At 37.1% G+C, this 576,716-nt stretch overlaps 14 protein-coding genes, 3 long non-coding RNA genes and 1 other non-coding gene across 48 annotated transcripts in view; 5 read left to right on the top strand and 13 right to left on the bottom strand.

The window, feature by feature from the left end:
- Nucleotides 1–1,688: 1,688 nt before the first annotated feature.
- On the bottom strand, nucleotides 1,689–6,798 carry Hs3st-B (Heparan sulfate 3-O sulfotransferase-B). 3 transcript variants are annotated; one of them, XM_011646128.3, is made up of 5 exons: nucleotides 6,551–6,798; nucleotides 6,130–6,164; nucleotides 4,098–4,686; nucleotides 2,959–3,449; nucleotides 1,689–2,715 (listed from the first exon to the last, which is right to left on the bottom strand). In XM_011646128.3, the coding sequence occupies exons 3-5, from the start codon at nucleotides 4,565–4,567 to the stop codon at nucleotides 2,591–2,593; spliced, it is 1,086 nt and encodes a 361-aa protein (XP_011644430.2). In that variant the 5' UTR covers nucleotides 4,568–4,686; nucleotides 6,130–6,164; nucleotides 6,551–6,798; the 3' UTR covers nucleotides 1,689–2,590. The 3 variants fall into 3 exon arrangements, with proteins under 3 accessions (XP_011644430.2, XP_088931356.1, XP_011644428.2); XM_089075230.1 differs by having other exon boundaries at nucleotides 6,118–6,164; XM_011646126.3 differs by lacking the exon at nucleotides 6,130–6,164.
- Nucleotides 6,799–8,697: 1,899 nt separating this feature from the next.
- On the bottom strand, nucleotides 8,698–29,791 carry Esp (Epidermal stripes and patches). Of its 2 annotated transcripts, none has more exons than XM_089075216.1 (11): nucleotides 29,549–29,791; nucleotides 15,740–15,906; nucleotides 13,478–13,731; nucleotides 12,851–13,052; nucleotides 12,237–12,457; nucleotides 11,731–11,902; nucleotides 11,197–11,364; nucleotides 10,841–11,002; nucleotides 10,469–10,609; nucleotides 10,231–10,376; nucleotides 8,698–10,077 (listed from the first exon to the last, which is right to left on the bottom strand). In XM_089075216.1, the coding sequence occupies exons 2-11, from the start codon at nucleotides 15,903–15,905 to the stop codon at nucleotides 9,721–9,723; spliced, it is 1,989 nt and encodes a 662-aa protein (XP_088931342.1). In that variant the 5' UTR covers nucleotide 15,906; nucleotides 29,549–29,791; the 3' UTR covers nucleotides 8,698–9,720. The 2 variants fall into 2 exon arrangements, with proteins under 2 accessions (XP_088931342.1, XP_011644431.2); XM_011646129.2 differs by lacking the exon at nucleotides 29,549–29,791 and adding an exon at nucleotides 21,652–22,077.
- Nucleotides 29,792–31,443: 1,652 nt separating this feature from the next.
- Nucleotides 31,444–40,217, bottom strand: Rich (guanine nucleotide exchange factor subunit Rich). Its single transcript, XM_011646131.2, has 12 exons — nucleotides 38,939–40,217; nucleotides 37,959–38,222; nucleotides 37,392–37,798; nucleotides 36,552–37,179; nucleotides 36,004–36,367; nucleotides 35,364–35,908; nucleotides 34,651–35,140; nucleotides 34,279–34,561; nucleotides 33,493–33,947; nucleotides 33,220–33,379; nucleotides 32,914–33,102; nucleotides 31,444–32,586 (listed from the first exon to the last, which is right to left on the bottom strand). Exons 1-12 carry the CDS (start codon nucleotides 39,071–39,073, stop codon nucleotides 32,256–32,258), a joined length of 4,251 nt encoding a protein of 1,416 aa, XP_011644433.2. The 5' UTR covers nucleotides 39,074–40,217; the 3' UTR covers nucleotides 31,444–32,255.
- Nucleotides 40,218–40,368: 151 nt separating this feature from the next.
- Nucleotides 40,369–45,727, bottom strand: EF1a-F2 (elongation factor 1-alpha F2). Of its 2 annotated transcripts, none has more exons than XM_011646135.3 (5): nucleotides 45,600–45,727; nucleotides 43,611–43,789; nucleotides 42,510–43,118; nucleotides 42,032–42,307; nucleotides 40,369–41,807 (listed from the first exon to the last, which is right to left on the bottom strand). In XM_011646135.3, exons 2-5 carry the CDS (start codon nucleotides 43,752–43,754, stop codon nucleotides 41,451–41,453), a joined length of 1,386 nt encoding a protein of 461 aa, XP_011644437.1. In that variant the 5' UTR covers nucleotides 43,755–43,789; nucleotides 45,600–45,727; the 3' UTR covers nucleotides 40,369–41,450. The 2 variants fall into 2 exon arrangements, with proteins under 2 accessions (XP_011644437.1, XP_011644435.1); XM_011646133.3 differs by having other exon boundaries at nucleotides 45,522–45,675.
- A 4,190-nt stretch (nucleotides 45,728–49,917) lies between these two features.
- LOC105431734 (uncharacterized) lies at nucleotides 49,918–58,537 on the bottom strand. The gene has a single exon (XM_089075233.1). It carries the CDS (start codon nucleotides 57,894–57,896, stop codon nucleotides 57,474–57,476), a length of 423 nt encoding a protein of 140 aa, XP_088931359.1. The 5' UTR covers nucleotides 57,897–58,537; the 3' UTR covers nucleotides 49,918–57,473.
- A 389-nt stretch (nucleotides 58,538–58,926) lies between these two features.
- Nucleotides 58,927–221,053, bottom strand: LOC105431733 (cyclic nucleotide-gated channel alpha-3). 9 transcript variants are annotated; one of them, XM_089075209.1, is made up of 16 exons: nucleotides 218,236–221,051; nucleotides 185,568–186,511; nucleotides 183,627–184,047; nucleotides 137,763–138,034; nucleotides 136,420–136,658; nucleotides 135,512–135,726; nucleotides 134,374–134,629; nucleotides 132,641–132,895; nucleotides 131,002–131,132; nucleotides 81,353–81,493; nucleotides 77,210–77,362; nucleotides 75,157–75,294; nucleotides 69,796–69,948; nucleotides 63,026–63,346; nucleotides 59,696–60,041; nucleotides 58,927–59,067 (listed from the first exon to the last, which is right to left on the bottom strand). In XM_089075209.1, exons 3-15 carry the CDS (start codon nucleotides 183,961–183,963, stop codon nucleotides 59,773–59,775), a joined length of 2,880 nt encoding a protein of 959 aa, XP_088931335.1. In that variant the 5' UTR covers nucleotides 183,964–184,047; nucleotides 185,568–186,511; nucleotides 218,236–221,051; the 3' UTR covers nucleotides 58,927–59,067; nucleotides 59,696–59,772. The 9 variants fall into 9 exon arrangements, with proteins under 9 accessions (XP_088931335.1, XP_088931333.1, XP_088931331.1 ...); XM_089075207.1 differs by having other exon boundaries at nucleotides 75,145–75,294; XM_089075205.1 differs by having other exon boundaries at nucleotides 69,796–69,963; nucleotides 75,145–75,294.
- Nucleotides 221,054–221,064: 11 nt separating this feature from the next.
- Nucleotides 221,065–246,100, top strand: LOC148937004 (uncharacterized). Of its 2 annotated transcripts, XR_016138848.1 has the most exons (4): nucleotides 221,065–222,257; nucleotides 229,177–229,400; nucleotides 235,654–237,279; nucleotides 242,705–246,100. It is a non-coding gene; the product is annotated as an uncharacterized LOC148937004 (long non-coding RNA). The 2 variants fall into 2 exon arrangements; XR_016138849.1 differs by lacking the exons at nucleotides 229,177–229,400; nucleotides 235,654–237,279.
- Nucleotides 237,128–240,138, bottom strand: LOC112552945 (uncharacterized). Of its 2 annotated transcripts, none has more exons than XR_003096888.2 (2): nucleotides 238,228–240,138; nucleotides 237,128–237,261 (listed from the first exon to the last, which is right to left on the bottom strand). It is a non-coding gene; the product is annotated as an uncharacterized LOC112552945 (long non-coding RNA). The 2 variants fall into 2 exon arrangements; XR_016138850.1 differs by having other exon boundaries at nucleotides 237,128–237,434.
- On the bottom strand, nucleotides 245,347–259,888 carry pbl (epithelial cell transforming 2 pebble). Of its 7 annotated transcripts, none has more exons than XR_968334.3 (17): nucleotides 259,378–259,887; nucleotides 257,301–257,502; nucleotides 257,041–257,182; nucleotides 256,732–256,941; nucleotides 256,180–256,326; nucleotides 254,903–256,060; nucleotides 254,091–254,225; nucleotides 253,816–254,020; nucleotides 253,526–253,662; nucleotides 253,036–253,432; nucleotides 252,515–252,958; nucleotides 252,283–252,437; nucleotides 251,787–251,872; nucleotides 250,745–250,837; nucleotides 249,354–249,528; nucleotides 248,179–248,378; nucleotides 245,347–247,355 (listed from the first exon to the last, which is right to left on the bottom strand). XR_968334.3 is itself a non-coding variant. In XM_089075199.1 (17 exons), the coding sequence occupies exons 1-16, from the start codon at nucleotides 259,436–259,438 to the stop codon at nucleotides 248,868–248,870; spliced, it is 3,768 nt and encodes a 1,255-aa protein (XP_088931325.1). In that variant the 5' UTR covers nucleotides 259,439–259,888; the 3' UTR covers nucleotides 245,347–248,378; nucleotides 248,859–248,867. The 7 variants fall into 7 exon arrangements, 5 of the variants coding, with proteins under 5 accessions (XP_088931325.1, XP_011644442.2, XP_011644441.2 ...); XR_968333.3 differs by having other exon boundaries at nucleotides 245,347–248,042; XM_089075199.1 differs by adding an exon at nucleotides 248,859–248,888 and having other exon boundaries at nucleotides 245,347–248,378; nucleotides 259,378–259,888.
- Nucleotides 259,889–260,963: 1,075 nt separating this feature from the next.
- LOC105431736 (choline-phosphate cytidylyltransferase A) lies at nucleotides 260,964–267,919 on the bottom strand. 7 transcript variants are annotated; one of them, XM_089075224.1, is made up of 10 exons: nucleotides 267,348–267,919; nucleotides 263,997–264,150; nucleotides 263,118–263,207; nucleotides 262,734–262,842; nucleotides 262,552–262,668; nucleotides 262,258–262,409; nucleotides 261,931–262,152; nucleotides 261,598–261,765; nucleotides 261,323–261,444; nucleotides 260,964–261,269 (listed from the first exon to the last, which is right to left on the bottom strand). In XM_089075224.1, exons 2-10 carry the CDS (start codon nucleotides 264,105–264,107, stop codon nucleotides 261,149–261,151), a joined length of 1,212 nt encoding a protein of 403 aa, XP_088931350.1. In that variant the 5' UTR covers nucleotides 264,108–264,150; nucleotides 267,348–267,919; the 3' UTR covers nucleotides 260,964–261,148. The 7 variants fall into 7 exon arrangements, with proteins under 7 accessions (XP_088931350.1, XP_088931349.1, XP_011644448.2 ...); XM_089075223.1 differs by lacking the exon at nucleotides 267,348–267,919 and adding an exon at nucleotides 264,657–265,127; XM_011646146.3 differs by lacking the exon at nucleotides 267,348–267,919 and adding an exon at nucleotides 264,657–265,068 and having other exon boundaries at nucleotides 260,964–261,251.
- A 1,500-nt stretch (nucleotides 267,920–269,419) lies between these two features.
- On the bottom strand, nucleotides 269,420–277,933 carry Karybeta3 (karyopherin beta 3). Its single transcript, XM_011646149.3, has 14 exons — nucleotides 277,779–277,933; nucleotides 276,334–276,483; nucleotides 275,895–276,121; nucleotides 275,715–275,811; nucleotides 274,881–275,446; nucleotides 274,414–274,522; nucleotides 273,749–274,048; nucleotides 273,463–273,645; nucleotides 273,259–273,391; nucleotides 272,782–273,147; nucleotides 272,443–272,696; nucleotides 271,846–272,366; nucleotides 271,545–271,764; nucleotides 269,420–271,472 (listed from the first exon to the last, which is right to left on the bottom strand). Exons 1-14 carry the CDS (start codon nucleotides 277,860–277,862, stop codon nucleotides 271,383–271,385), a joined length of 3,300 nt encoding a protein of 1,099 aa, XP_011644451.1. The 5' UTR covers nucleotides 277,863–277,933; the 3' UTR covers nucleotides 269,420–271,382.
- LOC112552948 (small Cajal body-specific RNA 8) lies at nucleotides 275,545–275,674 on the bottom strand. Its single transcript, XR_003096893.2, has one exon.
- Nucleotides 277,934–279,997: 2,064 nt separating the features above from the next.
- On the bottom strand, nucleotides 279,998–295,739 carry LOC148937005 (uncharacterized). Its single transcript, XR_016138851.1, has 2 exons — nucleotides 295,664–295,739; nucleotides 279,998–281,916 (listed from the first exon to the last, which is right to left on the bottom strand). It is a non-coding gene; the product is annotated as an uncharacterized LOC148937005 (long non-coding RNA).
- Nucleotides 281,923–286,235, bottom strand: LOC105431828 (uncharacterized). Its single transcript, XM_089075200.1, has one exon. It carries the CDS (start codon nucleotides 286,215–286,217, stop codon nucleotides 282,180–282,182), a length of 4,038 nt encoding a protein of 1,345 aa, XP_088931326.1. The 5' UTR covers nucleotides 286,218–286,235; the 3' UTR covers nucleotides 281,923–282,179.
- Nucleotides 288,925–296,151, top strand: LOC105431829 (uncharacterized). Its single transcript, XM_089075234.1, has 7 exons — nucleotides 288,925–289,665; nucleotides 289,839–291,710; nucleotides 291,783–293,862; nucleotides 294,069–294,155; nucleotides 294,497–294,753; nucleotides 294,867–294,950; nucleotides 295,673–296,151. The coding sequence occupies exons 1-7, from the start codon at nucleotides 289,069–289,071 to the stop codon at nucleotides 296,009–296,011; spliced, it is 5,316 nt and encodes a 1,771-aa protein (XP_088931360.1). The 5' UTR covers nucleotides 288,925–289,068; the 3' UTR covers nucleotides 296,012–296,151.
- A 2,571-nt stretch (nucleotides 296,152–298,722) lies between these two features.
- Nucleotides 298,723–304,268, top strand: LOC105431738 (cytochrome P450 6a2). 2 transcript variants are annotated; one of them, XM_011646151.3, is made up of 6 exons: nucleotides 298,723–299,233; nucleotides 299,775–300,297; nucleotides 300,514–300,735; nucleotides 300,937–301,188; nucleotides 301,354–301,524; nucleotides 304,116–304,268. In XM_011646151.3, exons 1-5 carry the CDS (start codon nucleotides 298,895–298,897, stop codon nucleotides 301,518–301,520), a joined length of 1,503 nt encoding a protein of 500 aa, XP_011644453.2. In that variant the 5' UTR covers nucleotides 298,723–298,894; the 3' UTR covers nucleotides 301,521–301,524; nucleotides 304,116–304,268. The 2 variants fall into 2 exon arrangements, with proteins under 2 accessions (XP_011644453.2, XP_011644452.2); XM_011646150.3 differs by lacking the exon at nucleotides 304,116–304,268 and having other exon boundaries at nucleotides 301,354–301,603.
- Nucleotides 304,269–306,458: 2,190 nt separating this feature from the next.
- Nucleotides 306,459–336,739, top strand: LOC105431739 (neural cell adhesion molecule 2). Of its 2 annotated transcripts, none has more exons than XM_089075215.1 (9): nucleotides 306,459–308,000; nucleotides 326,932–327,276; nucleotides 328,734–329,048; nucleotides 329,416–329,567; nucleotides 329,661–329,805; nucleotides 330,045–330,338; nucleotides 330,712–331,101; nucleotides 331,823–332,140; nucleotides 332,853–333,650. In XM_089075215.1, the coding sequence occupies exons 1-9, from the start codon at nucleotides 307,919–307,921 to the stop codon at nucleotides 332,894–332,896; spliced, it is 2,085 nt and encodes a 694-aa protein (XP_088931341.1). In that variant the 5' UTR covers nucleotides 306,459–307,918; the 3' UTR covers nucleotides 332,897–333,650. The 2 variants fall into 2 exon arrangements, with proteins under 2 accessions (XP_088931341.1, XP_011644454.2); XM_011646152.2 differs by lacking the exon at nucleotides 332,853–333,650 and adding an exon at nucleotides 335,700–336,739 and having other exon boundaries at nucleotides 306,460–308,000.
- Nucleotides 336,740–538,319: 201,580 nt separating this feature from the next.
- Nucleotides 538,320–576,716, top strand: part of LOC105431740 (nephrin) — a 97,012-nt gene continuing 58,615 nt past the window's right edge. For 2 of the 3 annotated variants that reach the window (XM_089074852.1, XM_089074853.1), the window contains exon 1: nucleotides 538,320–540,517. In XM_089074852.1, coding sequence (XP_088930978.1) covers nucleotides 540,400–540,517 — 118 coding nt within the window. In that variant the 5' untranslated portion in view covers nucleotides 538,320–540,399. The remainder of the gene's footprint in view (nucleotides 540,518–576,716) is intronic. The other variant, XM_011646153.3, reaches the window with a different exon arrangement.

Consider the following 576,716-nt stretch of genomic DNA (forward strand, 5'->3'; position numbering starts at 1 on the left):
TACATGGCATTTATGTACAGATTTTGTTCTACTTGTTAAATAGTATGTATTCAAAACAGTTGAAACATCTGAAACAATGTACGAAATATTTATATTAGTATTGACAGTCTCCTGTGATACAATTTGAGCAAAAGCACTGCTTTACTATTACATCATCGTTCATCGTTCACATATTCGATCGTATCGCTAAATGTTGTCTACTTTCTTTCTTACATATATTAGATAAATAGCTCTCGAATCGTCATCGAATAAATACATTAATTATTACTCTTTCTCACATACAAAATGTATTAACGTACGTTGCATTTTAATTACCTGAACTTACAGAATAATTCTCTGGCTTCCTCTTATGTTCGAATTAACTTCGAATTTATTTTCAATTTATTTGTTTTGTTATTCATCGATTTGATTAAACTTATAAATGCTAACTCATACAGAATATAACGTGAAACGCAGGAATTGACAATACGTTTATTTAACTATTTGTAAAGCTGAACGTAAATTCATATTTTATTGAGAAAATTATTGATTCTAATATGCATTGCAAAAAACAAGTTTTTATTATCCCTATATTTTACGTTATACTCTGCATAATTAATCGCTGATGACTTAATTATGTCTTCTACTTCATAAATGCGTCTATCTTCGCTAATTATATTGACTAGATTTTAATACCTAGGAACTAACAAATTTCAGTATTATTTTTTTTTACTTCCTCATCATTATACATTATATCGAAAACAAATGCAATATGCATAATGAATTGTTATTAAGAGTGGAGAGATCATCAAGTATAAAATAATATGAAAAAAATAAGAGAAAATTCTGTATGTGTGAATCAGAGTTAGATATAAAATATAACATTTATAGATCATCAAGTATAAAATAATATGAAAAAAATAAGAGAAAATTCTGTATGTGTGAATCAGAGTTAGATATAAAATATAACATTTAAAGGATAATAGTTCACACATATAATCAAATTTGCAAATTCTTTTTCTTGCAGAAACAATCAAATATAAACTAACTATATAATATAATTATAATATACACAATTAACTAATAGATTGAAATCTGCATTGTAAAAAAAAAAGATTTTTTTAAAATATACTCCAATTACTTGAAACTTTGATAATACAATTAAAAAGCCATTTCAAAAGTTTGTGAGGTACAATTTTTTATAATATGGCCAGCGCATATAAAGTTATATCGATAATAACTTTTTAATCACTTTATCCTTTCGTTGCATAATTATTACAATAATAGCGTTCACTGTCATATTTCGCATGAATCTACTAAAAGGTGAAGAAACATGTTAATATTGCACTATTATTTTAATCTATAGAATTTAAACTAAAGATCTAAAAGTGAATAACAAAGCCACTACATTTGTAGTATTTGTGTTGATACAATTACGATACATTAAATCAACTTTATTTTATTCAACAAAGATAGCTAACTGTACACTATTCTAAAAAAATTATTCTTGACTTTTACACGCATTGTTAATAATATATATATGTGTGTGTGTGTGTGTGTGTGTGTGTGTGTGTGCGCGCGCGCGCGCGTGTGTGTGTGTATCGAAGATACTTCAATATATAAAGAATATAAAACAAATATAAAACATCTATATTAATTTATATATATTAATAAAAAATGTTTATATTTTTTCATTTTATATATATATATATATATATATATATATATATATATATATATATATAGAGATATCTTTGACATAATTGTTAGATATACAATTTCGTTATTGTAGTTTTATTTTAATCTTTATAGGAAGTATAGATATGTCGCGGTTTCTTTCGTTTCCCAAATAGCAAGATGACGTCGTAATATATATGAACGTCATCTTAAGTAGCAAGATGACGTCATTATGACGTTATCTTGCTACTTGGATTAAAAACTTCCGGACGGTAACTGTACGTTCATTTTAAACGTTCCTTTCTGTTAGTTTTACAGTGGCAAATCTAATATCTTAGAACTTTGTTTGCTTGGTAACTCAAGCCTAGATAAACTATGTTCATATCTAGATATGAACTATTTTACATAACAAGCAAAAAACAATATCTTCTATTGTATGTTCTATTGTGTAATTCTTCTATCATATGTAACAAAGAGTATTTAGATTTACTATATAAAATTAATATAACAAAAAATTAGAAAAGATTAATTAAATATTTTAATTTAATTTAATTTCAAAAGAATCTCCAATGAAATTATACCGTTAGAAGCAAGATTTTTGGAAAAATTTTGCACATGTTATGTATAGAGTGTTTACAGATTATTTAAATTTATTAGTAAAAAATTGAGAAAAGATATACCTTCTCTTGCGACTTAATTTGAAAAAATTAAGATCTAAAATTCAAGACCTTATCATCGATAATAAAAAGAAAGGCGTCTAAACACTATGGAATAGCGGCGCCTTCTGATGTGACTATCTATAACGTATGTGTTCCTATCAGATTACAGATATTCGGGTGTAATAGATATCGCAATAAGTACTTGATATATGATGAGAATTGACTCCGTTTCGTTTTCCTGCTCACGATATGTATGTATGTGATACGCGCGGATTTTAGTACCAGCCGAAATCCATACCCGCCAATTGATAAAATCGCTGATTGAACGGCCGATAGAAGTCTCGAAGACGCTGAACCGCCATGGGATCGATATATGGATGACTGCGACCTTTATTTTTTCCTAAAAAATAATAAACATTACACAATTTTACAAAATTCTAAGTGAACAAGCGGACTCACCGTATATTTCTCAAAAAAATCTTAAGTAACTTCAACAAAGCAAGATTTGATTCCCTTATTCAACTTTTGTTTTTTTAAACCTTAAGATCTGTTTATAATTTTTGTTTTACTTGCAAATATGTCACGTTATGTTTTTTGAGGGGTTTCTCTTCTCTCTTATGTGACCGATTCTCGACTATCTTACCGAGACAATGCGGCGTTGCGCGGTCCTCCGATTTGAGCAAGCAAGGGAAGCCCTTGGTAGCGTTGAAGTAGAAGTGCTTCTCGCATATTACCCGCTTCAGGCCCAGAAAGTCCTGCACCCTGGTGATCTCCATCACCGGATCGGCAATCAGACGTTCGCCAGACACGAATAAAAATTGCGACAACGGGAAGTACTGCAACCATCGCTCCAAATGCCGTACGTAAACTCCGATTTTCAATGGTACCCAGGAGGTATCCACGATCCTCGATCCATTCAGAAAGGCCAGGTCTTCGAAACGCGGCATTTTGCGACGTTTGCTCTTCACCTGTGTGTAATCGGAGATTGCCCGGGTTACGGGATCCCTCACCACGACAATCAGTTTCATCCCCGGATTCATGTGCTTCACTCTCTTTGGCACCTCGCTCGTCACGAAATACGATGGCGTCTTCTCCATGGTGATCTGACCGATCAGAGTCGGGGGCATCCTACGTCTGATTATTGAAATAGAAATTTAAATTATTATTATTATTATTATTATTATTATTATTATTATTATTATTATTATTATTATCATTATCATTATTATTAGATAAAATATATATATATACCTTGATATAATTCAAAAAATATATATTAGAAAAAAATGATTTTTTGATAGAATATGTTAAATAATTAAAGTGTTTAATTATTAAATTAATTATAATTTTAAAATAATCATTAATTTTAATTATAACAGTTATAAAATATTAAATTGAAAATTAAATCGCTACGTTTATTTCAAAGTTGCTTACGCATATAAAAGTTATTATTTATATGTAAAAACAGAAATACAAGGAAAGAATAATTTTACTGTAGGATTTAAAAATTTGACCAGAGAGAGATCTGAAGAAAAATTTTGTTGGACCATCAAAATAATTACGTAGGACATTTGAACATAATAATAATACTGCAAACATTATTCTAGCAATTAAGTTAAATGTTTTACATAATTATTTTGATAGCCCAACAAAATTATTTTTCAGACTTCTAGCAAAATTGTTCTTTCCGTGTACAACGCGAAGATCAAATTTCTATGCCAGAATTTCATAAGCATAAAGTTTTAATTAGCATTTTATTTTAATTGTAGAAACACTTTGTACCTGTACCAACGAAACCCCTTGACGTAATGATGATCGAAGAAATGAACTTCCGAGCCAGCAGCGCGGATCGCGGGGTGCAACCTCAAGAACTCCAGAAGGGCTCTCGTCCCGCCTTTCTTCACGCCGATTATCAGAGCGGTTGGCAATTGCCGGCTTGGTACCAGACCCTGTTGCTTAAGCATCTGATACTCCGACAAGCCTCCCTCGAGCGTGTTGTTCGCGTTCCGGGATGGAAAAGACTGCGATTTCTTCGAGTCTGTCCGGAGTCCATTCGGGGGTGTCTCTTCGATCCTCGATCGATCGGGACTTTGGTACATGGTGTTTCTCGCGGAGATCCGCGTTTTCTGCAGCGTGATCCTCTGCGATATGTCGGCCAGCATGTGCGAATGATCGACAAAGAGCATCCACAGGTAAATGACCAACACGCACACGAGGATCAGGATCTTCCAGGAGCCTTTGCGCAATTCCATCTTCGTGATTTTACGAGTCGTCGTATTTGGTCGGCTTCCTGGGTGCCATTATATCGCCGCAGAGTCTGCCGTTCTCTTCATCGACACCGACACGCTCGCCTCGATACTCTTTGCAATATCTAGAAGATAATCCAATATTTTGTATGCGCTACGTGATACGATCAGACGGAAGTAATCTTCGCTCGTGAATTATGCGCGGAAACGCAACTGGTGTATCCGGCGGCGGGCGAAAAATCGAATACTGGAGTATGATAGTATCTACTAGACGTTCAAAGAACCACGTATATTTTTAAATTTTTATGGAAACGGAATTGAGAGACCACGTTATAAAAAGAAGACAATAAAAAAGATTTAATTTTAATAGAAATTTAATAATTAATTATGTTACTCTTTAATTTTAATTAAAAGTCGTAATTAAAAGTCGACGAAAAGTAATTTTTTCACATATAGAAATTGGAATAAATTTTTTAAAAAATATGATTGAGAAATTATAAAGAGACAATAAAAAAAATTTAATTTTAACAAAAATTTAATGGTTATACTCAATTTTGTAATTAAAAGTCGACAAAAAAGGATTATATATATGGAAATTGGAATACATTTTTATAGAAATGTGACTGAAAGACTGTATAAAGAGAAAAGACTATAAAAAGAATTAAAAAGTATTTAATTTTAACAAAAACTTAATAGTCTTATATCATATTTTCTAATTTTGTAAGTAAACTTGAATGAAAAAGAACTGTCTCACGTGTGGAAATTGAAATAAATTTTTATAGAAATAGAAATCATATTATAAAAAAGGGATAAGCTTAATTTTAAGAAAAATTTAATGAGTATGTCATTTTCCAATTTCATGACTAAAAGTAGAGAAAAAAGAATTCTCTCGTATGCGTAAATTGGAATAAATTTTTTATAGAAATAGCGTTGAGAAATCATATTATAAAGAATAGATAAAATAATAAAAAATTTAATTTTAATAAAAACTTGATGATTATATTAAATTTTTTGTAACTAAAAGTCGACAAAAAAACTCACGTGTGGAAATCGAAATAAATTTTTGTAAACGCACGATAAAAGCACAAGAAATTATATTATAAAGAGAATACAATAAAAAAAATTTAATTTTAATAGAAAATTAATGATTATATCATTTTTTAATTTTATAATAAAAAATCGAAACGAAAAGGCGAAAAAGATTCTCTCATATATATGCAGATTGAAATAAATTTTTATAGAAATAGAATTAACAGAATTATGCTATAAAGAGGAGACAAAAAAAAAGTTTAATTTTTATAGAGAATAATTATGTTTTTTTCCAATTTCATAACTAAAAGTTGACAAAAAAAGAACTTTATTACATGTGAAAATTGGAATGAATCGTTTGTGTATCTTTCCATTTTGGAAGTAAAATTAAAAAAATGCCAAAAATATAATTTCGCGATGGTTTTATATGAATGATAGTTGTGGTAGAAAGATACACAAATTAAATTTAATATATTTAAAAAAGAAATGAAGAAATATGAATTCTAATCTCATATTTAGTAAATTACCGAAATGCTCACCAGGATGTCCGAAAGCAGATGCGCTCTCAAAGACTCTGCCGATTAGGAAAAAGCACTTCTCAAATTACATAATCTCAATATATGTAAAAAGCTATGTAACACGGATATATAATGGATTCGCTTCGTTTCTCATAGCTGAAGCACATTCCTTTTGCATTTCCATAAAATGCAAAGTAACGTCGTGCAAGCTAGCCTCGCATATTCCTTTGTTTGAGAGCGTAAAAAAACAAGACGCAAAACGGATTTGTCCGATTTCCTCGACTTAAGACGAGAAAAATTTTCAAGATAAAAAAAATGATTTATGCCTTATGCACCTTCGGGATTTGCAAAACGTCCGAAACACCCCGGGCGAATTCCGGGAGGTCCGGTCACTCCGTCGGACCCGGTAAATTGCCCCTGGAATCGCTCGAATTGCACTTACCCCGGAGTAGCGTGTCGCCGGTCGGAGACACGTTTACTTTCACCCCGTGCGCGTCCGTCATCGGCCAACGTGCGACTGGCGCAGCCGGTGGAGGGTTGCGGATGCGGACGCACGGTCTCGCGCGCGGAAAGTGCACATTTAGCGCGTTATCAAACGGCACGGGCAGACCCGTAATTCGGCTGTGTGTTCCTCTTCCTGTCGGCGCTACTTTTAAAAGAGCGTCACGCGTGTCGCAATCGCAGAAAATCAACGCGAAGTATCTCTTCCGCGAGATAAAAAAATATTGCGTTTATCTGACTGCATAGAAGTCCAACTGACGATCACTCTGACATTTGTTATCACGTTCTCCCCTGATCCTCTCCAAATTTTTGATTAGTGACATTGCGAGTTTTTTCTTCCTTAAAAATTAGAAAATTATCTAAAAGTTTTTTTTTTTTAATTTTCTATTAAAACAGACGCGTTGAAAATAATTTGCTGTAGGCGCCGCGATCCTCAGTTACGGTTCTGGCCACGGTGTTCGTAACAATCGATAACGCCCGGCCGGCTGGGAGAAGGGAGACCATCGCCCTATATAATGCGGTGTGTAGGGATAAGATATATCTGCCGATGAACAATCAGGCTAATGAGAGCGCGAGAACGACCTTCGCATGGACCAATTCACTCTGTCATCGCGTATACATCATTACCCGTTGTATCGAGAGACACAGCAGGTACTGTACCGAGCGTATACATGAGGGGGTGTTTATCGGAGGGTGGCGAGAGATAGAGTTTCGGATAACAAGCAATTTTTCGTTTTCAAATGAAAAAAGTTACCAATCCTATACAATTTTTTTTTATCATATGAAAAATGACAACGACCAGATGCAGATAATTTTAATTTTAAAAATTCAATGGCGATCTTCAAAATTAAACTACAATCCTAATCATAAATTTATTTTCCAATGTCGTGCAAAAATTATCTGAAGAACATCTGGATAATTTATTCTAGATCACTTTTTGATGCGACATTTATCTCCAAGAGATAAATAATTAATTTCTCCCGCTCGCTTGTAGAAACACTCTTATATTTTTTCTTTTTTTTTTTTTGTAACAATCTACTTGATTGTTGCATGCTTTCTCGCAATAAGTATGCAATGTCTGATCTTGCAAAGACTAAAAGTTAAGTGCATTTCTTCACGTTAGAGGAAATAACAAAGAAAATTAAAATATAAGACTTTATATAATTACATATTAACATGTGTGTATACAAACATATATTATATACAAATATATATATATATATATATATATATATGTGTATGTGCGTGTGCATATGTATGTATACGTAAATATAAAATAAACAATATTGTAATAGATTCATAGAGACATTACGTATTATGCAATCGCTTAATAAGTGGACAAAGTTTGTCTTCGACACGAATGCAGCATTATTAAGTAATTTACCACAGGATTCCGTAATTCTTTTTTTATATAATATAATTACGCAGTTATAATATTTTTCTATAGATTAATATCGGCATTATTATGCCGAAGTAACAAGCCGCATTAAATCCATCTTTCAGCAATGTCAGTCTGTCATTGCCAAAAGAACACAACAACTACTTTTAGTATTATATTACCGCATCGTTTAAAAAAACTCTATTTATTTAATTTACGTAAAATAAAATTACTTTAATTTTTCTCATATAATTATTGAGATTGTAACAGTTAGAATAATAATAACGCAGAATTAATTATTTTTATATTAATTATATTTATATTATTATTATTCTTATAAAAAAACAGACACTACTACTTTTTATTGATATATACAGCGTTTTCCAAAAAAGAATATCTTTTTAAACTATGCGGAGATATAATAAAATACATCGGTCCTTTTGCATATCGATCGAAAATATTGTAAATTAGTTATCTTTTGTAAACTTTCTTTTTGTCGTCCGATCAAATCGCAACGAAATATTTTGTCGACGTGTCCAGACTGTAAATTACACGCCGTCGATGCAATAAACTTTTTTTAAAAATTCACGAAAAATCTATGACATTCGAAACGTCACAACGGAAACTGCGATTAATACCATTTCCGCTGAAAAACGCATGTCTCTTCTCCAGGTTGCCCACTAGATATTGTTTATAAAATTATCACAGTATCGTTTGAACTTATTATATTTATGTATATGTTTCCTAGAATACGGAAAAAAGTACTATTATGTATAAAGCAGTAAGTGTATAAAAATGTACAACGGAAATTCCTTCGTGCGCCGACATCTCAAATGCGCAGATTTAAATATGAGAAACACTAAGAAAAACAATGTAATAACGTTACACACCGATGTCTTCGCTTCATCGCGAAGGTAAATAAATACTTAGACGAGAACTTATTCAAGAATCTATGCGATATTTAAGATGTCTAAAAGGCATCTTCTGCGTTTTAATTTTTCACGCGTTTTCCGGTCGCTCTTGGAATTCTTCTATCATATAGGATGTTTCCAAGGTTTCTGGATGATACCCTTCTTTTTGAGATACGTAACAGCAATATTATATGCATATATCGGCATACGTATACACACGCACACACACACACACACACACACACACACACACACACACACACACACACACACACACACACACACACACACGCATATACACATATATACGTAGGATATATTTGAAACATATTCGAGACATATACGTAAATATGCCTCATGCATTTTCTCTACCCTTCTCCGATTGATTTTATCAGATGCGCGAATCAAAATTACTTCGCGTCTCTTCGCCTAAATTCTAGAGTACGAGCTATATTTAAAGTTACACTTTTGAACTTTTAGGTATTGTCGTTAGGTCGAGGATACCTTCCATATGCCCCACGCTTTTGCTATCGTTAAATTCGGATCTTTTGAAGCTTGAAGATATCACCGAACTGAACAATAAATAAATATATTACTTTCTTCTTAAAATTTCGCTTTCATGGCGACTCGATTTAAAAAGATCCATAAATCGACTGTTACTCGCAGTCTATAATATTGATTGCGTCAAAGAATCAGGGGACTTTTGAACGTCTTTCGATTCTTATTTATTTGCTAAGTGGCTGTCGCGTCGAAATAGCAGCCTTGAAGTACAATGCTTCATAAGTACGAGTGCTTCTTTCACATGGATTGGAAACAGGCCTTCTACTTGATCTGCTTCATGTAGCCTTTCTCCTTCAGCAAATCGTCCAATGTTTCCTGATTATAGTAGACGACGAAGTCCGTGGGTTCGACGCCTTCGAAGACGGCGTACACTGACGGTTTTAGGTTGTAGAAGAAGAGCGGTTGGCCCCGCTTGGCAAAGTCCTTCGTCAAGATCTCGATAACCGTGGCGGCTGTATAATCCGCACCGTAAATGTGCGAACAGTCAATTACCACGGGCGTTGCGACGCTTTCAGCACGTCGGCTGTATTTGGTCACCAAGTTGCGAACGTAATCCACCGATGGGAAGATCAAGCAACGATCCGGGGTCAGCATCAGGTACTCGATACCGTGACCAGTCTGTCGGAAATAAAACAAAAAAAAGAGTGATGAGAGACAAACATTACGAGGGATGTCACGTGAGTTTGCGAAGCCGAATAAAAAATTGAATAATTGAAGCGAACGCTCGCGAATGAAGAATCGAGCTCGTATTTTCAGCGAATCGATAATTACCTTGAGCTTCTCTATGGATATTTTCGGTCTAGCGGCGTGGTATAGGATGAAGAGAATATTTATCCCGATACCACAGAGGATTCCGATCTCTAATTGCAGCACCAAACACGCGATGAACGTGCCCACCCCCGGGATGAGGTCCGATTCTGTGTGTGAGACACGACGAAGGTATAATTAATTTTGTGACGTTTCGCAAATTTATTCGGTACTAAATGTGAGAGAAATACGTTGCTCTTACTTTTCGTCCTCCACATCGGCCTCACCACTTTGACCTCGACCATGAAGATGACCGCGGCGATAATGATCGCCGCCAGAGTGGCGCGTGGAATGAAGCTGAAGTACGGGGTGAGGAACAGCAAAGCTAAGATCACCAACATACCTGAAACGAACGCAGATACTCGTATCCAAAAATAGGGATTTATTTTAAACGCAGCACAGTTTTTAATTTTATTAAACAAAGGAGACGCATTTTTGTACGATTCAGCGATTAATAATTCAGCGTGGAGAAGCTTTGCGAAATTCTCAGATCTTCCTTCGAATTTACGTCGAACTCGGACGGAGGATAAACGGGTGCGATAATTGATTTGTGGAAACTGCGAACGGAACTCACCAGTGTAAACGCCACCGAACGGCGTCCTGACGCCGGAAGCGTTGTTCACCGCACTCCTGCTGAGAGATCCCGTCCCCGGGAAGGCCTGCACGAAGGAATTTCCAATGTTCGACATACCGATCGCTATCAACTCTTGCGTGGCGTCCACCGACTTGCCGTTGGCTGCAAAAATGCATAAATTCCATAAATAATTCTCTTAAATATGTCACAAGCTGCAAATAATTCGATTCAAGCAACAAAAATCGATTCAACAAAAATCGATTTTTGAAAAAAAAGATGATTAATTTTTATTATGGAATTACGTGACGGTGGAAAAGGATATTCCGCAATTCTTAAGTACTCTCTAAAGCGCTTACCAAAAGCTTTACAAATAGCGATGTCTTCCATTAGAGAGATAAGCGGTATAACGATGATTCCGCTGCCCAGATTACCGAGCATCTCGACAAACGTGGCTGTCGTATTGTCACTTTTGATGTATTCGAATGGTGGAACTTGTACAGTAGACATTCCTCCCGGAATAAAACCTGGAATTAGAAATTTTTAATTTACTTTTAGAAATTTATGTCAAATGAATAATCAATATCACTTGAACAATTTTCCTTCTATTGATGTTATAAGATTGCAAATTGAAATTTCTTAATAAAAAATGTAATATAAATGTAATATATCGTCTTTTCAATAATACATGTGATGCAAATAAATTTTATATTTAATGTTTTTTTTTATTAAAATTAATTAATTTTTTTATTATGCTTACTGACAGTTTTAAACTAAAAATTTTGCTTCCATTTATACTTTTTAAGCAAGATGTGCTGTTCTTTTTTCAATAAAAACTCATTTTACAATCGCGCAAAATCTGTTTTCAGAAAAAGAACATTTTAGTTGCGTACCAATCAGTCTGACAGGGGATTTGTCGTGGAAACTCCAGCCCAATAAACCACAAATTACTACTAAAAGTGCATTTCGTGAAGTGCCGATCAACCAGATAATTTTATTAACAACGCGATGTTTTGTGGTATGAAGTTCCTCTCTTTTTGGGCCGATTTTGCATGAGGCTAGTAACTGTAATCAAAATAAATGAAAGTATTAATTGCAATATTGTATCAATATCAATATTAAATTGAACCGTTGCAACAATAAATTAAAAGTTTCTCGTTTTAATAATTCGTTTTTTCTCGCAAAAGTTATCATCCAGAAATATTTATTTCGGATTATATTAAGCTACAATTTATTTTCGTTCGCGTTTTAAATGGAATATGTAATATCGGTATGAAGTTTATATTTTATAACAAATAAATAAATAAATATGTATTAAATCGCTTGATTACATTGAAATATTAATGTTGCGTTGTAAAAGGATTTTAATAATATATTCTCGCAATGGCTGAATATCTACCCTCAGAATTAACAACAGTGCTATGCAAGATGCTCCAAGTGTAGTGTCCCAGGCAGATGTCTGATGTATCAGTCCACCGATACTCCGCCACATCTCAATAAACTGAGAACCCTTGGCAGGAATACCAAGGATGTCTTTGACTTGCGACGTAACGATTATCAAAGCTACCGCCGACGTGAAACCGGAGCTTACCGGTCCAGATACGAAATCGATTAGAAATCCTAAAAAAGATGGAAAATCTCTAATTATCTACTCGTTCTACATTCGTCTTGTAATAAAAAAAGTGGAATTTAAAAAAAGTGATATTTCAATATTAAAAAAACGAGATTTCAATATTAAAAAAAGATATATATAGCTAATGCATTAAATTATATTAAAAGTGAAACAGTTAAATCACTCACTTTTCATTATTTCTTATTGCTAAATTTAGTTTTTAAAAAGCAATAATTGTAGAGTTAAGTAAACTCTTTTTATAATCACGATTAAACATCGTTAAATCTGCTATTAATCATAATGTAATTTAACATTCAATAATTTTCTTCCGAGATTCCGAGAGATGTTTTATAGTTTAAAATTATATTTTTAATCTTAATAAATTATTGAAAATAACTTACCCAGTCCAAATATACCCATTATTAACTCCACGATTCCGACCAAAAAGGTCAGTAGAATCGCATGCGGCACTGGAGCGTCCAAGTGAGATACTGTTTGATAAGTTAACAAAGATATTATGGCGGTTGGTCCCATGGGTATGTCCTTGCAGGATCCAAAAATTACGTAAATGAAACAACCCAGGAAGCTGCCATATAAACCATACTGAAACAAAGAATGATGATAATGCACAGAAAAAATTCGAGAAAACTGTTGCTAATTTCTTTCTTCTAAACAAGTCGAATCGATCATCCGTCGCAACTTTTCTCTCAGTTTAAATAATATTAAACAATATTAAAAATTTGATCGTTAAAATTTCGTCAAAATAAGATCCACTCTTATTTAATTAAAAAAACATTTTCTCATTCGTATCTCCGTTTTTCTTAAAAATTAATTTACAAAGGAAACTTTAGAATTTTCCTTGGGAAGCTGTTGGTACGTCGGTATTTTTTAAAATTAATTTTAATTAAGTGGGAAACCTTTCTGGTCAAACGTGCACTAATGTAATCTCGGTGCAATCTTTACTTAATTCCGTGCAAGTCATTAAGCTCGTAAGAACGTGCGATAACGCGTCTGGTTCGTTTATGTACCTGCGGCGGTAAACCGGCGACGTTCGAATACGCCAGCGACTGAGGAATGACGGTGAGGCCCACGGTAATTCCGGCCATCAGATCTCCGAGTGCATCTTGACCGTTGTACCTTGGCAGCCAGTTCAAGATCGGCAGCCTCTTGTAAAGGGTTTTCTTCGTGCATATGGCCCTGGCACGCCGTCTCGCGTGCTGCAACGTCGATTTCAGAAGACTTTCCTTCTGCTTGACCTCGTCATCCCCCGGCTCCTCGATCACTGTTGGCGTAAAAGCAAAATAACTTTAAATTTCATAAGAATATCACAACAATACGCGTTAACTTTTTTTATCTTAAATTAATGTGACGTGACTTTATTCTGTGTATTCACTCGATACACGAGATTTGATCTTAATATCACTAGAAACGTAAAAAATATAAATTTAGCCTTTTTTATTTGTATTCCTCAAATATTATATATGTAAATTTATTTTATAATGTTTTATTACGTATAAAAACGGTTTTGCTGAAGTATCTGAAAATTTGAACAGATAGATATAGATTTGAAAATAATCTTGTTGAGTCATTGAAATTATTATATAGTATATGATGTATAGTACACATGTATAGTACATGATGATAAAAATGTTTGATCTTCTAATATCTATGCAATTAGAATAAAATTATTTTTAGATCTGTGTCTGGGACTAAATTTTAATTACTTTTGTAAAATCATTTTTTTCATATATTTTATTCTAAATTTCATAAAACTTTACCATGTTAAAGTTGTTACCATGTTTTTCCCATAAACAATTACAATTTTAGGGCAAGATATCAGTGCTTTTTTTAATTATCTTTCCAATTATATATTTTTTTTAACCCATTTTCCATATACAATAATGATCTGAGGAAAACCAGCTGGCTAAACTTCATGTACTTTTAACACAGGGATTCACATCTGCCGTATCATTTGCGGTCCGCCACGTTTGCCCATAAATAATTTCGTGAAAACGCGCAACGTGACAAGCACGGTAACGAGGACAGAATACTCATACAGACAGTGCGGCACTTGAATTTATTATCTCGCTGAACAAAGTCATGAAGAAGAAGGGAAAAAAATATATCGCATACTACCAGACGCGGGATGTGTTTCTAAAAGCATTCGCGCTCTTCGGAAGGCCGATTTTCGTTCGCCGCGTCAAGGAAGGCGAACCAGTTCCGCCGGAATAAAATCATTGACGATATGCATAAAGACACAAAGGTTACTTTAATCTTACATTCGCTAATGTCATCAAACATGTGCAACAATTTCCAAAAATATAACAAAAAGTTTTTCATCGTTTGTCACTATTACACGTGATACTTGAAACGATCAGCGCATGCGAAATATATGGAATATATATTTTTTACCATGGAATACATTTTACTGAAAAGTTAAATGAAAAAATAGTTTGATGTATTCTTATAAATTTTCCGAATGTTCAAATGAAAACTATTTTTAGGTAGTAATTTGTCCTTATCTGATGTTGATTATTTATATTTTTGTATTTTTATCAAATACATTGCATCAGAATTTTTTGCATCAGAATCTTTTGCATCAGAATCTTTTATCAGAATTATATTATTTATTATTATGTTAAACTTAAAAAAATTATGGAATGGAATTTTAAATCAAGATTTATTCCTTTTTAATCAATAACCATTAAGCAATTGAAGCACGAGAGACTTTATCTTTAGAACTGAACAAACTGGAGTTATAACAACTTTGGAGTTTTATAATCTGAAGATCGATATCAATAAATTTACGTAGAAATTTAATCAAAAATGTTTATAAAAAAGTATTGTCATTATATTATTGTGTAAAATTGAATTAAAAAATTCTTGAAATAATTTAATAATTCAAAGTATATTTGCAATAGTATGCCATTCTTTGTATTTTAAGACGACCTAATTGTTTGAAATATGACAGAAAAATAATCAAATTATTTCTATAAAGTTGAATATATTTCATCATTTTCTGTATAAAAAATTATATATAATATTTCGATCAATTTCATAATAAGTAATGAAATAAGTTACTACGTTGTTAAAATCGTTAAAATTTATGATAAATACTCACTTCTATAGCATCCATGCCGCGTGCGAGAAAGAAATTTGTAGATGCTTTAAAATGATGAATAAAACGTATTTATAAATTAAGATTTCCTTCCTGCGTGTACACTTTGGCTGTGCGGCTCGGTGAAAGATATGATTTCACCATAATGTTTGCATTATCATTCAGAACTTACATATGAAATCTGAGGAGCCCTGTATGTCGCGATGAGTTCCATGCGAATTGTGAAGAGATTGAAATGAATGAATGAGGTCCACGTTGTTGGTAGATCCGCTTAAACCGTGATTTACGTAGCCCTCCAGGCTTTGCCTGCTATCCACCGAGCTGTTACTGTCTTTCATTCTGAAAAAAATGAAATACCAATTAATGGAAAATTTAATTAATATAATGCAGAGACAGTTTGAAACTTTCTATTTATAAATTTCTATCAAAAATATAAAAATGTCTTAAACACGGATTAATTGCAAAATGTCAAATGAATTGAGATATGAAATATAAATGGGAAGAATGATTCATTCATAAATGTTGGATAAATGTTCGTGTTTTCAAGAATTATAAATAACGCGAGAACTTTCGATCGTGATCGGATCAGATTAATCGTAACATGTGACAACACGATCACGATGCTTTGATTGTTAGTTAAGACGATTGGAGACGATATTTACGAGCGGAAGACATCACGAGTGGAAGACACCACAAGTCTATTAAACTTGGCCGTGAACCAAGTATTAATTGCAGTCAAGGCGTTATTGTCACGAGGATGTCTTTAACCCACCTTACAGAGTTCATTATAAGAATAATACATTACGAAAATACAGAGTGGAAAAGTAACGTAAGTAACGAAAAGTAAGAATAATTTATCATAAATCATTCTAAACTAAGTAGTATTAGCATAAAAATAGACTTTATGAATACCGTCCTTTGAAAATTTGTAAGTATAAAAATAGGATAGAAAAGAAATGTAAATATAATCATTGTATTTATGAATATAATGAAAATCAGAATCTCTTTATTTGCATTTGAAATATTTTAAAGTTTTCTTAAATTTTTTTATAGTCTTGTAAAATCAAGATAAAAAATTTTATTATTTTTATTGATAGTTTAACAAAAAATATTAGAATAATAATTTTTTATTTAATCTAATCTTGTTTTTTAGAATTAAAAGAGTGATGAAAAAAGTAACGAATTTTTTTTTTTTAAATAGATAAAGAGTTTTTCAGAGTCAATTAATAATTACTTTTTTGACTTAATAATGAATAACGATAATAAATTACTTTTAAAAAGTAATTTTTTCATCTTTATAAAAGTATTATTATATCATATATAAGATGACACGTAATTCATTGACGTAATTCATTGCTTCGACATTTTTAAAAACAAAATCTTTAATAGTTGTTTGCCGCAAATAAATAAAATCGATGGTTTTTCAAACAAAAAATATCGCATAAATATTTAACTGCACTTATAAATATTGATTCAATTCCATCTACAAAATTTATCAAATCATGTTCACTGAATTAACTCGATGTATAACAAGAACTTTTATCTGAATAATCATCTTTTTTCTCATTGCGGGATTGCTGGTCTTTTTTTATGTCATTTAATGTCATTTAAGCGCATCGCGGATGCAACCCCTAAATACCGCATTACATGAACGCAATTATCGTAATGGCTAGTGCCTCTATATTATGTAAGACGTCCGGTTTCATAACTTTTAAATCTTGCACCGCGCCCCGGACGCAAATCGATATTGCCTTGCGACCACAAGAAGTTTACGCGTGCGGCCCCGCGGGGATATCGCACGTGTTTCCCCGTTATTGAAAATTAAAGTGAATCTTTGCTTATTATTATTTTGTACCGTTAATATAATAATAATAATTACGATTCCATTCCAAATACATTTAATTTCAAAAGAAACTCATCATGGACCGGAATGTTTGTTCTTTTCGAACTTCGAAGCGAACTTTACTTAAATTTTTATGGCTTTAATTACAATTTGAGTTAGAAAAGATTTTTTTCCCCCTAACAACTCGTGATAGCTTGAAAGATAATTCACGTGAGTCCTCACGAGATCTGCTTCGATATCAGAGCTGTCCGCATTACATAAGCATGCGACACGCAAGCACAATTTTGAATTAATCATAGCAATTAGACAAACAATTAAAATACAATTATGTAATTAATCTCGCTATCTGATTTTTCTACATGATTTGTTACATTTCGCAATTAATAATGTCAGACGAAGAAATTTTTATTCTCACAACTCATGTATATTTATGTTCAATTTTATCTAAGTTAATCATAGCCGGATAAAAAGTTAAATTGCAGTAAATTAAATTTCTGTTCGAATAATCATTTTTTTAATATACTCATTAAACTTAGTATATTATTGCCGTTAATATTATTAGAATATCAATTGATTATCTTTATATCTTTACCGTTTCTATCTCTTTAAATCAATGTTTCTTTCTAATATCAAAGATAGAATTTTTCGACTACAATATTTCATTAAAATAGAGTAATTGATGAAAAGATAGACTTTTTCGACTACAATATTTCATTAAAATAGAGTAATTGATGAAAAGCTAGAAAATTCCAAAATCGTATAATTCAATACTCAGGAAAAGATATCAATAAAAAAAAATTAAAAATGATCAAAAGTACCAGAAATGATCAAAATTGATCATCTGGTACTTCTAATGTTAAGTAGATGAACTCGAAACACCAAAAGGAGACATATGATAATAATTTATTTAGAAAAGATATGACTTTTATAGAGGCAAATTTTAACTTGATCAAAAGTTGATTAAACTTTATGCATATTTGGATTCCAAGTTTCATGCGAAATTAAGTTTAGCTTCAAGAGTCACGCTTATCTCTTTTATTTCTAGTTATATAATAACATTATGACAAAGATGATGAGAGGCTTCTTATAAACTTGCAAAGATAGAAGAAAGAATAAACTTTTTTATCATATCTTAAGATTGCTTCCGTTGAGTACTTCCTCTATCGCTCGACGACGAGTTAAAACTTATCGTTTTGAGACGTCCGTTCGAGAAAGTGCCTTCGAATGTGTTTGAATCCAGATTGAAATAAAGTATGTCATTTTATAAGCGACACACACACACACACACACACACACAAACGTGTTGTCAGCGTTTGATCTTCGATAGAGAACCGGCGTAATTCGCCGCTAGAAGTTCGCAATTACTACAAGTGGATTCGATTGACTGGCGTCATTTCATCTGATTGTTTCGCCAATACCGCGCGACATTTACTTAAGAATGAAAGCAAAATGAAAATCGAGAAAGAAAAGTGTATTCCGCGATTGTGCAACGACGAGTTTGTCGCGCGCGCGCGCTTCTCGGCGGTGATAAATTCGAGAAATTCCTCGTTTTGCCTACATCTCTTTATTACACGGTGACGTGCGATTGCGTGAAGAAAGTGACGGTTTGTTCAAATATCATGAATATTTAGCAATATGTCAGATAATCCGGTAATTTCCTCGATCGCTAATCGTGCGTATAGCTTGCGGAGATTTATGACTCACGTGAAATATATGTATACATGTTCATGCTTTGATAAACGTCCTAAGAGGAAACAAGTGTAAGAGATATCTTCTCTGCGCTGATTCATTTTCTAATGAGAATACCGAGGCAAGAATAATAATGATATGTGCATGTATTTTAAATTGAATACCATTCAATAATGATAGAGTTATTTGCAGCGAGATGTGTTAGCTACAGAAATTGGAACATTTTAATTCTGTTCTGTTGTGGAGAAAATTATATTATTTGTTTTTTAAATAAATTATTTTATTTTATTATTTACAAATTCATTTAAACGAAATTAAACGATGTTTTATTAATTTAATTTTTGTATCGTTTTTAAATTGTTAAAATTATGGAAGATTTATTTATTACTTTGATAGGCTAAGAATTATTGAATTATATCAATATTTTAAATAATAATTTAAAGATTTAATTTTGTGAGATAAAAACTGCAACATTTATGACAGGTATTTTAAGTGCTTACATCTTTTTGCATAAAGCTGCATAATATTTTCAATCGTACATAATTGTTTCACTTTCATATCCCTTACGTGCATCTCATGCAATTCGAAGATGATTAATGACATTGAACGATCAAAGCCAAAAAAAAGGGAAGTAAAAAATAGAAATATGTCGCATGAAAACTGGTTTCTTATCAGTTAATGAATCACTTCAAATTGCCACGTGTTTATCGTTTAGAAACAATGAAGGCCGTTCAGGCAAAATTTTCTAATATGTAACTTATAGCTGCGGAAAAGAACGGTATTATATAGTGTTAGAAAAAAAAAATTGCCAGAAAAATTATAATGTTTGAAGTAGATAAAAGCAGTTTTCCTCGTTTCTAGTTTTATTTAGAAACTTTTAGCCTAATGTCGATGTTAACAATTTAAAAAGAAGAAACTTGCGATAGTGCAGTATAAATTTTTTAGAGTTTCTTGACAATCTTAAACGATATTTTATTTTTATGTACTGTGTGTGTGTGTGTGTGTGTGTGTGTGTGTGTGTGTGTGTGTGTGTGTTTGTGTGTGTGTATTTGTCATGTTTTTGACGCCTTCAATCTATGGATTATATTATCAGATATATCAATAAATATCATAAAATGTAGCGTGTTTGATGGCAAACAATTCGACGTATAATCATGTGTTCAAACTCATTTTTTTAACATCTTTAAACAAGTACGATGCTGCGACTTCCCGAATACACGTCTGCATCTCGTTGCATTAATGAGCATTAGCCGAGTCGACTCAATTACGGAAGAAAAGATCAGCGATTGATAAACGCGCGACGTGGGATGCGAAACGTGCCTGGACCGCTTATCGCTCTTAACAATGACACTTCTCTCGCTACCAAGGTCTAGTCGTAGTCAATGTAAACTGGAGTAGGTAATTACGCCTAATTATACGCGAGAACAAAAATCCAGATAAACCGCGAGCGGATGGATTAATTTCAGATTGCGCAAATCAATGGGAAATTTTGATGATTATCGCGAGCGAAGACGAAGACACGCGAGTTTCTCGAAATTCTTCCTTATCGGGAACGAAATCGCGGGAAACTATCGTCTGAAGTACGATCCCCGATGCAGATTTCCTATTAGGGAGAGACACGGGGACGAGCGTCACAAACAGATGGATAATTGCCGGCGAAGTCGCTGAAGGAATTTATTTCGGGCCGACGAACGGAGATACAAACGGAGTTTGAAAGTGGAATTAGTCGAAGATTAGACGGGCGCCTGCGAGTGTATTTAATTTAATTTAATAAACCCGCCTTTCCATAATCTCCAGGACAGTCGTCGCAATCTGTTCGATTAATCTAATCAAGTGCTACCAAACGAGATGTTATCGGAAGATGATTGCGCTTCTTTTTTCCTCGCGAATAAATTTGCACGCAGCTGACGATTGCGTACGCGAAATTGTTCTTTCGCGGGAAATGTTGTACGCTTTCGCAATTTGTACTTTTATTGCGTGAAACCTGTCGCAATAATATAATCTTAGATGTTATTATCTTATTAACAATCTTTTATTTTTATTTTAATTAAATTTGTCATCGCATAAATTGCAAGTTACAAAATTATAATTTTTATATATTTTACAAATTATATTTTTATATTTTAATAATATTAATATTTTTATATATTTTTTTACAAATTTTTATAAATTATAAATTATTTTTATAAATTATAAAGTTACGTATTAAATATTATTACTCGTAATCTGATAAAAATTATAATTTTAAGTGCAATATGTGTAATGACAAATCTAACTAAAAGTTATAAAAAGTAAAAAAATATAATTAAGTATTTTATTATTCTTTTACTTTTGCTATATTTCTCATATTTATTATATTAATAACAAAGCTTTATGTTTTAATAATAAAATTTGTAGTTTACGAATCATCAAGATGTAAAAGAAAGAGGTTGAATTTAACAATAAATTACGATTTCCGTCGACATTTTTTCGCAAGAGTTTTTATCTCTACGCGTTCGATAATCCTGGAAATAAATTAAAGTAAAGAGGAATACGATGAAGATTACACTCACTTAGACGTTTACAAAGTACTCGGCTTAAGGAAGATCCGTTTTCGGTTCTTAGAGATTCAGGAAGAAGAAAAAGAGTCACAGAACGCCAAGAGAGCGCATCGGTTTCCCTCGTCGAGGAATTCAGAAGAAATTTCGCGTTCAATTTCGAGGATGCTTCTCTCCGCTACTTCGAAACATCACAGTCAAGCGGATCGAGTCTCGTTAAAATCTTCGTTGACATTTGTCATCAGACGGGAAATCCCTTCTGCGAGATCCCTTCCTCTCTACGTTCTCAAACTGGTCTCCAGCCGCTGACTTGCGCTAGCTAAGAGGGACGGCGGATGACGAAGTGCGAAAATAAGAAAACCGCTTTCGAAACGCGGTATTTGCGGCAAAAAAAAAAATATATATATATATATATATATATATATATATGTGTGTGTGTGTGCGCAGGTATTTATGTACGTCGGTGCAGGTACATAAGGATTTGGGACCGGTTTTCGCGGCGCAATGGTGAAACTGAGTTCGTGGCGACGCGCGAGCGGCCATTTAAACGCATCGCGGGGCGAACTCCCTCTCTCTCCTCGGCGACCTCAGCCTCCCCCGCGGACGACGTCGATGTGGCGAACGCACTAATCGTCACGTGGTGACTCGATCCCGGCCTGTCGAGAATTCGATTCGATCACGCGCTATCAGTGGTAATGCCCTCCGTCGCGAGAATTTTCTAGCATATAAACCGCGTCACGCGTACTCATGTGAATGTCAGTTGAAAACCTCAGACGTCGCTCAAATCCTACCGAGATTCGTAAAATCGCACGCAGTCCCGAACCGAGTGGTCCGTATTCGCTAATGAGAGGTGCGTCCGTATCTGTTAATGAGGGATGAGAAAATTAATATTCCCGAGACGAGATAAAATTCGTGACGGGGATTAATATTCTTTCTAGTAATTAAACAAGCGCGCGATATTGTACGCAGTGATAAAGCTGAATCCGACTATGGATATACACGCCGTAAGTTGCTTTACTTCTGGTTTACGAACGGCAAACAATTCATATTGCCGAGTGTTCAATTATTCGATTAAATGCGGGAAATTAATGCAGCTTATCGTTCGCGTTCCTCCTGATTGCGGGGATGAGACGAAGTTCCAGTTTTCGTGACAATTTCGATTTCGAAAGGCATTAATGCTATTGATTCAGAGCATAATTGGACATTGATAAAAAAAAAAAGAAAAAAAGATGATATGATCAGTGTAACCGGTGTAATGTTTGCCAATTATCGCCTCCCCGATTGTCACCAAATTCGTTCATTTGAAATATATCATTGGGGATACTCGATTAAATAAGCGTATTAATATTCGTATAATTCAATATTCCTTTTTCTTCTAAAGTTTCGAGGCTGCTTAAGGATGCATTTAGAGCCGGCTATTAATTAAAACAAAGTCCGCTATAATAAAAATGCATTAATGAAGAGAAAAGCAGCACGAATAATCAGATAATTATTATAAAACAGAGTAATACACGCCGAGACCGCTTGTTTTCCCGGTTTTAATATCCTCGTATCTACATTAGTCGACGATAAGAATTAAGATTCTACATCATCCCTCTGTTGTTAAATACTGGATCCGACAAGATGAAGATATATTTGCTCAAGAAATCCATCGCAGAGAAAAACGCGGAAAATGCGAAAACTCAATTGTACAAATTTTCCACTTATATACGTCCATTGACTATAACTATTATATTATATTTAAAAAAATAAGTACCTTATTAACATTGTTTAAATATCGAATTGCTTCATATGTAGTTTATTATAAAATAATTAAACTTGAGTTCTTTATCTAAGCATCGAAAACATATCTTCCGATACAAGGTCTAACAATAGCCAGTATCGATATTGGAAGATTGTAAAATAAGAAGCTTATATAAATACTGAATAAAGTATTAATTATTTTTTGGTTATATATATTGTTAGCTATTTTTGAATAAATATATATATATATATATATATATATATATATATATTCTTATAATCTAAATATTCATCTTATAAAAAATGAAATAATAACGAGGAAGTAGAAATTGATGTTTAAAAATTAAAATTAAATAGAGAAATAAATAAATAGTTATACCAAGCTTGTTTAATGTTACAATTTTCAATTTTACATCAATCTAAAAGTAAACGTTTCAATTTAAACAAGGTTACGCTCGTCTCGATTTAAGTGTTAATTTTTAATATAATAAATATTTTAAAATATATATAATAATAATAATAATAAATAATATAATAAAATATATATTAAAATATAATTTTAAATATAATAAATATAATAAATATTTTAATATTTTTATAAAATTTGAAAATATTTATTTCGAAACATATTTGAAAGCAAAACATATTCGATATTCAGATAAATATTCTTATCCAGGTTTAATCACTTTACGGATAATTACAATGATAATTAGGCTAAATACCAATATTCATATCCAATACATTTGTATACATGAGTGCGCATATAATATATGCCACAAACAATTCTCGATAAAGTTAGTTAGCTATCGTTCTTGATAAAGCTAATTGATAATGCAAACAAACTGTCGAACGAACTAAATACGTATTTTTACCTCTGAGAGATTTTTTCAGTAGTAAACATTTCTTCTTTTCTTGTCGCATCCAGTATTTTACAACGGAAGAACGATGCACGATCTCAGTTGTTTGTTGATTTAATGCAAACACGAGAATAAAGTCAGACTAAAATGCTGAACAAAATTACTAAACGATAATTATATAAAAGATTTCAGTTAAATTAATGCATATTACATTTCTTTCCATAAGATTCATTATACCGTTTCTTATTTTCCATAAGATTGCGATTATACCGTTTAATTTATTTTAGCATTTATTTAATTTATTTTATTTAGCATTTTATTTCTTGATTTCTAAAGACTTATTTTAAATCTGTTTAGAAATATGACGTATGTATTTACTTTTTTTTATTAAATTTTGTAAGTTAAAGATTTTTGCATAATACACTTTTAAAGTATTTAAAATATTTTAGTAATTTGAGAATCTCTGATGTAATATATTTTCGCGCTGTATTGTTTCAGCGAAATGATTAATTGGTCCGCGTTAACATTTTCCGCGTCTCTAATCAATTACCATAAATACTGATATTGTGCTCTTAAATCATCGTTAATGATTCCCGTACAAATTAACGCTTGTTGAATGTGCTCGTACTTCATATATTTGGATGTTGATATTCAATTAAAATATCGTTTATAACTTATTTGACGGCTCGATGACTCATAACGTCATGCCGAAAGTCATGGTGAATTTTTCTGACGTAGATTGACATATGGATATGAGGAAGACACCCGTCGATACGAATTGGTGACGTTAACTCTGCTTATCGTTATTTAAGAGACGCGTTGTTTCAAAGAAAATTTTCTCTGACTTGTGAATTATTTAAGAACCCAGAAATATCCGGAATGTCGCCGCGGAAATGCGCGAGTACATTGTACTGAATTGTATTGTACACTGCATGCTTGTATTTATGTACACTGCAACAGCAGTGTTCATAAAAAATTGTACATATCATTCAAAATCACTTAAAATTAAGTTTTAAATTAAGTTTTTTTACAGGGAAGAATTATGGGTCAAATTTGGAATTGTAAATAATGACAAAATACATTATTAATCTAATGTAAAAAATTGTTAATTAAAACTGATTATTGCCTGCAAATAGTTTATCAATTTATTGATGAAATTGAATTAATATGTTTAGTGATATTATTTAATAATAATCGGTATCGGTAAAACATAAAACTGGCTATGTGTAAAATGGCGAAAATATTTCAAAGCTTACTATCTTTTTAATTTTAATCTATTTTATTCTATTTTAATCATGAATTTAAATAGAATTTAGAGAATAAATCGCCTGAGAAAATTAAATTTGATAAAAGTAGATAATAAAATTAGAAAGTAAAAATGTGTTGAGAACCACTTGTATGTCGAAATGTGTAAGTTCGATTTCCTTAAATCCATAAATATTTACATTGCATTATGCAATAATATAAATGTGCCGTGAAATCTCGTGACTGGTCCCGGTCACGGGACAGACATGCCTTTTCGCACTCCTCACCAGCAATGAGATTTCAAGGTAATCCTGTTGTTTTGTGGTATTTTAATCGGTCATGTGCTTTCAGTTGAACTACCAATCTGATAACACACTGATGACAGAGACTTTGCGGATCGACAATAAATCCATATCGAATCGATCCATTTAGAGACATAGGAAGAACGTTACACATCGAACGATATGCTTCAGGGGAATTTTTTTGATATTTTTAATTTGTTTCGCGATCACATTTTCGAGTACATTCTGTCATTGCAATATAAAAAGATATTCAATATTTCATTTTATCTTTTATCTGTCTCCAAAATTTGGAAACGAAAGAAGAAAGAACAAAAAGAAAAAACTTATAATAAAATAAAAAATAAAATCATCTAAAATATTATAAAATATATTTAGCGTTTTTTATATAATTAACAGATTGGCCAATTTTGTCAATTTAATTATAAACATAATAGTTCTTACTTTTATTTTTTTAATTTTAATATATAAATCTTACCTGTCTCTATCTATTTAAATAAATCTTACTTGTCTCTATCTATTTGTAGAATTGCTAAAAATGAGCATTTTATTTAAATTTTGAAAATCCTTCTCACAAAAATTATTAAAATAGATTTCTCCGATCGTTTTTAATATTTGACGTAAAATTTTAAATAAGTTTGGAAAAAAGATTCAATATTTATAATTTAATTTAATTAAATAAAAATAATTTTGTATCTATTTGCAACCCTGATATTGGAAAGAATGACTTAAAATCATTCTGTCTAATATAGTTCTTTTACTTTATTGAAGGCAGGATGCTTTTATAATTAAACATGCTGTGACAAATCAAAGTTATATATTGAGATATCACGGAGAGAAATTTTATCGACAAGTCTAAAAATTTGGCCAGATCTGAAAATAATTTTCTTAAACCATCAAAATTATTATATAGGACATTTAATAATAATAATACTATAACAATTTTTAGCTACAACAATCTTCTAGCAACTAATTTGAACGTCATATATTATAATTTTGAAAATCCAATAAAATTATTTTCCGACCTGGCCTAACAAAATTTTTAGATTTGCCAGCCAAACTGTTCTGCGGACCTACCTTGATCCCTTTAATTTGCTAAATATTTGATGACGCATTCCGCTAATATGATCCCATTAAATATGAAAAAAAATTGATGAAGTACCTAAACGAAAACACGTGCTGCAAATTTCATGCGCAAACAGTGATTAGGCCGGCCTTGGAATCAAACAAATAATCATAATATACGACCTTGCAAAGGACTTGCATATTTCAAATATTAATTATGAGGAGTCACATTATTGACGAATTAAACAGCATTAGAATTCCTGTAGGCTCTTAATATTCAAGACAAATAGTTTTATCGCTTATCTCGAGAGCGTGGCGGCACTTGTCGCGGGATTCATTCGCGAGATTGATCTACTGAACTATCGAACTTTCATCTCGTTACATCATCGAGACGTTGCCTTTCGCTAAAATTGACATTCGACTCGCGTTCTCCCGCGATTTGCAAGTTTAACGTAAATACGATTTAACTCGACTCGGGAGAGACTATGTATATCCATTTAATAACTGCAGCCTTGAATTTCAAGTATCGATTTTTGCGGTACCATCTCGTTTTTTTTTGCACACAACGAGAACAATCTGTAACCGCAGCCATTGCCCAACGCAAAAATCGACGTCATTTATCCGCGATCGAATTTTCCCAATGTAAAATAGAAGCGATTCAAAACGCTCGAAGCGTTTTCGTTCGTCTTTTGTCCCGCATTGATTACGCTTTAATTAAGCATTCCGCATAATTAGCATAAATTTTATCGTTTTGTTTTGTTTATTTGTAATAAACAAACCTATCGTACAAGACTGAAATGCCGGCTGTTTGATGAGGAACGAGGAATCCTCGCGGGAAATTCCCTTGCAACGTGTGTCATACGCGAAAACCCACGGGAAAGGTTGTGGAAGATGATAATTATAACGGTCATGAAAATGTAATACATTGCGTGTGTGGATTTAACGTTTGCGAAAGTCATCACGCAAATGCTACAATACCACTTTTACGTAAAGTAGTTTAATTAGTTCTACGTAGCTATTTTGGTAATGACGTATCTGAGTCTGCTCTTACAACCAGTGCAAAATTATTGTCGCACAAATATTTCTGTCAATATTTTTGACTATGCGTATATTATTTTATTGAGATATCATGGATATAATATACTTGTTGCGATCGATTTTGCAATCTATATTTTTATTTTTAACAAATATTCCGCTAAAAAATTCTCATTAACATATTTGGTATATATAATAATCTATTAGTTTGCGTTAATAATTATTACAAAAATATTTAATACGACAACGTTAATGGTTCTGGTAAATTTACAGCAGCATCGTAACATCTATTAATAACTTACATGATGATCGAATGTCAATAATTTATACTCCCACAACGTCTAATTTCCTCAAGAAATATAACGATTATCTCGACGCTTATCTTCATGGAATGTCCAGCATAAAAAATTTTTACATAAAACATTAGTCGTTTTTTTTGTTCTACAGATTGAATAATGTGAAAAGCTAAAAAAAGATAGATTTTTTTACATATTAAAGTACTAAAAGATATATATAATATATATAATATATAAACTTTCCTACTACTGTTATTATGCAATTATTTATTTCCTACCGTGTTATTATGTATTTTAAATAAAAAATGTAAATCAATGTAATATCAATATGTTGGATGACAGACTAAAAAATAAAAATTGTTAAATCTTCTTCAACAATCTTGTAAAAGAGCACGTTTGTTTGTATTCATTTCGTTAAATCATTTCATCAAACGTTAGATAAGATTACATCTTTAATTATTTAAAGAGCTATTGAATTCTATGAAGAACATAAAACAGTTATCATGTATTTTTTTAAAGATAAAGAATAAACGATAAAATGGAAATTGATATTAAAGAAATAGATGCTGATATTAAACGGATTATGTCTATAAGAGATAGATATGTTTTGAAAAATTAATAAAGTGTAATAAGACTTTATAATAATCAGATAAAGCATACAATTCAATAGTTAAGTAACATTAATATTAAGATTGAATTAATTTAAAAAAAAAAATTATTTTAGTTTATTCACAAGATATCTTTCCGGCATCAATATGACAAGTGGTACTGTCGACTGAAACGATTTGAGAAAATTCTATAGCTCCCAGGAAGAACCTGTCATGGATTTTTATACATTTTCGATATCGTCGAAAAGTTTTCCCCTCAATTCCGGAGACAGGAAGTTAAATCGAAAAAACACGATGGGCGAGCAACATTTGTTCTCGAAGCAAAAATAAAAATTTCTGCGCGAAACAAAAACTTCTGTGAAACGAATTAAATGAACAAAATCTATTTGGTTGACTCGTTAAGAAATCACTCGCATTGCTCTCAAATTGAAATACTTTTCAGAGACATGAAGCAATACAAAAGCACATGACGAGCTCCTTGAAAGCTTTATTCGAAACAGAAGTGCTGTCAATGCCAGAAAGAAATATGTATTTTAAATAAAGTAAAACGGCTTTTATCACAGACTTAAATTAAATTCTATTTCGTTATTTAATCGTCGGTATATGTAAAAGAAAAATAATATAAAGATGCAAGAGAATGTGAATCAAGCGATACAATAATGTTTAAAGATTTTAAATGATTTATGAAAATCTCGCAATCTTTATTTCAAGAAAGCTGCTCGAAAAAAGGCTGCTCAGTTTCTTTACTTTATTCTGATTCTTACCTGGTAATACTCGAAGTACCTTAAAGTTGGGGCAAGGACCTCGTCTTAGTCTAGAAATTTTATTTTGGATCTCGTCGCAAAAATATATAACCTGGAACGAAATGCACTTGTGTCACTTGGGATTTCTACAACATATGCAGAGGGTATTCACTTTCCGACCAGATACGAAACGCGTCCACTTCCGTAACACAAAATCATATCGACGATACTGACGTGTTTGTTTACGTTTTATATTGTACTACTTACGTTGTCTCGTACTTATATGTTCTTAGGTTGAGAGCGATCTATATATTTATATATATTTGACCCTGTGTAGTTATTAATATAATAATAAAATAAATGAAAGAATAAAATAATTATATCTAGTAAAAAAAAAATCATTTTAAATTTATTTAAAATATTATTATTAATATTAATTATAATTTTATTAAATATAATTACGCAAACGCAGAATAGATAAGATATCATGATAGAACAAATTCAATTTGTGAACATGAAACGCGAATTTTTATTGTGATTTTCGAAATCATGAAGATAATTAAAATCCACGATATTTTATTAATTTTATTATTGTAAATTGAATTATTGTAAATTATTATTAATTTCTTCATTATATTCAGATAGATTGCAAAAAAATTTAGATCAGATATTTTAATTAATAACAATCATTTCATAATAAAAGAATATATAATTACTGTTTTGTAGAACTGCAAGTAGATTTGTTATAAAAAAAAATGAATAAAAATGGCGTAGAACACCGATCATGAATGATTTTAATTCTTCATTATGTTACTATTTGCGATTTTTATGGTCTTCATTATTTTTATTCCGGTTTACTCAGCGTGATTTTTTAAAAAATATTTGTTCAAATATTTGTAATTCGAGAAAGCAAGTTCTCGTTGTTTTGCGAATGTGTTTCTGTGTGAGAATCTTCAAGAACGCAAATCTCGCGAAAATGTTTGCATTCTTATCTTTGACACAAGTTTACGTTCTTCTTTTCTTTTCCACGGAACGATCATTTTCCTCATTTCGGTGACATGACAAACTCGTTTTCGCAACTATGAATGCGATTGACATTAATCCGAGATTGTAACAAACGTAGAGCTTCGCAGATCGGCTTTATAAAAAAACTCAGATTGGGAAATGACAATTTAATGGAGAACACTATCAATGTATCAACAACGTGACGCAATACCTTTCTCTAATTACGTATGTTATAGGATAAAAGTGGATTTTCCTCATCCCCCCATTCTGAGTAATCGATATTTTTAAAGGACAGCCGACGTTCCGAATGGAGGAAATATCACGTTGAACATGTAAAACAGTTGCGAGGTAAACGTTCTCCGTAAAGACGTGTCGGAATGCAAGATAACATTGATATGGCAATAGCAAATAGAATCGAATTTAAAGATTCAATTAATGGAGCTTAAACGCCAATAACTCATCGTTTATTTGATATGATTAGTTATGAACTTATTAAACGATAGAAGCTGTGAAGTAAAGTCAATCTTTAAAAGAAATAGCAAAAAAAAAAACATTCAAATCGATAAGCTTCATCATTAATCTCTGGCTAGATCTAATTCGGGTCTTATAAAATTCAAAATTCTCTATCGAATTGATCAATATAAATTACGTGTCGTATCAGTATGTTCTTTATCTTTTTCAAAATGTGCGATTAATTACAAAAAAAAATTTTAATATTTATGTTCTTCCGAAAAATAATATTTCTATTCTTGACGTCTTATATAAAATAATTCTTGATTATACATCACTTTCTTGTTCTATTGATTTCGATTATCTCTCCTAAAATATTACGTATAACTAAGAAGTATTTTATATAAATCAATTTGACAAATATACATCTCTTAATACCTAATAAATAATTACACGAAAAGTTTTATGAGAAAATATAACATGTTCTTATATGATCATCTATGTTACAATATGTATAAATAGCTTATTAATAATTTTCATCGCTTTATATGTATATGTATTATATAATTATCATAATAATCAGACCTCTTGTTGCGCCAATTTTGATTTAATGCTGTTTCTTCTTCGAACCGCTGTTTATTGCTATTTCCTATTGCTCATAATTAATGAATGAGCCAATGTGTATTTCATACATGTGCTTTCATGCTCAGCGGTAGAATTATTGGAGACTTGTTGTTGGCTTTGGCGACTTCGTACGTCACATTCGAGTTTCATTTTCCGCGGCGCAGCGTATATTTTAACAATAATATTATAAATGCTTATATATATATTTATATATATATTTATATATATATATTTATATATATATATATATGAATTATTTATCTTCACACATGTCTCACCCTGTACTTCAAAAACTTCGATGTAAAGGTAATAAAAAGATATTCCAAAATGTTATGTACAAATTTCCAAGATTTCTTCGAATTATAAGGACTTCTGGAACAACCTACATTAAAGGGAGGATGTTCATATAAATTTTTTATAGAACTTTACAAAAATTATCCTCAATATTAGGACAATCAAGGCCTTTTTTAATTAAAGTTAAAATAAAATCTCTTTGAAATAATTATATGATATACGGGATCTTTACGTGCGTGAAATCGAGTAATATATCTTTCATAAAACTTCGGCTTAAATGAAAACAATTCATTGGTATGTATAAAATACACGGTGAAGTGGACAGCCTTAGTTTTCGGAGCTTTACAAAGCATCCTTAAGAGATTGTGCAAGCGCTCTGCGACGATGTGTCCTCCGTGACGTTGAGATTATTATTGTAACTTCCATGAAACGCTGATTCCTCGACGGTCAAGAGTGATTCGTGCGAGCGTTCTTCTTCAAGTGGAGCCGTATTGGAAGCATGACTAATTGAAGAATGTCTCGAGCGAGAGAGAGTACCACGTTGATTACTACCGGCAGACGGAGCTGGGCTCGGTGAAGGGCTTTCCGGTATCTGTTCTTGTTCCTGTTGTTGTTTAATAATCACCAGTCTATTCAACAACGATATCTGGCTTTGAATGTTGGACATGAAGGGACGATATCCCAAACTAAAATCAAATTACGCAGCCAATATTTATAATTGGATAATCGAAATTATAATTAATTTTTTAACTCTAAGATTTAATATTGCACATATATAAATATATTAATTATCGATATTTTCTAACAAAAATTTAAACTTCATAAACCTAATCACCACTAATCACATTAAAAATTTAAAAAAATATCTTCACAAAAAAGAAACAAATTTTTAGTTTATTAAAGTAAATACTAAGATTTTTAATTCCCAATATTTAAAAAATTATATATATATACATATTGCAAAAATATACATAGTAATATATTATTAATGGTATATACATAATAAAATGTACCATTCTGAATGAGACCACTTTGTCAATGTGAGTAATCCATCTCTTAGATTAATTATAGAGTCAAAAGTTTGCATCGGTGCATGTGCCGTTCTGATAGTTCTAGCCATTGCCGCCGCATCTCGAAGGACAGTAGCTACTACTGCAGCCCATCCTAAACAACTGCCTTCAAGAAATAATTGTAGTAAATATCTGTAAAAGTTTAAAAATAATCATAAGACATACAATTATAATTTTTTTATCTTGGAAATTCATAGCTAATTTTGTTAGAACTAACTTAATTCTGTTAAAATTTACATATATTCGTACCTAAGTTGTACTTCCGCTCGACCAATTGGCGCGGAAGTTGATGAGTTTGGATTTGCTTCTGTGGGTCCCACTGTTTCTGAAACCCAGCACACAGAGCCAACTATGGATTCTGCATCATCTCTCCAGATTGTACTAGTATCACTGAGAACACTGTTGGCATCTGTGATAACAAATCATATATAGAAAAATTATCTGTGCACAAAGATTTTTCACTATTTACATAAATTTAAAGACTTGCAGCTTGTTAAAAAAATGTTGAAGAATATTGCTTACCATTTATCAGATTCGGCGTTAATTTGGCTTCCGCAGTTGGAAATTGGGTTTCTAAGCTGGCGACAGGTGAGACCAACGTCGTATACGGTGGTCTACCGCTTGGAAGACTAGTGTATCCGCTGTCAGGTACATCAACGACCAAGTTCGGGGACAAAGTTTCATCATCGGATATTATGGAATGCAGAGAGGTGAGACTTGATCTTCGAAATTTCTGCAGCGTTGGCAACGAAAGTGTCGGATATGGAAATGCAAAGTCTTCATGGACTGCTTTCAAAGTGGCCACGTAATCGTCGATTTTTGCTGCTCTATCACGTTCTCGAGCAAACCACGTTACTAGATGGAAATCGAGACGTGCCGCGAATCTACCTAAATCGGTTAGACGGCGAGCTGAAAGCAGCCGTCGGGCATGACGTTGTAAAATGACATCAATGAAAAATTCTTCTGCCGATCCTTCCCTGAAAAAATTCAAGTTTAATTAGTTCTATCAAAAGCTATGAAAAAAGATTGTCCTGCTAACAATTAATGTTATATATATAAATATACACTATATGTAATTATTTAATATAAATAAAAAATTAGATGACAAAAATTTATAATAAAGATATTTTCAGAGAAGAAATATTTATAATTGTTGTACAATTAAGTCAAAAAATATAAATTTTGTAACTTTAAAATTTATAAGAATAAATATTGTTTTTAATTCTGAGTTTCAAATATTACATATTCTTATAATATAACTTTGAAATATCATTTGCCTTTGAATAAGGTATAAAACGGAATATTTACTTATTTTCAGTTTTCTCACTAGTTTTCACTGTCGGTACCGATTTCTTTCGCCTCATAACGACGTTCCGGGTTTTCTCGAGCATAGAAGACGGCGCGACGTCTTTATCGGATTGCACTTTAGGCGTAACTGTGGTACTATAACTGCGACTCCTCGAAACTTGCATAGTACCCAAAACTAAGGACAAGTCATCCTCATGTGGAGAAACAGGTGGTGTTTGGGGAGGACCTACCAGTTTAGCACTGCCACTCCACGATGTACGTGGTGACTCCACGTCATTTGGATCTAAATTTATAAAAATAGTTTATTAATTTTATAAATACATATAAAATTATTTACATTATAAAGATAATATAATCTGTAGGAATATTTACCTATCGCTCTGAGGAATCTCACAAGATCCCTCGATAGTTCCCATCTACCTTGCTCCAGTGCTGCGTCTAACAATAATGTAGCATGCTGTCTGCTAACAGAAGATGGTTCTAAATTTTGTAAAATTATCAGATAACTGGCGGCGGTATCAAGTTGCTGACGTTGCAAACAATCTTGTAACAGCTTCTTTGGTGGACCGGCAACGGAAAACAGATACGGCCAAAGTGCGATTTCGGTCTTGCGAGCGCATTGCACGACAGCTCTGGCCCAAACACCGGGAAATTCGCGGATAAACTCCACGACGGACGGCAATTGAGCATCCGGAATAGGGTCCTTGCTTGTCGCTTCCTCTTCGAGAACTTCGTGAAGCAGTAGTTCTAGCGAATGCGGGAAGTACGGCAATGCGGAGCACGAACGCGCTATTTCCCATGCATGATAACCCAAGTTTCGGTGTATTAGCTGACGTAGAATTTGATGTAGATACACTTGACTCTAGAATATAAAGTCTTATGTTATGCTTATATTTGAGCGACATAATTAGAGATAATAAAAATAGAACAATAAAATTCTTATATTCTAGAAATTATTTCGCGATTCTTAAGATAAAATATTTAGCTAATAAATTCTTAAAAAATAGCAATATCACTTTAACTAATATATTATATTATATACTATTAAACTTATTTATATTTATCTAAATTTAGAAACAAAATACCGTAAGTTCCAATAAATTGAAGGGCAGTGAAAAGGGTGAGTTAGTATCCGATGTGAACAGCACGGTATCGTTTTCGGCTCCGAGTAGAATCGCATCCTCGAAGAGAATTGCCAATGGATAAATGCGCAGATGAAATGGTAGCATTATCCGCTTGCTCATAAAGGCATGTGCTTTCTCTTGATGATTACGAAATAACGGCAACCAAACTCGCATGCCGTGAGCTCCACAGAACAACCATAGAGCCTCGGTTAAGTGTGGCTTGTCCCTTCTTGAGCGCGACGGCACCCAAACATTTTCGACATAGGATGCTAATACCGTCGGTGCACCACAAGTAAAGAGAACTTCTGAATTATCGGTACAATGTTCACGTTGGACCATAAGAAGACGTCCAGATACGTTCAATAAAAGACTCTCAGGATGAGGGTGACTACCAGCAGTCTCCGCGCGAATCGACGTCAACGTGGTGCTAACCACGCAAGCGGGATGTACGCACAGACCACTAATGTCCACGGTTTGTATTCTCGTTAACTCGATACCGCCAGCTTCTAAAATAATAACACAGTCATTTCATTTAATAAAGTCTGATTAAAATTTTTTAAAATCGACTTCACGTGTAAAAGCAAGAAATTTTATTACTTACCCACATTATTTTGCAACACCATATCGTAAATACTAATTTGAGCATTGGCACAGAAAGTTAAAAGTCTGTCTTTCATCGTATTCAATAGTAACACCTGCGAGGGCATCCTGACGCTCTTAACGTAATTATTATCAAGCCGAGTATCGCGAGGATAAATTCTAATCTCATCTTTATCGTCTAATATAGAATAACTGCTAGCTATCAGATATCCTTTATGCCATAGCAGTCCACCAGTTACTATAAAGTCCCGTTCTTGGCTCTCGTTGCCAAACAACTTCCATTTTCTCGAGGGTAGCGAATAATGTGCTAACCCTGTTCGACCGGCTACTGCAAGACTCATACCCTCGCTGTCTATTGCAGTATACTGTAAATATGAATATATTCATGGTATACATAATCAACACATAGTATACAAAAATATTTGGATTATGGAAAAATGGAAAAGGTTTATAAAATCTTTTTTATATAATATGTAATCAATAAAATTATTTGCACTGCTACACAATTAACAAAATCGAAAATGTGGTACTATTATATATTATATATACCCGAATTGGCCAATTAGAACCACTGTACGCAGTCGGAATAGGCACAACGAGCCACTGTTTACAGCCAGCGAGTGTCTGAAGCATACTATCATTGGGCATTTCGGGGGTAAGATGAAAACCCGAAGCTGTCGAAGATAGTCCAGCACCTAAATTTAAATACAGTCTATCCTCGCCTTGAAGATACAGATGTCCGTGATGGCCCATGCACGGGTTAATGGTCAGAGGACTTTTAGCGAAATCCAATTGGATGAGAGAGCGACTTAAATTGGTCGCTTTGTTACCATTTTCGTTGGTAATCAGAGATCCTGGAGATTCTCGTAGCATCCATAACTGATAACCCTCTGCAGACCATTCCATTGTATGGATATGCAAAGGATTATCATGCATCAGATCCACGCGTAGGCCGTAATCCCACTTCAAACTACAAAGCAACAAAGCGCCAAAGGTACTCCACAGTGCCAAGCCGCCGCCTTCCCAAGCCAGAGCAATAGCGCAACTGTCGGGCGTCCATCTAAGACACTTAACGCTACCTGGTCGACCTGGATAATCTTTGGAAGATAGACTCAGAGTATGCGACATTTCTAAACCGCCGGTTGTTTCATCGACATAATAAACGACGCCTTCAGAGCTGCAAATTAAAGTATTTGAAGCATAAACAATATCTTGCAGATATAAAAATTATAATTGCGTTTTATAATAAGCCATATATGTATGTAAATTTAAAAATATCATTTTATGTATTAATTTGAATTAAATAATCTCAAAAAATTATATTAAATTTTGTTGATTAAAGAAATTGACATTTATAAATTCAAGAACGGTACTGTGAAATTGACTTACTTTTGCCTACCGATGGCAATTAATCGATATTTATGATTAACAGCGGCACAAGTAGCATCATCCACATCCTGAGCCCAAATTCCCTGCACTTGATTAGGATCAAATTTCAAAGATTGAGCAGTGAGAAACGCAGCCTTGCCATTGTTAAGCACAATAGCAAAACCCCCAACGAGAGGCGAATATTCAATATCAGTAACGTAAATGTTGTTCTCCGTAAGTGGTACAGCCACTGTAGAAATCTGCTGGTCAATACTGAACGGTATACGTCTCAAATCTAAAGAGTAATCGCGATTCATAGTGCCATCCCATTTATGGCGCACCACATGGCTAGTTTTGGTCGCTATCATAAGCTCGTCTCGTATACAAACTAACGAACTGATCCCACCATCGATCCAAGCCGACTTTTCCTGTAAAACAAGCGAAAAAAAATTTAATTGCCATTTGCAATGTCGAGGAACCAGATGATTTAATCAATCAGCTAATAAGTTGCAATTAAATTTTCTTTTTACTTTTTTTTTATCGTTGATTTCATAGTGCTTGGCAATGAAAAATTATTAAGGAACTTACGAAGCTTAGAACGAGGGATGGAATGACTTCTTTAATAAATAATTCTGCACTATCCCGTTTTAAGCTGGTAACTGGTGAATCTCGTTGCTCATAAAGTCCCCGACTCTCTGCACTGTTGTCCGAGAGTCGGTAGAACAATAGATAACTGTCTGACGTTGCAATAACCAGCATACTCGAATCTGGTCTCCATTGTACCAAGACATTCTCACCGTGTTGTAATAAAGAATTCGTAGACCGTCTGCTAAATACAATTGGTACACAAGGCTGCAATATAAATTGTACTTTAAAAATTACTGAATATAAAAACATAAGAAACTATAAAAAGAAGTTTGACACATGTACAAGATATAATTAAAAGATATAAAGAATTAAAGTATATATTTTAAAAAGTAGAATATTATGACAAATTTAAATCAACTATGCATTAAATTTTTATTTTCAGAATCTCAGCAAGAATCGAGTAAGACTTGTTAGGCTAATATTATAGAGAAATATAAGTAATGAAATTTAAGCAGTAAGTAAATTAAGAATTTTTAAATAATTCTATGTTTCTCTATAATCCTCAACTTGTTTATTGCTAAAGTCTTACTGTTTACAAACTATTATTTTTGTTCTTTAAATATTCAAAATATGAAATAGTAGACTCTGCTCAACTTCTGTCATCATATACTTTATCAGCAGATTCTGTTATATTTTTGCTAGCATTGCGCCAATCAAAATTTATAGCATATATTATAAAATTTGTTTTCAGAAAGCTATGTATAGAATAAGTTTACTAGATAATCATATTGAAATTTATACTGGCAGTACAGATTATAAAATTTTATATTCTTGCCATGTACAAAATATCATCTACAATCTAGAAAATCATACAAAAGGTATCTAATCCTATTAGCATTAATAAAATCTCGGTTAGTAAAGTTTGCGGTATTATGACTTGGATGAATCAAGGCATATTGCTCTTGGCCTTGATTACGTGCCTTGCAGTACCAGATGACGAGGGCATCCGCGGTGAGGACGGCGAACATGATTTTGTCTCTGTTGCACACCACCGCGTTTATCCTGCCCTGCTCGCAGGTGTTGAGAACCCGCGGCCATCCTACGGGGAAAAACATGATCTCCGCGCGAGCGTCCCGTCACTCCGTCCTCAGATCTCTCTCATGTTTCGCCTACGTTTCCCCCCGACGTCGCAAGTTTGACAGGTAAACAGTCCCTAACCTCGACATAGCAGAACTCGGGTGAACTCGATGGCAACAACTGGGATGCGGCTGGTCGGGACAATGTACGTTGCAAAGTAACGCAACGTGATCAACGGATCGATTTCTCTCGGCTGTGCCTCCTGTACCTTCCATCAATTCTTTTTCCTTTCTGTTTCTCTTCCCGACGCCCGGAGAGACACGTATGCTCATGAACGTTTCGATACATTGAATCACGTTTGGACCTGCGTACTCGAACGCTCATGCTGGCATACCGATTGCGATCCCATTCGTCTCGCTATGAGCAGAGAGAAGTCTGAGAGTGGGCACGGTCATAATTTTGATATAATCGCTAGGTGATACGCCACATGTCCACGTGGACGTCGAGCTACATAACCATGTTCGCAAAAATTATTCGGGAGATAATACAGATAAGTCCACAATTTCGTGATTCTGTTCCGTGCACTTCGTGAATGTAACATGATTAATCTTTATGAATTAATATAAATTTCTTTAACGTGGTTGGTGCTATTTTCATCACTATGAAGTATTTATTTTAAAAAACTTGAAAATTTAACGAGTCGCAAATTTAAAAATGGATATTGGTGAATAGTTCGATGGTCCCATGAAAAACGCCGGAATGGTCACTTTCAACTTCCGTCTGCTGAATTTCCAAACCATTTTTTTTTGTATTCCTAACTTTTGATATTTTGATTCTATCATGTTATCATCTGATCATAATCCCCAATTTGTCAATATTTTCTGGCGTAATCTTTACATTTAAAACTAGAAATTTTTAAAACGCTCATAAATTCTAGTCTGATCATCATATTCTTCTGATAGTTATTTCATTCTTTTTTTGGAATTTAAGACTTCTGTTCATTTCTGGATTTGAAATTTAGGAAATCTTGGAGTAAAACAAAGTTATTCCATTTAATTTTTGAAAGTTTAGATTTGCATTCTTGTACATAAAAATTTTCAGGATTGAAACATTGGTTAATTGCTACTTCTTATTAATTTCTATTTTGTTTATTGTACATTGCAATTAAAAAAAATTTCCGTTCTATTTTCCATCGCGAGTTTCATACATGCTACTAAATAAATTACGCCTATTGTTTTTGGAATATATTTATCTGTTTCTCTTTGTAGAAATGCCGATGTAACATTTAAAGGAAAATTAGGAAATGAATTGGTGATAGTGAATCACCGGCATCTCTCGTTTCCGCAGCTTCTTTATTTTCGCTCTTACTCGTCATCGCTGGTATTTATATGTATGTACAGAAAATGGTTAACCAATGTCGTTTTATAGAATCGCGAGAAGGTGAAGGATGCCGAGTCATTGTGTCATTTTCTTGTGCACGCACTTCTTGTTTCACGTTACTCAATAAAAAGAATATTTCGTAGAAAAGTTTTTCTTTCTTTCTCTTCAGAATACTTGAATGTCTTATCTATAATCGAATAGAAAGATAATTAGAGAAAACAGCAGGTCCCATATCCCAACAAAATCTATCTTTGTCAAGGCTTACTACCGTTGTTTTTTCTCTATTCTAAGCTTTCTGAGTTAGTTTGAACGAGATTAATATAAAAAAAAAAAAAAAACTACCAAGAAGACAAAAGGATACTGACATCGCCGCGAGATGTATTTCATTTTACTTCTGGTCAAATCGTATAGCTACCGTAGATGTTAGAGCGACAAATGAGGCGTTTTTTTTAAAAGATGTCGAAGAGTAATAATGACATGTCTCTTCTCGAGTATCGAATATATACAGAATTTATTTCCGTATAGTAATTAGAAAATATATAATTAAGCCGCGCTAAATTATGTTGATGTTATGAAAGTTGGTAGGTGTACGCTTTTTTTTCTTTAGATAGCTCGCGCGAAGTTCGCTCTCCCTCCTCGCGTACTCCTGCGAGATGAAAATAACATGCGTCGTCTCTTCGGTAGACATCATCCTGCCGAGCTGCATTTCCTTTCCTACGAAACTCTTTACGGTGGAAAAAGTGACGGAGTAGCCGTTTCGACAAACGAAATGTCCGTACGCCGAGGAAGTGCGGTAATCGCAAAACCTCGCACGTGCGAAGAACCAATCTTCGCGACTGCATCATTTTCTCATTTTCGGAAGTTCGCAGCTGTACAGGAAGCTCTGCTACTGATGGCGGTGATGCTGTAAAATTCGTCTCCCATGAATCGTACGAGGAGGGAGGGTGAGCTACGTCGGCTGATGTATGCCAGTGCCCACCCGGCGGCATATTCGCACGAAAACTATCGGTGTATGCACGGAAACTATTACAATAGTTATTTCTTCTTCTGGGCTTTTTCGGCGGCCTTAGTGACTTTGCCCGCTTGATCCTTAAAGGTGACGGCCTTGATGACGCCGACAGCTACCGTCTGACGCATGTCACGGACAGCGAAACGTCCCAGGGGTGGGAACTCCTGGAAAGCCTCTACGCACATAGGCTTGCTGGGCACCAGGGTAACGATGGCGGCATCGCCAGACTTGATGGCCTTCGGGTTTTCTTCGGTGGTCTTGCCGGTACGGCGATCGCACTTCTCTTTAATTTCAGCGAATTTGCAAGCGATGTGGGCAGTATGGCAATCCAGTACGGGCGTATATCCGTTGCTAATTTGACCGGGGTGATTGAGCACGATGACCTATATCAAACGGATAATTATGTTAATCATATGTTCATAATTCACGTAATAATATTTTAGAAAGTTAATAGAATTTAAATTTAATATTTAAATCAAGACACTCAGACGTATTCAGCCATCATAAGAAACCTTCTGGTGGAAACCACGAATGAAATATATTACTTTTTTCATCATTGTGTCCAAGAGAATAATAAAACTAGGATAATCAAGTATAACGAGTATACCTGTGCGGTGAAGTCAGCGGCACCCTTGGGCGGATTGTTTTTGGAATCTCCGGCAACGTATCCACGACGTAATTCCTTAACAGACACGTTCTTAACGTTGAAACCAACATTGTCACCAGGCACTGCCTCTTGAAGAGCTTCGTGATGCATCTCGACGGATTTAACTTCAGTGGTCAACCCAGCGGGTGCAAAGGTAACGACCATACCGGGTTTCAGTACACCGGTCTCGACACGACCGACGGGTACTGTTCCGATACCACCAATCTTGTATACGTCCTGCAATTATAAATAAGAGAACATTATTATTTCAATCTAATAAAGTTAATAACTCATTTAATATCTCGTAGAATCAGACGAACTCTTGCCATCAACGGATTGAAAATCCTCCGGTGGAAACCGCGAATGATGTTACAAAAATATCATCACGTAAAATTATTTGCATGAAAAGAATCACGACAGCAAAAAGATTGGATGTTACCTGAAGGGGAAGACGAAGAGCCTTGTCGGTTGGCCTAGTAGGCGGCAGGATGGCATCGAGAGCTTCAATAAGGCATTTACCTTCAGCCTTGCCCTCCTTACGTTCTACAGTCCATCCCTTGAACCATGGCATCTTGGAGGATACCTCCAACATGTTGTCTCCATGCCAGCCAGAGATAGGTACAAACGCTACAGCGGCCGGGTTATAACCGATTTTCTTGATGTATGACGAGACTTCCTTCTTGATTTCTTCGAATCGGGTCTCGGAATACGGGGGCTCAGTGGAATCCATCTTGTTAACTCCGACGATCAATTGTTTGACGCCGAGGGTGAAAGCAAGAAGGGCATGCTCGCGAGTCTGACCATTTTTCGAGATACCGGCCTCGAATTCACCAGTACCAGCGGCAACAATCAGCACTGCGCAGTCGGCTTGCGAGGTACCGGTGATCATGTTTTTGATAAAGTCTCTATGTCCAGGGGCATCAATGATGGTTACATAGTACTTAGAAGTTTCGAATTTCCACAAGGCGATATCGATGGTGATACCACGCTCACGCTCGGCCTTGAGTTTATCCAATACCCAGGCATACTTGAAGGAACCTTTGCCCATCTAAAAAAACAATTTTATTAATTCATTCTTACATTTATTTTTTTTTTCGTTATTGGATATACTTTAACATTTTAATATCATTAGAACGTCTATTTAAATATGTAAAAAAATTCTCAGATTTTCTAGATACTTTCGTTTAAAATTTCCAGGTAAAATTAAAGACTTTTCATGATTGATTAGCAACATTATCTACATTTAAAAAATAAATTTAAAATTTCTTGACAATTCCTAAAATTTTGTATTTTTTTATTTTAAAGAGAAGGAAAAAACTTTTTCAGGAAATAATTACTCTGATTATTAAAAAAATTTTGAAATGACATTCAGACATTCTCGGCCGTCAAAGGAAGCTAATCCTCGGGTGGAAACCGCGAATGAGAAAGAAATGTATCATCATTGTCATATGAATCATGTTATGAATTAACACTATTAGCAACATTAATAATATCGAGTGCTATATAACGTACGCTTTTGTTGCACAGCAAAATACATTACCTCCTGGGCTTCCTTCTCGAACTTTTCAATAGTACGCTTGTCGATACCACCACATTTGTAGATCAAATGACCAGTGGTGGTGGACTTGCCGGAATCGACGTGTCCAATAACGACGATGTTAATGTGAATCTTCTCTTTACCCATTTTGTAGTTTTAAGTAATACTAGTTCTCTAGTACTCTGAAAACAAAGGCATAGCTTAAAACAAAGTGCAAAAGCGAAAGAATAAATTTTTTTTTTATTATTATCGCATTATATATGCAATAATTGAATTCGAGCATTGATTAACTATCCAACAATTCATACCGATTTAATCGATAATCGCGGCACGCAATATGGAACACGAATGCTCCACGACGAATCATCTCTCCCGTGATTCGCGCTTCAGGATCGTCACGCCGGCCGCGCGTTGCGCAAGATGTCGCAACGATTTCCGAAGGCATTTCGAGCGCGCGAATCCGATCGGAACGTTCGGGGCATCTCGACGGTCTTTGTCCGCCGTCCACGTGGCCGAACGTGAATATTCGAGAATGGCAGCCGGCAGCCATTTTGTAAATGATGAGGAGGAGCGGCGCGCTGTTGCCACGATTTTTGCGACGCTCGGCATCGTGTACGATGCCACGTTACGGATTACTTTTTTCCCCATTTCCCTTTCCCTTGTTGCGACTCGTCATTGTCCGAATGGATTGAGATTCGCATTCGATTAACGACGAAAACGTGGCGGTCGCCGATCAGGTGGCCAATAAATATGCTATATCCTTCGCGGTTCGCAACCGTGCGTGGAAAATTACGGAGAAGCTCGGTGACTCCGGATACCAATTACAGTCGATCCTCCAAGTTGCGAGGAGCGAGATGGAATTACGAGATTATCGCCGTTCACACGAAACTGATCGTTTCGAGTCCGTTGATCGCGACAGACCGTTTCTCGGAACAGTCCTCCGCCATCTCTGCGCGAATTGAGATAACGCCCAGTTTCTTTCTCTCCACACGTCAATTATCTATCGACAAGAGACTCGAGATCGACCGAGATTCCTCGGCTTGTTCTTTTTTTTTTTTCTTACAATTAATCGCATATGATTTTTCTCCAGACCGTGAATTCCGATTTATGTACGGTTTTTTGGAGATGGATGGTACTCGAAGTTGGTTTTTCCGAAATTGACTTAACCGGCTCCGGAGAAACGCCGATACCGGCAAACTCCTACGCGGAGAGCCCTCGTAATCTTCCCGATAGTTTCAAAAATCGATCTCGTACATTCCAGAAACCGTCGTGCGTTGCACACGGCCTCCGAGCGGACTCACGGCTCTCCAAGAAAGAGAGGGAGGTAGAGACGGAGAGAGACAGAGCACCTTTAACCTCGCGTTTCCGGTTTGCTAGGTCTCGCCGTAGCCAGATGCGTTCTGCCGGAAAAATCGCTACTTTTCGTCGTCTAAAAAAAAAAAAGAAAAAAAAAGACGTGCAAGCGAGAATCGCCAATCGGCGCGCAGAACTCTCTTCCGAGGAAATGAAGAATGGAGAACACGCGCCACGAGTTCCAGCGTTCTGACAAGCGCGGCCGCCATAGCGCATCCGGTCTGCTGCTCGTCTCGGCGACCTCGGACGCGTCCGTCGCCGGCTCGTAACCGGCGTTTCTTTAGCGTTCATCCAGGATCCCGTCCCCGCGCCCGAGGATGAGCCCCTCGAGACGGGACAATTCCCGTCGCAGGCACGCCGATATATACGCGCGTTCTAACAGCCGGCGGGAACGGACAGACGGACGGACGGACGTACGAATGGAAAAAGGCACGACCGACCGACCGGCCATGCGGCACTTTATCATGTCGGAAAGGATTCTCGCGAAAAGCCGCGACGAGATCGAGAAACTATTTGCACAACACAGCACGCCGTAGCCTCGGCAGTTGTTCTATCCCGTACCTGTCGTCCGATGCTTTATCCTCGGTATGAGATTCGTCGGATAGCGGCCCGGTGCGCGAAACACAAGCAACCACTCACCTCCAAGTGCCACGACAGAAAGAGACCGTGCCGTGAAGTGACATGCGCATACGGATTCTTCGCCGTAGCCTCGCGCCCAGCGCTGCCGCCGCGGCGACGTCAGCGCCGCCACTCGTACCGCCGTGGTACTCGACTCCGTTTTACCCGATGCCGCGCGCTAAAGTACGTGAATTCGCGGCGATAGATTTACAGATTACGTTTCTCTTTCGTATAATTCGAGATATCTAATCTCCCGCGTTTCTAGATTCTCGATTCTAGACAAATCAGTATTTGTCCCCTCGGCACCGTCGTCGTCAAAGGCGTCTGGGTTCGAGGCTACCGTTACGCAGCCCGCACGCACACATCGACATGACCGGGCTCGCGTGTGACGCGTGTACGCGCGCTTCTAGGATACACGTGCGCATGTGTGCGTGCGTGTGACGAGGTTGGAAAGAGAGAGAGAGAGAGAGAGAGAGAGAGAGAGTGAGAGAGGGGAAAAAGAAGGACAAGGATGAACGAAGATGCAAACGAGGCAGGGCGCTCGCAATGCATCGAATATGCATTTATGCGCGATGTCTGGTTCAACGTTGCGACCCCGAATCACGAAGCATTTAATGTCGATGCAACGATCGGTGCGCAATGGCGCGATCGTCAAGCTTCTCTTTCGATTCATGAGCGAGAGTGCACCGCCCTTTGACGTGCCGCATGCGGCTCCTGTTCGCCCTTCAGGCTCTTGCATCTTTATAATTCTGCATTCGACATCGCTGTGGATTAATATCCATTTCAATATAGATTTATTTTAGATAGACCTTTAATCTCGGTTTGATAACTTTACTCCTTTTTATCTTTTTAATTTTAGGAATTACGAAAAGATAAAGAGTAAACCGAGATTAAAGTTAATCTATACTGATTAAAATAAATGTAAGACAACAAGTCGAATTGTTCGTTGTTAAACTCTAAACTGTAACTATAATTTGTTGTATCTACTTTGATCTCTCTTCTTGTCTATTATGCAGCAAAATATCAATTATTTTATTTACGTTAAAACAGAGGTGATTTGACAAGTTTATCGTCGATTAGATTTAATTCGAATTTGATTGAACTCTTGAGACTGTTAATTATTTATATTTTTTATGCTAAAAACTGTAAGTTCAAGTGATTAATATCGTTTATGTTTTAAATTAGAAATAAATGCGAACTCATCGTTAATTATAAATAAAATTACGAATTATTGTCATTGCCGTTATTTGTTTCGTTTTGTTACGTTTTCGTGTCATTTTCCAAATACGCGAAACGAATTGCAAAGGTTGGGACTTGTTTTCGAATCTTAACGTTAGTAAATTGTTTTAAAACTGACTTAGCAAATTCTTGTTAATTTGAAAGTCTAATAGAAAGTCGGGAGAAGCATAGAAAAATTCATTTCGAACGATTATCTATTAATACATTATTGCATTATAATTGCACTTTTCATCTTTAATGAAGCTTAAACAATATAGTTGCATTTTAAAAATTTTCGTTTATCGGGAGCACAAGAAAGAGAGAGAACGGGAAGAGGAGGGAGGGGGGGGAGGAAGGAACAGATCCTTTTAAATTTTATTTTATCTAAAGTAGAAGAAAAAATGAAGAGAAGGAACTGCAATGTCGATTCTTGTGTCAGGTGTTTGTGTCAATCTCTTTGAATGTTGAGTGAGAAGATACACCTTGACGGTTTTCAGCTCGCTCTATTTACGAGATATCAACGCGATCGATAATTCGATCATCGAGATAAACGGTGAAAGGTAAAAGAAAGAGATCACGTTCTTGGGGCATTAACGGTATTCCTATTTTATGTTACAAAGCATCTACCTATCTGCCTAATGACAATGACATTCTCTTGCGACAAACTTTCGCGATTGCTATGGCTTAATTAATTCCGAAACTTCTCGTATCTTCATGCTGATGAATTTCAGTTCTAAAACTACGAATTTGCTCAGATCAGAGAGATCAGATAATTAATTTTCCGAAAAAATTTGTAAAAGTAAAATGTTAATTGAAATGATAAAATAAAGGTTAATTACAATTCAAAATAAATACAAAAGTAAAAATCGAGACTCAAAGGTTAAAATCAAATAGAGAAACAAACATTATAAGCTACAAGTTAGTTAGTTAAGAAGTATTTTACATTAATTTAAAAATGTTTTGACCTAAATTAGATAAGCTTCATTAAATAAAGTATATGTATTTATATTATAATTAATATTTATAATATATAGCAAAGATTTCAATATGTTCATGTGTATTTTTATTATTCTTAAGCCAAAACGTTTATTCTTAAATTCAATGTAAAATAAAAAAATTCTAGCAATAAACAACGTGGTAACTCATTATTTATTTCACTGTTAAATTAAAATTCAATTTTAATAATTAATCAAAGATATGATCATTTTGTTATCATTAGTCCAATTATCTCTCAATTAGCAAGAATTTCTCTTGATTAATTCTGTAGTATATAACATAAATAATAGTTCGCTCAGTATCACATCAACAATCACAATTAGAAAGTTCCACATTTTTTATGTGCTTTGTTTTTTTATCAGAGAAAATAGACTTTGCGATCCTTTCGCTGTATTTATAAAACTTTAGATATTTAGTTATATGCGGTTGTTGTGATCGTACTTATATGAATAAAGTAATTCCAATTATTTTAGTGATAGGCATTGGAATATTCTTCTATGAAGATAAACCTAAAACGTGTGTTGCTTTTATATCGTACTGATCGTGCTTTTTATGCAGAAGTGAATGACTCATCGGAAATGAATGAATAGCATTTCACTCATGCTTATGTAATATAAAATATATGTATTTGATACAACATTTTTGTAATTCCTGTTAAACTTATTTAAATAAAAATGTTGATTATTAACTGATGCATATTTATATAAAATTTCTATTTCTTATATTTTTATTTCTTATTCTTTTAATATATGCGGAAGACGAAATTTATAATTTGATTCTTATATAATAATTAATAATATTTATATTTATACATTAAAATTTTAAATGTTATACATACGTACACCAATAAACATTCAACAGCACATTAAATTAAAAAATTTTTAATTTAATACTTGAAATTTTTTATGTCAAACATTTGATCTTGTTAGATAAAAGAAAAATATTTTTTCGATTTCTAACCATTTAAAATTTTGCATAAAACATTAATATATTATTTTAGGTGTTTAATAAACATTTATGTAATTGTGACTAATAAATTACTACAATAAAATAATGCTTAATAAATAATAATGTTTAATGAATGTGCTAATAAATAAAATCACCAATCACGCTTAAAAGTTGTGCTCTGAACTTACTTCTTGTTGATTCCTAGTTCTTCGTTTTGCAAACTCATATTTCGTGAAAACATTTCTTGAAAATTGAGAAACTTAATGAGCCAGCGTTAAATTAACGTATCCACTTTAACGATACCGATTTAATGAGTTACAAGTTTCAGTTCTCCTAGAATGTCTTTACAAACTGTAATATCGTGTTATGTAATTTTATGTTTATTTAATTCTTCGAAAATGTTTATGATAGACGAACCACGAATAAAATTATTTTTTTCAGAAATTCGACTATTGAGCATAGTTTGACTTGACTGTAACATAAATTTTATTGGCTTCTTGGCTCCTTGGGGTTGCTACAGGCGAACAAAGGAAGGGTAGTTTTACTCCAGTTCGGCGTCTTTTGTCTGGACGAAACCGGATTCAAATTGCCGAATGAATTGCCATGAAATTCAAAAAGTTACGTAACTAATTTAATGACTTGTCGCAATATAATTACAATCAGCAAATTTTTCTTGCGCTGTCTTATCTTACTTGTATTTTTAATAGAATCATAATTTATACCTTTAAACCTTATACCTTTTAAATATCAAAATTTTTAACACTATTTTTTATCATTTCTATCTTTTTCAATTAATATATTTTTTTTATTAAAGGTATTAAAGATTAGATTTAAAAATTTTCTGATTTTAATGTTCCATCAGAATAAAGAGAAAGAGATTGATGAAAAGTTAAAAAATTCGAAAATTACATTTTTAATACGCAAGAAAGAGATATTATTTTAAGAAATAGAAATGATCAGATCGCAGTTCTAGTGTTAAAAAGAAGAAATAAGACTTTTGTCATACGTTTAAAAAAGATACGTCCTCCAGCATCTTCCTTGGAGTAGAGCACATTAGTGTATTATATGTATACAAGATAATCGCACGATAAACAGATAACATCTGTGGATGCTGTGCGTGGGAAGGATGAGGAGGGAGTTCAGAATCGTCGGTCACACACGAAAGAAAAGCCCGTGGTGCGGTCCACTTCAATCGTCTATTTATATTTCAGGATTCCTACTGACATCCGATCGTACTGACACTCGCACGCTTGCGGCACAGCTAAGTTTCGAAAATTTAAAAATAACCTTCTATCGTCGTAGGAGAGAACAGATATACGTGTAGAAATGGACAAAAAAACGCGCGTGTACAATCATACACGTACGCCATACACGCGCCTGAATACGCACACGCGGCCGTGCATCCCGACCGAAGGATCGGTGATCCCTTTTTCCCTTCGACCGAAGGACTCGAAATCGTAAGAATTTCGACAAGTTCGAGTTCGACACAATCTCGTAGCCACGAAGAAGCAGATTTCATTCCTCCGGATTTCGAGGATGCTGCAGCTCGATTCTTGCATGCCTACGAAATCGAGCCACGTTGAAGCTATACCGATTTCAAGCAGCGGTCGCGACACTTTGATCCGCCGATCGCTGTTTTATCTCTTACCTCTTGTATTCGCCGATCGCTCATATTGCAAAGAAATCAATTGATGTTCGCGAATCGGCAGTCAACGTGTCGGCCGATCTAATCACGCTCGCGAATGCATCTTGCGTCTCCCAACGAATTCACCGTCTCGCCTCTCCGTCTCTCTCTGCTTCCTTCTCTCCCTCTCCCTCCTTCCTCCGGTTCCTTTTCTTTTTTTCGCGTTTTTCTTTTTGGTGTTGTCTATCTTTCGACATAAATGATCGTCGACACGTATCACGGCACCGTCGTCGACATTTTGGTCAGTTCTCCGTTAATGGAAGTGAATTCTCGCTTTAATCTCGCACATACAGGCTTATATAATTTTTTTTTTTTTTTATTCATACGTTTTGCATTCACACGCAGCCACTCTCTTTGTCTTTTTCTCCTGCTTTTCCCTTGCGCAAATACACGAGTTCACGTATGCGTTTCTATCAGGCTTGTCATCTCTTATTGGGCGATCGTAAAATTGTACAAGACAATTCAGATTCGTCGTACATGCGTAACGATACTTTAAATTCAAATAAAGACGTTTCCGAAATTTGGATAGGGGAATATAACAATATGCCTCTGGCATTAATCGTTTTACGTTCCTATCACGAGGACTGTCATGCAATGACGCTCTAACATTCACATAATAAAAAGGCGATTTATTCCGAATCGTCCTGTACAAATTTCTTTGTATATATATATATATATATATATATATGCAATCGTGTATTTTTATATATTTGTTATACTCATATTTACAAAAGGTCGTTCGTTAAATGTTAATATTCAATATCGCAACTGTTATTATATTATAACTTTATTCCTGAGTAACCATTCATTAAGAGCCTTATTGAGAGACTCGCCCCTCTCCCTCGTTTCATTTATGTTAATATCGGATAGATCGTTTAATGCTAAGCGCCGTGACATGTGATCGAGGTAGCGAAATGACAAATGCAGAAAAATGCATGGCAGAAGACTCTCTTTCGAGAGCGATTCGCGCGTAGAAATGATATCTAGCTGTGCCATGCGGACGTTGGTCACATTGACTGACTAGGACGAGATAATTTACACTGAAATCAACAACAATTTTCTCATTCCTTTCCAGGCAATACAATTGTCTAGAGATGTGTAATTGCTCAAATAATTTTTAGTTTCTTCAGACGCCTCTTGGACTTTCATATTTTGTTGCTTGGCTTACTGAAGATATTCTTATACTACTAAGTTTTATATGATCATTTTATGATAAAAAATATTTATCATGCTTTGGAAATCTCTAAAATGCCACGTAGATAAAAACAACTTGTAACAGTGTTAGCAAATTAGTAATTGCAATTATTATTATAGTGTGAAAAATTGTGATACAATGTAAACTATGATATAAATCTTGGACTACCTCATATTTATAACGATTTTAAATTAAAAATAATAAGTATGATATTTTTGTGGGGAGAGAAGTCTGTTGCGATGCTCGAGATCAATTATGCATAATTATGTAAAAATAAAAAATTTAAAAAAAATAAAAAATTCGTTGTGTCTTTCTTCATATTTTCGTATATATCTTGGAATAAATTTTTCCATAATATGTATAATTCTGATCTGGTAAGATAAACATGGTTGAATCCGTTGTATTTGCAGAATCTTTCAATCTATATGAAGAATCACATTTTAAATATAATTTTTCCTACGTGAGTCATCTAATATCACGAATATATACGCATTATGCGATACATCTTTCTAAATTTAGTATGCATATCGTCACAAATTCTCAAAACGGAACAAAGTGAACAAATGACAACGTCGTTTATCTATTATCGCTGAAATTTGCATTTCAATTTATCTGTCACTAAAAATGAAATATTTTAAGAAATACGAGGAATGTAAGAAGTTTTCATGTGAAAACGCTCGCATGTCGATAAATATCTTTACATATATTCCTATCGTCCGATATGGAATAGCGTAATCTCGTTAAGCATTAAGGATTCCGTTGCATGCACGATAGCGATACATATTAAAGGCAAACCGATTACCATCCGATTACCATCTCTAGATCACTTTGTGGAGTTTATGCCGACATAATCGGCTTTGTTCTAATGGAAGAGCGCGATACAATAATGACCAATACAATCACAACCGCTCGCGGTTCGTTTTTAAGAAAACCTATTTTTATGCGATTTAAAAAAAAATGTTAAATTCGTGACGCTTCAATTATATTTTTGGCACACATAATGCGCGCGTGCAATTTACTATTTCGGTGTTCGCCGCGTACGCTGTATGTTTCATCGAATCGCATACGATTTTACAATCATATTGCACCGTGTGCAAGGGAAGACCACCGTAAAAACTTGGCACGCGTTAAAAATTGGCGTACTATATTAATTACGCGTTAAAAATTGGCTGATAAGATCCACAAAGCGACCAGAAGTTCTATTGACGTTTCCCACGTAGCGATTATCTGAAAACCTGGCTGCCGAACGTCCGACTACGTAATGTAATGACTATTTAAATGTATGCAAAACTTGTAAATTTGGCTTTATAAAAAGTTGACGAACAACACATGCATCGCGATTGTATGCATAATCATCGAAAAACGTTTTTCGTCACGTAAAACTTTTCTTCATGATCGATATGATTTCTTCTCCTAGGGGAAGGCTGGACCTGAAGATCGTCGTTAAAATTAAGATCGCGGACGTGATTGGAACGTGACGTTCGATCATTAGATATAATTAGGCAATGGAACATGCACTCGAATTATGAGAGAAAAAGAGACGGTTAACCGCACGATGAATACATGGTCAATCATTAACAACATCTTTCTCTTTCTAACGAACCATTATGGCTGCATAAATCTCCGATGGCGTTCCTATCTCTGTATACATATCTACGTCGCTTGTAACACCGATAAATATTTCAATAAACTCAATATCGCGCAAACAGTCATGCGAAAGTGTTATTATGATAGGGAGATGATCCGATTGATCATTGATAATTGATATCGATCGCGTAAGATCGTATGGTATTACGAAATGTCGCGCGTGTCTCCTGAAAGTTATTTTACAGTTTTCTTATAGTTGCTTTTACTCATTTAAACGACTCAGAGCAACGCGTGACTATCGTCCGTTGAAAATCGATTAATTCAGACATGCTCCTCGGACTGTGGCACTTAAATCGTAAACCGTTTACTTGCACTAATAAATTTAACAAGTACATCATGCTACAAGTATTTTGCACCTCCGATATTAATAATAATAAAATGATAATGAGATATTATTGTAATAAATGATTACAAGCTTCTACAAATAATTCTAAATTGTAAAGTGTCAACATTTTTGTCGTAATTGCGACAAAAGTTCTCAGAAAAAAATGACGATAATTTGCAAACGATCTGCATCTTTCGGCAAGTTAATTGTACACTCCAAAAACTCTTGCGATGTTTATAATCGAGTAAACGTATCGATAAAACGTATGGGACACGCAATTTGTACATTTAACAGGGTCAACGTAGAGTATCGCTAATCACAATTAAACTCTGAACATATAAATATCACAGCCAGTTAAACAGCGTAAAATATACAGTACTGATAACGCTATTTACACATAATCATTAAGATGATTAGATTCCGATCGAGGACAAGATTCCGAAACGCCAAACGCAAAATACTTTGCCGGGTGCCGAACGGCATATAAATGATAATCGCTTATGTACAACATGCACACACCGTGTCTACGTTACGATCACACGTTGCTCGTAGATTATCATTGTCCACAGCACATACCGTCAAGGATTGTAATTAAGATACGCCGATGTACACACACGTACGCAAATCACCCAAGTTACATGCATATAAATTTAGTATAATAATGTAGATAATAATTGTCTAAGTAAGGCTGATTAAACGCATTCTCATCCCTTCGTGACGAGCCTCCCTTTTTCTCTCTCATTTTGTATATGGCTATTGCCATTGACTGATCCTCCGTTGTCGCGAATCACGAATGATAGATCTGTTCTGGACACTACGCACGATGTCGAGAAATGTCATGCATAATTTCTTATCTTTCCTTTTTTGTTAGTATATAACTTTCCAAAAAATTGAATAACAGAATGATTTTATCTAATATTTTCTACAACCAAAGAATAAATTTAACTATTGAGAATAATTTTCGGCAATTCTTTCAAATAGATACGAGTCATTATAATAAATATTTCGTTCGCAAAGCTACAGATGAGTTTTATACTTGAGTTTTATTTTCTCAGAGTAGTCTTTGATGGAATCACTTTGACGAATCATGAAATGAAGAATAACCATCGCTCGACAACCACTCGAGAGCCTGAGTCCGTAAGAGTAACTTTAATAAATAAAAGAAAAACACAGAGAGAGAGCTCCCGAGAGCTTTTGTTTGCGAGTCTGATTCCTAACGCTCGTCGCAATGCTCTTTCGGCTGTCAAATGTTTTATGTTATCTCGTACCGAGCGTCTTGCGTGAATTATTTATCTCCGGATCATGCCAGCTCGATTCTCATCAGAGACGGAGGCAGGGAGACTCGAATATCTCGTCTACCTCGGGATCGCGCGTACGGGAGTAAATGTAATCTCAACGGTATCGAAGTGTCGCCTTAACGCGTTACAAATTCCCCTAAGAAATTTACAGAGGTGTTCTAAATCAACGTGGCAGTAGAATGATGTTCCCTCTCGGCCGCGGAGAGCGTAACTCGAGCGGACGAGATCGCGCGGGACGCACGCCTGTAATTCTCGCGAAGCATTCGTATTTTTTTTCTTTTTTTTTTTTTCTTTCGTAGTAAGAGCACTTAATCGCTACGTGTCTCCGAACTGAACTATCCGGTTCGCGATGTTCTCTTTCTTTCTTCCTCCTTTTCGTTTCCTCCTACTCCTTTTTCGAATTACCGCGACTTCGCAGCACGGTGGAATCAATTTACTGGATATTGGTACTTCCTAAAGATAATTCCTTTATGTGATAATCATTGTTCAGTGAATATCATACAGATGACATGAGCCCAGTCCCGCGAGATTTATGTTGCTCTTCCACATTCTTGAGTTGATGTTGCTCTCGAGTTAAAAAATTGTTAGTATAATTTCAACGTAGCAAATATTTTATTTTTTGATGTACAAAATGCTCGAATTTTTCTGAATTTTTCATTCTTAAATTTTTCTACACGAGATTTTTAATTTTTTTTTATCTGAATTTAACATTATTTCGATGAGTTTAGATTTAAAAGTAAAACAATTCGTTTAATCGTAAAATCGATAAAATAATTTTTTTGAAATCACATTGATTTTAATTTAATTTAATTTTAATTAATTTTTTTCGATAATTAATTGATTCACTTAATTGCGCTTGACTCCGCACTCATTCGGATTATCTTTCACACTTTGTCTGAAACGACGAATAAGAAAAAGAAAGAAGGAGAATCGAATTTTCTCTTCTTTCATTGCCTTTTTCATTTTACGGCTCTGACAAATTTGATCCATTTTCGACATGCCGGGAATTTCAAATACATCTGGATATTCACGAAATTTGAAGATGAACATTAAAAAACGTATATGTCTAGTAAAGAATCCTACTTAATAATTTATTAAATGTTAAAAAAAATCGCTGCCGCATATTACAAACGTGGAAGAACGAAATCGTCCTTTTTTATTCTTATCCTCTGTTTTTTTCACGATTCGGTGGACTTATAGATTCTATGGATTTATGGATTCGTCTCTAAATGCGTTCTTTTTTCTTTGTTGTGAGAAAATGAAGTATTCGACTCGACTATCTCGATGCTGCCTACAAAGATGACGTCGTCGATTTTTTCGTCAGAAACAGAAAATTATTCGAGGTCCTGCATATTTTAAATCTTTCTTTGGCCAAACGAACAGACGATGATCACAGGTGGAAGCGAAAGTCGGAAGCAGATGATGTAGGTGATGGCTTTAGTTGGTCCCGAACATGAGTTAGTAGAGAGTTGTGCAAGAATCGTAATTACTTGTGATCAATACCCATTCGCCTTTCCCAGTTATTGCGTAAGAAAATAATAATCTCATAATAAAGAAATCATCAAATCCTAATACATGGAAAAAAAATATAAATGAAATAACGAAAAAAATCAACGAAATAACTCGTTGAAATAAACGAATAATGTCAAAGTTATTTCTGATCGATTCATTCATAATTAATGAGTAATATCTGAATTTTATTCCTTTTCTAATTCTCTTTCCCATTCGCATTTACATTCGAAGCTACTTAAAATCGACATTACGATAAAATCGTATAAATTTTAATTGATTCAAATTATTGACGTTCCGCGATTAACGCCGTTAACGAGATAAACCCCGATGACCAATTGTAATCGAGTAATTATAATCTTTGCACACACTCGCTTCAAGAATCGCGCGTCGAAACGTGTCGACCGTTGCGTCACGGATCTCAGCTCATGGCAATACAGCGCACCTCGAACATGATACACACATGCATCTACACACACACACACACACACACACACACACACACACACACACACACACACACACACACACACACACACACACACACACACACACACACACACACACATTCTTTCTTTCTCTTCCCCTCTTCCTGCCTCACTTGATCTGAATCTTAAATATTACGAGCGATCTATTAATTAATCTATACGGTCCTATAATGTACGGATCAATTATATCCTGTGGCAGTTTATTTACAGTGCGGTTCGAGCCGCGGCTCCCTGATGTTAGTGTTATCGATTCGTAACTGATTCGACCAAACGCCGTGCAATTTCGCGGATCGATCGCGATACATTGCGGATATAACGTCGCTCGACTTGAGTCGAAATGAAGTCATAAAATTCAGAGAGAAATGACGCCGAAATTTCTCGGATAAAATTATTTCGCTCACTGTACAGTTATAATAGTTACAGTTAAAATTAGTTTTCCGAGATATTATAATTAAATTAAATTAAGAAAATTATCGCCTCAACAATCGAATAATTTACAGACCTCGCATTCGATCTCCCTGGAAACTTTTCTTCGTACGCCAGGCAAGTCGCGGATCCGGCCGCATCTATTTTAACGTCATCTTTATTTACAGGAACAGCACGATCATATAATTGAGATATCTTGCGCTAGTGGTACCGTTGAGCTTCGTGCCGCCGCCGTTTTCCTCGTCGTTCTCGCTGGCAGTGTCGCCCTTCGTCTCGACGATGGTGTCGAGCCGTTCCATCGCGCCCCTCTGGGGATGATAATTGCTCGAGCTCTCGCTCTCGGGGGTCTCGTCAGAGTCGATGTCGATCATCCGATCGTTTACCTGGATCTTTACCACGGCATCCACCGGATACTTCCCGTTGCCTTCGTCACTGGAACCGGATCTGCCGGCGGAGCTTGACGTAATCCCAGTCTCCCGCTCACAGCGCGGGCAGACCTGACCGTTGGACGAGCCCTCGTCGCTCTGGCAGCGAAAGCAGATCAGGTCGCCCTCGCTGGAGAAATCGCAGTGCTCGCAGTGCATGACGATGTAGCCGTTACCTCGGCAGAGCTTGCAGATCGGGCTTTCATCGCGGACGTCTGTGAGCAGATCGTCGGGTTAGCTCGATGGTTGCCACGATCTAGGATCGTCGCCTGATTGTTCTAAGAGGCCATCTCCGACAGCGGCAGCCGTCTCGGAGATCGCGCGAAACGTCAGCAAGAAATGCGAATGCGCAAGCAGCAGCGAAATCATTGGGGCCAAAATGCGAAGTGGCGAACTGCGGTTTGGAAAATTGAAGAAAAATATACAAATGCGTGCCAAAAATAGAATAAAAAGAACAAATACTACGTGATTTTTCAGATACAAATAAGTGAAGAGATCAGAGTGACTTTTTTTTTAATCCGTTAAAATTATCTCGCAAGCATTTTAAGTTAACTACGTTAGATAATAACATCCATTCTCGTAATAGAATTAAAATTTAAAAGTTTCAATAAAGATTTAGAATCTAATAGCAATAAAGGATTAAATCAAAGAAAGATTTTTTTGCTAGAGACAAAATTCCAGAATACGAGTGCGACGATTGAAAACGTTGTCCATATACCAGACGGTGGGAAAACAACGAATCGTCGAGGAACATCGAGGCCATTCAAATTAATTAAGCAAAGCGAACAAACTTGTTCAATCCTCGGACCAAAACTGGTCGAGGTACTCGCCTCTGTCGACGTCACCTCGATCGTCCGTGTCTCTGGCGGTCCGTCCGCGTCGTTGCTGCTGCTCCTGCGTCCGGTAGGATCGAGGTGACGTTACCGGCATTGGCTGTTCCGGATCGTGGTACGATCGCGGCGAGGACGTTTGCGACACACGATCCTGATCTGGATGATACGAGCGTGGGGAGGACAGCTTCACCGGGCTTTTGTAGGCACGAGAGGTTCCTGGCTCCTGATGCCGATCGTCCATACGCTCCTCCACGTATCTGCCGGCACACGAGCCAGGTGTTTGCGGTCGGTAGGTGCAGGTACGCGTCTTCTGATCGCACTCGCTGCACAGCAGCAGGTTTGACTTGCTGCCGGGCTGCGAGACATAGCCGTTGCAGGTACCATAGTAACGCTCGTCCTCGTCGCTCTCGAACAGGTACTGGCTCAAGCTACCGATCGACTTCGTGTCACTGAAGACCCTCGTGTCGTCCGGCTCCTCTTGATCGCCAACGCCATACCTGCAACAGCCGATGTGATCAATAATAATAATAAATTTTAATACAAACGTGCAGATTTAATATCTTACAAAATGGACAAATAAAGAAAGAAAATTTATATATAAAAGGAGAGACGTCGACAATACTATTGTTGTGGTAATCGACTGTAAAGTAATATAAAAAAATAAAAAAAGAAAAAATAAAACAAGAAAAAAATAAAAGAATTTTATAAAAAATTAATTGCAATGCGTGTGTCATTTCATAGAATTATATTAAATATTGTAAACGTTTGTTGTTACGCGAAAATTATCCACTCTTTTTATACCGATAATTAGATCATTACATTTATAAACTAATTTATTTAACTAATTTACATTTATTAAACTAAGTTTATTTATAAACTAATAAATTTGGTTTTTTAAATAATTTAAATATTCATTTTATTCTGCACATATCTCATATTATTAAATTATTTTAATTTAAAAAACGTATTCACTAAATAATTAAAATTATATTCTTTTAAAATTATAATTAATTATATTTAATTATATTTATATGTTAAAAATCATATTTAATTTTAATATACAAAATTTCGATTTACGCATTAATGCAAAAATTGATTATGCTGGAAAGAAGTATTTTGCGCTACCTATCAGCGGCTCCGACAAGGTAATGGCATATTCGTTCGATCTTGGTCTTGCCGCGCTCTCGCGGCATTGTTTCTCGTTAAATAATGCTCTCCCGATTTCTCTCATTGTTGTCTTCGACGCTAGAAGTCGAGCTCGCCCCGCAGATCTGCATCTCGATTTCGGCCAGCCGATGCTCGACCTCCCATTGCTGCTGGTTCAGCTTGATGCTCATCGCCGCGTTCTCGGTCTCCAGGCATTTCAGGCGCTCACGTAGACGTTGAATTTCCGCCAACAGAGCCTCGTGAGTGCCAAACAGAGGTGTCGCACCTTCGCTCACCAGCTGCGTCATACTGTTACAGGTCATACCTGAAATAAGACAGGTCGTTGTAGAGACATCTTTTCATATCTTTCACAAAATTATCACTCATCTTTCACAGAAAAAAATTAATCTTAAATTAAGGCAATTCTCATATACAAACGAGAATATTACAATTTTTTTAGAAAAATTTTCGTCTTGATTGAATTTGTATTAATACAACTATAAATACTATGTATATAAGCAAGAATATTATAATCTTTATATTTAGAAAATTTTTCTAGAGTTGAGCAAAACAATACTTGCATCAATACGAAATTTAATCAAATCAAGATACACCAAAATTTTTCAAGAGATTATAATATTCTTGCTTCTGAAAATATAAAAATATTTTTCTTGATTTAAAGTTCATTTTCTTATGTACATGAAACCTAAATATTCTTACGATGAACAATAATATCCAGAGGTTTGGTAATCATATAATACAAAAAAATACAAAACGGATGAACGAGCAGACGAAACGCCCGATCACGAATTGTGAGCTCGTTTTATTCTCCATCCCCCGTCTAATATGGAGATCGCGTTCCAGCGAGAGGTACTTAGCATTATAATATATAACGTGAATGCGGACTTTTGTCTTTCAGTCCGCCGCTATGGTACAAGCGCGCGCAATTATCGATCGTTGAAAGTTAGATGAGAGGAGGTTGCTCAGAAAGAGCAACAAACGAGTTCCGCACTTAACAGTGCCGGCCTGTACGAATGCGAAATGAATTCTCGAGCGCGTCCACGGGTCTTTGTGATTCGCTGATGTTGATTAATGCGCGCGATTAGTATTTCTCTCTTGCAGCTCGGTTGCACCAGCGCGATAATAGAATTCGCATGCAGGATGAACCGCCAGCCCTCCCCACGTCGCATCGAGGGGTACAACGCGTACTGATACAACATACGCGAATTAGCATTAGCAAACTGCTAACTAATTCACGAATCACCGGGTATACATCCGACAGTCCGGCCTGGGTATTGTCTGGAGATCCGTCTTGATCGTGTCACTCCTCGCGTCGACGCTCGAGCGGCACGGGGATTGTCGGCTCCATTTCGGGAGAGATCGCTTTTCCATTTTAACCGTACCCAGGGGTGAGCGATTACAACGTGGTGATATCTCGTCAGTTAAATCAGTATCGGCTTGCAGTCGATTCGCGTTCCGATTTGTTGCCGCCGGCAGCGAAATCTGTCGCTTTAATCGGGGAGGTGGGACCGCATTTCGCGAATATACACACGCCCGCTCCAAATACGCGGAAACGCTCGATTACCAATGGAATTTCCAGTGTGTGAAGGCGCGGGATTTTATTTCCCAAACGACATATAAACGTCGGCAGAAACACGTTAAATCGTTACTACCTTTCGTATCTATCGGGGTTAATGGTCGGGGGAGGGAGGGGGGGGGCGCTATTTTACGAGTGGCGCCGAGCGTCGCTCGTCATTCATTATCCCCGCGATATTTCTGAATTTACCTTTTCGCCGTTTTACGGCCGCCGATAAACGCCCGCCGTTTATTCACGTCCGGTTAGATTCGATACGCAATGAGATCACATCCCGCGGAATTCTAATCCGATCGCGGCGCGGATGCGACCGAATCGCCCCAACGTTCGTTCATCAAGGCGCAATGAAGTTCTCTTCCGGCAACGCGAACAACACATCGCACCGGTTCATCAATCTTCCTCCTCATAAGCAATAAACAATTAAAGCTTATATTCGAAAATATAACAATTAAATTCTGCCGAGATAAATGAATCGTAGCGATACAAATAATAAAACGCGTCTCTAGGAATATCATGAATAATGACAATTTCCATAATGTTGCCGAGAATCTGGGGGAGGGGGGAGGGGGAGGGTTTTATATAGGTGCTTCTGCATGCGTTTCAGAGTCTTTTGTTCTGGAAATATCTCCGGGATGGAACCTTATTACAAAACGTTCAATCGAACGTAACGACATTGATGGTTTATGGTACAAACATTACAGGGCCTTTCTAAAAAAGCTTTTATGGAACGTGAAATATTGATGACTAGAAAGTGAGAGGCTATGAAGGTCCTCCTATTCTCTCCGTGTTCGCGCTTCACTTAATCGCGAAGTCTTATAGTCTATAAGAAACTACGGTTTTGCGTCAGCAGTTTGTGCGCGAACACACAGTAAGCTCGGTTATCAGCAATGATTTATATACTCTGGCGTAATGCTATCGCAAAAGAATCGCCAAAGGCAGCTGGGGAGATCGATAATATTTTTAAAATAAATCCGATGTAAAATTCGTTCTACACGGATGAAACAAATTTACGGCATATCGAGCACGATTGGGATAGGATAAACTTTCCATCGCGTTTGCAGCATTTTATCGATGATCGGAAAATGCAATTTACGTAATTACTCGATGTTTCAAATGCTTGAACAGAAATATTTTCATAACTCATTATATCGAGTCCACTCCGACTTTGAAGATGTATTTGCTTTGATCCTCGTATAAATAATCATAGACCGACAAAATTACTAGAAACATATAAGAATTTTTTAATGACATTTTTTTCACGATTAAATTTTGATATTTAATAATTATTTCTTAATTTATGTAGAGTATAGAATTAATTCGATTCGAGGCTTTATTTATTTTTAATTGTCAAATAAATATAAAATGCAAATTAATATTTTATTATTCTTCGTTTCACTGATAATCCAAATTTCCATTGATCAGCTTTGGGTATCGATTTTTTGAAGTATGACGCAATAGTTATAGCCACCACTGGCAAAACCCATAAGAGGATTACGAGTTGCGATTTGTAATATAAATATACCAGGTATACATTATATAATATATAGAAATACAACCAATGTGAGAGATTTATCCATCCGATCGCCAGAATCCTTTTTAAAACGTAAAAAGAAATTTCAATATTTTTGAGAGAGAAGGAGCACAAATCTGGCCAAATTCAGAGGAAAAAAATATTCTGATTTTCTGTGGCGTGAAGTTGAAGGAGGACAGCTCACCGGAGTGGGTGGACTGTCTTCCGGTGGAAATTTGGGTGGCGGCTGATGGCTGCACCCTGGCCGTTTGATCCTCGCTGCTAGGACCACTGCTGGCCCCGCTCATCGGACTCTCCGTGCTCCTGGGCACGTTATTCGCGTCGGTGGTCACCCCGCCCACCACGGTACGAGACGTCACTGGGCTCGGACTCGGCGAGAACAACGAGGCAGCCGTCGAATATGCATGGGTCTTGAGATCGATCGGCGATATCCACATGTCCTCCAGCGACACGCGACCTCGCGACTCCACCAGACCCGGTGTGCTCTGGCATCTGCCCATGGCAACTGGAAATTCACATTTTGCTTTAGCGAGTTATTCATTTTACAGAATGAAACGCATCGGCTTTCAGTAACGATATTTAATTTGATTATTTATCGAAACATCGAAACAATTTTATTGTTTTATACATTAACGGCTTAAATTGATTAATTAATAATGTTTTTGTTAAAGTCTGTGGGAATAAAGACGGCGGGTTTTTAAATTGATTGCAGATTCGAATATTCCTTCTCTGAGTTTGTCGTTGTAAAAATGATAATGGAATTAAATACATCGAGAGATTCATTCATTATTACAGAGTGAGTACAATGGACAAAGAGTCATGTAAAATATGCAGCTTTGCTAAAAGAAATTTAAGAGAGAGACATATTTAATATGTCTGTTTCTGGCAACGCATTCTGCATGTCGAAAAAGATTAACATGACCAAGATAATGATTAATTTCGCAAATTCGTTTTAACTTCGTTTTAATTAACGTGAAACAGTATATTACTGTGTTTCGCTCCGAGCTTCGACGAAATCTGTTATCGTGCGAGGTTTTATTTACCGCAACGAGCCGACGATCTAAAAAGAGAGTTGCTCTTCATTGATATCGTTGGTGTGTACGTTTTTCCATCTTGTTGGAAGTAAAATCTCCGTTGTGCGCGAAAAGTCCAACCGAGGAGTTATCAGTATTTTCGAAATACGGGGAAACAACGAAGGGAAGCTAGCCATTTATTTAGGATATCACTCATTCGCGATGCGAGTTATTCATCGTGTTTACGCACGTCGTGCCTGATACGATCTGTACGTGCTCTCGAATTTCCGTTTTCGGATCGCGTTGACATTTAACCGACTGACAGTATTCAGTGACATCAATAGTACGCTATTTCACTTTGATGCGAATCCTCCAATCGTCGAACTAAATGCATAATCCTTCCGACTCCGTTACCGATTCCGTCTTGCGAGAGTATTATAATGAAGGTATATCGCTTATATATAATCGCTTAAGGAATTTCGGATTATTACGGTGAAAACCCATTTTAGATGACACGATAATTTGTGTAAGAATTCAGAATAGAATTTCGTATTTTTATACGCCATGTATAAAATTAAAAAACGAAAAATATTTGAATAATTAAAAATTAAAAAGAAACATGTAAAATGTACTGAATGTTTTTTTCACTAACGGATTCTATGTAATATTTTAAGACAAAAATCCTTATAAATATTGAGATTGTAAAAGTTTTTAAACAAAAATCGTTTAAAGTTTATCAAATTTTTAAGCAAGCAATGAAGATAGTTTTATACAATGATTCACTATGGTTCGCCTACTCAGGATACACTTCATAATTTTAATGATACCGAATCCGACTTCAATTAACAGAATTTAATTTAATTTGAATTACTGTGTTTACTATTAATCCTTATTCAGGAGAAAATTTTTCATATATAATTATATATAGAATATGTTCATACATAAAACATATAATTATATATGAATATATATAAATAAAATATATATAATTAGTGAAATATAAATAATCACGTAGAGTAAATACGACAAAGTTTGAAGTAATTTTTTGATCATTACATGAAAAATTGTCAATATCTTGAAATCGAATCGATGTCAAATTTCACTGTGCGATATACCACGTCTGAGTAAAAGCGAATTTTCCGCAATCGATTGGTCAACTTTAAATGCTTCCCGTTTAAAAACTGTTATAGCCTCGACACTTTTATATAAAAGTTTTAAAATATTCCACAAAATCTATCAGTGGAAAGGCATTCAGTTTGAGATATCCTTTATGCAAGTATATTTTAAGATATATAGTACATAAAGTTATAAATAGTAATCTACGCCAAAACATGATATCAATCATGGACTAAAGTGGACTTTAACAACATTCATTCGCAGTTATACAACATTGATAACAGATTGATAACAGATTGATATGCCGGTCGAGAGATGTAAAATGGCAAATTACGCAAAGTAACGAATTAGAAATATGTTTACGTATTGCAAATATATTCTCAAATGTTTTCAGTCACTAAGAATTTTAATAATACAACGATTATATAACGACTAATCGTTGTTATGCAGAACGTGTGGGTTCAGTGTCGATTAAATTAAAAATCTCTCGTAATTAAAGTGACCTTTAAATATCACCATGACATCATGGGAAGTAAATCGCGGATCAAGAGGCTAATAGCATACACGACACGGCAGGTCCAAAAAAAATTGTTATCTTTGTGACGCACGAGGTGCGATTCTTTTGAAGTTATTTCAATTAAGAGTCTAAGTATAAGTTATTCATTTTTCTGCCGACGTGCTCCCTTTTCACTTTTCTTTTGCCTCGGTTTTACCTCGGTTAAATATTTGAACGTCCCGCAATCCGTGCGCTTTTTAAATCTGTAACGCTGGCTGGTGGACGCGCGTCTTTTTTCCGCTTTCACGTTAATTAGGGAACGTTGCACCGATAACGGCGGCGGATCGATAAGCCATCGGATCTCGCTCTTGGCATCGCGCTACATCACGCAGCGCTCTTCCATAACTCGCTCTTCAATAACTCACGTTACGCATTACACTTATTACGTCGACCTAATTTCCCATACGTCATCCCGTAGCACGACGTGGAAGTACGCTGGCCGCGCGCGACGGGATGAGCGCCGAATGAAAGCCCATCGTTCCGATGGTGATGAATGGCTAGGAAAGTTTATAAACGAAATAAACGAAATTTCAGCCGCGTTACCGGAAAACGCACGAGGGTTAACTCGCGCCCTCAAAGAAATCGAAGCGACATGCCCTCGAGGCGTTCTATGGAAAAGAGAATATCTCGTTCTATTCTCGTGCGCGTTTATTTCTTTGCGGCTTTTAAAATCCGTTATATCAAAATTATAGCTGTCGGGTCTTTTGTCACGTTTATTCTTTAAGAGAAGGAGGAAACGGAAGTTGAACGAAGAACAAGAAAATACAGTCTTTCTCATCCCTGTACATAAAGAAATAATGTTTGTTTAAAATTTTATGGGTTCTCAGATCTTCTTCGGCTTCTCCTGCAAAACTTTATGGTATCAACGATATTATCGAATATGTCAAACACCTTCTCTTTTAGCTTTATTTTCGCCCTCTCTGCTTCTTCTTAAAAAAAGATGGATTGCCTCCAACTTTCCGTTGCGAATACGCGATCACTTTTCTCCGTTTCTTTTAATTCACCTTCCTTCGAAATTTATAGTTGAAAGGGTAGCGACGCCGTCGCGTATAAATTCGCACATATTTTCGCCGGAGAGCAAAAAGTAGACCGGAGGATGCTCAAAATCCAGAGATAAAACTCATGGACCGAGGTTGATATTGCCATATCGTGATATTCTGACCGCCGTTTTCGCGCATTTCAGATCAATGGGGGACACCCGGAAGGAAAGAATTGCCGGGACTCCTCGTGCCATTTATCTCCATCAACGTGGCATCGACTTTCGCCGCTGAGTACCCGGCTCGTCCATTCTTCTTTTACGTGCGTCCGGAATTAGGTCACGAAAACATTTCGCATGCGGATGAGTAAATCTCGAGATAGAGATATCTCGAGATAGCGCGGCGTTCGCTCTCGCGTATTTAGCGTTAAACGCGACCATCTAATTTCCATCTCATGTTTACCCTGCGTGCGCTTCTCGCATTAGGCAAATGAGACATATGAGGGAAACATGTAAAACAGTAGTGGCGAATTTGCGGCATGCGGCATTGAATCGAGATGACACAGTTTCCCCGCGTAAAAATCATATTTACACATCCGTCGCTTTACATCACATATATGCAAAATATTTAAATATTTTTTCTAAATAATCAGCGATATAAAAATATATTTATATTTACATATTAATGTAATATTTCGGAAAAAGATTACCGATATAAAAAATTAAATTCAACAAACGTGTCTCACATTAATATCCTTTTCTTTAAACGCGTTTTAAAGTTCTTCATTTCGTAATTCCCTTCAAAGAGACGCGCGCTTGTTCGTATAAAGTGCAACGTAACTTGGCGTTAAATGCCCATTGAAAGTTTCACGCCTAGAATATATCGTTCGAAATCTTGACCAAAGTTCAACGACCGAAAATCCTTCGAGACATTAACGAGAGTATCCAGGATCACGTAGTGCAGCAGTGCTGAAAGGGCTCAGCCAGGTGAAGACGTGATTTCGTTGCGTTCAAAAGATTTTCACGTGTGCCGGTAATAGGCATACCGGCGAGCCGAGGAGTTTAATTAATTAATCCAGAGCTGCGACGCGGCGCAAAGCAGCCACCCCCTTGTGCTCACCCTGTGTAAGGCGGCGAAGTTCGCCGTGTTACGCGCGAAACTTACGAGCACGGCCTCGTCGTGGAAAATATAATACAGTCGCTTATTCCTTTTTAGCTTTGAGAATCCGTGTCCATGGAAGAAAAAGGAAATTATTTGTTTTTTTGCTGTCGAGTTGACTGGAGCTGCTGAGTTTTCATCTGTATGCCCGCAGCAAAGGTTCGGACTTACTTCCCTTTGTGAAGGATTCAGACGGAAAGTGATAGCTTGGTTGGCTGTTCAGCGGCGATCTTTTCAAGCAATATCGAGCAAATGAGGGAAATTTAATTCGAGCAATTTTGTGTGTTTTACCGATTGCGGATTGAATTTATAATTAAGTCGCGTTTTAATAAGGGGATCTTTTCAGTGTCAAAAATGTAGATGGTAAGAAAAATTGTACGTGCATCTTTTTCAATGCATTTTCAATACATGACGATATTTGTCAGTGTCAAGTGTTAGGTCGATTTTTTGAAAACTTTTCTATGGAAACTAAACCTTCAAAACCAACTTTTCATGCACGACGGCCCACTTGCATTAGATGCTCGTTACGTCTGCAGAAGAAACGAGAAGGGATTACACGGAGAGAAAACGGAGCATCGCGAGCGTTTTTTCAGTAAAAATGGAGGTTGAAAAGAATATTTTGAACGACGGTTTTTCGGAAATAAAAGGCGAGCGATATGCGAGAGAGACTTTGATTCACATACAACTCTCGAGGCAGTTGACTCATAGTTTATTTTTTTAGCTGGCATATATTTTACTGCAGTCGTCGTATGATTCGAAAGAGGGGAAAAAGGAAGAATATGAGGAGAGGTCACGTCTTCATTAATTTTTAACAAAAGAGATATTTTTGGTTACATAACTATACTAAATTTTGTATGATGAAAGATGAGAAAATTGATCAAGCAAATTAACGAAAAGGCAATTGAAGTTCTTACAAAGGAAATTTAAGCAACAGTTAATCAAGTAAAAAGACCTTCTCAAAGCATATTCAATCACACTTTTATCTTTATCGAATAGTAAAAATTTCTCAGGAATAAAACTTGATTATTAATTTTAATAAAAAAGTATTCAGAATATAGCTAAGTTTCACTTCCATAGTGTAGGACGCAATTGAAATAAGGAAATAAGGAAAACGAATTCCATGATAAAGATTACGGATGTTAAATCTGTAGCTCATCTTCTCTAGAATATCACGGGGGGAGGATACGATACGAGATATCCGTTTCAAAGACATCTTTAACAACTATTATGCTCGAAACTCCAGTGTTCCACGTCGGTTAATTCGTTAATGCGCTGTACTAGCGATGAGCATATCTTGATGGAATCCTCCATTCTTGGTCTGGCTCTCGAAGTTCTCCGGATGGCATCCGCGCCCCCGAAGAACTTACCTTGCCGAGGGCGCGTAAACTTCCGCGAGTCTAGCTATTTTAACGATGATAACGAGGAAAGTTTCGCAGGTATTCGCGGCGTTTCGATTGTGCGCCCAGCTGTTCGCAAGACGTGACGCGTTTTCACAGTCGCATTTGAGCCTGTTTCCGCGCAACTCCGAAAACGAGCGAATTGAAAAGGAGCTTTAAGCGCATTTCCGACGCGCACATCGTCGAATGTAGCGCATCTTGCGCGAACAATCTTTGAATCACTCGCGAAACACCCCCCCCCCTCTCCCCCTAAGACAGACGTAAAGGGAAAACAAAAGGGATTACAACAAAGAAAAGAAAACGGGAAGCGCTATCAGTTTTTGAATGTCGATACTTCACGAGTTAACGTAGCTTTCCTCCCAAGTTTTATCAAATAAATGGAAGAGATTGTCGTAATCAGCCAAGTTGTCAAGATAACTGGAAAGTTTTACAAATCTGATTTTTGTTAGCCTGTTAGCTGCATCTGTGTAAAATGTCTGGGAAATTTTCCTGGAGCATCTTTAAAAGCTTTTTAACTTTCTCGCGAAGAATTTCGAAAAGTTATCCCGATCCACGTTTCGAGGGATGCCTTATCGATTTTGCCCTATCTATCTGGCGCCGTTAAAGAAATATGATAGCTGTTTGTATATACTCGATGCACGAACGAAGAGACGAGAGAGCGAGAGAGCGAGAGAGAGAGCGAGCGAGCGAGAGAGAGAGAGAGAGAGAGAGAGAGAGAGAGAGAGAGAGAGACTCACCTTTTTCCAGAGGAGCTCTCTTGTATTTCTCCAGCCTCTTGACTGCGATAGCTTCAAGGCGCACCCTGGCAGCCGGATACTCCTTAAGCACGTCCCACATGTCCTTCTTACTGAGGACGAAGAGGTCCGAGTAGCCGACCGAGCGCACGCTGGCTGTTCGCCGGTTACCTGCGTCGATGTAGCCATTTATTGGTTATCGGGATGCATCAAGCTTTCTTATGTAACCGCGCACCGTGATCGATCTGTCATCGATCGTTTCGCCGCTTTACCTACACAGCATTTATCTCATCCTCGCTCCTTAATTCGGACACGAATCGCAACAATATGTCACCCATGCGCGTGAGCTATCTCTTTAAGATCCATTTAAATCGCCATTCACATCCGCGTAAAAGCGCGTAATTTTGATTAATCGAGTCCGTTACGGTTCAGCGTTTCTATGTTAATTGGTCGCTCAGCTCGTTTCCTTTTCGGACTTTTTAAGAAAGCCGTTTAATTCGTCCAACGTTTGTCCGTTGATAAATTTATTGATGGATAATAGCAAGTACGGATTAATCGTTCTACGCTGTATAATCCCACGCTGTATTTATCCATTCCCGCGAGCTTTCGCTTTTCTCGCGTCGTCGCGGTTTTTGCCGAAATGAAACCTAGTTAGCTTCCAGCGGAAAAAAAAAAAAAAGAAAAGAGAAACTCTCACACTTCGCAAGACCAGGCTACTAAAGTAGCTTGCCCACAATGTGATAATAACGCAACCGAGCCATTGTTTACAACTTTAATTGGTGTCAACGATATTTTATATGCCGACGTAAAAGGACAAGCGTAATTAACAAGGTAATGAAAAGCGTAATTGCTTCAGATTACAGACGTGCGCGGCCTGAAACGTAGCAATAACAAGAAGCTCGAGTCGAGTAAACTTTATAAATTTCCGGAGAAAGATTTAACCGTCAGATAAATGTTATGTTTGGGAGTCTTGCTTCATTAGTATGCTACGACTGCACCTGAGCCATAATACAAATTGTAATAATTAAGCTGAGGCGACGCGGGAAAGTCTTCGCCGTTGATTGAAAATTATGCTCTCGCGTCCGTGTTGGCTCTACTATAATTGCAGCATGCGGCACGCGTCTCTCTCTCTATCACGGCGAGAATTATAAATAGCCCGTGCAACTCACGTCATATATTGTTCACAAAGTTTTCACGTCTCGAACGTAACGAAGTCGCTCCGCGCCCGCTTTTCATTCGCTTTTCGGTCGAATGCCGCAACACGCTCGAAATCGTTAACTATATATCGAAGAAATTTAGAGGATGCGAATTCCGCTTCTATATTCCTCGAGTATATGAATTATTTATTTCAAATAGCTCTTTCCCGAGTAGATTCTAATACATTATCAAGATAAGCCGCTTAAGAACATATTGCTTCTTTAGAATTGCAAAATGTTTCAATAAGATAAAATTTTGGTGCTCCAACATTATATGTCTAGTATGTCACAATTTTTTAATTAATTAATTAAACACTATCCTATAACGATACTTAATATATTATCATTAATTGACAATTTTGCTGTATGTTTTCAGTGATAATTAATATTGTCACGATAATGCGTACAAGGTGACATATAAATTTTATTTTTTTTTAAATTGTATTGTACATTTTAATGTTAATAAGTATATACCGAAATATGTTTGTTCTTATTTCCTTCGCACTGATTTTCCCTTATCGTTACTTGCATCGGATAGATATTGTCATAGATAATAGTTATATACTTGCAATGGAGATGTGTCGATACTTGATAGTGGATATATATACTCTTGAAGGGAGACAGCCTATTTTATTTTTCCTTGTCAGTGATTTCTTTTAATTTTTTTTATTCGCATAATAAAAGCAAGATAAAACAAAATCGACTATCTTCCTTCGTAGATAAATCGATGATAACCAAACTTGATGTTTCAAAAGAGTTAGCTGAGATAAAGAAGAATAAACATTGAAAAGTACTATCATAATCAATTTGTACGTGTGTAAAACATAATCAATTTGTATGTGTGTGTATATAGATATATATATATATAATTATTGATAATAATTGGCGGATCCGAATGCAGGTCAATACAACCGTACGAAATTAGCACGCATTACAGCAGTAAAGATTACAGTCATCAATAAGAGCCTACGTCAGGGAGTGATGGTGACAAATCGTGAGAAAGATACGTGAATAGTGCAATGAGTAATAACATGATAATATCGCGTGAGAGAAAATGAAAATGCTCGTAGAAAGCATTTGTAAACGAGCGCAATATAATCATTCGCACAGGCAATCGAATCATCACTTGCATTAAAGCTATAAATAACCGCGATCAGTATCATTACACAATCAATTTATACGAGCAAATATATATGTTTATTCTTTACAAATGCCATCCGTCAATTATAGTAACAATTAATAGGTATGCAAATGGTATAAGAAAAGATGTGACAGTCCCAGCGTTGCAGCACCGATTGTGAGAATCAAAGATACGATTGCTGAAAGGAGCGCGACTAAAAAGGATACGGATCTGAATCGATCCTAGTTCTAAGCCATGTTTTCTAATAGAACTACGGAAGCGAAATAGAAATTGTGAGAGCAGTGACTGACTAAAAATATGTTTCATCAAAACTTTATCGACCGGTACGCCTCGCGAGGGGCTGACTTGCCGTTTGTTATTTCCACCGATCGGCGTACTTACACGTATCTTCAAATAAAAGAATGAAGCGCTAATAAATAATTTCGATACGTTGTCGAATGACGATTCAGCGTACACGTTTTATTTCTTTAGCCTGTTATTCTTCTCTCGAAACCGCGGAGGTTCCCCAAAAATTCACGGTAATCCGTGCAACGTCGTAAAAAAGGAAACCGCAGTATGTTTTTTACGACGTGCGTCATAATTCGGTTGGTCGTTCCGGTCGATCGTAAAAAATAAAGAAAAAAAAAAAAATAAGATGTAGTACAGTAGCCGTGAAAAAGACTGAAGAAGGATGGGGACTAAAGGGCAATACGTATCACGGGCCTTATTCGAGATGCGTCGACGATCTAGCAACGACGGACTCCGCCGCGTGTGCTTACAGAATTCAATTAACGTTGCCATTTACTGGATGAGCAAAAAATATTAGAAAATTTTCGGCTCAATGCGCACACAATACGAGATTCAAATGCGACTGGATACGTTTCCATGGCTGAAAACGCGGAATCCCCCTGGAACGGTAATACCCTGGAACGACGGCAGCACCCTGTTATCTACGGGTAACAGCATGAAAAGCTTTTTTACACTTTCGCGCGATAATATTGCCCGGTTTTTGCAATACAATACGTTATAGAGCTTGTGTTTAAAAACTAAAAAAGATAAACCCAACGTAGCCGCTGACATAAATAAGAGAAAAATTTTTTCATCAATCTTTAAAAAAAAATAATATCACAGGAGGAATTAAATTCTTTTAATTTAATAATATCGAGAATCGCTCTGAAAATACGAGAGAAAAATTCAATTTAAAACGGATTAAGATCAATTCAGATGGAGTCAAAACGCGGCCTTTATTAGTCCGAAGTTTCTTCATGGCGAATGCGAATGCAATGTTCGTTCGGGAAAAAGAGTTTTCTGAAAGAAAGAAGTTCGATGAGAGAATAAAGTTCGTGCCGTCGTCGGGGCGACTCTTTATATGCCGTGGCGGCCGTGGGATGCTTATTTTTTTCGTCTCGTCGGGAGAGCCGGTCCTCGAAAACAAGAATGAGACTGCCATCGATCCCGTGCACACGCGAACAGCTCTATCCTGACAGATAGAGGGGGGGGGGACAATAGAATTGTCGATGCAGAGAGAAATTGAAGCGATACTTTGCACTGCTAATTTTTATTTCTTTTTTCGTCTACGGACAGTAGTGAACTCCCGGAAGACACACGAATGATTTCGCGGGGCTTTAGAAACTGGCTTTCGCATCACGTCCATTAGATTGTGCCAAAAAAAAAAAAAAAAAAAAAATATATATATATATATATATATAAGAGAAAGAAAAACATTTTTCTCCGTTGGACCTTTTGTCAAATGTGCGCGTGGCGAATGCGAATGGCTATTTCAGTTTGACGTTAGTCGACGTTGCTTGCTGTTCGGGTTGATGGAATACTGTCTGTGTCAACGCGACGAAATTAATATACTGAGATTTATTTGTCTCAATTCGTTGGACACTCATTCATAATGATACTCGTCTATTTCATGGAAAAATATAATATTTTCTGTTTTTTTTTTATTTCTGTTCTCTAAGCTATTTTTCTTTATAATTTCCATTTCATTTAGCGTAAATGATGGCGCTGCGCATATAAAACTCGAACTCAAATAGGTAGACTGCTGAATTTGCAATGAATACACGTGCCATAAATTTTGCGACAAATCTAATGATAATGGGAAAATATCCCGTACAACAAAATTGTGTGTCCATGGTACGGTAGATAATGCAACGTCAATCATAGTTAAATTAGATAAAGCTCGTCTTTCGGTGTGTTTGAGAGAATATAATACCACGAGAGAATATATATTACGATGATAACGGAGAGATTAAAACTCGGTTAATTCCCTGCTCATTTATTGAATATTTACGTAAATCTAAATTTATATTTAATTTACGTATAAAACGTAATTTGAAGATTATGTTTAATTTTGAAAACATCCCGGAAATAAGCTTTTAATAATATCATAACACCAATCTGTATTATTTCTCTCGGATGCAGATTAGGATAGTTATGCAAGATCTAAAATAATCACATTATCGAGATTTCTATCGGTATAAAAAAATCTATTATTTTTATTTCTGAACAAATAATTTCTATTGTTGAAGAATGTCTCTGTTTCTGTTTTAATTGTTATCACTGAAAAAATATAAAAACCTGAAAAAATATAAAAATAATTATAAATTAAATAATTTTAATTTTTTTTTTTCAATTTATTTTGACTCTTTTTTAATTACACTATTGTAATTTTTTTTGTGAGAATCAAAAAATTAATGTTCCTATATTCGCAGCTAGTTTTTTTTCTATATTAACTGATATTTAGTTTCTAGATAGAGATATTCTAGAAGAGATATTCTTTGTTCACTGTGCGGATGTCGTTGCATGAACGTCGATCGCGATCAAAAAGGTGAAGATCGACAAGTGGGACAAGTCTGCGAGAAAAAGAGAGATAGTGAAAAATTACTAGAGAGATCGTTTTTAGATCGGCTCATACCGGCTCGACGGCTTGCCCTCTCACAGAGTGGTAAGAACGTGAAACGTGAAAACGTGATCGTGAAAAACGAAGGGGGACAGCTCACGGGCCCCTGGTCCGTTTGGAATATTTACCGCACTCTTTACCTGCGGTCCCCATATTGAGAATGCTGATCTCCCCGAAGTAGGAACCCGCCTTAAGGGTGGCGAGCACCGTCTTCCCGTTGTCGGCCACCACCTGCAGTCGACCCCTATTCACTATGTACATCTCCTTTCCCACCTCACCTGCAATCCCAAAAAAAAAATGACACCTAAGCGAACGTTGACCGTTAATTTTTTTTTAATTTTAACTTAATTGTTAATCTCATCTTGCAATTTCTGCTACATAATAAAGCTGGAATAATAATACAAGTAATATTTTCTTCACTCTAAGAAATAAAAAGTTTTGTGAATGTATTTAACATAAATTCCAACTTTTTTATGCAGTATCTTTTTTATGAGCCTATAAAAATAATAAGGTGTCGACACTATTGGTCAAGAATAGCGGTTGATACATCTCAAGATATACGACGAGACCTTTCTCTACGTAATAATATACCCGCCAAACTGACTTTCGTCATTACTATCTACAAGATATTTTTCGCTGTGGGAATAAAAACGGAGAAAAAAAAGTAAATAACTGGCAAAAGTTAATTGACTTCATAACAAACACGTGCGTATTCGCAGACGCAATTTAACAGTTATCCTTCAGATTTTTTATTTTTTTTTTTTTTTTTTTTTAAGAGACGACATGTAGAGAAAAATGTCGTTAAAGTTAATTAACGTTGGAGAAATCGACTTTAATAAAAGACAATATGAAAAAATACGCAATAGGATACGCGAGGGACTGCTGTTATTTGTCCGGCAAGTAGTAGCGCTCAGTCATAATTCCGACCGTAATCGCGCAACGTGATACAGCAATGAAAATGCGTGAGGAGAGAAGTTGCCCATCAAAGAGGAGATATTGTTCATGGGTGGAACGACCGCCGCATTCCTGAGCGCACATGGCGGTCATTTCACCGGCAGTGAAAAGGAATCTCCATCGAGAAGGCAAAGTGGATGGAAAGCAAACGATCCGCGAGGAAGACGATTCAATTTTTGACCTTCGTGCGTTTTAGAAAGCTAAAATTACTGTGACCGCTTACGACTCGAGAACGAAACTAAACACGGATGTACGCTAAAAGAATCAAATTACAGTGTAATTAAATTTTATCTATGCACAATTTACAAATACAACATTTCTGTGCCATAAATCTAATCGTATTTTTTAATTTAATTTTAATTAAATTTCTTTGTCTTGAAAGAATAACTATTTTTGAAAATTATTTAAATGTTATCTATACAAATTTTGATTGTTCATATATATAAAAGAAAAAAAAAGAAGAATAAAATTAAAAATCATTTCTAACATTAATAAAAATACAGACTGACAGAATGATCTTCAATCTTTTTTAACGGTATTGAATTCTGCTATGTCAATAAAAGATATAGATTTTTAGAGATTGTGGGTTGAATGGCAGTGTCAGTCGTTAGAATTTACGAGCTGCTTCTCCATGCAACCGGACTATATACCAAAGTAGTTACGCAGAGAAAAGAGAGTCGGCCGCGTTTCCTTCCATCGCATTGATAACGAACGCGGCAATCACTTTTTCGGTCATAAAATAAAAATATTCGCCTACCAGCGACGGTCTCCGGTGACGGGGACGGCACCGAAAGAGACGGAGAGAGAGTAGGGTAGGCAATCATTTTTCACACCCACGATACATCGTTTGGCGTCCTTCCAGCGCTGCGTTCCATAAGCAGGACACACCGAATCCGGGGAGAAATCGCGGGAGCAGAAACAAGGTCGGTGTGCCTAGGGTTCGTATTCTCCAGGGGTCATAAATGATGGAAACGGGCAAAGTCGACTACCGCTAACAACGGGCCATCTAGCCACATTTTTTATCTAAATTCTAATTTATGGCGTTAATTCTTTTTCGCTAAAGTGGCGCGTAAGAGGGGCCAGCGTAAAACGCGCGCGCGCGCGCACACACACACACACACACACACACACACACACACACACACACACACACACACATACACTCGGCCTAACGCCTTTCCTAGTACTTCCGCTCTAGGAAGTAATTCGCCGGGAAGAACGATGAACCGGGCAATTTACCTTTGCGGCAGATGTAGTCGCCAGGTGAGAAAAGAACGGGCCGTAGTCGCAGCACCAGCTCGCACAGGAAGCCAGCCTCCGTGTTCTGGAAGATCTCGACCCTCCTCAGTGTGTCCAGGTGCACGTTTATCGCGATCTCTGCCTTCAGTTTATCTGCAAAAAAAAGTTGATAATAATTGCGGGGTGTGAAAAGGAAAACGAGCGTCGAAAAAACCGGCATCTGTGAATTGAAAATTTTGAGAGAGAACTTTGTATCTTTATACCTTCGCTGCGCGGAGGTCGCTGAGAAAATACAATATGCACGGTCCAAACAAGTCGTTTTAACGTATAAAGAAGTACATCCATGTTTAATTAACTTAGAATTTAAAAAATTTACACGTCGCAACTTTTCGCCCGTTTCTTCCGTTATTTTTTTATGTACTCTTGATATTTAAAATTTTCTTTTGCGACGCGGTAATGAAATTTTCGTCCGGAACAATTTATATCGTTGCGCAACAACAGCGGAAGTTGCCAGGCGTCAGAGGATTGTTTCTGGTGTGTACGTGTTGTGTGCGACTCTAACTGAAACTTTAAAGTGTAAAACCGTTTCTGAAAAGAAGAGATTCACATGTTTTTATCAAAGCGACGTCTCATTAGCTAAAAACACTTTGTCGTATTTATCATCCGTGAAGGGTAAAGATTTATGGAAACTTGTCGCAATTAGAAGGATTAAATAAAGAGAGTTCTTTCAACACTCTTTGTGCAATTAATAAATACATCGATTATATAATTTATTCTTTACTTATATATTCTCTGGCATATAAAATTATTAATATTTCCGCATAAATATAATAATTTAGAGTAATTTTCATTATAATGCCGAAGCTCCTGTGACTTTAATGTCCTCATTTTAATGTAATTGTGTTCCTTTCAGAATATGTACCTCGTAAAGAGATTTATTACCATAAATTGCATTTATCAATTATTTTTGAACTTAATTATTTCTTTTTTAACTAAATAATGATTCGGCTTATCGCGACCTGTATTTCCGCGCGAACAGAGTCCTTGGCTGAAAATGCCATTAATAAGCAAACGTCTCTGATTAATGCTCATTGTAATAAATATTGATTTATTAATAATTACAGGCTAATGGTAGCTTTGTAAAATAAGATTTATTGACTTGGCGTTATTCTCCACATGAATTCTTGATTAACAAGGTAAAGATAAGCGTATTGTTACTATTGTTGCTGAGATAATTATAGTTGAGTGTGCACCAGAAATTGGTAGTTAACCCAGAAGCACGTCGACCGTACAAGTGCACAATATGCTACGACGTTACTATTGTTATTGCGGTAATACAACTGTGTAATTAGCACTAAGTTCCGCAAATTAGTGTTAATTGTGATTGTGCAAGCTGTTACGAGTATCGAAGTGAGTGTTTTTATCGCTTTTCGCGTTAATTTTGTCAGCGATCGATGTATCCCCCCCCCCTCCTTCTCCCGTGTATTAACGTGTAATGCAACCTAATTGCTCGTCTCTGTGACGATGTAATCCGATTATTGTCGCCGCACAAAAAAAAATGTACTGTTTTGTCACGCGCGCGCGCGCGCGCGTGTGTGTGTGTGTGTGTGTGTGTGTGTGTGTGTGTGTGTGTGTGTGTGTGTGTGTGTTATAGGTTATTTCAATAATAATCAGAGGAAGAATATTTCACGTAATCTCTACAATTCGACGGAATAGATTACAAGAAATCAGAGACGGTTGGATTTAATTTTTTATCCATCCCACGTCGGGCAAATTTTTTTAAAGATATAATTTGAAATTAGAAAAGTATCTAATTACATAATAAAACGTTCTAGAAATCCGAATTAGCTTTCCGCTGGAAAATGTCGGTATTATGCGGAAATGTTCGACATTATTGGCCCTCCGATATTATTTCCGGGATTTTATCGCTCGCGTTATAGCAGATTAAAAGATGCGGTATATGAAAACCCCCCCGCTTCGTAATGGCCTACAATTTTTCATTTCGCGCTAATATTCAATTTCTAACTCCTCGTTATGTCGTGCATTACACTTGGAGACTTTACAACTCGCGCCTTATTAGCGGATTTATTGCATGAAGAGCGTGCCATTCAAACGAAACGGGTTTTCCGGATGTTGTCCCGGCGTTCCTTGCTCTCCGTACTACCGTGGAAACTCATTTGAAAAGCGCATTCCGCTTTTGCGGCGAAATAATAACGTTACTCTTCGACGATTTATTTCCTCTTTAGCATTCTACGTCCTAGACCGCGCTGCGTTAACCATGTTTAAATTCCGATTCTTTCCCATTAAAATGAAGGGACGAGTGTGAGCGTTGAAAAGCGGGTTTATCACAATGGTCGGGTGTAAAAAAAAAAAAAAAAGGAGCGGTATAAAATACATTTTTCTCAGTTTAAGAAACAAAAGAAGTCACTAGAAGAGTGCTTAATGTAAAAGCCAACTGCTTTATTATGATCCTTTTCTGCGACTGTAAGCAGGGCGATTATAAAGAAGTATAAAGAAAACGATTGAAAATTTTATGTCGCGCTGCAAAAGAAAGCATGCGTAAACGCGGACGTATGAAAAATTGTTCGATGTTCTCTTGGAAGCGAAGTAAAACATTTTCGAGAGTTCACAAAGCTTAGAGAGAAAACTGACAATTTTTTTCTTAGCGGGAGCTTGACTTAAGCGTTAAGCACTCTTGTATATCTCGTGCAATAAATTTCAGCGTAAGTCCTCCTATGTTACTCGACGTAGCTCGTAGGTCCTCGTTCCTTCCAGTTTATTTGCTTCTATACACACCACGTTTTATGTAGCATGCAGTCTGTTTTATAGTTCATTGCAAACGATAGAATCATTATTACGCTTCTTTACTGGCATTTTAGGAGAAATTCCCGGAGGAAATATCATTCTAATAATCGACAAGTTAGCTTTAATAATCAAAGAAAGAAATAGATTTCCTTTTACATTTTACACAAGCGGTAAAAAAAAAATTATAAAGTAAAATTATAAAGTATTTATGAAGGAAAAAGTTTCAGCATTAAAGCAATCTGATGAATACGTAATTAAAAATTAAAACATAATATATAATAAATAAATTTCTCTCTCTATGTACCTAAATTTACGAAACGTACTCGTTACCAGGACGATGTACGACGATGTAAAGTCGATCTGTTTGCCTATTCATTATGCAAATTCCAATTTACGCAAATTGTTTACTGCACCACAAAGAGAAGGATTTAACGAGTGGAGGGGATGAATAAATTGTAATTTTCGGTTTAAGCCGCGAACTTACAGCGCGCGCGCGTACTTTTATTTCGCCTCTTTGCGAGAGACATCCTGGCGAAAATTCGTTCCCGCGCGGTCGCATTAAAGGGCAACGATGTCGGCAGCCGTACACGTAGCCTGCTTACGCGTCGGTTTGCTCGCATTTTAGTTTGCAGATCCTACCAGCGTGGTTATGAGATCAAATGTTTCCCGTGAAATTATATACGCCAACACCGACAAAAGGCGGCGATATCGTTTCATTGCGCCGGCAAACACTCGCCACTGCGTAACTTATACTCGCCGTTATTTGACTAATAAATTGCAGTTAAAAATGAAAATTGGGGAAAATTTTTACTCAGAATTTGTGATGGACGGGGATCAACATTAATTACGCGTGCATTAAATTACGCGTTTGCGAAATAGCTTGACCTAGCCGCTCGCATAGATTCCGCGAGAACTTATATAAATATCATAAAGTTATGACCGTGCGCCGCCCGTCGGATTTTCATATATCTCGCTTTTATGAAAGTAAATTTGCGCCAGCATCTCTTCTGTATTGCGCATTAATAACGATAACTATCAGGGTGAAGAGAAGATAAATGATTCATATAAAAATAACTAATTACGTCTGCGTTAATTGCATTACTCGACTTCCATAAATCACTCACGCTAAAAATAGCGCGATACAAGCGTGTTTTTTGTAAAGAAAGAAAAAAAAAAAAGAAGATCTTAGTCTCTCTAGTTTGCGTAAGATAATATTCATTATAGGTACTTCTTCTCAATTTACAATCTGCGCTTGTAATACCTAGCCGTTTCTCAGTAAATTAAACGATGTTCATTAGTCATGTCGACATTTATGTGTAAACGGGGAAGACAACTCACCTGGAAGACAACTCACTGCTTTCTCTTCGTCGGAGCACTTCTGCGTCAGCCACAAGTAGTCGAACCACTTGATAACTTTGACCTGCAAATGATTCGGCACCCTCCTCATTCGCATGTACGTCTTCACGCCATCCAGCTTCGCTGCAAGCATCAATTTTTGTTAGAATGTATACCGTTGAATAATAAAATTCTTTATTAAGTATAATAATTTCAATTAATTAACCTAACTCCAAACTTTACTCCTTGATTTTCCTGTGCATGTGTCACGTGACCGCTCGCGTTACGCCAAACGTGATATTAATTCTCCATGAGCTAATTACATATATATGCCACCGTTTCTGATAACGTGTAACGTTTCCAGATATAACTAATTATCATTTAAACAACGAAAACCTCACGCGAAACCGTTCCATTTGTTAATTCGGGAATGTGATAATACGTCATTATACAAATGAAATGTTTGATGATTATTAATCGTCGCGGTCAATATTGACGATTAAAGTTAATAAAGTTATACGTCGTCCAATCTCACGTGAGTTCGCAAGCCGACTGATTGAATAAATAAATGCATTATAAATGTGAAATTTGAGAAAGTCAATCTTTGTCATCTGACAAAGTCAAAGAATTACATTTTTTACGATTGGATTACGATTCTATGAGGACGTTGTTTTATTATCACATATTATCGAGATGTATCTTCTGTCCTCTCTAAAAATTTTTCTCAATATTTTCACTTTATTAAATCAATTATACTGATTACCGTTACAAATTGACAATATATTTGTATAACGTAATAATGAGTTTTCCTTGGCGCAGTTTTATTTTTCGCAAATAGCTTTTGGTTGCGGCAAAAATCGTATTGTCGCAATTATCAGTTAATTAAAATGAACGAAGACAAAAGAAATTATCTCTCCCCGAGCAATCTCCATTCTTTCTTATCTTTCCCGATGAAAGGAGCATCGATGGGATCTATTAATATAGCGATATTGTGGCATATCCGCTGTGCAATCGTTGCACGGGTTGCAGCAGATCAATAGTAATGCAGTGAAATGGAAAACTAAGATACGGTTACAATTTTACGAACATTTATCTTGGCGCTATATATTCACACGAGCGTGACAACTCAATTGCACAGACAGAATCAAATAAAAATATCTACTCGTCGAAATTAATATCGCTAAATATTAATAATAGCAGAAGATATAATAATAAAATAATGAGATTTAAATCTCCTCGGATTTGTCTTTAAAGAGATTTAAATCTTATTATTAAATGATAGCAATGATATTTCTGTATTGTACATTTAATTGTATCCTAAATGTAGACGGTTTTAAAATTTTACGTTAATTTTATTTTAAAATTAATAGAGATGTAATTCTTAAGTGTGCGGACGACGATTTTAATCGTCGTCTCTTTTATTATTTTATATACACTCGTGTTAGCATAAATGTACATAAAATAAGAAATTCGCAAAATTGTATAGGAAATGGCTTTTACGTGTCCGTCATGTCAAACTGTTTTGGTGACAGAATGTAATTTTACAAGTACTTTTACGACGTACTTCCACTTGAAGTAACGCGCACGTAGCTGATTTTAGCTAAACTTCTTGATGGCAAGTAGTCTTGAGAGTGAACGTTTCAACGAGTGTGCTAGGACGAAATGTGTATTTCTGTATTCAAATAAGATCAGCGCCGTTTTCACAATACGGATATTCGAAAGTATGTAAAACAAAAAGCAGGAGAATTACATTCGGATTTCAACGCGGATCTGTCTCGCGTTACAGAGAGGAGATATTATTACTGGATTCACGTCGCTCGCATCCGTTACGTTTCAAGAATCTATAAATATGGATTATAAGGAAGAATCCATATCAAGAAATGAAACGTCAAACTGTCTCCGAATGCCAATTGCTACCCCATGTTAAATATTCAATCCGTACTCAATCGAGCAAGCAAGAAGCCGTGGAATCGATGAAAGGGGTAACGTGTTTCTTAGTCAGATTACATTGGAGCTATTACATTCATGAATATATCTACTCTTTTACATAAATTATATTTTATAGAGCGTATTATCTAGAAGACCTGGTCTCTGATACAGTTTGTCGGTTCAATTACTGATTAACATTATTTTAAATAAAAGTAAAAGAATTTTAGAAGTTAAAAAAGTCAAAAGGGTTAACAGTTTTAAAATTGTAAAACTATTTACGTTTCCTGTAAATTGTAAAATTATTTACGTGTTTATATTTTAAATGTCAGAAATATAAATTCTGTACAAGATGTTATTTCTCCGCATTAAACTGTAAATATAATTTGTATACAAAATTAAATATCTAGACTTTGTAAAACATAAAAAAATCTCTTGCTTCTCTTGAGAATTTCAGATTTTCAAACTGAGCACAGTTTTTTCCCGTTTTTGAATGCTCAAATGTTAATGTATGACGCGGCTCGAGAATCCGCAGTGCGGAGCTCACTGCAGCGATCTAATTTTGTCGTATGGATAGCACCGGGCGGTCGTCGTTTTGGGGTTCCATCGTCGATCTATCCCGATATACCCGCGAATAATCAATCCCAGATACTTCTCCAGCCAGACCGGATCCAGGCAGGATTCCCCGCGAGCAAATCGGACGGGCGCAGTCCGGAATTGGCCGAAAATGGGTATAACGGGAATGCCGCCGCCGACCTGGCTTCGCCTCGCCTGACTGACAAGGAAGAGGGGTGGTTTCTATCGGAAATGGGCTTCCAACCGACCGACCGTGCCCGTTTCGACGGCGCAATTTAACTTATTCCCGCTTTTCGCGCTTCTCTCGCGCGGGCCGCGTCTCCCCGCTAGGATTCTCCGGTCGGAGCGGCGATCGGGGGGGGGGGGGTGAGAGGGGGATGGGGAAGAGGGTGGGTATGGACCGATATATTGACAACGTACAGCGGCGGCCCGATTCGGCGGCCGATGGATGGCGCGATCAAAGGGGCGAGAAGATCCTTGGCCGCGATCCAGTCGGCACCGCCGCATCTCCGATCATTTTTCCAGCCAGTTCGTCGAACCGTGTTTGAATACGGACGTCGAGTTCGCAAAAAGCATCGACGGAGATGCGAAGCTACGCTCCGAAGGACGATGTCCTTCTTGGAGCACTTTTGCGCATGCTGCAACGTGCGAAGTGGTCGCATTGAGATATATATCTTCGATAACGGGATTTCAAACTCGTACAATGTCGACGTGAGTTCGCTTCTCGACATTACAAGTGCAGAGAAATGTAGCTCGTGTTGTTGCTCCTGTTTTTTATTGTAGTAAAAATATCGCGGAGAACATTTATAGTTTTAAAATTGAAAAGATTAATATGTCATTAATTCCTCGAAAAATTTTGTCATCGTTTTTTTTTTCATGATATTCCTATTTTTGTTCATTCGACAAATTTTATAAAATATATTTTGAAATTTGATAATTACTATAATATATAATAATTATTATACTGTCTACATTGTAGAATAATGGGATTTTATGTATAAAAAATGTGTCGGTAAATTTTTGACTTAAATATTCAACATATTCAAAATAGAATATATATTTAATTGTTTTTATAATTTTACATTTAATTAATTTAAGATGAAGTTATTAAAAGTATTCTTAAAACAAATCTTAAATTTATAATATATAATTTGTTAATTTTGCGCGATAAATAGGACTTAATTTCGTGTTATAATAAAAACTGTATTGTCATGTTAAAATAACTAACACAATTTATATTACATTTATATATTTTTTACATAATATTGTAATACTAATTAATTTAAGTAACACAATAATTAAAACATTATTATTATTACTTTTAACTCATGGCACTTAATTACTAGCAATGAGTATTAAAAGCTGAACATTCGATACTTTACGATCTGTAATATTCACGTTTAGCCTTAATAATTTCAAAGAAATAAAAGGCGATGTTAAGTACGAAAGTGAGACGCACGTGCGTCAACAGAGAAATGAACGTGAAACTCCTCTATCGTTACTTAACGACGAAACTTTCGGATGTCTTAAGGGTTAATGGAGGGCATTCGTGACTTCGTACTAGTACGAGATCAAAGCGATAATTTCTGGCTCGTTTCCAACTCCAATTCGATAGAAGCTAAGGCACGTTTATTTCGCGCCAAAGAGACTCGGTTCTACCATAACGACAAATAGCAGATGTATCTTGAAAATAATTGTACCACTGAAAAAGAATTTAAATGGATTTCCCATTACTCTCTTCACAGACATCGCAAAAGTTTCGCAGCCTTTTGTCATCCTAAGAACAAAAGATCGCAAACTTTCCAGTCTCAAAAAAGTTAAATTTCAATTCGCCAAGAGATCGAAATACTGAAATATTAAGTAGTAAAATGTCCATTGTTCAGTTTTCCGAAGAATCGGAATGTGAAACGAATAATATAAAGGACGTAAAGTAATTCTCTCTCCTTTCCGAAAAAAGATTTACAAGAACTTCGCTTGAAAAATCACTGTTTTCTCTTTCCCCCGTCAATTCTAGTCGTCAATTCTCGTCAGCTCCGAGCCCTAAACGACACGCCGACGTTGTCTGTCCGAACGCGCAACCTGAAACTGACAGTCGCAGACGAGGTTCCGGAAGATCGATGGATCTCCTCGAGACGCGGTCTTAACGACCTTGTTCCATGTTACCGATAGCTTCTGCCGGAACGTCATTACTTTCCTTTCAGTCCACTCGATCAAGGCACTCCCTCTAATGAACGGCGTCTGTAAATGGTTTGCACGTAATAAAAGTAAAGACACCGCCAGACCGTCCTCGCTATTCCTATAAATCATCACCGCGGCGACGGAAAAATACGGCCGTTATTCCTACGGTTACCTCTCTCTCGCAGAGCGAAAATTCCATTCGGCCCGCGTATTTTGTCACAACGCTATTTCTGAGTCCTTCTCTTTTTTTTTTTCCTCCGATACGCCCTGTCGTCCAGCGCCGCGCGAGTACCTTTTTTTATCCAAAAATACGACCGTTACGCGGATTTCATTGACGCTTGCGTACGAGGGAATAAAAAAAAAACAAAAAAAAAAAGGAAGAGAAAGAGGAAAAGGGAAAAAATATTCCTATCGATAGCTCGCTCGTTTCGAGGATTTAATAAGGCACGTACCCGCCCAAAATTCGAAACGAGAGCAATGCACTTGTCGTCGTAGTTTGGTCGTAGCGCTCGCCGAGCCGCTTTTGCTTTTGAAATCCCACTACGCCAGCAGGCATCGCGCCCCCTGGGATGGATTAATTTTCCCCGAAAGTCTCTCGGGCCAATTAATCGGGCGAAATGCAGCCTCGTTAATTATCCGGAATTCTGAACGAGCGTACGCGCAACGCGTCGTGCCATGCCGCGTTTACTCTATTAACAGACATTCGCTCCTCATTGTTATCGAGAAATGCGATATTCCACAATTCGATAGATTACATCCCAGGCCCAGCTTCGGACGATTCTTTTGCGGTTCGCCAGTTTCGCATTTCTCGCGCCGGGTTTATTCCCGTATACGTTTTGTTTCTCTGCCGCTTTGAGCGCGTCCACTCGAAACAATCGCCGCGAATTCCATCGGGGAAGAAAGCAACGCCGGGCGTGCTTTCCGAGGGAAAATCATTTCACGTTTCTCGCACATCCGATTCGCGAAAATCCGCGAGTGATGTTCATCGGGAAAAGCGTGGAAAGTTTGCGCATATTTTTCCGTGGCGAAGGAGGAGCAAAGATAGGGGAAGGAGAGGAATGCTCGAACGTTCGTTTGTTACTCGAATAATCTCCCGGATCCATTGAGCGGGATCAAGGGGGCTTACCCCTTTGTGCAAATTTAATTCCTTTCCTTCCCCGTGCTTCCCCGTGGCCATATATGCATACGCAGATAATTCCCTTGCCGTCCTTCTCGGCGGCATCGCTGTACATTGCACAATACTTAATCCGAGCCGAGCAACTTCTATTTATTCGGATCTCCCTGGGTTGCGTAATTTCAAGTTTCGCCGGGAACTTTCAGTAATTCAAGCCGCGTCGTGCACGGTCCTTAATTGGGTAACATTGAAACGCACCGTTCTACACACCACGGAAATTAATATCCAAATCACCACCGCATCGCGCTCACACGGGGCCGCCTTTCCTTTTGCTCTCTTCTGTCGCGTGAGTCGCTGCGTCATCTCCCTCGTTTGCATCGCGATTATTCGTGTCAAGGAGGAGTCACGCCAACGACGTACATGTTTATCGCGCGGAGCGGCGACGTCGTCGTGCAATCCCCCGACGGCAGGATTCTCTCGTTGCGAACTTCCCGACACAATTCCATGCAGATGCATCTCTCTCTCTATTGCGAGAAGATGGAGTTTCTCGCGTGCGAGGCGTGCTTTTATCTATCTCCACGGAGAAAGCCCTCGTAAATATCTAAAGACCACCAGTGATTTTTCACCAATAACTCGTTCCATTACGCGGATGTCGCAGCCAGCCGTGACAAAGCTTCTATAGTTTCTACTTCGCTCTCTCTCTCTCTCTCTCTCTCTCTCTCTCTCTCTCTCCCCCTCCCTCTACCGTTCTCTACCTCCCTCCGGCTCTTGCCAGCGACCAGGGCCGCCTGTATTGAGCCGCAAGTGAATTTCAACGCAACGGATCGATGGGACCGAATCAACAGCCTTTCCGCGTTTCCGTAAACGCAAATAGAATTGATACAGAGCCGCGCACAACACTCTCTCCAGTGTCGTGGTTCCGGTATATTTCCTGAAAACGGCTTTGGCTCCCGCCCTCTCTTCTTCGTCGCACACGTTATCCGCCTCTATATACCCAACGGGGACGTATAATACATACGAGGGTTTTATTTATGAACACGACGAATTGAGTGGACGTGAGCTGAACATTTGGGGGTACGCGGAATGCTTGCTCGCTCGTATCAGATCGCTTTATCCGCTCCCTTTTCGGTTGATGTTCAGTAACGGCCTCTCTCTTTCTCCTTTTTTCCTCTCTCTTTCTCTTTCTCTCTCTCTCTCTCTCTCTCTCTCTCTCTCTCTCTCTCTCGAAAAAGGAATCGTCTAGGGACGCGTGGTAAAACCGAAAGAAAGGGGAGGACTGAAGGGTAAAAGATATTGGATCCCGCGGTATTCTATCCATTTGCCGCACGCCCGTACTCGCGACGGCATTCTCACATCGAGGAAATGTGACATTCAAAGCCAAGGCAAATATGGAACAAGAGAGAGGGGGAGAGAGAAAGAGAGAAGAGTGCAACAGCGGGACGACGTGAAATCCGTTCCACGAAATTGCATTGGCGATACAGTATGCACCACCGAACCGTCGTATCGTTTGCTATCACCTGTTTCCGAGAAACACATTCAAGTGCAACGTTAAAGGCAACTTCGTAATCGAATCTCTCCCCTTACTGCTGGCATGCGAGTCCGGCTTAATGATTGCCGTAGGAATCAAAGAGATTCGTCGAACCGTTTCGTCATCGCGATTAAATATTTTTAATTTTACATCTGTGTTAAATATATTCGATAAACACAAATATACATATCAAATATATTCGTTTATTATGTATTAAGATAACGTTTCATTTCGTACGACAAATTGTTTGAATGTTCAATAGACTCTACAATAATGAAGTCTTCGGATCTCCAATTTTCCAATCAATGTTTAAATTTATATTTTCAGCCAATCAATATCAATATGTTTAAAAATTTTGTCATACGACAAATGAAACGGTAGCCTTGCACTTGTGTTATAATTGCAAACTTAAAATCTATTATTAAAAAAAAAATGTAACGCAATTATGTATATTAGAGAATGGTATCAGTAACTGCATTTAGAAAATATGAACTTAATGGCCAAAGCTATTATAAAATAAGCTATTATAAAATTAATTCGTAACGATTCACGTATTCCTCCTATTTTCCATCGTTTTTCTCTTTGTGATCAAATGTTACTCGCAAAATGAAATAACTTCAACGTGCGAGTGCAAATAGTTGAAACAATTATTTGGTCATTCGGTTGTCTAAATGATTCTAACAATCTATGTAACTACATCGTCCAATTAACCGCGGTCGAGTTAACGAACCGGCTATCGTGTAATTCATTTGCCTCGTGGCGAGCAAACTATATCATGTAGTGTTAGTCGCTTGTAACCCGAAACTACATCATATCTTCGCACACCTGACGAAACAATAATCAGCTTCTTCAGAATTCTCATAATGTTCATCTATAAAGTGCCTCCTTTCCATTTACAAATCCTTCAATAAATTAGAAATCGATACTTATTTATATAAATAACAGAACGAATCTCTATACGAGAAATTTTATAAACAAACGAAAGCTTTAAAAATTTTTAGTAACATTTTCACAAAGTAGAAATAATTTTAATTGTAGTAAACAATATAGCGGAGTTTTATCGTGACATTGTGATTTAAAAATTGTATATTAAATACAGATCTTACCTAGGCGAAATTTTAATTTCAGATTTAATTTTAGATACGAAGTTGAACGTTCGAGAAATTAGGGAAATATTTCTCTCGTATAGAAAATTAGCGTTCGGCCTCATTTTGCTGAATATTATTCGTGCGCGCGTAGGGAAGTTCGTCGCAGTGGTTAAGGAGACCGAATAGCCAGACGTTTGCGACAACGTTTAGGTGCGGGCGTGCCGCGCGGAATAATCCGCAACGAAATCGACAGTCGTGAATTTTCGGCATGGTCGATTGGATACGGATGTACCGATAAGAGGCATAACGTACAGCTTAGAGGATCAGCGTCGGCAAATCGGACTCGAACGGTGTGATCTGCCTGAATAAAATCTAATCCCGCTAGACCGATACGCGCATACGTAATTAGGCATTAAAGCAATTGGCATCGAGATACACTGACTATCGCAATGGGATTAGCGAAGGGCTCTTTGCTTCCTCCGATGTTCGCCGATAGCCAATGGTCCGAACGCGATTGCTCCAGAAAGCCATAATTGCGGTTCCCTTACTATTCTCAGCGCGTAACGTGTTAATTCCGTCAACTATCCATTAGGGCTGTCAATCGGAAAGAGACTTCAGACTGGATAAAACGGCGTACGGCTTACTTTTTAAGTAAGTAAAATCAGAAGAAAATTGGCTTTTGGCTATGTTTCAAAATTTATTGTGAGTATTAAAAATCCATGATATGAACTATATATTCTTAATACTGTAAATTTTGGAACACAGCTCTTGATAGATATTTATTTTATGAATGCATAGGTACATTGTTTTGCGATTTTAAGAATTTAAGAACATCAATTTTACAATTTTTATATTCAGAAAAAATTAAGAAAAACTTACAAATTATTACAAAATACTTAAAAATAATATGAAAAAGTTTAATGGTGGATTTATAATCTGGATCAAAAATTATTTAAATAGATAAAAAGGTGCTTGATTACATTTCTAAAACTTATTCTAAAGTTCTTAAAGTTATTTTCACTTCATCTTTAATTCAGGCAGTTCAAAACAGCAGCAAAATTTATTTACTTTCAAATGCGATCTGGAATAATCTATAATTTTCGTATAATTTTCTCATTGAAATAAATAAAAATAGGTGTGATATATCCTTAAGGAATAAATAAACTTTAAAGAATGATTGTTAAAATTAATCTAACGTAAATATAAATAAAACATGAAGTTATACTGGAGCGTGAAGTTATACTGGAAAAATTTCATCTGTCTTCTGCCTGAAATATTTTTCTACGTACATCGCGAAAAAGCAGATATATATCTTCCGGTAATTCCTCGCGTCACAGACGATGGAAGGATGAAAAATGGTATCTCGGCCAATCTACCTTGCAAATCGTTGTATCGCGCGTTATTACATTTCGATCCTATTCGCCGATGCAGCCTTAATAGACATTTCATGAGATACACGAGCTCATTAACTATCATGCTCAACACGTTATCGGAAGCGTCGGATTTCACGCATATAAATCTCCTCCGTGAGGATTTCTCGCGGGACGAGCGGGAATGCCCTTCCCCGTTAGACTCGAGAGTTACGTGCCTCCACGCGAAATAATCTACCGGCGGTATGTAAGATCTGAGTCGTGTTGTACCTTAATCCGCTTCTTTCAATGCGAACTGAATGGATTTGAATTTTCAATTCGGCCTTATCGGTGAGCGCAGGGTGAATTTTACGCGCGTTTCCTTTCTTCGAAATCGTGTTCTCGCGTTTCCAACTTCGCGCAAAGAGCGAAATTTTTACTCTCTAATCGAATCGTGTTCTCTCGAATCGTGTTCAAATCGTGACTCTTCGCGTAAATTGTAGTCAACGTCAGAATTATCCGGACGATTTGGCATTCATGCATTTTATGAGTATTAAATTGTTACAAATAAACGGACATTCAAAAACGCCACGGTACGTTTGGTTAATCTCATTTTCGCCAGGTCGACCGGTAATTTGTTTGGAATCTTTTTTAGCGCAATTTCCCTCCTCACAAAGCTAACTCCCTCCTACTGGAGAACCGTAAAGGAAACTCGGATACCTCTATAGAGTATCTATTCGCTTTGTTCACGGAACTGCGGGAGTAGAAGGCCTTTGATTATCGGGTAGAAAAAGCGACAGAGGCGTGCTGGCACACCGAGGACATCTGAGATGCGAAGGTATCTAATAACGATTCTGTACAAAGAAATCCGTTTGATTAGCGGACTAAATAATTATTAGATCTTCGATGTCTTTCGAGACACGTTTCGCTCGCTGGCGTTTTTTAAACTTTTATTCTCCCCCGTATCCGGAATTTTTTCCAATACTCTCGGAATGTAAAATCCATTTTTTTAAGCAGACGTGAAAGCTAATTTGTGGCGTTTCATGCTTGATAAAAATTAAAAAAAAAAAAAATTCTTTTCCCTTCCCAAATGAATTAATTAAACAATGTCGTTAACGAATAGGAAGCAAGAGAAATTGTTCTTCTTTAATAAATTAGTAAACATTCAATAAGTATTAAACATATCACTTATTGAATATCGACTTAGTGCAGTTTTACACAAGTTACATAATATGTCATCTTATGACATTCGCGATGATCAATGCTGGCACGTGACGACGGATAATGCAAGATGAATAATTCGGTGATAGACTTTTGAATGATAGCGCAGTTGGCGAAGTAACGCGGAACGCTAACGTTGACGTCGAATGGCGTCATGGGAGCGCGAGTCAGGAAGTAGAACTTCCGAACAGATTCTCCTGTTACAAATTAACTGCGGATCCTGAAAGTTGGTCTGACTTTTGTCGGGAGGGGAGGAGGGGACGTGCGAGATTCACTCAAACGAACGGACGCTTTGTTCCGCACCATTTCAACGATGATTGCGTGATTTCATTGTATAACGAATCCATAACCGTGTAACTTTGCGTGATTCCTACCCCGTTCTTAATCAATCTTTCCCTCGGACAAATTCATTTGTATCCTACATAAAGAGAAGAAACAATTTCTAGGTCGTGTGCCATTATGATGAAGGAAAGTTTGGTATAAGCGTACATATCGTCTAAACTCTGTTTTAATTAAATTAAAAAGAATGTCAAAGCAAGGAAATTTTTGCAAAGTAACAAACAACGTGCGTGTAATTTCATTTTATTAAAGTTAGATTTATAAGTAATTTTGTATTATAATAATATGAGGATTTTAAATTTATATGTGTAATAATAAAACAAAAGATACTTTGTTTAAAATAAAAACGATTCCTTTCTTCAAATAGTTTCTTATAGGCATGCGTTGAAAGACAACCTAATATTCCAGAAGCGAAAACGTCTATTACTTCGTAGATATATTCGAAAGAGTAATCTCCTAATTGAGCATTGTGCACACCGAAGCGTAATAGGCCATTCGCAAAATTAACCAGTCCGTGAGCGATGCCGGATTCCACTGGTGCTAACGCCAGTGATGGAACCGCGAGTATACACCGCCGGGCCGACGGCACACGTACATTTCCGGAGGGTGTGTATGCGATAGGCAACGATTCGCAGAATTGTTAGACCCGCAGTTACTGTCGCGTGCGGCCGCGAACAATTTAATCTCCCACCCTGGATCGTTTCTAGCGCCGATCGATGACGGGCACAAAATTGCCGACGCCAGGCCAGAGATTCACCGTCGTCGGATATGCGCGGATACCGGTGCCGGGCATGCCGTACGTGGGCGCGTTCAACAAAGCGTGCAATCCGCAGACCACAGAGGAGGACGCGGACACGTGGCTCGTTTACGGCGGCCTTTAATCGCGCCGGAACTTCGCTCACGGGACTTCCATTTACCAACTCCTGCACCGGTACCGGAACCGCGAAATTCCGCGGTCAACAGTGCCGCGTCCGCATAACACGTTTCGAAGTGAAAAAAAAAACGTCAGCCGATGCACTTCAAAGCAAACGTGCATCCACGCCGTTATCATGCTTTCTCACAGTTATCGGGAACACCGACGAACATCGCTCGAGTCGAAATTATTTCGAATTCTTTGTGATGTTCTATTTACATTAGAAGTATCGAGCGATCAGTCTTGACTTCATTTCTATTTTTTAAATTAATATTTTTTTCTTCATATTAGAGATATGATTTTTGAATTTTCTGACTTTTTATCAACTATTCCTTTTATGAAAATCAGATAAAAATCCTCTGATAAAAATCAGAAAATCTCGACGTTAGAAAAAAATATGAATTTCAAGGTAGAAAATGGCCGTATTTCTAAGACTATTATACATTTTTCTATTCGAAATTTTCACGTTAATGTTAATTTATGTTTTTCACCATAAATCTGTGCTATTAATTATAAAAATAAATCTTATTTCGGAGATTTTAAAATTTAACACGAAATAGGTTTGTGACATTCTTTTAATAAACATGTAATAATTAGCGATGTCAGTGTATAAGCAAGAGATAAGCAAGAATAAAAAGTCAAGAAGCATCAAGACAAAGCTCGGTTTAGGTGAAGAGATCGTGGAGTATGGAGATGACAGACCGGGTTGCTGATGGTAACAGATTTTGTCTCGCTTACAGAGAAATATAAACGAGCGACTTAATCATGCGCGCAAGACGACAGGAGTACACGGCTAAGATCCTTCGCGACAGAAGCGAATAAACGTACAGAAGGAAGTTGGGAATAATCCGACAACTGGCACTAGCTTTGGCGCGATGAATCGTCATTCATAAAACAAAGGAGCGCAATCTCGCTTTTCCGCGGAACATGCGACGACGCCGGAAACGCTGGCCCGAACGACGCCGTTCGTGGTCGTCGCTGACCGTAAAGAACGCTCTTTGACCAGATATACCCTGCACCGACCTCCAAAATGAAAATCTCGGTTTTCGTCCCTCGGTTTTCGATTCTCGCTAGAATTTCGGTGGTATGGTTCGGTTAAGATCTCCCGCCGTCGTCGCAAAAACGTTTCCGGACGAAAATTGAGCTCGCTCGGAAATTTTGCAACTCGCTCGCAAAATCCATCCCCCCCTCGAATAAAACCGATATCATGAAATCGAGCCGGGCTCATAGATTTTCATTCATTTAATGCGGCAGGTGCGCTCGCACGATACGAAAATCAGGCCCGAGCACACGGTCGTGGAACACCACGTGTTATTAATGCAACGGGGCATCCTCGGTCGTGCGGCGGTCGTCAATACTTGCCCGACCGACTGGATCGTCGGTCACTGGCCGGCCTCGACCGGTTCCGGGGATAGTTTCGTCCGACAACGAGGACAGATCGATGACGTCAGCGGGATCCAGCTATTTTTAGCCGAGGGAGGGGCAACGCGAGTAGTCTGTGCCGCGGGGGGGCGGCGATGGAGTGGCAGAAAAGCAGCGGAGGGGTGAAAAGCTGGTGACATCCCCGGCGTGTGCTCCGCTCGACTCATTCATCCTGCTGACCCAAAGAATGGAGAGGGTGGTCGGCGAAGGTGCGGGAGTGTCGGGAGTGCCGGGGATGGGAGAGACGCCTGCGCGGACTTGGCCGGCACTTAAGCTTGATGGACCATCAGATTCAGAGAAATTCGGTTTCTCTGAGCGAATGCTGAAATAACAAGAGAGAAGGAGGGAGAGGGTGCAAGGGAAAAAGAGGGAGAGAGAGGGAGAGAGAGAGAGAGAGAGAAAGGGCGAGAGAGAGCTAACGGCGGTGTGCAGGTGTATGGTTACTCGTGAACCGATCGATTTATCGAGAGGGTGAATAGCTATAAATAGACTGGCCGCGATTAGCGATCCCGCGCTGGTGGGAGTTATTGATATTGGTATTGATACTGTATTGCGGTTTGGGTCATTGACTGGTGAAATCGTACATAGAAATGAATAGCATGTAACTATATGGGAAGATACAAAATACTCCGTAAGACGCTAAAAAGAAGAAAACCAATCACGCTAAGAGCGATTCCGTTTCTCGTGGAAACGCTGGATATTTTAAAAGATTCGTCACGAATAACGTTGGAATAAACAGCAGTATTCTGCATTTTATCATCGTCTATAATTAAAAACATCATTGCGAGATGCCGCGCACTGGATATATTTTCAGAGTTACACGATATATTTCATAGTTTCGCATCTAAACTAGAAATTAATCGCCGCGGCGTTCATTTTGATGCTAATCTCGCTCGACAGTGCTTTGCACTCTACCGGCTTCCCATCGTTTGTTATTTTATGCTTCTCAATTTATAACAACATCTGATTTTACGAAATCCTCTATATAGAAGAGAGCAGCGAGCTACCGGTAGGTAAAAATAAGTGCCTGTTTCGTGTCAAATAAAATCTCGTTTCCGGGATTTGCAGAATTTTCTCTAATAAATAGAAAAAAAAAAGGTTAATTGTTCGATCAGCGCAAAATTGATGCTGGCGCATCCAGTTTCGCGTGTCAATTACGGCAAGGCAGGGAAAACTGTCGGTGAAAATCAAACGCGGTGATCGACATCTTCGTATTCGTTTGCACGTAAACAAAGCGGATTTCGATGGATCCGCGCGCTGGGAGAACCGGCTGGGAAAACCGGGAAAAACGCGAATCCTCCAGTCGGCCGTTTCGCGACGGGTCTTCTTTCGCTCGAGCGGGGGTTATTTGCGAAAACTTTCCGGCGCACGACACCGCGGAAGGCGGAGGAAGAAATTCCGGAGGGTAATCTCCTAGAGCGCGCCCCGCGGGAAATCGCAAGATGAATTTCATGATTGATGCTGATGACACGCATCTGGCACATTCGTCTTTCCCGCGGCGATATCGCGCGGATACACTTTCGCGCGTCATTCTTTCTCCCTTTCTCCTTCGCTTTCTCTCGCGGAAACTTTCGGGGGAGAAATCGCGAGAGAAAAGTTTCGGCGTATCGAGAGACCTTCTGTAGGAGAGACCGTCGCCGGTAATCCCCGATCCTATAAATCGTCGCGCGAGCGCGGAGCAACGCCGTTCCAGCCGGGATTGTTCACCGATCAAATGCATTAGGACGGTCTCCGGTGTTGGTATACGTGTCGGTCGCCGACGACGGAAACTGGCTATTGAAATTCCGCGATAATCGAGAGAAGTTCTATTCCCTGTTTGTTCTGGTACGTTTCAGTAGACTCAGAAATGGCTCGTCTATCCCGCATTCCCGACCCGTGAGAGAGATTGGATGGATGGCTTTATACGGACTTTGCCACAGATGGACCGACAATTCCACGTACAATTTGGAGTGCTTGTTTTCGATATAACACCGGAAATTAAATCGCCGATGTCGTTGAAAAGTGAGAATTATTTTTCTTTTTCTTTTTTTTTACGGATTTAAAATTACCGATAAAATGTTTTGAATGGAAAATGATCGTCGTGACAGAAATATAATAAATCAGGATAAGATAATTTTTTTAATTGAGATTAGTATTAAAATGGCATGTAAAGTGCCTTTGTGAAATTTATTTAGTTTATGTGTTGCGGTCGATACAATTATCGTGACAATAATGCACGTGAGAGAAAAAGTATGGGTGGGACGAGTTAGATTAATGGCACTTTGGGGAAGTAAGAAAATACATGGGACAATGCGCTCAAAGCTACGGCTAAGAAGCGAGCATGGACTGGTTTTTGCTGTAATAAAAGTTTTTATGGCGACATATACTTATACGAATCCACGAAGAAGAATATCGTCATTTGTCTGGACGAACTTACATGAAGGAAATGTGATAGTCGTTCTTGTTATCCACATCTACAAACGTAGCTATCGCACAATCGCATTCCACCCTTTAATTGCAGCCGATTTGTTACACGCTAAGGAGACAGGTAATTCGAGGTATCTACAAAAAACTATTCAACTGAAATGTTATTGCCATGAAGCTTCCTGTCATCTAACATGAATTTTATTAATTTTATTTATTAATGAGATACTAAAAAGCATGGAAACATTTTTTACATGAAAACGGAATGGGAGAAAGAGAATATATTTATGTCTCGTTTGTTTTAGAATCTACATTTTTTTAGTTATAAAAATAATTTTATTTTAATTAATATAAAATAATTTTATATTATACTGTTTAAGTAAGCGTATAACTAAAAATACCTTCAAAATATTTTAATTCTGTACCTATTCAAAATGCCTTAATAAATATATATAACTGTCATGTTAAAAAAATATTATTAAATATTCTCTTTTTGATATTGAAATTCTATCATTTCAAATTTAATTCTATACGCTTTACGCTTCTTCGTCGTTTCTTCAGAGTTTAAAAATAAAATTAGAATTTCCTATTGTTTTTTCATTACAATTGAGAAAATTAATGAGTGACGGCCCATCAGGTCGATGTTATTCTAAATATACAATGAAAAATATTTTATACCATGTTACGGATACAGGGTTAATTGCGCTGAAATTTCACACGTAATTGTGATCGATTGTATCGACGCTCAATTAGGCAACAACCACGCCGGTTGCAAATGAAAGAAGCGAAATTGCGGCGAGCTACGCCGTTGGCTACGAAAGGTCGGCAAAATCGTAGGGTAGTTTAGGGGTGGGTAAGGTAATCGGGCAATTGCAGTGATGTGAGAGCGTTTGACGCCAGGAACCATTACGGAAAATTGAACGATGTTGACGGGCCCGATCGACGCCCGCGTGACACCGCGGATCTCCCGAGTTGGAATCGCCGGTCGGCTGAGTTCGAAATGGTTTGCTTTTGGCGGTCAGCCGCTTCTGGTTGACATACCGGCGATGTGTATGCCCTCACCACCGATGACGGACATAAAGCGTTCACATAATTTCCGGAAAGGGACTTGAGTAAGGCGTGACGCTTGCTGACCGATCCCAAACCTATCTTTCATCTTTCGATATCCCATAAATGATTTCGATCATTCTAGGTCAAAAGCAGAGTCGCGCCAACATGAAAGATAAATGTACACGTCGACGCGTCTCTCCTTTATGGAGGAGATATCGAATGAAGCGATATTGACAAATTGATTATCTTGCTATAATTAAAAGCGAAATTCTAAGTTTATCTGACTTACTATTTAATGTAGGACAAATTTTCAGAAACTTATAAGACGCAGATTTATCTCATCTTCCTCTTAGTTACATATATAGATTCGAGGAAATTAATTTTCTCAATTATCATTTGACAATTAAAATAATACAAAATAATACAACTAGATTATCTTAGCTTTTTATGTCTATATTTATATATATATATATATATATATATATATATTTATATATAGTGCCTTAATAGATTTCAAATGTAATCACTTTCATTGATTGTGATTAAAATTAATATCGATATATAAAGTTTGATTTTTTTCACTGCATTATAGTTTTTACATTAATAAACTAACACTATTCTCTAAATGATAAAAAAATTCGTTTACTAAAAAAAATCGAATTAGCCTGTGCGTTCGCGTTAAAAATCTATACCAATTTATTTTTTAAATATAAACAAGTATTAAAGCCAGTATATAATTTTGTAATATTTATCAAAATAAATCAGTTTTTTGTTTTTAACAGATCAGCGCGTATTTCTGTTTTTAATAGAAAAAGAAAATTTCATTTCTATTAATATTATTGCTCGCATTAATAGATATTGCCTATAACACGAACGTTCAAATGTTTCAAACAGAAAAAAAATTGGATTAGCCAGATTCACGTTAAAATTTATAACAACAAACTGTTAACTTTTTTAAATAATCAGAATTTAAAATCAGTGTTTCGAGATATCGAGATATTTTGTCGAGAGAAACAATTTCGTGTAAAATATATCCTGTTATGAATTTATGGGAGTGCAGTTCTATACTGATTAAATCAGTACGTATGGCCGCTTTAATTATGATCTACGTGCTCTATCGAGTAAAATGGCAAACGTTTCGCCGAAAGGTAGGTCGAATGCTTCTTTCCGGTCGCGTACCGGCACTTTAATGCGAGAACCGTCGCGTGTGGTCCGCGGAAATCTCTCTTCTTGCCGGTGGTCTCCTCGTTAGGCGGACGGAAAAGCGTTCAAAGTACAAAGCTGGCAATCACTGCAATTTCTCGCATTGTATGCTCAGAGATGCAGCTACGTGAGGAAAATCATTGTTTGCGATTCAATACGGCGGTGAGGATGGAGAACGTGAACTGGCGCGCATTCATGTGAAGGGAGCGACCGGAGAGATTGCGAGCAATAATTTAGAAGACAGGAAATGGCGTGCTTTAAAGGAGCGATATCAGGAAATACAGCATAGGCGCAAAGCGAGATTCTCGCTTAGCCGAGTTAAGCGCATTCAATCGCGGGATGATAAATTTTTATCGGAATTGCCGCAGTGCTCAATTACCGCGTACGACTGCAAACTCTTTGCCTGGATAAAGAAAAAAAAAAAATTGCAGTCGCGTTATCGGCCGTGCAATCTTGTACAGAATATCTCCCTCGAAAAATGACGAGTGTTTATAAAGAGATATGCCGGAAAAATGTACATGTGTGTACATGTATATATATATATATATATATATATATATATATATATATATGTACGTATATAAAAATATATACAAAAATATATGAGATATTGATCTCTTTTTTATATGAATATCATTCATATTTTATATAGGTTTATACTAAATTCTTTGAAAAGATAGAGAAAAAAAGAGAGAGAAGAGGAAGATCCTCTCTATCGAGGAATCGGGGTGAAATATGACTAGAAAACGGTAGTCATTCTTTATGCTTCCTTCCTTATGCTTCTCGATAAATCACGCATCTCAAGTATCTACGCGAGTAAAAAAAGTAACAAAGTCACAGGTGCAACTTTTGCCACGATAACATCAGAGCCAAAAGGAAGATCACGTGTCGCATCAGTATTCGCTGTTTGCCGGAAACATAACTGCAAAGACTTGCTTTAACAGGAGAGGTGAGAGTGCATTGTCCTATGCCGATTCACCCCGGTGGCGACGAGTCCTTCGACGGCGTGGTCGTAAAGTGGAACAATTTTCATCGGTAAGGACATTGCACCCGATGGTGTGGCTGCAACGCCGCACTGCGCGACGCAACGAGGCGATAGGGTTGAAGAGGGTTGGGGATATTGCGGGGGTCGGTCCATCAGTTTGCCACAGCGGGTGGATATTAACCCGACGCTGTTACGATAGTGCGTAATGCACCGTGGTCGTAATGAGACCCGCATTACGCAGTAACGTGAGTTTCTCGTGGCTACCTCGACTTCCTAAAGTTGAATCATCCGCAAAAGTTATTATTTATTTAATAATAATATTAATTGCTCATTTTTCGCGTGATACATTAAATACAAAATTACAAGTAAAATGAGTAAAATTAAAAGTAAAATGAGTCAAATGCGCAAGACCAAAATTTTGTCACAAAGTTAAAATTATTCGTCAGCTGACGTCAATAATATTTGTAGAATAAATTATACAATAAATTAATTATTGTATAATTTAATCTACTATTCTCTATAAATTACTAACATTTCCAACAGTTCCTTTTATTCAGCAGGCAAGAGTACATAGATTTCTGTGACTTAAGAATGCGAGTAAAAGGAGTCAGCGAAAAATCGAGAATCGATACAGTGCTGCAAGTTTAATCGCCGGTAGAACGAGTCTCCGATCTCTTTCCAGCATCGTGCTAACCACGGCTTCGACATCAACGGGGAACATCATAGTCGACAATTTCCTCCTCGTTACCTCGCCGGGCCACAGAAATCTTAATCAAGTATCAAGAGAGGAGGGAGAGAGAGAGAGAAGGAGAGAGAGAGAGAGAGAGAGAGAGAGAGAGAGAGAGAGGGGGGGATAGAGAAAGAGAAGAGTGAGGATGGTGAGGTGAGTTAACGGCAATTTCTGTTTCCGCATTATCTATGCAGATGCATTTAAACGTCTCATTCCCACAGGATCACATTGAATTTCCCTCACGACCGATAGGAGATACAGCAATGGGGTAGCAGACGAAGGTGAAAATTCAGGGACCGGGATATGTGTCGATCGGTGCATTTCTCGTCGAAATCCAAATTTAGGGATTTTCCCCGCTGCTTTTACGCGCAAAAATACGGGATTGTAAAGCGGAGGACGGAGGAAGAGGGAGAGAAATGAAGAGTTACGCGGTCGAGAAAGACCGGAAAGGACCTCGACGGCTCGTCTTTCAGGGCGATTGGTTACGTCGGAATAGCCATATTGCGACTTTTTTATACGACCACGAAGAAGGGATAATGCAAAAGCAATTTCTTTGAAAAGAAATATCACGGAACGAAGCTTGATCGAGTAGCGCGCTACGTGATGCTTTAACCCCGCGCCTCCGCATGGAAATCGGAGGTCGGATAGAGCCTAGCCTCTGAGATTTATGCGTGTCATATTGAAGGGATATGCAAGAAATTCAAGGCTTATCGATACTTGAATTAAAGATCAACGCCAATCAGTCTTTTATTAATACTAAATAAATATTATATTTCTCGAAGAAACAACAGATTATTCTGTATATTGTTTATATAATAATAATAGTTTATATAATAATAATAATTATAAATTTTATACGTAAATTTTATACGTGTATATAAAAAAGTAAAAAAGAATGAGTTTAAAATAAGATTGGCAAGTCCATTTCGTATAATTGCAAAATGTATTTAAAAATATATGAAAGTAGAATGTATATATAAGGATGATGTATAACGCAAAAATAAATATTCAAAAAAACGTTTACAAATGTCCAACAAATTCCTTTTTAGGCAAAAAAAAAAAAATAGAGGAATAATCCTATTTTTATAAACCTTTTCGAGCTATGAGAAAAAAAAAGAAACGTGCAATGCGCGAATTCTCCGTAGAGCCGTTCGTCGATGACTGCATCGATGGGAATTTCCGGTTGGTCCACGAGGGGATATACCTAGAAACGTTCCCCCCGTTCGTCGTCAGAGATCCGGAATCTCAATGAAGATTTGGAACTCGCCAAGCCTTTCGATTTTCCGCGATAACGCGGCGCTGTGCTTTGGACGAAGATTTTGTAAAGATGCTGCACACTGAATAGTGAGATTTTCTTGTGAAAGTCTCGAATAATCTAATGCCATGATTTTTCATAAACAGAAAATGAGACTTCTTCATAACCACGCAAGAATTTTTAAAGATTTAAAAAAAAAAAATGCGCCACTGCGATTGAATTGTTCGCACGTTTTTTATTTAATTTTATATAATTTGTTTAAATGTATATTTGTCATCACGATTTTTTTAAGATTTTTTACGTTTAAGAATTACATTTTTTAACGGAAGAATTAAAGATTTCAAAAAATGCATTGTTAATGACGTTGGAGATGTTAATATTAAGAGTAGAAAAACAATTTGTGGAATTTTCTAATCGAAACTGACTGTTAAAAGTGACTAAATTTAAAAGTTAAAAGATAGTTGCCTTAATCATTTAAGATGTATTTAAAAAATTATATAACATTCTTATTAAAAACAAAACTAAAAAATTAAAAAATACAGTATTAGAAAAATATATTTTGTAGTTTTTTAAATGTTGCGCTTGTACTTTCTTGTTTCAAGTTTCGAAACTTTTCGCTGCATTGTTATCTAGACATGCGTCGCTGTTGATGCAACGTGACAAAAAAATAAAACCCGTCGTCGTGACAAATAAACATCAGGTTAAATAATCAAACAAATCATCATTTCGCAAGTTTTTGGAATTAAACGTTTTAGATTTTGAAGATATATAACGTAATTTTATTATGTTCTAACACTTTTTCAAAAGTCTTATTAATTAAATAGATAATAATAAATTTATTTATTTTACAAATTAAAAAATCTAATTTTAATATACACTCCATTATGAATCTTTCATCGTTTCAAAATTTAGAAAAACGGTTGGGAACCACTGCTTTGGACGTTTAACGAACACGCGGGCGATAATTATAATCCGAGGATTTGTTCATATTTGTTTCACGGATAAAATCGTGGCTCGTCTGTAATCGTGCTCATTATATCAAGCAATAAAAACAACATGTGTCATCGGTTGCTGCGATATCGCGAGTGGATATAATCATAATGATACTACAGAGAGCAATGTGCGACACGATTGCAACAATTTTCAGATGATTTAATCGGATATTCCGTTTGATATGTTCACATATATATAAATGCATCGCATAACATGTTTTTGTAACAGTTTCTATGATTATATATTTATTGCAATTATATATTCGTGAATAAAAAAAAATATTTTTTTAATATATAAATAAAATAGATATATACATATTTATGTCTATTTTTCGGGAAAAATCTCGCAACTTTTGTGATGTATATTAATCTGATGTACATGATAGCTTCAAGTGGTGAAAAGTGAAGGGATGGCAGATAGGGAGTTTCCTGGAAATCCCGACGAGACAGCTAGTGCCACGATATTATCGCAACTGATCTCTGATCCCAAGGGAAAGACATATCTCGAAATATTATAATATTCGCTTGTCGATTGAACTTGATTAAATTTATGCCATAGTTAGATTTTCAATGGAAATTTGTCCGTTTGATATAACTGCAGTTTTCTGCTATGCGATATAAAAATTGTAAATCGTATATATCACAGTTCACTGAATTACGAATACACGAAAAGATAATATAGAAGTTTTCATCGATATATTATATTTGTATTTTTCTACCATCGTTACTGATGTTTTTGATGATAAAAGTATACTTTTCTTAAATAAAATAAAAATAAAAAATATAAAAAAATATTAAAAAGATTTATGTATAAATGACAATTATAAAAGTATTATAATATAAATTAATTATAATATAAAAATATTATATTATAAAAGTAATTAACAATGATTTTTCAATAATAAAGGTTTTCAATAAATTTTAATTAGTGCATGTAAAAATATATTTAATTAATTTATTATCATACCTGGACCAATAACTGGATTTAAATCTAATTAAAAAAAATATTAATTCCTAGAAAATGTTCAAAAAAGTAACTTTAAAAAAATATTTTTTCTTTTTCAATTTTTTTCTAATAAAATTTCAGTATTGAAATTTCTCGTTTATTAATTCTATTTCAATTCTGGCGTATCTTATATTTTAAACATATTTTCCGTGTAATGTGTTTTTTTAATAAAGATTTATTCTGTACAAATAGAGAAACATTGAAACATTTCATTAATCATAGTTTGTACTTTTGAAATATCCAAAACTAGATTGACTATAACAGAATATATATATATATATATATTTATATTCTTTTATATTTATATGATTTATATATATATTTATTAATATATATTTATTACATATCTTCTTCATATTCGAGAATATGCTGATAATTGCACGTACGTTCTAGAAATCGCTATGTCACAAGTATTATATTTGCCTAAAGTATCGGCGTGTTCATTTTTAAACGCTCTCGAGTTGGGCAACGTGATCGTTTCGATGGAAATTTTCGAGTGAGAACTGCTATGAAGGAACGTTACTGAGGTTGCTGGACTGTGTAAGGATGTCGTCAACGCAAAAACAACAGGCGTTTGCTCGTTCTCGTGAAATTCCTTTCTCAAGACAAACTTCAATCTTTTCAACCACACGCCGAATCGCTCCTCCTCGGCAGCGGCGCAATAAACGGTACATCGAAATAAATCTCGAGATATATCTCGGTTTTTCGTCAACGCGCCATTTTATTCTACCGGAATTTTCATCTGTGCCATCAGCGTTTCTATAAATATTTTTCTTTTTGTTGAACCGATCGCAGAATTGTGAGAAATATCGTGGGCGATTTGATAAAAAATTCACTGATACAATTCACTGATACGAAATCATCTGACTTGAGCAAATTATATGATTTAAAAAGATGCATGCACATAAATAATAAAATAAATTCAAAACTTGCAACGTGATTATAAAAGAAAATTTCCAATTGTTATTATTATTATCGATCGTCTGATCAATGCGCGAGAATCACTACTTTCTTAAATAAGAGCAATATAAATCTGAGTTCGTCAGTGTATCTCTATTGTCGGAGATGTCATTTCTCCAATTTATTACATTCAGATATTAACAATTCGTATGTAAACAACTACATTAATAAATTGTTCCTATTATCATCATTTTGCCATCTTTATTTTTTGAAGCGTTTTTCGTTGGCAATTTGCATGTCTTTTGTAGTTGACTTTAAATCATCGTGCGATTTATCGCATTTACGAGATTAAAGCGAATGTATTTCGATGTGCAACACTTGTGTGACATGTTTCTCCGTATGTTGCGTAAGTTCCCGCATATATTTGCTTCTCAAACATCTCGTCAGTACAAGGTTCGAACATCCGAATAAAGCAACATTACACATACGTCATACTATCCAACTACAATTTTGAATCAAAGCAACGGGACTTGAATACAAATTAATTTTGTCTGCGACGAGACTTTAGTACAAATTAATTTTCTCACATTGATAAACATTACAACTTATTTAATTATAAGTTTTAAAACTATCTAATATATATACGTTAATATACATCAATCTCAAATAATTCTTTGATTTTAATTTTAATAACAAGGATTCTCTGATTAAAATTTCTCTGATTTAAATTAAAATTTTTCATAATTTTAAAATATCAAGAGTTACTATACTATATTTTTTCAAATTAAAAGCAATAAAAATAAAAAATTTTTTTGAAAACTATACAGTGTACAGTTACAGCTCTGCATATTTAGTAAGATAATAAATATTTAATTTGTAATAATCATAATTTTGTATATCACTTAAATGTGATCAAAAATATTTAAACACTACATGAAAAAAATAAAGCATTAAAAAATTCATCATTTATGTAACAGACGAGATAAAATAAAACAAATTTAAAAATGCGATAACAATACAGCAATTCCGTAAAATTCCCGAGTGTTTCGTAACGTTTCGTTTGATTTGAAATGATATTAGCGTAATACAGTTTTTGACTTATTTTTCCGTCTAGTATCATCACTTCAGTTCAGCGCGTCAATAACAGATCATCCTACGTCAGAAAAGAGATGAAGTAAATAAGTACACGTCGTATTTCACGCGTCGAGGAACTTGATCAGATATTGCGAACATGCATTTACACGAAAGTGTCGTTGCAGACGCTGTAATCTAATAATTCAGGATGGCAGGTTCCGCCACGGCAGAAATTGCAATTTAACCCAATCCGCGAGAGTCTAAGTGGTAATTTCAAATCCAAATGCGCCGTCTATTTCGCTGTCGTGAGTTCGCCATGAGGCTAAAATAGAATGTATGCTGGTACGCGATAGTTTTTCAATCTCCGGCATCTCGCTGATTGAAAACGGTGGATTTTGCCCAACAAGAATATCCTATATAACTGCAATTCTTATATATTTCCGCCAGTACAAAAAAAAAGAAGAAATTTTCAAAAAAAAAAAGAAGAAATTTTCAAAACGTATGAAATGTATTCCATTGATAAATTCTATTGACATATTAAGTGAGAAAAAAGTCTGCAAGATGATAAGATTTAGTATAATCACTGCAGATATTACTATTTACAATACTTTTCAATAAAGATGATATTCGTTTTCAAGTTTTTATTTTAGCGCGTATGTAGATGTGTATGCGCGTAAATGTGCTCGTAGGACATACATACGTGCAAAAATCAGCTAAGATATTTAAACAAATTGTATTGATTCGAGTTTCAAGAATTCCGAAGCACATGTATAAATCTTTAAATTTGCTTTTTTTTTGATGATAACGAGAAATTATACATAAATGAGAAAATAAAAATTAAATGGCACCAAGTGTCAGGAAAGGGTGACTGCTGCGCTTTGCAATCTTATGAAATGGAAATGTAAATGGAAGACATCAAAACTCTTTTTAATTAAAGAGCTACCAACATCTTTGCATCACTTCAGTCCTCACCGCGCGAGTAAAAGTAATTCTTTATACGCAAGATAGCGATTTCCAAGCGCCTGTGCCTTCAAAAAGTCCATTCTTTCCTTTCTGTAGTATTTTATGCGCGGTTTTACGATAATGGTTTTTACTGGAGATCGTAAAACTGTTTTAGCATTTGTTACGAAATAAGAAAAAGTCGTCAGAATCAGTTTCAATATCGTACCGTGTAATACTCCGAGTTTACATAATTAAATGTTATGTTAATATATATCGTCACTGTAATGGCTCTTTAAACATATAATATTAACATTTATAAGAAGAAAATATAACAGATAACTCATTAAGCTCCTTGCAGGTTCGGAACATATTTTCGAGTACAATTTCGAATTCAGACATGTAAGGGGAAGATTTATGTGGCAATACTTTTCTATGTTTCCAAAGAGGAAAAGAGAGGGAGAGAAGGAAAAGATAAGATCATATTCGTATTATATCACGTGGCAAGCTAAAGGACCGTTGCTCACTGTCAAAGAATTCCAGAAATTTAATTAATTTCTCAGAAGTAGGCCACTCACTCAGCAATTCGACTAAATCATTTTTTATCCAGAATTTCGCGAAGATGTCAAAAGATGAACGATGCTGTCATTTAAATATTATACGTTTAAATATAGTTTGAGAGATATTAACGTACTTATCGCAAAATTAAAGACTGCAAGGATATTTTTAAAAAAATATTATAATATTATTGTAAGTTTATTGCAATATAAACTTATAATTTTGTAGAAAATAGAATTTTATATATATATATATATATATATATATATATATATATATATATATAAAATATAACAATTCTCAAAAAGAAGCTTTCAAAGTTTCAGAGACAGTAGTTTCGCATTTATTTCGCATTTATTTATATAATTCGATAATTTACAAAATGTGTATAATTTTATCTTTGAATTAGTTAATTAAATGGGAATTAACATCGGGACAGAGTAGGTGGACTGCTCAGGCTGTATACCGTGTAAACGTAAAGCACGAAAACTACGGCAAACGTAGCCAACGTAAATACGGCTGTTTGATATCCTGAACGAAGAGAAAATAGTCTAAATAAGAGGAAAAGAGAGAACGCTTACTGTATTTAGCGTATCGATGTAATTACGAGCAAACACGTATCAATTTAATATAAATCCTCTGTTAACAAATAACGAAGTAATTCCTTACGATAAAAATAAAAAGTATACACGATACATCTCGGTTTATGAAAACTGATTGTTTTCGCGAATGTTTCTCTGGCGCGCGAATAATATTGTTTTCGATCGTGAGATATCTGCCAACGACAAAGCAGAAGATCTCGAAATTGACGTTCATAATCTCTCACTTTCGTTTTTCTCCTCGTCAAGCTCGGATCTTTTATGGATAGCTGCCTCCGTCAAGCTGCCCTCTTCCGTTTCTTCGATCGTCGCAGTCTGTAACGAGGAGTTTTCCACACCATCTGGCATTTCTGATTTTATCGTTTCAGGATCGACAGTTTGATGCTTGATCGACTCTGCAGAAATGTACGAAATGTTTCAGAGAGGCTTCCCGTTCGATTCTAATGCTGGCGTCAATTTAGCATCACCATCAATTGCGGATGATTAAAAATTTAACTATTTCCAGTAGAAGGATTTAAATCCGAAATTTCAAAGTTCAAAATCTATGCCGCGCACGTCCGCACTTTTATTTGCACACTATCTTTTCTGGATAAATATTTAATTATTGGAGCTATCGCTTCTAGCAATTTACGAGATGTGAATATTTAAAGGAATTGTCGATCAATTCGAGAAATCGACAGCAGCAAGAAAGATATCGTATTTAATTGGTAAATCAATCTTGCTTTCCAACTCCTCGAGACTGCGGTCGATTACACGACTGACCAGCGTTCAAAGTCAGATCGTAGGTAATCGATAGACGGACCGCGATTAACCCGCATAAATACAGGGAAATTTCGGTTTAGCAATCTCCCCTCGGATTTACCTTCGTCATTCATCACGCTGACAATCGGGTGAATCGGATCGGAACAATCAGGATCACTTATGCGCGCTTTTTCGTGGCAAAGCCGTCCGATTGTATCGCGTCGCGTTTGAAATTACATCGCCGACTTAGCTTGATCTCCTCATCGCGATATAATGGCGTGGAAGATTGCGAAAAGTTTGTTGTTCAGGATGACTTCGGTAAGCGAGTTCATGTGTCTCCCTTTACTTCTTTCTTTTCTCCCTGTCTCGCTCTCCCTTCTTTCAGTGGGAGTGACCCAGAATTCTCAATTGGGTTGCCCTTAATTACTCGGGTAGTTGGCAAATTTACCCTTGCGACTCTCCACCCTTCCCCCTTAATCCGTCGCTAAGTGGAGAGGTATTTCTTTCGTATCTACTTGTTTTTGCAAGGGCTCGGAACCGGCTGGAATCGGCTTCACGTGCATCGAATCGGCTTCGGACGAAGATGTAATTAGGAACGCGAAGAAAATAAAACGATACGTTGTCTGAGAAGTATTGAAAGACTGACTTAAGATGAAAAAAAGACTTTCGCAAGCAAAGTAAGCGACCGAAATAGTTTGAATTTATGTTTTAATTAGGAAATCAAAATCTACTCGACTATCATTTTTTATTAATTTAGTATTTTGAGATATTTTAAAATTATCAGAAACAGAATGAATATCTCTTTTGAACCCAAAGATGCAAAAAAATATGTAAATAAATGAGATAGATAAGATTATAAATATTTCCAACAAAAATCTTCTAATTATGAATTGAATATATAATAAAAAATTAAGTAAAATAATACAACACTAATTTTCATAATTTTTATATTTAAAATTACATAATTTAACTATAATTAAATTACATGATTTTACCATAAATAATTCATTTTTAATTTTTCAATTGTCATGTACAAGAGATAAAAATGTCTGATTTTATTATGAGTAAAATAATAATTTTAATAATTTTGGAAGAAAATTATATTAAAGCAGAAAAGAATTATATTTAGATCATATTATATTTATATCTATATTATATTCTTTTTCAAAGCTATTTAAATTATATCCTCCATAACTTATATCTTTAAACATCTTCAAGAAAGATATTTAAGTGTCCAATTTCTAATAACTTTATAATAACTGTATAACATCAATATATCAATTGCATCCATTTGTAAAAATAAGTACCAACAATTTTAAACGATAATTTTACACTTATTACAAAAAAATATTTGCAATTTCCCGAAAATATAAAGATATTATTAGCAACTGTAATTAAATTAAATAAATGGCCGAAACTGAATTAAATTTAATTAAGCAAAGTTATCCAAGATTGGGAAAGCTTCTATTATTCATTATGTCGAAGAGTCTTACTTGACTGCCGCAAGCTATCAAAGCGGAGAGAATACTATTAAATTAGAGTTAAACGTTAATTTTCGCTTCGGCTTTTTGTTTCGAAGATCCGGATCACATAATTCTCATTGGAATTCCGTATCTGGGATTTCCCGAGGCGCATGTTGACTCTCGGCTCTCATTTTCTGACCGTCAACCGACAATTTTGGAACATCGGCTTGTCGGGTTTGGACAAGTATCTCGGGAACTGTCGTCGTTGCTTGCGGGATTTCAACGGGATCCTTTTGCGCAACTGCGACCGATTCCTCGAGAGCGGCTGCTCGCTCATCCAGATGTTTATTTCCGAATGCGTGATGCGTCACGTCGTCAGGATTTCCGGACAAATCCGAGACCACGTCGGCGCCTGATGAAACTGTCGTCCCTCTGATCTTTTTTGGATCAGTACTCTCCCCTTGTTTGTGTGGGTTTCCTAATCCCGCGATAAAATAATAGTCGTACGCTTTGATTCACTTTGGGATTGTGTGAAATAATATTTTCGTATCAGCAAGTATTATTCAATTCGAAAGGTCGCGAAACTAAAGCAGAGTGAGGTGTACCTGCAACGCGTTCGGCATCAAGCTGCCTAGCTTTCAAAAACGCATCTCTTTTGCAATTGTCCTCTTTGGTACATCCGATAATAGGCATTGTGTATTTAATTAATTTTAGAAATCGATTCGTCTCTTTCCGTTACTATTTAAAATAATATTTATATGCGACTGTCATTTTATAAAATATAATCTTTAAATAATCTATCATATGATATAATTATATATGGATTTAATATAAAATATTTTACTACTCACAAATTTATAAAGAGCATAACATAGTAGCTATTTATTATTTTGACATAATGTTTCGTTCTAGAAAAATTTATATTGATTACATTTTTCTATTTATTATATGTTATTAGTTAATATATATTTTATTAAACCTGTTTGCTTCAAAAATTCTCTTTTAAATCTATCGATTCTTCAATGTTCCTATAATTCTTATGAATTATAACTTTTTGACAGCTTTTAATTAATAGAAACAGAGATAAATGTAATAAAATGCACGTTATCTTATATCTTTCTAATACAAATATATTTAAGTTAAGCCGTGTTTATTTTCGTGAGCGTTTGAAAACTGAGCTTATGAAAGCAAAAGGAATAATGAAAATCTAGTCTGTACTAATATAAATAAATCAAAAAATATATATATATATAAATTAATAAATCAAAATATATATATATATATAAAGCAAAATTTGTGAAAGTTGCAACCTGTATTCCATATCCAACTAACTTTTAGAATAAATATTATATGATGTAAACATAACTATACATCAAAGTTCTTTATTTATCATATTATAAATAAAAAAAGTATAAAATAATATATATTCAAAATCAATTATGAATCAATTATCAATGGCTTTTAAATGATTCATGTATATATAATTAAATAATTTTAAACAATTATAAATAAAAATTTAGAATAATGAAAACACGAAATGGCAATTTAATAACTAAGATTTAATGAGAAAATATAAAAAAAAAATATAGACTTAAATCAAGACTACATATTATTATATATAAGCAAGAATATTATCTTAGAAAAATTTTAATTTTGATTTGATTCAATTTGTACAAGTACAAATATTCTATTGATACAAGTACAGATATTCTTAAATATAAGCAAGAATATTATAATCTTCATATAGAAGAGTTTTGAATTAAGCAAAAGAAACACTAGCATCAATACAAATTCTATTAAATCAAAATTATAATTTTTAAGATATTCTTGCTCCTTTATGACAATATTTATTTTAATTTGAGATTAAGTTTTTTTTCTCTGTAGAAAAAAACACGAATGCTATTGCCGAGTTAATAAGAGTGAAAAAAATTTGAAAATGTCAAAAGAATTTAAAATATAAAAAAAATCAGTCGTGCGTTTTTCTAGCATGTTTAAATGAAAGACATATCGTGCAAAGAGATTTCGGTTGTTACATACGATTAATGTCGGATCTTCAGTCAAGTCGGAGTTGTGGCAGCGGGGATCGCAAGCAAAATTCTCGAGTACATCCTTAGCGTGTACTTCGGACGAAACGGATGCAGGTAAGAGTCCTCCGGTCGTTTTACGGTTCGTCTCTTTCCATTCCATCATTCCGAATGCGCGATTTTTATAAAAGCGATCCCGGCGCCTTCAAACCCGACTTCTTTTGTGAAAAGATCGAAAAGTTTCGAGTGGGTCGTGCGCATTTCATACGCGATAAAAAACATAATGTGGAAAAATATCTCGAAAAAATGCTCCAAAGTTGGATTTTTTTTATCGACATACAATAATTGCACTTACTTAACCAAATTGATTGCAGATTAAATTCAACAAACGTATTGATATATGATACAAAATCGATTAAGTATTGGTTTGATAATTGCTTTGATTCTCACTTTCCAATATTTTCCAATGTTTTCAATATTAATTTAATATTACATCTAAAAGAAATTTAATAAATTTCGAAACCAAAATTTTTGTGAAATGTGAATCTGAACAACGTTTCTCTTTTGATTAATAATTTTTGTTTTCATCAAACCACCAAATTGTAACAAATTTCAGCCAGGTATTTCACAGATATGTGATATCATAGATGCATTTACTATAATTCCAGATTTCGAGATTACTGTTAATCTAATATGAATATCGTATTCAATTTAAACATGAGATAGAAATTAGACTGCGACATTTAGTACTAATTGTGCGGATAGACTATGCGTTAATCTATGGAGAGATTCCATCGAAATGTAATGTTGCTGCAATTTGTATAATGAATGAACTGCGAACTTTCTGCTTTCGTGTCGTATGATAGAAAGTGGGGTTGCTGTAATCTCACTCCATTCATTAATTAATGCAATTTGATTTGCATTTATGTTTGCGCTTGTGAACATTCAAAGTTAACGATTTGCAGCTTTGTGCATGCAGGATGTAATCAATCGAGGCCACGGTGCAGTGCTGCGATGATCGAAACTGCCATCGACCGATGTAAAACACACGCCCACCCGTTGTGCGACCACAATCGATTAATCGTTAATTAATTAACTATTACCATTTCGACCACTCGGATGGAATAATGCGTGAGATAACCGTCATGGTTTTGCGCCTGTAAACCAAATTCGATCCCCTATTCTTGCAAATTTCAGTCAAATTTAATGTTACAACTGCAGCGCCAATTTGCCAAGAAAAAAAGCACCTGTTACTACATTTATACGATTAATTTTGATTAATAATGCGTTCTAACAGTGAAGCTAGATATAAAATTATTATGTGTAGTCCGACATACAATGAGATCAAATATGTAAAATTAATGATTTTAACATCACTACTATCATACGTGTTATCTCACGCTGATAATACTAATACTTATTATGATTGAATGTAGATTCAAAAGCTGCCACAATTCACTCGCCCGTACAATATCAATCACATTTAACAAAATATTAATAATTATTCGCTTTATTACAATTACTAAATTACATTCCACAGAAATTATATCTTATTTTAGAGATAAATAGCAGATCTCGTAATCGTTTTTGCAAGAAAAGATCGCATAAAATATTCCCGTTATCACTGATGAAATTGCATGCTACACAATATCCAGTTTTTATTTTTATCATTTAGAGTAATTATTACGTTATCTCATTTATAAATATATTTCCTGGAAATTATTTTACAATAGAAATTACACCGTTACGTTTTACGAACCGTACCGTTCTGCCATACGTAGGATCCATACGTTCTCCATCAAAGGAAAGGTTAATGTGCCCATCCATTTAGCTGGAAGCTTTGCGAATACTGATATTCTCTCGTTAATGTTATTAAAAAAAGGGAGACAATAAAATAGCGATTGTTCGGACCGTCACCAATTCTGCTGTCATATTATACCGAGCAATTTAAATAATCGGTATCCGTCACGCTTCTATAAATATATACATTAAATATATATATATATATATATATATATATATATATACATTAAAGAAAAAAAAACTTATTATTTCAAAGATTTTGACACAAAATAATTATCGGAAAAACGATGAAAAAAAGTTGCTGTAAAAGTTACTGTAAAAAAAATAGTAGTAATATATCGAATATGATTATATCGAATATGACTCCGTTAATTTTCACGTGTTAATTTAATTTGCATGCGACTCTACGCTCTTGCATACTTGTGATTTTTTTTTGCGTCAAAGATAACGAGAACAATATCGGTCGCATCGATCACTGATTGATTAACAAGCGGCGGTTTTTGACCTGACGGAAAACGTTGCGTTTATATAATTCGTGCGAAGTGCAGCTGTCGTAGAGCGAAACGCACGGGACCAAAGCGAGCGTACGAAAATTCAATACAGTTAACGTGCACGAGTTTTAACGTCGTTTTCCGGCCGGCCGCGTCAACCCGCGATTAACGTAATTTGGAGCAATGCATTACCTTTAAGTACGCAAACGCGTACGCAAAACACTCCTGGCAACGACGACGATTGCGCAATTTTAACAAAATTAACGCGCCGAAATTGCCGTCGGGATTGCACGACAAGCGTGACGCTCTTCATTTAAACGGTATTTGCCGCTCACTAAAGACATTTCGAGAACCTACAGCTCGCGGTATCTTCTTATGTAATAGAGACACTTGAATGAGAATGCTAAAATGTAAAGTGTTTACACCCAAACATTCTTCCTTTTAATATCGTTCATAAATTTTTGACATGATGTTTTGTATATATTTTATATAAATAATATTTTTAATATCATCACACGTATCTATAATATTTAAAATGTAACGTACGAATATATCTATGTTTACTGTTAAGAAGAGAGCGAGAGACGAGAGAGATAGCTTATCTTGATGTATTAGCAATATCAATTAATATATGCAAATTTTTTAATAATAAGAAAAGCTATTTTGTAATTTATTAGAATAAAAAGGTAACATTAAGCGCTAATTTCTGATTACATACTATAATATTCTATTATTAGAAGACAAACAAATAATTTAAATTTCATGTTCAATGATTATTAATTATTAGTTCAATGATTATTAATCATTTGATAACGTTACATTCTAAAAGTGAGGTTGGTATTCCTAATCGAATTATGCTGTCAAATATAAAATAGTCAGCTGTTTTTTTTTAATAAACATATTTTTATTAGTTTTTGCTTATATAAAAAGAAAAAGTTACACGGAGGATAGAATTAATTTTTTACAAGAACGTAAAAAATAGTTTACTCTATTTATATTGTTTTTTATATAGATCAAAGCATTCTAAAAATTAATGTAATATGATATATCAGTCGTTCAATGCATTTGTCATATAACACCATGCATAAAACTTTATTTTTTTTTTTTTTTAACTATACGGTCAATCAATTTGAAATGTTAACCTAGTTCCAATTTAAATAATATTATATATAATTTTAAAAAAGAGATGAAAACCTTTTCGATCGTAATTCTTTCTCAATTTGAATATACGCTCGATCGTAATTCGAGAGACGTTCCATAAGCGTCGAGAGACGTTCGATAAGCATACTCAGCGAACAACGAAATGCATGGCCTATCGATGTTTGATCGTCGACTATGTGAGCATGGGTAACTGTGTATCGAAGGAGTTAATGAGGATGCAGAGCCGTGGCCCGCACAAAGGAATATTCATAAGCAGGACGTCGTATCACGGTAGTGCAATAAATGTTGAATTATCGGGCGACGGGCAAGCCGTGAACCTCTCGGGCCGCAAATGCGGCGGTATGGCGTTTAGGATGTGCCGCAAATGCGGAGTTCACCGTTCGCACGACGCGATATCCCGCCGCCGCATCTCAGGACCGATTAACGTGGAGGGTAACTTCGAGATAATTCTCCGTATGCGCCCTGCCGTTGACTACCCCCCTACGGTGAGACGAGAAACAGACGTGCAAACGTACAAACATGCCGCGCACTCCAGATACGTTTATGTCTGGCTGTTTCGCGATGGAGCACGTTGACAACAAGCGTTGTCGTTCCCGGAAACGCTTTGGTGAATTACTTCATCGACATATTGCGTGGGGCGATTGTTCCACGAAATAGAAATATTATCCTTCGTCCCACGCGATTTTCGCGTGTCCACGCGTGTGAATAGCTTGCGCGAAATTACTAATCATCAATGCAAATTGAAACAGCCAGGTTATAATAATGTCTCATGCGGAAAATGAAACAGCTTAAAAATAAACAGCTTTGTTAAACACGAAAAAGAGGAAGAAAAATTTTGTTAATCAAGTTATCTTTTTTTACAAAAAATTATAAAAACTTGATAAAAAGTTGCAAGACTTTATTTTAATATATTAATGCGGAAAAAATAAAAATATACTGAAAATAATTTTATTAAGTCATTAAAATAATTATGCAGAATGCTTAAATATGATAATCACGCTGTAAAAATTTTTTTATAAACTTGAGCGACCTACAAAAAAAATTTTTGATGATCGAATAAAGTTATTTTCAAATTTGTATCTGACCAACTTTTTTTAGAGGGATACTTTAGTAAAACTTCTTCTTTTCGTGAATAAATTCATTCGATTTTCCTCTTTTTTTCTTCGCAAAATTTTCCTCCCAAGATTATCTTCCCCTACAATATTACAATAGTTAAATACTTTGCGAACTCCACGTGCTTAGCAATTGCAACTTCGTGTAATAGTCGCTATAAAGCCGGCGTGAGTCCAATAAAGCCGTTGCCTTGGCTAGACCATCGGTGGCTTAACGATTACGAAGTAGCGGCTACGTGTTCTTAAGCCGGTGTAATGACATTGCGACATTGCGGGATGCCCAGCATCGTGGTCGTCATATATTATTCAGACGCATGGACCAGTTCGCGCGCCATGTCGCATGTTGACTGTTACGATGTCGTGAACGTAATGTCGACCCCGCCATCCCCAACTTGTTTTAGTCCCTTTTTTCTCGATTCGACGCACCGAACCCGAGACCCGAATTTTGCGACGTCGAGTTAACTCGCGACAGCGGCGTAATTTATCTCGCACGAGATATGGGCCGTGAGTTAATTCCCCAACTTCTGCAACGTGCGACCGATGTAACATGCCGAAACATGCCGTGAATCGCGATGCAACCGAAGGAGGGCCGATCGAACGAAGTTAGATCGTCTTTATCGTCGACGTCTAGCGTAGTAATCGAATTTTTTTGTACGACTCGTTTCTTTTAACCGTGGAAAACTGGCGGAACCTAGTTATCAGCAGAAGATGAAAATGTAATTTGGCGGATGAAACTTTTAGCGAGAGCGTAATACTTTCTGAAACCTGTTTTTCGCTTTTCTGAAAAAAGGCCGCGAGCCTGACCGAATCATGGTTAACGGACGCAACGTAATTTAAAACATTCACTTTGCGTGCATCGCTCATTCACTTTTGGCAAGTCGAAAACGCGGACTCACTGTACCATCGCGAAACAATCGTAAAAATATATTTCTCCGTTCCGCCATTGTTGGTGAAAAAAATTCTAAACTCCGAATAATACATCTATGGATTATCTCTCTCTCTCTCTCTCTCCCTTTTTTTTATTTATAAAAAGAGACAGACTACTTGAAAAAGTCTGTAAAAATTTTTCGAATAAAATGAAGCATTAAGATTGCTTCATGCGAGATTAGATATCGGAGAAGAAATTCTTAATTTACTTTTCGCGAACAATTTAATCTTTACTACAATCTCTTTCATACCTTTCACGTCTCTCTTTCAAGGATCTCTATATTGCGAATAACGGCTTCCAAGGTTTTCGCTTTAAATAAAAACTTTATGCTGTTGCGTTGTAGCTCGGACTTTTATGCGCGCTCTCGAGGGTGATAAACGACGATGATGATCTCGATCCTTCGTTCAATACATATTAATTACTTACGGAAGGGTGGACCGACGGCACAATTACCGAGGTTCCGCAACTTCACTCCGGCCTAAAAGGGTTAGACCTATAATACCATTAATTACTCTCTTCACGAAACGTGCATTCAATAACGGCGTTAATTACATCTCCTCCATATCTGTGCGAGATATTCATAATAAAATCACGTGATTCATCCTCTTGATAAAAATTCAACGCGGCGTCGTACGTTGCCGTTGTCCGTCTTCGGTTTATCTGAGCCAAGAGAGAAATTTTCTATTCGAGAAAATAAAATAATAACAAAGTAAAACCAACTGATATATAGAACTGAATATATAGAATATCCTTTCGTGTAACATAATATTAACATGCATTTTCTGGGTAACGTAATTCTAGCGTTAGCGTTAGTTTACATCTTTATCGGTTCAATTACAGATTCATCAATATGTGTATCGCGTTGCAACGTTGCCAGGGAACGCAAATTATAGGCAGGCAACAATACGAGGCTAATTTCGAATTGTGGTAATGGCCTCGGCACTTTAAAGCTTTGAAATCAAATTCAGCACACTCGCCCTCGCGAGTTTTCTTCCGCGGTTCGCCCCAAATGCATCTCGTACGTGCACATAAGCATAAGCGTAACGTTTCAAAGCTTATAGTTTAAACTAAAACTGTATCCGAGCTGTGGCCGAGGTAGTGCTCTGTGCCAACCTATCGAATAACCACAATTGCGCGGATCGCGTAATTCATGCTTGTAACCATCATATTTCCGATTTGCGATACTTGCGCGATGTATGTAATTCGCATGAATCGGTCACGTCAGGTTTGTTATCACGAACGCTGACATTCGCGACGCAAATATAAGCCGGTAAATGATAGAAAAGCTCTCTCTCTTTCTCTCTCTCTCTCTCTCAGCTTTCTTGCCTTGAAAATATGTTCTCAAATGTTTAGGATATATTTTCTTTGAAAACTTTGCGAAATCTTTTATACAAGAAATAATTCTACAACTGCCGCGACTTTCCTTTTAAGTCCTTTGATAAACGTAATAAGCGAAAAGTATACAGCTGTATGTAGCCACGTATTGTTTATAATGCTTGGTTGCTTTATAAAAAGGATTCCAAATTACATTATTTATGAATTATTTTAATAAAAAAGCTTTTTCACGCAAGAACGATCTTGTGTTTTAAAATAGTTTTAAAAATTTATCAACAGAAATCGTATGCATAAAATAACATCAACCGTTTCTATTATTTGTATTTCTATTAAAAATAATAAAAAAAGTTTGTTTATATATATGGAAGTTTTATATTACAACAAAATCTGTAAGTAAAGAATATAATTTTTTATTCCTACTCATATGTTAATTTTATTTCGTGGATTTTATCTCGTTCGAATCATAATTTTAGCTACTATAATTATAATAAAAAAAAATTACGAAATTTCTCGTAAACTTACAACATAAGTTATTATATTGATTCAGTCAATTTATGAAATATGAGTAAAAAATAAAAAATACACAAAATTTCGTCTACTTTGAAGTCAAATCTATTTACCGTAATTGAGGAAACCAAATTACGGTCTCAAACTTATTGCTTCAACATTCGCTCAAGTAGTAAGAGTTTCTTTCGGACTACAAGCACGCGAGTCTATGCGAATTCTCTCTTCGAAATGCACGAAATATAATTTCAAAACTTATGCCTTAAAGCTGCGCCCGTCCTTGAGCAATGAAGCTGAGTAACGGCCGCTCCCGAAATTACAACGTCAAAATTACTGGCCTAATATATCAGAACGCGACTGACGTAATTAAGGAAATTGATGTTGCTTTGCCCTTGATTGTTCACAAAATACATCGGTTAAATTATGACGCCGCAAACTCCACGTATGTCGGATGAACTTTGAGCTTCACGTTGAACAGTCTTGGTAATCTCAAAGTACGTGAGAAGAGTTTCTCTCAACAGATCGTACATTACACGTAAAATGTAAGTCCGTACCACGGAATCTTTCCTGAAGAAGAACTAACTCCAAAATTTGTCAAAAAGTTTTCAAGTTTTGATTGGACTATTGAAAACGCTGCTATGCGGCGTGTACTAACGTTAGTCTGTTAGTCTGTTCTATATATTTATACACTATTTGCATGTATCAAAAAACATTGTAAATAATTCTAGTCTCCTAATATATTCTCTCCCTTATAAAAAAATATAATATTAAAATTAAAAATGTGTTATATTAAGAATATAATATAATAATGTAATAAAAATGTAACAAAAATTTAATAATATAATATAATAATAAATGTAATAAATATAATAATAAAATTAATATTTATGAAGTTGATACCACTCTACGGGGCGAAAAGGATTTTGATCGCGTTCTAATTAGTTAAAGCGCAAAGTGCGTTCGTCCGGCGGAAATGACTGTTTCTCGGTACATCGATATTACTATCGGCATTACTATCGTAATAGGATGGGGTACATAATTAGTAGAATTAATATTGATTCATACTACAGCCATACGGCCGTCCGTGGACAAACATGGGTCAATGCACTATCAAAGTTCGTGTTAGCGATAGATTTATCGCTTCTCGATTTACCCTTGTTTGCCTAATTTCATAAAATCATGCCACCCCGCATTTTGCTCGCAGTTTCACGCTTTGCCTTCGGGCTGCCGATGCCATCCAATTATCTTAACTAATCTCGCAGAGAGACCCAGTCGCAGCTGAGCAGTTTACAACGATACTTTGTTCTTATTACGTACGATACGCAACAATTTAAGTAAAATTTCCTTTATACAGATATACAGAGGGAATGCTCATAAAGGTGCTTATTTTTCTTTCATCCTCTTTCTTCAAAAAAGAAGTATTTCAAATAAGTTATAAAATAATTTTAAATAGAAGTCACGTGTTTTTAAGTGAAGCTTGCTACGATCATCCCATAACTTTGGACGTACTTTTGAGAAACGTTCATGATAAAGTTTAATCAAAACTTTCGACAATAAAGTTCCGAACTTTGTAATAATATAAAATTATCAATATGAAATTTTGTTAATATCTTAAGAAATTGTTCGATATGATCAATTTATAAAGGAAATTAAATACCTGTGTATATATTATGTGTGTATATATTATGTAATATACATTTTGCAGATAACAAATAGTAAGTACATTTTATGATAATATAACGTATATATAGATAATATATATAGATAAGAAGCATAATATAAAAAAAGCTTTTTTTTAGAATGTTTAAAGAATATAAATTTAAGAAGGAGAACTTAAATCAAATTTGTACTTTGTTATATATTTTAGCAGGTTCAACAACGCGACTATAGAAACGCGATAAGAATGTACATATATAAGTTCCACGTATATCGACTTAGAGTTTTGTTTACATCTTGTTAGCGAGAACTTTATTTAGACAGTCGCTGGAAAACTTGTAATAGCTTTTACTACGGTCTTTTTGTCCGTGGCAAGGCGTGTAGGTTTTATCCTTTTTTAGTACCTCTCCCTCCGTAATCTTCCTATGCGTATAATCCTTCTATACGTATTTCGTTTTCAGGAAAGTTACAAGAGATTAATAAGCGCGTTTTGTTTCACAAGTTTTAAACACGCCTCTTTCGGGCAACGAACCATGCTTGTTCTAACGAGGGTTGGCTATGCGTCGTTATTTCCAATTAACCCTCATGAGTGTAATACTCTAATGAACTATTTAATGGCAGGCAATTAAAAGTGAACTTCGCAGACATGGGCGACGTGGTCAGGTAAAATCACGAGAGTTTTGCAGCAATCGTGCACAGAGACGAACAATATTCGTACGAGCAGCATCTAAATCGTCGCGAGTACGAAGCATGTAAAATGTAAACTCCCGTGAACTCGTTGACGGCTATGACCGTTTAATGATAGTCAATTGTAAGGAGCGCCTGAAACATTCTGTCGTAATTCCGACAAATTAGAAAACTTCTCGAGTAACCGTGGAGCCGTACAGATAAATTGTTGACAGCGCGCAGCGAGCGTTGAAAATGCTGAAATTTGATGAATTATTTCAGCAGACCCCTCAATCTCCAAATATTTACATCTATTCATTAATGATATGTTTTTTAACGATATTTACCTGAATAAATTTTAATTTTTTTTTAATTTTATACGCGTGTTTTTTTTTTCATATTCAATTTATTTCCTTTTGTTTGTCGTCCGCGATATAGGTCAAAGCAAATCCGATAAATCCCCAATTATTATGTACAAGGGTAATAACGGCCGCAACTCCGTAACGAGATTTCACGTGGGCTAAAAGTGAACGAGTACGGAGTTAGAAGAAATTCTATTGCATTTCATATTTAATCGCCGACGCTCCCGCTTAATTCCACAGGGAAAATTGCAAAAGTAAAGAGCGTGAGGGTCATTACCGTACCGTCGTCCTGCTATTTTATACTTCCGCAATCTTACAGAATTACATTTATAGTATTAATCCCCATTTCGCAATTTCGAGTTCCACGTAAATAAGATTCCCTCTCGGGATGCATTGAATATAAATTGGTTTACAGGAGTACATAGAAAATATACGTAAAGAAATTTGATAATAGTAACGATACGATATTTGCCTTAGAGCATTTCCCGGTAAATCTTATGGCAGATCGTATCATTTCCCTTTGAATTACAATTGCAATCTTGTTTTTTATGTTACACTGAGTCGATCGATCTCATAAAAGTGACTTTTTAAACCCTTATCGTAACATTTCCATTATTTCGTCATTTTTACGTAAAAACGTTTCCTGTGTACAATGAAATTACTTTTACAATTTCTTATTTGAATATTGATAACTCTTTTAATCAATATGGCTTCGTATTACGAGAAAATTTGTCAGATTAACGATTCCGATAAATTCCAATATCGTTGTCAATTGCGCTAAATTAATTTTTGCGATGTTAAGTCTATTTTAACACAACGTACGTAAATATAAAATCTTAAAATATTCAATTTACGTGCACAATATATTTCCTTTTTTCAATATATTTCCTTTTTTCCTTTAAATTTCAATATCCTATTTTCTTTACTGAATTAATATTTAAAAGCTTATTTTCCATGTTTTAAAAGCTTATTTTACTTTAAGATAATTGAATAAAAGTAGAACATAATTTTATATATAACAATTAAAAAATGATCTATTTAATAATGAAAATTATTAATTTCATATTGAAAAACTTGATATTAAATGTAGAAATGAATACATATATAAAAATACATGTATTAAAAAAAAAGATATTAATTACTGATGATTACTAATTAGATAATTAAAAATCAAGTTATGATAAAATGTACGGCACGAGTCTCATGGAGTTAACAAATAAATTTATTTGTTGTATCATAAATACGTTATGATTGACATTTGATCGACAAAACAGATCAAAGTGTGCTTTTGTAATATTATAATATTAAGTCAAATTAGGTTCTTATTATGGTTTTCTATTTCTAATTTTTCTAAAACTAGACTCTACAGATGCGCGCATGCGCGTTATTTATTTTTTTAAACAAAAGAAGCAAAAATTATTATAATACTCTGTTACATTATTGAGAAGATATTGACAATATCGACCACAATCAATCGATCTATGGAGATCTATCCGATAGATGGCGCAAGCTACGTTTGCACGGCGGCGGCATATCGCATTTCAAAGAGCTTATAGTACACGTGTTCACACTTTTTTAGGGAGGCAAAAAAGATGTGAACATCTAAGCAAAAAACGTACACGTTTTTTTCACGGTTTTTTTACGAGGCGCACCTGCTGATTTTTAAAAGGCTATAACTTCTTTAAAAATGGACGTAGAGACATGGGACAAAGACGAATCTTCTTCATTTTGCATTCCGCAAATGTTTATGTTAAATATATACATTCTTATGATGATACATATTATATGTATATACAGAATGCTTGAATACGCTAAAATAAAATATAAAATATCTCGTAAACTATTGATTTTTTGACATTTGTATCTTAATACTTTTTTATTCAAAATAACTAAAGAAACCATATCGCGTAATAAAAAATATATAATTCCATTAAAAAAAAACTACAAAAAATTTCGACAGTGGCGTAAATATAAAACCTTAAAAAATTCAATTTTACGTATACAATATATTTTTTTTTTCTAAATTTTCAATATTTTTTTTTACTAAATTTAAAAGCTTATATGTGAGATAGTTGAACAAAAGCAGGATATATTATATAATAATTGAAAAATTATCAATTTAATAATAACATTGGAAAATATTTAAATGTAGAAATAAAGCATATATATATATATATATATATATATATATATATATCAGAAAAAATATTAATTACTAATAATTACTAATTAAACATTTAGAAATTAAGATATGAGAATGTACGACATGACTCGTCATAATGTTAATAAATTTTTTCCTTATATGGAATTTATGATAGATATTATCTTAATAAAACAGATCAAAGTATGCTCTTGTAATACTATAATATTAAATCAAATTAGATATTTATTCTCCGTGTAACTTTTCTAAAAAATAAGCTATGTATGAGAAAAAAAAACATAGAGAGAAAAACATCTTAAATAAAAGATAAAACCTATTTAAATTAAAAAAACAGCAAGTTTTATAAATATTAGAAAGAGAAAGAGAATATATATTATATATATATATATATATATATATATATGTTCAATATGTACAACGTTTAATTAAACAATTTCTGAGTTTATAAAATAACCTTTCAAAATATTTATAAAATATTTTACACATTGCAAAATATTGATCACAAAAAGTTATATTTCTTTTTGTTCGTTTTTATTTGTCCAATATGCATACGACTGTATATTGATTGCAATAAGTAATAATAAATAACGTTTCAACGTTACAATAAATAATAATATTTGTCGATAGACAGGTAATTATAGAATATATTTCTTTCAGGTTTTCAAATACATCATTGTTTGGCAGCATATTATCCACTTTGTCGTTGTTAGAATTCAAAGTGCCATGAAAATGCAATTTAGTTTCTTTCTGTTACAGAGGAAAATTTAATTTCTTTCTAGTACAACAATTGACATTTCCATTAACTTTGATAATATTAAGAATTGTGAGATACAAATATAAGATTTTGCATATGTGTTCTTTCTATGACTTATGATCTATCATAGAATGAACACATTTGTAATTTTAAGAATATTGTTTAAAGTCGACATAAATATTAAATATAAAATTAAATATGAGTGCGCGATATTCTCGGATATTAATTTTCATCAAATTCTCACGTCATTACGTCTAGAAATTTTTCACAAACATAATGGAGGAATAACGAGAACGCGTTCTGGGCTCCTCAACGATCTCCGACCGTCATTAAACATCAATCCTGTCGGCTTTCCTTGCTCTACGAGAATCAAGGGATTTACAAACCTTCTAAAGTGGATCTTAATTGGTAAAGTAGAAGCCTTAATTGTAACAAATGCTATTTCTACGTTTTCAATCTTCCGTTACTGAGTTGTAACTAAATGTAATTAAAATAAATATTAATAACGCGCGCGACTGTGTGTGTGTGTGTGTGTGTGTGTGTGTGTGTGTGTGTGTGTGTATGTGTGTGTATGTGTGTGGGGGGGGTGTTTTATGGAAACCCCATAAAAATAGATTAATACATGAATAAAAGTTTATTATCGGATAAAAAAGGCGGAGATATAATTGTAACGATAACAAGACGATCGTAAAAAGCATTATTTTACTCCGTCACCGTTGTAAAAAATTGATACAAAAACGCACGGGTATGTTGATGTATAGCGTATAGAAAATAAAATAGACATACTTTGACGGTGAGACAGAAGATATAAAGCCATAAAGTAACGTCGCAAAATATCCTAGTAAATATCCTATACTTTATGGTAATCGAACACCGCCACAAGGAGCTTATCTGTACAATAGAAGGTCTCTCCGCTATATCTTTCATGGTTCTGGCGTATCTCGTGCGGCACAATACCAAGGGAAACTACGAGCGTCGACGCGGTTATTGTCGTAATGGTGCGCGTCGCGCTACCGTTTAGCGCGAAGGAAAGTCGTGTTAACCCGGGAGTACTCGCGTGAATTCGATTAACGTTAACTCTTTAGGTGCGAACGTCGTTTATGTACTATGTACATTCAGCGAAATTTTGGGCTAAGCAATCACTAAAGGCCTCTTAATGTTAATTCGCGACCACAACGTGTTATATTAATTCATACAGATAATTATTGCAAACAATATATCGTAATTATGCATTTCAATTTGCTCGCTGATGATTTCAAAGAAGCAGATTAAGCCTCGGTCGAAGGCATGTTTAAATCCTTTAACGGGATTTATGAATCGAAATGTATTTTGCATTTACGCAAAATATTCCACAATCGTAGTACAATATTTCAATAGCATATTCCAAAGAAATTAATTAAAAAAGTTTAAATTATATAAATTTTAAAACGTCTATCGCAGTTTTCATAATAAAATTTGTATTCATGAAATAAAATCAAATTAATTAATATTTAACAAAATAAATTAATTAATATTTAATTAATAAAATAATTAACAAAATAAGCTGTGAATGATTAAAATAAAATTAAAATTAAAAAATATAATTAACAATTAATTATTAATAGAACTTTTTATTAACTAAACTATAACTATAAAATTTTTTATAGTTCTATTTCGTTTATGTTTATGACATGTTACTCAAATATTATTTAAAAATTATTTAGGGAAAAAAACTAAAATCACGTCTTAATATTAATAAAATTTTTTCCTATTGTATCTTATATTAATTTAATTTTATTTCATGTAAATACAATAAATATAATAAGCAATTTGTAACTTCCGTTGTTTATAAGATATAAATATCATAAAAAATATATAATACAATACAATAAAAGTTTATATTTAAAAAATAAGTGTAATTTATTTTCTTAAATGATGTTTTTAATGCTATTTTTCTTGAAAATTTTATTACATATAGCTGTGCATAAGTGAATTTTTATATGCATAAATCGTCAAATGTTATATAATTTAGAAATAAACATTGCTCTGATATGTTATAATATTCACAAATTCATTACCTTTAAATAAAATAAAGCATTTTTGTCATTCACCTATACAGTGTGCAGCAGCAGAATTGTATCACATTAATCTATAAAATACAAGCATCTATAGCCAACGTAGATATGAATATTTCAAAAAGTAATCATCATCAGCATATATTAAATATTTCATTTGTTCCTTTTTCAAGCGGATGTAATAAAATACACACTATACATAATCCTTCCACAAAAAAGATTCTCTTTCTTCTTAATTATAAACTTTTATAAAATCTTGTAAGCTTTTTCTCTTTAATTTTGATATAAATTTCAAAATAAACGGAATTTACAATTTTACAATTCGTAAATAACAAAATAAGAAATCGATAATAAATTACTTACCCCCAGGATTGCTCCGTCAATGCCTGACGCCTCTCTTAGGTTTCCTCCTCCCTTCAGGTTGATGGGGTTCATTGCACTCACACACCACTCGCGAAAACGCGTTTAATTAAGATCGCGCGACACTTTGCACGACACTCCCGAAGGTAAATTAGCACAAGAGGCGAATTTCGGATAGTAGACATGAATCTCGAACACATGCTGTATAAATGCTGGAATTACGTTACTTGATACAAATATTGCAATAAAGAATAAATCATAATTCCTAATAAATTATACTGGAATTCAAGTATTAATATTAAGTAAAGAGCAATTGTAAATGTCAGTGTAACAAAATTATAATTTATAATTCATATAGTTTTATCATTACAATAATCGCTGCGAAAAATTAAGATATATAAAAGCTTTTAATAAATAACCGTCATTTCGACTGGCATCGTTATATCGCGGAGATTAATATTCGCCTTTTCTTATCGCGATCATTTTTAGGAAAGTAAAACGACGACACGGAACTGCTCACTCCGCACAACCTGTTTGTTCGAGAGCTGGTATGCGAATGATAGCACGCGGCAACTTTGTATACACAACACGCGCGGTGGCCTTGTTGCGCATAACAAAGCCCAAGGTTACATGCTAACCGAATTATTACTGTTAAGATTAAAAAATACACATATAACGAAATGTTCACACCAAATATTCAATCTGTGCTTTATATATAATTTAAGTTATAATTATATAATCGGACAACATCTAATGCTTATCTAAAAAATATATTTACTTTTATTATGATTGAAAAGGTGTTCGTGTAAAATAATATTTATTATTTTAAAATTTATCAAAAGTTTGTCATTTTTGTTTTGCGTTTTAATAAATGACGTTTGTAGTTTTAATAAATTAAGAAAATATAGAGTTTGCCGCGAAAAATGTCACCCATCTTAAATATTTGAATTTATTAAAATCGTATAATTTTTCTTGAGCTAAAAATTTAATAAAAGAGGAAGATAATAATAAACTAGTTTTCATCCTTGATCATGCAAAGATAAAGTTTGATAAAAATCATATCAATCGTTTTTAACTCAAAAATTATTGCAATTTTGTGATATTATATTCGGTTTTTACATCTTAATTAAGCGTCATACAAAGCATATATCTAAATATTATGAAATATATATGGAATACTTTGCGTATATAAAAAATTATTAACAGTGAGTTAAAATATATATTTCAATAAATTAGAGAATATCAATAATCAGAAATATGATTATTATGTTAATCTCTAAATTATTTCATTTTTATAATATAATATAATATTATACATTTCCCTTCTCTTTGTTAATATACAAGTATCTAAAAAATATGTAGTAAAATTTAAAGGACAGTTCCATAATAATTAACAGCGGTAATGCTGTAATTATTTTCCTATTTTTTTTTTCTATTATTTGCACGAATTGTTACAATCTGAAAATCAAGTCAGTTAAACGAAGAGAAATCTATTTGCGGTTAACCTTGTTATCTTCAATCGAGTAATTCTCCAATAAAAAAAATAAGAAAAATATATTTTTTTGAATACAACGATAACATATTGAATGGCATAAATGGAAAACGAATATGCGCACGACGGGGCGATTATTCGGTTCACGAGTATTCTCGGATTGAAGTGACCGTCACTATGCCGAGCGTGCATTCGCTTTTATGCCAGAACGCACCATCGAATCGCGCATTTTGCGGAAAGCACCGTGCACCAAGCGGCCCGGTGAGTCGTGAAATAACGAAGGTGTAAGGGCGGAAATGCGGACGCGGCGAAACTGCGATGCGGTGCAATTAAAACGGAGCTTGGACGCGGAACGAAGTGTCCATTTCCTGCTCGGCGTTAATTGAAAATGCAGTTATTTATCATGCGCGATGGAACGCGCTCGGGAGAGATCCGAAAGGGCCGAGGGAAACGATCCCTCGTGGCACTTCGCCAAGCCGTAATTCGAACGACTTGGCAAAAAGAGATGAGCTCCTATTTTACTTACTTTGGGAGATACAACAACAAATCTGTTGTAAAAACTTTTTCGATTGCATAAAAAGTTGAAGTAGCCCACTTCGCTGTTTCAAATGGTAGATTGCATTTTATTTTATAAATTTGCTTATTGTAAATTTTTGTATTTAAAATAGTGTCGCGCGATTATTGCTTTTCTTGCATCCGTAAAAATCCTTTTCGCGCATGTCGCACTAACTCGAACTAATTTGTAAGTTTTAGAAGTGAAATCTGGGGAAAGACATGCGCGAATGTTAATTGCACTTTGCGCTTTAATTTACCATATTCGCGCACCATGTTCGAGTATCTAATTGCCACCATTGCGTAAACGTAGTGCATAAACTTTGTGAACTTTGCGTATGACTCCATTTTACGCGTCAAGTGAAAATCGTAAATCGCGTTTCGTGCCGTAAAATGTATCACATGTGCCGAATTATTTACAGCCACGAGCCAAAAGATGAATATTTTTGTGAGTTTTCGCTTCTTCGCGATATACTGGCGGGATCGGAATAAAGTTTCATAAAATACGACGGGGATTCGAACGCGTCGCAATAAAAATCGACGCTCTTCGCGTATAAAAAAAAAAAAAACGCCGGCAAAGATCTTACTTTGCTTTCGTCGAACGAATTCCGTTTGGTATATAAAAAGTTAAACGTTACGAGCTAATGCAAAGTGATGCATGCGAGGAATTTGAAACTCGACTTACCCTGAAACTCCTTCCGCGCCGCGCTGACAGAAGTGACGATGTTTGCGACGTGACCCAACACCGTTGCGAACAGTAACAGACCGAAGAACAGCTGACCAATCACAAAGAGATATTCGCCCTTACTTCTCGGCCTGGAAAGAATAAAGGGAAAAATGTACGAGGTATTAAAATGGCCAGCTAATGTGTGCATTTTTTGCTTCCACCATTTTCACACGATAATTGAATAATTTTTATGTGAGAAGACAATCTTACGAATATTCCTAAAAATTTCTGAATATATTCTGATATAAAAATATGACAATATTAAACTCTCTTTTAATTTTCTAATAATTAGATATTCTTTTTTAATTCTCTAATAATTAATCATTTATTACCCATGTCACTGTTTCGAATAAAAGTTGATTTTAACGAGAAATTCTTTATCCGACACGGAAATGTCTCCGATATTTTTTCTTCCTCACACGTGAATTCCTTTGTTTTAAATACGTCAACAAAAATAGTGGACTCATTTATTCACATCGCGCATGCCGATTCTTTCTCGTTTTTTGATTACACGGTTCTTGATCAAGTCTAGATAAAAGAACATGACTTCGAGCTTTTATTCCGCATTCACAAAAAAACATTTTTATAATTGAAATATGTGCCTGTCTTAAATATAAAATATAACACGTTCTGAAAATGCGTGTAACAAAAATATGTAAATGAAACTATGTAAACGAAAATTAAAACAAACGTTCAAACTCGTTCAAAGAAAATCGCAGTATAATCGTAATGCATTTTCGATGCTATATCGCGGAGGGAATCTAAATACTGCAAAAAATTTATCAATTTGGTTATTGGTTATTCGGCTGTTTTTCTGATGGTTTTCTTCTATTTGGGTGGTTTGAATATTTCGCATACACATTGTCATCGATTTTTATCAGAGCTGCATTTTGCGAGCGTTGCAGCGCAGTGTTATAACAGAGTAGCGGTGACGGTTTGTCCATCGCTTTTTATTTAAAACTGCACGCAGAGCATCGTCACATGAATACGTGGGTATTACGCACAAAACGTTATGCGTGGTTAATGATACCGTGGGAATACTGGAAATTCGAATGATATAAAAAGGTATATAAATAGAAAAAGAAATAATCGTTATTCGAAGTCTCTCGTAACTGCGCGTTTTATACACTTTTTATTGCTCCATATGCTGCACCGATTCAAGAATAAATATAGTTAATAAATTGCAATAGTGCGGAAACCGCTTCCGTAAGTCTTTACGATGTATTTTAAAGAAATTTTGATTTATGTAAAAAGCAATGGAATCACGAGACTATGATTCACATTGTTACATAATATGTTACGTGATAGCTAAAACGACCAAGTTTCCTTTATGTATGGTCAACGGAACAAACTTATATATCACGTATATTTCATTTTCTACGCTATTTACAAGATCAAATGTATCTTGCCATATAAAAGTGGAGCAGCATGAATAAAATTTGCTTAAACGAATAAAAGCTTGCATATATGCAAATAAGAGAATTTCATATGATTTTTCGAGCACTGAGAAATGCCTGGTCGACGGTAAACTCGCTCTAAATTTTCTTGCGCAACCCATATAACATACACGTCGGCGCATAAATAAATAAGTAAATACCTGGGCAGATCACCAATGGTCGTTAGGGCAAGAGTGCACCAGTAGTAACTCTGCAGATATTGCTTAACAACGTCCGCCGTCTCGGAGTCGCTGAACACCCAGTTCTTACTGCCGAAGCCGTTGTTCTTATAAATAATGTGATAGAGGCACCCGTTCCAGTGAAAGATCACTAGTAAATAATGTATCAAGGAGGTGGAGCGAAACAGATTCGGGTAGTTTGTGTGTCGCTCGGTCCTGTCCATGAACGCCCAGAACCTATGTCAGAGATGGAGAAAGCGGGTCGAGAAAATTGGCGGAAATTCCGGCGGTCGCGGAGCGATAAATTTTGACATTCCTCTTAGGATATTCGCGGCGAGAATCACGTGGAGCGAACGTTCACGCGAACGTGGGACGAGCATGTTTTTAATCATCGCACATACGACGACGGAGGCTCGAGAGGCTCGTCGTACCTTCAACAGGTTAAAATATGCTCCTATTCATTCCTTTTTCAATTGTTATTTACGAGTGCCGGGCGAGAGTTCCGCTGTCTGTGCAATCCCGCGATTTATGGTCCAGCGTGGCGCCGCGATTGTAATGATTCTGATCAATGATTTATATTGTGAGCCGCGGAAAACACGGAAAAAGTAAAATACCAGAAGACGCACACGAAAATTTTCCTCGCTATTTTTAATTCACGAACTTAAGTTAAATCAAATATAAACGAAACTTTGTTGTTCCGCACAAACTACCTAATCTATTGATCGATATTTCAATAGATGAGATAATTTATGGTTTTAGCGAAATTGCTGAACATGTCAAATAGAATGTGTTATTACGTTTGCTATATGTTTGCTTATGTTTGGCTTCCCTTTAGTTCCGACCCCTTTTGCTGTCTCCGTAAACATGTCCATGCCATGGTCCATGTTCTCACTGCCACCATTTGTCACTAAATGTGGTCACTGATTCCGAATTCCGTTTGCTTAATACATATATCGCGTCCACAATGTCAACGCTAGATGGGAATAAGGTACGCGAATTTAGAGTTAAATATGCCAGGAGAAAGCAGAGCCACTGGCGAATCATCGGTCCCGACAAAATCCTTCGAATTTTACAAAGTATTGTTTACGATAATAAATCATCGGTAAAAATCTCGCTTCAATAAATTTCAGGAGTCGTAGTTCCTTTTTCATGCGTTCTAATAAAGGATAATATTGAGATACATCGCGAGCCATCTGTTCGTCGTTGTTTTTTTGCACCTAGAACGTTAACGTTTGAGTATCACCGGAATATGTAAACGTTTACGTACGAAAGATCAGCATCGGGTTACTGCGACATTACACGTAAACTTTCAATGGCTTACTCCAAGTAAGTCGCAATTCTTTTCAATGGCTTACTCCAAATAAGTCGCACTCTCTCAATGCTATTTCACGGAAAGAGATTTAAACTTTTATATCTGCATTCGAAGTCAATTATAGTAGTCGAAACGAGGGAAAGAAATTCACAAATACAACTTTGTCGTCCGAAATGAATCGATCTACATATCTAGATCGTCGAGACGGAAATGAAATCTTCATGTTTTAAGAATTTTTTCGGTCCATATTACATGTAATAGAAATCCGCTTTTTAAGAAATATAAATTCGAATTATAGTTCGCTCCACTTAATTCCGCCTCAAAATATTATTCTTTAATGAATGTCATGCATCATGCATTAAACTCATGACTTTTATAATATAAAAGAATGAATGACAATTACCGGTAAATTTTTACGAGTCTAAAACTTCGCAGCATACTGTTAAATCCTATAGATAAGTATAAAAAGTCAAGGGGCAGCAGGCACAGGATGTCTATGTAAAACGTGGTGCTGTTCGTGTAATGATTTCTCAATTTCGTGGCGTCGGTTTGCAGCACGCCGTCTTCCAAGTATCCCGTTCGAATATGAAATATTATGTCGAGCACGTATAAAAAATCCGAGAAGTAGTCCAGGCAGAACCACACCCAACGAGTTTCTCCTGCATTCGCAAACAAAACAATGCCTGTTTTAATTGTAATGTAAAATACATATTTATAATTATTATTGTTCAATTCTTGATAATTTTTGTTTGGAATTAAATCTGTTTTCCGGAAATATTTTTTGTGCATAAATCATACATTCTTAAATTCGTTAAAATCTTTTTATTTTCAATTAGTCGTTACAGATTATCGCTCGAAAGCTATTGACACTTTCGTATTGATCGCCATTATATTTAACCTGGCGTTTTGTATTCATGATTGAGAAAAAGCGATTTTTACAATGGTCTGCATATGCAAAATATTTCAGAGATGCCTTTATTTTCTGTTTAACTCATATATGTGTATTCAATTCGCGTTTCGTTTTATAAATCATAAAACTGCTCGCTTTAATATTTAATTAAAGCAAAATTACGTTAAAATTATAATTGTTTTAACAAAAATCTAATTCATTTAATAAAATTCCTCTAAACTCTTAAATATGAAATGTCATCAAAATCATTTTGGAAGGTTTTCATATCTCTATCATAAATCAGAGAATATATATCATGGCGTAATTTAATCATTTCTTGTACTCATAGAAGCGTTTTAATTTATATGGAACTTCTAGTTTAATAAAAATTTCGCATTTATTCAAATATATTTGGATACGGAGAGAGACCTTTGCTCATGTAATATAATCAGTTAATTAAATTCTTTTAAAGCTGACCCCACAATTTAATGAATATCTTTTAAAAAAGAAATAATCAATATATTTCCCATAATTTAAATCCTCAGTTTTCGGATTCTAGGACGGAGAGACGTATCCTAAGATGTCTCGTTAATAAAACGCTCCTATGAACGTGTTTACGAAATTTGAAGGAAGTTATGAATTACGAACTAACCGTTGATCTCCTGGAAGGCAAACCTATAAATGATCACCCAGAAATTGTAAAGAAAGGCAAGAGAAACCACCATCGACCAATAGTAACAAAGACGTCCCGCAGGATCGAAGATGAAGGACCAATTTGGCGCACCTGTGCGAAAACCCCGCGATCCAGGTTGCCCGGGGTAGCCTCTACTACCACGTTGTTGTTGTTGTTGTTGCGCCGTGTACCTCCTGAGACAGTAATTCAACGAACGCGGGCTGATTAATTACTTTCGTCCCTAGACGCGTTTCGCGACACGGTTGTCCATTTTTTCCGTTACTGCTCGCATTGTGCGCGAGGATTCGCGTATCAATGTGAAAAATTACAGTGTTGGAAGTATCGAATGTACGAAGCAGCTGGGAAAAAAAACCCGGAAAAATGTTGTATGTATCGCGCAGCTTTCGAATTAAAAAAAAAAGAGAGAGAGAGAGAGAGAGAGAGAGAGAGAGAAAAAAAAGAGTTTTCTGCGTATAGGAAGTGTACTGTTTATAAGAAGGTTTTCTCACGATTTTGCTCTCAACGATTCCGTGACCTCGCCGAGATATTTCTGTTTAAAAAAGCCCTAGTACAATTAAGCGATCTTTAGGAATGCAAGAAACGCCGCCGCCGTGGTATTAGGTAAGCTTCCAAGAAGTCGCTTGAATATTTATGATCCTTCACTACGCAGATTTCTTCGTTATATTCATTTTCTTGAATTTTCATTCGCGGATTTGACCTTCTAGGGAGGAGAATTAGCATCAAATTGAATTTTTTTTATCCGAATATCCGTTCTCTTCTCGATATCGAAATATGGAAAAGAATAGCTCTCGAGGATACATAACGAAATCTGATATTCAACGGTAATTGAAATCGGTCGCCTGTGTGCTTGCCAATGAAGTACTTACGTTTCAGTGCCGTTGCAGCTGCTATTGCTGAGATGATTGACTGATGCCGGTGTGTGAAGGTGCGATTGATCACGCGAGGGTGTAAGCGCAACTGTATACGGCAGCTTGAATCTGCCCCTTAGGTGGTCCCTTCTTCTCGGCTTGCGGCTCAGATCGAGCTCGCTCGCCCCCCGATTCACGTATCCCCCCTGAAGTGAGTCCCGTGACGAGCTGAAATATCGCTGTGACACGGAATATACCTACGCCAATTAGGATGTACCAAGTGTCGACATTGTCTTAAAACTCAAGATACCGTATGTTTATAAACGTTTATAAATGTTTAACGCAAATAAGGTGTAAAAACGTACGGAATGCTCTTGTACAAGTGACTAAAATCTCATATTAATTGAAAAAAGTATCCATAAGCGCAATTCATATTTTTTTAAATTAATTTCGCTGGGATTTTTACTGTTTTTCGCGCGTTTCGCGACTATAATCGACATTGCCAATTGTATTTAATGTACTCGCCGTATTTTGCTTAATTACTAGCTGCATGCACCAGAGCAGCCGTTCCGGTTGTTTTTTATCTCCCACAGATCCTCGTCGCACATATTTTCTGCACCGATTTATTCGTGCAATATTCGAACCATCAGAGTATGACTTCTGTGCGGTTGTCGCGCATAACGGAATGGATACTGCGAACGTTGTTATCCGCTCGCGGGATTGTTGTAAATTTTTTTCGTGTCGAATAGTTCAGTTAAACGCGCCTGTCCTGGCAAACTCGGAGATGCATGCATGATGCTTTTTACAAAAATATAATACCGGATTATTTCGTTGATACAAATCTATTGAAACATTTAGCTGATTAAAGTCTAACTAAAAAAAACTTTTCCTTTATTTCCTTACATTTCTACCTTCTCCTTTATTCCTTCTTATTTTTCTATTTTATTTATCATAACGTCGGATATATAAAAATTTATTTGCAGTCACCGTATTTTTAAAAGAATTTCCTGCAAGTAGGGCAATATATTTGCACTACATGATATAGAATTTATTTATTACATTTCAAAAATAAATCTTGGCTAAATTTTGTATACTTCAAAGAATTTTTAAAATAGAATATTTTAAAGAATTTTTTAACTTTTATGATTAACTCGTATATCTCAATCGAATTTCGTAGTTCCTCCAGATATATTTCAAAAATTTGCTGAAAATCAAATTCGAGAGAAGGAATATCTGACGGCCAACATCAAAGTGCTCAATGCCGACGAGTTCATGCGCGAAGTGTCCTCTTTGGGACATTTCCCTGGCGAGTGTGGCAGTGAAACGAATATTTTATCGCGCGATCGCAGGCGGTAACCAACCTGCTGCTGGTGCTGATGGTAGTAATGGTGAGTGGGTGTGTGTCGGCCCATGAATTTACCGCTGACGAGGTCCAAGAGGCTCTGCCTCGAGGGTAAAACTCCCCTGGACACGTTCTCCGCGCTCTTGGTGTCATCCTCCTTCTCTCTGCCGCCGCCCCCGACTCTGCCGTCGCCGGACCTTCCGCTTCTGCCATACTTCTCGCCCCCGTAGCTCAGGGCGGACGCGGAACCGCCGCTCAGACGATGCCTCACCCCGCCAGATGTGATGACGCCTGCAACATCAAACACGATTGTGGCTGTAAACGGCGATCCTTTTTTAATTCAATCTACGAGACTTTTGCTTTTCTATAACAATTCTATAATTTTTTCTATTTTATTATTATTCCTCTTATTTCTTCTTCTTATTTCTGTATTAATTCGCGTTTTTATGAGATTTGGAGATTTCTATCTTGAATATTTTATTTTTGGATATATTTATGGGAAATTTAAGGATGGGATATCTCTCTGTACAATTATATAAATACGTATACTTTTGTCTTGTATTCCAGCTTTATGGTTCCTCATTTCCCAAGAGATGTAATAAGATTAAAATATACATGGAACAGAGTGCAGTATTGTTTTAGTAAGAATTTATGGTAAAATGATATACCTATACTCGGAGGAATGTCGTAATGAACCTGCACGTTGGTATCCATCTGTGGATATAATGATAACAGTGAAAAAAACTTCGTTTGCAATCGGATAGTTCGTTTTTCTAAAAATCTGGAATTTCCTACGTAATGAGGCGCAGCAAAGAACGATATATGTATTGAGAGAGACTGGTGCGAAATGTATAAAATAAAAAGACGTTTTTTTTTTTTTTTTAAACTGAGATGGATATGATTTCTGTAATAAGTTTGTAATAGAATTTTATTAAAGTTTCCATAGGTAATGATTATAAAGTTTCAGTAAACGGCTTAGAATATTTGATTTTAGGATAATGCACGGCTTTCCGCTTATCGTTTTCAAAGTTATTCTCTGTTAGATATATAATGTAAATATGAGAAACAATGCTGACTCGGTGCATGAACTCAAGACCAAGCACTACGAATCTCATTGGAAATGCGAGGAGAAATAAGCAAGTTTCGCAGAAACGGAGCATGTCCCGGTATTATCTTCGTGCGCGATGACACCTGCAACGTCAAAGAGACTACAACGGACGAAACGAGTCCCGTTTTCTTGCAGATTATAACTCATCCACTTTTGCCAGATAGTAACGAGGCGTGACATGATAAGGGCGCAAAATCCGAACGGAGAAAGCTCGCGTTGCGCTCCTATCGTCCTGCGAATCCGTTTAACCGAGAATAAGACTCGGAGGAAAAAGTTATCATGCATTACCAGATAATTTTCCCTCCGCACAAAACTGCAATTTGTTTTTAATCTGACAAAAGTTCTTATTGGTTTTCTATCTCGTATCCGTCGTTACAGAAGTGTGAATGAACGACATATCGCGTTGCATCTTTGCATTATGAGCGCAACGAAATTAATTTTTTTGATCAATAAAATATTAAAATATTAAAATGTTAAAAGTATAAAATATTAAAATATTAAAAATTATAATATATAAAATATTATAAAAAATTTCTTGTTTTTATACACTGATTTTAAATAGTGATTTTGCAAATTGGTTAACATAATCAAGGCCTATATAAACACATGATGACGAGGAGGGATTCGCATCACCGAAAGCAAGCCGGATAGAGGAAAATGAGGAAGAGAGTGAGTAGAATAATTAAATGAAAGACGAATGAAAATACGTGACCGAGACCCATTGCATAAGAGTAACGAAGTGTTACTCGAGAAACGTCATAATGAGATTCCTGCTCTCTAGAGTTGTTTCGCAAATAATCTCGCGCTCGCGCGTCCTCCATTAAGGCAGCGGCGAAAAAACGATCGCAAGAAAATCTGCGCCGACATTCTCTTCATTACTCTCCTCTGTTATTTTCTCGTTAATGCGATGTAAAATGACACTGCGCAAAACAAGCAGCAAGGAATTTTGTCGAATATGAGCTGACGTTGAGCTTGCGAATTTATGTTCGATAGGACGTAAGGGAATAATTACCTCCTGATATTTTATTTCAAGTGGCCGGGAAAATAACGAGTATTTAACTCGGCTAATTAATTTATAAATATAGCTATTTATGTCTAATGGATTTCATTTAATCAATTTATTCTTATTCAACACGCGACAAAACATTTAGTAAAATCAAATATTTAATATTGTGCAGTTGTATTGTGTTTAGTTTATTGCATTATTTCTAGATATTAAAAGAATATTCTGTTAACAAAAAATAAATAAATATGTAAATGGCAGATGAGTCCAATTAAGTTGAAAGTGTTTTGTCAAGATCTCATGCTTCAGAAAAAGTATAAGTAATAAGTATAAAAGTAACTGCTTTTTGGTTCCCAAGAGAATTAATAGAATAAGTTTTAAAGTAGGAAACAACCGAAATAAATTTAAGTATTATAAGCTAAAGACATGTAATATAAAAAATGGAAAAGTTACATTTTAGCAACCTTAATTGCGCAAAAAGTATCAATTCTAATTTTGTTAAAAAAAATTGTCATCAAAATTTTAAACTATTATCAAAGCTTATAATAATGATTCCAATTCATTAGAAAGTTTAGCATCAAATTTTAATTTGGTACATTCATATAAGGAAGAGAGAGAGGGAGAGAGAGAGAGAGAGAGAGAGAGAGAGAGAGAGAGAGAGAGAAAGTTTAAAAGTTCTAATCTTTTCAAAACGGGGCTTACTCTATATTCAGAATAAGTGGCTAAAATAATTTTAGATCGACCGAGGTGGGAGGTGCTGATGAATAATGCGCAACACGCTCGACGATCATTACGGCAAGGGACGAATTAATTCTAGTTGGAAGCTGCGTCGCGAGTAGGTTTATTCGCGTTGCGAGTACGACGTCATGCGGTCGATGCTTTGGACAAGGACTATTGTACTGTTCTCTCAAAGACCGACAATACGCAAATATTGTGTTCGGGTAAACGAACACACGACATACGTACGTACGATACGCGCCGCGACACGGCCGTGTCGGCAATGAGTGCACAACTCTCCAAACTGAATTTACATTTCCCTGCAATGCACGTTCTTTATGCCGAACTTTATTGACCTGGCCTGCTTGGCGGACTTCCCGGGTGATCCTTTCTGATAGCAATTTACGCGGCGATGCGCGCGTTGCGCATTTTAAAACGTTAATCAAAAACAAAAGGGGAACGTCAAAGCGTAGCTCATAAACTGCAATTTATGATCGTTATGTGCCGTTCGCGCAAGCGACTTTCAACCTTTTTTTTTTTTTCGATGAAACGAGAAATCTTTTATGGATCTCTCGACGATTTCGCGGCTGTGTCTCTTGGCATTCCTGAAAAGGGGAATCGTAGATTCGAAAAACGTTACGCTAAATCGTGATTTATTGCGAGATCGAAATATCATTGCGATGTAGAATAACGCGGCAAATTTTTACTTCGAGTACAAAGAGAGTTTCATTGACGTACTAAAATGTTTTATGACTGCATACTTTGTCGTTTGTATCTTCCCATATAAAAAAAAAGAGCGCGACAGGTGTAAAGTAAAGCTTCGTCGCAAATTGCGGCACATATGTATTTATATATATATATATATATATATATATATCATGTTTAAAGTTTTAAACACGAATGAGATCTAACTTGAAATTCTGTGGGATATCAGCAGCAACGATTCTGTTAATCCGAAAATTCGAAGTTCGTATGTTGTGCCGCATCATTTCCGGGACACGCCGTCTCACGGACGTACGTTTTTTTCCTCTGTGAAAGATATATTCGCTTTCGAAAGCTTTTACGAATGAAAATATCGCGATTCCAATATCCGTCTCTTGCCGGCAGGTTTTCGTCCGCTCCGTCACTCGCACAGAGGAGAAGTAAGTTTAATGGTGACGCCGCCCCAAACGACTAAACGGAAATCTCCGTGAAGGGAAAATTGAGAAAGCTCACCGTCAACGAGGAGCGAGGTAACAAAGTTAATTGCCTTTTGTTGCGACAGCTTGGCAAGGCTAGCGAAATTGAACGAATATGAGGCGCAACATGCACAAAACTACTTAACATGACAAAAATTGCACTTTAATTAGTCTCTTTTAATATCTCGCTCGGGACAAGATTATAACGACGATATTATTGAACATATGGGCATTCAAGTAGAAGTATAAGTAAATTGTTTTTCTCGTGGGTTTTACGAGGAAATTTGCCACGATATATAGCAAATTTCCTGATGTTTCTTCAAAAATATTATCATTGAGCATACACAAAGCAGTGAGCCGAAACGAAATGTCGTAAGATGGATAAGACCTAATACCCTACATTGTCGTCGGGACAATTTCGTATACAGTGCGACCATCGGATATTATTACAGAGGTTATATTGATCGTGATGTTCATTCTAGAAGAAAACGAGAAATTGTCACGAAATCACATACAACAACACGCAGGATACGTGCTGCAAATCTTAAGCAGATAGTATGCATTCATTTCTAAATAATGCCCACATAATGATCGTATTTCGAACATTTTTATTGGACATTTATTAAATCAGTTTATCATTTACCGTTATATTATTTGTAATTAGACGATTTCATTATTTATTTTCTGTGTTAAACAGACACGCGCATAGCGCGCGCTATGTCTTTTCATGTATTATATTTTTTTATTAAATATAAAATTTAGATAAATTCTAAAAATTTGTATCGCAAACTATGTAGCATCTATTTACATTATGAACATGATTTTGTATAATACAAAGAAAATTCTTACATGATTGTACATCTTAAATACAAATATTGAATATATTGAATATATTAGAATTTATCTAAATTTTATATTTAATAGAAAAGTATAATGCATATAATATTTCAAAGAAAATATGATATAAAATATTTTCATATTTATCCTTTTTCTTCTTATCCATGATAACATGTACAATAGAGATACAAAATGTCAAAATATGCTATTTCTGCAATGATAGCTATTCACAAAATGCAGATACTACAAACGTGCGTTATTGATTTTTTTTTTAAACAAAAGAAGCAGAAATTAATACAATACTGATGGCACCAAAGGCAACAATAAATTTAATAGTCACATATAATAATAATACTATTGTAAACTTTAAAATGGCAATGTGGATATCAATTTAATATCCCTTTTCTAGAAATGGAAAAATTATACAAATACTATTAATTATCACAATTTGAAAAAATCGTATTTCCAAATCTGAGATATCATAAATACATTGCACTGCACTGTGACGTTTGTTTATCATCCTTTCTAAAAATCATATACGACGTCGATGTCAAACAGCATCTGCTCCTCTATGTCTGTTTCAACTATCAAAGCTAAACAAATAAATGTAGGAAAAGATAAAAAGAAAAAATGGAAGAATCAAAGGCTCGGGGTAAAATTAAAATGGATGTACGTTCTCGACGAAATAAAGAACGTGATAGAAATTTCATTCCAAGCGTGTTTTTGACACTGCGTGACAAGCACAAATGGAATTCGAAAAAAGGAGCGCGACGGGAACAACAATAATATTGCAGGTAGGCAATGGATGTCCAAATTGCCGAAATAGAATCAGGTAGGCTTTCAGAGTTGCTCGGAAAAAAACACTGGCTATTGTGAGGACCGTTGCGATTCAACGTACGGAAATATTTGTTTCACGAAGAAACACCGAGGCTCGCGCGCAGAACGTGAACTTCGTGACAGTCAATGTGAATTCGTGTGCAACGAGATGATTGAAGGATGGACCGAATGGCACGTTGTATCGAGCTGCGCAAATTATTCCCATTTCTAAAGTATATATAGAATACCGCGTAAACTTTAGCGGCAAGAAGTGTCGGCGCATCAGTTTTACGCGTTATCGAGCGTGGAAAACGGGAGATAAACGAATATACGCGCGAAAAAAATGAACAAAATAGCGAATTATTTCTAAATGAATATTTTATCTATTAGATAAACCCATGATGTGACACAATCGATTTGGAAAGAGAGAAAGTTGAAGTCGTGTTTTCTAATTAAAAGAGTAACTCTAATTTTTTTGTATGCTGCTCAAGAAAAAATTTTTAATTAAAGATAAATCATAATATATTTACATCATTTATATGTATATATCGTCATTTTAAAGTTCGCGAAACTAGTATTGTTATCAAATGTAACTATTAATCAGATGCGATAGGAAAGTCTCATTAAAATTTATTCATTAGTTCGGATTAACGTTGCAATTTACAAGAAACAATCGGACAAGACATTGCATCGTTGTCCTTGTCATTGTTAATATGATGCGCTTTGTAATAGTGATAGAATCAATATACATTTAATCGATAACAGTTCGTATCACACAGACGAGCTATTCTGCTAATCGTTTCTAACGGAGTTCGTAAACCGAAATAGTGGTAGACGCCAGCGCATAATCAGACCAGAATGGAGTGATAAAACAAATGTTGGATCCCACGTCGGTACAGAATTTCAGTGATATGCATCAATATACTTGGATGCAGCGTAATGTACGAAAGTTTACAACGGAAAGACAATTGGATTAAAACGCATTGCAACAAGATTATCTGAATACAACAGCTGTAATTTTATCTCGAGTCTTTAATTCTTCCATTTTTCCTTTTTATCTTTTGTTACTATTTATTTGTTTAGCTTTGATAGTTGAAACAGGGATAGGGGAGCAGACGCTGTTTGACGTCGACGTTCGACGTCGTATGTGATTTTTAGAAAGGATGATAAACAAACGTCACAATTGCGTAGTGCAATGTATTTACGATATCTCAGATTTGGAAACACGACTTTTTTCAAACTGTGATAATTAATAATATTCTTTTTCTATCAATCTTTTAGTCGAGAATTTAGTCGAATTGCAATTATATTTATAAACAGTTTAGGAAGCATGCTACATTGACTTCATTTAAAAGATATTAAGCAAAAATATCTTTCAGTTTATGAGAAAATAACACGGTAATTCGTCACTGGAGATGAAAATACGCAGATGGCGAGAGACATTACAGAAATGCGAGTTCGTGAGAAGAAAGTTTAAAATAATATCTAATAAGGACGAGCTGTGTTAAAATGCATTTAGTGTACTTAAATACCGTAATAAACCTTTTGCTAAAGAAAACCATCTTGCCCAGCAAAACTCCACGTTATATAAAGATCGTGAAACGAAATCAAAGCCGAAAGCACTTTGCGTTACTGCAAATAGAATGCTTTGATTTCACAAAATTCTTTTTTTTCGATAAAATAATTAAAATGATTTTCGCGTTTCCTCTAATGGAAGAAGTAACATTATGACATTTGAATTTTTATATGAATTCTGGAAGATATAAAAGCATGGAATAATATCCCGAACGTTTGAACTTTTATATTAAAATTTGAATACAGTGACGTGTAATTTTGAAATTTGTATATTAATGGATTCAAAAGTGTTCTAAAAATTTCCGACAATAAAATCCCTTAATTTAAATATGATAACAATATAGCTCGTTATTTAAGTTCATTATTAACGCTCTGCGACCCTTCCCGAAAATTTTGAGAGCAACGGACTCGCATTACACGAAAGCTCATTTGTTCTTTAATTAATTGATATGCAGCCTTTTCACAGCCATGGAAATTCATGAAAATTACTCGCTATCATAACTAAATGCTTTTTCAGAATATTTCGTATTCTGCGTTAGAAATTCAAATAGGAACGCTACGTGTTTGTAACTTAAATTGCACTCAGGTCAATCGGAAACAACTTAATCGCATTATATATAATTACTAAATGCAATTTTGCTGTAATTGTTCATAATTGAACAATACCGAGCGCGGTCGTTGCCATAAGTTTCTTTTTTTAGCATTTAGATAGGATAGATAGGCGATTGCAAGCGCGCATCGCTTTTAGTACAATTATTTTTCTCCGCATTTCTGGAAAAAAAAACGCAAAAAAAAGAGATCCCACCGTGAAACCGTTTGTACATCGCAAATACAAATTTTCTTATACCTCTGTCTACATACTTTACTATCTCCATATCGTGCATGTATTCGCACGAATCAATATGCAGATGCGCAGAAAAACAGCTATTAGTATCTTGTGTCGGCAGAAATTGCAATATCGATATTATGCGCGGGACGCCTGCAAATAAGGACTAAAAATACGCGGTTATCGGCTGCGGCTGTTCGCGCTCGGCCGAGATATTTATGTATCCTACCTGACACATCTATTTTCACATCGGACGTGCTCGTGTCCCGAAGTTTTAGATTTTCGCCATTGAGTTGACCCGTCCAACTTCACCAAATTCGTCATAGTTCCATGAAATTCCGATGCACGACCGAGAGTGTCTCGCCGGACGCGAAGCGTGCGACAAAATACGCGAGATCCACGAATGCCATTTTTGTTCTCTTCTCTTTTTTTTTTATTATAAAAATTTACCGGACATAAGATTTACGCCCGATTAAATTCACGTGAAAGAGCATCCACGAATCCATCGGACGAAGCAATGCGTGTCTGTTACGATACAATTGACAGCATCGATATTCCAGTCGTCGTTATAATGAAATTTACGATTTTCCATCTTTTAACGATAATCCGCGGGCTCATGTGACCCCGATACATATCAATAATAACGATATTATATTTCGTTACCGGGTTAATTCATAGTCCCGCGGCTTGTATTTACTCTAACCGGCACGTGAAACATTTTCATTATGAAATTTCCGTTGTCCCGATGCAATTGAATTAATGCTGGTGCCGCGCGCAAAATATTTTCGCGTCCGCGGCTAATAACGTCACTGCGCTGTTTACCGTAAATAGAGCTTTCGTATAATTTCGAAGCTAATAATTTTGCCCGGTTTTCCCATCTTCCATGCGGAGAAAAAACGGGCATGGAGGAAAGCTTTTCGTACGCGAATCAAAACTTGGACGCGAATAGAAACGTGAATTAATAACATGAAAATATAAATTAATTGCGCGAATATGAAGGAGGCACACAAACGCGTGTTTTTTTTTTTCGCGTTGAGAAAAGTCGAGGAAATTTTGATGACGATACTCGGTTGTGCGTCAATCGCGTTGTCGTTCTCTCGTTAATTCGCAAAAACAAAAACGCGATGATAAGTGGCGTTGGAGCATTCTTTCCTCTACCCTCCCTCTCCCCCTTCGACTCCCTCTATTAAAATTTGCTAATTAAACACGCGTCACAACGACGGCGGACTGAACATATTGACTGATGGCGGAGACGCTTTCGACGGCGCGTCCGATTCGCAGAAATAATCAACGTCATATTCCCCGCAGATTTCATAGCTTGGCCTCGTGTCGCCTTCATTTCCCACGTGCCCTCTTTTTACGAGATTAAATTCCGCTCTCGGGGCAGCGGGCTTCAGGCGTGGGCGCGATATGGGCGCGACGCGATGGCTCGAAGCGAAAATGGCCGAAAAGACTAAGATGGAATTCGCAATATAAATAGAGATGTTTCCGAATACCTGAGATATTGAAGAGCAGGCGAGATGAGACAAGCTGGCTCGGGTCACACTATGGAGCTCGGATGCCGAACCATGGAGTCTTGGAAATATTCACGAATCGCGGCTGCACATCCGATTATTCACCCGTACACAAATCTTTCATCTTCGAATCACTTCTCTCACCATTTGATCGATCACTCTTTTCCTCGAACGATTTGTTCATCCCAGATACACAGCGAGTTGACTACTTCGCTCCGCGCACGCGAATGGTCCTATCGATACTGAGACAAAATAATATTCGCGAACCATCTAGAGTCTGTTTTGTAGTTGGAATCCGAAAAGAGGGGGAGCGTGACGTCACGTGTTTTGTTGTTACTTACTCGAGTTCGTCGCCTTAGCGCGTAGTGTTTTTTGTTTTGATCAGCGCGGTCGCGCGATCGTTTCTACGTTTCTCACTCATCGACATATGTACATATGTATGTACAGTACGTTGTATGATTTCTTATTAGGCTTTGTGTCCATGATGTTAGAAATCGGTCCGAAATGTCGGGTGGAAAGAGAATTGACCAATCGCATTGATTAATTGGCCGAATTTCAAACGCAATTGGTCAATTCTCTTTCTCATCCGAGATCTCGGACCGATTTCTAATATCGTGAACACAAAACATTACGAGGAATCTTACCGAGAATCAAGGTCGAACGGGATGAGGTCTCGAATCAATAGAGATTTACATTCGATTAGTAATTAAAGTAAAAAAATGCTAATCTTCGCTAATTCCGAGTGTGTTCGGCTTCGCGTAGCGGGCGCCGCGCAGACGCGTGAAGTTGCCGCGCGAAGTTGCCGCGCGAAGTTGCCGCGTGAAGTTGCCGCGTGTTCGATTCGGGCGCGATATGTAACGCGTTCATTAGAATCTCGGGAGTGTCGTGGAAGGTGACGAAGATGATCGTTATATCGGACGTTATCGTGTCGTGCGTTTACGCGAACGGTTCTAATCGACCGGCACCTTCGATAAAGAGATGTATGCGTGCTCGTGTGTGTGTGTGTGTATGTGTGTGTGCTTGCGCGGGCGCGCAAGTAACCATCTGGAACGGAGCGAGTGGACATCGAGGAGAGACCGGATGATGCTAGTGATACCGATACGGTAAGTACATCTCTATACGTTTATATAATCGAATAATCGTGCGCATTTATTTCGTATACGACAGTTCAACATTCTTACGTCACGGCGCGCGCGCGCGCGTGCTCCGACATATGTCGTCGTCAAAGACGAACGGAGGATGCCGAAAAGTGCATCTCCACTCGCGTGGTTCGTACAATCTGGTGACAGATTCGATACCTTTGGTTCAATACCCGTAGTTGCGAAATGTGTTTCATGCTTCCGAGTGACTTTTCAACTCGGATTCGAACGCGCGTCTTGGAATTCTTCTTCTAGAAAACCTCGTTTAGACTTTTACGAATATGCAGGATGTAAGTTTCTGCGCGTATTACGCATCGGGATAGCTCAATTAAATATAATTTGTCTTAACAGAAATTAATATTTCTCGAATATTTTATTGTATTTTTTATGCGTATTTTATTTGTATTTTATTGTACTTTTTCATTGTCTAGAATTTTTTTCGGGGGAGATTTTTATCAATTCTGTTAACATATTAACAGCAATTTTTTGCGTTAACTAATTGCTTTTTGGATATTTTAGAGTTTAGAATATTTCCTCTTTTCAGATTTTGAATGAGAAAAATATTAGGTTTTATATATCATAATTATTATTTTTTTCTTTTCTTTTTCTTTTCTTTCAAAAATTTTCCTTATGTATCAAAAACTCAAATTAATAAAAATTTTAGAAATTATTTACGTGGTCGTAACGAGGAGAAACTATTTTATGTGGTAACAAAAAATTTACTCAGAGTCAAAAATAAAGCTATATTTTATAATTAAAAATGAAAAAAAAATAAATTAAAAATTTGAAGTTTAAATTTCTCAACCGCCCTCCTCTTCATATGTTTATGGTATTTGTATTTATACATGCTAAATAAAAATTTTGTCTAAAAAAATCCAGTTTCAATCGCTTTCAATCGTTCAAAATCAGAAAAATCCAATGTATGAAATGTTTTGATCAAGAGATAAAATCTTAATATACGCATTTTACGGGAAAATTCAAAAACCTTCAATCGCTCAAAAGCAGATTATTGCTGATCGAACGATTCTTACCGAAGCAAAATATCAAAATAAAAATGAGACGACATCGATTTTGAATTAGTAAATTTGTATCGTACGCCACGCTAAGCATGCGTCAAATCTGAGACCATCCTGTGCATTGTTTTATTGTCGCATCTGCGGATTGCGCGCTACGTAACGATCGCGAAATGCACTTTCGGTCGGTCGCCCGCATTTTACGGTGGATCCGGATGAATCTGACGGGTAATATCCCGAACTCGATATCCTTCGTGTGGTTCCCGGGATATTTATGCAGCCATGATGGACCGTAACATCGATCGCGTTTCTTATTTAAGATTCGGATTCGCACGCGAGAGGCGAACGCGGATTTCCATTTATCTCTTGTATTCTTGTCGCGATTTTTCAAGCGTGCACTCAGAAGCACTCTACACGGCATAGAGATGATGCCATTGGCCTTAATGCCGATGCAGCAGAATCAGGTGCGTTCTTGCGTTATGAAGATCCATTCTTTGCTATAATCGATAGACTCACGGGAAAGAATTTGTTCGATTCTGCTCTTGGCACGAAGAGAAAAATGACATCAATTAATCCTTTTCTTTATGGATCAATAGTAGAATCGAAAATTTGTAACTCATAGCAGACAGATTTAGTAAAAACTTTTAGTTTATAAATTAGAAATATAGTTATTAATTGAGATAACATAATTAGCATATTAATTTGCATAGTATGCAAACGAGTGTAATATTTCTGTAATATTTTTACGATTTTTTTTTACCAAAGAAAATATCGAATAAAATATCATCTTATCTTATAAAAACAAGTCATTATATGTAAATGATTTAAAATTATCTCTTTGCGTGAAAATAACATTAATGCCAAGGTAAAGAATTTTTACTGTTTTATCGATATTCATGACGAAATATCTATGTTTCCTTCTGTTTCATTCTGTCGAAATATGAATAAATCTCGTCCTCGAATTGTCACGTAAACTCAGCAATGTTTTATACATGGGACTGCATAAATCGACATCCTCTTTTTAAAACGTAACGTCTGGAATAAAGAAGGAAGAAAGTAAAGAAAGAAATGTGGTGAATACATGTCGGTTTATTGAATGAATGACACTATTATCGATAACTGATGCGGACTATCTCGGAACTAATTACGTCATTACCGGATTAATGCTTAAGCTTACTTCCTGGCGCCTTAGAAATGTGATAACAGTGGAAACCCCTCGACAGTCCTCGTCGAGGCTGAATCGAATCGATTCGTCGGACACGTGTGCGCCTGTTTCGAATAATCGAAAGCATACATTACGCGTGTCGAATCGCGGAAATAGAACAAACTCCGAATATCTTTCTCGAGTCTCTTTACTTCGTATAAACGTGTTACAGTTTTTGAATTCTTGATTGAATTTAGAAAAAAAAGACTATGAAGTTACACACAATCCTCGATGTATAAAACATCGTTAAATTCATGTGTCACTTCCAAGAAAGTGGTGAAAGTTTATTCACATTTTTTCTTTACAGGCAGAGCACGATTGAAAAAGTTTCGAATTGTACTCTGTACAACGATATCGCCTACGGAACCGTGAGACAGAAACACATTGTTACGTCGTTAGCCGATATTTCGGGTTGGAAAAAATTTTATAACGGAAAATAGGATATGCTATTACCGTGAAAAATAAAAGTCCGGACGAGTGTTTTCTATCCAATCTGCGTTGGGGTTTTGTAGAAACGGTGCGCGAGATACGGGATTACAATAGAATTGTATCGCGCCTAGCACGTGCCATTGGTTTTCATTACGTGCGTTCGCACTTACAAACCGTTAATTTACGTACCATTAATTTGGATGCCGCAACACTTAAACGTCCAGTCCGATGTGTCCGGCATCGCTCATTCACGCGTTTTCGAATATAACCCGCCGAATTATATTTTCATGAATGATTTACTCGAAATTCCGCAGTCCTTTCCGATTTCATCGGTATTTGATATACATGTGTGCGATGCTCAAGTGGCAACGCAGAATTTTGCAATGTAAAATATTTAGTTTTTGCTATTTAATAATAGTTAATAAAAATTACAAAAAAAAAACGATGCGCACCCAACAACAACATATGTGTATATGTATTGATGAAACTCAAAATATACTAAAATACATAAATAAATTATGAAATTTAGACACATAAATAAACGACGGTTTCTATTACTCGCTGGATCTTATTTCGAGGAGGGATATATTTTTAAAGATGATGGTCTTTGCCGAAGGCATCTCAGGGGTTTCAAAAAGTTAATGCAAAAGCGTTCTCCCGGGAGAATTATGCGCACTTTTCCTATGCAAGTCGCGGTTGGTGCAAGCACCTGCTTTCGGAATCTTTTCAACGGCTTACGCGATCGTCCTGTTAAGCAGGGTTGTTCCATGCATACAAACGGAAAGGCGAAATGGTCAATAAATGTTATCGCATTGGGTAAATATTTCCAGCTTCTGGATCTCAACATCACGTTTCCCTTGAATTTTTAAGAGCATTTATAAGCACGAAAAGTTATTCGTCCAAATAATTCGCGAATTTAGTTTCATTTAATTTGTTTATTCGAGAGACGATCTTTCGCGCGACGATCTTTCATGTCATGATATACAATTTTGCGATCAGCATATTTATCATATTAAAATTTGACACGAATAAAAAGAATCTATATTTTTGTCAATCGTTAATGTATAGGATTTATCGAAAAGAGTTATCTTTATTATTTTTTCCTCTTGAAAACATTTAATATTTAAGAGATTAATTTATTATGATATTTTGCTTTTATCATAATCAAATCTGTAAGAGTCAAAAAAATTTATTTATAAAGAGATAAAGCTTTGTATTATGAATATATCATTTTATAAAATATAGATTTTATTTTGATGAAAAGCTACTTTAGAGAATTCTTTTTGTATTGGAAGAAGTATATTTTTCCACTAAAAATCACTCAATAAATTGATACATCCGAACTCTCAGATCCCTGACAATGAACTATGAAATTTTGCAACGGAAGCTTTTACCGAATTTCTGAACTTTCAGTTACGTTATGTTGGCGGGTTGTGCTTTGGAGATTGCTGAAACTTTACGAAACTCTGTTTTGGCTTACATATTTCGTTCCTCAGAAAGTGCATTACTTCTTTATAAACGCACCTACGTCAGTCAAAGATGATAAAAAAAGTTATTGCTTCCAAAATTTTCCGCTTAATCCTTTTTTTCATATTCACGGTTTATGCTAAAATATTCAAATTAAAAAATAATATTAAATATAATTAATTTATAGGTTATTTATAGGTTATTATACGACGTAGAGAAAATTAATAAAACAAATTAACAAAAGATTCATTTCTGAGAAATATTGAAACATTTTAATAGTTTGATTAATATTTGCAATAACTAGCACAAATAATTTGGCATCATTATATATACCTAATTGTATTTAAAATCTCTCAGTCTCTGTACAATGTAGAATTAATTTAGATTAATGCAAAATTTTGCCTTTAGTTAATTTAAATTCGACATACGGTTCAATTAATTATTCATTAGTTCTTATGAATGGTTAGTACGAAATCGATAATTCATTTTCTCTGTTTAATTAATCTGCAAAAGTTATTTATTTTCGGTTATTCAAATGATTTTATATTATCAATATTCAATGATTAAATCCAAATAAAATATATTATTTCAGATTTTTGCATAGGCAAATATTTTAAAATAATCGCATTTTTATAAATTGACATGCACATTGAGATACACATTGACATGCATTTAATGAGATTATTACGGCAAAATTTGATTTGAAAAAGTTTCTCTAATGTTTTTATATTGAGGTAGATAATTTGAATTCACATGGAAATTATTCGGCGGAATTTAAATATAATGCTGAAACGATTGTATCTCTCGAACGCGTACACCAATTCGCGGCAAAATTGATCGAGCTCGACAGATAAAAAAATACTTTTTGTTGGTTGAAAATGGTTGTAGTGAAGTAGAGAGGCGAGTGTACCGGTTTCGCCGCCGGTTGATCCTGTCAACAAGGCACGTTGAAAGTCTGTAAGCCCCTGACACGTACATGGAATGAACACGCGCACGCGTGACCGATAGATACGTAACCAAGTTGCTCCACAAATGTACTCGCACCCCTGAAAATTCGAGCTTCGCAGCATCCGCGAATACAAACAAATATTTGCTCGCCTCGTACTGCGGCAATCTCTGTTCAGAGATGCCTCTATGGAAATTTTCATGACATGCGAGCCCTTTTGATCCCCGGTATTGCATCCGCAGTTAATCGTCCGAATCGGTTTTACGATTTACACTTCCGAGTGACGATAGCTAGGATTTGCACGTCTACTGAATTTTATTTTTTTTTATGACAAACTTTATGTCTCAGAAAGAAAAATGCCTTGAAAATAAAGAGAAAATAATTACATGTGAAGAATCTAAAAGTAAAATTTGCTTAAACTTTCATACTTTCTAAAAAGAAATTATCTTTTTTCTTTAAATAGTATATATTTTGAAATAAAAGAATAATAATGAAATACAGAATGACACCAGTACTTCTCTTGGAACTTCGCTTTCATCCCAAAACTTTTTCAGATATTTACCGAGGTGCTACAATGTTTTAAACCATGCGTTACTAGAAAAAGTTTTGAGTAAAAGTTATCCATTATGAAAAGTTTTAAAATAGGTAAAACTTTATCTTTCCCCCTTTTCCACTCTAGAGACTCGCTTTTCTTTTTTTAAATTATATCACGATTTTCTCAAGTTTCCTAAAGAGACTTGAAACTTTATGAAACGATTGTAGTTTTTATAACATTGTCGCTGTTTATATCTGGAAAAGCGAATGAGTATTTTATGCTTATTGCATATTTGAACTTAATCAATTATAACATGCAGATCGAAACATTATTATTATTGTATAACTCCTCTTATTTTCTATAAAAATTTAATTATTACGCTTAATTGTTTACGAATGAAACTTGCTGTTATCGAAAATATAGTTTTAATATCGATAGCGATTTAATAGCATGGAAATGACTCCTATAAGCTCTGACATACATACACCGCGCTTCGATGTTCGTCATTTTCAATAATCTCATTCAGAGAGTAAATTAACGACTCGCGTGCAGTTAATCGCTTTTCCTATGATTTATCAGTCTTTCGTGAAGCGAGATCGATAAAAATGAATATTGATTACTCGATATTCGATAATCAATATGAATATTAATAACTCTGGAAACGAAGATGTACAAGTATCTATTAACAAAAACGACTATTTAACTCTAGGATTAACTCGTTTATGTATTTGAGAGATTTACAAATCTTTTTATTTTATTTTTTTAAATAAAATATATAAAAAAACAATTTCTCGAACTTCGTAGCTTTTTGTTAGGCAATATATTTTTCAAACGGTTGTTATATAATTTTTTTCGTCAATATAACTCGTGGGTAAATCTACTTGAGATTTGAGCGTTGTATATCAACAGCATTATTTATCAGCGCGATCGATATCGGAGCAACGATGCCCGGTTTAGATAGATTGCCACAGTATGAACTTGATTTCCATCTGCCGCGTGTTACCCGTTGATTGTCACAGCTTTTATCAAATTAGCGAATGCATTACCTCATTGACGCGGCGAGTTGCTAGCTAGATTAGATTTTGATCGATTTCTTTATCTTCGGGTTTGGGGCATTGACCGGAACAATTTGATATAGTTACAAAATAGAAATATAAATGTTAAGAAAGCGATGATACAAATAATATATTTTTAGATAAAAAAGCAGTGATGTTAAAAGTGTTGAATCAATTGAATAATGCTAATAAAAATACTTAGAGAAACAGAATCAGAATAATTAGAGAAAAAGAGAATATAGCTAGAATGATTAGAAAAATAAATCGCTGTAATATTACATAAAATAATTCCTAAGAACAAAGTTTTTGAGAGTCAGTTTCTGCACCATTTCTCTTTTTGCATCTTCTATCTTTCAGTTAATTTTAAACAATTATCTTTATTAAATTTTTAAGAATAACCGCGGTATATAACTAAGCATAAAATATGTTTTATGATGCCGATCTTTTAAAAATTAATAAAAATTTTTAAATATATTATAATTTTATAATTTACACATATGATAGATGTTATTTAAATTTCATTTAACTCTCTAACTAATCAGAGAGATTGCAAGAATAGCGTTGTTATTTTAATGATTATGGGTTATGTGAACGTTAGCATTTTAACACCACCGCCTTAAGAACATCATTTTTATTATCAACAAAATACTCTATGTACAAGATTAAAAAGAATAAATCTTCCTTTTTCACTCATGACTTTTATTGCCCATAAAACAGTAGCAACTCGTTGAATGTCTAATGGAAAATTGAGAGGACAAAGTCTTATATCCTTGGCTATCTCAAGAAGGATATAAAGGACAAACTTTTTTAAAAGATTAAATTAAAGAGAAATATTATTATATAATTTCTCATCAATCCTTCTAGAAGCCGATGATAAAATTACCACAAAGTTTTAGAACACTATACTTTTAAACGCGTCTAGATAAGTAGATAATTGTCTCCCTCTATTTGTATTCTTACATATACATATAAATAGACATATTATAAATAAATTTTATATAATATATAGCTAGATATATTATATAAAAATTTTAAAAAATGAAACGAATAGAAATTATTTAATATAAGAGAAATTATTTAATTACGATTAAAAGAAAAAACTATTCTAAGTTTATTTCATTATTTATTACAAAAATACCAAATACAAATGTTGCAGTAAATCTCCGTTTGAAATTTTAATAAATCTTTCAAAAAGATCTTTTTGGCGCTCGAACTTGGCGAATTTCTGTCTGGCATATTAAACAGTCTCCATATTCTAGTCTCCATTACTATAACCCGTTGTTGAGATTTTGTTAGAAATCGACTTGTTGGAGTGAAGCCAATACGTAAATTATGAAACGCCCACTATGATATCCGGATTCGCGTTTATCTTTGTGAAATACAAACGTGAAATAACTTATCTCATGAGAAGCAGATCCCTTCTGTTCTATCTTTCCGTCTAAGTCTTTCTATGTGACATTTAAGGATGGATAAAATGGTTATATAAAGCTAATCATTTTTCAGTCTGCTTAATGAGAGAATATTAAAAAATAAATAAGAAAATGCTAAAAGAATTATGTTATTTTTCTATTCATAATATATGTCACATAAAAAAAAAAGAAATTATGAACAAAAAAGGATTTTTGCAAAAATTCATTGACACATAGATAGAATTTTTATAATTTTAATCACAATTTTTGTCAGCTTCTACATAGAGAGTTTCGTGATGGCGTATTTTATCATCATTTAATTTTTGTTATTCTCATTTTCTCATTATTCAGATGACATTTCTATTAGGTTTGCTGTCGAATAAATTCGTTGGAAGAAAAAAACAATATCGCCGATGTCCGAGTTAGATTATTCGCGGCACCTTACCGTCATGCTCGTCGAGGCTCGTTGAAATTTCTCGTCGAGTGTCGCAACGATAGAGCACTTGAACTTTCATTTAAAACGCAGCGAATAGGCTTTTCGGGGCAAGCTCACGTTTCTCGTTAAACCGTGTTACGCATGGCTTATTTTTATTCCATGTCTCTAGCATTACGGATAGTGCGCGGTGCTTGCGAATGTTCGTTAATTGTAGACTCTAGATTATTTTATCTTATAAATGGCTTATTAACGTCAATTCTACCTTATAATCTTACCTAATAATACCCTTTCCTAAAACAATATTTAAAAAATTTGCATATTGCTGTCATTGTAGATAATCCTAGCATTATTTCACTATTAGTAATCAGAGACTTCATAATTTCGAAATATAATTTATTTATTCAAAGCTGCATTGCAGCTGCAGAAATTTTAAAAATGCCATCGCGCGCGTGTTCCAAAAAGATGAGATTTTTAAATATGTTATTTAATAATAATAGTCATCTCTAATAGAACGGAATAGTTGGATGATGTATAGCATAGGACACTAACCTCTGGCTTTTATTTGAATGCCTACGAATACTCAAGTGACGGTGTTTTATCTCTCATGCGACATGCTAAATTTCGCTCTCGTTGACGTTGAAGAAACAAGAACGGGATAGGAAGAAAATGCAGGAGGTTTGCGTGCATACGCTCATAATAGTGCCGCATGTTTTTCGGCTACCTCCTCCGAGGAAATTCGTGAGATTCCGGCGTTTGTCTCTCGAAGATTTCGAGAATTCAGAGTTCCGAGGACTTGCCGGAATAATATCCGCCACCGAGACGAATAAATTGAAAAACGTGGAACGTCGCGAAGACGAAATTCCCGGCAATTCTCGCTGAGACGCTATTTTTATATAGATCAGGAGTTATATTGTAAATTGTAATACTATATTGTAGCAGGCGATTGTCTTTTATCCGGGTCAAATTTGCTTAATCAACTTTAGAATTATTAGAAACATGTTTATAAATATAACATATACGTTTCAAGTATGAGAGCGGTTGCAAATAGCAAATAATACTCTCTTATGAAAAGACTTAACGTATTTAATATTATTAAAAAATGTCTGTGTCAAAAGCGTCTCGTATCTTTTAAATATTTCAAAGAATCTGACGTGTTCCAATTTTGTAGCTCGGAAACGAGATTATTTGCGAGATGATCTTAATGAAATCTGCAACTTGTTTTTAAAATTAAAATGGAAAAACCGTTGTCAATTTTCACATGATGGAAACGTAAAGTTATATCGTTAGCTTTGGTTTCTTTTTCAAATTTAATTGCTACAATTTATATTGTGCGTATATGAAGCACATGCACACATACGCACAATATAAATTCGAGGGCCGCTGGCGCGACAAATAAAGAAATGTAACGCTCAAGCGATCTTTGGGGAAGAATGAAAATCCTGTTCGATTGTATTTTGGGAATTTTCGAAAAATGAAGTGTTAACTTCGCGGAGCGATGGAGCTCTTCTTGCGCCGCGGGATCACAATCAACCGGCGCAATCATCGTTGCGATTCGCTCGTCGGTCAACTCGGTCATCTGGTGCATTTCAATCTGACACCTGCCTGCCTGAGTAATTCGTGCGTTCGCGTAATGAAATTCGCGTAGCATATCGCTCTGGATAGTTGCAAATATGTGCAGATATATGCGCACTCGCCGGACACGCATCTGTTATACGCCGAGTTTGCTGTTGACGGTTATGGTCGCCGTGAAACGAACGACGAGGTATACCGCGATAATGGCTTTAAGCTGCGCCCGAGTGTTTCCGGGCAAGGTGTCCTCCGCAGGTAACCACTTACCCGCGTATATGTTCACGCGTAATTGGATGTGCTTACGGACGTTTTTGATAAAGAGGATCTGACGAACGAAAGACGGTCCCTTAACCCCCATTTCCATCGACATAGATTAACTTTGAATTTTCTGGTTCAATTTACCCTTCATCTAGTTCTAATTCGTAGAATTACATATGAAGAGAGAATAGAATTTAAGATAAAAATTAGGTTGCATTGGTGGAGATGGGGGAAAAATGATTTAGTCGTTAAACGATCGTCAACGGGCTTCTTGACGTGAAATTAATTAAATTCAAACACATTCCTAACATGTAGAACTATATAGATAGTTTGAATAATATTAAGAAACTTTCTGTTTTTGTTTGAAAATTATATAAAAATATATAAATATATAATAAAAATATAAAAAAATATAAAAAATATAAAATAGAAACACAATTATATAATATATAAAAATAGAAACACAAATGCACGATGAGGAAACTTGAAATAAGCACGTAAAACGCGTAGAATTAAAATAAAAATATGACAGTGAAGAACCCGATAAAATATAAATTGAGAATCACTGAGGACAATAGCATGGTTCCAGAGAGCTGTAGCAGAATTAGGTTGGATAGGATTTGATGGAAACAAAGACACACGTACAATACCCAAAGAATCATTAATGCAACAATAATTAAATATAATTTAAATGTAATAAAAACAATTCAATGTAGTCTTGTAGAAGTGTTTTATCATGATGACAGAGACTACATAAATATTATGAGGAGTCGTAATGAGTAATATGGCTGAAAGTAAATTTTCTTGAATCATTTAGTTTTTTGTTGCTAATACATAATGTATGAATATTGTTATGGTGATAAATGATATTATAATATGCTGTTAATGTTTTTTATTTTTAATAAAGTAATTAATTGTAATAAAACAATCAGAAAACATATATATTTTATTTGTGTTTCTATTAGAAAGAGCAATTAATATGAATATGAAATAAAACTTTTTTGTTAAACTAATAAACTTTTTTATTAAAAAATTATGCATTAAAGAACATATATAGCTTGCGACGATATAATATCAGGCACACACACACACGCACGCACACACACACACACACACACACACACACACACACACACACACACACACACACACACACACACACGTTATAGTACACAATTATTCAACATTATTAATTACTCTTCCACGACCTTTCACGATAAATCTTATATAAACACGATGTCAGAGACATATAAAAATAAATCCAACGTCACGTGCGATTTAAAATAAAATATTGTAGTGCCCATCGATACGATATTACGATAAAATCAATTCCGAGCGTGGGCGGTCAAACATTTGCAGCTGTCTCTTTTATGACAGCGCGAAAGATTCATCGGACATTCAGATAAAATTATAAAATAATACAAATTACGAAAATGACGTGAACTAATCATTTTAATATAATAGCTGTTCATTTAATTATTTTATGATTAATAATAACCAGATATGCAATAAAGCTTACGCTCCGCGCCATTTCCTCAAAAATATAAAATTTGCTTGCAGAATCTCCGAACTGGATATAATTTTATAAAAGCTGATCTCTACGTTTTTTTACGCACGTGGTTACGTGCATGTTATTGCGTAAAGCGTAGAATCCAGAATTTTATGGTGACCAAGTTGAGAACACTCGCGAACAATGACGTAGTTTCGAATTCCTCCGCCCATGCAGTAAACTACCCACCATCCCGCTGCATTCAACTCTCGCCACCCCGCGCCTGATATTTCTGCTATGTAACGAAGCGAAGCTGCGACTCGTTCAAAACCCGTAAAACCAGCTTCTATTAATAAATTCATTTTATGATTTTTGTACGCACGGAAAACAACAATGGACGTTCGTTATCTCTTCGTTTTATTCGCTATTTTATATTTCCAGCATAATGAAATAAACGATCAAGTTTTTAATTTTGGGAAACATACGTTTCCTTTAAATAACATCTTATATATGAAAACCTCGAATTTCTATGATAAAAATTTAATTAAATGCCGTTATTGCAATGTTAATTCCCATGACATTGTAAGTTCGCCTAAGCATCTGACATAATCTTTCACTTAAACTAAATGGAAAGATCAGATTTTATTACATTTTGCACTCACAAAAGCCAATATCCTTCATTTTCAATCGTTTATAACTTAGAAGTCACTTCTGCGAATAAAGGAAGGTACGATGAACCTAGAATACCTCGTATAAGATATAACTATCGTCATTGGATGGCAAGGAATATCGATCGAACTTTCGTCCGTCCAACTGCCGCAATATTGCCGGCGTAAATGCTTTTACTACTGACCTGCACCTCGAACGACACTTTGGTTACATATAGCGCGTAGCATCGCGAATGCAACACTCGAGACAGGATTTTTAAGATACGAACGTGCTATAAAACGCCACAGAAAAATCCGAAATGGCCGATTTCGCTTATTGCTCGAAAAAAGTTGATATTTCTGTATCGAAAATGTTTTTATAGAAGAATATATTATAATATGGCGAGATTATATATAATATATTATTTTATTAATATATTATTTTCTCATAATTCTCAGAATTTCATTTGATGTAAACGTATATTATAAATCATAAAATATTGTGCAAAGTTTTTCTTTTTATGTTTAATGTTTCGATAATGATAAACTAATGAATATGGAATGTAGTATGATATAGGAACAATAATAATTTCGTGACGTCGACTCCGTTTTCAAATTTTCCGTATAAATATGTCCTGTACGTTTATATTTATTATAAATAATTATTACTAAATAATTGTACTCGCGCATATTAAACATCAAAATACTTTGGAATTAATATAACAGATAAATAATAATCGATATGATTATAGAAATACATATTTTGATATATGACAATCTCATACACCAAAACATAGATTTTATTCAAAGCTATGCCGTTACACTCTGTTTCCAATACGTTTCTAACACGTACTGAATATTTATATAACATTATTTTCTTGTCGCTAACATTTGTCAAAATATTTTCCTAGTCCACTCTTCTATAATTCTGTCCTCGTAATGGGCTTATTAAGTAATCGCATTTTTCATCGTCGTCGCGACAAAAACAGTGTCTTTTAAAACGCATTATCAATGGTATTACACACCGCGATAGCTCATCTCATTTGTGTGCCACCCTTTATTCGGGTGTGCATCCCCCCGGCGGTGTGACGCCACTCTCGAAGACGAATGCGTAGAAACGTGTAACGAACGTTCGAGGGGATGTTTTGCATAAGAATCTCCATATCATCGGAATATGTTATCGTAAGATGGATATGCTCAATGTTGAAAGGCGAAACGTGATTCGTGCCGGTCCGGGATAATATACGTCCACCGGAGAATCAGAACGTGAGAGAATATTAAAATGATGGAGAGTAGGTATGGCGTGTTATCCGTCGTAGCTTGCTCTCGTCAAGTATAGGAGCTCGATATCGTTCTATCTCTCCTTCGTGTCGTCCAATCGTGAGACGTATTTCGCGCATGAGTACCTTATTGAGAAAAATTTTATCGATATCTTAGAACAATAATGGTCGACCCTGTTCCATGGCTTGAGGAGAGAAGAGCAAATATCCTGTATCTGAACGTTTGGTATTTCTTTCTTCCATTATCAAGCCACAAAATGACATCTTAAAATATTGAAGTATAAATCCCCTCGTCGGGATGAAAATATTAAATATTATGACGTTAGGTATTATGACGTGAAAGTGATGTGATATCAATGTTTTTAATATTATAACATTTTGATATTTAATTTTTCAAGCGCATTATGCATTGATCATCTTTTTACGGCACGCAATATTGAAAAGTAAGATAATTATTGTTTATTTTCGTGAAATTTACTCATCTTTAATATTAAATGTAATTTAATAATGTTGTAAAAAAGTTATGCCTCTTATAATGGATACCCTCTTTTCCTTGTGTTACGTTATTTTATACTTTTTCTTATAGAAAGATGTAATACTTTAATGCGATTTTAATATATTTTTGTTATCTATCTAATTGGAAATGGCAAGGATTGTAAGCAATAACAATAATAAATGAAATTGCTTGTAAATGAAATGCTAATTTTGCAAGCATCATATTTACACAACTTGAATAATATCAAAATGTTACAGATTTCTGTAATGTAAATTGGTAGGGAGAAGTTATTCCATCGGAAGATATTGTGCTAAACGAACCGATGATGGTAATTTGTACTTGTTATCTTTGCCGAAGAATAGAGAAAGACATTATTCTAATATAATATTTATGGTAAGAAAATATTGCGAAGATTCATTATGTTATTCCAGTTTTGAGTTCGTAATATTGCTTATTTCATCAAACATGTTCATTATTAAATCCTACAAACGGTCCAATACGGGATATTCTTCACATTAAATATAATTTGAATGAGATACATAATTACTGGATATTAATACGCTGCATCTGTTAATCAATAATACTGTTCGAATTTACATAATTATTCTGTTTCCATCGGTATAACATTTATGTGATAATAATTAACCCTTTAGAATCATCCAAGATAATATTCAGTCAGACACCAACTATTTTGCAATTAAATCTGGATTTTTATTATATAAATTAGAAAAAAAAGTAAAGTCTGAAAGCAAACTTAATATAATGTAAATTAAGTTTGCTTTTTAACGTGTAATATTAATTAAATTGAGTTAAATAACACTTGAAATTAATTAAAATTAATTAAAATTAAAATACTAAAATTAAAAACAGATATATTTGTTAAAAACTGATTTAATTTAATCTTTTGAAACAAGAATACGAGTAATTTAATGCAATTAGATTTGTGTGCTAAACGATGCTAACGATGATACAAACGGTTAGCTTATCACAACACAATAGATCAAATAGAAAAGGCAGAATCACGCAGATGAATTACGTCGATAGCAATTCGATACTCAATATTCTGAGCTGCCATTCGCACGAATCGCTTCTATACTACGTTCTCGAAAATTTCAGGCAAATTGTGACGATTAATCGCCGCTACTGGATTGCAGCAATTAATCTTATGCAGCGTGAACCGTTTAACAATCATGTTGCTGGCCACTAACCGCCAAGCTGACGGCCGATCTCTTATTTAAGCTGTAGGTAACATATGAATACTTAAGCTATCAATGCGGAAGAAATTTATGTTATTACCGAATGATTAACGAAGAACAACTTGAAAGATTGGAGAAATTCAAGCAATTGATAATTCAAATTTTTATTGTAAAAAATTTGAGGAACATCTATGAATATTATTAATATTAATAGGTAACACTAATTTAATTGTTACACATGTTGTTTACAAACATTTAATTGTAAAGAAAGACAATGAGAGAAATATGTATGTGGTGTAAATACCGATTTTTAGAACTATGTTATATAACACATTATTGGATATTGGATAGAAGAATATATACGTGAACAACAATGTTATAGGATAGATTTGCGGAAACACGTTTCGTACGATAGCTCGTAAAATCCTGATGAGGGCTATCGCGAAATCTTATGAAACATAAACTTTAACATCTACTTTTAAAGCGTATTTAACACAATAATAAAATTCAAAGTTTTAGTTAAAAAAAAAAAGTCGTACGGTAAAGCAACAATTTTACATTAATAAATTATATTGTATTTTCGTATTTAATGAATTAAATATTAAGTATCTTAACATTTTTATGTGATATCTTTTATATATATGTTCGATATCAAGAAAAAACGGAGGAAAATGGCAAACGCGTGACTTAACTTTTGTCAAAGGAAAGACGACGTTCAAATCGTCGAGGTAAAGGGAAACGCGGAATCGGGAAAATTATGTAGATACGCAATTTCTGAGAGAGTTTACTTTTAATGTTGCGTGATGAAAGATAAATGAGCATAGACGCGACAAGCGCCGTCGCGAGCGTAGTTCGCCTGAAATGTTCACACCACAACAGATTCACTACTGACATTTATTTCCGCGACGTTATCTAACATACCCATGTACCCAGCTATATAAACGATCCCTGGCTTGCCTGATGGAGACAAACATTTGTGGTACCCAAGGGTCGGGAAGAATATATACGCGGCACAATAAGCAGGATGTCTTGACGCACCGTTGCGTCAGGTTTCGCGTTAGTTCGCATATGCATACGTTGAATAAGTTGGCTCATAATGAGAGAGAGAGAGAGAGAGAGAGAGAGAGAGAGAGAGACATTTTACATATTACATTATTAAACATGATAGAATTAACATGAAAAATCATTATATCGATCGGCTATTATAATACGTAAATCCTGTTTTGGAAAAGAAAATAATTCATACAATGTAATACTTAACAAAACATTCGATCGAACAGCGCAGTTTTTTTCAATTTTTTTTAATTTAACACAAAGAAAAATAATTAAATATACATAAAGATTGTTCTTGCTGTCCATTGCTTCAATACTACGAATTATCATTCGCTGGTTAAGATTAAATTAATTTTATTAACATATCTAATTGTAGCAATTGATGGTTACGTAATCGTAACGTGTTGTATATATATATATATATATATATATATATATATCTATAAATCAGTATATCTACAAATCATATGTCAGTATATCTACAATATCTACAAATCAGTTGTCACATTACCTCATAAATCACCGTCTATTTTCCTTATTAAATGCGACCGCCGAAACCGACTGCAGCATTGGAAATATATGCTAATTTATGCGAACGAACGAGGATTACGTTACTACTAAGGTATGCGAGATCGATCATCTTAATACACTTCGCGGTCCATGTACTTTGGTGGATCAACCGAACGATAATGCGAGCTTATGGATGAGCAGAGACGTGGAGTAGGGGACTGATATTGACCTTGCCGGCCACAAAGGGCCGCATAATTGTTGAGGTTAATTCCTGTTTGTGCCACATACCGCAATCTACCCTCCGTCAAACTATCGCGACCTCGATCCCTCTTAGTCCGTCTCTGCTTTGGACTATCTCTAAATAGCTCGGCAATTGTTAATCCTCGTGTTTGTATTTGACGTGCGATGCGTAAAGTGCAGCAACAGGCTTGGCGGTTAACCGAATAGTCGAATATGCGCACCGGATATCTTATAATTATATATAATTCCCGAAGATTCATTAGAGTAAAAATATTTACACGAGAATATCGAGAATGTGATACCTCTTGATTATAAGTGATTAAAATTCGACAAATCGTATCGCGTATAGAGTTCGCGTGCTCGAGTTCGTAACTGCACTTCTACACGTACTATCATCTATTTCCACAGCTTAAATAATGTTGATTTTTGTTATTGATTTTGCTTTTTATGTACATATATAACCTTTTCAATGCGATAAAATTAATCAATTTTATATGAAGTAATTTTGAATTAAAAATTCTTGGTATGTATATAGATTTATTAAAGCTATGTAGAATTTGAAAAGTATGATAAATTTACTGTATTAAGAACTGTATTAAATATTAAATTGAATATTAAACATTAAACTTTTTTATTAAAAGGAAGGAGAAAATATTATTCTTCAATAAATGCGATAATAAACTATAAATGAAAATTAATTTGATATGTATGAAATTAAATGTTTAAAGTGACTATTCTGCAAATGTTTCTTAACAGTAACGATTTGTTAGCACTCAACTTATTGTTGCGGTTGCGGCATTGTATATATCATATCAGAGTCGTTGTACTGTTATATTCTCTGTAATGCTCGAACAAACAGATATAAGTCGTTTCGAGTATCATTTTACTTTTCAAAAATCAAGTTTTATTCCTTTCAAGATACAAAAATGTTCGGCATAAAATAGTAATAATAAATTGATTTTAGCGTACTTTGCGATAAAATGAGACTTTGCTGATTAAATGTCAAGAGAGTATTTCGCTCCAAGTGCATACAATACACGATAATTAGTTACTAAAATGAAAAAAAATAAACATATTTTGAAATCCTTCAAATTAATTGAAGCGATGAAGAATATAAATTAAAAATTCATTTTGTTCCAACATTTATGTATCATAATTCCTTCAGATATATTTGAAAATATCTCATTTTGAATAATTTATCAATTCATAAAATTTTCATATTAGAAACATAGAAAAATATGCAAGTCATCAGAGTTCAAGCAAGAGAGAGCCATCATACAGCGACTATTTATCACTTAATTAGTGATACATTGAATGGATACGAGCAAACGAGAGATTGGTTTTATTCATGTCGATTTTATTGTCATACATTTTTTTATACCTTGAGAGTGCTGCCATGCAAAATGTCGCACGATTATCATTCTCGATTAATTAATTTCGCGTGCAATTATAATTAACTGTGCTTTCGCGAATATAATTAATTGCGTTTTCGTGAGTATTGTGAGTATTGTGCAATGACAGAATCTGAGAGGAACAGGATGAAATTTAAGAGGGAAAAAAGACTTGAGACGCAGCAATGCGGTGAGTGTGATTTATATCATTATTTATATATTGTTTGTTATTTCTACGGTTCATTTTATTTATGTTTATTTGGGACGTTTATATAAATAATTCAAATAAAAATTAGAGAAAAAGACTTTATTTATAAAATTTCGTGAAAAATTCTATTTAAAGAAAACTTTTTGAAAGTTAATTATTTTACGAGATATCCATTCAGAGATAAATAAAAAATTCAATGTGTGCAATAACTTTTTAAAATATTAATTTTTTCTACATTTAAATAATTTGGATATTTATATAGTTCAATGTTGTTCACGAATTTCATATTCGACTGGTTATGAATAATTAATTATTAAACGACACTATTTATTAATAATTTATTCATGGATTAAATAGCCATGAAATTATCAAATTTGTAATTCAGGGAAAAAAATATGGAGAAAATGATAGATATGAATAGCTATTTATTTCTTTAATTAATAGTTAAGATGATATTTACTTTGTATTGTGATATTTGTTTGAATATTTTTATGCTATTTAAATATATTAAAAAAAATATATAAACATTCCAATTATTAATCACTCGAATGACATCTTTTGTTCGTCGATATTCGTTGAAAAAAATTTAAAATTTTTCATTATACGCAGAAAAGTTTGAAGCACGACATATGAAAATTCTGACAAAATGAAATTTTCTAAAGTTACCTTGTAAAACTTCTTATATTTACATGGCTAGTTTTCGACACGCTCGCACGATTTCATCGTAATTTTGTTCAATTTTACAGATAAAAATCTGATATTTTATGAGAACGAACGAAAATAATTTATTGATTGGTATCCTACGACTATTGTTACATTGATTGCCAATTCATAGAAATAAAAATTTTCGTTCACGTAAAATATATTTTATTATGAATTTTACATCAACCGAAGAAATATTTTCAATATATATTGAAAAAATTAGAGAAATACCATTTCATTATCGTTTCATTAAAATTGATCATATATTAATGAATGTAGTATCCATAAATTACTTTGTACATATACAGATTTTAATTGCAAAGTATTGATGAGTCATTTAATTAATCCTACAATCGTCATATCAACTTTTACGTAAAAGTTTATTTAAACAATATTGTTTAGTGTAACAATTCTTGTCAACAATTATTACACCGACGTGTGATGAATTAGTAAAGTCGGAGCAATTCTAACTTTATATAATTCGCCCGAAAAGTTTTGTACTAATTTGTACGGCAATTTGACCGGTAGTTGATTTATTAATTTCTGATAAGCGTAACTTTTAACGACTAATCGTGTATGAATCACGGGTATGAACTTGAGGACTTGTACGTTTGGAAAGCGTATCTCACGTACGGAAAGAGGTAGGAACCGTCCCCTGCAAAATATAAATCCGTCCGACTTTCAAGGCACGGCAATTAATAGCCCGCATTAATCACGAAGGACGGTGACGTTGCGGAGAATTATGGGCATTTGTTAGTGCGGTATAAGCGAGGCATCCGCACGCTTGCACGTTAATCATACAAAATGCAGAACGTGATCTCGGCGGTGGTCGGCAGGGACGAGCATTTACCGGGTAGCGCTTAATCGTACGTGAACCGCCTTTTACTGACCGCCTGTCCGAAAGGATCCCTGGTTCGTTTCAAATACAAAAGGCCGATGTGAAGCTCACGAATACGTCCGCGAGTGCACCCTCGAGGGGCGAACAAACGAGCCTCGGGGAAGAATAACGTTGACACGCGAAAAGATTGAACCGTACACTCATTAATTAACTTATGCCTTATTTCTACCTCTTGAATGTAGATTGATTTTAATCTCGGTTTAAATCTATTCTTTATCCTTTTCTAATCTTTCGGATTAGAAAAAGAAAGGAAAGCAAGATAAACGGAGATTGAAGTTGATCCACATTGATAGAAGTGGAGCATTTGGATGCGCATTGAATCGTAATCATAATCATTAACGCGGACTCGGAATAAGCAGAGTATTCTCGTGCACTCTCTTCGCCAGTTAATAACATTAGCATTGCGCGCATTGTAGAAAATAAATAATAGCGAGTGATACACTCGCATCTTTATCCCAGTCGATCGGCGAATGCACGTGGAATGCACGGGGATCGCGGATAAGGAAGCACTAAAACCAAGAGCTTCCCATCCCCGTGGTAGAGGAAGGATAGAGAAAGGGAGTACGCCGCTGCCCGAAGTACTCGCTCGTAAAGAACGCGCGGAAGTGGAGTTGAAAACTTGTATAATCCGGCTGTATCTCTCGCGATATCTTAGAGGAAAGTCGGACCAGGGTGAGATCCATCTGATCCAACGGGTTTACTATAACTAGCACTTTGGCGACGTGGCCAAGCGGGTGCAATTTGTATCGCCGTTCACGATATAAGCGCGTTCATAAATTTTGAACGGGAATTGAATATCCGGAGGATTTAAAACGTATGAAAGAGTGTGCCTCGCGGTTTTCAACGAACGACACGTAAACTGTCATAGCGCCGTGTGTACTCGTGTAACTGTTTTGCAAAATATATTGAGAGATTAAACTTCTGGATTTTCAGTTTATCTAAAACATAAATCAAGATTTATATTTATTGTAATTTTTAAAATTTTTTAATAGCACTTGAAAAAGAGTACTTGCCAATTCTCTTTTTAAACAAAAATATTGAAGCTAATCGAAAAAAAATCTTATTATATATGACAGCATTTGTGAAATTTCTGTTTATTATAGAATTATTATCATTATAATTGTAGTCATGAAATTTTTTTATTTTTAAATTATTTTAAATTTCAAATCTGAAAATAGATTTATCGACTTATTTAAATGATGAGTTATTTAAATTATTTGATTTTTATTTCTAATATTACGTAGCGTTTTAATTACAGCAATAATTAAATTTGTGTTAATTAAAATATTTCTCAATCTATAAAAATTATAAAAATTGTTCATCTGATTATAAGAATATGGAAAAATTGGCATTTCAAAATTTATCCAATTTCGAAATTCAATTTTTGCTTAAAAATATATTTATTAAGAATAGTAAAATATACTGTATACTGCATACTCATACAAAAAAGTACTACATATGAGAAGTATATTCGATCATTGATGCACATAATTTTCTTCCACTGCATAAATAGACATCCTTAGACGATTGACGCATGACAAAATACCTCTTTTGTGACTTGGGGTGATTGACACCCAATTTTCTTCGGCTTTTGTGAGTCAATCTCCGACGCTACGTCTATCGCGAAACTACTTACACGGCATATAAGCACTTCACTTCGTTTTGCTGACTCAATCGCTCCGTCTCGTTTAAGCTTTCGATATAACTAGAATCTCTTGAGTGGCATTGAAGTTCTCAATGATAAATGTACTATCTGAATAGTCGTGTATGTAATAAGTTATTTTTTATCTATCTATATTTTTTTTGAATAATGAAATTTTTCGAAAAAAATATAATAAATAACGATTTTACTTTAAGACTCGAAGAAGAAAAATCACAAGAGAATCGTTCTTAATTAAAAAATTATATTATTTTTTTAATTACAAATTGAATTTTTGTAATTACGAATTGAATTTTCTAGAATTTTGTCAAGATAAAATTATTTTAAATATTATTATAAATTATCCTTATAAATTATTTTTTCTTAATTTACATAATAATATTAATTTATTGCATTATTATATCTTGTACAATATTCAAAGTAAAAAAATGTGCATTTTGCAGATTGTCTTTTTATCCTACGAGATACATAGTCTGATTTATGAGATTTTAGGCAACACTTTGCAGGTTGTACTTAAGGATTTCGGGAAAATTGCTGGGAGCTTCGCCAACTAAGCACCTGCTACGTATCAATTCGATTTGCTAATGAAGTGACGTAGCGAATGTACATTAGTGTCGTTCACGGAACGAAACTCTGTCTTGCACTGTCGAAATGTGAATGCGAGCGTCAAATCATTTGGATGTAGAGACTGGAGAATCGATCGATGATGGGCCGGGCGTACGCGAACGCGAACGCATATCCAAAAGCCTCGTTTTACGGAACGTCACTTTCGATCGGAACTGAATCAGAACGCACGTGCAGTTTAATAAATATCGTCCTGTTTTGCAGCGCTGAAAAATTCCGCTTAAAAATTTAGTAAGCTGTGAAACACCGTACATCGTTATGAAAGAATAGAAAAAAAATTGTAAGAGTTAATATTCAGGAGCATTTATTTTGGTAGCTGAAAAAATATAAGATTTAACATAGTTATATATTTAAAAATATAACGCTTTTCATATATTGCAAAAGTAGATTGAAACGCGGGAGGAGAAATACAGCAAGTTCGGTGACTGGTTCTGTAACAACTGTTTATTTAACCGGCGGAGATTATTTCAGAGATGAAAAATATACGCTATTTCGTAGATGAACAAAGCCATATGAGTGAGAGCTTGCCTTCGGTCATGACTGACAATATGTACTCCGTGTGTGTGTGTGTATATATACCGTACAAATGAAATTCTTCGCTTTAAAAGTAACATCGATCTTCCGAGTATAGACAGCCCCGCCATCCATCCTGTGCATTACTCGAAAATATCTCCGGTAAACAACCACCGGCTGCCGTCATATCGAGCGTAATACAGGAAGAGTAAACGCGATGGAACGCCACGCTCGACTCCCGGTCCAAAAAACAATTGCAGGATATTGGTCGCGAATTCGCGTTAGTGATGTGGTTTGATCAGTAAAGCGATACTTGAAACGCGAAGGTCACGTGGGGATAAAGTTCGGAGATTCGCGTAGCATGACAGGACAGAATAATTCCATTAAGTGATTTATACTTCGATAAATATAACTTGAGTGGTATATACTCCGGTCATCCACGTCGAATCTCTGCTCCAATCACTGCGGGATTAATTTGGATTAATTGCGTAATGAAGCATCACGCGTGCGACACGATTCCTTCACTAATATCGACTGAAAAATACGACATGTCATAAATTTGAATAGAACGACGTAAAATGAAGTAACGTGACTTAATCGATTCATTAAACATGCGTGGAATTAATGAGGCGTGTGCGATGTGATTGACGAGTAAAACTAACAGTATTCGATTACTATACGTATCATCAAACATGTTAAATTTGATGAAGTAAAAATTCTCAACAATTTGTCCTACCTTATCGATTCATCGAAGTTATTTAAAGTTTATTATTTTATCTTATTTGAATTTAGGATAGAATTTAGAATATGGAGAATACTACGAAAATCATAGTTTAGAAGGATAACAAAGATGTACTATTTGAAAAGATTAAAAGTTAGTTTAGGACGTGCTCATTCGAGCGAGAAAATTACGATCACGAATTCTCTCGTCTGAGAACTATGCCATATGTTACATAAGGCGGACTTCAAACGTCGTCTCGTCGTCGCGAGATTTTCGTCTTCGCATACGTATGTGCTTCTCAAGGTTTATAGCTAAAATCGCGATTCGATAATCGCCCCTTCTTTATTCTTCTTTGCTCTTCGCCATTACGTGAATCCACCATGTGCAGAGCGGCTTAAACGCATCCGGAATATTTTAAGTCTGTAAAGTCTGCGGATTTGTCGGCCATTTTATAATCCGTGCGTTTATAATCGCCACGGCATTAGAAGAATCCGCGTACCTCGGCGTTTTCCGCAACGTCGAAACGACACATCAAAATTATTATTATCCGTGCATATTAAAAATATTTAATTGCCAGAGCGACGTAATAACTTCTGAGCGAAATTGCGAGAGAATTAAATCTATGATAATCTCGTTTCTTACACACGAAAATATACGTACGATCTGAGCGGCATACATATTTCTAGCGTGAACACAAGGAGTCGCCTTGTGGACAGATGGTGAAATTTTTTTCTATAAAAAATCGGGTATGTTCGTCTTGCTTAACGTGCTTAATCTGATTTCAAGCATAAAGGCGGTCTTCGAAATTATGCGCACTAACTACAGTCAAATTATTCAAGCCACCCTCATTCTTTTCCCTCCACGACAACTCCAGCATCTTGGCTCTTTTGTATGCAAATCTCCTCAACTGCTTGCGCTGTGCTAACGATACAGCTGCTTATAGCGCGGGAATAGACTTCATCGAAGGATGTAGAATGCGAAGGGTACCTTTGCTTAATATATCGTGTTTACATGTTTGCTTGAAACTTGTTCCCTATAATTGATATTTAATTATCGGCGTAGTTTTCCTTTATAAACGCGATATTTTTAAAACGCTTAAATCTCAAATATCGATGCGCAAGCATGAATGCCAAATTAAGCATAAGAGAAGTTAAGATTAGAATCTACCCTCATACGTTACTTTATTCTGCACTGCAGAATAATTAATATTTTGCAATTTGCAAAAAAAGTGTTTTTGTAGAAAATAAGCTATAGAAATAGTATAATTCTAAGCTAACTGCATCAATACTGCATCAATACTATTTGATGCGCACTTATATGCAGAAGCTAACTTTTTCTATAATATTTAAGAAATGTATGTTTGTTGAGTTGCATAATTAATTATATATTTTATAATAAAAAGTTAATCAATATATACATTAATAATATTGTTGATTCGAGCACTATTAAGGTACAATTACATATTTATATATACAATTACAATTATTTATATATATTACATTATACATGTTTTGATCTCAAAAGTTGATGCAGCTTTTGTCAATGCTAATCAACGTGCAATTTATGTATCGAATATCTGTTTTAATTTCATTAAATATTATCGAAGCTTGCACGAAATCGCTTAAACTGTTTTGTCATTTGGAAAAGTACGCAAAATTGTAGAAATATAGTCATATTGAAAAATGAATAAGATTATTAGATGGAAGTTGGGAAACTCAACGTGCACCCCATCGATAATTCTTCAACAAAAGTCACAGGATCGCTGCAAAATTATATGGAGAACTTCAAAGTTAGTGGCACAGTTATGTATTGTTCGCTAACTCCTCTCCGATTTCATTGCCGTGAGCTGCGTTTTCTCTCGTGAGCTTGATGAAAATTTCAATGCGACGGAATATTCAGAATATACTTAGTCAACCACATCGATCCAGTCCGGACCGACGCAATGCGCTTCATTACGAATAACGTGCAGTCGAAATTTGATGTCGGTATTCGTTATCGTAAACGTACAAAAGGTTCTCTTACAAAAGCACAGTTCGAATATTTTATTACATTCAATTTTTGAACGCAGCTGAAGTTTTAATACGAATATTAGCGAAAACTCGATAAAATAACGTACGATTTTTCATTAACTCTTTATTCCACAGTGAAATATTGTATAGCTACATAAATTTTTGAGATTTTATATTGTAATACAATAGACAGCGATATTTTTATTTTTACAGAAAATTAAGTCTGGATTTTACTGAAGAAATAAGAACTTTTGATATTATTCATGTGAAAAGTCGGAAAATATTATTTAAAATATGAATTTAGTTTCGCCTATTGTTTCGCGAGATTATTTTTATTCAGGTCTGAAATGTATACGAGGTGTATTTTCGATGTATCATAACGTGTATCGTTTGCATCAGTATTTCCAGTTTTACGATGCAAAATTTGCAAAGAAAATTACGCGAAAAAGAACAAATATTTTTATTTATAGAGATTCGCTTGCTTCTTGAATCGGAATAAGCAAAATATACATGTCGGCGTGCAATATAGAAAATATTGAGTTTTTGTGTTTAATCGGCAGAAAATATTTTTATATAAATACGTTTAGTATAAAATAAATATTAAACATTGACTTTGACAATTTGAGACAAGACAATTTAATAGACTTTGATTTTGCATCTCTACTGCAATGCAATTTAAAGAAAAGAAAAACTGATTCAAGATATTTGAAGTTTAGATTGATCTCGTAACTTGTTATTTTATAAAAAATTCTCTAAATTGAAAAAAATTTTTAAACGATATGGAACGTTATTTTTATTTCGTTAAGCACCGTTAACGTTATTGAGAATTTATTTGTCGGCTTGTATTATTGATACATGGCCTCAATATAATAATGAGCCTAACGTGATTTATTGCATCGTGCGCATGAAGCCTAAATCTCCAATATATATGAGACGCAAAGGAATTTTGGCCAAAGGCCAATCGCAACACGGAATCTCGTATCGTATCTGTTTGCAGTATCAAACGTTGCATCACTCTGAACCAACATAAACCTAGAGTTCTCGCATGCATATGGACTCGTCATCTTGTTTCCGAACAGTGTGTATGTGCCCATCTAATTAACGTCGATTCGTTGTCCGTCGTTTCTGTTAACATGCAGTCGAGTATTGTTGATGTCATCGACGATGACAGAGATACAAGCACAACTAGAAGCATATGCGGTTTTCATATAAGCTGACTTCATGCTTGAAGGGAGGATTTAATCAATGAAATATTGTTAGATTCTTTTTTCTGTTTATAATTGAGAAATTATAACTGCTTTCATATTTTTTTCTTTTAAATCATATCCAAACCGAATTTAAAAATATTTATAACTAAAAGAAATCATAATGTTTTATAAATGGAATATAAAAATCCTGTGAGGTTAATCCTGCTAAATGCGATTTTTACAAAATTAATATCGTTTGATTGCCCCAATTTGTCCACGTTTTGAATAATTATTTTTTTGTCCATTTCAGTGAAAAAGAATTAAAAAAAGAAAACAAAAAATTAAAACAAATTCACATCACATATATAATGTTTATAATTTTTTTTTCATTGAATGGATAAAAAATTATTATTTATAGATAGACGTGAACAAATTGTGGACGATCAAATTCTCATATAATTTAAAAACGAACACTTAGGGATACTCATAACGAAATGTATTCTAATTATTTCTTTGTTTAATTCTTTTTTACTGAATGAACAAAAATGATTATTTCTAGACAAATTCTGGACAATCAAATTTTGTAAATATTTGTATTTAGAGATGGAAATTTCATAGATCTGGGATATAGAACATTGTATATGTATTTGTCAGCATTTCCTAGACATGACATAGATAAAATCGATAAAAGTTCCAATGCTAAACATTAGCATTGGAGTCTATCCGATATTTCGTGATAGCAGTGCAACGTGAGGGTTTCTGTCTAACAAGCAAACTAATAACGAGGCTTTAGACGCGATGGCCGAGTTTCGTGAAAGCCGTATATATCTCGAAATAAGTTCGAGTTCGCTTAGAGCATCGTACTGTAATTGCTCCAATCGTAGACGCTGTCGCGCCGCAGGAAATCAATCCGCTCGTGGCAATGGAAGCGAAGGAAGTAGAGCCTGATGATAACAGAGAGCCTCCATCAAAGGTCCCGCGCGGTTATTACAAAGGAATCTTCACGGTTGCATTCAGCCTCTCGAGGTATTGAGAGTACCGAAGTACAAGTTGATCCTTCTCTATCTGTGTAACGCCGACGTGATATCAATAGCGCCTAGTGAGAAAGCTATTTTGGAGTGAAGGAGTGTGTACGAGATAGGCAGAGAGAAAGGGAGAGAAAGGGGGAAATCGTCAAAGGATAGAGGGAAGATAATCAAGATTGTTATTCACGCTAAGAAAAATCAAAGTGAGATCGATGGGTACAGACAGGATCGTCTGTGGCTCGTTTAAATACACTCTCGTTACTCTATCAGTAATTTTCGTAAAGACATTTAATTTCTCTTCTTTTTTTTTTTTTTGCTATCGGAACGCATGGAGAATCGCTCGGATATAAAGTTGTAAAGTTACAAGCTCAAGTTCTCTGTTAAAAGCACCGTGGATTTTATCCATGATATCGTCGCTAAGTTAATCGCTTTAGTTTTCGGACGCGTTTAATGGTTTCAAAAGTTCATCGGCCATTAAATACTTGTTTGGGAGTTTGTGACTCAAAGTTTGGGCGCGACCTTCAATTAGAGGGATTACCAGCATTAAATCTCACCTAAAACATTTGGAAGATTCCAAGGAGAGATTTTGTACCGGTGATATATTAAAAAAGAAATATTTTATGTATTATTAATGTTGCATCATCAAATCGTTTAAAAAGATGAACGATTTGTTTCATCGTTTGTAATAGCTATATTCTTTAGGAATTATTAACATTTTCGTAATTTTTAAAACAATTGTACGAGATATATTTATAAAGTAATATTGAAGAGAACTGTTATAAATTAGAAATTAATTACTGATAGAACTGTTCTAAAAAGGAAAAAGCTTTTCTTTATATCATTGTTCTGTTGAAAAATGACTTTCTGTAATATCATTGAAATAATGTCGCGAAAATCATACGATATATCTTTGATCGTGACCAAATCCAGAAGTAACGAACTTCTGAGCGTTTTAAAGCCATCCCAAACGACCCTCTTTGTAACCGTCGCCGGAAACGCCGACAGCGTCAAAGATTAATCTCTTTAATGAAAAGATCTAGATATCACTCGTGCAAACGGAACGAGAGACAGTCAACCGAACTTTTTTCCAACTCCTTGTATTTCAGGACTTTCCATTTAGTACAAAGTCCAACGTTTCGATTTTACTCTCACGCTGTCTTTTTCTCTCTTTCTCTTTCTCTTTTTTTCTTTTTCTCTCTTTCTCTTTCTTTTCCAAGCAACTTTCATCTTGGTCACACGTTCCCAACTTTTCACCGCTGAATAAAAACAGGAACGCTGACTGCATTGTGGAACACAACGCCGCAAGCATCGGACAAACGTTATCGCGACTTACTTCGACACTTTTATTCGCGTTGCTTGAACGCGCCTTAATCCACCAATTTGCACCTCGTTCTATAGCTCGTCTGCGATCCCCATGGCACCATGCGAGTAATCACAGCTGTCTAACTCAGCGCGCATTATGGAAATTTGTGTATGTTGTATGTTTTCCTCGTATTCTCGATTTGTGCTATTTCACTTCATGTGAGTTAGATATTGCACATATTTATGAAATGTCCTAGATAAATTTCGAGGAAAATATATGACACATTTAATAAGTGCAAACTTCCAGAATTAAAGTTATATATTTTTCTTTATACACGTATACAGATGAAATTATTCTACTTTTTCGAGATATTAAATATAAGAAATAGCAATTCAACGTAACATGACATTTATAAAAAGTGTGTCAAGACACATTTTTAGTTAATCTGCTGAAGTAATATTATTTTAAATAGTAATATATAAAATTGGCTATAAATATTGTGAAGTAATACGTCTTAAATGCCGTGCAGTTTTTTGCATTTCTCATGATAATGGAAAGTAGTAAGGTAAATAGCGACTATGGCATCTAGAAGCAAATTGCAGGGAAAAGTGCTCTTCTCCCTTTATCAAGATCGTTACCGTAGCTCTCACGAGACGCATTGTATTATGCATATACATTTAGACTATATCCTATAGTAAAGTGTACTTTTTTTCCGATAGCACGTCCGTAGAGGGCTAACTTAAACTCGCCACTTCACCAAAATGAGAAGTAATCATACTGCAATATGTATACGTAATAAAAACGTATATTATCATATATCCTTTTTATTAAGTTTCTTATACAAATACACTTGCATCTCATTTATTTTATAAAATTCTTTACACCTTCGTGGTAGAAGAATTCGAAATTTATCGCAATAAAACGCAATAAATTGTAATTCACTCGTTATAATTACCAATCTTTAAGTCTTTTAATTTGCTGTATATAATCGAGCGCGATACGTTAATTAATAATTAAATTCCTGCTGAACGATGAAAAATAAATTTTCATTAGATTGCAATCTTGTAATGAACAATCAGAGTTGAAATTACTGTAATTAAGCCTGCGTTTTCGCGATAATCCCATTGTACGTCTGATAAGTTTCGGAAAAGTTAAATTCTATCTCGATCGCGAAATTATTCGGTCGAATTTATTGTTCTTCCCAACACACACTCATACACTCGAAATGACAGCCGTCCCAGCGGTGAAGCGGCCATCCGCGAAGAGAATAGCAATATCCGTAGGTGGGCCGGCTTAACATCGCCAACGCAATATACCATTCCCGCTTCCGCGAAACTACATCGAAACGAGTCTAAACTTGCTCGCCTATTTACCGGTAGACACGTTCGCGTCGCAAACACATAACTCCGAGAGTTGTTCGCCGACTGCGATTTTCGTGCGGGCGGTCGCGTGTGCGCGTGGCGGCCGCGTGTCCTGCATCCGATCCTTATTCGAGCAAGTTCCTTGTTCGAGCAGACGGAAAGAACACTTCCGCCGCCTCTCCGACGACGACGACGACGACGACGACGTTCGTTCGCACGAACTTTCGCGATCACGTTGGAGAGTTGTCCCGTTTCTTGCCGAGAGGCGACATTTTTCGGATACCAGCCACGACAGCCGTGCGCAGTTTGAACGACGTTTTAACACAGCGGAAAAGTTGCGCGAATGATGGATGGAAGGGCTGTCACAATGGAAGATGTACTCCGTTGCGAGTTGCGTTGACAAGTTTCGAGTTAATAAACTTGGCGTTAGCACTTTGCCACCCTTTATCACCCTGTTCGTTCTATAGAAGGGAAAATTGGGGAGGGGAAATTGGGTAGGATATACTCGGAAGATTATACTGCCTATCAGTTTTGTCGTTCCCGTCAGAAGTGAAAGCAATTTCTCAGCAGACAATATTTCTTTTTGGAATAATGTAAAAGTGTATTTGTTGGAATTAATAAGGAAGTTTTATGAAATTGTTTGACAAACAATCTTGCAAGTTATGGAAATTTTTAGACGAGATATTTTTTTAAAAAGAACATCAGGATCGATAAATATATTTTATCTTTAGCGTGCAATTGTGTTGTTCATAATTGATTTAAATAATTTATTTTGATAGAGAAATAATAAAAATTTATAGTTTATATAGAATATATTAAAAGAAATGAATTAAAAAATATTAATTTTCGATTGAAATGTAATATAATAAAAAATATCTGTTTTTAAAAATTATCCTTCATTGATTGACATGATAACTCTCTTTGTAGGCATTTGAAATAAATGATTTTGATATTATTTATTTTTAAATGATGTCGCTAATCGTTCGATCATGGCTTTTTTAAGAATAACAATTTGCAACAAAATGGCGTTTCATTTAAAGTTGAAATTATTCGATTTTTTTATTTCGATTATTCGATTAAAAATTTTATTCTTTTTTTTAGTCGCAAATGAAAACGATTTAAAATATTGCAAAAAGCCACGATCGAACAATAAATATTTTAAAATATTAAGAATTGAACTTTCAGAAGTAAAATAAAAAAAAATCGATTCTTTGATTCATCATCCTGGTGTCCTCTTTTAAGTAGATGTGGCAGGAATGTCTGTAAAGTTAAAGCTAATGGATCGAGTCTTTCATACTCTTCCATGTCTAAGTTAAAATATTACAATTATCGACATATGGAGATATTTAGGTCCTTCGATGAACACTTTAACTTGAATCTTCTTCACGATAATTTAAAGCTCACGTCTCTGTTAGTGTCAGCCAACATCGAACCGTGTTTCGATTTTTTGCGCTTTCGCTCTCAGGATCTGCTCACGATGTTTCGCTTAACAAAGGGCGGTCGGAAAAGTGTTTTTCGCCGATAGCGGTTTTTATCGATCTCTCGCATACGTGTCCGTAATTAGGTCAAGAGAATGGAGATGTCTACGGATCGACTATTATCGAAATCCGTTGCTCGTAAATCTTGTGCGATACCATCGGCAACTGCTGCTGATGCCAGGACCCAACGACTGTCGATTAGCGGATTAGTATTATCGACCTTCGTCGTATCATCATTAGCGTAGCAAAACTCAAAGAGAGATATAAAGCATTTCCCATTTACGATCGAAGATATTGCGTTGAGGACGCCACAACGATCGCTCGGATTCATCGCATCATCGACAGTTACGTATCGTCATAATCGTTTAACGACGATCTTAATTTTATGTTGGTCTATATTCTTCAGAGATACAAAGTAATCACCTCTTTCTCTCACATCGCCATGATAGCTATCTACCATAATAGTTATGATCATCATTGATATTTTTAATCATTCTCGATCGATTTTATCTTGTTAATCTTATGGTTTAAACTGGATAATGGATTTCGAATTATCTCTTGGGTGCTTCCGACGATAAGTCAAAGCGTGCATTAAACCTTCGAAAGACAGTAGCAGCTGTTGCCTTTAATGGCGTCAAAGTTGATCGAAACCTTTCTGGCAATGTCGTAAGATTAAAGTCCTGAAACGCTACTTTTCCGCTCCATTAGTCTTTGAGTCCTTATTACAAAGCTTTAAGGTTCTAAAACTATAATTAATGAGGAATTTTCTGTTCTTTATGCTGAAAGGCGGGCAAACAACAATTATATACATTCTCTTTTTCCTTAATTAATTTATGTCTTAAGTAACTTTCGGTGTTCGTATTGTGATTACGAGAGTTTACGAGAATTTTCATTTGTAGTAATTTAATATATTTTTTTCATACGTGTGGGCTTGTTTGCTTTTAATTTTCAACGCCCCTTTTTTCTTGCGCTTTTCTACAACGTACAAAATTAAATTTCAAAATATTATCTAAATATAAATTTTGAACAATTAACTACACAGTCAACTACTACTCGGTGTATATTAACTGATAGTTATTAAGATAATTCGTATTTTAAATATAAAACCAGAGATACACGACAAATAGAAAATTAATTTAATTGAAACGAAATTGCTGAAACGTGTCTTATCACGGCTTTCCTGTACTGCACTGTGATAAATATCTCGTTCTCTTTTAACAAAGTCTGTAATTACGAGGATAGGAAAGAAACTACATTTAATGGTTAATAGTTTAGTAATCAATAGATCATTTTGTTGGAATGATTGCTGGAGTAAAAATACAAGACAAAAACGCGGCGTGCATTTTTTTCCTCTGAACGTCACGAAACAAAAAATATCTTTCCAATAACACGTAATTATACGTGATACGAGAATCCTAGCATGGATATCATACCGGTAGAAATTATAGACGTGAGATCGCGATAAATGTCAGGAAACAGCAGGCGGGATTGTATTTCGTTTGAAAGGAAAGGCTCAAGGAAAGGCCGGTCGGTGGTCTTTCGCAAAGCGGAAGGAGATTAAAAAAGTGCTCGCGAGATTAAGTATAAAGCAGGAAACGCGCTTCCTAAGTGAAAATCACGTTTCTTAGAGACGCGAACGAGAATTTATGACTGTTTACGGAGCGTAATAAGTTACGCACGAAGATTGATACGAAGCGAGCTGCGCTGCGCTCTGCGGAAAATTCCGGCCTAGTTTATGGCTCGCGTTAACGAAACATCGTGAATATGCTTCGCGTTGTGTCAATAAATATTGCGCGTTGCAACGCTGTAGACCGGATCGTATCTATCGAGAACGAGCGGTGCGCAGAACGAGCGTGTAGAGCGAATCAACAACGACTTCGTGATTGTCCGAAGGCGAGAGAATACACGCGGTAATAAAAATTAATGGCTCCCGTGGTCAGAGTGTCTACATTTTTTGCCGCTTGCAACCATTCTACGCGCACGTTACATAATTTCCGCGCTGCATCGCAGCAGCCAGTGACTATGGCGCTCCCTCGCAACGAAAGGGGACTATCCAACCCGCTGAATCGAAAATGGGTAGCCTTACATTATAGTCTGTCCGCTATAACTTTGAACTTTATCCCCAAAGTCATACGAAATATGACTTTGAGAATAAAGTTTAAAGTTGCACGATGAATGAGGTCAGTTCGTAAATCTATGCGCATTTTGGAAGAATTCCAAACAAGATCGATGAGCATAATTTAATCTCTTAATCCGTAATGTACATAACATATGTAATGTACGTTTTTCCATTCTCTGTATGACATCACGTGCAATTTGTTACCGACTGAAGTTCCTTCGATCTATTTCGAAGTAGATTTATGTCAGAAATGACAGGCGATAATATCATAACGTGATAGATATATTCACGAACAGATTGCTTTACAGAATAGAAATAGAAATGTTTATTATCATAATGTTAACTGTCATAATTAAAAAGAAACGGAGATATTTCAAAAAATAGATATTCAAAAAAGTGAATAAATACACAATTTAATGAAATAATTCCCGTAAATAGAACCACAAAATCAATTACAATATTATACTTTATTAAGAAAGAATATAGAATTTCAATTATAGTTAAATGATTAAAATCGATCGATAGGACGAAATTTCCAAGTCGCAGTCGATTTCAACGCAGCTAACAATAGATCTTACTTTAACAAAATATAATATATTTATTTTAATAATCCAAGTGCATTTAAATTTAAATAAATTAAATTAAATTAATGTCAATGTACGAGGCGATTCATTTCCGATGCAAGTGCATGGGCCGGTGGCTTCGCCATAAAAGCCAAAAAGATGATGATTGAACTCACCGGACTGCGCTCTGTGCGCGGGTATGGCGGGGGCGGGCGGCAATCCGGCGATGCTGCAAAGCGTCTGCCCGCTGCCGTACTTGATATTCCTGCAGTGACACGGCGTAGTGGGCGTCGTCAGCCCCTCGTTGTCCCTGACGGTAGTCCCGATCACCGAGATCTCGTCGAGCTCGTGCCCGCTGTCGTAATGGCACAGTCTCGTCGCGCTGGTGCTGGCCCCGCCACCCCCGACGCCGCTATCCTCCCCGGCACCGGCGTCGGAACGACCGCCGCCGGTGCCCCTGCCCCCGGTCCGGCCCCTAAGCGACTGCACCAGTCGCTTGGCGCCCGAAGACATTCCACGGAGGTGATCCAGCCTTCCGGTCTTTGTTTCCTCTTGTCCTAGCCAAAACCGCCCGAGTACACGCTCGGGGATATCCACCTAAAATTTATACGCGCGCGTTACCCGCTTTTATTTACCGAGCCGAGCCGATATTAAACTGCTGTATGAGTTTCGTTCCGCTGGCGAGAATAAGATTTCAAAGATCTAATCCCCGCAAACGTCTTGCGTTTAAGATCGAACTGCATCGCTAATATTATCTTTCTTGCTTTTTTTTTCACGTTCTTTCGAATTTTTTTATTTAAGACTCATGTTTATAGAATTTAACAAATTGCCGAAATATTCTTTTTTGTTATGTATTATATAAACAATTTTAGTATATTTATTGCATTACAACTAAATCAACACTCATAAAGAGTTCAGCTTTATTAGCTTATGTTTTATTTTTTATCGATTACATCATTGATGTTTGTAATTTTGTTTATCCGATATGTGTCAAACATGATGGATAGAATTTATACAGCAATTTAATACAGTATGAATTTATTATATCATAATATTTATGATAATCGTCATGTGTCGTATATGTAATATTTGTACTAAACTGCGATATCAACTACTGAGGGATTCTGTCTGACCATACAAGGCTGTATCTACTTGTCGCGTTAGAGACTATGAATGATGCTTCTGGGAGACAAATTACCCATAAAATTGAAATTTAGCAGTTTTCCTGAGGCTACGTAATAGTTTGGCTCGCGCAGAATAAAAATTTGGCCACTTTTATCTTCGACGAACGTTTGTGATAAATGATCAGTCGGACGCACATACATCTCCTTTTAGTCTCTATTCTGCCTTATCGATTTTGACTATGAAAAAGCTGTGCTTAGAAGAATGTGATAACTTTTGATAATATATGATAAATTGCCTTCCATCTTCGCTTTCATGTATGGCGTTTTACAAAAGAAAAGAAAAGAAATGAACTACTTGTGAAATATTTTGTATGCCGACAAAATTTTCTAAAATTCTTTTATTATATTTCAAAAGTAGGTAGATAAAGGATATAAATCATGTAATTAAGGCAAAAAAGTTTATACAGCAATTTATGCACAAGGTGAATTTATTATATTATAACGTTTACAATAATCGAGCATTTATCAATCAGTGATTTAGATCGTACTTAATAAGTTCGACGATTAAAAAGTTCTGTCTGATCATACGTAGTTATATCTACTTGCCATAAAGAGACATGCTTTAGAGAAGCAAATCATTTGTAAAATTAAAATTTATCAGCTTATTTAAAATATAATGTTAATTTCTTTATGAAAAATAAAAATTCGGTCAAGTTTAGCTCTTTTGAAACATTTTAATTCAGATACTGATTTATATATATATATATATATATATATATATATATATATATATATATATACATCGTATAAATGATACACGTACACGGGAATAAAATACAACGATCTCTGAAAGGATTACCGGGATTAAAGTCTAGGGATGAAAGGTCTTCGACCCCGAGTTCGTCTATATACAAGAACCGATAAGCCGAGTACAATCGGGATAAGAGAGAGAAGGGTGAAGATACACATGGAGCGCGATGGGGATGTACTTACCACGTGGTGATAGCCGCCCCGCAGTGGTAGCTCTGCTCTCTGCTGACTACGTATACCGCCAACGGTAACGCCGCGCACGATCGCGACCGGTGTCACCGAGCGTAGCACATGATCGCTTTCTCTTGATCCCCGGTATGATACCGATACTCCGGTACGCGGTCTGCCACGTGTCTACGACACTCCGCTTCCGTGCCCCGCTTCCGGACTACCGCGCAACCGATTGTTATTCGAGCCGCTCGAGCGTTCGCACGCACCGACGTGAAGAGCAGCGACGACGGCCGACCACCGAGGGGGATCGCACGACGATCGGCGGCATGCCAAGTGACACTCGTCGAGCACGTCGCTTCCGGCACCGATCGTCCGACGCGCTAACGACCACCCTGCGTCGCGATCGTGATGGTGGCGGCGGCGGCGGTGGTGGCGGCGGTGGCGGCGGTGACGGTGGCGGCGGCGACGGCGACGGCGACGGCGACGGCGACGCGTGTGCACTTTTTGCGAACGGTGATCGATAGGCGTACGAGGCACGCTTCGCTCGCCACGCGATCCTCCGCGATCGTCCCGTCGAGCGACATGCCGCGGTTACTACGCTCGGCCCGATGGCGCGTTCACCAGCCTCGAAACCCCCGTCGGCGTCGGCACACTCGTAACACACTCCCGCCTCTTCGCGGTACCGATGACAAACGGGGTCCGTGTCCGTGTCAGCTCCCTCGCGGCCGCAGGAATGCCCGGTGGCCCGATATTAACGCCGACAGACCCTCTTTAAGGGACGGCCGACGTGCAACAAGTGTCTCGAGCGACGACACTCGTCTCACGTGTCGCTGCTGCTGCGCTCTCGTCTACTCCACGTTCAACCACTCTCGCTGATACACTCGATACTCCGTGTCCAACTCGCCGACGGCCGGAGACTCGTCCTCGAAGTACGTAAGTCACGGGGGAACAGAGTTCTGGGAAGAAACAGAGAGAAAACGTACGTTATTTACTGAACGGTAGGTGCTGGTTAAAATATATACGTATATATGTCAGGTGACATTGGCACAAAATTGTTTTAACAGGTGTGGGTTTCGCGAACGCGAACGATGTTATTCCCAAAGGAAATTGATGCAGAATTTCCGTCAACTCTCTGAGGGCCAGAGACGTCTCTTTAAGGGCTAAACGCTCGACGTTGATGGAGAAGTAATGAGCTGGAGATTAGGACGTGGCCCATCAAAATTGCTAATATCGATTATGCCGAACCTCAAGTTGCGCGGGTGGTTCATACGTTCGTTACACTCAGATTAATCTCAAGGGAATTGGAGTAGCAAATGGATCGTGATGTATCTCAAATGAGCATTCAAATTGTTTTTAGATAAAACATTTCTGCATGTAAAATATATATGAATAAATATAAAATAATAAAGAATATATATAAAATAATAACATAAAATAAGATTAAATAAGGAATGATACTTTAAATTTAATTTTTTAGTCATGGAAATTTCCTCTGCGCAGCGTTCGTACGTAACTAGAAATTTTTCAATTAATTTCTAACTAGCGCATTGGCACATACATTCTGTCATGTGACGAGATGATAGATATATCGTCGCATTAGCTACGTGCACATTTTGCAGTTACACAACGGCATGGAGTTATGGGCAAGGAGGGTCTGATAAAAGAGAAAAGGGTATTGTATGTGCGAGAGAATAGGGTCAAGCAGATTTCTGACTACACGAACACTGAATTGTCACGTCTAGCCAACTTGACATATTATTTTGCCCTCTTATTCTCGCGCAAGAAAGACACTTTGACAATGTACTCAATCGTTTGACGTCGAAACGCAAAAAAATGTCCCTACGATATTTCACATTGTAATGGGAAGACGACTTGTTCTCGCGGAAAAGATTTCTGCACTATCCTTTTTCTTCATTTATCATAGCTTCTTTTGTCGAGACGCGACGTCGTTGCGTATTGCAAAGATTAAGAAAGCGGGGTACATAAGAGCTACACGGATTTTATAACGTCTGTCACGGTACTTTTATCTACAATACTTTGTCAACTACAACAGGAGAATTATTTATCAATGAATTTATTAAGGTATATCTCCCAATGGGTAATTGATTCCATTTTATCTGTTGTACTATTTTGCATTCTTGCCGATCGATCGATAAATAATTAGCCAGCCGGGCCGTCACAATGCTCGACCTTTGGGCAACGCGTTAAATTGATTTCGCATAACAAAGAACAATGGCTGTCGCATACGGGATGAATATTAGGAGCCCTTGCATAGCATCGAATAAATTATGTAGGCAACGAGAGTCTCGTTTTATTGCCGGCGGGGTCGTCGCGCCGCTGCAATCCAGGCGTAAACTCGACGGCTCTCTCGTATGGAAATCGTAACTTGAAAGTATAATATGGAAAAAAATATCCATTGGTGGTCTGCGTTACGTTTGTACGTTTGTAGTACGTTTGTTTTAGCTTATAAAAATTCCGGTGAAGATCGAAGTGTATTTATCGTGGGGAAGTGTCAGGTCTCTCGAAAGCGCGTTAAAAAGTTCGCGGGTTTACGGGCGTGCTCCGATAAATCATCCGTCGAGATTTAGCTTTTAAAGATTTAGGCGGAGATCAGGTAAATCCTAAGCCGATTGCTAAATATTCGATAACGGGCAAAATTTGATTTTGCCTCTCGTTGGATGTAGAAATAAACGCGCGTTTGATCGCGATGCGGAAACTTTCGTCTTTTCGAAGTAAATGGAATTTCAAATGAAAATTAACATACACCGCCATGCAATTTGATACAAACTAAATAAGTATAAATTAATGCTATGTCGCGTCCTCCATTCAAAATAAATAAGCAAGTATCCTCAGTGACGTTTAACGGAGCAGTCTCGTGCTCAGTTTTAAACTCCAGTATCTTAGTTTATGACTTTGTGTTAGTGCTTAATCAGAGCGTTGTGTCTCTGCGACGTATCGTGTTCATAGTTTCATAACGACGCTTAGGAGATTCATCTGTCATGGGAGCGACAATGCTGCGCAATTTATATGACATCCATTGCAGTACAAATTGCAGGAAACTCTAAAGGATATCTTTAGAAAATATAGGAGCGCTTGTTAAACTGAATTCAATTTATTCTGATATATTAATATTTATTTTAAATAAATTAAACAATCTGCATGATGATTTAAATGAAAATGGCATTTTGACCTGAACTTGAATCTATAATTACAAATAAATCGATATTTGGACAAGTATATTTATAATAGAGTATAATTTATAATGCAAAATTAGTGGTGCTCTATCATTATTTTTATCACTTTTTTGTTTAATTTATTAACAGATATTGCCGATGCAATATGGCAGTGTTCAGCCAAAATCTGTTCAAACTTGTCGATATTTGAAAATAAATCGTACACGATGCATATTCCCGTTGAAAATATTCCACAATGAAAACGGGATATTCGTTTGCAACGACCGTCATAAACTGTGCGACTCCATTTCCCTGATATTTTTTCAATTGCGTTTGCGCGCACACGGCCGGCGCGCGAAGCGCGGCAGTTGATCGATACCGAAACAGTTCAACGAGATTTCTACATCACGGCAGGGGGGGAAGAGATATTTTGAGAAAAACAACAGAATTATCGTGGCGACAAATCTTTTTGTAACTTCATAATCCATTCCGATTTTAATGAAATTACCCAAGGGAACGGGTTATATTTTTCATTCTGTATCGAGTTTTACAATTTATTCATTTATCTCGCAAAGTACACGGAAAGTATTAAGAATCCATTTTCATCACAGAGTTTCGCCGCGGCCATGGCGCGGAAATTATCGCGAATTTCATTTGGCCGAAGGAAAGGCATCGACCGCGCGAAGGAGCGAGGGATCGCTGCCCTCTGCGACGTTACGACGCTCCGCGGCTGCAAATGGGCGTGCGCAAATGTCGTTGCCGACGATAAATGCAGACACCGCAGTTTCTCACTTTATGCTCGATGTGTCGGTCTGGTTTACGTTGTTGGTGCGCCACGGCGTCGGCTGATTGCGACGAGATGCAGCGCGCGGCGCGTTGCAACGGACGAAAATGACCCGCTTTGACTCGAACCGCCGGCCTCTCTCTGTACACGCACGTCGATGAATCAGAACGGAAATCCCTCCCCACGGGGCGAGAACGAACGAACAAGCGAACTCGCGAGTGACGGGAATTCGCGCGAGCGCGACCGCTAAATGTAGCGAATTTTTTACGACCTATCGATTCCACCGCTAATGGAAGTTCCGATTTTTCGCGTCCGTTAATAGGCAAAAGGATGCCGGCCCAATGGCCGTCCTGTCGTGTAAGCGATATTTTTCACGGGAGTTATCGATTATCGCGCACAACGGAATCGGCAAATCACTTGCATCGCCGGCACTCGGATCCGTTCGATTATTCAAATTTCATAACCGTGCGATCGAAACGAGAACAACTCACGAATTTACCCCTCGCGCGATACACCGCGATATTGCTCTCATATTTTTGCATGAAATACATATTTTGCGATTGAAAGGGATGACCGCACTAACATTCTAAATTACCGTTTGGAAAAACGCGCAAATAAAAACCAGACGACAATAACGATCTCGTCGTTCTATCTCCAACTCTCGGCGAAGATTTGTCTCATTTTTCTTTTGTTGAATATACGCTCAAAGCCGTGCTCTAATATTACATTTCGAGAGAGTTTATTTTAAAAATCGCATTTTGAAACTGCAAAAAACTGCACACCGTTAGACAACGCGGAAACAAACGTTGATGGGCGCGAATGTTTCGCGATCCGATGAATCGCCCAATGGTTATCTAAAATAAAAAGAGAAAAAGAGAAAAAAAACGAGGGGAAAAAGAACGCAGAAACACGTATACGAGTTACAAACGTTAACGACACATTCTGCGTACCCACTTCGTTTGTCGGATTGATCGAGTTTGTAAAATTAAACTTGATATTCTGCGTCGATGCTTCTCATAGGTCGGGTTTTACGCGTCCGACTCAACTGTAGCTCGCATGTCAAAAGTTGCAGATTGCAAAACGACTGAGGAAAGGGAAAAAAAAAGATACGATGGTGAGAGGGAGGACAAAAACAGAGGACTGCGCGCGAATGGAATTCCGCGGAAACCGAATGGAAACGGCCAATGGACCGAGTGAAAAAAGCGCCGACTACACCGACACGAGCATTCCGACGCGACGCGTTCAATGCTGCCTTCGTTGAATGCCGGTTGAAAGAGAAACTTTAACTCTTTACCCGCGAATATATGCTGTTTATGTATGTCGCACCGAGTCGAGAATTTTCCAGCGACGAAGAGGATATTTTTAAAATAGCGACAAAAATATTGATACAGCAAGAATTTGTCTTTTTTCTTTTTTACAAAAAATTGCCGATGAAGAGTTTGAAGGTTGATAACAGTTTTGAGTGATTGACTATTTATTACGATTTGTGTCTAAATAACCGATTAAAATTTTTACAAATTGTTTCGTTGACCAGAGTTTAGAAATTTACATAATACCCTATAACAATATTACTCTCAAAGTTATATAATTTGTGGATTGCCATTGTGTCATAAACTATTGTTAACACAAACTTTTCGTGAATATTACAGTTCACTTATTTCACTTTATTAAGGCGAGAAGCCAACCTGATATTGTATCTGATAAAGTTACTCGCAATGTACACGAAACAGCATTAACAATAGTTCATGACATGGCGGTAACTCGCAAAGCGTTATATAGTTTTGAAAGAAATATCCGTGAAAATCTCAAGAGTATAATCGCGTTACGTTTTTATTTTGCTTATTGGTAAGAAAACACTTAATATCTAAAAAGTGAAAGTGTATCAACAATTATTATTTGCTATTCCCTCTTTTTTTCTCTATAAGATTATCTACTTTTATTCTAGATTTGTTTGAAAATTTGATTTGACAGTTTCATTGATACTTGTTGATTGCTATGGATCGCTTTGTTGGGTATTGCGTGTGAAAGGACAACCTCGGTAAAAAGCTTTTGTGCATTCCAAATTGGCTTTGAAGTACTTTTTCACAGTACTGTAAAACAGGAAAGTATAGGAAATATCTTCACAAACGTACACATATACAAATTTAGCAAAAAATTAATAATAATAAACTTGTGAATATCAAGGAGGCCTGACAAAACATACATTATTTAATTGACACATTTAATGATGTAGAAAAATAATATATTTCAGCTGTTACAAGCTCAGGCATTGTATAAGTGCAACATCCACTCGCTTGTCAAACTTGCCTGCCGCAAGCTTGCCCTTAATGTCACTCGATCGATGAGTTGGGAACTTCAAAAGGCTTCGCCTTTACGTCGCGAGGTAGACAAAATACACCGAGTCAACCTCGGCGACACGTAAGATTTATGATCTCCGAAAGTTCGATCGGCGATTCATGTCAAAACTAGAAACAAGAAGTATATCCTAAGTATATCCTAATCGAAGTACTCGGAACAGCCGACCGAGGATATAATTATCCTTATTACGAGGATATACGAGGATGTCGAGACTTAAGTCAGATCAGTCGTTTTTCGCGAAAATAAAAACGTACAGTCGATTCTGATAAATCCTTCCGCGACACTAAGTGATCGAACGTCGATAATCCACTTGCGCGAAGACTTGCGGCGGGATTCGGGCCGGTGCCTGCAATAAAGTGACGCATGCTAAGCTCACATTGCATTATTTAGAAGATTACTAAGTCCAATGGATCGTTGAAGGTAGTACACGAGGCTTTACACGTTGTAAGGGGATTATCGCTACCTTACGTGCCATACCCGGCATCACCCGGTCTCGAGAGACGAACTTAACTTATCATCTGACTTCCTAGAAGAAGGAAGCTTATCGAATTATTGGCAAAGTTTTCGCTCTCTTCGCATATTGTTAGTTCGCGAGATTCGTTTTTACGCGAAGAGTAATTATTAATAGCATACTTTGCATTGCAGAATGCCAAGTGCCTTCCTTTCGATTTCTTTGTTGTCTCTCGAGCGTGTCCTTTTTGCGTCGCGTGTCATCATTCGAGCGTGCCTTTAACTTTGCGCGGACAAAGTTTATTCACTTCGAAGAAGAAATCGTTTTCTTTATTACGATTAATTAGCATTTCTTTGTTATCTCTTTATTTTTACGTTTTTAGGAGTGCAGTATTTGTTTCAGGATTTCAGATTGAAACAAAAGGCATAGATATATGAATAAATAGATGAATATGATGTTAAACTGTCAATTCTTTCTCTTCTATCTCTTTTTATCTTTCTCGTTACATTTTTACATTTTATTTAGTCTTTCTTTTTTTTTTTAAAATTATCCAATTTTTATGTGACTACAAGCCAACGTCATTAACTCAATTATGTTACTTTAAAATAGAATGAATCGACATTTTGGTGCATTTGAAATGGGAAATGAGTAGAAATGATAAATTAACGCGATTAGCTTTGAAACAATGGAAGCATGATAATAATAATGCTAATAGAGTTGTAACATTACAGTTGTAACATTACATGTACGATACAGTATGTATATATGTAAGGTCTTATTCACATACAGATTGCGTGAAGGCTTTCTGAGCAGATTAGTAGTCATGTGAATCGTGTTCTAAATAGCTAACCGTTGGCTAGCTTAGCGGATTATCCTGTGAAGCCTCGAGCCTAAGAGCTCGAGAGTTTATGTGGCTGAGATAAAGTTATGATGTTTAAAGACGCATTAGCGATGTACCTGTGCCATCAAAATCATTTTATATTAAATCACTATTATGTACGCTCTAATAATAATAGCTTCGTGATAATGTTATATAAATATATAATAGATTTGCTATAATCCCGAATTGTTTTTTCATTTGTATTTTATACGGAGTAATACGTTGTAATACGAGGGCCTCTTGAAAAAAGCTGAGATACTAAATGGGAATTTTTTTTGCGAAAAGGAGAGTGAATGACACTTTACATAACCAAACGGATAAATGTTAAAATCTGCTTAACCCCGGGAAACGTTTCCACGATTAAATCCATCATACGGGTCTCTCGTGACGACGATAAACCTACGACGAGTCCCGTCCTTCGCGTTCCACGAGATAATCCCACGAGTTACAGCTCTGGGACTCGGAAAAGACAGCGTACGAGGAAACGGGGGACAAAACACGCGTACACCGACGGTGGGGTTTTAACGTGACAAAACGGAGCGTCGCGCCGGCCCGAAAATGGGACCGCGTCCTGGACGCGGCCGGCTGTGCGCGCTTTAAATTGTCGCTCCGCCGAGCATCGGCGGTTAATTCCGCGATGTGCACTTCTGGTCATTAAGTGAGAAAATAAAGTACCGCATGTAGCAGGGCTGCCGCACCGGCTGCGGAAAGTGCTGGCGAACGGCCGCGTACAGAGAGAGGTTTTACCGGTCTTCCGGGCTGCGGGCAACTTGATAATCGCCGATGCAGGCCGCCGTTAGATTCCGAGCACTTTTGTCCGCGAGTAAATTCACGTGACCGTGAAAGTGAAATACGATAATGTAATGCGAAACGGTGTGGCGTGCTTCCGCGCGCTTTCGCGTTTTGATGGAAGAGCTTTTTTGACGCACGAAAGCTACGTTAAGGGCATCAGGGCCAGGACACATTTAATCTCAAAGCGACGTGTAATTACATACTTTTTCACTTATGCTTGATGAATAAAGTAGAATGGAGCTACTTGTTACGTAGATAAATTGGGATATTAATGTTTACGTTCGTTTGATGCGATATGAACTTAATTAAAGGGCAAATTCGCGTTAACAATATTCTAGCGAACATTATATTATTGTTATTACATGTGCTATTGTTTCGTTAAAGTTTTATGCTTTCCCTAAAGCGTATATTTACTTGAAAATTTCAGAGATAACATTATACGTTTGTTGCGAAATTAGTTTAAAATTTGCTATGTTAAATTTGTACATTTTTCGATCAATCTTGCGATGTCATTTTGTAGAAAATTAAGTCTTTGTTCCAAGTAATTTTTTTATTTTAAAATGTTTTAAAATGTTGTAATTATTTTGAAACTCGTGATAATCATTCTGGTGATTTCCATCGAACCATCGTTAAATCTTTGATTATCGCATATGTGAGTTGTAGCAGCATCTTCGTGCGCGATGCACACATCCTATCAATTATACTGCGATTGCCAAATACAAACCTTGATGGCGGATTGTGCTCTGAATCTATAGAGAGATCGGACGGATATAAGATGACATACGTATAGTACATGTATACAAGTTATATTGCCTGTTTAGCGTGTTAAGTCAACGAGACGCTGTAACTACGTTACTCGGTAGATGAGTTATGGATATCTGTTTCCCGTAACTTCGCGCATTTAAATTTCGGTCCTTTATAGGCTAAGAAACTCTCGGGGAGAGATGGAGAGAGGAAGACGCGGGTAGTCGATAACTATGATAATCAATCATTGAAAATATGCGTGCACGTGGGCGCTCATAATTAATCAAGCTAAATAATAAAACTTAACTTGTAAAAAGGACGATGTAATAAGCAGTAACAACATAATGAAGTTACTTCCGAGCATAACGTCGAGAAATACCGATGTGATTAATCATATTTCATTACAACATAACATTTATCAACGTCACATTTCAGATAAGATTAACACGATTTCCGGAAGTGCTGTCCAGAAATAGTAAGAGAGGGGCCAGGAGTGCACACACGGTAGTAAGCGAGTTATGCAGTTTGGGGTATTTGGTAATCCTCGAGGATTGTTCGAGGATGCTCCGCAACTCGCCGAAACTGTATCCTGCGAATGAAGTTTCGTTCATTCCGCTACCAATCCGCCCTCCGTTGGCTGTATTAACTTTGGGAAATTAACAAGGATTGACTGTACAGTTGATTCTTGATCTTAAGTAGCCTGGCGCTTGTACTCTTTCCTCGTCAAAGTTTGTGGATCTTTCCTTCCCTTCCTCTCTCTCGCGTATTATGAGATTTACAAGTACACACCGATAAATATATGCAGCATCTCGTTTACTTTGTATAAATGAATATATATATATATATATATATATATATATATGTTTATCATGTGATATGACGCAGAAATTTAAAACTATTCGCTCTCGATTATGCATTTAATATTTGCTTTATACGCAGAAAACTAAGTTTAAATCGAGAATGTCAAGTTCAGCAAGAATATAAGACGTTAGGCAAAACCACAAAAAGGATTATATTTTATCAGTTTAAATTTTCCCCTCGGCGTTCACATTGAAACTGAGATGATATCTCCGATATTCTTGTTTCTCTCCAGCATCTGGCATTTCGCGAACGAACCGAGAAAATGATCTCGTTGCTCAGGATATTTAGTAGCGAGCGAGATCCGTTCTCATGCTCTGTGAATCTCTGTAGGACTCGGTTCGCAAGGAGTTACTATGGCGACAAGAGACGTTGCCCGGGAAACGGTTGTTGCCGAAATTCCGGACAATATTGGCTGTGTTATTTGGTCGAGCCATTTACGAAAGGAAAGAAGAAATGAGAGAAAGGAAGGAACGCCATAGTTACCACAGCAATTCGTCGCGCAATTTTTAAAAATTACATAGTTATTATTTTTCTTTTGTGAATATGAAAAATCATAAATACTATTCTTTCAAAAATCCATCATCATTATCATTACGAAATACGAAAATTTATGTAAATTATTATTTATTTTTAAATAATAATTATGTTATACTTTGAAAATTACAATAATTTCTAACAAGATGATGTTTATAATTATGGAGAATATATTTAACGTTATTCGTTTCAAATATCAACGTCTCAATTATACAAAAAGTATTGAGAAAAGTATTTAAAAACATGATCGAAAAAAAAAAGAAATTGTTACAACGTTCTCATTAAAAGTCGACAATGGGTAAAGCAAATTAAGCTCAAAGGAAGTGCTTAATAGACAAAGCTTTTATGACAGCGCAGATAATGTCTCGTTTTTCGTCTTTTTTTTTTTTTTTTTTTTATTGACAGAAGCATCTGCCATGCTATGTTGTCATCAGATACCATAAAACAAGATCGACAAAATATCATGATCCGCTGCTATACGAAAACAAGCAAATGTAGGATACAATATGCATAGATTTCAGGAAAATTGAATTTCAAAGTAGGTTGACATGAGACAAGTTTTCCAAGGGAGGCAAATATGTACGCGTGCAAGAAATAAACAAAAATGAACAATCTCGGAAAATAAGAAATTTTTCCTGGGACTTTCGATTTGTGATCAAAAGTTTTATATTTATCCTATAAATAGACAATGCAATAGTTTTGTGCCATTTACTTGCACGTTTCAATCTGCATTAAATGATAAATGTGAGATTTTCTCTTTAAATCATGTTTAATTTAAACAGGATAAATTCAATGCAAAGATTGATCAAAGATTGTTTTAAAATTGACTGATAATTTGGCTTTGTTTAAATATTCTCTCAATTTATTGCTACATACATATATAGATATTAAAGAAATAGTAGTATTTTTTTATCAAAAAGAAAAGTCAGAAATCTTGTTGCTTGGTGAAATATCACGCTCCAAGAGGGGCAATAACTGTGCTTGCACCAAATGTGCGAAATTGCTGGTAGTGTAAGAAACATGTTTCAAAATGCATCGCATAGGTACTTACGCAAGCTACCATCCATCTAGATTTTGCTAAAAGCACTTGGTAGAATTTATTTTTACACGATTTTTTACAGGATATTTACAAGAGAATTTATTTTTAGACTTGATAATCTCAGTCTCTACGCAAATAAATTCCATTTTCAATTGTATTGTTTTCTGGACCAATGAATAAAACACAATGGTTGATATTAAAGTTAATCACATTATTGTTAATCACAATTTCACAAAAATTGTTCTATACCTATATATACCTATATACCTATATATATACCTATATATCACTTTTTATCACTGAAGTGAAACTGGCGTTATTTAAGTTAAATCATTCTCATTTTGATTTCACAACATCATAAATAGTCTCCGTTTGTCATATCACAATAAAATATCACAATAAAACCTAATTTGATATAACGATTTTGCAGTGATTAGAAATGAAAAATTATTCTAAAAATAGCAATAATTTATTGGAGATGGAGATGAAGTAAAATGTTCCTTTGTCTGACAGGAATTATTTTCCAAGTTTGATACTCCGTGTTGTGATATCATCGCAGGGAGATAAATTATTTCTCGTCGGCGTCATCTCGTTTGCGTTTGACGTTCTACCTTGAAGGCGGGTAACGTAGCTCAAGCCCAAGATAGTATTCCTGTATCGATCCGCACAACGCAGTGTTATGCAAATGCGAACACTTTCTCGTGAGATTCTGTCGCGCGGACGATAAATCACGGAATTTAATCAGGATGAGAGGCCGCGGAGAAATTTTGCCGATCATGCTACGCATTACGTGCGCGCATAAAACACGATCGATTAGCGTGAAAATTCCCCCCGGCACGTAATATATATCTATGAATTATCGCGAGATAAAACGGGAACGCGTAATCATGCTTTTAACGTTTTATAATTGAAGTTCTAGAGACACGGATAAAACGCTCTGGCAAATAGTTATCCGGCAAATCAAACTGAAAACAAATCTTTTTTTCGACACTTTCTGTAAATAGTCTTTGCGTAGCGAGTTTTCTTTTTTATCTATCTATTTTCGATAGCTAAACACGTGAGGAGTAATATATGTTATTTCGGTCTTTGATATTTTTATCAACGACAAGAAATAAATATTGAATCGGTAAATAAAACGCAAGCTCGATATTTTTTAAACTACAAAAATTTACTCAAGCCGACGTTTGTAAATTCTTGTAATCTTATTTTATTTTAGGAAAGATGTTGACTCGGAAAGGACATATACTATAATGACGTTATTATCTAATATTTGGTTGGCTATTATTATCTACATTTAATTTTTTATATAATATGTATTTATGAGCTACTTTAATTTTTTTTCAAATTTATTCATTCGTTTGATCAATTTTTGCTTTATGAAAAATTTAACAAAATTTTGCGATATTGAAATACACGTTATATGCCGATTGATCTAAACTTAACTCTGTATTTCATTCACGGATTTAATAATTTTGACGTAACAGAATTAACAATTTAATTAAAGACCTGAAGTCTACGGACAATAGCACTCTCTAATTATAACAGATTGAAATTTGTGTAACTAACAATATGGACGTTCACCTTGACGTTTGCTTTTCATATCAATCACGTGTTAGTCTAAAATTATGTTTGATCTCGTACCTTGTGTAAAATTTCGAACCAATTTAGATTATATTTTCTTTACTAAAAATCTCGGATATTTGTATTAACATTGACGAAACAAGTGAGAAACGAATGGGCTTAACGTGACTTGTGCTTTCTCTCTCTGTCTCTCTCTCTCTCTCTCTCTCTCTCTCTCTCTCTCTCTCTCTCTCTCTCTTTTCTGTTAAGACGATAATCCGCCTTTGATAGAGTGCATACGCCAGCTACGCTGATACTTTTGCACACAACCTTGCATGTTTACACGGCGAACGATTGGTTTATTCGCATACGGGAACCAGCACGATGAGTGAATTGAAAGTTCGTTCTGCATCTAGTTTGTTAAATGAATGGAAACGCGCACCGTTTGTATGCGCCACGCATTAAAAGTGTAAGAAAAGTAATAGGGGTTGCTGACGTACCTTTAACCATCGAGAACCGATCGTTATTGGGCTAGTGGGATATATGCCGCGAAGGAGAGTGCGCTTTCTTCGTCACTGTCGATATACGAGAATTCAATTTCTAGTGAGGCGCAACGTGGGCCGTTCCCCATTGACGCGGCCATATATTACGATATTATGCAGACAGATGTATGTACGCCTCCATAAACATATAAAAGTGCATCTCCGTTCGTTACAAATGATCGCTGCTTTTATACCTCGCACCCCATATAAAATCCGACTATTGTTACGCGAAAATATGTTGTCTTAAGTCCGTGAAAGAATTAAATAAAAAAAATATAAATATGCTAATTTACAGATAAATATATGACGAATCTACAGAATCTTTTGGAACGAGAAAAGGAAGTTTTTTAACATAAATATTTTTCTTAATTAATAATTTACTTCAATTTGTAATTTAAATAGTCTGTGTAGACACGAAAGAAAATTTTTTAAACTGATAAACAAATATGCGAGAGATAAAATCGAACGTTAGTATTAAGTTTAGAAAACGAATACTTTTTGTAAAAAAAATTGATGAATTAATACAAATATAAAAATATTATAAAACAATGTAATATGTTTTTCTATGGAGGATCTGTGTACAGCCAGATACACTATACAGATAAAGTGATCCTTTTTTGATGTATAGTTGCTCAATTACAGCGCTCAGTTTTTTTTTCAAATTGCGAAGCCAATCGTAGATAGTAACCGGGCGTTATGGAACATCGACGTTTTTGCAATAATAAAACCGCTATTGGAAACTTCGCGAAACAACTACCTCGATACTTTTCGCGCGGGAGCGATCACGCTATATCTGGAAATTCTCATGGAATTCTCATGGATGTCATTACTGGATGTGCACTCCAGTCACTATGTCTGGATATACGATCCTGAGAATATTATCAGGTCTACTATGACTCTGAGTACTCTTCCGAGTGTAATCGCATCTAAGCAAAAGTAGCTTCGCGTTGAAATTTCACCTTCCTGTACCGCATGTCGTATCCCTCGAGATGGCACAGAACCAATGTAATCAACATTATTCCGAGCCGATCCTGAATCAGCTTACAACATTAAGTCTGATTTTGTCGTTTGATTAAATAAAAATTAAATATTATACATAGATATATTTCACGATATAATTTTTATTTATAGGCATAATTATGCAAGAGAATGAATTTTGAATACAAGTTCGATAAAAATCAGTCGGTATTGCTTAAGAGGTATTTTGAATTAGTATACTAATTTCAAATGAAAATCTGCTAGTATTTCGATGAATAGCTTATTCCTTCAAATTTTTACAATTTCTCTATTTTAAATCAAGAAAAGAAATTTTGTTTTATCCATTGATAAACTTTTAATCCTCTTTCATGTTTCTATATCGCCTGTTAATCTGTAAAAAAAAAAAACAGTTTTGTCGTTTAAAATATTACCAGTTTACAAATAGTGCTGCAAAAGCCACATCTCGCAGTTTTTTTCAACATTATGAAATATCGAGGTAAATCAAAATAATCCTGTATTCTATGACATTTTATAAGATACCGTCGTAACTTCAAATTGTTATCGACACTCGGACAAAACGCCACGCGAAATCGCCCTTCCAATCGAAACACCAAAATATCTTCTCACTCCCATATCTATTTCGGTACAAGATTGATCGGCCGTTTATAAAACATGGTGATGTTCCGTCCCCTCAATTTTACAATCCACTTTTATCAGTAACGATTTTAACGGAGCATATCTCCCGCGCGGAGAAGAAATATCACGAACAGATCCGAAACGAATTATTTATACGAAATCCGAAATGTGATACCAGTCTGGCTGTCCCAGTTACGACATGTTCGACATAATTCCATTCGTCGAATATTCTTGATCGGATCACGGGAGCAGCATCGCGTGCGAGAGAGAGAGAGAGAGAGAGAAGTCGCAAAATCAAAAGTTTGGAGCACGTTGCGTCGAGATCTCAGGTCGTCATAAGGTATCTAGGGGATATTGTATTCGGAACATATTCGGGCTACGGCAAATTTTATTTAATTCCTAATATTCGCCTGCTAGCTCGATGATGCTGTCGTCGCGCGTTGCGCATATTCGCTGTTTTGCAGCAAATTACATTTTATATCGACGCACGAGGCATCCGTAGCTTTGCTTTCGCCCGAAATCATGAATACGCGCCTCTCTGCGACGAATTCGAAACGCGATATCCGACATCAATCGTGTTTTACAATCACGGTGAGATTGCACAGAATAGCGCGTGAATCTCTCATCGCCGAGTCTCTCTCTCTCTCTCTCTCTCTCTTTCTCTCTCTCTCTCTCTCTCTCTCTCTCGCTTTCGAAGAATTATGAATACGATAAATATCATTATCGTTTATTACGCGCGCGTTACAAGAAAATGTCACAAAGCGTGTAAAAAAAAATTCGAGGAATTATAGAGACTATGCGTCCTGTGTCACAAAGTAATGTTAAAATAGCCCGGTCATAGTGCATGCGTTTACATTAATTTTCGCTGAAACAACTTTTTTCGGTGTACATTGTAACCGCTGGGACCATTATACAAATCACATTGAAATTTCCATGTAGAGTACCCTTTTCCAAGTAAGTCTAGAAAAAAAATCTAAAAAAAAAAAAGTAATGAAGATACCATTAATGAAGATACCTTTGTTTATCAGATAAAATATATTGATTGCTACGTGACAAAATACAGACGAGATATGTTTCATTACCGCGCTTAATAATTCCATTTAAATCATAATTGAAGTGTACAAAATTTGTTTGCGCCTCCGTACCGCCGTACCTACCGTAATATTGACAGTATAAAATGCTAAAGAAAAAAAGCGAGGTTAGTGCATTTATTATTCTGCCTCGGAAGAGTGACGTTTCTCCCGTCTTGAAAGTTATCTCTCATAAGAAGCGATTCGTATTCATATATGCGTCGAATATGCTTGAGCGGGCGCTTCATCTTGCGAAGATCTCCTATGCGTCCATATCTAATCGAAAGACAATCCATCATATCGATCGAAGTGGATTATTCGCGAAACTCGAAACGCTCCTGTTGTCAAAGGATTATGCCTAAGCATGTTCCACGCAATGGCACATGCCATACGCACGCGACATTAAGTCAGTAATGCGAGTCTCCTAGAGCCAACCAATTCCGAATTTTATTCAAGTTGCAAATTACAGTCGATTCTGTTATTTTTAAATAACGAATTGATAAGATAATATATTATATATATTATATAATTCTTTATTTTAGCGACAGTATTTCAGTAAAAAAACTACAATGTAGAGATTTCTATGCAGAAATGATAAAATAATACTTCTTCATACATTAAACTTAACTAAATCTATATTTAAATGCAATTTTGCTATATCAGATATAAAATACGAGTATTTTTCATAAAAAAAAAAAAAAAATACGAGGAAAAGATCTCATCATTTATCCGCTGTGAGGAGACCGGCAAATCGCTCCTAGGATGTGCCTTACTTCTAAGTGGACGTTGCAATAGGATCTCGTTCCTCAGAAAACCAATTAAAGTTAGCGGCAGCTCGTGAGAAACTCTAACGTGTATGCTACAAGTTCTCGTTATTCCCATCCCTGTTCGCGTCTCTAGCGTTCAAGACCGGCCTAACTTCGCTTTAATACGTAATCGTGCTGCTGCTGCGCAGCCGAAATTCTCCACGTTGTCGAGAAGTACACCGTTCATGAACGGTGTACGTAAACCACAGCGTAGTCTCAAAAATTTACGGTCTTTTTTTTTTTTCGCGGAATAATTATAATCAATTACGAATTGCCCAACACACCCACGCGTTCGCGGAAATAGCCTGGTTAAATCCTCGCCGCAGTTTAAAAGCGTCGTTACGCGTTACGAGAGTGAGATTGACCGGTTAGCGCGAACAAATGGAAAGAAAGCGGATATAAACTTTCATCCGCGTGAGAGTAAAACGTTTAAATGTAAAATCTCTCGCACCCTTCGGGCATCCCTTCCCCCAGCGTCGCTCATAAATGGACACTCCCCGACCGATGCGACAAGATTGAAGTTGGATGGACAGACTCCGCGGGAGGCGAGAAGTGAATTTTTCTCTCGTCTAAGGGTAAATATTCATGTATTTCGAGAAGCCCCCGGGACGCGCGTCTCCCGAAGGTGCATCCCCCTTCTTTCGTGGCTCTCTCCTTTAGCTATCCACTGTGCCATCGTTCTTTCGCTATTCTCACTTAAATTCTTATTTCGACATACATCTCCCATCGTCCCGATAGCGACAAGTTATATTATCGTGTTCACATAAAAGCTTATATTTCACGTTTTATTACATTAGACATGAAGATGAAATTGAATTTAATTAATATTAAAAAAGCTAAATATGTGATTTTAATTATTGAGCAGAAATTAATATTTTATTCAAAAACGTGTCATTAACGATATGAAGTAATATCATTATTTTCCTGATAATTCGCACGTTTCAAAAATTCGAAAATCTTATATTATTCAATTAGGTGAATAAATTATATGGATAATAATTAATACAATATTGGATTAAAAAACATAATTCGATAATGCATATATGAACATTAATATATCTTTTCATTTCTCAACGAACAACATAATAATTATAATTTTGCATTAAATCAACTTCCCATCTTTTGGATTGTAGATATGAAATATATATTTTTCAAATAAAAATTTTTTAGAAATTATGTCAATCTTAAACACTTGATTCCAAAGAAATTTAGTTAATGCCGATTGCCATCGGAAAAATTACATAAAATTTTTGATAATATTTTTCCTGAAACCTGTGCATTTTATGGGATTGGAACTGTTGTTCCGTTGAACGTTGTATGAAGAGAATAAGCTCGAGACTGAGCGAAGTGAGCAAGGAGAGACAAAGGAAGGGAGAAAAGGAGCGCCGATGCGACGAGGGAATGAAAAATGCCTGGAATTATCGCGGAATTTGCATAACAGTGGAGTTCCAGACGCGCCGGTGAGCAAACTCGAGTCGATCTTTCGCGCTCTTGTATCCGTCGATCGCGATCGACATGGCTGCACTTCGCAAGTGTCTCTTCGTATTCGAATGGCGAAGACATTCGCTACGCCCGAAACGGTGGAAAGGGAAACGACAGCTCATGGCTCTTCAATAGCGCCGGCAAACTCGTATGTATCTGGAACCCGTCGATCGCTGTTACTTGAACCGTCGTTGCTTAACGTGAACAGAAAATTCGTTCGTGTATATACATCGGTGTACATAAGTACACACACACACACACACACACACACACACACACACACACACACACACACACACACACACACACACACACACACACACACACACACACACACACACACACACACACACACACACACACACACACACACACACACACACACACACACACACACACACACGTGGATTTTTGACGGCGGATATGATTTATTTGAATACAAGAAAGCTTTTGTATCGCAAAACCTATATTTATTTGCAGGATATTTATCGTGTAATTATTTCCGATTCCGATTACGATTTTGGCCGTATTTTTGGATTATCACGGATCTCGTTAAAGTGATAAACTGAATCAGCTTAATATCAGATAATTGAGCACAATTAAACAATTAAATTTTAATTTATCATTACATGTCGTTATATTCTAATTAAATCTAAACGATTGATATATACGATTTAATTATCCTAGAAATTTAAATTATTCCAATTAGATTCCAGAAAGTTTTCTGTACTTCATGGATTCTCCAATTAGAATCTATGATTTTTTTTAGGAAGCAGACAGGAGACTAGACTATCTTAATTATTCTTTAGTTTTCGTATAACTTCATAATTTGTATGGATTGTGCTTGGAAATACGATATCTAATAAAAGTAAAGTTATGCATCGAGATTAACATTCACGCATCATAAATATGTTAAACGTAAAAAAAAAGTAATAGAACGTATCTTTCTTCATCAATTAATCGACAAGCAGGATTATTAAAAGGATGGCTATTTAAATTCCATCATGTGGGTAGATATCAGATTTTTCATAGGTCGTGCATGAAAGGTTAAACTGTGCGAGTCTTCCATCGATAGCCGGTTAAGCTCTTTAAATTCCAACCAATCAGGGTACCGTCTCTCGACGGTCTAAAAATCCACAGGGCAAGGATTCGAGACACGTGGAGCATTAATTAACGTAAGAATCAATTTCCAGAATTATCGTGATGGGCAAACGATTAAGAACATATCTTATATGCATAATATGACGAAATTTAAAAGTATAATTTTATTATTTTATAAATAATAATATACGTATTATAGTATTATAAGTCCATGTTATATTGCGCGATTTAATCTCATAAAATCTAATAAAATTATTTTTAAGAGAACTGACGCAAATTTTAATAAAATGCGATTTTGATCTCTTAAAAATATCTTGGAAATTCTCGATTGATTGCGCTATTAAAAAGGATTCAAGAAAAACTTATCACTCTAATAATAAAATAGTAAGTATATTATTATAAAAGATATTTTTTTAAGAATAACGTCAAATTTATTTTGATAATAAACGCGTCATAACAAGAAAGATATAAGAAATTAAAAGAATTATAACTAAAATGTTTTTTAATGTTTAATTTCTTTTTCTTCCATATTTAGAAGTATTTCACATTTAGAAATTTTAATACTTTCGAAAATGTCAGCGATATTTTTTCCCTTCTAATTTTATTTACGTAAAGAAATACTAAGAGTTAATAAAAAGAAAAAAAAAATTAAAAAGTTAATGAATGAAAACGCGATATTGGTTTCGAGAGATTCTCTGAGGTACTTGCTTAAATCGTGACGTTGCTTTTATGTTTTGCGCTTTTCAACGTTACTTCAACAACATTTTTTACCACCAACTTTCAAAATCGTCCACATATCGGAAATTATGTCCGTAACAAAACTGCATCCCGATTCGTTCAGACAGCTTTTTAATTGGATTACCCGAGCAAACAGTTTTTGCTGGCAACTACTTCAATTAACGCAAGAACAAAAGAACTTTGACGAGGTAGAGATTGATCCGCGCTACGGATTATCAAAATAGATAATCGAGCAAACATGAGAAATCGTAATTGAATTAAATAAAATCATTTTTATACAAGCATTTTTATACAATTTTTTTGTGAATAAGGAAGAAATTTTTCTCTGTATAACCTATTTTTATTAATTATTTACAGAATACCTATCATATGCCGATTTCAGCGATTTTCTATAATTCTCTTGTTCAATTATCTTGTTAAAATTAATATATTCTTTAAAATTCTTTAAGATTTTTTTTATCTTAATGTTTATTGCTTCATTATTACTCGAAAAAATCTGAAAGCTCTTAATTAACTTACTACACCTAATATGGACCTAATAAGTCCATATGTAAAAGTGATCGCATTTATTGAAATTTAATTTTTAATACGAACCCCTTTTCTTGAGACAAGACTGGGTAATAGGAACTAAAAATTATTACATTAATTACATTCTGAAGTTTCGTAAGAGATTCTATACAATTTAAATGGAACATTGTTCCTCAAGCTTGCTACTTAGTAGGAAGTTTATTAAGCTGCTTGTTCCACTTTATTATGCGAAATATAGTAAATATCTAGTGAATGCATTTCTTTAATAAGTTTGAGTGGACGAAACACAAATTACTTCTATTACAATGCGAAATAAATTAGTAAAATTGTATGTTATACTACGCGAGCCGGAGGGATTACATTAATTTCGTGTATATATTTTATATAATATTTCATATTACATTAATTTCGAATATACATGCACGAAATGCGTTTTTAATATCTAAAAACTGGAGTCATTTTGAAATGTCGATGAATGTGAAACAGTGTTTGGATATGTCGGTTTAATCTAGCTAAGTGCCTTGCATCAGCACATGACTACAGTTACTAAACGTGCTTTAAATCCTTCATAAATGTACTGGGGAACATTTCCGGAAACATGTTGTGCCGTTTGGATAAACACCTGTTTCTATTACTTGGCGAATTTGTAGTTTATAATATCGCTTATTGCTTTCCCGCTGCCACTGTGAAACGCAGATAGGACTCCCTTCGTTACTTTTTATGCGGATGGTAATAAACACCGGTATTATCCGCAAAACAGCAGCGGCTTATCCCGCTTCCCCTAGATAATGAGAATGGATAAAACACTCCGGCCACATGCGGCCATCTTTCACTCGAATCCCGTTTTCGTTTCTCACTAAATCCACTAAATAATAAGCTCGCTGTTATTAATTCGCCTTGCATATCGCCGAGCCGCGGTCATTTCCTTTTCCGTATCGATGTCTCAATTTATCTTGTCTCCTCTCGGGAGACAACGTGAAATCCGTGTAACGTGGAAAAGAAGCTAACCCGGTTGCTAAAATATTTGTTGATAATAAGTCTCTCCGGTTGAAAAGTTAACGCTTGCCTGCGAGCAGCAGGCGTGGGCCGCGTTGCTACAAACGACCGGTGGAAAATCCCCACAGAGAATTCTCATTCTATTTCTTTCTCGATGAAAATAGTACAATCTCGGCGCTAGAATCTCATGCTAGAATTTGCCTGCGGCAAAGATGAAATTACTTAATGCACTCGATGTATGTATATCGCGTACGGCCGTATCACGTAGTACGGTTACACATATGTATGTTCCGCGAAATTCCGCTTGTTTCTGACACGTGATTTAGTTCACACTGTGCTAATATTAATTAAATTAATATAATGATATCGGACGAGTGCAGGCTCGCAAATGTCCAAGCGGGAAAATATCAACAACGTCATGATTTCGCGATACGCTCTCTATTTCCCCGACGCGCGTTCTATCTTCATCGAAGTGCGTGGCGAAGGCCGAAAATTTTCCGAGGCATCGATAAGAACCGATCGATAAAACTGGCGTCCGAATTTCAGTTCAAGGTTGAAACGGAGAACATGATCCTCTCTTTTCCCCTGATTCTTTATACGCGATGCGACGTTACGAAAATGGGGGATATTTTTCAAAATGTCTTCAACTCGAAATAATAATGCTCGCTACCCTTGATACGAAATCCATTTCAGACAAGTACACCATTTTTTATCGAGAAATAATAATTTGAAATTGATTTGTCTTATATATTGGAGCATAGCACAATACGATTGATAAATAGGTACGAATTTGTTATGTGAAATCACCCCAGGGTTATGTAAAGTATACAAATATTTGGCAAGCATATCTCTATATTTATATAAAATTATTAGACACAGTTTTCGAATGCTACATTTTCAAAAGACCGGAATTAAACAATATTTCTAGGTCTTTAATTAAAAAATTAAAGGTTTAGAAATTAGTTTCTTGAAAATATCAAATATGAATAGAGTATCGCTGCGAATTTCTCTATTGTCGAATCGACATCGGTCTAGATGTACTCATTTGTTTGGAATCATTTTTTTTCTTAAATAATCGTCTACGACAAGTGGCAGCAAAAATAGTTTCAAGTGCTCGGCACGTCGGATACCGTTTTCCAGGGTTCATTCGTCGACCGGCGTGGATGGGACTTTATCGGACGGGAGAGCAGAAAAGTCCGGCGAACGAAATAATTTCTCCGGCTGAAATTAGCGTCGGTGGGAAAAAGTTCTAGTAGATGGCTCGATAAGTTATAACATCGCAGCGAGATAGTCGTTCAAATTAACTCGCTTGTTAAGTTGACAGGATATTTAAATTACTGTACCGATGGAATTAAGTCGTCTAAAAAGCAATTGCTACTTTATCAAATCTAACGGAAGAATTTGTAAGCATCAGAATGGAAACCAATCGCTTCCCAAGCGTTGTGATTATTTACGTTTACATCGTTATTTTAAAGATTTTTAATTCTTCATATAATTTTTTTTTTACTTACTTTAATTTTACTTATCAATTTAACATAGTACTTATTTTTCTTAAAATATATAAGAGAAAGTATAAAACGCTGGATCTTAAGCGTCTATTACCTTATGCTACAGCACAATTTTATAAGCCTTTCCCGTTTGCCTTTGTAAGAGAAATTTATTCTTATAGTTCTTTATCCCCTAGGAAAAAAAAAAATATCGCTCTCGACGGTATCGATATCTCCAATATCTACCGTTTCTCATCAGTGGAAAATATCGAAGCAGAAATACGGAAAGAAAGTTGCCTGCTGTTTTTAATTAAATATCGTTTTCCCACGAAATCGTTAGGATCCTGCAATAAGTCGACTAGCAAAGTTATTTTATCTCCTCGGCATTCCCAAACGGAACTACGGAAAGAAAATCATTTGTCGCTTGGAACGTGTCGGGCGGTTTTATATATAAAACTTGCAATAGTTCGCGCTGTGATACTCCCGCGAACTTTACTTACTCTCCCCGAGCGACTAAAACTTTGATACGTTGCGCTTGCTTCGCCAGATATAAAATATTTAATTGAAAGTAACTCTGCTTTTTCAATATCAACGGTTAGTTTTAATTGAAATCAATACGTATCCAGTTTCATCAAATCCACTAGTAGATTAAAATAAACTTATTCGTTGTCATTCTATCTTCGTTCCGTACGTATGAATCGTCTCACCATAACAAAAATAGATAGAATAAAATTGCCAAAAAACATGGCAATTATATGAAATTAAATTATCTTATTTTTTATTTTGTATTTTATTTTAAAACAGGATTAATAATATTCTTAAGTTTCCTGAAACATGATTGGTAGTCGCCAATTATATCATTTTATTTTTATTCTATGCTCCAGATAACTGTATGAATCGTCGCCACAAAATAGACAAAATAAAAATAAATAGAAAGCGGAGTGATTATAATGAAATTAATCTCATTTTTTTATTTCTTACTTTATTTTAAAATGATACTTTATTTTAAAATGGGGTTTATAATACTCTTAAGTTTCCTGAAATATGATTGGTAGTCTCTCTTTGTTCTGTGCGCCAGATACAATGAATCGTATGAATCGTCTCGCTATAGACAAAAAATAGACAAAAATAACAAAAAGCAGAGCAATTATAATTAAATTAAATTTCTTTCTTTTATTTTATTTGTTTCTCTATTTTAAAATACGATTATTCATAAATCTCTTGAACGTGATTAACACTCGCCAATTATATTACAACACGCTTTTTAATGCTCGAAAAAAGATAAACGCTGCGAAAAACGTCCTTGTTTTCATCTCGCGATTTAGCATTACTAATGGTCCCTATTTGATACGCAGCAAATATCGCAATTATGAATGGCAAAGGATGAGGAGGAGGAATGTTCAGCGATGGGATAATCGGGATGAAATAACGGTTAGATAAGTTTATAAGCCGATCACAGCCGTCCTCGGTGGCGGGGACCATTCAAGCTCAAGTTTCGCCTCTAGTTAGTGGAGTGGATAAAGTCGTTGCGCGTAAGGAGTGCCGGTGGATAATTAAAATAACCAAGGTTGGATTAATTAAACGCGCCATTAGGTACGTTTTCACCTAGCCTTGCCGTCTATAGGGACAGATCTCCGCTAAAGCGAAAGAACGCTCCTCTAGCGTGGCATGCCATGATATTTTACCGCTTCATTTCCGCTTGACCGTTTTACATTAATTGTCTTTTCCTTGCTTAGTGAAATAAGACAGCAGGCCGGGATAGCGCGTCTTAAAATAGAGAGCGATGGAAGGCATTAAATATGTTGCCACGTTAAAACATCAAAAGCGATCCAGAGATATAGCTGGCGGCTATAGAAACTGGAAGCACAGCGAGTCTCGTGTGGCCCATTATGAGACCGAGAAAGTAAGAAAGAGGGAAAGAAAGAAGGAAAGAAGGATTCTAGAAGTCATTATTTGCAAGCGTGTGCAGTGTTGCGTCACATCGACTACGTGCGTAATTTTCTTTCTTTAATCCGCATAAATTTGCATATTATTATCAAAGTTCATAAAGTTACGGAATACCGACATTTTATTTTAAATAAAGGATAATCTCTTTCTTTCTTAAGTTTCTTTAATATAGACGAGTGAAGCGTCTGAATGTTAATTACGAAAAATGTCAGTTATCAGCAAAAAATTGAAGTAAATGAATTTACAGACACAAACGTGACAACAAAGGAGTTTCTTTTTTCCAAAAATCACCACTAATTATCCGTAAAAATCGAGATCGAGCAGTATTGAAAAACGTCCGTGCAAATTGCATAAATATAAAGCAGCTTAAATTCTTCTCCACATCTTCGTTAGCCTTACGCTTAATTAAAGTTCAAATACATTTTTCGCATATTTTACCGGCGCGGCACAGCCATAAGCGGATTTAACGAATTCGCTACTCGAGTATCGAGCGAGTTTCGCACGGTGAGAGCGTGGAGAATCCGAATAACGAGAAATCGCATGATTTCTCATTAATTATCTAAGTGGTCCTTCCGCGACCGATAATTACCCCAGACGCGCCGGTGGAAAAAGAAACCGGCGAGAAGTATAGGAGAAAAGGACGGAAAAGAAATCGATTATCTGTCAGCGGAAACGAGCGGCAAGAGCAAAAGAAGAAAATAAAAGGCAACGCTTTTACTGTGCGCCTGTGGCGAGTAAACCGATGATGTAAAATATCTTACGGCGCGGTCGAACTTTTCGCATTGGTCTCTCGTACGTGCGAGCTCTGACAAGCGAGTTACACGGAGTTTATGCTAGTTGGACGACCTCAAATTCAGCATCATCCCACATTCAAAAGCGCGAATATTCAGGTACGACAGTTCCAAACATTAAGTACAAGAACTATCGTGTTCGCGCGAGTGCCGTTCTATACCGACGTTACCGGGTTTTATTCAATCAGGCATTCGCGTAGCTTTCGCACAGTCTCCTAAGGAGATATCGGTTGTAACTCTCATTGCGCAATAATACGCGCAGGCTTATTCACAAAATAGATTCTTCTTCAACGCAACGCAATATTTACAATATCCAAGTCTAATAATTTCTCCATTTTCTTTTATAAATATTTTTGCTAATAAGAAAGTGAAATTTTTTAAATGAATTCTCTGTATACTGTATATTAGAAGCCTCACAAACAAACAAAGTCAATTTTCCAATTGCGTGTTGTACGAAATCACCGTTTATCAACTTTCGTATCAAAAATTAGATAAAATGTTATAAAATTCCAATTTCATGTTTTTTATCGCGCTCTACGTCCGTGCGTCTGCATATTCGTTGTCGCTACACGAACACAGTAGCTACGATCGCATCGATCTCAATCAAGGTGCTAAATGCATTACGGCTGCTCTGAATCAGCGTACTAATCCGATACTGCATTGTTCGTACTATAATGCAGTAGATGCGGGGTATCACAGTCGACCAAGCAGCAATACGTACATCGCGTTTATTCCCCCTCGTCAAGTAAGATATTGAAATTTTTCTCGAGTAACTTGAGAATAATCCGTATTCCATTATTATTGATTATATTGGGCTGGCTATATATGCGATTTTAAAAATTTAAAAAAAAATCAATTTATTTAATTTACATATGCATATTTGTAAAATTGTTAACAACAGGCCTAATTGGTATTTAGCTATAAATGTTTCTGCGGAAGGAATATTTATTCGCACAGTTTATAAATTTTTCTTAAATGTTGGAAAAAAATATGTGAAGGAGAATACTCGGAACTTTTCCCAGCAAAATAGAGAAAAGTTGGGATGTAAAATGTAATACACTGAACGTACTACGTGTTTTTAGCAGTTACGAATATGAACTCGGAGAGTTTCCTTGTTAATTCTACTAGCTATTTTTATTTTAGCGAATGAAGAAAACTCTTTTTAATGTCAACAGGAATATTATTTTTTTATAGTTGTAACTTGTAACTTTGGAATTGTGGAAATACGATAATTAGCTAGAAGTGATCGTCATTCAATGAAGACGATGACACATCAAAACGGTAGAAATTGGAGTGAGAGCTTAAGTATAATCAAACGGTCGCGCAAAAACCGATAATTTCTCCTGCGATTCGCTCCTTTAATTACCTTTTTAATTTTGGGACGCTAGAACAGCTCTTATCGCGGGCGTCGGAAAAAGTGTGACGTCCTCTAAGAGGAAAATTTGCGCCATTATGGGCTGGTATTACTTCTTACTTGGCGTTAATGGGAAAATTCAGATAATGCGACATGTCCGCAGAGATAATTAAGTTTTAAGAATCGCTATAAAAGCGAAGAACACGTGCTCGTAATCTTGTGTATGCGCGCCCGCATGCTTGATAGTCAACGTAAGTACTTAGAAGCCGCGAAATTAATAAAACAATCGCTCGAAAATTATGAAGGCGAGAATTTAACTCGCGGTTAATACGAGATTCAGCCATGGGTTTGTTTTCCGGTATGTTCCATCACAAAGAAGTTACCTAAATTATTTCGTATATTAAAATCTGCGGCATAATATTTCTAAACTCGATTTGTAAAACTCGATCGAATAATAGTAATGATAGTAATAATGATTCATATTATTTATAATTATATAAAGTATAACGTTTATTAATTTGAAATAGAATTTTGTAACAATTGCCATTCATATATGAATATCATTTTTAACTATTTTTTAATAAATTATCGAAAATGCTTTTATCCACGGTTATGGTTTAATAAGATTCGTAATTCTTAAATATCTTAAATCGTAATTCATAAATGTCGCAAACGAGCAATTTGCTTTTCGTTTATCGGCGTCATCTAATCTGCATCCTACGTCGAAAGCATTATACCATATCGTTATTTTATACAGGTGTTCCGTGATAACCCAGTTGTGCGCGCTATGACGTCATAAAGCTGGCCGATAAATGATACCGGCAGCGAGAATACGAACGGACAGTGGCGCTCTGAATAAAACGAGATAATGCCCTCAATATGAAGCATCGACCGGAAAGTTGCAGCACGTGCCGATTTAGTCGTAGAAAACTGTTGTAATTCCATGGGAAGTGGTACTTTGTTACTTTCACTTCTCCGAAATCCAACGCCCTTCGCGTTTTGGACGAAACACGCGTTTACTAATTAACTAACTAATTAATTAGTGCAATTAGGGTAGGTAAATCTCGTTTTCCACGAAAATGAACGTCCGTCGAAAGTCGCGTGTCCGACCGGATCTAAAAATCGGGCTCGAATCTTCCCGAATTTTATGAATTTCGCGTCGCTGCGATTCGACATTGTACACATCGAAAGATAAAAGAAAAAAACAACAGAATTGTTCCTCTATCCTTAGAAAAAAAAACGCGTTACGTCAGAGATCAATAAGGATGATGTCGCGATGATATTTATTGGCGCGACGAATTGCCAGCGAGGTGCATGCATAAATTCGCCGGGTCTGATAAAAAGCGGAACGCGCGAGAATAGTAGACGTGAGGGGAGGAGAGAGAGAGAGAGAGAGAGAGAGAGAAAGAGAGAGAGAGAGAGAGAGAAGGGGCAGGAATCGTCGAGGGAAGTTGAAAAAAAGTATCGGCAAAAAAAGAGGATCTCGGAGGCGCGTCGAGATCGCGAGATATTCCGCACTGCATAATCCACAATAAATTTCAATGGATGCCAAAACACTTCCATCCCATTTTCTTCCGCCGTTCGACTTATCATACGCCCGAATATCCACGTCGAAGTTATGCCAGCCGATCTATCTTCTCGCGATCCACGAAAACGGCAGCTTTGACCGCGGATGGAAGGCACGTTGCGGTTTTCCTCATCCACAAAACGGTGAGATATATTTCCGAAATATTCGGTCAGTTTACCCAGGTGATCTAGCTTTTTCAATAATGTAAGAACCTATAATGTAAGAATCTTACTTATTACAATAATTTTCATGTCAATATATGGTATATAATTAAGATATAAATTAGAAAAATAAGTGTTCGATTTCTTGAGTGAAATAAAAAAGGAAATAATAAAGAGAAGAAAATTTGGAAAAGAAAAATTTTTTATATATATATATATATATATAAATTAAGAACGATAAACATCGATTTTGAATGTCGATGAATAAGATGTAAATTAGAAAAATGAGCGCTCGATTTTGTCAAATGAAATAAAAAAAGAAAGAGGAAAATTATTTCTTTGTACACATATAAAAGTTAGAAAAAATAAAGAGTGATTTTGAATAAATATGCGTGAAAAAAAGATCACAAGATTGTTTCGAATCGGATAATAGTTAGGCGTCAATGCGAGATCTGCAGTCTATTTGGAATGCGCGCAATGTGTTGTATGTCACAAATATTTTTTCATACAGACATTTTCATTCCACTCGCGACTTGCTGATCTCGACATCTGTCACAATTCAGATAAATGCATTTTGCGCGAAATTATCACATTCGACTTTGCCCGTTGACGAAACGTTAATTTGCGCGAAGGGCCGGACGATATTGATTTGTTTAATAACTTCGCACACGTACACCCCTGTGCGTTGCATCGATGACGCGTTGATTAAAGCTGTTGCGTAATTATTTTGCTATCTGGTGTTTGACGTTCGCGCTTAACAGAAGACACATGACGAATTTAATATCGTACGTTCGTACGCGCGCAATACAACGAATCGCCGTCAATTATCGTCATCTTTCGAAACGATCGACATGAAACACAATCCCAATTTCAATAAGCGAGCAGGAAATTAATTTACATGTAATACATGTATAATCAAATGATACTGGTGATACAGTGACGGTATGTGAGAGAATAAATGTATTAACATTTAATAATAATAATAAAGTGGAGTGCGCTGTGTCCTTTGAAATGTAACTGTTGTGCATTGCGTGGTAAACCGCTAACCAAAAATTTGTACTAATTTCATAATTGGCCGGCGTTATGTAATGCTCATAATACGCCATTAAATTAATTGATGATTTTGCGTATTTGTGACAGACGTTTCATTTTTTAACGGATAATTTAAGAAATTCACTGAATATTATATTGCATTATCGAGAGATTGATGGCATAGCTTAAACAGCATTGATGTGCTAATCAAGTGTTCTATTTAATCAGTATCTGTTAATTTCTACTAATTATACGATCGTGTAGTTTAAAGCTTCCGACCGTTTACGTTTCCATAGTCGTACAATTTTCTTTAATGTCGCCTTTAACTTGCCTTCTCAGCAAAGAATGAGCGCTACTTGTAATTGCCGGAAATGTTAATCCAATCCATTTCCGATCTACAAGCACGTACATTGCAGGCATGAGAAGAGGGAGAAGATATCAGCTATCGGCCATTAAGCGACACTTAATGCCTCCGAGAATGTCGTAACTGTAAAGGTGTTTTTTTTCTTCTGATCGGTAATGATTACTCTAATCATCGTGCTCTCTTTTGACATCTTCCTGTACACACACGCACGCACGCACGCACGCACGCACGCACATAAACAATTGTCTAGCTTTACTCAAGTAATTAATTATTAAAGAGAAGGAAAATCCCCGTTGAGAAGAGAATTAATATCTTGTGATATTCCAGTAACTATTGTTTAACCAAGCAAGACTAATCACGCTTCTTATTATTATTATTATTATTATTATTATTATTATTATTATTATTACAGATTTTGCGCATTGCGTCATATCTCGGATGTGTTTACTTGTTTTATTATTCATTGAATCGGCTATTTTATATTATTTTACATTATTTTGTCATCATGATGAATCCATAGAGAGGTAGAGAGAGCGGGGGGGGGGGAGAGAGAGAGAGAGAGGGAGGGAGAATTTTCACGCAATACATAATTACAGGTATACTAATCTTTACTAAGCTACAACACGTATATATTAATCATTGATGTTAAATGTCATGCGATATCAAACTTAACGGCGCAGATGAGCAACATAGGAAACGATATGCATAACTGAACGATATCATTCATTAAACATTAAATGTTTTGCGGTGTTGATAGGATAACAGAATTACGCAATTGAGAGGAATTTGAGAGTTTGGAGAGTTTTTTTTTTTACAACGATACTTCTCCGTTTGTGAAAAGCGCGAGTATTTGCAAAGAGTAATACGAAATACCTTTGTCAATAAAGTACGTCTGATGATAAAATGGCGGTTCGTGGTTGCTTTCGAGTTGCTCTCAATCAAGTTTCGTTTTCCACCTGAATCACCGATTGCATCCCCACGCCACTTTTGCTTCTTTGAACGCGAAGTTAATAAGCAGCCGTTCGATTTCGTTTCCCCCAAAGCAGGTTTTCGCGCGAAAGAGAGCGTCGTGTCGATATTGAGCAAAATTAGTTTACCGTCGTCATTTACTTGCAATTTATAAGAAAATTTCTTCCGATACTCCGTAGATCACCGTGAAAAACAATACAAGAGTTTCGAACTGCATGGAAGAGTAATAATAATTTTCCGCGTTACCGAGTAAGCTTCAAAAGTTCGTTGAACTAAGCGCGAATCCTATCTAAATCAGGTGAATTGATATTTAACCGACCTATAATCGACCGATGTTTCCCCCTATGTTTCGATACACACGTTTGATTGTTTTGCAATAACTTTGAGGATATCGCTTTGAGAAACATTGCTGCCTCGCCTGGGTTACTACCCTAGACGCCATCAACTCACTCAAACACACGACTCGGATAATTGCATTAGATCATTTTCGTTTTGCAAACGCAAACATCGAGGGAGGTGCGCCGGGCATCAAACGAGGGTTAATTCCATCCCTCTCGGCTTCGATTAAACGAATTGCGAGAGCCGGACGTTTCGAGTGCGCGAGATCGATCTTTCCGCGATGTTAAAGGGCATAGCTCCCTTCGCGCGCGCCGCGCTTAACTCGGCAAGAACGGCAGGAACAGCAGCCGCGCGCGGACCGCGCCACTCTCGAAACGGCAGCATCCTCTTGGCCCGAAAATGACCGCTCCTCACCCTGGACCACGTCCTTCCCCTCTGCCACCCCTTCCTTCTCTTCCTCCTCCTACCCCTGCCTCCCTCACCCCTCGTCCATTCCTCCTCTCTCTCTCTCTCTCTCTCTCTCTCTCTCTCTCTCTCTCTCTCTCTCTCTCTCTCTCCTTTGTGGTCTCGGAGAGTAACTTGACGTAACTACGTACTACATATACAATACACATACCTATTATTCTTGTTTCCACACGGCATCCACTCTCATCTCGTCACTCGCAGCTCGCGATGTGCCGAAGTGATGGCGATGACACATTGCCGGGACACATATCGCGAGATTTGTTCCCCGCGACGTCGTGGAGATCGTTGTCGTGCGGGGCGAGGGGGGGGGGGGGGGGGTATCAGATCATCGACAATCTGGGAATCGACACCTCGACTTCGTCGTCACAATCGTCGACACTTCTTTTTTTTTTCACCGGCGATTTGCGCGCCGTGTTTCGGCAACGTAACGACGTCACGACGACACGCCGGCACACTCGCGAGAAAATCTCCGCGATTCCGACTCACAGAAACGGAATACCGCTCTCATCGACGCACTTGTATATAAAGTACACGCTCGATCGGTTCGAACGAGAAACTCGCAAACGGATCGGCTCGATCTGGACGTCTTCGTACGTTCGTCCTTTCTTGAACGATTGATTGGCAATCGGCAATCGCGCGTTTCCCCCCAATTCTTCAGCGGAATTGGTAGTTCCGACTTGCTGTTTGCCGTTGCGGAATTGTCAGGTCTCCACGTGACTCGCGGAGCCGACTCTCTCGTTACATTGTCGGATGGACAAAGCGACGCGATCAAACGACCAGCGCTGTTCAGGCTCGTAACGCTTAATGAGTCGCGATTACGCGCGTCCCCGTATGTACGGTATCGGACAGGCGAAAGCCGGAACTTGAGGCGTGAGATGCACCGGCAATCGAATTGTCCCGATCAATTGTTTGCGGCGGTTCGCTTAATGCCATGCACGTGCCGACACGCACGGCGTTACTCGGCGCCGCCTGAGAGATCGAGCGATCGATCGATCGATCGGTTATCGATCGCCACTGGAAACCGCTTCGTTTTTCCGATTTATCATTTTACTCTCATGCATAATTTGACGCAGCAGAGACTCGAGGTTGCGTTCTCGGATGAGGAAGATCTTTCGTGTCCTTCTGTCCTGCGCAAATCTCTCGGAAGTTAAATTATTTGTCGCTTCACCAATTTCATACGTAAACGCTCATCTTCGTTTCGAGTCCGTCGAGTTTAATCATCTTAATTCGCGATAGTGCGATGCACGCGCGATGACGTCCGATCACGCAATCGACTTTATCGGCGAGATATTTTGAACCTATGCGCTCGTCTCGTAGGTATTCCGGATGTTTGGTCGCTTAATTAAATTCTCCGGCGAATATCGTGCGCCCTTCGTCTGTAGACACTCGACGGCGCGTTATTGACTGCGATGCCTTCTTCCGATCGGCAGTTCTCTTTCTGGGATGCCTCGTAAAATGCGTAGTTTTTATCGCACAACATATTTTATGCCCGGACAATCGCGGCTGCTGGCACAGTTTTCCGGACTCTCTTTCACGAAGTGCTAATTCCACACGATTCAATCACTGGATCCATCCTCGTGAGTATCCTCGATCTCTCGCCTTTCTCTCGCGCTTCTCGAATTTTCGCCTGCCTGCGTCACCATAAAGATATCCCCTTTAAAATTAACCGCGGTCTTGGATAAACGTGAAAATAATATGCGTTTAACGGTGACATCGATATCCCATAACGCTCGGCAAAATCCCAAATCCACCTTAACATCCGTGTTTACGGTCAGAATTGCGTCAAGATCAACGGTTGCACGTCGTGGCTAAATTTATATATGTATATTCGTCGCTCGACGCGAATCGCATACTTGGCGTGACAACAGTAGGTTTTAATCAGCCATTAGGGCTAGTGGCAATCGCTCGATGACCGCATCGCCGTCGACACATACGGGTCGACACCACGGTGTTCCATCCGCATGAACCACGTTTACGCAATGGCATTCGCGACCCACCAGTAAACACTCACACTAACATGGCGCACAAAATTTTTAGCATCCCTCAAGTTCACGGCTCGTCGCTGCCTTTGACACTACAAACTTTTCCTCGATATCTCATAGATCTCGCTATTACGCTTCTCATTCTATCTGCAAATTATCATCACCACGTCGTCGACGTCACCGTACTCCACTTCTCGATCGAGTACACGCGTGCACGCGACGTCTCAGTTAAAAACACCGGCAACGTTCACGCATGCGAATGCAAATCTCTGGAGGATTCTTCAGCCGGTCGAGCAACATCACCGAGTCCCATCGCGATTGACGAGAGAATCGCTCTAATCGCGTATTAAGATTTCCCAAAACTGTTCCTCTTTTCAGCTACCACCGTGGATTACCCTCGCCGATCAACCCTCGTGCCTTCAATGGCATCCGACAATGAACGGCGATCAGCCGTCACGTTAAGACGAATGATACGCGCACGTAGCCTCTACTGCCGCCTTCGTCGTCGAAATGTCATCGTCGTCGTTGACGAGGGTTGAAACACTCGAACGTGCCGCGCGTTCACCACGTTGTTTCACATCCCACGATGGCCATCGATGTCATCGACGTCGTTGTCGTTGCCGACGACGTCTCGTCAGCAGCACCGTCTCTACGCCACGTCCACGTCCACGTCGGATGTACACGCTGCCGGGTACGGAGGCGACTTGCGTGTCCAGGTCCACGTCCACGTCTACGTCCACGTCACTCTCGCCCGATCGGTCGCCCGGTCGTCGATTCGCGCGCGTGCGAGGCGACGTGTCACGCTGCTGAAATTCCGGAGTGGAATATGGGTTAAAACGTCGCCGCCGCGAAACGCGCGCCGCAACGCGGACACCCGGGAGCGTCGGACAGAGACGAAGAGAATGAGAAACGGAGAGAGATAGAGGAGAAGGAGAGAGGGAGAGAGAGTGGTTCGCCGGTTTCTCCTCCTTCGTTGCCCGGGGAGCGGCTATGGCGGCGGCCTGGCTCTCACTGCTGCTTCCCTCGACGTGGGGTGACTCGCGGGGGTTGGTTACGCGAGGGGCGAGGGGATACGATTATCTCGCAGCATCCCCTAGCGCGCAGGACCAATCCACGGAACCGGCGCTTGACGACGACGCTGGGTGTGCGTAAGTTGGTGGGAGACAGCTAGAGAGAGGAAGAGAGAAAGAGGCAGGGCATGGAAAGGATGATAGATAAAGAAAGAGAATGATGGTTGAAGGAAGAAGATATGGCGCGAAGAGTGACGTTGAAGAGAGACACTCGCGGGGGTTTGAGGAGGAAAGACAATGGCAAAGAGGGTTAGGAGAAGCAGAAACGGACGAGCGATGGTTGAAGTGAGATGACGAAAGGTCGAGAAAGTGGACGAGACGGGGTTGAATCGGATGAAAGAGGAAAGGCGAAAAAGTGCGTGCTGAGGCGAGACAAAGACGAAACGACAGCGCGGAGTGTTCATAAAATAAAAGCAGCTGATAATAGAAAGATAATAGAAGCGGGTATCATCTGAAGCGAGATGAAACGAGGAATCTTCTAAAGCGAGACAAGGAGTGTGGAGTATAGCGCGCGCGAGGCGAAATGTGAAAGAGAATGGGAGCGAAATAGCGGGAAGACGGGCGTTGGAAAAATGCACCGATGAAAGAGACAGGAAAGGAGGAGTCGACGATGTGAACTGCGGATCGAACAAAGGAAGACGATTTCTTTTCGGAAGATGCTGCTCGTCGTTAAGATCCGGACGGCGACACAAAATATAAAAAATAGTTGGCTGAGAGGTAAAGAGATACACCCAGGGAGGGCTGTATCTCTTGTGGGATCTAAACAGAAAGCGACGACTCGTAGTACGCCGAACAGACTCTACGTGTCATCACGAAGCTTCAGAACCGCGTTGGAATATAGAGCGAGCGCGAGAGCGATCGAAACGATGCGGAAGTTCGAGTCGGTACTCCGCAAAAAGTTGCGCAGCGATGTGAAAAAGCTCGTGACGACTACTCTACAGCACCACCATAAGAGGAACGCAACCAGGTGGAAAGCGGAAGGGTTGACGCGGTGTGACACGATCGCGCACACATCATGTCAGGCGCCATCGAAAATTCTGAGGTGAAAATTCGGGGTGAAAAACGGAAAATGTCCTGTATTATCGACGCACCCTTTGCGCGGTCCGATTTTAAAAATAAAAGTACGTATCCCTTCGATTTTTTTTGAGACTGGAGAAAGAGATGAGATTATGTTTTATATTTTCTATCATGACTATCGTCCGGCTGTACATATCTCTATTTCTTTTATAATTGAATAAAAAATAATGGAATTTTATATCCGCATGATAATTTAATGCATGTGATAAGATATTTAATATACACGTCAAGTGTCAGAAAAGTTGTAAAACCGTGCTTTTAAATTAATTATATAAAAGTAGTCCTGGGAACACATTCGGGTTTAATGGAGCCAGTAGATGGAGGGTTAAGGATGTAAAATATGTATGACCATTTATCACGAGAAACCTTTTTGTTTCACGTTGAAGAAGCGAGAGCCGGTTTCAGTAATACGTGTATTCAATAATAGAGCCTCTCCTCTTTCTATCGCGACGGCTTGTATCGCGCACCCCTTGAATACGCATTCATAATCGGGCCTAAATACCCTTAATGATTAAACCCTAATCCGTATAGCTTAATATAACGCAAGGATTTACACGAGGGGCCGAACGTATTCCACGTTCGCATGCGTATCGTCATTCTGCCGCGGACACGGCGAGATGAATCAAGGGTAGGGAAGGAGTCGAACCGTTCTCGATCAAGAGAATCGGCGGAAAAGCGCCCACGATGATGCATCGTTGGCCGAGGGTTGTATCACTTGGATCGACTTATAAAATATTCATGAGGAAAGTTTTATCGATGGAATCGCGCGGGAGAGAAGCTGACTCGAGTATGAAAGTGTCGTTAGAGACGCTCACCTGTCTCTTTTTTTTCCCTTTGCATTTTCGTTTCCTCCTCTTGTCTATCCCGGTGACATGTCAGCATAGAATTTCTATGCCCGTGACTTTTAGATCGTCTCAGCGATTTATATATGAATTTGTATCTCTCTTGTCTCATGTCACCCGTATCGATTTTTCCTTAATGAAACTCTCGCGGTGTCGATTATTCTTCAATCATGGAGGATTGAAAATTTTTTTTGTAGAAAAAAAAGTCTCTATATCAGAAGAGATTGAATGATTACGATAAATTAACACGTATTTTAGTCTGAATAGAACATCATAATTATCCGGATATTTTTATTTTATAAATTTTATATGCAAAATTTCTTTCTCTGTTATATGATAAAAATATAAACTCCCACACTCGCACTTCGTGTAAAACAAAAGAAACAATATACATAGAATTTAAACAAAGAACACTTAACATTCATAGTATTGTAATTCCTTGCGCGACGTCTGCACAACGACGAAGTGCGAAATGAGATTAAAATGAAGCGGAATTAAAATAAAGTAAAGGCAAACTGCGTTTGTGCACTCACTTGTAGGTTATTTTGAAATACGAGGTAAATAAAATGAATGATCTCTCCATGTGGAACGCAACTCTCGAGAAGACAATATTATTGTTAGCGCCGAGCGACGGCGGAAGCAATTATCTCTCGGCACTCTTGCGTTTTTCGCGAATCGGAAAACTCTCGCATTTCCCGTACTACAAACCGTGACTGATAGAGTAAAATTTGACTTAAACTATTACTCTTTATTTGCCGCTTCGAAGCACAATTTAATCTAATCCTTCGAGTATCGTAAAGTATCCTCGTAAAGAGTTTACGTAAAATTTCGTATCGCTTCGCGGCGATATACGGATCGCAGCTGCGGCCGCGTTCTGCTGAAACATCATTTTAGACGAAGTTCCCGCAATGCAACTACTGCAGATTACCGATTATGTTAGCTACGTGAATGATCACCCGACATTATAACAAGAGCTAAGAATTTTGCGCCACGAACATAACGACACTAATCCTTACGTGAAGGACACTTAACCGCGTCTGTATTTTCGCGCGGGCGATCCATCAAGCGTCGTGGTAATTAACGAGCGACCGCGGTGAGCTTGTCTCCGATTCGTCGACGACTAACCTGCCGATCGATTAATCATACACCCATCCCAATTATACCTGCGCCACGAAGGGCGACGGGGGGAGGGAGATATATCGTCTAGCGTGGATTCATTTTTCAGCAGAGCGTAGGGTAGGAAACCGTACCGAATCCATCGATCGTTCGTTGTCGAACATCGCACTCCGCAATTAGGGACTACTGGCAAAGTACACAGAGGCGGCGGAAGAGGGACGAACGAACCATGGGAAGAGCTCACAAATGCTTGGCTTTATGCGCACGTACAATCGTTTCCAACGTTCGATTCGCGCTGCTCCCTTTTCAGAACGTGAATCGAGACCGCGATGCGCTTCACCAAAGAGCTCTGGATTTCAACATCGGGAGATGTTGTGTAGGAGGCATTATCTTATCTTAAGTACATAAACATAACATTCAGTCTGACGATCGACAGTAATCATCCTATTATCATTTGCAAATGTACAAGTGTTTCGAAATTGCTACGTCGTTTCCGTTATCCTTACTTGTGGTAACGCTAGCATACAAAAGCGAATTTACTCATGTCTTTCTTGTTTTAGCCTGTAAAATTGTTTCTGAACGCTTTAGCGCTAAATTTTAACGAATACATAACGTAAGGTATAAAAAAAGTACTATAAAAACGTGATATTAAAGACATGTGTCCGATATATCGATATGGTTTCATTAAGTATTGATATACAAATCACACATATATACGTTTATTGTTAAATAATTTTAAACAAGTGTAAAAAATTTTAGGAAATGATTTTTTGTCGAAAATTAAGGAAAGTCTTTCAAACATATATTCCTGTAATCCTTCCCCTCAAGAGTTACATTCCTCTAAAAAGAGAGATAAAAGTTAGATTAAAAAAAATAAATAAATATAACTGATAAATATATCCTTTTTATTAGTGAAAAATATCTTTCAAATTTCATTTTTTTAACTTGATCAAAATTTGAAAAAAAAAAAATAAAAACCTAATTTTCCTCTTCTCCTGTGTAAAAGTAATTCCTCAAACAGAGATATAAAAATATATATTTATATAAAAGACCTCATCTTAATTTTCGACAAAAAAGTCTACAATCTAAAATTTTTTGCATTTATGTAGAATCACCCTGTGCATGAAGTTCTGGATAAATTATTTTGATAAATTAACATTCGAAACACATTTCTCTTGCACGTTCCATAAAGCCGGCATTAGTGATCTTTCGCCAAACAATTCATTCACTCGCCCACGTTAATCACTCGCCACCTTTGGCGACTTCCGATTTACTTGCGATACAGCGGAAATACGTTTCTCCAGTAGTCGCATTGTTACGTTTCCCCTTGCTATTCAAGGTGGTTCGTGGAAAAGCTTCTTTCCCGGAGGCTATCCATTATAGGGAGAGTTACAGGTAGTTAGAAGCAATTCCCATTGTAACCGTCGCATCAATAATCCCCGGCAAGGACTCGATCACCGAGAGACAACCACCTCTTAGCGTTCTAAGAATACCCCGTTACCTCTTTCTAAAGGGGAAACCTATGCTCTTGATTAAGGCCACCCCTTTCTGTTGTTTTTCTTCACCGCCATTGTAAACAGTACCTTAACAAACAGCTACATCCCATGCATCCCAGAAATATCGGAGATATCGGTGAAGCTGGGTATCGGCCTTTAAGAGTGCCCCAGAATGGCGGCTGCGCAAAGTATCCAAAAATAGGAGGCATGAAATATGTCGCATTTACATTGACTTATTAGACAATTTCGTAAAAAAAAAAAAAAAAGAAAAATTATTCGTCCCGTATTTCAAAGCGAAGAAGCTTTCTCTTCTAAGAGCACTTGCTTTCCTTTTATTCACAGGAGCCATTATCTTTATATCTCTTGTACTCCGCATAAATTATGGCAAAACATAAAAATTCCACGATTATCATAGCTTAAGTTTCAACTTTAAGATCTGAACAATTTTTATTTTAAGAAATAACAACTTTCCAAAGGCTTAACTTTGCTCCATTAGCGTAATCGCGTTCAATGCGACAGATATTCTTGGATCGCTAGTTTACCTCGGAGACCGGCGATCATCTCGCTGCCTTTCTCGTATGTTTTGAAATCATACGATAAATGTGAAGGTGTGCCGAGGCGTTCGCACACACGAATGGAAATTAGCCTAGCGTAACGTCTTGGCGTCGCCAATTCGTTTGATTCATTGTGGCACGATTAGCGGCAATCGGCGAGTAATCGGTGATAAAGATGACACATGTATGAGCGAGTTAAGAAGGAGAAATTTCCATGTCGTTGAAGGTTTGTTAAAAATGACGTTGTCGAAATCACTTCAGCGAATCCGTCAAGTTCGACTTTTTTCAAAACATATTTCTCTTCCTTTTTTCTGGCGTTTCTGCTCTAGATTTTCTCCTTGATTCATAAATGAATAAATCGATGACATTGTCATAGTGAAATAAAGCAGTTTGAAGGGTCTAATTTAACGCGAATTTGTATCAATTTTCCGGACTTCAAAATATTCTCGAACTTCAAACTCAAGCAACTCACGTTGCGAATTATTTAAATGTAACAGAAGGAATATTTTTGTATTATCTTCCTCTTTTTTGTGTAATTTTAGACATTATTCCCCGAAGATTTCCGATCGATTCACATCCATTAAAAAAGTTTCAGCTATCGGGGAATTGTAAGAGCGGTATGGAATAAATACCCGCATATTTTTCTATTTGCCCATCAACGGTATCACGTATTCGTCGGAAAAAACGTGATCCACCATTTTCCTACCGACATAAATAAAATCGCGTTATTAAAAAAGAAGAAAATATCGGCGTCTGAGCTGCATTATTACATTAAAGGGAAAAAAAAAGAAGAACAGAAATTCTCTCAAGCGTCCTTAATTATCCATATTACTTCTTTGAATTTCATCAGTCTCGTATCGCTCGACTTTTGGTATTTCTAATAATAATGTCATTTTTGTCTTTTTCTCTTTGCTCTACCTTTCTCTCCCGGCGCATACGTCAAGGCGATGTTTGTCTTCTCCCCTTTCAATTCTTCTCCATTTGCAGACCGCTCCTCGTGAAACGAGTATTTATCCTGCGTGCTCTAGCGATGGGTATAATACGCTCGTATATAGAATCGATATTTATGAATAAGGCATTCAACTCTCACTTGGACGGTGATGAGAGACCAATATAGAAGTCCCCATGGACGCGGTGCTTGATAGCAGCTCAAAGCTGCTATCTCGGTGCTTTCCCTCTCGTCCGTTACGAACGAGAGGACGTTCGCGTATCGATTTAGTTAGCAAGTTGATTAATTCGCTCGCGGTGATTAGCAGCGTAACTCAACTTATTCCTATCAAGCACGGATTATTGGTAGCAATAAAAAATTTATGTTATTAAAGACACGTAGAAATGATCTAACTTCTCTTCTTTTAGATAACAAAAGTAATATGATAATATAATATCTATTATTTTACTAATATTGTTAATTAATTATTTTAGTTTTAATAATTGAACTATTTTCACGGATATATCTTCAATTCAATTTTACAACTTGATAAAAGTTTTATAGATAAATATTATCTTATTTTATAATAATATCTAAAAATAATTTTTCGTATATGTACTGAAAGGCGAATGAAAATTATTTCAAATTTAAAAAGGATTTAAAAAGGATTTTTTTTTAAGCAAAAATTAATTTTCTCATAGAGTAAATAGTATCATAACTTCCAATGTTATAATTTCCTTAATGTTCCAATGTTTACTTCCTATATTACAGCTTTAACTTTTTCTGCTATTTATAAAAGTTAGGATTTGTCCGAATTTCGATATCTAATAATATCCCTCTTGAGTTATACTCGGTAAGCGATGTTTATGTTATTCTCTCGTTCTCCATTACGCGAAACTCTCTTGGGGTACATAGCGTTAGTCGAGTCGATGCTACAAGTCAACCGTGCAGGTACTTTTCCATGAAAAACAAACCGGCAAGAATCCATACTTCGTTCTATCGACCAAACGCAATCATTCAAGATTAAAAATTTCTTAAAAAATCTTTTTTTTCCTCCCGCAAATAATTATCGACTATTAGCTTCGTTCTACTAACGAGAATTACATTTTCCAATATCCTAGATTATAAACAAAATTTTAACAATTCGAAAGAAAACAATATCTTAGCTTTTATCTGTATTTATAATAATATTTATAATAATAATATTACATCGTACACATAATTTTTACAATAAAAAAAAAATATCAGCAACTAGAAATTTGAGACTACATAATGCTTCAATTATATAAAGTAAAAATAAGTAAGTAGTAAAAATAATAAGTAATATTATTATAAAAAAATATAGTAATATTATTTGTAGTAAATTGTTAGTTAAACCAATGTATTGTATAACATTGTCAGAATGTCTTTAAACTTATCTTGATAATATCATAACATTATGTTTATTTAAAAAAAATATTTATTCTAAATTGGAAAAATCTAGTATCTATATCTATATTTGTGTAAAATATAAATATATTCTATTTGTATAAAGTAATATAATACTATTATAGTTGAACTACTCTTTCACTATCAATTAATAGTTCACATATGTCACTACCATAGTTTTATAGTAGTACTCAATATTACTTTAGTTTTTATTATATCATAAAATTAATTGCAAGAATTTAAATTTCAGAAACATAAAATTGTAGTCATCAAAGCTGTTTCGTTTTCTCTCAGTGTGTACATTTTATATTTTATATATAATTTCCCATTAAAACAATATGTGGACCATTAAGGAAGAATCGTTCATTAACGAATTATATTTTTTTGGTCAATCTCCTTGCGAAAACATAAAAGTAAAAGTGAAAAAATATCTATTTTATGTCGAACTTATTGTCTTTGAAACTAACGTGAACGTATAGATGCACGTGTAGATGCAAATCACATTTGCTTGCGTGCAGAGTAACAGTTACAGTAACAGAATTTAACGTTCAAAGTTGCGTCCGGCTTTCTTTTCGCCACTAATAATCACAATTTCCTAGAGTTTTGTTGCCCGAGGTATGGATCCGCCACAACTTCTGCACGTTGTTCGCCGTAATTGGAACTTTTCAGAAGATCTTCCTTTGACGGACGAACTGATCCAAGGTGGATTTTCCAAGGGACGAATGACGCAATTCCCAACTGAATCTCGTTCCGGGTGGACAAAAAGAGTTGGTCCGCGGCCGGTGCGGTGGCAAGAAAAAGCGACAGACGTGAAGCGCAAAAGGTAGTGGATTAACGCAGACCGCAAAAGCTCGAGTGCCTCTTTAAACTTCGACGATGTCTATGTTGATTTAGAGAAGAATTTCTCTGAGCACATTCGCGCAGGCAATTATCGCTATTGAGACTTTGCTACTTCGTGAAATTCACGAGGAGGAAACGCGGTTGAAAAATGTTGGCCGTTGCCGAGGAAAGGCAGTCACAAAGTCAGAATGAAATACGAATAAGGAGGAGATAGGATAATTTCGTCCGCGAAGAAAAGAACGATGTCGAAAGAAACTATAATATTGTTCTTGAATTAAATTACCGCATCTCAAAGTTTTATAGACAATAAATTCCTCGAGAATTTATATAGTTCTTGAATATTTTTAAATCATCATTTAAAAATATAACAGAATATCGATTAAAATTTATAAATATTTGTAAGAAAAATCCGAATGTAATTAATATTTATGATAATTTATGATTAGATCTTTTTTTCGCAACAAATCAGTATATTATTATTCACCGAAAAGTTTGCTGCAATTAAGACGTATGAAAAATATATGCTATTAAAAATATATATTTAAAACGTGTCAGCGTCTCTTAGACGAGGTATATCTTCTGGTGTACAAGAAAAAGAGTTTTAATTACGGCGACGAAATGAAACGCGACGTTCTCCCTGTTGACTTTCCTCTCTGTTGAATCGTATCACCTTCAGGAGAAGTAACGGCGTATTCACAATTGGAGAAGGACAGGGTTGAACCGAGCGAGAAGCAGAGACACAATCGGATCAGAAATTACGACGAGGAGGAGAAAGGAAAACGCGAAACAAAACGCGGCGCGGATGAAAGAAAAATGCAAGAGATATATATCGGAAAGTAGAGGAGAGGATACTAGGTAAGAGGATAGGAGAGGATAAGTCGATGTCGGTTTAAGCGCATTTACCGTGACAAATCTCGAGCGGAATGACAGATTGTACCTTCTCCTCGCGCACTGATTAAACCATCCGAGGAATTCCAGCTGATCGATTCCCCGTGTCGGCGACAGGTATTAACGAAATTCGACGCGACAGGGGCGATCGGATCGCTCCACGTGTGAGAGCTGCTTAAGTACATACGTTCCAGTGTCGTCGAGTGTCAGTCGCGATGTTTCGAAAATTTCATCATCGCCGGATCGGGAAACGGGTGATAGAGTGAAGAGCAGACGCTTTCTAATTTCATGCTTCGGTGATAATGTCGCGGAACGGCACCGGGAAGAAACTTCGACATATGTCGAGAAGCGCAGCATTCGCTTTGAAAATTATAGCCGGCTTTGAAGCGACCGTCTCGACCGCGAAATAAGTATTACGTAACGCGCCAATTAGTTCCGTGCTGTAGCACGTTGGTGAAGTAGGAAATTAGAGAAGATCTATTAATTGCGTCGTGTTAGTTTTGTCATCATTAATATTTTATGTTAATATTTATTCTAAGTCGACTTAGAATTACTTTAGGTCGTATGGAATAAGGGACGCCAAGACTGTATTTTTCGTTATTACAATGTCATCTTACGCGCACGTATAAACGTCTATCGCAACTTAATTTGCAATTAAAAGGAATCTGTGTGTAAGAAGTCTGCAGTTCGCATAGATAAAGAACGGAGGATTTAAAGAGAGAAAGAGAGGATTAAGAAAGCTTTTCTTCTTTCATAAAAGTCAAGGGAGGATTGTTCCTATAAGTATACTATTCCGGTGCTTGGCCAACCGCGAATAATACTCTATCGTAATATTGAAATAATTTTTCAACTTTTATTCAAAGAAAGTAGATTAAGATACACTTTGATGTTAGGTTATTACAAAAAGATTCATAAATAGTTAATATAAATTTAAATAGAAACACCACGTCTTAACACGTATTTTAATATTTATATATCTTGATGTCATATATACCAATACGTATACGTATTTTGGTTAAACATTTAGACGATGAATGTATTACAATTTCTCATGAAAAATACTACCGATGTACAACATCTAAATTCATCGAGTAACTGGCTTAATTCTTAAATTAAACAAAATTTCTCTTGCAATTTGGCGAGCTGATTCCACCATTATTTCTGATTAAGACGTTGGCGGTGGAACACAAATATTGATTCAAGATATATTCTAAAAATATCCCAAAAGTAACCTTTCTGCTCGTCTTGGAAACTACTAGACGTACTTGAGATGAGGCAAACGATATTCTTGAAAATTTTATCAATCCTCGGAGAGAGAACCTCACGATCCTGAAACGGAAGGAACGATCAGGCCTCTTTCCTCCGCCAATTTCGTGGTTCGAACTTTATATAGTTACAACCCCAGACTAAACACGATAGTTTGTGCACGTAATCCATTTTATTGCCGACGTTACTTCTACGATTAGCTTACAATTCTACGATTTGTATCGTTCCGCGGGAAATTTCTACGATTTTCATTCGGAATTTTTTGTTATTGCAACGATACAAACAACTATCGGAGATCTTTTGTTACTAATAACTGCAATATTCGTTAAAACGCGCTTTTCGTCATAACTTTCCGACGAACCGCATTGAACTCTTAGAGAAAAAAAATCCACGTACCGTCATCTTCATTCATTATTAATTTTTCATCTTGCTTCTGGGTGCGCTCGATCGTTGCTTTCTTTCCTCGGGAGTCACGTACCAATAAAGATTGTAGTTCCCATCGGAGGCTTTACGTCACGCGCCTACCGGGGGATCATCTTAAAATATTCATCATCGTATCGGCAGAAACTGTCGTTTCGCCGACGGTGCCGGGTGACGGCTGAAAACTTCAAGCGGAAATGACTAGCGATTTGACGTGTGTTGCCGCGTCTGTTAGCACTCCGGATAAGACCCCTAAGTGGTCGGGGAAGATACGTCACGTAACGGATTCGACGTTATCGTGGAAAATCCGTACGATCGAAAATTTACGACGACATGGATCTGAATTGTACGCTTTCTGAGGAAAGTGATCGTATAGAAATCGGTTGGATCGTGTCTGCGAAAGACAATACGCTCTCTTTCCGCGTCTTAATTCAGTATCGGAGAATCGGATTTGCACAATCGAGTCTTTCAGAAACGTTGAAAAAGTAGAAAATTGTTTTTAAACAATGAATTAATTGAAAACTGTGTGTGTGTGTATAATTGTTCAATTTTACTTTTTATTTTTTATTTAAATTGTAAGAAAATATTGCGTATACTATATTTATGCAATTTCATAAATTTTTTAAGAAATAAATATTTATTTAATACACACACACACACACACACACACACACACACACACACACACACACACACACACACACACACACACACACACACAAATAGTACAGTATCATAAACTTCGTTTGTGAGTAATGTTTAAACTATTGTCGCTAGTATTGAAAGAAGATATTGAAAAATTACACAAATAACTCGTTGTAACAGAGTTTGTATTTAAATAAAAGGATTTATATATTTGACACATTCGGTTTTTTTATATGATATTGTCTATGTATGTTTTATCATATACGTATATTTGTGTTTCAAAAACTATAAATATGCAATTCACGATATGTAATGCTTCTCTCTACATAACGTGTACAATTTGAACATTTATACTTTTGATTTCAAAGAAAAGGTAGCAAGGGATTTCTTAAATAAAAGTTCTAGGGGTTGCGACTAGATCGACATTTTCCCGACAGCTTGCCGACTATCCAATTACGTTGGAAGAAATCGGAACGAAGTCGTATCACCAAAAGGCAAGAATTCTATCAGCTTACATTGTCGCGTGCGGTATAACGGAATTCCCTTCGAGTAGCAGAGCTCGTAGAAAAAGGAGAAGACAAGAAAGATTAGATAGATTTTATGGAGATTTTTTTTTAAAGGAATAAAATAAAGTGTAAAAGGAAAGAAAATTCTCGGATAAGGAATCTCGTGACTGTCGGCATTCCATTTATTTACTTGTAAATGACGTAAACGTCACACCATAGCTTTATTGACCGTTCGAATTTGTGGGCTTCTAATTCGGTCATTTCCGCCGGTCGTTTACGTCGAATTTTGCGAATAGCTGCATGTCTCTTCCTCTGTAATCAAGGCACATTCCTTAAGTGGGCGATGGCTATGTGGCTCGCTTCAAGCGGCACCCTCAAGTGCTGCCCGAAGGTTTCCCCCCTCGCCACAGTGATAGCGACTGTAAACGGCGTGAGGCAACGCGCGAGTAATTCATTTCCGTGCGTCGCTCATCCGTCGCGGTCTTGCGGCATGATTAATCGCGATCGTGCGAATAGAACGCCACGTCTGACAGCCGTACGAGGCGTGCAAGATCTCGTGCTTTACGAGCGAGCCCGAAGTATTGAATAAGTAACACTTTATTAGGCTGGGGCGGCGTGAAGATGCCTCCCTCTCGTGTCCCGTTCGCGTAAAAAGAACGGGACCGACAATCTCGTCGAGACAAACGATCGGAATGGTAATCAGATAAGCGTTTCTTCCGCGCAAGAAAGCCGCAGCACGACGACTCACTTTCTCTCGCAAGCTCTCGGATAAAGCTGTTCGAAAGCCCTGCGAATTCGTTCCCCACGACGAGATCTTTTTTTCGGCGGACTGACGCTCACTCATCCTCACCCTCACGGTTTATCGAAGCCGGCCGGATTATTGTGCGGACGGACAGAAGTCCGCCACTAAATATGCGATTACGCCCTTTAATTCGTCCTCCCTAGACTGTCAGAATTTTTTCTATCTCGTTTTCGAGAAAAATTTCCCGTTGGCCCGCGCCAACCGAGAGAACCACGAGATAAAGCTTCTATTCCCAGTGGCACAAAAACTTCTGCTTTGCAGCTTATACGACCGGGGACTAAGTAAAAGTTTCGTTTAATCCAATCGAGGATGTTACCGGCCATGATGCTCTCCATGGAGATGGTTTCCTTGAAACATCTTACTTTACTGATTAATGAATTAGAATCCGCTTTTGTGACACGGATAATATTTTCATGATTCTCGTATATATTTAACACGCGGTCCACTCGCTCGCTAATTTGTACCCTGGGATCTGATCCCTTAATTTCGTAAGAGAGATAAGAACTTTCCGTGTCTTGAATTTTCCCGCAAAATTTTTCTTAATAATGAAACAAAAGTGTCTCCTTTATACGATTGCACTGTCTTGCAAACTTTGAAATAATATAACCGAGCGACCTAAACTCAAATATAACGTTGGTAACGTTAAGTTAAAAAAAACGACTTTAATTTTATAAATGCACGTAAAGGAATTGTATGAAAATTTAAAATTAACGATGATTCTATAAAATACATATATTTTTCTCTCCGCCAATTTTACGATACTCGATTAATCAAACGTATATATTGATATTAAATTTTAGATTAAGTAAATTTAGTTATAAGAAAAGAACGAAAGAAAAGTTGAACATATAATGTAATTTAACTAGATTAATTAAACGTCAATAATGTTAGCTGTTATAATATTATGAGAAATATTCTATTGTGTATATTAGTGTCGCGTAAAACTGATTGCAATGGTGATTAAACGTCGTCTATTCAGAGTATTTTAATCAAGGATATCCAATTAATATAATGTATGTTCGCGATCTTATCAACAGATTGAAAGTATTCTCGCGTATCTCGTGGAGGACGATTGATTTTCTACAGCGATGCGGTGCTGATGAGATCACTCGTTTCCCGGATGGGAAACGAATTTGAATTACAAATACGGCGACGATAATGGAATAAATGTTATTCGGCCGAAAGCTCGATTAATCTAGAAGTTCGAGAACGCAGCGCGACTGCAACGGATTGTTCCCTGCAAACTCACTTGCTACCTTGTAAATAGCTTTCACACGATATAACCAACGTGAAGTAGTTGCCCTCGAATTGATATCGAGTTTCCATATATTGCATATTTTTAACAAACCAATTATAAAAACTATTAATCCGATACTTTAAATAATTGTCATCTTCAAAAACTGAAAACCAATAACGAAAAAAAAAACAATTTTGCTGGCAAATAAAAAATTTGTCAAATAAAGATCTGAAAATAATTTTGGGACCATCAAAATTATTATGCGGGATGCTTAAACATGATAGTAATATTGTAAAAATTGTTGATTTTTTAGCAATCAATTTGTCCATAATTTGTACATAATTTTCAAAGGCTCAAAATTATTTTTATATTTGGCCAAATTTTTAGATTAGCCAGCAAAATTGTTTTTTTTCCATGTGTGCATTGTTTTACAAATTTTAATGGACAATATTCGGCTTCATGTATCTTGTAGCTTTAAAGCAGGCGTCTACCGTTGCGGTAATTACGATATACCACGGAGCACAACGTGAGCTTATAACGCACCGTACTATAAACCCTCATTGCGCTTGCGAGCCGGCCACGGTAAGAATTTAACCAGGCTGTCCTTAATTCAAATTCTCGGCCTTCCACTCCGCTTATCCCGCACTTTGTCGCGAGTTTTATATTTTCTCTTCCCCATCACAACGACGCAATATGCGCGCGACGTCATTCTGCCGAAGTCTGGAAAATATTCAACGAATATAAGTAAGCGTCGCGCTTGAAAGTGCGACGTAAGAAGATCGCGACGAGATGCGAATGGAAACGAGGGCACTGTGACATTAAAGCGTAATGCGCTGTAATTTTTATGACTTGTGACATATAAGCCGTGGAAGGAGAATCTTTTCTAAGCAGCGAGACTATCAATCTCTTAGGCGATGCGCTTGAAAATATCCGGGACGAGAATATCTCCGCGGAAACGTCCCGCTAATGAATTCGCCTCTCATTTCTCTTCGAAAGTCCCATGATCGTCTGTAATTTGAAGAACGATGCTCGGTATACAAAAACTCATCTTCCTTTTTACTTATTCTTAACATCTTTGGACGAAGAAGAATCGGAGGGCTAATTGTGCTCAGACCGAGAGTGGTCGAAAGCACACGAGATTCATCTCCGTCCGAATCAAATACTATTTATCTATTGTACAAATACGACTCGACATTCGGCGCATCGAAACGTGACTTCGTAATATGTTTGACCATGGGACAGGAAGCGGGCACCGTATGTACCATACGTAGCGGAACGAACAACTGTTACCGCCGGTTATGTGGACCAAGAGTCGCGACTCGCCTGGCTTCTGTCTGACGTAAACGACTTTTCTACTAGGTGCTACGCCTGACGCAATCTGGACTCGTTCTACTCGGTTGACCATCAATGCGCTTTTTCTACTGTCGCGTTAGCCGTTCTTGGGCCATTTAAATATTCCATCCGTGCGGAATACACGTACGCGTATTTCTCGAGTATTAACGTTACAATTCGGGCTCCGAACACCTTTTTACAGAATTAATAATAATTTTTAACACTGACTTATTCGTCAAAAAAATGATATATCGTTGCAAATATTTTTCTAATTTACCTTTGGGCGTAATGGAAAACTGCGATTTATTATAATGCACACGTGAAAATTATGAACTCTGAAACGTATGTCTGTTATTAGTTGGATTTATTACTCCGTAATTTTCACGGTGCCGGCGTTACGAATGAAAAGTAATAGCACGCATTCAGAAAAAATATCGCGATATTGAATATAAAGCTGCAATTTATTAGCAGTACATACAAAGTGATTATAAACTGCGAAATATATTCCGTCATGATTTGAGAGGATTTACACTTGTCTATTTTGTTATTACTTCGATACCATCCTTAAGCGTTTTATTATATTTCTTTTTAATCCAATAAAAAATAAATTAATATATGCAGATAAAAAGTTTATTAATAAAAGTAATTTACATTCCATGTCAGATTGGTGCACTTCAAAGTATCGCAAATAAATATCTATGAAGCATTTTATGCGGACACCTCGAATTAACGTCGGCGTAGCGGTTTCCTGCAAGAGAATTAAAAGGTAAAGTGAAACCTTAATCAAAGCTCTGCATGGTTAACATCATTCGTCGTTCATGACGATACATATCCTTTGCATCTGGGGACGTGTGTCACGCAATCGATATTTTACAAAAAAGAATCAGGAGTGAAAAGTCCATTGAGGAGAATAATCGTATTCTAGACATATATTAAACAAATATTATATAATTGTATTCTAGACATATATTAAACGAATGTTATATATATATGCAGGGGTGGGAAATAACGCATTACTAATAAAAAGTAACTGTAACGGTAACATAGTTACATATTTTCAATAATAGTAACGAATTTAACAAATACTTTCATTATTATTTTTTATATTTTGAATTTATGACATAATTTATGACATAATTTTATATATTCGATGTGCAGATTTTCGATTGATATTCTGTTGTTATAGACATAGTCTGTTATTGTTTAAAATTTGTCTTAAGAATAGTTTTAAAACAAGTTTATCATAAACTAAACACAAGAACAGATTTTACAAATGCCTTTTAAAAATTTGTAAATAAAAAATTGAGCATAAAAAAGTGTAAATTTGCTGTGTTTATGAATTTAATGAAAACCATATCTTTTGTATTTGCATTTTGAATATTTTAAAATCTCCAGTCAATTTTTTATAGTCTCGTGAATTTGAAAGAAAAAGTTTTATTATTTTTACACTGATAGTTTAACAAAAAATATGAGAAAAATTTATTTTTTATTTAAGTAGATCTCGTTTTAGTAAAAATAATTTTAAAAAAGTAAAAATAACTAAGCGTTCCTTTTTAAGTAACGATAATGATAACGAGTTACCATTCAGAATTAGTAACTGATAACGATAATTATTTACTTTTTTGACTCGGTAACAAGTGACGGTAACGAGTTATTTTTAAAAAGTAACTTTCTCAACCCTGTATATATGTATATCTGTAAAATGAGCCCTGACCAGATGTGTTGAAATGGTCTCGAAAAAGTAACAGGAAGGCGAGACCGGTGGTCGGCGGCGCGATCCGGCGCAGGTGTCTGGAATTAACGTCGCATCGCCGATTCCCGAGGACGCTTAAGTAGAAAGCGGACCGGATGGAAGTGTGCGGTCCGGTTTTAATCCGCAGTGCCGATAAATGCTTCGGCAAACTTCATTAAAGTCAGGTCGCTGCCTTTGTACGGCCACGGCCACGGCCACGGCTTCGGCTCGTGACACTAGAGGAGAATATTATTATAATATTGTTGTTGCTGGACGTTAATTAGCGAAAATACGAGGCTATTCTGATAATGTTAAATTTCGTTGCCGCAACGACACCGTCCGACAGCCCCGTTGCACCGACTGTTTTCAAGAACTTGGCGCTCTCCCGCCATTTTACACGCGTTTTTTGACGATTTCGGGAACAAAGTCGCGTTGTTCTCGACGTCATTAACCACTAATTAACCACTAGGAGCTGTAATATTATGGGAGATTGGTTTGAGGAAAACATAAGCGAGCTTTAATTAGCGCCCGGGCGCGGAAAAATCGATAGAATGCTTTCCGTAGTTTTGCACGCCGACATTTAAACGCACCTATCTAATATTCATCTTTCATGAAATTCCCGTCGAAATAATGAGAACTGAAAACGCAAATTTATTGCCGCAATTAAGATATTAATGCAGCATATACGTATGCGTGGAGCGTAACATTTCGTAATTATCGTTCTTTTCATTTACGGATGCTTGGAAATTTCCATGGATGAGAATTTGACGGCGTTTTTTTCTTATCTTGTCATTTTTAATATTAAGTATTTCGTTATTAAATAGTTGAGCCAAGTAAAAATCATATTGAAGTAAGGTGCGTTATTAAAATTAAAATTATGTAATCTACTTATTATTAAGTTTAAAACAAATTTCAACAAAATGACTTCTTTCTGCTTACAATATTCATTATTCGGCTTTCTCTTACGAGAAATCTACTCGAGTAGTTTATCGAAAATTAGTGAGCACTGTGCACAAATCTGGAGCACTTTGCGCACAATTTCGATTAATGGGAAATCAATATATACATATACATTAATTAATATTGCATGTGTAGTTGCGCGGCATAATGTAACATATATAACCTGTGGTGTAACATTTTGTGACAATTGGTACGTTATCGCATACGAAATCAATAAATCAAACCACGTTGGCGCGTCCACTCTCAAAACGCAACGCGAGTATTAATTAAAATGTCAATTTATGTGTATATTCGTATGTAAATAGGAGTAATCGTGCAACAGGGCGAAATCGGGAAAAATTCATGAAAGAGGTATATTGTCCCAATCTTTTAAAAAGGATATTCAAAGAAACACAAACATCGCTCTCGCTCACGGTTTGTTTAAATAAAGCAATTCACGAAATAACGCAATTTCGCGGAGGGAAAAACGCGACACGGCGAAAGGGATTTTAAACTGACGTGCTCCCGATACGAGGGAAGGCAGCAGCGGACGAGAGAAGGGGCGAGTGAACGAACGAAACAGAGCAGGGAGGGAAGGTGGTACACGGGAGGGGGTGTCCCGGAAGATGAGGAAGACGGAAAATAAGACGATGTGGCGAGGAGCGCGAATGGAAAGGATCGGACGGAATGAATGAGCGAGAATTGAAGGCCGCAGCTTCCATTCCAGCTGTGGCCTTCAAGAATCCCAACCCCTGTGAAAATCAATGTGAGCCGTTGTGGTCTCGCTACTAACCATTCTGATAACGTGACGCCTCTTCACCCTCTCACCCTCGCTGTGCACCTAAAAATACACGTGCGTCTTTATGCGGAAAGTGAAGTTTCCACGGCCGCGGTTCTGCGAGTGCAGCGAGAGTCAAACGTCCTCGAAACGATGCGCAATGATACGCGCGAGATGCAATTTGGGAGATGTTCGCGAGAGAGGGGGGGGAGAGAGGAGAGAGAGAGAGAGAGAGAGAGACGCACATCTGCTGGATTGAAGAAATTAATTCGACCGCGAGGAGCCAAGTGAAAATGAGAACTAAATCGCATTCGTTAAGGGCGACGTTAATTCAATAGTCTCATAAACAGCGTTCTTCAGAAGTTTCGACGAACGCTTCCCTCTTCGTTCTTTCATAAAATTTAATTTTCGTGCTTCCGGAGAGCCGGTCTCCTCCTGATTCTTTTTGGTTTCCGGCGCGTAAAGTTCTAGCGGTACCAACATCCGGAAAGTGGTATCTCGCGAATGAATAACTCGCTATGCGTCTAAGATGCCGCTGCGAGCGTGCTATTAATTAGCATGGTGCACAAGACGTGATACCCATGCGATATATATATATATATATATCATATTGCGCGGCGCGACAATCTCGGATGCATACACGAATGTAAACATGACGTAATTAACAGCGGGATTGAGATATGCCCACTTGCAGTTCCATTTCCAAGTTTCCACGTTTCGCACGAGGTTGCACGAAACGCGGCGCGCAACAATTCCGCATTAGCGGGAGCAACGATAGTGCAAATTGGGCGAATCGTACGTTCATTATCCGCCTGGCGATTATGCACAGTTACCGCACTTTGCGGCCTATGTAGATGCAATTGCGATCTGTCGTACTTCGCATAATATGATCGCATAATTGATGGATTGAATATAGTTAATTATTACGGGAGCCGATCAGCGCGCCTTCGCTGGCGTTTAGTTAATTATTACGTCACACCATAAATTGACAATTCCGCGCGTCCGAGGGATTAAAAAGGCCACCCTCAAATCCAGATGCGGCCCGCCTTCAATTCTCGACTCGTTCCACAAAATCGTCGTTTTTAACGACGCTCATCAATTCATCTCTCGCTTCGCGTATGAAAATCTTAGCCGCTGCCGGGGTCAACCGGTGTGAATTTATTAACGTCGCGGCCTCAATTATCGCACAATCGCGCAAAAACACAACTTACAAGATCTCCCTGTTCCGCGCGTTTATTAACGAAATTTAATCTTTTATCCGAAGCACGCGAGAATTACGTTTGTGTAAGTTTTCCATCCGTTTACATAACGCCCGCGCAATAAAACAGCGGAGTTTCCCTTCTTCCTCTTTTTTCCGCCGAAGTCCTCGGAGAGGAGAGAGCTCGGAGGAGGAGAGAAGAGCACGTCAAACACCTGGATGTTACGCGTAACTTCACTATAATCCCGATGTAACGAAGCGATTTCATAAACGGGTGAACGCAGCCGGAAGCAAAAAAAAAAAAAAATACACGCCATGAGACTGATATTTTCCGGCGAGTTGGCACCGTTGGCAGTCGCAGCCGGGACATCCGGGATTGTCCGGGATTGCGCTATCAGCATATGTATACGCGCGGCGAGCTGTTTACTCGCTCGTAAATTCGCTTCGTTGCATATTTGCCCACGCACGCAAGCGGCACACGCGTCCGCAATAAAACATTTCCGTTCGCCCCTTTTCAGCGTTCGTGTTGGAAAAGCGAAATGTTAACGATGCAGGGCGTACGTTTCCGCGTTTGCTGCGTAAACGTTTTCATTCTCCTCGAGAGAAGAAGGGTAGGGGGAGGCAGAGGGGAGAAAAAAGGAAAAAAACTGTAGCGCGGACAGCACGTTATCCGCTCCTCCGGTGCCGGTAGCCGAGGCAATTTTTTAATCAGGCAAGTTGATTACTCGCGCGTGGAATTTCGTTGGAGTTTACTTTATATGTACGACGCGCTCATTAATTAAGAGATTGCGAAACGTTGGGAAATAGTCGTACGCTGAGAGCTGGAAATAGCTCAAGGAACATAACAATAATATACCGCCGGCGAAATGGGAAAGCTCACTTTCGAAAACTTGGTCTGTACCTATGCACGTGCTGTTTCTATTAATGAGCCAATAAACAAGTTGCTTCCTTTGAGTCCCGTTAAATAAATAAATAAATAAACGCGATAAATCGATAAAGAAATGACTCGCATATCTCGTGGAAAAAGTTTTTATAGATTCTCGGAATGTGAAATTGTAAACTAAGTTTCATATCGCGGAGTTATTATTTGGTAATTATTTAGTAAGATCGCGTAACTTCGTGGAGGAACTCAATTTAAAACTTCGCATTTCAGAAATCTATTAAGCTTTTTCTAACAAGCGACAGTTCTCGCTCAGAGAGTGCGAGAATTGCAAGAGTCATCGGAAGTTACGGCTTATCGGATTTACTTAAAGAAATAAAAAAGAAAAATAAGAATATCTTTGCTTATTAAGGAGAAATGAAATAAATCAAATCCTATTTACGTAAAATATTTTTAAAAATATTTTCTCGTTTTACCTAATAAATTTCCAAACAAAACTCACTCAATGTACATTTTAAATGTCAAATTGACCCACGATTTCACTTTTTATAAGGTATTTTAGCACTTTTGTCCACTTTTTGTTTCATTCCTGATTACTTTGGCTTTTACGTATATGTTAGCGTAGATAACAGTATATTTACATTTTAGTATGTTTCCCTTAAAGATGTTCTTCAGGTGCTCGTATATCGAGATATGTATCGAGGACATCAGGATGATTCTCCAACGAGATACCTTGACAACATTTCGCGGAGTCTCTTCTGCTACGCGAAGATATACTGTCCAGTAAAATTCAGGATACAACCCATCAAAAACGTACTCTTGTTATCGGATTTATCTGTCTTCGGAGGGAGTATCGAGTACGCACTTAAACTTCTCCGCTTGATGATGTAATCAAAAGTTAAGAGTATATATCAGTTAAGTTAAGAGTATATATATCAGAGAAATGAGAGGTGAATGCTTTGTAAAGAGCAAAAGGATGATATCGATTCTATCAATTGCCGAGTTGTAATTTGTATCGGGAGAATAGAGGCGCGAAACGCATCACTGTTAACCGAGTTTGCTGTTTCGTAGTCGCTATTTCCTCGATGAAGACCTCGCATCAGCGATTCCAACCGCATTACGCTTTTGTTGATGTTCGATCTTAGCTCCACTTGCTGATTTCGGTTTTGCAATAATCAATTTATTTCCACGCTTGCCAAGCACAAATAGAGCTGAACCGGAGTTGTGTTGCTTCGGACATATTTAACGCAGCATCATCTGTTTCGTCTCACATTTTATCTTCGACTATTTCGAATAATACAGTTATTGAGGAAAAAATTAATAGTCATTGCTGAAATAAAAAATAAAAATTTATAAATGCTAAATTGCTATATTTCCTTTAAATATTTTTTAATATTTTCCCCGTTTTCTTAATCAACAATTGTTACTTTTTGGTAAAAAGTATTGTAAAGATGGTAAAGTCTAATTTTACAAACTAGAGCATGCAAATCCGCTAAAACGTGATATGCACGTGTTATTCATATCTCAAAAATCTCATTAATGAATATTGGAGCACGCTATGATAATGTACGAATATTATCTGCATAAATGTAACTTATATGAATAATGGTAATATAGAAGAGTGATAGAGTGATATAACGTTATTCCTAGCAAATGTAATTCTAATAATTAATTACTGCAACGTAATATCATTTTATTCAAAGGAATATTTACGCAGTTATTATCAACTTTAAATATTTCCCTAAAGGATATAAAAGAAAATGAGATCTGCTGAAATTTCAGAATAATAAAGAAAAAAAGAGATAACAATTTAAAGAAAAAAGGAGATAATAATTTACATCTTTAATTATCTTTTACATTGAATTTGCTGCATGCACGTGTACATTTAAACAATTTAAGCTAAAGCGTGACCTGATTTCACAACAAAAGATGTCTTTCTTAATGTAACATTGAATCTTCTCTGCTTCTGATATATATGTAAATTGCGTGTGTTGAGTTCTCTTTTGAATGTGTAAAAAAAGGAAACGCGAGATTTTAATTTTTTTCTATTGTGAAGATACATTGTAAATTTAATAAAAGCAACATGACTTTTTAATAATGTAATAACATAAAAGAAACGTAATTGCATTCTATCTTTTAAATAGTAAAAAACATACTTCAGATCTGCATTCTAATTGACTTCTTTAATTTATTATTTTGCGGAAGATTACACAACATGCATATTTTCATTAATAAATTTGCTAAATTGCGCTTTTCAAGATTAAAAAAAGAAAAAAAATTCTAATACTAACTACACTTCACTATCATGTGTCTGAAAAAATTCGGAGAAGGTCAACGAATAAAGAAACAATGATTTAGATTTACGTAATAAATGTTAAATTTATACATTCAATTACAATTATTAATAATGTATAAATAACTGCGCGAAACTTGCAAGACGATATTATGATAACCTTAAGCGTATAGTAAAAAATGTTCTCTACATTAGGATGTACATTAGTTTGAAATACTTAATTTTACTATTTACAATGCACCTAAATCAAGGACACTTGTTTTGGCATATCATTACGCAACTCTCATATTACCTCGTCACCTGTGATTATTTTCCGGAATAAAATGACTGAATTGGGGAAATAAATCGATTACGGGTGTCACGGGTGTACTGTGATCGATGCTTTCCGATGCATCTGACATATCGTTTTCTTTTATAAAGGTAAACTGATATATATAATTGTATATAATTACATATATCATTATATATATAATTATATATATATAATTTTAACCTTTTGCGTGACTATCAAATATTGGAAGCTACGCACAAGACAGGTGTCCGAGTATAGATATTCAGATATCTTTCTACACGTCACAAGACTTCGAGAATAGTAGTATATCTTATATTGATCTTTATGTTAAACAATTATTTTAGACTTAAATTTCACGTTAAGTCGAACTATGTGATGCCAGATCAATTAACGGAAACTGATAAAAAAATTTTTTCCTGCGATTTGTACCACTATTCTATTTAATGGTTCTTATATAGTATCATTATTATCATTATTATTATAGTGTGCTCATTTCGAATATGCATGCGAATGGCATTGAGAAAAAGCACATTTTCATTATTAGGAAGTATAAGGTACTATGTCTCTCACTGGTTTGTAATAAGACAGAGCAGTATGCAAAGTCGTAATCTTAATAAATAATCTAAAATCAAGAGGCACAAAATATTATACCAGAGACCTCGACGAAATCTAGAGAAAGAGATAGGTCTCTGATTTATCTCTTTCGTGAATCAGGCACATATACAAAGAATATATTTTATTATACAATACAAATTTTATTCGTACGTTTTATACTCAAGGCACTAATCATATTTATTTCGGGATGATAAGGGAACAATAATCGGTAATATAAAATATAACATATAAGTTTTTACAAGCAGCTAATCGAAATCCTGTCGCATTTTCTCTGCTGTCTTTTGCGACTCATGCTGGTTTTCTTTAATCAATCAATATATACATACAATGGATCAGAAATATATCGACATCATGTTATCGGGTAACTCACATGCTGGCAGTAATAAGTTGAATGTTACGAAGTTATAAAATATTAAAGCTTGATCTTCTTTCAGCATTTTAAAAAATTGTATTGTTATCATTTTATAAAAATAAATCGGAGAACATAATATATTGATCGAATAAAGGCCAGGAAAGACTGCAGGAAACGAAACCATTTTGTGCCTATAAGATTTCTCGCTAAATACATTTAATGATCAAGTGTATTTTGCAGTTAAACAAAATATTTGTTCTTCCTTGTACTTCGTACTAATTGATTTGAAAATAAACTTTAGTTAAACATAAAATAACGAATTATCAAGAAAATGCTGAAACATACAGCTGGAACATACAACCACGGAAAAATGAAACATTTAGGAATATTCGTTATTACAATATGATAGCGAATATGTATTGGGATACATTTGTAAAACGATCTTACGCATATATGGCCCGTATTCAATTTTACGAATAACTTTACAATGGCAAGATGTTGCTGTATTGAGCAACGCAACTTCTGCAATATTAATAATGATTATTAATGTTGCATGAAATCGAATTGTAACAATATATATGTAATAGTGAAATGAAATATTTAGAACGCTGTATGGAAGCTATGATAATGTACGTCTGCAAATCCTTGAATCAATATTTATCACGTATTGAATTTTTATTGGTAAAGAGTTCATCAATCGTGATTTTTTTCGCTATAAATAATAATTTTATTCATACGCAATGTTTTTTTTCAATGAATTGTTTAATTATACCTGAATTAATTGATAGTCAATAATATTTTAGTTTCGAACATGTGTAATTAAATAAATCAAATTCAAAATGAATAATTAATGCTTTAACGAAAGCAAGTTGTCGATATTATTTTTATATGTGTATTAATTACATAAAGGAGAATTTCTGCAAATTATGATTAAATAAATTGAAAGATTTTTATTTTATTTAAATGAATACCGGTAAACAAAAATCAAGCAGGAAATGACAAATTCTAAGACAAAGATATAATTTGTGCATGTTATTATAAAGAATATTATAAATTGTATCTGAATATTATAATATGTTATCTTTTCCATCATATTTCACCGTTATGTAATTAACAATATAGAAAAAACAATGTTTTTCGTTGTTTAAGTCCTTACTTTTAATAATAATTTTTAATATTGGCAAGTTTTCACTTTTTCTTGGGATCGTCAATTAGGCAGTATTATGAAAAAAGTACAAAGATACAAAATTGTATAAACATTTATAAGATAATACAGATTTTAAGAATCTGTTTTTTGTTTCAATCCTATATCTTGCAAACTTGGAGATTTTTACATTTTTTGTTATTATTTTTAATAAATTGTGTCATATAAAATCATTAATAAATTGCATTTTCTTATAATAAATCCGATTAAATCGCAAGTCATTGAAATACGATATATTATATAAACAAATCTATTAAGAGCTGGCAATATTTTTGTTACTACGTATACATGGCTATATATTGGCACATAGCAAGTATAAATTTAACAATTAATATTTATAATGCTTTCATTTTTGAACTTGAATGTTTCACACATGTACCAGACTTTGTTCCAAAACTTAATTTGGTTTAAAATATGAATAACATTTGTACACGATATGTATAAAAATCTACAGCATCAGGTATCCTCGTTGATACAATTAAAGCGAAATAAAGGCGCATGTAAATTTTTTATAGCTCAAAGATCAGACTTCCTCTGTATGACTCCCGCTGAACAAATTCTAATGAATGAAAAAACAGAAATGGAAAAAATAGTGAGTAAAATATTAAAAATTGCAGAAAACTATAATGTCGAAAACATAAAATTATTATTCTTATTAGTTAGGATTGAGGATATTTATCTCATGCTGTGATTAGATGATAGCATACTTGCCTAATCCATTTTTAAATAAATACTTTGTCTAGTATCAAGATTATGAAACTGGGATATATTAATTAACGACATTAAACACATATAACATTAAATACTATTTCTTTTATAAATTATTGGTACATTTATTAAGAAAAATTTTTGCACATGCCTGCAGTGTCTATTGATATAAGTCTGGCTATATTTACCATTAAAATAATTATTAGAAAGTCCGTAAAAAAAGTATCTTTGAATCATTGTAATTTGATTTTATATCTCCTAGAATAATTGACTTGACTCGATGAAGAGCAAACTGTATTTATATAAAAAAATTGATTCCTTATCACGTCTTATCGGCAAGTGTGAAAATTATACAGGAAGGCATATACAATAATTACAAGAGATAATACATAAAATAAATAAAAGATGTTAATAATAGTAATATAACAATAACTAGACATTATTGGCACTAATAACAATATCATTTTTATAATGATGTATCCGAGGATAAGACGGTATTCAGAAAGTTGTACTGAATTTCTATTCCAGAAATATAATGCTGGACAGAAATGAAATAATTATAATCATTATAAACAGAACTATGATGAGTAAAAATGTTTATAGTATGTCTTCGGGCCTTTTTTGTTATATTTAATGTCTTATCGATATAGATGATATATATTAGTTTAACGTACCACAGTGGTTTATTAAAAATGCACGTCTCTTTGTTCAGAATACTAAACGACTGTAGCAAAAGGAAGTATGACTTCTTGCATACTAATTATAACCTTCGCAGAGAAGCCATACTGAGAGCCTTTCGAGTCGGTTGATCCGACATCGGCGCTACTAGGACGTCCTCTCTATTTGGAGAACTTGAACCGCCATTATCTAGTTCCTGGAAAAATACAAGACTTAAAAATTAATATCTTTATATAAGAAAAAATATAAAAAAATAAAGTTTTAATATTAAAAAAAAAAAATATATATATATATATAAAATTATATTAAATTATGCATTCTATTAGTAAATTAAAAAGTAGGAAATTTTAATCTATTGAAAGAGACATAAATATGAGATAAAAAGAAAAAAATTAGGATCTGTTAGATAAGATGTATGTAATTGCAATATAATTATTAATTATATAATAGATTTTTTTAAAAAGCTTTATTTTATATTATGAAGTTACATAGATATATTATCTAATTTATAATGTTTTATGAAAAGAATGAAAATATTAAGTCTTATAAAATTAGACTAGTGATAAAAATATATAAGAAACTAATAAACTAACTAAGAAACTAATAAAAACAACTTTTCATTAAAAAATAAATATAAAACAGATTCTAATATATTCATTTGATATAATGTACTTACATGAGATATTCAAAATAATTCATCCATTGACTTTAAGTAAGCATGAAAATTTATTAATATAATTATCAATATATTCTTTTTTTATAATCATGTAATAAAAAGAAATAAATTGCATATATATTGCAAGTAAAAATAATAATATAAGATGAAATAGTTTCAAAACAATTTAAAAATAAAAATAAAAATAAAAGTTTTTTAACAGAATGAGTGAAGAATAAGTTTATTTAGCTACAATTATTAATATATGTATAATATATATATATAAAAATTATATTTTGCTCAAAATATTTAAAATATTAATATTATTAATGTTAAATTAAATTAAATTAAATTTTATTTATTTTAGTTTCTTTTATAACTCATCCAATATGTAAAACAAATCAAAATAAAATTAATGAAAAAAGTAACATGACTATATGATGGATGCAAAGCAAAAGTAGAAAAAGAAAAGCATGAATAGAAGAAAAATTTATATAAAAAAGATTATCAACTAACGCTGATGTTGTTGCAACTACCTAGCCGCATCTGAACTATTTGCTGATTTGTCGAGGGAAGATTTTGTGTTGCTCCAAATGGCGACATAATTGTAGACATTGCTCTATTTAGTTTGCTTGGCGTTTTATTAAAACTAAACGCTCGGCCAACTCTCGCTCTTGTACGAGATGCAAACCTAAAGAAAAGTTTGAAGAAACGTCTTGAAAATTTTCCAGTATACTTATAAATATTATTTAAATGCAATATTGAAACTTTCTTTTCTCCTGTTCCACACGCACGCACGCACCGCGCGCGCGCGCACGCACGCACGCACGCACGCACGCACGCACACCGTTTCAAATTAATAATCGCGTGTAAGATTTTTTTTTATGTATAATTTATAACATTTTATAAATTATACAGCAATAAAATTTGGAGGAAAAAAAGTTTCTAGGTAAACAGAGCCTGCGCTGTAAATCCACAAAGACATTATCACATCAATAGAGCTTAAGCAGACATAATATCACCTACCATATAGTATGAAGAAAATATAGAATATACATGCAAAACTTTTAAGAGTAATATAAGTTACTCAGTCACACAGCAATAATTAGGAATAGTGAAAACTGCATCATGGCTGCATATTAAGGAAAATTTTATATATATATATATATATATATATATATATATATATAGTATTTTTTTTATATATTTACATAAAAGCTTTTAAGAAAAAGTTATATATTTTAAGTTATAAGCAGAAAATAAAATCAAGCAACATTGTTATCAAAAAATTATTAAAGCAAAATAAACAATCAAACTGTAAATTATATTGTCAGAATATTTATTCATATCGCAATAAATTAAACCTAATGAGTTAGAAAAGCGCATATATGACATAAAAACATGACACACTCAGTTTTCTCACTTAAAGAAAAAATACAGCAAAAAGCTTTTAATAGATAAAGCTTAAAATTATATTATATTATGCTTGAACTGATCAGAATAATTTGGGAAATTATTTCTAAAGAATTATATTTAATTGCCAAGCATAAAACAATCTTAAAAGCAAAAATTTTCAGTAGCGTAATTATAAATTTGTTTTAATTTTTTAAACAAATTAAAACGCTTGCTTTTTTATTTTATTTGCAAAACTAAAAATGTTTAAATAATTTATTTTAATTTTATCTAAATATTTAATTAACGAACAAATGTCTATAATTTTAATATAAACATTTTCATTCTTATTTAAATTACTTTTAATATAGCAAAATATAACAAATACTAATATAACAAATGCAGTATCATTTATTTTTATTAATAATTTATAAAAATAATTACGCCATTGAGTAAGGGACTGAGAATAAAAAGCAAAGTAAAAAAATATAATCAGCCTTGGTGCGAAAACTGACGGTAGTGGGACATGTAACGTGGTTTCACACATGCTATTGAGTAGGAAGACATACGGGTCCATATACTCCAGGTAAAAATTATGAAATAGACTCCTGCAACCAAACAGGTTGTCCCATTATTTCTTTATATCATGCAATATAGAATATGTACACTAATATATAAATCTTTCATCTGTGCTTTGTAGAAATATGTCATTTAGAAGTGATAGCTCGTTTGAATATAAATGACATCAGTTATTATTTGTCGCTCAATAAAGAATTTAAAATATGATAGACCAAACTTCTAATTATTTTTCATAACAAAGAAAGTTAGATACTAATAAAGTCTTATGCTAATAAACATCACTTGATTAGAGAGGAAAAGAGAGTTATATTAAATACAATTATAAAATTATAAAATAAATAAATACTAATATATTATAAAATTATATAATAAATAAATACTAATAAATTCTTGATCTTCACAGTGATCCAATAATCATTTATAAAAGGATCATTAAACATAATATTGTCAAATGCAATAAGTTTGTATGAATAAATAAAATCGTATTATTCCTAGTATTCGACACTTATTTACAAGTTTATTAATTTTAGCAATAAAAAATTTTATTTACAATTGCATTAGATAAAAATTTTAAGTATAATAAATTACCATCATATTATTTCTACATTTCAAATATTTCTTGAGCGAAAAATGTAAGATTTTTATTTATATTCGGATAACATATGTCTATAGATAATTAAATTGCTTTTCTATATTAATGTAATTTAACAATCACTTAACTACAAGAAATAAAAAAAAGTCAATCCTCACATATCCTCACATATCTTTGATAATATTTGAAAAATATATCCCATAAAAAGAAACAAATTTTTCTATAAAATATTTTGCCACAGTCATTTTAATATATATAAAACTATAACTTACTATTATATTATTTGCTATATTACTATTATCTTATTTAAATATGATAGTAAGATAACAATATACAAACTAGCAAAGAGTAAATATGTCAAAGTATAATATGTCAAATATACTCACTTAATCGTTTTTTTCAATGTTCCTGATGCCACGTCACTAGTACCAACTTCAAGCTGATGCGAATCATATCTAATGAGTAATGTATCCTAAAATGTAAAACAAAAAAATAGAATAATTATTGTTATATATTGTAGAATAATAATTAATAGTATAATATTTAAAACATAATCTGCTAGTAAATACAAGCAGAAATTATAGTAGACATCAAGTTTGTATTGCAAATCCACTTATGTTTGAATCAGCATGCATATCAATATATTGAGGATATAGAAATCGAGTAGATATTGTCAAATACAAAGTGACAAACTTTACTACATTGCTGCGATATTTTATCAATTTACATATAATAAGTTATGTATTAAATTTAATTTTTTTGTTGACAAGATTTACAAATGCTTGGCAAAATTTTTTGATAAACTGATTATTTAAAAATTTACGTATTTGCATAAATAATGTTGCAAATAAATGTTTGTATGAGCGCGCGCATGTAACTTACAGCATCAGCTACACGGATAGTAAGAGCCATCTGCCTACACAAAGTTTGCAAATAATTCGTTTTGTTTACTTCTTCATCAGTAATAATAAACGAAAAGAATTTTTCTTTCAGTTCCTGAGTACCTCGTACTACGAGTGCAAATAGTTTATGACATCCTGAAAGAATTACACAATTAATTGGAATTTTTTTTATTTTATAAAGAACATGCCTTTTATGTATAATGTTTACATACCATCCGTTTCTCGTATATCCACTACTTTTCTTATAGTACTTAATGATAACATTTTGATATGCTTGTATGGCTTTCCTTGACTTAATTTAATCGATTGTAAACCATTTATAGTATTAGGGCTCTTTAATGAATTAAAGGCTTTCGATCTTTTCTTGCATATTTCGAGAGTATCGGTAAACAGGAACAATACTAAATGATCACCTCGTCCGCTAAGACCCCCCTCCGTAAATTCCATCACATCACATTTACTGATAAACGATCTATGCGAGGAAACTAAGTGCGGTGGGCAATTGTCAATCTCATTAAAGATATCAAATATTGCTAATTGGCGTTCTGTTTTCCGTTTATCCTCGTTTATGTACGTCATTACTTTTTTAACACAACTAATCGAAGCTTCCAACGCGCTGTAGTCCGGATTACTTTTGTCAGTATGCTTAAGAATATCTATAAATAAAAATATTTTATTATTTCAAAAATTTAAATAAAAATAAAGAATTAATATTTACAGTAATTAATCTTACCGCTTAACAATAAACTAATACTAGGTAACCTTTGTATTGGTTTAATTAACAGTTCTTTTAAACTTTGTCTACCGCATTCCGGTATTGTCTGGCAATTTTTTAAAAAGGCATGAAATCGTGGCTTATTTTGATCACATTCTTCCAACATTTGTTTTGTATTTTCGAAAAAATTAACATATGGAGGATATGCTTTAACCAAATCTGGTTCAAACTTCAAAAATATTTTGCCAATACTAATATCTTCTGTCCAATGAGCGGCACTACAACGCAGTGCCTCCAATAATTGCTTGTGAACGTCGTAGATAGGAGGGAAATTACCAAATATGATTTTAACTTCAGTGCTATTTAATAATTCCCTCCCACTGCCTATAAGATTTTCTAATGGCAATTTGAACAGCTATAATCAATAAATATAAATTATTAAAACTTGTGAAACATTAAATGATATGAAATGATTCATTTTTTTATGTTTTATATGATGAATACATACCATCATAATTGTGTTGAGAATACCTACATAATTGGCCTCAGTTTCTACTAATTCAAGAAATACTTTATGACGTTGTGACAAGTTTTCTTTAATTTTCGGTAAATTTTCTGTATCAATAGCTTCTACCTCGGAGATACCTAATAGCCAGAAATTATTTTAATATTTTACCATAACATGCCATTGTATTAATACAATATCAAAAAAATAAAATAAATTTTTTGTTAATTTTATATGTTAATTGTTATATATTGCAATAAAAATTATAAAATTATAAAAATAACATTAGATACCATCTAAAAATTGTTTGTCAGGACTTGCTGTGCAATCCAGAAAGCTTCCACTGACGCTGGCTGGTGAATCCGCTCCATTTTGTAACAAATTAGATAATGGACCGCCTAACCAACAGGGATGTTTTGCCAATGCTACATTTTGCGATATAATTTGTTGACTGTCTCGTCTACTCGTCGCAGTAGGGGACAGAACCGTTTCTAGATACTAAATAGTAAGTCTAGATATTAAACGATAATTAGAATATTTAAAAAGTTTATTATTATTATTAACTTACATGTTCAAATAGATATTCTTTTTCATCAGCAGCTGCCTCATTCTGTACAGACGTCCAAAACCATCCAGTTTTGACTATGAAAGCAGATACTGAAACTAGATTTGGTAGTACATTTACATTGGACTCATCTACAACCTGTAATAAAAAAATATTAATAAAAAATATTAATATTAATATTATATTTTGTTATGTCAAATTATTCATAGACATTCACATATTATCTACTTCTTCTTTTTTTGTTAAATATTAACTAATATAAGAGATTCACTATCATAAATTACTTATTATTATATTATTTTAAGTGTACTTCATATTTCTATGATTACAAATAAAATTAAAAATAAACTTTCAAAAGTAAATTGTAAGTAAATTTTCATTTAAACAATATGGATATCATATTATAATTTTCATTAGATTACAATAAACAACATACAGGACAGTAATTTGACACACAATTTTAGATTTTTTTTCTACATAATATACATATCAGAAATTTTTAAGGGACAATTACATGTATTATACATACACCATATATTGATATTTTCTATGACTACAAATTCTAGATTCTAGAGAAATACAGGATATATTATATGAACATAAATGAGCAAATTATTTGTATTGCTAACATTTGTTAATAAATTTAATGTACATACTTGTGTATCTGCATGTATCTCTCACTCAAGTTAACAAATATCACATGCCTTTATTTTTTCAATATCCTGTATGATTATAACTACTAAAACTATTTTACTTTATACAGAAAATTACCAAACCTTATAACACAAACAAAAAAAAAAATTGAAAATAAGTACCACAAATGATTTGTCCTGTGGTTTATCCTTCTTCAAATCTGTGCATTCGATTTTTGTGTTTGATGTAGATAGTACATTGTTATCTTTTCCATCAAATATAGATGTATTTCTTAAATTGTGTTTAATGTTTAAAATCTTTGTAGGTGTCGGAAAGAACTTTGACAAGGATGAATATTTTTTTTTCGAAAGGATTTTCTTAGGAGGAGAATAGCATGAATCGATGGAAATATCTTGCTCGTTATTATAAAATGTTGGACAAAAAGAAAAATGGCTGATTTTTGAAAAAATAGATGTATGTGATTGAGATAATTGCTTATTCTTTCCACTTAGAGCATTCTGCAAAAACGTATCGTTATATTGTTCTTCGTTATGCTTCGATATATTCGGATACGAGCGCGTCTTCATAAATTTATATTTTTTTTCGAGCGTTGCCAGCTTATGAACAAATGTACAAGAACTAGTTTTTCTCCATTTTACATATCTTTTGGAAATTATTTTAGTTTTTGAAGTATTATTCTGTATATAATGAATATTTTTACGATATCTTAAAGATAATGCATTATTATTTGTTGGTGATATATAAGCATTATTTTTTTCATACAATGATGAATTTAAATCGTCTGTTTTATTAAGATTTGCTGTAATTTCACTAATAGAATTTTTATTATCGAATAAAGAGCTTTCAGAAACATGGAATTTAACGTTTTTGTTGCTCGTCATTGTTAGAATTGAATTTTTATTTGGCATAGAAAATACAGACGACAGATTAGATAATCTAGAGATATCGATACCAGAATCAGTTTGTTCTGTGTAAGAATCAAATAAACTTCCAGATTTAATAACTGAATTTTGCAAATCGGAACAATTATCATTCACATTAATAATGGAATCTTGACTAATACTAGACATAAGATCATTCCACTGATTATTACGCTCTATATTATATGAATCTAATGAATTATTTTTTAACGAAAAATATCCCGATACATTACTATCATCTTTCATTGTATTATAAGTCGCGTTTGAATAAGGATTGCTTAAAAAAGAGGATTCTGGTTTATAGTTTATCAAGGAAAGTGGGCTACGATTGGATGTATTTTTAAGATAAAAGTTCACATTGTTGGTTTTCTCGTAGAAAAGACCGGGTACATCTACCACCTAAAGCATGTGTATTTATGTATGTGTAGGTGTTGATTTATATCTGATATATATTATCATAAATATTTTAATATAAAAGAATTTATAAATATAACGTAAAAAATATATTATCTACTTACAACATGAGTACAATTTGAATCGTCAATCTCAGTAGCTTCACCACCTTGTTGCTCCAAAACTTCGCACATGTGTTTCTTTTCTTCTTCAGGAAATCCAAAGAAACACACTTTTGCTCCATAGAATGGTTTCAGTTTATAAGTTGTTATCTAGAATTCAATTTAAATATGCTTTTAAGAAAATCTTTATATTTATTACATTATTATTACAGCCGAATGAGAACACTATGCTGTTTGGTTATCACTTCACGCTCAGAGATAACGATAGAGAGATAGAAAATATAAGGCAGATTCTGCATTGATTGTTTATATATATATATATATATATATATATATATATATATATATATACTTTTCTTTTTCTCTTTATTATTATCTTGTTTCATCAATTCAGTGGTACTCAAACAGTTAAATACACTATATTAAATACACTATATTAGTATCTTGATTTAGATTTTATATATTTTAAGCACGATAAAATAATTATAAATATTATAAATGAGAAATTATTTTTTAGAGTAAATAAAGTTGTAGAGGTTATTTAATAACATTTACCAATTCCTCATTGGATGCGGTAGAGGAGATATCATCTTTGGCATTCCATAATGCTATTACCCACTCTGTTGACATGATAGGCAATCCGTATGTATCAGCGTATCTATACTTCTCTCCACTGCAATGATTTGCAATAAGATGCGTCACTTTCATACCCACCTCTTTTCGAATGCTACCTCCCATATTAAGAACCATATTAGCTAATTTGCGCTGTTAAAAAATAGATTATGTTGCATAAATATATGTGTATCAAGCATTCAAATGTTTAACATTATAGAAATCATAGAATAATATACATAATGAACTAACCAATTCATCCTCTCTAGTTCGGAAACCACTAAATAGCACTATCTTGCCTACCATAGCTTGTGTGTACATTGGTCTTTTAATATTAGGCAATTCTTTCTTCTCTGCTGCCGCCAGTTGCAACAATGCTGTAGGCCCCAGCACTCTAAAAGGACACAGAAGTTAAACTTTTTTAGAACTTTTTTTTTATTTCCAAAATTGGAAATATACATTTTTGTTATTTTGTATATTATAAAAGTGTCATATCTTATATATGTACAAACCTGTGAGCACTCTTGCATAAAACATCATATTCTGGCCCTTCAAATTGCTTGAGTACAAAGTAAGTATTATAGGTAGTATCTTCAACATATTCCATGCCAGTTTCAGACATAAGTACAGGCACATTGAATTGTTGAGCAGCAGCATTAAGCATAGCATCATTGCAGGTTGTACCAACTAAACATATCCTTTTCTTGCGTTGTGCTATAAAAGTTGACAAACAAATAATCGTTTCACTATTTTTCTTGTTATTTCTATTGGTTATAATGATCACCTTTGTTAATTATATTGTTACATCAGGATTAATCGGGAAAAAAAACTTTTAATAAAAAACATATTGGATAAAACAATTTGATTACTTAAAACAATATTAAATTTATTTAAAAAAATTAAAATATAAGAATTGTATATATTATTTCGTAACACTAATATTTATATAATATTTACAGTTAGTTTTTTTTAAATCAAATTAAAATTAATGATCTATAAAATTCACATTAAAAATTGCGTGAACAAAAAATTAGCTTAATTAAAAATAATGTTAAAATTAAATTAAAAAACAATTTTAAAAGACATTATTTATATTAAATTAAAAGTCATAATTTTTTAAAATTACATTATTTTAGGTGATAAAGCAATTATAATAAGGGACAAAAATCTCAACTTGAAAAAAAATTAAAAAATTACTATTTAAATAGTATTTTAAAATATAACTAATTAGAGAGTTAATTTATTTTTGAATCAGTTAAGTTAAAGATTACTAACTTTTTAACTCTATTATTTAATTTTTAGCTGATTATTATAGTATTATCCAAATTTAATAATACATGAAACGTATATCAATAATAATACAAATAATTAAAGATTTTATTTTAATTTCTTAGCCTAATAATTAAGTAATTAAATATATATATATATATATATATATATATATATATATAAATAATTGCAAAACAATGTTGTTAGATGAAGAAGGTAACTAAGGGCGAGGATTACAGTTTTTTCAACAGTTTGGATTACAGTGATAGAAATTTCGCATTTATACATTCGTGCACATGCGTTATATGCGCACACGTGTATAAATAAGGAATTCTCGTACACTAATAAACTACTACGAGTGCCGCCCAAAGTTTCCGCCAGAAAGATTTGTTAGAAAACGCTATTTTTAGTCGTGTCAGCGTTCCTGTAAAATTCAAACATTGTTATACACGGTACACAAGCTCTATCTCGTATCATAGGCAACGGGAAGTCGCATATACATGTATGTATACATCTGTATGCGCCATTCACGTGCTCAGCGTAAGATAATTAACTGGCGAAAAGCACAAAGGACAGAAAGAGAAAGAAAGATATAGAGAGCGAGCGAGAAAGAGACAGAAAAGTGGAACGAGAGGGAGATAACAGACGGGGGACAGAAGGATCGTGAAATTATCGCGAAAAATAGCCTTATAATTTTCAAAGAATCTCGTAAGGACATACAGAGCTCATTTATTCTCATACAATAATTTTTTGAGAATTCAGCCGACTTTGTGAGAGATAAATTTAACGGACGAATATAAGAATAGAAAAACCTTAATTTTCTTCCCCCTTGTCTTCCCTCCCCTTTTTTTTTAAATGGAACATTCTATCCACAATGATATCGCGATATTAATTGTGGTACAACGGACTCGAGAGTCGTGCAAATTTGATATATTTTGATTTGAAAGTGAAAGAGAGAGAACGACGCGGATCGGTCCGTTGGGCAAGTATATACACAAGCTTCCGCGGGTCTGTTTTCTGCAGGTACGCGCCAAGGTTTCCGGTCGACACGCACACACCGAGATCCTCGGGATCGGTTCCGCGGGAGGAGGAATTCAAAATTGCGCGAGAGTAACGGAGAAGATTCGCCGAGACTCTCGCGCGAGCGCAGGCAAGCGAGAGAGAGAGAGAGAGAGAGAGAGAGAGAGAGAGAGAGAGAGACGAGTGCGCAACGACGTCATCGTCTTCCGTCCGCTTGACGGTACTCCGCGAATGATGTTTTCCTTTCTTTCTTCTCTCTCTCTCTCTCTCTTTTTTTAACGTTGACAGATTCCCGCTTACCTTTGGTTGACTCCGCACTATTTATATCGCCGATACTGCCGTGGACGCTACGCTCTTCCATCTTGGCCCGTACGTTACAACATCGGCCCGCTCTCTCCTTTGTAACGTGCAGTCTTGCCGATCGTGTCCTCCCGTCTCCGACGTGCTACGACACTCGTCCGTCCTGTCGCCGATCATTTATTCAAGAGCTCCTCCTTATCGCGCGGGCGACAGCCGCGAGATCCTCCGCACCAACCTCGTGTACAACATGAACGTCACGCGGCCGCGACTCCGCGCGCACGCACACACACTTCGTAGTACGTATTATCTTAAAATACTGACACCCTCTCCCGAAATCGCACAAGCAGAACACGGCAATCAGCGGCGTCGACGGTAACCATCGACCAACGGCACCAAGCACGAGATATTTCGCCTCGTCCTTCACTCCGCGTATGTCGTGTGTGTTGTCGACCCCACCACCGAGGCTTTTTCGTTGAGAGTTGAGATCGCCGAAATCGCATTACCTCTCTTTCTCTTCGTGCGCCTGCGCATCACGTTTGCTTTTTCTGTTCTGAACCGCGTAGTAACGTAAGCTGCAGTTAAGCTATGAGTTGAGTGGCGCCCGATTGCCTCAGTGGTTGCCGATTGGTCGATTAGATCTTTGGTATTTGTTGTTAAGTTTGGACAAATTGCGATTAATCAATTCCAATAGAATCGGCCGATTGAGTTAACCGGAATTGATGAAAGTGACCTTTAAAAGAACAAACCTACTGTGAAAATGCCTAGGGAGTTTTACAAAATTACATCGCTCTATGGCGTAGTCTATCAAGATATTTATGTATCATATGCTTGTTGAAAATTTCCTAGAATTCAAGTTTAAATGTTTTCACAATTGAAAATCAATATTAGGAGAAAATATTAGGAGAAAATAATCAAGACATCTAATGCGATAAAATATTTTATAAGTGCCTAATTTTGTAAATATTTTTATATTTCATTTATTTCTTACATTTGCAATACAAAATACAACAAAATTTTGCGATCTATGAGCCTAAAAGTATCTGCACATTTTTGTACATATCATTACTTACACGTAACATTGCATATCAAGTTGCCATTCAAGTAAAACTCAAATCGTGATATATTTAATTACAATTAGATTAAAATTGAGTAAAATTGAATTGCATGTCTAAAGATAAGAAATAAATTATTTATGTAATTGCCTAATTACATAATTACCTAATTTATAAAAATTATTTAAAAATTATTTTATAAAAATCTGTACAAAATCATAAAATAATGTATTGACTTATTAATATCTTACAAAAAATACAAATTTTAACTAATATGTCCTATCTATTCTTGAAAACATTAAAGTATGTGTCAACTATAATATTCAACTGTGATAAAATACCAAATCAAAAGTAAGTATATAAATAATTCACATTTGCATTTAAATAACATAGAAACGAACGATATCTCGAAAGTAATAACACATTGAATAAGAACATTGAACATTCGTGGCTTCAAACAGTCTATATATATCACTATATTATCAGTTTTATAATTTAATAAAATCTGCAAAAACACACTACTCAGAACTCTCATCACGACAAGCAATTTTGTTTAATGTATAGTGCTAGCTTGTACCATACAAAATCTATTAAGCATAATGTTACACTCTGTATTAGCAGTTTGTGTAGTATGAAAATACATCTAAACTTTCAAGGTAATAAATAAAAATTGCACGATCGATTTGGTCAGAGAGATATATGCCGTTTATAATTAGTTATCATTTGGAGTGTAAATTTTCTTCTTCATCATCGCTATAATCATCACTTAAATAATGATTATTCTGTGGAAATTCATAACGTCCTGTTTTCTTTGGTGGGGGACTGTAACATGTAAAATAACTTCATTAGATATATATGAGTTCTTATATGGAAAGCATGATTCAAACACATACCTCGTCTGATCTTCATCATTGTGGCTGCTGTTACTACTGTTTGGGCTACCGTCTCTTTTCGGACTTGCTGGTGGAGATAATGCTTGCATTAATCGGCCTTTACCTTCGTTCCAAATAGTCGACTATAAATATAAATAAAGAATTGCTATATATATCTTACATTAAAATACACGTCATATTTATATATACATATAAAAATATCAATAAGTAAATAAATAAAAAATATATAAATAATAAATATTTGAAAAATATATATATTCGAAACACACACGTACCAATCTGCCTTCCCTTCCAAAGAGCAACAGGAAAGCATCAATAAAATCTCGAGATTTCTCTTCCCACTTACTTATCATATCCATTCGTTTCTCACCAATATTTTCCATTACTCGTTTCCCCTTATCTTTTAGGTCATCAAACTTGTTTTGTAGGCGGAATTTTTTCTCCTGTAAGAATTGCTATATGAGTATGTTACGTCACAATTATATTTTTAATTTCTCAACTTATTTAGAATTATCTTGTATTTTTTTTTTTAATATAATCATGTAGCTAATCATTTTTCTAAGAATGTAACGTTTGTATGTGGCAAATATTATATAATAATTACTTACATTAAGAAAAGATACATTAAGTTCTTTTGCACTGTAGCCACGTGCGAGATTTCTCCTGACATATATGTCATAATCTTTGACTATTCTTGCGACTATGTCTGACGTGGAAACACCTTCTGTCCTCTGCGTGGCTACAAACATGCCTTTGGCTTTAAATTTAGCATAAACATCTGATCCATCATCTGTCATGTATGGTATATCGTCGTGAGCAACAAAGTCAATCTGTAACATAATATACAGTTCATATACATGTAATCTCTGTCAAATAAAATATATAGCATTTTATCATATTTTATATTCAAAAGCATAAAAGTATCTATTATGTACTTTGTGTCTTTTCATAAAATCATCATCAAGTTCCCAAGGTGCATCTCGAACGACTTCATCTACGTATCTACAATGCCTAACTGCATCGTACCTCTCTAAATCTGTCATTACAGTCCTTCCTTTTTTACTATGTGTTAACTCATCGTTACACACTACAAAATAAAATTAGGTGAGTATGTTATATTTCATTTTACCACTATGCGCAAGATAAATTTGTTATATTTATACTAAAAGAATATAAGTATAGAATATAAGTATAGAATAATATTTTCTTAGAGATTTTGGCATAGTTACCTCCAACAATAAGATAAACGTTTGGAAAAATATTCTTAGCTTGTAAAAGTTGCCGTGCATGTCCTTGATGAAAAAGATCGTAAATACCATCGGCATAAACTCTAATTTTTCTAGGAACTAAAAAATTAAATTTTATATATATATAGATTAGTTATATATATAGATATATTTTTGATACATACCTTTACCACTTCTTGCTTGTTTTAAAGTAATTCGTGTGTTATAATCGCATGCATTTCTCTCTGCGATAGCTTCTGGGTCATCGCTGAAAGGTGCTTCTTTACAGATTGACTAAAATAAATGAGAAAAGAATATATTTAAGAGAGAGTAAGATAATAAATATAATTATTTGATATAAATATAAACACGCAAATAATGATTTATGAGATAAATGGAATTGTTGTTTTACATAAAAATATATAGATAATAATACATCTGTACATATATTCAATAGAAAATAATTTATTATGTTCTTAAATTTGTATACTTGAGGCATTTTATATTTTTATATCATGTTTATCATTATTATTTCAATTTATTATATAACATAAAAGAATAAAACTTACTGGGAGTCTTTCCTGATAAACAGAAATTTGATCGATTGATTTAAAATCCTTTAGGAACATCAAATTCGCACTGCTACCTCCATTATAATTCTGTTGAGAGCCCCAAGTCATTGTTCTTTTAGCACAATTATATATATGTTTATGATAAAGTTAGAATTTTTATTTTTTTATCTCGAATTTTGTGATTAGTATTTTACATTAAAAGCACATTTAATATTGAAAAATAAAGATTGCACAATTGTGTTGAGAGAGCCACTTTTAAATCTTATATAATTACAAGATTTGTAAAAGAGCTTTTTGAAATGTCAAATTATATATTCAATATGTTTAGAGTCAATATGTTAAGACAAGCAACTTCACTTGTAGTTACCAAGCAAGACTGTCGGAGTAGCAAAGCATTTCCGAGCTTTTATCATATAGATATGCCAATCTAGAATCACGCCAGACTATTATCAGTTAAAAAGCAATATTATCTATAGACAACATTTTTTATGTGAATTCTTTTTGTCTCTCTCGCTTTCTCTCTTAATATTATATATAATATCAGTAGATTCAATACATCAAATTTATAAACAAACATCTCACATATTATATATTTCAGTCTTACAAAATTGAATATTTAAAATAAATATATATGCATGCATATGTTAATCTAAGTATGACATAATGCATGAATGTATACTTAAATGTACATGTGATTCAATGGAAAAGTCATCTATTACACATTCACAAGTAGTGAGTATATAGACTCCTTGGGAAAATACGTAAGTTATACAAATTAAAGTAGCGCTTGTAACACGGTACATTTCCACGCTGAATGATAAAGCCGGCTTTTCTCCCTGCTGCTTCATTCACATTTAAGATTATTCTATCACTTACAGCATGAATTGGAGAATGCTCTTTGGAGCAGGACGCGCTTTCTCCATTAGTGCTATTCTGATGAGACACAGCGGCAAGCATAGTTTCCTCTCTGGTACGCTTTCTGGACATCTTTTTACGTTTGCAACGGCGTTGCCATGCAGCTTGGATTCAACTGCAAATGCACAGGTGGAGACATTAGCTTGTACATAGCGAGATACGTTTTTACGCCGCGACGTTTATCGGGACAACTCATGTAAACCTCGGGACATTACACAAACGTGAGAAAATCGAACAATTCGCGCGAACGGACGGTCGTCGCTGATGAGGACGATGTTAATTAGACTCGACTTTCGATGTTTAAAAGCAATTTACAATAATAATTACGTTATCGCGAATGGATCGCGAAGCGCACTCAATCTGCGACATCCTCGCGTCAGAGCGGCTTGCGGGCGAGGATCGAAAAATCTACGATCTACCGGTCGACGTCACGCGACGCCGCGCCTGCGAGCCGCGTGGCACGCGCACGTCCGCAAACACACGTCCCGTTATGGAAAATTCGCAACGCGATAAAAAAACTGCGCCGAGACGAACAAACGAGCGACGCGAGGGAGAAGGAGGAAGGAGGAGAAGCGAGAATTTCAGGATGGACACCACCCGTCCTCGTTTTACGTCACTTACATCTCTCTATAGACTCCCGTTCTGTTCGTGCGAGAAACAAGATTCTCGAGGAAAAAAAGTTGAAAAGTCCGCGACCCGTAGGTCTCTTCTTCTCTGATAATTTTTTTTTCTCGATACGACGACGGCACGGAACTCGAACGGGAAAAGATCGAGATCGAATCGTATCTATCGAACCGTAATCTCAGATTTCGCAATGCGACTGTGAACGCGACTTCTCCCAAAATTGCAACGTGTATTCGTGCGCGAGTCGCCTCGACAGCTGACCCAGCAGACGCTCGTCGCGATAGGTCTGTTCCTCAATTGCACCCTTTTGCACCGATCTTTCATCTTCTTCCCACCTGCACGCTCGTCCGCCCGTCCGTCTCGTTTCTCGCGTGCAGAAAGTGTAACATTAAGTCCCGACTACGCGAGCAGGATTTGACGAACTGTTCGGAGCGATTCATTCGTAAAAAAAAAAAAAAAAAAAAAAAAAAACAGATACCTGTATAATTGCACGAATTTACGAATTTGTATGAAACAAAAGCAACCAATCGTGGAATCGTTAATGAGGAATGCCATGTCACGGTTAATGATTGATTAATCATTGTTTCTGAATGAACAAGAGTTACTCTGTGCCCTATTAATATCGTTTTAATATCGTTAATGATCAGCTAATTCAAGAAAGTTGTGTGTGTATTATAAGAAAATATAAGTAAGCTGGTCTATATTACATGTATTATAAAATATTTAGTTTCTAACGAAGTTAAACGTCTTCTTTAATTTCTAAGAAACGTCCCGATAAAAAACAGATTCATATTATAGTAAAGCTTCTTTCGAAATCTAATCAGAAATTAAATTTAATTGTACTTTTTAAGATGAATTTAATTTAATTTAAGATCTCAAGCTCACTTTAATTTGCTTAAATTTAATTTATCTAATCAGGAGATGTATCTCTTGAAAAGTTATACCAAGTGAAAATATTCTTATTGCATTCTGGATCATTATTTATGAAGGAGATGTAATAATGTAAAATATAAAAAAAAAAAAGAAAGTCTTTTTTTAGAGAGTTTGATCAATCTCTTAAATTCGTAGAACGATCTCATTTATCCGACAAAAAAACGCAAAGTTGATTTTCTTTTATATAGTAAACCATACAGCATATACATATAAAAAAAGAAATTTTTAAAGATAAGAGAAATATTTCATTAATTCATGAAATTGAAACAACTTAAAAGTATTATAAAATATTTTTACAACAGTTCTAAAACAATTGCAATAACAAATAACTGTGATTTTTTTAAACCTAAAAACAAAAAGATAATTAAAAAAAATATTACTGAAAGTTGCAAATCTTTCAGTCTTTCTGTAAAATTCCAAGTGCAAGAATCATAAATATTTTGCTATTGCATTATTGCAAAAACATTTTAGAATGTTTATAAAATATTTCAATTCTATCAGATGAAACATTTCTCAAATACATTGAAATGTTTTTATGCTGTGCAGATAACTTCCTCGTTGCTTGAGAAAATAATCATGTCTTGCATCAAGTCACACATAAAAAATATACAAATAATTATAATGTATTTTAATACTAATAATAATAATAATTTTGATGCGAAGAGCTGAACAAATTTTACATATGAGAGATAAACGTCTTCTAGCGGTAGCTGTAATATTTTCAAATATTTATTTTATGTAAAAGATTTCAGAAATAGCTCAAATGTAAGTTTTCAAAAATTATTTTTATACGTGTATAGTTTTATAAATAATCTGTTGCAATATTTCATACATGGGTATAGAGAGGAAGTTTGGAGAATTTAAACCTTCCCCTTGAAATTTAAAAAAAAGGTTAAAGTTATGATTTGATTTAACAAAATATAATATTTTTTTCACTCAAAATCAGGAACAAGAAGATATCCTAAACTCTAAAATATTCAAAAAGACAATTCGTTAACACAAAAAAAAATTACTATTTATAAGTTGACAGAATTGATAAAATCTGTTCTGAAAAAAAAATCTTGGATACGCCCATAATTTCATACAATGTATTGCAAAATCTTTTGAAATGTGAAAGGTTGAAATGATTTTGAAATATTTCTGAAAGTTTTTGCAACAATCAATGAGAAACTTCGCAACGTGTGAGGTTGTCAATGTATATTATGCGTCGCTTCGCTACATCGTATAATCGTCGCGTTGTCACCGGCGATCTTCCTTTCGCTTTCTCGCTTATGACGCGCACCGTTATGACATGCCATCGTCATCCCTCGAATTAATTAACTTCGCGCTAATTACCATCGGACACTTCGTCGTACAAGAACTAATTATAGAGCAACGAAATTAGTTTCAAACTGTCGCGATAACGATCGCGATATCGATGTAGGTAAAACACGTCAATTTCGCTTCCTGCAGTGATACATTTTACATTATTTATTTATTTTATTTTTTTTTATTCAATGTCTAATTGTATATATCTCCCCTATTTTATTCTAGTCGCGGCAACGAAGATCAGGACTGTCTTTAACACGCGATAACGTCACTCCGAGAGAGTGACAATAGTGAATTTTCTTTCTCTTCCTCTCGTCATTAATCATGTCACCCACCCTCGCAATACAACGCGCGTGACACGTCGCTGGTGGCCGACGGCATACGGCATTCATAGTGGTGAATTCCGCATCCCGGATCTCGGAAATAGCACGATCAGCGAGTCCTTACCGTGGATTCGTGCGACCGCGCGCACAAGGGGGAGGAGAGGGCGATCTTCAAAATTTGTCAGGCGTCAAGCGACGCGACGTGCTCTAAATAGCGATATTTCACGATCGCGTGCACCAAGCGCTCTCCGTCGAGGTGGATAAAACGCACGCCGCGATCTCGTCCAGCGATTAAAGTGATTTATCGCGTAGGCGCGCGCACGCGATTCGATCGCCGCCGGAGGAGAGGTCCGGACGTAATTCGCGGCGCTCCTCGATTATCGCTTATCAACACTCGCGACACCGCGCAACTCCGTGTCGCGTCCGTCTTATCGTCGTAAACGAACACGTATGAGCGAACGCGGACGCGCGTGTGATCCGAGCGAGCCGAGCGGGCCGATAGAGCGGGCGCTACCCGCGAGACCAGGCGAGAGGGCGACGATGACGTAATATCGGATGATCGCCGGCGTCATGTGCGCGCCCGGCCATTCCGCATGCCGGCGTGTACGTTTACACGTATGCAACCCGGTGGAACGGCGACTTGTGAAGAGGGAAAAAGAAGTGGCATTCTCTTTTTATTGTTCGTTCTTTTCCTTTTGAGGCGACCACTTGTCGCGTCTCTCGACATTAAGTGCATCTCTAAGATGCGTCTCAATTTATAAATGTCAAATATAAATAAAACATATATATATATATATATATATATACATAAAATAAATATGTATATGCATATATGTATATAGTGTATATGATACATGTCATATATACATCAATATACACATTATATACATATATGTAAAAGTCATATTTATCTTACTTTACATATAAATTATATTCATTTTATTAATAATTATATATGAACATAACGCATGTGAATGAAAAGTTTCGTTCTCCATACTTATGCCATTGTGCTTTCTGCAACTGAAATAAAAATATATAGATATAGATTTGAAAGAAAAAAGGAAAGGTAAAAAGAAGAAAATTTCGATTACAAACGGTAGATTTGCACTCAATGGCGGATGGAAATGAGACCTTTCCATTATTATGTGTACTTTTGGTAATATCCGTTTAATCTGAGTTGTCCATGATAAAAGAAAAGATCTGTAGAAACAATAGTCGAACACTAGTCGCACAGGACATATCTAGGGTACCGTACGTTGCGTACAAGTGCGAAAATGCAAAGTACCGTTGTGCAAATTGCTCTCTCAAATCAGGTTTCCTCCGTTACTTCAAAACATGTGTGCGTTTTTACGTTGCCGCGCTTCCTTGCGTGCACGTCGCAAAATTGAATGCGTAATGTATTGCAAATTTATTTTCACGCATATAAAAACGAAAAAAAGAAGCATATCGAGTCTCTCGTGTCACCAATATTTCTTTTGAAAAAAAAAAAAAAAAAAAATATATACATATATATAAAAAAAACTCAAGATACGAATACAAATTTGAAATTTAAATTAATCATTGTAGACTAATGATAAGTGTAGCCTTTTTCGACCGTGAGCTAATTATAGACGTATGAATATATAAAATGCTCGATATCAGGCAGACCGAATGTCCGATATTTACATATCCTCATTCACATTGATCCGTCACCCTCCCGATGCAGAATATTGCAATACGAATTACTCATATAAAATGAAACAGCAAAATATGCAAGTGCTATAAATAATTGCGTTTGCCACGTCGTTGGCATATTATGACAAGACATATGGTTATTGTCTTGAAAGTCACATGTGTCGTATCTTTTTTTCTTTTTGTCAACTATAAAAGTGTTTTATCTTTCGCGGCAGTCGATCGATAAAGCGATAATCAGTAAATCGATATCGTACGATATGCACAGTATTTTTAACTATTCATTCCAATCTTAACAATACAATATCTTAACAACGCTTATTAAATGGCACGTGGAATAATAATTAATATATATTTCTTTTGCTGCTTCGCATCGACTATTATACGTCACATTAGATAATTATCTTGTGTACATACAAATGTACGTGTATACAAGATAATTATCTATTCAACCTTGTGATAAATTTTATTCATTGATAATTCTAATATAAAATAAATGTTAAAGCAGCAATAAGCGAGTCAGTATTTTACATGGTTATTTAAAATGATTTAATAATTTTAAGAAAAATTTTAATTAAGTATATAATGTATATAACGTATTCTACTTTCTAATGGAACAAAGCTTATAATATGCACTGGCCACATTACAGATCCAGTTTGTACATTAAAATTAAATTATATATGAATGTAGGTAAAGCAAAACGAATGATTACAAAGCTGAGATTTATTTTAGCTAATAATGATTTTAAAATAATCTCTATATAAGACTTATAATTCTCTTTTCTTCCACATTGATTTTTCTTTCTTTCTCTCTCGCAAATGCGTATCGCATTAAACAGTCCAGTATTGATTTTCGCTGATATATTTGCTGCAAGTATGTGCATCTTACAAGATTGTGTTGTCGATTTTTTGTGAAATAACGAGGCAGTGCCTGCCGTACATATATCGATACTTACAATCGAGTAATTCAACTCTATATTCGCGATATTTTTATATATTTTGATGTATGTACAAATAAATGTTCGTTCTTTACTTTTACTTCTCTACACGGTCTTGGTAAAAAAAGGTTATTATCTGGAGCTTTTATGTTAATAGCAGCCGCGAAGATATACGAGATAAACTTTTCATCGGTGAATTTTCGATACAGTCGCAAGTATCGGAATACACATATTTTGCATAAATAAATAGTAATAAAAATAGAAAGGGGGAGCTGTTTGTAGACAGATTATTTAGATCAGTCCTTTTTCGTTCTTGATTCCCATCATGCTACATCAGTCGAAGGAAACGTAATGCATAGAATTTAATCAATTCCATATCACGTCGCTTCTTTGTATAAATCCTTTCTTTGTAAATATTTTTTTTTGTATTTTCAAATAACATTTGGTTTAGGACATGAACGTATTGTAAAGTTACAGCTAAATATACAGATAAATATGACCCAGCATTTACTGTATCTAAATTAGCCGTAAAATTACACGAAAAATTTGCAGCATGTAAACAAATATTTTTTTAACGTAACTTTATACAAGAAAAGATGTTCATTATACGTCGCCATTATAATATCTGTGGATCTCGAATCTAAAATTTTTAAAACGATCCATTACGTTTCATTCAAAAGGCATTCGTATAGACCCCAACATTGTAACACTATCGATATTACTATTAAATAACATTTACTGTATCTAAATTTAATAATAAAAATATCTAAATCACAATGTCACGCGTTCGCTTCATGGCTACGATGAGGCTTTCCAGTCCATCTTGCATTAGCTCTGTTATTTTGTCGAGACGAGAAATAGTTCGAGAATGACATAATTTAGATGTTTAAGTAAACACAATTTAGAAAGATTAATGACAAAATTATTAATTTTTTAATGTTACGTGTTTGCATAATAAAGTTACAATATGCATGTCATATCATGCAATTTTTACAAAGCCAAGATAATTTAGTATCATTCGACTCTCAATGGCAGGAGAACATTATCGTTTGAATATCTGATTTAAGTCAACGTCATTGTTCATAAATTTTTTTTTTAATAATGTTAACCAATATGATGCAAAAAAAATATGTATAAAATGAATTTAAAATATTTGAAGGACATATAAATAATTTTTCTAAATTCTGTCAATTCTGCAAATTCATTCATAATTAATAAAATTTCTTCCATTTTGTCTTCATTCACTGAAATTGTACATTGTAAATTAAACAGTGACAAATTCTAATTTTTTACTTCAAATGTTTAGTAACAATCCCTGATGATGAATGATAGAAAATTAATTAGTTATTGAATTATTTGATGATACAGAAATATATACTCAACAAGTACGTGGATAATACGTAGGATGCTTAAATATATTTGCATATATGTATAACTAGGCTTGGAGCGAATGTTTGATAGGTACAATATACCTACAATCTTTACGATTTCTTCGGGAGATTAATTAACGCGGGTATTTATCTTCTTTTTACTTATTACGATGTGTGAATTCAACTTAGTGTGCTAAGTGCCTCGTGAAGCGCCTGTTGTTGATCTGTTGTCAATTGCATTATGGTCGCCTGGAACATTGTGTCGTTGTTCTGAAGAAAGAAATAAAATTGTCATTATTTGAAACTTAACAATAAATACAAGTTGACTTTTTCTGTGCTCACCTGTATTTCTCTAACGATACTAAGAATTCTAGACATAACAGGATGGTCAGTAGGCACAGCTTCTCTGAATAATGCCTCGGCAAAGAAACTTATGAGTCGAGGCAAATGTGCATTATTTGTCCCTAAAACTACTGTATGATTTGCTTCGATTAAATCACACAAGTATCCATATACGTGAGGTGCCTCATCTTCATCTTCGACAACCGGCAGCCAAGTTAGCCTGCAAGAAAGATATTCAGAGCTTGTATTTCTATGTATTAAAATGTAATATAATTATTTCTTTTGAAATATAAAAGTTTACCAGTGGGGAAGAATTTCATCGACATTAATTGCTTTATTATTATATTTCAGAATTTTAGTCACTGCTGAAATAGCATTTTCCGTGGGGTTTACGTTTTCCGGTGATCTAGACTCGGGATCGCTAATAACTTCCATTAATTTTGGTAAAGCTTCTGCACATGCTTGTGCAAAACCTTCTCCACCGAATTGACCTAGAACTCCGCAACCATACGCTGCTGCTTGTCGAACTTCCGAAGATTTATCAGAAATGTATTCGATCATGGGTCGTAAAAAGAACTCTTGATATTTTGCACATTCAGGTCCTCCGAATTCTATCACGTCATCAAAAACACACAAAGCCCATTGATGATCCGACCATGATCTTTCAGGACTCAATAATTTTACAAAATGTCCACATATTTGATCAAAATACGGGAAGAATGAAGATTTGTATGTTGCGAATAAGGCATGTAAAATATCAGCAATCTTGCTGAGAGTATATACATCCTCATTATCTTCATCAGCAAGTTGTTCTTCGACGATCTAATCAATTGGGTATATAAAGTTAATATTCACAAAAATTTATAAATTTTTAATTTTATGTATTGAGATTTCTAACCTCGTCATAATCTTCATCTTTTCGTTTTTCCAATCTAGCGACTGCTCTGTTAAAGTGTTCATTAAGTAACTTATCTAAAAGTCGTAAAAGTTCAGTCATATGAGGTGCGCTCAAGCAACCTGCGCCTAATGTCTCAATACATTTTGCTAAGGAGGACAACAATTCCAATAACACTTCAGATTCCGGTTCTGTATCAATAGCTTTCAACAGATCTGGACAGATATATGCCCACATGCCTTCTAAATACTGTGAACCTACAAATATCGATACATACATATATGATAAAATATTTAGTGAAACAAAAGTTATGATTTTACAATAGAAGTATTAGCTAGTAACCTTTTATTTTAGCAGAGTCAAGAAGATACGGCAAACTTGCCGCAGCTGCCGTTCTAACACCATCATGGAAATAGAATTTCAACATCGGTACCATTAATCGTACCACTTCCTCGGCATAATCCGCAAAGCCTTCCTTCAATTCTCGTGCATAACAAACTAACATTTCGCATGCAGAAGCTTTATCCTCCAAACCAGCTGTTCTGATTCCAAAGTTTTGTTGCTCTCCTAATGAAACAAACTGCCAGTCAAGATCACCTTCAACACCCTCCATATCATCATTGTCCAGTAATGCAACTTCAGGTTTCATAGAAGCTGTTCGCAATACGGGTCCCATTACCAATGGTAAGTACTGTTTAAATTGTGTTCCTATAGACATACAAATAGTTTTAAGAAATTGCATAATTATAAAAAATTTTTGACAGAATTTTTTTAACATATTTAAAAAAAATAAAACTTCTATATATACATATATCTTACCAAGAATCTTACAAATCCTGGCCCATGCAGATATAAGATAACTGGTTTGAGGATCATCATCAGGAAGATCACCAGATTCTTCTGAATGTGTTTTGAGTAACATATCCATAACTTCGCTAGCATCAGCAATAAACTATAGAAATTGAAAATTAGTGATTAAATTTTTCGTCTATAATATTCATATATAGCAGAAGTATTAATTACCTTTTCTGGGCCAACAGCTAGCCCTATGAGGCTGACACATTCAATCGTTTTGCCTCGTAATATTTTGTGTCGTTCTTGATTTGCATTTTGAATAATGTATTTTAAGCAAGGCATTAGCCTATCATAATAAGCCACAAACTGCTCTTCACATGTATCAGCAACAGAAGCAATCGTTGTAACAATCTGAATAAAAAGTAAAAGTAAGTAAAAAGTTAGAGTTACGTTAAGTCCTAATTTTTTTATAAAATTTTATCCATTATTTTACGATTTATTATATTTAACTTACTTGTTCAAGTACGAGCTTATTCCCCTTCTCAACTAGTTCATGAAATTTAGCAGTCAATATTGTTTCAAGTTTAGCCATTATGGCATCGAGATATGGAATTAAAATATTTTTCGGGCAATCTTCACTAAAGTTAACAAGAGCGGCACCAGCATGAGCTTGAACTCGAGGATTTGCATTATCATCTAACACCATCAATAATCCAGGAATAACCTTATCATGAAATTTTTTTTCAAATATGGGTGAAAAATCTGTAGACATTTGTCCTACTGCATTGCAGGCAGCGTACCTTACACGCGGATGCTAAAAGAAAATCAATATTTCATTTTTTCATGAAAATATGAATTTTTCTTGTATTATTTTCTATTTTACATTATATTTGTATATGAATAGAAATTGTGTGTTCCAAAACTATGATTACTACCACTGATAGTAATCAACTCTCAGGAACCGCAAGGAACAAATTTTACTACCTATTTTACTAAAACAGTAATACAGGAAGAATTTGTATCCTTGCTTAATTTGCCACATTTGTAACGCTGGCATATCTAAGTGAATATGACTGCCGGATTAACTTGTGGCCTATCTCAATAACACAAATATATAATCTCTAAAGAAAAAAATTCAAACTGATAGATGATATCATAAAGTAAATTTGTCATACTTACTGGATCTTGTAAATATTGTATAACACCGTCCATTATTTGTGGTAAAATCGGTTCCATTTGCTTGTGGCATCCTTCACCAACAGCTGAGATAGCCATAAGTGCTGCATGCCTACATAATGAAAAATATCTTTTTATTCTTTTAATTTAAATGTATGTATATACATTTAAATTAAAAGTGACATACATTAATACAAAATAGAGAAATATAAATCTTAATTATTTAGAAAATTGTACGTTTTTTAAGATTGACAGTCATAAACACAACTATCATATTCTTTTCTAAACATCCAATGAAAATCTAAGATCAACTGCCAAAACAGCAAGTGGAAAAAAGATTATTTCATTGGTTATTCTATCACAGATGTAACGCAATTACACAACAGTGTGTAACTGCTGACTTTTCTGTGAATATATATATAAAACTAAATATATAAGAAATAATAAAGATTTTCCATATAAATATTTACCTATATTTCCAGTCACTGTTATTTAACATTGAAGGGATATTTTGCACAATTTGTGGTAGCATCGTTTTTCCTCCTAAACCACACGCTAATCTATCTAAAGCACTTTCCGCAACTACATTATTACAATCATTATCCTCCTCAACGATTTCATCAGACAAACTCCATTTTTCATCCTCTTCTAAGTCAGTCATCATCTTCAATACCAATGGCACTAACGGTACAATGAATTTTTCACCAAGTTTTCGTACCATAGCTGGTGCAGTTTCCGCCAGAGTGACCAAAACTTCTAATGCCAACTGCCTCCAATTGTCAGGCATATCTTCATTTGAGAATACATTCATGCACATTTGCATAGTATTATCAAATTGCCCCCTGAGAAATTTTGGTGTGGTTTCAGCAAGGTCTATCAATACTTTTAGAAGAGCATCATCATCTTGCTTTTCTATAGATTGAGCGGTTACTTGTAGAAGCGCTGGAACTAGTTCTGAGAAATGTTTATGTATATTTTCTTCTTTATCATGTAATGTTATGAACGCTCCAATTGCTCTTACTGCTTGAAATCTGACCTGTACAATGAAAACAGTAATTTTTATAATTATTCTTATAATATAAAATAAATTTTTTTTTAAATTTAAGACGAGAGAAAAAAATGTTGTTTCATATAAAATGTATGCCCCGTATCTGTCTGTAAATTAATACTTGACAAGTTACAGTCATCAGAAGGCGATTTTTTTTTTGGAAGAATTACGTGACGAGTAATCTTATCTTGTCGAGACTCGTATATCCATCTCCCGTTAAACTAAATAAAGACACAAATATGTAAAAATATATTACCTCATAATTTGTCACATCTAAAACAGATTGTTGTAACATTTGTTTTATAAGATTGAGATGATTCGCTTGTTGATTTCCAAATACACCTGGGACGGATCTATATGCACATTTGTTAACTTTTACTTTTTCCATTTTATTGATAAATGTATCCTATGTAACATGAATTTAAAGGAAACTTACGTGAACATACGGAGCGCGGCTTCTTTTAATGCCGGCAATGGACTATTTGCGCATTGAAATAGGAACTGAAGAAACTCTGGCCATTGATTATTACCATCCTCGTCTATCAAATTCCTGGCAATTTCAGCTGCAATGTCACAGACTTTACGTCGAATAGGTTCTATTTGTTCATTCTGAACTGATAATAAAATTTGTTCTTTCAGCTGAACTTGCGCCTCCGGTGAAATCTATGGAATAATTATGGAATATACCAAATTTATTTTTAATTGACTTTTGATTCAAATATGGGTAATGTATTAATTTAACATATTAATTTTTTGATAATTTCTTATCAAGAAATAAAATAGTAATAATGCACAATTAAAAAAGTATTTTAACCAAAGATATTTCATATTTTATATTTCAATAATTAAAAATTAAAAAAAGCAGATATAGACACCTTAGAGTAAAAGTCCATAAATTCTGAGGAGAAAAGTCGGCGCAGTAACACTGCGGCCATGGTGCGCATTTCTTCTGCAAGTGTGCCATTGCAAATTGTAGTTAAAAGAAATGTCACCTTGCTTTCCACCGGGAGATTAGCATACGCATCCTAAATAATTAAAAGTATTAAAATACCATTAATTATCTAAAATCTTCATTATTTCATAATGGTATAAGAATATATATGACAATAATTTGTCATGACAATAATTTGTATTATCTAATATCTCTTAGAAAATTATGAGAATAAATTTTTTATTCAGATATTTGTATTTATTTACGAGTAGACATACAATAATTTTTTCTTGAAGAATATAATTTGCAATTTTAATAATAGAAACCAAATTTTATAAAAATATGTAAACAAAGAGAAATATAATACCTAAAAATAATACTTGAAAATAATAGAAATTCTAAAATAGAAACATAAAGACGCAGCATCAACAAAATAGACGCCTTTGTCCTATTGCTGTATACATTGTGTATCATTTACTTACAAAAAAGCTACATACATATATAATGAATATATTTGCAGATATATCTGTAGATACTAAAAACAAAGTTCTCGAACTAAATTTACCGAGCTGAATCCGATTCCGTATACGTCGAGTGCATATTGTAATCGGTACACGTATGAATATTCGATGAATTACGCTTGGCACGTGATCGTGCCGTGAGTCAAGGTGCCGTGAGTCAAGAGGCGTATATAGCGCGTTTCGGAGAGACATTAAAGTCAAGGCGGAGTGCACCGAGACCGCGACCACGTTGCGTCGCGGGCAGAGAATACGCACGCGGTGCACGTCACGCCGATCGCCAGAAATCGCGCGTGGGCGGGAAATCATCGATGCATCTCGTGAAACGTGCGTACCGCCGGATCGCGCGAAGCGGATATGAGGCTACGTCGTTCGCTGAGCGGACGGGCGGACGGACGATTCATCGAGGGAACGGGGGAGGGGGGATCATCGGGTAATGCGATCGACAAACGCCGGAAGGCGAGGTCGCGGGACGTGATTTCTCCGTAATCCGTCGTACACGCGGCGAGCATGACGCGGATGGCACGCGGAGCGCGCGCTGCCCGCATGTGGGACACCATTTTGGATTTCTTGACCGATCGCGCGAGGAAATGCATTGAAATTCGACGTCTGGCAGTCTCGCGATCGAGCAGGATTCACCGGCGGACGATTCGTCGCGTTCGGCCTCCGATCAGCGATGAGCCGTGTCGCGTGCATCCGACGCCGGCCGCGAACACCCCGCGCTCAAACTCTGACAACACGTCGGCAACGTGTTCGGCACGAACGGAACATGCCGCGGCACGTCGCCAGGTACACTCGCGTTTTTTTCCCCGACGGGCGGCCTCGACGTCGGCCCGGCGCGGTCGCGAAGGTTCACCGGCGTTAAACGTACCTCCGTCCGATCCCGGACATCTTTATCTGTGCAGTTGAGGAGTGTATTTAGAAGCTGTTGAAACTGGTTGAGATCTGCCGCCATGTCGCCGAACGAATGAAGCCAAGCGCACACTTGCCCGAGTCGATCGTCATTTCGTGGAGCCAATTGCGCGCGGCGAAATGTCACTATCACCGGTGACGTTGCCAACTGTCTACGTCTACGGCAGCGCGTTACTTAAAATGGGAAACCCATTGAATTTAATAGGCTTTGTTTACTTTACGATGAATTTAAAATCCAAAACTCCTAAAATTTACGTATTTAAGTTTCACATTTGCTGTAAAACAAATTTTTTTAAACGTGTTGATTAGTTATATAATAGTGAAGTTTTCAAATCCCCAAAACTTTTTCATTTTATAACCAATTGATACGCTTAAAAATTTTGTCGACAAATAATATTTTAATGTCTATATCAGAAAAACTTAAGATTGAGATTAGATTGGAATTTGACCAATCCAGATAAAATTCACTCATCTCGAAATTGGTTTTCTTTTTTTTTCATTATTAGTTAAATTGCAATCAATTTCAATCTCACTCTTTAATTTGATACTGGCTTAAGGCTGATATTTTATGTTTAGTGACAAATTTTTTGAAAACATTGATTGGCTATAAAATTTAGTAAAGATTTTTTTGAGTTTCTAGAAATTTCCTATCGCGTATCACATAATTAATACTTTAAAAAATTTGTCATATATCAATATTAAAATTTAATAAAGTTGTGTATTTTTAAAATTTTATGTAATTATGTAATGCGATTATATCTTTTGCATTAAAGACAAAGCGCTCGCTTCATTCTTCATGAATATTCGCAATTATTTATTAAAACTTCTTTTATTTATTATTTCAGATTGTAACGTTAGAAGCGGGAAAATATACAATAAAAATTTTCGCAGGATATATTAAAATGGAAGTATGTTTTAATTAAATAATACTTACAATCGATAGAATCAACGTAAAATATACCAAAAATTCTCCTTTTGTTTCATTAATGAAGATCCATATACATATATAAAAATGAATCATGCATAACCAAAAACAAAAAAAGGCTATATTTATAGATATAACTGTCAAATTAATAATATATAAAAATAAATATGATTTAATTAAATTTCCTCTTCAAAACAAAAAAACAATTTTCGATATCTTATAAGTCTATTTTATCGATTGCAAAAATATTGTTCTGTTAACAAATATTTAAATATATTTTGTAAGATATGTGTGTGTGTGTGTGTGTGTGTGTGTGTGTGTGTGTGTGTGTGTGTGTTTTATATATATATATATATATATATATATATATATATACTCTTTTGATTGATATATCTTAGGAAATATTAAAAAGGCAAAAGAACAATGATAACAATTATGTATGACATTTTCATAGGTGATAGTAGATTAAAATTAAATTAAAAAAATTGTATAAATAATATATTTGTACTTTTATTATCTCCACTTTTTAAAAAGCGCATATAAAAGGTTTAATATTTTTCGTGATCTGCTAAAATAAATCCGATTATATGTGCAATTTATTGAAAAGTTCAGGTCAGATAACAGCCAAATAAATGAACATCATACATTTATAAACATTTTCCTGAATAAAATTCGACTATCACAACAATCATTACTACTTTTTTCATCTTTTTTCTCATTACTATTTTTTTCGCAATATCAATAATCGACATATAGTAATTCCTGTTCCTGTGAAATAACGATCACTCTGTCTTTATTTACTGTGCATTCGTGACGTCATGTCGGGGATGGCAGCAGAAAAGGGATGGGAAAAAAACGAGCTTGCATCAGCGTTTCGTGATTACAGTGATTTCCCGCAATTAAAGTCTGTTTAGTCCCATGGACATACAGTACATGGAACGCGTTCGCGAAACACATCTGACTGTGCAACTCAACTTACACTGCGTTTTATTTGCAACAATCTGCATTCACTGTTTTTACTTCTATGCATACAAGTACGTAACATATAAATACAAGAAGAATAATTTTAAGGATATGCCAATTAATTTGAATTACAAACGTGAAATTCCTCAAAGATTCGTAATAAACTTTGAAAAACTTTACCTTCATACAGTCGAATCATCTGCGACTATTTTTTTATAATTATTTTCAAAATTGAATTAATGAAACTAATTCAAAATTGAATTAACTATGTGTTAGACATTAAGAAATAATTTTCCTTTTTGATTGTGCAACAATACATATACTGAGTAATAAATCTATCATTTTAAAAAATCGAAAATCAATACTTCTTAATTTTTTATTTATATCAAGTTAATATTATCTATTAACTATTGTGCATGAAAAATAAAATAATGTTTTATATACATATATATGTGTATAAATAATAGATATATATTATATATCTATATAAATTCAAAAAATTATTATCTAGCCTGCCGAGTAATGCCACTTGTTCTGTTAAATACATATAATCTCTTTTTGCATTTCTTAAATTTTTTAACTTTTGACCTTAATAAATTCATAAATAATTAAAAACGATTACTTTTGATTAAAAACATTTCCTTATATAATTATAATCACATGATTTATTAATAATAATTTAATTTTATATAAAATTATTTTTATACAAACTCAAAATAACACCTTTGTCTGTACATCATCAGACGGTATTCGAAAATATTCATATTTATAGATCAGAAGACACTATATAAAATTATTTATTCAAATATGAAATGACCATTTTAATCTTCATTTTAATAAAAAACTTATGCATTATTGCTTTTTATCTTTTATTTATGCATTCGCGGGTTTATATAAAAAATTGATATCCGCAAGTCTGTTACAGTATAATTGTCATTAATATTACATCTCTTCATTGTACAAGAGAAAAATTATTTTCATCTCAATTACATAGTTACATCGATACGTTATTAATGAACTGAACACTAGATGAAATAAATATTTGACTCAAATCTATTGTATCATATTTGGCATAATGTATTTGGCAAGGATGAATTAATCTCATTAATAGCACGAAAGGTATCTGTTTGACTTCAGATCGCATATATGACGTGCGGATTATAATACACAAATTATAATATCCGGATGTTTAAACCGCGCGGAAATGTGGGATTACTGACAAAAATTCGCATCAACGTGTATCTCACGTGCGGAGTCGCAAAACAAAGGGGTATCCCCTGTTGTAACATCTGTCGTTACAGCAATTCAATGTTTTTCGCCGGTATAACGTATACGCTATTACACGCGATCAGTTGATTTATCACGGAAGATATTACAATATGTACATCCGAACGCGTTTCCATATCGAGTACAGACGCGCTTTTATCCCGCGTATGCTGTCTGCGTATTGCAGTAAAAAATTACGCGTGAAGCATAATTGAGCTATCAGCTTTACGTACGCGCGGTTATTGCGGCCCTTTTTTTTTTTTTTTTTTTTTGATAAAACAATTTTTTTGATGAAACGAAAAAAATTTTTTTTTTTTTTACAAAACGTGATTATTGATCGCAGTCTAAACGGAATAACATTCGGTGGTACGCTGCCGCCAGATACCATTACGTTATTTTCGCAATCTATTTCGAACTTCAACTAGTAGTAAAATCTGATAGATACCTCATTGAGATTTAATTGTGGCCGTTTAATCCGGAATACAGAAGTCAAAGACCGAAGAAGAATGTAATTGTAGGAGCGCCCGAGGAGTATCCACTCATTTGCAATGTGCCACATCGCACTCTGCCGGTCTATGGGAATAATAAATGAGCACCGACTATGCTGCGCAAAGCGAGCTTTACGTTTTTGTTGAAATAATCTCAGACGAGGATTTTCGACGTGACGCCGTGGTCGTAGAGTATGCGATAATGGCCCGACATGCGCGCGCGATTAATGCATTATTACGCGCTCCACCGACACCGCTTTATCCTTATCGCCGTCACGCTCCTGTTGTCATTGTCCTGTTTGGCTTTAACTACTCGTCTACTCCTAAAAGATGAAGTAGCGGCACGCTTTCAGGAGGTTTTGTCAGTTGCTCTTAAAACGATTCTTGCCGCTTGCTGAGAGAACATGAGAGTTGCCTTCATAAATTTTCGAAGAACTGTCGCGGTTACGTGGAGCCTTTAACAACAAAAGAAACTAAATGAAGTATAAAATATATATATTCAAAGCATAATAAATTATCCAAGTATAATAAAATTATATTCATTTTTCGATTTAATGTGTTCCAAGCTATTTTTGCAAAATACTTTCTCCTCATTCTTCTTCTCCTAATTAAGATTAATGAAAATAATTTTATAGTATTAGTACGTATGATAAATAAAGATTTAGTAAATTACTACGTGTACGTAAATACTGTGTGAAGATATGTATATTCAGCAATCTCAAGACTTTTGTATTCTTTTATGTCCTTCTATATGTTGTAGATTCTTTTCGATGGATTGTAGATCTGGATTTCTGTTGGAGACGTAGTCGAATCGATTTCGTCTGTTTATCCGCAGATTTCTCTCCGCGAAGATATACTTTTTCCAATTGTCACTTGACGCATCCTCAAAATTATCTTTTAATTTTCCGTCCGATACTTCCGATACCGCGGTGTACTCATTCATCTCTCTTAATGCATCTTGCAGACGACCCCCCAATCCCATATTCGTCTCTCTCAATTTTTCGTTAGCGCCTCGTAGGTCGTTCACTTTGAGCCTAAGATCGAAATTCGACTTCCTCGAGGCGGCGAGCTCGTCCTTTAAAGCTGTCCTCTCTGATTTCAATGCGTTCGATTCTTCCTTAAATATCTCGAGCTGCGACCTCAATGTCGCTTTCTCGTCCCTCAGATTCATCAACTCGAGTTTCAAAGCTTGAATCTCCTCGATCGTTCCGCTAAAGTCGGCCTTCGTTTTCTCGCTGTTCATCAGGTCGGAGTCGCGACTATCGCGCAGGATATCTGCTTTCATCTCCAGCGTCCTATTCCCGACTTGGTGCTGATCGATATCGGGCGCTACAATTCTTTCGTTATGCTCGGACATCTTCGGATTGTCGGAATAATTACGATAATTGCTTACTCCTTTTTCGTATCGGATACTCGGTGCGCTCTCGAATTTCTTCGAGATAGCACCGACGATTTCCTCATCCGCCGTCGTCATTTCCGTCGGATTTTTGGATTTATCCTCCGTACGAGCCAGCCCCGTCGTAATCTCGAAGTTTTCAGACCGCAAATTCGCCTGCTCTAATTTCAAAGCCTTATTCTCGGTTCTCAGTCTCTTTAGTTCGGCCTTTGGCTTGTCTTTGATCTCCGCTTTGTTATCACGGTCCGCGCATGTATCAGATTCTACTTTGACTTCTGTTTCGCCGTTCCTCCGCTCATCAATTTTCATCTTTATGCCTGTACACGCGATACCCAATTTCTGCTCGTTAATCTCATTATAAGCGTCGGCGAATCCCCGCTCGTGAAGCGGATGCGTATGCGTATCGATCTTTCTTAAGTAATTCTTACGATCGTTACTTTCGTCGCGCAACGCGGCCACGGCCAGCCGCAGCGCCTCATACTTCATTCGCTGGATTTTCAGTTGATTACCGAATACTCTGCACTCGTTACCGATTTCATTTATTCTCCCTCTAGCATCGTCCCTCTGCCTCCTGAGCTCGACGTTATCTCGCTCCCTCGTGTCGCAGGTAGCCTGCAGAAGAGCATTTTCCGCTTTCGCTTTGTCATTTTCGACCCTTGATTTATTCAATTCCATGGAAAAATATTCATTCTCTTCTTTCGCCTTATTCAACTGCTCTCGCAGGGCGACGTTCTCATCATTGAGCTCGTTAATACGCGTCGCCAACTCGTTCTTTTCTGTCAACAGCACTCGTACACGGTCCTCGGTCTCGATATTCCGTAGAGACAGCGTATCCAAATCGGCGACGATCCTCGAGTTCTCCGATCGCAGGCGCGCCGCATTAACGGCCGCATCTTCGAGTTCCCCTCGCGTTCTCTCCAACTCGAACTTTAAATTCTCCACGGCAGCTTCGTGCTCGCTTATCTTTCCCCGAAGGCCGTTACGCTCGGACTTAAATTTGTTAACTTGATCCTGCAACGCGGCGCACTTGTTATTGGCATCGGCCATCGACCTATCCAATAATCCTTTTTCGGATCTCAACTCCGACAACTCCTTCTCGAGTTGTTCTTTCTCGTTCTGAAGCTGTTTGACTTTATTCTCCGACGCTTTGTACCCCGCCATCACTCTCTCGTATTCTCTCAATGTTTCCTTGCCGGAGCTCGTCCGGACGTTCGATCGATACGTCAACGACTGCTCGTTAGACTTCAAATCGGAAATTTCATCCTCCGGCATGGCCCCGTCACCGGCGACTTTATCCAATGCGCACTTCAAATAGCCGATTCGCATCGCCTTGCTCAGTCTTATTTCAGGCTCATTTGACTCGGCTTTCGAGTATTCTAATTCATCCCTGAGGTTTCGTGCACAGTATTCGCCATTGTCAGGATCCTCCTCGCCGTTTCCCTTCTCTGAACTTTTCAATTTGTCCAGCCGCTCGTGTTCCTTCTGTTTCTCAAGTCCCTCAATTATACTTCTCAGTTTTACATTTTCGTCGGAAGTGATCCCAAGTTTCGTCTTCAAGTTCTCCACCTCGGCTCGCAAGACCCCTTTCAGTGCGTCCCCCTGGGTAATAATATTCTCAATTTCCTTGTCCCTCTCTCGGAGAACGTCACGCATCTTTTCCACTTCCCCTAATAACATCCCTTTGTCATCGCGGAGCTCCCGCAATTCTTTTCTCACTGCATCAATTTCAACCTTCATCAATTGCATTTCCGCGACACGCTGTTCGAAATGATCGCGTTTAAGCGACAGCTCCAATATTTCTTGTTTGCTCTTTTTTACACTCCCCCGAAGACTTTCGTTCGCCTCGCGCACGTCGACGATAATCTTTTCATATTTCTTGCGATCGCTCTCTAATGTTAATCTAATGTTTGCGCGTTCATCGCTCAGCGCGTCTATACTCTCGTTCTTCTCCGACAATTCCGATTTTAGATATATGATCAGAGCCTCCATCTGCGCGATTCTTTCGCGTAAATTCGCGCGATCGTCGAAAATTTCGAGTTCCTTTATCTTGCAACACAGTCGCTCGATCAAGTCTTCCAGTGCCTCCGTTATCTTCCCATTGGTATTTATAATTTCAGGCGAGGCCTGTTTTAGGATGGCGATCACCGCGATAGATTTCCTAACGATATCTTCGAGTTCTACAACTTTGGTCATATATCGCGTGCCGTTGACGCCGCCGATTCGGCAATATTTGTCCATCGGTTTTATCTTCAATTTTCCAATCTCGCTGTCGATTTCCTTCAACAAATCATCCAACAGCGAGGCCGTCTCCATGCATTTCCTCCCGCCCGGGAAATTCTCGCATGATCCTTTATCCATCGGCACATTTGATCGCCTAAGCTCCACCGACAGCATCCTCAGATTTACTTTCAAATTAACAACTTTCTTCATGTACTTCAAACAATCGGGCTCGCCAGCGGCGATCATCGCCTCGCGATCGCTCTTCAGATTGTTCCTCAAGTCGTTCATCAAACGCTCGACGTGTCTAACAACGTCCGGGATATCCATGGCGCTCGAACTTTCGCTATAGTTCGCATTCTCGCGAATAACTTTCAACCGGCCCATCTCCCCCATCAATTGTTCCGCAAGATTATTCAATTCGCCGATCCTCCTCCGATATTCCGCGCTATTGCCGCACTTGGATCGCAGCATGGCCCTCAATCTGTCCAGTTTGAGACGCAGGTTTTTGTTTCGGTTCTTAAACCTATACAGATTCTCGGTGACATTTACGAGCTCCTCCGATAGACCGATAACCGTCTCGACGGTTTTGCCGATCGCGTTCGCGAAAATTACTTCTATCGTCCGATCACCCCTCGCGAACTCGTCCAGCCTGTCCTGGAATTGCCTCAACGTGACGCCTGTCTCGTCCTCCTTTGGACGGAGAATTTCGTCGCTCGCGTGTTCCTTTTCGCCCGAGAATTCATTCCCGATCGTCACGATCTTATCGCCCATTTCGCGAACGGTGATACGCGCGATGTCTTCCTCGGCTTTCGTCAGCGCGCATTTCAGGCTCGTTACTTCGTTCTCTAATGCGCCGTTCGCCTGCTCCAACCGGCTAATCTCCGCTCTCTGATGTACGATCAAAGGATCGATCTGCTGGCTATCGTTCCCATTCTTGTCATCCGCACGCAGAGCCATTTTCATCCGCCAGATATTACTCTTCAGTTTCGCGCTATCTTCCCGCCAATCTCTCATCTGCCGCATCACGTTGTGCAGCTTGCGCAAGGTCGCGACAGCCATCTTGGCGATTCTCGTCTTCTCTTCAACGGCGACGTCAATCGCGATCACTGGCAGGTAATCGTCGAGATATTTGTCGCTCATTGCTGCTTCTTCAATTTTACCAGTGGTTATGTAACATTAAGTGTAGGATAATAAACTTTGCTAAAGGTTAATATTGGTGCTATTAACAATTCATATGAAAGATTTTTATACATGTATGTTTATATGTCAAATTATTTATAAATTTACCTTTCGATTTTATTTAAATTATTATTAATTTTTACAAATGTCCCGGTTGCGGTTAGCGGGACATTCTGCCGCTTATAAATTTAATACAAATGTCAATATAAATATCAATGGATATAAATATCAACGAATATTTTTTTTTATTAAAACGTATAGAAAGACAATAATTTGCAAAAATTTTCAATCAGTGTTTCAGAAGTGTTTCGTCAACTTGAAAATTTTTCCATGTCAAAACGTCATCAAATCTTTCGGAATATAAAAGAATCGATTTTTTTCGTGCACGCGATAGGAAAGCAGAAGCACAGATATCTTCACGTTTCAGAATCTGTCAATATTATATACATACAAATATTTATATTGTTATTTATCATTATACATATTTTGTAAATGCTCGTTCGTTGTTTCGTTACGCCAATTCGATTAACGAAACGGTGATTTTGCACGAGTAATGCGACGAGCAAAAAGTGGTGCGCAAAGTTTCGTGAAGTTCGTAACCTCGCGCCGCACCGTGTTTTCTTCCTTCCTTTGCAATTACCGCGCAGATTTAATTGATGACGGGCCCTCTCGATAAGTTCTCGAACAGAACCGAACTGTGGTCCAAGTGCTCTCGAAACTCTCGAAACTTAAGAAGCGTTCAGTATCGCTGCGCCGGCCCCTCAATATCGGAACACCTAATAAGACTGCTCTAACGAGGACTTTCGCCGGGCATACTGCGCTGCAATTCAATTATAGCGACCGCTTAATTATGTGGGTCGTACGTAATCGGTACTTCCGGTTTTCCGGTTTTCCGGCGCGGACGGGGAAACTCGATTAATAATACGCGGCGCCCTGACGTCTCTATTCAAAAACTGCCGAGTGAGTCGTCAGCCGCTAATCTCGCATTGGGATTCTCGAATTATGAACGAAATTCTCCGGTACAGAATCCGGACATCGTGACGACATTTGAGACATTTAATTCAGTTAATTCGGTTATTAAGCGAATCGCTGAAGATTCCACTTAAAACGCAATTTCACGAACTGAATTATCCAAAATTGAAATCTGCATTATTAATTCGAGTTATATCGATTTTGACATCGAACTCGATTAACTCGCTCGCGGGAATAATTTTAAAAATATGACTGACGTTTCGCGAGTTTTCCACGCAACCTCCGCGCATAAAAAGATTTTATCCCGGCGATGCTTCTTTTGCGAATAATGATAGCGCGTTTCATCGCCGCGGGTTATCTATGAATTGACCCGTGCCGTAAATAACTTGTTTTTCACCCCGATAATGTTAATGAAGTACAATAGGAAAGTACACTAGTGCTGAATATCAAGTAACTTTTATATTTTTTTACGCGATACGCACCATTGCAAAAGCATCGTGGTGACTGGCGAGATATTTTCAGGAATAGATTCGCGTTGTCGCCGAACGTACACCATGCAAAGAGGTTAAACCCCCAAGAGGTGGCCCTCAAAATTGTACCAGGTCATGGACGATCGATATGCACCGCCGTTTTGTTCATGCGGATGTCATGCACCGCGGCCACCGCCGAGACCAATCGAGCCGCCGCCGCACGAACCATGCTGTTGCTGCGATTACAACCCTTTCAGCGACAACTCGAAGGAATCGGAGATCTACGATCTGCCGTTCGCTCTGCGAAAACTAACGGTAATGAAGTGCCAGATGAAGAAGTGGCGCATGGAACGGCTGCAGCTCGAGAGCGAAAATAGGTCTCTGAAACAAGCTCTACGATCATTCGGTATCGATGTTCCATTTCAGCTGAACTTCTCTCCCCCCATCCCCGCCCCCGTCTTTGTTCCCTTACAAAATGAGTTTTGCAAAAAAGAGCCGTTATACGAAGAATAATTTCAGCGCAATTTTTGCTTTTTTTCGGTGCGCCGCAGGTTCTATTTATTATGTAGCGATTCAGAAATCTATTCTATTAATTTTTTTGAATTTCTGAATATTTCATGATTGATATAAATATTTCGGTTATTAAACGTTAAACGAAATCGGCGGATGAATTTAGTTATTTTATCAATTTTATTTTCGATACTTTGCAATAGTCCAAGTTTGCATAGTTTTGTCGATATGCATGGCTCACCCGTATTTTCTTATATAAAAGAGAGAGAGAATATATATATACCGAATATATTTCGACCGGTCAAATAATTTCCATATAGGTGTGAAACCCGACGGGGTATTGGGCCCTGATCCCTTGCTCGTGCATTACCGCGAGGAAAACGAAAGGCTGCAGAATGCAAATGAGGAACTAGCGGAAAAAGTTCGCAACCTCGGAGAGAGCCTCGCCGAACGAGATTGCTGCGACGATCCGTGCAAAAAAGTTAAATACGTGAGGGAGAAAATAGCTGCGCTGAGAGATCGTTTCGCCGCCGAAAAAAAACAGTACGTAATGTCTATTGACTATGAAATTTCTGATAGTCGAGTCTTTTTCTCTCTCTCTCTCTCTTCTCCTGCATACTTCCTTAATGAGCAATACTTGAATAACAAGCGGAAGGAGAATGTAAAAAAAAATGCCTGTAAAACTAACAAATTAATCGTTCGGAAATGGTCATAATGGTAAAAGCGAGCTTCTTGTTTCATATCTCGTAAAGTTGTGCGGCTTTAGAAGGAGATTAATCACAGTCCACTGGTCGCGATATTTCCGCGAAAATCATCTATCTTCGTTAAATTATGGTACGCCAATATAATTATGTGTTGATATGACCGTCGACAGAATGCGAGATACGATATCGCATCTGAAGCTGAAACTGGCGGAAGCGGAGGAGGATACTTCCTGTGCGGCATTAAATCGTTTGAGGGCGAAGCTTCGTGAGTTAATGAAAGATGGTCAGAAGGCCGATCAACAGGTGTCCGTGGTTGTCGAGAGATCAATGCAGACATCGGTGGATCTATCAAAGAGCTGCGAAGATCTGCGAACGGAGAACGAGCGCCTGCAAGCTGAGCTCATGCAAATTCGTCGTTCGATGAGAGAGATCGAGGAGGGTGTGATTCCTCCACCGGCGGACGAGGAGGAAGCAGACATGTCGGCATTGTTAAGTCAGCTTCGAAACTGCGAAACGCTTCTGGCCGAATTAAAAACGCATCTGGATGAGAAGACGGCTTATGCGGAGACACTACGAAGCGAACTCGAGCAACAGAAAGCCATCACTGCCGCGGCGACGTTAGATCTCGATCGGACGATCGTCAGGCAGGCGGTTATGATGGATGAGATAAAGAAGATCGAGGAAATAAAAGAGGAACCTGAAGAACCTGAAGAACCTGAAGAACCTGAAGAACCTGAGAAACCTGACGATAAGGCATCTCTCTTTATTTCTCCGCGTGTCTAAATGCTCGATTGCGCGTTACGCGATATGTTAAAAGTCCTGAGTTTTATACCGACACGTAGACTCGCGTTTTGTCGAAATGCTAGGGGAATGTTTATACTTGTCCAACTCTGCGGCGGTACTCACAATTGGGTGTTTGTTCGCAGATTACGGAGCTTCTTGAGAGCCTGCGGCAGTCGGAACTGGCTGTGCTGGGCATGAGTAAGTTGCAGAGCGAGATCGAAGATATGAGATCCCAACTGTATAATCTCGAGACAGAGAAAAAGGAACTTCTCAATGAGTTGGGGGAGATACGGGATGTGGTGTATCAGAAGGATAGTCAAATAGTTAAACTTAGCGACGAAAACGAATCTCTGAAGCTGCACGTCGAGACAGCGAAAGCCAAATGCGACGAATTAAAGAATAATAATGCTTTGTTAGATAGGGAAATTCGAAAAACGCGAGAAGAGCTGAAGAGAATAACGGAGGAAAATAATGAGTTGAAGAACGAGATCGATAAGTTGAACGTTGACCTGCGTCTCGGAGAAGAAAAATTTCAAGTGATGCAAAAAGAGCTAGGGGGCACGAGGGGCGATTTGCATAGTCTCGAGGCTGAAAATGAATTCTTGAAGGAGACATTGGAAAATGCTAAATTGGAGACTAACGAACTTAAAGAAGAAAACGTTGCTTTGAAAAACAATCTTGATAACATGATTAAGGAACTGGAATCTTCGAGAAAGGAAAATAATGATATTAAGGCGGAAATAGATCAATTATTATTTGAGAATAAGGATTTAAGAGATAAATTAGAGAAACAAGCAACGGAAAGGGATCGGTTAAAATCGGAAGACATTGCGTTAAAAGACGGTCTCGATAGGTTGCTACAAGAAATGGACAGATTAAAGACTGAAAACGATAAACTAAAGAACGAAAGTACTGTTGTTCAAACCGAAAAGGACAATCTGACAGCTGAAAGAGACAATTTGAAATCCGAGAATAGTTTTCTTAAGGACGACTTATCTAAGACAAATGTAGCGTTAGACGACGCAGAGAAACAATTGAACAAATTTAAACTCGACAATAGACTTCTTACAGAAGAATTGGAAAAGGCTAATGTAAATAATAACAAGCTATTCAAGGACTTCAATACTTTGCAGAGCGAAATGGCAAAGTTGAAGTCGGAGAACAGAAAATTATTACAAGAGGTGGATGATGAGAAAGAAGAACTAACAAAATTATTGTCCGAAATAGAAACTCTGAAAAAGGAGGTGGATAATACAAGTAACAAATTGACAAGGGCAAATAACGAAGTTGCAGATTTGCGGCAAGAAACAGCTGGGTTAAATAATGAACTGAAAGAGGCGAAAGTTACAAATGAACAGCTAAGGGCAGATGTTCACCGAACAGAAGCGGAGAACAAAGATATTAAGGCGGAGAGGAATAACTATAAAGACGAAAATGATAAGCTAAAGGTGAAATTAGACAAATTGACGGAACAAATAAATTTATCGACGGACGAAGTAAATATATTAAGAGGACAACTCAACGTCGCTGAGGATCGGGTTAAATTTCTCCAAGCTCAGATTGCTGGTTTACAGATCGATAAGGACAAGGTGCAGAACGAGTTCAACTCTTTGCAAAACGAGATCAACAGAGTAAAACTAGATCTAAGTGCAGAAACTACTGCTAAACGAGACATTCAGGAGGAATTAGCGGCGTTGAAGAGCGAGATGAAAAATTTGATTTCAAAGATCGATGAGATGAAGCTGCAAAATCATGCTCTAAAAGAAGAGAAAGACGTCCTCAAGAAGGAGTTGTTGAATCTGGGCGAGGAATCGTTGCGCCTAAGGGTCGCGAACGATGAGATGACGAGCGAGATTAATAATTTAAAACCGGCCATATCTGATCTTCAATCGCAATTATCTAAAGCGGAAGAAGATATTGAATATTGGAAGTTGGAAAATTTCAAGCTTAAAATGGACATAGATAAGTTATCTGTCGAGAATGAAAAGACAAAGGAAGCCTTAAATGTCTGTAAGGTAGAGATAATTATTACGTATTCCTCTTGTAACCTCTTGTGCCTTTGATAATAATCACATTGAAATTCATAGGTTGAGCATCAAGCATTAGAGAAGGAGATAACGAATCTTAGAAATGAGAAGATTAAGTTCAAGGAAGAAGTAGCAGAGCTGAAAAATCTGTTAGAAAAACTAAAGCAGTCTTCAGTCGCCGAAAAATCTGCTAAAGAAGAAGTTGTGGAGAAACTAACGAAAGCAGAGGATGAAGTCGTCGCTTTGCGAGAAGAACTTGAAATATTAAAATCCGAATTGAGTAAATTAAGAACGGAAAATGATAAGATGAGAGATAAAGAGGAAAATTTGTCGCATCAAGTATTAACATTAAAAATAAAAGTGGAAAACACGAAAGATGAAATATTAGCTTTAAGAACAGAGAATGACACATTAAAATCTGAAACAAATATATTAACAGACGAGAATAATAAGTTAAAACATAAATCAAACAAATTGATATCCGAGGTTGACGATTTGAAAATAAAAAATACGAATTTAAAAGAAGAAAGACAGAAATTCGAGGAAGAATTTGGCAAACTGAAAAGCGAGGGCGATGAACAGAAAGCTGAAATTAAAGGTCTGAAGTCTAGTCTGGTAGCCGAACAGGCATTATCAGAAAAAATTAGATTGGAATTATCTACTAGCCAATCGGAAAACGATAGATTGAGAGCAGAGTTGGAAAAGCTGCAGGAAAATTTTGGTGCGCTTGAATTAACGAACGGCAAGTTAAACAGTGAAGTGGAGGATTTAAAGAAAACGTCGATCGACGCACAGAATAAAGTAAACGCTTTGCAACATCATGTAGCCGCGTTGCTCGAAGAGAAGAAAGCACTTATGAGTGAGTTAGACGCTTTACGAGTGGAAGTGAATGAGTTAGGTAAAGAAGCTGCGTCGAATAAAGCTGCGAAGGAAGCTATTGAGAAAAAGGCGATCGTTTTGAGCGATGAATTAACGGATCTAAAAGCGGAATTGGATGGGACACGTGTAGAAAATGAGAATTTGAAGAATAAACTAAACGATGTGAATAAACAATATGCTGCATCGGCAAACGAAAATGGCACTTTGAGAACTGAAAATATTAAAATAGCAGCCGAACTCGATTCTATCAAGTTGAATTTAACAATGGCGAGGAATGACCTCGATAAGTCCGAGAATGAGAACAGCAAGTTAAAGAAAGAGATCGATGAATTGAAGACAGTACTCGGCAATGCCGAAACGAAGATTAAATTTCTGGATAGACAGCTTGTTGACTTGTCGAATGAAAAAGAGCAGTTCGAAAAGGAAGTGAACAATATGAAAGCTGAAGCTGCGACTTTAAAGGCGCGTGCTGATAACGCACGCGTCCAGCTTGATGACTTAACTAACGATTTGTACGCAGAGAAATCAGATAAGAACGCCGCCTTACAGGAATTGGCTACCTTAAAAGATACTTTGATCTATTTACAAGACGATTTGAATAGATGCCGAGCGGACAACGAACGACTAACGATCGAATTGACTACTTTGAAGGATCGATCGCTTGCTCCTCCAAGGGAAGATTTCGAAAAGTCGGAAATTGAAAACGGCAAATTGAGAGATGATTTGCCGAGAGTAAAGGCGGAGCCTGATAAAGGACGGCTGGATTTAGAAAAGTTAATGACAGAAAATAAGGAATTGCGGGATGACCTGAAAAGGGCGCAAAATGAGATCAATAAATTAAAAGAGAATATTGAAAAATTGAAAGGTGATTCTATAAAGGATGTGGACGATATCGACAGATTTCAAAATGAATTGAAGACATTGATGCTCGAGATAGACAAGGCGAGAGAGGATTTAAGACACGCGACGGAAGAGAATAATAAATTAAAAATGATCAATGAAGGTCTCGAATTAGAACTAGGTCAACTGAAAATGCAGCAAAATGAAATAAAGGTTTATCCCGAGGAAATCGATGAAAAAGTTAATGGGTCAAAAGAGCAAATCCGAAAACTGTTTGTTGAAAATAATGCGCTGAAAATTGAAAATTTAAAGCTCAAGTCCAAATTAGATCAGTGTCAAGTGGAGATAAAGCGTTTGAACGATGAAGTTAATAATTTGAATGAAAAGATCGAATTGCTGAGATCGTTTTCTCCAATCGTAGGTTTGTACACTTTCTTTCAAAACATTAGGAAAGCATTAACATTTAAGTACTCATTATTTTTTTATTACATGAATATTTAAGTCACTCAATATAATTTAGTAACGTAATGCGTTTCATTCATTTGTACTTTTAGGCGAATTTTTTTCTCACCGTTGAATTTTATCCGTCGCGTTCGTATTAAAGGAAAGACATCTTTGTAATTCCAGAGGCTGGCGTGATTAAACCGGATGAATGCGGCGACTTCGTTAAGGCGAATGAATTACTAAAGAAGCAAATTGAAAAGCAATATGACGGTAAAACTTGCATAAAAACTTTCTGTCTGTTTTGTCACTCCGACAGTTTTTATCGCGGCGCAGAAAATGCGCGGATTTGCCTATTCATGTAGACTGTAATTAGTCCGGCTAATATCTTAATAAGTTAAGCATTTCCATAAGCTTGCGACACTCGCAAACAACATTTTGCAAATTGTTATATTCCATTAATTACATGATGTTAAACCGATGTTAAAAGCCGTGTGTCAGTTTCGCAGGAAGCTAACAGTACCTAATTTTGAGATACATAGAAAGTGACACGAACAAACTCTGATTACATAATTTCTGCAAGTTGGTTCGCATTTGTTCTCGCAATACAATAGCCGTGCAACGCGTACGTGATTATATACAATTTGTGGACGGTAAAATTCCCTCGAGACCCGCGATGGCGACGACGTGGGACGACGATTTCGAAATCAAGCGCTGGACCGTACCGTCCGTCATCGAGTTATTAAAAGAATCACAAAAGCTGTCCGAGAACATTTATCTGGCGGAAATCGAAGTGCAAAATATCGATAAGTTGCTGAAACTGCTTGATGAATGCAGAAGTGATAATAAGAATTACATAAAGCAATTATCGGTACGGTCAATAAGAGATAACATTTGGTCTAGTATGCGATCCTAATTTGTCCGATGGATAATTTGAATTTTTCGATTCTTGTATATTGACGTTTGAAAATAAATCATTTTCAGGAGCTCGGTGTGGAAGTTACTAAGGTTGCAGATGTGAATAATGGCGATGAGCTTGCAGCTTTTGATCCTGAATCTTGGTTGAAGGTATGCACATGCGATGATAAGAGTTCATTTTGACGATCGCGTTCGCTTTTTTGTATCTATTAATCCGTAAGCTCACGTGACTTCTTTTGACGTAAATGGGAGTCAGTTTGATGCATGTTTAATTTATTTATATTTTACGTGTAAACAAAATTTATCATTTTTATTTATAAATAAATTTTATTTATTATTATATGATTATTGTATTGCACTTTAATTTAAAATTATTATTATTAAATAAAACGTTATTATTAAAAATTATTAATAGACATTATTTCAAGTCGGAACGTGTGTCTATATTTAAAAAATTAATACAGAAAGAAAGAAAAATTAAAGTACTATAAATTAAAAACGATTTTTTTAAAAATTAATGTAAAATATGTATACGTTCTTGCCTAGATATAATGTAACTCAAGAAATAAGATAACTGTTGAGATTTATAACTGAGATTCTCGGAATAAATTTTACTTTGTTAAACTCAAAAGTAAATAAATGACAAAAAAGGAGATACTAAAAGAGCGCATGTCGCAAATAAAAACCAAACGCAAAAATATTTATGTGTTCATGCGGATCAATTTGCATGAACACGTAAATATCTTTCATCACGCGTTTATTTATGACTTATATCTCACGCCTTTTCTAGTTACAATAAATAAATTAAAGTATACTTGTTATCAGAATAAACTCGCTTACTGATATGAAATGTTTGCATTTACCGCTTTCAGTCTTTGACGCTGACACAACTGGCCGAACTACACGATAAAATCTGTCTGTTAACTTCAAATATGGTGCAGCAAGATAGCAGTCCTGCGGTCTGCGATCGATCAGCGATTAATCGAGACGGTGGCGATCCGCTGCGGGCGGATTACGATGCTTTAAATCGACGGATCGCCGCCTTGCAGAAGCAAATAGCCGAGAAGCAGATTGAAGCGGGATGGAAGCTGCAGGAATTAAGGCGGACTCTTCGTCTCGAGCAGGCAAAACTGATTCAAATCTCCGACCGGATGAATCTCGAAAGAAGGCGCAACTTGGCACTCCACCTTACCATGGATGATTCAGCGTGAAGCTTTCTTTCCAATTATATTAACGGATATGGTAAAAGTGACGCAAGCTCTGGTTGCTGCTGGATGCAACAACAAGATAAAATATTTTTTATATTTCTTTCTTTCATGTCGATATATAAAATAAAAAGATAATACAAGAACTCGATCAATACTTGATTATGAGTAATAATGAATAATTTAGTACCTTAAAAACTAATTTGATTCGATTAATTATAAGTTCATAATTAAACGCCGGAAAGGATACCAAATAAAATAGCGCTTTTCGAAACTACTGCAGTTCTTTCAGCAGACCCTGTTCATGTCCACGTTCTCCATGTTCTTCACTATGAATGGCCGCAACAATCTCCTAGGCGTTAACATATTCAGCAACAACATGATTTTGTTGCTAATCACGACCGAACAATAATAACTAATGACAGCCGCTTGTTCTACGGCGCATGCTTACGGCACGCGGTGGCACCACGTGCGATAACGTGATTTCCTGTTTCATTTCGAAGGTCGCGTTGTTCGAACCAGATTAATTCAATTGTGCCATACCGCATCCGTTCCCACGACTTTACGCGACTCGTCGATGTGCGCGCCGGCTCAATAGGAAGGCGAATGCCGTCGACAAAGAGTAAACATATAATTGAAATGCGCGAGTAGATCAAACGATAAATGAATTGTCAAAATCCGTTTAGCTGTGTGTTCACCGCGTGGAATTGAAATAAACTCGCAAAATATCGATATAGCACTGCCAATGGGGCGAGCACTGCGAGATGACGACGGATCGACGATTGTAAAAGACGTCACTTTTTTTCTCTTTTTTATCCTCCTTGCCGTTTTCTGTTCCAGTGTTACCTACAAAAGATATTTGTCGGCTATTTGATAGCCTTTAATAACCGGAATATTAATGATAAAGCATTTTTTTTATCATTAATAATATTTGCTAATAATAAAAGAAGTCTATAGCAAATCTACGTGTGTTATGTAAAGTCTGTTAAGTAAAGTGTGTTATGTAGTCAAAGCATGTACTATACCAGTTTGATAAAGATTAAACGTCACTGCATGTGTCCTTTAAGATATCTCTGTGTATGTATGTGTATTTTGGATATTTTTGCTCTGCGGGATGAAACGCGCCAATAATTTTTTGTCACGCATATAATAAAAAATTATTCATTAAAAAAATTTGCATGAAACTGCACTATCATAATTTCATCTTCATAATTAAATTTTTACATCATATATTCATAAAATACATATAAGAAAATGCATTATGCCATAAAAAAAATGTAATCATTAGTTGTACGCTAATCATTAGCTATATGTTCTTACTTCGATTACGAGAGTTCTCGTACAATGGAGAGATATGACTGCGACAATATCGAACATATGCATACCAATGTGATATTAGCAAGGGATTGCAATTGGAAATATTTATGTACGTATCAAAGAATGACTTCGTACATTTATGCGTTTACATGCATTAAGCTTGTGTATTCAGCTATTATATATTTACGTAGAATGCTCATTACATTTCTATATTTCCATTTCTATCTGAGATTCGGATTCTAGAATCGACATTTTTCTACGACAAAACAACAATAACAAGTGAGACATGCAGAAGCCGAGTCTCCAGAAGTAATTAATCTCATTTATTATTATCATTGCAGATAGCTGTGCCAATTCATTTTAGACAAATGCGCGACTTGTTTGGATTGGACGTGAGTGGAATATTGGAAAATGTACTGATAAAATAAAGTGATACATTTAATTAAAGAAAAAATTAAAAATTATTAAATATAAAATTGATAGGTAAATAAAATCGTATTTATAAAATTAAATAAAATATTAAAATATTAGGTTATACATAGGTTAGAAAAAAAGATCAAAATTTAGAAGTAAATATTAGCTTCTGACACTTTCTTCGATATTTATTTCTTATGAAAAAGTTCAATTATGATGAAAAAATATATATTTTTGTGAAATTTATTATATTTAATTCTTCTTACTAATTGTAAAATGCTTTATTTGTTATATATGAAAATATTTATCTTGTTTGACTGTATTTAAATAAACCTTATTTCTCACAAATAAATTTTTAAATACTTTTTAAAAACTTTTTCTAAATATATATATATATATATATATATATATATATATATATATATTATTGAATAATTTTATATATATATATATATATATAATTATTCAATAATATAATTATAATCTATCAATGTAATGCAACTTCTTATGTACGTACATTTAGATTCTATCTTAATATGCATTTGATTTATTACAGATAATTTTATATCTCAGACATTATTAACTCAGACATTTTTATTTTTGTTTATCGCAAACGCAACACTATCTTTTACGTACTTGAGAAAGGCATAACAGATAGCGTAGTATTTACGCAAAGTTATTATTCACATAGTCATTGTGTTTATAAATTATAATTATATAAATTATATGAATTTTTGTTAAAACTCCAATAACATTGATAAAATGTGAATTGTAGTGGCTGTAGTCTCACGATTCATAATAGATAATAAAGGTTTTAACTATCTAAAAGTCCTAACCAAAATGAATGACTTAGCCACTTATATCTGTCTGATAAGTTAGAATGACTTAATACATCTGTCGAGCATAAGTAACACCATTTATAAGTATCATTTTACGAAACACTATTTTTTTTATCTTTTCTGTTAAGTAAGAAGCGAGAAGTGGGAAGACGCTTAAATCCCCTGACGATCTCACGCAGAAAACATTGTGCAGTGTTATCTTTCTCGTGCAGCTATGTCTTTGAATTATTATTAACGTTTAAATTGTCACAGAATTTATCGAGAGTTAAGTTGATCAATAAGTAACAGGTATTGCAATCATAAAATCACAGAATTAACGATGGCTGCGGGAATGTTTGAAATTCTCTGTGTTTGCGTGATGATTTTATGGTTACTTTATTATTATTTGACTGCTGACTTTGATTATTGGACATCGCGCGGAATTAATGGACCGAAACCGATTCCATTTTTCGGTAACATTGCCGAATTCATGTTGGGAAAAAATTGCTTAGGCAATTTTTATAAAAAGATTTACGATCGATATACAAAAGAGCCTATGGTAGGTTTATTTTTGAGAGGAAATCCCGCACTTATGTTGAGAGATCCTGATTATATCAAGCAAGTACTAATTAAGGACTTCACTGTCTTTAGCGATCGGGATGGAAAAGTTTATGAAAAGGTATTCTTGTATTTTATATAGAAGCATAATAGATAATTATATTATCGTTTTCTCTAAAAACGTGTAATTATTCGTGTAATTATTCTCTAAAAACGTGTAAATATAAATATAGTATATCTTTGTTCTAAAATATTTTTCTTTATTTGTTTTTCTTCTACTTAAATATAGAGGCAATAGCCTTCACTTAATTAAGAAAATACAAAAATGTTAAATATAGAAGCAACAAAATATAATAAAAATAAAATAAATTGTAAATATAAGATAAATAAACTATTAGTATTGTAAAATATCAATTTTTTTCTATTTAAAATAATTATCTTATTTGTTTTTTTCTGTATTTTTTTATTCAGAATGTATCAATTACAATAAATGTAACGTAAAAAATTAAAAGTTGAGAAGAGTGTCTCTTTTTATCTCTCTTTCCAGTTTAAAGTTGAACTGACGTATAAGTTTCGGTGCAAGCGTTGATCACTCGGAAACTTTGAGAGGAAACTTTTTAATGTAATTCCCACTTTCTGATACACTGATGCATAATTTATAGGCCGACCCCATGTCCATGCACCTCTTCAGGATCGACGCTGCTAGATGGCGACCATTAAGAATAAGGCTCTCGCCCGTCTTCACGTCCGGAAAGTTGAAGGACATGTTTCACTTGTTGCTGAACTGTTCCGACCACTTCGAAAAGTATCTGAACGAGATAGTGCCCAAAGACGGAATCGTCGAGTGCCGGGATCTAACGTCCAAATTCACAGTCGACGTGATCGGATCATGCGTCTTCGGCATTGAGATGAACGCGTTAAAAGAAGAGAATAATCAATTTCAGAAAATGGGTCGTAGGATCTTCCGTAACACTCTAAAGTCCTTCCTTAAAAATATCTTGAAAGAAATACCGTGGCTCTACCAGCGTATCGGATACATCTTAGACGATCATGTCGTGACCAAGTTTATTACGAATCTTACCCGGGAAAACATAGAATACAGGAAGCAGAACAACATACGCCGGCACGATTTCATTGATACCCTTATTGATTTCAAGGATAATCCCGAGAAATTGGGTATTAACGGTAAGAAAAATTTTTTTTTCTTTTTCGCAGCTTGATCAACTTTTCAACGTCCATAATGTTCTTTTCAATGTGTCAATATTGTGTTTCTTGACAATTTTTATATATATATATTTTTTTTTTTTTTAATAAAAGAATTGATGCAAATTGATATTATGAACAAGTTAGTTCGAATGTCATGTAATAACGATTAATATGACATCGATTATTTATATACAGATATAACTGATGAACTTGTTGCTGCTCAAGCGTTTGTATTCTTCGCGGCTGGTTTTGAGACATCCTCCACTACGATGTCCAACGCGATGTATGAACTGGCGAAGAATCAATCAATTCAAGAAAAAGTTCGAGAAGAAATCAAAGACATCCTTAAGAGTAGTAACGGTGAAATACTGTACGACGATATTAAGAAGATGAGTTATTTGGACAAGATCTTTCAAGGTTTTTTATATAGCTTTAAATAATATTATTAATAATTCAATAAATCAAATTTATTTATAAATATGTCATAAATTTTTCGATAAAATCCTTGGGAAATTATGAGTCGGAAATTTGTGACGGACATTTGTCAAGTTTTGATAAATCGTCTCCCCGAAAATATCTTTCTGATAACAACAAGTCAAATGTTTTTGTATTTTGCAGAAACTCTTAGGAAATATCCACCAGTAATGTATCTCATGAGAAAACCTCTACAAGATTATGTCTTTGAAGGGACTAAAATCACTTTAAGAAAAGGATTAAGAGTAATAATACCCATTTATGCTATTCAAAATGATCCGAACATTTATCCAGATCCGGATGTTTTTGATCCTGAACGATTCAGCGCGGAAAATGTAAGCCAGAGGAATGCCATGCATTATTTGCCTTTTGGAAACGGTCCAAGAAACTGTATCGGTAATTTAAAAAATTTATAAGTTTATAGTAAAAAATTTTGTTGCATAATTATTTATTTAAAACACACACACACACACACACACACACACACACACACACACACACACACACACGCGTATATACGATTTTAAAAATATTGAATTGTCATATGTGCTGATTTTTTAGGTGCAAGGTTTGCTATTAATCAGACCAAGGTTGGTTTAATCAAAGTTCTGATGAATTATAAAATAGATGTTTGTGAGAAAACTCAGATTCCTGTTCTCGCTCCTTTGAGCTCTTTGATGTTGCAAACAACTCATGGTATATATGTAAAATTAACCAAGTTTACGTAACAAGGTAATTACGATATGATATAATTTGTATTTACGTATTCATATTATCATTTAATAAAACGATGCAAAACGACATTAAAAAATGTTATTACGCTTTTGTTTCACTGTAATATTTACTTGTTCCATCATCGTCTGTATGTTATATCAAGTCAATAAGAAAATATTTATTAAAAAACTTAGATATAACTTAGATATCGAATTAGAAATTTCTTATAACACAATTAAATGACTATAATCAATTTAGCACAGATATATTTAAATATTCGCACAATCTGACTCTAAAGGATTTCATTTTTTTTTCATCTATGAATCTTGTTCATTTGTTAATATGAATAATACGAATAAACTTTTTTCGCGTTCTTTTTACGTAATCATAATTTTATAAATTTTTTATATGAAAATAAAATTATCGTATATTGATTTGACATCTATGCAATACTATTCAGTAATATTAAGAAAGACTAATTGTAAGAAAATTTATGCAATATTTATGCAATATTATTATACAATAATATAAATGTAACAATATGAAAAAGATAAATAAAATTAGAGAAATAAAATTAAGTAATAATTCAAAGTGCAATGTTTATTTTAGCAATATTGTTTATGTATTGCTGTACTGTATGTAACTATCAATTGCTAATGATAATAATTACATAAATGAACAGAAGAAGATAATATGTTTAACTCATTAATCTTTATCATACTCTCGTTTTTATCACAACGAATGTAGGACGCAAAATGAAATTACAAGTGTTAATTGATTAAACAACGCAAGAATATACAACACCGATAATGATATTAAGAATATTTAAAAGTCAATGTTATTTTCGACAATTTCACTTCAAAAGTGCTGACATATTTTTGATAATATTTCTTACTATTGCCAAGTTATATTGTCATATAAATAATCTTTCAATCTGGGGATCAAATCAAGATTCTCCACTTTCCAGACGAGTATCTTATCGTTCGCTCAATAAGATATATGATAATATTTATCGCATTAAAAATTTCTTACAGGTTTCCAATTGTTATTAATAAGGTTTAAATATAGCGTTCGACTGCTATCATTTTCAGACCGTAAATAAACGTCAAATAGTTACAAACGAAAGTTTAGAAATGATTTATTTGAATTTATTTAATTGAATTCGAAACATAGGCACTCAAAATTTTGTCCTATATGCGAATCTTCATCGTATATAAATTATTTTATTTTCATAATAATATTTATTTTAATGATATAAAGTAATAATAATATAATGTATAATTATGTTATCATTATTTGATAATATAATATTGGTCTAACACACTTTATATGTATAAGTATGTATAAACTATAAAAAATATATTACATATACTATTGTAGCGTTAACAAAAATTTATATTATAAAATTTATAAATCAAGATATGATTTTCGATTTTTAATTTATGTCTAAATATCAACATCTAAAAGTCTATTTACATGAAATTTTTTTCTTGATTATACATAGCTGCTTTTTTATTATGTTTGTTATTATTTTTAACTTCCTTTTATTTCGATATATTTGCGATAAATATCAAAATTAATTGTATAAAAAAAAACGAATAATTGTAAATAATTATAAAATATAAATTGTGATAATGAAACATTTTAAAATATTGAGCACAGAAAAGTTTTGTATATTGCTTTCGCTATTACGTTATAGAAACTAAATCCGGATTACAATTTCTAAAATGGAGATTGCACACAATATGTACAAACAAATGTAAAAGAAATGGAGAAAACTTCTAGAGCACAGTGTTTTCTGTAATATAACAAATTAAAAATACACTGATTATTGCTTATCATGAAAATATGTATATATATATATATATATATATATATATATATATATATATATATATATATATAAATTATCTATGAAATATTCTATATATTTAAAAAATTTTTTATACCATTTATATGGAGAATTTAGACTTGTTTATTTTATTATAATAATTAATTATTAATAAAAATATAATTATTTAGATAAATTTTCAAAATTAATTAAAATAATTTAAGCATAATATTGATTTATTTTTATACTTTAGGAGAATCTTGATTTACTATCAGCTGTACCAGTGTGCATTTCCCTAATTTACTCATAAAAAATTTACATATTTGTTGCTTAAAGTATGAATTTTTAACATTTACATACAAATATACACATAAATAAAGATAATGGGCAATATACCTCATTGAATAAACTCATTTATAATTCAAATAATAATCTCACCATTATAATTTTATCATAACATTAACATTAATTAACAAATATTTAATGTTATTATCATAAAACTATTTCGTAATAATATATGTAATAGAAAAAGCTAAAATATTTTGTTCAGTTTTACAGAGGGAAGAAATAATAAATATTTTCCTAGATCTTTCGCTAATGTTGCACTAAAATAATTTTCATTAGTATATTTTTCTATTGTATTGCATCGTAGTTTATATATGATAATAATAATGCATAATAGCGTTCCATTTTAAAACGTTGTAAAAATGATCCGACTTAAAATCTTGCGATGACAATCTCAGAACACAGAATGACAAATTGTCACGTCATTTTTCAGATAAAATTTGGTAAACAAGATTTGTTACTGCTAAAAGGAAATTTATGACATACTGTAACCTGCAATATCTCATGTGTTTTTTTTTAAGCTATCAGAGCTCTGTTATATCACCGTGATTATTTAATAAAGATTTATAACATGTACAAATAAGAATTTTTTAATTTTATTCTTAGTATAATGTAGAGTTAACATTTCTTTTTTTCTTAATTTTTACTATTTCTTCAGTGAAATTAAAAACTGTAAACATTTTTTTAATAGTGTAAATATTAGCTATTGTATACATGAGGAAAATGGCAATACTTTAATACAGTATCAAAATAGTATTCAGGCATTTCGGATTCTCATTTCGGCAAGTATAATATCTCAAACATCATCCCTCTCGAACAACGTTTTAGAAACTTGTTGCGGAAGCAATAAACTTTCATCTTCAGTATACCTTATTGCACACCTGCGCTTTTAGTGAATACATTAATATTATAATTACAGCAAACATGATGTTGGCATGACTACTCGAAATACGTTGCATATATAAATATGAAGTGTTATTGCACAATCGTAAGTTCGCACCATTAAAAAAAAGATATCATTTTAGAAATTTTATTGGCACGAGGCAATTTCGAAATCGAAACATTTTAGAACTGTTTCCAATGCAATACAATTTTGTGAATTTTTTAAATAAAGATAAAAGAGGCAGCTGACAAAGAGTTAACATTTTACGTTTTTCCAGTTACGTTCTCGAATTTTAAATGTCCATGACAATGCAATGCATGCGTTTCATGCGTGTACACATGTGTGATTTTTTCGGTTAGCCGACATACACGTAAATCACTTTCACTGCCCGCGGGGTACACGAATTAAATCCGGCTTGTTCTGTAATTCAATTTTTAGTTTTTAATACTCGCGCTTTTATGCATTGGCAGTTGTCATTTTTCTTGAATTTTTTTTTATTTCATTGCAATACAAAGCGCCTGTAAAAAAAACTACGTGCAGTATATCGGGATGTGTGAGAGATTAACTGGCAGAAAAATAATAATAATAAAAATAAAATTTACGACACACGTCGTGATTTTTGAACTTTACTTATGTCAAATAAGTGTTTTATTTTATATTAATTCGCTATCGACTTAAAAATTCATTATAATTGTTCAGACGTATTTGCTCGCTATTCCTTACCTCGATATGAATCATAATATATAAATATATTTGCATAATTACATAATTTTTCTTCAAATTTTCATCAAATCATTCCAATTTCTATCGGTCAACACATATACAAGTATTGTCTATCCTACAATTATTGTCCATCATGCCCTATAATGTCTCTTCTAAATATAACGTCATTATTTAAAGTACATCTTATATATCTTGGAATTAGCAGATTTTCGTCCAATTTTATTTCGCGCAATTTGCTAAAATATAGATAAATTTTCCTTTCAACATTTTATATGTAAAATTTCCAAAGCACGCAAGCTAGTTTTAGTCAGTCGAGAGAGAAAGAGAGACACGAAGTAGTCGTAGACATAGTTGATCAGACGCACGAGGCAGTACACCGCATCATGTCGATGGTATTAGTCGTGCAATGGTCATTTTCTGTGAAATACAGAGAGCACAAAATGCTTTGTATTGCACGTAATATCCAGGTATACCCATGTGTGTTTGATATAATACCCTCCTTTTAACACTAAATGACAAAGAATGTGGTGTAACGTTTTCGCACTCAGAAAATGAATTACGTGCCGCTTTAAATCGGCGATATTGATTCACGATGTTACATTACACAAGGAAGGGTATTACACACGAGGAAAATGACACAAAAAAAATTGCATGTTTCTCTCGCAAAGGTAAAATTAAATTCGAGAAGGGAGAATATAATTCTCTAATTTATTCGTGATATCGGATCAAAGCTTGAATCTTCGAAATAAATTTTCTAACTTCTTGTCTCACAGTGTTTTATTTCTATTTATGTGACATCACTTCGAGACGATTTTTTTTTATCGATCATTCGCCGCGCCGCATGCTGGACGCGCAGATTACCCCTGCTAAATGTTAATCCTTATTTCTCACATTTCTACTAGCTACAAGCTAAACACAAACGATCCGCGTACTCTTTGTTCCGTATCGTTCGCGGTCTCAGCGTTTTCAACGACGGCAGTCGTTTCCTAACGTTCGCCCGATTCGCGAAGTGTCGGGCAGTGCCGGAGGGAGTGCGCGCAGTGGAGTAGGACGAGGCCGGGCGCGGGAATGAAGGGGATGAAAAGTGATCGGCGGGCGCTTTAACCGGCCGCCGCACCGGAGGGTGACGGACCCGCACGAGTCGCGCCGAGGCGAGCCGAAAGCTTCGACGGCACCATCAGTAGGCCTGCCGCAACGCAGCAGTGAGCGCGCCTTCCACCTTGGGCAGGGGTTCGCGTTTCACCGTGAACCGCTCGGTCGGGAGCGATTGGTACCACCGATTAATCTATCCGATCGCCGATCTCCCGCGCGGGTGAGAGATCCGAGAGTGCCGATCGGGACCGGAAACTGAGGGTTCACGCGTGACAGGTAAAAGTGGCGAACGGATCACCCTCGCGCGATACTCCATTCGCCCCGAGGAAACTCGACACGAGTTTGCAACCCTCTCGATTGTTGACCTCAAGTGCGATCTAAAATCTATCACACGGAATCACACGGCTGGAGAATCACGCGTTCTCCACCTCCTCCACCCCAAGGAGAAATATATTTTCACGGATTGGATAGATAGTAGTAAGCGCATAAGCTAGACGACTCTTCCCAGGCGATCGATAATTTTCGCACCTGTACCTGAAATCACGTCAGATCGACTTAGCAGGTCTGACGCCGATCGGTCTGACGTAAATTGGAGATGCCAACGCTTTGACGCTCGCTGCCGGAACACTTTTACTTTCTCGCAACACGTTCACGCTATAATTATTGAGAACGCGGCGCAGCGTGAATTTTGTGGAGGACGAAGGATGCACACGGGGGGAGGAGAACAGAGGGTGATCCCGATATATCAAAGTGCACGATATAAAATGTTTTTCGTGCGCGGAATATGGTGACGTGGTAATCGTATCCGTTAACGTTGTCGCGCGACGGACGGAGTCATCTAGTTCATCGATTTTTCCGTCCCACGTTTCTCGAAAACATCATTACGTCATTATCATCGAGCGATGACGGAGGCGAGCCGTGGGATGGGTCGTCCGCGCGCGTGTGAGACTTAGTGGTGTATGAAGTGAACGCCAATGGACTGTGCAAGAAGATGTACAATTACCCGATCGAGTAACCCCGTTAATCGACGACGTTGGAGTTTGCGTACATAAATAACGCGCGTAATCGCGCGGAGCCCTTAAGGAGTTGCGCGACTTACTTATAATCTGCAGTTTTACGTCGAGAATCTACCGGCGGTAGTGCCTCGCGTGCTCTGTCAACTGCACTTAAGCCTCCTCTCAAAGCGCAGGTCGGGGCACCCTCCTCCCCCCCCCAGCCGCGTCCGCCCCGCTCGTTAAAAGTGTATATCGGACGTTTTACCGGGGGGTCGCCGGTGAAAATCGGCCGCGGGAGGACCGGCTCTCGCCCCGGGGGTCAGATCGATGCGACGGATTTCCGTCTTCCGCGTCTTATGACCGCGATGCGCCCGCTAGAACCGAGATTCCGGATGACCTGACGGATCACCGCCGGGGAGCACCCGTCTCATTGAAAGTTATCAGCCGCGTTGGCTCCTACTTGAGCACGGGATTTAAGAAGGAGGACGGTGTGTGTCTGCGCGAGGAATTGAAGAGGCAGAGGCATTTCTCATTCCGCTTACAATGGAGAGGACGCTTTTGCTGATGAGCTTGCTGGCTCGGTTCGTCGTGGCGCAAGTTCAGCTCGGCGACGTCGACGAGCCATGTAAGTAAATGAAAAAAAAAAAAAAAAACCTGCAAGTTTCCCGGGAAAGAGAAAGAGAGGAATAAAGCATAATATACATAATTGCGAAAGAGGAAGGAGGTCTCGTCCTCCCTTCGTTTGCGTTCGCTAATGGGATTGGGGAAACAAATAATTGGTTCGGATCGATAGGTATTCTTCTATTCTCGTTACAAGGTCTCTTCCTCCAATTTATGTTTCTCCGAAGTTCCGTCATCACTTATATACGCCGACACGTTTAAGGCTAAGTATCTACGTTGCTTTCGCAGGTAACGGGGAAAATGTTTACGCTTGCAATATTCTCCTGCTTTCAACATAGAGAAAATATTTACGCGCCTGCATTAGGATCGCTTATGTCGATGCTCATATCGATTTTCCATATCACAACGCAGGATAACGAACCAGCAGATGCTAGACAACATAGTAGTGTGGTAACAAGGACGATAGATGATCAGTTTGTCCTTAATAAATTTTTAATTTTGACTTGTCCCAGCAAAGGGCCCGAAATATTTAACGGAAACATTGAAATAAAAAATGAACACGATCAAAATTTAATCCTCATGAAATATTTAAAAAGCTTTGAGCTATATCAAACGGATTTGAAAATATCGATAGTGTAACATACGAGATTAAAACTATAAAATAATGTTGGATAATCATTTGTTTAAATATTTTACAAGAAGCTAGATAACGCGAAAAACTATCAGAATAAATCTCTATCAGACGTGCGTAATTGTATGATTGATAAAACACATTTTCTTCATTCATTGACTATATTTCATAATCGAACATACAGACCTTTAGACAATACTATAAAACTTGAACAAAGGATAATAATTGAATTATTTAATGCAGCTACATCGTTTTGATTATATCTTTAAAAAAAAAATCATTTTCTGATTCGACAAAAAAAAACATAGAGTGCCAACACGGAGTGCTGATGATTACTTAATCAATTAACTAAAAGAAGATAGAGAGAGAGAGAGAGAGAGAGAGAGAAAGGGAGGAAAAAATTCATCATTTTTATTTTATTCACGCTTTTGGATTCAATATTTAACTGGAACAAACTTCAGTTATTGGCCATTCGAAAAATTTCAGTAAAGAAAAATTGTCTTCGTATATTTGAAAATATCCCTTAATAATTGTTCTATTGATTTTTCGGAAATGCTGCGTATATTTACTGTATGCATGTGCCAATAAAACGAATGGACAATAATTGTACGATTAGCGATCGTTTGCCGATGTCGTCTGGAATTACCGCATCGACGAAACATGTCGAGCCGTGGCGCAATTATCATGCAACAACGGCTTGGGCAAATAGCGGCATTAAATGCGAAACTAAATCGAGCAAGATGAGAATTTATTTGGTAATCCGATATATATTTCGGCATTGTGTACGAGCCGATACGTGAGGCGACAAATGACGCGTTCTGATTTACGACACGACACAGGGTAGAAGGACACGACGGGGAATTTCAGGCGAGACGCGCGATTTACGTCCGCTAATTAATGCCGAAGGACAAGTTAGCGCGACCATCATCCTAATGACATCCGCGACAACCTCATAATCGTTATCGTGCGCGTCGTGTGTGACGTGTCGCGTGCGCGAACGCCGGAAAAAGATAAGGGGAATGGGGTGGAGGGGTTGGGTGGGGGAAGGGGGGAGCGGAGGGCGTACATTAATTTTGACGTACGCACAGGACGTGAACGGCGTCGAGAATTCGCCGCCTGTCAATAGTTGTTTTGCGGACGGCGTGGACGCGCCCTCCGCCACCGTTGTGCTCCACGACATCGTGGACAGGACCGCAACCCGTTTATTTAATCGATGCATTATGCAAATTGACATAACGGCTCCACTTCGGATGCAGTAATCGACCGCCATCTCTCGACAGATTCACAATGGGCCAACATGTACGCTGAATAATTGGCAGTAGCGTATCGTGGGCTGAAAATCAAAGCCGCTGCATGTGCACCCCGCCTTCCCCCCTCCTCCCCTTCCCTTCCCACCGCACCCCCTGGTCCCCTTCTGCCTCTGTCCCATACCCACGTTCCCATTCTCGTTGTATATCAGGAACCAACGATGGACCCCCGGCGTGTAACGCACACAAACGCATAATAGTTGTGTACGCTGTGAGTATGGTTGTTCTGTTCGGAATTGAATGCGTTCGGGGTAGGTCGGGGAACACGGGAATTGGGAAACACATGATACGAACATGGCGGGAAATAAAATTATTCCGTTGAAATTTTTATAAACAAAGCGCGATTGCGCCGTCAAAGAAAGAGAGGAAAAGAGAAAAAGAGAGAGAAGATCCCGAAATAAAGAATGCCCACAACTCACGCGGCATCGAAGCGCGGATTTGTGCAGATTTACGGCTCCGATTGTTTTACACAATTCTTGTCAGTTGTAGAGAGATATATTAAAGTCACCGTTATTCCACCGTGCTCTGTTAGCTCTTGGCTTATATTTTAAACTTCTTAAAATCCCTTTATCTATTACTCCGGAATAGATCGTTATATCCTCGCTCATTTATATTCCTCAAAATACTTCTCTCATCTTTATGATAACTCTCGGTTTGTACGTTACTTGAAAATCCCCTAGGTTTTATCGCGTTAAAAATTCATACCGTTCTGCCGTTTAAACTGGTCAAGGGTTTCTAAGCTATTCAAAGCCTAAGCAAATAAACGCGTAGTAACAACGATGATATAGCCGAAGACTGCACATGAGATTTTAATGACGAGTTTAGCAGCATCCTTTGTTCGTCGATATGACGTACGTCGCAACGTCCTTGTCATGATTTAAACGCCGATTACACCAAAGTAGGACGATTGTAAACTTAATAGGGATATGGAACGTTCGCAGTAACGTTACCTTATCTACTTCAATTGCCGTGGTACATAGAACATTAAATTTTTACTCGATCGTTAAACCGGATAGATTACGATCAGAGGCATCACCCGCCCATCCGTATATCGTGCAGTCGGTTGCCGTATCATAGCAGGTGACTTTACACACTGTATCGTTGACAGTAAAACAAATTATGGAGGTGCACGAACTCCCAATTGTACATATAACGCCGTGTGTACATACGCATTACATTGCTTAAATAGTGATAAAGTTGGAATTACAGTCGGCAGTTCTAATCTTTACATGTTTCGATAAAGATTAAAACACGTATATTTGAGGCAATCGATTAATCGAAAAAATACAATGGAATTTCCGATTGGAAAAAATGTCGGTGGTGCAATACATTGTTCAAATTAAGCAATCGCAATGATATTTTATTTATGATCTTGTGTTTCGTTTTGTAATTTACGACATTTGTGTTATTGTTCATTTTTTATTGTATTATATCATTAATTAATCAAGTTATTAATAAAGTGAGTTGATCAAGTTGTATTATTATTATTTTTTGCAATCTGTATCAAATTATTCATTTCTATTAAAAATTATGAACGTGCATATCGTAGCGACATGCCTTCATTTTCATTCGACGTGTCGTTTTACGAAAGCTTTCCCATAAATCACGGGTAACCGCGCAATGACTTAATCGACGTTAATATAACTTTAATCGCGCATGTGACAGTTAAAAGACAATGGCAGTGTCACTCTCATTCGTTCATTTTTAAATTCATTAATTTCAAATTAATTCTGTTAATACAAATCTTTTGTTAATACAAATTAATAAACTATTAAATCACAAACATATAATTGCATAACAAATATATAATGCAATTCAATGTAATAAATCGAAAATATGTTCAAATAATAAAATGTAATAAGTGACAATATAAACAGAATTTTAATCTCTTTTCTAATTTTTGAATTCATTATAAATAAATGTCATTTATGTCGCTAATTGTGTGCCGTTATTTTTAACAAACTTGCAACGTGACGATTTAAAGCCAAAGCTAAATTTTCCTCTTAATAAATCGATAATTAAATTAATTACCGATATATCGATTACCCCCCTTCCTTCATGAAAAATTCTTATGATATAATAAGAGTTTTCAAATAATTATTTTAAACAATTCTTCATACTCACGATATATGTTTGGAAATTTTTTTCGCGGTCATCAATGGGGCGCATATTGCCATTTCTTGAAGCGGCGCTCTCGAATGCGCTCAAGCAACTACAGATCTCCTCGCGGTAAACCGCGTGCTCGTAATGGAGCGTAATGCGTGCAGTAACGGTCCATTACGGACGGAGATATTGAAATTCCGCGGAAGTGCAACTTCGTTCGATGGAAACTTAAAATTCTTTTGCCAGCGGTCGCGCCGCGCCGCGCCGCGCCGCGCGACTGCGGCCGCAGTCAGCCCTGCTCGAGTTTCATATCGGACTGTAAGAAGACGCGGGGAAGTTTATAAAGCACCGGGAGTAAACCGGTATATTCCGCGAGCTCGAAATAAAAGGAAACTGCAATTACAGCCCGCGGCGGTGGCGGTAGCAGCGACGGAGAAAACGAATGCGCCGTGGGAATCGAGAAAGCACAGTCGTCGTTCCCCGTCGAGATGTCATTCGCGTCCACGTCGCCGCGGGATACGAGAGAGAGATAGAGGGGAGGGGGAGGTAGGGAGAGACGAGGAAGAGAAAAAAAAAGAGAGGAAAACGAGAATGGGGGAAAAAAATGGGCTTCAACGTCCGCCGCGAAATACACGGTAACGATCGGTGACTTTAGATAACCGGAAGCTCCGCGTGGATAACGTCCGAGCGCGCGCGCGACGGCGCCTTACCCCGGGTTTAACCCGGATGCACCATCCCCGGCGGCGCACACGTTCGACCTATTCGGAAGCCGCGATGCAACTGCAGTCAGAACGTGACGCTGTTGGGTTCGGAGGAAGCGTATTTTTGGTATGCCATATTGTTCGTCCTCGTTGCCCTTTTTTTCTCTTCGTTTAGAGCGCGATTTTACTGCTGATGATTTTTTATCGTGCGATTTTACAGTGCAGGGATGTAGAGGGGGAGGGAAGGGGGAGAGATGCATATGGCGTTACAGAAATGCGTTCTATCCCGATCATACGTAATAGGGAACGAGCTAGAAAGGATGCCTGTTTTATTCCGATATTGACGCGTCGTTACGGAGTCATTCATCACGCGTATAAAAGGCGCTCCGTGACGTGCCCGACAAAAATTCACTTGCATATCCTCTGTGCAATTTAGAGTCAATTTTCTTTCAACAGAAAGAAGCTAAAAATATATGATAATAGATTTTTTAATTATAAAACGCGATTAAAGACAAAAACTATATTCTTCCAAAATTGCTTGAAAATTTATTTAATTGAATCATCACTCGAATATCGACGAATCGATTATTGACGTATCATAATTAATTACACCTCTTTCATATACATTATACATACTTTTAAAATAGATGAGACTATTATATTAGTGAGATGGTCCGCAGCAATTTATAATTCTGAAATTTATAATATTAATTAACTTTGATATTTGCGCTTTAAATTAATCTTTCATTGATCTTTCAATATAGAATTTGCGACGCGCGAGATGAAATTATTTCTGTTCGGGGATAACCCCGGCCGTTTAGAGGAAGAGGCGCGAGTAAGCGGCGGCAGAATTTGGAGCGTTATTCCTGAAAATATGCAGCAACTTAAATCCGCGAAAATAACGCGCTTACGTGAAATTATCCTGACATCGATATTAGGTAAAAGTTGCAGCGAGACGTTGGCAATTTTTAATAAAAGTTTTGGGCTATCGGAACTTCTTCCACGTTCAGCGAGTTTCGCCGCATCGAACACAGCTTCGTTGCAGCCTCCCGTTTCCGTGCCATTGCGCTTATGTCTCCATGCGCACCAATGTCGTAACGGTTCTTATTTGTAATGCAGGATCATGTCGTCCTCTCTTCGATATCACGATTTTCTCGCAACCGGCTCGTAAGGGCCAGATGACGTCATTTTCCGCCTCATATGTTACCGCTTGCATTTCGGAGCGTCGTTTAACAAAAGGCACATGCATAATATTAATCCGATATTTTATCGTACCCTTTTTATCTTGCACGCATATGCAATCAGCATATGCGCAGCATCGATTCGATATGAACTCACTCATTTCATACTTGATACATATATAATAATGTCCTTTCAGTAAGTATGTTCTCTCCGCTATTTGAATTTTAGTTGCATTTCACATTCGATAAGTAATATTTTCTCTCTTAAAAGCGTCCCTTTCTCTTTCTATTTTATGTACGTACGTATATTTAAAATATTTAATTCTTTTATAAGAATTTTCTTCTGAAAAAAAGTTATTACAATTTTTTAATTGTATTCCATAATTATTAAAGATAAGGATAATAACTCGATAAAATATCATGTAACCAATTATTAATATTATGAAGTATGTTATGGTGATACAATGCTTTCCATGTTAACGAAATATCATTTGAAAAAGTGTTGGTGATCTAAAAATATGCGATTTTCGCGCGATTACTGGCGAACATGTGTGGGAATAATCGACAATTATACCAACGCGCTACTGACGGTATATGTCGCCGTATATTGTCGTGATATTTAATTCCGCAATCGCGGAACCATAAAAGCTGCGTTACAGCGCTTATCGCCGTCAGCGTTATTAATTTTCAAACTGCACGGGGGTTACGCCCGGAAGGCGGTCTGCGGGCATTTATTCGCGAGGGGGGTGGGAAGGAGGAGGAGGGAGGGGAGGGGGGGCAGGGGATACTTCGTAAATCACTCGACGGGATTTATTATCGGGGATGTTCACGTAAATGGCAGAGCCGCGGCGGCTTCGACTGCAGCGCCGGAAAAGAAAGGAAAAGCCAGCCGACGCTGGCGCGGGCGAGAGAGCGAGCTGTGGGGGATGACTCGGTCGTAAGAGAAGGATATCCGGCCTTGAAAAGCGAGAGGCAAAAACCGGAGAGGGAGGGAGGGAGGGAGGGGAGGGAGGGAAAAGTGAATAAAACAAAAAAAAAAAAAAAAAGAAAAAGAGCAGAAAAAGGAGAAAGACGGGGAATAAAAACGGGAAGCGAGAGAAGAGCAGGAGAAACATCGCGGGGAACTATTTCCACAATGGTACGGTGTACAACGTTCGGTTGGGCATGCCGGCGCGAAATAAGTCGGCGCGGCCAGGCGATATGTGTAGCACGAGAAAAACAGGAAACCGCGGTATTTCAAAGTCCTGGCTAACGAACGACCCCGTAGCCGGCTGGTTGGCCGGTTGGCTGGCTGGCTGGCTGGCTGGCTGGTTGACTGGCTGGCTGGTTCGTTGGCTGACCGGTCAAACTTTCCGTTAGTACGCGGACGGAGAATCTCCCGGCGAAAATTTTCCGCGAGCTTCAGCGAGCTGTGACTAATGCGCTACTTCACCGCGGCTCTTTTCCGACGATAGGACTATTCGGTGAAAAAAAAGAAATAAATAAAAAAGATGCTGAAGGGATTCAGTTTTTACGGATATGCCTCTTCTCCAGCTTCTCCTCCAATTAGAGCGTAACGCGCGTTTCTTTTTTGCGCTAATTATGCGCTAAATACTTTCTTCATTAACAGCGTTAATTTTACAGTCTTTTACATTCAGATTATATTTTACTTGAAATACGGTATTTATAGTATTCGTTAAAGGAGCTATGTGATATTCTTAGTACATTTTCTTAATACATTTACCTGCAGGTATTTCAGTAATTGAGACAGATAAGTAGATAGATTACCTTTTAAATATATAAAGATTTTTTTGCGATAAAGCTTATTTTGATAGAAGAGATTTTTAATCAATGTCATTAAATTAAGTAACATTGTATTAGGAGAGATATATAGTTTTAATTTTCGTTAGCTACGTCCGTTGGTAACAATCTGTAGGCAAACAAAGTCTGATTTATATAAATAAATTCAAACATAATTATTAAATAACAAGAATCCAATTGTGGTTGTAAAAATGTCATTCTTATATACTTCTAGCGCAAAGATATTGTTTCTGTACAAGATTACATCAATTGTTCGTCACTGATTTAGTTTCACGAATAAATCGAACGTTTGATAACACACTTTCACATCGCTACGACTGCGATTTCCAAATTTTTCCCGATACATCGATCATCCATCGATCATCTCTCCTTTGGGAATTTCGCCGGTTCGATACATCTCATTACACGTGCGAAGGTCACGAAATGCGAGAAACATGGAAATCGTGCGATACGTCTACTCTGTCCTCTCATCACGCGATGTTTCCGCTTCGACTATTGATTATCCAGCGGATCACACGCCGTATTTATTTGCCTGTCTATAATATGCTCATGGTGAACGGAGCGCGGAGATTTGCATGAACAATAAGCGATTTGTCGCGCGTAATACAACCCTCGTTGCTTCGGGGGCTCGATAACGAGCGCGAGCGAGGAGATCCCAAAGGGAGAACAGTCGGATAATAATCGTTTTATACATTTGGCCGAACGCGATGCTTGCGCATCGTGCGAGGGTGTTTACTTTCTTCGCGTTCGTACGACGATTTCAGCATTATTGATATTAAATAATACACGCGACATTCGCCGGCTACGTTAATTGTCGAAAATAATCGTCCGGGGATGCGCTCCGCGGTATCTGCATAAAATGCCTCGACCGTCCGCGTTTCCAATTATTTATGCTACGTTATGCACGTACCGAGTATGCATTCTATAGCTAATTAGAATAATGCGGAGAACGATGGCGACGTTACAATGCCGCAGCACGACCGACAAAATTTATTCAATACTAACAGCGCTAATTTTACATAGGAATCTTGATGAATTATTAAAGACTCGCTCCCCCTCCCCCTTCCACCGTGGGGGGAAAGCATGTCCGGGTTGCGTACATTTCATGGCTTTTCTATTTGGCCATTCGCCAAATGGTGGGCTTTTCGATTAAATGAATCGATCCTTGTAAATGTGTCTAGTTGTATTATGCATTCGCCAGAGAAACTTCACATTCTTCCCTTAAACGCAGCGATCATAATTTCGGTACGACTTGAATCTAGAATATGGAGAGAGGATAATAAATAGAATACGCGCGCGCATCGCAATAAAAATACGGTACCGTGAGCTTATCAAAGGCTAAATCGTATTGCGAATATATACGATTCCTCTTGCTGCAGGCACACACGAGAGAGGAAGAGGAAGGGAGGGGAGGAGGGGGATTAATAAAGGAGTCTCTTTAACAAAAAAGATATGTACCGCGCGAGATTCGCGGAGGACAGAAACGATGGAAACATGCAATATGGGCGTGGCGGCGCGCCCCGGCAGCGTTCCCGACAAAAAGCGAAGCAATAGCGGCGAAAGACAGAACGCAAGAAACGCCCGACCTGAACCTGCCTCGTGCACGTGATGTCATTATTGCCTCGCATTTGCCACCCCGGCGCCACGTTCTGTCAACGCGCCCCCGACTCGGGGCTCCGCTCTGTTCTGCTCGGTTCGCCCCCGCGCGCGCGCGTAAGTAAGGCGATATCGTACGCGCGAATTCGTCGGGAGCACAGCTGCAGAGAGCCCGTCCTTACACGAACGTTTCGCGGCAAATTACATTTCCGCGACTCCACCCCTCGCCAACCGAAGAGCTGTTACTTACTTACAAAGCGCGCTAAGTTGTAATTCCCGTAAAACTCCTTTCCTCCCCTACTCTCCCTCCCTCCCCCTCCCCCCCCCCTCTCTCTCTCTCTCTCTCTCTCTTACGAACCCGAAAGTTCTTTAAACGATTTCGCGCGGAGGGAGAGAAATCTCCCTTTGATCATAATCTCTCGCCCGGAGTTATTTGGGAGCTCCTGAATATCAGTGCGCGCGCGGCCGCTCGAGCGATAAAGTCGCTTTACCCGAGAGAAATCTTTTTTTCCGAGTAAATGCGATAACGGGAGAGGGGAGGCGCGGATAGACTCGCATCTGAGAACCTTACTGCTACCCTGACTGATTATCTCTTCCGATCGTCAAAGGAGAAGCGTCCCGAATGTCCGTTGATTTTCCTAAACTGACGGCTGTAAATCGATGTTTCTTCTCCGCGTGATCTTCTACGATGACAGATAATTATCAGTTACCACGTACGCACGCTCGTTTGGCTGTACTACTATTTACTAAACACATGTCTGAAAATAGTTGATGAAGAGTAGTAGGCAACCAGGGTGGGTTCTACGGAGACTCCGCCGGCAATCCCGTTACGTCGCGCGGATATAGAGTAATTTCATTTGAATCGCATATAATCGATAGATTACAGATCGCGCTCACGTTTTCTCAGCCGTGGCGAACGTCGCGGTGCGGCTAATGGGTTTCTCACGAGTGCACTATCGCCGTATGTAGATCGCACACAGATCGCATGATTACAGTGAAAAATATTCCATGAAGAAGCATTGCGACTCGAATCACCGGCCTCGATAAGTCTCCGTCGGACTAATACGGCCGACCTCCTTTTGGGTCACCGTTACGTGAAATTAACGGCCGAAAAACTGCGGCGGTCCGTACCTTCCCGCACGTTCGTGTTACTTAAGGCGCCACGCGATCTCGATTGTCTCCTTATTAATCCTCGTATCTCGTTCCTCATCTGCCGCCTGCCCTCCCACAATTCGCTTTTCTTCGTGCAACGCCAAGAATGACGCGGAAAAGCTGCTTTTGGTTCATCGTCGAAAGGATCGCGTCGGAGCCTCTTTACTTTGTTCTCCGTCTATCTCGCTTTTCCTCTTCACATGTTCCTTGCTTCTCCGTGCCCGAGGGCTCGACGGAAAGGAGAAAGTCCCGAAACTCAATGCGGGACTGATTGGCTCGCGCGATTATCCGTGGTCCTTCGATTGTCTTGGAAACGTTGCCTAGGAAGAAATTCGGTCGGTCGAAGTCCCGGAGGAAAAAGAGGAGAAAGAGAGATGTGAGGATATAGAGAGCGGGACACGGAAAATGGAGCAAAAGAAGAAAATGGGAAAAGGGAGAAAGAGAGGGAGAAAGAGAGAGAAAAGTGATGGCGCGATTTCGCGAAAGCGTGATCGTGGGAGATGGAGGGGTTCGGCGAGGATTCGGCAAGAGGAGCGAGGAAGGCAGAGCCTCGCTCGCTTTTCTCCATTTTATCCCGCGAATCTGGATTCATTCGGCCGGACGACAAGGCCAACCAGCCGGGCCACCCTTTAATGCTCGGATCTTTATACGCTCTTCTTGGCCACCAACGCGGTTCCGGACAGAAGAAACACCGCCGCTGGCGATCGATCGAAGCGGAAAAGTAGCATGACCCCTTTCGGTCGGTACGAATCGCTAAAGACTCTCGAAACAATCGTTGGTACGTCTGTTACGTTTCCTTGCGAAATATTTCTTTGTGCGAGGGAAAAGAAGCTCCTTTTATATTTCTGATTCTCTTTCCATTATGCAACAAAATCTAAATCTTTAATTAGGTTTACTTTCGACCTCATTGGACGATGGACATATAGGATTTTTCGCAAAATAAGCTAATCTCGAAATAAGACGACGATCATTACGTTCCAGCGAGATACTACTTTGCACTACGGGTTGCTAACACACGGCCGGCTTCATCAGCATCAATTAACTTTAATCTCGGTTTAATTACGAGGAACGGTTAAACTACGATTAAAATTAAGCGACGTCGTCAAAACCAGTGATTAGTATCCCAAAAGTCAAGTGGGACGAAACGAGATATTCATTTTTCTCTCGGCGGGCGATGACGCATCGTGAATTTCTATAACGCCACAGTTTAACGCGACACTCTCTTACCTCTTACGGGGACACTTTTATCCACCACGATACGCTCGCTGACGCTCAGCGGGGATTTCTTCTCTCCGCCTCTCGCGAAGAAATACCTATATGTGCTCGATGAAACTTGAATGCCTGGTATAGGTGGAAAGGTTACTGCCTATCTGATGGCAAATAAATATGGCACAGCGTGCGGAGACGCGACCGGTTTTGTCGCACCTGCTTCGGGAGTTATTTCCCTCCCTTCTTCCCTTGCCCCTTGTCGCTCCTCGTATGCTATATGCTATATCCCGCATAACAATTCGCTCTTCTCGTCTCTTCTCGTGCCCTCCCCTCTCCTCCCTCCCCCCTCCCTCCCTCTCTCTCTCTCTCTCTCTCGCTCTCACAGCTTCAGCCTTCGCCTCACCGTACACCTTGCATTTTCACACATATCCTCGCGATATCCTCCGTCCAATTTATTCTCGTTCTGTCGTTTCTTCCGCTCTCCAGCAGTATCATTCGTTTTCTCGAAGCCTTCATTATGCACTCATACACCGGCGCACCGTGCGAACGCCGCATCATTACGCGTTAGGAGCGAGAGTATGCGTATACGCGGACATACACGGGTTATTTCGCATTGCGGCCGTCATTATTATGGGAGGACAGCCAGCAACAACGGTGCAACGTTCTCGCCACGCGCACATTAGCTCTCTGCAAACGCAGATATATTTTGCATTTAATTTAATATTTTACACGGGACAGCCGAAGAACTCTCGCCGTTTTACCGCCGTTTCGGGGCCTGTGGGCAACGCAATAAATTTACCAATGAAAAATTAGAAATTGCTTTCGTAACGAGTTTTTCGTTCTTGAATAAAACGCGACTCCGCGCCGAGACCGGTGAAAAGGTGAAGTGTAATCAAGGGTAAATAAAATATTCCCCGCCTTGTTCCGACGATTCCCGTGGCCGGTGGCTATCACATTGGACAAACATAGCCTCCAGTGTATACAACGGCGTGTAGAATGTAGAGGCAACGTACGGCTGGAATTGACAATTCGGGTCCGTTAGATCGTGCCGGGCTTCCGCCTCCGACACGGAGGATTATTTCTAACGAAGGCGACGTCGCTACTGTGCTTCGCGGCACGTAATTTCAGGGATTATGCCGGCGTGCCGAATTTTCGGAAGCGAGCGAAACGTAATTGCCTCCGCGGTGAAAGCGTCACGTTACGATGCACACGCGGCGTGTCGAGCTATATCCCGAGGTGTTGCGTTGCAATTCGATTTGCAAAAATGACCGTGGCTGAATCGCATCGCTAATCGTCTCCTGTCCGGAAGAAGCGTAATTCTGCCATTTGTAGCGTACGATTTGTCGCAAATATTTCATTTTTATGTATTTGATTCGATGATCGCTATCTCTGCGTTCCGCTCCCTTTAAACGCACGACAACGATTCCTTTCGTCATCCTTTTCTGGCGTCTGTATTTCGGTGCTGTCTCTTGTTTTCACATGTCGTTACGAAGACCTCGATACTTTGATCAGTGAACTCCGGAACATAATATTCGGACACACCATTTTACGAGAAAACTCATGGATACGTGTGTCGTTCAGCTGTCGTATTAGTCCGACATGCGTATGTCCTTACAACGTTTTCCTTTTAATGTCGCCATGGGAATGTAGAAGGGAATGCTGCTATTTCTAACTTTGAGCCTCGGGTTCAGAAGAGACCTTACAGAATTAATTTTTCTTATAAAAATTCTGCAAGAGATTTTTGCGATATTTTTTAATATAAAAGATGAAAGCAAATTCGGATAGATAAATTGTTTTAGTCATCGATTTAATCGTCGTTCGTTTAAATTTAGGGACACTATTTCTGTGTAGCTGAAAAATCCTGACGGGCATTTAATATTTAATTCGCCAATCGGTCCGATCATCAACAAATAAAACAGTGTCTATTTCGATCACAGGTGAACATAGGGCAAATAGAGCATTAACGTATAACAGCATGACAAGATTAGGCAATCCTTCTTATTTTTATCTAGGTGAATGTATCCCTCAGAGAGTAATAAAACGCATCGTATTCCTGCCAGAAAGCAGCATGAATCTCTATAACGCGATGTTTCCGGTTACTTCAGCGAAAGAATTGCGGTGCTCACAATGCGAAGTATCACTAGTCGTATATTAGGGCGTAAAACGACGTATATGTCCTTCGGACTAAAGTTGGAAAAGTGATGATGCGTGTTGTTGCAGTGCGCGTATATGGCCGGGTAAGACAAGAAAAAAATATTTGCGCACTTGATTCATCATAAAATTCAATATTATGTCGTAGCGAGACGAGTTTTTTTGTGCTTCACACAAAAAAAACACCAAGACCTGATATATCATAGATAATAATAAAACATGTTATATCGTATTATCCCTGAAAACTATTTCTATTTTCGTCAACAAATTTTCATCGATTTTCTGAACGGTATCTGATGTGTTAATAGCATCAAAATTTCGGTATGAAAATTAATTTCCTTGTGTCTGAATGCACGAAGAAACTGATCCGATAAAAACGCGAAATGTAAATTTTGAATCTCTTTTTTAATTTTAGAACGCGCCGTGTTCGTGAAAGTTACGGAAGGAGAAACGATAGCATAATCAAAGTACAACATTCTGGAGCACCCTGCGTTCGGATTCCGCGTGCAATCTGATTTTATTGGTCGACAAGCATGGCGCGGGCTCGTAGCAGGACTTTATTGAAGTGTTATGTGCAGTCACAAAACGCCAGGAATTCTGATAGCGGCGAATTACGCAACGCGTGCCCCAGTTCCAAGAATTTTTCGATCCCCCGAACACGATTGGATCGTTGAAATGCAGCGACGAAAATGGATCTCTTTTGGCGTCCAATCCAATCGATGCGATCGCTTTTCCGCTCGGCGTTTACTCGTCCCATCTTGATGTCCCGCAACATGCCAATTATACAGCAAATTCTGTCGCTCGTACAGCCGCGCCTTACCGCATTTGTTGCCCTTTCCCGTTAACCATCGTTGTTGTAACAGGCGCATGATAAACATCGGGGGCTAGTGGCAAAGGGTACACAAACCACCGCCGGTTTCCGCGTCCGCCATATCGGGAGACCTGTTAAATAATTTACCCCGTGAATTGGCCCGCACCGCCGAACATGCCTACATTTGTCCTACTTTCGCGTCCTCTCTATCCTTTACCTTTCTATCGCTTCATCTACTTCCTTCTAATTCTCCACCACCGCGTATCTCCGGCTCCGGCCCCGGGTTCTCCACCCATCGGTGGAGTGTTTCTCCCTGCGTGCACCTGTGTACATCCGCCCGCGCGTGTGCCACCCTCAACCCTCGGTTCCTCGGTTTGCCTTCTTCGTCATACCGGGCGCGTGTTTGTTCAGTCGGCGGTTTCGGGGGGCGGCTTGACGCCGTTTTCCCGGATGCAGCGGTAAAGGAGCCCGGCATCACGTTTACACACCCCTTTACGCGCGCGACTCCAAACGAATTACTGACGTTACAAAGTCAAACAGGCCGGCGATAATAATCGACCATGGAAAATTTATGGTTTTTTAATAAGTTTCATCGTTGCTCATTAGAGGTTATAGCTGTACACTCCCTCCTAAGAAAGTGTAAGTTGTGAATAAAAAATATATAAAAATATACACGATAGAAATTGCCATTCACCATCCGTATTTTGAATTCCCTTTTATCGATAAAAATGTCTTTAAAAGTACTTATAGTCAATCAGAGAAGGTTTACAAGCCATTTTGAGAGGCACTTTTATCGATAAAAGAGAACTTACGCAGAATACAAACCTATATATTTTCAAGAAAAAGCGACATCACATCTCTCATACAAGAGTTCAAAATTTTAAGATACATTAAATCGCGAAAATGAGACAGACATCAATCGATGGATTTTCTTCGATTGATTGATGTAAGCAGAACATTCATATTCTATTAAATATCCGTAAATAAATCAAAATCCCCCGTGTTTTTCTACATATTAAAGTTTACCTATTCCGCTTGTGTACCACTTACACGCAGGAATCAGGTCGAGTTGATGGCGTACTCGAAAGGGTAACCGACGATTTCCCATTGAGAAATGGAATATTCGTTCAATGTCCCGTTTCCATCTTTTCCCCCTTTTGCGGCGACTGGGAAAGTAAAGAGCATTTTGTCAAAGTTTTCCCAGTGCATTCTTTACCTTGGCAAGAAAGTTGCGCCTCGTGTTTGCACGACGGCGCGGTGCTCGTGCGCGAAAATACCGACCATTCATTCCTTATAGATTCGAGAGAATACGAAATGGCAATTGTTAGTTTGAAGATTAATAGTTTCAGCTTGATAATTCTCTTATTCCCGTCGATACTTAGCGCCACTACCCCCGTGCGCATTTTTAACGGCGTCGGAATATCGTCTGCAAAGTAGATACACCGGAAATTCCATTCCGTTCACTCATATTCAACGTACATGTAAAAATATGCGAAATACAATTTCCGCAACTCGCGCCATTTCGCCCTTCAATCGCCATCCACCTATCTTCCTTTTATTGCTTTCCGGATGTGCTGGTTTCTACCTTCCGTATGTTTGGCGAACTCGTCGGTTTGCCAGCGACGCCTGAGTCTACAGAGAACAAGTCGCATCCACGTTTGCGCTCTCGCGATGTTTACAGCGGTGCTTTGATCAAATTACAAGGTTCGCACTTTCAAGCTGGCGTATGGCTGCAGCGCAAATTGGATTTTGTGTATTAGAAAACAGTCGGCGGAAACATTGGCATACATCATGGCGTACTCGATCTCAGAAGGAAGAAATCAAAGAATGGATGCTTTATGATATTTTATGAAAGATAACAAAATCTTGTCGTTGCTAAAATCCAACAGTTCGAGCCGAGCATATAGGTTTTTTTTTTTTCAAATTATTACGCAAGAGATACAGGATATCGACGATGATGAATTTCGCTGAATTTACAATCGCCTGAATGGTGAACGTCGACAAATTCGATTCCACCATATCAATCAATATGCGACCAATCAATGCGCTACTTTGCATCCGCTCTTCGCATCGTACGGCGCGTTTAAATCCGTACGCGCGTATGTCCCGTGTATACACGGGCGCGGGTAATGCGATGTATTACCGATTCACGACGGCGTTCGTGTTTGCTTTGAATAATTACTCCGGGATCGTCGTGTCGACGGGGATACGTATGTGTTTCGCGTTACCCGAGAAACGGATATTCGCCACGCTCTCAAGTAAACGCGATACACGCGGTGCGAGGGCACAGCCGCATATGGACACACGCGTCCGCGTGCGGCGGCGCACGCACGTACGTGCACGCACGCGGAATACGTAAGCGTCTGCGTGCGCCGAGTCCATCGATGGTTCATTGTCTAAGTCATCAATTTGCGAGGTTCATGAGAGGATTTAACGAGGTAATAGGACTCGCCGGTGCTATTAACATTTTAATTGCGTCATTAACGACCCCCTTCCGTCTTCCGTAATGTTTAATCGGCATGTTCCTCGACCGATCCCGTGCCCGTAACGCGGCCGTTAACGTCGCGGATTTCCGCAACGTTGAGCTTCACCGATTTTAATAAATTTTTTATAAAAGTGCCCGCTCGCTCTGCAGCCGCATCCGGAAAATGATGACATTTCACGTGTTATGTTATCTCGGTTTGCTCTTTGTAAATGTTTACGTGACGCATTCTATTCCCGATAACGCAATCTCGCGCAATTTTCACCCGGGGCATAACTTCAGTGATGCACGGATATGCAAACGCGTCAACGTGTGAATATTCAAAGCCACGTATCAGCGGAGCGCAAAGGTGCGAAAGCGGAGCCACGTGCTCGTTGTCGTTTGTTAACGAGTTACTTCGTGCGTAGGCCATTCATCACCTGGCATTAATTACATCGTATCATTAACACCGCCATCGTCCGTGATGAATCTCAGAGCTCGCGTCAACAGCCGCGCAGAATTCGGATGCGCGCGAGATTCAGGTCGCCGTTATGCGAGCGAGAGAACAATCGATCGCGTTCTCCATTAATATCGGAATCTAATTCTGAGAAGTAAGAAACAGCTTCGACGAATACCTGCACCCGAACAGAAGTCACATATCGTCAAATAAAAAAATTAGTAATCTTTCCGGCAATTTAAAAAAGGCGTAATAATGAAGTTAAACAATTAGATCAAATAGCTGTGTAAGCCGAGTTCTTTTCTAAAATCGTCTTCATCGCAATCGTTAAATCAGATTTAACATCGTCGATAAACTTTAGATTATGCGTCGGGCTATACCGGGCTGCGTTTTTCTTCTCTCGCCACGCTCGGCGCCGAGTCTCGCAGTGGAAAAAGCCGATTCACGTCAGCCGCGTTCGCGCTCAATTAATCTCCGGCAACGGCGGTGGCGAACGACGATCTCCGTTTTGAAGGTAACTCTGCTCTGCCGGCACTCGTTACGTCTAAGGTCAACGTGGGAAAGGATAACGAGACCGCTCGTGGTCGGGCGTTAGACGCCCGGAACGATGGATGAGACGGCTATGAAAGGCAATAAAATCGCGCCCGACGCGGTTGGCGCGTCAGCTGCGTCGTTATAAATCGGCAAGTAGACCGATTAATTGAATTCACCAGATTGTGCAGTCCCATCGGTGGACGCGCACCCTCCTCTCCCCCCCCTCCCCCGCATTCTGTTTCTACGCACGACCACACGCGCGCGTGCACGCTTTCTGCCTCTGTTCACTGGTTCACCCCCGGCTTGTTCGGCCCGGGGACGTTCGACCAATTTGCAGTAACTCGATCGGCGCCGACGGTGACTGACTAAAACTCCAAATTTGCGGCCTCAATGAGAAAACATACAATAGCATTGTTGTCGGGGCCCGTTAACGTAGCCGCGTAGAAACGCAACGAGGCACTTGCCCGAGAGTGCGCGTGTTTCCTCGCTGGAGAATTGCCGTATCGTACGTGTCCACAATGCGTTGCGATTACGTAACTACCGTGAGAACATTCGCGTTAACGCGTTTGAGGTACTCGTTTCATTAACGTAAAACCGAAAAGAGTAGCATTAAGATCGATCTTGTAGGATTAGATTCATATTTAAAGAATTAACTAATCAAATTGGTGGAAAGAGAATTGTGAAAAACTGACGGTTAAAATATAGAAAGGTGAATCTTAAAATACGAATATGAAGGATTCTTTGGAAATCTTAAAATGTACGTAATACGAGGGATATATAATAAGAAGAAACGTATCCTTTTCATAAGGATAACTCTGTCGCTTCCCCGTCTACTTTTCAGTGCTTATATTAGACGTTAGCGCAGTGGCCGGCTTCAAAGCTCAGATGCCTTGCGACATCGATCCGCCGATTAAAGACGAGACGGTCATCATGGTATTTTGGTACAAAGATGAAAAGGACGGCGAACCGATATACAGCGTGGATGCTCGGGGGAGGCAGATAGCTCAGGCGAGGCTTTGGTCGGATCCGGACGTGTTCGATGAAAGGGCGGTTATGAAGACGGACGTAAAGCCCGCCGAGCTCGAGATAGATCCTTTGGAGTCCACAGACGGTGGCGTATACAGATGCAGAGTGGATTTTAAGAATAGCCCCACGAAGAATCAGAAGATTAACCTTACAGTCATAGGTAAGTCACAATGAAAACTGAGAATCTCTATCTTCGCGCAAATAACTCTGAGTTTATTATTATAATTCTAAGATATTCTAAATATTCAAATTTCTGCCAAATTCACCTATTGGATAATTTAATATCTTGATCAATTTTATACTGTTATAACTCTCACATTTAAGTAAGGCAAATTTGTAACGTTGCTTGTGAAATAATTGAGAAGAAACGTTATTTACTATACATGCTATTTGAGGTCTTCTTCTGCGAAAGAAATGCACGAATAAAAAATTAAGTAAAATTTAGATAAATTGAATCCCTATACAAATAGAAACTTTTTTATATATTATATATAATTTGGGATTATATAATAATTTGTTAAAATTAAAATATAGAAAAATACAAAAATTAAAAATAATGATTAACGTAATTCGATAAACGCTATGTATGAATGTATTACGAGATAATATTTCTATCATTTTTCTAAAAAATTTTTTACGTAAAATATGATACATAAAAACTGGCAAGATATTTAATATTTAAAAAAAACAAAATAAATTATAAGTAATCTAGAAATATATCTCAACTGTCTTCCGGAAGCTTTAATTTTTCATTATTATTCCAATTATCTGTTATTACGGCGGGATGTCGCATTTTATGATGCAAAATCGTGGCTTATCGAGCGACGGACTGTGTTTTATGGGATTTTAATCAGACGGCGCTTATGGATAGGCGTCCCCGTTTATTCGTGATTTATTCGTTTTGTATTATGTGCACTGGAGAGCTTTACGCGAGAGCGGTGCATAACCGCGGAAAACAGTAGTAAATCGGAGAGATAGTTTGATTCGCCGGCCTCAACTTTCCGTGTGCAGCAGGATATTGGATAGTCATGTGGAAATAAACCTATGAGACGAAATAAAATTACGGAGGGATGCGGTTGGATCAATTCCAGCGAGATGTGGGAACAAACAACCGTCAGGTCATCGCGATGCGCTCAGTTTGTAAGATCGATGCAATTACAGCAATACGATTCTGAATCAATTAACTCAATGTCGTAGTACTGACTCAACAGGTGTTAATATCACCTGTGGTCACCAGCGTGCTCTCAGAAAAAAAAAAAAGGATCAAGCCTGGCCGTTATATCTTAATTCTCATTTCGCGGCCGTTACCCGTCGCAGATGCGATTTCACGACGCGGAAATTGAATAACGTTGCCTAGTTAAGAGGATTCAGAGATTTAAACGTGTTTGCTCCGATTTCGATCTGTCGAAAACTATTAAATCGGTTTAATTTATTATTTTATCGAGATTACGGGGAGTATATATGTCGATGGTAGATTTATTTAACGAATGGAATCGATCTTATTAGAAAATGATAACGACGGAAATCGTATATATAATTCGATATAATGGACACGTGACACGCAGTGCAGATGTCACGGAAATAAATTTCTATGATCGAAATTTGATTTGCTGACAGTGCCACCGAAAAAGCCGGTGATATATACCGGCACTAGCAGGAATCGGGCTGAAATAATGCAACCGTTTAACGAGGGAAGCGAGATGTCCCTATTCTGCGAGGTGATCGGAGGGTCGCCTCCACCGAGGGTCACGTGGTATTTCGACGGCAAAGTTCTAGACGATACGTATACGCAGGAGCACGATGATATAACGATAAATCGACTGGATATCCCGAGGGTTACCAGGGACTTCCTGAGTACAAGGCTAATTTGTAAAGCGAGCAATACTCAGCTTATGACACCTCTGACGGCTGAGATTGTGTTGGATGTAAATCGTGAGTGCAACAGAGATATATTTAATATTTATATCAGTCGGATGAAAGTTTTAAAAATAACTTATAGATTAGACAACAAAGTAACTTTTATAACAATAATTTTTATAAAAGTAATTTTTATTCTTGCTTCGTCTTTTTCTTATTTTTTTTTTAATATTAAATTTCGCGAAAAAAAAACATAAAAAGATTTATGTAATTAAGTATGTCCATTAAGTGTAAATAATTTATTTATTGTTGCACTAATTCTACCTCGAAGATTTATTAAAATTTGTAAATTGATATATAATATATAATGAGGGGAGAAAAATTAAAATATCTCGATGGACATTGTATACCCAATTCATCATCACTTAATTCTTAATCGCAGTGAAACCGCTCATGGTCAACATTACGAATAAGCGATTTCATTTGTCGGCATTAAGAACTTACGAGATCGAGTGTATCAGTTCGGGTTCCAGACCGGAAGCGGTGATCACCTGGTGGAAAGGGACTCACCAGGTCAAGCATATGGCTAGAAATGTGAGTATATCTTTCGCGAACGGACAATTATCGTTTTTAATATATGGGATGCGTTTCTACATCGCGATGGTCTGGATTCTGAGTTCTTCGTAGTTTGCAGACAATCCGAACGTCACGAGAAGTGTGCTGAGCTACGTGCCGACCATCGAAGACGATGGCAAATTTTTGACGTGTAGAGCGGAAAATCCCGTGGTGCCTAACAGTGCCTTGGAGGATAAATGGCATTTATTGGTGTACTGTAAGTCATTACTTTTCCTTCGTTATTTATCGTGAATATTATTGCTTTAATTTAATTTAGTACAATTCTCGTTAGCGTACAAGATAAAATTTCAATTTGAAATTAATGTTGAATCTTGATACCTATCTCTTCATTTTCTTCCCTCAATATTCTTCTCTCAACGATAATTTTCTATTTGCGACCGCGTACGAAATTATAGAAAATGAACGAGAGATACTTCTCGCTACCGATGCTTTCAGACGCGCCGGTGGTGAGCATTAAGTTGGGTTCCAGTTTGAAGGCGAATGATATAAACGAGGGCGATGACGTCTACTTTGAGTGCGACGTACGAGCCAATCCAAAGTCTTACAAGCTACTTTGGTTCAAAGACGGCAAGGAATTGCATCAGAACGCCACCGCGGGGATTATTCTTCCCGGTGGGCAATCCCTGGTATTGCAGAGCGTGACGAAAAGCTCCGCCGGGGAATATAGCTGCATGGCAGCTAACGTCGAAGGGAAATCCGCGAGTCGACCAGTAACCCTCGAAGTGATGTGTGAGTACAATCCCTTTTTATGTTCGAATCGATCCGAGCGCGATTGAGGTGCTGACTGAGCTCGGCACGAGTGTTTTTAATTCATCATCTCGAGCCCTCCCCGGCGCGGTGACAACGTCGTTATTCTAATTTTATTAATGCATTCACTCACCTATCGCAACATTGTCGATATTGGTCGCGCGCTGGTAAGTCGCGTTTACATAAAACCGTCAATTATCAATCGCTCCGTTGTAAGGAATAGAAATCGGAGATCGCCTATTCGACGGCTTCACAATCGCCTTTACTTTTCTCAACGGTTACGAGCGTCCACGAGCGCGCGAGAGCGTGCGTCGCGGTAAATTAAATCTACCAGCCGGCGCCCTCGTATTTTCAGACGCACCGATCTGCAAGGACGGCTCTTCCACCCAAGTGGTCGGCGCCCTGAAGCACGAAACGATCTCTCTGGTCTGCGGCGTACAGTCGAAACCGCCGCCCACGACCTTCCAGTGGACATTCAACAACTCCGGGGAGTTGATGAGCGTACCGGCCACGAGATACTCTCAGGTCAAACCGCTCAGCCTGATCACGAGCCACTGGCACGGCTCCAGACTGAATTATACGCCGGAGAACGACATGGACTACGGCACGGTTTCCTGCCTGGCGACAAATCGGATAGGGACGCAGAAGACGCCCTGTCTCTTTCAGATCATCGTCGCCGGGAAGCCCTATCCCTTGCAGAACTGCACGGCCCTCCAGTCGACCGGACCCTACGCGTACCGAATGGGTAAGCGAGCCGGGAGGGTCCCGGCAACCCTCGCAACGACCTGCTAAATGCGCCATTACACCCGGCCATCATCGTGGATGACGCCTTGTGGTCGATACTTTTGTTGCGTTCAACAGCTTGTTTCCTTGTTTCCCCTCGAAAGATGCGATAACCATGAAAATACCCGTGAAATTAGCCTTTATTGATCATCAATGCTTTTAAACGGGATCTTCTTTCCTGTAATTTAATTAGATAACTGGCCCTTTATAGTAAAGTCGTTTATTAAAATTTTTAGATAACGTTCAGTATTTTTTTTTAAATTTTTATTTTAGACAAGACGAAAGCTCGAAGACATTTTCCGATCACAACTAAATTAAAGTGCAGTTCTCGGTAAACAATGCAGCGCTCCAATATAACTCATTTTAAAGGTTACCTTTCACATTCGGTCAGATTTACGATCGCATTACGACGGACCGGGGATTTATAGTTAGTTAGAGTAGCAATTCCAGATCAGCGCTGCTAATTACAGTCTCCCGGAATATGCTCTATATACTTATTATGCAAGTCTAGTTAAGACTATTATCCAATTAATTCGGTCTGAACCCCTAATCGACGCTATCGAGTATGCTTTACCACGGCGACGCTCGCGTCGGGAAGCAATTAGGTCTAGCGAGTCCGAGTGTTTTTCTTCCTTCGAAAGGGAGCTTAACCGCCTCGACATGTGTGCGTCCGTGTGAAACAGGTCACGAAGACTTTAAAGCCACCGACTCCAGGGACGCGGACTGGCTGATCGTCAGGTGCTCCGAGGGATTCGACGGCGGTTTGCCCTTGACTAATTACGAGCTAGAGGTCTACAGCGAGGAGAACGTTTATCATGTCAATACCATCTACCTGAATCACACCGATAGATCCGGCTCATCCGGTCCAGTTTTCGAGATTCCCGGCTTAGAGCCCGGACGGAATTACAGGCTTCATCTTTATGCCGTCAATGCAAAGGGCCGCAGCGATCCCGTTGTTTTAGAACCGGTCACACTCAAAGGAGTAGCCATGTACACTACTGGTGAGTTCTGTTTTTTCGAATAAATCCTATTTGAGATTCTAACGATATTATTATCCCGGAGGAACGACCTCATCTGAACTGTACACTTATAAGCGAACGTTACGTATCGATAATTATTATTTCGAAATCGTTAATCGAACCGCGAATTAAATGAAATAATTTGCCGCGAGATGGTATGAATAAATCTTTATTGACGAATCCCATAGTCTCGATGAAATTATGCTCGCGAGATTATGAAAGGTCTGTAGAAAATTTATTCTTGGGAAAATCTTCGCTATATCTTCTTCGTGTGTAATTTTCAGTCATTATCGATGACTTAGTGTATATAGATTGTATTAGTGTCAATAGTGTTTGCCTGTCATAATTAGTTCTCTTACCCTTATTACGTAATCTTAATGTTAGAGATAAAATAATAAAGAGATAAGTTAATAAGCGTTAAAGTGCAATCGTGGAAAGAATTTCGAAATGTTCAGCTGGATTCTTAATTGGATTGAATTGCACGATGGAGTTAAGTATACATGTCGGTACATTATAAATGTTCCTGTTTATTTTTGACAAAATTTAGGGGAATTCGACGATCTGAAAATATTTTAACTTTATTTTATAAAAGACTTATTCGTTAATATATTTCTCATCATGACGTATCTTTTTAAATTTTTACTATTTTTAAAGATTTTACGCTTTTTCTGGCTTACTATTTTATAAATTGAAGGAGTAGCCATGTACACTGGTGAGTTCTGTCATTTTTTCGAATAAATCCCGTTTGAGATTCTAATGATATTATTATCCCGGAGGAACGACCTCGTCTGAACGATATATCCTATCAGTATAATTCTATCAAGATGTTTTGTCTTTTTCATGACTACTACAGCAAGTTAGATATGAAGCTATGCATTTATTTCTCATAATAGCAAATAAACCATTTAACAAATGTTTCACGAGTTTGGTTATCGATCCTGGCAATAAAGAAATTTTATTGCCACATTCTGATATCGATTAAATCTATTTCGGATTCGACAGTCGTAATCTTGTCGTGACATTCCTGTAATCAAGCACGATACATGGGATCGTGGGATTGATCAAATATTAATCTATATCGACGATCGGGGTCGTACTGAGTCGACATTACTAATCAACGATTTCCGTCAAAACTTATGCAATTACAGAAATTCAGCATCGCTTTTGAGAAAACGCCATCGCGCTCCGCCACCCCCACGCCGCAGAGCCTTCATACGTATCACGCGCTGTTCCACGCGGACCTTGAATTAAAACCCCATAAAATCCAAATCTCTTTGCTTGCCTCATTCCAGCTGCATTTATCGTCTTTAATTTCCATCCTCATGGGTTATTCATGCCGGCTCGCGCACGATTCCACCGTGTGGTAACGCGACGTGCAATCGTGTGTGTGTGTGTGTGTGTGTGTGTGTGTGTGTGTGTGTGTGTGTGTGTGTGTGTGTGTGTGTGTGTGTGTGTGTGTGGTGTGTGTGTGTGTGTGTGTGCGTGTGTGTGTGTGTATCGCTCTTCTCGTGTGCGTGTGCACACGTACGCACGCACGTGTGCACGCGCACATCTCGCGACTCCCGGCAAGCTCATTTCGAATCCTGGCTGCGTACCCCCACTGTCGCGTATCGAGAAGCGCGTTCAAGCGCTCCCTCTCAAACGCTCCCAGACGCTTACGCCAAGTGTCCAAGTAGCTTCCATCTATTCCCACGGGGGGAGGGGGGGGGGAGTGACAAATACTCTGTCTTAACGGTACAGCGATGGAGAAACGCTCAAGGGGATGGGAAAGCAGCCGCCGAAACTCTGGGATGACGGACTCGGACAACCGTGCGCTCGCGTGTCCACCTTCCGTTCTCGATCGTGTACGTTTGCGCGCGCGTGTTATGCACGTCACGGTGTATATGTGTCTACACGGATCGTACACGTACATACACGTGCGTGCACACACAGGGCCGTGAGAGACCGTTCGTTGGCTAACGAACCGAGGCGTTTTCTGAATTCCAAAGAGCCTGGCCATCTCCGTCCGCGGACCCGTTCCTCCGCCTTCCTCTTAATCTTTGCTTCCGAAAGCTGCCTGCGTTTCCTCCGTGATCCAATAAGTACACGGAAAAAGCGAATCTCGTTTACCGGACACGTCGGAATGAACGACACTGCCGGACGTTGCTGTTGATGTCGCCATCAGTTCGGATGTTCATCCTGATGAGAACGAATGTTCTTTGCCGGCCGGAGAGAATATACAGATATATATATATATATATATATATATATATATATATATATATATATATACACGCGTCGGGAAATCACATGTTTTGCGCGCAACGGTCAGCTGTTAATCCCGAGAGGAGTGTACGACCAGCGGATTTAGATATCGCGATAATCCGAGCTGAATAAATCCGGAATTCGATGTTATAATCGTAGACGGTAATGAAAACCTGATAATTAATATAAGATACATTTTTCCGGATTCCGCGATAAGTTTTCCAATTTACTTTCCCGCATTAAATATAGAGAGCTATCGTTGGAATTATTATCGGGTTTTACCTCGTGAAATTTGCACGATGATTCCTCATTATGTGGATTTTCGTCTCGTGTAATGTTAAAGTGTCCATAATGCATTGCGCGCGGATAAAACGTCTCTTGCGACGCAAATTGCCGATACGAAATTTGCCGTTTAATGGAAATCGATTTGCTGGAATCCAAAAAGAAAACGTTGAAGCGCATTCCCATCGTTACGCACTAATCCGATGTGGCTGATTGCCGCTTAATTATCGAATTGTGATGTGCGCGCACTGTCGATGGTCCAAAACTAACTTGACATTCGTATGTGCGATCGATAACGCACGCGCCGTGCTCATCTCACAAGTATCGTCATCATCCGAGTATAAGCGAATGAAGCTGTGCGTACTTTAGCGGCGTAAACAGCAATAGGATCGGTAAAATGCTTCTTGTATCGCTATGTAATGCTAATGTTCATATATGTTAATTATGTCAAGCGAGCGTTTCAAGAGAAAACCGTTAAATGCACATTAATAGCAAAATGCATTCGTTCAAAACGGACTATTTTGCTTTGGCAGCAAATTGAATTTGCTTTAACGGCAAATTTGTTTTCCGCGAACAAATTTCACTCGCACACACATGCGCACGGGTAAGAACCTTTTTATTTTATCAACGAAACAGATTTTGCTGCAATATCGAATAATTGGTTAGTGAAATTGGTCACTCTCACGTCGAATGTGCAGCAACAGCAGCAGGGACGGTTTTGCCGCGATAGCAAAATTCCTTCTTCTCGCGCGGATATCGAGCATTTTATCGAGACGAGGAGATCTAGTCTCTCTCTTTTGGACTTCGTCCGTCAACTTTTACTGTCAAGTTACTTAAAATCCATCGTTGAAAATTTGTCTGCCTTATTAGATTACCGTTTTGGAAACAGGTTACGCTATTAATACACACGATCTAACAATATATATCCTAAAATCCTGTTATTCTTACAAAAATAACTCCTATCGGACATTTCCAAGCGAGTCATACCTTTTTTTTACGTTTCGTCGTCCTACAGGTCGTGGGATTTCGGACGAGACAACGGATTATAGCCTCCTAGTGGCGTGCTTCGCCGGCGGTGTAACCGCCATTTGCATTCTGATCGTCGGGATAACGCTGACTCTGTACCGTCGAAACCATCCAACGCAGAGGACGAAGGCACAGACGACGGAGCCGCTGCAATACGAGAGCAAGGATGACCGGCCGACGGCGCCGCCGGCGACGAATCAGGCTCGCCGGGACGACTTGAAGGAGCAGATAAACGTGGACGTACCGGACGACGATCCGGACGTGATACCGAGCAAGACCGTCGAGAGACGGCCGGACATCTTTGAGCCGGACTACACGTCCAGCAAGTCGTCGGAGAGAGCCAAGGACTTCAGGTGCCTCGAGGACCTCGATTATCCGTCGCCCTCCTCGGTGCTTCACGCCAAGGACTCCTGGATCTATCCGAACGGCTACGTGGAAAAGAGCGAGAAGAGCCTGAGTCCGATACGGCCCAGCACGCTGCCGGTGCATCGTACCCACGATATCTACACGAGGAGTCTGCGTGTACAGGAGAGTTGTATATAGACGGAGGTAGAAAGACTCCCTGCGCTCGGCTATCCGGGTCAGTACCCTCCGATACTCGCCAAACCGTCGTATGCGATTAACGACGTTTGTAAATAGACAATAAATACCGTTAAGGACCCACCTTACGATCGGCACGTCGATTCGACATTCCTATTCTTGTTTTTCACCTAGCCGTAAGAGATAGCCGCGTTAGCTTCGTTCTAAGGAAAACGTGATACTTGGGACGCCAGGGCGCGATCACGCGCGGTGTACAGAGACAATAATTTTCCGCCGTTTAGAAAAAAAAAAGAGAAAAAAGAAAAGAAAGATTTCCTACCACCTCTGTCTCTCGTCGGAAGCCTTCCCGTAAAATTATCCGCGAATGTCTGGAGGAGCGTAAATGTTTTGTCTACGGATGTTTTATCGTGCTTCGTGGTTAATTAAATGGTCAAATGGGTATGTAAACGTTTGTATATACGGATAATAAATCTTGTTGTTTAATATGCACGTTCTCGCTGTTGTCATTTACATTATACGATCCCATGCGATATTCCGTTCGTCGTAAGCAATTAGATTAGCGTTAGCTATTTAAAGTTTTCGCCAGTACGACAAAGTCAGGGTAAGTATTAAAAAGGGATTAATCTCTTCCGGACAAGTCTGGCATTTCATTTTCCACGACTCCGACTTATTTCAGTTAATGAGTCCTCTCGACGCAGCTAAAAATTGTCCATCGTTGCCCGACGTCGACGTGCGCTATGCTCGGTATACGGATTCGTTGGACACTCGCGCATGTTCGCGTGCCCGCCACGCTGACAGTTTGACAGGTTGGTGAATTGGTTCGCCAGCCGATGGCTAAATTGGCACTTATTAACAACGTCATACGGCCGCAATATTCGCACGCGATGTGAACGGCTTAGTCGTATAGAATATTAACTTTGGCCCAATTATAAATAAATGAAGTGAATATCAAAAGTATCAAATATACTATCGGATGTATGGTGTGTGTATATATATATATATATATATATAATCGATCTCTCTTTAGATATTAATGTTTCACGTTACGAGAGGAATATGACGAAAATTCCGAGGAAATCAAGGCGATCCGATCTCCGACTCTCTACACGTACGAGTCTATAGATCGCGTGTCTGATCGTCGAGCGACGCAGCCGCTGCAGCCCGTCCTTAAGCCGCGCGATTTCCGTTGTTTGCGCTATTTCAGCAACGCCGCCGATGGTTTGCTCTTCGACAGACTTCCAGTAAGCCGCTTATCACCGCCGGTTGCGCGATAAGCTAGAAATCGACGTGGGCGACCTGCTGTCTGTGTACCGACGATGACGGGGACCTGTCAGGGCTCGTAGACGACGATAAATCACATTGTTAGGACAACGCGCCCCTCGAGCCCATCGACTCTCGCCGCTTCCACGCCGGGGCGGAAATAAACTGCCAGCGATCCGGCGAGTCGGCGGAAGTAAGCGATTCGATCGCTCCATGAACTCGGCTTCGATCTTCAAGCCTCCCACCCACCTCGGGTTCGTCGTTTATCTGCCGGTCACTCCTGGTCATCGACGTCCGGGGTACGTCGTGCGAAATAAGCTGTCGTTATATGACACTCTTCCGTCCGCCATCGCTTGTCCCCCTTATCCCGTCCTCGCGTTCGCCAACACCGTCCCCCAAGTCCTTTGTATACGAAGTGACAGAGACGGATTTCCTGGCAACACACAGGGACGTTAGTTTCGGGTAAACAAACCACGATATATCCCAAAGAGAGTTTCCCGACGTCAGGTGGATGCACGACCGTCGACAAGTACGTCCAGAATAATTTGACGACTCTTATACACGTAGTGCTCTTGCGCTCGTCGGCCCCTCGAGAGTAATCCTCGCGTCGGGACGAAGCGTCGGCTGCGAAGAATTGAGGTTTGCAGAGCGACAGTGAATAATCCCAGAGTGACGTTCTTACACTAACTAATAATAATTCATTATTTACTTTTTACTTATAGCTTATTAGCTAAATTAAAATTTTAAATATAGCTTTACATTCTCTCCTCAAAAAAACTTTAGCGTTGATTCTGTTAGAAAAAGTTAACATTTCAGTAGACGTAAATAACAGCTGTTATTTTTATACAGTCATGATATTCTTGATGAACATCGATTTTTCTCTATCAAATAATTATAACATTAAAAATGGATAGAGGCAATAAAAAGCGGAAAGCGAAAGAATAGTTATTTTTTTCTTTCTGTATTTTTGTCCGAATTATAAGAGGATAATAACTGCTTATTGATTTTTTTAAAACGTTATGAAGCGAAATTGAAGCTAAAATGTTCAAGAGATTAGCATCCGGGCTTATCAAATTACAAGTTGAGGCGTTTACATACATTGGTAAACGCGTTTCTCCACAGAGAGAAAGTACGAATGAGAAATTCTATTTAGACACAGATTCATGAAATTCCGCCGTTGAGACCCTCTTGTTATCTGAAGAACAGCGGTGATTTCAAGCATCAAAGCGAAGAAATTAATTATTCCCTCTGACAATGATAGACGTTTATTCTTGCATAAGACTTAATTTCGTTTTCGTGAATACGCGACTAAATGAAGATTGAGCGCGATTGCATTAAGTATTTCGTTAATCCTATTCCCAAATAGAACGCTGAACGGCGTCGTTAATTTGCACTCGGCTATCCCGGTGAATTAGGTTCTTCGCCCATTTCGCGCGACTATTCGACAAATTAACATTTTAGATCGTACTGTCAGGAATATTACTTAGTTCCTGTTGTCGACATTTCGGGTGTTTACTCCGAGAAATCTCATTGGTATCGTGCAACGACAGCCTGTTATTTACGAAGCCTTGCCACCGTCACTCGCGATTACGAATTGACGATCTCGTAATGGAAACGTCGCGACTTGTCATTAAAGATAAATTAATTAAAAATAACTATAATTGTATGATACTACTAAATGATATGTAAAATATGTAAAATACAATGCTCGCGTAAAACGAAGCGATGAAGCGAATACGTTTTATCGTTATCTATAAGATGGTTGTATCAAAAGTATAAAGACTCAAAATTCTGGTCCGAAAAGACTGTATTTATTCATGGTAGTGAACTCGAACGACTGCAGGTCGAGAATAATAGTAATGGAAGCCCCCGCGGTATCGTACTAGCGATGCTACGGAACGGAGAATATCGGGAATACTGTTCGCGATACGATACCATGAAAAATTTTATATTTTTTGATAAGATTTCTGGCGTATAGTCAATACTATCGTCCAGATATCGCTCAATTATTTTCCACTCGCTCGCAATTTTTACATTTCGTTCTCCCCGGCTTATTCACTTAATCACTTTTTCCGTCTGTCGTTCGACAAATTTATTCAAAGAAAGAAAGAAACGTAACGTTACATTATAATCTATTATGCGTAATACAGCGATATCAATTATAGTATATCGCCGATACGTATACGTATATATATGAGAAATTATACCTTCCTCTCGTGTTAACAGAACGGTGAATATAATTTTCAGGCGCGCATAATTTACGCGTCTATTTTCCGCATACGTTTGCCTCGTTATATATTGATTGCGTCGTTGCTTTACCTGCGTGTTACGCGCGCATCGCCATGCATTATATGCATTACATGCGCGCGTTGACGTTTCGACTATCGGAAAGCCGCGTAACGGAGACGACGGGATCGGCGGAACCTCCGCCATAGTCGTAGAACAAAAGTAACCATGACGGAGGCCCTCGGGGCATCGTATCCGCGACGCGGCTTCGAAAGCGGGAATATCGAGATATTGTTTCGCGGTATGATACCGTGAAATTTTACGGCGTGGTATCCGCCGGGAGCGAGGCGCCGTAGACGCGATCGCAGTAATTTTCTCGGGAAAATTTTCGACGCGCCAGTTACGCGCTTCGACTGGATGTCGGAAGCGGCTAATTACGTTCGCCAAATCGACCTCCCTCTCTCTTTTTTTCTCTCTCTCTCTCTCTCTCTCTCTCTCTCTATCTATCTATCTGTCTCTCTTCCTTTTTTTCTCTTTTCCCTACTCTTTTTTTTTCGCGTCAAAAGCGAGAAACCGATTTGTTTTTCCTCTCGCTCTACAGACCGCGAAGGCTAATGTGGACGCGCGACATTTCCCGAACTGTCGTCGGTGAAATTACGCGGACGAAAACTTTCTCGATGGTGGCGAACGTCAGTCGTATCTTGTCCATTTTTATGAGAAAATGGCGTAAGCTTGTATAAAGCCACCGCGTATGGAATATAGATTTTGCGACCCGCCGTAAAGTGTAATCGCGCTTATCGTAAAAGTGTGGTATAGCAAGGTGAATTTCAGAAAGAGAGAAAGAAAGAGACGACGAAGGAAACATAACAGAATATCAGCGATTCGATGTGAATTATTTGATAAATTTAGACTCGGTTGGAACTGAGAAACTCGAAAAACCAGATATTCCAAAATTGGCATTATAATTTTTTATATATATGTGTATATGTAATCTATATGATTCTTGTATAACAAAATTTTTATATAAGAGAGAAACTTGACAAACTTTTTTATTTAATTTAATCATGATCATATTAAATTTCTTTATCGTCTATGGTACGGTCAGAAAACTGCCAAAGAGAATGTGATACTCTTCCTATTCTGTGCAATATATATATATATATATATATATGTGTGTGTGTGTGTGTGTGTGTGTGTGTGTGTGTGTGTGTGTGTGTGTGTGTGTGTGTGTGTGTGTGTGTGTGTGTGTGTGGTGTGTGTGTGTGTGTAGTTTCATTAGTTCTTCCGTCCCTATCAACAATAATGGTATAAATAGCGTTCGACATAATGCTGAAAGGTTTAATATTTCACTGATCACGTATCCCCCTTACACCTGCAGGATATGAGCGAAGAAAGGTCGACCTAGTATCTATCTAACGCAGTCGTTAGATAAAGTTGAAATACGTTCAATGGAAAGATCGAATGTACGGGAACCGGATATTTCGCTTCGAAACTCGACGCCATGATATGTCAAGAATTGGCCTTGCCCGTACCATTGCCGAACTTCCGTTACAAATTTTACTTTTTTACCTCCCCGGCTAAAGTAATTGGCTCCTGCCTGCCTGCCTGCCTGCCTGCCTGCCCCTCTCTCTCTCTCTCTCTCTCTCTCTCTCTCTCTCTCTCTCTCTCTCTCTCTCTCTCTCTCTCTCTCTCTGTCTGCCTATAGATCCTCCTGATGTTACCGAGTTAAGTGTCTCGCGGATCTGCTTTCCTTCTTTTGCGAAGAGAGGAAAGTCCTGGCATTCGAGTTCATAAATTTCATCTCGCGCGCCGTCGAATTTCCCGATGAAAAAGATTTACGGAGAATAGAAATATACCGGGTAAATGAAGGACGACAGAGAGAACGAGGAAGTGAGAGAGAGGCATGTTTCCTCATAACCCGTTTCCTAATATTCCTTTAATTTCCTGTTTTCCACAGCCTACTTCGCGCGGCTTTCTGCTATCTTACTGACGCGATTAAAACGGCGTTTCTCTCCATCCACAATGTTCTGCGAATGCCGCGACAGCCGGACGTGTCTCACTTTCTTCCCAACTTTTTTTTTTCGTTTTTGTCGTTTTCGAGTAGCCGGACCGCGATAAGAGTTCTCGCGTGAGACGTGCGCCGCTTCGTGCGGGAAGTCGATTAAATGCTATCTATTTGCATGATAATGCATAATAATTAGAGGCTAAACTAGGACGCGACAGATTGGTACAAGCAGCTAAGCTGCTTGTCTATCGCCGAGCATCAACTGCAGTATGCAACCGCAATCCTTCGTAATGTCGGCGCGCGCGCGCGCGCGCCACGTCTTGCAGATGTTCCCTCCGCATCTCGTATAAGGGGTGTAAATATGCGCCAGCCGTGAATTCCATCTTGTACCTCCGGCTGCGGATTTTCCACGAATAACCGCTGATCACGATCGACCAATCTGTTGCGATATTAAATTTCCCGTTTTACTTTTTACCGTATTACGCCTTAACTTATGATCGCCGACCAGTCCGTCGTAACTAGTTCGTTGTTTAATAAAGACGCTCTATATATTTTTGCGTAAGAAGTATAAATACCTACTACCTAAGTATAAATACCTACGTTTGTATAACCAAATGCCTTTACTTATAATAATCCCTTGTTAAAGAGCGTTAAAATAAAATATCTTATAAAGTATCTTATAAAACTAAATAAGGATTAAAACCCGTAATATTGCGATATTGTAATTGGTATTTTCTGTGTTAAGCAATTCGTTTGTACAGTTACAGTTTCCAAGATTCAACATTTTTATCCTCTTTGCGAAGATATATCCAGAGAAAAATTGTATCGTCTTAGCTCCGACCAAGATGCCGCAACACGTCACCAAACAGAAACTTTTATGTGATTGCAATTTTGAGATGAAAGATGCTCAATAGTAGAATTACATTCTTTTGCAAAAAGCTATTGGAAATTAGTAGATAAAAATGGCTTGACAAAAATAATAAAATAAATAATCACAATTATAAAATTAAAGCAATATGCTTGTAAATTTAAAATTTAATTGTGCATAAGGGACTTGAAGTATGACTATAATAAAAATTAATATCGCCGGACAATAAATGACGTCAAACATTTGTTTTGTAGATAATATCGATCTGACAACTCAATTGGGACCTGAGTTAATCAAATTACTGTTATCGACCATGTTTAAAATAAACAGTTAGAAAGTAATTTTGGATACATCACGGCAGAAATGCGTCGCAAAAATCGAGCTCACAAATGGCGTCGGATCAGAATGCTACATCCCGACATCAAGGGTGAAAGTACGTAATATCGGCAATAAGGTTAACAAATTAATTATTATTACTATTTATTAATTAATTAAAATTATTGTTATAAAGCTTGAGAAGCAGAAAATTTCTGCTCTCGAAAATTTCTCGAGAAAAGAGCGCGCGCGCCGCTTCAATTTCCCGTCGCCGGCCGCGCGATAATTATTCCCTGACAGAAGATAATTTAACGCGCGTTATTAAATGCGTTGCGACGCTACGCGGAGAGCCTTGCTCTCGCGTTTATTCCATCTCGGGCGCGCGATTCACTTTCCAAGTTACGAAAATCCATTACAATCTTTCTCGCCCGCGTCTCGTATCATACAATATACGGGGGTATCCCGGCTTCAAAGAACGCACACCCCCGTCTCTGTTTTTCTCTCTCTCTCTCTCTCTCTCTCTCTCTCTCTCTCTCTCTCTCTCATATCTGGCTGCGATGCTTTGCGAGGTGAACGCGCAATATAATCTCGGTACACACAAGAGTCGTATTTCGAGGTACGTTTCGAGCGAGTTGCCCGGGAGTATTTGGTCGTTTCGAAAATTGTGGACGATGAGCTCGCGCCAGCACGCTCCATCGAGCCCGCATCGTTTCCGGTATGTTGTTCCGTCATCGAGAGTAGCAGAACATGTCAGAAATGCGCAACATATTTTATTTCAGGGGCGCGCAGGGACGAGCGGGGCAAGGGATAAAATCGACAGGGATGAGACGGAGGCGGAAATCACGGTGGTGGTAGGAGCCGGAGGGGAATGAATGAGCAACGAACGGGAGGCGAGAGTGAAGTGGTCGCGCACTTTACGAAATGAGATACACCCACGCCGATAAAACGCGACCACACCTATATGTACCGGTGGGAGAGGGAGGGGTGTAGCGGAGATAGCGGTGGAATTGAGAACGGCGTCGCGAACTAACGACGGGCTGAAAGTAAGAATCCGCTGACGCGTTTAATCGCCGTGCATTTCGCCGAGAGAAATGCAATCCGCCATCGGTTGAAGCACAAGTAATCGCAGGACCCGTTTATCGCTTAAGACTGCAGCACGTTGCCTGGCACGTACAATTTATAGGCGTCCAAAAACTCCTTATCTACCTTTGTTAGAAAGATGGATTCCTCCGGATAGCCCGGGATGTTGAATACATCTGGACGTATTTGTGAACTATAACGAATCGCGATTAATAAGAAAAGAGAGCGTGAAATTATTAATTTGATGATAATTATAAAATCTCTCTCTCTCTCTCTCTCTCTCTCTCTCTCTCTTTCTATCTATTTATCTTTTTATCTATTTATCTACCTATCTTTCATAAGCTATAATTATTATATGAATTATTATAATTCATAATTATTATATGAATTATTATAATTCAAAAAAATTTTAAATAAAACAAAGGCTAAAGAATAAACGAGAAGTAAAGATGGAATAAATGTAATGTAATTTAGAATATGGAAATCATGATAAAAGATGAAATAAGTTTCAATTTTTACTTAATCTCCTTCAGCTAAACTTACGAAATTAAACGCAGACGGGTTCTAAATCTCGTGTTATAATAAAATTTTATTTGTTCCATTTTTATCTTTCGTAAACATCTTTAATATTTTACTTTAAGTTTCCTTGTTAATAGTCGCATAAATTTTATTTAATTAATTTTGTCACAATTACGATTAGTGTTTTAATTACATTACATATATTGTTACTGCAAGTGTAAGTGAGAAATGTATCTTTAGAAGTGATTTTGCTTGCAACATGTAATTGTGATATATACCAACCATCAGGAATTCATCAGTTTTATCGTAGTCGTGCTTTTTTCCACATGCTGCATGTGTTCGCCGTTTTCGCTAAATTTTTGATCGACCGTTCCCATCTTTTTGCGGAGCGCGATCGTGGTTGCGGTTTCGGTTTCAGGGAGAGGAGCAGCGAAAGTACGTGAATTTTTACCCTCCGCTTTTCTAATCGTCAATCAAACATGATAAAGGTAGCGTCTCAAAGCGCGTCTCCCGATATCGATTTATCCACCGACGATTGAATCTCATATCTTCTCACCGAAAAGGACTTCTCGCATTCGCGCTCAGACGCCTCCAGAAGCGCGCGGCGTATGCTACACGCAAGTTGTAACAAACGATCCATATTTCATCGAGTGCTGAAAGGACCATTTTCCCGCGAGGTCGCTCGCTCTCCCTCCCTCCCCCTCCCATCGTCCCTAACCCTTGGTCGAGCGCGCACCCTCGTGCGACCGGTTTCCGCTTTTCTCTTCGCCCGTCTCGCAATTTTCTGTCCGTCGAATACGCCAGGCGTTGGATGTGGATCGGCGATGGGATACATCCATGTAGAAATAAAAAATGTATGCCAATGTATGCCAACGCGCGGAGTGCGAAGCCGAAACCGTTGTCGATCAATCGTCCGCGAGAACTCCACTCCCTCCTCGCAATCAATCGCGGAAGACTCGGTGTAGTGCACAGATTCAGATTCCATCGAAATCTGTCACATTAGAAGCGCGAGTGATTCAAAGAATACACGCAAAATCGCGTTCGAAATGTAACGTATACATCAGTTATCGAAGCACTCATATCAATTTTAAATCGATGTCGCGAATGCTCGCTTGCGTTTGAAAAGTCGCACGCGGACTAATTCAGATTTCAGCACCTATTCATATTCCATACTGATAAGATTATAAAATATATATCGATAAATTCTTCATTTTTTTCCGAGGGATCGTAAGAATTGCAAAGTCCTCGAGCAAAATACAATTACGTTATAATTAACTACGAAAATATCGTATTCAACAAAAACGTAATTCGATATGTTGGAGATGATAATAGGTTCGCTTTTTAAATTTCTATCAGACTATCACGTTATATTTTATCGGAGAATTTATATCAATCATTCTAATTTTGGATAGCAGGTCGAGCGTATGTCATATCCGGCGGAGCGCAGGCTGCTCTCTCGGCCGTCGTAGAAAGTATGCTCGAGGAGTGTCTACAAGACGCCGAGAACTTAGCTACGGTGGCTAGTAAAAGCTGCATCACCCCCGAAGAAATGGAGAAGGCATTAAGGAAGCTCTGCCTACGTTTAAACGCGCAGTCGAGCACGCCGAGCAAACAGAAAGTTAACACGCAGCGCGAAGACGTTTGAACCGAGAGTTTGGCGAAATCTTCCCGGGGAGAGACCGTCTTCGCGACGCCAACCAATTCAAATGCCGAGAGAGCTCCCGTGATATTGTCTATATCGCTAATAAATGTCGAATTGTGTACGAAAGTGCGGATTGTGTCACGAACAGTGTCTCCGCTTATTATTAACTCCTTCATAGTGTTCATCGTATCGTTTATTCACATTTACGATTCTACGCTTGAGAAAATCAGGAAAATAAAATTACTTTATTTCTTTCGAGAAAATAAATTTCAAATTTCCATTATGGAACATGTAAAAAATAATGGAATAATAGCTAATTGCATTCCCGTATAAATGTAAGAATAAGAACGAAAATGCGGAGTAGTGAACTGAAAAAAGTGGCAATTCTCCTCGCATAATAAAAAAAAAATATAATCTTTTTGATGTGTCATCTACGTAACATGGTTTCGAGGCTATATCTTGAACATGATATTTTACGTCAGAGAAATTGTCGAGTTATCGGAAGACTGATTCTCCTGTAACGTGTGTCGCGATTTGGTTTGATGCGTAACACAATCGTATATCTATCAACAACAATTATTTGTTTCGCCTTTGACTTTGATTGAAATTCCTCTCATTTAATGTGACAAATCGCGTCATGAGGACCCTTCGTGTTTATCACGCTAGAGAGCGGCCATCGTGACAATGGTCAAGCAGGTTGTTGCAAATTTCCTGGCAAAGCGCTTCTCGCGTGACTGGAAAATTCATTAAGCGACGCGCGATAAACCAAAAATAATTCCAAAAATAATTCCCGACATCGTCGAGTATTAATGAACGGGATAACATTTTTTTTTTTTTTCATGGATGCGTATGTTTTTCACGTTTCATCGATCTCGCAGCCGTCTCGTCAACAATTATTGACGTCTGCTCGATGTAATGAAATATATCTCCATTTTCGAGGATCAAAATCTTCTTCTTTCTTGTAGGTGAGCATTGCACAAATTTAAAAAAACAAAGGAATAATAATGTTGTATTACACAATATTTGCATTAACTTGCTGCTTTACGAATAGGATTTATAGCACACGTGCTCTTAATTCAGCGTCACATAATTTTCACTTACATAACAGTCAACAAGCTTAAAAGAGATGTAAAATTTAATAATTTTTCTTTCTTACATAATTTGCGATATAAATGATTCATCGTTTATTTTCCAATGTCTGAGACTGTCGTATCTTCATCGATATCTGTCGTTACATCGAGCATTCCTCTCTCATTATATAAATCAACAGCACGAAACCGGCCACGATTTGTCGTGGACGTATGACACGGATATTATTGCGACGTGAACCAAAAGCGGAACATGGCGCGCAGACTCGACTGGCATGCCATCAAAGTTTTCCGTGTAGCCTGACGTCAAATAAAAGTCATTTGAAAGAACGTCTCCGGAAAGAAACGCTCTTTGAAATTATATCTCACTAATGACGTTGCGCGCGCGATCTCTCCCGACGACAGTATTCTTAGATTGAAGATCTCCTCCCGGTTGGATTCAGCTTCAAGTTGGCTCCGAGATGCGTTTTGCGTTTTTTTTTTCACGTCACTCTCCGACGGAGCCAAGAGTGCGACTCTTTCCACATGTCGTGCAAAGGGCCGAGGGAAAACAGCGGCGCGCGGCGCAGCGGAATATCTCCGTCCGGCAGACGCGCGGGGCTCAATATTTTACGGGCGGATCCACGCGAAATAATTGGGACGCGTTAACAATGGACCCGGTCCGTCCTTCCTACTTTTTTTTTGTTCGTTTGTCTTGTTTTTGTTTCCTCCCCGCTCGTGTGTTTTTTTCCCCTCCCCTTTTTTTTCCATTTCGACGCGTCGCGATCGAAAAGTTAATAGATACGTGAAATGGTGCGCGATATTCGTTACCGTGCCGCGCCGATTTTATTTGTAACTCGAAAATTCGCTGTTTCATAAAACGAGATTTGCAGATACGTACGTACCTGAAGCCGCGCGCTCCGGCCGGAAAATATTTTTTCCGTGACAGCTCCGCGGGAACGAGACAAAAAAAAAGAAGAGGGGAAAAAGGACGAGCGAGAGAGAGAGATAGAGAGAGAGAGAGAGAGAGAGAGAGAGAGAGAGAGAGAGAGAGAGCCCCTCTTTCCCCCCGGAAAGGGAGGAAGAACGGAGTGGCCGGTGATAATCAATCGAAAAATGATTTCGAATGGCGTAACGGATGCGGTCGCTCGCGTCATAAATCTTGAAACCTAGCGATTAAGCAGATATGTCCACCTGCCATAGCGAATATTCACGATTTTTGATATACGAGGACGAATCCGGAATACAATTACATGCGTGTGTCGAAGCGTGCAACTTGGTAATATTCTATTCGATCTGAGTGTTGTCTAAGCATCGCTTGACTGTAGCGCAACTGAATATCCAAATGTGATACAAAAAAGTCATTTAAACGAATGCGTAAATTAACAGAGACATTTATCTTTCTGGCGCTACAACGATATTTCACGCTGTAATTATGACTTAATTTTGCATTCAAATGTTATTGTTTTCTGAGGCTAAGAAAATATAATTGTCAGTTTTATTTATTTTTTTTTTTCGTCAGTGATTTTTACATTTTATAAATTATTCAACGATTACACTTTTTTATTATAAATTATTAAAAAGAAATAATCTTGTTTCTTCTGAAATTACTTCATGGGAAAATAACATATGAAGCGTTTCATCGATGGAAAATAATTTCTCCTTCGCCCCGACAAAAGGCACAGATTGGAAAGGTATTTAATAAACGAACAGTTACGAATTTATAGCTGTTGAATATTCATTTGTATCCTCTTTTATGGCGTATTCAGTATTTCGTAAAACAATTTAAGTCAGTATTTCAATTATTGGCCCGAAAAAGTGTTTCACACGAGGAATATTCATCGGACAAAGAAATTATGTATCGTGCAGGTGGTCCAGGAGCGAGAGCTCGAAATTACTAGAAAACAAATTAATTTCGGTCTCACGCGCCTTTCGTTGAAAAGCCCTGCGTGTTCTGCATTCCCGCCTTTTCGAGGCGGTCCGTCATAATAATAGCTATCCACTTTTGATCTAATCCTAATTAAACTCTAATTAAATAATTCACCCGCCCATCAAGAGAACGAAAAACAAACGAAAAGATATATTAAAATCCCAATAAAGTGTACCGTTTAACACTTATCAAGTTCTCAAATTCTTAAATCTCCGATCTGAGGATCTGCTTAGATCAGCATTTGTCGATAGTTCCACTACATACTCCTTCAATCTACATCTCATTTATGTCGAACAAGCGAATAAAATACGAATAAAAAAAATAAAGAAAAAAAATTTATAACACGCTCTCTATTTAATGCAACTAAAGAATAGAACATTTATTAATGTTACTTAAAAATTATTTATATATCGTATAAAAAATATATAATATCCTGAATATCCCGCTTATATTTGAGAGTATGTTTTTTTGCTCTGTAAAATCCATTTTACAATGAAAACTCGAAACATGTTTTAAATTCCTCTATCACATTTATCTGTGTATGTTTAATTAAAGTTAAGAATTGGTAAACTTCCCTTACAAATAAAACTCTTTTTCTTTATTCTATTATTCCTCAGTTACAAAGTTTGATGTCGTCATCGCTTGCGTGGCTTAAGATTGGATTCAAAGACACCAGGGTGGTCCGCGTCCGTGACCGGAAGAATTAAGAGGGAATAAATTAATTTTGGTCTGTATGGGCGGCAAACAGTCCGTTCTGTCTCGCCACATTGACGAAATGGGGGGCCCCATCAGGTTCTCCTTCCGTTCGCAATTTCTCGTCCGCGCATCGCGTAAAATAATAACTTTATGACGCGACGCTCCAAAATGAGACGGGGTTGGACCGTGTGAACGAAATAAAGGGCCGTGGGATGAATAAGGGGGTCTCTCCGAACACATACAGTGAGAAAGAAACGGTGCGAGAAACACAGGAGATAAAAGGTGAGCCGATGTGGAGAGGAGAGGAGAGAAAGAAGAGGGAGAGGGAGGGGGCGAAGAGGAGGGAGTCGCGGCACGAAACGACAGAATGGAAACTAAAATAGTCCTCGCGACTCGAAACGAAGGAAAAACTCATTCCGTCTGCTCGCTCGCAGCCCTGAGCTGCTCTATTGTGAGACGACCAACTATTGTGTAGTTCGCGGTAACCACGGACCACCGTCGTTCGTTTCTCGTCTCCCTTCTCCCTCTTCCCTGTTCTCTTTCACTCATCCCCGGTCCTCTTCTCGTCCTTTCTTTCGAACCTCCGCAGAATCCACCACCTCACTCGCGCGCACCCTCCGTCGCCGTACGTCATTCCTTTTTGTCCCGACGCGGTCGCGCTGCGAAACGACGCGACGGCCCGTCGAAATGGCGCGTCCTTCTTCTCGTTGCTCACGATATTCCTTACGGAGGTGCACAGAGCATCGGTTACTAGATGCGCGGTGGAAAAAAAAATCTCGAGATATTGCCGCGAGTCGGTCAAATCGTGTCCCTCCCCCCCGAGACTTTGTCACTCTCTTTAAAGATACGAAAACGTGGGACGCGTGTTTTGTCTGTCGCGAGTAGTTCTTGTTCTTCCAGATAGCTATTAGATAAATGAAGATAAGAAAGGCGAACAAAATGCCTTGGCTTTCTTCAGCTTCCGTCGTCACGTTCTTCATAGTGTTCCTTTGCCATTCGTATTATTAAATCAGTATCATCGTAGCCTGATGGTGAGACGACGATGCCGGAAGGCCGCCTAGCGTCGTCGTCTCGCGCTAATTTCGACCTAAGTTTCTCGTAATGAGATAGCTCGACTCAAGAAGTTATCGTCGTGGGTCGATTCCGATGCATCGTACTTTCCACGGAAATTCCGCTGAAGATGCTAAAACTAACATTTCACAACGCGAAAAGGATCCAACTATTCGTAAAAATTGGAAGCAAATGAAAATTCGTATGCTTTCTTCTAGCTTGAATAAAATTACTTTAAGGAAGAAATTATAAAACATGTCGCAATTAATAATCTCGTAATTTGACAATGATGTGTATTTTTTCCCGGCTTGTTAAACAATAACAAAATGATAATTATCGTGTCAGTTCTTTCTGACACGAAGAAAATTAATCTTAAATAAAAAAAAATATTTTTATATATAAGTAAGAATATTATCTTCTTAAAAATTTTAATCTTGATTTGATTAAATTTATGTTGATGAAAGTATCTTTTCTTTAAATTATCTTTGCTCAACTCAAGACTAAAAATTTTTTATACGAAGATTATAATAGTCTTGATTTAAGACTGATTTTTTTTTTCTGTGAACAAACTTTATTCTGAAATCTTATTATAAATTTCTGTTTGTCATAAAGATTTATTTCGCGTAGATTAAAGAAAATGCAACTCGTAGCAAAATTTGTCGAGGTAAGCAGGAAAGTAAAGCAACGAAAGTTTATTTTGCAGTCGAATATAAAATTATCAATTTACAGCACACGATATTCTATATTCTAGCGGCGGGAGTGCCGCAGGTTATGCTGGTTATGCATTTCGGTATGGAATTTTCGCAACACCTTGATACAGGAGAAACAACGCAATTATTGGAAATGGAAAGTGGTCTCATCTTCAATTTCATGTTGTTTTGCAGTCGAATATAAAATTATCAATTTACAACACACGATATTCTATATTCTAGCGGCGGGGATGCCGCAGGTTATGCTGGTTATGCATTTCGGTATGGAATTTTCGCAACACCTTGATACAGGAGGAACAACGCAATTATTGGAAATGGAAAGTGGTCTCATCCTCCATTTAATACCAAAGAAAATTCGATATTTCAGTGAACAATTGATGAGAGAAAACCGATGCTCAACGTCAAAACTAAATATCGTCCGATAAATCAATAACAATAAATATATGAGATGAAGAATTGAGCTTGGTGTCGGATGTCACGAGTTATACGAGCTGTCTTGTGCCGATGCAAGACGATGATATCAATTGAAATCGACACCGTGTTCCCGCAACGACTCAATAAATTAGTGGCGGGCCCCACTCGGTTCGCCGATTCTCAGCCTCGCAAGCATCACTTCCGTTGTTCGAGCATTCTCGTTCCAGAGAATAACGCGCATTTCCCGTCGAGCATCAGAATTCCGTCGAATTCTCTAACCTGATTTCACGGAATCGTTTTTTTTTTGCACAAGCAGGATATTCCCATAGTTTACTCTCGCATTAACGAAGCGCTGTCATCGACTCGCGTCGCCGTCGGACTTTTAATTTCCCGACGGGATTCTAAAAACTTCTCTCCCCGGTAGAGAGGAGGCTTCTTCGACAATTCCGAGCTGCGAGCTAGCTTCAGTGGGCCGAGGGTTGTTCACGGCGAATGGCGGGGGCGTCGCGCGAGGAGGATGCGAGGGGGTCGAACCGGGGAACGTGATAAAAGGAAGTGTCTACGGTCCCGTGGAAATAATCTCTTCTCCGCGAGAGAGAAACGCCGCGATAGAATTTAGTTTGATAATTCGTAGGTGTAGTGGCGTTTCGGATCTCAAGATGGATGCCCCGTAATATCGTCTCAGTGCCGCGTGCATAATGCAACGGGGATACGGCGTAAAAATGCTCGTGAGAAAGCGCCGAAGTGCGCGCCCGGACGTTCGCCGGACGGTCAAAATTTTCCCCGCCGACAACACTCGCGGACGCGCGCGATGAAATTAAAACGAGAGTGGAAACGTAAGCACGCTATCGCGTACAGCTGTCGCGTCGCCGTATGTCGGCACAAACTTCCTTAAATCACTCTTTTTGCACACGATGACGTGCTCTTCCCATTTTCAACACCCTCCGACGTGTCCGATTGTGTGAGCGCGAATCAACGTGGAGAACACGCGATATTCCGCGAGCGTCTCTAAAAAAAAATTGGAGTCGTCATTTATGCTAGATAACACAGGGGGAAATTGCAATTCATCCAATTGCGCAATTTACTCCGCAATTTCTCGCGCTAATTAAATTAATAGTATCAAACGTATATCTCGCGAACGACTCAAGTATCTACGGATAATGCTGAAGCGAATTGAGACATGACTCCGGCGTTTTATCCAATGGGATATGCGACTGTAATAAATGAATAAATAACATGAAATTTAATACTTTCTGGAAGTACTCATATCCCATGAGCGTCGTGTGTGATGGAGTACTCTTAAATTCCCATTTTTGTGTAAAACATCGTTCGCTCTCGTCAGTATGCCGCTCAGGGCACGTTGGATTATTCAGCGTATTTCACACACAGCGCACGATACAGAATTTGCGACTTGCAACAACATCAAAGTATTGAAGTTACGCTTTAAATAAAGAATATTCAAATAAATTCCCCCGGAGATAATCGAGAGATGTTCCTTCTCTCTGTCTCTCTCTTTCCCTCAGCGTTATCATATTCAAACTTGCGAACGAACTTTGGACGGAAGAAGCCGTGGGTGAAATTAAGTCGGCAATGGAAACGCGCTTAAACGCGACATGTATACATTCTCCATATTACGAAAGAGCATCTTCCTCTTTATTACCATAATTTCTTTCCCCGGAGTTAATAAAGTCCGACTACTGGAAGTAGTCATGTTGGGAAGAGTAGAGGGAATTTGAAATTCGGACAGCTAGTCGAATCGTTTATCCACTTTTAAAGATATTGCGTTACCTTTTAATAATTTATATCGTTGTTAATGTCATTTATCGTCATAAACATTATTCGCCATTTCAATTTCTTTCCTCTCGCTATTTGTTAACCTCGCGTATCAATGTCCGTGGTGGAATCTCTTTTACAAACGGACGTCGGCCGATCGATAGCCGTGTATCGTCGATAGTAGCTTAAAGGGTGCTTCGGAAAGGATGGTATGGGTATAAACCAGCTTTACTTTGCAATAGCCGTACGTGCTAGGGACGGTCCACTTCGCGGGATCACGTATCGCCGATGGCTCACGTCCGCGACTTACAGTTTCCACACGATCGCCGTGGCATCCTGAGTATGGATAGCCCGCCGCCACTGTGAAAGCGACGGGCCAGCCTTCGACTTCCGTTCTGGCGAATATAGCGATTCGATGTCGCATATTCCCCCTCAGGAAATTTCGATCTTGTCGATCGCGCGCGCGATTCACGACAGCGCGGCGTGCCGCGTTCCGTTTCCGGCGGCGAATCGTTCACCTAATAACACTAATAAAACGGAAATATGTCGCTCGCTGTAATCGAGAAAGTTTGCCGCGATGATAACGGCCGATCGCTGGGTACCAAAGGTTATTCCACGAGTTCTCGTAAGGGGTGGAATTCTTCCAACTAGAATTTCTATACCAACGAGTTGCAGCCTTCTTTTTCTCTTTTCTTCTGACAGAGCACACAGTATTGTTGTTGTACCGGTAAACATTTTGTATAAAAATTTCCGATACGATAATATTTCTTGCGACAGTTCGAGTTTCGAGATTTCGTAATTTCTTCTCGATAAATAAATTAAAATTTTCTCGACCGAAACTAAAACCGTAAACATGACCGAAAGTGAAAAAAAGGCAATGTCTAACTGACGGCAGGAACCGGAAGGTGTAGTGCATAATTACGAGGCGTGCGTTCCGCGGAAACGGATCTCGGGGATTTCCCGGATGCATCACGGACGACGATGCTTTTAGTGACGGACGGTAAACTCTTTATTTCCGCGTGATATACGAGCGGATTCCAGGGTACTCCAGCAGGATTAAACGAGGCGAGTCGTCGGGACTGCGTCGTCAATGAACTTCGTTTCGACGGTCCTTTCATTATCCCAAAAACACGACAAGGGTGCAGATTCTGGTTGCGCGGTCCCGTCGGGGCAAGAGGGAGAAGGAGGAGAAGGAGGAGGAGGCCCGCGGCGGGCTCGGAGCAGGAAGAGGAAAGGAGAAAGGGTGGTACCGGGAACGCGGCACACACGAAACGCGCCGCTGAAACGAGGGGTGAGAGCGAGGAAGACTGGGGGGGAGGGCAAAGCGAAAACGACGGGGTGGAACGCGCGAGGAGAAGAGAAAGGGCAGGCATTAGAAGAAACAAAAGGGGTATTTTCGTCCCGGCGACGAATCCAAATGGAGAGAAGCGGACTTTTCTCTTCTCGTTCACCCGCCAACCTACCTACCCGCCTACCTTTATGTCCGCGGTCTCCGAGGATTAATGTCGCCCGGCACGCTGCCAAAAATAGAATGGCTGACGCCCGCGCGAATGTATTCGCCGACTTTGAAACGGCGTTCGCGCGAGGATGTGCAATTGGCTGGCCGCGCGTGCATGCGCCGCGCCGTGAAATTAGTGAATAGACGTCACCGAGGGATAATGGCAACCTCCGGCAAAGATATCTTGGCGGACGATCGTATGCATGGCTGCGCCCGCGGTTTTAATGAAATCTGGATTTCAGTAAAAAGTGGAAGATAAAGATGGGGTCATTTTAAGAGCTTCTCTCTGGCTTCGAAGCACCTTCGAGCTTTTTACAGGCGCTACGCGTGTGTCTGTGTGTGTGTGATTTGCGCACCGCATCCAACATTAAACATTTCAAATATATTCGTTGCGATAACAATTCGAAATTCTTTTGTCCTTGAAATTATTTCAAAAATTTACAATCAGCAATTATTGTTCAGCAATTATTATTTATTAAAACTAAATCATTTAATCTATTTTTATATATTCAAGAATTTTGTTATATTATATATTATGTCCCTTCTTGTACGTCTGGGATTTTACTTGAAAAGGGAATTCAACGTTAAATATTGAAAAGTTGCGAAAAAGAATTAAGGACGAGCGGGGTATCTGCGCGGCACGTTCCTCACCGTTTAACGTATGTATAACGCGAGTTTTATGCTTGCCGAAATTTGTATCTCCGCTCGCCACATAAAGACAGACAAATTGCGGAACACGTTTCGCATTTAGTATTCTTTGCGGGCACCGCGGAGCGGGCCATTGCGGCTACAATGTAACGCGAGTGTACGTTACCTACCGGAAGATATAAGGATCGCGGTACGGAAACCCCGATACAAGCTGGTAAGAGCAGAACCCCTCGCATTATCGCTGGGTGTGGATACGGTATGCCGTTTCGGTAAATACGAAAATAATATTCGCGCGATATAGGGATAGAGGGAGGGGAGAAGAGAAAGGGTTGGGCACATCTCATCTCGCGCCCCTTCTCGAACATCGTTCCGTATTACCTCACTTTGTCCCGTGAACGACCGTTCCGTTCTATATTCCACTTTGTCCCGTGAGTTGTGTGCACGCATATATTCCTAGAAGAGACAGACACAGGTAGGATCAAAGACCTTTAAAGTGGATCCTACTTTTATGCAGTCACGTTTCTCCATGGTCCAACGAACTCATTCTTCGGCACTCCAAAAAGGCCGAAGTGGTAGCACGAGCGCCGACCCGATTCTTTCTATCTCTTTCTCCGTCTCACTCTTTGTGAAAAATCCCCTTGCCTTTTTCACACTAAGGAGTTAATCGTGTGATACTTATGGAGTTTCAAATTCCTAAATTAAATGCGACAAAGAGTCATGTGTATGTTGATTATTCAAACCTGGCCAATATTCAATATCGTTTCTCGATGTCATCATTGTTTAATACGACTCTGACTGAGATATTGTACATTGTGTTTCATTTTTATTCCCGAAATTACATAAATATTACTTGATATTAATTTATTTAATACTATCTATTTGATATAACAAAATGCATTCATGTAACTTCAATATTCATACATAATTCATATAATGTCCGCATTTAAATGAAATAAATTTAATTCTTAATTAACTGAAAATAATCAACAACAGAGGAGATTAATAATAATAATAATAATAATATGAGAATTCTCCTAAAAGCAAAATTATATTAAGAAAGGTTGAATTGAACCTTTGATCTATATTAAAATGAGTCAAAATTCATGATGTGGTTCATTCACTCAGTTTTCTATGTAAAAAAAAAAGAAAAAATAATGAATTTTGATCACGTAAAAAGTAGTTCGAAAATGTATTCATATTTAATGGCAATTATCGAGATACATGATGATATTATTCTTATTTAAGGAATAAGTAAATATATCGGTGATAAACATTGAGTAATCATTATTAATAAAATCACATGAATAAGCGACATTTTTTCGCTATCGTATGTACATCGCGACATCGCGTGTCTTCTTGCAAGTACAATCGCTCGAAACATAAATATTCTCCACTTCTAGGATATAGTTAGAATTTTTATATCATTATATCATCGCAGATGCCTTATGGGCTCCAGCTCTTTTCTGATTTTTATTAAAACCACCTTTATATTTTAATTAAGATAATCATGTCAACTTGATATATTTCTGCATTAATTATGACGAATACGAGTTTTACCATTCCAACATACATTTTAAGTGATGAACAAGTTTAAACTGTAAAATCTTTTCTTAGTAAACGCAATACTTAAATGAAACGAGCGGATTAACTTAAACTAATAATTACATTTTAATATTAAAATTAGTCCAGCACGAATTTTGTACACCAACATTTCGGCTCGCAACTTATTTCGTTATTCTGTTAATTGCTCTCCGAGCTTTTTTGTATTATATATTATGAAAGATTAATTTTCCTCAAGCGCACACGGTTTGCATTTTTTATTTCTTCCTGTACAGGAAAGTGGCAGAAGTAATTCGCTGATGGTCCCCTTTGTTTACCGCAGCTACGTAATAACTACATCCCTGTCTCTCTGGCGGAAACCTCATAGCTTAACCGCGATCTCTCCTGTGTCTCGCGGGAAAGTACGCAGGTTATACCGAATGGTTACTAAAATAAAGCATACGCAGAGCGTGAGCCGTCGCGTAAATATTTAGAAGCGTTTTCCCTCGGGGGAAGGGGAAAAGGGAGGGAGAGAGTAAAGAAAAAAAAAAAAACGCGCGGCGAGCGAGCGGATGGGTGGGTGAGTGGGTGGCGGGATCCACCACCCTGGGGAATAGGAGACCGCGTTCTCCGGGGGGACGGTGGTGAGCCGGAGAGGCGGGCAGAGGTGGCGAGCGAACACGTGTGCGCGACACGTTGCCCTCGCGTGGTACCCGCCACCCCCGTTTCACTTCCGACCCCTCTCATGCATTCATTATTTTCTCGTCGACGCAGTCGACGACGGCGACAACCGGCGGACGACAGCGGCGACGGCGGCGATGACGACGACGACAACCACGACGAGAGAACCGTCCACTATCTCGCGGTTCCTCTTTTCTCTGTCCCTCTTTCTTCCGCGTATGTCGCTTCTAAATTATTTTAAACCGTTGTCCCGCTGCAATATGACGACCTCCGGGGAAAAAAATGTGCGCGCAGGTGTCACCGCTCTCTCGTATGGTACCGCTGTCGAAAGCACGGCGCTAGATATATATTCATTTGAAGAATCGTCACGGGAGAAAAAAAGATGACGCCCTTTCGGCAAGAATCGGCAGCGTTTTCCGGCAGCGACTGCGCGTGTTTCGACATTTGATAAAAAAAACCGAGAACAAAAGCGTGATGCGTGACGTTTCGTGAAAGCGACGTTTAATGACGGTATGCGGCACTTTTTTTTAGAACAAAGATTTGTTTGAATGCTATACGATCGAGTTATCACGTGGCCTCAGGGGTCATAAATGATTTTAGCACCTCTTAAGAAAGTTAAAGTAACAGAATTATAATCTCTCCGCAATGATAAAAATCTTGCACCCTTATGTTCTGTTAATGTAATAAAATCTAAATTTAATAATATAAATCTAAATTTAATTAATAATAAAAATATCTGAATATATTAGCCGTAATTCATATTGCATTATAATAATATAATTTGTTTCAATTAAATATTTGGTTGTTCAAACGTGAGAATTAATTCATTTGTACATATGAAACTACTGAAGTGGCGATTCTTTCTATGGCGACTTGCTACATATAGCTCTTCATTACGCAAGACAGAGGAATGCAGCTTGTAAGTAATAATTATCTAGTACTAACTCGTTCGCTTTGTTCTTCCAACGTGCTCACCAGTTAACCGGAAGAATTACGAGAGCGGTAAAAGCGCGGGAACTATCCGGAATAAAGATGTAATCGTCTAACACATACAAAACCTACGCGGTAGAGATAAAATTGAGTTTTAAAGAATATAACGTACGACACGCGCGCACACAAGCGGCTCAGTTCGCAGTCCTCTCTCTCTCTCTCTCTCTCTCTCTCTCTCTCTCTCTTTTCTTTTTCTTTTTCTTTTTTTTTTGCATACTGTGGACTTTCACCCGCGAGCTTTTCTTTCCGGGTGACCAACGATGAAGAAGTTGTCCCCGGGAGCGAGCTTAATTCGCACGTGCTATACAACGTCTCGCGGCCGCTGCTAATTGTCAACATCAAAGGAGCTTAATTACGGTAAAAAAATCTAATGCGTTCGTGACGTTGTCGCAGTAAGGTCAACGTCTCGCGCGAATGGAAGTAGACGCCCCGGAAGCATAGGGGCGAGACCAACCTCTGTAAGTAGCTCCGCGTGGATGGAGAATGGTAGACGCGGACCCGCGCGCGGACTCGGTTCCAGATAAGACCATAGTTCTTCCGAGTTGAACCGTCGTAAGCGCGGAACTAAAAGTTCCTCCTGATATCAGTCGCTTCGCTACGCTACGCGGAAAGTAAGATACGCTGCTGCCTCTCACTCCGTTTCCCTCTCCCTCTCTTTTTCGCCCTTCCGTCCCTGACTCGCGCGGCTCCTCCCTCCTTCGCGCAGTTACTGATCTCTTTCCAGACCCAGGCTTCCAGCCTCCCCCGCGCGCGCGTCTCCCTCTTCACTACGGTAACTTCAGAAAACGCCCGGAGAGTTCGGTATAAGTTATTTTATTAAATCCACGCCCTCGGGAACGGGTGGTATCGAGGTCCTTTGAAAAGGTCGGCCGTAAGAGAGAAAATCAGGCGTAATGAAACGGTGCCTACGAGTGAAGCGTGACGTCGCGAGCAGCGAGGGGGAAGGAGGGGGAGAGAGGGGGAAGATCGGAATCCCCGATCCTTTCGAGCGCCCCGAAATAACGAGGACCTACCTGTAGGCGGTCGGACTCGTTCTCGATACCGAGAAATAGGTATCGCCTGTGGAATCGGCAGGTATCCCTGAACTAAAATTAAAGTTTCGTTCCACCGATCGGCGCGTTCCGGAGGGTCGGAACTCGTAGAAAGTCTCGGTCCTCTCCGTAGAAAGAGTTTTACTGTAATTAGCTGCGCCCAAAGGGCTTGGGTCAAGGCCGCTTCGCACGCGTTCCGGGTGCACGCCCACGAACGTGTGTGCGCATCGAAAGCAGGCGCGGAGCGGCTTTGAGAAAAAAAAATGCGTGGGCAACGCGACGCGATAAAAATATAAAGTAATTTATAGTACGCTCTCGCGAAAGTCGCTGTTATTCCACAGCGACTCGAATCTCCCCGCGTTTCGGCTCGGTGTGACGTGTGGCGGGTCGTCGTGGAGCCGATAACGCGCGCGGTAAATTAAGTCCTACGGTCCATTATTGCACGGTGAGATTGCACTGTCAGTCGAGAGATGAAGAAAAATACTCCGCCCAATATCAAGCCCGTCCGCGTGAATACAAGAGAGAACTCCATACTTGCATCATATGTGCAGTAACGTGTGTCACGATCATAATGGCTCGCGGTGAATTCAGCGTCTTCCAACCGGAAATCGTTTCTCCGTATCCGCGAACATTCAGTTACGAAAGCCGGGATTTTGCGCCAGCCGGTTATAACGGTTCGGAATAAACAGACCGGGTCTATGTGTGTGGTCTCAACGTGTGGATCGTAATATCGTATAATATCGGGCTAAGATAAAAAAATCTAGAGAAATCTCTCTCTTTCTCACTGCTCGACAAGTTAAAAAATGTTAATTATAAAAAAAAGAAAGAAAAAGAAAAGAGAAAAAAGGGAACAATCAACCTATTTTAGAGAGATTTTAGAGAGATTAAGTATTATGTTTTAAGCTAGAAATCTGCCAGGTATAAAAAAATATAACGGAATATCATACAGGATATTCGAATTATTTAATTTTGAAAATGCAAAGTCATTGAAACTTGTCTATCAATTTGCATTTGAATGAAATTATGCATGAAAGAAAAAGTAAGAATCTGGGTTGCGCGCGTTTTTTTTTTTTTTTTTTTTTTTTAATGACTTTTTCTTTTTGATGTGCTGGATTCATCGCGGCTCGGTTAACTCTAACGCGGGATATCTTATTCGTAATTACATGCGTAAGCTCGCGTGTGCGAGCTTTTTTTCTGGGATAAAAAACGCGATGTCGAACACGCAGAACGGCCCTCCCAACGTATCCGTCGTAACCGCGCTTGTAACTCTTCGATCCATTTCGATAGCTTTTTACCCGTTGTAAAAAGTGTAGCACCTGTGCATGCGATACTTCGTGCGGGTAAACATTGCGGGCGTATGCGTACGTGCGTGCGTACGTGCGTACGTGCGTACGCGTATGGAATTTGTAAGCATCGGAGTTAGACGCCATCGGAAAATATATCGTCGACGTAAATCTCGCACGTTACTATGTTCGCGATACGCGATTCTAGATGTTCGATCACATGCGCGACAGTTTCGGGTTCCGAGACCCTGAAATATTATAAAACAATTGTTGCATACCGCGCTCGCGACAGGTGCCGACCGATTGTAAATCTGCATCTATATCTGAGAAGGCAATAGGATATTATTTAATAAATTCGTTTTTAAAAAATCCCGCAGAACTCTCGAATTAAGAATGATGGTGAGAATAATGAAAAATAAAATAATTCTCCAATAATCGAAAATCTGCTAAATATAAATGATTGAATTATAATTTGATCGTTTCGATTGAGGTGAATAGAAAATATAAAATATCGACAAGCTCCGACGGTAATCTTTCTGTTAAAAGATATAAATGATTTAAATAATATATATTATAGATGTAGAATAATATTATAAATATTTTTATTGTAAATTTTAAATAGAATTTCAATTCCTACTTTATTTTTTTAATTTATAGAATTGGATTTTCTTTTACAGATATAAGTATCTTAAAATATTGTGTATATTCACTCTCTTCGTCTTATTAAAAATTTGCAATAATCATTATCATAATAGTCAACAAGTTTGTGCAGTTCCGCTTTATTGTATAAATCTTACAATAAATTTCATTGACGATTTCAATCTATTAATGTTAATAAATTTACAATATATTGCTTCGCATAAACTGAGAAGGGAAGATGATATTTCAAATTAAATTCAATTAAATAAAAGAGAGATTCACGTAAATCGAAACAACGCGGAGAATAACTAAAACTTGGCGCGAGAGAACGTCGGTTACAAGATCCACTTTTAACGTTTACAAACTATTCATCATTGCATTCATCTTCGTAATTTAATTCAAAATAATCTATAAAGATTAAACTTACTTTTGTAAATTAAAATTACTCGACGTTTAAACTGACAAAAATAGATTAGAACAGACAGAAAGAAGAAGACGATCAGAACAGTGCATTTATGAGAAATGACATTTTGGGATTGTAATTAAAAATGAAAATAATCAATGCAAAAAATGCAACAATATAATCGAATCTAAACCATTTTCTCCTAAGAGAAACTTCTTAATTATACTTTGTAATTCCTAACTAACTAACTGACGAATCAAGCTATTTTAATATATCAGTAACTAAAATTAATAATACTAAATAGGACAATTTCAACAAGATTTGATTTTTTTTCGAACACCAAAATGAGATTTATCATTTCTCGCAGTTTTTGGATGCTAAATATGAATTCGATTCGATTCCAAATTGACTTTATCATGTTACAGTTTCGAGAAAATTATATAAATTAATTGCTAAAAACTATTTTCAGGTATTTTGTCATATTATAACAATATGTAATGTGTTATTGGAGAAGTTTTATTGCAAATTATGTATGTTGTTAAGCTCTCGAGAGGAATTTTTTTGTGTCGACTATGATTAAAAAGATATTTATTGTTAAATATCAAAGTTTATTACGGAAAAGCTGTGAATTTAATCACTGACGATTTACTAAATATTGTTCCAATATTGTTTATTTAAACTTAGGAGTCTTTTACATCACTCAATATGAATTTGATCAACATTGATAAATTTAAAATAGTGGATTTAATCTGGCGGATGTTAAATTAAAAAAAAAATATACGGATTATCTATCAATTTGAATTTTTTAATTTTGATATCAGATTCATATTAAATGATGTAAAAGACGCTTAAATTTTAATAAACATCATTGACAACTATAGATAAATCAATGATCTAATTTACAGCTTTTCCACGATAAACCCTATTTTTGATGACCGATATCTGTGTTTTTTTGTTGAACTGTGTTATTAATTTACTTATTGGTAGAAATAACTATCGAATAAAATCATGTGGACGAACCACGTTATTGGCCAAGCGTTATTCACAGCGGTGAAAAGCGACCCGACAGACTCGTTCCGGACAGAACGAGAATGAAATGATTGTGTGGATTGAGAAGGATGGTGTATGGGTGCGCGACGACGAGTGATGGAAGGTGGTGGACACCCTATTTGAAGAAGGTCTGCGGTGAGCCTGCGGAGAGAAAGAGAAAGGACGACGAAGAGAAAGAGACGGAGAAAGAGAGAGAGAGAGAGAGAGAGAGAGAGAGAGAGAGAGAGAGAGAGAGATTCAGCGGTTGGAGCCTCCATTCATTTTCCAGCGTTACCGCGAGTGGCTGCTGCGCTTTTTTACGAAACTAATTGAATGCAGTCCCCCGTTACGTACCGTGCGCCAATTACCGGTGGAACTGTCGTCCGCCGAGCGCAGAGGCGCGCCATCGGCCGTCGCGGACAATATTAAGTCGGCGCCGATTTGGCAAAACAGTAGGTCCGTAATGGCACTAATTAGGTGTACTCTGCCAGCCGTCGTTCCCCAACCCATTCGCTCTTTCACCCCCTTGTTCGTCCCCGCGTTCGCGGATATTCCCCCCCCCCCCTCCCGATCGCCTTCTCCCCAACACCCCATCGCGCCCTGCTCTTCCATTCTTCCTGGCCTATCCGTTTCTGTTTATCGTCGTTCGTGTGGAACGAGACGCTCGTGCGTGCGCGCGCGCGTGTGTGTGCGTGTGCGTGTGTGCGTGTGCGGTAACCACTCTCCTGCGAAAGAGTCAAACCCGACGTGATTGTGCACCGATCTTCTCCTGAACCGACGACATTCAGTCGATCCCGTGCGACAGAAATAACGGCTCGATGTTTTCCGTCGTCGCGACGCCACTCACAAGACCCACGGATCTCGCTGTCACTAGAGTGACATAACAATTTCCTCCGACAAATCTTTCCGTCCGCGATTATGTTCAGCTGTAGCGCGCGTCGCGCGCTACCCACCGGAAAGTGGACGGCCGAGATTACCGAAGTGAAACTGCTGCTTGGACTTGGACTTTCTATCATCTATTACGGATTACTACTTACTTGGTAGAATGCAAACGCTCGCAAAGTTAAATTAGTAAAAAGTTACTGTAAACGCAGCGGCGATAAAGCTGGCGGATAAAGCTTTGTAAACTCGCGATTAAATGCATTATGTGTTTAGAAAGTGAAAAACTTAAAATGCTATTATTTTATATCATTATTAAATAAATGCTATTATAAATAATTAATTAATCGCGTGACTTTTTTCGTTCGTATTATTGAAAAGTATAAATAAATTATATTCAAAAGAAATTAAATCTAAAATCCATTATTTCGAATGCTAAATACAATACTGATACAAATTTAAGTTTTTCTTTTCCTACTCACCGCGCGTACCATGAAATTCTGTATTTTATTTTATTATCCTATTCAAATTATAAAACTTTTAATCCCTTGCCTCTTAATGCACATTCTACTATCTCTCTTCCTTCCTTTCGCGCTGCTGTGACTTCTTTTATTATGTCTAATTTTTAACTAATTATGTAAATTTTTTTTGCCTTTATTACGTAAAAAAATTTTATTATTACTTTCAGTTCTAATAAAATTCTTATTATTTAATTAATCTCATTTAGCTTGTAATTTAGTTTATGTTTGCCTATAATTATCTTATGTGTGTATATGTCATACGTATACACAATTATCACTCTCATTTATTTTACATATTTATTTTCTTACTTGTGTACTTAAATACTCAATAAAGCAACTGCTACTATTAAATCTAAATAACTATACCTCACCTCAACAATCTTGTTTCCTAAAAATTTCTTAAAAATCGATAATTTCTCAAACATAACATTACGATCGATATAATAAGTTTTAAGTCCAGAGTTTATCAGCAAGCCCCTTCACAGATCCTAACGTGTAATCGACAGTAAGTAAAGTTTTATCGCTTCAGTCAATAAAAGCCAGCAGCTTAGAATAGCAGGAGGAAAACGACGAGGATGAACCGACGACTCCCGTTTCCCGATATTGCAGACTAGCATGCGATCGCCTGACAACTTTACTATAATGAACGGGTTGCGTCCGGGCGAGAGAGAGAGCGAAGAACCGCACGGAACTTGCGCCTATCCACTTTGACATTCGAGTGCAATCACGGGAGGAGTCACGTGTGCGATGCACTGCATGTTACAACACAGTAAATACAGCGTCGATGAGAAGCGTCGCGACAAGACAACCACGTGGCATCCTTTCCTCTCGATTAGCACGATGCAAGGAGAAGTCGGAATTTTTTCAAGAAAGAGATTGAATGTCGTGGCGATTGGAGCCACGAGTTCGAGACGCGGCCCATTACTTTGACGATTAAAGTCATTCAATCATCGAAATTTCATATACGAGGGTGTGCACGAGTGTGGGAATGCGACTACGTAACGTAATATTCGAAATGGCCCAGAGCAGTTCTCTTCGAGATTATTTGATTGCTTGGCAGCACTTTATCGCTGTCCTTTTTATTACATCAACGATTAGTTCGCTGCGAGTATTACGCATAAAGCCCTAATTCCCTAAAGGCATTACGTAAGAAATATAATATTTGATTGGAAGTGTACTTCAGCAATCTACGTGATGCTATTACATAGCTTACCGATCCGAGGTCAGCGATAATTCAGTCGTTGTATTTATTGCAGACGAGATAGCCGGGATCATAAAAATAGCAAGTAGCGTCTTGAAATATAACTGTGTGAGGATAACACGTACATCGTACTCGCACGCAACGGGATGGATCGCAGGTTGCCACGTTCCGATAGAAAGTAACGTCTCGGTAGAGCGGCTCCAAAGTGCAATAAGGGCCCTGCGCGAAGCTTTCTATCGTTCCGATAGTAACGGAGGGCCGCCAGAGAGGGAAAGGGGTCTTCCCGTGAAAATAAGAAGGAGACGAGCGCACTTTTACCAATCGATAGAGTATAAATGTCCACGAGCAACGATCCTTTCTATTGTCGAGCTTCTCTTAAATTTCATCCCGAACTTCCTGGCTAGACCTTTCCAGTCGCGAAAAGAAAATCGCGAGCCTCACTCGACAATTACGATCTGAATGAGACGTCAAGAAATCGTCGAGCCATAAAAATTATAGGGCTTTGAATGGAGAACTATCGATAATTTCCGAGATTACATAGAAAAAAAATTAGTCTTAAATCGCGACTAATTTTCATCAAGATACGTTCTCTTGTGTAAGCAAGAATATTATAATCTTTATATAGAAAAAAGAATTTTTTTCCTTATAAAGAAAAATCTTTTGATTTTTAATCTTGAGTTGAGCAAAAGTAATAGTTGCATCGATACAAATTCAATCAAATCAAGATTAAAATTTTTAAAAAGTTGACAATATTCTTGCTCATCTATGAGAAGATTTGACTTGACTCAAGAATTAATTCTTTTCCTGTGTATCGCTCGCTATCGCTACGCACGAGATGATTAGTTCTTCTCTTCAATAATTATCCGGAGATATTATATCCGGCGAGCTGTTGTGGGACAGCGTGAGAAATATCGCGAGTAACGATTACGGCTTCTAATAAAGTATCCCTACTTCCGACGTTTTTTTTCGTCAGGCGAGGAGTATCGTACCCTCTTCGACGCCCGTCCGCGAAAAGATCTTTTTTAGATATCAGATTCTTTCAGATCGCGCGAGCCCATTTGCCTCTCTTACGCATTTCTCTCACCGGTGCCCACCCACCAACTCAACTGTTCCGTTCTCAACCCGTCACCGCCGCGCGTTGCTATTGTGTAGTTTACTTTATTGCGCGCATTCGTCTTGCTGTAATATTCGGGCCCTGGAAGCCCTCCTCCTTCCTCGCCTTCATCGCCTTTGCCTCCCTCTATTTCATTCAACCTCACAAAGACCTCTTTTCCGCCTTCGAGACGCCGCGTCGCAGCGAAAGAAGGAGCGCGCGCGCGCGCGCACGATTTCTGCATTGCCCTGCTACCAAAACTAATACGAAAAAAAATTTTTTTGCAAGGAAAAATCAAGTATGCTCTTTATCAATTATCACATATAAAATCACCGCGCGTAAAAATCGTTACAAAAATGTATGCTTAACAAGGTAAATACAAACTGTATTGTACGATGATAGCGGCAATGACGCAAAGGACTGTCAATTAATTTAATCAACGACGTGCAACGTCGCAGCTGCGGGGAACGTCGAGGCCTGCGTTATATAGGTGGATATTGCCCGACTTCGTCTTCACGTTCACCGTTTAACAGGCTCGCAGGACTAATGCCGCCGGTAATTTCGGTCCGGCAAAACGAGCGCGGACGGGCCAGAGAGAATGAACGACGGGCACACGGTTCCTTCGGTCCTGACGCGGCATGATTGAAAGGCGGGTGAAGGGTCGGCCGCTCCGCGGTTCTGTACTTCGTCATCTGCCAAACGCAACTTCTGCACAATGGTACCGCCCGAAATCAATTTGTTTCCGTAATGCGCGCTGGTCGTCGCCCGATCGTCCGTTCGCTTTGCATTCCGCGTCTAACTCGTCCCTTTTCGGGCGCTTGACGGATTCTCGCTGGTTTTATAATTACTGCCTCGCATTTATTTTCAACGACGACGCCGGCGTACCGCGCGAGAAAATATTTAACATTGAAAAATACAACGGAAAAATATTATTGTGCAAATTAACATGATTTATAAGATAAAACTGTACAATTTAAACTGTTGTATGTGTGTGTGTGTGTGTGTGTGTGTGTGTGTGTGTGTGTGTGTGTGTGTGTGTATGTGTGTGTGTGTTTTGTGGTTGGCCACAGAATTACATACGATTATAATTATAAACAGTAAAAGTCTGTCGTTAAAATTACGGGAACTCATTTTCGCGAGCGATTAAATCTTGATGCTTGCTTGTTTAATCTAGCAAGATGATGCTGCAAACGGCTGTAGAAAGTGGCAAGTTTAATCGATATCATATTCTCACGACCGTCGGTTTCCACGTCGGTGATCACGCCCGCCATTTCTGGAAAGCGACGGCGATAAAGGTACTTATGTAATTCGCGATGTTTGTACTTCTAGCGCGCGCTTTGAGGTCGAACTTCGAGAAAGGTAATTAAAGCGACGACGCCTGTACCCGAGCGATTTATTGAACGTATTTCTAATTACTGTCCGGATGTTAGCAGGGGCTGAAACTTCTAATTGAAATTCGCTTCGTAACTGCGCATGACCGGAGAGAAAATTTAACATTATTAATCAATTAAACGACAGCGTTCAACGGCTATCAAACTAGCACTATTCTCGAATACTTAGATAAAATGTAGTTTACACAAGTTAGACGAGGAAGAGAGAGAGAGAGAGAGAGAGAGAGAGAGAGAGAGAGAAAGAGAGAGAGAAATACATTTCACGGAAATGAACTCCCGCCGGTTGGTTTGGAATAATCGTCCAGTTTCGCGGGAATACGGCCATCGATTTCGATGTCCATCGGATGTCCATCCGAAGAAAGGGGGAAATAAAAAAAAAAAAGATCCAGTCCTCCATTTAACCGCGAGTAAAAAGAAAAATTTGCTTCCGTCGAGCCTCAAAGGGACAGAATGGCAAATTCTACGTTGGACGAAATATAGCGCGTACATTCGGCGGTATCGTTAATCTCGTAAAGGCGCATCGACATTTCGCGCTTTAATCTTTCAGGAACACAACATCCATTACACGGGCTCATCTCCCGTCTCGAATCGCTCATGCGCCTGTAGGTAGCACATACGTTGACTTCGTGATTCGCTTTGACAGACGCGCGTGAACGAGACAAACGGGACTAAAGCCGGATACCGGCGAAACGACGTGTTGAACGTAACCCTGATTCACGACGACCAATCAAGTAGGAGGACACACGGCCGTTAATAACGCCTGTACAATCGACATCGGTCCTCGATACGGCTCGATACGGCGACGGGAATCGCACGGGTCACAATTTTGTTGGATCGCTAATTAACTGGAGATCCATCGCTTTCGTTGGATCCATCGGATCGCTGCGCGCGCCTGTCGAAAGGCGCAGTTAACAGCTGAACTCCAATATAACTGATCCTTGGTGTTATCCATTCCATAAAACTAGCCTTGAAATGTCCGCGTAAAAAAAAGTGTGCGACAGAAACTCGACAGAAGGCACAAACAGGAAATTAAAAATTTTTTCCTAACGAAAAATCAGGAATACTCCGCCTACAATTTATTGTATTTGTTGTATATATTACGATAATACAGATGATAAAATTTGATCCCAATTAGTCAAATAAAAATTCATAGAAATTTGATATTTTCTCTATAAGATGTACACATTAATTCTGTCTATCTCCGTATAAGTCGCTGAAAGATCATATTCACAAAATTAAAACCTCTGAAGGTGTATTCGCTGACGAATTCGCACATCGTTTGAAGTAGTCGAGATAGAAATCGATCGCGGATCGTCACTTAATCGCATAAACGAAATCTGGATCGCGTCGTAATATTCAACGAGGCTGTTGGCGGCTCGGTAGCTCGGGGCACCAGGTGGTACCAACCGGGATTAAAATAGTTTGGCGGTACAAAAAGGCCGCAAGAACCCACAGGCGGAAGCGTGCTGGATTGTGAGTATGCTGTTGCTGCTTTTGCAGCCGCTCCCACCCTTTAATACGCGCCTTGGCCGTTTCTCCTTCGTCGTCAAGTGCGGTCGCTCGAAGGTGTCGGGAGCTCGTTAATGTCACTCGGGACGGAGTAAGCAACAGAGCGGCGGTTCGATTATTTTTCTACGGCCTGTCTCAAATTAGTAAAGATTGTCCGTCGACTCGCCGGCATGCCGCCGGTCGTGGAAACGTGACGTTCCACGAATCTCGCTCCTCGGAAACGAGAGCTCCCGTTCGGTTAATGACGCGGGAATCTTTTAATACATTTCGAGCGTTTCGAAAACAGAGTGATTTAAACGCGAGTTAGTCGCGTGATTACCCGGCGGCGATTTATTTCCGGACGATTGTTGTTTGGAAGGCGTTCCTAAAAATCTTAAAAATCACGTATCCTTTTGACCTCATAATTTTGCGATCCAACTTTGGTAGAATAAAAATCTATAAGCCATCGAAATTTTCATCAAAGAAACCGTTGTCCATAACCCTTTACGCGTGTACCATCGGATTGCATTCGAGAAATGTAATTTATTTATTGATACCTTTGTCGAAACCTGTCGTAACGTTTCGCACGTTACATTTTATTATATCTCTTTGTGATGCCGCGTTCGCGTTATCATAGAGCACAACGCGGTTCCAATACTTCCTCGTTAAGCTACAGCTACCCCGTTGAATGTACTTTGTATCGCCAATAACAACTTTCGTAACTCTACACCGTACACACGCGCGCGCGCGCGCACACACACACACAAACACACACACACACACACATACACACACACACACACACACCACATGCGCGCGCGCACACACACACACGCTCCGCGTATACATATTGCATATATTGCACATTAATTCGCCAGTAGACATACAACTATGTGCTTTAGAAGCACCGTAGCGTGCGTTTCCTGCAAACATGAGACATCGCGCTGATAAACGCATGGAAGCGCACGCTATGACAAATAAACTGTACGTAGACGCGGACAAAGTTATGAAATTTATTTAATTCACTTAGCATCGTGTTATACGCGATGTTATCTAGACGCGAGTGTCTCGACTTCGCCCGAATGAGCATGTTTAATCTTGCTATGCTTGATCATAACTCGCAGAATAATTATCGTAGAGCTAATTAATCCCGTAGTGGATAGCGCAATTCCGTATTATCAACTGTAACTGTAACCTTCCCTTCGCTTCGATATCGATAAAAAGCATATGTCAATATTAGTTAAAAAAAATGTAGAATGTCATAAATTTCAATTCTATATTATAATTTGATTAGAGTTTTTTTTTTCCATTAAAAACGAAGAGATTTGTTTTTTTTTCTTTTATCGAAGCAGATAAAATTGTCTCTTTTTCTCTTCTTTTTTTTACGTACATCATTTTGAAAATAATTATTTTATTAATTATAAAAAGCAATGTATTTTAAAACACTTGCCGATAAACACGGATCCTAGAACACGGATTTCTTAGTTAGATTTTTTTTTCACCGTGATAACTTAGAGATAGTTTCTCTCATATATCGTTCGTCATGCGCGCGAGGAATTTTGTAATTAATTACAAACGGTAAATCTCAGGCTTGGTTGGATCTCGGGTGTCAAGAGAAATACCAAAAGTAGAGCGCGATTGTCAGAGATGACAAATATCGTACGGTAATCGTCCGCCATGCCACGTAGGATTTTTATATTTCCTCCATATAAGGGGGCTCGTATCTTCAGCTGATATTTATCGTGTGGTCTACGAAAATTTTTTCCAACGTAATTTCACCTTAAGTCTCTCGCTCGTAAATCGTAAGTGCAATATGTCATTTTGTTCGAAAATTTACCAGATATCTTCGAACGTGTATTTAATCCCGAAATCAAGCACTTCGCGCAGAATAAATCGTATGCGCGAATAAAATAATAACGTCAATAGCGAGAACTAAAACATATGTCGCAAAGCATAATAATGTTAAATTATCAAGATGTAATATAAAATTTTGCTGTTTCAGTCAAAGAAAATATTAATATTTATAGATGAAAATTGGTTGTATTTTTCTTAGTTGTCCCACATTGTATAAATTCTGTGGCTAAATGTAAACGTATCTATAGGCTCGATATGAGTGCATCATAATGTCTTCAATTATTTAATTTGCCATGTGCATAATGCGCCGCGCAACGAATAAACACGATGAAAATACAGAACATACGCATCGTTTGCATAATACTCGCACCGCAATTATAGGGTTAATTTCACATAGGTATACGCTGTTAAAGTTTTGCATGGAAGCCTGATTTACTTCCACACGGTACATAAAACACCGGCGCCACAGAAGTGCAAGCCGGTGCTTATAAATAAACAAATTTCGCGACGCACAGATTAATATAATTACAATAAAGTTGTTTTTGACACATATTCATGTACGCCATGTATGCCTATGTGTGCGTGCGCATGCCGGTTTCCTGTACGTAAAATTTTATCATACTTTCCCGCGCAGAACGGATACTTGCATGAATTACCTTGCAAAATTAGCGAGAGCACGCGTCGTCGTGTAAAAATATTAGGAAAAATAAGAATAAACGTTTCAATAAATAAATATTTTATCTTTCATAAAGCATACGTGGTCGGAAATTAATTTATTGCTTAACGCGGATTACATCGTCCTATGTGCTCATTCACAATGTCAGCCATTTCCTCGCGAAGTCGGACAAGTCGGCGTGCCTCCGCCTGGAGAAATATGCGAAAATTGCGGAACGAAGATATAGAGGAGCGACTGAGATCGGGAGTCTTGAGCGTTATTACGAACCTCCTGGTAGCGTTGCTTTACGAGGCGAATAGCAACTAAGTCACTGTTGACCCATGAACTCGGTACGATGATATACGAGCATAGTTTTCACTTACAACTCAACCCCTCGTCCCATTTGCTCCGTTCATTCGCATTTCACCACCGCTGGCATCATTCGCGTTAGCATTTACTGTTTTACCACCACTCTCCGCGCCCCTATACGTACGGAAGTGTACCGGGGATCCTAATTACCGCATTGTCGGAAAAGAAAAGAGGCGCATATGAAAATTCATGGAACTCTACTCGCCGCCAACGACGGCGGCGGGGAAAGTCGAGAAGCTAACGCGTGCGTGAGTCCTCTGATAAAAATAATAAATAATTATCTCTTGTGCTTTCGCAAATGTGTGTTCGCACGATGAGTATCGAATTTAATATCAGAACCCGTAAATGAAACCGGAACATAAACGTTGAGTCCAAAAATATGGAAATAAAGAGCTGTTAATGTGATGACAACTCTGAACCTTGTACGTTACACATCTCCCGTTTTCTCCCGATATATTCTACCCTTATTGTCGACAAAATGTATAGCCGTTGTAATAACGTTCCATTTAAAATTCATTAATAAAATGCATTATGAGCTGTCCATTTGCTCGCCATATAATTTTGCCTACCAAATGTACATTAAGTTGATATTCCATAAAGCGCGATGTACACACACACACACACACACACACACACACACACACACACACACACACACACACACACACACACACACACACACACACAATTTTATATATATATATATATATATATATATATATATATGCGAGGCCCTGCAATTTTTCCGTACGAACAACGAACCCGGAGAAAGAGAAAGTATGGCAATTCGCACGGTAAGTATGAGCTTGCGCCTGGAGGCGCTTTGTCATCGGGATCGGGAGTGGGCAGGGAACAGTAGAAGAACAGTGGCGGGCATTATTTTTCGAATGGTCCGAAAAAAAACTCGAAAGAAGCGACGAAATCGAGGAAGGAAGGAAGGAAGGAAGCAAAGAGCAGGCACAGGCGTTCTTCAGCTTCTTCCCGCGTGCGACACACACACACACACACACACACACACACACACACACACACACAGAGAGAGCCCCTCTCCTCTCCCCATCATAGTCGACGTCGTTCGGCATTAAACCTCGAACTATAGCCAGCAAGTAGTCACGGGCACGATTGTCTTAAATTTAAATAATCACAGAAAAATGTTAATGCTCAGCCCGGCGTAACTCGATGATAAAACAAAAGAACGAGGGCCGACCCAAGGTGGAGTTACTCCGACGCTCAAGTTCTGGTCCGTCGATGGGATGAGCGGGATGGTCTGCCGAATACGAGGCAGGATAACTAACGTCAGTAGGAATTGCCTCGGGAAAGAAGGCAAATTGAATTAATGCGCGCGCAAAGAAAAAGGAGGCAACGGAGTTGCATTAAGGTTGAGATACAACTACTTAAAGGCCGTCGGTTAAATAATCTGCGAACTTTTCGGTACGCACGAAGAATCATTTCGCGTTAGAATTTTATTTTTTTTTTGACACTACGCCACGTTTTTATATTTACGAGCGATGTCGTATAAAAAAATAAACGTGGATTTTACGGAAAGAACAAGCATTAAAACTCTGAAGAAGTTGTAGGATATTACAATGAATATCCTAAAGTTTGTTAATCATCATGAAAATATCATATTGCCTTACAAATTATTAACAATAAATTACTTCTAAAGTGTTTAAAAATTCATATAATATTACTAAATGTCATAGAATAAATGTCAATTTGATAATTAAATATTTAAATAATAATTTTAAAAAATGAATATAAGAAGTAATTAAAAAAACATGTTATTAAAATTAAAGTTAGAAAGTACTATATATACCTCAAATATTTTTTGTTAAATGTTACGTTGCGCGATGCGTGAATCTTTCCATACGTATGTAATGAAACAATAAAAATGTACATTTATTTCATTGTTAAAAAACCTAGAGACCTACATTTTTCGCGAACATTGCGACTCGCATTGTTTGTTGCGTTGATATTTTATTTAATGTATCATGTGTATATATCGTATTACGAACACTATTAATAATTTGTAAACGTTATAAACAATTAGATTTTTAATGAGCAGCAACATGCATAAACTTAAAAGCTCTATATATATTCAATAATTTTTTCAAATAAATAACCATTTCTGAATAAAAAATTATTTTTCCATGAATAATTGCCATGTGAAAAACAAACTTATATATTTACAGATATGATGTTCTCCTTCATTTACAGTTCTTTTTTAACGATTTTCTGCAAATGCTCATAGATTAATAATAACCAGCACTCCAGAGATATATATATGCAATTTATTATTGTCATCTTTTATGTGGCCTTTCGATATAGCAATCAGATAAAGAGTTGGTGCAGCAGAAAGCACCCTCGACGAGCGAAGAAAGTGAAAAAATGAAGTGGATTGAATGTCGTAACGTCGTCGTTTTTCATGAACGAATAACGCAGCCGTGTACGGGAGCCATCGATTCGTAGCCGCACGTTTCGATCGATCGTATCTGGTGATGTGATTTTCCAACTGCTTATATCCACATATATCCATATATATCCACAATCACATTGAACGTGTTGCGCTTTAATATCAAGAAAATTCAATTGAACTTTTCACCTAGATATTCGATCTCTCTGAAACTCGATCATTAAACCGAAGATTGAATCTCATTATCACGTTGTTCTCTAAATTTACACGTGCTCCTTGCATACTCGCCTCATTTCCGCTATCCCATTGGTCTCGTCATCTCGATAGAGATTAATATACCGACTCTAGAACACGATGTGCTATAGTCCCAGATGGCTATAATCGCTATAATCGCTCGCGCATAATCTCTCACATCGCGATGTTGCGTTATTATACGATGCGGCGTTTATAATATCTCATGTAAGAATGCGCAATTATCTCGGTGTTTTCGGAACTTTGGTATTCATCTGTTCGCCATTTTCCGTCGAGGTTCCGCTCTATTCGTTTGCTTCGAAAAATAGTTATACAAGTTATTTAATCATAGGGGTATGGCTTGTAAGAGAAGAAGAGCGAAGATCGCGAGATTGTTAGAAGTATAACGAGTTTATTGCGGTATTCTAATCAAAATGTCAACGAAACTTTCATCATCTGTGATCTTCCATAGACTTCTACATCTCACACACACACACACACACACACACGCGCGCGCGCATATATACATATATATATATATATATATATATATATATACGTTTGGTCAATTTCGAACGAATTTTTCTTTAATATAAAAAATAAATTTTTTTCTATTAAGAATTGATTTTTTTATATATATTTTCTTTTTCTATTGAGAAAAAATTTGGTCGATTTCAATGTATCAATTTTTCCGTAATAGAAAAGAAAAATATATCTTCTTTTTTTCCATTAAAGAAAAATTGATACAAAAGTGACCAAGAATCCACGATTAAAAGGACATTATCGGCGGTTCCAAGACACCGCGGTGCACCGGTTTCAGAGGTCCACAGAGAGTCTGTGGACTGTTCGCGGGAGATAGGTTGATTCGATCTCGACAAATCACGTCGATTCCCTCTCGGTTTGTTTTTTCGCTGGAAAAACGTAGGGCTGCACCGATACTCGTTCGAAAAGACACGGCCCGCAGAAACGCACCTGGGAACTGACTTACAGGCTGCTATCTCCCATGATAACACATTAATCCGACTTTATATAACCGGTCGAGGGACGAGCTAGCACATTTATGATACCGTGGAAGCATAATTTCTCGCTGCTACGGCTACGCATCCTTCCTCCGGTAGCTTCGTGCTTCCAAGGGGGTAAACGTTACATACTCGTGTGACGGTGCACATATCAGTTCCTGATGTGTGCTGACTTAACACCAAGGGCTTTGAAAACAGTGGGCAAACTATATTGTTCGTGCAGATCACGTCAAGAGCGTTTAGCTTTTGCACAGCGCATGCCTTTCCTCCTTATAATCCCGCAATATATCAAACACGGAATGATTTATCTTGCCCAAATTGCAACACATTCCCCTGACCCATTTTGCATTTCTTCCGGAATATAAATTTCATATTCATAGTCTTAGCGAGTTTGTGCATTAAAGTAACGTTAAAATGTGCAGGTAAAAAAATTTCGAAATATGAATCGCATCTTCCGCTTTAAGTTAATTACGTTGATTGTGAAATTTTTTGCGAGTACTACGACGTTCGTAAAAGATACCTCGCGGCAACCGGCAGAGACTTTCCAATAAATTTACCCAACGAAATATGGCGCGCAGTCATAAAACTGAACTTGAGGCAGAGCGAAAGTGTGCAACGTTATCGCCCTGATGCACCTACGGCGCGTCGAACTTTTGGAAAGCAATGAGCCAATGCCGAACTCTCGACTTTGACGTATTGCGATGTTCTTTGGAACGAGCAGAAATATTTTTAGAGCAAACTTAACTTTTATGGATCGATATCGGATTTGATGATGATGATTGATATAAAGATATGTTAATATATATATATATATATATATATATATATAAAATTTGAAATTATAATATTTAATACTTCTTAGTCCTGAATGTGAAAAATACTTGCTATTGTTGCACCAGCATTATGCAGATGGTCATAAATTATATGCAATTATTAAAAAAATTATTTACGTTTAAATAAATATATTTTTTTGTTCAAACAAGAGAGAAAATTATATTTTCTTTATTATTTCTTTCATTAATTCTATACATCATAATAATCTCTATTGAATTAGTGATTTTTATTTTGTGATAATATTTTCGTAACTAATTTTGCTATTTCATAACCAAACATGCCGTGTATTTTTACAGGATGATTTGCAACGTTAAGCGTGTCGTTTCGTGCGACATTAGCTGCAATAAAGAACCATCATGCATTTCTCCGATAAACCGATTAACCGATATAAAGGAGATGGGTCGGCATCGTATCGATCGGCGAGCGATCTCTGAAAATCCCATTTAGTAACGAATGCGATAGGATGTGTGCGAGTTCTATATACCGCCGATATCAATCTGTCGACCCAGAGGCGAAATCGCAGCGAATATTCCGAGTGTGCGGATATCGCTTAATGCGTGCTTTCGCGCATCGATGGATCGCCGATAGACTCATCGTTTCGAGGGTCCGAAACTCGCGAAAATTCCCGCTTCTTGAAAGAGTCGATACATCGGCGCTTATATCCGCCGGGTAAGGCAGTTACGGATAGATCGCGCGGGTGGATCAGCCCGCAACGAAGACGAGGGCGAGTATATATATATATATATATACCCTCGCGTGTACAGAAGCCGGCAGGCACTCAATTTCAGAGTTAATACCCCCGCTCGCATTCGTACTGCACAGCGGCGGTTTCATCCCTCCCACGCGCTTTCCTCCGCATCATCGGTCCTCTTTCGCCCCGCTGATTTACTTCTCTCCTAACGCGGCTCTCTCTTCTCCTTTGGGACGATGTACTCGAACGAGTGAATCGCGTTTCACAAGCACACGCTGGTCACGACTGCGGTTTGTCCTGGCTATCCTCGTGAATAGAAAGCGGACTCCGGAACTCGCCGCGGAGGGATAAAGCGCTTTGAGAAACAATCGAGAAGTAAGTGGCTGAGACATTAGTCCAAAGAGGCATAATTAAAAAATTTCCATCGACCGGGAAAAAAGCAACGCCGGTTTGAAGAAACGTTAAAAACGTGGAAATTTTCTATGAAACGCGAACTTGTAAATATTGATTCGTTCACGAATATCGCGAGTTTTCGTAAGAGGCAAACCGCCTCGCGCCGTTTGTCGGAACTTTTTACGATTTGGAACGTCGCGACATATGTTTTTAGCACCGCTCTTTTCCCCTTCACGCTATCGCGAAACCCTGGTTTATCCTGGCTGCAAACTTTTCTACCCAATGCTTGTAGCCAATGCGCGCAGGACAAGCCTCTGTATAATACACGCGGTGTTCGATGACTATCGATGTAACTTCCGCGAGATAGAAAATTCTTGCTCGAGTTGAGTTATAAATGTCGCCAAGAGAAAATGTTAGTACTCAGATCAGTTTAAAGTGTTTTACATAATTGCATAAATAAAAAATAGGGAATAGAAATTTTACCGAATTTTCATGCAAAATTTTCCCGCGCGCTCGGCGGGATCGAGATTATCTCTCTCTTCCGAATAGATCGTTAAGAATTGTTTTATAATCGAGGGATCATTTGTCATAATAGCGCGATGTCTCCAAAATGGCGCCATATCAAATCTAATGGTCGCGAAATATCCATTACAAATTCACTAACAGAAATCTTTTATTTCAAAATGTAGACTTTGATAAATGGATCTGATGTCGACTAAATCGACACGGAAATGGATTCCATTCGAATTTCGGTTGGATACGTGTTTATTGCCGTTCGATCGGGATTTGAGGAACGATGAGGTACGGATTACTTTGACAAAGCGCGATGTATGGCTCACAGCTTAGATATGAGTACAATGACAATAATCTCTCGCTGTCATAATCGCGGCGGTTTAATATCACTGGAACTAAATTGTCTCTACCGCTGTAGTAGATTCGATATTACAGCGTGCAATCCTGTATATACATCCACTTGAACGGATATCCATGCGCTTATCTTGCACATTTCTACATATACGGCAATTACGTGATCGACGGGCCATTATCTAAATATTAGTAGCTGCTTTCGCATAACGATACTTGGAAATAGAATACTTTATGAAAAATCGCCCTAAATCCGCTTATCGTGTTGTGGACTGCGAACACATGTTAAATACGTTATAGCTGCTGGTATAATATCAAATTAATGCGCATCGTAATTGCAGATGCATCAAACTGCATTGTCGATACTTTTCTTCCATCGAATTATTAATCACCGAGCCGTGCACGCATTATTCGTAAATGAAAACTTATCCGCTTGACCATTCATCGTCATAATGCCGACGTTTCAATGATGGATTGCCTTCATAAAGGCAGATTAATTGTAAAACATCGATTCGCATTTGTCCTGACCGCGTCAATCTTACTCGAAATGTAACGTTAAGGCATTACAACCCGTGCAACCGCGCTATTGCACGGGAGTGCTAAATTCAAATCCTTCCGCGATGAGTAAGAAGAATTTATTGCCGGTCGTTCTTAACTCGAAATCTGTTCAGACGACTTTCATAAAGCATAAAACTTGATTGCTCTTCAAGTCATAAAAAGTGCGATATTTACCGTTACTCCCCTTGTCATAACTGACATTGACAATTTTTTTTAATTAAGAGGTATAAATAAAAAAGAGCTTTAGCTCTCGCTATCCTGTTTCATCTACGTTAAACGTGTATATGGATCTGATTCTCTCATTTTTCTTGAATAAGATATCTTCTAAGATATTTCTGCTTTTTCTGTAACATTTATTGCACTGTTACTTACAAAATGTGTAATGTAAATGTATATAAACGTCTACATTGTAGTGAGTTCTAGGATCAGTCATCTTTCTGGAAATCTTCATTGCGAATATGCTATTGTCATTATATGATTGTTTTTTCTGAAAACTTCGACTAACGATATCGACGTTTAAATTATTAAATTTTTCATTTTTTTTTGCTTTTTACGAGAGATCGACAAATATTTTTCGACATCAAAATGTAATCATTTTTATTAGGCATCACTTTTAGAAAACGCACGACAATAAAAAAGATCTCTGTCCACAAGGAAATTTCATTTATGTGCGGATTCTTTAAAACTACTCTATCTCTTTTACGATCTTATAAAATGATCCGTAGAAGGTAATATAAAATAATTATTTAATAAATTAAATTTATCAAAATAAACTGTGCGATCCTTATCTCAAAACAGAAAATGATTGAAAGTCGTATTGAACTTACGTATCGACTTCAATACGACTTTCAATCATTTGTATTGTACATCGTATTGTACATTAAGCCAGTTCGCGTGAAAATACATTGTGAGACGTGCGAGAAAATTTTCGCCGGCTGGAAACTAATAGAATGTCGCGTTATCATCGCGCAAAATATATATCTCGCCGCAATATTAAGGCGTTACGTAAGCCGCGCAATGGATGCGTCCCCCTTGGATAGAACTCGTTCCAGCGGAAACGCGAATGCTTATTCCGAGACCGGTTTTCGCGAGTGACGGAAAAAAGGAGAGACGGCACGAATCCTCGGCGAAGCACAAGCCCGGTGTCCGCGATAACATTCTTCAAGAGCATTCTCTTTGCGGTAATCTCCCGCGGCTAAGTAATGGATGCCGCGCTGATAAAGTTCCCAGCACCCTACCGCATCAACCCTTTACGAGTAGTTCTGACCCTCCGCAGCCCAAATTATACACACCTAAATGATAGATGGCTTCCCCAGTCTTTCCGGGCGTGCTCAGTCATGTCGCCGTCTTCGGAGCGCCGGTACTTTGCACGGACAGATGTACTCGCAAATTTGTTTTATCTTTTCTTTTCTTTTTTTTTTTTTTCTTTCATATCGCGTATCACCTGCGTATCAACCTGATAACTCACGTTGCTCTTAGCGTGATGAATAATCTACAGGTAGGTACTTATAATTTTTGCAAACAACGGTCCGTACATTAAATCGCCATGCCATTTCAGAGAGATAACAAATATTATTACATAAAATAACTTGTTAAAAAACGTGCGAGTAAAAAGTGTACATGGAAACAAAACAGAGAACATCGCCATTGTAATTATACGTACAATGCACCAGGGACGCTCTAGACGGTATAATTCTCTTTTCATAATTTAGTAGAGTAAAATTATATATTACCACTAAATTAATACCAATTATACATAGTGCTTTAGCGGATTTAACGATACCGTTTATTAACCGCGCGTGTGTACTTGATCTTTTTAATGAATAACTCGCACTGAGCAAATATTTGATTGTCATTTATTACAACTTAATGAAAGATTTCAAGTATCGCAATCAAACGACAAGTGTCGCTACAATAAAAACACATTTAGTTCATGTGGGAAAACGCGGAGCATCATCGAGGCCATGTCACTTTTTTTTCATATATATCTAGTCTGAAGAGCGGAAATAAAAATATGAACGGTAGGACGAGCGACAATTATCGCGGCGGATGAGCGAAGCGAAACGAGCGCAATGAGAACGAGAGAGAAAAGTGTTAACGATGTCAAGCGAAAAGTTTGACAGAATCGGCGCTTGATCATGATTTTATGCAATAACTGGTAATCGCGCGCAATAAATAATAATAGCACCGTTTCACGAAGGATTGATAAAACAAGAGAAAATAGGAGGCGAGAAGTCGTACTTGGGTGCACGTATCATTTTTGTAAGATTTATCAACGTTAGTTTAAAGCGAACACACCGGTGACGAGCGGTCAAAATAATTTGCTGCTAAGAATATGATTAACGGGGGCACTGGAGCATGGACAATTTTCCGGCGCGATATGGTTACGGAAACGGAGAACGTACACTTTTGCCATGCAATAAGTATAACAGATCGCCTGGCTGTGTTAAGCGAACGAGATGATGTCGCGGAATGCGCTGTAAAAGAACGCGGCGCATTACTCATCGTTGTTTTTGCGTGCCGTCCGCGAAAGGAACCGCATCGTCGGTCGGGGCGTAATTTTTCACATCCCAAGATGAGGTGATTAATCCTTGGCGATGCGTTACGGAGGGAGGATGGGGGGAGGGCGACGTCTCTGTGCGATTTATAATCAGCTTTTCGCGTCCGCCGGTGAAGTCCCGTTTCTCGCACACCGATGCGAAACTGAATTAAGTTCTTAAGACCCGAATTAACGTGGTATATACACGTATGAAATATGTCGGTGTCGCGCGTATACACGCGCACGCATTTACGCACGCGTCCACTCGCCCCGCGTGTGCGACACCGCGCCGGTGTTAAAACGTTAGAATTAACATAGCTCAAGCGTTTGTGTGCTACAATGGAATTAATTCCCAAGGATTTGGGACACGTCTAACGAGTTTACGCTAAGACCATGAAAGAACAGAAACCCTTCGCCATTAAAGACATTGTCACACGCTCCCCCCCTGTTTCTTGTGACACTCCCTTGTGCTTCTTGCGTTTTCGTTGCGTAAGGCTATTCGGCAGTAGCATGTACAATTAATTAAAAAAAAAATCATAAATAAAAAAGTATTTTTAAAAAAACAACTTATGTCAATTAAATTATATTTTAATTTAATCGCATGATCCATGTCGAATCATTTTTCACATATATTTTTGTATAATTTTGCGACCGTTGTCGCTCTGGTCAATCGCGTAAAATACATTCTAGGTTTATCGGAATGATATCGACATGACACTGTCAGAGTTATATTTACAATATCGCGTGACGAATGCGAGAATTTATTAGATATATTGTGTTACCCGATATATATGTAACATTTTTATCAAAACGGTAATCAAGCCAATCCAATTTTTCTTTTAAATTTATGTTCAGTACGTCAAAACATATAAAGCATATATATATATATATATATATATATATATATGCATATACATGCACATTCTATTTGGGCAATTTTCCTTTTTTGCATATTTATTTGGATTTAATAAAATATGCAACATTTTCTCTTTTCATCTTCTTATTTACTAATGCTTATCAAATAAAAATGAAAATCAACGTTAATTAATATATATTATTAATTTTAATATTAAGTACAATATCTTATAACTTTGTTTGAACTCGTTAGGAATAACTGATTTAGTACAAAAAAGTTTAAAATAAAAGGTCTCGTGCCAATATTGGTATAAAGTATTTTAAACTTTCATAATGTAATTGAAAGTGTCGTCATTGAAATATTTATGGAAAAGAAATTGAATGAAAATCTGAAATCTATTCACAATTTTTATATCGATACAAACAACATCAATAAACGGATCATTAAGAAATTAAACAAGACAAATTTAAACAAGACAAATTGGTCTTTATATAATATATTTTTAGTTCAACAATTAACTCTTTCTTCTCTTTTAATTTATAATATCTCTTTTAATTTATATTATAATAAAGTGTGAAAAAACGTTTCTAGATAATCGGTTTTAATCTTATTAATCGATTTTAATTATTTAATACCAATATCAACGAAAGAATAAAATTGACAAAACGCGCTAATTTTAAGATATAATTAATTAATCCAACTATTAAGTTGTATATCGATAATTTAAATGCAAATATTATGATTCTTTTCTTAGCTACAAGCTACAAGTTTTCTCTTTTTATTTTGCTTTAATCTAATTAACTGCGGAGGGTGAAAGGTCAATTTTTTATATGGAACAATTCAGTCACCATAGAACTTCCGAAGCTCAAAATAATTTGCTGCCTCTGCTCTAAAAACATTGACATTTTATGCCCGTATGGATTTCACCGGAAATGCAGGCAAACTCAAAGGCCCGAGCGATTAATTACCGAGTCAAGCGGTCGAGATCGATCGCCATTGACGTCGCGATAAAGGTTCTCGAGAGGCCCCCTTTATATGACGTATGTTATTCATCGCATTAATACGCTCTCGCATGAACCTGATTTTACCGAAAAACGACGAGCGCTTGACAATTTGAGAGACCCTCCTGCGCTTTTATCGGCTCGACGAATTTGCACGTGCAAATTGAGACTCAAATTACATTTGTCCCTACGCAACTTATTTTCGTATTCTTGCCAAAAAACAAATCCACAAATAGTAAGAATTTCCTATAGGTGGAAATGGAGGAGAGGGGTTAATCGATTTTAAATTTGATTATCAGTTTATTAAAATAGCTTTGAACTGCTGGTTCATAAATCCGTTAAAAAAATATTGTCGCATGGTTTACGATATAAGCAATTAATTCCAAATTTATATATATATATATATATATATATATATATATATATATATATGAATTCAATAAAAAAAAAATTATCAGATTTCTAAGATTAAATTCGCCGAATGGTTGCTTCTCCATTTTCTGTTCTGTCATTTGAAAAAAAGAAAATTGTTTAAAAATGTACGCGATTGCTTCCCTTGGTTCTGCTGTAACTGCTGTATAGTTCTCTGTGTATAGATGCACGAAATTGCAGTCCTTATCAGGAAGAAAGTGAGACATAATTGTACAAGCACTTTTTTGTCCATTTTGGTTCGTTGCCGTCCTCCCCTGCCGGGATAAATGCCGATTCGTGGTTCCCCGTCGCTATTTCACTCCGTTCGGAGAATGGAGTTTTTTAATCTGCTTTTATTGCCTGTAACTGGCTGTGACTCCTAGTCGTGCGCCGCAACCTAAACGCATTCTCCACTTCGATTTCTTGCCGGCGATTTCTCCACGAATTTACCTTGTCTATTTGTCGCTCTGTCCGCCGTCCCTTTTTCTCCCATCGATTCGCACTTTGCACACATACGGATTTAAAAGTCGTCGAAAAATCTTCCTGCATATTAACCTTGCGATAAGAGCGTGACGTATTCATTAATCTTTTATGTAATGTTATAAAAAAATATCCTCTTCTTAATTAGAAGCTATCAAATTTTAATATTTGCAGATTTTTTTTTACAAATATTTAATATGTATGGTTACTACTACAACATATCGATAATCTTAATACTTGAAACAATGCTAATGAAAATAATATATTTCTTCTGTAATATCAGATTTTCACATTTTGTTAAACTTTATTTTCTTTTCGATTTTTCAAGATTTAATTATTTTAATAATAAATGAAGAAATTAAGTTTTAGTAATTATGTTTACAAAATTGAAGTCATTCCGCAGTAATTAATCCGTAATTATTTTTAATACAAAATGTGTTAACAGCCAAATTGTTCAGCCGTTTTGAGTCCGTCCAGTATTTCTGATATTAATTACAGCACAAATGTCCAATAATTACCTACACGCTGGTGACCACGTTGGACACAATCGCGCAGAGATTTAAAGTCGAAACCGCTTAAAGACAGGTGTTTAATCGAACGATTAAACAGCCCCGCAAATCCCAGAATAATTGTATAGGTGGCATTGTAACGAAATACTGGCACCTATTATTATTAAGTCATGATTATTCGTCGTGTAACGTGGCTTATCTCTAGAGCACTTATAATTCTAGATAAATTATTCGTATCGTTTCATTTTATTTTATAATACAAAGTTAATATTAATATTAATAATTTAAAATCAAAAGGAAGCAACTGTCGTATTGAAGCATTATTTAAAGGCATCCGAAAGATACGTGCCCGGTATACCTAAACGTGAAGACGGATCTCGAAAAAAAAAAAAAAACCGAGCATCACTTTTATGCCAATGATACGTAATGGAAAAAGGATCGTGAATTTTTTGCGGTCGTCAATTAATCTATCCTCTCGAATCGAGCGGTCTGAATTCAATCCCGATTTAATTAGGGAGAAAACCGATCTCTCTGCGCTTCTCGCCGCCGACGGCGACGTCGGTAGACAGCAATAGGCGTCGGACTCGTTTCGCGCTCTGGATGGATCTGGCCAGAGCTCATTTGGATCTAATGGCCACGCGAGGGTTTACTTTCGCACCTAAAATTAGCTCGAACTTGAACGAGCGCATTAATGGCGCCTTGCGACATAATAGGCACGGCTCTAGAAGGGTGAGCAGATAAGATTGATGGATGGCAGTTGCTAATGCGCTAATCTGATCCGCGAGATTGTTTAACCGCCGTCCCAAATCTGAGGCTTTCAATTAGCTTCAAATATGCATAACCGCTTTGGTGTGAGTGCTCTATTATGCGATGCGACAGTAACCCCCGCCGCATACGCCTTTCGCTTTTATATTAAGATATTGTAAAAAAATATAACGGCATAAATAATAACGTCCATTATTTCGTATTCGTTATATGCTAATGCATACAATGTTGGAACACTCTTTGTAAAACGTGTGTCGCATGTGCCAATAAATTGTGCATTTACACTATAAATAAAAAAGTAACTCTATAAAAATGAAATTCAAAATGTTCTATTTTACGTCAATAATAGAATAATACAGTTTACAGTTTATAAATTGTAATTAACCTTTCGTTTTTTCAGAAGAATTTATCAAACTCAATTATTTGCTCAAATAGTTTTCGATTTGTACAATAAAGCCTTGATAATTAATAATATTTTTCGGATACGGTTATCAAAGTTTATTCAACGCAATTCGGAACACAATCGCGCGGGCGATGCGTTCTGTTAGGCGATCTCCAGATTCCGTAAATCTCGTAAAATGTTCCGACAGCCACGGCAGCTGTGCGCCACAACGGCTTCGTTGGCTCCCTTTACACCATATCTTTCACTCCTCTTTTCCCTGGATGGACGTAACGACCGTGCAGAATTCGAATTCTCTGGAAGCCGTTTACAGAAAATTCTCTTGATACCTGATAATGCTTGTATTTTAGATATGAATGGCAGAGTTGAAATAAATCACGGCTTAAGCACGAAAATTTTAAAAGCAGGGATGATGGACACGGTGAACGTTCGATGAATACATTTTGAATACAGTTGTCTGTTCAAAATTAAATTTTTTTTTTATGATTAAGTTTTTAATTTCTTCAAACTTATGAAGATGTAAAGAAAGTGGATCGTAATTAAATATAGCGTGTAATAAATGGAAATTATATCTGTAACTGGTAAAATAATAAAATAATTGAAATATAAATCAATGTGCAATTTTCTTAATGAAACAAATTTTCAATCAGTTATTCATTAGTAAGTAACATTATTAAAATTTAGTATTAAATCTAGTATAAATGCAATTTGTTACTCTCAATTAAAAAACAAAATAAATTATTATTTATTAAATTATTATTTTGATCAAAATTTCATTTTACAAGATTAAAGTAACAAAAAATTTAAAACACCTTCATTACGATCACTACAATCACGCGCGTTAATAATCAAAATACGCAGCAATAAGAGCGGTTGACAATTAATAAACAATCTGTTAATACAATCGATGTATATACAGATGCCTGTGTATTACAGATTTAATCAATCACGTACATCTTACCACCGCGCGATAAGCCCTCGCCACGGTACTTAATGTGACAATAATCCACACTATTACATCATAGTGTGTGACTATAATCCACACTATTACATCATAATCTAAGCGCAATGAATACTAACTGTCATTTGTGAATGCATGTGCATGGTGTATCGAGAGAATAGCTCCCACGTTGCAGAAACATTTATACCGCATCGACGCACGTGTCGCGCATTAGAATCGTGCATCGCACGGCATGATGATAAATCGCACACAATGAATAACTAGAATCTCTTGATACACAAATCCCACTGACGGACTGTATACCATTTATTTTTACACCGATTAAAATCGGTATTTTTGTATTCTCTAATATTCAGCGCGATTCCTACATATATGTATATGCCTACACACATATATATATATATATATATATATATATATATATATATATATTATTGCAGCGTACATTTCAAATCGTTCGGAGCGAATTTAAATGCGTAGAATATTTTAAAAATAAATCCCACATAAAAATAAGTGAAGCGAGTCACTCCAGTTATTGGATTGATATTTGGTTCTAAAAATTGAGATCTTCCAGTTAAAGAATTATTTGCCTGTCGGTTGTTCGCGCACAGGCGCATCTGGCGATCTAAAAAAGGAAAGAGGGAAAGATTTTTAAATTCTCTGAAAATATTCCCGAGGCTCTGCGCTTCGTAATTTCATTATACGACAGCTGTATGCATCTGGCGCATACAAAGCGCTATATGCATATGCGCCACGTATGCGCTCACGTCGAATAAGATTCGTTGCGTCGATTGCGTCGACAAATATTTGATATCACGGCGTCGTGATATCGCGAAATCCGTACACCTTGGCGCATTACACGTTGCTTGCATTAACTGATGAAAATAAAGTAACGGCGATACGTGCGGCTAATGGGACACGCGCATCTCGTGCATAGCCGAACAAACGGGAGTTCTGCACTCCGGGGTTTCCGCAGCGGCGGCAAGTCTTATCGATCCGTCTCGCGCGCTTTAGCGCGGACGTAGAAAACTTTCGCGAGATATCACGCCAAAATGCACATGCGAGAGATATAACGCTCGCGTATGTACGGGGGTGACTCTTTCGCGAAGCGATTGGATTGCTCGCATGACGGATAGAGGCATGCGTCTCAATCGTTTTTACGGATCCTTTTGGGAGGATAAATGGAGATAAACATAGGCGTAAGATCGTGGCGTTTAGAGGTTGCTTCGTTGCTCTTTCGTTCTCGTTGGGGGCTAGAATATTTCGTCTATTTTGCAAGCGTTACCCCGCGTATATACCTATCACTACGTTTCCCGTTACAACGAAAATAATGTTGAAGACTTAACGAGTGGAAAGTGTGGCTGGAACTAGCAAACCGCGGAAGATTTTGGGGTAACGGAGATAGTTTCGGTCGAAGCGTTCTACTATTTTCTTGTTAGGTTTGTTGGAAAGGGAGAAGATATGAGGAAGGCGTGGTGGACTACCCTCGGGAGTCGGGAGTTAGGCAAGAACTACTCTCGGTCTCTCTCCCCCATTATCCCGCAACCATCATGCAAGAAAACGCCACGTTTTTTTATATCTAGTAAATGCGAAAGAAGATTTTATATATATATATATATATATATATATATATATGTCTGCGTAAAATTTACACTTGGGATAAATATCGCATTTGTTACTTTTTCCACGCTCCTCTTTCGTGTTTCCGTCTTTATCAGATACATAAGAATCATTAACGTTTTATATATTAAATATTATATGTTTTATATATTTAGTGTATTTTATATATACAATACTTTAATTATAATGGATATTATTGTAAACTTTATTATAATATATCTGATATATTATAATGATCAATATATTGTTGTACGTAATGAACCTATAATATTTACCATAATTATTAAAAAGACCGATATTCGAAAAACTAGTAAAATTTTAAGTAAATTTACATCAAACATATAACAGAATTTTTTTCGATCAATTTAATAAACGAGAGCGAGTACAAAAGATAAAGTACACATTTGTGTAAATAATAGATGCTAATAGAGACAGCGAAAGATGAATCAGTTTCTTGATATTTACATAGGATTATCTATAGGATAAGCAACGCGTTTGCCGGTGTTTAGAAGTGCGACGATGAATTGTATGACTGATATGAAAATATTGGCAGAAATATCTGATAGTTGATGTTGAGAAAATTTCCGTACTCGTCACGCTGGTATTTCAGATATTGGATTTCTTCTGACATAAATAGCGTGAAATAAATGTCATATGTAAACCCACCCTGGAATGTATTCCGACGTGATATTTGACTTGCGATAGATCGATCGGGATCGTTGTGCCTTCTCTTTTCCAGATTCTCTTTCTTGTGTTCTTTTCCATTCGCCTTTCCATAATACATCGCCGATATCTGCATCCTCGTCAAGATCAAACTCTCGATCTATTCCATCCTTTCTCCCTCGGTCTCTGATCTCCTTCCACTCCTTTTTTTATTCGTTGCAAAGTTAGCCTTAATTGGGTCGACATCGATCGCCATAATGAGAAAAGTTGTCGGGGCTACTCCTATGGGCGTCAACTACGTCCACGATGCATTATATGTCGTAGCTTCTTTTTCCTCCGCTGCTCTGATAAATTCTTTGTTCCCTCCTTCAATTTCAACGATCGCTTTATCGACGCTACCAATCCGAGATGATTACACTCGCTCTAGAGCAATAATAAAGCAAGTCTATTTTAATTATAGCACAATTTTAAAGAATTTATTTATCGTGAATTTATTTATTTTACTTTATTTATTTACTTTATTTATTTATTTATTTTACTTATTTATCGTGAAGATAGTTCGTAATTATTTTGCGCGCGCGCGCGCGCGCGCGCGTGTGTGTGTGTGTGTGTGTGTGTATGTGTGTGTCCTAAAAAGACGAAAATATAATATAATACATCCACAGAATATAAGATATTCATTATTCGAGTATAAGAACTGCAAACGATAAATACTTTTGAAAAGCTTCAGAATAATTTTTCTCTTCTATAATCGGTCTTATCAATCGAAAATCTGACTTCCTCATTTTGCAGTATATTTTTCATAATATATGGGTCACTGGATTTATATCGTTATTTCCGATATAAAAAATTGTTCAATATTATGTGGAATACATAATGCTTATATATAATACTCTATAAATTGATAAATAAAAACGAACTTTTACATTTAGCATATCATCTGAAAAATAATTCGCAATAAATTGTAAATCTTTGCAGCTCACCGTTAGCATCTACCTGACGTTTGACGTACGGACGGATACATTACACTGTCGCTCATATTTCAAATTGACACGTACTCATATATCGCAGTGGTGGTTTCTCGTTTGGTTTTGTTTCGTTTTAATTTGTTTAATGATAATTGCGCCGGAATTATGCACGTACTGTGCATCTACGAGCACGGTTTTAACAATCATGCGTAAGTAGCAGCAACAAGGGTCGCGCAACAGAACACAGAAGTATAACGATGGTTGAGCACGTTTTAATAGCGTAATGAGTCCTTCCAATTGCCGTGTAATTTTAATTTGTAACAAGGATAATGATCATTACGGCGGCACTCGTACAAGACTTGAAATACGACCCCGCAGAACGAGAAAGGAAGAGAGAGGAGGAGGAGGGGGAGGAGCGAAGAAAAGATATAGCAGGTAAAGAAGTTTATGCGACTTTAAGGTTGCGAAATTATTCGAGTGCGATTGTTAAGCGAGCGGGAAATTAACGAGGGTGCGCGTACCCAATGGGCAGCGCAGTTGTCTACGTGCGAAAGATAAAGTTACATTATCGGAATAAAGTTCGAACTTGTTTGTTATCTCCTGCTTTACTCTCTTTTCTAATTTAAGAGGAGACTGTTGGTAATGCTATAAATCGTATATATCGAGGTCCCGGTCATTAAAATCTCAGGACAAAATACTAATGCTGTAACGGTCAAATGGATCGCCTACTAGATTTCCACCAAAAAATGACTCTTTATTCGCGAGTAGTTCTTTATTTTTGGACTTCGAGTATTTACGGACACTTCATATGTAAAAGTTTTATATATAAAGCCTGATGGCAATATGTACTTTATGTTGTGTGCACATGTTGCATCAAATCTAATTTTTACATTTTTAGATTTTTATTGTCACTTATTTTTAATTTTTACATTTTTATTGTCACTCTACAGATTAGATTATTTATAATCTATAAATTATTAGACTATTTAATCTATATTTATTAATTAGACTATTTCTCGCTTTCTTAACGTGCTATAAAAGTACTTGATAAATAAAATCAAAAATTCTCGTTCAGGTAATTTTTAAAAAAATAAAACGTCACTTTTTGATCTTTATTGTGCTTATCCCAAATTTCTCTAATCCATAATAATTAAATACTAAAAACTTTGATTAAGCCTCAACACTAAAAAAGAAAGTTGCCAGTGTTCATGTTGCTTGTTATCTCGTAAACGCGAGGTAAGAAATGAGCTAGGCATGCGAAAGTAAGGAAAGCACCGTTGCGGAGGATTGGTATGGAGGATGAGAAGATGGGCGAGAGAGACTTTACCGCGTCTTTGCGGTAAAATCCGCCCTCCCTTTTCACGCCTCTTTTTCTTTCCCCCACTCGGGAAAACCTGCCGCATCCTCGTGAAAGCTTTCGCCGGATGAAGACGCTTCTCTTTATGTGGCACGTGCAAGCTCGCCGCGGAAAAAGGGACCCCGCAAGGTTTCGGAGATGCACGCATTCGCGGATCGTGCAGCGTCTCGTCTGGTTCTGGGAATTTCAGAACTCGCCACTTTGCGCAAATCGTAAGAAAATACAACCCCGGATAAATAAGATGTAGAAACGACGAGCATTAATACTTTTAGTTCCTTGTTATTACGCGAGCTAAGAAGTACCTTGTAAATTGGTTCTACTCATCACTTGATTATGATTCATTATAGCTTATTCTTGAAACTTTCTAGTAACGTGTTCTAAAAAATATATGAAATATGTACAAATATATATAAAATGTATCGAAAATTAATAAATTTCATTATTCTTTACACTTGACTTTCCTCTCGTAAAGATTTTATTACGGAAAAAAAGATTTGGATACTTGGATTATTTTTAAATTAAGCACAAATTAATTAAACTCAAAGATTATATTTTTGGAGTCATAATTTGAATTCTACATTTTACTTTAGTTTATTATTCAATACTTTATAAAACAAATCTTCATTATACAAAAGTCCAATCTAAAAGAAAGATGAAAAGTACGTCTTGTCTTTAATCCAATGAATATAAAGGGGATGCATATCGAGAGAATCAAATGTAGGTCGAGTGTATTTTAGAAGAAGCAAGTTGAAATGGTAATGGTATGTAGCTGGTATTCGCATATTGTGCGAGTTTTCATAGTCGATCGATTTTACCGCGAAGCAAAGCGAGTAGCTCCTCGCAACGAGAGGAACGAGAGATTCTGCAGATCGCAAACTAAGGGAGAAATCCTCTCTGTCTGTGCCCGTTGCCCCCTTCGTCTCGTATTTTCGGTAGCCATCCTACCGTGAAGCAGTGATACCGACCAACCGAGCGCGATGGAGGAGGAGGAGGAGGAGCGGAGAAAGGAGAGACGGTCGCACAAGGCAGAGTGTCGTAGTGCGGCTAAGAGAGACGGAGTGCCCTTTTTCCCTCGTTATTCCCTCAAACGTTCCCAGCTGCGCCATTGCTCCCGAACAGGTTTTTCCATCGCGATCGAACGTGTGTGTTCTGCGTTCGTAAAGGCAAGGATCGGATCCCGGAAATTTCCTGCGGATTCCTCCTCTATGTGCGGCGAGTTCAACGTCCGCGTTCTCAAATCGTCCTTACCTGATCTCGCTACTGAAACGCTTTTTGCCGAAACCCCGGCCTCGCGTTTTGTTCGACTTACATCGACTTGCACTGAAATTGCAATCCTGTTGTGTCAATGACGAGAACCGTTTCTTACACGGTTTACTCTACGTCGAAGCAAAACGAGCGTGGTTCATTTTGTCAAATGAGAAACGGATTCCCCCGAACAATTCAATTCATTCTCCGCAGTCAATAAAAGATTTATATATAATCTGTAGATAGCTCGCGGTGTTTTTCCCTCGGGCTACGTTTCATTCTTCAAAGAGCAAGAGATAATCCACGGACAATTAATTCGACCGCAAAGTTGCTGTAACAACTCGAAAATGGACGCCATATGCCAGTAAAGTTTCGCTTCTATCATTCACGGTATCTTCAATGACCGCGTCGTGCGGCAACTCGCTGATGGAAGCTGTCACCGCCGCTGGGCAAATCATCGACCGTGGCGAATCGACGTATATCCCGGTTTTCCGCTGCGCTAACAGCGGACGCACAAAAAAAAAGCACAGGCCTGATGAGACTTTACGAGATAGGGACGCGGAAAATCCGCATCTACGCGTGTCCCTCGTTTCCACCATCGCGCGCTTCTCTCTGCCCGTTCTCTCTCGTCCCGACGTCCCGTTCAATCGAACGGTAACGCAGCACGACGCTGTTTCGTTTTCAATTTTCCGGCTTTTAATACGGCTCTCGCGACCATTCGCGGAACGTTGCGCCGGTAACAACGGCACAACGGCGGCCAGCAACGGCGGCAACAAGAATACAGCGGCCGACACACACGTTGCGCACTGGCAACGTTCGCGATCATAAATACCGGGTTTATACACGCTGCTGGAATTAATAGCCGATGGGATACACGAACGGTTATTACCATAATGACCATGGCGTAATTCGGACCGCGGCCGAATAGGAAATGCCCGGCAAAAGTCGCTGCTCGATTTTTGTCGGGCCGCGCGTGCCGCGTTCACGTTCACAAACACGCGGGCCACGCTCGGAAAATACGCCCGTCCAAAAATAATTTGCGGCGGATATTTGCAATATCGCGCCCACCGTTGGAATTATCACAGCTTTGGGTTCGGTAAAATGAGCTCGCTCGAAGATGATGAATTTATCGTGCTCCGTATAATATGTTATGCTTTATAAAAAAATAATCGTAGCTCCGATTCGTAGAAAACTAGAAAATTCATTAATTTATTTCCCTATCGATATTTCTTCTCTGCTTACCGATTTGTTTATAATTAATTCGGAACAAGTGTTTTTTTCCCGTGATATCGACTTTAATAAAAACGAGAATGTGCGTCACTGATTTCTACCGAATTTTTTTTTGCGAAATCATCTCGGAATAGGAAGGCACGAACAGGAAATGTCATCCGCGAAATAATTTATGACACACACGGGAAATTGCTTTATATGTATAATTCACAAGGAGATGAATTTCGACCGAAGAGAATAATTAGCCGTATCGTGATTTATGCGATTGCGTTAGCCTAGCAATAAGAGCGCATGAGTACGACTGCAATTATCGTGCACCCGATCCGAGATAATCAAACTGTAATTCTACAGCGCAATAAATTTGTTCGGATAAAAATATCCTCTTTGAACTATATCGCGAATATTTTCGCAGTGTAAACCGATTTTTAATTTCTTGTTACGTAACATCTGGTGAATATGTATGTAATAAAGATGATTATCCTGTGTGATCGTTTCCATAGATTTTCCAAGAGATAATAGGCTTCACTGAATTTACTACCGTAATTTAATTTTCGTATGATTAAATTGTAAAAGAGTTATGTGAGAAGCGTGAAAATCAGTTGTGCTAATATAAAACAATCGAAATTTATATGATTATAAATGTAGAAGATAAAATAGATATGTAACTTGAATTGGTCTAATTTTAAATAATAAAATGTTGGAATGAAATTAAATAAAAATAGTGAAAAAAATGTAGTGTAAAATATTAACTAGAAGAATTTAATAAAAAAAAATATTGGAGGAGAATAGAGAAAATTTCATACATTCTTTTAGTTTGAAAAAATGATTCTATTTTCTCACAAATTCATTTATTATGCATGATTACGTATTATTATATCTATATTATAGGTATTCTTACATATATCTCTATTATTATAAATATTTATTATTTTCACCTGTCTTAAAGTGATATTCTCAAATGACGTACAAACATAATTTAAAAATCTCACGTTTTTTATTGTTTCACTTTAAGTTTTATTTTATTTTATTTTTCCGTGCTGTAGCTAAATTTACATCCGTGGAAGATCAGCCCGTGGTCAATGTGCCATCAACTATAAAGTAATAAATGCAAAGTTATGGACGGAATAATTATGGACAGAAGTTTGGAAGCGAGTTGCTCTTGAATCGGAGTCTCTCGACAACTATCGTATCTAACCCTGATGGACTTCTGCCTCGTCCCGCGTATCCAGGGAATATATTAATTATTATTCTCTCTGACAATGTGTGCCGTATTTAATATCTGAAAGTTTTCGTATCACAGAAATACGACACATGCCCCGCGGTCGTTTCGCGTATTTGTTCGTTCCGCAAACGATTCGCGCATGCGTTCGACAAAAGGAGATTTCTTCCACCTTTTTCGCAACGTGATCGCACATAAAATTTGCCAGCGCGGATCTCCACCGTGATGCGGAAACGCATGTGGAACTTAGCCAAGCGTACTCTCCCGCTGTCACCGCGAAATACTGATATCTATTATTTAAACGGCGAATGATTATCGCGAGCTCTTTTGTACGGACGCATACAAAGGACTCGCGGCTGTGCGATTTAATATGTACGGCCAGGCATTTCGTGTGTAATCGTTTAAAATGGTAATGTGTAACGCGGCAGCGCCAGGTATCGATTACCTACCTCCTGAATAACAGAAACTTCCATTTGGGATTGCGCAATGTGAGTATTGTGGCGGCAGTAATCGCTGATTATTCGTCTTAACGCGAATTAATCACCCTGTATCGCAATTCGCGTCATCACCTTAGAGAACATTGACAGATTTTGCCTTCATAATAAAAACGAGTCCAAATTTAAAGATGCAAAGAGATTTCTGCCAAGGAGAGAATATTTTTAAGTATTTTTATTCATGAACGACACGAAAAATAAATCTTTTTTTTCCTATCTCCTCTTTTTTTATCTCCTATCTCCTGACTATTTCGATGCAAATTTATTTTACATCTAATATTTATTAAATGATTTTCCGCTTTTCATTTCTAATAAATAATGCAAGCCTCGTGTTACACATGACGTCACAAAATTCATCAAACTTTGAAGTATGATAAAATTCTTATCACCCATATGCAAAATTTTATTAATTTTTAAACTTCGATGGATATATAATTAATGCTGCTACATTAAATTATATAAAACGTTCGAGCTTCGCGTAGCGCAAATACGAGCGTTTCGGTCCGCGTTCTTTATTCAGAATTCCCGACAAAAATTTGCATTCGCCATCCTTCTCCCGCGCTCGTCTTCGTGCCAGCTGTGGCCCAATTTAACAGACACTGTAACAGAGACCTAGCCGCTGTCGAGTATAAACTACGGTAAGTGACAAGTTGTTCGAAGCACGGCTGTTCGCCATGTCGAATTATTGTTGCCAAACGGGACAGGAATACACATCTCCTAGGAATTCACTTGAATTCTCTACGGCGAAGCCTCGCTTTCCTTTCCGTCCGTTCCTTGCTAGGAAGGATCTACATGGAAACGTGGATCTAATGGAACGTAAACTACACTAGTTCGCAACCATCAACGATATCTCATACGGTAGCTTCATTTAGAAATACTTATCAATTTCTTCAAACACGTTGCATAAAATAAAATATTTCTGTTTTTTTATATATAATATTATATATATATATATATATATATATATATATATATATAATATTTTATATATATAATATTTCTATATTATAATATATAATATTTCTCTCTATTTATTTTCAGTTATGCCCTTGTTGTTTCAGTTTTGGGAATTTCGAAAATTCATCCTTCGCATAGAATAAAATATTTCTCTCTTTTCGATACTTGTTTATTTTCAGTTACGTTCTCTGTTGAAAGTCCACCGGAAATTACTAGTTTCGAGAACTTCGAAAATTCATCCTTCGTCTCTTACTCCTAAGTCATGCCATTTCTAGCGCATCGCGGCAATCCGCAGCATCCGCTGCAGCGTCTCCGCAGCCACGTTATTCTAGAACCTCAAGGCTCTTCGAGTTCCTCTTCCTTATCTTCTATCCTGCGAGAGTTCGCCGCCGTGAAGGGCGCTTAGCTAGCTCGAAACGACGGCGCAGTCGAGCGTGACGATGCCACGTGAAAACTAGTCGGACATTTGGTGACCCCTCGTATCCGATCACCCCCGCGTATAAAGCCAACCAAAGAGACAAAATTCTCGTGAATCGCGGGTTCGATGTTGCGGAGATACCACGATGTGGTTCGCGTTCATCGGCTCGTCCCTTGGTAAACCATCGAAATAGATGTTTAAACTTTTATCTGTACTTTATCGTTGCGTCATAGAAAAAGAAATTTTTATAAAGACTCGACGTCTCACAAATACACGTTGAATATTGCAGTTTTTTGCAAAAATTATGCCACAATCAGATCTGTATTGGTAATACGGTGGTTATCCACATAACATCGTGCGACTACTTTGTTGGCTACATTCGTAGGAAAATACGAGAGTAAACCGATCTGTTTTGTGGTAAGCTTATAGCCTCTGTTCACAGAAGAGAACAGCATTACCAAACGTCAGGTTGTCCCACAACAATGAAATAAAATTCCCTCGGGTTATATTTTCGCTCATGGCAACCTTTAGACGTTAAGCTGAATATTTGGTGCAGAGGAGAGGTCTTGGCTGACCGCAAACGGCGCGAAGCAAACCAAGTGTGAAAAGGGATTTTGAATATTGCGACATGAAGCAAGAGAGGGATTACAAGAGAGAAAACAAACACGTGAGCGATGATGTAAACGTAATAATTCCGCCTAAGAAAGTATTGGCAAAGAAAGGAGAAAGAAGGAGAATAATCAATTATTTGAGATAAATGTACCTCAAGAGAGATATTGTATCTAAGCACCAGGTGCACCACCTACAGATGCATCCAACTTTTGTGTCAGTGATTTATTCGATTACACCGCGTGCCGCACCTTCTGTCTAATTATTAGTTAAAAACTTGGATCCTTAATTACTTCATAAAAAATATTTGACATAAAAACAATGAAATCTTTTATGAACTCAGTCACTGTCGGAGCTGTAGTTTAATATTTCACTGTTAACACGATTAACACAATTGTCTTCTAAATAAACTCGAAATTAATTAAATTCGCGCGATCGAGAGTGAAACATAAAACCTTTTTTATTAGATTTTTTGTTACAATTGAAAAACGTATCAAATTTTGGAAGCATTTCAAGATAAGCTCAATTACAATGAAAAAAAAGAGGAACATATCGATAAACAGATTGAAGTAAATTTCCAGCGCGATTAACCAATTTATATTTTTTCTGCAATGTAAATATTAAATATTACAATTTTTGTACATTTTTTTTAAATTTTATTTTATATTTTTAAAAAAGATTATAAATTGATAAATAAAAAAATAATTAAAAATTTTTAATTTTCCGTAAAATTGAAAATATGAAGTCAATATATGCTTATATCATGGTTAAATATAGAGAAAAAAAAGTTTCATTACTATCTTTATAATATTCATTTTTTTCTATTCTGATATGCGTATTGTATTGAATATAAGTTAAGAACAATTTTAACAATAAGTACAAAGTTAATATAATATATTAAAGTTTATATCCTAGGGATTACAAGAATCTAATAGAACTTTCCAACTTCTCTAATTGTATCTATTGGGTTTCCCTGCAACTCATGCCATAGAGTTCTTTTGTAACGAAAACTCTATAAAGAAATTTCTTTACTGAAATTTTTAAAATAAATTTCAATTAAATATTTTTAAATTAAATCTATGGCAAAAGAGTTCCAATAAGTATGTATATCTTAATAAAACTTTTACACATAAAAATGTTATATATATATATATATATATATACATACATATTAATAATCATCTCGAAATAAACATAATAATAATTTTCTTGTACAAATAAATTAAATAAATAAAAATTCCATTACTGTACTTTTGATTAAAGGCAATTTTTGTATTTATAGTACTTACAATTTAAAAGTTATTTTATTCCTTCATTAAATATGATATTTTTAGTATCATCTTTGCCTTGACCGAAAAATCGATGACTACTAAGAGCAGTTTAAACATTTATACAAAAATTCCACTGAAAATGGAACGCGAATCACTTATCTTTTTGCTGCAAAATTTTTTATTTAAAGACACTTTTTTAATTTAAAGACCTGATTTTTTACTCATATTGCAGCAAATTTTCCATGCAGCATTTCGTTGCATTGTAATAGAAAACTTTACATAATTATAATAAATAAATTGTATATAAATAAATAGAATTCATTAATTCTAATCATGATTTAATATCGCACAGATTAATTTTATTGATATTCATAAATTTATCAAAGTGAATATTGTACAGGAAAATACTTTTCTTTCTTTCTTGCTGGTCTTTAGCAAAATTCATAATCTTTAATAAGGCGAGTCTTCACGATGAAATTACCTTTCCACATTTTATTTTTAATAAACCTAGTGATAAATCAGGGAAATATTATAATATTGTTTTATCATCAATTAATCTTAAATATATTACATATTTATTTGATTTTTGAGACAAGTAATTTATTAATCTAATAAATAAAATTAATATTTCTCGTGGTGTTCAGAATTATTATAGCTAAATGAACGATTTTGTGTTCCTTAAACATACTGTAATCGAATTTATTAAGCACATAAAAAATAACACATCCAGATTTTCTGACTATAATAAAAATGAAATTAGAAGCAGAATATTCCTTTATTAAAAAAATAATAATAATAACAGAGAAACAACAAAATCTGAAACTAATTTAGAATCTTTTGTTTTTCCAGAAAAATGATACTAACTCGTGAAAAATTATACTAGTAATGATACGTTGTCACGTTGATAAGGACATCGCTGTTTTTAACAAATCAGAGCATGTGGGAAAAATAGAAACATTGTCAGCTGACATATACGCGCTTGAAATCCATCGAATAAATTACGGATTTAAAAACTATGTCAAAAAGATGGAAGCATCACAAATTCATATCTAACTCAATATACAATGATAGATAACTACATACAATTAGTTGAACATCCGATGCTATCTAAAATATATATAGATTACCTAAAATATATTTACACACTGTGTTGGCTCTTATCCGAATAAGGAGTATTGAAATGAATCTAGTCAATTTAATTTAAGACTTAGTAGCTAGATAGTACTTATTAAATTAAGATTTTTAACTTGTCATTAATGGTTAGGCTGCATATTTATAATCAGTTTTTACAATGCATCTACTGTCTAGTCACTATACAAAAAAAAATAGTAATAGATGGCGCTGCTTTTTTGAAATATATATAATCTAGGTACTAATTACTAGCAATTTTAAATTAGTCGGTAAAATCAAATTGATTATCTCATTACATAAAAAATGTATGTAATGACTGTCTAATAGTTGACATGAAATTTACAAGGAAGATACACATGAGTTTTAATTTCTACTCGGGTATTTTTCTTTTTTCTTCTTCTTTTTTTCCTTATTTGTTCTTCATTTGTTATTGCTTTGTTATTTATTATATCTTTAGGCGTTATTCTTATTTTTTTATTATTCTTACTCAGCCTCGAAGTTCCATTTCACAATCTTCAGGCTCGGCAAAGTCCATTTCTGACTGCAAACCGCTTACTTCCGGAGCATCTGATACGCGAAAACGCGATTATCGGATCACTCGCGCTATCCTCTCCTCCACCATGAAAAATCTATCGCTTAGGCGCGCCCGCTGTCCTACATCTCTGTGCTCGCGCCACTCTCGCTTTGTTGATTCTCCACCACCACCCACGCGACGTGCATCCCCTCACGTCCGCGGATGGGAGGCGTTACATCGATCTACGTGGCCCCCGACTCTTTGCTGACTAGATCGGAACGAGCCTAACAGCATCTCAAACAATGTATCCCAAGTGTCAGAGGCCCGGCGCTTCGAGGCACCAGTTTGCCTAGTATATATGGGCGTATCGATTGTCACACTCTCTCCCGCGATCCTGGAACGTAACCTCGGCGTCGTCACGTCACGCGGGTTTTGACAGCTAGCGGAGATGGTGTATTCTCGTTAGCGTCGTAAAACAAAGGTTTCCGCCGAACCGCCGTCGGGCTGTCACTGGAATAAGGGTGGAGAAGCGCTGGTTAATGCCGGACAACCGGCATTAATTCCGTCTCAGGCACGGCTGGGTGAACGTGCTTTAATCTACCAGGTATCAATCCAGTTTTTGATGGTTTTGTCCTAATTTGTTGGACGCGACAATGTTTCTTGCCGGCTATAATAGTTACATTCGACCGCCGTGTAATCTCTCGTATATAAGAGTTTTCTTGCCTATTTTATTTTTATGAGCCACAGTTCTCTCGTTAACGCTCGTAATATACACGTGTGAGACATCAGAGCTATCGTTATATTTATAAGCTCGAGCAATCGTTGTTGATGGACAATGAAGTACAACGTAAAAAGAATACGTATTAACATTACGTACGCGTTATATCACAAAACAAATATTATTTTCTTATATAGAATATTTAAAAGTTTCTTTTGAACTTGTATCAGATTTCGCGAATAAAATATTTATGCGATGCAAACTGCTATTAGTAAAATAAAAAATATTTATAAAGAATATATTTATAAATATTTATAAAGAAAAAAAAATAACCCAAACATAATCGTACACCCTAGACGTAGTCTCTGAATAATATTTAGCAATTTTGTGTAAAAAAAGAGATTCTTGATGTTTATCTTCGACATCGATGATTTTATCCTTGAATATGAAGACCTTCTTCCGTGGTTGCCTATTGAACCGAGCGCTCCACGTTCACAGCTTCAATGAGCGAACACGTAGTGACGCGCTAATTGGCGAGGTAAAAACAAAAAACCAAATCGTTTCCGCAGAGGCATGTACTCGCAATAAACATAAGTTAAGATATTTTTGCCGGCCGGAGGAAACAAAGGAAAATTTTACGACTTCATTTTTATTTATATTTATTCACGCATATATCGCATTATACTGTTTGCGCTTTCGTACTTAATTCACAAGTTAATTAGAGTATATCGTGCATCTCCTGTAAATTACGCGATAACAACGTGCCGTGGTGTGCAGTGATGTAGCAGGGTATAATAAAGTAAACGCGCGCGTGCCCCGCCCTCCGCAAGCCCATTTTTGTCCTCTCCCGAATGCCGCGCTATTTGTTTCACGCTCCAAAAAGCAAGGAGAATGTTAATGACGCAAATACGGTAATGTAATGGATACACCGCAATACATATGACTCTCAGTATTATCAGGAACGAGAAAGAACGAACGAGAGGGAAAGCACCACGAAGCTGCGGATAAACAGATGGCGAGAGGGATGGGGGAAGGGGGACCAGCAAGGAAGCGATGGTAGTTTCCCCTCGAAAAACGCTAAATGCGCTAATTGGCGGTGTCTACGTGCGTCGCGGGGACATACATTTTCCACGACCATTCATAACCCTTTAACGCGATTAAGCGGTGCCGCTTCCGCAGCGAGAGCTAAAGAGCACGCGAATGAACCCGTGTGCGTTGCCCGGCTCTCACGAGCGGCCTGTGTATTTTTGTTAGGAGGGATTAGAGCTTAAGAGGGGTTGAGAGGGAGGGGGGGGGGCGAGGGGTCTCGGTAGTCGCGTGCACGCGCGCGCGCCCACATGAATTAAAGGGGTTGCCTCGTTATCTAAAAGGAGCCGGATTAATAACGTGATGCTCCTCCATACAGCCTGGAGGGTATCTCGCCCTCTTTCACCGACGCGGCGGTTGATACCGGGATTATGTTGCGGTTAAATAATGATGCGTATCCCTCTCGACGAGATGACGAAAGCGTTTACAGACCTGACCCCGGCCGGCGTTACGGGCGGGGGAAGCACTGTGATGTCCGACCGCCCCGTAAATTGTTCCGGTTTAATTCACGGCCGAATGAACACTCTCCGCGCATACAGACCGGCCGGTGTAATATCTCTATGTTGATATTAATTAGTTTCCACTTTTCGGAAGCAGGCGGTCGGGTAATATATATTCGCCTCTGATATTACGCGGGCGCCTTCGGGGAAAGCAATTACTGGTTAATACGATTAAGTTTGAATTATTAGCATAATTATTGGTATAGCACTAATGACCAGAGTCGTTAACTTCTTTGTCTCCTGATTACGCGATTCTTTGACCTTTCTGTTCTATTATCTCAAACAACGTCAGTGATTCGTAGTGCTTAGGTCTCGGGTCATGACGTGGAATCGAATTAGTAGTTAAGTTTAAAGCGCACCGTTATGGTGAAGCGATCGATTACTAGGAGAATGATTCCTTCGGGGCGAATATAGAAATGTAAATCCGTATCAGTTTATCCTGAGAATCAATTAATGGCAATAAATGGAATAGTCAGAAATCAAATTAATCAAGGACTGTTTAATTGGCTCCTCTGCCCCCTCCTCGCCCCCCCTCCCTTTCCGATGTAATCAATTTGGTGCGCCAGTTATGTAACTGGCTCATATCGCCGTTTCCCATCGGTACTCATTAACAGCCAAAATCATCCGAATTTTCGATTAAAGGGACGCAGCAGGCTCGATTTGGGAAAATAATAAATGATACGTCTTATCTAAGGTCATCGTTAGAGCCGGAGCCATTTACTGGTGACCTCGATCTTCGCCGAAACACAGAGGCGCGTCGAGTTATTTTTCATTAACGAGACCACCCCAGCCATTAGTAAACTCATTGAACAAATTTGCTAGTTAATCTACTAAAGGGCTGGCGCGCGTTACACTTAGCGGTGGGCTTAAGCGATAATTGGGAAAGCTCGTTTACGGTTCGTGTCTCACGGCTAGACTTGTGCACGACTCAACTTTGACCTAAAGTAAAAGTCAAGCTGGATTTCATAATTTAATATCACACAGCAATTACCGATATTCCCTGAGAAACATGACAAAATTACGTGGCAATGACAAAATTGGAAGTACACGTTTCATTATACAAATGAAAAATATAATTTCTACGCCTCGCGCTAATAATAATTATAATTACGTTAATCTAGAATTTCATTTAAATCGTTATTTGTTGTTTTCCACTTAAATCTACTTTTTGCTCAATTTTTCCTGTATGGCGAGATCCACTTTCTTGATTGCTTTAATCGCACGAGACATCTTGAACGTATCTAGATAGAATATAATTTCGAAATCATAGAATCTTTTCGTGAGGGTGTGATTTATCTTTCCGCTGTCGACGCTATTCTCGCAGCGTCCCATAAAATAATGCGGTCGACACGGTGGCGGAACCGCCACACATAAAGGCGCCGTCTTTTTGCACTATCGCTCGAGGAAGATACATCGCTATGTTAAAACAAGAATTTCACAAATGCAAAAATTACACGCTTTGGCTCAGCCGCGAAACTTCATTTGGCGGACTCAAAGAGAAAGCGAAATGTACGCGACGGAAGAGGTATTCTTATATGCCGGCGTAGAGGTTGCGTGTTCTAGAAGAACATTCTTAGCAATAAATAAATAATCAGATTTTAATATGGCGGAACTGTGGATCTTTTGGGGATACCGTACTGCTTGTTCCACGCTGGAGAAAGAGTATCTGAAAAATGTGCAGAAACGAAAAGTAGCTACTTATTACAAATGCGATTCTAGCCTCAAATATAGAAATACAGAGCTATGATAATGATGTCTCTTGCGTATGATAAAAAGCAAACCACTTGGTTCGAATGTATTGTCACATCATCTTATTCTCATCTCATCTTTCTGCACGGTAATGCCAATATGAAGAAAGAGAGGAAAAGGAAAAAAAAGCAAATGTAACAGGGGAAAAGGCAATGTGCGTTTACACGGAAAGAAAAACTCCGTTTGTATACTGGAATATTCTTCTAGGTTTTATTCTTTATATTGTCATTTTTCTCTCTTTCCGTTTCGATGAATTATGAAGGTTGAGGAGAATAAAGTTTCCATGGAAGCAACAAAATAATTTTGATAATTTTATTATAATACAGAATAATAATCGTGAGATAAAAACATTCATTAGTCGGAATTCTTTTTATCTTGTTAAATCATTTTTATACTATTTGCATAAACATACCTTCAAGTTCAATATTTAAAGATCAATTTACTTTCACACACTTTTTATCTATCTTTTGTAATATGCGAAAAATATACTATTTTATATAACGTTCATATAATATCCATTTTCTTGAAAAAATATTGATATAAAAGATTTGATTCTATTAAAGTACCGAAATGAAAAAGAAAGTACACATTTGCATGAAAAAAAATCTGATACTTCAAAGAGAATGTTTCATTACTAAAAGGCCAAGAAGATATAATAAAGAATAAGGAAGAAGAATTTTCAATAAAGAGTATGCCAATATCATAAAAAATGAATACAGAGAAAGTCAATGTAAAAGGCGGATGTCATGAAGAAATGAAGCAAACGAGTGATTTTGATCTTCATCACAAAGCATATGCAAAATGATTCATCTTATGCAAAATATAAAATGCAGAAAATTAAAATGTAAAATTTATGACATATTAACATATACGATGCACGTGTGTTTTCATTTGTAAAATCTATAAAATTATAAACAAATATGTAATTATGAAAAAATTTTACTCATTGAGTTGTAACTAATTTATTTCTTATCTCCTGCATTTTTCACCGCACTTGATGTTGGAACAGCCAAGCAGCGAAGCAAGTAAATGTTCAATCGAAAAAATGGAGCTGGCAATTTATCGCGCGATCACGCGTGATGCGTGTAGGATTTGTCTCGAAATCCTGAATTTTTGCGAAAAGTGTTTGGCGTAAAGAATCGATATCGTTTTCCCGGCATCCTTCCCGTGCGATATTAGTGTGCATTTTGCCTGTGGCAGCCTTTAGTTAGAAACGACAAACATAACGTACACGAGATGGATCAACAACCATCCAATATCTCTGGTAACTACGTGGCTTTTGGCGTGATTACGCAAGCTTTGAACGTATTCATGTTTCACTACTATAAATCGTACATTTTATTGCCCATTTTAACGGTATTTTCACTTTACTGCGGAATGGTGGTTAAATGTTTCATTAAAAATAATACATATACGTAGAATGCAATTTTCTTTTGTTACCGACTTCACATAGATGAAATATAAGCTATCAATTTGTTTGCATTTAGCTTTTTCGTTTAAACAAACAGAGGCAGTATATAATTATTGATTATTTCTAAGAATCCATTAGTAAATAGCGGATAAAAAATACGCAATCAACGAAAAACGACTTAAACGTAACAATTATCTTAATTAAAAGCTCACAAACATTACGAATGTCGGATATGAAATCATCTCCTTTAGGTGTTTGTTCTCTTTTCCTTTTATCGTCACATTTATTTTATAATCACTTAATTTTATGAATAAATATATTTTTCGACGATACTACGGGCATTACGCGTATTACCTTCACGCTCGTCTCGAAACCACCACCTTCATCCGCGAGACGCTCGGTGTCAGCTAAATCGTTTATCGGGTGTCGAAACGTTGAAATCGTATTGCCGACGCCAGTATCAGCACTATATATATCGAGATGAATGCGATCATGACGACAATTCGTTTTAGGAACATTGCTTATGTCAATTCCCCGCTCTTTCTCTCACTCACGCCTCCTCCTACCCCCTGGCCACCCCTAACCTATTATATGAGGTACTATCGCTCCCGGATGAAAGTGTACGCGAAAATGAACGATTTTCCTGCTGCAATAAAACGCCACGAGGAATTGCCCTGGGTATAACCTTTTTTATTTCGAGAATGGCGATTATTGCGCAAACGTGGAGCTTGATCGCTCACGGGAGTGACCATCTGGATACTTTTCGTCGCTTGGATTGTAATTTCGTGTTTGTGTGCTATAATGTTGCACCATAAATTACAAACGTCGTGTAATTAGAGGAGCAAAAAAAAAGAAAAAACGGGAGTGCCCGACGCGTAAGTGCTTACGGTGGCGTATAGTTGTTTACGTCTACTTCCTTCCCGCAGAATGGTTAATATCTTTTGTGGCTAATATTAACACCATGCTTTTAGTGTTAATTATAATTATAATCTCCTTTACAACCCGCGGCCTTTAAATTATTTCAGAGTAAAAGCAAAATCTCTAATAATCCCTAATATCAAAACTCGGGAAAATATTTCTTTTAATAAATGTTGGTATTTAAAATATTTGCATGTGTTTTAACATAATTAAGTATTTACCATCATTCAATTTTTCGAGTCGACGAGCTACTTTTGTATAATCGCGGTATACAAAGAGAACGTTGAGCTACATTTTTTACAATGCAATGTATAACGTCAAAGAAAACCGACAAATATATTAAAAATATATAACGTTAATTCATATTAAATGAAAATACCAACACGTTCACATTTTCAACGTTCCCTCTTATCGCAAACTCATCAGTTGTCATAGTAAATTGCAAAAGTAATAACAGAAAAATCTCGCGGAGGAAATTTCATATCGGTACAATCATTACTTCTCTTATATGTATCTTAGCTTTTTATATTATGACCCCGAGTCAGATACTTCCGCTTTAGTTTTACGCTTCACTCTGATTGGCAGAATAAATCCTTAGTATGTAATAAACGACATTTACGACGCTAATAAACTGTATAATAAAGGAGTAATCCAGTTATACTGTAATGTTTCATTACCCACGCAGCCGTTCCAAAACAGCATCCCCTTGTTTCCCGGAAGCGGAAGAGGTCGTGATTTTCAGAATTTTCTGAGCTTGTTATTTCCAACGAAACAAAGCAACCCGTCTATTATGTGGGAGTAATACAATTAAGCTCTCGACTTGTTTTCCAAAACGAAAGGGGAGCGGCGCTTTTCCGTGGCGCTGACTCATCGTCCTGAAATCGAAGCCGATGTTTCGCCGGTATGAGCGAAAAAATTCGTGAGGAGAAGCAATTTGCGCATTTAGTACGCTCAAAATCGAAAACACAGCCGAACGAGTTTGTCGAAACGCGTTGCAGGATTTCGGGGCACGGCATCCTCCCCAACGTTTCGCCCCCATCGGACGCGGTGAATTAAGCGTTCCTTCCTTTTCCACGCGTTCGTGAGGAAAACGCGTTCCGTTCTTATAAACCCGGCCGGAGTAAATTCGCCGGCCGCGGGGCGAATTAGTATAATGAAATTAGGACTCTGTTGTTTCCTAAGCGAAAACGTAAGTGGTAATTCGGTGAGTGCCGACTCATCGATTTTGCAAACAAGCGAACGTACAACAACAGGCGTATCGACAACACGAAGAAACCCACCGTAATTCCGATCTGTGCGCGCGTTCAATTTTGCAAGTACCGCGCGAGAGCGAGTTCGGTTGGAAATCTGCTCTTGCTGCACAACAGCATTCAGCCATCAATTACCAAAGCCACGTTACGCAATTCATGCCAGGTTGAGCAAGATACGACCGGTTAATTATTAATCCATATTATTCCGCGTAATTTAACTAAAAACTCTAACAAACGTCGAACGAGACATCAATCTGGATATATCGACGACAAGGAAAGAAAATATTAAATGGTGATAAAAAGGAAAGTGAGTGTGAGAGAGAGAGAGAGAGAGAGAGAGAGAGAGAGAGAGAGAGAGAGAGAGAGAGAGAGAGAGAGAGCGCTATTCGATGAAGAGTTCGCATTTCGGATAGAATCGGTCGTAACGGATCTATCATCATCCTCGGAATGATCTTAAGTGCAGCTACTCCGGCACCGAAATACCGAGGCGATCGACGTTCGTGTTGATGCACAGAAAAGCGATTCACTGATATCCGCACTGTCGATGGTTGGAGTGCTCGCGAAAGCGGTCGAGACCGCTAGACGACGGTGGGTGGCTGTTCATTCCATCGAGAAATTCCGGACACTTCGACCCCCGCGCGTCCGACCCGGGTTCGCAGCTCGTTTCGCCGGTACGTGGCCTCGAAATCTACCGGTACGTGACCGAGATACCGACGTGTATATACATATATATATATATATATATATATATATATATATACGTCTAGCCACTTATCCTCTCATTACTTTCCGGTCGATTTGCAGCGGGATAGTCATGATTTCTTCGCATCTAGTGAATGGCCAATTAGACGTTGGCGCGCAACCCCCTGCGCGCACGCCGCATCAGCACTCTACACTTCGCTCGTGCGCGGGCTCTTAAACGCTTTTACTGAACATTACGCGAATTATGAGGAAGTAGGAATACGGTTAATGAAGGTGAAACGGGAAGAAATAGCGCGACGAGTTACTCTCTCCGAGGCCACTATGTTTACGACTGCGAAATGATGAGCGCTTCGAGAAAAGCGCACACCGAAAACAAGGAAGAAATGAGATACGTTTCTCACGACATTGATATTTAAGCGGAAGCAAGATCGATCTTTGCCGATCTATACATCTCTGTATCTATACATCTCACCATCGAGCGAGCGACTCGTAGTCGCGTATCTCGGCCTGATAAACCCTCTTTTTTTGCCACTCGGCTTAAGATCATTACTCCATACGTATAAACTGCCGGCGCACAGCACGAATCCGTAACGAGTGCAAAGTACACAAGTACAAAGTAAATTAAACCGGTACGATTAATTTTATGAGTTTGTATTGCAATTACTTCCCTGCTATAACGTTTATCGCGGCAGCTGTTGAAACTGCGTCACATGGCTACGATTATGAATGGGCTCGTAAATCTAGCACTATATTATTCAGCGCGATAATTCCTAATAAACTTTTATCACTACACCTATCGCAATTGCCGCCTTATTACATGGCCATGATTCGTGTAATGAAGATAAGTGATACGCGTACGTCCGGATGGAAAGGTCCCGAGGAAGTAACGCGAGGAGCTAACGCGAGAGTCGAGATGCCACTCGCCGTAAATACGTATCACGTGACACATGATAACGAGATTGCTTTTTATCGGCGGCCAATCTAAAGTACACACGGACTCGATTGTATTAGCGGATATTAAAACGATCGTACGTCGCGACGCGAATGTGCGCGGGCATGAATCTTACGGCAAATAACACCAGCATTACCGGTTTTTCGATCGCAAATCATCCGAATGCCGGATCAAGGGCTCGATGCGATGGATATGCGGACCGACGTATGCCCGCGCGTGCATGACTATGCTAATCCATGCACTCGATGCATGACGCAACATAGGTCTTCGTAAAATCGGGGGCAGTGAGTTTGCCAGACGTGAGGGACATAGCTTGTCGAAGGCCGTGGTCGCGCGTAACGATGTGGACTTACGTGTTTATCGACGCGTTTACACCGGCGCGTTTACACGCGGCCGATAGCCACGGCGTGGCCGTCGTGTAGCACGTCATGTCGTTCTCGTCCGTTTTCGATCGATCGATCGGGTCGATTCGGTTGATCGATTTAGGGCCGCTCCTGTCCCCGAGGGTCGACTGTCACGATAAGTGTTGAAGCGGCATGTTGAATCCTAGCAAGGATGCGCGCATTCAATGCGTCGACTTGCACTTCACGTTGCGCTTTGTGTAACATCCACGGCGAAAAGGTTCACTCCTTCTCTCCGGAGTTTCGCAAACGTTTGCCTCCACGTAATTAATTCATTTTTCATAAATTTAAGATTATATCACCTATGTCTCCGAGGTGAAAGATTTAAGGCGACAATGTATGCGAACTTTTTTATCTTTCATTTTAGATGAAAATAAGTAATAAAAATAATTTTCCTGAATATTCTTCATTTCATTACTTATATTATTATATTGTTATATTCTTCATTACTTATAGTCTTCATTTCATTACTATATTAACAGAGAGTGAATTTTGAGAGATATTGTGTAATAACGATAGAGACGATCGCGAGACTAACATCGCATCGACTACTCTTGTCCGTATCTGTTAATTACTTAATTGAAATGCTAACTTTGTTACCTCAGTTTTTGATGAAACTATAGAAAGAGAGAAAGAGAGAGAGTGTCTACGACTAACTTATAATCGTTGTACTTCATTAACTCAAATTTATGCTTTGACTAAGAAGCGTTGAAGAAACGCGTTTCCACTATAAACTTTTTATTGGACTTTCTATTACGTCTTCATTTTACTTTGTTAAACTTTAAACTTTTATATTTTTGTCGCTGTGCTATATGAAAAATTTTTCTTTCAAGATATTGAATATTAATCATCAAGTACATTAAATACTTTTCCATATTTGCAAATGTGAAAGAAATAAAATATTACGATCATAACTATAAGAATTTATTTATTGTAATTTTATGAAAGTGGAAATTCATATTTAATTTTCTGCAACATCTTTATAATCTATTTTCTTTTCTGGATAGAAAAGCGTTATGCAATATATCTTTAGTTAAAATGTCGTTATTCAAAATAGAGTTAGAACAATTATTATATTATCGTAATTTTTTAATTTCTCATATTAGAGATAATTGTGTAGAGAATATCGTTTTCCTATGAAATTATCATTATCAAATATTACGTCACGTACAAGTATTTAAAGATATCTTTAAAAATCTTAAGATATTATTGGATAAGGAAATTCTAGGATACGAAAGTTCCGCGGTTTACGTGTTTCATCCTCACATTTGGCACTGTTTGAAGAAGCGGCGTCTACTCGGTTCTCAATTTCTATTTCGGTTGTGTCGCGCTGGACCTCGAAGCGAGGTTTATCTTTTAATAAAAGCGGGCGAAACGCTGTAAAACGCGAGGCAGTCCTCTTTAACGTTGGCCACCGCAAATACGTATGAATTACGGAGAAACGTGCCGACCGGTTTACACAGGCGTTACAAACGCGCCGAGCGCTCTCGCCTATTCGCATCGTAATAGAGTCGCAGTATTACACTCTAAACTGAGATATTAACGTCGTGTTTACGCGTTCGCGTGACACCTTCGCTACCTGCCACGTTAACTTGTTTAATGGAAATTTGGCGCCGCGCTAGCTGCGAGCTAGTTTGCGACACGTAGTCGCTGATCCAACTGCGTGGTTACTGCGACAGTTACACCTGATACACATGCTGCATGAAATAATAAACCTATCGGAAGCGGTATTCGAACGTTCAAACGTAACAGTTACAATTTCGCGGTTAAACAGCTCATTTGTGAGCGACAACGAGAAACAATGTGAAAAAACAAAGCTAAATGCCGCGAAGTTAATTTAGGAAGTAGTATAATTGTTTCTCCTTCTCAGTATAATTGTTAAACATCACTTCACGCAATTTCTTAACAGTGCTGTTGATTTTTGTTAAATGTCACTTTACACAATTTATCAAAGATGCTCTTGATTTTTCATGGATTTTTTTTAGACTCTAGGTATAGGATTCAAAATGAATTTAATACCGGACTTACTTGTTATTTTTCTTGTCGTAGAATCTCCTCGGAAACTCATAACAAATTTCTTTATCGTATCATATCAAATCGATCATTCGCAAGTGCCACGCAATTATGTAATCTAATTTCTCAATCATGTAATTTTTGATTATGCTATAATTAAATAGATTGCCCACATATCATATGCCGTTTATGAATATTCAGAAATTTCGGAAGTAGATTACCTACTCTACATACCTCGCATATATTCTGCATGAACGGGACATAACGAATGGGAACAAAAGCATACAGAACGCGGCGTACGTTAATGAATCAGAAAAAAAGATATACAGAGTCACATCTTTTATCCGCCAGGGTAATATATGTTCTCCCTAATAAAGAATAGGTGGACGCACATTTTTTTCGCAGATTGCCGACGACGATAATCCCTTAATTCTTCTATTCCTTCATTTATCCGACCCTCTTGTCCTCCGCCAAGCACATCGCCGAAAATTTCTATATATTCTGCTACACACATACATACACCCCCCCCCCCACACACACACACACACATAAAATTGTAAAAGAGTAATGGTATATACACCATTATTTTTTTACAATTACATAAAAGAAAACGGTAATCCAAATGACGTTTGGATTATTGTTGAGTTTCATCTCTTCCCCCGCAGTGACATTCCTTATCGCGTTCCGTGATCTCGCTCAAAATTTAGACGTCTCATAATTTCAACGATAAGAGATACCGCGGTCTTAGCTGCTACCGTCGTAAGACGGTAATTAAAGGCGTTCAAGGTTTAGTCTCGGATAATTCCGCGAATTCGAGCGATGTCGCGCGGGGAGGAGAGGCGAAAGGCTCGCATCCCCATCCCGCCAATTACGCTTTCTTTAAAGGGTAATGCATCCGAGCACCACCGGTCCGGCCGGTTTTTCCTCTCATTATTCGCGGCTAAAGTCGTAAAGAGCCCACCGAGCGATACCGGCCTGCGGGCTAAACGCCCGCCCGCCCTCCCGTGCGTCCCGGCCATCCCTCCGGCCATTACTATTCATTAGGATTTTTCCAGCGATGTGTCTTCCTTAAGTTTTGTTTTTCGCCTTCTGCGAGCCGGCGCATTACTAAGTGAGCACGGATTTATCACGCCGCTGTACTTTATTAAATTCGTACCCCTTCCCCCCCCCTCCCTCCCGTCCTTCCGCCCTTCTCTGCTCGCGGCGCGCGCGCGCCCGGATAAGCTTTTTTTCGTAATTTATTCCGATATAAGGGGGAGATACCCCGCAACAGGGGAATCATTAAGTAGTTTAAAAAGTTAATGCACCGTCGTGGCCGTGACGCGTTTCTGTTTATGCGTTATTGCACGTGATATTTCACGACGCCGAGTGCCGTCGCCCGATCGCTTCGAAGGAGCCGAGATCGCTGTATCCATTAATAAGCGTCGAGAATACGTTTATTCATATTAACTTCTTTTTAACACCGCGCATCGCCACAATCTGAATGCGGAGAGCGTTCCTTTCCCTTCGCAGAGCGCTTTGCCACATTCGCGGATCAAGCATTATTTTAAATTTCTTTAAAGCGTAGAAGAGAACGCGTAGGGATTAATTGTGGCAATTAATTGCGGCGCTGGCGTAAAAAGTGATATATACAGTAGTTCCCTCATTTTGCGAGGCAAAAAGACTTAATAAATGCATACACTTAATGTAAAATCCTTAATACATCAAGAGAAGACAATAAAAAGCGAAGTAAAATAGAAAGAAAAAAAAAATAGATTTCTTCGTGTGAAACGTCAATACTTTTCTCAGTCGCATTATAGCCATGAGTTTTCGCAAAGAAGTGCGTGTAAATACTTAGAGAATCAATCTCTATTATCGCAGATATTATCGCGGATGATAGAGTCTCTCGCCCTCTATGATAAAATAGCCTGGGCTTTTATCTGGCAGCCATATTTCTTTTCCCGTGCAAAACACGAAAGAGAAAGCCGGAAGTGTCGCGCCAAGAAACTCGCACGTTCGATTTTATCTCGTTCTTGCACCTAAGTTGGTCGATCGACTGGCTCGAGATCAATCACGAGAAAGGGGGAAAATAGAATTGGAGGGAAGAGCACGACCGGATCAGCAGCTCGACCGGTTCAATTAACCATCAAGGAGAGTCCGAGAACTCTGATTCATGGGGAGCCTAAGCGGTATGAACGAAAAGGGAATGAGCAGAAGGAGAAGAGGGAGAAACAGAGGAGAAGCGCAGTTGACAAATCGACCAATCAGTCGCGACGATGAAGTCCTCCGTCTTATTCCGTCCTCTCAGAAGCTCCTTCGCGACTCAATTCGTTCACGGCGGAACATCGAGCCCCCTTTGCAGCTTCGTGGCTTCGCCGTGTTAGGAAAATCGACGGAAGTTTTCAGAACAATCGCCCTTAAAAATCATTCGGTCGATTAGCCAGAGCGGAAACGCCGCAAAAAGCACAGCGACGCTTACCTAAGTACTTAGGAAAGAGAAAGAGAGAAGGAGAGAGAGAAGCCAGACGGAAAAAGTTGCAAAGTCGACGTTCAAAGGGACGAAAAATCGTAACTTTTCCACGCAAGGAGAACAAGAAACGGTAGTCGCGGTTGATCCGAGTCTCCGTCTCGAACACACTTTCGATGGATTGCCCGCGGTTCGTCGATCATCTTCCAAAGATATTAATTTTCATAGCTCGCGTGGTACGCGTCGCACGTACCAGAAAGGACGTCCGCAATTCGAGCGACTCGAGACTGGAAACCGGGCGGGTATCGGGACTCGGTGGCGAGAAATGCGGCGCGGGACGCGGAAACGGAGGACGTAAAGATGGCTCCTTATTTTATCGCTGCCCAGTTATATTGGGGCATAAATCATATTCGGTAAGTCGCCCGTTATCCCGCGCACTCCAGCAGGAAGCGCCGCCCCGACCACTGCGCTTTATCACGATGCGGTTTGCTCCTTCCTTCCTTCCTGCGCCCCGCCCGCACGGCGGGTATGTTTTCTTCCGTCTCTTTTTGCCACGGTTCCCGCCGACGGAAACTGCGAGCCACCAAAATGCGATAAGTTTGACGAATGAAGAAACGCGTCGCACGAATAGGCGCATCCACGATAATCGCGCTAATAAATTGATCTCGCGATGTAGCAGAAGCGAGTGGTCAAACAAACGAAGAAATTGAGAAAGAAGCCCGCGAACGTTTTTTCGATGAAGAGTTCATTTTTATTTGCGACCAAATTAAAGACCGGCAACGAATTTTTCAGGCAAAATTTTTTTAAAGTATATTTCATATTATATTTTATTCCGCACATTTTCAATTTCGCTAAGCATTATTAAAGATCGCAATTTACCATTGGAAATATTTTGCGAGGATATAAAAAGCGTTATATTCCGTCGCCATATGCGTCGTTTCTTTGCTGCTAAAAAATTAAATATATTGTACTAACGTTCGTATATTTCATTTCTCGCGTACTTATATAATTTACTTGCCCGACGACGACGACGACGACGACGACGACGACGACTAGGGGATTGTAATTTCGAGACGGCATGAACTTGTGGGGGAGAGTTAAAAAGTTATTTGCACGATTATTTGCAGGCACTGCAACGCGGGTCGGCACGACCGCAAACACGCGAGATCTAATACCAATGTGGCCCGGAGCAACGGTGATACGCCGAGGATCTAGCCCGAGAATCCATATGGTGGATTGTAAAGATTTTATGAAGTAATAAATAGAGAGGGCGCGGGCACGCGCGCGTGCTCGCGTTGAGGACCTGCCATCGTGCTATCTTCAACTTTTAATAGAGTGATTCGCGGTGGCGATGGGAAGGCAATCGCGGCTGCGGTACAACGACCCTTTATCCCCGCGCATTGTCCGACCCTCGCGTTTCGACGCCTCTCTCTTTTCCTCGATGCATCCCCTCCTCATTCCCGCCTCAATGCGACCACCCGCTACATTTTTCCCGCATAAACAGCAGGTCATTAACCAGCGCTATGGCCGCAGATCATATCTGCCTTATCTCGACAAAGGCTCTATTCTCAGATCTCTGAAACGAGCCGATTTTTCTTTCACGCGCCAACTTTGTATTACTGATTAATCGCAAAAATATTATAAGATAGATAAAGAATAAATTACTAATTTTTACTAATTTTTTTCTTAGTAGCTTTTGTTAATTGTTCCTCGCGTAAAAACTGATTATTCTTTAAACAATAATATAGTAGTCTGAGAAAAACAGAATTAATTTAGACAGTTTAATATTTTGCAACTTTTTAATGTTACCATAGAAATGCTTAATTTGTTACGACAATGCAAAATTGATAAAGAAAGAGTTCCAGGACTTACTTTATCGAGCACAATTAAACCTGCTAATGCAACATTCTGCTATCGGAAATAACATTAGTCACTTAAGAGTCTATAATATACGACGGTAATACTGCGAGCAAAGAGATTCTACGTCGTACGTTCGTCGCAAGCTGATTTAACCAGTAGTAATTTTCACATCGGGAGTAATTATCGACCACCGATCGATGCGCGAGAGTTCTCCGTAGCTATTTAAATGAACACGTGTGCAGCCCGTATACGAGTTGATGCGCATGACCGAGATGCATTCGCTAAATGCTGGTGCCAAAATCCTATTACCTTTTCACAGCACCGATGAACGATAATGATATCGTAATATTGCTGAGCGCATCTCAATTTTTTTGCCTTTGATAGCGAATCGACGAAATGGCGAGATTTCATTTCGTTTCTGGCCACGCATAATAGGAACGAATTTTATGAAAATGGCACTATGAATCCGTGACATTCGTCGAGAAAATTTCAAGAGAGGAAGAAACAACGAAGTGCCGCTCATTTCAATCAATTCAGCAGCATGAATAATACATTTCAAATGCCCGTTATAAGTAAACAATTAGCTCTGATTAAAAATTTTCAAGCTCAAGAAGTATCTTCTCAAGAAAATTTCGCGTGCTTTAAAAATATTTATAAAGAATAATATTGCCGGATCTTTGTAATAATTGATTAGCGAACAATGCGTCAATTATTTCGTTATTCGTTCTTTTTTATATAAGCTTGCACTTTTTTAGATATAAATAAAAGATTTGATAGAAATTTATTAAATCGACTTAAATTACTTAATAAAAAAGGCAATTAATATTGCTATTACAAAAGATGTTTGTTATCATATTAAATCCAAGAATGTTACAGAATGTCCAAACTAAAAATATAATATCCTATTTAATTTCTACTCTATTTTATAATTGTTTGTTAATATTGCTCAAAAGGATATAAAAGGATTCATGCAAACAAGTAGGTTCTTAAGATCAATAGCCAGTCGTCCCAAGTTCATTTCGAATGGAGTATTGTCATTCATCGGGTCTCTTGTAAATTAATAAGAGTGAGTTAGTTATATAATGTAAGAGAATAAGCGGCTGCTCAGTGGCTGCCTGACCAGCTGAAAAGGCAATAGCTTCACGTTCACGACTGAGCTTCGATAAATTACCTTTTGTCTACAGAATTAGTAATTCCATCGACCGTCGAGAATCGCGCGAGTCTGCTTCGAGGATTCTGGAACGATCTCAGAAAGTGCGGTCCTTTGTCCAACGCGGTCTATTCGTCCGCATTCACGCTGCGTGTTAGCCGCTTTACGTTGCACAGAAACGATGAAAGTGAGGCTACAATGCGATACCTTTGCGATTAGTTGCGAATGGAAGTAGGAAGTATCGTTGTATGTGGAAAGGATTGCGATTAATTTCATGTATTCAACCATTTGAAAGGTACGAAAGGTACTTTGTTCTTTGTTTCATGTTGAAGCTGCTGAATTCCGTTTCCCTACAAGAATAATTTTAATTCCCTCTCTTTAAAAAAAAAAAAAAAAAAAAAAACTAATTGAAATTGAAAACTCAAAGAATTAAACGTTTCGCAAATTGTAAATGAAAACCATCCGCACGGTCTATTTTACAATTGTTCATTGTGGATTCCGATGATTGACCACTTCGCATTGAGTGCTATTACTTAAATTGTGAGTACTGCGCATTTTTATTACGAACCTTTGTAGCAAACGAGAGCGTTCGTACTTCCATGAAATTGAATACGTCATGCTAAAAATCGCTTTTTCCATAATATTCGTTTGAAAAGTTTCTACGATGAGAAAAGCAGCTGAAATAGCACGTTAAAAGTTTTGTACCTTTTATATTATAAGAATATTCAAATATATAAGTTTCAAACATCAATCTTTTTAGTTTGTTAATTATTATTTCTAAATCTTAATTTATCTGTTCATATATTTTTCTATATTTTTTATGTAAACAATTGTGCCTATATGTGCCACAATTTTTAAAATTCATCAAATTATATGATAATTCCAAGATTTGATATTCCTTTCATTTTACTTTTTCTTCTTTTCAAATTGCTCGTACATAAAGTTTGCCAAATGATCGATATACGTATTTCGCGAAAGTATAGGCAAAAGTTTGACGGCGTCTTTTTTCAGCGTCTAGTTTCTGCTTATTCGTAAGAACGACGTTACTTTCCACTTCCCTCGTATATTCGAAAAAATAATTGTACCGCAATCACCTCGTCACTTAAATACTGATTGCTCAAGAAAATACATCGAACTTTTATATATCTCTCTTTTTTTTCTCGTTACCTCCCTTGTTGCCTCTCTTCTCGATAGAAAGTTACTATATGGCGTTAAATATCCCTTAAATTCATTACGTCGCCCGTAAACACCGATAAAATCGCTTAACTTATCTGCGATCGATTCGGGATTAATAATACCAGAAGGAAAATCGACTAAATCATCGATATGCCAATATCAAGGTACGAGTTTCGCCCGCGGAATGTCGGTATATATTTAACGAGCATATACGCGCGTACAAAGTTCGGCGGGCTTTTCTCCTTTTGTTCACTTCTGAAAATGGCCCGCAAGATTTTTCACGCGATTCCACCTCACGTATTCCGCGAAAGTTCCCACGAAAGTTATCCAGATCGGTTCACGGTCCCCACCGCCGTCTTTCCATTTTCTTCCCCAAATCGGCCGAAGTTAATGGCTCGCCGATCGATAGATTTGAGTTTGACGGCTCCACGTGCTCGATCGAGGAACGACCGTTCCGGGCGCACCATGACTGGACGATGGCGGAGTTTGTTGGTGGAGGGGACAGAGGACAGGGAACGGCATAGACGGCGAACAGTAATTATACTATGCGACCTGAACCAATAATAGTTGGCGAGCGGTTTTCAATGGTTGCAACTTCGGAAACGGTTTAGCTCCAATTGAACTTCTAGCCAACTTGGCGCGTTCACGGAAGATGGAACGACCGAAGGGGGACGTCGGCGCTCGTAATTCGGAAATTTAGTCGCCTCCCGGCCGCGGATTCGATCATCCAGTGATGAGGCCTTTTTATGGTCGGACGGCAGAAGGGGAGACGGCGGTCCACCGCGACCTCCATCGAATACGACGAGAGAGAGTTAGTACATTCTATAACGATTTTGCTTTCGTAACGTCGTGCTGATGAGAATTCGGAGCATTCATGGGGAATTGATAATCGTCAGATTAATTAAAAATCATATTTACTTCTTTTTTTATGTGTCTTCTATCTCATTTAATGTTCATATTATTAGTAGAGAACAGTCGCCGATCCTGATATAGATCTCCTAAAGAAACATCCCTTTATTTTTTAGAAACTAAACATTGCACATTATTAATACTTATAAGAATGATCAAAGCCCATAATTCATATACTTGTAGTTTGTTTCTATATAACATCGATTAAAAATAATTTCTTTAAATGCAAAAATAATATTATAACTTTCTTTTGCAAATTTTCTTTTGCGTAATTTAAATAATAGTAAGTATATTATTGATAATATTTGGCTATTTTACGAGTTTATAAACTTGTAATTTTCTTTTACTATTTTATTTCTATTTATCTTTCTTATTTTTCTCATATGATTTTAAATAAAATGGTAACATACGAAAAACTTAATTGTTGCAAAATACAAAATAATATAAAAACTATTATATCATCCGACAGAAGAGACTTCTTAGTTTGTATTTGTGTCTTTAAAGTTTTTTATTTAGCTTTTATCTAAGAAATATGACGGTATTGATGATTTTACTCTATCGTTGAATATGTTAAAAACATACATTAAGTATCATACATCAAGTACAAGTATTGACTGTGTGCAAACTATGTTACGTACATATTTTATTAATTACTTATTCCGCGTTACACACTCCGAGTAACTATGTCAACTATGTTTTCCAGGCAGAAATCAGAAACGTTAGTTTCCACTAACTAGTTCGAGCAACGCGAGTGGACAGTTAATTTAAAAAAACTGTTCACCGCAGACTGCTACTTGTCACGTGAAGCTCATTATACAGGTAACGCAAGACCTTCGTTACCTGGTAATGGACAATTATACGCTATGCGCGCGTGAAGGCCGATCGATTACAATGTGGTGACAGTTGATTAATGTAATTAGATCACACTCGTGCTTACGCGGAGATTACGTACATACATGTCCTAACAGTTAGTCCTATCTGTGACTAATACAATATATAAGTGTGCGAAATGTAAAGCTGTAATTGACACGTTTGCAGCTTTATGTCAAATTTACGGACAACATAACGTCAATTCACGATAACATAAAATAACGACAAAATAAAAATAACTTGTTATAAATTTTAAAATAAAAAAAAAAACATCATAAAATAAAAGTCAAAAATAGAAGAAATGATGACGGAAAGTATAGAAGTCTCTAATATCTTTTATATGTAATATTTTATATGTATTCGCTAGATACTTGAACGCGACAGGTAAAGAGGAAAGAACGAGAGTCATTTCATGAGTCTCTTAAATATTCCTTTCTCGGCGACACGAAGAGATATTAGAGTCAGTCGTAGTCCGAACTGTAACATACGTATAAAACATACGTAACATAGTTACGTATGCTTTCGCATCACTTTCAAAGCGTAGCGATGTCTTATTTACCTTATTCACTTTACTACTCCTGCAATGTTTGCCTTTAACACTTTTTCTATTTTATTTTTAGACCTTCTTTTTTGTCGCAGGAACCCCCGTTTCAATATTACAATCTTAAAAAAAAAAAAGTTATCAACATTTTTCATATTATATATTTTCGTATAGTTTCGCGCTATGAAAGTGTTCTTTTGGACGAACAAATGTACTGTTTGCGAAGAACATACAAAGACGGTATCTTGGAATATGAATATGCGTTTTAGCGCTGCAGCTTCATAATTATAATGACGTTGTACGCGAGAAGAGATAACGTTTTCTTCGGGCTTTGCGAAGCGAAGCTTTTGCTATTCATAGCTTTGTTCTTTCTCTCGTCTGCGGAGCAGACGACCGGAAAAATACATCGCTCGTCTGCTTATGGGCATTGCTTAAAGTAGTGACGACAAAATTGCTTCTTAAAAACGGGAGAATAAATAGAAAATATATTAAATTATTTTTCTCAGTATTACACGATAAAAATATAATATAGACAAGAGTGCTTGAGAAAATAGAATATTTCTTAAGGTGCTTTTTTAATTATCTGTTGCTCGTAGTTTGCTCTTAAATATATATACTTCGACTTTCACCGACTGACAAATTCAATTATATTTAAATTTAATAAAATATCGATCTGAGAAATAGACTATGTAATAACAACTTTCCTGGCCTCAATAGCGTTTAAAATTAGGTACCAACGTTCAACTTTGATATGAGTATTGTTTTATGAGAGAAATCGATTGACGTGACATTAAGATATCGAGTTCTGACTAAAAAGATAAGACAGTCACTGACACACTGCAAGACGAATCGATCAAAAAGTACGTTAAATCTTTTATTAGTTACCTGCCCCTGGTTCTCCGTTATCCGTTTTCTTGATGCGTACCATTACGAAAATCTGCACCGTCTAGAAAGATAAATCGTTTCAACATTGCGAATTCAAAATGGAACAAAATTTTTCTCCGACTTTTCAGATCTCGGAAAAATAATAGTCGTTTCCTTTACTTATAAAAAAGGGAGAGAATAGCTTTGTATGTCGCTCGTATAATTAGGATTAATAAATTATAGCAAGGAAGACAAGCGGAATCGCATGTTTCCACTTCAACTTGAATGGCTGTAAATTGAATTCTATAATATTCTACAATAATTTCTACAATAATTTCTATAATATTCTATAATATTCGACGGTAGCACGATCGTATAATTTTTCCTACGCGCCATTCAGAAGAGGAGCCGCGCGATTAAGCGCAAAATCTTTCCTATATGCAGTTTCTCATAGAGACTACGGAGCCCGGCGTAAATGCTTTAAATCAATGGATAAGAGTATAATCCGGATTTCTAGTATGGTATAATACGGTATAATGCAGTAGCTGTACATAAAATGTGATACGCCGTACAGCGTTATATCCTGCTGGGATTTTCGGCCATTATCGTTAATCTACATCGCGACAGATAATATGGTAAATGAATTTTTAATACTCTCGTGATCTGAATAGGGTTGTTGGTCGATTCATTGTTCAAACAACTTTTTAATTCCGCAACACATTATGCAACGTACGGTAAATAAGTTAATCATGGCGTGATATTTACTACCAGCTGAAATTTTCATCACGAAATTTCTCTCCTGTCTCGATTTCCTATTTACAGAATTATTTATTCAAAAACAAACGGTATTTCACTAATAGCGAAATTGTCTCTATATACGGAGAATTGTTACTTGCCAGTTAAGTTGAATTTCCGTTGTGTTCGCACCGTTGTGGAAATCGCCGAGGCACCAATGATCACCAATGCTCACGGCAATAATCGCGAGCGGAATCGTACCACTGTTTATGCACCGGCGACATTTTATTGGACAGGACGTCCTCGTCAGCGCCATATTAGATTCCGAAGTGCACCGCAGGCGTGCATACCAACCCGCCGAGCAACACTCGCCAGCAAAGCTCGGGCGAGATATTGCGATTGGTGGTGAAGACGGTAGCGCGCTGTGGATCGGGGTTGGAGCTCGGAACCGAAGCCCCAGGAATCTCGATCCCCGAAGTATGCGAGAAACTTATCCAACGCTATATCGTAAAAAGCCGGCGCCCGTAACCGGAGGAGAGAAGGAATCATCAAGGCGTTTAGAGGCGCGAACAATCTCGCGGATCTTGCGCCAGATTTACATTATTCCACATTGCTACGACTCGCTCATTTATATCCTCTATTGAGTCATGCAAGTCAAGTAATCTCATTACGCGAACTCTCATTTTCTCGGATCGTTGACGGATAGACGTGAACAGATTCTACGCCGGAGAGACGATCGTTTCTCAACGTTTTCGACCGCATTCCGTACCTCGTCGTCGTATATAGATAATACGGATAAATCGATAATCGTAAAATACATCATGCGAACGTAATTGGAGATGCTATCGGCGTAATTCACGTTCACCCGGTATAACGGTGGGACGTTATCGATGGATTGCCAAGTTTGCACATAATATAACGACAAAACCGCACCCAACTCCGTGGACAGATTAGCGGAGCCACCGACAGCGAAATCCGAGTAGCCGAAGCACAAACCCAGTGAGGCTATGGTTAATTGGATTAATCAGGTTAATTGGACACTACGCGGATCCGACGGTGCTATAAATTCAGGTAAGTTAATGCGATCGCGGTTGGACGTCAATACTGACCGGAAAGGTCAAAAAGGTGTTCCAAGGATGGAAGGGAACACCGAAAAGGGTAGGGCTACCGATAATGGGCGTGTGTGTGTCAGATTGTGCCATTCTAATCCTGTCATCAATATAAAGTCACGAAGGATGAAATTTTGTTATTTCCATCAGTTGTCTTTCATCGTCCTGTAAACGAACGATGAGAGAAATCTCTCTCTCTCTCTCTCTCTCTCTCTCTCTCTCTCTCTCTCTCTCTCTCTCTCTCTCTCTCTCTCTCTCTGCGGACAAACTTGATCCTGAAGCGCATAGAGAAGGGAACTCTTTTTCGGTGATCGCATGGCGGTGAGCCAGAAACCTGACGTGTTTGCCGAAATAACAGGGTCAGTTGTTGCAGCTTGAGATCGGCACGAAAGGACGGACGCTTTCCCCATTATCGGCTTAGCGAGTTACCAACTTCATGTACTAATTATACCGACGCTGTTTTATATATGCGACCCCCAATAGCGATCGTGCCGAAAACTCCATCGTGGAACGCACCTGTTTTTCCGCCGGTGGCGAACAAATATTTTTTTCGTACCCCGGATATGCATATGCGCCCAGGCGCGCAAACAAGCGCGCGCGAAACGCTTTTTCGAATATCCATCGCTCGATGCATCGAGCAGATCGCTTCGTGCCGATTGACTTAACTCGATCACTATCCGATGAGATTTATGTGTAAACACGTCGCAGCGGTATCGCAAATCGTAAAATACAGCGCCGTCCGCGTGTTCGTGAATATAGTTGGCGTGGCGTAAAAATGACTCCAAGTTTTGAGTCGCTTCATATTCGCGTTGTTTTTCCACGCGTTCTGCGGTTTGTAAATTTATCAAAATCATGAAAAAAAACATAGGGAATTCCTTCTTCGTAGTAACGATTTCCAATTAATCTTACCTACGTTCGAATCGATCAACAATAATTGTGAATAATACACGTCGCGTGTCTGCGACGAAGATGGCATATTTTTTTTATCAAAGCACCTTTGCGTGGAACTAAGACATTCTCCGAGCTCGTCTTTCGTACTTTTAGAAAGAGGAAATGCAACGCGTTTCGTTTTTCCTGCTTCGCTGAGAATATGTTTCGAGAGTACGCATATCTCGAAATTCTGCGGTCTGAAAGGAAGGAACGAGTCTTCTTCTTACCTTTGAGAATCAACTTCCCCCTTAGGCTATACGATAGGACAGTTTTTCTATGGATGGGTGATTCGCTCAAATCGAAAACGCATTTTTACGTAACCCTATACCAGAGGAATGATCACAAAGTCTACTCCCCTCGACACCTCCGTTCAGAGCGAATCCTTCTACTCAGAGCAAATCTATCTCTACTCTGAACGTTTAGTCTACTATATTTAACATTTATTTTGTAATAATCAATTTAATTTGTAGTTTTATAAAATCTGCTTTTCCATATTTAATAATACGTTACAAATATTTTCTAAAACAAGTCTAATTTCATATGAAGATAGATAGTAATAATAAAATTCATATAAAAATAAAAAATAAAAAATGCAATTATATTTATGATATGCAATTATATTTTATGCGTTATCTTTTTTCAAAATTCGAGCGCATGGATGTTATCGTGTATTTACTGAAAGTCCCGTATGTGTACCAAAAGATATAGTTCCGTTTTATTTTCTCATTTATGACGCCTTGTATAAGGGTGCGAGGCTGTTAAGTCTTTGAGTGGCTCGGTAATAGTCCCCTTACATCATCACAGCCTTCTAGGCCGTTAGGGTGAAAACCCGCGAGAAATCGGTTTCCAAGGTGTGAAGGCTCTCCCCCGTGGGTCGGTTGCTATGCGGGTTAATCCGTCGCGCCAGCATCCTTCGCACTCTGTCGATTTTTACGAGATCATTTTTTAGTCGTCACCCTTGGTCGCAAGTCCTATCACCGCGTCAAGCTGTTCTTAACTTAGCCACGAAACGATTTCACGGGTGTGCCAAACCGATTGATGTTTGATCGTCATCCCGCGATTTGATCTCCATGCCTGATATCCCTTTTGAAAGTCGAAGGAGAGTTCTCTTGAAAATATCGACTGTTTCCGCGACGGAAACTATTGCAATATGTCCTCGGAAATCAAGGGGGAGAAACAGGTCATTTCCTTTGAACGAGTACATATTTTATGAAAGTATTGTTTTATCACAAAATTATATATTTAAGAAAGTCACAATTGTAAAAAAGTTATTTATTGAAGGAAATAATCACTTTTGCATTTTTTGCATAAGATTATTAATTTCGTTAATGCGTCTTTTATATAAATTTTAATAACATTTTAATATTTGCTAATATTTTATAGTAACGGTTCGTGAAGAGTGCAATCTATTTATAAATCTAATTTCTAGCATTAACATTAGCTTATCTGTATATTTTGTGCAGTAATTTAAACTACAAATACATCTTAATCAGAATTGTACCTTGTATCTCTCATCGCAAGAGTGAGATGTCCCAAAGTGAATCGGATAACGTTCGAGGAGGGGGATAGATATCCTAATCCTGAAGGTAACAACCGGAAATACGGTTTGCTTATTCTCGATTTGTGATATCGCGTGGAGGACGCCAAGACTGAAACAAATGACTGTCGCATAAATTACGATGGTATCTTGACATTCCTTGGCATCGCAGACGTTTCGGATCCTCCACGAGAGAGATCTCAAGGCGCTCTCGAGAGAAGCTATTATCACCAGCGTAGGTTTTAAGGTTCAAGGACCATTCAGTATCGAGCGACTCTCGCGAAACACGGCCACAAACAGAAATTCGATTTATTTTTCGCATCACGACAGAGTAATTAATTCCTTCCATTATCAAAGCGCCTCAATCGTACACAAGAAATTTGTACAAATGAAGATCATAAGTCGCATTTTTCTTGCGCTATTTTCGTTAAAATAATCGATTTTCTGTTTAATTTTATATATTTAATTCAATAAAAATTAGCAACAAACTATTTCACGTATATATAAACAGTTTTATGAAATAAAAAAATTCTAAAATCTAAAAATTTCGTCAGATCTCATAAAATAATTTTGTTGGATTATCAAAATAATTATGTAAAAATGTTCAACTTGATTTGAATATAGAAAAAAAATTTTGCAATATTAATATTATATTTAAACGTTTTATTATTTTCTTATGACTTAGCAAAATTATTCTCATTTTGTCAAAATTTTAAATACTTCAACAAGACTATTCTTTCCATACATACATATGTACATACATATGTACAATTACAAGTGTTAATAATTAATTACAAAAACATTAAAAAAGTCAAATAAAATGTACGAATATATAACAAAGCTCATCTAATATATCTTGAGACCTTCTTAACTAGAAAAGACAAATTTGTATAAAGAAAAGAGGGAGAAAAGAGGGTCAATTTTCATACTTTAAAATTCTATTTGTTAAGAACCTCAATGTTTTGTTTTAATCAAGACGCGAAGTCGCTCAAGAACATCTCCACTCGAGAATATCTTTCGCAAATGTATCCAAGATATTTGAAAATAAAGTCAAGAGGGTGAAATGTAGCTGCGGCCAGTTCATTTCGCGCACGAGTGACTGTCGAATTGGGAAAGATATAAAGGGCGAGGAATAATCAAAGCGCACTTCAACCTTCCTATCGCAAAACGACGAAGCCGAAACAAATGACGATCGTATAAATTACGATGATATCTGGCACGGAGATACGCCCGTGGCGCTCGAATGCCGGAGGAAATAGTCGAGTAGTCTCGAGTGTTCTCCCACTTTGTTGATACTCGTTACCACGTCGGCCGACTTCGGCCGTGGTTCACGATTTACTTAACGAGCACCTCGCAAATATTCGCGAGCTTTTATCGATCCGACGACTCGCTTGACACCCGGTAACATTGGCATTCGCAGCAAACGACTTTACTAAGCAGTCGAATCCGACTGATCGAAAACTAATCTAATCCTTCAAACGGAATATTTGATCATCACTCGAGAGAGCGACGATCCGTTTAAACGAGGAAATCAAAGATAATTCAGAATTGTCAGAAATCAGTATCTTTCATATCAGGTTTATATTTCAATAAAGAATCGCAATGAATTCTTAAAGATATTTGGCACAGAAGAGGCGCATTCACGCACGGAGAGAAGATCACGATCTGGCAGATCGAGTTCGTAGAAATTCCGAAAAGCATTGAGGAATATTTTTAAAACATCTGCCCGAGATTATTCCTCTAATAATGTAAATCTTCTCTTATATAGCCAGAGAGCTCTGTCATTGTATTATCTCAATAGCGAGATGATTTACAGGGAGAGATTCAGTGCATCTCACGAAAATCGACGAACGATTATTGATGCACGGGGAACTTTGAATCACGCGCAAAATTATTATCCCTGGTTATAAATTCAGTAGTTTTATCAATCACTGAGTAGAGATGTCGTGAGATGAGAGGGACAAGCGCGCGAGTTTAAGTGGCGTGGGAAAGCAGAAATGCGAAGCGTTTGCCGCCCATCCATCATCCGATCCGCATTTATCGTATCGTTTGGCATTGGTCTACCTGCTCTTCCGGCTGCATTCCCATTGATAAGGGAGATAAGTGTACCCATCGCACATTTCGCCGCGGAAGAAGACGGACGACTTTGGATGATGACTAGTTTTCTGTCCGTCATTTGCGCGTTTCATTTCGGGATCCAAATCAATCAGCGCCGTGGTAAGTTATATTAAATGCCAACGTTTGATCTGAAGTAGGCTAGTGGATACTGTGCAATCTATTGTAAAGCAACCGCAATCAACAGCGTCTGAATTACCAAAAAAAAAAAAAGATACTTCGCGATTTATATACGTGGAAAGAATATTTTTGTTGAAATAACCTAAAAATTTATCTTTATCAAATAGGAATCTTCACCAAACCGCAAATCGATAGGTTCGCACCTATCAAAAAATTTAGAGCTATTTATTTGTTAATTTGTTGCTTTGAATTTTGTTGTTCTGTATTTTGATATATTTATTTTTTGATACGATGTACCAATATATTTTTTTTATCATAGGAATCCAACTTAATGACAAGTTGGCCGTCACAACTTTGAACGCTATTTCCTGCTAAACAGCTGGAGCAACAAAATTTGAACTAGAGCAACAAATTAGCATATAAATAACAATAAGTTTTGTTATGTGTGCAAATTTGATTTGCAATAGTAAAAAAATAGAATAGATTTAAGGTAGAGATTAATACAGAAGATTTAAGAATTTCATCAAATACAAATCTGAAAATAATTTAATCAAATCACTAAGACATTTATTTAGTTAAAATTAGTTGCTAGAATATCAAAATATTTTGCAGTATCATATTAGGGCGTTTTACAAAATCATGTCCAATCAAATTATTTTTAGATCTATATCTGATTAGATCGAATTTTTAGATATTTCAGCAAAACCTTTTCGTGTACATTAATTTGTATATAGTTTTTACATACAAATGCTCTAAGATTGGACCAAAAAAGATCAAAAAGTAATACTTATTGAATAATAATAATTTTCAAGTACTTCTTGCATCACGTGAACATATTTTCATGAATATAAATCTCGAATATTATGCTCGACAGAGCAGTTGTCTCACGTTTATGATTCTCTTACATCTGTTCATAGGCTGCATTGCGACTGACGGGACAGTTAGACACTTCAGGCGTAGTTTTTATGCGTCGTAAATCCTTTTAACACCTTCTATGCGAAACCGTTAAGGGCGAACCTGCGAGTTTTCTTACGATGCGTGAGGTACGGCTGATGGTATAGACATAATACGAGACTTTATGTTCAATTTATTGGCCACGCAGAAGTTGAAAGTGCGCCTACACGCTATGTTCCTTCGGAGCACCATCGGAACGACTGTTCGTTGAATAAACGACGGGCAAAAGTGCTATACTAGTGTTAACTCGGATGGAAATAAACTTTTACATTGCCGATTCTCGTGCATTAAAATTTCAGTGTGTAACTTCTGGTTATAACTTTGCAGATACTTGTATTGTTATGTTCTTGCTACATATTTTATTTTATAAATCCACGAGAAACCATCTGACTCTTGTAATTTATCCATCTTTTACAAAATAAAAATAAAACTACATTTCGCTAAAAGATACTGTCAATCGCAAGTAGGCTTGATCGCGTAGACCTTTATCTTAGTTCTTTATTATTATGTGTGTAATATTTTATATTGAAATTTCATGAAACAAATCGCGTTATGATCAAATGCAGAAACGTACACACGAGTTACGGGCACGTTATTGAGAAACCATTCGTGTAAGGGGAGTTAAGGAATCCCGTCAGACGGAAACTCCCGAGTTCACGATCGAATCCCATGCACTGCGGCGGTCGTTCCGAGCGCGGAAAGATCACGATCGCACGTACAATTTCGCCTATCGTCTCGTTCGAAGTCGAGCAGAAATGTCCGGCCGGTGTGGTGCCGCGATACGTTAATAACCGTGAAATTAGCATAACGTTACGCTACATGAAGGATTGACGGCCGCTCATGCTGGTAGCTGGTCGGTGTTCAAAGGATTAAATGTAATACGCGGCAGGAGTTCGAGAGTTAGCGGCAGATGTCTCGGCACTAATATCTCGTTCTCGACGAAGAGCACCGACCTCGCCACTATCCACGATCTACGTATTAAGCGAGGGGATTTGCAAGTCGAAGAATTTTTGTCCGCCATTTTAAACGACGAGTTAAACCGGATGATGCCAGCGAGAACGACAAAATATAATCTTAATTTAGTCGGAGAGATAGAGGTGATCGGAATAAGATTTCAAATGGACGTAGAATCTTGTCTGGATTTATTGGACTGACAGACGGAGTTTAATTTCAGAAATGTTCCTCCTGAGTCTCGATATCAGTTTTACCTGGCATATCCATGTCGGCGTTTGTTTTGAATCTTACGTGCGGAATATCGATCGTGGTCAGAATATACTCTGCTTTTATTATTTTAAGGATTACTAAATAACAAACTTATACTATTATGCGGTTGCCTTGAAATTCGAGTCGTAATTTCTTGTGATTTCTATGGGCTATTTAGCTATACTAGAAAGGAGAAACTTTTCGTAAATATCTTTCTTAAAAACTATAACTTTCTAAAATTATTTTCGCAATAAAGGCTGATACAAATTAGATGTCTTAAAAATGTATTACATCTATTTTTATAATTTTTATATGTACAATGAAAAAATTATAAAAAACTTATAGATTATTCTAAATAAATCACCTTTAAAAATAACACAAAAAAGTTCAGCAGCGATTTAGATCTGAATAAAAAATTATTTAAATAAGTAAACATGTGCTCTAATGGAAATGTAATTAAGAAATAATGACAAAAACGTTAATTCTTTTAAATAATTAAATTTTTATTTACAAAATAATTAATCACTGCATTGCAATAAAACTTTACACAAATCGTCTTAAATATTTAACGTGCTTATATAAAGATTGAGATTTTTATCATTATTTCTTAATTACATTTCCATTAAGACACATTTTTACTTTATATTTAAATATTTTTTGATCCAGATTTTAAACTGCCAGAAATTTTTTTGTATTACTTTTAAATGCGATCTAGAATAATCTATAATTTCTTCATAATTTTTTCATTATAAATAAAAATAAATGAAATGTCCTTAAAACAAAAAAATGAAAAAAATTGAAAAATATAACCACTGTAAATATTATATAATTATATTACATAATTATTAATTAATTAAAATAACTAGGATAAAAGATTTAAAGATTTTAGTATCAATTTTCATTAATTTTCATTAATCTGATCAGACATGAACTGTACGAAGATTTAAAAAATTTATATCGGACTCGGAAGATTTTAAAATAATTTAATTAAAAACATTTCTATTACTTAACGTTCATATGTAATTTTAAAATAAATAAAACATGTGAATGATATCCGAGCTTTAATTGGAAAAAGTCATTTTGACATTATCAAAAATTACAATTTCAGAGCTTATTATTCGCTCCATTGCCAGCATCCAAAGCTTTGCATACGTTAATAAGAAACAAAAAATTTTGCAGAGGCTAAAAGAGAATAGCCACTAGCCAACCCACCGGGCCAGGTTTTGATTCGAATCTGACTGCACTTTATTTTTCCTAATGCGGGCTTGCTGCAGGCTATATGTTACCTGTCGCATCCCACACCGGCAGTAGCGCGATCTCAAAGAAACCACCGACCACCAAATAAATCCCATCCTCGCTATCGATTGCCTTCCGGGGATGTATCGTTCGTTCGCTTGCTTTTGCTAATCCCCTATCGCCTAGCGGGAGTTGGTACGTGTCCGTGTAAACACGCGGTGGATCGATGTCGCCGCGAATGAAACATTCGACCGTTCGGCGAGCACACAGTTAAAAATATATACATGTGCATATCATATGCATATACGTAGATATATGTATATGTTTATATATATATATATATATACATGATATGTACATACGTTTGACATATGCGCGCGGGTTTACAACCTGCCACAAGCAGACAGAAAGCGCGATGTAAATCGACGAACATGTGAAAAGTCACTTCTGCGACCAAGAGTTATACCGTTATATGCGTAGCGCCATAATTTTTAGTTCCATAATCGGTAAAAGCCTTCATAAAAGACGCAAAGAAAGGTAATGTACAGCGAAATTTGATTAACAAAATTAGATATTATTATAAAAATTTTATAATGTGAACGAGCTACGTGTTTTATCTTTTAATGTTTTAATTTTACAATGCAAGAAATTTGAGATCGGACGATGAGATTTAAATTGCGACTAACGAAATATTTCATTAAACCAACGAAACGTAAGGGTTGCGCCAAAGAACATATGCAACGATATCGAGATAAAAAAAGAATTCACTATATGCATAATTAAGGTGATATATCGGGCTCGATAGCATCCGAGATGTTTTCGCGCGAGATTCGTGCAGGAAAAACATTTTCCCAAGTTTCTCGATGCACCGAATGCCGTCCACGCACAAAGGAGTGTCAGCAAAAAAATGCCTACCGTTGTTATCGACAGGAGACCGCACATTTATATTAAAATAATATTGAGATCCGCCGGCTGCGTATAATTAAGAACACTCCGATGACCGCGCAGCGGTCGGACGAGTCTTCAATTTCTAGCGAATGTGGTCTAAAAAAAAAAAAATCATCGAACGTCAGAGGACTCAAAACGTAGAGCGAATCTCTCTATCTTCATTAATTCGCGGCAGCGGGGCTTGAAAAATTTCCACACATCTAACTCTCTCCCGCCACGCAAATCTATCGTCTCTTTCGTATCCGTTCGTCGTCCTTTTCGCGTTATTACCGCGACTGTGTTGCATTTCGGCGACGAGGTGCGCGGCAGATATCACGATTTGCAACTTTATTCAACGGCGTTATCGCGACTATATAGCTTGTTACGACCACTTTTCATGTGCGCGCCGTTACCATCCATTGAGCGTAATGACGCGAAAAAAAAGCAGGTGTCGAGATTCGTTTTAATTAACTGGTCTACCGGTGCCGGCTCGCAATTTTCAGTGGGCAGTTCCGACATTGGGTAAACAAATATCGAAAGTCAGATCCGAAACGTACAGAAAATAAAAATATATTTTTTTTTTTGCATCAAACTTCAGAGTTAATTGTCAATGAAAAATATCATACGCAACAAACGAATTTTCTAAAGGATTAAAAAAAAAATATGAAAGTATATAAGTTTCTTATTTTTATCATCGCGTATTTGTCGCCGAAACCGATTTGTTTATTTCACGGTGAACAAAGTTTCGATACTTGGAAAGAACAACCAATGGCACAGCAGAAAGTAAAGGAAAGACTTTTTATCGTCTCGTACAATCACGTTGTTCTTGTTGTCCAAAGACAATAAAATAGAAATAACTTACAATTAAATTAATGTTACGTTCTAAAAAACATAGAAGAGTTTTTATTAAACAAAAAAGCAAATGAAATTAAATATTACGTCTGATACATAGTATTTAATTTTAATATTTAATTTCTGGCATATAGTATTTTAGTTTGATTCTTTGAGGGACGTTCTATTCATTTATTAATTTAAAACGTTAAACAAGTGGACCTTGGCGTATTTTTTTTTTTTTTTTTTTAATTTTCAGAGAAGCGTGTATGAGAAACTCACGTTGTGTCGGAACGCGCGTTCGAATACAGATTCCATCAGCCGCGTCACTTTGTGCTAACACGAGGTGTCCCAAATGTCGTTCTCGTCGACGGGACGGTGTCGTTCTTCGATGCGATGCTTATAGAATGCAGGAGCGTATATTAGATTTACATGTAGATAGTGCTCAAGCAGCCAGGCGGTATAGACGAGAGAAGGCGAGAGGGGAGGGACCGGCGAAGGCCAAACACTTTGCAAGGAGTAAGTGCCCTCAGGGCACGAATTGAAAATCAGGACTCCACAACCTGAGTTAAGATAGGATAAACTGAAGGAAACGCGTAGATGAAGGGACGAGGGGCGAGTAGCGGGGACGCGGGATTTCGTTCGCCTACGCTTTCGCGAAACGCGTTGCAAACGTAGCTCTGCGAGAAGATTCGGCTTCGCCGAAGACGAGAGGTGCGCGGATTGAATATTCAGCTTCGGCATGCGATGCGTCGGAAGAGCTTCAGTCTCCGTGCATTAGCAAGATTTTCATTCGACGGCGCAATTATATATCCAGGCTGCGCGGAGAAGATGCTGCTGCCGTTTGGATTACCATCGTTGACGCGGAATACACCGAACATTTTAGCACGTCGTCTCTCACGTTTAAATGTTTCGCCTTGGAGCAGAAGGAATTAGAGCAACCTCGATAGTATTCACACGGATACGACAGTTTTCAAGATGTATAGATGTAACAGAGAATGATATTAATGATAGATGTAAAATTGAGGCAATTTACTTTTAATCGTATTCTGAACCTTAATGACCAACTAAAACCTTAAAGCCAATTAAAAATTAACATGATGTCTGATATAAATAAAACTTTATAGTTAATTATAAGGTTAGTATTGTATAAGTTTTATGTATTTTTATATATTTAATACAGATGGTGCAGAGATATATCTCTCTGCTATATAATATGAATAACGTAACCGTTTTTTTTTTCATTGCGTATAATTATTGACAAGTAGTCGACAATATATCCAATTATGACAAATTGAGATTACAAAAGTATTTAAAATAAAACAAAACGAAACTCATGCTGATTAACGCTATTAGTTATTTTCATTGTTTATTCGCGTGTTTCGAAATTACAGATAATTTTTGTTTATAGAACATAGATATCCAAAATGACAGATGCATGACAGATCCTTTTTCTTTTCAGTTAAGCGTATTAAATTTTATTTTAACACGTAACAATATATAAATTATATTATTCATTTTATATATATTATTATAATATATAAAAAAGTAAAGTCGGATGAAAAGAAATTCACAAAAACAATTTTCAACATTTTCATTCTTTTCTGACGAGTTATTAAGTTAACTGAAATACGTTAATTAACATATAAGAAATGGGTTACTTAGATTTCAGAAAACTCTCGTCGCGATATATTCAACATCAATATCGATAAATATCAATATTTCCACTATCTCGCCATTATCGCACGAATACAGCCGAAAGAGTCTGCTGTACTAGCAAAGCCACCATTTTCGTAATTCAGAATACGAGATCGTTCGCTTATCTCTCTTCCAGCTCGGCAGTTAATGGTAAGGCGCGAAATTTCACAAAGCTACAGTTCGAGCGAAATTTGTGCCTAGAGCGCCAGCTATGCCGGACACGAGTCGAGGCCGATACGATCGCGAATGGTACTTGCGGGTACTCGCGTCTCTCTCCCAGGAGACGTCGATGATGATGGCCGCAGCCGTTTCCCACCCTTCCCGAATTCTCCTCCGCGAATTTCGTATTCCGCGCCGTAGACCCGCGCTCACGAAGTTAAACTAAGTGCAGTTTGTGCTCACTGGCCATCATAACGCCAGGGTGTATCAGGTCGATTGGGATACGTGCCGCATTCACCCTACTTAAGCTACGGTTTCGTGTTCCGTTCTCGTTGCCGAAGCTTCGGATAAAATTAGATATCCGCTTCGGTACAGTCGCTATATAGCTATGTAGAAAGTACCATCTGCCCGTGTAATGCCGCTGCAATTAGTGTCGACCGAAAGAGCTCTTTGGCGATTACGTTTCTGGATGTGCGAAGGATCTCCAGGCGCGTAGGCAGTATTCTCGATGGAAAACGCGGTGAGAGAGAGGACGAATTTCTTGATGCAATTTAAATACCTTCGATATATCTTAATTATACATAATCTTTGCCTTTCTAAAAAATTTGAAGAAAATTGTTTAATTGAAATTTCTTGAAAAATGTAAAAGTTCACGTTGTGTGTACAACTGGAAGATAAAATAAGATCGAGATGAGAATTTCGAAGAATACGCTATCGAAGAAATAATTCCTTAATAACATTTACATATTTTTACAGTAGCAATCAGCTATCCTTTAATACTATCGTATCGGATATTGATTGCGGAATGCAGATATTCTTTTTATAGTCGTATCTCTTATTTGTCGGCTGCTTCGACGAGATTAAATCATCGCCGAGCAAGGTCTCAGTTCCACCGTTAACGAATGAACGTCCATAAAATCCAATATAACAAAAAGCACTTTAATAACCGGCAACGTGCATTATCGCTCTTAACGAGTTTTTCATAACGTAGCGTACGTCAGGTTGATTTTAACTCTATTTTTTTCGACGTTACTCGTCGTCACCGCGCATTTAATTCACACGTATATATACACACACATTACATCCCCGTCGATCTCTCTGCCACTATGAAAGAAAGAAAGCGCATCGTGTTCATCTATCGCCTCGTTAATAGTCAATCTCGGGAAGGGAGCCGAGTGACGTAGCTCATTCCGTGCGCCAGGTTGAAAGCCGAAACGTGCTCGGCGAATCGTAAAACGATTTTTAATAAAATCTAAATGACAGTAAAACGAAATGCCCATGCGAGCTCGACCGGCCGTCCACCGGTATACGCTCCGTTGAAGTTGATTTCATATTGTCCGGCGTTTAATTATATTATATTTCATATATATCGTGCCCCTCGCAGCGGCGTTAATGGCCGTGAGCATCGGCCGCGGTCAATTATGTCAATCGTGATGCCGTTGAAAACGCCACGTTACTCACGTGCGACTCGTCGAGCAGAATGTCGGACAGCGAACGCGCACGCTTTATTAATTCGATAAAATGCGATTAGGTACGGCGGACCACGGACGCTGTGTAATAACGCGATGATTAAATGGGAATTAATTAAGGTGTACGTGTTATCGCGCCTTTTCGTAATTTACGAGCGAGCTGAATCTGGGTGAGAGAAATTAATCTTATGAGACCTTATTAAATTTATCGAAGATAGAATTCGAGGAGTAAATATCCCGCAATTCGCGCGCGATTGAAATTTTCGTTAAAATTCTTCAACAAATTTGCAAATTTACATTTCCGTTCTTACGATGAGTCTTGGTTCACTAAGAAATGTAGGATAGACGTTTTAGATGTTATGATTATTGGCAAGTTGAAAACGTTCTGGGGGTCTAGAAGTAACTTCGATCTTTGAGGGGGATTCAAGTCGTAGTCATTCAGTATATTCTTGGATTATGAAACGGTCGCGGGATTTCAAGCAAGCCGCAGTTATCGTCGGTGCAATTCTATTCTGTTCCACTAGCTTATCCCCCCGGTATAATACACGCGAAATTGAATAAGAATCGCATTATAAAGCACATCAACCCGAAATCGAGAAGATTTTGGTATTTCATTAATTTTATCCAGTAAATACATCAATAGAAATCCATCGGTTTTTTGGAATAAAAAAACTCCGTAAACTATTGCAACGATCGACGCGTCTTTTCATGCCACGAAATATATCAAAATTGTTGTGCTTTATAGTGAAATTTTACAAGCGAGATTCGTTCTCTAGTCAGAATACAGTCGTGAAAGAATAGAGATGCGAATTACAAAGGTGGACCGAAATGCATCACGGGCCTTGGTTTTATATGGTCATAAAAAGCATCCATCATGGAGACCGTTGGTTATCACCGGCAGCAGTCGTAAAAAAGAAGTAACATTCTCTTCGCAAAAATTCTGGATTTTGAGACTGGTTGCCGTCATCAAATTGCGACTACGCGTTCGTAAGAGAATTTTTTTTATGGATTAAATTCGATGTTCCTACTACTATACCGAGTGCTTTTTGCACATATGGAGTGATATAAATCAATGCAATGAATATATCAAATGAATATATTAAATTATTAAAAATATTTAACTGTTCGTAACGCACAAATCTTTTCAGGTAAAAATCTTTTCAGTTCTAAAGTATAATAAAACTTCTCGATAGAATAACATATAGCAATTGACCCTTCTTAATCAATTTAAAAAGATTTTATACCCAAAGATTTTAACTCAAAATTATATTAAGAGGAGAGATTCAGCCAATCAATTATTCAGCGCAATATATATTTTTTTAAAAGATAAAAGGTACGGCCGATAAAATCTACATTCAATAACATGGCTTGTTATCTAATTTTGGTCCTCTCGAAACAATGTCGCTTAATATCGAGGCGAAATCACTCTCGTCGAATTCGTACCTGATTTAAATTCACTACCAGCAATTTCGCTGAAATTCACGCCGGGCGATTCCGTCCAAAGACACCGTCTGGCTCGCGCCTGAGATGCAGAGAAGAGAGAGAGAGAGAGAGAGAGAGAGAGAGAGAGAGAGAGAGAGAGAGAGAGAGAGAGAGAGGGAGAAACGATCGGTAACAGTAACGGATACCTGGCAAAGACGAAACTTGATTTTTATGGCGGACAAGTTTTAATCAAGTTCGAGAAATTAGAAGAAAACCTCGGCGAGCGTGCCGCCATCCTCGCGCAATCCTCCGCCTACTCTTGCTTTCCGCAGTTTGGATTTTCCCTTGTCTCCCATCGCCTTCAGTCCCTACACGCGGTCCTTCTCTCACTCTCTTCGCTGGAACAGGGTGCTGGGAAAACTCGATAAGTAGGAAATGGGCAAGTTGGCACGTTTGCTAACTTCATATGTCCGCCCTCTGCCTGATATCGAGAGGCCAAAAGAAACCACACCCGTCCACTTTTGCTTTCCCTCTTCTTATTTCTTTCTCTGCTTCCCTCTACGATCGCGTCTCAGAAAGATCGCCCCCGAGGAGACGTCCGCGACACTTATTTCCTCTTTCCTTTATGTCCGTCTTTCATAAGTATTATAAAATATCTGAATAATATTTGCTAGAACGCGAATAGCAGATGGAAGCAAAAAAAAACAAAACTCACAATGATAAAATACTAATATTTTTTTATAATGTATTTGTATGCTTATGTGAAGACCATCTAAATATAGAACGTAGCTATATAAATATAACAAATGATCTCTCAAAATAACTGTTTAAAAGACTAGTGTAATTTTAAAGAAAATAGACCTTTTAAATTTTAACAGTAATAAATAGAATAATGTGTGATATTTGAAAAATGTGTATGTGACAAATAAATAAAGTCTATCGTTATTTTCGTTCCTTTTTAAAATAGATCTTGAAATTAAGTGAGGAGAAAAAAATTGCAATTATTTAATAATAATATGAGTTATTTTTACTAACTTTGTTTAGCATTTAACATTCAATGTTTGATGTTGTGTATTTAATCAGATCAAATAAATTTGTTTATTTATTAAATATGAATTGCATTAAAAAAGATAATTTAATGTAAGCTTATCGCTTTGATATTAAATCTAGAATTGTTTATCAGAATTTATCACAACATTTAACGAGAATCATCAATATGTAACATAGGTTATGCCTTCTATTCATTTACTTCTGTATAACAATAGCATATTAATATCCCTATGCGTTTTCACATATAATATTAATTTGTCATTGTTGTAATGAATATAATTAAGTAACGTACAATGGTTACTATTCTGAATATATTCCAATAGAAATATGGAACGCAAGGTAATATACTCATAATATATTCAAAAAAACAGAAAAACTGCTATTACATTTAAATAATTTCTAGAATTTTTGATGATTTTATTATTACTGCAGAAAATTTAAAATAAAATTTAAATTTTTTATAAGCATGTTCCATTGCATTGTACGTACGTATATTCAATCACGGGCCAATATTTTATATATTTAGAAAATGTGATTAATTACGCGCATAAATGATTTCGAGATAGGTAATTTATTATCTATATTAATAATAATATGTTTCACGCAACATGTGCACACACTCGATTACAGTTAATGTTATTTGTTATTATTATTTCATTGCGGTTATCTCGGACGACGTTTATTGCGACCAGACAGAGAATTGGTTTTAATTGAATGAATTTCCGACGAATGTCGGGTAATTATTTTCACAAAGAGCGTGACATTTGCGCAATTAGTTCAAACAATCTCTTTATATGTGCGAAACTAATTGTCTTTATAAATTTTGGTGAACGCGCGATGGTGAATCAAATATAAGTCGTCACACGAAAAACTTATAAAGCCTCCTGTTCTTCTAGCGTTGTCAAGCTACCAATTTAGATGGTCCCAGGTGACAGATAGACCTTAGCTTTAATACGATTTTACTAGCAATTTTACGCTTCGGAAAGCCACGCAAAAGAAGGGAAAGTCGACTATGCGCGTACAAACGTTCGTACTAGGGAGAAAAAAATAGAAATTCCCTCGAAACCTTTTTGCCTTACTCTCCTGGGAGTGTCGTAAACATCGATGAAAGAACTCTTTGAACCCGTCGCCAATCGGAAACTGCGGAAACGGATTTAAATCTTCATCTCATAATTACGAATGCCCTGGGGCAGAAAATTGACATTTGTGCCGTTCTGAGCTCCTCCCATTTTCTACAAAAATATGTTGATACTTTCATCGAAATGGTGACCCGGCTTATTCGTTTAAATATCTTTTATGTGAGGATGTGTTTATGACTTTTGCAAAAACTATCAGATAAAATTTACTTTAGATAAATATTGCTTTTTCGTATTGACGACGATAAAAAAATGTCACGTAATATCTTAAAAAATAATTATTTATTATATTTATTATATTTATTATAATGTAAGCACAATCATCATTATATCTTTATTTTTCACAATTAATTTAACGTTAATTTTTTAACTTAATAAAAATTCTAGAATAATGTTTGTACTTGCTTTACGACTCTTCTCCTTTTGTACAATTAATAATATTAATATTATTAATATATTTGTATAATTAATAATATTAATATTAATTAATATTAATAATAATTTGTACAAACAGCATAACATGTTTACATAGAACATGTTTACATCACGAAACTACATGCTCAATCTCGAGATCTATTACCTTCTAGTAAGCTAACCCGTAATTGATCATCTCCCCTAATTATAAAGTTTAATCGGCGTCATATACGGAAACTGCAATTCCTCATAAAATTGTACCTGAGATCAGAGACGAGTGTACCCCGTATTCTCTGTTTATCCTGCTACATCGACTCTCAACTTTTCCCGTTCACAACCCTCATCACCACCATGCGCGCGAACCGCCGAAATGACCGTCGTGACAGCCAGACGCGATACACGCAAAAAATTTGCTCCGACATTTTCGCGAATAACTTTTTCCCTCATGGGTATTGCCGGAGTTTACGAGAAGCCGGAACCGCCAATTATCGCCGCCGCAATCAAAATGCAAATGAATATTAATCGAGTACAGGTCGGTGTAATCGCTCGATGCGTACTTTTTCCGCTTTCCGCGCTTTCCGCGCCGACTGAAACTTCCCTTCTCGCCCTGCCGGCCATCGCCCCCCCCCCCCTCTCGCCGTCGCCGGGATGTTTACATACGTATATGCGTGCGCTATGAAACGCGAGCCTTGTACCGCAATGGCGCACACATGCGGCGCTGCAGCTGCCGTTGCTGCTGTACAAGCGCTGTAATTTACCGCGGGTACAATTAGTTTTGCGTATATGAACTAGAGGTCCGTTTGGTGTAAACTATGAATTCGTATCTGCGCGGTACCACACGCCGGCGTGTTCGCCGCGCGAGGATTGCGATTAAATGCAAATCGTCGAAGGCCTCCGAGGGACCCCTTGGGAGATCGCGGCCGAGGCGTCGCGCTCGCGACGAACATCCCCTCCGAGAGACCAGACGCGACGTGTTCTTCCGCATATAATCGCGCGGTAATTGGGTTCGTAAATTTATACGGGTGTCCCTTTATAACGCGATACGCCGGAGATCGTTAATTAATTTGCGAATCGATTTTATGGAAATCTGAGCGCTTTGCTTGGAAAAGAATACATAATGGAACATAATTATCGTGTCTATACAGAAAGAACCTACTTTGCCTGGCAAATCTAAAAATTTAGCCAAATACAGATGTGGAAATAATTTTATTGGGCCTTCAAAATTATTATATACGACGTTGACGATCCAAAAAAATTATTCTCTCAAATCTGTATCTGGCCAAATTTTTAGATTTGCAAAACTATTCTTTCTATGCTATATCTTTCTAGTTTTATTTGTTTAGATTAGTTTCTTAAAATTAAATATTTCTATAACTTATCAATGATTATACGCGTGTAAGAGAAAAGATTTAAGTAATATTTCAAAATATTTTTCGTAATAAAAATTTCATATAAAGGAAGGTAATGAGAAAGATAATAGATTTTCAGATTTCGATTATCGATTTAGGAAGCTATAATTTTGGGCTGCTGCGTCGAAAATCTATTAATAATAACGGTATGTAATACGCGAAGAAACAACTGTTCCGAATTTACATATATAAATTCAATTTAAAAAAAAATTATAGAATGTCTAAGATCCGATCCTACCGAACAATATTTTATTATCCTATTATTTAATATTTCAAAATATTATTGTTAAATATTCTCGATGTGTAAATTTTTCCTGCAAAACTATACGTGCGAGAACGAATCACCTTTTAAATAAGAACTTCAAAGGCACATACTGATGATTTTCAATAAATTTATCTATCTTTCAACGTGGTCTCGTTAAAGCGTTATGTGCCAACGGTATATGAACTTTCTCTTGTTGCAATAATCGAGTCCCATAGGATAAGGGATGAAAATGCGATTTCAGTAGCATGTGCACAATACAGAATCGGTAGATACAAGTAAAGCTAATAAGGGAACCAACGTGTTCGGAATATAATAGCCACCTGCTAACAACCAGTGCATTTGCATCTTCAAAGGTATCTTCTGCCGCTATATATATTCTTTGTACGATAAACTTTATAAAGTATTCGATTCAGTATACTATGCAAATAATAATAACATACATACATACATATTAATAACGTATTTATTGCAATTTTAATTATGGACAACTTAACAAAAAACAAACTTTATTAAACAAAATGAAACTAGTCTGTATGCATTAAATATATGCAAATTAGAAATCATGTTTCTAATAATTTCTAAGAAAAGTTTCAGAACGGCCAGATAAATTTTCCAAAAAAATTCATTTTTGTAAGATGCATTCGGCTAGTGTCTTTATATTAAAAACAAAGAGGGGAAAATGAGACCAGACTGCGCTATTTACTTAAATTGCGAGAGATGCGGATCAGAAGAGTCTTTTGAAAGTGCTCACTGTTGCTGCTCGACTTACTCTTCGATATTACGAGTCACTCGTTAACGCAGATTAAAGCTTTGTAACGGACGACGAGACATCCGCGGACTCCCTTCTTGAAGATTATCGCGACTACGTAACGATGGATCGTACCCCCTTAAGAAATTTTCTTGTCGTTGTAATGGCTCAAGAGCTCGTATCGAGCTTTCTGTTTTTACATTGTTCAAGGACTTTCTTTTACACGAAGGAGAAAGCTGCCGTCTGGATTAATTATCTTGATGGAGGGGAGCGAGGGTGGAGGAGTAACACGGAAGTAACGTCGAGGAAAGACACCGCGGACCGCCAGTCTGGTTACCGAGACGCGGTAACGGGATTACCTTAGTAACGCGGTAATTTGACCGCTATACTCGTCCGTGAGTCGAGGAACTAAGAAATTAAGACCGTAAAAGCATTAGCACGGGGTGGTACACGAAGAGAAAGGGGAGGGCCGTAGAGTGGTGAATTGCGCGTGACATGCTCCAGTCGTGAGGAATGAGCCTCGGGCGGGAGAAAAACTGATTAAAATGTAATCTAATATGTCGCAACCTTACCGCTGTTATTCTCGAATTCTACTACGCTTTTCTCCATTCAACCCTTTTCGCCACCTTGGCGCATCATTTGCCATTTCCCGCGTATTTTTCTCGTGTATCACTCGACCTCCGCTGTCTAATCACCGTGAATGCGTCGCACGTCACGTCGGTCACTCTTCCATCACATTTTCTTAGCTACGCATTTTTCTTTCAACACGCACAACCCTTATCACCGGAGAGTAATAGCTTAGTAAGAGCTTAGCGTACCGTGAACAGCTCACGAGATCAGCGTTATTATTTTATCGATATAGTAATTCTTTTAAAAAATTTCACAGTTCGTAAAGCGCATTATTTGCAAACCCACGCAGATATAAGAAAAACGTGTTTTTTTATTATAAAATGCTATTATAAGTTGATCTTTTAATCTTATTTTCTATAATATTTTTACTTGAAATACAATATTTATTTTAAGCAATTGAGAGACACTGATTGTGATTCGTCGTCAAGTTTATGCGTACCTGAGTGCTTTAGCGCGCTTAAAATCGCAATAAAAATGACCAATGTAATGTAAGTTTCAACTTCGCAGTAAATTTTTAAATAAACTAGATAATTTATGGAATAATTAATCAACTATTTATATTTTTGAAGATAGATAATTATATATATGACTTATATATAATAACTATATATTAATACGTGTATTACGTATAATAATAATATATTAAAAATTTATCTGTTCGTTAATATATTTATCTTATTAATAAATTGCTATTGTTCGATCAAAATATATTATCCGATGAAAATTAGAGATCTTTCACTATCCCCGCAGATTTTAATCAGCATTTCTTTTTTCTTTGCATGTAATATTTAAAGTTTTTAACATTTTTAACATTTTTATACAATTTAATGTAATTAGTGTAAAACTTCATATTATTTTTATTCTATTAAAAAATACAATAAAATACGAAGTTTTTTCGCATTTTCATTTTAGTTTATTTGATTGTACATTTTTATATATAACATTAAATTGTATTTTTTTAAAGATATAATAGAACTATTAGACATAAAAATTGCTATTGTTCGATCAGAATATTTATCCGATAAAAAATAATCGATATGTAGAAGCCCTCCATCACTCCCGTCGATTTTAATCGACGGTCCTCTTTTTTTTGCACGTTTTTTGCAATTTTTTATCATTTATTATCTTTTATATAATTTAGTATTAATAAATACAATGTAAAGTTAAATATAAAAATGTATAATAAAATAATATATAATAAAAATACAAAATATTTAGCAAAGTACAATAGAACATTATGTCATTATATAACAATAAAACAGATTATAAATAAAAATTATAATAAACAATATACCATGATAATTTTATATTTTATTTATAAAATATTATAATAATGAAATATTATAATAGCAAAATTACGAAAAAGATTAAAATACGTTCAATTATCTTTTAACAAGAAATCTGGCTGTCACTGCAATATTAATAAACGATTATTAATTATGCGATTTATCATTAATGATAGAATTATAATTATTAAATCGTATTACGAGCTTTAAGTAGTAAGCTTTAAACCGCGATCGAAATGGTTGTTAATAAGTATAATTATTACGTTTCTTAATTATATGAGATAGAGAAAACTGCAATTACAAATATTATACATTTTACAAAATATTTAAAGAATATAATAATGAATACATGAAGTTTTCATATAAATCAACGATCAAAAAGTTAAATCCTAATCTAATATCTATGTATTCAGCAAATTCGACAAACAGAAAGGCGGAATTTTTATATTATTTGATATTATATTATTTCCGATTTTGAGACACATCGGTCTAACTTAATATAATACGAGTTCGCATAATTATCACTTTAGTTGATAAATCACGTAGTTAATAATATTCATGTGTCAAAGATAAAATAGACATAAGCGTTTAAAAATTATAAGAAAAATTATAAGAAATGATTATTACTATTATAGTATAGTATACTATTATATAGTTCTGTGGAGAACGTGGCAATAATCAAAATTTAATGATTTAATCAATATCCCTTCGCTGATTAATAATTGGTATAAAAAAACAATCTTTTAGATGCTATTATAGTTCTGTGGAGAACGTAGCAATCAAAATTGGTTTAATGATTTAATTAAATCAATATCTCTTCGCTGATAATCGGTATAAAAGAACAATTTTCTTTTAGATGCAGAACGATTTTAACGATCTAATTTCTAGGTCGGTTTCTACAGAATCAAACTCTAAATGAAAGTTAAATGCTGAACGTCATAAATTCATTACAGGAGAAAACAAATATTTCAAACTATTCCTGATAGCAGCAAATTAACAACAGTTTTTCAAATTTTTACATAATGCAGATATTAGGCAATTTCCAAATACTTCCGCGATTTAATCTATCTTTGATATAATTTGTAAATCAAAATTCATACAAGAAAATATATTCGTCCATTATCAGAAACATTTTCTTTTATCGAGAAATTCATATATATCTACTTATAATTAAGTTTTCATAAACACAATTTTAATATAATATTTGCGAACAATATTTCGGTTCAGTTTTAAATTAATAAATATTTTAAATAGTTTTGAAATTATTTAAAACATTTGTTAAAATAAAATATTTTAAAAAATTCTAAATAAATCTTTATAATCAATATTTTAAATAATTTTTAATTTTTCAATTTCAATTTTAATATTTCTCCTATTTATATTAGAATATATTTTAAAAATAATTTTATTATAATAATTTATAAACAATATTTTAGTTCAATTCTTAAGTAATAAATATTTTCTTTTAAAAAAATTATAATTTTATAATTAATATTTTATATAATCTTTTAATTCTAAAATCATAAATTAGAATAATTTTTTTGCCCACCCGAATTTTCGTTTCTCTATATATTTAGATCTATCTATCAATCTATCTAAGTTCTCATATTTCTATTCTATTCCTAATATTCCTATTCTCGCGAATTCTGATATCTTTACCTGCTCGGATCTTTATTTTATGCTACCGCATTATTTTATTTAGCCGGACACTTGACACGATTATTCAATGGAAAATGTATATTTATGAATCAATAAATCATTTCAGTCTAGATTATTTAAATTTGTTTACATCAATTCATATATAACGAATCTATGAAGGCATATTCATCGTGCAATATTTAAATATAAATGTTAATACATAAAAATAATCTAGTGTAAGTATCACAGATTCGTTACCTTAATTTAAAATGTTTGTCACTTACCGATTCGATGCGCAACAGCGGAGTTAATCTGCAATCGTAGCTTCGATGATTCTGTAACACACAAACAGAACATTCAAATTAAAGCATCGCTCGAAATAATCGATATTCCAAAAAATAATTCTTACGCATCAAACTTATTTGTTTTTCAATTTGATTTTTATTATATTTATTATAGTTTTTATTTATTAAACTTGATTATTTGGTTTCCAAAAAGATACGATTTTAATAAACATAAACTCTAATAAATGTTTAAATTATTTTTTTCTCAAACTATAAATTTTTTAAATTATTTAACCATGCAAAAACGAGAAGAAAGAATTAATTTTATAAAAAAATGTATATTTACCGCAAGGTTGCTCCACCGATGCCCGATGCCTTTCCTAGGCCTCCTCCTCCTCTCAGGATGGCAGGTTGTCGAGTCTTCTCCTCGTAGCACAGAACACTCGCGAAAAACACTCGCGAATAATTATGATCGCACGCGGACTAATTTTAAATAAAAGTCTTTTAGTCCGATTACGGTACGGCACTCCCGGAACAAACGCGCGGCGCGACGAACTACAGTTCGTTCATTCGCTTAAAAATCGACGGCAGAATGTCGGTTAAAAACCGACGCAATTAATGCGTGAAACGCATTAATCAACTCTGCCACATAAGAGTCATTGAACGACTCGTGGCTATGCTGTGTCAATACGTTATTAATAACATTAGTATTACCTAATGATAACATTAATGTTACTAATAAACGGTGCAACGGGTACGAGTTAGCTTCTTCGTCTTTGGGGTACGGAACCCCTCGGAATACTGAGCCCCTCTGCCACGTCAAGGCCATACCCATTAGAAGGGGTTATTATTTACAAAAAAGTCATGGATTTCAAAGAAAATAAGTTACGCGAAATATGTATATACATACGTTATATGTACACTTATATGTATATGTACACTTATATGTATATGTTATATACTTTGTTAAAGAGTTGATATATTCGTTAATGTGCTAATTAAAAAGATTATTTACCATTACATTTGTAAGATATATACGGTACGTTTAGTATTTAGCATTAAAGAAAGACAAAGAAATGCGGAGCGACACGCCTTGCTACCTGTCCGTACGAACGCCGGTCTATGAATGATAGCGTAAACTGCTCGTAAACATGACCCGCCGAATGTACACAATGGAGCGCGCTATTCGCGGAACGTAAATATCTCTCAAGGCTACACCGCCAAAGGTCTGGCTACGACGAAATATTCAAAAATATTACAAATAATATTTAAATAATACTTAAATTTAACACGAAACACTACAGCATTTTTTGCATTTTTTAACTGAATGTTAAATAATGCATAACGTATACACTTCGTTAAAGAATTATCGTTTCGAATTTACACTTATAAATTTATCACGCAGATTAATATATATTTACTAGAAATAATACGAAATAATAAATTAATTTATTACAAATAATATCTAAATCCGCACGAGATTGCAACTGGACATTAAGTAATGTAATTGTTATATTTCAGATTCTCTCCGTGAATACGTAACGCGTGTCTGTAATGTCCAATATGTATAAATTATTTCTACAAGATCTATTGTTTTATTTCAGGTTTTAGGTCGTTTCATTATTTTTCATGATTAAATTCATAAATTTTCGGCGTAAAAAACAATGGAAGACTTTATTACATAATTAATTAAAAGCTTTTTGCTTAATATAACATCAGATATACAGAGACGTAAAATAAAGAAAGTTATCCTGCACAATCATATTTTTTGCTAAAAGAAAAAAATCATTTCAACGCAATCATCTTCTTGCTCATTTTTCTTTATTTGACGTAGCACACGAGGCTATTTCAAGGGCCGGACGATAATCCGGGCGGTCTTTCACATCAAGATGAGAAAATCTCATTATACCTTGTTAATCAAAAAAAAGTAAATAAAATGCGTAGGCGATTCAGTTCTTTATCACGCGATTACCGCAATATATTTTTGCAACTCGGTTGTATATCAACATGCTTTCCGATTAGCTCTCTTACTATTATCCTAATTATCACAACCTCTTTATTGCAGATCAGCCAGCATCCCAAGTAATTGGGGTAAAATTCTCTGCGGAAGGAACGTAACAGCATAAGGTAGGGTGATCGCGTTTGCACGCGTAGAGCGTAATTAAGACAGCGGCGCATGCTGGAGCAACTACATAACTTGCTTGTGTGTAAGTGTAAATTGAAATTAACCCCGAAGGATTCGTTAAGAAATGAAAATGCGTCACAACGAATTCGCATCGAGAATAATCGAATACGTCGGAACAAAGCGAGCAGATAAAGCAGATAATAAACGTGCGACACGTCTTTTCGTTATTTACGACAAATATCATCGATAAATTTTTCTTAGCATACGCAACTGCTATAATTATTATAGACTTGCGCGAAATTGTTACTTGGATAAAAGAACATACGTTGTGCTTCGACATACTTTTTTATTTCTCTATCAGACACCGTGTCGTAATTTGCGAGAGCCGCTTGCGTGTCTGAAATACCAATACGCACGGATATAGGAAATCTAGCATTTCTTTCTTGTCCAAAGAACGAATCCCCATCGAACTCATTCCTATTTTTATAAGTTTTATAAGTTTCTTTCACATTGTGATTCCATTTTATTTTTTCTATTCTTATGTTAATTAAGAAGAAAAAAAATATATAGTGTGTATAAAAAAAATTTAGATAAATAACGATATAAAATTTAGATAAACTCTACGGAATTTTTTGTGTATATTAAAACTATTAATTATTGTATATTTTATGTGATAATTTATTTATATAACAACAACTTAACAACAAAGTATGCTTTCCCTTTTTAAATAATGTAAATATTTTTCTTATAAAATTTAATTCGGCTATTTAAATATCATTGAATTAAATATGAAATTTGAAATGTTATATTACTCGCCGTGTATTTAATTAAGCCCATTCGTCAATTAGCTTTAATTTTTCTTATTAAACAAATACAAGTCACAAGTTAATCTTGGATCCACGGCATAATGTCTGTTCCGTCCATAGACGCAGAATGTTCCCACGTTTTTCCTCCATCAGATACGCGTTGCGACGCGTCGTGACGAACGGTCATGCGAAAAGGTATTTCTTTATCAACGACGTGGACTGCGACCTCGTCGGTCAGCGGGTCCCAACCTTCCGAGACATTTGCAATTACAACGTGGCTCGATGCCGTAGTTGCGCAGGTCATGCAGGTTTAATGTTATCGCGATAAGTCATGGTGCATTTACGCCAACGGGACTGTCGACATTTCGGTTCACGCGCGCTCGTGTCACTTTTTTATACTCGCACAGTCCTAGTCCGTCTTCTTCGCTTCCCCTTCGTTGTCTTGTTCTTTCGTTTCTTCCTTAAGCAACATCTCGTTTAAATTCCGCTCAACACGGTCGTATTGTACAGTCGGTCGGTCGAAGGATCTTCTCGGGTGGAACGCAGCTGGAAGCGCAGCTGTGCGATTTCTTCTCGAAGCCGGCACGAGCGTAACGCTTTAAAGTCGTTGACTATCCGCAGGTGCAAGCGGCTCACCCGCAACTTTACAATCACATAAATGATTATAGTGGCGTTACGGCACTGCGTGCGCGGATTTATTATAACAGACTTGGTGAACTTTGAACTATCAAAACTCGTTGCAACCGCTTGAAACATCTACAATGACGCATTAATGCGGTCCCGCATTAAATATTATATATAATATTTAAGTTATATTCAAGTTAATTAAGCACGATTACATTGCGTCCCGATGTGTGTTAAATTTGATCATTCCGCAGCAAATTTTCTGAGGAGCTTTAATCGCACGAGAAAAATAAGAGAAATAATTTTAAATCTGACATGATAAAAACAATATCGCGATATAGCGATGGAATACGTATGTATTCAGAGAATTAAATTGTTCAAGATATATGTGCGATAGTTCCAAGTTTCTATTCTCGTATAAAACGCTTCTTTACCTCGCTTTGCTGATGACAAAAACTTGGCGAAGAAAGATAAGCACAGTTCACTGATTAGAAAGACGCAAGATCGTGCGAAATTGCGCGGCGCAAAATGCATTATACGTTCCGGAAATTTATTTCCCATTTTCATCAGGAAAGTCTAAAGTACATTACCAACAAATCATGGGTCGGGAAAAATTTTACTGCAACCGCTACTATCTGGCCCTTGCCGACGAATTATTACCTCCTTTAAACCGCTACTACCGGATTTTCCACCGTTTCCGCGGCTTGGTAACCTATACACGAGAAAACTAATTTCCCTACTGTTGGGTTCCCATAAATACTAAGCTTTATCTTTTAAAAAGACACGTAAGAGACTCGATGAATATAGTTCCAAATCGTATAATTTTATGGGTGATGCTTAAACTACAGTATACGTAAATCAAACTTAAAACTCTAGACGAGCAAACTTGGATAAACGCACAGTTAGTTATCAATTAAAAAATAGAATTCACTTATTACAGTTGTAAATTACAAAATATTAAAACTAGCGAAAAGAAACGAAAATAAAAATTATTAATTTAGTCTCATTTCCGGATGATGAGTGCAAAAAGAACATGAAAGATGGAAGAAAAGGACTGATCTTCACAAATTCCATCCACATTTTCTCTACAATCTTGAACCAAGATCGAAAACACTTTTGGTATTCTGCTTTCGTTGTTCGTCGATACGAATGATGCTTCGAAAGCTTCAATCCTAGCTACTCGATCCTGTATTGCAGGAAGCAGAACGTGCGAGTGGTAAAAACGATTCAAATTGAGATATCGATTTTTCAATAAATATAAACAAGAGAGAAATAGGCGTTTATGATATGATAAAAAGAAATTCACATTTTCATATTTTAATAATTCATATTCTATGGCTTCATGTTAACTTCTATATAATATGCTGAATAATATAAAATCAAATTGTTTGAAGAATATCAAATTTTAAATAATTTGTAAATATAAATTTTAAATTAAAAATTTCACAAAAGAGTCTTTACAAAACCCTCATAAAATTTAACGAAATGATACGTGGAGTATCGCAAGTACGCCGCGGCGTGACTTTTTAGATTGTTGCGAAGAAAATAAAGCTCGTCAGGTCGACGAGTTCGCTTGTCGACGGCGGGCGCACTTTCTATTCATTACGCCCGCGACTGTTCATTAAAAGTAGTTAGCTGTCGCGAAAGTCGTAACTCAAGTGTCGGGTATAGTCGTTGTCCCCGTCGTCGTATCTGAGTCGTGTCGTAAGAAAGTCTTCTCCGCCTTCGTCTGACGCAGCTTGTAATCCCTTTTTATAATTAGCCGTCTCATTACCATAGTTACGATCGAAAGTAATTATCAGTTGGTTCCGCTCGTCCCGCTCGCACGCCTGGCGTCACGTAATTTCATGGAAATTCGTGCGATCTAGGTAGGTCGGCACGAGGAACGTAAGGCTGGAAGGACAGAACGAGACAGCGGTGAGGCAGGAAGATGAGAAAATCGAGAGGGATGCCGGGGGAGATGCCGAAGTGGAGTCGGCGCGGAAGATCTCGTGAAATTACTCCTGGGGCCATGTCACTCGGGGGAAAATATCGAATCCGTAGCAATGAATATCCTCGTGACGGCGAGCCTTCAAGAGAGGATAATAGGTCGTGCAAGACACAGCACACTCGTGACGAAGGAATGTATATTGAAGAAACGATCTGCGAGATGTGGGCGTTACGAGGAAATTTGAGGCACGCCTCTTGATACATAAGATAATTTTTGTATCTTGATATTTCCCGTATCTTTGAAATTCTCAACAAGAATACAAAGAAAGATAAATATTACTCGCCTAAGCATTGTCCATTGTTGAAAAGGCATATTTATCTCGACACGTTAAAGTGTCGAGATATTCTATATACTAATTAAGTAAATAACTAAGTAAATAAGAACTCTCTTCATTAAATTTCATTTAATGAAAATATAAAATTGGTCTTAATTAATAGCAGTCTACATTGGCGTCTATATTTTTCCTTCAAAAGATGCTCTAAAGATGCCCTAAGAGAATTAAACGAGAATCTAAATGAAAGAACAATTCTACGATGCTACTTGGACTCGTGGCGACATATATACTTCGAGCGAGTGGAATCGCACATTTACGTGCATACCGACGTGCGACGACAAAAGTGGGGAGTGCGGTTCTAGTAAACCACAAGGAATTTACCGGATGCCTTTCCTGCCCATCTAACATCCCTCTTCCGTATACCCCTTACGTATCCCCGATCACGCGCGCGATACCTTTCCTCCCATCGCCCTCGTCGCCGTACGTATCACTGCATTGCACCGACACATATGCAGTGCCACGCAACGCCGTTCCACTCCAATCTCTCCACGTCTATTCCCGAATACGCGTGGGCACCTCTACAAACACGATCTGCAAAGGCCTTGCGCGATGCCGTAAATAAGCGATGGCTATCGCGGATAATGTAGTAGCGCTCGGGACTTACCACTCGGCATGTAATATATTAATTACAAACAATTAGCTATTCTTTGCCCCCGGCTATGTGACTGGTCTACCGCACGTCCACATGCGCGCACAATACGCAAATGTGCACACGTTTAGCTGGTGCAGCTTTGAGGTGATCGTGAGAGAGAGAGAGAGAGAGAGAGAGAGAGAGAGAGAGAGAGAGAGAGAGAAGGGTTTGGGGGACGTGGTAGAAGAGAATGCGCGGTAGTGTAGGTGGACATAATGGTCGGTTCGCCATTCTCGCGTGCCGAAGGGTAGTTTCCTGCTCAACGGCGACGGTGGTCGAGTAGGGCCTACGGTTTATGTGCGGCTTGCGTTACAACCTGCGTATCCGGACAAGCTCGCACGCGTGCGCGCACGCTTAAAATCCATTATAAAATTTACGGACGAGAGAGATAAATAAAAACCAATGATTCGGCTCGATATAAATAAAGTTTCAACTGAACACTTAATTCGGTAAGCAGAGAGTAATAAACTGACTTGAAGAGTTTATTTCAATGATGATATTCCACAGATATAGCGCAGAGTTTGTTTTTCCAGCAATATCGGTTCTATATAAAAACAACACTTAATTAATCCAGTTATAACGGCCGCTCGCGTTGCGTAAATATGGTATCACAAAGACATTACCGATATTAATTGCTTCAAGGTTTAATCGACAGGCAGCGACGATTATTTTTGCCGTCTCCTTCCTCCGGGACTTCCAAGGGTCGATATGCCACATCGCTTTTCTATTTTCCTTTTCCCCCCTCGCCTCGCCAAGCCAACAATGTTACCTTATTGGTGACTGTTAACCATCCCGAAGGAGCGTTGCGTCCAACATACATACTATATGTACAAAATGCGTGCTTATATACTTCCATACATATTACCCACGTATGTGTGTGTGTGTGTGTGTGTGTGTGTGTGTGTGTGTGTGTGTGTGTGTGTGTGTGTGTGTGTGTGTGTGTACGTGCTTGAGCACGACGATCAATTCGCAAAAGCGCTGCGTTTTGTTCCGCTGCGAAAGCTTGGCTGTACTCGAGGGAGTCCCTCCTCCCCCCTCGCCTGTGCTGTTCCTATTCCTTCTTATCTACCTTCAACCAACTATTATAGAGAAGAGAAAAGTATAAGGACGTCGTAAACGAATTCGCAAATCGAAAATGTAGACTGCGAAAGCGCTGCGAGCAATTCTACAGATTTCACTGGTTATTTCTGTCAATTTTCATCAAAATCCACAACTGTGCGTATCGATTTGTTTCGCAGTGCTCTGTTCGATTGACCAATAGATAATACCTGTGTCCGATCGTTATTCTGACGTGATTCTCACTATTGGATTTCTTTGAGTTCACTGACCAATTAGACCCTCGTGACCTTTTTCAAATCTACTATGAATCGGACTCTTGATATCGGGATCTGGTAGATTAAATAGGACAAACAAAAGAATCTCTTTCTACCAGCAAGCGGACGAATTAATGAAACTTTTTTTTTTTACGATAAAACGTGAATTCTACCCCGTACAAGTGCGCCGCATGTAGAGTAACAAGAGTCGGAACCGCACGAACGATCGCATTTTACGAACGAAGCCAGTGCACGAGGGAGTATGTATTTAATCTTTTCAATACGCCAAAGTTAAAAGATAAAATAATTGCAACTGACCGATCTGTCAATTTATTAATACGTCAAAGCGGTCAACAAAAACTGATAAATATGAGATTCCAAACGTCCTTTAACATTAGAATCTATTGTTGATTAAATAACACAAAGAACAATATCTGCAAAAATATAACCAGTCTCAGTGTTTTACAAATAAATATAACATCTTAAATTAAAAAAATCTCGCGCAACGAATCTTTCAATTAATTTATCAACGACGTTCTACAATCTCCCGAAGAAAGGCAATCGGATACATGCAAACGCCGGCGAATTGCATAAATACAAATGGAGCATTCGCGCGAGGGGTGCGCGGGGTTGTTTTACGTGTCTGTCGAAAGCTCGAGAGCGAACGTTCGCAAATGCGAACGCAACATTCGGTGCGATCAAGAAAGCTCCACCGGGGGGGCACGAGCGGGTATCGAGGGGCAATAAATTCCGACAAATTGTATTACCCGCGTTATATACTGTCGCGCATGAAGTCGAGCGGTCCGTGCCTTTCGTCCCTGTCGGCCACCCCCGCGATCGGGGGTGTCCTCCTTCCTTCCCTTCCCTTGCCGCCGGTTCGACGTTCCAGCGTGGGTACGTGCACCCCGGTTATTGCGGGTAAAAGAGACATGCGCCTTGTGCCCCTAGAACGAAAACGTTGCCATTTCCTCTCCGTTGTCTATCTCGCTTCGCCAAACATCCCTTCCCTATATTCTTTCTTCTCTGCCCCTTTCGATCTATCCGTCCCCCTCCCTCGTCCCCCATCCGTCCCCCTTGCTCTCTTGATATCGCTCGGTATCAACCCTCCTCTCTCTATATTCCGCGTACGTATTCTCGATTTTCTTATTGCGATCAACGTGCGCCCGATCGCAACCCCTTTCGCCGCACTTGCATGCAGTAATGTATCCGTTCCTCGTTTTTCCTGCCTTAAGTTCCGCTCTTATCCCCACGCTCTTATTCCCGCGTAAGATTTCCTCGATTTTTCCCCATTGAAATCGATGCCTGTTTGTTCGCGTCCCTTTCACCACGCGTTCTCACCCATCGCCCCTTCTCCCCTCCCCTCCCCAACCCCGACTATTCTTTCGGTCTTCCTTTTCGGCGCGCCTCTCTCCGGATATGTGCCTGATTTTCGCTGCCACTGTCGATTTCCGTCTTCTTGCGCCAACATGCGCCGCACTTGTGTGCATCTGCGTATCAATCCTTCGTCCCTTTTTTCCCATTACTTTGTCCCGTTTGTCATCCCTCCCTCCATCCCAGCGACTCTTTCGTCACAATTGGTATCCACATATCGTCGTCGCGTCTTGCGTCACATTACTCCCAGCTTATGTATCAATTTTTCATCGCTCCTCTCCTCTCATTTCCCTTCAACGATCAATACTTTGTCACGTTCCTACGTACGTTGTCTACGTACTTTCAACTATCTGCGAGGTATTAAATCCAGATAAAATTCAGAGGAAATTTGTGCCTTGTGTTCCAGAGAGAAAGGCAGATGCATATTATATTATTCGCATTTTAAAAACGTACACATACATACACGCACGTGCGAGTTTAAACGAGAATAAAGTGTCTAATGTTAACGTGATATCGTATTGTTCGTGATGCGTTGTCGTATTTTACACTACATTCACGAGCTTCACGTATTCATGAGGCCATTTATGCTTGCTTCTCGATCGAAGCTCCTCGAAGTATTCGAATTGCCCTTTTTCTCTCGACACGCTACATATGTTTGCATGTAGATGCGACTTCACCGTCTAACACGCACGTATCGCCGCTCGCGTATTCCTACGAATGGCGAACGTTACAAAGTAAGAAATTCTAAATTTAAATAAATCGCAAATCCGGTTGCAAGGATTTCGAGAAATAGAGAATTTTAAATTTGATAAAAGCCTCTGCGGACCTTTCATAGTGAAGTTTAGAGTACTGAGTTTATCCTGGGAATACAAATCGTCTCGATCACTTTTGCGATAGGAACCCTATTCTCTCGTGAATAACACATACATCTATCCGCATTGTCAGGACTTCTTATTGTCAGTCAGATTTTCAAGAATATAGGATAGCTTTACAAACTGTATGCGTAATATACCTACACAAAATGATTTGGATAAATTAAAAAAACCAAACACAAACATTTCCTTTTTTTAATATATTTAAAATTAAATATTTTCCAAACTAATTTGTAATATATATTAACTAAATTAAAATATTTCATAAAATAATTTCTAAATATATAATAAGAAAACCAAAAATAATTTCCTGTCAAATGAAACAAATTTGATCAGAAAAATATATCTGATTGACAAGTTCTTTAAGCTGTTTTATATGTATATGAGCTTTTTAAATCGCACAAATTATCTATATCCTATAACATTTATAGAAATATTTTAAAAAATCATGTACAACTTCACGTCATTAATCGTTCTATTTTTCTGCTAATAAAAATTAGTAATAATTTGTAACGTAAGCAGTGATGCAGATAATGTTTACGTAGCGATGAAGCGTTGTATAAAACTTTAATTACACCGATTTTGAGGGCAAGAGAGTTTTGGATAATACGGATTATGAACTTTCACTTGCAGCTTATAATTTCAGCCCACGGAGTTTCAGAAGCGCGCCTGTGAAGGACTCATTTTCGTAATAGTTAACGTCATCGCGACAGTCCAGTAATTTGCGACTGTCCAGCGCAGAGCGGCACAACGAAAGTCTATCTACGAAACTCAACTAGTGTTTTGGCGTTTGCCGCAGCGGCGTGCATTATACTCCACTAACTTGCTAAAGGTGGCTAAGTGTAACGACACCATGGATAATGACGTTAAAGGCCATGATGCCGTACGGAGAAAACTGTTTTATAAAGTACACGACCGTGTGCGGCACTGGTGTGCAATTTATTATATACATCATTGAATAAGAAAAAATTGGAACGTTATGCTATGAAAAATTATTAAATAAAAAGTTTTACATTTTTTAAAGAAAATTATTTTACCGTCGCTAAAATAATTTTACTAAATAATTTTACAGATAAATTTGATTATAAACTGGGAAACAATGGACCAGTTTTTATGATAAGTAACTTTTTTACTTTAAGAAGATACGAAAATCTCCAAAAGATAACGTATCGGCTTTTTACACTGACATTCATTCGCAATTGTACATAGCTAATCAGAGACTATATTTCTTTATGATTCCGTTACCCTTTGCGAAAACACACAGGTATGACAGCGATTGATGTCGCGGTGGCACCGGTAGTGATAGCACACCATCGATCATAGCGTTGAGTTATCGCCATTAACGCTAAATGCATGCAAGACAAGACACAAAGGCAATTCACTTTACCTCTAAGACCCGAGCACGCCCTGAGCTCGCAAGAACGGCACGTACGTGATGGTGAGCGCGCTTAACGCTTGGAGCATGGCATCTGGTCCACTCTAACGATCCCCGTCTTCTATTAGAACTCCCCCGCGATATAATTAACGAGCGCAGAGTGGACGTGGTAATTGCAAAGGGAATGAACGATCGAAAGAACGGGTACCTGCTGACGGGGCGTCTGAAACGGTTTTCCAAGCTGACCAGTTTCGATTCACAAGTAACTAAATCGGTCCCTGCTCTACACGATTGTCAAGCAAATTGTTGCAAAATGCTATTAATAGCCGTCGTTTTGCTATTATTCTAGAATGGCCAAACATTTATGATAAACGGTTACTAACGAACAAATTAGAAAAAGTTCTTAAAATAATTAAATATGTATAAATCCTTTAAGTTTGAAAATAAATTAAATTCTTTTTCATGTCTCGAACTATCTTAATTAAAATAAAAAAAAATAAAAAAATACTAAAAAATTTGTATATTGTGTTTTTCGAATTATTAATTAGATCATAGATAATAAATTAATATAATTCTAAAACGAGACGTACGGTTTACAACTCGAAGACGGATATCTCGGCAACGGTTCGAATTCTTCTGTCCAATATATGGATGTCTGTCCAATATACGTGCACATACGTTAAGCGAAACATGGGTATGCTCATCGAAATAGGTATCAATCTTCTCTGGAATTCGCATAATTGTTTCGACTCACTAGGAATTTTGGCGAGAGTTTCGGGGTTGGTTTGTAAAAAGCCTTCGTCTCGAACATGTATAAGGCAATTTCCCTTGTTCCAAAAGACGTGCGCTGCTAGAAGTTTCTTCCCCCCCTTTCAAACAGAGAAATGGGAATGTATTACTCTCATAAGAGAATCCGTTCTTACGCACTTAGCGGAAACAACAAAAGGTTATGCAAAACCACATGTGCACAAAGAGCTCTTTGAGAATTCAGAAAAATTAAATTTAAATTATTTAATTTGGATTCGTTGTGATATAAAATCAGATTATTAGTTTTTAAATAAATGATTAAAATGTTTAATAACTAAAATATATTTATATTTATTATTAAGTATTAAGCAACTATAATTGATGTAAATGGGAAATTTTATACCCATAATTATTTCATATATAAAATACATCATTTATGACTATTAGTAACTATTAAGTAACTATTAAGTAACTTTTTGTCTCTTAGCAAATAGAGATTACTTAGAAGCTTAAACATTTATTTCATAAATATATAAAAGGAAACGGTAGAATATTCTTCCTTTATTATCAATAATTCGAACTGAATTTTTAAATTTTTCATTGTGTCGACAATTTACGGACAGATCAAACTAGTCCGACTAGATTTCAAACTTATCATAAAGTGTGCAGTATGCCATAATTGGTCAAACATAATTAATGGACACGCTCTTTTGTTATGCAATGTGTATTCACCTCGATGAATGTTTTCATGCGATCCAAGTGTTTCTCAGAGATAATAGCAGATCCAATCAGTTACTCGAATTTCCACGTTTATGAGACGAGAAAATCGTGAATGTATGCGATCAATGATTTGAATAAAATACAATACTAAAGTTAACCACAGCTATCTTTCTTTCCGCATTTCTTTTCCTCTCTTTTCCGCATTTCTCTCGTTTGACACTTTCATTTTCTTCGATTATATAAAGTTGTTATATCAATAAATATACACTTTACAGTCGTTCGCACATTACGCGGATCGTGCGTTTCAGTTTTGGCAACAAATTTCAAGTTTTATGTCCCGTACTCGTTCGTTCATATCAACGCATCCACGATCGATAAATGGTGAGAAAAAAAAATCCACTTTCGTTCGAGATTTCACCAGGAAAGAACGCTTACGAGTATACGCGATGGCGCTTCGTTAATAGCGCGAGCGTACGCAAGCGACGCTGTTTTATTACACGGCGCGTTATTTACGCCGCTCTTTTTTCTAATTACTCTTTTTATATCGCGTTACATTTTACGAACGTATTCGTAGTAACGGGGATTGGAAATCGGTGGCGCGCGCGCACGCCATGCGGTATCGCCATTCGTGTGAACGAATCTTTAAACAAGGCTGACGACCGTCTATACGTAATGCACCAGCTGTATGTGATTGCGAATAATTATTTAATCCCAGCCGCATGCTCTCGCTAGTTGCCCGTTCGACCACCGACACCCCGTTACTCTCGCCGTATGCGTCGCACTGGGATTCACACTGTCCCCTCGTAAATCACGATGCGATATCCCGCCATCGCGCGAGAACCGCGGTGGCGGCCTCGTGCTCAACCCGCGTCGGACCCGACTTGATGCTTACACAAGCCGCGAGTACACCGTAGAGAGATATACGTGCCAAACGGAAAGAAGGCTCGCAATATTTCAAAGTTAAACTGTCGATCCTGGATAGCGTGGGCGGACAGGATGATCGATCATCGTTTCCCACGGTGACCGCGAAGTCGTGCTTCGGCGTACCGCCGGTGATGTCTTCGTCATTCGCATCGGGCGCGGGTGATAGGATTTACATTCTTTCTCGGATAAGTGTAAATTATAAATTGATAAAAATTAGGTAGAGAAGCATCACGAGAAAGAGATTAAACGGTTAACTTTCATGGAAGTTTTCTTTCCTAAGTTTTTTAAGACGATCAAAGAGCGATTATTGTCAACAGGTGCAACTTTGTGAGCTAAAGTGATCTTTCTATTTCGATCTTAATTAAAATTATAAAATTATTTATTATTGTTCGATTCGCGAGTCAAAGATCGGTTGATAACGAGCAAAAAATCAGTGCGCTGCGGTGCACTATTGCGGCAACGCTGACAGCATATAAGAGACGTTTATTTCGCGGCGCGTATATAAACGAGAACGCAGCGCGGCAGGGGAAACAGTCGAAAACTGCAGGCGCATTGGAGCACGTAGGCAAATTCGTTGCAAACACCGAGACAATGGCGTATGACCTGTCGTGAGCGGCATTTTAAATCGTACGGTCTTTCCCTACCCCGTCCGCGACACGTTCCTCTTTTCCTCGTTACTTCCCCTTTCCGCTCTGTTTTCGCGTAGTATCCGTTGGCTCCACCATTTCCTCTTCAATCCCGTCCCGTATCAGCAACCTAAATTTGTTCTCTGAATACTGGCGCCAGGAAGGATAAGTGAAACTCCTGCATTTATGTAAATATAGCTAAGCACGCGTGTACGCTGTGTACGGTCCATTTAATCACTACGCTAAATGCAACTACATGATTCTCGCTGAAATTCAGGTAAATTAATTACAACTCGCTTTTACGCGCAAAATTGATTAAAATACTTGTAAGATCGAAAGAAGATTTCGATCCGATTAAAATACGCGATATTTCGTGACAACGTCTAAATTTGCTACGATTGTGCCAAAATGTAAAAAATTATCGCGAGAGAGAACAGAAGAATATTGCACTTAAATATCAAGAAAAATTAATAGAATAGTCCAGAGAGAGGAATCTCAATTATCTGCATTTTAAAACATTATTTTTGAACTCCAGAAATTATCCGGAAAGAACTTTATGCACTTCCCCTAGAGAGCGTCATTGTCCGTCATACTTGCAATTAGTTATTTATCGGATAGAAATTGGGTAACAATTTTGTTGGTTTCAGGACGATAGAATACACTCCAGTTATAAGCTGATAAGCAATTTATCTCGCATCAATACACCGCTCAATTCCGATCATGTAGTTCCAGTTTCGACGCATTCTGTCTTGTTGCGCTAATGAGGCAGGCGTGTCTTAACTGATAGCTTGCGGGTGCAGAACAGCTCAACGCGAACTCCCTCCGAACTCGTTTTCCTACATGCATGTCACACATGTGCGCGCATAATAAGTGGCGTAACACACGGCGCATACCACGATGTGTAATGATACCGAGGGTCTACGAGCACTTTGTATGAAGAAGACAAAGAAGGGCGAAACAAGTGCGCTGTTAACGAAAAATATGAAGCAACGGTTATGTGTTTTGTAAAGTCGTATACAACTATGCATTGAACTTTGCGATCATTCAGAAGAGATCTAATTGTTCCTATAGAATTTCCATCTTTTGATGGAATAAATGAGCTTGCAAAAAATTAGCAAATGGAAACGGTAATAAACAATGAGGAGAAAACAACGCGACAGCACATCTTTCAGCAAAATACTTTAATATAATAAATAAAAGAATTTCTCTTTATTTTTATCGTGAATTAAATAATCATTCTATCTTTGCTTCATGATTAATCATTATTTAAATAAGTTGTTTGTCTAAATAATATAGTATATTTTCACGAATCAATAACAGCTACTGTAAATAAATATTTAAAATAATTAAATAAAAAAAAAATAAAAAATAAAATAAAACAAATTTAGCGTAAAATAGTAATTGTTTATTTTCAAACTAAATTAAATTTCGATTTAAAATCTATATCTAGTTCAATATAATTCTTTCAATATGATTCTTCAATCATTATCGTAAACGGAAGATTTACAATTATCTATAATATAAATCTTGGATAATTTAGAAACAATCTTAGCAAATGTGATGAATTCATCACGAATAAATTATATTTATGGCATCTAATAATTTATATTATCTACAATTTTAAGCTGTATTGCAATTTACGGTATTAATTATAATCTTATAAAATCTTTTATAATAAGTTTATACGGAGGGAGAGGGAGGAAATAAGATTCCTTTTGACCTTTACGGCAGGAAAATAGCGCTGCACGTGGTCGTATTTAGGCCGACGCGCGTAGATGCATGATCGATTCTCTGGATTATGCTGTTATTTCGACGTCGTGCGCGATATAGTAATGTAAATGATATCGTTGGAGTGTCGGAGATCGGCTTTAATCAGCGATCTGGCCCATGGATTAAACACACGCGCGGTCCGAAGGTAAATCGCACGTATACAAGAGGACGGCGCGGGCTATTATTGAGTTCGCCGCGATGCTCGCGGCTTACGTGACCGGAGCTGTCGGTCGGCGTTTCATAAGGCGATATAATACCACGTGTATTATATATACGCACTTTGCACGAAAACGGTGATCGGATCGCGGCGCCGAGAGACGACGAGAATCTGGCGAATTGCGCGGGAAAATTAGGCCTGTGTAACTGCCGCGCGTCACGTTACCCCCGAGAATCCGGGGTTTAGGAGTCGTTCGGAAAACCCCGTCTAGACTCAGGAGCCTATTGATGATCGACGAAATTCTATAGCGTGCTGAAAGTCATTGGACGTAGCCATTTAAAATCGTTTGACTCGCCAAATTCGAAGGAGCAGCGTGAACCGAATATCAACCGCGCTCGTAATTTCTTCATTTCGCGTCACGCGCAAATCGCGATATCTTTCTCGATTCTATTTTCGATTCAATCGGTACGATAAATATAATAATGTTTAAGATAAAATTAAAATTGCACTGAGTTAGCGTGATTACAATCGTAATAATTATCAACGACTACTGCTTGACTTTGTAACAATTATTAAACGAATCATTTCGATTCCATTTAACAATTATTATTTGGCACAGTTGTAGAATTTATTTGATTTATTATTAAAAAATATCAAAGTGTCATATCTCAATTCTTTCTGCATTAGCGTTCACATTTAACTGCAGTTGATTCGAATAATCGACCGTTCGATGTAATTGTCGACTGCCACATCGCATTCTGTGTTCCACGACGTGTGACAATTATATACCGAATTTATTACACAAATTTACGTGCCGTACCGTCGACCGCAAGTAATAGTGGTAAATCAACATTGAATGAATCTTCCTGAATGACAGCCGAATGCACACGGATGCAGATATCTCGCTTTTAATTTTCGTTTTTCAGCGGGCGCGCTTAAATATTTCATTATGCGATGCCGCCTGTAAATTTATGTGCGTTCACACATAATAATCGCAGATTTACGCGGCACCACGGAACGGGATGAGTGCGCGTTCGTGTACACTGGAATGCGGGTGTGTGTTCACGCGAATAGAATTCCAATCGTACTTGAATGTATCACATTGGTCAGAAAAATTTCGATCTAACACCCAGGCCCGTTCTTGTGTCAACACGCCCGGCGCATACCGGCGTAACATTCATCATTAAAATTCCTCACGTTTTTATCGCGCAATTGTAGTTTGAGCGCTCAAATAACACGTATTAATGTAAATTTAAGACCGAATTACCCGTCGTCAAATTACCTTCTCATCAAAAATCAACGTTCTATAGGATAAAACGCGAACTAAAATCGGCCTGCGCGATATAAAGCATTGAATAATTCCGTATTCTATACAATCGGCAAAATTTTTTTGTACTACTACGTGGAAATTTATACGAACAAAAATACAATACGCGCATACTGTGGTCTAATTAAAACTGCTATGCTTATATGCAAAATTTAACCAATAAATTCGGGTAAAAGGTAAATTCGCTAAAGTACGATTTAATTTGATGTAACGAATTTTTGCAGTACGTGCTATTCATATTATTATAAACTTCAAGTATGTAGCTTCAAGAGTATCTTATAAACAAAGCGCAAAACGTGTGAAGGAAATACCCATAACGATGCAAAACATACTCGAGAGATCGTGCGAGCTCGATACTTTTACGCGACTGTGGAAACAAAGAGGAACGCGAATTATTTCGGCGCGCTGTTATCGGTGCTAACAGACGAGAAGGGCCACTTGTGTGTGTGATGGTCGATATTAAATGACACAATTATCAGAAACGAATGAGATCCGCCGTCCCTTCGTGTGTGCTAACCGACGCTTTATACATCCGCGTCTCCCTACGTCGACGTTTTTTTTTTTTCTTTCCCGTTCATCGGGCATAACTGACGCGAAACCGCGAGTTTGCATTGCAGATTGGTAACTACATTCCGATTTTTCGCGGACGATTTTTTTCATGCCGTTTCCAGCCCGCCCCCCGCCCGCCCATTGGATCTCCGGCATTCGCGTACCGAAAAATAGGTGACGGGCGCCGCGAGCAGCTATCCTTTTCCCGCTAAGGACAAATGACCATCGGGCAGTTCACTCGAGAGAACCGGAACGGAGAACAGGATGGAAGAGAGTTGAAAAAAATCAAAAGAGATGGAGGCAACAGGAAAAGAGAAAGCGCGAAAGAGAGGCCGGTGGATCCAATGATGAACGGAAGAAGAGGAAAGTGCTATTAGAAATAGGAAGAAAGAATGATGGGAACAGAGGTGAGTGGTCCATGATAGACTGGAGGACGCAGGGGGAATCGAATCGAGGGAAAAAAATCGGAGCGATGGTGCAAAAGAGACGCCGGATGAAACCGTTAAAAGTGCCAGCGGCACGTTGGTGGTGTTCACATCGCCCGCTATTGACCGGTCGCGAAGGTGCGCGGGGGGTGGCGGACGGCAACGGTGGTGTTGGCGGAGGCTGGACATCGCGCTATTTTATCTGCCATTGAAACTGGAACGTGCTAGGTGAAGGGGGAAAACCCGGTAGTTGATGGTGGTTTTCGAGCTCGGCGGGAAAGGCAAACGCGCAGGTAACGAAGCGCCCGCGGTAAACGAAGCATCGGGCTTGGTAGACTCACACCCCTGGATTCCCGCCCGTTGGTTTGTGCCGTTCCTTGCAGGATTACGATCGATCGGTCGTTTCGATTTCCGATAACATCGAAAAACTCGAAAACCTGCTCCACCACCGCTTGTAGCCGGAAAATATCGTACGTAAGAAATCGTTGGCGTCCACATTCTACATTTCAATACGGAGAAACAGATATCTGTTCCATACTTTTTCTTATCTTTTTACATTTTATATTATCACGATATTTTCGTTTTCTTTTCCGAAAGCAACAGATCTATCCGATTGGTATTTACAACAAGTCGCTCTCATTCTATCCGAAAGCAAGGAGAATGTAAAATACGTCGAAATCGCAAAAATATCGTGCAAATATAGCACCGATTTTATCATGTTTATATGTAAATTTTGAAAAAAATAAATTTAAAATATACATATAGTTTTTGAAAAATATGTGTTGCAAACATGTCAAGCAAGCCTGGTCGTACAGCGGCGTAATTAAATGCAGTCACTAATCACGCATGTTAGTCCTCATAGATGTGGTGACTAGTCCGTAACGAAAATGTAACAAAAATGTTACATCTCTAGTGTGAGAATAAATTAAATTAATTTTCACCGCGAAGGCAAATATTCAAAAGGTTTCAGTCTCAACTCGCGCGTTAATAAATATTATATGAATTATGTAATATCTTCGAAGCCAATCGCGTAATTATGTTAACAATTGTTTAACATTAATTTTAACAATCACACGTAAATTATAAATATATATTATAAATATATTAATCGAGAAAGGTATGTATCATTGATTACATTTACGTGCTGATATGATATCCGCTACAGTAATTGTAAAAAAACTGTTTCATTTCTTTAATATTGTCCAGTAGACGATATTACTAAAAAACACGGCAAACAACCAAACTTTAATTGGAATATATAAATGCGCTGTAATAATATTTATGATTCTCGGTGAAATGACATCTAGATAATTTTCGCTCTGCTACACAACATGTCAAATAAGCTTTGATCGAAACTATACCATTTCCCTCGTATGAAGATATATGTATACCGGATCGTCATTCGTCGTATATTACTCTATACGCGTGTCGAAGTATCTAGCATGCAAATTTTACGAGTCGAACGAGTGCACGCGGAGAGTACAGACGGCCGTAAAAATTTAACATCATTCATCCGACAGTCCATCGTATGTTCTGTCTTTTGTGTACTGGAGAAATGTGTATGAACGTGCGCTTTCATTGACGGAGAACCGTCCGGATGCGGGGCGCAAGCGCATTTATTACCAAATAAAAGAATTCTCGCGAAATGCCCTAATAAAAATAGCTGCTTGGGAGCCGCGCATTGTGGCGCGTTTCATATTTCTCGTGTGTAACACAGATAAAACAAGGAATTTCATGCGCCATAAGCGAATAATGTTAATCATTTGCGATACAAATCTAAACTACTGCTGCACTGCTCCATTCTTACACGACTGCGAAACTTCGCGAGTACAGATTAGAGATGACATCTTACAGGACGGTTTAGTATGCTTTATCCCTTGCTCAAGATCTGGCAAGTTTCTCTCGAGGCAGACAAGGCCGACCTGGACTACGTCCCTTTCATTTCCAACCTGAGAGAGCAACCCTTTGACCTCTGCCGTTGAAATTGGAATTTGATCCGTATCCCTCTATCTATCCGGGGATATCTAATAACCCCGGCGTCTTATTTATCGACGAACTCAAATTCCGATCATGATGGCAAGAACATCCTTGTAAGCTTCTCGGATTCAACCATCCCGTGGTTCTTTAAATGAGGAAAGATAAGGGACACACACATACAAGCATCGCTATAGTTCATATTCAATATTCGCTATAATAATACTAAATTTAAGGGATTAGACACGAATCAATTGTAATTGTCATTCAGATCAATCTATCGAGGCAAAGGATATTAAAGGATATTAATTTCATTTTCGCTTCGTGTCATATTAAATTCCTCCGTTGATATTATTAATATGAAGAAAATATATCAAAGAATAATTAATTTCGTCTCTCTAATGATCGTCGTGGTGCACATATTTAATGAAAAAATTAATTTCATTATAATATCTAAGAGAAATTACCGTTCAATTAAAAATCAAATGAAAAAAATTATTTTTCAAAAATGTTAAATTATTTTCAAGATCAAAATAAAAATACATATAAATATAAAATAAAAATCAATATATTTCTCGTAATAAAAAAATAATATTCAAGAAAATATAAACTTTATTAATACTTAAGTACACACATATTGAATAAAATAAGATATATGAATTATATGGAATGATATGAATTATATGGAAAATACGTACCTCAAATAAAATAAGATTAAATAGTCCACAATTTAAAATAATTTAAAAGATTTAATATAAAACGGTCATTTTTGAAGTTGTTTAATATTGATTATTAGGAATTATTAGCCATTTTTATTCGTAATCTTTCCAAGAGATTTCGTTACGAAAATTTAAAAAAAAAACATCTCTAATTTAAAATAGATGGAATAATTATAAAAAGTAATTTAAACTTAGCTTATCTAAAACTAATTTATACAGCTTATATCAATGTCATTTCGTTATCAAAGGACAATCTAATTACAATATCTATATTGCACAGAATTCTTATAGATTATGATTTTCTTGAAAACCTCCCAAGAATAATCTTTGTAAATCTCTCTCACAAATAGCTGGTGATTCTTCGATTTGGCCGTAAATACACAAGAACGCACGGTGTACCGTCGCCATCGTACCTGGAACCTTCCCATTTCTTTTCCCATAGCTCCCTTTTATTCCCTTCCGCCGTTGTCCCTTATCTGACAGGGGGGAAGCAATCGGTAAGAAACGATATCTTTCGACATCGTATTCCCGTTATTAATTACGGGTTAGACGGGTTGGGCGATATAGAGTCGACGGACGGGGGGGGGGGGGTGAGCATGGAACAATGTTCAATGGTAATTTTTTTTCTTTTGTGGGACGTGGAGCAGTCGTCCGTTGAAGCGTGCCGTTGAATGTCTCACGAGAAAACTCGTACCTCTCTGGCAGAGATAGTAACAGAAAAAAAAAAGCAGACACCGTTGTTGAGTTCTTGTGTGTCGCATCGTTCGATTATTCGTCCTCTCCGAAAGCTCTCTCGTAAACTGCCACGTATACATAGCGCATGCGGTGTGTATGGGTGGTGGTTTGCGCTTGTGTACGTTGCACTGTGTATGCAACGATTTGAGGAAGAGCTCGACGACTAGGACGGCTGGACAGGAGGGATATAGGGGGTGCAGGTGGGATCATCCATCATACGGCGGAAACCAGCCGGCACATTGCCGGAAGTGACGTCACGCTTGAAATATCGACTAATAATTTATACGCAGACGTTAGCGCCCGCTCACGTTTTGCAGGGTTACCTATCCGTAATAACAAACTAACGCCTCCGCGCGATTGTGGCTGTGCGCGCGACATGCACACGTGCCAGTGTGAGTTACCGAAGGTTGGCGCCATGGAAGGATCGTTCGCCGTGAGCTTGGCACGGGATATAATAACATTTGTTTATTCCTTTTCTAGTTTTTCATAAAACTGAAAAAAAAAAAAACTTAAATATTTTTACTTGTACGCAAAATTAAGAGACGACGATTAAGTTGAGTAGATTTAAAATAAAATGTTAATTATTAGATATGCTTATTAAAATAATATTATAAGTCAACAATAAAAGCATTATTGAATTTTTTTCTATTCGATCAGCAATGTAATCTCGACTTTATGATCAATTGTGAACACCGAGAAGAGCCGACGTCATATAGATTCGTTCCGAAGATCAATGCCGGTCTTTTTTTCAATGAGAAATCGCGCGACAAGTTATCGCTTCGCCCGCATGGTAGAAAAAGTATCGCTTACAGACTGCAGAACGCGCCATTTGTTTTTACTCGACAGAAGGTTGATGTAACTGACGTTCTTTCTGCCTTGTCATACGACGGCTTACCCGACGTTTGGGCCGTCTGTCACTTCGTATCAGGTGGGTGTCATGCCGCGGATTTGAAATGATTGTCTCGTCAGAGTAGTAAAAGACGCGGTTGACGTCTTTCTTTTCATCGCTCGCATGTCTCCTGCCACACATATCCTTGCAAAATGATTTCTCACTGTTGCAGCAATGTCGTTTCACTTATAAATATGTTTTTAACAAGTGTTACTCTTTGGCGAGACTTTAAACGTCGGTACCGAATTTCCACAGCGTAGGCCGAGGTAGAATGTTTATTTAAAAAAAAGTCTGTTTTGGGAGTGTGACGACAATCGCGAACAAATATCATCTAGCGCAGGTAAATTCGCAGATTTTTTGACGTTTGATGTTGTGTAAAAGGTAAAAAAAACCATATTTCAAAACTATGAATAACAAGGCCGTTACGTTCAGCCACCTCCGTTCTGTCTTTAGAACTTCAGGCAATCAAGTTGTTATGCTGTTTATGTTTTCGCAAGCAAATGTTTTATTTTAAAAATCATTGTTTATAAAAACATTTTTATAATTTACATTACTCTTTTCTTTTGTTATTTCTGTGTATGTTACTTGTGTTTTTATCTGCTTTCTATATTATTATTACTAATTTATTACCTGTCATGGAATGCTTTTGTTGAATTGCAACGATAAGTCGGATTTCGGCGTATAATTAAAATCATGATCAACTCTAAGCATCACGCTGTATGTTTGCTCCTTTCAGAGCCAATCCATGCTACCCTCCTAGTAGGAAAATTAAAAAAACGAGCGCGTCTCGCCGCTGGAGGAGCAGGAGCGTTCCCTTGAGCAAAAAGGGGATGACGGAAGAACGGCGATAACGGGCGGAAAATTGATGCGGTGAATCGCGTCACTGATGTCCCCCGTCGTCTCCTTCGTCACCAACCAGACAGACGTGGGATGCGTATTCATGCAGGTACACAGGCAGGTCGTCGTCATGACAACAAATTCCTGAATTCAGACAGACGTCCTCTGTCTACGCTGCACGCCGCGCCGTGAGCCAAGACAACAATGAGGTGGAGTGTACGGCGGAAAGAGGGAGGCTGGCGTGACTTAGAACCTTCGACCCTCCTTACGACGACAACCGGCCTCGTATTCTCGTACAACCTCACCGAGGTCCTACGTAACTGGCATTGCTGCCGCCCGACGAGGCACTTCGTTCCCCGTCCTCGCCGGCGATCCCCAGCCGGCGACAAGGGTAGCTTTGTTCGCACTCAATATTCCATATTTCTCGTGACAATTTCTCCGGGCGAATTTATAGACTTCCCTTTTGGTCGAAGTACCGGCGAGTGGCGAAAGAGAAAGAGAGAGAGAGAGAGAGAGAGAGAGAGAGAGAGAGAGAGAGAGAGAAAGAGGAAGGCGACGGCAAATCGGTCGGGTTGGTATCAACAGAGAAAGACGAAGTAGGAAACGGGGAATGAACGGGAGGAGGGAGGGGGGGGGGTAGAAACGATGAGTGCAGAGAAGAAGAATGGAGAACGGTGTTGCAGCTTGCAAAGGAGGCGAACACACGCGGGAAAGGGAGGCAGGAAGGGCAACCGAATGAAAAGCTTCTGCCACCTTCTCTATCTACTATGCCGCTGCAATCAGTTTTAGGGAGACACGTCGATACGTCTGCTCCGTCCGTGTGGATGTCGGTGCGCCGTGATATAGATACGCGTGGGTGTGAACTGCCACGAGTTGGTATCGGTGGTCGCTCACAGCGAACTGCAGATGCGGTTGTTGTGTCAGTGGCGGGGATGCTTGAGAGCCTCCATCAGTGGCCCGGATCTCGATATCCACTTTATTGCGCGAATGTATATTCACAGAAAAATGTGGAATATTCTGCGTTTCGTGGCTCAGCGCCACGGCGGCGCTTCGTTTATATCGCTTCCTTTGCCAATTCTTTCCCCGCTCTCAAGTTCATCTCTCTCCGTATATTTCGCAAAAGCTAAAGCCAGATCCCGTTCGATGAACTCCATTCGTTTGATGAAGAAGTCCCGTTCATTGCCGATCGTATCTGTCATTTATAGACCGAGAATAAAATTCGTTTATGTCCTCGATTATTTAACAGATATAAATTGTATTTTCTGTCACGTGTTTCTAGATACTCTTAAATCGTATGTTAATAAGTAATTAATATAGACTATAAAAACATCTATAAAACACTGGCTTAAATTGATGTGACAAATTTTATATGTAATCATTATCTGCGTAAATGAAAAAGGAATCGTAAACATATATGCACGATCAATCAATAAATTATTATTATAGCTTTTCGATAATAAAAACATCATAAATAATGTTTTTCTTAGCATAGTCATTCGCATGATCTGAGCTCTCACAACTCACAAAATGACTTATTACTATCGCGAGAAAGAAAATATCTTCTTCTCTTGATTAATTAATCATCAGTTTGCGCGCATACACCTTATTAAGACGTTTATCTCGACTCTCTAAGTGAGTTCGAAAGTTATGCCGGAGGGATTAGATTATAATGAATTTGTCGACGTTTGACAAATCAATGGCAATTAAGGATAATTACAATATGCTATGAAAATCTTATCCAGTTAGATTAAGTTTGCAAAGGTTCATATCATACGAGTTTTCAACGCAAACGAAATCTTTCGTAAATTTTAAAATCTGTGTAATTTATTTTCTTTTTTTATAAATTTAAGCTTCTATTATTTATTTTTATTTGTACATTTGTCCGAGAAAAAAATATTTCTGTTTCTGCAAGATATATGTCTGTGTATTTAGCTACTCATGACAGTTTATTAACAGAAGTCAGTTTTCTTGCTTTATTACGTATCTAGTAACACCAACCAACGCAAGATAACGCGATACATCCCAAAATGGCGAACATTGTGTAATGCTATACACACAATGCCCGGAACCTCTTGATAGTATGATCATGAGCCAAAGCAAATGCAACTTATCTATGATCGAACCAGCCCAGGCTGTAGTTGTACGCTAATCGCGCGTGTACACCGCGGTTGATACGTCGCTCGTAATGCAACTCCAGTCTCGCGGGGACGGTTTGACAGCTTGCATTTCGACGATCGATTTGGCATGAACGGATCTGGATTGAATGCATGTCCTTCGGAATTCCGTCGTCTCACTGTCAATCTCGTCTTTCATTGTGTTAATTGGATTACGGAGTTTAAGCCATGCCTCGGCGATCGAACGTATTTGGCGGCTGGATAAGCGTATTAATCCGCGGCTCGAATAAGTCGAGCTTATTAACGCGATAAGATGCGTCATGATGAAACGTCTACGACCTAGCCTTCTCCGAGTGTTGTCAACGAGCGGGCTCTGATGGAATTTTTTGATAATCCACGGAATACGATGTCGATCAATTTAATAGTCGAGTTATTCGATTTTTCAATTTATGTATACACAAATATGTCTTGTTATTAATTATTTCTATTTATTTTATCAAAGCACATATATTTCGATCTATAATCTATTATCAATTTCTTTAAAAAAAAAAATCTTGTAAATTTTAATTCAAATCTTAATAGAAAGATAAAATAGAAAAATGTTGGTTGAAATATATTTCGATATATTTCGAAGCTACGTTAATCATTGTTTTATTGTAAAAATAAATAATTTAAAAAATGTTTTGTGATTAATATTGTGTATGCTAATGCACTGAAGATGCCTATAGCGATAATAAATATGCATTAGCTATTATGGGCAAAAATATGCCGTGCAAGATTGCAGATAGTATAATCAATAGAATCGATTACATCTTCTAGTCAGAGACTATGCCCTCCTCACCTTTGCTTTCGCTCGGTAGTCGATGAGCCTACGCCCAGTTAATTAGCCACGAAGCCAACCAGATAATTAGTCTCTAATGGCGTTCCATGCCGCCTCGTCACTTTGTTCTTGTTCTACTTTTTTCTTATCGCCATTGGAAAATCACTAATACGACCCAGCTTTATGTCATTTCGCGCGAAATGTGGAAATCAAAACCGGAATACATTAAGTTTCAATAATAATGTAACAAATAATAATAAAGAGTAATTTAAAGCCATTATAATCAAATTTATGATTAAAAATTATTTTGTAGATTATCCTGGGTAAATAAAAATAATATCACATAAAAGATAAATTTATCTGTCATAATCAGCACGTATAATAAGAGTGCTCATTAATCGATTTATCGCCAGTATATCATTATCAATTCAGAACGAATCTGTGTTTCAAAATAAATTTGCTAATAAGTTTAAAATATAAACTTATTATATATATCAATAAAATTAAGTGGAGGATTTAAGCTGACTTTTAACATCGTTTACGGTAAATAAGCCAAGTATTAAATACGCCTCGCAAATTAGCGTAATTTCATCTTAAGCAAAAGATATGAAAATGATATACATTGCGAAATCTTAGCAACTGGAACTTCTTAGATCGTTGTGTTGTAATTTCTGGCCGCGCATTAAACGGCGCCTCCTGGAAACTGGAGTTAACGTGGCGATTTACGTTATTTTCGCAAGATCCGACGATCTACTAGGCTCAGGGGAATTAAAACTTTCCGGCGTCACACGTTAGCTCACTCCGCTGGCACAGTTATACAGTTCTTACGACTAAGAGTTCTTGCTCGAAAAATTACTCCAGCATGATAATTGTATCTTGTCACGAAACACGCTTGCATGGTCGCGGAACAAAATGCCTCTCGTGTCGTGCCTTTGTGTTTCAGATACTCGACGTAATGTAATTTAATTAAATCGGTATTATGAGCGTAAGACTTAAATACGATATACGGTTAATGTTTGTACTTTACAGTTTTCGCTTTATTTCGGAACGAAGCGAAACGAAGCGAAAATGACGTGACGAAAATATAAAATAACAATATGAATCGAACGCTCGCGAGAGTCAGCAAGATGAGAGATGGTAGAAGTGCGTCGCCCCCGAAAATGGAAGCGCGTACGTCAGCGCAATTTCTACCTTTGTCGACACTCGAATCGGCGTGAACACGCCGAAAACGCCGCGTGCATTCATGCGAATCCGTCATTATGCACGCGATATAATATGCGACTGCATTGCGACTCGGCAATCATCGGCACGACAGCCTCTCTGCGCGTCACTCGAATTTGCGCGAGTGCATCGAGCCGTGGTCACTAACGATGCAAGGGGATGCAAGAGGGTCGCGCGAGCAACCCTAAATTCCGACCGAATCTACCGAGCACTCCGCGGTCAGGACGTTCGTTCTCATCAGCGCCGATGCCGCGCCGACTAATTGTAGTTATGTTTTGCGGCACCTACATCAGGTACTTACACTCGCTCGATGTTAAACAGGTAGAGCGCGGCCTTGTAACATGCTTCCGGCGAGATTTATTCGATGCTCGGTGAAAATCACAGCGTTAAATGCATCTACGTCGGCGTTTGTCTCGCTGCTACGTCTCTCCGAACTGTTACCACGGATTTACGCGTTTCTCCGACGAATTTAAGGACTTTAGATTAGACCCGAAGGAGAAACATGTAAATTTGCGTATATATCGCGTAATGGAATAACGAACGAAGTGTGCGCAGCAGTTACAGAAGAACGAGCGTAGTTATAGTTGCGAAATTATAACGGGGGCAGATGTATCTCCTCCGCGCCCCCCGACAGCCCTGTTGTTCTTCGATCCGTAGTAAAACTAATCTTATCCGGGATGAATAAGTATTTAAACGGTGGGAATCGATTTTTTTAATAAAGTCGCACTTTAATCGCATAAAATTGACTCTCAACAAATTTAATTAAGGCGCGGATGGGAGATTATACGATATTCATACTGTGCTCTCTTTTATTAAAATCCACTAAAAATTCCCGCATACAACGCGGCCACCCCGCGTACCACCCCGCGTCATGTAAATAGGGCTTTAATCCGCGTTTCATCTAGGCAGCAGAATCTATTTCACTTCCGAAGCCCAAGGAATCCTACCAATCGGATCCCGCGCGCGACGCGCATTATATTTAAATATTCATCGGCCGATCTCTTATATGAAAGTCTCGGGTGCGCCATTACCGAATGGAAAAGTTAATTGCTACTTTGCATAATAATTCAATGGAAGCAAAAAATTCATCTCTTGTCTCGTCCCGGTCGGCGATTCTTTCGTCAAACCGGCGGAAGATCTTGAATATCGGAAGAGAGGTAATTCCGTCATGAAAATAGGAAAGGGACTCGTCCACAGGGAAAGGGTCCACTTTATGCGATTACGTGGTCCTTCTATCGACCTTTGTCAGCCGTCATACGCGACGCTCAGCCCTTTCACGCGGAGCGCTCTTTTTCGAAGGCGTTCGTCACGCGAACGTCCATAATTAGCTTCCATAATGTATGCGCACTTTTCAAAGTAACGTTGCGGTTTCCGTTAAATCTCGACACGAAACGACTCGTTCTTGTTAATGTATCCGCAGTATATCGATTTTCGCGGCACCCTTTCGCGCCGCTCGACGAGCACTGTCAGATTGTTTGATAAAGTGGCTAAATGCCCAGTAATCACCTGATGATATTATTTAATAATGTATCATGTCACACTTCCCGTTTTACAATTTGCGCTGCAAAGGAATAAGGATAATTGGATTGGAAAATAATAAAAAGTATATCACGGACCATAAAGCTATAACAATGGAAAAAAAAATAAAATAGATTTTCTATTTTAATACCAGAATTTAAATTTTTTAGTATCTTTATACTCTCTGAAGCTGCAAAAATAAAATGTAAATTCCTCCTCAAATTTTCATTTCTGTGAGCTTCTACGCAAATGTCAAGTCTGTATATAGAAGAACATGTTGGCGTGAAAAATAAGTAAAAAAAATAGTTAAGTGTACGTTTCACAGAGTGATGCTGAAAAAGAATTAATAAAATTGCTTTACGTACGCAGTTGAAAAACAAAGTGATATATTATAAGAAAACAACACATAAAATGAATAAAAATTAAAAAAAAAAAAAAAATAAAAAATAAAAAATGAAATACAATACAATAATATATATTTTCGATCGTTACGATGAATTCATTTTTCTTCCTTCTTGAGCTTCTTATGGCCGGCACAATAAAATCGAGACGCGTCAGTCGCAACGATACGAGAACTTTTTCATCGCAGAGAACTCGTATGCGCCATTTATCCTTCTGCACCTTTGGCGAAACGTGAAAATTGTCCGAGAGATATCCGGCGAGGACCGCACTTACGTAGTCACGAAAGCGTATACGCGCTGCGCCATGTTAAATCGCCGTCGTAATTACTTCCGAGCGAAATTAAAGGATTTCTCAGAAGCCGCGCGAGAGGATCCGCGCCGGTTTCTAATCATACCTGCGTCCGTCCTGCCGGAACTTTCCTTTGCGATTCGACGATTGCGTCGCCTGTTAATGCATCTCCCCGTTTCCCCTTTCGACCCCGTCCCCATCGTCGCTTCACCTTTCTCGGTTTTCAGTCGCGTCGGGGTCGTTGGTTCTAAATCTCTGAAATCGTAAAAGCGACCTGACAGAAATTCCTTTACGAACCGCGGTTTACAACTCATTTGTCCACCCGATCTCTCGACACCTCCTCGTCGGCAAGGGAGATGCAGGAGGCCGCCGGCACGGAGGGGACAAAGGGGGACTCTTTTCATTACAAATGCGCCACGCGGCGCATAAATAACGCCCGTCAGCTACGTTCACAATGACTCGTTAAGGCTTGTTAGAGTGTGCGAGAAACAGAACCAGCGCCGGGGGAGAGAACACGCCGACACCAGACGATCTGGTACAATCCGTGTATCGATTGAATCACGCAATCGTGGATTTTGTTGATACGGCACGGTACAGCATCTTTCTCTCTGCTCTTTTCTATGTCGCAATTCGATGACAGAGAAAAAATTCTCTCTCTCTCTCTCTCTCTCTCTCTCTCTCTCTCTCTCTCTCTCTCTCTCTCTCTCTCTCTCTCTCTCTCTCTCTCTCTCTCTCTCTCTCTCTCCCTCTCCCTCTCTCTCCAAGCAAATGATGATAAATGATGATAAATGAAAATGTAGATGATCATTTATATAAACGCGTACATATTTTAGAGTTAGTAATTTATCACGCTTCAGCTTACTTGACTTCTTCAATGAGTCATATTAAGATTACAAAGTTGTATTCCTTTAATCCCTAATTATGATTAAAATTAAAGAAGTACTTCTCTTTCTCGTTTTAATTGCGATTTATTTGCGATAAATGTTACGCAGAAGCAAATTAAAATAAAATACGATTATTGGAAATATTATCGAATTTGGGCATATATCAATTATTCCTTCTGTTAATATTGGCAAACATTTCAATGACATTATAATACTTTCACATAAAATCCAAATAAAATGTTGCGCGGCAGTTTTAATGCAATTAATAGAACAGCTTGATGATGATACGCGTAAACAGATTACATTCCATCACGAATATCGAAAATGTGCATTTCATTCGGAAACTGATTTAATACCTTTCAGTACCAAGCTCGAGTACCCCTTTAAATATTAATATCGCATTTTCTCGTCGCGATCGATAGAGGATAACTCTGCCCCTGCACAATATTATATAGTAAAATTCTGTTGCTAAGATAAAAGAGCTCTAAGGAAGAAAATAAGTTTCGCTTAGACTTTCTCGCGGGTGTGGCTGCTATCGTTAAGTCACCGAGAAGGAAGAAACGATTTGCTATCAACAACTTTTAAAAGGGCCAATGGCGAAGAAGAGCGGAAAATATTACGAAAGAGGGGAAACCTTTAATGATCAGAGTTACCCTAACGATGGAATTATAAGCGGAATTAACTAATGCTTCTCTCTATTCTTTATCAACTTATTATCTTTTATGACAAAATCGTCAAGTTAAAGAACTTAACTTATCGTTAGCCTCTTACGTCATTTTCTCAAATCTCTCGAAAGTGGCCTTTATCGAATATGCGATATTCTACTATCAATCTTTATCGTAATCACAATAACAAATTAAAAATAGATAAATTAAAATTATAAAAAAATCATACCGTCTGAATAATTCGTCTCCTAAAAAAATGATGAAAACAGAATATTAATTAATGTTTATACATATTTAAATATAGTATGATGTACATATGTATGCACATATATACATAATATTTAATAATATAAACAATAACATTCGTAAAATGTAATAATGCAAGAATAATACAGCAAGTGAATAATGCTATAAACAACAGCGGGGACAGTAGTGCCCTGGACGTAATATAAAATGCGGTTGACTAGGAATGCATAATGGAATACTCGGAGTTACGAATCAGCGCTTTTTACTTGCCAGGTCGTCGTATAATAAGGGAAAACGTAAACGTTTATACTGTGATAAATCTAATGTGATGTCAGAGAGTGCGCACACGTGTGCCCTCGAACTGCTCGGCAAGAGCGAATAAGAGATGCGGTAGAGGGATGACACTTCTCTTAACGTATCTTAAGAAAACATTGAGGATACAAGAAACCGAGCTATGGACGTAAACCCAGCACGGATGAGCGATCCTTCCATAACCGCTTTCTTTCATCGCGAGATTTCGTAAATATTTGTCGTAGAATTCGATACAGGTCTTCCCACGAACTGCTCTTGATTTTCCTAGGGATTATTTTAAGCGGGATTGCCCGTACACGTAATTCTCCTTAGCCGTAATTTTCTACAGCCCCAGTTTACGACTTCCGCTTTTCGCGATCTGCCTATACGAGATAACTCGATTTAATAATAATTTACTTCCGCTTTATTTCCCCGGTATCTAGATAGATTTGAATATGAAAAAAATATTTCTCAATTTAGACCGACGCACAATTTCATTACGAGGGTACAATCGAATGTATAAAATAACAAAAAAATTACACTTAACATGAGTCGAAAAAGTACGTATATATGAAGAAATAGCGTGAATGCCATTGTTTCTAGTGACAAACTATTGAAACAGTTTATTTCAAATCCGCGAACATGATCGAGTATCGTTGTAACAGATCCGATTAGTCGTGTCGATATTTTATTTTATTTTTTTTTTCACTATTACAACGTATATTTTTTTAAATAAAAGATCTGCAAATATATTTTAAATCGCTTTACGTAACGGATGTTCGTATAGCCCCGTAAAAAATGAAGATTGCTTTACTCTAACTTGGTATCTTCTTGAAATTCTGGGCAAAGAAAAGAAATAAGCTTCCATAGCCGAGATTGATTAAAGCGCGACTTATCCGTGCGCTATTTTTTATCACCTACTCGTTGATGAAAACAGAAGTATTCGGTTCTGGGGTGGAGAAAGGTTTCGTCGTGACTTTAAATTCACTCCGTTTGTTTTACGAGGCTATAACCTTGCATATAGCTTCACATTCTACACTTTTCTTCTCCTCGCGATAGTAGCTTTTTCTTGAATTTACAAATTGTTGCTGGAATTTCATTATACGTTTTACTACCCGTGATATTCTTGCCGGTATTAATTGGCGGATATACTCACGTAAATCGTGTTAAGATTTAAGTAAAAATAGATTAAATTTCCGTTTTTTAAGTAATGTAATGATTTGTTTAATAAATGGCTAAAATTAGTTTAATCATTTTGTCTCATTAGAGATGTAAACTGATTTTGATTTATATATTTTTGATACATTTCAAAATATTTGTTGAAATATTTATTGAATACTAATTCAATCTTTTCTGATAGAGAAAATTAACACGAATATCCTCTACTTAACAAGTTTCTAAAAGAATCGACAATCGCTTCCGCTTTATTTTCGCGTTATGGCATGAAGAAAGAAATGTGCCACTGATATTACGCGAATAAAAATTTAAAAGAGTCCTGGTTTCGATTTCCGATAACGGATCTGGACAACTTCGTCGTAGTGAACGCGAAAAATCTCCATTCCCAAATTATTGTACGACCAGTAACAAACTCGTGTTTCTATCTCAGCATCAGGGGAACGGGAAATGGATGGAATGGAGATATAAGTAAGTTGACGATGAGGGAGGTGAGTTCAGCATAACATTCAGCGGGGATGGAAAAGCGAAGTATCGAAGTGCGATCTCGCTGCGCTACGATAACTAAATCGATATTATTAGCCTTGAGTGGAAGTCGGAAGTGAAGCGAAGAGATCGAATAGGCAATGATGCGTTACGGCAGAGAAAGAGAGAGAGAGAGAAAGACAGAGAGGAAAAGAGGAAGGAGAGGAAGGAGCGGAAAAGAAAGAAAAAAATGATAAGAACAAATGCGTTATACAGATATAAGACGTGAGAGTGGCGTGAAGGCGCAGGCGAAAAAATAGAGCGCAAGGAAAAGCGCAATAGGATGGAATTGGTACGCGAGGGTGAATGCTATTTAACTCCCATCGAACCGAAAGTTCTCGCCACTCGAGGGTAACGCGATAGACGTGAGCACCAAAGCGTTTATTCGCAGACGAGAAAAATGGCGTTACAATAAAGCGAAATGGAGTTCCGACGATCCTACCTGGCTCGCGCACGTCCTCCATCGGCTTCCCATGGCCGGATGGTCGACCGAGGCCGCGGGCAACTTTTAAAGTACCCTTGTTAAGTTTTGTTTTGCGCGAATTTTCTGCTACGCAAGGCGGGCGCGGACTCTCTTTTCGGGATAGTGCCGAAAATCGGCGTCGCGCCGCGGCGTAAAGACGATCCACCAGGGAGAAATCTCATTGCTATTCAACGCTCGCGAGAGCACGCCCCGGTGAAAATCCGTCGAAATGTTTAGCTTAAGAGCAGCTCTGCGGTGAACAACCGCCAAAGTATTACGCGTGAGTGCCGATCGTGCGAATAGATGTGATAAATTGTATAAATAGATGTGATAAATATAATCCGATCGGAGATGTCCTAATTTCGCAGAATAATTCATCTTTTTTTTTTTTAAGTACTCTTTTCTTTTTCTTCTACTGATCTAGTTTAGTTCTATGTTTAGCTCTCTTTTCAGTTTAATTCTATGTATATTACATCTCGCGTTCCTGTTTCGTAATCAATTTTATCGGAAAATAATTGTCCAAGCGTAATTTAAAGCTGCTAAAGAAACGCGTTTAACTGCGAAACCAGGGAAGCATTACCATAAAACTGGTAAGTCGAAAGATTTAGCGTGTTGAAAAAGGTGCATGCAAGCCACACTAATCGCAGAAGTAATTATCGACAGGATAAATATCTCGACGCTCGTAGCTCGCTTCGCTTTTAGAATATCCAGATGTACGTGGTCCCCTTTGTTGGTTCAAGTACTATTCGGTCGCGTTGGTATTCCAGGGAAGAGACAGAGAGAGGAGAAAGGGGGGGGGGGCAGAAAGAGAGAGAGAGAGAGAGAGAGAGAGAGAGAGAGAGAGAGAGAGAGAGAGAGACACTTGTATCTTGGTACAGTAACATATGCGGCGGGGTGTTATCATTCCCTCTCAACGATAATATTGCTCTTGCCACCGCGTGCGTTTCTTCCGTCGGTGCATTTACTTTGGTCTACCCGACACCGTTCGCGTACAATACCAGTCTTTCCTCTTTTCCAGAAGAATATAAATGTGGGAACAAATTCCCATAAAGGCGTGTCGAAATCGCCGACGACAATTTTCGCCGCGAGACGCGTGAATTCGTGCGCGAAAAGAATACAGACATACAGACGTGTGCATGCGTATTTTGCGTAAAACAATTTTACGATAGCGGCGATTAAATTTCACAAAACAAACGAGCACACGTCGCATCAAGAGAGTAACTTGAATATTCATCGAATATACCATCTAAACGTGCGCTTTATGGCGCTCGCAAATTTTTGCAAACGTGCGATATTTGCGCGATTACATCGCTCGCGAGATAAAACGATGGCCGAGAGAAAAAAGCGTAATTGGTTGCGAATGTATAGACGTAACCGGTTATGTTTGAATCAACGAAAAAGCAAATGTGCATCATATCGTCATGTACACTTTATAAAGAGTATAAATTTATCAAACGCAAAACAAAAAACAGCCTCGTCTAATGTTTATTCACGTCTATAATACGATATCATGCAAAAGTAATATCTGTAATAATATCTTTAATTAATGTTTTAAAAAAAAATTTATGTAAAATATTTTTGTATTTAATTATCGAGAGACATAAGCAGAAATCGTATATTGCCTTCGTGACAACTTTAATAATTTAATATTGCTAGCGGAAATGGATATTTTTATGAAACGCAATTTTATTTGATTTCTACATCATTTTAATTTTTCATGTATGAATAAATGTTAGCGAGTTTATATAAATGCTTGACTAGAGCATTGAACTATGTAGGTTAATTACATTGTCTCTCGTTATGTTCTCAGCGATTTTATCTAAGTAGATATAAAAGCATATCGCCTTTAGAAAGTGCGACACCTTCGCGCTGTCGCAATTTTCATCTACAAAATGATTTTGCTGTAAGATATCTATACATTTTCTATATGTATACTTTGATTTAATGCTTTGATTTTTACATCGCATATATAATTAAATAAATCTGAAAATTAATTGCTCTTAATCACATATTGTTATAAACAAAAAAAGAGAAAATATACTGTAAATAATTACTTAACAACAATTTGCAACTAACAAAATTGTATGAAAATATCTTTGGGAAAAAGATTTCAATTTAATGCAGACTAATTAAGATAATATTTACTGTGCAGAATAAAATATAAATTCTTCATTGCTTATTTTATTTCTTTGTCTTTCTCCCTATAGCCAAAGAGAATTCAAATTTATATTAAATTTGTATACATTTATTTTAAATTTGTATTAAAATTATTCATGGAAACTTTAATTAAGTGCACTAATGCAAAATGTAAATACTATTATACCGTTTGTAAAAAAATTAAAAATATTTTAGACGAGTATAAGATGAAAAAACTCATTATATAAATAAAAATATTATATAAATATTATATAAAAAAATATTGTTTCAGAATTACAAACTATTTCGAAATCTTTTTATCATAAAAAAAGTTCTAAACTGAAAAAATTCTACAATAAAAAATAGATGTTTTCGATTTTAGATTTTCTGTGAAGTCAAATAATAAATTAAAAAGTAAGACGATGGTGTAAACAATCGTGTCGTTAAATGCACTTGAGCGAACAGCAATACGGCTACTCCATCGAGATTTTCATCGTTCATTGGCAAAGTCGGAAGCGATTGGCATTCGAGATTCGTCAAAAGTTCAAGGGATTTGGAGCAGAGCTAACGGTTACATATGTGTGCGAGTATGTACATGTGTGGATGCAAGTGCGTTGTCTGTCGAGAATGTCCCGAAAGTGAATCACTTTCTACCCTCGTTCCCTGACGAGGCGGGATGGAACCAGACGTGCTCGAAGAAAAACACAAGAGGGAAGTTCAACAGAGGCATAGGAATGGGACGAGAGGAAGAATCGCCTCGACGAAAAAAAGAAAAAAAAAGAAAAAGAAAACATTCTCATAAAGATATCGCTTCTTATGCTTCCGACGAGCGCGACGCAACGCTCGAAATATCAGAACGTAGGGATGCGAACGGGGTGCGGAAGAAAATCTCGATGGCGAGGGATTCGAGGGGGAAAAATATTCTCGCGAGGAAAAAAGTAATCCGCTGCAGTGCATCTCGGGACAGGTTGAAGGGGGTAGCGGTGCGCTCGCTTGTGGTAAGCGTAAATCTCGATTCGAGAAAATGAAATTTGTGTCGCGGCGCATCCCAGTGTCAATTTTTACGTATGTGTGTGTTCACGTCTGTACTCGCACATGCGTTTTCCACGTTTCCGCGTGGTTGGATTATTTTTATCGCGCGCGCTCCGGCACGCGCGATATTTTAGTTTACCTATAAATCACGCCGCGCGGATAGCGAAGACGAATTTAAATTCAGCGATTGAACGCGCGTGACGTTTTCGATAGCAGCGTGTTTTTATCGGGCTACATGAATGCGCCGACATTACGATTATCAGCACGATGATATTATAAACGATGGGATGCGAGATAACGCGTGTATTGCAATATTAAAATATTACAAGTATCGCAACGAGTTTGTCGCAACAAAAAGCGAATTTTCAAAATATCTTCATTGTGCTTTTATTTTCATACCTTTAATTATTAATACCTTTTATTTTCATACCTTTAATTATTAATACCTTCCTACTAGGTATTGAAGAAAAAAACGTATTTATTCACGCTAAATTTGTACTACCATTGTGAATAATTGTAACAAAAACATAGAATAATTATTATTTATTTTTATTATAATAAATAGCAATAAGATTACAATCGATGAATATGAGTAATAAACAAACAAATGCATATCTCTAATACAACTAGTATATCGCAATTGCAAGTATACATAATTTATTCTAATTAAAACATAATTATTTTATGACATAAATTCGAGGCATATTTGCATCATGTTATTTGTAGAAGCACTCGATGCTAAAACACATATTAACTTATCAATATGTATTAAATGTATATATATAATACGGCAAAAATCGATCCGTTTTGTTTCTTAATATTACTTTAAATCTATAATATTTCTTTAAACTAATCAATATATCAATATTTAAAAATATTTACATTAAGTTCAATACTGGCTTAACTCGCATTATGCTTCAATTTTTAACGATTAAAGCTCCAATAATTCTTTATTAACAGCTATTTTTCATTCGACAGCTACCTCTTATTTTTCCCAATATTTTAATATAAAAAATTTTCCTACGAGATGCATCGCGTATATTATTCTCATATCAGTACAACTAATCATTCATTAGAAATGGGACGTTCAAATTAGACTGCACGTTTAATTCATACCGCGACGTATGAAATGGAATTTAATGCCGAATGTAATCCGTTGATAAAAGAGGGTTTCATTTGCAGCTCCCTTTGATTGATTTCCATCTATGTAATTAATAAATAAACGTGATGTCAATGTATGACGTGTGAATGTTCAATCGCGCGCGGATTATCCGAAATGAATTGTTTCGTCGGACAAGGAGCGTTATTTACGGGAAGGTGCACAAAGCCCAACGTGAAATCGAGGAGGGAATAATAAATCGCGGCGCGAGCGGCGCGCTACTTGTTTCGACGAAAGCCGAGCGTGAGGAAAATGGTATACGGCGGAGAGGACCCGTAAAATTGTCGCCGGTACTGCGCGCGACTTGTCTACTTCCCCGGCGCTTTTTACGGATGCCCGCGCTCCCGCACGTAGATGGCTTTCTTTCTTCACGCGAAAGCGGCGCGCACGCGGATACATTATTCATCGCGCGATAGCGCGGCCGTGGAACGTCGCGCCGATGAGAGAGAGAGAGAGAGAGAGAGAGAGAAAGAGAGAGAGAGAGCTAGGCGCGTTTCCGACAATCCGCCGTCGCGCTACTTCCGTAGACTTCCACGAGCATCCATCGGGAAACGCCGAGAAGCGCCGATCCGAAATGCGCCGTCGTCAAAAATGCACTCGTACTCGACGATTAGACCTCGAGTGGAGTCGTCTCAACCATAGGGAATGATTCAAACGCCCGAGTCCGCTGGGACGAGTCGGAGAGAGAATTATGTACCCGAGGACTCCGGAAATATCCGACGAGGCGGTCCCCGTACGATAGTATTCAGTAGATAGTTCATACCAGACAATTTCGCTGCTTAATTATTCCCCGCTCTGCGTTTTGCCGCTCTCGCGATAGAATGCAAATGAACGTTTGAGAGTTTTTGCGTGGAATAATGAACAGCGGTCTACTACTCGCTGCTTCGCAGGATGTTCGACCGCGGAGACGTTCGTAATTTTATAGTCAAATCTTCGGCAGCGAATCGAATTAAAGATGCGAAGCTTATTCTTTTATTGAAATGAACAAAAATAAAAAATCGTTTTTATAAAAATATTCAACCGGGATATATTTATACTGAACTTTGTAAAATTGCAATTATTCTTTATAAATATAGTATAGAGTTTATGAACGAATAAAAGGAGAAGATGAGATTTATTAATTTCGCCAATTTCGATGATTGAAATACTTTGCCAGCATTGAATATAAAAAAAGTATCATATTTGATCACGCTTATAATATAATACATGCGTTAAAAAATAAAATATTAAAATTCTACATTATAATATATATCATTAAGTAATAATATACATTAAAAATAATAACACAATATAATACTTTATTTATAATATTAATATTGCGAAAAAGACACATTTGCGTGATATTTTCACAATATGATATTCTATTCGTAAATCAGCTTTATTTGAAAATCAAGCTCAATCTCTCTCCCCCTCATCCTCTCTACATAATGTTCTCCACCCGACCTGCATAATCAAGACCTAATTAAGTGAACATGGGATCACACGGGCGCTCCCTCGAACTAATCGTTCAAACCGGACGATTCGCAAAAAACGAGTATGCACAACCGTGATTCGCAAAACCGCGAGTGTATATAGATGAGAAAAAAATACATCGTTCGGCGTCGAATCACTTTGCTCGATAATTAAACGTAGTTGTATGTACAGTAAATGAAATCAAAATTACAAATGCTCATGTTAAAGAATAAAAGATAATTGATTTAATTTTTGAAAAAAATGTTTCTATAATCGACACGATAAATTTATTCGTTAACTTTAATAGTGTAGTTATTTACAAGTGTTAAGTCATCACATTTAGTTTAGTTTTCCTTTGAAATGAGAATAATGGCTACAACAATTTCCTTTTTTTTTTGTTTGTTAAAGATTGCCGTTGTGTTCCGAAATTAAAGCGTCAGGTGTTGCGCGATGGCTTCAATCTTAACAAGAAAAAGATCGCGCGGTTTCTTTTGTTCACATATCATTAATCATCGGTTGTCCTAATGCGAGCATTGCGTGCCTAATGTCATATCTATGTCAGATGATACAATTGTTATATAAAATATACACCGAGCTGGGAAAGACATATTAATCAGGTAAACCTGAACAAGCGCGCTGAAAACATGAGTTGCGATAATGGAAATTAAAAATTAAGAATATATAAAATGTAGCGTAAACGCATTATATTAAATTTATCTCTATTTTATACCGGACCGAGGTAAAACTGAATTTTCCATAACATTAATTATTCTTGAAATTAGACGCGCACTACTTAATTAAATTACTTAATTAAATTTTCAATGATCGTGTTACCGAGATAACGTAAAATGCTCTCTCTCCCTCCCCCCCCCTCTCTCTCTCGCGCGCGTACTCTTTCTCTCTCTTTTTTTATATCTTTCTCTCTGATTCATTTTATTGGAAAGTAATCTTTAATAATTTTCGAATAACGAAACTGCGAAAATATGAATGCTTATACACGCTCTTATATGCAAAAATATTAATGGAATAATCGCCTCATAAATTTTTCCGTTCTTATTCCACAAAAAATTTAATTATTCAACAATACTGTTAAATTAATCACTTGCTTGTGCAAGCGTAGCGTCTAGACAACTTCTCTCTCAATAATTAATGTAGAATAGAAATAGAAATGTATAGAAAGAATAAAAAATTTTTGGATATTTAATAAAAGCGAACCGTTCGTAATTGAACGATAATATTCCATAAATAAGACATGCGTTGATTTAATGAAACTTTTTTATGAAATACTACGATATCTCGTTACAATGATCAATATCGCGTTTACGATATTATAAAAAACATATCAATCTGTATGATCATAAAATATTGATTATACGCCAACGTGAAAGCGCAGAAAATGGCGAGCGTCAAATATACACATTCATAAATCGTGAAGTATTTACTGTGTAACCATATCCTCATTTGTCACGCCGTACGAACGTTTGCATACTTGAAAACGCTATTTGTACCAATCATCGTCGTTTTTGAAACGTAATGTATTTACATTGCATTCCAATCACTAGATAATTAATGCATCAATTTTCATCTGACGAAAATGCATAATTATCGAAACTGTATCGTATCACGTTACGTTATCTTTGAGAGCACCCATTTAAATCTCCACGTGAAACATGTCTCAATTCAATTTTTTTTTTTCACGGAAAGCGTTATTTCTTTGTATCTATTTCTGCGCTTCTTCCCGGAACTCATGTTCCTGTATAAGAAAACAAGGAAATATATCGCTCTATCGTAGATGAGCGAACTATAAAACTTTCCGTAAAGAATACACATATTCTTATATGTGTTATGTATACGTCGAAGATCGGATTTATGCGCAAGCGGCGTGATACGTAAAAAATTTTATGAAACCTCGTCACACCGTAATCTTCTTACGTACGATACAAAAGTTGAGTCCTCGCGTAAAAAAAAATATGTCTGTGTGCACGAGGGTAAATCGTGGAAAATGTATGAACATCGCGACAAATTGTTATCGTAATGTAGTTGCCAATAACGTTTTATATTATTACATAATTTAACAGATATATTTGTGTAATTATATCTCTAACTATCCGTGTCCAATCGCTGCAAACTATCCAAATGAGTCGGGACATATCTATGCCATTTAATTAATAGCCTTTGAATAAATGATGCGATTGTGCAAATGTGTAAACTCGAAATTTGCCGCAATATATACGCGTTCTTCAATAGAGAAAGCAACGCACGATTTCTCGTGGCAGATGCAACGAGTTGCCGGTTTGCATCGTCTTGTACAAATAATCACGGCAATCCTTTCCTCAGCCCGACTGTCGGCGTACCGCATACCGTAAACTTACGCATTCACGAGAAGAGCCAGGCCAAAATTAAGAGAGAACGAGAGAAAGAGACAAAGATGGGGGAGATTGCCGCTTCCAGCTGCAAACCTACTTTAATCTAAATATTTAACTCGAGTCTCCCTTGAAAACAATCTGCCATTGTTTATCGCTATAAAACGAATCTTAATCATCCTCTAGCGTCATCAGCGACAAAGAATTTGGACGTTTCTCGAATTCGACGAAGCAGATTAATGGCTTCATGCTTCCCTTTGACAATAAAATCGAACAGCTGAGTTTCTTACCAGAAATACGACCTATAAATACAGACTCAAATAATATAATGTAATTTATTAACGTTTTACGCTTTATACATATATATTCGTTAAAAATTTGTTTCTTTATTGTTCCTCATCTACGTATTGAATTTTCAATCAATCATTTTCATATAAACGTAATTATTTAAAAGCTACTTTTACACTGAAAATATCACTTTTTTCTGCAATATATTATTTCCTTTAAAATAAATTAGATTTAAAAAAAAAAGTAGATTTCAATTTACGGAACAATTTCCGATTGCTTGAAAAAAGCAATTTTATTTCGTTGTTCACTAAAATATCAAAAATGCGCCGTAAAAGCTCTACAACGGAACGTACTACGATTGTATCATGCATTTTAGGTGACTTATCGTTTCTACTGGGAGAAATTACGAGCGCCGAGTAGGAGAGGAGACGAAGAGACCACGCGAAGCCTGGAGACAGGTATTCGATCGATCGATCGGTAGAGCAACAAAGCCATTATCTGCTTCAGCCGTTCAAGCACAAGGTAAATTGTGTCCGTGTGCTGGAGTAGGTCTGTTCCACCGGAAGTCAGAGGGTCACTCTCTCAACCGACTAAAGCTAGTCGAGACGTCAACCCCGTACTACATGTTAGTCGCTTCCGATCCATCAAGATCCTTGTAAAGTTTCGGTCTATCAATGGACATCCTCGAACGCGCGGTATTGAATCCGCAACAATACCCTCGACACAAAATTGCGAGTTTTTTTAACAAGGGAAACCTGACACCTGTATTATCGATCTTAAAATATAACACTGAGTCCTTTTCTAAATTTTCTATCGCAAATCATGAATGATATGCAAATCAAAAAGATAAGATTAACTTGTTACATTTCAATGTATTTTTATTTATTCTTGATTTAATAAAATTGATATTTTTGTTTCATTAAAACTTTCAATCCCATCTCTCCAGTGATGTAATAATATGAAAAGAAGTAAGCTAATTGAAACAGCTATTTATATCAATGCATCTTCATGTTCTAGTTATAGTTATAAAATACGATAAATTCACAAGAATTTAAATCGTAATTAAATTTTTCATTCAATTATTAAATATATAAAATAAATTTTACGTTGTATATAAATCCTATAATATCCCACAATTTAAAATCAATATTTATTTTTAGTCAAAGTAAAAACAAAATCGATACTAAGTGTTTTAATTGATATTAATATTAATTATCAATAAATTGAAGTTAATTTTGTAATATTATTTTCTACAGAAAAAAATATTATATATAATGATAACGATATGTCGAAACATATATGAATCAGCCGAGAAACTCCGAGCCTATAAGAAACTTCGGTTAGTTACTTGTCATGAACGTCCAAAGTTCAATATCTCAGGATTGATGACATTTGGCAAGAAATGACGTGAGATCAGAAATTTAATAATAATATAAAGATACATTTTTTATGTTTTAATATATAAACTTTCGAGAGAGATATATAAACTAAGTATACACATAAAATGTTACATAGCCAACTCTAACAATATTTTTTAATATTATATCCAATAGAAATTTATATATTAATATACAATACAAATGTAATATTAATACTAAATATTTAATATAGCTGGTAAAAATTAATTTTATACAAAATTATTTATATAAAAAATACATATTTGTTTTGCGGTAAAATATTGAATCTCGTCGTTCCGTTTTGTTTTAAATATTTTGTTTCAAATAATATAAATTTCAGTTATTAAAAAGTATGAATGGGCAAGCTATGGAATGTTATATAATAGAAAATAACAATGCACGTGTTCTAAAGTTAATGTTTTATCTAATTTTTATTACAATTCCTGTCTAGTTCAGAGTAATAGATCTGAGATATTTATTTGTAATATTCTCTTCAAATTTTTTGATTCTTTCTAATATTTTATATGTGTTATATTATACAAATATTTTTACAGATCCAATATCTTAAAAATAAAAAATAATTAAAAGCTCACAAATGTGCAGCAGCAAAATTATTGACGTAAAATCCAAAAAATCTAAGTTATAATAAACTCGGCAGTATCCGAATTACAATAATACGTTAAAGTAATAATAAAAATTTGAGAAAATAATTATTGCTCGCATTTCATTATTCATTACTTTATTTATCATTATTTTCTTAAACTGAATTCAAGTCAAGCAGGCGAAAACTTACAAATGAATGATGCCATTGTTTCAAAGCATCAATTGTTTCTTCGTGTTGATTATTCGTTGATTATTTAATATTAAGTAAGAATATCATGTAACTTTTGAGAACTTTATAATTGTTAATAAAAAAAGATATCCGCGTAGCGAATAATGAATTATAAATTTACTTACCTATGGTTGCTGTGACCTGATGTTTAGATCTTCTCTTTCACTCAGATTGCTCGATCATCCCTCCGTGGCACAATAAAAAGTAAGGTCAATCACGATCGTGCGATGTTTTACATGACACTCCCGACATTAATCGAACACGACGTGCACTGCAACAAAGTTAATAAAGATAAGTTAGAAAAAAATTAAACATTTGCGCTTCACTTTACACGGCACTCCCAACATTAATCACGACACTTTATCACATATATTAATAATAAATTGCGCGATAAAGAAAAGTAAGATCGTTCAAAGTTAACGGCCCATTCGATATTTTGCGAGATCGAATTTACGTCGTTAACGATTATTAAAACATACGCGGGATTGTATTTGATTTAATTGTACTTACTAATTTGATGCTGATTGGTAATGCCGCTCGATTGATATAAAATCAATCTTTTTTCGTATCCGCGGTATTTCGGAAACGAAGTCTGATAATGGCGTTGAGGTTCATTCCCGCGTACTACGCGAATCAAATTGATGATTAATTGAGACGCGACGAACCGTCCGAAAATTTATAATCGAATTTCATTATTACGTTATACATTTTGGACAGGCAAATTCCGCGAAGTACACGTGTTTTTGATAATACTGTTAATACTTCACGTTAATATAATTAAACAATATCACCAATCTAAACTAAACCACCCGATTCGGCGATACGTGTACGCTCGAAAATATGAACATAGACAAACAAATACGAAGTTCGACGCCGAGATGTATATTCATTATCCTTAAGTCTGTTTCAACCTATACACTGAAGATTAAGGTCATTGTACATGAAAAAATTTTAATCGTAATCGTAAGATCATAAGCAAATTGACCAATCAGAATCAATTATTCTCCTTACTAAAAATAATCGATTGCAGTTGATCAATTCGCTTACGACCTTACGATTATCACTAAAATTTTTTCACGTGCAATGGCCTTTAAGATTACGAAATTTAATCGAGCAGAACGAAAAAAGTGAATCTTTATTTACTGAAATTCCATGAAACTTTAATCTCCAATGTCTGTAAAGAAAAAAGAATAATCTCAAATTAAGAAAAATATTCTCATTTCAATTTCTATTATAAATACTTTTGCTCAGCTTAAGACTAAAAATCTTTTATATGATCTTTTAAGACTAAAAATCTTTTATATGAAGATTATAATATTCTTATTTATATATGAGAATATCTATTTTTTGCAATAAATTTAACAAAATCAAGATTAAAATTTTTAGGAAGATTACAAGATTCTTGTTTATATATGAGAATATTTGTCTTGATTTAGGACTAATTTTTTTTCTGTGCACGAGTTATTAATGAGTGCTTTCCATTTAATGACACAAGTCGACACAAGTATCATTTTATCCTTGTTAATCATTGAAAGCCAAGAAAGATAGAACGATACTAGAACTTGTGTCGACTTGTGTCACTAAATGGAAAGCACCCAATCGCGGACGTCGATTAGCCGTACGCGCGTATTGGAAACAGCCATTTCGTTCGTAGCAAATCGTGTTTGGCGTTTCCCGTACAATTGTCACTATCGCGCCGCAGGAGAGAATAGAAGAACGGCTCTCTTTGGCTACTCGTTCGAGACTCGCGAATGAAAACAATAACAACAGCGCGCGCCACGCGCCGAGTATTGTGTCGCGATTGTGTACGAGTCGCTACGAATTATTCCGAATTATTCCGAATGTATAAACGGAATTTTCCTGTTACGTCGTGAGCATTGAAGCACGATATCGATTGCGATTATATTTATTAATTAAACGACGCCACTCTTCCTGTTACTGCGACATTTTGAAATTGAAAAATGGTATTGTTCGTGATTATTTTGATTTCGACGCAAATCAGGTTAGTGGCCGATTAAACACTGATGGACCGTTCGAAAATATATAACTGAAATTCACGCGTAGTTTACCTCACACGTATATGTCCCGTGAAATATGTGTATTATTAATTACTCCTTATCGTGCGTTAAAATTGTTAATACGCAAATGGCCGGGTACAGGTTAAGGTTTTCCATTACTCGAATCACCTAGATGATATCTCTCAATTTGAGAATGATGAATAAATTAGAGGAGAAGATAGTACATTTTCCGGCCATTTGTCATATCTCTGTTATTAGGTAACGAATTTTAATAATCACTGAAATATCGATTATCGCTCTAAGTGCCTCCATGAAAAACGATAACTTTCAGTTTCTAAGTTATTCAATTACTCCGGTATTACATGGCAAATTAATAAATCGCGCGATATTTGCTTTGATAATAGGGTATCATCTCGATATGTCTGTGAGTCTTTAATTGCGAGAGATAATTAATCGGATTGGTAATCGACGAATGTTCATACGGAATAATCACGTTCTCTTCTACTAATCGCGATTCATTCCGAGTAACACGATGGAATAGCTTATATTAAATTAGGAATGATTACTTGTTTGTTTAAATTTTGTAAATGATAACACGATGATCTTACGTAAAATCACAATCGCGTGACGTATTATAAATATATCAATCGTTGTCGTAACGAAATATTCAATATAATATAGTACAGAATAAATGTACACTGAAGATTCCAAACTTTTTTCCGAATTTTTGCGTCATACAGGATTAATCGAAACGCAATACGATACGCAACGTACGATAGCGACTGTTGAAATTCATTTGAGAAAGAACGGAATCTTTATAACGCGTACGTTTTCTCTACCACGTTGAATATTTTTGTAATGGTAACGTATCAACTCCCAACGGCACGCGAGATACGCGGTGTTATTGTTTGTGTAGTCAAACATTGTTTTTCCTCACGCGCGGCGACGCTGAGTGAGTGGGGTAGATGAGTGGGGCGGATGAATGGGGTGGGGAGGGCTAAAGCCTGCGTGACGCGTCGTCTTTCTCACATTCCTCCCGCAGCGCCGAAAGCGATAACTATTCGGAGACGTCGGGAGCGATTCGCTACAAATAATTAATTATTATCAGACGCGTTTGACTGATTGATGCCCGCGATCAATGACTGTATGTAAGAATTGAAGCGATAATGACACTGCAACAAAATTTGATCTTTTTTTTTTGGGAACTTTTTTTGGGAAATGCAAATAATCATTTCCGATGTACTTTTGAAAGTTGAACACAAATCCATTGTTGTCCAAATTTACCTATCACATCATAATTTTGAAAAAAAAAATATCAAAAATAATAATTTTAAAGTTTTTCATGACGTTTGTAGCTCCGATACCAACTTTTTTTTCTACATTTTGTAGCACGCGAAAATATCAACTTTAAAATATATTTTGGTTCGTTTCGTTATGACTTTTCATTTTCGAAATATTTTAATTATCAAATAAATGACTATTCATATTCATGCGTGGGAATGAAGTTGCCGATACCATTATCTTTTCTTTCGGAATATCGTGAGTATGAAGAAGATTGAAAGGCACATAGAAAAATATAAGCAATAAAACTTAAGTAATAAACAAATTAGTGACCAATCATGACCAAAAATTTAAAAATGATAATCGTATATTTTCGATAAATCTCAATTTGATTGGCTTAATTTGCTTATTGTTGAGGTTCTATCGCTTATGTTTTTCTATTGATTTCGAATTAGACATCATTGCCGCGTGTCTAATTAAGAAATATAATCAAATCAAATAATCTCATATGTTTTAGTCATTAACAGTCATTGATACAACGTAAATACATTCAGTGAATTCAATAATTAAAACCCACCTCTGTTCGGGGAATGAGGTTAATCTGTGAGATGTATCACGAAACGTCGAACGGACCGTTAGCTTCGGGCAATCCTATTTTTTTCTTCGCGCGATTCTCGATGTGATAAAACGAGCGTTGCTTAATGTCAGGAGTACCGTGCAAAGTGCCGTGCGATCGTAATTAACTGTACTCTGCGGTGTGCGTCGTGTTCAATTAATGTCGGGAGTGCCACGTAAAGTTCCACGCGATTGTAATTAACGCGAGTTATAATTGCTTATTTTCGCGAATGATGTGCCACGAAAGGACAAGTAACCTGTGCAACCTGAGAGGAGGAGGAGTCCGAGGGAGGCATCGGGCAATGGCGGAGCAACCATGGGTAAATATAATTTGTTATATGAATTTTTGCTTAGAACAATTATAAAAATTTATGTTTAAAAATTTCCATAAGTTATATAATTTTTCTGACAATCAGTATGAATAAACAATTAAGATTTCAATTAATAATAATGGCGCCGTTAATTCGTAATTATTTTTGTTCACTTATTCGATTTAAATCTGATTTAGAAATATAAGAAATTAATAAGTGATTCAATGCGGGGAATGATTATTTCTTTAAATGTTTATTATTACTTTTACATTATTAATCTTTTGAAATTTGAATATTCTTGAATTTTACAGATAATGTAGCTGTCAACAACTCCGCTGCTGCGCATCATATCTGTGAGTTTTTAATTATCTCTCTGTTTTAATTTAAGCTAATAAATTTATGGAATCTATTGTTTTATATATTAGAAAATTGTAGAGTTACAAAAGAATATCACAATGAATAGATTTTTCATTATTTAAAGTGGATATGCTGACAGAAATATGTTACAGAATAAAGAAAATATTTAATCCTAAAATATATACTGTTACATATCGATTAATTTATATTCTAATCTTTCATAACTTATCTATATATATTAACATCTGGAGTTTGTTGTTTGAAACAAAATTGCTTAAGATCCAATAAATATTTGATGGCAAAACAGTAACTTTTATATATATATATATATATATATATATATATATATATAAAAGTTACTGTTTTGAATATATATATAACTTTGTAATTTAATATATTTAATATTAAAATATATTCCTAATATTTGATATGCAAAAACTTTAATGTGATTTTTGATGTATTATATTACTGAGTTTTATCAATATAAAAATTCGCTACAAATATTAATAGGTTTCTGATCTCATATCATCTTTTGCTGAGCATCATACGAACTTTGGATGTTACGATGGATAACTAATCAAAGTTCCTTTTAGACTCTTGCAAATCTATTGATTTATATATGATTCGATCAATATTTACGTTAAATGTCGTCCGAAATTCGCGAAATATCCGTTTGTTTTAGAACATTTCTCTTAGACCATTAATAAAATTCCTGGAATAAAACTGTCAGGTATACAGAAGCGCATTTAGTTAGAGGTAGTCGCTCGCGTTCTTAATATAATGTCGCCGGTTTGAGGCATAAACGAATATCGTCGTTTTTCCAAAACATTAATTTGCAGACGGCAGTGGAATATTGTGTACCGCATTCGCTATATAAAGTCTCTTGTGGGAACAGTAATTTCTGCATAGCGGACTGGATAAGTCATCTTAAGCGCATGAAACAAGTTTGTTTCGGTTGCATTCCCGTATACCTCTGATGCTCGCTTTTGATGCAATCTTGTATTAAAACTGTTGTTTGCGTTGCAACTGCGTTTGTACTCCGTTTACTAAACTTTCATTATTTGGATGACCTAACTACGCAGCGAATTATATCAAAAAAATTGAAAAACTAAATGTTATATTTACACAAATATACACTAAATGTAAACATATAAATTATTTTCGTACGTAAGAAATTCTAAATATTTTATTTCGAAAGGCTACATCTCTCTGATGTTTTTTTTTTTTCTAGAGCAAACAATATTCGCTTTAAGTTTAGTTCGATTTAATTTATATCGATGGAATATTTTATCAAACTGATATTCAACTCCCGTAATGAAACTTTCGAAAACATGCAAGTACATTAATTTCGTACAAATGAGTATAAATTCTGCGATAAATAATTAAAGAACGTTATTAAAGAACGTTTGAAATAAAATAAAAAAGGAAATGCTAGTATTAATCGTAATAAATTTCAACTTCGAATTTAATTTTGATTACGTTATTTGCATAAGAGATACATAGTCTTCGGTATAACCGGGACTATGTTTGTAATTTATTCAATAAAAATATTGTAGTAAGGTATTAAATTGATCTTGACAGCATTTTCCGCGAGAAATTTTATTTTAATTCTGCTTATATACGTCTGTTTCACTCTAATTAAATTTACATATATGAATATTTCGTGATAGTCGATGCTTTTAAGGCATCCATCATCTCGGGCGCATAAGGTAATGATAAAAGGATATAGCTCGCGTTCCCGTCGTCTGCTTATTCTCGTCGATATTCGTATCAAATGATATTATATTAGCGGAAAGCAGACTGCGGTCAAATATTCCTCGTGCATCCCGCCGCGTGTTTCGGCGCGAGAGGTTGGAGACCGGGCCTCCACTTGTTATTCCGCGCGCACGTATACACACACACACACACACACACACACACACACACACACACACACACACATACACACGCGCGCACACGTACATGAATCTGCTCGCCGAAAATCAGGGAAGGGATGTCGAGTTGTCTTGCTTACCGACAAGTGCAGGTCTCTGCGAACGCTAAAGGGTTGCGGCTGAACTAAGTAAGTTCCATACATGTGGCGTATAGAGGGAGGGAGGGGGGGGGGGGGAGAGGGGAGAGAAGGAGCGAAAGGGAACACACGGGGGTAACCCTCTAACCATCCAAACCGCCCAGCGCCCCGGCTTAGTTCTAAAGTGGCGGTTTCATACGCGCTATATCCCCGATATGAGCAGTTTCCGAGTGCCTGCTGGCTTGCTCTCGGGCCCGGAGGTGTCGGGATAAAGGGAGATAGACGTAAGAAGGTAGACGATGGCGCTGCTCGAACGTAGGTGTAGGTTGCCGGCACCGTAGGTCGGAGGCCGGGAGGTCGAGGAGCGAGAAAGACAAAGGGCAAGATAGGAGAGAGAGATAGGTGGCGGCGGGATGGGAGGACGGGAGTCTAATGTCTTACGGTCGGGTCTCATTGAAATGCGAACCTGCACCAGCACGGAGGAATGTGCGAGTATCTACCCACTTGGATTAGAATACATATCCTATCTCCCGTGTCTTCCACGTCGCGCGACTTCTCCTCGTGGCCCGACGCTATGCCTTTCCCGGCGGTAGGCTAATTAATTAGCCTATCGCGCCGTACACGCGAACCACTCCTGGCGTGAAAGGACAAAGGGACAAAGGGGACTCCGGGGACGCCTTTGATTTTGCGATCTGTCGCGATTATCGCGTAATCGCATTCGGGACTTTTTGTGAGCGCGGCGGCGATCGATGCGATCAATGTGATGCGCGATAAAGCCGGTAACGAATAACTCGTTGATAACGCGAGGCGTATCTAGAGGAAAGTTAGGACGTAATTTTAACCTTTTTGTAAACGTGATTCTATTGCAGAAATTTCCGGATATGCCGCCGGTAAGCGTCAAATTTCGCAACTGGAACAAAGGTTTTACGAATATATCCATAAAGGTTCGATCTACAATCGTAATTTTTTTTTATTATTGCATTCGATTAAAAAGATTCACGTATACGTATATTTTATAAAATTATATTCTGATTAATTCTATACCGAACTTTTTATCCTCGTTGGTCTCGTTTTGGAAGAATAATTAAACAACACGAGCAATGTAATTCGTTACAAAAATCCGTAATAACATAGGAAATATAACATAACGATGCAGCGAGTATAAAGTATAAAGCGACAAATAAAAAAAGATATATTTATATCATTTTTGCCACAACGTTTACCGTAACTGTTTTATTTATGATACATACTAACAGTGATATTGCTTCTTTTTCGGACATGTCGTATAATAGTAACTTAATGATACGGGCTGAGTATCAATTACGTTATAACGCGATGTATTTATAACCGTCATATTATTTTATATTTATTTCAATTATCATATTCGTCGCCGCATAATTACACTCTCGCGGTAGTAATGTGAAATTAATTTTCATTCAGCGCATCTCATCCTTTAGACGCAATATCATTATCATATTAGATAAACAATGCTTGAGATCCGACAACAGCATTTACAATGAAATGCACGGTGAAAATATTATTCAGATAGCACTCAAGAATTACCAGTTAAACGTAATCTATCTTTCATTTCGTATAATAATAATATTTCTTCGAATCGTAGTCGAGTTAATGGCGTCGTAATAAACAAATCTTATCGCATTATATGCGATGATGATTGTCATTTAGACTACCGTTTACAGAATGAATTCTCTCGTAGGATACAGGCATTACGACGTAATTGAGATAATCACATAGAGAGATCGAGACAGATCGATTGACTGTGCGCTGGAACTTAAAAGACGACAATCTCAAATCATATGTTTCTGTCGAGCCATCGTACTTTAAACTGCCTATCGTTTCTGAAATAACATCGCCATCGATTATCATGGAGCGTAATGGAGTAGGTCAGCCCGATTCATGATAAGTGGAATCGACGTGGTTAAAAGGGTCGGAGAGGGGTAATTCCGTTCGATCGCGAAGCAAGAGTACCAAGTTTCGTGATTGTTCAGATATTTAACCCACCTGCCGTGTTCGGAAATATCAGTGCGAGCACGTTGCAGTTGCAGTTAAAATTGCCATTTTCTACCGACGAGCGCCCAAACTACGCCATTATGCTACTTTAATAAATGCAACGTACTTGCGCCGTCCCGCGGCAAATAATATGCTGAAAAACAAAAAGTGCGCGCGGACAAGGTTACCCAAATTAGAGGACTTTAGATTTCCTGTGTGACTGTGGAAAAATCATCATGAAAATATTTCACGCAGCACACGTACAACACATGTACATAATCCACCTGCAATTACTAGTATAAACTTTACGTCAACAAGTATATCAAACGCGCATGTGTTCATTAAAATTACATCGCTTTAACGTTTGCATTCACACCCGAGATAACGGTTGATATTACATGTGACTATTAACTTACCAACTCATTGATATTACAACCTCGATTCAGGCACTACAGATTGCGCCATAAAAATACATCGGCCGATCCTAACACGCCCCCACAATTCTCTCGAATTCGTTAATTTCCTCGCGGCTATAAAACATCGACTCATTACTCCCTTTGGCATTTTCCATGGATGAGATTGAAACACCGAAGTATATATGTTTTTGTGATAAATTGTGAGCGAGAATACTTCACGCCTCCCTCGTTCTTCGCACTACATCTTTTTTATGAATTTAGCAAATTATCGCACGTAAATCGTGTTATTATGGTCCCTGAACCGGCTAAATCGACAAATCACGTCGTAAAAAGGTGTCGGGCGATTTTAGCATATACAAGGCAGGGTCGTTTAGCATATACAATGTCGATCGTACGATTCTCGAATTAATGATGTCGCAAGTCGAATAATCACGCAGTCATAAACAAGCGCATGTGATGACGCATAGCGATTAAACGTCTTGGAATTTGTTGGGTGAACTTGTAGCTGCGATGGTTCTTGATTACGATTTCTTATCACGTACTAGTAAATGAAAAAGCGCATCTTGCGCAAGTTTTGCTAACAGGGTGACGAGACGGATAAATACTGGAGTATGTATGTTTTACAGAATATACTCGTTTGCCGTCTTTTTCGTTCATCATCATCTTCGTCATCGCGATTGCTGTTGCATGTGAGCATCGTTCGCGTTTCGCTCGGTGAAGATATTCGCTCGTAGAGATTCTGCAGAACGAGTACATTCGATATGCGTAGCGCACTAAACGAGTCTGAGTGAAATTCGTGCCTACTTCGTTGAGATAAAACTATTTTGAGTGTTCGGACATACCTTTTAAACATTCACAATATATCTTTGAAGTGCTCACGTTTATATAAAGAAATTACATTTCACTATTTATCCAAATCGAAACTTTTATCCAGCTTTCGATCTTAATTAGGATTTTTAACGTAAAAAAGAATAGAAGCACAATTCATATAAAATAAACTTTATCACAATCTTTTGAAATCTATAAATCTGAAAATTACACAGAGATAACAGTTTTGCTGGCAAATCTAAAAATTTGACCAGATACAGATCTGAAAATAATTTTATTGGACCATTAAAATTATTGTGTAAGATATTTAAGCGTGATAATAGTACTGCAAAAATTTTTAATCTTCTAACAATCAATTTGTATGTTATATACTTACTTTTGAAAGTTCAATAAATTTATTTTCAGATGTGTATCTGGGCAAATTTTTAAACCAACAAAACTGTTCTCTCCACGAAATTAAATGTAGAAATCAAATTTCGACTTGAATGTTTTCTTATCATGATTTGCTCAAAGAAACTAACGAAAAGATTATTCTAATTATTATTTTAATGAAAAATCAATAGTATCCTGTTATATTATGTTTAACAGTTAGTAATGAAAAAGAATTAAAATCCTAAAAAAATGGAATATGATTAAAGATAATACTATAAATTAATAAAAAAGAACAAATACACATCGTTCAATTTCTTTATTATATCCTACACAATTAAAATATCCGCAAATTATATTTGCAAACATTTGCAAAAAATGCTTATTAATAAAACTTGTTAATTCATTATAATCGATCATCAAGCGGACAATAACTAAATTTATTCAAGTGACGAATTGCCATTTTTGAAAGGTCAAAGTTTACAAGCGATCGAAGTACATATTTAATATGAAAAATGTTTAGAATTTCCATCGCGCGGTTTTATCGTCTTAAGGTCTTTTGGGACCTTGTAACAGGCAACTTATTGTTAGTCCAAATCGCCAGACTGGCCGCGAATACACGTGTTTCCACGGTCTAGCTGCGTGCGGGCGAGCATTTAAAGCGATACGGATCTTTCGAGACGAGACGAAAAGTTGTTGGTGGTGCCAGCAGGCATGGTGAGCGATATAAAAATTCCTACGTCGCGCTCTCAGCCACTCGCTCTTCGTCAACGTCGTCGACTCCGACAGACTGACTGTCGTGCGCAACTTCACCGACACAATAGCGCGGTAATAATTCATTAACAAAGGCGGACCAATTAGCACGCAGTGAACACGTCGCGTTCGTTCGGACTGGAAGTGTGCATGCAAAATCCGCGCAGTGGGAAATCCATCTAGATGGATAACCGGACATACATTGATAGCCTTTTCTTCTCACGCAACCAATGTGTATAACGTTCTTAGAGAATTATCATTACCTGCTTAACTTTAATAAGATCTGTTAAATCCGTGCAGGTACGTTGCAACCGATAAAATGCATATTGCAAATGCAAATTACCAGGCGACCTTTATTTTTTAATATTAATAACTTAGATCAATAATCGTAGAAAACTAAAAAGCATGGATATCACTTATCGTATAATCATAACTAACTTGAATGAGATAAAACTTGCAATAACAAATGTAAATTAATGCAATAAAAAAATGCCTTTAGATAACCTTTACACTTATGATTTTTCTCTTATCACAGCAACGAAATATATTTTTTATTATAAGATATTTAATATATCTTTTATTATATTATTATTATAATACAAGTTTATAAACGCGCTAAATAAGCTAAATTTGCTGGTTTTAATAGAAGAAAGATAGAAGAATAAAGATAGTGTTATTATTTAATATTTAGCAAAACTGTAAACTACTTTAGAATATGGTATCAATCATAACAGTTCGTAGATCGCTGCTAAGTTGAGGCACAAGGCGATTTCATCGCGATTTCATAGCACGAACGAAGGCGATGCAGAGTCCGTTTAGCCAAGTAGCACGCTGAGCAAAGGCCTTTCGCCGTAATTTAGCGTCAAGTTTTATATCCGTGCAACACCTCGGGCTATAATAGCGTTAGCCATTACAAGGCGAGCCGAGCGTTTATAAAAGTCGATAGCGTGACACCATCGCTTCAGATCTCTTTAGACGGTCGGCGGCGATTCTGTTTCGATTCAGAATGCTTTGACGCGGTACTCTTTGTACGTAAGTTGAATATGTTCTCCTTAGTTCTCTCAGACTTTCTGCTCTTAAAAATGCGGCAAATATATGTATTCTTATTCTTTAAGCGAGACGAGGGAAAAAAGTTAACTAGAGGAAAGGAATGTAGCTGGAAAAAAGCAAATGTCTACAATCATAAATGTTAAAATATCTTTCTATATAATTTTACTTTAAAGAGATGATTGAATGGAGAGAAGTACTTAGAGCTTGAAAGATGAATTTACATGCATATATTAAAAGTTTTAGATAATTTTCTTGTGTATTCTGTATCTATTATCAAAAATTGTAAATGCAAATATTTCAATTTTAATGTAAAATCGTTTTGTTGATATTAAGTTTTACACATGGTTTTGACAAACTTTGCGTGTTTCGAGTTCTGTTATTCGTAATTCCATATCTCGAAGGAATCTTGATCATAGAAATGGTTTCCGTAGGGCAATAAAATAGAAAGAAAGATATCGTCTTTTGCTCGCGTTAAAGAATTAAATATGGTCGGCTATGAGTGTATCATTTTATATTTTCACGAATTATGTATAGCATTAAAAAAATGAGCAATTGCAAAATACGTGAATATATCGGCATCACATTCATTGATTCACGGTTGATGATGTTATTGACGCATTTCGACACATAAAAACATTTAATCGTCGAAATGCGTCAATAACATCATATGACTTTCCAAGTTATAATTAGTCGACAAATAGGTTCTCATTTGTAAGGAAATCTCATTAATAAAAAATTTCTTTGCATGATAAAGATACCACGTAAAGGGGTACGAGGTGTTTATATTCATGTTACATATCATAAATTACGATGAAGACATATCAATTACGTCGATCGCGATGAGAGAAGAAACTGACAATATCGTCCTTATCTCTTCATATAACAGAATTTGTTAAAAGCAAATTCATTAATATCACATTACATTAATTAATAATTATCTACCGTCACGAATCGCAAATATCATAAAAATGATTATGCCCTGACTGTTTTTCTTTGAAAGGAAAATCCCCGCTAAAGTTAAACACCGTTAAAATAATTATGCTTTCGAACAATTCGCCCCTCCCCCCCCCCCCCCAAGATCACCTCTCCGCCACGAAACGAGATAAAATGGAAAATCGATTTACAGTAAGGACTTTACACACCATCGTTATCTCGGATCTAATTATTCAAATTCATATAATTGCTTTTGGTGTTCCGCGCATTAAGTTCGGGCCATATTTACGAAAACGTTCGACTCCATGGGAGAGAGCGGTCTACCTACTCGAAATTCAACTAAGGAAAATGCGGAATTAGACCCCGCCGGGCGGATTGAGAAATGGTCGTAAGTGTATGGGAATCTAGTTTGGAAGAGCACCCGCCCACCCACGTGGCCATTGCTTGGCGGCAGTCGTAACTCACGGAGCTACGAAGGCAGCTGGTGCATGCCCTCCCATACAGGGCAGCCCGACTGCATCAGTGCTTGAAATTGGAAACCATATCGCGGGATATACAGATTATTATGCCATTAGGGTATAATAATGTATAATGGGAGGAGCTTCCGGGTCCGTCGGGAAACGAGAAAGCAGATTCCGTAGTCGGGAATACCGGACTATGCAACAATTAAATCGGCGTGCGCGCAAGGGACAATGACGGAAGAGGGAGGAAATTATTTTCACCGAGCGGATGTCGCGCGTCGCATCACGTCGCGTCGAATAGAGCGACGGTAGACGGGGGGAAAAAAAAAACTGAAGTAATTAATGCCGTTGCTGAATCGATGACGTACGTAGTTGCGAAGCACGAGCGCGGCGAAATTACTTCCCGCTCGTGTTATCGAAATGTACCAGTTATCATTGTTATCGGCATGGAAAGAATTATTCAAAGAGAAATGAAACGATTGAAACACAATAATCGTTTGACGGTATACGCAGTTAATTAATGAATAATAGAGATTGTAGGGAAAGAGCAAACAACGTTAAATTAGAAAGACCCGAAAATGGGATTTTCGCGTTTTTTCCACTGCTTATATAACGTCAGTGTGCCTCGCGTTACCGTTTTAATTAAAATCCGCCGACTGACGACAGGGATTTTTCCTCGCATCGCCGGCATCAAACTATTTTTACAATTAGTTGTGAAGCAAAGTAATACATTTCCCAGCCCGAGTCCCGAAACCGTTACATCGTTCGTAAACTTCTAATTAAAGTTAAATTAACCGTTTCCCCGCGAAATAATCAAAATTCCGCGCTCATCGGCTCCGACCTTATCCGCATTCTCATATTTTGCGGCGACGCGCGTCCCGCCGCGCGCACCTGTTCTCCGGAAACAATATCGTGGAATCGCAGTTTGCCGATTCGCCAAATCAAAACCGGGAACGATCGTATATTTCTGCGCTCAGGCCGCCGCGAGGAGGTTCTTCTCACGGCCGAGTCCGACTCATTATTCATCGCGGCGAGAGGGCTGCACAATAAAGAACGCTTTGGAAGCACGAAAGCTGGTCCAGAAGGCGCGCTGTTTATAAAAACGAAAAGAAAAAGGAAGAGAAACAGCCTTAAATGCGCCTTATGAGTCTCTCACGCTCCATGGTGCCGGTCGGTCTGTCCAAAGTGCGAATAGCCTGGCTGTAAAGAGAGAGTACAAATAAGCGTTGAGTGCGTCCCAAGGTGTGCCGAGGTGTGAAACACAACTTGAAAGTGCTAGAACGCTATGGGATAGGAAATTTTGTAAAATCATTATGGTATTTGGGATATAATAATTTCTTATGACATAATTTTTTAACTACTGCTCTCCTCTTCTTTCCCGCATTTTTGGGAATTAAAAAGAAATGGAAAAAATTAAAGCTGATATGCATTTATAATATATTGATGATGTACAATTACTTACAATTATTTTTTAACAATCGAATTTTTATGATATTCTATAAAAAAATGGAATTTTACAATATCAGAAAGATATTTATTTTTCATTAATGTACTTTTACGTATATCTCGTGGTTATATTATTGAAAAATATAATTGTTACGTTGTAAAATCCACAGTTATTACGTGAGGCTGCATATACGCGAATCCTTTCAGCGTAAATAGAGTCGACAGCTATGATTCATGGGATACGGCATGTTAATTGCCGCAGATATCTATCTTATTAGATATTCGTGATCTTAAGGGCCACGGCCAGAGCTGGAACATTCTCATATTTCCGGTGTTTCTCGGTGTATTACATTACCATTAACACGCCGAACGAAAAGTGACTCTCGATTAGAGTAATCTAGAGATCTTAGCCGTAGACAACGGACGTAGGGTGCAAACAGAGCTTCTGCTTCCGGGCACCGTACATTAAGCCTCCCGGCGACATTCCCATTTGGCAAGGGAATCGGATTACCGTACGCCTTGTGGCGGCAACGAAAGCCGAAACTCACTTACACCGGCGTTAGTCCTTTCGTTCTGTCGACCGTCCGAGAATATTCCGCTGTTCCGCTGTAAAGAGACCGTAGTAGAGTATTGAGCGTATCAAATAAAAAAGCGAGTACTATTTTCATCTTTTTTAAAGTTCTAATTCAGATCGATGTAGCTTTAAAGTGTTCTTTTATATGAAACAAAATATTTTTAAATCATACGATGTCATACGCCAAGCTAAGATTTTCAAATTAGAAAATCATGATTAGAGAACAAAGAAGATAACTCGGCGAATTCAATCTTAGAAATCTGAATGATAATTTTTTTCTTATCCAATTTATACATATAAATTCGAGAATTAATTTTTGCTTATAAAATTTTTCTGTATTTTACACTTAATTATGCGTTATACAAGTTATATGAATTTTTGATACATTTAAATATTTATATGATAATTGAAATTTTTAATGAAAAACCATGTGTGTAATAAAAGAAATGAAGTGTATCGACGCATGTTACACATAGATACGTGTATGATTATTACATGCTTGGTTTACAAGAAATAAGAAATTTCTACATTTGAAATTTTCAATAGAGCGATATTGTTATGCAATCTATAATGTATGGACAAACATTGAATATTTAGATACAAAATGCGGTAGATTCAGAGAAACACGCCATTCCACCATTTGGTCGACAACTGCGGATTGTCGCCGTTAAACGACCGTCATGTACGTGGTTATGCAAATGCAACATAGTTAAGTAATACCAACTCAACGTTGGATTATATGCATATATGCAGTTTGTAATTAATGACCACACGAACCAAAATTATTCGCATGTATGGCGCGTATTGTTGCTTTCACTCTTGTCGTTTTCAGTCACGAACGTATTTTTCTTTCGAGAATACGTAGATATACAGTTTCGGAATCGTTCAGTAGTCCTTATTAATACACGTTCGAAGTTGTAATCAAAGTCATTAAATTCGAATCTTAAAACTTTTACAAGCATGTAGTAAGAACTCGTAACAAATTTATAGATTATTATAGATTTCTCTCTTGGTAAATAAATGATTAAAAGATTAATAAATATTTCGATATAAATAGCTCAGCTCGCTATGTGTCGCTATGCGTTCAAAAGAAACCTTGGATCATTCTCTCGTTATATTAGTGCGATAGAAACGTCGTAAATGTTGTATAACCGACCAGTCGAACCGGTCGAGACAAGGCGATCCGCCTGTGGCAACGGATCCATGATATAGACCATTAGATTTAATTGTGATGCCATACGACGCGACTGTAAACAATGCAGCCGCTTCGTCCGACCGATGAATATTTCATTAATGTACCGTGAACCAACTGATTAATTTCTCAGCAACGGGCCCAAGTGTTGCGAACAAATGTGCGCGTACGCACGCAAGATGTAGTAAGTCTATGCTGTAGATTAATTCTCGCGCGAAACACAGATTCTAATTTCCGTTCATGCTCAATGGATACTATTAGTAGTAGCTTCTGATAATCATCGCGGAATTTTGATGTGAATGTAATCCCTCAACAATATGTGTAAAATAAATAATTGATAATTTTGATAAATGTGTAATAAGACTTTATACGTAATATAAAATCTTTCTCTCTCTCTCTGTGTGTGTGTGTGTGTGTGTGTATATATATATATATATATATATATATATATATATATACATTAATTTTTTTGTAAACATGAATACTAAATTGCGTAAAAATCGTGAACAATATGATTGTGAATAATTTTAGATTGTAATAATTCACATTGAGATACAATTCGCAAAATAATGATTTGACATATCATCTCGCGTTATTAACGCGATATAACTAGGGAATATTATTGAATTTTAATAGATAGGTAAGTTTCCTAAAGTTCAATAAATAGACTATAACAAAGAAACAAAGAAACGACAATTTATAATCATCATGTGTATAGATGTCTGTTTAATACGCAATGGTTTGTCGATACTTCGACATGTTTTCATCATTTGTTAGTGATGTCTACATTCTGGTAGATATTGATAAATCAATGACTCGAATAATTCCTAATGAATCAGAAATATAATATTTTATTTGTTAGCTAAAAATTATACACATACAATAATACATAATAGGACGCTAATTATTCAAGCTAATTATTGATTATTTGAATATCGATTCCGCTTGAATGGTCTTGATTTATATTAAAATCATATTATTATTATTATTATTATTATCATTGTTAGTACATTATTATCATTATGTTACATTGTTTACTGTTTTGTTTACTGTCTTGTTTAATATCTTATATTCTTTTATTTAGAAACTTTATGCAAATAGATTACTGTTGAGAGTAATTTAATCAACATTAAATTGACATAAATAGAATTTACAGAAAGAATTGTTTTACAAGAATCAGATAAAATTCATCGGTTGTACAAAATTATAATTTGATCGCCGAGTCTCTTAAAGAATTTCTGATGAAAATCAATGGTTGAATTAACCAGCTGTCCGTTGCGTATCAAAAAAGATATTTCCTTTCACCGACGAAATAGTAGTGAAAAAACGCACGCAATAATCGTCACTGTGATATATTGAACAGGCAAGTTCATTCCAAACCAGTCGTCGGCTTCTTTTTATTGTTATTCTTATTACGTGTCAGAGCTCTCGAATTTGTCGGCCGATCTTCGTGGAATTAGGACAATCGGAATGCTTTGCTGACAAGATGATTAGACGTCGGAGAGAGAGGAATGGGAGAATAAAAAAGCGGGCGGTTCCTTTAATTAGGAAACGCGCGCGCGAACCAGCCAAACGTCCCGCGTGACTTTAAACTTCAGCAAGCACCGAAGGTGGAATTAATTTAACGACGCAAAGTACCTGACGCGCGGAGGGTTAATTATCAATTTGACGCATAAGAATTCCACCCTTGATGAGATCTGTTTTAATTATATCCAGACACAGGAGATTTCCTTTGCTAGTATAATATATCATGATAATTTAGCCGCAAGAACCAGTTTAGATCGGGGTTTCTCCAGTGTGCGAGATCGTCGGAATTCTTGGCTACATTGCAGATTGCTCGGCGTATAGTTTTCCACTTTGCGAAACGTTCATAGGTACCGATTGCGATAGCCGCAGAACATTATTGCAGTGATTACGCTGAATCGTCCATCGCGCTGTTATTCTCACAATTAAGCCTCGGCCATTACAAGTTTCTCTATGGGCGTATTAGTAAATGTCAATAATCAATGACTGCGATGTTAAAGGCGTTCTTCCTCGACAACGATGGCGAGAAAAGTATAATTGACGATGATGACTGTATTAAATGACGACATTTCCGCGCGATTCGCACCGCGGCACCCGGCACTCGATGCTTTTTTTTTCCTATTTATGATCATGATTACGTCGCGTTTCAGGTGAGAACAGAAGACGCGGATGTGCCTCGGGGTTAAATGCAAAGGTTTCGTAATCTCGCTCAATAATCGCGTGAGTTGGAAACATTATATAAGAGCGAAATGTAGATAATCTATTCCATCTGTAAACAGCATCCTTGTTAATTATTTAAAATAATCTCGATTTTTTAATTAATCTTCTTCATCTGGATAACTTTTTAAAAAGAGACAGATCAATCAGTTACATCTCAGTTAAGCTCGACCAATATTTATGGCAACGAGTCATTGCGACCGAGAATTGCAAACAATCGATGCAACTCACCCGCGGATAGGTTACTTGTCGCGATGTTTAATGAAGAGCCCCGAAAAAAATACTATTTATCCAGTCTCGCAACGAATGCAAACGTTTCATCGGGAATTCCGGCACGCGGAGTTTTCCAGTGAAAAATCCAATACGCATACGCGTACGAAACGAACTGGTGGACGCAGAGGTTCGTGGACGAGAAGAAGGGTGAGGTGAGAGAGGAGTAGGGAGGAAGGGAGATATAGGGGGGGGAGAGAGAGAGAGAGAGAGAGAGAGAGAGAGGCTCGCGTTGGTCGGTGAGGGCAATGTGCCGCTGCCGATCTTCAACCAGCTTGACCCAAATACGCGCATACTACGAGCCAGGCATATTTTTCTTTCTATTTATTTTTGTGGCTCTCGATGGCCGGCTGATATCACGTTTCTGTATGTTGTCTCGCCATCCCGGCCACACTTTGTGGCGATCGCTCTCTGGACCGGCCGTTTTTCTTTTTCGTTTATGTCCCGGCGCAGCGACGCGGAATATTCGTCGGTCCGCGCGATTCTTTCTCGTTTTCGGCTCTTTTTAGCATTCGTCAAGATATCACATGCGGGACCGGTTATTACACATGGTGTGAATTACAGTCGTGACGCGGACGCCGCACCGATTGTAATCGATAACGTTGATCGCGTTGTCTCGTTACAGCTGTCGCCTCGATGTGGATTGCTGGCGATGTCGAAATCACGCTGTGCGCATAGCCATCCTTCCCTCCTTTCTCCCGTTATCATCTGTGATTGATATCGCTTTGTCATTGATATCTTTGCGTTCTCGTGATTATTTTCTCGCGACGATTTTCTAAAGTGCCTCGAAACAAATGGCGTGATTAAAATCGGACTCAATTACTACTTATTCACGGCACCAAAGGGAATTGATATCGATAAGAATCGAAATGAGAAACCTCATGTGAGAGAGAACGAAATTTTATTCGCTATTTTTTTACAGTTTGTACTTTATATGGATGTTTGTAATCAGCGTAAGTCATCGGAAAATTATGGGAAGTATATGGGAAAAACTATGTGGGAATTGTATGGGAAAAACTATGTGGGAAGTATATGGGAAAAACTATGTACGAAGTATATGAGAAAAACTATGTGGGAAGAATATGGGAAAAACTATGTACGAAGTATATGAAAAAAAACTATGTGGGAAGTGTATGGGAAAAATTATGTGGGAAGTATATGGGAAAAACTATGTACGAAGTATATGGGAAAAATTATGTGGAAAGTATATGGGAAAAATTATGTGGGAAGTATATGGGAAAAATTATCTGGGAAGTATAATTACGCATGAGATTTTAAACATTTATAATAGGATATACAACCACATTTGTGTAAAAGTATGAATATAAAAAAATATAAAATTTTTTTTTTATTTTTGAATAACGGCTTTATCGAAAAAAATTACTGAATAGTTAAAATAGTTTAAAAAAGTATGCTAAATTGAGAATTAATATTTTCTAATATTGATAATCTCGCGCTCGTAAAGTGACGCACATATTTGACCACAACTGTGTCTCTCGATTAAAATTTATATAAAAATATTTCTTAAGATAGAAATTTTTTTATGTATTGTTTTTATGGATTTGGAAATCATTTTCTATACTTGAAGTTTATGCATTAATACGTACCTGTGAACTTTGTATCGAGAACGTTTTTAATTTAGATTTTTTTTACTACTTGCCACTTTAATATGGCGTACAAAGCTGTCGATAAAAATTTTACAGCTTATACTTATAAAACTGATACCACTAAACTAGTAGATCACATAAAGAAACAACATTGCAAAATTAGGTTTAAACATTTAACACGATACAAAAAATGTATACTCTGAAAATTTGTTCATACATATACATGGTGTGGACGCTTTTGCTCGTTCTTTTAGTATTTCTTTAACAATATCAAAAGAATAAACAGTTTTATTATCAGTGTCATTATATGTATTACGCGGTGCTTTGAAGATTAGATTGTCCCTCTCGATTTTCTTTCTTCGAGATTAGCTTTATAAATAAGTAATCGCTTGTATCGAGTTATGTTATTCTTTTATCAGTTATTATCTTCGAGTTTGATGGGATATCTTCACGTAGCGAAGTAGCAGGCGAAAGGCGGTCGCCGATGATAAAGGATTGCTTCCGCGAAGGATATTTGCTCCGGTTTCGGTTTCCGTGCGGAGTTTGTTTATCGTACGCACAAATCCCCTAGTCTAATCTCACAGTCGGGAGGGCCGGTTGCGTCGGTTTCGAGTAGGATACCCCTTTGTTCCATTCGACGACGGCGGTCTGTAGCCGGAGTGCTCTTGTGTTTACGCGCGGCGCAGCCTCCGGGAACTCGGCGCCGCCTAAGACGCCCGCGTGTAGATTACAGAAGCGCAGCTCGTGTTCGCTGACGTTACGATAATTGCACGATGGAGTTGCGGAAATCGTAGAAGATTAGAGAATGCAGAGAGGCGCGCCGGCGCTCCCCGATTGTTGCATCACGTCGGCAACAAGATATATTTGTTTTGTAACGCGCGCGACTTCATTTAAACAAGCTCACGCCGACAGTGCAGGCGTTCGAAATAGATATGCCTGGATCGCTTCGTATCAGCGAGCGAGGAGTAAACGAATAAAAACAGGGCACGAGTATCGGTCTTGGAAGATATATCTTGTTAATTAAACGTTCATTGAAATGCAATCTTAATTAGGATCAATTAAAGGAGATTACGTTTATTTATATTTATCTTATCTCTCTCCCTTCGAAGATCCGCAAAATAAATTGTAGTTGTTCGTCCACCTTTCTCCATGTAACGACTTGCATGTAAATAAAATACTATGGCGCCAAAGTACGCAAAAAATATCGAATTTTTTATATTCATTTGCTTAAAAAAGAAAGAAAAATAGAAAAAAAGCTTTTCTCGCTTTTGCTACCAGAAAAAAAGAGATAGGCGTGGAATGCGTATGGTGAATCATGTTGTTCTCGGTATGCATTACGAATGCCGAAACGAAACTGCATTCCTGCGTGCGGAAGGAGAGCCGAGAAATGTTAAGGGCTTAATTATGCGCGGAGGGTCGGCATTTTAATAGATGTGGACCCGAAAATAGTTTTCTCCAATTTGCTATTCCAGTATAGGTACATATATCAAATTAATTTTATACTTGGAAAACACGCATCGTTTTAATGCGATTTCACTCTCACTGATTTCTGATGATTCAGATCATGAAATATGCTACTGTCCCAAGCAAGAGAAATTACATTAAAATCAATCACAATTTTCAATTATTTTTAAATAACATAAGTGTAGATAAATTCTTGATATAATGAACGCGTTAGCTACACTTTTTCTATTAAAATATGGGTACACAACGTTAAGCTATAATATAATTGATATTTTTACCAGTAGTTAAGAAAGTAGTTAAGAAGAATCTGCCAAGAATGGCATGTTAAAAGTACAGACGACATTCTCCTGCTTGCAATATTCTCGGTTGCGCGATTAAAAAGTGCTACAAAGAAAAGTTTCCGCGCGACGGTTCAGCGTGTTGAAATTTGTAGAGTGCAAGAAGCCTCGCAAGAAGATGAAGAAAGCGTACTTTACGCGAAAACACAAAAAAGTTGTTGGCAACGAGCGAAGACGTGCGCGAACAAACATCATGCTGGACCACAAAAGGAGGAGCGCTAATTAAAGCAATTAAGTTAAGAATCCATCCGAATAATTAAGACTCCCTATTAATTCATTCTAAATATCCAGGTACCATGTGCGCGTTGTAACCCCTGACATTGTCGCATGAGAAAAAAAAAGTATCGATAAACGCGTTATTGTCAAAATTATCTCAAAGTGATTTAAAACAGTGTCAAAAATTATGGACGAAATGGACGGATATTGTTGAAAAATTTTGCGACAGCCAATGGCAACGTGTGACCTAAAATTTTGATTGCAGATCGATTTAGATGGAAGTTGAATTAAAGGCGATAGAAAATTGCTCACCGAGCGTGCGTGATAAATATGATGATCCGTTAATTATTACGGACTGTGTGAAAAAGAACGAAAGAATGAAAGCAGATAACGATTTTTCGATGTGATTGAACGCATGGTTTATGAACGCGCCGTCGGCATTTCCGCTGTCGATATAAATCGATGATCACTCATCCGCATTGCACCAATTAAAATTTGGTAGCGACTCCCATTAACACACTGGCCTCGTTTACTGGCCGTTCAATGTCTATTCGAAAGCTATCATATATGTATGCAGTAATTTCTATCACGCACAATCAGCGGCGATAATGATTGTCTGTCGACGCATTAAATTGAGCATCGAACGATGTGTCCAATTACGATTCATTAACGCGGCAAGATTGCATGGTCGGATTTTCTACTGGAAAAACGCAACAGCTGCAGTATTTAAAACAACCGCGGTCAATACATGTACATCATTATGTTATCCCGTTTGTTACTCATATTTGAGTATAATTGTCTCTGACTCGCTAGTTTATAAACTAACACGTTTGTACGATATAAATGCAGTATGAGAATTAACTATGAGCAATTCTTACGTGTTTTTAATATAGTCTGTTACGTTTGTTTTTATTATTTCCATAAAGCACTATATTACCCCTTCAAGTTGAAAGTTACTTAAAAATTTCAAAATATTTTAGTGCTATGTTTCTATCATTCTATAATGCAAGATTTTCAATATGCAATGTTTTCTATATCTTTAGGCTCTTGAATTATATATTCGTGTATTATAGTCGACAAATACTCCGTTGTGAAGTCAACAAAAAAGTTTTTCATGGCATTGAAGTTTAAGAATATATATCGCGACATTGGGTTTATTAATGTATCTTGGATACACAAAAGCAATATTAAATTAAGGCCTAAATGCAGGCCTGCAGATATACAACGACAGCATGAAATATAAACTTAATTTTCGTGGCTAAGTTACATTCGGTGTCGTGTACAATTGTTTTCGTGATCACAGTCATGCGACGAATAAATAGGTACGACAAGTCTAGACAGTATCTCGTTAAAGATAAATTTTGCGGGACAAAGAAATTCGAATCCGCTACCTAATAATATTATTAAAGCATATGTAATTTTTCCTCGACATATCAAGTTTCAAAAATTTATCATAAATAACTGAAATTAAAAGCAGAAATTATTTTTCAGTAAAGTATAGCTTTTTTTATTAAATATCTTATATTTTAATAAAAAAAATTATATTACTGTAAAACTATATTACTGTAAAAAATATTTTAAAAATGAAAAAGAAAATATATACTAAAGTTAAAAAGTTAAAAAATTTATATTTTTTTTAAATTTACTTGATGGAATTGAAACTGACATTAAATCGTATTTATTATTTACCAAAACGAATTGTTAGTTGGTTTCAGTTTTTGTTTGTTACGGAATAATTAATATTCAGTTTTTAAATTTATTTTTTTAAATTTCCTATTCGATCTTTGGACCTGCCAGTTGCACATGGCTATGTTTATCTAACATCAAAACTATGTTAATTACATTCTGTGTGGCTATCCCTCGTGGTCGAAGTAGATAAGAACGGACAAGGTATTAGACTGTAGGTATAATTCTCACGGATATTTATTTAGGATCGTCCATGTCTATAGCATACCTGGTTGGTCTACTGTCGTGAGATCTATCACGATCGACGTCGACGATCCTAATCGACGCAATGCAAGTAAATCCATCGTTTAGAATTAACATCTCATCTGACGTCAAATAATTGTGACTGGAAGTTGACTCCTTTTTAACATATAAAAAACGTGATCCTTTTTTAAAAGAAAAACTTCTGTACGAATAAATATCAAATTTCATTTGTTACATCGCATAAAGTTTCGTATAATACAATATTTTATCATTATTCATTGAAGTTTCGTATAGTGTATTTATCATCATCCATTGAGATATTGCATTTCCATGGTCTTTAACAATTGAATTTACACGCACGTAGCGTTGTTAATATCAGCCGTTTTTAACTTGTGCATAGTTTCACTGAAAGGGTGCGATTTAACTTCGTAATAAATTTAGTGGAAATCGCTAAATAGCAATGCTTCCAAGCTGGATCTTTGGGTGGAAGTATCCTCGAGATAGCATGCGCGGTTGAGCGGAAAACACGTTGCAGGTTTCCACACACATACGTACGTATATGCACGCACGCACGCGCGCGCGCGCGCGCGCGCGCGCGCACACACACACACACACACACACACACACACAAATTTCACTCTACTATACCGTCTCTATTCATCGTCTTTTTGCTTGCTGGAATTAAACGTCCGCTTGAATTTCCGTTTGTCGCAGATGCGGCGAACCATGATTTGCGTTTTTTTTTTATATCTCTATATATAATCGAAACATTAACTCGAAAACACTTTGTTCACGATTATCATAAAATAGCGAGAGTAACGTTTAAGTATCGGCTATTATAGAACAGTTCATCGGCACTTTGCCTTGACATTTCGGGGAATCACAAAAATGCTTTTATAAACATTCTCCAGATAGAAATGTCTGAATGCAGTAACCTAACAACCCTGCCTAGAGAAATGTTAATATCGTAGAGTTTGAACGCCAGAAAGAAGTTCGACGGAATTTTAAACAGGGCATTAGGAAAAATAAGGTAGGAAGGATATCGGGAGTAAGCGCGGAATAAGTTAAAGGACAAAATAAGAAAAGGCATCGTGCGGAACGAACAGCCTCGTCCTTTAAGGATCTTCGTTTCGAGCACGTACTTCTTTTGCTTCTAGTACATTGTCCCCCGCCGTAGCGGATGCCTTCCTTATGGTGAATTTACTTCGGCGGGCTCTGCCGCGTTCTTCACGCAAGACGTAATAAATGGGCAGGGCGATAAATTGAGTGGGAGTTATTTCGCTTGATAAGACAAATCTGCCACGTTAACGCGCCCTCTCGGGTTAACGCTTCATCTCTTTTTCGTAATCTCTTCTTCTTCAAGTTGTTCTGTATAATCGCTCGCCAGCCAAGCCGTAAATATGTCTTAGACGCGGTTTTCTTTGATCGAGTGTTGTTAGGACGGGATACTGATTCCAGACGCGTGTTTCCTGACCGCGTTTTACTAAGACGTTGATTAAATACGAAAGGAGTCGAAGACAGACGTGGCATGCAGAAATAATAGGTTAACCATTCTTGGAAATATTCCAAGAATTAAAAATACAACATACTTGTTATTTATACGCTTTATGAGAACGTCTTTTAAAAAAAATAAACGTCTTGGAAAAAATTAATTAGTATTAATATGATTTTAGTGAAACTAATTAGGGATAATAAGAAATTTATGTATGATTTCTCTCACGTCATATCTTTATCAGCTTTTTAGATAATGACATAACTAAAAAGATTTTATTTTATTACTCTATTATCATACATATCCTTATAAATATGTAATATCTATATGTCGTAGATAGATAAATATGATTATAAAGTAATTTTGTTTGAAATATCAGTTTTTACTTTAATGCATAATTCACTTCGATGCATGCTATCTTGGTAGAGACTAAATCGAGATAAATATGATAATGTCAATTCTTCCGCGAATTTCGATGGGGAAGAGTTTGCGTAGAATAAACTCGGTAACTTTTCGAAGAAGTTATTAATCGAGATGAGAAAAGGAAACGGTGCCAAGCGATAGTCCTCTCTTTTAGATCAACCGATATCGTATTTGCGGTGCCGTAATGATGACTTTTTTATCGTGGTTGAAAAAGGGAGAGACATATTATGCTTGAATTATTAAAAATAATGAGCACATCGTCACGAGAGTATAAGTATGTTTCTAAAGACTATATGAATATAAAAAAGGCTAGATATTTCTAACGAATACGAGCACGCGTGCATTCTGTCATTTTGTCGTTTCCTTATAAAGAAAAATAATATAGCGACAAGTAATTATAAATACGTTTTATAAATACATCTGAAAAAGAGTCAAGAAATGCTCATAAGATCTTTTTTCTGCCATTTCCAATAAAATTTTTATCTTTATAATATTTAATCATATTATTTATACGTATATATTAAAATTTTTCATAAATTATATTATGTTTTGTTATTAATATAATTAATATAAGTTTTAAATAGTTAAAGTTTTATAAACAATTTTATTGCATATAGCTTTTCGTGTAAATATTCAATTTATTGTAGCATATCATTATTTCACCAGATAAATTTAAAAGCTGGACTTGAACGTGAATTTTGTCCAATTCCTAACATGAATCGATTGTAAACAAATCTTTATTGATTGTCGTCTATATATATCTTTGTATCAGAATAGTGTCGAGGAATCTTATCGATTAGCCGATCTCACACTTGGATTTCAAGTAATACTATCGTAATGTAATTGTTAATGAAAGCTGAGACAAGTCGACAAGACGATAGCGTCAAATTTGTTTCAACGATTAATTCAAAAGTGTCCGGATAGTAGGTGTACTTTCGAGAAATAGATAAAGTGCATTTAAATTTAAATATGGATGTCATGGTGCTTCTTGTCGCCATGAATTATACAGCGATAGTCTTCGATCTTGATAATCCTTTCCTCTTCACAGCTAATTCGAAAGGTTTTCTTAACTGTAAAGCTATAGTGTATGTACACGACGAAAAGCTATAAAACTCTAAGTATGATGATATAAATGTACTCGAGAAAGATTACGATTAAAATACGATTATAATAAAATCAAGACGTTTAAGAAATTGTTAATGAAATTTGATCTGATGAAGTTCTTCTTTAACGATAAATTTCGTAATAATAATTAAACGTACAAGATCTGATTTCTAATGGCATATTGCTTGTGTATAGGATTGATATTACTATTATTATTTAGCCATATGGATATTTATGCAGAATTAGATGTATCACGTTTGACAAATTGTATTTTATGTTTTTATAACACTCTTTGTATCTCTGTGATATAAAATACTAAATATAAAATCATATTCAAATCACGATATAAAGAGTTTTACGTATGCGCTTCGAACTACATCCATTTTGAGACCAATCCACGAAATTTCGATGCATTCACATTGTAGGAACTTTACGTGAAGAGCATTTTTCAGGAATGCAATATTGAGGTATTTTATTCGATTATATCGAGCGAGAATACGTAAGCCGATTGAGAGAGAAATGCAACAAAATTGATTGAAGTCCAGTTTGATGTAAGAATTACGGCGATATTCGTTGCTCTTTTTGATAAATAGATGTTCTCTCTAAAACTCTTACTTTAATTTTCTTCTGAAACACAAAGAATCTCTGTTTCGTTGCTTAAGTGTATAGTTAAATTTAATTACAAAATAATCTTTCTCTCTCTCTCTCTCTCTCTCTCTCCCTCTCTCCCTCTCTCCCCCCTCTCCCCCCTTCTTTTTTAATATAATGCACATATATGCAGAACATATTATTTGACAATATAAAAATAAATGATATGTGTAAATAAAAGAAGCATCGTGCGATATAGAGCGGCCGAATAAATCACGCGTCGACTTTCACGTAAAAGATGTGTTATATTGGCTTCGTCGAGGTTTCGGAGAAATCCTAAATACGTTTGCAAAGTGCATCGCGTGTTACACAATACGTTTCGTATTATGCGCCCGTTGTATTGCCGCGCGCGTCAGTTATTCCTGGAATTTGTTAATTCCGACTCTTCCATGGAAAATACAAATGAACTTTCAACGAAGTGGCATCTCGTCAAAGTTTATTGCATTCGTAATATTCAGCATTGCCGATGACCTCGGGTCATTCACAAATACGGCATCATGTTTTATTTTCAAATGCCATTTTATTAATCAACTTAAAATAATTTTATATTCACAGGAATTCACAGCAGTAAAAAACTATAGATGTTTCTTTTAATTAAAATTTAATTTTGAGTTCAAAATTCATATTATGTCTATCATTTTTCTCACAAACTATGTGATAAATTCTAAAGATAAAATGACTTATGTCAAGTATAAGTAAATTCAATATAAAAATAGTATAATTTTTGTAATAGTTATAATAATATGCTGCAAATGTCTGTCTTAAATACAGGTGTTGCATTCTATTATTATCGGAATTCGATAAATATATCATTTTTCCCTTTGCGCAATGTAAAAATAAAAGGAAACTAAATCGACTATATCGATGTCAATTATCCGAAAGAATCAGATACTTAATCGATTCGAATTAATTAATCGTCTCTTATTATTTTGTTCTTTTGCTGATACGCTCGAGTGATCTATTGTTGAAGTTTCGCAGTACAATGAAAGATATCGGCAATATAATGACCGCTCAAGCCGGTGCCGACTCGACATGATAAGACTTAGTGAAACTACTCCGACTATCCGCGTGGCAGTTCCATCAAGTTTGAAACTTTATTTCTTGCGGCTTATTTTAGTCGGCGAGGTGAAGAACTTTGCGGCATGTATACAGCGAGAATATTCAATTCATATTATTATTTAAATTACAATCTAATTTCAATATGAAAGGATTATACAGCTTGTGTAATTATTTGATGGAGTTTTTGATTCGTTTATCTGGCATTATCTTACTTCTTAAAGGCCACGAGAAATATCTTCTTCTTAACGTCAGATATTTGAGAGATATATGCCTCGATTTTTCAGCGATCTCGGTTTTTCAGCGACCACCGAAAGAATGCGGATCGTCGCATAGACGATCGTAATGATCTCGGACTGCTCCGTCATTTCTCCGTGACAGCATTCGAAGAAACCTGTTTCGCCTCGCGAGAAATGCAAGCGGCACCGTCGTGCTTTGATTACACTTTTTGCGGCGCCTACGTATTCAATTATAGGTTATCGACTGGCAAGTTGATTTCAACCTTTTGCGAGTTGACTGCACGACGACCTGAGACGGCACGAATTTACAGCGTCGATGGCGCAACATAGATAAACGATTTTAAATCGCTATTTTGCGGTTTTAAATCGCTAATTGACTAGAACAGTCGCTCTAGGCGATTTCTTGTAAAGTAATCATTACCTTAAAAGGATTTTTTTATATTAAAAGATTAAGGTATAATAAATCGGCGTTATTAAATCTTTATATTCCTTTAGATCTTTTATGGTGTAAGAGATACAGGATCTTCAATTATCAAACGATAATATAAATCGCACAATTCTCTTCCATATTTTAATTTTCATTAATTTTTATATGAATAATTTTTATTTTTAAAAAGAAAAACAAGAACAATGACTATCAAGTAGGATTCTCTAAAAATGTCAAAAATTCATTACAAAAAGAATAAATGAGCAATTTTAGTTTCTGTTTTTATTAAATAATATATGCAAAAATGGACATTATATAAGTTTAAAAAATGATGAAAAATCTGTTCTATGTTCAATTTTCTATCTTTTGATTTTTTAAAATCACTCAGTCACGATTCTCTTGAACATTATTTCAATTTCATATGGATAATTTTTACTTTTGTTTTTATTGAAATGTATACATGAGAATAATATATGTGACGTTAGATATTATTTGAGATGATAAAAAACGTATTTGGTGTTTAATTTTTTATCTTTTGATAGAAAATAGTTACGTCGCTGCATCTATCCAAAGATCACTTTGACTTATGTTTCACGCTCGTATCTGGATATAATGAACACAATACCTCCTGTGATCGGCTTTTCTTCGAACGCTAATCAGACTATCGCGTTATAACAGTATATCGTATTGTATTACGTCTATTTTCAAGAACAAAGTATATTAGAAAACAGATTCTCATCTGAGAAGCGGATATAAATTGATAGACGTTTCTAAATAAAGCGTAACTGCCTGGAAATGAGGCCCAAGAGGGAAAAAAAACAAAATCAGTGTCTTACATTATAGTACGTTTAAAACGGGACAACGAAATTACCGTGAAAAAAGATATTATGATTCAACTATAGTTGACATTTCCTCCGTTTCTTGGGCTATATTCTCTTGAGCTAAAGTAACACTTTACGGCTCCCCTGTGTGCGTATGAGATAATCGTACGTATAATCGCACGTCAGTTGACGTGAAATGTTACTTTCGCTTCCACGAATTCAAACTTCCGCGGTAACGTGGCGTGTAACTTATATGCGAAACTTATATAAATTTCACACTTACATCCGCTATTGAGAGAGACTTCCTTTTTACGACATATTCCTACATTATAGGTCAAAGGTATGTAAATTGGCACGAAAGTGTATCGGTGCGATGGGAAAAATTTTACGTGCTTCATTTTATAATAATGATAGAAACTTTTCACAAACAATCGCGATACGATAAAATCTGAATGAGCGAAACTTAAAGAAAGAAGTTCTGCTTCGTCGTATCGCTCGGTTTAGCAGTTCTTTCCCTTCAGTTGTACCGCACTGACTCGTGATAGGACGCCGCCGGTACGCGTTACGCCGAGCCAGCTTCCGCCTTCTGTAATTCGCATCTCTCATTACGATGCTCGTCCCGTCTTGTAATACGAGGTCTCCCGACTGTGAACCGAGCTAGGTCCGCTAGGTAGATGGGTAACGTCGTCTACCCACCGCGGGACGACCCGGCTCGTAATCCCGGAATGAAACTTGCCGTGGTTGCCTTGGCACCGTGGGTTATCGTGACGCGATGCCTCGAAGCGGAAGAGATACACGAGAAGACGCGGCGAGACCCTGAGACCTTGAGAGGAATGTCCGATTAAATGACGTCTGGATATTCGCGCGGCACACTCGCCCTACGGCAGCGCGAAGCGTTTTGCCAGAGCGATTACGCAGCGGCAGGGTTTAACTTTCAGCCGAGTTACCTAATATAAAGTTAGGTTTGCGCTCGCTTCCACCGCTAATTTGCGAGGGGATGGCTCTCAGCTCGCCAAAATCGACGCAGCCGATGTCATTGCCACGAGAGAATAAGGACATAGCGATATAAACCGATGTTCGCTATTGTAGAACGCGCCGACAATAAAAATCGATCCTTTATTTCCGCTGAATGACGAGCTTTCAGACTGCTCGCTTTCAAGATTCGCATATATAGATGCATTTAAAAATTGACATGCTGCTGAATAGCATATTATATCCGTCGCGATTCTCCTAGTGTTTTGCGCCAATAAATTATGATTTGAAAACAATTTTTCATATGCTTAAAGATTAAAAAAATATTAATTTGCTGAGAATTAATGCCCGGAAAGTATCCTGGTGCAACGTAAATAATATAGTGTCGCTAGAAAAAAAACTTTAAAATATTAATACAAAATCAAACTAGTCGACGTTTTTATAATTCTTTGATTATTCGACACAAATAGGATAAAATAAAAAAATGGAAAAACATTTGTGTTTTTGTTACCTTTCTTTATCGATTTTGCATTTTCAAAAATTAAGAAAGATGATCGACAAATTAATTAATAAGATTGTGAAAAAGCAATGACATCGACATCGACATCGATTGCGGTGGGTCGAGTCAATGACTTCTCGCGAAACGCTAATTCATACTCAATTCTGTTTAGTTATTCTCTGCGAAATATCGATTACATGTTGTAACCGATATTTCGAGTAAACGAGTGTTGGTACGCAATTGTATAGCCGAAAATCGTTACATTTTCAACGGCGATATAGGCGAAAGCCCATTGTGAACGCATCACACCGCGTTTTAGTCAAGCCGATGAGTTATTAAATGTCCAGGTGTTATTTCGCTAATTACGTGGTATAATCACGTGACAAATGTCACGTTAAATGAAATTTCCCGAGTGTGTAATAACAGATCCTGTATCGTACAATCACGTGCTGGTGAATTTACATGTTTTCGCAGCCGGTAGTTACCAAACACGTTTCTCAATTGAAGAGACAAATGATCGATATAGGCACGTGACATTCATATCTTATTGACTTAGATTAAACAAATCGTTCCGGCATCACCAGTTTTAATACAAATATTTAATTTGAAGCTTCACTAAAATACTCTATCAGAACATCCGCTTAATGAGAGATATTAATTATACAAGACAAAGCAACGAATATTAAGTCGTACTGCGATTCGACTTCTAAGTTAGAGTAGAGATGAAAATAGACCAATCTTTTTAAAAATGTAACTTTTTCATCCATTTATTTTTGATTAGTTACCAATCGAGATGTCACGCGCCGTTCTTTTTTTCATATAGCATTTCACGATGGGTCGCCCTGCGCTTCGACTGCACCAACAAGACCATGAAGAATCGCACGTTCTAGAAACGAAGGAAGGATAATCCGTTTGAAATTAACCTTAAATCATCCTCTCTCTCCTAATCCAGGCCGAAGAGGAGGCTCGTGAAATGGTCGATCGAATCCAATCGAGAGATCGTAATATCTCCGCCAGATATCTATCGAGGAAGCGACCAGTCATGGGGCCGACCGGCGTCCACCTTTTTCCTTGCCCTCCCCCCTCCCCCGTCATCCCCAATCCCCGACCCTTTCCCGGGCGAGCGAAAGTCGTCGGATCGATTTGCCTCTCCTTTGAAATGGCCAAATAATTGGAATCGGGCCGGAACCGAGGCGCTTCGTCCCGTCGAGGTAATGGATGTTTACCCGTCACGTGACAATGTCCGCCGTCGCATTGTGCCCGGCTGTCGGAAGTGATGGTCAGCGTTGCTTCTCGCGAAGCCGTGGAAAACCATTTCCTCGATGAAAAAAAAAAAAGAGGAGTTACACGTTCCGCGAGATCCTGGCCCTGAACGGGAGAAGCCCCCCCTTCCCCCGTGTAATTACCAGCCGACGAACTGTAACTGATTGCGCTAAAACAATTAAGGAACGTGACTCACTTGGCTGGAATCTCCTGCAGGGACGCGTTAGACGTACGTACGGTGAAGAGAAACACCTTATCCGTCCGGAGATCTTATCCCATTATGCTCGGTTGAGTCCCAGGTTCTCATTCATCCTCCGACGTCTCGCTCTGCTCCTGCAGAGACGATTTGAGAGGAATGTAGGATCTAGCGGGGAACTCATTCTCGGTATTGATCGCTACTCTTTCAAAATTCTACGCTCGCTGATGAAGTCATTAAAATGTATCAGCAATTTTCCGGCTTCCGAATGATGCCCTTTGTACCATATTGATATTTTGTAGATGCGTATCGAAAGGAGAGGATATTTCGATGGAGTTGCCCGATAAAAAGATTATCGAGAACATCACATTCGCTTCGATTTCTTCATGCCTATGCATGAATCTATCGTGTTCACCGTCTAACGTGCAAACGTATACAAACAGCAATAGAGCGAAATTAATTCGACGCGACGCAAATTAAAGCAGAGGCACGGTTAAAGCCGGATATTACGCGATTATAAATTTCGTCTACGTCAATATTCATTTTAGTGGAGCATAACGATAGCGTAAGATCTATTTTATAGCGGCCGATAAATTCTATATATTGATCAATACGGCGCCATCGGTCTCACATTAAATAACAATATTTATGATCAAACGTACCGCGGCAATAAAGATTAAACAATCGAAATGGGCAGGCCGAGGAGGCCTTTATCTTTCATCCAAAATTTCGAAAGCCAAATTGCGAGGTGCCCGCGGCCCTGCTATTAATGCACACACATATATAATCTATAAATCGCATGTGTTTAATGAATTTTTCGTTAATATCGGCAATTCAATCTGCAAATAGAGCCGGCCCCGTTTTGTCGTGCAGCGCAATTCGAATTTATAACTCGGCCGGTGCTTTGACGTATCGTACCGCATTGGTTGTTTGCACGCGTTGGCGGACGCGTATACGAATATATATATATATATATATATATACACATTCAAATACGTGAACATTCGGTATACATTCAGTATCGTATCCATTACATCGCGATGGTTGCCGTCATGGAAAATATTGACGACTTTTATCGTGAACGTCTCTGATCAGAGAGGGCTCCGTTTACATCCCCTACTAATTGGGAAAGGTAAAAAAGATCGATTACAGATAAATGGCGACAGTAGAATTAATTATTCGTATCGATCGATTTTGATGTACCTTTTTTGCTTCTAATATTTATAGAGACCTTCGCTTTATTTCTGATTTCAACGCGCCAAGTAAGACTATAATTTCTAAAGTATTAGATTTTTATTAATGCATGTATTACATTCAAAATATTTATCTCTTTCTTAAAAATTATTAATACGATTACGTATTAGGATATTTTTAAATTGTTCCAACGTTTCCTGAAAAAAATTCAAGATTATTAAACTATTAGAAATTTTTATACAATTTTTATCTAATTATATAACAATATATTTATTGCAACATTTAAAAAATTGTATTTATGAATTATGAACTATACATTATCATGACGTAATCCTTGCATAGGATTATTGTTGTATTAATCGCAAGTTATGAGATGCAAGCAATTTTCGTGCTTGCAGGATAATCTTGCCAACTTAGGCAATTACACACAAAGGGTAAAATTAACCGCGTGTCATCCTCGCCTTAATTAAATTACTTCCCTAAGATTAATTGCTTTCTCTATAGCTCCTACACTACTTAATACATCATTTAAGCTAATTCGAGTATCTTAAATGATGTTTACTGTAAAATAAGGATCACTTTCAATTAAGTAGACGAAGATAATCTATCATATTTTTTTACTATAAAAAACAATAACAGCAATTATTTATTTTTTATATTATTTATTATTAAAAACATGTACGTACACTGCAAAGATTTTTTGATATTAAATAAATATATTTATTAAAATATAATATTATTTCCTCAAATTAAGAGTATATTTCGTAAATTAGTAAAGAAATTATTTGATACTTATTAATATTTGTTCAAAGATAAAAAATATTTATTTAAAATTCTATGTTTTGTTTTTAAATCTGGAAATTTTGATGTGAATAATATTTTTTCAACGGCAAGAATTTATTTTTTAAAATAAATTAAATAATAATAAATTTGTTTCTCAAATATCAAAATCATAATAATTAATAAAATACATTTTTAAATTTAAGAACTGAATTGTCTAATTGAAAAGAGTAAATCCTTTATTAAATATTGTTAAATTTCATTTACTTTAAAAAAAGTAAATGAAAATTTTATAAAAATAGGTTATTTCAAATAAAATAATAGTTTGAATATGTTACATGTTATTTTTTCCTAAATAAATTACTTGCATTAAAAGTAATAGTTTCAATTTTTTTAATTTAAAAGTGTGTTTTTTAATTAATTTAATAAGTCATTTAATAAATGACTTTAATATATAACTTATTTACGTTACTAAGTTCGAAACCGCAATTAAAAATTCGCTCGATTAAATATATAAATATCTTCGAGACAACGTGTCGATCGTAATCTAAACAAATATTTTGAAATAATTTTTTTCAAGAATGTAAAAAAAGAATAACAAAAATAAAAAATGAAATATTTTATAGAATATAATGAATGACATTGCAATTGTTGCAATGTGTACATAATTGTTATTACAGAAAATAAATATTTTAATTTCTTTCAAAAAAAGATTTATATACTCTAAAAAAAGTATATTTATTTGTTATCTAATCCTGTTTTAATTTTAAAACAGAATTTTTTAGATAATGTAATCAAAGGGATATAATAAAATATCGATCAAACAAAATTCTATTAAATTGATGCTGAAAATTTGCTCAGCTTATTTTTTAATAATTAAGTGCTTAATTGCACATTTAAAAACAAAGATTATTATTTTATTTTGAAAAATCAGAAAAAAAGAAGAATTTTTATTGCCTCTGGAATATAATTGTCTGAATCATTTTGGTCATATTTTCTGATTAAATTAAAATACGGGCAAAAATCGTTGATATGGTACAGAATTTGGTCATGGGGGATTATTTCAATATCCCAACGGTCGCATCGTATTTTGTACTGATTCTCATCGTGCGTTCGCCAATTTTTTTTTTTTTTTTTTAGGTAATCCTGTTCTTCGTGGTATCGGTAAAATTTCCAACCGAAAACCATGAGCTACGGTGTGCGTCGCGCGGTTATTTAACATCAGCCCATCGATGACAATTTATTATTACGGGCTACACCACTATTGCACGTAATCTGCGTCACGTTTTACAATTTATTGCCTCTCTCTCTCTCTCTCTCTCTCTCTCTCTCTCTCTCTCTCTTTCTGTCTCCCTGTATCTTTCTCTATCTAACTATCCATCTCTATCCGCGAAGCCCGTTCCATTGCAACCTTCCACCACCGATGCCCGTCGGCGTAACATGGCGCCCGCGTATAAACGCGAACCCTTTAATTATGCTTTTATCTGATGCATGGCGTAATGATGTTGCAAGCGCGCGGAATCGCGATGTATAACGCGGCTGTATGCACGACCACGCACGGAAACCGCGTGTGACACGCGCACAGATACAACACGAGCCTGAGGCAGTATGGAGAACGGACCGACGCGACATGTCGAAATGAAGGGCTCGCGAAATCCAGAAGCGGCAACGAAACGGATCCTTTCATCGATGTGTGACCAAATGTCTAATTTGCCGCAATGGGCTACGCGAGTTGTAAGCATTTATCGAACCCATATCTCTCGTGTCATTCAGAAGTATCAGAAGAAGAATTAAATCAGAAGTCCATGTTCAATGACTGAGCAAAGAGGGATTACGGGTATAATATTTAAGTACATGAATGTACTGATTAATGGGGATTTGCAATTTATTCTGTGTGTGTGTGTGTGTGTGTGTGTGTGTGTGTGTGTGTGTGTGTGTGTGTGTGTGTGTGTGTGTTTGATATATACATACATTTTACATCTACGTCTTACGTTGCAACAGTTGTGCTTATTAATATTGCTCTAAATGTTGCGATTTATTAGTATAGTCATAAATTATTATAATATTTTCTTCGGAAAAATTTGACAATGTCAATATTACACATATTTATCATGTTGAACAAAGAACTGTTATCTATAATATTTGGCTAAATATCGGAATTACATCAACTAATCTACATATCATGCTATTGTCTTTTCAATTTATAATAAGATTGCTAATTAAGTTGATAGATAAAAATCTGACCAGGCGATGTATGGTTGATAAATGTCCACACTGCGAATAATCGATATTTCATATAATTCAATATTATAATATGTAATTTTATAATTAATTAAATAAAATTACACATAATGGATCAACGTCATTTCTTGAATCGTGATTTATAAAAAATGTCTCATATAAAAAAGAATATTGTTATTTTATATGTTAAATTAAAAAAGTAGATTTAAAAAAAATTTTTTTTTTCACATATATACACCCACATACGCATGATATCTTGTGACACTCGCGTTTCTTTTGCTTTGAATTGTTTTCTTCGCTATTTTTTTATCTTATTTCTATCTTTGCGTTAAGCTTCGTAGCAGGTGTAACTCATGTGCCGCAATATCGCGTCCTCATATCATGATGAAGTTAAAGTTGTTCAGCAACTATTTCTCATTTTACGTTTACCTTCATCGTTGTCTGCCTTGCACAATAAAAACTTATTTAAATTTTCGTATTTGAAAAGATTTATTTATACTTAAAATACAATTTTTAATAACAACGGCAGGAAAAACGCTTTAGTAGTAGTATATCGTAAATATATTTTTACATAATCTAAATACGTATTTCTATTTATTATTTTGAATCAACAATATTGTGCATGGCATATTTATGGTATACGTGTTAAATAGAATAAAAAGATTATCTTTAAAATATAATATGCATTATTATCTTTAAAATATAATATATATTATTTTAATACAGTAAAATAAGTTTAGAATACAGATTTGAAGAATATTTTACATTATTTATTTTATTTATATAATAGGCCTTATTCAGTCTTTCAATTCCTTTATTGATACGTGTATATCAAATATTAAATTACACATTACATGCTATAATATATTTTACTTGCAAATTTCTTCAACAAAGAATTAACGATATGAGTAATATTGCTTCCTTTGCCGCTTTGTCAGCGAAAACTTCCAATAAAAGTGAGAATATTCTTTTCGCTTAATTTTCACGCCATTGTTTTATCATTGTGGCATAATACTACTGGCCTGCAAGAAATAACTGTGCGCGATCGACCATGATCGTTACACACACCGTTATACTTCGAAGAACCAATAATAGCTGTTCGCCATTGGATGGGTAACTACAACTTGAAACACTTTTGTTTTTCATTTTCTTGTTTCTTATCGCAGTCGTTTTCTTGTCTTTTCTGATGTAAAAAGCGCAGTATTATTTATCTTAATTACTTATTTTAGATAAGTACAAAAGAAATTTCCTTTCCAATTTATATCTAATATTTGTTTTTCTAAGAAGAGAGAGAAAGAGATTATTTCTTTCCAAACAAATTACTTTAATAGAGAAATTATTTCTAAATCTTATATCATTTCTAATTAAAGCTAATTAAGTTAAGTTATGTAAATTATTAGAGTAATTAAAGTTTTTGTGCTCTTTCTACAGTTCAAGTTTCTATTCTGTTCGCTCTCTCTCCTTTAATTATACGTAAATACGTACCAAATCTTTACGTTAAAACGTTTGCATATGACGGATATGCATTGTCAATGGCAATCGACTTTGCCTTTCGAAAAACCGCCTCGTAACTAATTCTCTCATGAGCTCCACAAATCCTTCAGTTCAGAGGGAAGCATCTTTCCCGTTTACGTTACGTTTCTCTTGATCCCTGTTTTCCCAGTGTGGTAACGAGGACAAGTCGTTCCTCGTTAAGGGGAAAGCCTTGGAAGTAGAAGGGTCTTGAAGCAACCAGTGAAGTCAGTGGCCGTGGAATCCTTGGCGAAAGGTTGCCTTTATTTCACCCTTCTCGTACTTTGTTTTCGACTCTTGCTATTTCCCGCTTCTCTTTTTCATTCTCTATTATATCAATCCGCCGAGGCGCTTGTTTTTTCGTTGCAGTATATATGGTGATTTTTTTTTTCGTTTTGCAACACATAGTGCCAAACATATTTTGAAATTGAAAGCTGGTTAATTTTATTTTAAATAAATAATATACCGAATAGAAGTCTACGATTAAATGCAAAAATAAAATTTGTTCTCGGAGTTCAGCTTAACTACAACGTACGCGGTATACTCATGCCGGTCGGTATTTATCAAGAACGAACAAAAGTATTCGCGAATTTGTATTTCCGAGAAAAACGGGCGACCCGTCGCCACGGCTAATACGTCCGACGCATATGAAGTATGCACTTGACAGTTCCTGCCTCTCTTTCTCGTAAAAATGCGAGAACCGTAACGAGAGGCGAGAGCCGATGATCGAGATCGGGACTGCGTGATTTTCGTTCATCGAACAATTCGGATTTATCTACATAATGCATGGTTTGTGTCCACGGGTTCTCAGGGGGCGGCGCAGGTGTAACGAAGATGCAGATCGCTTCGTGCGAAAGAACGTGATATTCGTAGCACGCCTTGGCCTCCATTATCGTTGCCCGAACACGTTTTTCATGAGGCGATCGCGGCATCTCCCGTCTTTCACACCTTTCTGGCATGTCCCTCGCCGCGGGTCGCTCAAACGCACGCAAAAAAGAAACGTGGACGTTTAAGATACCCGAGGTGAATCGGTGCATCACGCGAAAATCAATAAAAACGACGCCGTGGAATTTCATCTTGATATCGCTCCCCACCACCCATGAATTACGTCGCACGGTGGACCGTACAATTTTAACATTTAATTATGCAATAGTTGGCCTGAAGTTGTAACGGCAGTTTCTGAGAGTTATGGCAATATAAGTCATAGAGCAGCAATGAATTTTGATGTACGAGGTTTTTCGGCAAAAACAGAAATTCTCACATGAACATATGGCGGGGTGGAGTTGGTATCTGGAGTGATATCTCAGGGAAACGTAAGTGTGAAACGTGGCGTAGGTTGATGTTAAACTTGATTTCGGCTTCACGAAAGTTTGCTCGAGTTTGCTACTTCTACCAGAAGTAATTCATAACTTTTACCACGGCCCAGTTCAATAACGTCTGTTCCGCTAGCGGGCGGTTCATACTGATAATTCATTTTAAAATAGCTCATAACTAAAAACCAAAGGAATACAGCGTCCGAGAACATTTGGCGCTAAATCAGGAAACTTACAAACGCAAAAGACGAGAATCTCGTAAAATTGCATTAGGGCAGTCATTTTCCTCCTCTGATTGCGGCTGGGGGGGGGGAGAGGGGGGGAGCGGGGGTTCTGGAAATTGCACGGAGTAATGGATATTCAGGAACGTTCCCGGCTCGACATACCTGCTCCTCGGAAAGTTAAGAAAAACTTGGTCCGTCCGGTAATTCCGGGAATCCGCGCCGTTTCTCTCGTCCATTTCTTTTTTTTTCCCCGAAGATCGTTCCGGAATGAAGAGAGAAAAATCGCGGAAGCGACGCGAGATACACGCGAGATAGACGCCGCGGCGTATAAGCGGATCTGAAAATACGAGACGCAGAATTTTCCGTCTCTTCCGACGAAAGAACGGGTGGTTCGATAGATCGTAATAACTATCCTTTATACCCACCATGAAACGCCGTCCACTTCGCGTAAACACCGGCATAAATTTCGGAACGGCCCTTCCCCCGGTTTCCTCGCGTTACATCCCGACCATCTCGCACCACCGTTAACTGTTACGGAACCATCGAGTGTTTCTCACCCTCTACTTAGCCAACCCGCTCGTTTCTTTCGGGCGAAACAAACGAACGGGCGGTTTTCCATTTCCCCGATCGATTTTGCCGATAATGGCGACAATAGTGAAAATAGTGAGAGCCATTAGTCCGGTGATTAATGACGTGCTTATGATCGGGATGAACGGGAGCTCCGCGTTTTCGCGTCCCGGTACTCGCTTCCTCCGCCACGCCGGGAGAGATTTTAGGAATCCGGGAATTTCTTTCACACCATCGGGAAGAGAGCATTATTGTGATTCTGCGAAAATCGCAGTAATAAGAGACACGGGACCATTATTCACGCGGATGTCTTAGCAGGCGGGTGATTTGCGAGCACAATAGACGATGGGAGGCGCGGATGCTGCAAATGTCGAGATTATTTGTTAAATGATACGGTAAGAAGAGAAGTATGCCGAGGACTAAATCGCTGCTCATATCGAAGTGCATGTAATTTACCATAAACTTTCGAACGATATTTTACATCGTAAACATATCTTTTAATATATTCTGGTGTAGTTGAGTTTTGAGCATAACGGCCGAGAGAAATTTCAACTTTTTTTGGCAAATTCTTTTCGAGGAATAAATCGAGAAATGTATTTTGTATTGCCGAAGAGGACGAAGTATATTTTCTTTGGCATTCGCGCGTCGTGTATCGATCGTCGCAACAGCCGTCATTAAAACTCGATCACGTATATAAAGACGGGAATTAAACTAGTTATCAAAGCAAGCGGGAGGGCGTGCAATTAAGATGTCCGAATTGGAGTCCACTCTCAGACCGGCGCGGTATAATCGATTGCCTTTGTGGCACCTGTCGAACGACCGGGTAAAAGCCGATTTTCAGATTCCATTGGGAGACGCGGAGAGAGCGCTGGTGGAAGACGAAGAGGCGATGTGATTGACAGGCTTCATGGTTTATTCGACAAGTCGGAGAGTACACACAGAGAAGCCTATAACATCGTATCCAGCTTGCGCTTTAGGTTAACAGCTTGGGTGTCCGACGATGTACCATGATGCATGACGCGGTGTCGAGTTCCAATTCGCCGGGCATCCATGAAAGCAGCCTCTGTGCCCAATGTAAAATATCGGCGATTCGGGATGAAACGAAGCACGCGCGTCGGGCTTGTGTGCATGTGGTGGGTAGATGAGGACCGCCGATTGCGCCTCTTTGAACGATTACTTTTAACTCGGTGTGTAAGCAAACGGTTTTACGGCTAAGTAACACGTGTGCGTATTAAGTATGAAAAATATTAACGGTAGAAAAAAATATGAAGAAGGCTCTTTTTATATGGACTATTCATGTCCTGAGCGAAAACTGCCGACTGATGTCTCGAGTCGTGGCAAAAGTCGTGTAACAGATACAGAAAAAAAGAATTTATCTTTGGAATTGAAAGTTAAGTGTGTATTGTATTTTATATAATATCAAGAGGTATTTTCAGCGAGATATTAATTCGCTGGTTTCCGATCAACGACCCGAGAATCGACTGCGTGTCACCACAGCTGAAATCGATCAGACTAGCCATGTTCTCTAAATAATGTTTGCGCTTTCGTGATTGTCCAAATACGCTGTAGTGAATGTAATGTCCATTTATTTTATTGCTAACGGTAACGAAACATTTATTTGCGAAACTGTTTTAGATCACGTTGCATTAATTAAAATATATAAATATATAAATTTATATATAAATATATAAATTATCAAGGTTGCGAAATATTAGGCAAATAGCGATATCAATTTCAGATATCGATCTAATTAGAACGCATAAATGTTATTAAATATTGTTTATTATGTCGATTATTGTCACATATCGATTTTCCGTGAGTATCCTCATATGGAATAATAAAATCTAATGTATAATCACAAATTAATATATAAAATTTACTAAAATATGAAAATAGCTATTAACATAACAATACCCCTAAATATCATTTAATGCGGTAATTAACCATATTTTCATTCACCGATAATAATTAATAAAATATTGAATTAATAAAAGATTTGTGAAAACGTCGCTGTCATCAATTTATCTATTTTAATATGATTTCTATGTAATTATATCACAATGTTAAATGAAATTGTTCCGTAATTAATATTTTTTTACATATTTTACATATTATTACAATTTGAAACGAGAAATTAATATTTGAGTTAACAGTTAGATCTGCATTGTATGTAATAAGAAAATAACGATATGGGACACGTATATAGGAACATTCTTGAACATTCAAAGCGGATTTAGGAAGGGTACCTTCGTAGATACCTACTTGATGAGGATTAGGAAGTGATTTGCAGGCGATTGCCGATAGCGATGGAAACACGAAAGCCGGAATTTATCGTGATTGGAGCGAGTTCTCGTAGAGAGAGTCATGAAGCTTCGAGGGCCGTTATCTCGTGCATGCGCTAGATACGCACGAACTATCAGTTTTCGTGAACACACTCTATGATGTAAGTACGTGCTCTCATTCTTGGAGGACGTATTTATCGTTATGTGCAATACCTTCTTTCAACAAGTACACGCGAGTTCTATAGACTTTCAAGATCTATAGATCCGGAGGGGAAAAAATTCGAAATCCTCGAGATACGAATAGCAAAATGTAATCAATTTCGATGAGATTCGTTCGTGACATATTTAATTAGGAATCATCATTTTTTTTTTTTTTTACATTCCGCGTTCGTTCTCTCTCGGTGAAATTTATATTCCGAGAGCAATTCAATTTCTTTCGCAAGAATTTCCTTTTCTGTCGCAAAGTCTCATTAAATTCTTAAGAGTGTAACGACCTTGGCATTCCGTTTCATCATCGGACTTTCGTCGCGTCGCGTCGCGTCGCGTCCTGTCGAAAATCTTACGTTCACGCATTCGTACCTGGACCGCGCGATGCGATTATGGCAACTCATTAGCTGCGCCTGTAAATCATCGTGGTCCCTGCGACGGGGACGGGAGATGCGCGCTGAATGTAGAAGTTCGGAGCGAAATGCGCGCGAGCGAGCGAGAGGTGGAGGGACAAAGCCGGGATCCAGAGCGGGATGTGAACGGCGCGAGCGTGCCCGAAGACGACCGAGCACGAGCGGAGGGAGCCGACGCGACTCGCGAGGGTTCTTCGCGATGTTCAATGGTTTCAGTACCGAGCCGCCGCGGGTCAGGACTCGATGTGGCTTCACCGCAGGGAAGGTTTGTTACCGTACGCTTGCACGACGTTGCGCGTCGCGGACGAGTGATCCATGAATCAAAATCGAAACAAAAGCGCACGGTGTCATCGCCCACGGGTCATTCGGTCGACCGTCCCCGCAACCCGCCACTCCGCAAGTGCCGATCAATGATCCGGAAGTTACCATCCGCGGGAAACGCGGCGGCACGATCGCGCTTTCCCGGCCTTTAGGCACGGGACGTCGCTCAAGTTTACGCGAGTGGATTTCGCGATTTTTCGTTACGTCTTTTCCTTATTTTTCTTTTCCTTTTTTTTTTAACGCCGCTTCTGACAATCTCCATGTTCCAGGGCGCATGATCGCCTCGCCAGTGCGCGCATAATGCACATGCGAGGTCGAGGGGTAAACGCGAAAGAATCGAAGTCCTCGATCGGACGCACGTTGTGCCGCTCCGAGTAAATGTCATAGTCCGGATGCCTGTATAGCCTGTATGTTCGATTGATGCAGCAACGTGCGTTATGGTTACATCTGTTTGTCTCGCACTTTATTACGCACTTCCATTACGCACCCTCGGTAAGCTTGCCTGTCATTTTTGTTCGCGACTCATCGTTCGATCGATTAACCGTTGCTCGATATCGTGTAGAAACGAGATATAGCAGCAGAAAGTACAATCGGTGGTGCGGCGAAAAGCTGATGTTGATATTTGTTCCGCGATCAATAAGCATTCTGCTCAAATTTCTGACATTCGCATAATCTCAATTCTTTCTGACAAACAAACAAGTCCGTTCCACTTTACGATGCTCAATACGCAATGCTTGGAAGAAACTGGAACGATTTGACTTCGAGGCGAGATAATTTTTACGAGTGTCTCGAAATTTGCCTTCGCACTGAATCCTCTCATTTCCGAATGATATCACATGCATTCTCGATCGCGAAGGAAGCAAACCGTGCGAGGTTTCCGAAAATTCGCCGTGCTCGCGGCTCAGTTGCGATCGGACGTATATCGCGCTGATAGTTTCGACTGTCGGAATATCGAGAGACACATCGAATTCACTTTGCAAGTTTAGTTTGCGAAAGGCCCGGCGGATATATCTCGTTCCATTCCGCGGAGATTTATCGTGCGATCGAACGCATTAGCGATAGGGATTGGCGCGACAGGCGGCGGAAACAGAGGCACTCGGAGAAGATCCGGAGAGGATCCGGAGAGGATCGCCTCCGAGAAGAAGCGTCGCTCTGTGTTCCACGACGATAAAACTACAATCGCCACCCCGGAGCCTGTCAGCAGAGGCTTCGCTCCGGATCTGTTTATCCGGCAAATCCAGTGATCATCCGCTCGCCCAACACGCCACATGGAATTCTGCAACGGCGAAAAATTTACCTGACAAAACGCATCGGTCGTGGAATGAAAAAAAAAAAAGAACGATAACAAATGACGTAAATACAGCCCCGGATAAAGTTTCAACTACCTCCGTGTTTTGAAAAATTACGTCTGCATCGACCGGAAAATCTGACGGAGAGATCGATCGCGCGCTTAAATCGTCGTCGGGAGAATTTCTCCAACCCGAGAGGAGGATTTCCGCACGACGAACGAAGATCGTCGAATGAGATGAGAATACCATAGCGGCGGTAGCGTGGATCGTCGTTAGAGGTCCGGTGTTTCGTTCTTGAGAGGCTCGAAAGACAAATAGCTGGCGTCTCATTAAATGACGACGGGTAGGTGAGCGACAAGACAGATAGGGGACGGCTGCGCGGAGGGTCGGTTCACAGCAACGGCTACGGCAGCAACAACGACGATAAAGAGCGGTGGACGATGTGGATAGCGGCGCAATGCAGCAGCAGCAACAGCAGCAACGGCGGCAGAAGCAACAGCAGCAACGAAAACGGCATCAACGACGAGAACGGCAGCAGCGTCGGGGATTGCAATTAGTGCCGGCTCGCAACGGCCGCGAGACAACGTAACGACTGAAGTGAGAGGGGGGGGTGGCCGCAGGGGCTGCCAGCCGTTAGGGGGTCGAGGGTGTGTGCAGTGCGCGTGAAAGGGAGACAAAATGTGGTGGAGGTGGCGGTGGTGGAGTGTCGTGACGACGACGACGACGACGGTGCTGGTCTTGGTAGCCGCTACGGCGTACTCGCCGCCTGTGGAACTATCCGATCTGGATAAGCCAAGTGAGTAATGCGCCCCGTTACGTCACTAGTTATGCCTGATTTACAACTGGGTTTAACCCTTTCGATACGACGGAGTCGGAACACAAGGTGCTTACAACCGACAAATGCGCCGGCTCGCCTAGTGTGTCAATAACGGACGTAGAAAATTTGGTAGAAACGTTAGTTTTCATTACGATATCGCGCACGGTACCTTATCGATTTTGCCTTTCGTAAGAATTAAAACTAAAAAAAAAATCTTCAAACAAAGAGCGGAAAGTTCTTTTGTTTAAAATATTACGCTACTTGAAACTTTTCGAAGGGCGCTCCTAGGGATCCGCTTCCGCAATGAAAGTGTTAAGATATTCCTGATGTCGCGCCGCATAGCATTTCGCGGGTCGAAGGTCGTGACGCGACGAATTAAATCAAATCTCCACGGTCCCTCGTCACGAGGCTGTTGGGAACTTTAAACAGAGGATTATTATCGTCGACCTCATCCGAGGAAGTTTCGCTCGACCGCGTTCCGGCATGCTTCGCCCCCGAGAACGCCGACTACACGAAACTCGAGTACTCGAGTAGTCGATAAAGGGAGATATAAATGGAAAGGTGCTTCTGAATATTATTAGCGACACGTTCTCCGATGTCTCATAATTAATTGGCCACTTCGCACTCATCGGAATTGTCCTTGAAACGTCACGATTGCCGCGTGTGCATCGTGCCGAGGACAGGTACCGAGGAGTTGTGTACGAGTATTGAAAAATTAAAATAATATATGGTACGTATTTTATCGCGGTGGAATCTTCAATGTAAATCATAATTGTAGGAATTTTAATCCGATCGGTACGCGACCGCGCAAGGTCGATGCATATCATTAGCGATAGGAATTCCGTGATTAAAATCTCTCGCGCTATTACGTGGTCGTAATTATGTTCGTCAAACGACACATACGTGATTTCAAAGATAATGGTGGAATAAAGAGAAATATAAATTCTAGAGAGGAAGAGCAGTTTCAAATACAAATATATCGAATCTCTAAGAATCGTCAATAATATTCAAGTTTTAAATAATTGTTAGACAGTATTTATTTATCTATCACTAATTATAAATAATATCTTTCTTTTTTTTTTTTTTTTAAATAAAGTTACAAGATACATTCATTGTACGTCAAAACTATCATTAATATAAGCAATGAAGTTTAAGTTTTTATAAATTACTCAAGCGATAAACAACTCAAGCAATGAACTCTTAAATGTCAAAGATCTCTGAAGCAGGAAATTAGTCTTAAAGTTGCCTAACTGTCCTCGGATGATGAGCGATGCTATAATAATCTAATGTCTGACATAACCAAACTAAAAATATGATCACATTTTTTCGCATTATTGATTACCTGGCGCATTTAGAGTAGCCAGTAAAGTAGATAGTAGGAAACTTTGGCCGATCGATTATTAGAAAACTTTTGCCATCATGACTATTTCGTTTATGCGCGCGTCTTATTATATACTTGGCGCTTTGTAGATAATATGCGCCAGCTAAAATTAATTTAACACCTTGCTGGATTAATGATAAAGAAAATTGTAAGACGAAGGTATCCAATCGATGTAGACACAGCACGTAGAGAAGGCTTAGAGAAGGGAATGACGGCTAAACTAGTTTAATTAAACCACGGCGTTAAGTCCCTCTTAAATTTATAGCCGCGCGATAAAAAAGAATGTTCCACAGTGAGGACGTGAAGAGAAAAAAATTGGAGTTTCAATAGCGTAGTACGGCTTCGTTCAGCCGCGAGGACGAAAATAATGTGACGCCAATGTTACACTCTCGCGAAATTCCTTTAAGAAAATTTTTGATCTGTTGCGCTATTTATCTTGATTAAAATTTATAAATACAATATGCCAGTTGGATATTTTTCTTATTTAATTCTAATATGTTATAACTACCTACACGTGAATTATATGTGATTTTTTATTGTATCAGTGATTTTTTATTGTATCAGTGATTGCTGATGTTTATATCATTCAATAACAATTCAAGACAACAAATTTCTTTTGATATTTTTTTTTTAATTTTAACTTAGTGATGCATATCAATTCTTGGTCTATATTTGTCCTGAAAGCATAATGTAAGCATGTAATAGGAATATGTGGGAATATTCAGATCATCACACTGATGACATATTGGATGGCCAGAGGCACTAATATTATCCGTAATTGACAATCACTCTATTCTCTATAATTATAGGAACTACTAATGTGATAATAGATATCTATGATTAATATACGTTATCTATATACATATACGTTTCGATATCTATATACATATACGTTTCTAATTTTAAAATTATATTAACTGTAATGATATGATTCCTATAGAAAATGGGAGATAAATATTTTTGGGCGAAAATTGTCGTTTCTCAATATTAAATTACATTTAGTAGAGAAAGGAATATAGGACAGAAAATCGGCTCTTAGACTCTAGAAGGAAGCAAGAAAGTACCAAGTAATCTTCGGTTATTTCGTAGAGAATTGCAATCGCGCATGCAATTCATGCACACTGAAAGACGGGTAATAGAATCGATAGCACCAAGCTGATAATTCATTAGGCAAATTTTGCATGGTGTTTCATCCGCCGTTCTACTAAAAGAAATTCCAGAATGCTTTCAGCATCGGGTAAAATATATATATATTGATGTCGGCAGCAAATTTTCTTGCGAAACATGAGCAAGCTCTTGCAACTGCCACTAATTCAAAGGCGGTTAATTACGATCGAAATTACTCGGCTTCGTTATACAATTACTTCACAGCGAAACGTTAGAGTATGTTTTCATAAGGTTTGTCTGACTTCTATTTCAACAGGTGCTAGCGGCGAAAGACAACCGACGTGTACGCAATACACGCGTAACTAACGCGTCGCGTTAATTAACGATGCTTTCATGTTTATTCACGTAAGCATAAGACCAAATCCATCCATTTTGTCCTGTTCCGGTATTGCAGAATAATAGCGTTCGATTTCACCGTAATGAGATTAATCTCATCGCGTCCAGTACAATGTTAAAAAATGGTCGGTAAATGCCGGTGATGAGAGACGTGTTTATTTTTATAGAGATCTGTTTTTAATACCTGGTATTGTGCGCAGCGTGCACTTTCAGTAAATAACTGAAAACCGCAACTGGAAAAAACAACTTTAATGTGCACATCATCGAGAAATGTACTTTGTACTATAAAAAGAGGATCTCTTTGTGCTATGTTTTATAAACATACTGCATCGTGAAATGATAAACCAAAGTTTACTGTGAGAGAATCTAACATTTTAAGAGCCTGCATAACGATTTTCACCGGGCCACAATATATGAAAAATATGTTATGGAACATATTCCCTTAAAAAAAAAAAAAAACATACTTTTTTCATATAAACAAAATTTTTAAAAATTCCCGATAGAAATAGCTTAGCCCAGAGTGCAAGTTTCAATAATCTTTTCTAAATAATTTTTCCTCTAGCTATATGCTATACAATGATAATTCTTATATATTTCTTTTATTTGAAACATATCTCGAAAGAGAGATAACAGTGTCTTTCTATTTGTTTTCATTTGGAGACTATTAATTTAGTTTCACTCTTAGAGAGTCGGTATATATACTCGTTAATGCAGACTCTGAATTTCTCCCGTCTCTAGCAGCAAGAACACTTTCCAACGACAGCTTTCGAAATCACTACGGCTACGGCATCGTGGTAATTAATTTTTTTGCCGGCAAAGCCGAAGCGGGGGCAACGACGGAATGACCACGAAATCGACCTAATGGGCGGCCATTTGTCATTCTCCATAGGGAAGGTGGCACTGCGGAAGGGGTGAAAAGGGCCCCTTGCACACCGTCGGCCAAGACGATAATTTGCACGCGATTTCATCCGCCGTACACACCTTCCGCGTCGGTGTATGACTTAATGGAAACACGGCTCGGCTCGTTTCGGAATTTAGAAATACCAGAAGCTCGTAAAGGCTCGCGAACGCGACAGTCATTTCTGCACTTACGTCGTATGCCATTTTATATGGCGATACGGGGCGTAATTACGGGAATCGTAGGAACGATTATTAGCATAATGACAAAGGTGATATTATTATACTTTCGTCGTCGTTAAAAAATAGCAGATCTCCCCGCCACCATATATTCTCGCGTAATAACCTTATCGAAATAATGGTCGAGGTAAGGTAAAAGCAACATTATCGCGAATCTAAAACAAGACGGAGACGATCAAGCGACATAACATATGTGTTTCATATTCGCGACACGCGAATATTCAAGATTATCTCATGTCTAATTCTGGGAAGATTAATTGGAATTGGCAGTGCACTTGTTATTCTTAAGCGATCTCCGTATGCTAAATAACATTACGTGCGCATAGAAACTTAGAAACCAAACTGAGTTATTATGCTATTTTCGTTAGTAAAAAGTATGTGAGAATGATTAACAAATAGCGACCAGATGGCGAAACGCATTTTCATCTATCGAATATCCTCTTTCCTTGAAATCGATGGAGATATACGGAATATGTTTGACGTTTATATAATAAATAATGTTAAGGTTTACTTGAAGAGGATAATTACAGTATTCCAAAGAATGTGGATAAATGGGAGAAATTATTGCGGTACCATCTTTAACAGGAATGCGGAATGATTATTATCTGCACGCGATCACGGCGTACCGCCGTATTCGTTGGGTACAATTGCGATTAAAGTTTAGCACGGCATACTTCCTTGTTGAGACTCTCTTATTTAAAGTGTACTCTTTTCTCGGTACATTCATCGGTCATTAAGACATTTCTACCTTCCGTTTAACTATGCGCCAAGAGCAGTAATGTCAGTGGCGGCGCCGTGTGAGGGAGAGAGGTAGATTTATTGCACGACGAATCTGTCTACGCGAGTACGCTCGCACCGTTATTATAGAATGATTTGTAGAATATGGAAAAACGCGACGCACGCTCATCATGATAATTGCATATTGCAGAATGGTGTCGGGAACGCTTGGCGACGCAAGATGCGCGAGGGTGCGTGATATAAAATTTGTTTCGCGCCGCGCGGCGAGACTGAACCCACACCGCCCACCGCGAACATTTCATATGTCGTAATTCGCGCCATTCTGTCAAGAAGCGACATATTTCATATTACCGTAATCCGCTGCAAGCAACGGCAACAATGGCGCTGCGTGTGGCGAACGCGCATTCCGAACTACGTATTTCTCACGGGCCTTTCATACGCGATGGCGAAAATTCAGAGTATCGCTCCCGCGGGTCTCGTTCCACAAAACTGCAGCGCACGGGTAACGAGTGGCTCCACTTCAATATGTCAATACTGTGGGCTTAACTCGTGACTGGCGATGCGGAATTTTGATACGTTTCGACGCCGCCGCGCGATAAAAACTTAAAAACCCGCGGCGACGTACGCGGGTGACAAATTTTTCACGCATCCCCCAGACATCGCGCGAAAATTATTACACATCTTGCTGTACTTTAAAGCTTGCGGCTGTAAGAAACGTGTTTCCCCCGTGATGTGTTTTCGGCGCGACATCTCGCGACGGAAGAAACCGAATTTATTTTCTCTGAAGCTCTCTCTCTCTCTCTCTCTCTCTCGACTTGTGTCACTGTCGCGTCGTACGGTATATCAAGTTAATTCGTGTGCGAATTACGAGATTCCCCACGATGTAGCTCGATGCACCCTCGATTATAAGGTTTTAAGGCGTGGAAGAAAGAAAATTATCGTCATCGTAAAACTTTCGTATGTCGCGCTCGATCACACGACGTTTCCCCCTTTTTCCATTTATCTGCAATTCATAGCTTGCAGTGTTACGACCTCTTTCTCATAAATATGTGACTGGTACGTATGTGCCATACGCGCAGTTTATTCCTTTTACGACACCTTTTTTTACCCGTTCCGCGTGTCACTCCAAGTAGGAATTTCTGCTCGCGCTTTTAGGAAAGGGATACGGAAGTCGCACTTGCACGCGAGTGTGAAAAACACATATCGAGATTTTCGTCACACACTTTGTTTAATAATCGTGATAATAACCCGATATACTGTCGTGCCATTAAAGTCGATAATTACCACGGTAAAGTATCGCAGCGAAGAAGAAAAAAAGAAAGCTTTATGGCGAATAGTAGTAACGCAGCGTCGTTATTTCGCCATTAACGTGCGAACGAATTTACATGCCTGTCTTTTACTTTCGACTTACTCGTTTGTTACGTTGTGGTTACAGAGCTAAATTATAATGCCGCCCCTTCCCATTTACATCGTAAATTAGATACCTTGATTGCGAGCAACAGTTTTCTTAATATATACCATAGCATTGAGATATAAAATACTTTAAAGACTTTATTTAAGAGTTTTTTGCGAGCCTCAAAAGAGCAATGAAATGCAGCCTGCGACATGATACTTTTAATTGGGTCAAGTCCGGGTTTGCCGGTTTTGTAAATATAATAGATTTTTTTTCTTTACTTTGTTTTTTTTTTTTTTTTATAAAAAAATCTAAGATATTTAAAAGTATTGTGATTAATATTATTGGATAAAAATTTAATATTAATAAAATATTAAATTTTTCTTTTAGCTTATTATATATCTAAAAGATTTTTTACTAGATTTTGTAGCCAAAATAATTATGTCATTTAAGAGTTGAATGCTTCATAAAGATTTAGTACGTCGGATCGTATTAAAGTTATTTTCATTTCATTATCAAATAATATGATATGATTGATATGATTATCAAATAATATGACATGTAAAAACAAAATCAAAAAAAGATAAACATATAAAAAATATATTTAATAGAAAAGGATAAAACGATGAAAATTATATCTTTCAAATAAATATTTTAACATTGGGATTTTGCATCGTAATATTTTTGCTTCTACGCCACGGAGAAAAAAATAAAGACACTTTTATAATATAATTCAAATCCAAACTATCCACATTAAAGCTAATAAAAACTCGATCCGTCAAGCCGTTTTTCAAGTTTGATAATCTCTTAACAATTGGCTGGTCCACGTATACGGGCACACGAGCAGGTGCCGAGTCACTACCGTGTCTCTTGATTTTGATATGCATACTAATGAAGCTGTCCAAGGAATTCATTTTTGCTGGCTGCTGCCAGCCATTCTCGCATGCGATCTCGCGCACCATCTTCCGCGTAAGAGTTTTAAATCGAGCCAGATTAAATTTGTACAAGATCAGAACGCGACAGTCGAACGACGTTTTCATGCAGATTATTCTAATTAACCCAGATCTTAATTTTTAATTTCGGAATTATGCAGATTGGGCAAATGAATTTTTTCCGTTTGGCGACGATCGTTTTAGGGAAGGGGGACGGGGGGGGGCCACGAACAATCCACCGAAACTGGAAATGGCGGACGAAAAATCTTGTCTTGTTCATCGGTTCGTGCCCGATGAACATAACGACGAAACGGGGGCAGCGCTCCCATCGTGATTCGTCAGTTTCTATCTTTCCGCGGCGGTGATTCCGCGTAATCTTTCTAATCGGTTAATTCGTGCCCGGCTACATTGGCCACCCCCTCTGTCTGTACGTTGGCGCTAACGAGTCCACGAACGAGAGCTGGTGAGCGGCGCGTGAAGAATAGGAAGGTGGTTTTGTGCTGGGAATCTCCTCGAGTCGTCTCGAGTTCGAACGCCTGTCGGTGGAACGCGCCGGCTGCCGGCTACTCGTCGTAACAATATCCGAAACAGGTTGCCGGTACCTGCGCGCTGCACGTATCTTAGCTTACCGCAGATTACCAGTAATCCCCCTGGGTTCGAGTAACAGTTACACGCTTTCAGCGAGACACGAGAACTTCGGCCGCTCAGCGGCGACGGCCCGCGGCGCAACTCGGGACCGCCTCTCCGTTGCAACGTCCGACGTCGTATAAACCGAATTCCCTCGACGTATCGGAGCGATACGACGTGAAATTAAGTTCTCCCACGACGTTTTACACGCGCACATTCTCTGCGCCACCGAGTATCCATTATATATATATATATATATAGAGCACGCGACAATCGAAAAACTTTTCTCGATATTTTAGAAATCTATTTTCAGAGGGAGAAAAAGAGTGCTAATGAATGATCGATGAGTGAGTGGGAAAATTTTACATTTGTAACATATGAATGAATAATTTATCTCACGTAATAATATCGCTGGAACTGAATAAATCGAACTCATGATTGAATGATTGAATGATAAATTGGGATCTTACGTGACGTTTTGCATGTGCGCTTGATATTATGTATTATCGGATAATTTAATGCGCGAATAAATGACTTCCATTATATAAATATGAATGTAATGTAATGTTCGAGAGATATTGTTAGAATCTTCGAGACATTTTACATTATTTTAAAACATTCATAATCGAATTTTGCATCTTAAAATAAATTTTCTATTTCATCATTAAATTCTTCTGTCTGTTTATCTGTGTGAAAAAATATATAAATGCATTTCTTTGCGTAAATCAGTAATTTAAATAATTGATTCGACGTTTTCTGGTATCTCGATAGGTCTCTAAGATAGATGTTTAGAATAAATTATACGTTATCTATTTAATTATTACCTTCTCAAGCTGTTTCGTTATCTTTGAATACGTGTGCGCATCTATCATTTCTTTTAATACTTTTTACTGTTTTTACTACTTTCATAATGTCCCGTCGAAGCTTAAGTATGCGTAATGATTGCTTTCTGTGTCGGCATAATAGCCAGTTTTGCTCAGAAACTGCTTTTCTCTACTTTGCATACTTAATGGCACGTTTGGACACAATATCTTTATCTACCAATAAACATGTTTTGCAGCACTGTCAGTCGCAATTAAGCGATTAGATTTCGTTTGATAATCGACAAATAACATACTTGAAATATTTTTCTTTTACACCGCACATACATATAATTAATAATTATTTATTTAATTCATAATTATCACGAATTATTGCTTTTCGATGGTAATTTAACATCGAACAATAATTAGCTTGCTATGCAACTGTAGTATTTGATGCTCGACAGTCAAGAATCTCTCGTTAATCCACGTCAACGGAAACACGTTAGATATCATGAGATGAAAAAGAAACAAGAGAAGCGAGAAAAATGCACAACAGGGGAATATCGTCGAGGATAGGGGATGGCGTTAGTCGCTAGCTTTTTTCTCGACACTGCTAGTTTTTCCTCCATATTCCTTTCCCTCTTTTCGTTCTACCTTTCGTTCTCTATTCAGCGCATTCAGCATCTTTGCTTGTTTTAATAATTTTGGTTTAATGAAATTTCTCGATTCTATACCGCAGAAAATTTTATATTTGTTTGTCGGATTTTTATCAAAATTTGAAATGCTACACTCCGCGTTTTGTTATCAAAGCTTTTTTAATATTGCAGTTTTTGATTCTGCTTGATGAAAGCGTTTCGTTCCAGCGAATTTCATCGTTGACACATATCACTCGTAAAGTTTGTTGATCTTGGTTATTTCTCTCCGACTTTTTCAGGAAACAAATGCCGCGTACAAGATATCTCCTACACAAAATATCTCCTACGCAAGTATGAAATTTGTATATTTAAAGAGAGACACGTAGTTACGTGTATGTGTATATGTGTATATATGTATGTATGTATGTATATATGTATGTATATTGTTTATATTTCCCAGCTAAAGTGAACGAACTTGCTGCGAATGTAGCATATCAAATGTCTCTTCGGGATTTCGAGTTTGCGATAAACTTTTACATTTGAGTGGAATCATCCTCCGTTGTATCCGTATGTATTCTGTTTTCTCCGGTGAGCAAAGTTGTACCTGGAACCTCGAACTGAATGTGCTGTTCGAAAATTGAATCGATTCACTTCATAGCAGCGCGGAAGTTAATACTCGTATCCATTTAACTCGCAGGCAGCGCGAACAACCCTCTTTTCCAATTATTGTAAAATCGTTAATTATCGCACGCTAGAGAAATACGATAAACAACTACGTCCGTGAATCTGATACGACATATAAATTCACGAGAACGTATCGAGCACAACGAGTGACGTAAATTTAAAAAATTTAATTTTCGGCGAGCGCTGCGAAAGATAAAAATATGGCGAAATCCCGCCGTTTAAGCGGTAAGAGATAAATTAAAAGCGTTCGATGCTCGCGATCCATAAATAACCCAACAAAACGGTTTTAATATATTATCCAAGTTGGGTTCGCTAAATGATTATTAATGGGCATAGATCTTCCCGTCCTTCGTTTTTGCATATTGCACGGCGCGAATGTCCGGCTCTCTCGCTCACGTACCGTCCACTATGTACAAACTGCCATCGATCCTCGCGCTTATATGCTAATTGCCTATCCGTGCTAATTGGAAGTGCCGCCGAGTGCGTTAATTATCTAACTGACGGTTAGCTATTCCTACCAGCCTCTCCGCGTACGCATTTCATTTCGTTTCCGGTCACTTCATGGATTTTCGCAAACTTAAAATTGACTTTCAATTGTCGCTAAATTGCCGTTAAATAATTTTCTACTTTTTAGTAGAATATAGATTGAGACTTGGAAAGAAATTGAACGGTGAAAGTTTGACAAGTGAAAGAAATTATGTACGAGAGATGTCGTTGTGTAAATCAATTATTTCGAGAAGGTATATATTCAATTTTCAAGAGAACTCGGCATTTCAAATAAATATCGGTGACTTTTCTTATCGCCATTACACAGTCTCGAAACACGTTTATTAACACTAATCCGTTTTAAGATGAATCAAGCACCGTTCCGTGACGACTTAAGCTTGTCTTACATTCACGTAAGACGACAAGCAAAATTTACAGCCCGCGTTTCAGTCGGCAATATATTATGGTATTTCTTTAACGAATAAATCTCCCAAGAGAGAATAATACTATCGCGAAATAGAATCCTACTATATTGAAGATTTTATTTATATTTTACAACTTTAGTTGTAGAGGTTGAAGGAGATTACGAAATTATTTGAGCGTGTTTCCGCTTCTACACGAAAATAAATAGAGATTATTTCATTTAAAATTAGACATAGATCATACTAGCTTCATTGCATTAATAAAAATTTATTGTCATATATATATATATATATATATATATATATATATTTTTTTTTTTTTTCGTTTAAATACATATTCGCACACATTGATTTCTTCTTAAAACACTTGTGTATTTATACGCTTTTTCTATTACATTATATTATTATATTAATATCTGTTTCACAAAAGAGTAATTTCGTGTGGTCTTTGTGAGTGTTGTATGACTTATGTGAAGTGAACGTACTTGTCATCAGCATTCTCTCTTCCGCGGAAGTTGCAGAAACGAGAAATTCTATTTTTGTACGACTTAATCACACGCGTATACTACTTCATCGTCGTTAGTGAAATAGCGCTTGCTTTGTGCGGCATGACTGCATCGCGGCGTAGTACATAAGTTTTACATACGGTTCGTACCCACACGCGAGAGATGACATTCGTCCAAGTTAATGCAATACATAACGGAGATGTGAGGAGAGTCGCACATACGTGCCAACGCGGAAGCACACCGGTAGACGGAGAATATAAATCCCAAACAAGCGACGTAGGTAGTATATCTCTGACACAAAAGGATTTCTGTATACCTGTCGTAAGTCCAATCTGCGGAAACGCCAATAAAACGTCGGCTCCTTTTAGCTCGATACATTCGGGGAAGGCTGCGATATCCTTTGTTGAAGATGAGAAGACGTAAAATCGCGATGGGATCGCTTTTAAGGAGCCATTGTGTCGCGCGCGTGTTTAGATTTTTATAGAGACTTACCGGATAATCTCGTGCGAAACCCTCTTTCGCTGACGAATGCTCGTATAAAACCGGTAAACACCGGTAGTCCTTTTCTAAATTGGATTTACGGTTGGTTTTTCGGATCGGACGTCGAGAATTGCGGGACGAGTCAGCATAATTTGTCATGTTCTCTGGGCGCGGACTGAAGGCGGACCTATTGTTTTTAACGAGCAATCGCATGATTTTATGGCAAGGATAATCCGGACGTTTTACGCGAAATGGACCACCAGTCGTGTTCGTTTAGTTATGCTCGTACCATCACCATTAATTTTTGCCGTTGCCCTGGGCCGACAGCTGTGAAAGGATTTCAGAATTTCAGAGCGCGGTCGTGAATCGCTTCGTACATATGTATTCATGTATGTACGCGCATATGTAGAGGACTGTAATAGGCGTTTCAAATGCTGTCGCGCTTCGCATTGTCTACCTAATCAGGTATGACCACTTGACCATTATAGTCGAACTATCGGCGAACCGTCCACCTCGCGCGCGCGAGACGTGCATTTCTCTCCGGTTATATCCGTTAGATTTGAGACAAACGCGACATTCGTTTCCTCTCGCCGAGTCGATGGCCTATTTCCCGTTAGCGAATGCGAGAGAGCGAGCGAAATTACTTTTCAACGGCGGCACACTCGGTACGATTACGATCTCGAGGTAGCGAACGCTCGGAGTGTAGTTATGCCAAAATCAATAGAAACCTGACGTTCGCGCGAAAAGGAAAAGAGAAATATGCGATACTTTCCTATCAATTTGTATCAAGCGTCTTCAAGGATTTCCGATAAATTCGAAGCACGAAGTTTGAACATTCTATTCTCGGCGTGAGCGGGGAGAGCGCGCATAAAAGCGGAATTCCCTTGAAGATAAAGAGAGTTGTTCGGAAAATGCCGCGGGGATGCGGCGCCAGGATGTTTTGACAGTCCGTTTGAGATTCCATCCATGACACAAATCCCGTACCTTCGTAGGGTCGCGCGATATTACGATAATCCCCGACGCGTACTCCCGCAGGAATGACGGTCATAGGTAGTTAATGGCGGAACGTCGTTGAATATCCGCTATCCGATCTTACACGAGACTCGTGGGACGATACGCTAGACCACTAGACTACCGTGACGAATCACTACTCCACGCGGCAGGGCAGCTCGACCTAATTTTCCAATGTCAAAATTCGATATCGGCTATATACACGGCCTGCAACATGCTCGATCTCACGTCATCCTATAATAAGCAAGGTGCTTGTAATCGACACTTTACTTTGAATAATATATACGACGAGAAGTGCTTACATGCTCCTTGTACTATGACTTTGATCCGAGAATCCAAATTGTCAATCTTCGCGCAACTGTAAGCAACAACTGTAATAATGAGAACACTCGTGTCGGATAATCGCAGCAAAGAGATTCTTGTTTACAATCATCCGCAAAGAATATAACGAATCTTAATAGTCAACTGGAATGAGAACGAAAAATTGCTAAAAGACTCTAGAGTTTTATATTGTGACGTATGATGTAGGATGTATTATTTTAAAGCTGAAGTAGTACAAAATAATGACGGAATGACTTCTTTGACAGATAAATTGGAAAATTTATTTCCTAAAGCGTATATATCAGTTTTGAAAAAAATTACCGTGCAAAGAGAAAGGAAGAGTTTCAACTTTCAACAAACCTTTCCAAAGAGAAATACGCTTGTTAATTACATATCATTGTTTGCAAAAGAATAACTTTATTGACTTTTTATTGACTTGTCCGTGCAATCGAGTATCCAGTGGCGCGTTAACGAGTGGCCTCATAATTATGATTGAGTTCCGTAATGATATCATTCAGCAGTATCTTTACTGGTTGCTGAAAAATGATGGTCGATATCGATCTCGACTTTTTTCGCATATTGCACTTCATTATTTTAATGACTTTTTTTCAGTTTGTCTTCCAATTTCCAATTTTCTTATATATTATTTCTTATTTTTTTTTTTATTTTTTACAGAGCCAAAGCGAGCAATACGCATAATATTAAAGAAATATGCGGCAATGTAAGCCACGCACAAAACTCTCGCATGTACAATGCTAATAATATAGATTTGGGAAAATTTTGACTAGATTAGGCCGTTTTCAGCGCGGTTTGATAGGGAAATGTTTTGCCGAAAGCCCCCGTAGGAGAACACACTCCGCTGTGATGCGAAGATTAATAAAAATATTTGGTACATTTTTCACGACCAGATGTACCGACATATAAATATCGCCGCAATAATGTACGTTATCACCGCGTCGATCACTTAACACGCGTTTCGTGACATAGATACGGGCATATAACATGTTTCGCGAAAGCTTTTATCATTCAGTGATCCGCTTCATCGTTTCGTCGTTGCTACATAATGTCGGACCGCCCCTCATTCAATGGAACTATGTATCCCGTTTGCAATAACGTAATTTCCCACTTGACGTCACTTCCAGCAATATGTCGCGTTTAATTATACAACTGCATTTGTGCATTATTAGGAAACATATGCTCGTTTGCGCGTACCGTTCGTAATCCTGACGTATGACATTTTATTAATCATCGGATAAAGCGCGCCGGATATAAACGGGTGAAAATATATCACTCGTAATCTTTATTAGATAATATCGACGCGTCGCTCGTATCGTCCGTAAACGAGACGATAGAGACGGCGTGTTGCCATTTTCACGGCACGTACGTTCCTCTGTTTTAGGACGATAATAAACATCAGAACGCATAATTTGACCGTAAAAACAGTAGCCATTCGCAGGGCAGTTCACGCATAAATATCGGCGGGGAAAGGCGTCGCTGTTCGTTTAAAAACCTTTAAAACGTTGAAAAATGATCAATAGTCGACTAACAGCCGATAACAACGTAGCGCGTCATAGCATCGTTTATGACGAGACATAAATTTCGCTGCGTATTATACCGAAGACGTGACGCGCGATAAAGATTATTATCTCGACGCGATGTATTCCCAAGTATTTCGAGTGAGAACTCGATAAACCGCTTGCATTCAGAGGTAAATTCAGATGTAAATGTCTCTCTCTCTCTCTCTCTCTCTCTCTCTCTCTCTTTCTCTCTCTCTCTTTGTTGCATCGAGAGGTCGTGTTTGAAGAAATAAGTTGATGGCAAAATAATTCACCTCTTGCAGCTCCGCTGGTGAATACGCTCACACCCCGTACGATCCGTTGACGGAAAGCGTACTGGGGATAAGAATAACAGTGGAAAGGAATATGGTAGACGCCAAACAGTTTGTGATGCAAACATCGCACAGAGAAAAGAATGTTTTATTTGAGGGCTGTTCGTGAGTCGGTCGATCGATCGTTTCTGGCCGAACAAACATTTGACGATGGATATATATGTGAACGCACGCGCTCATATTCGTACTCGCGAAAAATTCTCTTATACGCGCGTATTTGCGTATTAAATTCTACAGTTTATGATATGTACGTAATTCGAGCCAATTAACCAGTGGCACAAGGTCGCTCTGGTTTTTTTAAACTCATATTTCTAACAACTTTAGGAGAATCTGCTACGAAATTCTGTGCACGGCGAAAGAAATACTCGTTTTAAATAAAACGATATTTTTGACCGCGAGATATTTGTTATTAACCCTTTGTACTCGGAGCCATCCCGGACGTTACCTATCAGCAACTCGGCGGCACTTTGTCGCGAAAACGTGGACCTAGGACTCATATTATGTAGTATAGCATTTGGAACCAAGTACTATAATGATATTTGATTTATATGAATTTGTAGACATTGAGGAACATATTTTTTGCAAAAAAATCAAAATTTTATTTCTTATAATTTTCTACAGTATGATAAATTTTGAAGCAATTCCCAATATGCATTGAAAATCTTTTTCTCCAGTTTTAGGATTATTTGTTTATCTTATCAATTTCACTATATCGTACGAGGCATACTCGCATACCATTGTTATACAAATCCTCCTTATCGCTCTCTTTAAGCGGATTAGAGAAGCGCTCAGACCGTCGTGAACGCACTTCGCACGTTCTCTTCCGACGTAAAACCGGCTGATATTTTTTTATATACCTTGGTAATTGTACCATATTTTGATTTGCTTTCTTGTGCCATTTCAAACTTCAGGGAAACATGCACATTTCTCAAAAAGTTGCGGTGGAATTAGTTCATTCTCCATAATCACTAATCAACTCTGATGTCCCCTCTGAGGGGACATCCGAGTGATGTGTTAGACTTACGATGTGTCCCCTCAGAGGGGACATCCGAGTGCAAAGGATTAAGGATGCGGGAAAGTTTTGAGATTTTTTTTTTTTTTAAGTAAATTCTTTCCACAGGAAATGTCGAGCATTGGCCGCTGGCAAACTTTGACTACATTAACGCTAAAAATATATAAAAAAAGTCATGGCTTATCAAAAAACAAACAACTTTCTAAAGATTCCAAATTTTTTTTCATTTTTTTACATTGTAATTTAAAAAACGCGGTTCTTTATATATCTGATAAAATACAATGCAACGTTATATATGTATTTTCTGTGAAAATATTTAAATTATTTAATAATGTAACTATTACAGAAATTAGCATTCCGCATAAGATATACAACAGAAATGTACAACATAGATATACAAAATATACAATAGATATGTATGCATTATACGCATGTTACCTTATATAATCACGAATAATTTGTAATCCCTGGACGTAATATTTATCTCGTCGCAATGACAATTTTTTACATGGCGCGTTACTACGCGGAAGAACGATTCGGGTGACGGTGTCGGAGAGATTGAAAGAGACTTTTTATCGCAATGTTGCGCAATAATTCATGCTGCCCGCGAGTCATTAAAATATCTGCTTATTCACGAGATATAAATGCACGTAGGGGGGCTCGTTGCGCGAGCGAGCGCTCTTGAATACTTCTCTTCGATGATAATTTTTTCCTAAATCCGTAATTAATCTTAGTCATCTTAAATATGCAAGTATCATTCCGTCTACGAGATAGTTATGGAGCTCTGTGATAAATGACACCCGTGAGAAAAATTCGCGCTATCGCCTTCCATCGTTAGCATTCTCTTTGTCGCTCCGGATTAAAAGCGTGATGAACTCTACGCTAGCTTCGCTTCTCCATGTCGAATTAAAAAGAGGAATAAGTCGGAAGGTCCGCCTAATTATGTACATGGTATGCCTCCCAGACAGAAGTTAATAAATAATAGACACGCGAGCCCCGTTTCCCGATATGCATCTCGTTCGAAGGTCAATGGCTATCTTCGTATACTTACTTTGTAGCTATAATAGCTGATAATATCTTATTCGATTAATGAGAGTTGTTGATCATCATAATGAAAATTATGCGAGCAAACAAAATGAATGAAACATATAATGTGTTTAAAACATATAATGTGTAGGAAATAACAACAAACGGAATAGTAAAATATACTTTTTATTATGCGTCACATTTACATGTCCATTAAACAGTAAAACAATATTGAATCAAATATCAAATTGATATGCCGGAAACGTCGATAAATAGACAAACGTGATAACATGAAACATAATATAATTATACAAATTATAATGCACATGCGAGAAAATGTTACTCAACAAAATATGAACTTAACTTAGTTTTCATCACAAACGTAACGTGAAAGTACATTAATAACTATTGCTATCAAAAATCTCATTTAGAAGCTTTGTATGTAATCTTCTCCACTCGGTTAATCTGGAGGTAGAGAGAATTCATTATACACAGGGGAGCGATACATCTTCTGCTCTATCATTGGGCTCACTTTTAACTTTTCGCATCGCCGCAATTCGCGAGAAGGAGAAAAAAGAACGAGAAAGATCTGTTTCGATCACATTTCGCGATTGTCTGGCTTTGCTGCTTCGTCAGGAGTCGAAATGAGAATAAAGGCGGCTGCCTCCGTGAGTTGCTCCGATACGAAGTCTTCATCTTCGCGGGCCTCGCAGCGGGCGGTTCCCCCCCCCCCCCCACCCGAGCATTTCGTAGAGAAAATCCCCTTGGGTTCCGAGCGAAGATCGCAACCAAGTGTTTCGTGTACGAACGATTAATATTCGCTTTCGAAGCAGACCAATTAATTAAACTGCCGTGCTGGTAAACTTGATCACGCGAGGCGATCGGAATCGGTATATATGGCTTTTTGTTAGATCGAGTACGAGCAATGAGTTCGCGCGATTGCAAACAAAAAGGTCAGGAGTTAAAACAAGTTCTTCGGTTCTCCGTGACTCGTTGATTTTTACCTTGTGTACAGATACCCCCGTAATGAATTAGTAATGTAAAGTTTACGAGCACAATTCTGCTATAAACTTAACGCGTCCAACCCACATATTTGTGAGGTAAGAGTACTAATTGAGTTTATTTACAATGCTTAAGAGTCACGAAACGGAATGATCAACGAGAAGATTCGAGAAAGAAAACTCGCCTTCATCAAGAAAATGTACCGCTCTCAATTGCGTTACTCTCACTCTTTCTCACCCTTTCGTCATAGGTCGCAGGTTTCAGAGTCAGCCATCGCGTCAACGTCGCATTCACGCGCTTGTTGTTCGTAGCTTTGTCTCGCTTGTAACAACAGATGGACAAGCACGCGAGCGAGCTTGAAGCTAGAAACGAGCTGGAAAAAGGCAGAAAAGGTGGAATTGTTATTGGACCGAGACATATCTCTCAAACCGGCAAGCGTCCTGGCGTCGTTCCAATTCGTCCGACGCTAGCTTCTATCTGAGAGACAGAGAGAAACCTGCCGGGAGCTTACAAATGCTAACGAAGCACGATATTAGACACTCATTAATAATGATTTCGATGATGAATACGCATGCAGCAGCGGAGTAGCTGCACTCGCGGACTTCGTAATCGTCATGCTTCTACTACCTAATTAAGACCTCGTTTATCACGACGCGCGAGAAAATATTGCCGGTAATTTTCATCGTCAGTTCCTGGCACGATTCCCGATTATCTCTTTTTCCTCTAATTCGACTGGTACAAATGCAACGAGGGAGATATTAGGCGTATGATCGTGTAAACCGGATGTCGTCCAAATCCAATGTCACAAATTTCCTGTCGAGATTAAGAAATGTGAAGAATAATTCGTCTTATTTAGATTCTCTTGTTAATTAAACTTTTGTTATATATATTTAACATAAATATGATTGTTAGTTGAACATTGTTATTTATCTTTTTTACTCTTTTTTTTTCTCTTAAAATGATAAATCTATTAAAGGTACACATGGCACTGATGTGTGTCTCGAGTATCGGTAAACGCAACACGTAAGTGTGAAGCTCGTCGTACGCTAACATTGTACGGCATCTCATAAGCAGGTGGAACCCGCATATTAAGCTGAAAGTAGAAACTTCAAGAGAACAACTTGTTCGCACATTTGACTACGAAACGGACTAAGGCAGACTGCAGAGCAGGGCTAGGTCAAAAGTTCACACAGCTTGAGCTTTGGCGTTTTCAGGTCTCGAAAGTTTTCGCAACCAACGGCCCTATATATCCATAATGAAAGCTAGGCAAACAGAATTGTATCAGTCAATTTTCTCGATGTTTGTACCTTATGACATTATCCAAACAGACATTGTATGAAATGTACAATAAAACAGACGAGTGGGAAAGCCCGATATCATATGAATTTTTGAAGAAAACAATATCGAATTTGCCATTTTGAAACTGAAGTAATGACATTAAAATTGATCTAGACGTTAAAATTGATCTTAAAATGTAGGATCATTTAATTAGAGTCATTAAATTATAAAAACTAAAATATCACATTGGAAATATAATCATTAAATTCTTGACATAGATTTTGAAATATTTTAAAATAGTTTATGCAAAACATTTTAAACAAATATTTTTGCTTACTATAAATTTTGTTGCTAATACAAACATAATTGTAATTTTAATTGAAAAACAGCTTTAATATGAAAATTAAAAAATAAAATATCAAATGGTATGAGCAAAAATATGCTAATATAAATAAAAAATAAATACATAAACATAATACTTGTTATATATACGTACTTATAGTACTTATGCGATATTTTACAATAACAATTATTGTAACAATAACATATGTATTGTGTATTATAATTAATAACATGTGTATTATAATTAATGCGGTCTTACGTCTTAATCCTCAGTCGACGAGTTTGGTTATTTACCGTCAAATTAAAGTTGCAAAGTACTAGAGTGTGACGCTTCACCTAACTGAACTTTGCGAGATGGAGAAATTTAACATGGACGTCACTATCAATCGGAGTGTACACACGTTTTACACAAACTTAGGTCTTCTCAAGCGGGTAATAAATAATTAGATTACTTTACAGAGAGGACCCGATACAATGCCTGCAGTAATACCTTGTAAGACTCATTAATCCTATTTCACGTTCTCTCGCTCGCTGTACAGCGAATAATAAGAAACGTTATTTGAAATTTAAACAAAGTGTTGTAATTTAAAATAATATAAAATGTAATATCAAATATGTATAACTAAAGCATAGAATGCCAATTTTAATGTCTTAAAAAGTATTTTTGATTTACTGCTTGATATTTCTCTTTATTTCGCTATTCCTTTTTCAACATCAAATAATATATCTTTTAGTTACCTGTTTGATTTGAAAACACGATTAATTTGATACCGATTAAATGGAGTAAATTATGTTAGCATTTAGTTTGTATTTTTAACATAAGACAAAATAAAATTGGGAATAAATCTGCACTAAACAAATATTAAATTTCTGTTTCGATTTATACTAATATTTTGCCAGCTTAACAGACAAGATTGAGATTTTCGCCAGATTTGCTTCGATTTGTTTGTTGACGTAATTTTTTTCAATAAAATTCTTCAATATCGCGATATAAACGTCACGTCGTAGGTAAAAGATGTGATGGATTACCTAATCTTTTCCATCTCGAGCTCTGCTTCGAGTCAATTAACGCACGAGCTTAAAGCCTAAAAACTTCAAAGTACACGCCGGAGGTCAAACTTCAACCATCTGGAAATCTTAGAACTTGGTGTACACGTAGCTCGCGTAAACTCGTAGCAGTATCTTCACAGGAAGTTCATAAATAATTGGGCTACTTTACACGAACTGAATATAAGTCAGGTACTTATCCTACGCAATGCGGATTTAATCGTATTTTATCTTGCACGACCGGGACGTTAAAAAATTTATATGATAATAAAAGTATCACGAAGGGAATTCCCAGAATAATGAATCTTAAATTACATTGAGCACGCTGCACGTTGTCAGATCCATTAAAATGTAGAATTATAATTACATATGCACATCGTAGACTGAGGTAGCATCGCTAACTGAAAGGTTATATTATTCAGAGATATACGGACAAACTTAGCTTCTTAACTATTATTCCATGTTACATTTGTATCAGTTTGTATCAGAATACGGCGATTTCATCGCCGAGATATGTCTCGTTGAGTTTTTTTAGTTTCAGTAACCCGTTAAAATTTTTGGGCTGAGAGGAGTAACGCCATTAGTAAATCGAGTAAAATCCGAACTCTACTGAAAATTTTTTAGTAAATATTCGGTGATTATCGCGACTAAAGTGTCTCCGTTATAAGCTGCATTTACATGTTTGTGTTCCGTTGTACGAGGAGTTAATAAATAATTGGATTACGCGGCGTTCGTGGTGGCGATATAATACGGACCCGTAGCCGCCGTGATGCTCGATAGTAATTTTCCTCGCGGATACCTCCGCGCGATCGTTGTATAACCGCGCGTGGGGCGTTAAAAGGGTGTATGCCGGTTATAAAGTGCATTGCACCAGCCAACCTAACAGGTAATTACAACACTGGCGGGTGAACGTATCGCGGGTGAGCTTATAGATATAAGCTCGCTTATACGGGTCTATAAGCGAGCGCGCGGTGTCTCACGTTGCATAAGGTTTCTTTGCGCAAAAGTTTAGAATTAACGATTTATTAAAATGTATTATATTTATGTCTGTCAATTTGCACGCGGCAAACTGAGATTTTGCCTAAGTTATATATATATGATACCGATAAATTGTAAAAGATGTGCTATCTTGATCTTTCATCCCGAATAATGTTAAATATGTAAATAATGAATATTAAAGATGTGCATCCTTTTATTATAACAAAATAAAAATTCTTTTATTTTATTTCAAGCGGAAATATAAAAAGTATCGATTATGTAATTTGCACTGAGGAACAAAAACTTTTATAATATTTTGGAAAATAATGAACGTAAATACCTTTTTGTAAGACATTATTCGTTTTACCCAAGTTTCAAGAATAGGAAAATGAGATAAGGCAAATAGATCCCTTCGGTAAAGTAGTCTCACATAAGGAGATATCTCTTGTCGTCTTACCTGGCTACCCTTCACTGGCGCGTTCGGCGATCGATCAACGTTTTCACGCCCGAGAGCGGGAACATTAAATCGTGACTGGCGGATACCATTCCTCATCTTTTCTACATTCTTGAGGCCTTACGGTGCGAGAAAGACTCCGAAAATGACGATGAATTGTTGCTAGATGCAGAGGAAGGAAATTTATGACGCCGGGAAAACGCATGGCCGGCTAGTCTTTTTGCTTTGTCGCTGATAAGCTTTATTGCTCCAAATAATATTCGGCTCTCACACTGTACAAGGTTATTTTATTAATCTTATTTGCAATTGTCAAAATGATAGTAGGAAGAATGAAAGAGGAGATTTAGAATGCACTTGCATTTGTGAATAAAATTTAGAATGTTGAAAAATTGTAAAACCGCTTTTCTCCGATGAACTGTCGGCGAATAAATAATTTAAATTTTCAAAGTTTGAAAATCCTGAAATATCAAAATAAATAGGTTTGACAATTTCAATTTTATACTTTCTTTTAGTTTTTTTATATGATTATAACTTGTTTATCTATATACATTTAAGTTAAAAAAATTTCTAGTTATTTAAAATACAAAAGATCGTAAAATCAATACGTCGGAAGAAAAATACTTCTAGGGTGTACGGCGATTATTTTGCTGGATCGTTCGCGTCAATCGTCGCTAATGCACTGCTCTGATTCGCCCAGTACCACAATCGAGATACGTTGTTCGGTTAAAACTGCAGAAAGCCGCATACGTGGTGGAAGGTCCGGGAAACGAGTCCGTAATGGCGAAAGGGCAGAAGCGAAAGAAAATAATGATCCCTTGGCGGCGAGGGCAGCGAGAAACGAGAAATAAAACGGTCGACGGGTGCATCGTGCATTTTGTAGATATTTAATGAAACGAAAATCACGCGGGGCGATTCCGATTGATTGATGTATCGATCATTAGTGCTTCGGTTCTCCAGCACGTCGTACGGCCGTCCATCGGCCGTCCATCGTCCATCGGGGACTTTTTATTCGACTACCCAGTATTATTGCGGGTCGGGTATCAATCACTGCCGCTGCTATTATTGGGCTAGTACTTTTACTGTTTATTTACGGAAGGGTGGCCGCCACGGAGCGCTAGAAGGGGATGCCGCGGGGCTGAAGCGGAATGGAGAAAGAAAAAGAGAGTGGGGAGGAAAGGGAGAAAAGCATTTATAAGGGGGGATGATTGGATCGGAGAGTGCCGCAGGGTCGATGACGACTGTCAAAAACCTAAGTCGTGACAAGTCGCGAGGGTGCGTAAGAAAAAGGGGCGCGCGTTAGGATGGGATATTAAGCGCCATTGTTTCAATGCGGTAGAACAGTTTTATCAATATTAACGGTGCCTTTCGTCGTTATAAACGACGTTGTTGCCGAATAAAACGAAAAATAATGCTCGCGCGCGATATCAACTTCTTGCCGTTACCATTTTCTCGCTACACGACATAAACCGCCGTCTCTCTTTTCGGCAATTGCGCTCGGCCGACGTTTGCACCGAATCGTCACCGCGGATTATCGATCGATTTTGGGGGATTGAAATGCTCGAGTTGCGTTACAAATTTCGGGGATTCGTCACGCACACGCTCGGTTCACTTCGCAAGAACCTGATTACGTACGGGCGAGCGTGTCGAGGTTTGCGCACCGAAGTTGTTACGCGACATACATCTGCCGGGAAAGTTCTAAAGCTTTTGGACAGCTTTGGAGATGTAGGAATATCTCGTGGCATGCGGAGGGGAAAATAGAGGATTACACGGAGCCTTAAGTTATTCATTATATGTGGGACGGGCAAGAGATAGCTACTCACGGATGAACGGAGGGCGGAAACTGCTGAAACTCCCGCTTCGTAGTCGCGCCGGGGAATCAGAGAGTCGACCACGCCATGGTCTTCCAGTATCGCGTAACGGGGGACCGTTGTTAGAACGTATCGTTTCCGTGTACGTTTACTCCAAGTTGTTACGTTATTACGAAGCCGTAGCCGGCGACGTTGAGTTTACCGTTCGCCAAACTATTCCGGACCGGATTACTGATCTCTCGCGATTTCGGTGTGCAACATCGCAAATCTGATAGTTGACTACAGCGATACATTTACGATCCTATGCATTTCTATCTAATGGATATATCTTGGCTATCTCGGAATCGTTAAATGTTCAACTCGGCGTTAATAGCGTCCGAAAATCTCATTACGGTCATCGTAACGACAGCTGCTTCTTGTTCTTAAATAATCTTTGCATTCCTGCAAACTTTTTATTCATATATATTATGTTTGATTGTTGAATAGACAATAACAATTTTGTTTCACACGCGAAAATACGTGCGAGACGCTGTAAGTATCTATTTCTGATTGCGGTTCATCAGCGTTGTCCGAGATTATATAGAATCTCGGAAACAATTTAACGTAACAATACGGCTCCATTAGCCGTATGTCTACGTGATTTCGAGAATTTTTCGAAAACCTGATTACATAATCTGCATACATCGGTAGCGCCAGTGCAGGATTACGGCACGGCGGTGTCGTAAACCGATAGCAGTGCGGGATTGTTTCCATTCAAATCCGAAATACAATCGATTTACGGTAAAGCCCAGAATGCGCCGCGCCGATTTTCCATCTGATACATTGTTACGAAATATTTGCGTGAGCACGCATTCGTTACGCCATCGTGAAATTAACGTTCCGGCTATTGTAAGTGCAAAGTCACTCTTGTGTAGCTTTTTATTCAAAATATTATCGCTCGAAGAGTAGGGTTATTTTCACTTAATATCATCGTCGTAAAATTGCCACATCTCGGTATCCTCTTTATTACCGTGATATTCGCAGGAATATTCATTGTGACAGGTGTCTAATCTGTAACTTTGCCAGCACTACTACAGCGCATGATGAGAACCCTTCATATACACTGAGAATCCTGCAGCTCCCATTCCTTGAGGCGGCAGATGTAATAGGAACGGAGTTCGTAGTATGCGCAACGGACACGCGTCCAGTGCATTAGTTAATTGAAGTTAATTACGGCACCGGGAGTGGTTAATTAATTCACATGTTATCAGAATATTATCTGCAGAATTATCTAATAATTCTTTTTAAACTTAATGATTTTTTTACGACTAACACTCGTTCAAGTTTTAAGGATCTATTTAACATTAAAGACGCGTTAGCTTATACTGCGTATTCGGAGTTTTAATATCTTGCGAAAATTAAAATGAAAACGTTTTTACGTATAATTTTATTTAATAATCATCTTATCGAAAACTATAACGAATAGTTTTTAATGTGACGGCAGCGATTTTATCATAAGAATGATATATGAATTGTTATTCTTTATCGGCTTATTTATAAACGTAGTACGCGATAATATGCAACTCTCGTTAATTAATTGTACAAATTGTACTTTTATATTTATATATTTCTCACATTCTCACCCGGGGATAAAAAATATTCAATGTAATTTTAAATTGTTATTCAAATCAATAGATCAATATAATTGTATCTTTTAAAAAGGCTTTAAACATTAAAGATCATTTAACCAATAAAACGTTTCTCCAAGAGAATTCGACAGTTCCGTGTCGTTCGACTGTTCCATCAGATTAGTGAATATTAAAATTACGCCTCAAATAACTCGACGATAAATTATAGAGACACATAACGGAAACCGCGAGACGTCAATATTATTTACCCATATGTTATGACGGAATTAATGGGACAGGCATTCATATCGGATAAAACAGGATCGAAAACTGGCAACTCGAATTTACGTTCGCCGTGAAAGTTATTATCTGTAACAGATCATAATTTCGTTCCGTCTGCAACAAGACACACACGTTTGTACGGCAAAATGTTTCCTCTCTTTTATTTTTAGAATTATTTGCGTATATCATGCAAACCACCAGATCGCGTTCCTATCAGATTACACGGAATTTCGGAAACAATTCTGATTCGGTAATGGCCCGGACCATTGGCCCGTTTGCCTGACGCCAGTTTCGAGTATTTTACGGAACCTGATTAATCGGTTTGCGTAGGCCATCGCGCGATAACACCGCGACGAGCAATGGAGTTTCTATCGATGATGCAGATAATCGCACAGAGAAATGATTTTCGCCGTTTTCCTCTCTTTGTACAAAACTGGCTGTTTCGGAATAAGCGATTTTTTTTTTATTTATCCATTGGAATAAATATGCGCGATAAGTTGCATTAAGATGTCAATAGGGATTGTAATTTATTTATTATCCGCATTAATGAGCGCCAGTTGAAACAGAATCCTCTCGAAAGAGAGAAAAAGATATTATCGATTCAACCGAATTGCAGTTTTAAGAAATCCGCGTGCGGGTGTTTCGATCTACCTGCGTCGCGTGTGAGCCGAGAATGGACGAATCAAGCTGCTGTAAAGAAAACTTTGCCGCGTAATGGGTTGAATTTTCGATTCGACCTACTGCGCTTGGAAAATATTTTTTTTCGATTTGGAGCACGGTAGCGTGTAATTACCTGAGTAACAAAAGCGACCGACGATTATCGCGCGGACCGCGAATCGCAAAAATCCGTGTCGAATCGAAGAAATCCACTCGTATTTCCAACGACAATTCGTCATTTAGCGTCCATTCGATCGTCAGGTCTCTCGTCGATCGAACGCGCTGTTGAACGATCTAAGTTGATAATTCGGGATACGATGCGATACGATGCGTTGTCTGCATAACAGCGACATATCGTGAATACGATACCGCATCTGTTACATGGAACGAAATTATAGAACATTGTGGAACAGAGGTGAGAATATAGTCAGGCTTAACCGCGCGACTAGAAATTAATTCTCGCAGCTGCGCGCTGTCCCTGCTCCCCCCCCCCCCGACTAACGCCCGGTATCAGGTGAAGGCATTATTTAGTGTCAGCCAATTAACATGCCGGCGCGATCATGAGTGTTCACCTCGCCCGTCTCGCGGTCATCGATCGCGGAGTCCCTTTTCGTACCGCGTCGTAACTACGGGGCAAAATTGCACGCCGAGCGATAATATCGGACTCGTGTTTCAGGCACGCTATCCTGAATCGCTCCGGAGAGAAATAGCTCGTGGAGAGACCTCGAGAAAGGTGGAAGGGCGAGGAGGCACGTGCGCGCTTGTGCGCGCGTTTGCGAGCCTCCGGGGCTGAATTTCGCTGAAATTCCAGCTAGATTCGATCGTGCGATTCTAGTTGATTTGCCGGTTCGATTACCAGCCGTATTGTCCTCGCATGTACCCGCCTGCATTTCTCCTAGTACCCCTAATAAACACGCGAATCTTCCTCCATTCGCGCGACGCGATTGACGAATGCCCCTTACTTGAAATTTTTTTTTATTGATAAGAAAAAAATCTTATAAAATGTGCAAAAATATAAAAATATGCCCTGAATATCTTTTTTCTCTTTTCCCTTTTAAAATTACGTTACATGAAATGAATTGCAAAATGAGGTAGGAAAGTGAAATTAATTCATAATATTCAATGATATTTTATATAATTTTATATTATTTATACGAATTCCTTTGTAAATTGAATTCTTTGAATTATCACATTTCCACGATATTCCAAATAATATACAAGTGATGAAAGTATAATAGGCAAGTAGTGTGAATGAGCCAAATAGTACAGGAAATCAAATTCGAATCGAATATGCAAATACTGGGTCATTTGCGAAATGGACACATAATGCGGAAACACTTTAAGGACACAGTGGACAACGAAAAAACGGAATTATCTTTGCGCGTTCGACCAACTGCCTTTTCGCACCATCCTCCTAGTTGCAACTAGGAAGGGCAACGAAATTACACTCGATGAAACCGCTATAAAAGCTAAGAGGATCGTACGAAGGAATGTTCGTCGTTTTATATCGTTTCTCGCAGCACTTTTGTAGCAAAGAGTGTTTAATGGAGTCGCGCTGTAAAAAAATCGTGTCGATGAATACCATTCTTCGTTTATGCCAACATCTTTCACGACAATATTCGAATATGGAACTCGAGTATCATTCGTTTTTTCTTGATTTAATTACGTTTTATTGCAATATGAAATTATTAAAAATTAAAAATTAAAAATGATTATTATTTGGATAATAATAAATATGTAAACGCAGCATTAAGTTTAATTTATATTTTTTTATATTATAGAAGTAGAGTGAATTATCGAAATATAATCGCATCCTGCACGTGGCATTGTGCGTTGACGCATATGATTTTTGCGATTCCCATTTATTCTCGACGGCGCCATCAACACTTGCCGCCTCTCTTTTTTTTTTTAATTTCGCCATTCGTCTTGCTAATGTATCTTTCCAATTCACCGTGTTTGCCGAACGATTTGTCAAACGCAGTTACAACGATCGCGTAACATTCGAGACTATACATCCTGAAGAATTACCGCCTGTCTCATTTGATTAATCCTAACACACTGAAAGCGAGAAATATTCTCCGTGTCTAAACATGTTAAACAACAATCGAAACAATATCAAGCGATCCTCGACCGATACGATATTCAATATTGCACACTATTGCTTCAAATAGCGTTAAATACTGTTGTGCGTATTTATCCAATTAACACTGCAAGTTTATCGCTATCTGGACCTATAACGGAGATACGCAAACGGGTGACACAAATAAATGGAACATATATTAAGAACAATTTTTACATATATCGAGAACAGTTTTTACATATATTTGCACAGTGTGATAAAAAAAGTAAAGAATAAAATTTTACATTTTACATTTTACATTATACATTTTTCTCTTTCTGTTAAACAAAAGGATGCTATGATAAATAAAATTTTATTTTTTCTTTAATTTTTCTCAAGGAATCAAGGAAAAATCTTTTCTGAAAATGAAAAAGATATAATTTAAAATATTACTTTCTATAGCTTGAATTTAAGTAATTAAAAGTAGTAAAATCGCTATGCTGTGAAAATTTCAAGAACAGTTTCTTAAACATGTATCATTAAAATCTCTTTTACGTTCTTGAAAATCCCACTGATATTCATTCTTGGTGATTTTCCACGTACAGATATTCCCGGAAAGTATTGTGCATGCTTAAGCTCTCCGAGGTCGTGGCAGAGCTTTGCGGACGGTCTCCGGTGAAAAGCTGTCCAAGCCGACGCGCTGAGCCCGCTTTAACGATTGCTTTTTCCGACTCGGTTGTGTTCAGGGACGTGGCTTCAAAAGTGGGCGATAGAACTTCGCACTCACGTATACACAAAACGCGTACACACACGAATGCGTTAAACCTCACGTATGATTATATAAGGTGGAGGGCGCCCCGAAAGGGTCGCCATACCGTCGTCAAGAGGCACTCCATCGATCTGACATAAATAAGATCCGGCGAGGCCTTTTGTAGAATTTTCCTCCTCGCCGAGAAAAGCCGTTGAATTTCGAGCGTTCTACGTGCCGACAAGGCCACGGATATTATACGACCGGCTCTAACGATATTGGGGGGGGGGGGGGGCATCAAGAATGAGAGGCGAGGATGAGAAGCTTTTCCTCTGGCAGATGAGGAAGACGAGACAACGACGCGGACGAAAAAAGGAAAGAAGAGAACTCGGCTTAGGCTCTTCTTGTACTCTCGGATATCCGGTAGCTCGATCCGCGTGGAGCGTTAGCTCTTCGATGTAGCGGCAAGATAATCGTGCTCCTTTGTAAACCTCGGTCCCACTTTCTAGTACTCTACTTCCCATCGGCATTTCGTTGAAATCACTTGGCGGCAGCAATTCTTATTACGAGAGTAAAGTCGACCCTCGTCTGCCGCTTATCGTTTACATAAAGAAAATGGACCGCTCGACCAGTTTGTTTAACTGTCATTAGTTTCTGTATATCTGGTCCTTGCAATTTATTTATATTTATCAGAAAATAAAGTTGTGAATAAAGTTTCTTAATTTTACGTTTATTAATGGAATATTTAAATTAAATACGGAATTCGTAATACTCGTAATGAAATCGCATCGATACCATAATGTAAATCTTATCTAAATATTCTAATAGCGAGGAATTCTAACAAACACATATATTATGTTAATTACTATATTTAAATCTTGATATGAACCATAACAGTTTGCGAATATTACATAATTCAATAGGCACCTATCACTATGAGCTTACATTATCGTATATTATGTGTTATTATGTAATTTCAATATTAATCTGACTAATCCACACACATTGTGCCGGGTAATCTAATGGCCACAAATCTCGCAAATCACATCATAGAAAATCGCATAAATAGAATTCCACGTGTTCGTAAATGGCATCGCGGTGTTCTGTCTCGAAAGAAAAAATTGCGAGTTTACGTCACGTCATGTCTTTTCTTCATGTTATAATCTCCGTAAGATCGCGTGAAAGCCCTGTTTCGACTTTGCGCTCTCCGAAAGTGGCGCGAACGTCCGAAAGCCTCCGTTATACGGAAGAAAAGAGGATTTTAGCTAGTAATCTTGTCTTTCGGAGCGAGCAGGGAAGCTGCCGATGCCGAAGCGGCATTCGTCACGTAATAGGACCTACGTGGATACTCGTGCATTGAGTCGCTGTATACTGGCGATGTATGGCAGTCGTGAAAGGGTAGTGACTGGTGGTTACCGGTTTCGGAGAATGATGCACGGTCAGGACGTGCGACGTGACACCCACCCCATCCTCGAGCCGTTACCCTCGTAACGGGTGCACTCGGGGGATTTGGGTTTATAGCGTTCACCACTAGTTGTTGCGTCTTGGATCGTTTGTTTAGCGCGCTCACGTTAGTGCATTAAAGCTCGCTCGCCGCCCGTCTTAGTTGTGTTACTTTTTACCTTAGCGTCTAATGCTTGAGACGCACGGTCAAAGATTAATTTACGTGTTACATACAATTAGTTATATATTTTTTTATTGATTTATATCTACTTATATATGCTACTTGAAAAGAAGTTGAATTTCTAAATTGACAAGAAATGCTAATAAATTTAGAAATGCTAATATTCAGATTTTGACATACAAGCGATCAGCGATTCAATAATTTGAACATTTTATATAAATTTAAATGATTAATGTTTTATACAGATTTAAATAATTCATTCTTTATATAGTTTTAAATTAATCTTTTTTCATGGAATTTATTTTAAGCATTAGTTAAATAAATATTTAAAATGGAATGTTAAAAGTCAAATAAATAATGCTTAATTAAATTTTTGTTAATTTTAAATTAAAATTAAAAAATTTTTTTTTGTTAATTTTAAATTAAAATTTAAAAAATTTTAAATTAAAAGTTAATTTTAAATTGATTAAATAATAAGATGTTTGCAATTGAAGTTTATAAGTAACATGAAGCATTGAGATTTAATAGTAAAAATAATTATTCCATTGAATATGTTATTTTTTTATGTATGCTTATTTTTTATTATTTAATTTTTACTCTTGATGAAAATTTAAATCAAGTCTATCTTAAAGAAATACTATAACTTTCTTTTACATTATATCTAACTATGTTATTACTTGTTACTATGTAATTAAGTTTCAAATTCTATTAAAGTAAAATTTTCTTTGTTTTAATTGGGATGTAAAGTTCTATGACTTATTTACACTTTTGGAGTTCAACTTATCAAAGTATTTTTCTCTCTTCGTTATTAATCAGTTTCTTAATTAAGCTGATGCTTAAATATAATTGTTTGAAGACAGATATCCAGTATTGTCAGGGAATAATTTTGTTATAATTTTCTTCTTTTTATAACATATAATATTTTAATTAAAATTCGATTTCATTAAGCAAGTAAATGAAAATATTAGCTTTTGATATAAATTATGATTAATAATATATAAATTCAACTTTTACCATCTGTGCGTTGTGTATACGAAATGAAATATTCGACTTTATTTTCAAACCTCGGCACGGCGTAGAAACTAGAGAGGATTCGTCCCGTGCATCATGCACGAAGACACAATTTGCATACCGGAAGAGTCAGCAATAAGAGCGCGAACGTAGTAGCGCGGCGGGGGTGGATCATATCCGCGTATTATCTGAAATTACAGGTAGGAGAGTTGATTCCCGGTCGATGCGATAAAATCACCAGTCAGTTCGGCTGCGATTCCCGGTTGAAGATTCTAAATCGGTCTTTCCTTCCGTCGGGCTAGTATATACATAGATGCATCACATAGAGCGCGGCACGTGGCCCATCATTTTCTCTGGCGGCTTCTCGTGAGCGAGCGAGTGGTACGATCACGTCGTAGGATCGCGTGTCAACTGCGCAAGAAGTCCGGCTTCTTTGCATCGTCTACTCTCACCTTCTTTCGGAACGCTGCTGCTGGCCGCTGCGAGACCGACGCATGTGACTGTGACCTCACACGTGAGGCGGCACGTCGTATGCCGTTCACGCAGCCCTCATAAATAATGGTGACTGCTGGCGCGAGAGTACGTCGGCGGCAGAAGAGCGAAAAGTAGATTCGAGAGCTTCCCTACGAAGTCGTCCGATATTGCATTATTACTTTTGGGTTGGGCGGTTCGCAGGTCGTTCAAGAACAGAGGGTGAAAACGCGAGTTGAGTGAACGAGGATAAGGGATGAAACTGTACGAACGTGGGTCGGTCGATGGTCGGGCGGTGCTGGTGACGGTGATGGTGGTGGTGGCGGCAACGGCGGCGGCGGCTCCTCGTTCAGCGGTGAAAGATCGGATAAAGATTGCCGCACGTACCGATTTCTTCGTTTTCCGTCGCGCGCACCATAAGGCAGACCGCTGGCTGCCGTCGAATGGAGATTTCCCATAAATTTTACGTCGCGGTCGACGATAACCGCACGGGACACGGTGAAAAGAGGTTGCGGCTGGGGTGGTGGTCGCACTTCCGGCGTAGCACCGGCCAGAAAAGGGTTTTACATACCGGAGAAGAGAAATGTTTCTGCTGGTGCAATATCTAGCCCCCTCTTTGCTACATTTGCGCAATTACACTTTTAAAGATACAATCCTATGCGCGCGCGTGTAACTAATGAATAAATTGTGCCACGAATTTCTCTTCGATCTTTCCTTCAACATACATTTTTTCTTTTATATTCAATGAATATTATATTTAATAAACATCAGCGAGACTTTAGAGACCCATGCGAAGTAAACATTGATCTTTCGAGAGATCGATAAAGTCTATACGAAAAGCAAATCTGGCATGAATTTTAAACTCGAGGTAGGTTGTTAATCAATCACCTATATAAACTTTAAGTAATTGATTATTAATGCTTCTTTTAACTTGCTTCTTAAAACTTGATTGTTTAATACTGAAATAATTGATCAATTAACGATGAAAAAGAGAATGAAGGTAATCCGCTTAACAATTGATTTCTTATTCTTTGTTGTATCGCTCTTGCCCTTCTCGACCATGTATATTATTACTTTGGCCCTTGCTTGTAATTTACATCGGCGGACACTGCACTAGCAGCAATAATTGATGGATAAAAGCATATATGTCAGGCATACATGCTTATATGAACCACCAACCACCGACGCATGCATTAATCTCTCGCCGACGTTCAAAAAAAGTTGGAAAACTTGACGGGCCATTATTCACTTCGTCTAGCTGATGATTATTTACGATAACAGACGAGAGTCTGCTTGTTCGGTATCTTTCTGTGTAACTGCACTAAGAGGGGATATTATATCTAGAGGAAAAGAGAGTGACCTTTCTGTTAAATTTAGGCCCTTATGGTCCTTTTCACGTAAAACTAATCTCAAGGTAGTGCGTTGATGATTCATGAAAAATACATATTTTATGAAGTTTTATGAATAAAGTACTCGTCGGCTCCTTTGAGATTGGTCAAGTTGAGTTTCCGTCCCGAATTAGAAGATGGTAAACAACTGATTTTTTAATGTTCGGTAATGCCATAATCTTTATGACTACGGTCTATTACAAACAAGAAAAAAAAAGGGTTTCCGCTGTGCTTTGGAAATTCAAATATTTATAGTTATGAAGAAAAAATTATTGATAAAATGCATGTCTAAGCATGGGCAAAAAATATTTTGATTAGATTCGTCTATCCTAGGCACTAAAATTTATTTATCTTAAATGAGTTTTACGTGAGAAACTCAGACTTGACCGAACAAAAATAAGCGAATTCCTTGCGTTTATTACCAGAAAAAATTAAAAGGAAATGACCCAACGGTTTTTGGAACAAATATCTATTTGTTGACCAATAACTTATTTTTATTACGTTTTTCCGCCGAAAGAAACTTTTATGAAATTGCTGAAAGAAAGGAATCGTGGAGTACCAAGGACGTAACAATTTCATATTACGGAAATATAATTTTCTCTTACCTATCTTCCGTATGCGTGCGTGCGTGCGTGCGTGCGTGCATTTCGCATTTCGTTCACGTACGTATAAAAATAAGCTACGAATTTATTTGTCACGTGCAATTTCTCGCGTTCGCCGTTAGCATGCGTTAGAAGTGAATCCGAGTTTCGAATGCGCGAAGCACGCGCGGGCTAAAAAATCGGGCACAATAATTCAAGGCGCGTGCGGCGCTCGCGCGGCGCAATTAATTCAACGTCAGCTCGCGGATGATACCGGTCGAATCACTATTTTCATTTTCCGTTTTCCACCGTGAAATACGCGGCGATTCATACGAGTTGATTAACATACCATGAGGATGCCGCAAGCCCGAACCGCGCGTTTAAATATTACTTTGTGCGGTAAAGCGAAGAATAATGGGTTCCCGGACGTTCATTACAGGCCCGCATTACGGAGATTGATTATGTTTTACGACGCGGATTCGTAAGGGTTACTGATACCGCATTTACGCGCCACCGTATTACGCTAATTTACCACAAGGCTCTCTTTCGATGATTTTAATTGAACTATAACGCTATTCTTTTGCTAATGAAAATAGATGCATATACATATAAAAATTGTTATTTTAACAAGAAATTTGATTTTGTCAAGCACAGTATTATTTGTTTCATCATATTTCGTAATACTAGATTACAATACACCTACATATTACCGAACATGATCGCTGTAATTATATATCTATCGTTTCTTAACGTCCTACTGCGTTACTGTTAGCTTAATTAGGTTCTACTACGCAGTGTGTATGGGAGTACAAATTTATGAGGGCTATTATGAGGACTAGTGCTAACTTATTAAGCTTTTAATGCCAGAAACAGCGTGTCGCGTCAATGAATAATGAGCGCTTTTGGATACAAATCATTGCATAATCATCGTTATCGAGTTTACTGCTATTCGATATAGCTCCGCCATCGCGGAAAGATTTATAACTCAAGATATATGTCGTCTTAATGTCACCAGCTCTTATTTTACAAATGAAAGAATTATTACGATTGTAACAGTCGCGATTACCATCGCGCCGCCGTATTAAAGAAATATTTATTCTTGTCACGGACAATTACCCCGCGGTATAAATGATAAATGGAAAGGAGTCACATGAAATTCCGAAGACTTTTCAAAATCTATTTTTTAAACGCGTTCACGGTGCAAGCATTTTCTAACATCGTTTCTCAGTGGGATCATCTTTTATTCCTATCTCGTATCAAAGAAGTTTATGAAGCATCGCGTATCCGGAAGGAAGTGACTGTCTTCGAGAATGATGAATCACCGAAACCTACAAGAGGATAATTCAGGTTGCATCGACCTTTGCCATCCTTGCGAATTCCGCAGCTTCCCTTCAAGCTTCGCGATAACGACGTGTCAAGGAAGTTGTTTATTAGTGACTAACGCCCCCCCCTCCCCTCCTTTCTTGGTTATCTTATTACATAAGTAGCTATTTTAATATTAGGTAGCATTAATGTGTTGATTACAAGAGTTCAATGATCTTAGTATATCCCTAAGAAATAATAGTAATGATAATAAAAAATGTGGCTATGAAACGATATTGTATAATTTAATTCTTTGTAAATCTTTGTTATTCATATCTACATTATATATAATGCAGATCATTTAAAAAAATAATGTTTGAGTTAATTCAATTTTAGAGAAAGTGTAGAAAATGTTCATACTTTTTGATAAAAAGTTAACACAATTATTAATAAATTTACATTAATAAATTTATATTTAAATTTATATTTAATTTACATTAAATATATAGAATAGCATAAAAATTTAAATTTGTGATATTAAAAAAATCCAATTC

The sequence above is a fragment of the Pogonomyrmex barbatus genome, unplaced genomic scaffold (genome assembly GCF_055798465.1).
Source record: "Pogonomyrmex barbatus isolate J1 unplaced genomic scaffold, ASM5579846v1 scaffold18, whole genome shotgun sequence".
Classification (NCBI taxonomy): domain Eukaryota; kingdom Metazoa; phylum Arthropoda; class Insecta; order Hymenoptera; family Formicidae; genus Pogonomyrmex; species Pogonomyrmex barbatus.

Coding starts and splice junctions, on each gene's coding strand:
- Hs3st-B (XM_011646126.3), bottom strand. CDS start 4,567: ATGGAATTGCGCAAAGGCTCCTGGAAGATCCTGATCCTCGTGTGCGTG. Junction 3,450..4,097: donor AAGGGGTTTCGTTGGTACAG/GTACAAAGTGTT, acceptor TTCAATAATCAG/ACGTAGGATGCCCCCGACTC. Junction 2,716..2,958: donor CGCAACGCCGCATTGTCTCG/GTAAGATAGTCG, acceptor ATTATTTTTTAG/GAAAAAATAAAGGTCGCAGT.
- Esp (XM_089075216.1), bottom strand. CDS start 15,905: ATGAAAGACAGTAACAGCTCGGTGGATAGCAGGCAAAGCCTGGAGGGC. Junction 11,365..11,730: donor ATCCCCTGTCAGACTGATTG/GTACGCAACTAA, acceptor TTCTAATTCCAG/GTTTTATTCCGGGAGGAATG. Junction 10,610..10,840: donor GTTCGGTGGCGTTTACACTG/GTGAGTTCCGTT, acceptor CGTTCGTTTCAG/GTATGTTGGTGATCTTAGCT.
- Rich (XM_011646131.2), bottom strand. CDS start 39,073: ATGTTTTTCCCCGTAGGATGGCCGCGGGTTCTCAACACCTGCGAGCAG. Junction 38,223..38,938: donor TCGTCATCTGGTACTGCAAG/GCACGTAATCAA, acceptor TTTATATTGCAG/CCTTGTGTACCAATTGTATT. Junction 37,180..37,391: donor ATTGCCATCGGTAGGCAAAA/GTAAGTCAATTT, acceptor TTTAATTTGCAG/CTCTGAAGGCGTCGTTTATT.
- EF1a-F2 (XM_011646135.3), bottom strand. CDS start 43,754: ATGGGTAAAGAGAAGATTCACATTAACATCGTCGTTATTGGACACGTC. Junction 43,119..43,610: donor TCGAGAAGGAAGCCCAGGAG/GTAATGTATTTT, acceptor TTGTTTTTTTAG/ATGGGCAAAGGTTCCTTCAA. Junction 42,308..42,509: donor CTCTTCGTCTTCCCCTTCAG/GTAACATCCAAT, acceptor TTATAATTGCAG/GACGTATACAAGATTGGTGG.
- LOC105431734 (XM_089075233.1), bottom strand. CDS start 57,896: ATGCACTGCGAGCACTGCGATTTCTCCAGCGAGGGCGACCTGATCTGC.
- LOC105431733 (XM_089075205.1), bottom strand. CDS start 183,963: ATGTCTTCGGGCGCCAAGCGACTGGTGCAGTCGCTTAGGGGCCGGACC. Junction 135,727..136,419: donor AGCTGCAACGGCACTGAAAC/GTAAGTACTTCA, acceptor TTACTGTCTCAG/GAGGTACACGGCGCAACAAC. Junction 81,494..131,001: donor GGCGCGGAAGGAGTTTCAGG/GTAAGTCGAGTT, acceptor TGATGCTTGCAG/CGAAGCTGGATGGCGTGAAG.
- pbl (XM_011646139.3), bottom strand. CDS start 259,438: ATGGAAGAGCGTAGCGTCCACGGCAGTATCGGCGATATAAATAGTGCG. Junction 253,433..253,525: donor TTCTCAACACAATTATGATG/GTATGTATTCAT, acceptor TATTGATTATAG/CTGTTCAAATTGCCATTAGA. Junction 252,959..253,035: donor TATTAGTTTATTGTTAAGCG/GTAAGATTAATT, acceptor TTTTATTTATAG/ATATTCTTAAGCATACTGAC.
- LOC105431736 (XM_089075224.1), bottom strand. CDS start 264,107: ATGTCCAGAAAGCGTACCAGAGAGGAAACTATGCTTGCCGCTGTGTCT. Junction 263,208..263,996: donor AGCATTCTCCAATTCATGCT/GTAAGTGATAGA, acceptor GGCTCTCAACAG/AATTATAATGGAGGTAGCAG. Junction 262,843..263,117: donor TTTATCAGGAAAGACTCCCA/GTAAGTTTTATT, acceptor CATTTATTTTAG/TCAATCTGTAAAGAAGCACC.
- Karybeta3 (XM_011646149.3), bottom strand. CDS start 277,862: ATGGCGGCAGATCTCAACCAGTTTCAACAGCTTCTAAATACACTCCTC. Junction 272,367..272,442: donor AAGATGAAGATTATGACGAG/GTTAGAAATCTC, acceptor CCAATTGATTAG/ATCGTCGAAGAACAACTTGC. Junction 271,473..271,544: donor GTATCGTTAGAGAAATACAG/GTGAGCACAGAA, acceptor TTCTTTCTTCAG/AACAACGACACAATGTTCCA.
- LOC105431828 (XM_089075200.1), bottom strand. CDS start 286,217: ATGAGCGACAAATATCTCGACGATTACCTGCCAGTGATCGCGATTGAC.
- LOC105431829 (XM_089075234.1), top strand. CDS start 289,069: ATGACCGTCGACAGAATGCGAGATACGATATCGCATCTGAAGCTGAAA. Junction 294,754..294,866: donor ATTACATAAAGCAATTATCG/GTACGGTCAATA, acceptor AATCATTTTCAG/GAGCTCGGTGTGGAAGTTAC. Junction 294,951..295,672: donor ATCCTGAATCTTGGTTGAAG/GTATGCACATGC, acceptor TACCGCTTTCAG/TCTTTGACGCTGACACAACT.
- LOC105431738 (XM_011646151.3), top strand. CDS start 298,895: ATGGCTGCGGGAATGTTTGAAATTCTCTGTGTTTGCGTGATGATTTTA. Junction 300,298..300,513: donor CGAGAAATTGGGTATTAACG/GTAAGAAAAATT, acceptor ATTTATATACAG/ATATAACTGATGAACTTGTT. Junction 301,189..301,353: donor CGGTCCAAGAAACTGTATCG/GTAATTTAAAAA, acceptor CTGATTTTTTAG/GTGCAAGGTTTGCTATTAAT.
- LOC105431739 (XM_011646152.2), top strand. CDS start 307,919: ATGGAGAGGACGCTTTTGCTGATGAGCTTGCTGGCTCGGTTCGTCGTG. Junction 330,339..330,711: donor AGTAACCCTCGAAGTGATGT/GTGAGTACAATC, acceptor TCGTATTTTCAG/ACGCACCGATCTGCAAGGAC. Junction 331,102..331,822: donor ACCCTACGCGTACCGAATGG/GTAAGCGAGCCG, acceptor CGTGTGAAACAG/GTCACGAAGACTTTAAAGCC.